At 45.2% G+C, this 576,716-nt stretch overlaps 7 protein-coding genes, 1 long non-coding RNA gene and 1 pseudogene across 10 annotated transcripts; 1 reads left to right on the top strand and 8 right to left on the bottom strand.

The window, feature by feature from the left end:
- Nucleotides 1-6,567: 6,567 nt before the first annotated feature.
- On the bottom strand, nucleotides 6,568-66,530 carry LOC141272039 (uncharacterized). The gene is made up of 8 exons (XM_073682328.1): nucleotides 66,192-66,530; nucleotides 60,308-60,476; nucleotides 59,992-60,171; nucleotides 59,784-59,907; nucleotides 59,604-59,701; nucleotides 48,080-48,170; nucleotides 38,981-39,960; nucleotides 6,568-10,641 (listed from the first exon to the last, which is right to left on the bottom strand). Exons 2-8 carry the CDS (start codon nucleotides 60,383-60,385, stop codon nucleotides 9,943-9,945), a joined length of 2,250 nt encoding a protein of 749 aa, XP_073538429.1. The 5' UTR covers nucleotides 60,386-60,476; nucleotides 66,192-66,530; the 3' UTR covers nucleotides 6,568-9,942.
- On the bottom strand, nucleotides 16,088-32,570 carry LOC141272030 (gastrula zinc finger protein XlCGF66.1-like). Its single transcript, XM_073682315.1, has 6 exons — nucleotides 32,425-32,570; nucleotides 32,116-32,295; nucleotides 31,909-32,032; nucleotides 31,728-31,825; nucleotides 20,060-20,150; nucleotides 16,088-17,846 (listed from the first exon to the last, which is right to left on the bottom strand). Exons 1-6 carry the CDS (start codon nucleotides 32,500-32,502, stop codon nucleotides 17,809-17,811), a joined length of 609 nt encoding a protein of 202 aa, XP_073538416.1. The 5' UTR covers nucleotides 32,503-32,570; the 3' UTR covers nucleotides 16,088-17,808.
- Nucleotides 66,531-92,332: 25,802 nt separating the features above from the next.
- On the bottom strand, nucleotides 92,333-106,690 carry LOC141271983 (uncharacterized). Its single transcript, XM_073682243.1, has 6 exons — nucleotides 106,557-106,690; nucleotides 106,248-106,427; nucleotides 106,041-106,164; nucleotides 105,860-105,957; nucleotides 98,485-98,575; nucleotides 92,333-95,098 (listed from the first exon to the last, which is right to left on the bottom strand). Exons 1-6 carry the CDS (start codon nucleotides 106,632-106,634, stop codon nucleotides 93,756-93,758), a joined length of 1,914 nt encoding a protein of 637 aa, XP_073538344.1. The 5' UTR covers nucleotides 106,635-106,690; the 3' UTR covers nucleotides 92,333-93,755.
- A 73,160-nt stretch (nucleotides 106,691-179,850) lies between these two features.
- LOC141272008 (uncharacterized) lies at nucleotides 179,851-506,610 on the bottom strand. Of its 2 annotated transcripts, none has more exons than XM_073682287.1 (7): nucleotides 506,590-506,610; nucleotides 199,127-199,275; nucleotides 198,818-198,997; nucleotides 198,611-198,734; nucleotides 198,430-198,527; nucleotides 196,838-196,928; nucleotides 179,851-181,560 (listed from the first exon to the last, which is right to left on the bottom strand). In XM_073682287.1, the coding sequence occupies exons 2-7, from the start codon at nucleotides 199,202-199,204 to the stop codon at nucleotides 180,692-180,694; spliced, it is 1,440 nt and encodes a 479-aa protein (XP_073538388.1). In that variant the 5' UTR covers nucleotides 199,205-199,275; nucleotides 506,590-506,610; the 3' UTR covers nucleotides 179,851-180,691. The 2 variants fall into 2 exon arrangements, with proteins under 2 accessions (XP_073538388.1, XP_073538387.1); XM_073682286.1 differs by lacking the exon at nucleotides 506,590-506,610 and adding an exon at nucleotides 205,197-205,282.
- LOC141272010 (uncharacterized) lies at nucleotides 284,139-315,307 on the bottom strand. Of its 2 annotated transcripts, XM_073682288.1 has the most exons (7): nucleotides 315,233-315,307; nucleotides 304,559-304,707; nucleotides 304,250-304,429; nucleotides 304,055-304,178; nucleotides 303,883-303,971; nucleotides 302,201-302,291; nucleotides 284,139-285,152 (listed from the first exon to the last, which is right to left on the bottom strand). In XM_073682288.1, the coding sequence occupies exons 2-7, from the start codon at nucleotides 304,634-304,636 to the stop codon at nucleotides 284,284-284,286; spliced, it is 1,431 nt and encodes a 476-aa protein (XP_073538389.1). In that variant the 5' UTR covers nucleotides 304,637-304,707; nucleotides 315,233-315,307; the 3' UTR covers nucleotides 284,139-284,283. The 2 variants fall into 2 exon arrangements, with proteins under 2 accessions (XP_073538389.1, XP_073538390.1); XM_073682289.1 differs by lacking the exons at nucleotides 303,883-303,971; nucleotides 304,055-304,178.
- On the bottom strand, nucleotides 339,730-415,488 carry LOC141271453 (uncharacterized; annotated as a pseudogene).
- On the bottom strand, nucleotides 490,709-495,533 carry LOC141272028 (uncharacterized). Its single transcript, XM_073682313.1, has 2 exons — nucleotides 495,335-495,533; nucleotides 490,709-492,613 (listed from the first exon to the last, which is right to left on the bottom strand). Exon 2 carries the CDS (start codon nucleotides 492,423-492,425, stop codon nucleotides 491,763-491,765), a length of 663 nt encoding a protein of 220 aa, XP_073538414.1. The 5' UTR covers nucleotides 492,426-492,613; nucleotides 495,335-495,533; the 3' UTR covers nucleotides 490,709-491,762.
- A 3,179-nt stretch (nucleotides 506,611-509,789) lies between the features above and the next one.
- LOC141270877 (uncharacterized) lies at nucleotides 509,790-511,885 on the top strand. The gene is made up of 3 exons (XR_012321747.1): nucleotides 509,790-510,039; nucleotides 510,117-510,223; nucleotides 510,347-511,885. It is a non-coding gene; the product is annotated as an uncharacterized lncRNA (long non-coding RNA).
- A 22,303-nt stretch (nucleotides 511,886-534,188) lies between these two features.
- LOC141272011 (oocyte zinc finger protein XlCOF8.4-like) lies at nucleotides 534,189-571,765 on the bottom strand. The gene is made up of 7 exons (XM_073682291.1): nucleotides 571,707-571,765; nucleotides 556,135-556,284; nucleotides 555,826-556,005; nucleotides 555,628-555,751; nucleotides 555,447-555,544; nucleotides 552,122-552,212; nucleotides 534,189-537,589 (listed from the first exon to the last, which is right to left on the bottom strand). Exons 2-7 carry the CDS (start codon nucleotides 556,210-556,212, stop codon nucleotides 536,745-536,747), a joined length of 1,416 nt encoding a protein of 471 aa, XP_073538392.1. The 5' UTR covers nucleotides 556,213-556,284; nucleotides 571,707-571,765; the 3' UTR covers nucleotides 534,189-536,744.
- Between the last annotated feature and the right edge of the window lie 4,951 nt (nucleotides 571,766-576,716).

Below are 576,716 nucleotides of genomic sequence, written 5' to 3'. Positions count from 1 at the left end.
ATCCCATACTCAGCTGCGCAAACAACATCAGCCTCAGCGGTCTGCAGCGCGGCGGCGGTCCCCACTGACCTCAATCCACGGGTGGCGTAGTCGGACATTTGCTATACATCAAGACTGCCACTGGTTTGACCACCCTGGGCACGGACCGGGTCACCGCCATACGGAGACTACAACCCCCTGCATTCAACAACAGGCCCGGTTCCGGGTTCCCCTACACAACACAGGCCCAGGGGGCGCGTCAACTTTGGCGTAGTCGGCAGGATCATTACCAACCCGCCACAAGCGGGTATTGCGTGCCTGGAGAAAACTGCACATGTACCTTAAAAAGAAGTCTCCCGCCATTTCCAGAAGTTTCCCGCCGTCCGGAGTCGTTTCCCGCCATCCGGAGCCGATTCCCGCCATCGGACGCCATCTTGGACCGTTTCCCGCCGTCTTCATCCGTTTTTCCCGCCCTGGCAGAGAGGACGCCATTATGTGCGCACCAAAGGACAGCAGGAAGCCACCTCCCATCGTGGGCCAGGTCCCAGAATGGCGCCAAAGAAGGAGCCCGCCCCCACCAGCCATGAGTGCAGCAGTGGAGATGTCCATCAACGTGGGGGGGCTGCCCCTGAGGGTGATTGTCAGCAGATGCCCCCAAGACCAACCCCCATGGGGGCGGATAGGAAAGAAAACTGAGGGGCTGGGTGCGGCCTTGATCAGTCTGGACCTGCTGCACCCGGAGATGGAAGGAGCAGAGAACTCCACCAGCACCCTGGCCCGCAGCCTGCTGCAAGCTGAGCCACCCTGCAGCCTGACAGAGTTGCTTGCCCAGCTGCCTAGAGACCCGGGCAGTGCGCGCGCAGCACTGGAAGACCTAAACAGAAGAATGGTCCGGGCGCAGCGGGATGTTTGCCGGGTGGAAGGAGGAGATGACCCGGCAGCACGAAGGCAGCCAGCGGAGGACCCCGCCGGGACCGGCAGCTGCAGACGACGCCGCGGAGGAGGCCATGGAGACCGAGGCAGGTAATGGGGACGTCACCACCCCAAGCCCTGGGAACACCAGCCTGCCCTCACCCTCCGTTGCGGGACCCGAAGCCCCGGGGACCGTACCTGGCACCACGCCTCCACCGCCGCCAGCTAGGCCTCAGGCAGCGAGAACAGTCATCACGCTCCGCCCCGCGCTGTGCCCTCTGAACCCGGGCGCCGTAACGCGGGAGACGTCACAGGCCAGGACGCAAGGCCCAGCACACCCGGGCGCCGCTGCCTCACCAGCGCCCCCTACTTGGCGGTGCCACCCCCGGGCGCGACCAACAAGCGACCACCGGCCTGGTCGCAAGGCCGAGTGCCCCCGAGTGCTGCCACATGTCCGAAGCCCGCGGTGCCGCCCCTGGGCGCGGACCTGTACGCCCAACATACCAGCCCAGACGGGCTGCCCTTTGAGTGGCCACCAGAGTTTGACAACCCCCGTCTCCGGGGAGAACAACCCCTGAGCGAGCCTCTGATCCCGGCCCCGGAGCCCGCCAACATCGCTCCACCCCCGCTGGAGGATGCCCAGTTTGCATGGGACCCCACCGGCGAGTCTCATGGGGTTCACCCAGGAGACCCGGGCAGAAGCAGCCCAGCGCCTGGATTGCTGCCGTCAGCAGCTGGCCACCTATGAAAGAGAGCGGCGGCAGAGGCGCATCAGGGAGGAGCGACTTAAGGCCAGGAGTGCGGAACAGAAGAGGAGGGCCCGACAAGACACCCACGCCATCCGCGGTCCCAGAGCCACCGGGACCGTAGTCAAGTTCCAGCTAGAGCATGGCTGGGGCTTCATCAGAGACCCGGAGGCTGACACCGACATCTTCGTCACTAGAAGGGACGTTAAAAGCCACCTGCCAGAGGGACATCACGGCCGTGACCTGTACCCCGGTGACTTGGTCACCTACACCCGGCACAAGGGCGCAAAGGGACTGTACGCCCTCCACGTTCACCGGCTCACGGAGGAGGAACTGCAGTACCGCCCAGACACGGAGTACACTGAGGGTCCGGACGGATCAGAAGATTACCCGGAAGAGCAAGGAGCATCAGGAGGACACCGTTACCAGTAAACGGTAAAGTGGAACTGTACATAGTTACCCGTACGGGTATAAGAACTGTTGCTGATTGAAGTGTGGTCGCCGTTGGGACTAGTGTGGAATAGTTAAAGGACTGTTACCCGTGTGCAAGTTAACCCCCTCAATCCCTAACCAGGCTGAGGACTGTGAACAGCCATTCCCCTATCCCCACTGGCCGAGGACTGGGAGCGGCCATCCCTGTAAATAGTTGCGCTTCTTAAAGCGCCCCCTACTGGTTTTATACAAAAACCGCAACGTCTACCTCAAGGCAGATTAAATGGACTGTTGCACCTTTTCCTGGTCGCAAGTTGCACAGCGGCCAGAGCTCAAGAATGTTCTACTTGAAAAAGTTTTATATTGAAAAGTTTTATATGCTGCTAGAATAATAATGCAAATGTTTCATGTGATGTTTTATATGCTAAAAGAGTTCCGGTAGTTTTGACCATAGCTAGTGACAGAAGAATGTTAAAGAAAAGAAAAAGAGTACCAGCAACATTAAAAGAGAAAAGTGCCTCCCATAAAGGGATGGGTTTATAGTTATTGTCTTATATACGAATGCATTCTAAAAATTTGTATGTTTAAATTGTTTTGCTCTTTTCCAGCCCGAGGACGTGCTGTGATTTACCAGGGGGGAATGTAGCACCCCGAGGGCTCGGCTGCTACAGGGGTATTGCACCTCAAACCAGAGGTGTGATATTCCACTCCCGGGTAAGGATGGAGTGTGGACTAGGGCTCAGTAAGCTGCATGCACCACACACACCCCATTTCCGAGGGACAGCTCAACGGTGCTCCCACTAGACAGAAGTGCAGGCACGACAGCATCTGTCCCTGGCTGGAGTGGGACGGGGGGAGGAATACCCAGTGGTGTAGGAGCAGACAGGGGTGGGTCTCTGGGCATAGATAGGAGCCCATTGGTTGCTAGTCACCTGGGCTCACACATAGAGGGAGGTATATAAGGTGGGCACCATCTTAGAACAGAGTTCAGTCCAGTTCAGTTCAGAGAGGAGGAGAAGAAGACAGGAGTTCAGCCAGAGAGGGCCGACAGGGAGCTGTGGCTCAGTCTGGGCCCAGCTCCAGAGGCAGGCCTGGAGTGGAGGCCAGAAACAGCAGAAAGAGAGAGGAGAAGGAGCGGAAAGGAAAGTAAGAAAGGAACTGGAACAGAGGAGAAAGGAAGCAAGGAACACAGAGAAAGGCCCAGAGACACGAGGACGGAAGGAACCCCATATGCCCAGAGGAGATACAGGGTGAAGGGTTGGCAGAACAGGGTACCGGAACCCAAATTGGTGGAGGCAACAGATTCCTCAGCCAAAGACCGGAGGTTGTTATCACATCTTGGTGCGACCCCTCACTACATCCACCAGAAAGGCATACCGTATAGGGTCAGGGAAACCGGGAGAGGTTTCGCCAACAGAAGGCCCGAGGAAGCTGGACAAAGGTGGGTCACTGGTAGAGAAGGGAGCTCTGAACCACACTCTGGAATTACCTGGGAGTTGACCGAGTCCCTTGCCTGGTGGACGCAGCACGGCTCGGGCAGTCATCGCCTGCAGCATTGACATGAACAACAACTGTGAGGAAAGCATTGAAAACTGCAACCGCACGTCTCTGTGGTTCCTCGCCGCACCAGCACCATTAGCACTGGGACGCTCACACCATCACTCCCATCATCATCCACATTAGCTGCCCTGAGGCAATACTTCTCCCGTGGGGAGTCATCCCATACTCAGCTGCGCAAACAACATCAGCCTCAGCGGTCTGCAGCGCGGCGGCGGTCCCCACTGACCGCAATCCACGGGTGGCGTAGTCGGACATTTGCTATACATCAAGACTGCCACTGGTTTGACCACCCTGGGCACGGACCGGGTCACCGCCACACGGAGACTACAACCCCCAGCATTCTACAACAGGCCCGGTTCCGGGTTCCCCTGCACAACACAGGCCCAGGGGGCGCGTCATCTCCTTTTAATAATGAACCCCATTGCCCCTCCTTTTAACCCCTTTACTACCCAAGGTGGTTTGCACGTTAATGATCAGGCCAATTTTTACAATTCTGACGACTGTCACTTTATGAGGTAATTACTCTGGAACGCTTCAACGGATCCCCCTGATTCTGAGAATGTTTTTTCGTAACATATTGTACTTCATGATTCTGGTAAAATTTCTTCGATATCAATTGCGTATATTTGTGAAAAAAAACGGAAATTTGGCGAAAAATTTTGAAAATGTTGCAATTATCTAAATTTTAATTTTTATGCCCTTAAATCAGAGAGATATGTCACACAAAATAGTTAATAAATAACATTTCCCACATGTCTACTTTACATCAGCACAATTTTGGAACCCCAATTTTTTTTTTTATTAGGGAGCTATAAGGGTTAAAAGTTGACCAGCATTTTCTCATTTTTCCAACAAAATTTACAAAACCATTTTGTAGGGACCACATCACATTTGAAGTCACTTTGAGGGGTCTTTATGACAGAAAATACCCAAAAGTGACACCATTCTAAAAACTGCACCCCTCAACGTGCTCAAAACCACATTCAAGAACTTTATTAACCCTTCAGGTGCTTCACAGGAATTTTTGGAATGTGGAAGAGAAAAATTAACATTTAACTTTTTTCACAAAAATGTTACTTTAGACCCATTTTTTTTTTATTTTTGCAGGGGTAATAGGACAAAATGGACCCCAAAATTTGTTGTGCAATTTCCCCTGAGCACGCAGATACCCCATATGTGGGGAAAAAACACTGTTTGGGAGCACGGCAGGGTTCGGAAGGGAAGGAGCGCCATTTGACTTGCGCTACAGATGCAGAAGATACTTTGGTCATGCACTGCGCATGATCAAAGTATCTTCCTGCTGTCTGGTGACCCGGATGTTGTCATGACGACATCCGGGTCACCATGACAAGACGGAACCCGGCCTCAGACAGCGCGGGACGGCGGGGAAGAGGTGAGTATCGGCGCTTACCTCCGCAATGTTGCAATCAACTACGATCGCAGCATTGCGGGGGTTAATGTGCCAGGAGTGGTGTGGGACCGCTCCCAGCACACAGCACCGGGTATCAGCTGTGACAATCAGCTGACACCCGGCGGCGATCGCGCCCACACAGCCTGTTTGCGGGCAAAATCGACAGGGCGTACTAATACGTATCAGGCTCTTAAGTCCCAGGGCCCAGATACGTATTAGTACGCCCTGGGCTTTAAAGGGGTTAATAATGAGCTTCCAGTGTACCTTCTTATGATAATAAAAGGGGATACACAGGAGAGAGGTTATCACTAGGAGGCTCCCTGTGGGGGTCATTAATAGAAGAAGTCACAATGGGTTTTTTATATTAAAAGGGGACACACTGTGGGGGTATTACTGTAATGACCCCATTGTTCATCCATTTACTAATGATCACCCCAGTGTGTCGTCTTATCATAATATCCCCCCCAAAGAGCATCCTTTCAATAATGACCCCCTCAACCCTGTGTGCTTCCATATGATAATGACCCCCTAGTGTGCCTTCATTGCTTTTGATTATGACCCCCCCAGTGCGCCTCCTTTTGATAATGATCCCCCATGAGCCTCCTTTTGATAATTACCCTTCCCAGTGTGCATGATTTGCGACTGTTTGACAGCTTTACTACATGTGAGGAATGTCTATTTCTTACACATTCCTCACATGTAATAAAGCTGTCAAACAGTTGCAAATCATGCACACGGGAGAGATTCAAACATAACACCGAGCAGCTGTAAATACTCGGAGCTCGGCCCGAGCATACTCGGAACAGAACATACTCGCTCATCACTAATAGTGACCCTTCCCAGTGTGCCTCCCCTATTTTTGATAGTGACCCTTCCCAGTGTGCCTCCCCTATTTTTGGTAATGACCCCCCATTTGCCTCCAACAACTAAAGAGATAGATCAAAGAACAGCTATGCGCACACCCAAATACATATACTAATACATACATCAACTTTATTTGATAACACATTAAAATACAAGGACAATCACAAAGAATAAAACACTTACAACACTATTAGTGCCAATACGTAATGGTGTCCTGTATCCACACTACCCAGAAACAATGGGTGAGGGTCAAAAAATAGATATGGGCTCTCCCTTCTACAAGCTGTAAGATGAAACCGTAATAATGGGATATGCAAAAAAATTCTAATTAAACATTACCATACAATACTAATGCAGGAATAGCCACCACAAATAGACAAAACAATCCAAAGTGCAAGTGCAAATAAATATACAAAGAAAACAGAAAAAAGCAATATATCCCAGTATGTACAATATATCCCAGTATTAGAATGGAAACACCAGATACAAATGAACATAAGATCATAATAAAAAGAGATCATGTAAAAAATATACTTATGTAATAATGGGGACCCAGGTGTGGCAGGAAAGCCTCCACACGTTACACTGCTACGTTGTCACTGTGTGCCTCCCGACATTCCCAGCTCAGCTACATTATTACTGTGTGCCTCCCGACATTTCCAGCTCTGCTACATTGCCACTATGTGCCTTCTGACTAATCATGAATTGATCAGAAAAAAATTGAATATGCTTGTTCCTGCAGATTTTCCCTGCTGAGGCTGAAGAACTATTTGTATCCCTGAAGCCTCTGTCACTCCAGATCTATTCCCAGTACGGCACCGCCTTCTCCTTCTTGACTGATGGCTCCTTTTTGTGAAGTCACATAGCATAGAGGCTGTGAGTCAAGCAGGAGTCGTCGAGGCTGGGCTGAGAATAGAGCTGGAGTGACTAAAGCTTGAGATCTACATATAGCTCTTTAACCTCATTATCATATCAATTCAAACACTGATTTCTCAGTGATGGACGAACAGACTGGCCATGTAAAGGCAAGGTCGAGCTTCTCTTTGAAAGAGCTACATGCACATGTAATTAGTTGGGAGTGTGAAATCCTGCTGACAGATTCCCTTTACCTTATACAAGTATACAAATAGCCCATATAAAAAAAAAAAAAAACACAAAAAGTTTTTCATATAAAACCCATTCAATAGACAAGGGGTACACTCTGAAGGAAAAAAGGTTCAATGTCCAGAGGCGACATGAGTTCTTTACCTTGAGAACTATTAATCTGCGGATAACCTACCTCAGGACCTCGTCAAAGCAGGGAACGTTCACGGTTTCAAAAAGGATTTATGTGATTACTGAGAATTAAAAAAATTACATAAATGAATAAAAATCTTGATCTGAAGGTCAGTCCAGTCTAATCGACACTAGGATTTAGAAGGGAAAATGTACCCTTTTCGGGCAGTTTGGTTCATACATTATAGTTTTACCCCTTCCCTTCCTTTATAGCCTTTTCATTCTGTGGGTGAATTTACTAACAAGCTTTTCGTAACCATACTAAGTGTGCAGCTATGTATATTCACTACGGTATGTATATTCAAAATACGAGCTCTCCTTCAGCTCCACAGGTTCTAAGGAAATCTCTTAACATCCAATGAAGAAAGCACTAAACACTGACATAAGTTTTAAGAAGCTTAATATTAAACTGTAATGGCATTATCAGACCACCTCTCCCATCTAATCAGAAATCAGGAGTGGATAGAGGATGCTGTACATGATCAGGGCAGTTGCCAAAACCGCCATCTAACGGTCAGTTGGTTTCATCTCATTTTAGGACACGCTGTAAGGCTATGTGCCCACGATGCAGAAATGCTCAGGATTTTTTCCTGAGTGTTTCTGCATCTCCCTGGCAGAAAAAACGCATGCGGATTGTACATGCGGATTGTACATGCGTTTTTCCTGCCAGGGACAAGCACTTGCATTTCCGCATGCGGGTTGACAAGCGCTTTCCAGGCGATTTTAGCATCACTTGGAAAGTGCTTGTCAACTTGGTCACACTATATAAATCCATGCAAACAGCATGGATTTATATAGTGTGACCGTAAAAGAATGGTTAAAAATAAAAAATATATACTTACCCTCTGATGGCCCCCGGTGTCCTGCTTCCCTCCGTTCTCCCTTGCCGGTAGCGGTACACTGAAGGACCCGCCGACGTCAGCGTCGCGTGACCCGTCACATGACTATGACATCAGTGCAGGTCCTTCAGTCCATCGCGAACTGCCGGCATGCGAGGAGGAGTGCATTGGGGGCCACCAGAAGGTAAGTATATATTTATTTATTTTATTTATTTTTTTTTTACAGTTTTCTATGGTACCCGGGTCCCGGAGGAGAGTCTCCTGTCCTCCACACCCGGGTACCATCCGCACATTAGAACGCATGGAATGCGCATCTACATATACAGTGATGCGTAATCCATGCGATCTAATGCAAGTCAATGGCGGCGAAAACACAGCACTTCCGCAAAATAATTGGTAGTGCTGCGTTTTTTTCCGCAATGATAATCCGCAGCGGAAATTTCCGCAGCATATGCGGATTATCATTGGGGAACATGGCAGACCTTCTACCATGTGTTTTTTAAGCGTTTCTGCAGCGTTTTTGCCGCTGCGGAAACGCTTAAAAAACGCATTGTGGGCACTTGATGAGCATTTGATGGTTGACTGTGCAACTGTTTTGATCATGTATTATAATGTTTCTCCACAATCAATGATATCGGGCAGAAGAGAGCAGCATCGGACAAACTCCTTAAGATGCTATTACACTCAGGCTTGGACTGGCCCACAGCAGAACAGGAGAATCCTCTGGTGGGCCACCACCCTCTTATGTGAGCAGTACTTGGCATAAAACACTTGAATCACAGACAAAAACAGCATCTTATTCATTTAACAATCTGCCCAGTTCATTGCTGTATAAATTTGTGATTGAGGATAACGTCATATTTGCATGTAGCTGAAAAGTGGGGCCCGGGAGTTGGTTACTGGTGGGCAGGGCCGCCATCAGGGCATTACTGCCCTTACTGCTGTATGGGGCCCCGCGAGCAGCAGTACAGAAGGGGGGCCCTGGCCAAGTCTGGGCCCCCCTCTTGTGCTTCTGCTCATGGGGACCCATGCTGTAATTAAGTGCCAAGCGCTAGGACGTGCGCCACCTTCTGGGTTCCTTACCGGAGCTGCGTAGTTGCAACAACTCCTTCACGCTTCTCCTGACTTCCGGTCATGTGACAGAGCGTATGCTCAGTCACATCAACAATCAATCAACAATCTTTTTATTTATATAGCGCCAACATATTCCGCAGCGCTTTACAATTCACACAATTTACAGACATTATGGGCACTGTCCCCATAGGGGCTCACAATCTACATTTCCTATCAGTATGTCTTTGGAGTATGGGAGGAAATCGGAGGAAACCCACGCAAACACGGGGAGAACATACAAACTCCTTGCAGATGTTGTCCTTGGTGGGATTTGAACACAGGACCCCAGCGCTGCAAGGCTGCAGTGCTAACCACTGAGCCACCGTTCTGCCCACGTCACATGACCAGGAGTCAGGAGAACCCGGCGGCAGCGGCATTGAGCGCGAGGAATCTGCAGGGATCGCATGAGGGGTAAGTATGACAACTTTATTTTTTTATATACAATTAATTAAATGGGAGTGGGGGGGTGAGCTACACTGCGTATATAAATGTGAAATATTTGATATTGGATTGATTTATAGATGAGTTATTTGAATATTGCTCACTTTACGATAATTGATAGTTGCATGCATTTCCTAATAATCAATTGGTGATCTATATTGTATTCCCGTTCCCTTGTAGACTGTGACTGCTGTACTTTTTCTTATAAAATTTGTCAAGAAAGTTTTAAAAACAAATTGACTTCTCCCCTCCTCTTTGATGTGTAACAAAGCTTGATTTCTCTGTAAAACATTTTTCATGAAAAATCCATGAAAATGGCTTCTGCCTTTATGAACTTTCGAATGTATTTCTGCGTCAAAGGTTTCCCATATTATGAACATGAATATGGTTTCTTCCTTGTGTGAGATTTCTGATGTTTATTATAATCTGTATTATGGCGATAACATTTCCCACATTCTGAACATGAATATGGCTTCTCTGTGTGAGTTCTCAGATGTGAAACAAGATATGCTTTTGCTATAAAACATTTCCCACATTCGGAACATGAAAATGGCTTCTCCCCTGTGTGAATTCTCTGATGTGTTACAAGATGGAATTTCTGCGTAAAACATTTCCCACATTCAGAGCATGAATATGGCCTCTCCCCTGTATGAGTTCTATGATGTTTAATAAGATTTGTTTTTTTACTAAAATATTTCCCACATTCTGAACATAAAAATGGCTTCTCCCCTGTGTGAATTCTCTGATGCATCATAAGACTTGACCTCCCTGTAAAGCATTTTCCACATTCTGAGCATGAATATGCCTTCTCCTTTGAGTGAATTCTCTGATGAACAATAAGACTCGACTTATCCGTAAAATATTTTCCACATCCGGAACATGAAAATGGCTTTTCTCCTGTGTGAATTCTCTGATGTATGACAAGATGGTATTTCTGTGTAAAACCTTTCCCACATTCTGAACATAAAAATGGCTTCTCTCCTGTGTGACTTCTTACATGCTTAACAAGACTTAATTTCCTAGAAAAACATTTACCACATTCAGAACATGAATATGACTTCTCCCCTGTGTGAGATTTTTGAGGTTCCACATCCCTCCTTTTATTTTTCTTCTTCTTAACACTGTGCGATTTATCAAAAAATAGGACCTGTTTAAACGGATCAGATGGCAGATCTTTACTGTGAAAGGCTGGTGATACATCTTGGATAAAGACATGATCTTCACATGTATCTGGCTTGATATCATGATCATAGGCTTTAAAATCTGAATATACAAGCTGTCTCTCTGAGCTCCTGGTACAGTCATCTGCCAAGAATAAAACTGAATGTATTATTTTACAAAACAGTACACTGAAATTATATTAATAATTATATTCATACATTTTTCTAACATTTTTATATATAAGTATCTCGATACAAATTGTAATAAAATTAAGTTTTCAACTTATTAAAGGGGTTTGTCCAACATTAGACTGCAAGTCTGCAGTGACTCTGTGACTCAAACAAAGTTGGAATTGGAGCACTAAATTTAATGTAAAAATCTAAATTTATTGCTATAGAAAATAAACATATAGCAAAAATAATTCTATAACAATAACACAGTGAAAAGAGGTTATTTCAGACAACCATAAAAAATCCCAAGTCATGTGCAATAAATTCAGATAAATATAGGGTAAGTAAGTATTCATCTGTAAAGATAACGTCTTATAAATGGTCCAAGGTATACTTGTAACCATAAGAGGTTTACTATTTTGGTGGGTTAAATAACATTAAACCCTTCTGGTACCGTATAATCACCCACCATACCCTTTCTCAAGACTGAAAAAAGTGATTATCAATAACTATATAAAGTGCTTACTCATAGTGGCTGTATGCTGAACAGACCAGGAAGAAGCCCCTGACGCGCGTTTCGTGGTAGCCTTTTCAAAAGGACCTCCTGGGACCATTTATAAGATGTTATCTTTACAGATGAATACTTACCGTATATTTATCTGTATATATTGAGTTCATCGTCTGCACATGACTTGAGATGTTTCTTTGGTCATCTGAAAAAAACTTTTCACTGTATTATTACAATACAATTTTTTTTTTCTATGTTTATTTTCTATTGCAATAAATTTAGATCTTTACATTGAATTTGGTGCTTACATTTTTCTCTGTTTGGTTGTATATGATTAAGGAGTTTACTCAGTACTATAATTGAATATAACAATTCCACTGGAAAGAATAGTAACTGGGGGGCCATATGTTTTCATAACATTATGTTCCAAGCCTATTTTTTGTGTTTTCGTCCTGTGAATTTGGTATCACTCTATGCGACTGCAGACTTGTGAACCCTTACTGCATGCGCATTATGGGCTGTGAGGGTTCTCTGGTGTCGGCTCCAGGAGCCGGCGGTCATATGACTGCAAGTATGTGATATACATACTTCCGGCCACATTCCGACTAGACATGTCCAGCCTTGCTCATTACAGTTGCATTGAGCGAGCCTGCTTTTACCCTAACGTCGGAAAACCCCTTTAAGGCAGTGGTGGCAACATTAGACATCAAAGCAGGAACAAATAGATTATGATATTAGGCCACTAGATTTTGCGCTTTTCATTATTAACTTCGCTGTTGGAGCAAACCATTTCAGAGGTCCATGTGTACATCTGTACTTTGTTATCTTGGGGACTACAAATTCCTGTTTCTAAGCGAGGCTGCTGAGCAGAGCGGGGGTCTGCATTCTAAGTGTGGGTGGCAGGTAAGTGCATAGTTAAACACAAGATCATAGTTTAACACAAGAGCCTGGTTTGGTGTTTTCCTCACTTGCCTTCCATTGTTTTTTCTACTTTTATCTGTACGGTTTATCCCCATTTAATATGTGCTCCATAGACAATGCTACCACGTGTGCATCTTGTGAGATCTATGCATGCCTTGAACAGCCGTTGGAGGGAGAATATGTCTGCGCTCAATGTCAGCGAGTTAGATGTTTGGAAGCCCAGATACTGGATCTAAATATGCAGCTTGCAACACTCAGGAGCATTGCAAACCTGGAGAGGAGTTTAGAGCTCACTGAGCTTGCACTGGCTGGGGCCAGTGATATAGAGGAGGGTGGAGGTGGGGAAGATCAGGACCCACAAGTAGGTAGCTGGGTAACAGTTAGAAGAAGGGGTAAGGGGAAAAGTGCCAGGGAGCCCAGTCCTGATCTGGCACAGCCTAGTAAATATGTATGTTTGGCTGATATTAGGATTGCAAGCCCAGGATTGGGATCACTGCAGCAGGACATTGCTCCTAGCAACCAGGAAGACGACTGCTGTAGGAAGGAGGGAAATAGGAGTGCTGCAAAGGCCAGACAGATGTTGGTGGTAGGGAACTCTATAATTAGGTGGACAGACAGGGTCATCTGCCGTCGAGAAAGTGAATGCCGAACAGTGTGTTGTCGACTGGGTGCTCAGGTTTGACATATTGGGGATCAGATAGACAAGTGGCTGGGTGGTACACATCGGTACCCATGACAAAGTTAACGGGAGATGGAAGGTCCTTAAAAATGATTACAAAGAATTAGGAGAGAAGCTGAAGCCAGGACCTCCAAGGTGGTGTTTTCAGAAATACAGTCGGTGCCACAAGAGTCACTAGAGAGACAGCATGAGCTTAGGGAGATAAATAAGTGGCTTAGAAATTGGTGCAGGAAGGAAGGGTTCATGGAGAACTGGGCCGACTTCTCTATTGGGTACAGGCTCTACGGTAGGGACAGGCTCTACGGTAGGGACAGGCTCTACGGTAGGGACAGGCTCTACGGTAGCGACAGGCTCTACGGTAGCGACAGGCTCTACGGTAGCGACAGGCTCTACGGTAGCGACAGGCTCTACGGTAGCGACAGGCTCTACGGTAGCGACAGGCTGCACCTCAATGGGAAGGGTGCAGCTGTGCTTCGGGAAAAAATGGCCAAATGGATGGATGAGCTTTTAAACTAGGAAATGTAGAGTCAGTATGGGTAAATGTACATGGGGATGACAATAATGGAAAGCTGCTAATTGGAGTTTGTTACAAGCCGCCTAATATTGCTGAACAGGTAGAGGATGAAATGTTGCAACAAATTAAAAAGGCAGCATTTAGTAAGAGGGTCCTTATTTAGGGGGATTTTAACTATCCAGACATTCAATGACACATTGAATCTCCTGGTGGTGCTAAAATCTATAAATTCTTATCCGCAATTCAAGACAATTAATTCTCTCATTTGGTAGATGAACCAGCCAGGGGAGGTAATCTGCTGGATCTGGTTTGTCAAATAGACCAGATACAATTTCAGATTTACAGGTCAGGGACCATTTGAGAAGCAGTGACCATAATCTGGTAAGTTTCAATATAATTCTCAATCAAACATTCAAAAGGGAAAATGCAAAAACTTGGAACTTTAGGAAAGTGATTTCAACAAATTAAGAGTAGAGCTCATTCCTCAACCAAGAATTTGCAAAAACACTAGTGCACACCTTCACTATCTCACGCCTCGACTACTGCAACCTCCTGCTCTGTGACCTCCCCTCTAACACTCTTGCACCCCTCCAATCTATCCTAAACTCTGTTGCCCGACTAATCCACCTATGCCCACGCTATTCCTCGGCCTCTCCTCTCTGTCAATCCCTTCACTGGCTCCCCATTGCCCAGAGACTCCAGTTCAAAAGCCTAACTTTGGAATACAAAGCCAACCACAACCTGTCTCCTCCATACATCTCTGACCTAGTCTCCCGATACTTATCTGCATGCAACCTCCGCTCCTCACAAGATCTCCTTCTCTCTACCCCAACACATCAGACCCTCGCCTACCGTGGAAACCTTCAAAAAGAAACCTGAAGACCTACCTATTCCAACAAGCATACAACCTGCAGTAACCCTAGCTCCACCATACCGCTGCACGACCAACTCTACCCTCACCTACTGTATCCTCATCCATCTCTTATAGGTTGTGAGCCCTTGTGGGCAGGGTCCTCTCTCCTCGCTGACTCGTTTTTGTTCAAGATTATTGTCATTGTTTTTGCTATGTATACCCCATTTTCACATGTAAAGCGCCATGGAATAAATGGCATAATAAATAATTATAATGCAGACTGGGACCATGTAATGGTAACTGGGGATACTGAACATAAATGGGGCATGTTTAAGGAAATACTACTAGAATTCTGTAGAACATTTATACCTTCTGGTAATAAAATGTCCAGGAATAAAAAGAAACCATTATGGATAAATAAAACAGTACAAAGTTTAATAACACAAAAACAAAGGGCATTAAAAATCTTGAAGGCCGGGAATACAGAAATAGCATTTCAGGAGTATAAAAATCTAAATGAGAAATGTAAAAAAGAAATCAAGCTAGCAAAGTTATCTACAGAGAAACAAATCGCCAGCGACAATAAAATAAATCCCAATTTTTTTTTAATAAATACATCAATGCCAAAAAGAAAAAAACAGAAGGTATAATAACAAGATAATTATGGAGGACAAAGAAAAGGCTGAGATATTAAACAGGCATTTTTCATCCATGTTCACCAACCGTCTGTTCCAGAGATCTTTCAACAAGGCAAAAATCGAAGTTCACAATCTAATATAACTACAGTATTTTTCAGACTATAAGACGCACCGGACCAGGTTTTAGAGGAGGAAAATAGAAAAAAATGTAAGCAAAAAATATGGTCATGATGTCCTGTTAAGGGGGAGGGGGTCTGCTGCTGACACTGTTATAGGGGTAATGTCCCCCAATTCTATTAATATTCCCATCCTGGTATATATGGCCCATTCCTTCCTGTTATACGTGGCCCTCATCCCCATCCCCATCCTGGTATGGATGGCACCCCTCATCCCCATGCTGAGATGTATGGCACCCTTCATCCCTCTTCCTGGTATGTATGGCACCCTTCATCCCTCATCCTGGTATGTATGGCACCCTTCATCCCTCATCCTGGTATGTATGGCACCCTTCATCCATCATCCTGGTATGTATGGCACCCTTCATTCCTCATCCCGGTATGTATGGCACCCTTCATCCCTCATCCCGGTATGCATGGCCCCCCTCATCCGGGCATGCTTGGCACCCGCTGATCCCCATCACGCTGCACACAAAAAATAAAAAAATTATGCTCACCTCCTTTTTCCTCCAGCGCTGCGTCCTGCTCTACTGCCGACATGGATCTCACTGTGTGAGCCGCGCATGGCGTGACTGCCATGTGCCCTCACACTGTGAGATGCTTTGCCGGAATAGTCACTGTTCCCACGTTGGGACTGTGTGCGTGGGGAGCAGTGACCATTCTCTCACCTTAATAGCGCGCACACTGTACCCACAGCGCGGCTCCTGCTGCCGCTCTGCGGTCTGTGTGCCTGCTATTAAAGACCATGAATATTCACTACAATCCACTCCCATGGGCAGGTGCCGTGAGCAGTGAGATCTCTGTTGGCAGCAGAGCAGGACGCAGTGCTGGAGGAGAGAGGAGGTGAGCATAATTGTTTATTTTTTTGTGTGCAGTGTGATGGGGATCAGGGGGTGCCAAACATACCAGGATGAGGGGTGCCATACATACCAGGAAGAGGGATGAGGAGTGCCATACATACCAGGAGCAGCGCTGCAGGTACAGTGTGCGCGCTATTAAGGAAAATGAATATTCACTGATGGGCGAGGGGAGCAGTGAATATTCATTTTCTTTAGTAGCGGGCACAGTGTAGGAAGCAGCAGCGGGCTACAACCTCCTGTGTCCCGCTCCTCCGCCGCTGCCACTCCCCCACAGCCACAGTGTATGTATGTATATAGTTTAACACAAAAAGAAGTATGCCTGCATCTGAGCAAAATAAACATTGACAAATACCCAGGCCCAGATGGTATTCATCTACAAATACTGAGGGAATTAAGCTCAGTAATTGACAAACCGCTGAATCTCATTTTCTTAGACTCCCTTGTAACAGGGGTGGTGCCACATGATTGGAGGATAGCTGATGTGATACCGATATTTAAGAAAGGTAAGAAGGTGGATCTAGGTAACTACCGTCCGGTAAGTCTGACATCAATAGTGTGCAAAGGTTTTGAGGGGATTATAAGAGATGACCTGCAGAATTATATCGCAGAGAATTATAGAATACTGTAAATGATAACCAGCACGGATTCATGAAAGATAAGTCATGTCTAACCTACATGTTGGGGTTCTTTGAGGAGGTAAGTGCAAATCTGGAGGTTGGTAATGCGACTGATGTGATTTAATGGCGCTATGTGTACAGTATTATGCGGCTTCTCTATGAAATATGAGAATAGTGATGTGTGTCTTCTATATTGTGTGATGGTAATTTGCAGAGTATAAGAATTTATAATGTGAGTAGTGCATAGTTCAGAGTAAGCACAGGGTTAAACCTGAGATAGTAGCATGTGTCCCTTTCGAGCCTGTGAGACGCCATACTAGAATCCCGAGTGGATTCAACCAATGCGCCCGCAGCCCAAGGTCTGGCATAGGTGCTGCCCCGCACATCGTGTCATTAGGTGTACAGGGGAAGGTGGACAAGGACCTGCGAAGACAGAAGGTAATGGATCCCAGGTGCACTGCCGAACGGGAAGGAAGATCCCACTAACAGAGCCAGTGGGCGAAGGGATGCTCAAGGAGGAATGAACAGTAGGGCTGAAAATGTGTTGTGCTAAGAAAGTAGGGAATATAAATTGCTGTGCCCTATCCCATGTGTTACCACTTGATGAGCTTTACCTGACCAGTAAACGTTTGCTTCTTGCAACGAACTTGGTGTCCCCTGAATAGTGTGCGGCTGCTCCTTAGGATGGAGGCCTGTAGACAGTGGACGCCTGCAGCCTACAGCACACCTGACAGCACACTGGGACAGGGACACGGTTTTCCTGTAAAGTGCCAGAGTGTAACCGGACAGCAGCTCGGTAATGGCTACCACTCTTGGCCACTTTACATTTGGCAAAGTTGGCAGGATCAGTTCATGTATCAAGAAAACTTGACAGATGCAAGAAAGGATCATGTGAAAACAATAATGTACATTAGCAGAGCCACTGAGCTCACTGATTGGCTGGTGAACTGTTGACGTGAAGTCAGCACTGCAGCCAGTCAGACACTGGGAACACCGGCAGAAACCAGGGGACCAGCAAAGGGGGACATTCATTTACTGAAAGGAGAAGCGCACGTCTAAAAGTGCATCCCAACGCTTCCAACGCATTGTGGTTTGTCACACTGGAACCATGCAAACAAATGAAGTGCCCTCCACAGCGATCAGTCAGCCCATCCATCCATCTCTATTGAGGCTCCACCTTTCAAAACATTAAAAACAATCTAAATTAAAAACACTGCTCAAAAAATAAGGGAACACTTGCACATCACAGTATAACCCCCAACTCAGATAAATTTCAGGGACGTATCCAATAAGGAAGCAAAAGCGATTGTGAACCAATGTCACCTGCTCAGGTGCAAAATAAAAAAAGGAAATAGCAAGATAACTCCCAAAATGGGATATTGAAGATGGTATTACAATCAAACATTCTTTCCTGATCATTCCTGACTGATTCTTCTCTAGTTTGGCGTTTTGCTTGTGTTATTTTTTTTATTTTTATTGAGGAATTTTTTACAATATAATGGGGGGATAATAATAACAAAATACACATATGCATATCCATTTCCAAATCTGAATGTAAACTTCACAAGGGGAGTGAAGATTGTAACGTGGAAAATCATGGGTAATGGAGGGAGGGAGAGAAAGGAAGGGATAAGAAAGAAATCAGTTATGGGAAAAAGAGGGGAGGGGGTAAAGGTATAAAAGGGAAAGTAAATAATAGTAAAGAAATACGATCGGGTTAAAAAGGAAAGGGAAAGAAGAAGGAAGATTAGGGGAGGGGAAGGAAAATAAAAATAAAAGGAAAGACATAGCAACAGATCATCTACATATTGTTAAACCATGGGTGAACAGTAGAAAGTATTATTCAGCAATTCTATTTTGAAAATGTAAAATCTGATAAAGAAATACAAATATGTTTATATGAACGGGCTCTTCTTACCTGAAGGAAAAATTGTGTTCCAAGAGGACCATTTGGAGTAATAACTCTTTAATAAATTATTCCTTAGGGCATGAGATAATTCAAACGAATTCTGAGCTGAAATTTTTTCGATAATCTCAGGAAGAGAAGGGGGATCTATGGATTTCCACTTTGAAGCTATGAGAGACTTTGTGGTAGAAAATATATGTAATGGAATATATCTAATTTCTCTAGGATGTAAATTTGCATCCAGAGATAAGAAATAAAGATGTGGAGGGATTTCTTCCAAAGAATTATCGAGTTCTTTCAATAATTGAAAGATTTCTTTCCAGAGCAACATGATTTTTGGACATGTCCAAAATATATATATGAGGTATACCTTTCTGTCCACAATCCCTCCAGCATAGGTCTGATTGTTTTTCTTGTATTCTTGTTACTACTGCTAACGTTAAGTACTACCTAAAGACCATTGTGGTAGACCAGCTCCTTCAGGATGGCAGGGCCTTAATTACAATGAAAGAAGATCTTCTGTGTCTTTCAGCACAGTCTCAAGAATGTGGAGCAAATATTAAGACTGGGGCCATTATGTGAGAATAGCTGGGTAGGGTTGTAGAAGGGCTTCAACCCAGCAGTGTTATCTGATCATTTTTGTGAAGAGGAGCAGGAGGAGAACTGTCAGAACCCAACAGATTGACCTCCAGCAGCTATAGGCATGCATGCTTCTAACCAAATTGTCATAAACAGATTCCAGGGTCAAGCAGTGAGAAAAATATAAAAGCCAATGTTAGGACATGTCACTAGTCAGTAGCTTATAGGTTTCTTTTTTACAAAATAAATGATAATTAAGAACCTCACATGTTTTAGATATGTAGCAACAGTGGAGCTCATGTATTCATTCAATACTATAGGAGTGCTCGCCTTCTCCAGATTTTTTGGGGAGGACTATGTGTAAAATAAACCACACATGTAGTGACATTGGATAAAAAGTATTAACACCCACATTAACTACTTCATGACTGGTCAATTTTCCATTCTTCTCTAAAGGCTTGTTATCCTTTCTTGATAAGAATTGTCTTGCTCTTCTCCTACTTTGAACTGACACTTTTACCTTGTAGACAAGAATGTTAGAGCAGAGGCCATACCTCATTCTTTTGACCCTATCGACTAAGCTACTGACCTTCAGTTCATCACTGTCCCCAATCATATTCTCCCAGTGGCTCTAGTTTATATCAGCAATGACCAATTCGACTTTGTTGTGGCCAGAGATTGGCTACAGCAATCATGTGTCCTTAAGGCCAGAAAAGAATATATGGACATCACCGTGAATTTTTTCTAAGTAAAAAAAAACCAATTTGCAATTTTATAAATTGAAATTTTGCCATTTATACATCCATTTTTTTCCTAAAAAACTTACAACAATTCACCAAAAAACTGAAGTAGCCAAAGATTGAGTAGAATCTGTGACTTCTCTGCATTTAGTGGTCATTACTCACCTGTGTGGTTATCTGTAGGAATCTCCTCTTTACACCGCTCATCACCCCTCACATATGTCTCTGTAGTATTAATATGGGTCAGATCTTCACCCTAAAACAAATATTGAAAAGTCACATACAGATAAAGAAGTCACAAGAAGAGTAAAGATCATAAATGAACATGAAGACCAAAAATGACATGACAGAATTAGTTATCACATAGCTGCAGGTCTCCTGTATAAATACAATCTGTCAGCTCCTAATTCTAACCAGCAGTCTCCATAACCAGAAAATTGTGAGAAGATCCAGACAACATCTATCGTCTATGATCAGCTTTATCCGGTCACCTCCACGAAGTATAAAACATATACTGAATGGCCACATTATTAAAGACACTCCTCTAGCCACACTTTGGACCTCCTTTGGCCTTCAGAACATCAGAAAAGGAGATTTTTGTGTACTCACCGTAAAATCTCTTTCTCTTAGCCTCTAATTGGGGGACACAGGACCATAGGTGCTATGCTGCTGTCCACTAGGAGGCGACACTATGCTTAATCTGAAAAAGATTAACAGTGGTTCCTCCTCGGCAGTATACACCCCTGGACAGCGTCAGCCATCTTCAGTTTTGTGCAAAAGCAGTAGGAGGAACGTAACATGGATAACATAACCATGCCTATAAGAAAGGCAACTATGTACGAGCTCAAGAAAAAACAATATGAGAACTCAACATAACAACGGCCCGGAACGGGCAACAGGGTGGGAGCTGTGTCCCGCAATTAGAGGCTAAGAGAAAGAGATTTTACGGTGAGTACACAAAAATCTCCTTTACTCTGTCACCTCATTGGGGGACACAGGACCATGGGATGTCCCAAAGCAGTCCCTGGGAGGGAAGCAATGGACGAATATTGTGTAGACAGGCCCCTATAATTGGGGCACTGCCGCCTGCAGGATATGTCTACCCAGGCTCGCGTCTGCCGAGGATTGGGTATGAACCCTGTAGTGTTTGGTAAACGTGTGTAGACTAGTCCAGGTGGCTGCCTTACACACTTGTTGTGCCGAGGCCTGGTGCCGAATGGCCCAGGAGGCCCCTACCGCACGTGTAGAGTGTGCCGTAATACCTGCTGGAAGAGGAGAATTTTTGAGGTGGTAGGCCTCTTGTATGGTGGATTTGATCCACCTGGCAAGGGTAGCGTTGGAAGCTGGTAGACCCTTGCGGTCGCCTTCCGGAAGAAGGAAAAGAGAATCAGACTTCCGGAAGGGCGCAGTCCTAGACACATAGATACGTAATGCCCTGACAAGATCAAGCGTATGCAGAGCCTTCTCCACTCTATGAACCGGGACCAGACAGAGGGATGGCAGTGAAATTTCCTCATTGAGGTGGAAGTTGGACACAACCTTCGGAAGGAAGGATGGAACCATACGGAGAACTACCTTGTCCTGGTAAAAAGCCAGGAAGGGTTGACTGCAGGAGAGTGCTGTGAGTTCAGACACCCTGCGCAGCGAGGTAATTGCCACTAGGAAAAACCACTTTCTTGGATAGAAGGCGGAGTGAGACTTCCCTAAGGGGTTCAAAAGGTGTTTCCTGCAATGCTGTGAGCACCAGGTTGAGATCCCACGTTTCTAGTGGTCGTCTGTAGGGGGGAACCAATCGGGAATCCCCCTGAAGAAATGTCCTTACTTGCGGCTTGTTAGCAATGCGCCTCTGAAAGAGCACTGAGAGAGCTGACACCTGGCTCTTAAGGGAGGCCAGGGGCAGTCTGGCTTCCAGACCCGATTGGAGGAAACCAAGTACCCTGGGGAGAGAATAAGTGAATGGGGTCTGGCCACGAGATTCGCACCAGGTAAAGAAGGCTTTCCAGGTACGGTAATAGATCTTTGAAGAGGTTGGCTTTCGAGCTCTGATCATGGTTGCAATGACGTCAGGCGAGAACCCTGACTGGGTTAAAACCCAGGTCTCAATGGCCATGCCGTCAACTTGAGGGCCCCTGAGTTCTGGTGGCAGAACGGGCCTTGTGACAGAAGATCCGGGCGGTCGGGGAGACGCCAGGGGACGTCTGTTGTGAGCTGCACGATGTCGGCGTACCACATACGTCTGGGCCAGTCTGGTGTGAATAGGATGGTTGGAACGCCTTCTTGCTTGATCTTCCTCATCACTCTGGATATTAGGGGGAGAGGTGTAAAAATGTACAGGAGCTGGAACTGGGTCCAGTCTTGAACCAGGGCGTCCGCTCCTAGCGACCGTGGGTCGTGTGTTCTGGCCATGAAGTTGGAGACTTTGGCATTGAAGTGGGATGCCATTAGGTCCACGTCCGGAGTCCCCCAGCGATGGCAGATCTGGTGAAAAACTTTGGGATGGAGCGACCACTCTCTCGAGTCCATTCCCTGCCGGCTGAGGAAGTCTGCTTCCCAGTTGTCCACACCCGGAATGTGGACCGCAGAGAGAACTGAACCTGTGTCTTCCGCCCAGTGGAGAATGTTTGTCACTTCTCGCATTGCCTGGGCACTGCGGGTCCCCCCTTGGTTATTTACATATGCCACAGCCGTGGCATTGTCCGACTGTACTCTGATGTGAGAGGCTGCCAGTAAGTGATGTAAGGCTCTCAACGCCAGGAAAATGGCACGAATTTCCAAGATGTTGATGGGCATGGTCGCTTCTGCTGGGGACCACTTGCCCTGTTGCTCTGTGGTGTAGGTGTATAGCACCCCAACCCGTCAGGCTAGCGTCGGTGGTCAGAACTTTCCATCGACCCGTGAGAAAGGATTTCCCCTTTGTTAGTGAGGTTGGTTTGAGCCACCAGTGCAGGGACCTCCTGGTTGACTACATCAACTGAAACTCCCTGTCAAGAGAAAAAGGGTTCCTGTCCCATGACTTGAGAATGACTAATTGGAGAGGCCTGAGCTGAAGCTGGGCAAATGGGACTGCTTCTAATGCCGCCACCATCCTGCCAAGGACTCTCATGGCAAACCGGAGAGAACGAGGGGGTTTGCGAAGTAGGGTGCGAACTCCTAAATGGAGAGACAGTGCCTTGTCCTTGGGAAGGAGAACTAGACCCTTGAGGGTGTTGAATAACATTCCCAGGAAGGTCAGAGACTGACTCGGGATTGGTGATGACTTTTGTAGGTTGACTAACCAGCCCAGGCGACTTAGGATGTCGATTGTGATTGAGACGCTGAGTTCGCAGTCCTTGAAGGTGGAAGCCTTGACGAGTAGATCGTCCAGACATGGAACGACTATTATGCCTCTAGAGTGCAGGACGTCCATGGTGACTGCCATGACTTTGGTAAACACTCTGGGAGGAGTGGCGAGTCTGAACGGGAGAGCCACGAACTGGTAGTGTTCCTGGTCGATTGCGAACCTGAGAAATCTCTGATGGGCGGGCGCGATTGGTATATGCAGGTATGCGTCTTGAATGTCTATGGAGGCGAAGAATTCTCCTTTCTCCATGGACGCAATGACGGATCGAAGGGGCTCCATGCGAAAATTACGTACCCGCACATATTTGTTGAGCTGTTTTAGGTCCAGTATGGGCCGTACGCTGCCTCCTTTTTTGGGGACTACAAATAAATATGAGTAGAACCCTTGGAAGCGCTGGGGACCGGTACTATGACTCCTGCTTGAAGAAGCGAGGAGACCGCGTGGTGAAAGGCAAGAGCCTTGGCTGGCGGTTTTGGGGGAACAGACAGAAAGAATCTGTTTGGCGGGTTGGAAGTGAACTCTATCTTGTATCCTGAAGACACTAGTTGCCTGACCCACCTGTCTTCTGTAATAGGCAGCCAGACTTGGTGAAAGAGCGAAAGACGGCCGCCTACAGGTGGAGTGTCTTCCGGAGTCCGTGAGTCATGATGAGGAGGAAATCTGAGATTTTCCTTCTTTAAATTTTGACTGGCCTGCCCTTGATTGCCAGGTCTTGTCCGATTTTTGCGTCGACCGCGAGTTGTTATTTTGTGCTGGTCGCGAGACGGAAGAGTTCTGAAAGGATCTGAATCGTGCTTGATTGCGCTTTTTGTAAGTATGTTTGGGCTTCAGTTGGGGGAGAGAGGTACTCTTACCCCCGGTGGCATTGGATATCATTGTGTCCAACGGTTCACCAAAAAGCCGACCACTGAGGTATGGGAGGTGTGTGAGGGACTTCTTTGAAGCTGCATCTGCTTTCCATTCCCGCAGCCAGAGGATAAGCCGAATCGTGATGGCGTTTGATGCTGCACCCCTTGCAGAATCCAGAGCTGCATGGAGCATGTAATCTGCTACAACTGCTATTTGGGCCGCTTGGTCCAACAGTTCAGGGGTAGAAGCTTGTAGATCAGTTTGTAAATTTTGGGCCCAGGCCAAGATGGCTTTGGCAGCCCAAACTGAGGCAAAGGCGGGAGCCAGTAAGGCCCCTGCGGCCTCGAAAATTGAACCAGCCATGCGTTCCACCTGCCGGTCTGCTGTGTCCCTGAGGGTTGAGCTATCTGGCAGTGAAAGGAGTGTCTGTGCTGCTAGTCTGGAGACGGGGGATCCAATTCAGGTGGATCTGTCCACTGTTTGGTGACCTCCTGTTGGAAGGGGTACCGAGCCTCCAGATATTTGCGATTAGTAAACTTTTTCTCAGGTTGTGAGAACTGCTTTTTAAGGATCGCTTTAAACTCTGGGTGGTCAAAGAAGACCTTAGGCAGTTTCAGGACTCCTTCAAAGGAAATTTTATGTCCTGGTGTCTCCAAGGGTGGGTTGGAGATGTCCAGCACCCGATGGATGGATGAGATTAGATCATCAACTAGCACTGTATTGCCAGGGGGGATAGGGATTAGAGACCCTTCGATTTCCTTGTCTGAGTCGGAATCACAGATGTCTTCCGAATCCTGTGCATCACTAAGGCGTCTCCTGCTAGGAGAACCGGAGCGGAGGCCTTCTCTGGTCAGGGATGGCTGTGGGGATCTGCATTGTCTGTCCCTGTCAGGGGACGGTCTAGATGAGCTGGGAGTACGGTGTCTCTCACTGGAAGGGGACGACCGTGTGGTATGGGATGACGCAGATGAAATTGACCTGTGGGTCCGCTTGCGTCCCGACCTAGACGTGGATGTGCCCGTGCCATCATGTGCCCGAGTGGAACTCTCCCTTTGCTGAGTAGTGTTCATAGCCGAGGCATGACTCTGCAGAGCCTGAAGCAATGTGGATGTGAGGTTATCTATAGACTGCGTCATAGATTGTGACATCTGAGTGACCCATTCCGGTGTGGTATTAGGCACCGAAGTATTGGCAAGGGCTTCATGGGGCTCTGGCACAGCAGTCTGCATGCAATCCAGGCAGTGTGTATACGTGCTGCCACTAGGGAGAGTATTACTGCAGGCTGTACAGAGTGCATAATAGCAGTCTTGCCTGGTTTTCTTGGACCTTGAGCCCGTCATAGTATACAGGGGTGGCTATGCAGAGGGGGCCAGTAATGCAGAGAAGCTTATAGGATTCACAGCCGAGTGAGAGACTCCAGCTGTGATCTTACCCCACCAGTGTGCCTCTTAAATCCAGCGCTGTAGATCCACAATCCTGTGCCCCCCGGAGATTGGCTGTCGACCGGTAACTGCAGGGTTAATGATCCTTCAGCAGATAATGGCCGCCGGAGTGTGGAAAAGAAGGTGGGCGGAGAGCTGAAAAGGGCGGCAGTATGCTGAAAAACGCCCCCCTTTCAGTTCGTCTCCGCCCCTTCTATGACACTGTATAGAGTCATATTTGTCATCCGGGGGGCGGAGAGTGGGCGGCGGCTTCGGCTAGGCCGGAGCCGTGGTGTAAATTTATAACCGATGCCCAACAGGGCTCCAGGCCGGCGTGGTAGTCCGGGAGGGTGCCGGATCTGAACTGGATCCCCCCGGTTTTAACGGCAGAGATGGCGGTATCAGCGTAAGGGGGGCCCTTAAAGGGTCCCCCTGAGGCACCATAGCGCTGGTGCCAGCAGAGAGACAGGGCTGGGAAGGCCTGTGTCTCTGTATGCCTTGTCTGCCTGCACTGTCCCCTGGCCCCAACAGGGGTCTACAGCAGGGCTGGGATTCCTGGAAATCTGTGCAGAGTGTCAGCTACTGGGAGCTGCAGATTGCTGCCTGCACAGGGCCTACCTGAGGTGTCTCAACCTAATATCCCCCAGAGGGGGATTAGGGAGGGTGCTGCTGTCACCATCAGGGGGCTGCTATCCTAGCCTCGACCTCAACCCAGAGACCAAAAGGAATTGGGGAAGGAGGGGGGTCTCGACTTCGGACCAGCACCCGAGGGGCTGGGGAAGGAGCGACATGGTAAGGAGACGTCTCGACTTCAACTGTGCACCCCATAAAAGGGGGCAGAGGAAGGAGCCATGCCGGGAGTCTCGCAGGAGACCCACTTATCTTCATCTGTATTTCCGTCGTAAAAATAAAAATCGGAAAAAAAATGGAGTAAAAATCTTTAGGTGTGCCTCCTTGCGACACTAAGCAATAACTGAAGATGGCTGACGCCGTCCAGGGGTGTATACTGCAGAGGAGCCACTGTTAATCTTTTTCAGATTAAGCATAGTGTCGCCTCCTAGTGGACAGCAGCATAGCACCCATGGTCCTGTGTTCCCCAATGAGGCGACAGAGTAATGTTGGCTTGTTATCAAATCCACTAATGGTTGAAATATGTCTGTAGTAATATTGTCCCATGAGGACAGGATAATTACATGAAAGAACTAATATATTCTAAAACAGCCCATTCTACTTCGTCCCATAAATGCTCTATAAGATGAAGATCTGGCGACTATGAAGGCTAAAGAAGCAGGGAAAACTCGATGCCTTGTTCTGAAATTAGTCAACAACGATATGACAAACGTAGCATGATGCATTGCCCTTCTGCCATAAAAAGACGAACTTGGTCGACTACAATGCTTAGGTAGGCCCCAGTATCCAAACATACAGGTATCAGAGGATCCACTATGAGCCAAGAAAACATTTTTATTACTCCACCAACCTGAAATGTTGTCTCATGACAAGCAAGGTACATGGACTCATGCTGCTTGTGCCCAATTCTGACCCTCTCATTAGCAACAGAAAACTGGATTTATCTGACCGCACTATGTTTTCCTCTGCGGTGTGATATTATTTCTGTTCTCTTTTTCTCATTGAAGTTGTGCCTTTCTGTTTCCTTTAACCCCTTAATAACATCTGACGTACTAATACGCGTCTGTGCCCTGGGACTTAAGAGCCAGACCCGTATTAGTACGTCATCGCGATCGCACGGGCGCGATCGCCGCCGGGTGTCAGCTGATTGTCACAGCTGACACCCGGTACTATGTGCAGGGAGCGGTCCTGCACCGCTCCCAGCACATTAACCCCCGCGATGCTGCGATCAAAGTCGATCGAAGTCGATCGCGGCATTGCGGGGGCAAGGGGAGGTGATCGGCGATACTCACATCCTCTTCCGGCTTCCAGCGCAGTCTGCAAAGGCTTCCCGGGTGTTGCCATGACGACCCGATGTCGTCATGACAACATCCGGGTCACCAGAGAGCAGGAAGATTGCTTGGACATGCGCAGTGCATCTCCAAGCAATCTTCACACTGTGCACTTCTGACAGCCTTCATGGCATAGGGATGGTGCTCCATTCCTGTGCCATGCAGGCGATCAGAAAAAAAAAAGTGAAAGTCCCAGAGTGGGACAAAGTAATAAAGTGTATAAACTGTGTGAAAGTGGAAAAAAAAAAAATGTGCAAAAATATTATAAAAAAATAAAAAAAATAATACACCAAAAATAAAAATATAATGTACCCATCAATAAATATTATTATAAAAAAAAAACAATAAAAGTACACATATTTGGTATCGCCGCGTCCGGAACAACCTGACCTATAAAACTGTCCCACTAGTTAACCCCTTCAGTGAACACTGTAAAAAAAAAAAAAAAAAAAAAACGAAGCAAAAAACAATGCTTTATTACCATACCGCCAAGCAAAAAGTGGAATAACACGCGATCAAAAAGACGCATATAAATAAAAATGATACCGCTGAAAACGTCATCTCGTCCCACAAAAAACAAGCCGCCATACAGCTCCATCAGCCGAAAAATAAAAAAGTTATAGCTCTCAGAATAAAGCGATACTAAAAAATATTTTTTTCTATAAAATAGCTTTTATTGTGTATAAGCGCCAAAACATAGAAAAATGATACAAATGTGGTACCGCTGTAAACGTACTGACCCGAAGAATAAAGCTACCTCATCAATTTTACCACACGCGGAACAGAATAAAAAAAAAAAAAAAAAAAAATTCCTGAATTGTTGGTTTTTGTTTATTCTGCCTCCCAAAAATCGGAATAGAAAGCGATCAAAAAATGTCACGTGCCTGAAAATGGCACCAATAACAACGTCAAGTCATCCCGCAAAAAACGAGCCGTCACATGACTGTCTGCCAAAATCTGGAAAAATTATAGCTCTCAAAATATGGCGATGCAAAAACTAGATTTTACAAAAAATGCGTCTTTTAGTGTGTGACAGCTGTCAGTCATAAAAACCCCATATGATTCTGGCATTGCTGTAATCACACCGACCCGAAGAATAAAGTCGTCTAATCACTTATACCGCACAAGGAACGGCGTCAAAAATAAACTCTTGGGTTAGGATTGGGCTAGGGTTAGGGCTGGGTTTGGGGCTAGGGTTGTGCTGGGGCTAGGGTTGTGCTAGTGTTAGGGCTGGGGTTGGGATTTTTTTCAAAAGTAAGAAAAAAAGATGACGATATGGCGACTAGTGTTGAGAGCAAGTGCTCGCTACTTGAGTTTGCATCGGGTGCTCTGGTATGCATTGAGTATCGTGGGTATTTGAGTGACATGCTCGAGTCTCTGCCCCATATGCTTCGCGGCCAAAAAACTTTACGGGGATTGCCTGCCATGCACGAGCGATCCCCGCATGGTTTTTTTTGGGTGTCTAATAACCGTGAAACATGCGGAGCAGGGACTCGAGCATGTCACTCGAGCACACGCTGTACATGGTGCATACCTGAGTACCCGATGCAAACTCAAGTAGCGAGCACTTGCGCTCAAGAATAATGACAACTTATTCAATATGATGACCTAATGTAAACAAATTCTGTGCCGTACCTCTGGGTTCAAAATGTTCACTATACACCTTAATAAAATCCTTGAGGGGTATAGTTTCCAAAATGGGGACACTTGTGGGGGAGCTCCACTGTTTAGGCACATCACGGGCTCTCCAAACGCGACATGGTATCCGCTAACAAATTGAATGGAAAATCGGCTCAAATTGTTAGCGGACACCACATTGCGTTTGGAGAGCCCCTCTGTGCCCAAACTTTGGAGCTCCCCCACAAGTGACCCCATTTTGGAAACTAGACCCCCCAAGGCACCTATCTAGATGCATAGTGAGCACTTGGAACCCCCAGGTGCTTCACAAATTGATTCGTAATAATGAAAAAGTGAAAAAAAAAACACTTTTTCATTTTTATGAATCAATTTGTGAAGCACCTGGGGTTCCAAGTGCTCACTATGAGTCTAGATAGGTGCCTTGGGGGGTCGTTTCCAAAATGGGGTCACTTGTGGGGGAGCTCCAAAGTTTGGGCACAGAGGGACTCTCCAAATGCAACATGATATCCGCTAACAAATTGTCGGCTCAAATTGTTAGCGGATATCATGTTGCATTTGGAGAGTCCCTGTGTGCCCAAACATTGGAGCTCCCCCACAAGTGACCCCATTTTGGAAACTAGACCCCCCAAGGCACCTATCTAGATGCATAGTGAGCACTTGGAACCCCAGGTGCTTCACAAATTGATTCATAAAAATGAAAAAGTGTTTTTTTTTTCACTTTTTCATTTTTACGAATCAATTTGTGAAGCACCTGGGGGTTCCAAGTGCTCACTATGCATCTAGAAAGGTGCCTTGGGGGGTCTAGTTTCCAAAATGGGGTCACTTGTGGGGGAGCTCCAAAGTTTGGGCACAGAGGGGCTCTCCAAACGCAATGTGGTGTCCGCTAACAATTTGAGCCGATTTTCCATTCAATTTGTTAGCGGATACCATGTTGTATTTAGAGAGTCCCTGTGTGCCCAAACATTGGAGCTCCCCCACAAGTGACCCCATTTTGGAAACTAGACCCCCCAAGGCACCTATCTAGATGCATAGTGAGCACTTGGAACCCCCAGGTGCTTCACAAATTGATTCGTAAAAATGAAAAAGTGTTTTTTTTTTCAATTTTACGAATCAATTTGTGAAGCACCTGGGGGTTCCAAGTGCTCACTATGCATCTATAAAGGTGCCTTGGGGGGTCTAGTTTCCAAAATGGGGTCACTTGTGGGGGAGCTCCAAAGTTTGGGCACACAGGGGCTCTCCAAACACAACATGGCGTCCGCTAATTATTCAAGCAAATTTTACAATCAAAAAGTCAAATGGCGCTCCTTCCCTTCCGAGCCCTGCCATGCGCCCAAACAGTGTTTCTTCCCCAAATATTGGGTATCTGCGTGCCCAGGGGAAATTGCACAACAAATTTTGGGGTCCATTTTTTCTTGTTACCCCTGTGAAAATAAAAAAAATTGGGTCTAAAGTAACATTTTTGTGAAAAAAGTTAAATGTTCATTTTTTTCTTCCACATTCAAAAAATTCCTGTGAAGCACCTGAAGGGTTAATAAAGTTCTTGAATGTGGTTTTGAGCACCTTGAGGGGTGCAGTTTTTAGAATGGTGTCACTTTTGTGTATTTTCTGTCATAAAGACCTCTCCAAGTGACTTCAAATGTGATGTGGTCCCTAAAAAAATGGTTTTATAAATTTTGTTGGAAAAATGAGAAATCGCTGGTCAACTTTTAACCCTTATAGCTCCCTAACAAAAAAAAATTTTGGTTACAAAATTGTGCTGATGTAAAGTAGACATGTGGGAAATGTTATTTATTAACTCTTTTGTGTGACATATCGCTCTGATTTCAGGGCTTAAAAATTCAAATTTTGAAAATTGCAAAATGTTCAAAATTTTCGCCAAATTTGCGTTTTTTTCACAAATAAACGCAAGTGATATCGAAGAAATTTTTCCACAATCATGAAGTACAATATGTCACGAAAAAACAATCTCAGAATCAGGGGGATTCGTTGAAGCGTTCCAGAGTAATTACCTCATAAAGTGACAGTGGTCAGAATTGTAAAAATTGGCCCGGTCATTAACGTGTAAACCACCCGCGGGGCTTAAGGGGTTAAACAGCAATGGCACTGAGATTGATTGTCTGCTGTTGTAGTCCATCTGTGCTCAGTAACAATGAGAGTATTCAGATGTGTTAGCTGGAAACCAATTTGCATGACTGTGAACAATTCTTGACAGCTTCCTTAACAAGTTTACATCAACAGGATCCCCTTTCATGAAAAGGATTTGATCACAACATTCTTATCATACTCTTGACATTTTTGTATGTAAAAACATTATCATCAATTTTTGACATACTGATCTTGGCTAATCAAGCAGTGATGACCATGCCTCATAGAAAATCACTCAGATCGCTATATTTTCCCAATCTGATGAGAATTTACGCTGAGACATATCTATGGAAAACAAGCCACATGATCATTTGCTGCACTCCACAAACACTGGTCTAATTTCCTTGCTGAAGACATTTTGATCATGATGAGGTCGGTGTCTGTATTAATACTGGTAGATAAAACCAGACTGAACACAAGACCTTCACAGCCTTCTACACATCATATGGGAGATCTCATGACACCTTCTCTCCATCTACCTGACGATCTTGAGGAACATCGGGATCTTCTTGTTTACAGTTCAGTAGAAGAAGAGGACGGGGACATCTCTCTGGTGTTGTCCTCTTACTGGATGGATCTGGAGGAAACACATACAGGGACTGAATTTATTCTTTACATACAGATAATTATAGGCCGTGAGTATTTAGTCCTGTCTATTACCTGGTGATGTGAGGGGCTGGGTAACCTCCATCATGACGTTCTTGTACAGATCTTTGTGTCCTTCTAAATACTCCCACTCCTCCATGTAGAAATAGAGGGTGACATCCTGACACCTCATGGGAACCTGACACATACAATGATACAGTCATCCCCCCGATGCCTTCATAGCGTTACTGTATAATGTCCCAGCATTCCCAGCAGTGTCACCTCTCCAGTCAGCAGCTCAATCAACTTGTAGGTGAGTTCTAAGATCTTCTGGTCATTGATGTCCTCATGTATCAGGGGGTGAGGTGGAGGTCCTGTGATTGGGCTCAGGGGTCTTCCCCATCCCTCAGACACAGGGGCCTGACAACGCTCACTAGAGGTCTTCTTCACTACTGTGTAATCCTGGTTATGGAGAGACACATTAATAAATCTCACTACAGACATATCCAGAGTCCTCACCTCTCCAGTTCTGTCCATCTGTTATTCCCATAGATAAGAATGATGTAATGTGACGTCATCAGAATCTCTCACCTCTCCAGTAAGCCGGAAGAGGATCTCTAGGGTGAGGTGTAATATCCTCTCCGCCATCTTGTCCCTGTCCCTATCCATCCTTGTTGGGTCAAGCACTAAACTTCTCTTATATAGAAGATCTCCACTGAGAGGATCTGATATTAAAGGGACCTGAATGGGGAGAAGATGACGATGTAACATCATATAGATCCCATATAAGAAATCTCCAGCAATAAACTATTGAGAGAAGTCAGAAGTGCAGTAAACCTAATCTAGTAATCCATTTATCATTGAGGCTTCTCATAATAGATGTAAATAACTAATCTGAGGTCTGATTCACATACAGCATTATCACACATGGGACTACAGAGGCTACATAAATATTTTTTTATTAGAGCAGTATTCTCTTGAGCAGCTCACAGCTCTGCAGTCTACTTACTTCCTGGTTGCGGAAGGCTAAGCACTTAAGTGACAGTACTGGTCAGTTTCCTTCTGTTATTGTCATTAAGGCTGCACTGTTATCACTATATTTGCATACAGTGTCGAAATGGGGTGCCAGGGGACACACCAGTATTATGGGCTTTGGGGGCAACTATTTATTTACATGAAGATATCGCATTACCCTCGTCCACAAGTTTACCTATGCTTCTACAGAGTAATAAACTAGGCAGTTTGTTAAAAAAAATTAGATGTTCCTTCTTATTTGTACATAGTGAATCAAGTGTATTGTGACAACTACTGCTCTTCTAGTGGGGTCAGAGCTCACTCCTGTACAGAGGCCCACCGGATTGACCTGTTCCCAGGTGGGCTAGTCTGAGCCTGTAGAGATAACAAGGAATTTGATCAAGCAAAAAGCTCAGGAAAGTGAGAGTTGTGATTAGGAGAACTGCTCTGGAAACTACTCTGTAGATGAGTGGGGGAGGGGTGAAATAATTGTGATAATAAAAGGGATGATAACAGGTGAGAAACTGACAGGAGCGGAGGGAGGTGGGCATTTAACTACTGAATAGAAATCATTTGGGTGAAGAGAGCTGACTGGGATTTTAGGAGTTACTCCTCTCCTGGAATATAACTACTTTGCATACTGGGATGGGCTCTGGTGGTCTGTCTCATTGGAAACAAGCTGTACACCATGAAAGATAAAAGCTCTCACAGCGGGAGAACCACAGCAAATAAAAAAAGCGAGTAAATTTAGAAACTTGCTTATTTTCATGCAGTCTAACTAACTAAAGCAATTTAATAGCATGAGAATACCTCTTATATTGGTAAATTCTGGAATTATATGTCTCTAAAATGTACAGAATATTCAGCTCATTCTGCAAATACCAACCCCTTATACATCTACATTAGAGGAAAGGTTATACATTCTGTGTCCTGGAATGTGACCGCAGCACTGAGGGGGTTAATAGTAATGGGGAATCTCCACATACCTCCACCTGCAGAGCCGCCACCACATATATGGCTGTTCTGTGCGCACAGGACCTGTGATGAGGTCACAGGAGGGGAGGAGTTAGGGGTCACATGATCAGGGGCCTCAGTGGATGCAGGACTCTGCTGTGCTGGTTGTCATGGTGCTGGATGAGGTGAAGGTTATGTGTGGGGTCAGGAGGGGTTTACAGTGTGGATGTAGCAGAGCCGCGTGTGTACGAGGTGTACGGAGCGGAGCTGCGTGTGTACGAGGTGTACGGAGAGGAGCCGCGTGTGTACGAGGTGTACGGAGAGGAGCCGTGCGTGTACGAGGTGTACGGAGCGGAGCCGCGCGTGTACGAGGTGTACGGAGCGGAGCCGCGTGTGTACGAGGTGTACGGAGAGGAGCCGCGTGTGTACGAGGTGTACGGAGAGGAGCCGTGCGTGTACGAGGTGTACGGAGCGGAGCCGTGCGTGTACGAGGTGTACGGAGCGGAGCCGCATGTGTACGAGGTGTACGGAGCGGAACCGCGTGTGTACGAGGTGTACGGAGAGGAGCCGCGCGTGTACGAGGGGTACGGAGCGGAGCCGCGCGTGTACGAGGTGTACGGAGCGGAGCCGTGCGTGTACGAGGTGTACGGAGCGGAGCCGCATGTGTACGAGGTGTACGGAGCGGAACCGCGTGTGTACGAGGTGTACGGAGAGGAGCCGCGCGTGTACGAGGGGTACGGAGCGGAGCCGCGTGTGTACGAGGTGTACGGAGCGGAGCCGCGTGTGTACCAGGTGTGCCGAGCGGAGTTGCGCGCGTACGCGGTATCCTGAGCAGAGCCGCGTGCGTACCAGGTGTGCGGAGCCGCGTGCGTACCAGGTGTGCGGAGCGGAGCCGCGTGCGTACCAGGTGTGCGGAGCCGCGTGCGTACCAGGTGTGCGGAGCGGAGCCGCGTGCGTACCAGGTGTGCGGAGCGGAGCCGCGTGCGTACCAGGTGTGCGGAGCGGAGCCGCGTGCGTACTAGGTGTGCGGAGAGAAGCCGCGTGCGTACGAGGTGTGCGGAGCGGAGTCGTGCGTACGAGGTGTGCGGAGCCGCGTGCGTACCAGGTGTGCGGAGGGGAGCCGCGTGCGTACCAGGTGTGCGGAGGGGAGCCGCGTGCGTACCAGGTGTGCGGAGGGGAGCCGCGTGCGTACCAGGTGTGCGGAGGGGAGCCGCGTGCGTACCAGGTGTGCGGAGGGGAGCCGCGTGCGTACCAGGTGTGCGGAGGGGAGCCGCGTGCGTACCAGGTGTGCGGAGGGGAGCCGCGTGCGTACCAGGTGTGCGGAGGGGAGCCGCGTGCGTACCAGGTGTGCGGAGGGGAGCCGCGTGCGTACCAGGTGTGCGGAGCGGAGCCGCGTGCGTACCAGGTGAGCGGAGCCGCGTGCGTGCCAGGTGTGCGGAGCCTCGTGCGTACCAGGTGTGCGGAGCCGCGTGCGTACAAGGTGTACCGAGCGGAGCCGCGTGTGTACGCGGTGTGCCGAGCAGAGTTGCGTGTGTACGAGGTATCCTGAGCGGAGCCGCGTGCGTACGAGGTGTGCGGAGCGGAGCCGCGTGCGTACGAGGTGTGCGGAGCGGAGCCGCGTGCGTACGAGGTGTGCGGAGCGGAGCCGCGTGCGTACGAGGTGTGCGGAGCGGAGCCGCGTGCGTACGAGGTGTGCGGAGCGGAGCCGCGTGCGTACCAGGTGTGCGGAGCGGAGCCGCGTGCGTACCAGGTGTGCGGAGCGGAGCCGCGTGCGTACCAGGTGAGTGGAGCCGCGTGCGTACCAGGTGAGCGGAGCCGCGTGCGTACCAGGTGAGCGGAGCCGCGTGCGTACAAGGTGTACCGAGCGGAGACGCGTGTGTACGCGGTGTGCCGAGCAGAGTTGCGTGTGTACGAGGTATCCTGAGCGGAGCCGCGTGCGTACGAGGTGTGCGGAGCCGCGTGCGTATGAGGTGTACGGAGCGGAACCGCATGCGTACGAGGTGCGCGGAGCGGAGCCGCGTGTGTACGAGGTGTGCGGAGCCGCGTGCGTACGAGGTGTGCGGAGCGGAGCCGCGTGCGTACCAGGTGTGCGGAGCGGAGCCGCGTGCGTACCAGGTGTGCAGAGCCACGTGCGTACCAGGTGTGCGGAGCGGAGCCGCGTGCGTACCAGGTGAGCGGAGCCGCGTGCGTACCAGGTGTGCGGAGCCGCGTGCGTACCAGGTGTGCGGAGCGGAGCCGCGTGCGTACAAGGTGTACTGAGCGGAGCCGCGTGTGTACGCGGTGTGCCGAGCAGAGTTGCGTGTGTACGAGGTATCCTGAGCAGAGCCGCATGTGTACACGGTGTACCGAGCGGAGCCGCGTGTGTACGAGGTGTACGTAGCGGAGCCGTGTGTGTACGGAGCGCAGCCTCATGTGTACGAGGTGTACGGAGCAGAGCCGCGTGTGTACGAGGTGTACGGAGCAGAGCCGCGTGTGTACGAGGTGTACGGAGCAGAGCCGCGTGTGTACGAGGTGTACGGAGCAGAGCAGCGCGTGTACAGAGTGGAGCTACGTGTACAGAGCGGAGCTACGTGTGTACGAAGTGTCCAGAGAGGAGCCGCGTGTTTACGACGTGGGCGGAGTCGAGTGTGTGGAGAGGAGCTGCGTGTGTACGGAGCGGAGCTGCATGTGTACGATGTGTACGGAGTCGTATGTATGGTAATTGTAGATATTGGGTCCTATAGACACATTGCTTATGATCGCATCTTTAGTCTTCCAAAATGGGTCAGGGGCTTCTACGAAACCATCTTACTGTTTCCAGAGCACCAAGCACAGCCAGGATTAAAAGCCCCTTTTGCCAAAGAAGCTGGTGAGGTCTTTAGACTCTCCTGCAATGTCTTGTGTCCATTCCCCAGACAAGGTTTGGATATCTGGAGACATATCTTCAACTATAGTCTCAACAGGACATGCCATTATGTGGACCGTGCCTTTGGCATTATTTCCAATAAATGGAGGGTCATTCGGTCTGCAATATTAATGAACCTGAGAAAGAGGTCATTATAATGTGCAATTCTTCAAAATTTCACTACGATCCATTACGCCGTCTTTGATGAGGTTGAATACCAACATGTTTCACCAATATCAGACACTGTTCGCCATATACCACATGGAAGGTCCAAATCATCTGGACTTTGCCTCAGTAAATTGCATTCAGATTACTGAGTCCTAAGGCAGCTGTTCCTTGACAGAAGGACTGTATCCCTTTTTTTAACAAGTGCATTAGAAAGTGCTTTTTAAGAAGGTCTCCCCATGCTTTTCACACAGCTTCATTGGGACTATTTGCTGAAAGTGTGGACATGTCCCTTTAAAAAAAAAAATTGTAACTCTCTCAAAAAAGGACAAGTTGTTTGTTCTACAACCTCTTTGCAATTGTAACCCTTTATCATGATGAGAATAACCCTTTAAGCCAGGGATGTCAAACTCAAATACAGAGAGGGCCAAAGTTTAAAGCTTGGACAAAGTCGTGGGCTAACCTTGATATCTGTAAAAAAATGTTTACAATTGAGGACTTTTTCCTTATCAAATAAAACGTAACTTTTAGAATTATAGTGGAATAATATAATGTTATTTAAGAGCAGTAAAAAGCATATAGCCCAATGGCCTTGAATAAAACATAATAACGTATAATGCAAACAAAAATGCCCCCAAACACAGTATGATGACCCTACTGTACCCCTCTCTCCATCAATCCCCCCCAACAAAGAACGGTGACCCCATCACAGTATGATTCTCCAACTGTAATCTCCACACAGTCCTCCATACTGTATAATGTGCCCACATAGTGCTGCATACTGTATAATGGCCCCACATAGTGCTCCATACTGTATAATGGTCCCGTATGATGCTCCATACTGTATAATGGCCCCACATAGTCCTCCATACAGTATAATGGCCCCACATGGTCCTCCATACAGTATAATGGCCCCACATGGTGCTCCATTCTGTATAATGGCCCCACATTAAAAAAAAAACAAAAAAAACCTCACATCTGCCCTTTCCAACGCTAATCTGGTCTCATGTATGACAGTCTACCTGCCATCCCCTCAGCATTCGCACCGTCCCCCTCATCCTCCTCAGGACGCGCTCCGGACTGATGGGAGGGCGCATGGCCTGATGGAACGGTACGCGTGCGGAGGAGAGTGGCTGCGGCACTACTGATGAGGAGAGTGGTGGCGGCACTAGTGCTGAGAAGATAGCGAGAGTGCCCTCGTGAGGGGGAGGGGGGGCTCTGCGTGCTCCAGGTTCGCCACCACTGCCCTAGATTGTAAGGCAATATCTTAACATCTAAAAAAATAAGAAAATATTGATCCAAACACAAAGATAGAAAAAAACATGTTTAATAATGATTTTGCAACTAGTTTAAAATGGGTTGTCTGAAGCCTCTCCTTTACACCTAATCTGGCATCAAGAATGGGTAGATGCTGTTATACTGCTTACACAACTACCCGATACTTAGGACACCTTGGTAATTAGATGAGACAAGCTAAACATTGGATTGTCGGCTCAGAAACTGTTCTGATCACATATCGAGAAACCAAATAATTTCTTTAAGATGCAGTTTACTGTGGAATATTTTATACACATGATTGAAATATATTTGTGTTGTTTTGATTTTATTTGCTTTTCGCTAACAGATGTTTATTGGCAACAGCATACATATCCTAAACTTTATTTAGTGCCCACACCTGGTCAAAGTCTGGCCTGCAAAAATAACCAGCCAAAAGGACCAAAAATCAAATGTAATAAGCAGTGATGTTGTGCAGGATGCAATGCGAACATACCTGCTCAGATATGTAGACCTGACAGGTCAGGTGCTTGTGCTACATTGCTTGTTGTAAGTCCGTCTACCATTCCCCACAGTGTGCACTCTGGTCCACTGCTCCCCACCATACTACCTGAGTAAGCAGAAGTTTAGATCCCCTCTGCGCTGATTGTGAATAAAATCTAATAATGGACCAGGTGGCAGGTTCATGGTAATCAAGGATTTAAATATGGTTATGTCTCATTGAGTGGACACATATATGTGTTCTCGGGTCAAAGTATGCTTCCGGAACAGAATTATACTCGTTATCATTCTGATCCAGAAGCATACTCTCTGGTAATAGAATCATTCAGGACATGAAAATGGCTTCTCCCCTATGTGCACTATCTGATGGCTAATAAGCTGTGATTGATCTGTAAAACATTTCTCACATTCTGAACATGAAAAAGACCTCTCCATTGTGTGAATTCTCTGATGTTTAAGAAGAGCCGATTTATCTGTAAAACGTTTCCTACATTCCGGACATGAATATGGCTTCTCTCCTGTGTGAATTCTCTGATGTCTAATAAGCTGTGAGTGAGCGGTAAAACATTTCCTACATTCCGGACACGAATATGGCTTCTCTCCTGTGTGAATTCTCCAATGTCTAACAAGCTGTGAATGGTCTGTAAAACATTTTTCACATTCTGAACAGGAATATGGCTTCTCCCCTGTGTGAGTTCTCTGATGCTTAAGAAAATTTGATTTGTGAGTAAAATACCTTCCACAATCTGGACATAAAAATGGTTTCTCCCCTGTATGAACTTTTTGATGTCTAATAAGTACCGATTTATCTGTAAAACATTTCCTACATTCTGAACATGGAAATGGCTTCTCCCCAGTATGAATTATCATATGTCTAATAAGTTTTGAGTGAGCTGCAAAACGTTTCCCACATTCTGGGCATGAAAATGGCTTTTCCTCTGTGCGAGTTCCCAGATGAGAATTCTCCGTAAAATGTTTCTTACATTCTGAACATGTAAACTGTTTCTTTCTTGAGTGAGTTTTCTGATGTTTAAGAAAATGTAATTTGTAGGTAAAACATTTTCCACACTCTGGACATAAAAAGGGCTTCTCCTGTGTGTGAGCTCTTTGATGGTCACCATCCCTTCTATTATTTTTATTTTGTTTAATAGTCTGTGATGAATCAAAAGATAGCAACTGTTCGAGGGATTCTGATGACAGAGCTTTACTGTGAAGTGATTGAGATATATCTGGGACAATAGCATACTCTTCATATATATTTGGTGTAATACCATGATCATCTGCTGTAAAATCTGAAGATATTAGACGTCCATCTGACCTCCTGGTGCAGACATCTGCCAAGAATAAAATCAATTTTATTATTTTTCAATAATACCACCTTGAAATTATATTTGAGCTTGTCAAAAAGATTTGCTGGACCCCAGTCCAGCGGCCATATTGACAGTCCATGACCACAGCCCTGCGAACTTCGTCCTACCAGCTAGCATCCCTGGCTCTTCATTTGATTAATCGTCTCATGAAGTCATGCCTACGTTGAGCCACAACAATGACATTGTGCGAAAACGACTAATGAAATATAGGGCCGGGAATGCGTACAGAAAGAGGGAGGAATGCAGGGCCATGGTCTGGTGGTAAGGATTATTATAAATATTTTTATACAAATTGAAGTAAAAATCAAATGACTAAGGCACCATTCAGATAACAGATTTTGTCATACCCGAAAAAGGATACATCTTTCATCAGGGTTTAATCAGTGTGTCAGTTCTTAACAACAGTGTGTGAACTGTTTTCCTTGCATGATAAAAGTAAACGTAAAAGCTCTTTCTATCCATTAATCAGTAAAAATAGATAGAACACAAATGAGACACAGATCACATCCAAGTACTGTCCTTTTATAATGGAGGCAATGATTTGAATGGGCAAGCTTAATCCAAAACTCAAATAAAACGGACATACAGTATCTCTGTTCTTTTCTTTGTGGACACTCGGTCCACACAAAAAAGTAAACACTGAAAAAAGTGAACAGCCCCATAAACTATGATGGGTTTGTGTGCTATCCATGAAAAACACCAAGGTTACTTACCGGTAGCCGTTTTTTCCAGAACCCATGACAGTACACCTGAGAGAGGATCCGCCCTTCAAGGAAATCATCTGAAATAAAAGGTCGGCACCTCTCCCCCGCTTCAGTTGGTTACAGAGCATTGAGAGGACCTCCATAAAAAAAGAGTTATATACAAAATCCAACACCACATCAAATAACACCCAACAAACGTGCACACCCATATGGTGAGAAAGAAGGGGGGGAATATACGGGTGCTGTCATGGGTTCTGGAAAAACCGGCTACCGGTAAGTAACCTTGGTGTTTTCCCTTCACCCATGACAGCACACGTGAGAGAATTTTGGAGAAAGAAACACCTTAGGGAGGGACCACCGCTTGCAGCACCCTTCTACCAAAGGTTAAGTCAGATAGGCAGGATAGATCCAAACGGTAATGTCTGAAAAAGGTAGATGGTGATGACCATGTAGCGGCCTTACAGATCTGATCTATCGATACCTCTGCCTTCTATGGGGTGTTACTAGTCGAGTAAGCTAAGCAAATGGCCTCCCTAATCCATCAAGCTATAGTTGCTTTGGTCACCCCAAAACCCTTCCTACTCCCCTGGAAGGCTACGAACAGGGATTGGCTACGTCTTCACTGGCTAGTTACTTTTATGTATTGTAATAGAGCCCTTCTAACGTCAAGGTTATGAAACTTTTGCTCTCCTGGGTCTTTGGGCTGTTACAAAAGGAGGGCAGAACAATTTCCTGAGATCTATGAAACTTGAGCACAACTTTAGGAAGGTAGGCTGGATCAGGCCTCAATACTATTTTATCCTCAAATATTTGTGTAAATGGAGGGATTTATGGATAGGGCCTGCAAATCACTTACTCTACGGGCCGATGTTAAAGCTACCAAAATAATTGTTTTGAGAGTTATATATTTTGCAGACAACTACTGAACTGGTTCAAAGGCTTCCATAGTTAGGGCGTCAAGTACTAAATTTAGGTTCCATGGAGGAACTGTGGGTATTGAGACTGGCCTAGATCTACCACAAGATTTAATGAACCTTGTAATCCATTTATTGGCTGTGAGGTTATGGTTATATAGCGCACCCAAGGCAAAAACTTGGACCTTAAGTGTATTGGTAGCCAGACCTAACGCAAACCCTTTAGGTAAGAGCTCCAAGATGGAATTAATTGGAGGTTTTTGGCTTAATGGCTTTCCTAGGAAATCTAAAAATGTTCTCCATGTTCTACCATAGATTTTGATGGTTATGGGCTTTCTACTTTTTAATACAGTAAACACTAAACCTGATGAAAAACCTTTGCCCCTCAATATTGCCCTCTCAAATTCCACGCTGCTAGGTGGAAACCCTTCACTTGAGAGTGGAATATTGGTCCCTGAGCTAGAAGGTCCGGGGTCTCTGGTAGGATCCATGGGTCTGAACGTGACATCATCCTCAAAAGGGAGAACCATGGTCTCTTGGCCAGAAGGGGGCTATGAGAATCACTCTCGCTTGATCCTTCCTGATCTTCTTCACTACCAGAGGTATCATAGTTATTGGAGGGAAGGCACAGGCCAACTTGAAGTTCCAAGGGATCTGGAGAGCATCTAATGCCAATGGGTTTCCCCTTGGGTCTAGTGAGCAGAACTTCTCCACTGTTTTTGTCGGCGAACAAATCTATCTCTGGTAGACCCCACAGTTGTACTATCTGATGGAATATTCTGGGATTCAGGGCCCATTCCCCTGGCCTCAACTTGTTTTTCCTCAACTTGGAAGTCTGCTCTCATGTTTTCTATGCCTCATATATGTAGCGCCGTAAGAGATAGAAGATTTTGCTCCGCTATTTGAAAAAGCCTGCTACTGCTTCCAGAAGAGAATGAGATCTTGTTACCCCCTGGTGGTTTATGTAGGCCACAGTGGTTCTGTTGTCCGACATAACCCGAACATGACGACCCTGGAATAAAGGGAGGAAGCCTTCTAAAGCGTTCCTCACTGCCCATAGCTCTTTTAGATTTGACGAACCCTTTTTCTCTAGGAATGACCAAGAGCCTTGAATTATGTGATTTTCTAGGTGTGCCCCACCCTGAATTGCTTGCGTCGGTCGTGATGATGTTTTGTTCTGGTGTGTCCTACTGGAGCCCCAAAGATAAATTTGACATGCCTGTCCACCACAAGAGGGCTGGTTCGCAAGGAGAGATGTACCTTTCCTTCTAAATACCCTTTTAACAATCTTTGTGCTGACAAGATTTCACACTGAATGTTTCTTGTGTGAAATTGGGCCCACTTGACCGCCAGAATGCATAATGTTAGAGTACCTAGCAGGGACATAGCCTTCCTTAAGGACAAGTCTGGGGTATGTAAGGCTGCTGAGACCAAATTTGTGACCTTGTCTATTTTGCTTTCGTGTACAAGACAAGTCTGATACTCGGAGTTTAGAGTGAACTCCAGAAAGGCCTGGACCCTTGCGGGTTCTAGCCTTGATTTTTGGGTATTGACCATCCAGCCTAAGTTCTGCAAAACAGCCATGACTTGATTCAGTTGTGAAATACAGTGGCTCTCTGAATTCCCCACTATAAGGAAGTCGTCCAGATATGGTATTATAACTGTATTTTGAATGCGAAGAAAGACTGTCACCTCGGCTATCAGCTTGGTGAATACCCTTGGAGCAATCGACAACCCGAAGGGAAGAGCTTGGAACTGGAAGTGTCTGCAACTTACTTGGATGTAAAGAGCAACCCTTAGATACTTTTGATGATCTGTGTGAATTGGGACGTGATAATACGCGTCTTTGAGATCTATCACTGCCATAAAGCAATTGTGAAAAAGAAGCTTTATTGTTGAATTCATCGATTCCATTTTGAATGTATGGTTGTCTACAAATTGGTTGAGGCCTTTTAGATTTATAATAGTTCTGAACGAACCGTCTGTTTTATTTTTATTAGAAAGAGAGGGGAATAAAATCCCCTTCCTTTTTGACTGACCAGAACTTCACATAGCACACGTTTGTTCAGCAGGCTCAAGATCTCGGATTCCAGGGCCAGCTGTTCGTCTGGGGATTTTCTTACAGGAGTGATCACAAACGAGTGACGTGGCTGCTGAGAGAATTGAATCCTTAGTCCATCTCTTACTATGTTGAGGACCCAGGGACTGGAGGAAATGTATTCTCAGGCCTGAGCAAAATGAGAAAGTCTCCCTCCAACTTGTGGCTTGGCATCATTGTGGAGGTTTTTTCGAGGCGGCGGAGGGACCCCCAAACATATATCCGGACTCTTTCTTGTTCTTAAAATCCCACTTTCTTTTTTCTCCCAGGGGCGACCTCTACTAAATTTCCCCCTCCGAAAATAGGTCTTCCTGGCGTCCGCCGAAAACCCAGGGAACCTTCCTTTTTTGTCGCTCGCTTTCTCAAGGACATTGTACAAATTTTTGCCAAAGAGAAATTGGCCATCACAGGGGATAGAACACAATCTAGACTTTGATTGTAAGTCCCCAGGGCATCCCTTGAGCCACAGAGCTCGTCTAGCCGCGTTTGATAGACCAGCCGACCTAGCTGCCAGTTTTACTGAGTCAGCAGAGGTATCTGCTAGGAAGGCAGCTGCACCATGTAATAGGGGGTGGTTGACTAGAATTTTTTCTCTTGAGGTCTTTTTATCTTTCAGCTGATCTTCCAACTGCTGTAACCATATCATAAGGGAATGAGCAGTACATGTTCCTGCAATGACTGGTTTTAGACCTCCTGCTGCAGATTCCCAAGTGTGCTTTAAAAAGGTATCCGCCTTTTTGTCTAAGGGGTCTCTAAGTACCCCTGAGTCTTCAAGAGGTAGTGCCGATCTCTTAGATGATCTAGACACCGCAGCGTCAATTTTTGGCACCTTATCCCAGTTTCAGAGTCCTTTAGTTCAAAGGGATACTTCCTCTTTGAGGATGAAGGCAAGGCTCCTACTTTCTCAGGCTTCCTCCATTCTCTATTGATAAGTGCCTGGACCTTAGCGTTCATCGGGAAGGTGCGTTTTTTCTTTTCTTCTAACCCTGCAAACATGATGTCTTCTAGGGACTTAACGGATTTATCTTCCTTTAACCCCATAGTGGTTCTGACAGCCTTTACCAATCTATCTGTGTCTTCTATAGGGAGGCATGGTCTCCCCCCTCTATTGCGGTCTGAAGAGGATGAGGCCCCACTACGATAATGTCCATCCGATAACACAGAGGAGTCAGAGTCAGAAGAAGGATCAGATATGATTTTTCTTCTTTTCCTCAGAATTGTTTTAAGGGAACCCTCTACCTCCGATCTGATGACAGACCTGAGGCTAGCTGCAAAATCCGGGGTACCCTCACAAATAGTTTTCTGAATGCAGTCCGAGCACAGCTCCTTCTGCCAGTCTATCATCCATTTGCATATGGCACATTCCCTGTTCCGCTTCTTGGCGGTAACTTTCCTGGGTTCCTCCTAGTGATTTAAACACACAATAGGAGACCCATTAGAAAATATATCTCGTGACATTCACGAAGATCACTCACCCAGCCACTGCGGATACCGGAATTGAAGACTGTTTCAGGATACGCGACGCATCCCTCCTGGAGACCGTGAAGTCCTGAGAAGCTTTACCGTTTTGACTGGGACGACTGCTGCTCCTTCCGCTGGACCCTCTAGATCGGCGAGCAGACGGAGGTGGTGATGAAGGTGGTAGCGACTGTGGCCGTGGCGACAGCTGTTGCTGCTCTATGTCAGACATTATGTCGGGACTTTGAGCAGCGTTCTGACCCCTGGTGCTCCTTAATGTAGGGAGATGGGCTGGTCAGCCACCAGCAGGTCCCTGCGGTCTCCTTCCGGTTTTTTAGATTAGATTAGCCCCCTCCACCTGGCAGCCGTTTCCCCAACGCAAACGTCGCCAGCGTTTTGCCATGCCGGCCGGCATTATACAGGCGCCGCCATCTTTTCTCCGGCGCCACCCCAGACGTCATTGAGGCACGCCCTACCCAGCGTGCCCCGTGCCATGACGTCAGAGGCACGTGACCGCGCGTCACTTCCGGTCACATGGGCGGCAGGGGGGAGGGCGGCGCGGCAGTGTATGGAAGCCCAGGAGCTCCGCACCGCCTGCACCCGCACGTGCAGCAGGTCCCTGGGGACCCTGCGGACAGCGCTACCAGCAACTGAAGGCCGGCGCCACGGACAAAAAGCCTGCTCTTCCAGCGCCGGGACAGGCCTGGGTAAGTCTCTTCAGCATGACAGCGACCTGGTTACTTCATGAGAATTCCAATCAAGGACAGCAAACCAACTGAAGCGGGGGAGAGGTGCCGTCCTTTTATTTCAGATGGTTTCCTGTCCTTGAAGGGCGGATCCTCTCTCAGGTGTGCTGTCATGGGTGAAGGGAAAACATGAAAAATGGGATGAGTGAATAAGGCCTACAGCAACAGTCAACAGTAGAGACTACTGGCTTATGATTTACATTACGGGGTTTCAATTTTTCACTTCTCTGTTGACGCCAAGTTCTTCGAAGGTTCATGTGGTAATGTGTCTGTAACTTAATTGGTTCTCGTTACACGTTAAGTGTGACAACAGAACTAAAATAACAAACAGTTGCTCCAAACTAAATAGAAAATGCCTCTTTTAATGACCCCTTTAATGTCAGACAACCTTCATCACAAGTGTCTTAAGTCTGATCCCTTCTAGGCAGATGCTGTTTGTGTTACATGGCTGGTATCTGCCTGTAACTACAACAACCAGAGAGCACTTGCTCCTATCAGTCCTCTGCGACAAGATCACAAAAAAACAATGGGTTACCATGGCACCCAGTGACATGCTGAAGGCCCCATTAACTGCTGCAATTTTGCTATATACTGCAATATTGTTGTATTGCATTATATAGTATAAAGATGATCGCAGGTTCAAGTCCCCTAGGATGACTAAAAGTTGTGAACTCCTGTCACAAATTTTCAGCATTTTGAGGTGGCGCTGCCACCTTCCACAGTCCCCATTTTCCCTCCTTTTTCTTCACTTTCTCTATCTTTTCGTATACTTCAGAACTACTTTTAGCGATTTATTCTTGTTTTTGGTTACCTGCCCGACGCGATTTCACTAGGATAAGTGCCATTGGTCAACCCATTCCTCACTGACAGTGGGGAAAATAAAAATTTGATACACTGCTGATTTTGCTACTTTTCCCACCCACAAAGAATGGAGAGGTCTGTCAGTTTTTATCGTAGGTACACTTCAACTATGAGAGACAATGTTAAAAAAAAAAATCCAGAAAATCACATTGTATGATTTTTACCTAAATAATTTGCATTTTATCGTAAGAAATAAGTATTTGATCACCTACCAACCAGCAAGAATTTTGGCTCTCACAGACTTGTTAGTTTTTCTTTAAGAAGCCCTCCTACTCTGCACTCATTACCTGTATTAATTGCACATGTTTGAACTTGTTACCTCTATAGACACCTGTCCACACAATCAATCAATCACACTCCAGGTGTGAAAATTTGCAAAATCGCAAGTTTATCAAATACTTATTTTCTCCACTGTATATTCTTATGATTCCATTTACCGATACAATGTAATTAATTTCGGATTACTCAGTAATGATTTGTAGTGTGTCCTTCCCTCATTGCCAGAGTTACCTTCAGCTCGTGAAAACTTCAGAAATGTAAAAATGTTAAAAAATTAACATATTTGATGTCGTCAAGTCTAAAAATGGTGGATAAAAAAATAAAATTATTCAAACTGTGTGTTAAACACTTAAAAGAAAAAGAATGGAAAACGAGAATTGACATTTTTATTGTCACCACACTTCCCCCCCAAAAATGCAATAAAAAGCTATCAAAACCTCCGCTCTACTCTAAAGTGATATCAATAAAAACGTCAGCTAAGTGTTTAAGAAAAACAAGCTTTTACACAGCTCCATCGATAGAAAAAAAAAATTGTTTGTCTCAAAAAATAGAGATACAAATTTATTTTTTTTTTCAAATTTCAGATTTTGAGTAATGGTGTTATTAGCTGACCTGAAAAATCATATTGCCAGGTAATTTTTACTATACAATGGATGCTGTGTCACCAATCTCTGTAATATTTCTTCTAAATGGAAAGGCATGCAACTGCTGTAGCCAATCATAGCAGTAACCGATGCATCGCGGTTAAGGCCAGTTATTAGCTGCATCAAACACATGCCTTTAAACCCAGCACAGAATGTAAAAAAGCATGAAGATTAAAACTGATTTTTGTGTGTGTGGAAGATAGCTCCATTTCCAGTTGGCTAATTGGGACTTTGCAATTTCCACATCAAATTTGTCTGCCAGTATAACCCAGACCCCAAAAACTGTTTATCATACTGTAAAAAATAAAAAATCATAGTTGTAGCAGCTAGTAATTGAGTAGAATTTGTGACTTCTCTGCATTTAGTGGTCACTACTCACCTGTGCGGTTATCTGTAGGAATCTCCTCTTCACGCCGCTCATCACCCCTCACATATGTCTCTGTAGTATTAATATGGGGCAGATCTTTACCCTGAAAGAAATATTGTAAAAGTCACAGATAGATGAAGTTGTGTGAAATGATTGAGAAGAACAGAAAAGATCATAAATTATCATGACCACCACGAATGACAATAGAAGTTATCACATATCTACAGGTCTCCTGTATAAATCCAACCTGTTGGCTCCTTATTCTAACCAGCAGTCTCCATAACCAGAAAACATCTAATGCCTATGATCAGCTTTATCCTGTCATCTTCACCAGGTATAAGACATACACTGAATGGCCACATTATTAGTGTCACCCATTATGTAGTACGTAGGACCTCCTTTGGCATTTAAACTCCAGAATTTTGCCATGTCATCTATACCAGTAAGAATTGATTGTTCTATAGGAATATTGGCCAATGCTGAAAGGACAGTTGTGATGTTGAGTCACTTCTCACGGACAAGCCGTGAGTTGAGATAGTCAATGAGTCCGAGGTCAATAGCAAGGAGGGTATGTCATAAACAGAGGAAAGAGATAAAGACTAGTGTTGAGCCACCCCCGTAGTGTTCGAGTTCGGTTCGGTTCGTCGAACACCCGTGTGTTCGCCGAACTGTTCGTCGAACTGTTCGTCGAACACCTTCGAACACCGTTAAAACCAATGGCAGGCAAACAAAAACACATAGAAACACATAGAAAACACCTTCAAAAGGTGTCCAAAAGCTGACAAACTGCTCAGAAGACACAACTAACACATGGAAAAGTGACAAGTACATATAGTCATGCGAAAAGAAAAGAGGTGGAGGCGTAAAAGGAGGGGGAGACACAGATATAGGCATGTCATGCCCTTCTAAAATCCAAAAAGTGAGAAGCCGACACGGCCAGTCCGTTCCTGCCTGTGCCACCTCTGTGTCGCCGGGTTTGTGCCAGAGCCGCGGTGGACCCTGACGGCCAGCCCCCCTATCCCAATACTGGTGCCTGTCCGCCGGTGGGGGGGGGGTGGGGGGGGGAGTAACATCTGCAGAAGAAAGACCATCTTCCAGCCAAACTAAGATGTCGACTTCTTTTCGTGGACAATGTGATACGATCCCATTCTTACGGACACGCCCATCGCTACAAATTCTAGATGAGGCACAAAAACAGCAGGTGCTTCAACGGATATCAAGTGCTCCTTCAAGTGGGCTCTCCATCACCTCAATTTCAACATCACAAATACTCCAGTCCTCAGAGGTGTCACCCCAATCGCACTTGCTTCCTCACAGCTCCCAAGTCTCCAGCTGCCCGTCTGAGTATGGGGTAACACAGATGGCTGAGTCTGCCCAGCTGTTTACTCATACTATAGCCTGGGAAACAGAGGTCTGCTCCAGAGCTTCTGTTAATCCAGATGAGGAAATGATCTGATCCGATGCCCAGAATCTTTATAAGTTGGATCCAGGACCAGATGAAGAAGGTTCTGAGCATAATGTAGACCCTTGTTCCCAAACTGTAACTCCTGTTGGTGGAGACAATGATGAAAACGATGATGAGACTCAAATACCTGATTGGAGCGACAACTTGACTTTTCGGTCAGGGCAGGAAGAGGTTGGCTCTGAGGGCGATGGGTGTGATAACACACAGGGTGATGATGACGAGGTTGGAGATCCCACTTACTGTCAACCCACAGTCAGACAGTCGATGAGGTCAGCAGAGGAGGTGGAGGAGGATGTGACTAGCCCTGGGGATGGGGATGACTTGGTACCCGGGCATTTGCCTGGCCTTGGGGATGTCGCGGTGGTCGGCTCCCTGGCCCGTACCCTGGGGTCGCTCTTTAAAAGGGTGGATAATTGTTAATTTTATAAGAGTTCATGACGCCACCTGTGGTATCTGGTGACAAGCACCAGCGCTGCAGCAGTCCACTGAGGCCGGTGATAAGGCAGCTCGATGGTATAGCTCCCCACAGGTGGAGCTAGGTCTCAGGGCAGCGTATGCAGGGGGAATGCAGGACAGGCGAGACCCAGCTGGGTCAGAGCAAGAACGGGAACGGACACGGTAGTCACTTCAGTACCTTTTACTGGTGGAAATTCAGGCACATCCCGGAGCACTGTAGGGTGAAGGGTGCATATCAGGATCCTCCCCAATGAGCGGGTGTAGGGCCTCCTGTTTCTTGCCTCTGCGTAGTAAGTTTCTGACCTGCCTGGAGCTAGGCCTAACTTTGTCTCTGTCCTGCGCTGGCTGACCTTGTGGTAGGGCCTTCTCTTGGAGTTCACGCTCCCAGTATGCGGGGCCTAAGCATCTCCTGGCTCTGTTACATATCAGCACCTTAGCGATCCTGGGACTTGTAGTTCTCCAGGGATTCCGGTTATGCCTTACTGGGTCATAGAGATACCGGTAAGCTCGGATCCTGTGTCCGGTAAATGCTTCGGGGTGAGCTGGTTAAGCTCCTCTGCCCCTTATGTACTAACTCGCCACTCGCCTTCGGCCTACTCGGGCCCTCACTAGGCTATACACACTAACGGCAGCTTGCCGCGCTTCACTGATCTTACGGCACCGGCACACCTTAAGCTCTATCTGGGCTCCCTGAATCTAGCAAGCAGGAGCCTCGTGCTCCACTGCTGAACTATTAACTGCGTTCTCTAGACTGAGCTCCACTGCAGACTGACCTCTCTTAGGCTTCTCTACTGCAGGAACTCTTCAGAGGAAAAGAACTGCCTAGCTCCACCTTCCCTATTTATATTCCTAACGGGCTCCCTCTGCTGGTCTGAGGTGGAAGGTGGAGATGTGTGAATGTTTATGGGGGCCTCTTGTGGAGGATTCCATCAATGCACTCTTCTAGGATCTGTGATACCAAGCGCAGCGGGGCATCATAGATGCTATTGACGACGAGGTTAGGTTGCGCCTTCCTGAACAGAGACGAAGTACTGGAAGCACGTCAACAACTGCATCCTCAACCACAACTCTGCCTCTGACCACAAGTCGTAGTGGCTCTTCAGGTCACATGGGCTCTAAGCCTTGCATAGCCTGGGCATTTATTCAGATCGATAAGGATGACCCAACTCGTGTTATCTGTAATATTTGTCAGCAAAAGCTAAGTAGAGGCCAAAAAATACATAGTTTGAGTACTTCATGCATGTACCGTCACATGGATATGAAGCATAAGTTGCAGTGGGAAGCTCACTGTGCTACAATGCGGCCTAGCCGGCTGGGCCAACCACCGTCTGCCCCATCTTGTGCATCCGCAGCCTCTTCATCCTCTGTGACTGGGGGGACAGCAGTCACACATGTTTTTGGACGCAGACCTGCCACCTCTTTACCCGCAACAGCCAGTGTGATTGGCAGGTCGTCAGTTCATTGGGAAGTGGAAACACCTGCTAGCGTTGAGCGCTCTCCGACATCGAGAGCACCACCTTTGGATCAAGGCAACCTAACATGTCCACCTGCATCTTCCTCACAGACCGGCAGTTGCGGGGAAAAACCCTACTCAACACCGTCTAAGCACAACAGCCAGCCCTCGGTCCCTCAGATGTGGAAAAGTAAAAGACCATTTCCTCCTAGCCATGAGAAAGCTAAGAGGTTGAATTTCACCATCTGCAAGCTGTTGGCTACAGAAATGCTGCCTTTCCACCTGGAGGACACAGAGGATTTTCAAGACCTTATGTCCGTCACAGTGCCCCAGTACCAGATGCCCAGTCGGCACTACTTCTCAAAGAAAGGTGTGCCTGCGCTCCACTAGCATGTCGCACACAACATCACCGCTTCTTTGAGAAACTCTGTGTGTGACAGGGTGCACTTCACCACAGACACTTGGACGAGAAGGCATGGACAGGGGCGTTACATGTCGCTGACTGGGCACTGGGTAACTATGGTGACAGCAGGACAAGGGGCTGCTGTCCAAGTCTTACCGTCCCCACGAGTTGTGTGTTAATCATCTTTATCTCGAACTTCCTCCACTGCTTCTGCCTCCTCAACCTCCTCTCGGTCCTCCACCTGCACCCAAAGCCTGTCTGGTAATGCCACCTGCTTTCTAACTGTGCAGAAGGAATCCTGCACACCTCCTTACTATGCTGGCAGCAGGGATCAACGCATCAGTGTTTACTTTGAAATGTCTGGGAAATGTGAGTCACACAGCTGAGGAGTTTTGGTCAGCTCTGGAGACCCAGTTTCATGAATGGTTGTCTCCACTGGACCTGTGCGACAATGCTGCAAACCTGGGTGCGGCACTTCGCCGGGGCAATGTCACACACGTGCCTTGTATGGCTCACGTGTTGAACCTGGTTGTCCAGCAATTTTTAGCCCACTATCCCGGACTAGATGGCCTTCTGCAGAGTGCACGGTCGCTGTGTGCTCACTTCCGCCGTTCGCATCCCGCAGTTCAACGACTTACATCTCTACAGAAGTCATTGGGCCTGCCAGTTCACCGGCTGAAATGCGATGTGCCGACACGGTGGAATTCAACTCTGCACATGTTGCAGCGACTGTGGCAGCACCGACAAGCCCTGGTGCAATACGTTCTGACGTATAGCCTGGGCCGAGATCCAGAGGTGGGGCAAATCACGCTGGAGGAGTGGTCTCAGATCAGGGACCTATGCACCCTTCTGCACAGTCTTGAAATGGCGACGAAGATGTTTAGTGCTGACGATGCCATTATCAGCATGACTATTACGGTGATTTACATGCTGGAGCACATGTTAAACAGAATTCGGAGTCAGGTGGTGGGACAAGAGGAGGTGGAGGAAGTAGAGGAGGAGTCGTATGCGGAAGGGATAACATCTCCAAGGTCCAGACGGTTGGCAGCACCAAGGCGGCAGGCATGGGAGGGTGGGGGAGAGGGATTAACCAGGGCGCATGGTAGCAGCCAAACTGTTGAGGAAGGTGCAGGAGCCGAGGAAGAAGTGGAGGACGAACTGGCAATGGGCATGGAAGACTCATCAGATGAGGGAGACCTTGATCACATTTCTGTTGTGCGAGGTTGGAGGGAGAGGGCAGAGGAAGGAAGCATAATTCTTACCTCGCTACCAACACAACAAGGACTTGGTCCTTCTGGATGCGCAAGACACATGAGTGCCTTCTTGCTGCACTACCTGCAACATGACCCCCGGATTGTCAGAATTCGAAGTAATCCCGACTACTGGGTTGCCACACTCTTAGATCCCCGGTACTAAAGTATATTTGCCGAAATAATTCCTGCCATAAAAAGGTATTGACGAATGCAGGAGTATCTGTTGCAGAATCTTACATGTGCTTTTCCACAAAACACCAGTGGTGCACTTCGTGAATCTCACAGTTCTAACTTGCCAACGGTGGGACTGTCGAGTCTTCATCACGCAAACAGTAACAGTAACACAGTATCTGCTGGTAACAGCAATTTTGTGGAATCGTTTCACCACTTTTTTAGACCATCCTTTGCAAGGCCACAGGAGACAAGAAGTCTGACACATAGTCAATGCCTAGAGAGGATGGTACAGGAGAATCTCCAAGTGAACATCGAAGCCATGACTGTGTCACTGGACCCTTGCTCATTTTCGTATTCCAATCTTGAAAAATCGCCGGAGCTCGCCACTCACGCCTTGGAGATCTTGTCATGCAATGCAGCCAGCGTTCTCTCTGAACGTGTGTTCAGCGCTGCTGGTGGTGTGCTGACAGATAAGCGCACGCGGCTGGCTGTCCACTGAGAATGTAGACAGACTCATGTTCATAAAGATGATCAAATCATGGATTCGCAAGGACATTTCTACCCCTGTGTCATCCTTGGGAGACTAAAAGCTTGGGGATTTGGTAAAATCACCTCACCATCCGTTTTAAGCAACAGTGGGGCAATTGATGCCACTTAACCCTAGAACGCATGACCATAAAAATCTACACTTTCACATACCTGGGGCCCTTTAGGCCCGTGTGCAAATAACATGGAATAACTCAAACTCAAATGACAAACAACTATATACATGAAGAATACCTAGAGTTTCAAAATTCTAACTAAAGCAATCTTGCAGAAAATAGAAAACAATTAACTGGGCGGGCCTGCAAGGCCACAGGTATGCGTTCTAGGGTTAAGTGGTGTCTGTGCCACAATTTTGGGAGTCCCCTTGCTGTGTCTTACGTGACGTTGGCATCGTCAATTCCAGGTGGGCTGGGTCGCACCCCCCCCCTTTTAACTGTAAGAAACTACATACACTATGGCTGGGGGTAACACAGATGGTTGAGTCTGAAGAGCTGTTTACTCAGAGGTCTGCTCCAAATCTTCAGTGTCTGCTAGTCAGCGTAGAATTTTTAACTGCATCTAGCCTAGGCAATACTTTAGGCGTAGTAGCCCAGCTGCGAAGCAAGCTGCACCGCCTGTGTATCTAATAAGAATTTTTAAATTAATCTAGCCTAGGCAGACTGTGGGGACCCCCAACCAAACCCAGATGCTCAGCCCCCCTACCGCCCCCCTTTCATGGACAACCCAATAATGTAACTCTTACAACTGGATGGGTGAGGATCGGTCACAGCTTTATTAACTCTTTATACTCATTCCATTAGAAAGGTATTTTATTTCTAAAATAATTCAGCTTGTTGCAGCATGCCCTGGGTCCCCACTCCGGCAAGTTGGCCAACAAGTGTAACTCTCCAACATGTCCTTTCTATTTCCAGGCCACGGAGGATCCAGCGTACTCGTATGCAGGACTCTGACCCCCACCCATCACTCTTCACGCTTGTTCCACTCCGTCCTGGAGTCCTGACAGGAATATGTCCAGTCCAATATCTATTAAGTGAACACCGTCGGGCCGTATGAGGCCTGCTTTATCTCCTTCCAGTTGTCGGTGTCGTATCACTACACCGCCTCTGTCTCTTCTAAATTTTGCCACCCGAATATTTATTACCCGCCTTGTCCATTCGATGGCCGTGATGTCTCGCGCACCTTGCCATACCGCTATCGGCACAATCTCTGACCATACTATAGCTAATTTTGTGAAAAATTCTCTGAAGCGCTCAGTGTCTAGTTTCATTATTGCCATTAGTTATGCGCTCTTGTGATGACCTAGGTTGTTTCCCCCGGCCTGTATAACTAAGATGACCGGACCTCTTGCCTCTCTCCCTACCTTGATTACCTCCATTAGTACCTGTGGCCATAGCAGGCCTCTAATACCTCTCCAGTTGAAATATGTGTTATGAAACTCTAATTTCCTCCCGCCTGGACGGACTTTCGCCCTTTTTTGTGCCCAATATATATACGAGTGGCCTATCACTCACACTGTTGGCTTAGCGTCACCTGTAAAAGAAACAAACCACGTTAGGATAACAAGTCCGGTCTTATGTATCTCGCCAAACACGTGGATCGCCATCTCCCTATCCTCTGAACTTCCGTTTCTGACAGTCCTGCTCTTGCTGCTTCCGTGGCCGCACCTATGCGGAATGAGTGTGTCCCGTAATCTTTGGGGTGGTTCCCTGCCGATGTTATGCATTTATTAAATATAGCTTGGAACAGGTATCTTGATAATGGAGTTCCATCAATGTGTGATACGAAGAAATTACTTTGTGATCTGATGGTTAGATATGTTTTTACTATTGTTACCCGACTCAGTGTACCGTTTGTGGGTTGTAGAAGTACCCAAGTACCCCTGCCCGCTGGAACCGTTTTCGATTGGTGTATGCGTACACGTATTGCATTATTGGCTATGACTACTTCCTGGTGTAATAAGCGTCCACTGGTGGTAATTTTGGATTGAGGGACTAATTCGCTTATACATAGCGCCCCGAAGAAGGCGATCACAAATGCAGTAGACATTAGTGTTGCTTCAAATTGTGAGTGTCATGTTAATGGTGTTAGGGATAAGATGTGAGAAATCAGTTTTAGTGACACGGGACGGGACCTCTACATTCCTGACTTGGCTGACCCCTTTTCCACCCTTTTATGGATTGTCTGATGATGAATCTCTTTGTCACATCTCCCCAATTCAGTAGTTGGAAGTGAAATGCTACTCCGGTCAGACACCGCTGCGCTGACGCCCCTGATATGCCCCTCATCATTAGCTGGTGGAGAAATTCTATGGTGACTTGTGATCTGGCTTGTTCACATTGGTCAACCCGTCTGCCTGCTACTAGTCGTGTCCACTCTTCCCATGCCTTACCGTATGCTTGCCACGTTGAAGGGGCAACTGACGCTCTGATTAATGGCATCAACTATTCGCCACTAGATCCCATAGGGAGGGTGGGCAACTGTTGCCCGCTGGGTGGGCGTTGTGGAAGAGCTCTGTGAAAATCTGCCAATTAAATTGTTATAAAGCGTTAGCAGCAGCTTTATACCCCTCAGCATAGTGGCTAGCGCGGACCCATACATTGTGTTTTAGGCACAGGAATACTAGCCTGCGTAGTAGGCCTAGCACTGGGAGAGACGATGATGCCATCTTATTAATGCAGTGCGCTAGGCTGGTGTTTTGTGTTATGAAGCGTATATTTTTGTTAGCCAGGCGCGCGCCCCATATTTCTATTGCTACCACTATTGGGAAAAATTATTTTCAGGGCTAGATGCAGCTAAAAATTATTATTAATTTCAAAGCTGGTGGAGCTTGGTATAGATGGCCTAATACAATGAGTCCCACACACTGCTAGAAGCCCAAATATTTTTTCAGAGGTAGATGCAGATAAAAATTATTTTTAATTTGCAACCTGATGGAGGTCAGTATAGATGGACTAATAGAGAAAGTCCCACACACTGCTAGAAGGCCAAATATTTTTTCAGAGCTAGATGCAGATAAAAATTATATTCAATTTGCAACCTGATGGAGTTCAGTATAGATGGACTAATAGAGAAAGTCCCACACACTGCTAGAAGGCCAAATATTTTTTCAGAGCTAGATGCAGATAAAAATTATATTCAATTTGCAACCTGATGGAGGTCAGTATAGATGGACTAATAGAACAAGTCCCACACACAGCTAGAAGCCCAAATATTTTTTCAGAGGTAGATGCAGATAAAAATTATATTCAATTTGCAACCTGATGGAGGTCTGTATAGATGGATTAATAGAACAAGTCCCACACACAGCTAGAAGCCCAATATTTTTTCAGAGGTAGATGCAGAAAAAAATATATTCAGTTTGCAACCTGATGGAGGTCAGTATAGATGGACTAATAGAACAAGTCCCACACACAGCTAGAAGCCCAAATATTTTTTCAGAGGTAGATGCAGATAAAAATTATTTTTAATTTGCAACCTGATGGAGGTCAGTATAGATGGACTAATACAACAAGTCCCACACACAGCTAGAAGCCCAATATTTTTTCAGAGGTAGATGCAGAAAAAAATATATTCAGTTTGCAACCTGATGGAGGTCTGTATAGATGGATTAATAGAACAAGTCCCACACACAGCTAGAAGCCCAATATTTTTTCAGAGGTAGATGCAGAAAAAAATATATTCAGTTTGCAACCTGATGGAGGTCAGTATAGATGGACTAATACAACAAGTCCCACACACAGCTAGAAGCCCAATATTTTTTCAGAGGTAGATGCAGAAAAAAATATATTCAGTTTGCAACCTGATGGAGGTCTGTATAGATGGATTAATAGAACAAGTCCCACACACAGCTAGAAGCCCAAATATTTTTTCAGAGGTAGATGCAGATAAAAATTATTTTTAATTTGCAACCTGATGGAGGTCAGTATAGATGGACTAATAGAGAAAGTCCCACACACTGCTAGAAGGCCAAATATTTTTTCAGAGCTAGATGCAGATAAAAATTATATTCAATTTGCAACCTGATGGAGGTCAGTATAGATGGACTAATACAACAAGTCCCACACACAGCTAGAAGCCCAAAATTTTTTCAGAGCTAGATGCAGAAAAAAATTATATTCAATTTGCAACCTGATGGAGGTCAGTATAGATAGACTAATAGAATGATGCTATGCCCAAAAGATTTTACTTCACTAGGTGCAGTAAAAAAATTGGTATTCTATACACAGGTGGTATATCTTGCAACACAGATAGGCTACTTCACTGACTAACATACTCTGCAATAGGCCAAAAAGGATTAGCTTTGCTAGATTCAGCCAAATGCTGTGAAAAAAACTTGCACAGCACTGGCACAGACCTGCCTGGCAAAAACTGATAGGAACTGATGTAACCTAGTCCTGAAAAGGACTCCAATTACAATCAGTCTTTACTCCCACAATCTATCTATTTAAGAGCACAGACCTGCCTGATAAAAGTCGTAGGAAATGCTGTAACCTAGTCCTTAAAAGGACTGCAATCACAACTATTCCCTACTCCCAAGCTATCTGTAGATTTGTGCGAAAATTGGCTTGAAATTAACAAGGTATAGCGCACACAGCAACAGCGGTGCCGTCTAACACGCAGCTGCAGCAGTGAGAAAATGGTGGCGACGGGGAAAATGGCTTGGTCTTATAGGGCAAGGACATGTGACATACACTGCCAATGACACATGCCCTTGCTTGTGTGAAAAAAAGCACTTCGCTCCATGTGTGCGCTGCTGATAGGCTGACAGATTGCACCTCCCCACTGCAAATGCGGGAAAGAGAAAAAAAAATGGAGATCTTCATTGTTCCTGCAGAGATCCATCCCCTGCCCCTCCCCCCACCCCGCTGTACACTCAAACTGCGTATTAACATTAATTTTCATCATTACTGAGAAAAAATCCAGTTATGATTTTGGTGCACGAACAGTTATCGAACATAACCTCGAACAGCCGAATTTTTCTCAAATTGTTCGTGTTCGCCGAACGGCTCGAACACCGCCCAAAACAGCTCAAATTTGAGATTGGCGAACAGTTCGAGTAGAACAACGCTCATCTCTAATAAAGACGTTAGGTAACGGACTAAAGTCAAAATACCGGAAGGATAGCAGATCAGAGCAAAAGGATTAGACAAATGGATGGTTAGAACAAGATCCAAGGTCAGACAGTGATAGATCAACAAGCAAGGCACAGGGAAAACAAACCACACAAAGCTGAAGCTACGGCTGGCAGCTATCTGGGACTGCTAACCCAGTTAAATAGCTGAGCAATCAAGGAAACAGGGAGCATCTGGCGACAGCTCAGCACCTCCCAGTCTCAGATTGTACGGCCGGGCTGTCAATAAAAACACAGACAGCTCAGCACGTCCTCGCAACTGTGTTTTTAATCACTGCGTCCTAAGACACATTGGGGGTGGAATCGTTACAACAGCTTTGTGCAGTAGTCAGAAATTAGATCCATGTTCACTGGATGTTTTTCCTCCATCAGAAAATTCTCCATGTACTCTCCACACCATTGCACATAAATAACTTTCAAAGTTGTTCAGATTACTTGTTTCTCCCATTATAATAAGTATTTACATTACAAAGATCCAAGGAAAACAAATTACTGATATTCTTCTGCACTCCACATTAACTAGTCTATACAGGTGTCTCTAATAAATTGCCCATTTAGTGTATAATACTGGGGGATAAAGCAAGATTGAACACAAGAACTTCACAGCCTTCTACACATCATAGATAAGATCTCATGACACCTTCTCTCCATCTACCTGATGATCCTCAGGAGCATTGGGATCTTCTTGGTTACAGTCCTGTGGAAGAAGAGGACGGGGACATCTCTCTGGTGTTGTCCTCTCACTGGATAGAACTGGAGAAAACAATACAGGGACTGAATTCATTCTTTACATACAGATAATTATAGGCCGTGTGTATTTAGTCCTCTCTATTACCTGGTGATGTGAGGGGCTGGGGAACCTCCATCATGACGTCCTTGTACAGATCTTTGTGTCCTTCTAAATACTCCCACTCCTCCATGGAGAAATAGATGGTGACATCATGACACCTCATAGGAACCTGACACATACAATGATACAGTCATCCCCACGATCCCTTCATAGCGTTACTGTATAAAATTTCCAGCATTCCCAGCAGTTTCACCTCTCCAGTCAGCAGCTCAATCATCTTGTAGGTGAGTTCTAGGATCTTCTGGTCATTGATGTCCTCATGTATCAGTGGGTGAGGTAGAAGCCCTATGATTGGACTCAGGGGTCTTACCCATCGCTCAGACACAGGGGCCTGACAGTGGTCACTAGAGGTCTTCTTCACGACTATGTAATCCTAGTTATGGAGAGACACATTAATAAATCTCACTACAGACATTTCCAGAGTCGTCACCTCTCACCTCTCCAGTTCTGTCCATCTGTTATTCCCATAGATAAGAATGATGTAATGTGACGTCATCAGAATCTCTCACCTCTCCAGTAAGCCGGAAGAGGATCTCAAGGGTGAGGTGTAATATCTTCTCCGCCATCATATCCCTGTTCCCATCCATCCTTGACAGATCAATCAGCAAAATTCTCTTTTATAGAAGATCCAGTATTGTAGGGACCCGAGTGGGCAGAAGATGTAACATCATAAAGATCCTATATAATAATACAATTTCTGGAGATAATAAGAGGAAACATATGGCCAATATGGGGTGATAGAATAAAACATCTACGCGTTCTTTCTATTTATGGACTGGAACATTTAATATCTTAGCAAGGCATCTCCTCCATATTTGAGTACAAGAATCTCCCACTCCCACACTACCTTTTCATCTCATCCTCTCTCTGTTGGAGTCCCTCAAGGCCCTGTCCTGGGACCCCTACTCATTGTAGATTATAAGCTTGCGAGCAGGGACCTTACTCCTAATGTAACTGTTTAAACTGTCTTACCTTGTATTGAATTTATTGTCTGTACATGCCCCCGCTTAATTGTAAAGTGCTGCGGAATATGTTGGCGCTATATAAATAAAAAAATATTATTATTATTATCTATACCTTTGGCCTGGGACAACTCAAAGTCCCATTGCTTCCAGTACCATCTATATGCTGATGACACTCTACCTCCATTTTACACCTTGATTTCTCCTAGTCTGTACACTTCAGAACAAAAACCCAGGGATACAAGGCTTTCTGTAAAAGGGTCATTTCCATGTGCAATATCACGATGTAGCATATGTAGATACATATATAAAACCAATCAATTCACTTCACACATCACCAATAATATTTACCAAATAATATCATTTATAAATTGTAATTCTAAGTATGTTGTTTATACCATCAATTGTGCTGCATGTAAAAAACAACTAGGAAATGGAAAAAGCATATTTCTGAGCAAATCTAGGGTTCTCAGACAGAAAATAATAATCACCCAAAAATCATTTTCAGGAGCATAACGTCATTTTTTGGATATTTATTCTGGTGATCTAACACATTTTTGTGCCTTTTGCATAGAAAAGGTTAACAGACACTGACCGTAGATGTAAGCTTCTAATGCGTGAAGCACGCTGTTTTTTTGACATGTGACATGGAAACCCGCACACCAGAAGGTCTAAATCAGTGTTTCCCAAACCCCATCCTCACGGCCCCCCACAGGTCATGTTTTCAGGATCTCCTTAGTATTACACAGGTAACTGAAGTATCATCAAGGCATCAGGTATTCTCTCACCTGTGCAATACTAAGGAGATCCTGAAAACATGACCTGTGGGGGGCCGTGAGGATGGGGTTTGGGAAACACTGGTCTAAATCATAAAACAGATTTAAAATATTTGCATTAGGGACATGAATTTTGTATTGTCATATATATGTCTAAAATAATTCTTGTTGCCACTCCTCTTTCATTTATATATAAATAAGTATGGCTTCAGAAATAGGTTACGATTAGGGACCCTTGCGGTTCGAAACACGTCACCGTATCCATGTGATTTTAATATTTTTTTTTACCGTTGTTTATAAACCCTTTACCCCCGAGGGTGGTTTGCACGTTAATGACCAGGCCAATTTTTACAATTCTGACCACTGTCACTTTATGAGGTAATTACTCTGGAACGCTTCAACGGATCCCCCTGATTCTGAGATTGTTTTTTCGTGACATATTGTACTTCATGATAGTGGTAACATTTCTTCGATATCACTTGCGTTTATTTGTGAAAAAAACGAAAATTTTGAAAATTTTGCAATTTTCAAAATTTGAATTTTTTATGCCCTTAAATCAAGGAGATATGTCACACAAAATAGTTAATAAATAACATTTCCCACATGTCTACTTTATATCAGCACAATTTTGGAACCCCAATTTTTTTTTTTTTTTATTAGGGAGCTATAAGGGTTAAAAGTTGACCAGCGATTTCTCATTTTTCCAACAAAATTTACAAAACCATTTTTTTAGGGACCACATCACATTTGAAGTCACTTTGAGGGGTCTGTATGACAGAAAATACCTAAAAGTGACACCATTCTAAAAACTGCACCCCTCAAGGTGCTCAAAACCACAGTCAAGAACTTTATTAACCCTTCAGGTGCTTCACAGGAATTTTTGGATTGTGGAAGAAAAAAATTAACATCTAACTTTTTTCACAAAAATGTTACTTTAGACCCAATTTTTTTTTATTTTCGTAGGGGTAACAGGAAAAAATGGACCCCAAAATTTGTTGTGCAATTTCCCCTGAGCACGCAGATACTCCATACGTGGGAAAAAAAAACACTGTTAGGAAGAGCTCAGAAGAGAAGGCGCCATTTGACTTTTTGAATGTAAAATTTGCATGAATAATTAGCGGACGCCATGTTGCGTTTGGATAGCCCCGGATGTGCCTAAACAGTGGAAACCCCCGGCAAATGACACCATTTTGGAAACAAGACCCCTCAGGGAACGTATCTAGATGTGTGGTAAGCACCTTGAACCCCCAGGTGCTTCACCGAAGTTTAGAACATTGAGCCGTAAACATTTTTTCACATTTTTGCAACAAAAATGTTTTTCAGCCTCCAATTTTTCATTTTCATGAGGGTAACAGGAGAAATTGCACCATGCAGTTTGTTGTGCAATTTCTCCTGAGCAAGCAGATAACCCATATATTGGGAAAAAACACTGTTTGGGCGCATCGCAGGGTTCGGAAGGGAAGGAGCGCCATTTGACTTTTTGAATCTAAAATTTAATTGAATACTTAGCGGATGTGCCCCTGATGTGCCTAAACAGTAGAAAAACCCCACAAGTGACACCATTTTGGAAACTAGGCCCCTCAGGGAACTTATCTAGATGTGTGGTGAGCACCCTAAACCCCCAAGAGCTTTGCAGAAGTTTATAACATGGAGCCGTGAAAATAAAAAAAAAATCTAACTTTTTCCACAAAAATAATGTTTTAGCCCCAATTTTTTTATTTTCACAAGGGTAAGAGGAGAAAATGGACCCCAAAAACTTTTGTGCAATTTCTCCTGAGTACGCCAATACCCCATATGTGGGGAAAATACAGTGTTTGGGCGCACGGCAGAGTTCAGAAGGGAAGGAGCATTGTGTGACTTTTTGAACGGAAAATTGGCTGGAATTGAGAGCAGACGCCATGTCGCGTTTGGAAAGCCCCTGATGTGCCTAAACAGTAGAAACCCCCCCACAAGTGACCCCATTTTGGAAACTCAAGGATTTTATCAAGGGGTATAGTGAACATTTTGAGTCCAGAGGTACGACACAGAATTTGATAACATTAGGTCATCATATTGAATAAGTTGTCATTAGTCTTGAGCGCAAGTGCTCACTACTTGAGTTTGCATCGGGTACTTGGGTATGCACCATGTATCGCGTGTGCTCGAGTGACATGCTTGAGTCCCCACTCGCATGTTTCACGGTTATTAGACACCCAAAAAAAAACATGCAGGGATCGATCGTGCATGGCAGGCAATCCCCGCGAGGTTTTTTTGGCCACGAAGCATATGGGGCAGAGACTCGAGCATGTCACTCGAGCACCCACGATACTCAGTGCATTCCTGAGCACCTGATGCAAACTCAAGTAGCGAGCATTTGCGCGCAACACTAGTCACCATATCGTCATTTTTTTTTTTTTAAACAAAAATCCCTAGCCGAACCCTAACCCTACCCTAACCCTAACACAACCCTGACCCTAGCGCAACCCTAACCCTAACCCTAGAGTTTCTTTTTTACGCCGTTCCTTGTGCGGTATAAGTGATTAGACGACTTTATTCATCGGGTCGGTGCGATTACAGCGATACCAGAATCATATCGGGTTTTTATGATTGACAGCTGTCACACACTAAAAGACGCATTTTTTTGCAAAATCTAGTTTTTGCATCGCCATATTTTGAGAGCTATAATTTTTCCATATTTTGGCCGACAGAGTCATGTGACGGCTTGTTTTTTGCGGGATGACTTTACGTTTTTATTGGTGCCATTTTTAGGCACTTGACATTTTTTTGATCGCTTTCTATTCTGATTTTTGGGAGGCAGAATAAACAAAAAACAGCAATTCCAGAATTTTTTTAATGTTTTTTTTTTTTTTTATGCTGTTCCGCGTGTGGTAAAATTGATAAAGCAGCGTTATTCTTCGGGTCAGTACATTTACAGTGGTACCACATTTATATAGTTTTTCTACATTTTGGCGCTTTTACACAATAAAAGCTATTTTATAGAAAAAAATATTTTTTCGCATCATTTTATTCTGAGAGCTATAACTTTTTTATTTCGGCTGATGGAGCTGTATGGCGGCTTGTTTTTTGCGGGACAAGATGACGTTTTCAGCGGTACCATTTTTCATTTAGACTCGTCTTTCTGATCGCATGTCATTTCATTTTTTGTTTGGCGGTATGATGATAAAGCATTGTTTTTTTGCTTCGCTTTTTATTTTATTTTTTTTAGCGTGTTCACTATCGAGGTTCACTAGTGGGACAATTTTATAGGTCAGGTCGTTCCGGACGCGGCGATACCAAATATGTGTACTTTTATTGTTAGGTCATACGTAAGAAAGGGGTTAATATTTTAGAATAAATATATTTTTAATTCTTCTGGGATTGCTTTATTAAAGTTATTGCTCCTTCAGTGATACTCGATCCAGGAACGAGCTGGGATTGCCTTCCATGCATCCCTCACTTACTATTTTGGATCTGAGAGTTACATTTAGCCTTGCGTGAGCTGACAAGTATTTTTTAATTGTTTTTCCTGAGGGTTGATCCTACTGACAGATTCCCTTTAAATAAGACTCATTATTAACCCTCATGCTGACGACACACAGATCTACCTCTCTGAACCCGATATCACCTCCCTACTAACCAGAATCCCACAATGTCTGTCTGCTGTTTCATCATCTCTTCTAGATTTCTAAAACTTAAACAAGGATAAAACAGAATTCATCATCTTTCCACCATCTCATTCATCGCCCCTACCTGACCTATCCATCAAAGTAAATGTCTGCTCACTCCACCCAGTCCCGCAAGCTTGCTGCCTCGGATATAGAAGCCCTTTCCACTTCTTGCCGACTCCAACTCAAAAATATTTCCCGGGTCCGCACATTCCTCAACCATGAATCTGCAAAAACACTACAGCATTCCCTCATCATCTCCCGCCTTGACTACTGCAACCTCCTGCTCTGTGGCCTCCCTTCTAAGGCTATGTGCCCACGTTGCAGAAATGAAGCAGAAAATTTCTGCTTCATTTCTGCAATTAAAAACACATGCGGAATTCCGCACGCGTTTATCGCTCGATTTCCACATGCGGAATTGCCTTGCGTTTTTTAATGCATTGCAAAAGGCAATTCCGCTTGCGGAAACGCAAAATTAATGAACATGCTGCAGATTTTTGAACGCAGCATAAACGCTGCGGAAAAATCCGCAGCATTTGCATAGAACTTGCGGAATCCCCTTGGAGACCATGGGGTGCGGATTACCTAGCGTTTAACAAGCGTTTACGCTGCGGAAATTCCGCAGCATAAACGCTTGAAAAACGCTACGTGGGCATGCAGCACTCTCGCACCCCTCCAATCTATCCTAAATTCTGCTGCCCGACTAATCCACCTGTCCCCCCGCTATTCCACGGCCTCTCCCCTCTGTCAATCCCTTCCCTGGTTCCCCATTACTCAGAGACTCCAGTTCAAAACCCTAACCTTGGCATGCAAAGCTATCCACAACCTGACTTCTCCATATATCTGTGCCCTAGTCTCCCGATACTTACCTGTACGCAACCTCCGATCCTCACAAGATCTCCTTCTCTACTCCCCTCTTATCTCCTCTTCCCACAATCGCATACAAGATTTCTCCCGTGCATCCGCCCTTCTCTGGAGCGTTGTACCCCAACATATCAGACCCTCGCCTACCTTGTAGATTGTGAGCCCTTGCGGGCAGGGTCCTCTCTCCTCCTGTATCAGTCGGTGTCTTGAATTGTTCAAAGATTATTGTACTTGTTTTTTATTACGTATACCCCTTTTTCACATGTAAAGCGCCATGGAATAAATGGTGCTATAATAATAATAATACGGAAAATAACAGAAGTTCTGGCTCCAGAGAAAGAGAAGAAACGTCTGTCAGTAAGTTATATGGGAACGAGAATAGAAATGCCACCAGCACTGAGGGGGTTAATAGTAATGGGGGATCTCCACATACCTCCACCTGCAGAGCCGCCACCACATATATGGCTGTTCTGTGCGCACAGGACCTGTGATGAGGTCACAGGAGGGGAGGAGTCAGGGGTCACATGATCAGGGGCCTCAGTGGATGCAGGACTCTGCTGTGCTGGTTGTCATGGTGCTGGATGAGGTGAAGTTTATGTGTGGGGTCAGGAGGGGTTTACAGTGTGGATGTAGCAGAGCCGCGTGTGTAATAGGTGTACGGAGCGAAGCCGCGTGTGTACGAGGTGTACGGAGCAGAGCCGCGTGTGTACGAGGTGTACGGAGCGGAGCCGCGTGTGTACGAGGTGTACAGAGCGGAGCAGCGTGTGTACGAGGTGTACGGAGCGGAGCCGCGTGTGTGCGAGGTGTACGGAGAGGAGCCGCGCGTGTACGAGGTGTACGGAGCGGAGCCGTGCGTGTACGAGGTGTACGGAGCGGAGCCGTGTGTGTACGAGGTGTACGGAGCGGAGCCGTGTGTGTACGAGGTGTACGGAGCGGAGCCGTGTGTGTACGAATTGTACGGAGCGGAGCCGTGTGTGTACGAATTGTACGGAGTGGAGCCGCGTGTGTATGAGGTGTACGGAGCGGAGCCGCGTGTGTACGAGGTGTACGGAGCGGAGCCGTGTGTGTACGAGGCATACGGAGCGGAGCCGCGTGTGTACGAGGTGTACGGAGCGGAGCCGCGTGTGTAATAGGTGTACGGAGCGGAGCCGCGTGTGTACGAGGTGTACGGAGCGGAGCCCCGTGTGTACGAGGTGTGCGGAGCCGCGCGTGTACGAGGTGTACGGAGCGGAGCCGCGCATGTACGAGGTGTACGGAGCGGAGCCACGTGTGTACGAGGTGTACGGAGCGGAGCCACGTGTGTACGATGTACGACGCGTATGAAGCGGAGCCGCGTGTGTACGAGGTTTACGGAGCGGAGCTGCATGTGTACAGGGCGGAGCCGCGTGTGTACCAGGTGTATGGAGCGGAGCCGCGCGTGTACGAGGCGTACCGAGCGGAGCCGCGCGTGTACGAGGCGTACCGAGCGGAGCCGCGCGTGTACGAGGCGTACCGAGCGGAGCCGCGCGTGTACGAGGTGTACGGGGCGGAGCCGCGCGTGTACGAGGTGTACGGAGCGGAGCCGCGTGTGTACGATGTACGACGCGTATGAAGCGGAGCCGCGTGTGTACGAGGTTTACGGAGCGGAGCCGCGTGTGTACGAGGTGTGCGGAGCCACGTGTGTACGAGGTGTGCGGAGCGGAGCCGCATGTGTACGAGGTGTAGGGAGCGGAGCTGTGTGTATGAGGTGTACGGAGCGGAGCCGCGTGTGTGCGAGTTGTACGGAGCGGAGCCGCGCGTGTGCGAGTTGTACGGAGTGGAGCAGGGTGTGTACGAGGTGTACGGAGTGGAGCCGCGTGTGTATGAGGTGTACGGAGCGGAGCCGCGTGTGTACGAGTTGTACGGAGCGGAGCCGCGTGTGTACGAGGTGTACGGAGCGGAGCCGCGTGTGTACGAGGTGTACGGAGCGGAGCCGCGTGTGTACGAGGTGTTTTTAGCGGACCCTCGTGTGCACGAGGTGTACGGAGGCGAGTCGCGTGTGTACGAGGTGTACGGAGGTGAGTTGGGTGTGTACGAGGTGTACGGAGCGGAGCCGCGTGTGTACGAGGTGTACGGAGCGGAGCCGCGCGTGTACGAGGTGTACGGAGCGGAGCCGCGCGTGTACGAGGTGTACGGAGCGGAGCCGCGCGTGTACGAGGTGTACGGAGCGGAGCCGCGCGTGTACGAGGGGTACGGAGCGGAGCCGCGCGTGTACGAGGGGTACGGAGCGGAGCCGCGCGTGTACGAGGCGTACGGAGCGGAGCCGCGCGTGTACGAGGCGTACGGAGCGGAACGGCGTGTGTACGAGGTGTACGGAGCGGAGCGGCGTGTGTACGAGGTGTACGGAGCGGAGCCGCGTGTGTACGAGGTGTTTTTTAGCGGACCCTCGTGTGTACGAGGTTTACGGAGCGGAGCTGCATGTGTACGGGGCGGAGCCGCGTGTGTACGAGGTGTATGGAGCGGAGCCGCGTGTGTACGAGGTGTACGGAGAGGAGCCGCGTGTGTACGAGGTGTGCGGAGCGGAGCCACGTGTGTACGAGGTGTGCGGAGCGGAGCCGCATGTGTACGAGGTGTAGGGAGCGGAGCTGTGTGTATGAGGTGTACGGAGCGGAGCCGCGTGTGTGCGAGTTGTACGGAGTGGAGCAGGGTGTACGAGGTGTACGGAGCGGAGCCGCGTGTGTACGAGGTGTACGGAGCGGAGCCGCGTGTGTACGAGGTGTGCGGAGCGGAGCCGCATGTGTACAAGGTGTAGGGAGCGGAGCTGTGTGTGCGAGGTGTACGGAGTGGAGCCGCGCGTGTGCGAGGTGTACGGAGTGGAGCCGCGCGTGTGCGAGGTGTACGGAGCAGAGCCGCGCGTGTGCGAGGTGTACGGAGCGAAGCCGCACGTGTACGAGGTACACGTAGCGGACCCTCGTGTGTACGGAGGTGAGTCGCATGTGTACGAGGTGTACTTTGGTGAGCCGCGTGTGTGAGAGGTGTATGGAGGTGAGTCGCATGTGTACGAGGTGTAGGGAGCGGAGCTGTGTGTGCGAGGTGTACAGAGAGGAGCCACGCGTGTACGAGGTGTACGGAGCGGAGCCGCGTGTGTACGAAGTGTAGGGAGCAGAGCTGTGTGTATGAGGTGTACGGGCGCAGCCGCGCGTGTGCGAGGTGTACAGAGCGGAGTCGCGCGTGTGCGAGGTGTATGGAGGTGAGTCGCATGTGTACGAGGTGTAGGGAGCGGAGCTGTGTGTACGAGATGTACGGAGAGGAGCCGCGCGTGTACAAAGAGGAGCCGCGTGTGTGCGAGGTGTACGGAGCGGAGCCGCGCGTGTGTGAGGTGTATGGAGCGGAGCCACGCGTGTGGGAAGCCGGGCGTGTACGAGGTGTGCAGAGCGGAGCCGCGCGTGTACGAGGTGTGCAGAGCGGAGCCGCGCGTGTACGAGGTGTGCGGAGCCACACGTGTACGGCTTGTACGGAACGGAGCCGCGTGTGTATGGGGTGTGAGGAGCGGAGCTGAGCCACTTGTGTACCAGGTGTGGGGAGCAGAGCCACGTGTGCACGAGGTGTAGGGAGCTGAGCCACGTGTGTACGAGGTGTAGGGAGCTGAGCCGCGTGTGTACCAGGTGTGGGGAGCTGAGCCGCGTGTTGACGAGGTGTGGGTAGCTGAGCCGCGTGTGGACGAGGTGTAGGGAGCGGAGCCGCGTGTGAACGAGGTGTGAGGAGCTGAGCCGCGTGTGGACGAGGTGTAGGGAGCGGAGCCGCGTGTGGACGAGGTGTGAGGAGCTGAGCCACGTGTGGACGAGGTGTGAGGAGCTGAGCCGCGTGTGGACGAGGTGTGAAGAGCTGAGCCGCGTGTGGACGAGGTGTGAGGAGCTGAGCCGCATGTGGACGAGGTGTACAGAGCGGAGCCGCGTGTGGACGAGATGTACGGAGCGGAGCCGCGTGTGGACGAGGTGTACGGAGCGGAGCCGCGTGTGTACAGGGTGTACGGAGCGGAGCCGCGTGTGGACGAGGTGTATGGAGAAGAGTCGCAAGTGTATGAGGTGTACGGAGCTTAGTCCTGTTCTATGTACACACCTGAGATAGACCTGTCAATCATCTGGAGCTGGGTGGAGAGAATAGGGCCAAAGGCCACACTGGATTATGAAGAAACAAATAGAAACCAGTTCACCCACAGTGGATTTCGGCGTGGTGAGGCCCGGAACAACGTGTGGTCACACGTAGAATAAATGTACAAAAAGGAGTAAAATTCCAGCTTCAAGATGTCTCAAAAAATTCCATTTCTTTATTGTATCATATTAAAATCTGATGAAGACACAAGGTACATGAACATTCATATAGCAACGCGTTTCCAACGCTAACCAGCGTTCTTTGTCAAGCTGAAACACTGGATTACTACACACTGGATTATCCAGGTCTCCCTCCCCAACCCATCAAATGGCTCCAAAGGAAAAAATCCAATGGTGTTAAGGCAGTACAGTGACTCTGTACGGGTGAACACGACCTTTCTTGGCCGCTCATTGACATGTTGAATACGACATTCCTGTCTCCTGGGAAAGCCTGTGCAATGATTTACGTGGAGATGCCAGAAGTCACTGTTTCACATCTTGAATTGTTTCCTCAGACATTTTTGGACATTCTCCATCATGTCTATCCAGTAATGTTCCTGCATGTTCCAGCTTATTCACTGATGCAGAGGCGTAGCTTTGGCTTCGGCTCGGGGGGGGGGGGTGAAATATCTGAGTGGGCCCCTAACCTCTGATTACAAATAAGGTGGCGCACCCTAACAGTAGGTAATGAGGAACCTCAGCAAATGACCCTGCTGTAACTGAATAAAAATCTCCACAAAGACCAACACGCAATACGGTGACATATAGTGGTAGATACCAGTCCTGCAGAACAGTAAAGAGATTACAGTACAATTACAGGTAATGACTTACAGGTGATGTTCTTTCTGATGGAGTCATTCGTTTTTTCCGTCTTTTCCATTTGGCCCAGACCTCCATGACAACTTCCCTAGGCAGGACTCGTCTGCACAGATTACAACAATGACACATTTGACTTCTCACATTTCAGCCCTGTCCCCATCTATCCCCAACCTGCATAAATTCTTCATTCTGCTGATACCCCAATACTGAGCCGTTTCCGTATGTGTCCCTATTACTGCCTGTGCTGTGTGTTACAAAAGCAGGGATCTGCTTGCTGCCCCACATAATAATGCCACCACTGTGCCCCTTACATAGTATAATGTCTCTTTTGTGCCCTCATAGTAGCCCCCACACTCTTTAATGGTCCCCACAGTAGCTCCCACACTGTATATAAGCCCCCACAGTTTATGACAGCCCCCACAGTAGCTCCCACACTGTATATAGGCCCGACACTGTATGATGGTCCCTACAGTAGCTTTCAAACTGTATAATGGCCCCCGTATTAGCTCCAACACTGTATAATGGCCCCTGCACTAGCTCACACAGTGTATAATGTTCCCACATTAGGTCCCACGCTGTATAATGGCCCCTGCATTAGCTCCCACAGTGTATAATGGTCCCACATTAGGTCCCACGCTGTATAATGGCCCCCACATTAGCTCCCATGCTGTATAGTGGCCCTCCCTCGCTGTATAATGGCCCCCACATTAGGTCCCATGCTGTATAGTGGCCACCGCATTAGCTCCCACGCCTTCTGGTCTCTGTGTGTCCCTGTCTGTGGGCTGCAACTTGCACAGCCCTGATATATATTACAAAGAACTAAATAGAAGAAAATAGAAACAGCCAGTAGGTGTGTATAGAGGCCATCATATGGGTGAAGGTCCCTGAATGTATCCAGGTGACCCTAAAAGGAATACTCTTGCCTGGACAAGAACCCAAAGAGGGGAACGGAAAGAAAGAGGGAATCAAAAGAGCGGGTGGTTTTCTCCTCTCTTTATCCCTTCTCTCCCTTTGGGGGTCTTGTTCTCCAGACTGAGTATACGTTCAGGGTCCTACACTTATATGCGATTGTCTATACGCACCTACTGTCTGTTTCTATTTTATTTTCTTTGGCTCTTTAACATATATATTCATTCTTAACTTTGTGGGGGGTTATTTTTTTTAATAAATGGTTTTATAATGGGGTTTTCATGTTTGTCATCGTGGATTTACAATGTGAGATAATACAGACACTGGACTGATAGGACCCTGACCGCGGCTACAGGACTACATCACATGGTATATACTGTATGTATATAGGAAAAGGGAAGGAGACACATTTCAATCTGTAGTGTCCTGCAGCCGGGGTCAGGTCTATCAGTGCAGTGCAAGATACTGAAACTCATGTCTGTCCCTCTATCGGAGACACCATGAGATTTATGTTTGCTGTTTGAAGTCTTTTACAGATCGGGTGATGCTCGGGAGATCTGCACTGACAGAGTCACCGATCTGTGTAAAAGTTCAAGCATCTCAGAGAGAAAGGAGAATCTCAGAATATAAACTGATGATGACTTTTAACACTTTCAGAGCAGGAATGAATGTGTCGCATGGATTTATGTCATTCTACATCAACTAAGGAATGTGCTCCTCAGACTCACAGACCTGTGAGGTTATCACAACACTGAACACAGGACAATAAAACCTTCACACTCCTTATCTATTAACTGCTAAAATATTTATAGCCAGAACTGTTTATTTCTTCCATAATAACTCTGCTTTTCATGATCTGTCTTACCTATTGCACTTTTTTTTTTTCTCTTGTGTGTCCCATTGTGTATAAATATGTGACTCTTCATATTTTGTGTTATACTAGCCTGATGAAGAGACCTGAGTAGTCTCGAAAGCTTGCAATTTGTTACCATCTTTTCAGTTAGCCATTAAAAGGTATCAACCACTGAGGACTCTCAAATCTAATTATTTTTCTATCTACTGGCTACCACGGTACAAGAATATATATTTTCCCTATATCAAAATGGAGGATACCAGAAGGTACCTCATCTTCATGGAACTTAAGCCACTTCTGAAGAAACGTGCACATTTGGACAGCGACATTTTTTTCTTATCTAAATGCAAAAAGGAGAATCTAATTCCCAAAGGACTCTGGATTACAAACCCAATTCTTCATACCTACAATACTCATTATGCACAAAACCTTTGCCACAGGACTTCTGAGAGACTAAGGAACCACCTTTTGCATGTCTTCTACAGCATCAAGAGTAAAGTCCAAGGGCAATTTGAAACTCGGAGGAAAACACTTACAGAAAACACAGAGCAAAAATTACAGCAATACTATAACAAACTACGGACCCTTCTGATTCATAACAAGGAAAAGAAGCTGCGCAGATTGCGCCTAAACTCAGGACACTATACAAACAGTTACAAAACAAAGCCAAAACCTGACAATTTGGACAACCACTCCATTCCAGACACAGAAGCATCTAACTGTGTCATCAGTCTCTCAGATTATACACCAAACAAAGCGGAGCTGACCGTGCTTTCTAGAGGACTCTCATTTTGTCCTACTAAGGCCCTAGATAAAACTGAAATCTGTAGCGATATGGAAAATTATTTCAGGACACTGCGCCTGAGGGAATGCTTCAATGCTACAGAAGATTCAGAACCGACCCTAACTGAAGGAAAGGGGATTTTGACAACCAAGAAGAGGTCAGATTAGACACCTCCACCTCGACGAAACCCTCATTTGGATACATATATAGACTCCTTCAGACATGTGATAAAATCCACCATCTTAGACACAAACAGGAGACAAGCATCCAACATCAGTGCCCAGGAGAGAAAGGCCATACAATCTTTGAAAACCAACAACGAAATCATCATTAAACCTGCTGACAAGGGTGGTGCAATAGTTATGATGAACACATGAGACTACATGAAGGAAGCAAACAGACAACTGGTGGACACGCGCTACTACAAAAAACTGGAGTCTGACCCTACACAGGACTATTACAAGGAACTAAACAAGTTGGTATCATGTCTGCCTGACAAATCCATAAGAGCCGATGACCTGATACCAGAGAGTCCAGGAATAGGGACATTCTATATGCTCCCCAAAATCCACAAATCTGGAAATCTAGGAAGACCAATTATTTCATGTGTGGGCACCCTTACTGAGCAAGTTTCTGGATGGGTAGAGTGTGTTCTTAAACCACTGGTAAAGAGTACACCCAGCTACATTGAGGACATGACAGACCTCCTGAATAAACTAGCAGCAGTAGGTCCTCTACCAGAAGGAACCATCCTGGCCACCATGGATGTGGAATCTTTGTATTCTAATATCCCACACAAGGATGGATTAAATGCCTGCAAAATCTTCATAGAAAATACAGGAATTGTTGCTGATTCTGTGGTCAAACTTACAGAATTCATCCTCACCCACAATTACTTTGAATTTGATAACAACATATATCTACAGGAAACTGGTACAGCAATGGGAAGTAAAATGGCTCCACAGTACGCAAATCTTTTCATGGCCAAGCTTGAAAGTGACTTTTTGTCCTCATGTCCCATCAGGCCTCTGGCCTACTATCGTTTCATTGACGATATTTTAATCATCTGGACGGGGTCTGAGCCACAGCTGAAGACGTTCAATGAACACTTTAATCAATTTCATCCCACCATCAACCTAACACTCAACTACTCCTGGACTGAAATTAACTTTTTGGACACCATCATCAAGCTACAGAACAATGAAATAGAGACATCCTTGTACCGGAAACGAATCGACCGTCCTACATACCTTAAATGGGACAGTTTCCATCCAAAACACATAAAAAACTCTATTGTTTACAGCCAAGCCATCAGATACAATTGGATATGTTCCAACCAGATGGATAGAGACAAACACCTTGATGGCCTCAGAAAGACCTTTTTGAAACAGGGCTACCATCCAAGAACAATTGAGAACCAGATTACCAGAGCCACCAGAATGTCGAGGAATCATCTCCTACATTACAAAACTAAACAAGAAAGCAACCGGGTGCCTCTAGTAGTCACCTACAATCCAAATCTGGAGGTGCTAAGAAGAGCTGCACGGAAACTACAACCCTTACTACAAAAAGATGCCCGATTACAATCCATATTTCCAGACCCCCCACTTCTGTGTTTCAGGCAGCCCCCAAATCTAAGAAGTATCATTGTCAGAAGCTCCCTGTCATCTCCACCAGCTACAGGAACCTTTCCTTGCAACCAGAAAAAATGTAAAACCTGTCCATGTATAATGACCACAGACAAGATAAAGATCCCCAATTCACATCAGGACTACAAGATCCCAGGTACGTTCAGCTGTATCACATCTAATGTAGTGTACTTAATTATATGCACCAAATGTCCAGCTGGGGGTCTTTATGTAGGGGAGACAGGGCAAAAACTTAGGACAAGGATGAATCATCATCGCCACACAATAAAAGAAAAAAGAATAGATCTGCCTGTAGCCAAGCATTTTTGTTCCCCTGATCACAGCATAGAAGATATGAAATTACTAGTATTAAAAGGTAATTTCAAATCTCAGAGAGAAAGGAGAATCTCAGAATATAAACTGATGATGACTTTTAACACTTTCAGAGCAGGAATGAATGTGTCGCATGGATTTATGTCATTCTACATCAACTAAGGAATGTGCTCCTCAGACTCACAGACCTGTGAGGTCATCACAACACTGGACACAGGACAATAAAACCTTCACATTCCTTATCTATTAACTGCTAAAATATTTATAGCCAGAGCTGTTTAACTCTGCTTTTCATGACCTGTCTTACCTATTGCACTTTTTTTTTTTTTTTTTCTCTTGTGTGTCCCATTGTGTATAAATATGTGACGCTTCAGATTTTGTGTTATACTAGCCTGATGAAGAGACCTGAGTAGTCTCGAAAGCTTGCAATTTGTTACCATCTTTTCAGTTAGCCATTAAAAGGTATCAACCACTGAGGACTCTCAAATCTAAATATTTTTTTAAGCATCCCCCATAAATCTACAGTGCCTCAGATAGCAAAAACACAAAAACAAGATAAGAATCCAGCAGCCAGCACTTGTCAGTGTCCTGCCACCCCTTCAATACACAGACACCTCCTGCTGGGGTGCAAGCAGCACCCACCACGCACCCAACTCGCGTTTCGCATAGGAAATGCTTCACCCCTGGACGAAGCATTTCCTATGCGAAACGCGCGTCGGGTGCGTGGTGGGTGCCTGGACTGGTGATCTATGCTCTTTGGGTAATTATGGCTACTTGGTTAACCATTTGGGGCTTTTTTTATTGACACTGGTCATTCTTATATGCAGCTATTTTGGCATAAGGTATTTATTGAGGTTATCTAGCAGCTATGTATGTACTTTGGAGGCAGAGTCACTGTATATATTGATGCACTGATCTTATTAGCACTATGTGATCTGCCATATTAATACATTAATATATCAATATATATGTGAAATATCTGTTTGATAGCCTCATTATTTTCACTGCATTTATCATTTTTTGCTGCTTTTTGTACTTTATGCCCTCGGTTTTACTTTATATTATCGTTACATATTACCTGTGGGAGCTCTATGTCAGAGTATAATGTCATCTCTTACACTATTTAGTCCAGGCACTCCACTTTTTCCATCTGTGGTGTGTCTTTGATTTTATTATTGTTGTGTGTATTTGCTTTTATGTGTTATTATTAAAGCTTTGGCAATTTTCAACTTGGGCTGTGTGGTTGTTTATCTGCCTTATTTTTTGGTGTAGCCTATTGACTTTCAGTCTATATGACTTATTGGTGTTAAATGAATGTATTCAGTAAGAGTGAAATGCAAGCACCACACATAAACTACCGACGCACAGAAAGGCGTGAATGAAGTCTATCTTGTAGTGGAGACAACCGGCAGGGCAACAAGTCGCAGAGACCACTCGGTGCAAGGATGTTTTCTCATGACTGAGGTTTATTCCACTTTCACTTCTCATGAACGGTCGACTGTCTCTTTTAGACGTTTCAGCTATTTTTCCGAGTAAAGTAGCGAGTGAATCACCCTACAATATATAAACATCCTATACAGGAGGTCTGCCACTTAGTCCTACCTCCACCTATGAGCCAAAATGGAGAGCTAGCCTGTATTAGCGGCGCTCATTCTACCTGAATTAAGCAGAGACGTATGACATCACTGCATGCCCCACGACCTTTGCGTCCGCATGCACATAACTCTTACGGGCCTAGCAAACTCAGAAGCCTCGGCCTAGCGACTGAGGTCTGAGGCTTTCAGTGCTGCTGATGCTGATTCAAAGATACTATGAGGACCGGATGAGTGGCGGTGAGGAGTAGAGACCGCAGAGAGAAGAGCGGTGAGGTGAGTATAAGGATTTTTATTATCTTTTACATATTACATTTATTATTCTTTGGGGTCTAAAGAGACCTCAGAGCATAATAAGGGACATTAAATTCAAGAAAAATAATCTCTGTGAATTGAATTTCTCGTGAAAAACTGCGTGAACAGGTGAATTCGAATTTTGCCGCTCATCTTTTGCATTCTCATCTTATCAGTCCATAAAACCTTACAAAAGCTGTGTTTAGATATTTATTGACCCAGTTATAGCCACGCTCTATGCCAATAACATTATGGCCCTATTTGAAGAGATACAGTGGCGAAAATAAGTATTTGATACACTGTTGATTTTGCACATTTTCCCACTTACAAAGAATGGAGAGGTCTGTAATTTTTATTGCAGGTACACTTCACCTGTGAGAGACAGAATCTAAAAAAAAAATCCAAAAAATCACATTGTATGATTTCTACATAATTAATTTGCATTTTATTGCATGAAATAAGAATTAAATACAATAGAAAAACAGAAATTAATATTTGATACAGAAAGCTTTATTTGCAATTACAGAGGTCAGATGTTTCCTGTAGTTCTTGACCAAGTTTTCACACTTCAGCAGGGATTTTGGCCCACTCCTCCATACAGATCTTCTCCAGATCTTTCAGGTTTCGGGACTGTCACTGGGCAACATTGAGTGTCAGCTCCTTCCAAAGATGTTCTGATGGGTTCAGATCTGGACACTGGCTAGGCCACTCCAGGACCTTTAAATGCTTATAACAAAGCCACTTTTTAGTTGTCCTGGCAGTGTGTTTCGGGTCATTGTCATGCTGGAAGACCCAGCCACGACCCATCTCTTCAGTGCTCTTACTGAGGCTAGGAGGTTGTTGGCCAAAATCTCACAATACATGACCCCATCCATCCTCCCTTCAATACGGTGCAGTCTTCCTGTCCACTTTGCAGAAAAGCACCCCCAAAGTATGATGTCTCCCTTTCCATGCTTCATGGTTGGGACGGTGCTCTTGGGGTTGTACTCATTCTTCTTCCTCCAAACACGGCAAATGGTGTTGATACCAAAAAGTTCTATTTAGGTCTCATCTGACCACATGACCTTCTCTCATGCCTCCTCTGAATCATCCAGATGGTCATTGGCAAACTTCAAATGGGTCTAGACATGTGCTTGCGTGAGCAGGGAGATCTTGCGTGTCCTGCAGGATTTTAATCCATGACGGCGTAGTCTATTACTAATGGTAATATTTGAGACTGTAGTCCCATCCCTTTTCAGGTCATTGATCAGGTCCTCCCATGTAGTTCTGCGCTGATTCCTGACCTATTTCAGAACCATCCTTACCCCACGAGGCGACACCTTGCATGGAGCCTGAGACCAATTAAGATTGACAGTCATCTTGTGTTTCTTCCATTTTCTAATAATTGTGCCACCAGCTGTAGCCTTCTCAACAAGCTGCTTGCCTATTGTCCTGTAGCCCTTCCCAGTCTTGCGCAGGTCTACAATTTTGTCCCTGGTGTCCTTAGAGAGCATTTTGGTCTCGGCCATGGTGGAGAGGTTGGAGTGTGATTGATTATGTGGACAGGTGTCTTTTATACAGGTAACAAGTTCAAACAGGTGCAATTAGTAGAGGTAATGAGTGCAGAGTAGGAGGGTTTCTTAAAGAAAATCTAACAGGTCTGTGAGAGCCAGGATATTTGCTAGTTGGTAGGTGATCAAATACTTATTATATGCAATAAAATACAATTTAATTATTTAAAAATAATACAATGTGATTATCCGGATTTTTTTTTTAGATTCTGTCTCTCATAGTTGAAGTGTACCTGCGATAAAAATTACGAACCTCTCCATTCTTTGTAGGTGGGAAAACTTGCAAAATCGGCAGTGTATCAAATTCTTATTTTCCCCGCTGTATGTACAGTACAGATCAAAAGTTTGGACACACCTTCTAATTTAAAGATTTTTCTGTATTTTCATGACTATGAAAATTGTACATTCACACTGAAGGCATCAAAACTATGAATTAACACATGTGGAATTATATACTTAACAAAAAAGTGTGAAACAACTGAAAATATGTCTTATATTCTAGGTTCTTCAAAGTAGCCAACCTTTTGCTTTGATGACTGCTTTGCACACTCTTGGCATTCTCTTGATGAGCTTCAAGAGGTAGTCACTGGAAATGGTCTTCCAACAGTCTTGAAGGAGTCCCAGAGATGCTTAGCACTTGTTGGCCCTTTTGCCTTCACTCTGCGGTCCAGCTCACCCCAAACCATCTCGATTGGGTTCAGGTCTGGTGACTGTGGAGGCAGGTCATCTGGCGTAGCACCCCATCACTCTCCTTCTTGGTCAAATAGCCCTTACACAGCCTGGAGGGGTGTTTGGGGTCATTGTCCTGTTGAAAAATAAATGATGGTCCAACTAAACGCAAACCAGATGGAATAGCATGCCATGCAAGATGCTGTGGTAGCCATGCTGCTTCAGTATGCCTTCAATTTTGAATAAATCCCCAACAGTGTCACTAGCAAAGCACCTCCACACCATCACACCTCCTCCTCCATGCTTGACGGTGGGAACCAGGCATGTAGAGTCCATCCGTTCACCTTTTCTACGTCGCACAAAGACACGGTGGTTGGAACCAAAGATCTCAAATTTGGACTCATCAGACCAAAGCACAGATTTACACTGGTCTAATGTCTATGTCATGGGTGTGTCGCCACGAAGATCGTCGCGACTACACAGCCTGACTTCTCGCAGCTGAGTTTTTGGTGCTTTGTGTTTTTTGGTTGTGAGGGAGTTAATTCTCTCTCTCTGTGCTTGACGAGGCTCAGCCTCGCCCAGCTGCAGTTAATGCTGCAGTATTGGGATTCCTTCAAATACCTGCTGGTCTGATAGGGAAGTTGTCGGTGAAAGCATTTCTTGCAGACCTTCAGAGTGGATCGTTGTTTGGTGGAGTTCAGAGCGAGGAGTATGCGGTGTGGTTTGTTCCCTTCCTCCCTTTATCATTTATCTCCTAACCTGTTGTTGTTCCCTCTGTAATTGTGGTGTTAGTTTTTGTATGCAAGGTGGTTTTTGGTTTTCCCCTTGTACTGTCTCGTTTGTCTAGTACTGTGTTTTGGGCATTTTCTATCCTGTTCCCCATTGTTGTGATCGGGGTCCTTCTCAGGACTAGATTACTTAGGTTCAGGGATATTCAGGAGTTTAGGGTTACGCTGGCGGCCTGGACCTCTGTACCATTAACAGTACCTCCAGGTTGAGGGATTAGTCAGGGCCCCCGTCTAGGGTCAGCCCAGGCCCCTGACCCCCCTGTACGCTGAGACAGCGTGACAGTCTATTCCTTGTGTTCTTTAGCCCAAACAAGTCTCTTCTACTTGTTGCCTGTCCTTAGCAGTGGTTTCCTAGCAGATATTTTACCATGAAGGCCTGCTGCACAAAGTCTCCCTTTAACAGTTGTTGTAGAGATGTGTCTGCTGCTAGAACTCTTTGTGGCATTGACCTGGTCTCTAATCTGAGCTGCTATTAACCTGCGATTTCTGAGGCTGGTGACTTGGATAAACTTATCCTCAGAACCAGAGGTGACTCTTGGTCTTCCTTTCCTGGGGCGGTCCTCATGTGAGCCAGTTTCTTTGTAGCTCTTGATGGTTTTTGCAACTGCACCTGGGGACACTTTCAAAGTTTGCCCAATTTTTCGGACTGACTGACCTTAATTTCTTAAAGTAATGATGGCTACTCATTTTTCTTTACTTAGAATTTGTATTATGGCAAGGAAAAAGCAGCTAACAGTCTATTCAGTAGGACTATCACCTGTGTATCCACCAGACTTCTGCACAACACAACTGATGGTCCCAACCCCATTTATAAGGCAAGAAATCCCACTTAATAAACCTGACAGGGCACACCTGTGAAGTGAAAACCATTTCCGGTGACTACCTCTTGAAGCTCATCAAGAGAATGCCAAGAGTGTGCAAAGCAGTCATCAAAGCAAAAGGTGGCTACTTTGAAGAATTTAGAATATAAGACATATTTTCAGTTGTTTCACACTTTTTTGTTAAGTATATAATTCCACATGTGTTAATTCATAGTTTTGATGCCTGCAGTGTGAATGTACAATTTTCAAAGTCATGAAAATACAGAAAAATCTTTAAATGAGAAGATGTGTCAAAACTTTTGGTCTGTACTGTATATATACTGTATATGTGTGTAAATATGTGTGTATATATGTATATTTATGTTTAATGTGTTAAAATTAGCAAGGGCAGGGTATCGACAAATTTCTGCTAATTTTTCTTATAAATTTGGCTGTACATATTATTTGCACTCTATATCTTGGAACTATTTGTGCTCTGAATTTTGATTTTATTTTAGCCTTGTATAGTGATTTTGTTCTGCATTAAAGCACTGTATATTGGACTGTTTTTGGTATTTTTTAAGTACTGTATATTGGTAGCAGTTGATGGGATTTTATGGTACATATTGATATTTTTGGTATGCTGGTATTTTTGAACACTGTATACTTGTATTAGTTGATGGGATTTTTTGCTACATATTCGGGCACTGCATGTCGGAAATTGTTTCACTGTATATTGGTATTATTTGTTTTTCATTATTTGAGCTATGTATTTTGGCACGATTTGGGTTCTGTATATTGGAATTAATTTAGTACTCCATAGTGATCTGTTACTGTGTATTTGTTGTGTGTATTTTGTATTTGTCTGTATTGTGTGTTTAATGTCTGTATTGTGCACTTGACGTCTGTACTGTGTATTTGTTGTCTGTATTGTGTATTTGATGTGTGTAGTGTTTTTGTTGTATGCGTTGTGCATTTGATGTCCGTATTGGGCATTTGTCTGCATTGTGAATTTGTTGTGTGTATTTGCATGCATTGTGTTTTTTATGTCTGTATTATGTATTTGTTGTGTGTATTTGTGTGGATCAATAATGTTGAAAGCTATGCCGTTGGCAATGTATTTTACCATCAGGGACACCCCTGATGCTAACTAAGATGGACTCAATCAGGACATTTCCAGTTAAAAAAACACTGGGTCTACTATTCTGGCAATGATTACCAAAGAAGAAATTGTGTCAGTCATCTCGATAAGTCTACAAGTAGTGCCAATTAAACTGCATATGTGTTTGCCAAAGATGGGGGCCGTCAACCATTACCGGCGAAAACAAGGCCAAGAACTGACTGTGTAACTCATCATTAACTTTTGACAGCAAAGATTAGAGTCAAGCTGCATAAACAGACCAGACAACAGGTCATTTCCAATTTCGATTTGACCAACATCCCGTAAGTTTTTTGGAACGGTCTGCACAACTGATTTATATCACTGGACATGGATGAAAGAAAGCATGAGGAATTATGGACACATATAAAGGCTATTATTACTGAATAAGCCAGAAAGACAATAAACAAGAGGCAGAAGAGATCCCCATAGCCATGGTTAACAGAAGAGATCAACAAAGAAAGAGGAATGGCAAAAGCAAAAGGTAACAAGCATGACACAGACATCAGTAAAACGCTAAAGAGATCCATTTGAGCAGACAAAGAATTTTATTACCTAAAGATATGTACAGAGATAGAAAGCGAACATCTGAAGGGCAAGGCCAGGAAGGCATGCCAAAACATCAAAGAGATATCACTATAGTTTCAAACAAGAGTGTGAATGTTGAAAGACGCCAACAGGAACAAATTAACTGAGCCAAAAAAATCAAGGAAAGATGGAAAAAGTACAAAGAGCATCTCTACAAGAACGATTCAGTGATACATGAAGAAACTGAGGCTGGAAATGATAGCGAACCAAACATCTTGAAAGTCAAAGTCGTTGCTGCGATAAAGCTTCTGTCAAAAAAACAGAGCACCTGGATGTGACAATATTCAATACAATAATAGAGCTAATAATAAAAGTCCTCTGAAGCAGCAGTTGATATAGTTGATATCACATTCCTGTATCAACTGATATGGATAGTTGGTAAATGGCCCAAGGACAGGACAGGATCGGGTGTTTATTGCTATTCCGAAGAAGGGAGATGCTACTGAGTGTGGAAACTATCAGACTATTGCGCTCATAACTCATGCCACAGCGTGGTTCAAAGTATAGCAAGAAGTCAGACAAGACTGCATTCTGTCACCATTTCTCTTCAATTTATATGCAGAAGCTATTTTCAGGAAGGCTGGACTTGCCAAAAAAGAAGAAGTAATGAAAATTGCTAGACAATCAACAATCTTAAATACGCAGACGATACAACATTGATAGCAACAAGCATAGATGGAATGAAGGACTTAGTACAGAGTGTCAAATGGAAATCTCGAACATGGGACTCCTACTCAATACAAAGAAGACAAAGATATTGATTACTGCCAAGTATGACGATGAACGGCAATGAACTGGAAGTAGTAAAGGACTTCAACCTACTCGGATCAATGATCACTTAAGATGCAGTGACAACACCAGAAGTCAATAGGAGAATAACTATGGGCAAATCAACAATGAAGTCACTGGACAAGGTCTTCAAATCGAAGAACATTTCACTGGCACCGAAAACATGGCTCGTATATAGTCTGGTCTTTTCTGCAGTAACATATAGATGCGAAACCTGGATGATAAAGAAACAAGACAGTAAAATAATCAATGTCATCGAAATGTGGTGCTGGAGAAGGATATTATCAATACCATGGATAGCAAGAAGAACAAACAAATCAGTTTTGGAATAAATCAAGCCAGACATGTCACTTGAAACAAGGATCACCAAGCTACGACTTGCCTATTTTGGACACATCATACAAAGAGAGCAATCACTGGAGAAGGACATCATGGTCGGTATAATAGAAGGAACAAGGCGAAGAGGAAGACCAGCAACCTGATGGCTTGGTACAATCAAGATAATGGCGGAGAAGACCCTGGTATCTAGGCTCGCACAAGATCGATCGTCCTACATCCATCAAGTTTCCATGGCTCGAGATTGAGCTGAAGTCCATTAAATAGACAAAATAATCTTTGTTCTGTGAGCCAATACAGTCATAATGAAACCAAATTTTACATTTTTTATGTTTTACTTTTTTTTACACATCAAAATAATTATAAAAAATAAAATTTTTTATTGGTCGCCAAATTATTAGACCCTTAGTTTTTTTTTCCTATGTGGAACTGTTTTAGGATGTTTTTTTTTTTCAGGACAAACTATACTCTTACCACTTGAATGAAAACAATGACAACATGGGTTTATGAATGATCAGTCTGGTCAAACTAATCTGATCAGCTTCTGTAAGGACGCAATTTCCAGACTGCATCAGGGTAAGGCCACGGCACCACTATCGGTATTTGGTCAGTATTCGGTCAGTATTTTTTCTCAGGAGTGGGAAGCAAAACCAGGTGAGGAACAATCAGAGAAAAGGTATAATAGAAACAAGTCACCAATTCTGCATTTATTACCCACTCCTTTTTTTATCTCCCACTCCTGAGAAAAAATACTGACTGAATACAGACCAAATACTGATAGTGGGGCCGTGGCCTAAGTCCGAGGATCTTGTATATCTTGACTTTTCAAATGCATTAGATGCCACATAAAAGTTTGATACATAATATAAGAATAATGGTTATAGGGGGAAATATGTGTAATTGGGTTAACAACTGGCTCAATGGTAGGAAAAAGAGGGTGGTTATCAATGGAACACACTTTGATGGTGTCACAGTTAACAGTGGAGTACCCCAGAGGTCAGAATTGGGTCTTTTTATTTTTAACATATTTATTAATGACCTTTTAGAGGGCATAGAGAATAAAAGTTCAATATTTGCATATGATACTAAACTTTGCAAGGTAATCATTACAGAGGATGATAATTTAATATTGCAGAGGCATTTTTAAATGCTGGAGGCTTGGGCTGAGAAATGGCAATTGAAGTTTAATGTAGATAAATGGAAGGTAATGCACTTGGGCAGAGGAAATAAAATTTATAATTATGTACTAAATGATAAAATACTGAGTAAAACGGTCACTGAAATATGGTGGACAGCAAACTCAACTTTAGTGTCCGGAGTCAGGCAGCTGCTACCAAGGCAAATAAAATCATTGGATGCATTGAAAGGATATAGGTGCTCATGACAAGAACATAGATTTGCCTCTATACAAGTCCCTAGTGCGGCCATACTTAGAATACTGTGTATAAATTTGAGCTCAAGGATGAGAAAGGCATAGCTCAACAAGATTGGGTGCAGAGAAGAGCGACTAAGGTTATTAAGTGAGTGAATGAACTGCTTTATTAAGTCAGGTTATCAAACCTGGGGTTATTCAGTTTGTAAAAATGATGAAGTTTGGGGTGGAGAGATCTGCTGGTCTGTCATGTGTTTGGCTCCTGCTGTGATTGAGATGACTGTTGGGACCTATAGGTTTTTCCCTACAGGAAAGGCATGGTTCACATGACAAAAGGGATACTTCAACAGCCTGTCCGTAATATTGTTATGGCGTGTGTGTCTAAATACTGACAATTGAAATAGGTTGGGGCAAAACAGATCTGCACAGTAAATGTCTCGATATGCTGTAATAAATTATATACAAATTTTGGGTTAATGCACATGAATTCACCCTGGTCAAAAAAGGACCGCTTAAAAACTAGTGCCAGGAGGTAGAAATACTGCCTAAAAATGCTGCAACCCACAGCAGTGTTTCGCTCACGCCTGGACTGACTGGCGTGACCGTGGTTAGTGGTCCCACTGGGCCAGAACCGAGGAGTGCCTTGAGGGGCGTGACTAGGGGCCTCGCCAGATCCGACCACAAACACACGGCAGCTTAATCGACTACGTGGTCTGAGGAGGGACGTTGGAGGTGGCCCAGGTGCTACTCCAGGTCAGACCCCGATCACAGCTGTTGACCCACAACGGGCAGGCACGACTGGTATGCAGACAGATGGGTACTGGAAGGCACGGCTGGTATGGAGACAGGCGGGTACTGGCAGGCATGGGTGGTATGCAAACAGGCGGGTACTGGCAGGCACAGCTGGTATGCAGACGGGTACTGGCAGGCACGGCTGGTATGCAGACAGGCGGGTACTGGCAGGTATGCAGACAGGCGGATACTGGCAGGTATGCAGACAGGCGGGTACTGACAGGTAAGAAAGCAGGCTGGATAGGGACCAGTACAGACTGGGATACAGGAACAAACTGCAGGTGCGGAGGACAAGCAGGGCAGAACAAAGCAGAGCGAAACCGCAGGTGCGGAGGACAAGCAAGGCAGAGCGAAACTGCAGGTGCAGAGAAAAAGCGAGGCAGAATAAAGGAGAGCGAAACCGCAAGTGCGGAGGACAAGCAGAGCAGAGCGAAACCGCAAGTGCGGAGGACAAGTAGAGCGAAACCGCAGGTGCGGAGGACAAGCAGAGCAGAGCGAAACTGCAGGTGCGAGGACAAGCAGAGCAGAGCAAAACCGCAGGTGCGGAGGACAAGCAGAGCAGAGCGAAACTGCAGGTGCGGAAGACAAGCAGAGCAGAGCGAAACTGCAGGTGCGGAAGACAAAAAACCAAGCAATGTGAACTGAGGTCTAAGATGGTACACATGCAAGAAATAGGAGCATGTTCACACTAGCAAAAAGATGCAAAACCTACAAAAGACAAAAAATATATCTCATACCCTACCATCATTATATATAAATGTAAAGCAAAGTTGCATATGAAATATAGGGTACTTAGTGAACTATTTTTGATCAAAAAAAGTATACAAGCCGTCCCACCAGCGACAAGGTGACCCTAAATTGGGACGGTCCTACACTGTCTATATTAAAAACCTTACTGTATATCAAAGTTGAAGTAATGCATATAAAAGGGTAGACAAATAGAACCGGGTCCCAATATCAGACCACCTAAGCCCGTGGTAAGCTACATATATACTAACCAGCTCAACAAGGGGGATGCCACACCCCTAATTTGCACAGAATGCAAACAAGACAAAAAACCAAGCAATGTGAACTGAGGTCTAAGATGGTACACATGCAAGAAATAGGAGCATGTTCACACTAGCAAAAAGATGCAAAACCTACAAAAGACAAAAAATATATCTCATACCCTACCATCATTATATATAAATGTAAAGCAAAGTTGCATATGAAATATAGGGTACTTAGTGAACTATTTTTGATCAAAAAAAGTATACAAGCCGTCCCACCAGCGACAAGGTGACCCTAAATTGGGACGGTCCTACACTGTCTATATTAAAAACCTTACTGTATATCAAAGTTGAAGTAATGCATATAAAAGGGTAGACAAATAGAACCGGGTCTACCCGAAGACAAGCAGAGCAGAGCGAAACCGCAGGTGCAGAAGACAAGCAAAGCAGAGCGAAACCTCCAAGTGCGGAGGACAAGCAGGGCAGAACAAAGCAGAGCGAAACCGCAGTTCAGAAGGTGCAAGCAGACAGGACAGGGCTCTGTTCAAATGGAATGCAGGAACGGGCAGGCACGGCTGGTATGCAGACAGGTGGGTACTGGCAGGCACGGCTGGTATGCAGACAGGCAGGTACTGGCAGGTATGCAGACAGGCGGGTACTGGCAGGTATGCAGACTGGCGGGTACTGGCAGGTAGGAAAGCAGGCTGGATAGGGACCAGTACAGACTGGGATACAGGAACAAACCGCAGGTGCGGAGGACAAGCAGGGCAGAACAAAGCAGAGCGAAACCGCAGGTGTGGAGGACAAACGAAGCAGAGCGAAACCGCAGGTGCGAAGGACAAGCGAGGCAGAATAGACCAGAGCGAAAACGCAGGTGCGGAGGACAAGCGAGGCAGAACGGAGCAGAGCGAAACCGCAAGTGCGGAGGACAAGCAGAGCGAAACCACAGGTGCAGAGGACAAGCAGAGCAGAGCGAAACCGCAGGTGTGGAGGACAAGCAGAGCAGAGCGAACCGCAGGTGCGGAGGACAAGCAGAGCAGAGCGAAACCGCAGGTGCGGAGGACAAGCAGAGCAGAGCAAAACCGCAGGTGTGGAGGACAAGCAGAGCAGAGTGAAACCACAGGTGCGGAAGACAAGCAGAGCGAAACCGCAGGTGCAGAAGACAAGCAGAGCAAAACCGCAGGTGCGGAAGACAAGCAGGGCAGAAGAGAGCAGAGCGAAACCGCAGGTGCGGAGGACAAGCAGGGCAGAACAAAGCAGAGCGAAACTGCAGGTCAGAAGGTGCAAGCAGACAGGACAGGGCTCTGTTCACATGGAACAGACTGGGAAATACAGGAAGATAGTTAGAACACAGGAGGTAGATACAGAGGCAGGGAAATGGGACAAGCAGAACCAGATACACACAAGGTACTTACAATGAAGTAGCGAGTGGACACAAAACTCACAAACACAAGTACAGAGACAACGAATTAGAGTTAGGTGCAGGTTCAGACACTGCAGGAAAAGGGAAGGTATGGACATAGAGACAAACAGGTGACGGGATAGGACACAGTTCAGACAGGAACTAAACCCGGAACAAGATACAGGAACGAGCCTTTGAACTCAGCCCCCAGGGTGACGGAAACAGACTAGAAGTCACAGATACAGGTAACAGGCCTGAGTATACAGCCCCCAGGGTGGCAGAAACAGACTAGAAGTCACAGATACAGGTAACAGGCCTGGGTATACAGCCCCCAGGGTGGCGGAAACAGACAAGATACAGGACAGGACCTGGCAACTCAGTTGCACGGAACACACTGAAAGAAAGTGTTGCTCAGGCACCTCCTACTGGGTGGAGGGGGTTTAAGTATCCAGTGACTCACAGCAATAGGCTGGGGATGCATTAGGAGTGCGCACACTGTAACTTTAAGGATCAGGCAGTAACCGCGCCACCGCCCTAAGCAATCAGACAAGAGATATGCACACAGCAAGTACTGGAGCAAAGTGTGCAGCCTGGACTGATAGGTAAGTTGGCGGTCTTGCATGGTGGGAGGTGGTAAGCCATGCCAGCACGCCACCAGGGATGTTACAAGCAGTACAGTTAGGTAGTGTACTGTTGCCAAAATGGAATATTGAAATAGGTAGGCAAAAAGTAAAACGTGTGTAACTGTGTTATTTTTCTTTGATATTCTTAATTTTTTTGGAGGGGAGATGGGTGAGATATTTTTAGTTGAAAATTCTCCCACCTTTCACAAAACATCATTAACCATAAATAAAAAGGTCGCTATGTAGGTAAACGCAGGGGAAGTAATTTGTGACATCTACGATTGAAAAATACGACTAATCAAACAGTTGCAAAACCTTTACCTCCTATTGTTTTTTTTTATTATTTTATTAATTTTAATAAAATTCAATGATAAAAAATAAACTTGCTCTTCTCAAAAGACAGGAATCATACTTTGTGACACACAAGCTTTGAATTCAGAATTGCTCTTAGTTGCACAATTAGCAATGAGAGGTTTAATACTGACTCTCCTTGATAGCACTGTGAAAAATAAAAAGTGCAGTTATTTAGGTGCTGTTATTGCAGTATATCATGGATCAATCAATTTAAAGTCACACTGAGTGACTATACAGCTACAACAGTGTCTTATACATCACTTGAATCTTTGAATTAGTATTCACAGACTGAGACAACCACTTCCATTTTCAATCTGGCACATCAGCACTGAAGTACTACACCACGATCTCATTAGGCATTTTTCTATGTGTACACTGTGTGCTCTGAGCTCCTATCCCTACATAGTACATGCATAAGATGGCATTTCTTGACTATCTTTTATACTTGCTATGATGGCCCTCCCGATTGGCTGGTGTCATGCCTCTGGATTCGAATCCTTGTTTCTGTGGTCAGCATCTCTTTCTGCTCAGCCACAGCAGATTCACCTTTTCTTTGGGTGTTTTAGATCTGTTATCTTTGTTTCTGTCCGTTTTGGGTAACAGGTGTGTTTCATTTACTCTGTTTGTCTGTCCAATCACCTTTAGGGTACAGCTTTAAATACTTTCCCCTACAGGTGTTTCCTGCTGGTGATAGACTTTGATGGATTTATTCACCTAGCTGTAGTTTGTGTAGGTTGCAGTTGTTTTGTGTGTGGTTTCTTTATTCCTTAGGGAATTGCTATTCTAGCGATCCTAGAAGCTGCAAAAGACATTCAGGGTAAGCCACCATCGAGTGGGGGCGCCATTGCGTTGTTAGGTTGCCAGCCTCCGCGATCAGGCAGGGATAGACCAGGGTTAGAGAAGGGCTTTTCCTAGTCTGAACACGGATTTGTCAGGTTCATTTATTTATCTTCCTGGTTTGTATATTACCTATGTGCTTTGGCAGTCATAACAGCTGGCTAGTTCATTTCAACTGATTGATGCAGTGCCTTGTGAGGAAGCCTGCATGGCCACATCTGATGCAATTGGTATGCTGAGTCTTCAACAGTGTGTGAAATGTCCCGGAGCCAAGTGTTTGGCATGGAGCAGGCCAGTACAATTGTCTTTGCTTTCTTTCTTCATCACAAACTGTTTCTCCCTTCCCATACTGATAGTTCTGCTTCACGTCACTTGTCTTATCTATTGCATTATTCCTGTATCCTGTTATGTATAAATATGTGACTTCAGATTTTGTGTTTTACTATGGCTGATGAAGAGACCTGAGAAGTCTTGACTCTTGAAAGCTTGCTATTTGTTACCTTTTTTTCAGTAAGCCATTAATAAGGTATCAACCACTAATGACTCTCAAATTTTAATATTTTTCTAAAAAACACAAGGGATTCAAAGAAGCACTCTCATTTACTTTTTTCCCCTAAAAATGTGTAAATGTCAGTGTATTGTAGTATCAGTGTGTTGATTTACTCACCTATCGCTATCCTCTCTGGTAACCAGTCCTCTTCTGAGTCAGGTATCACCAATTTATACTTGTCGGATCACACTGAGCTCTACGTTTGAGCAGGAAGTCTCTTTTACAATGTAAGCCTATGGAGCCAAGTTCTGATGCTCCATAGGCTTACATTGTAAAAGCCACTTCCAGCTGACACAGAGCGCAGCGTGATCCAGAAGAATCTGGATATTGACATACTGACACTACAGTATACACACAAATAAAAAAGTTCACACACTATAAAAGAGTACAGATAAATATAAAAAGGTTTAGAGAAACAAGTTATTGGGAGTGCTTCTTTAGTTTTGGGTCACTTATTTATTTTTCCTATCTCAATTAAAAATTCCATCTGTTCTACCAATGGTTGAAGAATTATCCCATGAATTGTCATGCTGACAGGATTAAAAGGAAACAGATTTACATTCTCAATCATCACTTTTCAACTGTACTATGTAATTCATCCTTCACTATTTATAAACAAAATGTGATGGCGGTGGTGTGGACCCACTTCTTCACTGACCTGGCTTACCCTGGAGGGGCGTATCTAAGTGGCCTGGTCTTCACTAGACCTTCTGATGGTGAGAATAGGCTTGAGCCATTAGGGTAGCCACCAGATACCACTCCAGGGCAGTGCCCAGACCTGTAGCAGCTGACCAAAGGATTAGAGACAGATGCAAAGAACAGAGGGGGTAAACACCGATGTGGTCAGGATGTCAGAGGTCAGGGCGGGCAGTACAGGTTCAGAATACGAAGCCGAGGACAGGAGAGGTAAGACAAAATAAGTACACACGCAAGGTCAGTAAAGGGAGAGTCAAAACAAGAATACACCAAGAAAGGTAACTAAAAACAGTCTGGAACTAGGACTCTAAGCTCAGGCAAGGTGTGGAGGGATGAGCTGCCTAATATTTCTTCTGCTAGCAGGGGTATGCCAGGGAAGCAAAACCCTGCAGGACACAGCAGGGTTAAATTTCTGCAGAGTCTGGCAGCGCCTCCCTATAGCCAGGTGGAGACAGCAAGAGGAAGAAGCCATGCTGGAAGTAATGCAAGAGGCAGATCAGCAAGACGGCCTGACACAGGGAAGAGCAGAGCAGCAAATGGAGTCAGTAGGATGGCACTGAGAAGGCGTGCAAGTTACTGGTGTGACACAAAATAACAGCTCTTCCTCTTTAGATTCTAAGACAATATTTTATCATCTAAATAACAAAGAAATATAGATCCAAACACAAGAGTATACATTTTAAAGGCAGCAGTTTAATAATGATTAATAACAGGTTTGAAAGTAGACATCCAACACTTCTCTCTTCTACTTGATCCAACATCAGGGGTGGGAAGACTCTACTGTATATGATTGGGAAGGACGCGGAGGCATATATTTGATTCTTGTTGGTCTCATCCAGTGGCAGACTGGCATTATCGGCAGACTACGTGGCTGATATTGGGAAACCCGTTAGTGAATAGTTCTGCCCGATATTCCAATTTCAACAGTATTTGCGTACTCAGTAGCAGACACATCTTGCATCACAAGTGTCTTTAGCTCATTGCTTCCCAATTATGCCTATGGGCCTGTGCACACTAAATCATGCCTGCAGTGTGGAACCTCATTCTACACAATGCACAGAACAGAGCAGAGCATCATTTTGTCAGTGTTTTTATTCTATGAGGGTAGAAAACATACCATAGTATATTGGGGAGCACTGTGTTGACATCATACTATATTTCTAGGCATAGTGTGAGCATCAAACTGTTTTGGGGACACAATGATGGTCTTATGCACTATTGGGGGTCCCTGTGGGAACATTAAACTGTATTGGGGGTACAATGAATGCATCATTGTGTATAATGGAGCACACTGTATTTGGGACCCTGTTGGGCAATCTTGCTGTATTGGAGTGATGCTGACGGTCTATTATATTGGGGGCACTATTGGGACTTCAAACTGTATTGAGAGCATTCTGAAAGCATCATTTTGCGGGGGTCATATTGCATTGTGGGAACTGTGAGGGGCATCGTACTGTGTGAGGACGCATTGTGGGGGACATCATACTGTGCATGTGTGGCTATTTTGGGGGGTGCCACATTGTGCGGGGGATAACTATAGTAGATGGGGACACTAAGGGCACTATTTTTGTATGTGACAGAATACATTTCCCTCTTCCCGGCCTTTAAAACTTGGGAGGCATGCTCTTTTGTGACTGTGTCTAAGTGCCATGAACAAGAAAAATAATTATTTTCATTTTGTGTTTTTGTTTGAGGAAGGGTGAAGAATGAGAAAATCATAGTTTTACTATAGGGTCGTTTGAGTTATATGTCAGAATATAAATTAGATGAGATAAGGTGGGCATTGGACGGCTACCTCAGCAACTGTCCTGATCATGTGTAGAAGCGTCTCTCTATGGTCAATGTCAAGTAGGATGGCAGACAGAAGCACCAAACAATTATTTTAAAATGAAGTTAAAAAGTAAGTACAAATGTTAAATATTTTATACATATTGGGATTCTCATCGCTTTACGATAACAAATGGTCATTGGTAATCACATATATTTTCTATTAATAATTTAGTACTCAAAATTGCTTTCCTTTTTTCTTGTACACAAGTGACTTTACTAGATTATAACTCTTACTTTTTCATTTACATGTTGATATTCTACTGATTTTAAACAAAAAAAGAAAGTGCCTTCTCCACTGTGTGAGTTCTTTGATGTCTAACAAGATCATATTTTTGGGTAAAACATTTCCAGCATTCTGAACAAGAGAATGGCTTCTCCCTTGTGTGAGTTCTATGATGTCTAACAAGATCATATCTCTTGATAAAACATTTTCCACATTCTGAACATGAAAATGGTTTGTCTCCTGTGTGAGTTCTATGATGTCTATCAAGATCGCTTTTTTTCTTAAAACATTTTCCACATTCTAAACATGAAAATGGCTTCTCCACTGTGTGAGCTTTTTGATGTGTAACAAGATCATATGAGCATTCAGAACCTGAAAGCAACTTTTCCTCCATGTGAATTCTTTGATGTGTAAGAAGTTTGGCTTTCTGGCTATACCGTTTACCACATTCTAAACATAAATATGGTTTCTCCCCTGTGTGACTTCTTTGATGCTTAACAAGTTGTGATTTATCTGTAAAACATTTCCCACATTCTGAACATGAAAACGGCTTCTCCCCTGTGTGACTTCTCTGATGCTTAACAAGTTGTGATTTATCTGTAAAACATTTCCCACACTCTGAACATGAAAATGGCTTGTCCCCTGTGTGAATTCTCAGATGTCTAACAAGATTTGATCTCTGATTAAAACAATCCCCACATTCAGAACATAAAAATGGTTTCTCCCCTGTGTGGGTTCTCTGATGTCTAGCCAGATTTGATTTCTCATTAAAGCATTTCCCACATTCTGAACATGAAAATGGCTGCTCACCAGTATGAGTTCTCTGATGTATAACAAGATTTTTTTTCTCTGTAAAACATTTCCCACATTCTAAACATTTAAATGGTTTATATCCTGTGTGAATTATCTGATGCTTAACAAGTTGTGCTTTCCGATTAAAACACTTGCCACATTCTGAGCATGAAAATGGCTTCTCACCTGTGTGAGATGTTTGATGTGAAACAAGATGTGATTTCATTGCAAAATATTTCCCACACTTTAAACATGAAAATAGCTTCTTCCCTGAGTGACTTCTCCGATGTGAAAGATATCTTGATTTAATACTGTAAAATTTCTCAGATTCTGAATATAAAAATTGTTTCTCCCCTGTGTGAGTAATTTCATGTTCATAAGTACTTATGAGTTTTATATTTTTCATATTTTCCATCAATGAAGCAGAAGAAAGGACCTGTTGAAAAGGATCAGATGATAGATTTTTCTTAAGAAGGGATGGAGGTGTATCTGGTATAATTAAATATTCTTCATATGTATCTGATGTGATGCCATGATAATCTGATTCAAAATCTGAAAATATCAGATGTCTCTCTGAGCTCCTCGTACCGTCATCTGCCAAGAATAAAACATATTTTTATTATTTGTCAATAACACTACATTGAAATTATATTAATATTTATATTATTCTATATTTTATAAAATTTCCATACAAAATGTAATAAAATTCAGCTTTAAACTGACTAAGATAGTAAACTACTACCCATCGACTAATAGATTATGATGTTAGGCCACCAGGTTGTGCTTTTTTAATATTTTCTCTTCTTTGTTGAAGCCATCTTCTCTATACGTTCAGGTGTCACTTGCCCTGTCACCAATCATTTGCAGTTTCAAGGTCAGTGGACCCTCATAAAGTGTAAGTCAGTGCTATTAGATAGTGTCCATCTTTCATACCCTTGGTGACAGGTATAGTACATGTATCTAGCACAGATCACAGCAATATGGTCATGGAAAATAAGACATGGCTTTGGTGCAAGTGTAGGTTTTGTATTTTTTTGTACATGTTGTTACAATTACAGGAACACAAAATAGTCCATGTTTACTGTGATGGTTTTCTACAATTTTTAATAGTAATTCTATAGAAAGAAATCTTGTGATTACTTCTCAGATCTTATAATGTACTGGCATGATATCTGTATATAACTTTATATTAAACATGTAAAGAAGAATGCTTTTGAGGTTTTTAGGCTGAGAAAATTCTCCTATAAATAACAATGCACCCTGTGGCTCACTAGTAATGTTTCTACCTTCCATATCAGGGGTCCTGAGTTCGAATCCTCGGCACTGACAAACTTCAAAAGTATATTTAGAGACATTCACTGAGTGTCCGTATCAAGAGCAACTACTATTGGGGGAAACGCCTGTGTAGAAATGTGTTAGATAGAGGAGAGTCTAAGGTTATACACCCCTGTTGGGTGATCTATATATAAGGAAAGTACTTGTTTTGGGCATTCTCTTTCTCCCCTCCTTCCCTTCCCCCCTCCCAGTTTTTGGTTTGTCTTTTGACTTGATGTAACCATGCTTGCAATGTACATTCTGCCATTTACCATCTTATAACAGCCTTGTTATGTATACAGTGCATTGTGAAAGTATTTGGCCCCCTTGAACTTTTCTACCTGTTTCCACATTTCTGGCTTCAAACATAAAGAAATAAAAAATTATACATTTTTTGGGGAAGAATCAACAACAAGTGGGACACAATCGTGAAGTGGAACGAAATTTATTGAATATTTTAAACTTTTTCAACAAATTAAAAACTGAAAAGTGGGGTGTGCAATATTATTCGGCCCCCTTGAGTTAATACTTTGTAGCGCCACCTTTTGCTGCGATTACAGCTGGGGTATGTCTCTATCAGTTTTGCACATCGAGAGGCTGAAATTCTTGCCCATTCTTCCTTGCAAAACAGCTCGAGCTCATTGAGGTTGGATGGAGGGCATTTGTGAACAGCAGTTTTCAGCTCTTTCCACAGATTCTCGATTGGATTCAGGTCTGGACTTTGACTTGGCCATTCTAACACCTGGATACGTTTATTTTTGAACCATTCCATTGTAGATTTTGCTTTATGTTCGGGATCATTTTCTTGTTGGAAGATAAATATCCGTCCCAGTCTCAGGTCTTTTGCAGACTCCAACAGGTTTTCTTCCAGAATGGTCCTGTATTTGGCTCCATCCATCTTCCCATCAATTTTAACCATCTTCCCTGTCCCTGCTGAAAAAAAGCAGGCCCAAACCATGATGCTGCCACCACCATGTTTGACAGTGGGGATGGTGTTTTGAGGGTGATGAGCTGTGTTGCTGTTACGCCAAACATATCATTTTGCATTGTGGCCAAAAAGTTCGATTTTGGTTTCATGTGACCAGAGCACTTTATTCCACATGTTTGGTGTGTCTCCCAGGTGGCTTATGGCAAACTTCAAACGAGACTTTTTATGGATATCTTTGAGAAATGGCTTTCTTCTTGCCACTCTTCCATAAAGGCCAGATTTCTGCAGTGTACGACTGATTGTTGTCCTATGGACAGACTCTCCCACCTCAGCTGTAGATCTCTGCAGTTCATCCAGAGTGATCATGGGCCTTTTGGCTGCATCTCTGATCAGTCTTCTCCTTGTTCGAGATGAAAGTTTAGAGGGACGGCTGGGTCTTGGTAGATTTGCAGTGGTCTGATACTCCTTCCATTTCAATATGATCGCTTGCACAGTGCTCCTTGTTTAAAACTTGGGAAATCTTTTTGTATCCAAATCCGGCTTTAAACTTCGCCACAACAGTATCTCGGACCTGCCTGGTGTGTTCCTTGGTCTTCATGATGCTCTCTGCACTTGAACCAGAACCCTGAGATTATCACAGAGCAGGTGCATTTATACAAAGACTTGATTACACACAGGTGGATTCTATTTATCATTACCAGTCATTTAGGATAACATTGGATCATTCAGAGATCCTCACTGAACTTCTGGAGTGACTTTGCTGCACTGAAAGTAAAGGGGCCGAATAATATTGCACGCCCCACTTTTCAGTTTTCAATTTGTTAAAAAAGTTTAAAATATCCAATAAATTTCGTTCCACTTCACCACTGTGTCCCACTTGTTGTTGATTCTTCCCCCAAAAATTAGAATTTTATATCTTTATGTTTGAAGCCAGAAATGTGGCAAAAGGTAGAAAAGTTCAAGGGGGCAAAATACTTTCACAATGCACTGTATTTCAAGTCATATTTGCATTAATGTATGAAAACTTTATTTTCAATAAACACAAGGTTTAAAAAAAATAAAAAAAAACAGGACCGTGTATACAGAAGTATTTCTTCTGCATCAAAAGTGGCAAAAAAAAAGGAATGAAAAAGACTAAGTGCCTGATATGTCATGGTACCAAAAATGCGCCATGATTACAGAACGGTAACCAAAAAAAAAATCAATACTTGATAAGGAAAAGAGTGAATTGAAAGCGATCAATATCTTTTATCATACATGTAATAAAAAATGGATCACGTGGAAGGACAAAAAATTACAAGAGGCAAGAGGGAAGATGTCAGAATATAAGAACATGATTGTACAAAAATAAGTAAGGGAACCAAAATCGGCTTAAAACATTTAAAAAAAAATAGACACAAACTGTTTAATAAGGGGAAAAATATACTTTGTAATGATCAAAGTGGTTGGTAGTAAGTTTACAAAAAACAGGGACAATACCGAACATTGCAGAAGTCTGCAGTCGATCACCATATAATGTAATATAGTAATTATGTGCCGCAAGTCTGATAATGTAAACTGACCAGATATGTGCAAGAGATGAAATATCAGAACATGTCAGAAGAATAATCATATATTATTATGTGCACAATCATGGAGCATAAATAATAAATACCCATAATGGAGGTATGTTCGCCTTGGGATGGTGCCAACCCCAATGTACGTTTCTGGCGTTGATTCTTTTTTAAGTTACACTCACCTGTGCGGTTATATATAGGAATCTCCTCTTTATATTGCTCATCACCCCTCACATATGTCTCTGTAGTATTAATATGGGTCAGATATTTACCCTAAAACAAAAATTGTAAGAGTCACAGACAGATGAGAAGTCGTAAGAAATGATTCAGAAAAACAGAAAAGATCATAAATTCATTTCACATCAATCCCTTCACTGGTTCCCCATTGCCCAGAGACTCCAGATCAAAACCCTAACCATGGCATATAAAGCCATCCACAACCTGTCTCCTCCATACATCTGTGACCTAGTCTCCCAGTACTTACCAGCACGCAACCCCCGATCCTCGCAAGATCTCCTTCTCTACTCCCCTTTTATCTCCTCTGCCCACAATCGCATACAAGATTTCTCCCGTGCATCCCCCCTACTCTGGAACTCTCTGCCCCAACATATCAGGCTCTGGCCTACCGTGGAAACCTTCAAAACGAACGTGAAGACCCACTTCTTCCGACAAGCATACAACCTGCAGTAACCCTCGCTCCACCATACCGCTACACGACCAGCTCTAGCCTCACCTACCGTATCCTCACCTATCACTTGTAGATTGTGAGCCCTCGCAGGCAGGGTCCTCACTCCTCCTGTACCAGTCACCGACTTGTTTTTGTTCAAATTATTGTACTTGTTGTTTACTATATATACCCCTTTTAAACATGTAAAGTGCCATGGAATTAATGGCGCTATAATAATAATAATAAAAAATTATCATAAAGATCAAAAATGACAGCAGTAGATATCACATAGCTGCAGGTCTCCAGTATAAATCCATCCTGTCGGCTCCTAATTGCAACCAGCAGTCTCCATAACCAAAAAATTGTGAGAAAATCGAGACAACATCTCATGTCTATGATCAGCTTTATCCTGTCTTCTACACCAAGTGTAAAACATACACTGAATGGCCACATTATTAGAGACACCTATCCAGTGACTTTTTGTTTTCAGAACCTCAGCAATTCATCTTGTAATAGATTCCACTAGATGAAGAAGTTATTCTGCAGGAGTATTGGCCCATTCCGACAGGATAGCTTCTTGCTATTGCCGCAAATAAGATGGAGATACTAAAATGTGGTGAACAGTCTCTTTTAACTCATCCTAGAGATGCTTTATGGTATTAAAATATGAGGACTATGAAATCCGGGGAAGCAACAAAACCTCTCTGTAATGTTCCTGGAAACAATCCATGAGTAGTGAACCATTGTGACATGGTGCATTGCTCTTCTGCCGTAGGATAAACAGCTGCCATGAAGTGATGAACTTAGTTGGCCAAAATGCTGATGAAAGCCCTAGTGTCCAAACATCCATCCACAGATAACAAAGGAACAAGGATGAGCCCCCGCCATTAGTCCACCTCCACCAGCCTGAAATGATGACACCCAACATAAAGGATAAATGGATTGATGCCGCTTGCATATAGGGAAAATATATATTCTTGTACCGTGTTAGCCAGTAGATAGAAAAATATTTAGATTTGAGAGTCCTCAGTGGTTGATACCTTTTAATGGCTAACTGAAAAGATGGTAACAAATTGCAAGCTTTCTAGGCTACTCAGGTCTCTTCATCAGGCATAGTATAACACAAAATCTGAAGAGTGACCTATTTATACACAATAAGACACACAAAAAATGCAATAGGTAAGACAGGTGATGGAAAGCAGAGTTATTATGGAAGAGATAAACATTTCTGGCTATAAATATTTTAGCAGTTAATAGATAAGGAGTGTGAAGGTTTTATTGTCCTGTGTCCAGTGTTGTGATGGCCTCACAGGTCTGAGAGTCTGAGGAGCACATTCCTTAGTTGATGTAGAATGACATAAATCAATGCGACACATTCATCCCTGCTCTGAAAGTGTTAGGGATCACCATCATTTATATTCTGAGATTCTTCTTTCTCTTTGAGATTTGAAGTTACCTTTTAATACCAGTAATTTCATGTCTTTTATGCTGTGATCAGGGGAACAAAAATGCTTGGCTACAGGCAGATCTATTCTTTTTTCTTTTATTGTGTGGCGATGATGATTCATCCTTGTTCTAAGTTTTTGCCCTGTCTCCCCTACATAAAGATCCCCAACTGGACATTTGGTACATATAATTAAGTACACTACATTAGATGTGATACAGCTGAACGTACCTGGGATCTTATAGTCCTGATGTGAATTGGGAATCTTTATCTTGTCTGTGGTCGTTATAAACGGACAGGTTCATTATGCACAAAACCTTTGCCACAGGACTTCTGAGAGACTAAGGAACCATCTTTTGCATGTCTTCTACAGCATCAAGAGTAAAGTCCAAGGGCAAATTGAAACTCAGAGGAAAACACTTACAGAAAACACAGAGCAAAAATTACAGCAAAACTACGGACCCTTCTGATTCATAACAAGGAAAAGAAGCTGCACAGATTGCGCCTAAACTCAGGACGCTATACAAACAGTTACAAAACAAAGCCAAAACCTGACAATTTGGACAACCACTCCATTCCAGACACAGAAGCATCTAACTATGTCATCAATCTCTCAGATTATACACCCAACAAAGCGGAGCTGGCTGTGCTTTCTAGGGGACTCTCATTTTGTCCTACTAAGGCCCTAGATAAAACTGAACTCTGTAGTGATATGGAAAATTATTTCAGGAGACTGCGCCTGAGGGAATACTTCAATGCTACAGAAAATTCAGAATCCACCCTAACTGAAGGAAAAGGAATCTTGACAACCAAGAAGAAGTCAGATTGGACACCTCCACCTGGACGAAACCCTCATTTGGATACATATATAGACTCCTTCGGACATGTGAAAAAATCCACCATCTTAGACACAAACAGGAGACAAGCATTCAACATCAGTGCCCAGGAGAGAAAGGCCATACAATTTCTGAAAACCAACAAAGAAATCATTAAACCTGCTGACAAGGGTGGTGCAATAGTCATGATGAACACATCAGACTACATGAAGGAAGCAAACAGACAACTGATGGACACGCGCTACTACAAAAAACTGGAGTCTGACCCTACAAAGGAATATTACAAGGAACTAAACAAGTTGGTATCGTGTCTGCCTGACGAGTCCATAAGAGCCGATGACCTGATACCAGAGAGTCCAAGAATAGGGACATTCTATATGCTCCCCAAAATGAACAAATCTGGAAATACAGGAAGACCAATTATTTCATGTGTGGGCACCCTTACTGACCAAGTTTCTGGGTGGGTAGAGTGTGTTCTTAAACCACTGGTAAAGATGACACCCAGCTACATTCAGAACACGACAGACCAACTGAATAAACTAGCAGCAATAGGTCCTCTACCAGAAGGAACCATCCTGGCCACCATGGATGTGGAATCTTTGTATTCTAATATCCCATACAAGGATGGATTACATGCCTGCAAAATCTTCATAGAAAATACAGGAATTGTTGCTGATTCTGTGGTCAAACTTACAGAATTCATCCTCACCCACAATTACTTTGAATTTGATAACAACATATATCTACAGGAAACTGGTACAGCGATGGGAAGTAAAATGGCTCCACAGTACGCAAATCTTTTCATGGCCAAGCTTGAAAGTGACTTTTTGTCCTCATGTCCCATCAGGCCTCTGGCCTACTATCGTTTCATTGACGATATTTTAATCATCTGGACGGGGTCTGAGCAACAGCTGAAGACGTTCAATGAACACTTTAATTGATTTCATCCCACCATCAACCTAACACTCAACTACTCCTGTACTGAAATTAACTTTTTGGACACCATCATCAAGCTACAGAGCAATGAAATAGAGACATCCTTGTACCGGAAACCAATCGACCGTCCTACATACAGTACAGACCAAAAGTTTGGACACACCTTCTCATTTAAAGATTTTTCTGTATTTTCATGACTATGAAAATTGTACATTCACACTGAAGGCATCAAAACTATGAATTATCACATGTGGAATTGTATACTTAACAAAAAAGTGTGAAACAACTGAAAATATGTCTTATATTCTAGGTTCTTCAAAGTAGCGACCTTTTGCTTTGATGACTGCTTTGCAAACTCTTGGCATTCTTTTGATGAGCTCCAAGAGGTAGTCACCGCAAATGGTCTTCCAACAATCTTGAAGGAGTTCCCAGAGATGCTTAGCACTTATTGGCCCTTTTGCCTTCACTCTGCGGTCCAGCTCACCCCAAACCATCTCGATTGGGTTCAGGTCTGGTGACTGTGGAGGCCAGGTCATCTGGCGTAGCACCCCATCACTCTCCTTTTTGGTCAAATAGCCCTTACACAGCCTGGAGGTGTGTTTGGGGTCATTGTCCTGTTGAAAATTAATTGATGGTCCAACTAAACGCAAACCGGATGGAATAGCATGCCGCTGCAAGATGCTGTGGTAGCCATGCTGGTTCAGTATGCCTTCAATTTTGAATAAATCCCCAACAGTGTCACCAGCAAATCACCCCCAAACCATCACACCTCCTCCTCCATGCTTCACAATGGGAACCAGGCATGTAGAGTCCATCCATTCACCTTTTCTGAGTCACACAAAGACACGGTGGTTGGAACCAAAGATCTCAAATTTGGACTCATCAGACCAAAGCACAGATTTCCACTGGTCTAATGTCCATTCCTTGTATTCTTTAGCCAAAACAAGTCTCTTCTGCTTGTTGCCTGTCCTTAGCAGTGGTTTCCTAGCAGCTATTTTACCATGAAGGCCTGCTGCCCAAAGTCTCCTCTTAACAGTTGTTAAAGAGATGTGTCTGCTGCTTGAACTCTGTGTAGCATTGACCTGGTCTCTAATCTGAGCTGCTGTTAACCTGCGATTTCTGAGGCTGGTGACTCAGATAAACTTATCCTCAGAAGCAGAGGTGACTCTTGGTCTTCCTTTCCTGGGGCGGTCCTCATGTGAGCCAGTTTCTTTGTAGCGCTTGATGGTTTTTGCAACTGCACTTGGGGACACTTTCAAAGTTCTCCCAATTTTTCGCACTGACTGACCTTCATTTATTAAAGTAATGATGGCCACTCATTTTTCTTTGCTTAGCTGCTTTTTTCTTGCCTTAATACAAATTCTAACAGTCTATTTAGTAGGACTATCAGCTGTGTATCCACCAGACTTCTGCACAACACAACTGATGGTCCCAACCCCATTTATAAGGCAAGAAATCCCACTTATTAAACCTGACAGGGCACACCTGTGAAGTGAAAACCATTTCCGGTGACTACCTCTTGAAGCTCATCAAGAGAATGCAAAGAGTGTGCAAAGCAGTCATCAAAGCAAAAGGTGGCTACTTTGAAGAACCTAGAATAAAAGACATATTTTCAGTTGTTTCACACTTTTTTGTTAAGTATATAATTCCACGTGTTAATTCATAGTTGTGATGCCTTCAGTGTGAATGTACAATTTTCATAGTCATGAAAATACAGAAAAATCTTTATATGAGAAGGCGTGTCCAAACTTTTGGTCTGTACTGTACCTTAAATGGGACAGTTTCCATCCAAAACACATAAAAAACTCTATTGTTTACAGCCAAGCCATCAGATACATTCGGATATGTTCCAACCAGATGGATAGAGACAAACACCTTGATGGCCTCAGAAAGACCTTTTTGAAACAGGGCTACCATCCAAGAACAATTGAGAACCAGATTACAAGAGCCACCAGAATATCAAGGAATCATCTCCTACATTACAAAACCAAACAAGAAAGCAACCGGGTGCCTCTAGTAGTCACCTACAATCCAAATCTGGAGGTGCTAAGAAGAGCTGCACGGAAACTACAACCCTTACTACAAAAAGATGCCCGATTACAATCCATATTTCTAGACCCCCCACTTCTGTGTTTCAGGCTGCCCCCAAATCTAAGAAGCATCATTGTCAGAAGCTCCCTGTCATCTCCTCCAGCTACAGGTACCTTTCCTTGCAACCAGAAAAAATGTAAAACCTGTCCATTTATAACGACCAGACAAGATAAAGATTCCCAATTCACATCAGGACTATAAGATCCCAGGTATGTTCAGTTGTATCACATCTAATGTAGTGTACTTAATTATATGTACCAAATGTCCAACTGGGGGTCTTTATGTAGGGGAGACAGGGCAAAAACTTAGAACAAGGATGAATCATCATCGCCACACAATAAAAGAAAAAAGAATAGATATGCCTGTAGCCAAGCATTTTTGTTCCCCTGATCAAAGCATAAAAGACATGAAATTACTGGTATTAAAAGGTAACTTCAAATCTCAAAGAGGAAGAAGAATCTCAAAATATAAACTGATGGTGACCTTTAACACTTTCAGAGCAGGAATGAATATGTCGCATGGATTTATGTCATTCTACATCAACTAAGGAATGTGCCCCTCAGACTCTCAGACCTGTGAGGCCATCACAACACTGGACCTGGTCACAGGACAATAAAACCTTCACACTCCTTATCTATTAACTGCTAAAATATTTATAGCCAGAACTGTTTATCTCTTCCATAATAACTCTGCTTTTCATCACCTGTCTTACCTATTGCATTATTTTTGTGTCTTATTGTGTGTAAATACGTGACTCTTCAGATTTTGTCTTATACTATGCCTGATGAAGAGACCTGAGTAGTCTCGAAAGCTTGCAATTTGTTACCATCTTTTCAGTTAGCCATTAAAAGGTATCAACCACTGAGGACTCTCAAATCTAAATATTTTGCTGCTTGCATGAAATTCTGACCCACTAATCAGTATGGTGCAACAGAAATCTGGATTCATCTGACTAGACAATGTTTTCCACTGCTCAGTGATATCATTTTTACTCAACTGAGTTTTCTATTTCTATTTCCCTCAGACAATGGTGGCACTGGAACTGTTTATCTGGTGTTTTAGCCATTCTGTGCTCAGGAACGAGTGTACTCTAAAACGTTAGTTGCACACCAGTTCTGTATTCAGTGAGAAATTTACATCACTGCACTACCAGCTTCTTAGCACAATTACTGATATCTTCCTCGATGAGTTGTTTATGTCCACAGGATCCTCTTTCATTGTTTTTTTTTCCTCAATCACAACATTCACAGTACTCATACTTTTGACAAAAAACCTCATGAGTTTGGGAGTTGTTCAAAATTTGGGCCTTACCTTAACACTATTGACCATGCCAGTTGAAGTGCTCAAAATTCCTATTCTAATGTAATTTCACACTGAAAAATGGTCACTTCATTTTATATTACACTTCGGGGTTATAGGTCTAATCTGTATACAGGAAAGTTTCAAAAAAGAAAGTGCCGGTGTCCCTAAAAAAATAGGCATTCAGTGTATAATACTGGGAGAACAAACAAGACTGAACACAAGACCTTCATAACCTTCTACACATCATAGGAGAGAACTCATGACCTCTTCTCTCCATATACCTGATAATCCTGAGGAACATTGGCATCTTCTTCCTTAAAGTCTTGTGGAAGAAGATGACGGGGACATCTCTCTGGTGTTATCCTCTTACTGGATAAAACTGAAGGAAACACATACAGGGAATGAATTCATTCTTTACATACAGATAATTATAGGCCGTGTGTATTTAGTCCTGTCTATTACCTGGTGATGAGAGGGGCTGGGGAACCTCCATCATGATGTCCTTGTACAGATCTTTGTGTCCTTCTAAATACTCCCACTCCTCCATGGAGAAATAGACTGTGACATCCTGACACCTTATAGGAACCTGACACATACAATGATACTGTCATCCCCCAGATCCCTTCATAGCATTTCTGTATAATGTCCCAGCATTCCCCGCAGTGTCACCTCTCCAGTCAGCAGCTCAATCATCTTGTAGGTGAGTTCTAGGATCTTCTGGTCATTGATGTCCTCATGTATCAGGGGGTGAGGTGGAGGCCCTGTGATTGGGCTCAGGGGTCTTCCCCATCCCTCAGACACAGGGGCCTGACAGCGCTCACTAGAGGTCTTCTTCACTACTGTGTAATCCTGGTTATGTAGAGACACATTAATAAATCTCACTACAGACATTTCCAGAGTCCTCACCTCTCCAGTTCTGTCCATCTGTTATTCCCATAGATAAGAATGATGTAATGTGACGTCATCAGAATCTCTCACCTCTCCAGTAAGCCGGAAGAGGATCTCTAGGGTGAGGTGTAATATCCTCTCCGCCATCTTGTCCCTGTCCCTATCCATCCTTGATGGGTCAATCAGGAATATTCTCTTATATAGAAGATCTCCACTGAGAGGATCCGATATTGTAGGGACCTGAATGGGGAGAAGATGACGATGTAACATCATAAAGATCCCATGTAAGAAATCTCCGGAGCTGTTACCGGCTTCGCATGATCACTACATCCAGTCATGCCCCGTCCTGCCCCCGGTATAACACACAATCACATTATAGTCACATACAGAAATTTATCACAATGTCTCCAATCCAACATTAAAAACACAGAACAAATCTAAAGGAAAATCTAAATTATCTGAATCTTTATTAAATATTTCATAAAAACAAAACACAAAGTTATAAAGTGCCGGGAACATCCACAGAGATCGGGACGGCAGAACCGGGGACGTCAGTAACAGATAATGACAGAACATTAATATCTCCTGATAGTGACAACATGGAGCGGGCGACGGCCATAATGGAGACTGTACAGTAACAGAGCAGCGAGCGACGTCAGGAGGGAAGTGACCCAATCTAATCCAATACAGACAGATCCTGATATAGAGACACAGACGGGAACACGTTCTGTCTCCTGGAATGTGACCGCAGCACTGAGGGGGTTAATAGTAATGGGGGATCTCCACATACCTCCACCTGCAGAGCCGCCACCACATATATGGCTGTTCTGTGCGCACAGGACCTGTGATGAGGTCACAGGAGGGGAGGAGTCAGGGGTCACATGATCAGGGGCCTCAGTGGATGCAGGACTCTGCTGTGCTGGTTGTCATGGTGCTGATTAGATAGCGAAATTGTGAAATTTAAAACGTAACTTTTAATACGATATATAAAATGTGCCACTCAATGTAAATTGGAGCGAGTCGCTGGGCCAACCTGACAATTACCAGAAATATAGCTCAGAGACTGCCCCTGTGTATATAAAAAATATGGTTTATTGATCACCCCTGCAGTAAGGAGATCAAGAAACTTGATAGGATAGATTCTATAACAGAAGGACCATAGAAGAACAGGGATCAGTGGAGAAAACCCTGTGCCAAACAGATACCCTCTATGATATAGATTTTTTTCGATCTGTGTAACCAAAATAGTCACTAAAACATGTACTCAAGGTCCACACATTTACCTAGTAACTACGAGTCCATGAAGATAAAAGTGACATAAAAAAGTGATTATACACAGTATAGTCTGAGTGCAAACAACAACTTTTTATCACAGTTCAATTTTATAAGAGAAAAATAATGGAATTATCTCACCCATTCTTTCTTGATTAACAAGGGAGGAGGTTGATGTCCAGAGTTACCTTTTGAACACAAAGTGGGGACATGGGCTGACCCTATTATGCCCTGTCAGCTCACAATATTACTAACCCCACAGCTCCCGCCCTTACAAGGGCAGTCCACAGCTAGCCCTGTATAGAGACCCTGCACTTTCACTTATTTTTCATGTCCCTACGCGTTTCACCCAAGCAGAATCATCAGGGGACTATCTTGTATCTGGGGAACTAAAGTGCTAGATGCATAAGATCAAACTGGGTCCCTCCACTATCTGTCCTAATCTGCAGAGAGTGGAATGCAGACCAGGGTCCATATAAATACCTCTCAGAGTGTATACTTAATTTGTAGAGTCATATGGGTTACCTATAGACATCCCCCTATGAATTGTCACCTCCCTGTTCCCTTCCTAAAAACCATGCTTCCACATGTAGTTGTTTCTGCACAGAGTCCGGTATATGAACCGCACGCTCCACTACTTCCTGAATCTGTGGAACGCATGAAACTCCTCCCTCTTCCGGTTTCGCGAACCGCTGTTAACGTCATACAGCCGCCTGAATGCAGACGCTGCGCTCCTCCCACATCAGCTCTGAGGCTGGAGACGCATCCTGCGGTTCATTGCCGGCCCACGTGCCCCACGTCACTTCCGGAACGTGACTATTTTGGTTACACAGACCGAAAAAAATCTATATCATAGAGGGTATCTGTTTGACACAGGGTTTTCTCCACTGTTCCCTGTTCTTCTATGGTCCTTCTGTTATAGAATCTATCCTATCAAGTTTCTTGATCTCCTTACTGCAGGGGTGATCAATAAACCATATTTTTTATATACACAGGGGCGGTCTCTGAGCTATATTTCTGTTAATTGTCAGGTTGGCCCAGTGACTCGCTCCAATTTACCTGGAGTGGCACATTTTATATATCGTATTAAAAGTTACTTTTTAAATTTCACAATTTCGCTATCTAATTATCTTTAATATTGTGATTACTATTTACTGAGTGATGGTCTAGTACCTCTACTTTATTGCTAATTACCTTGTCATGGTGCTGGACAAGGTGAAGTTTATGTGTGGGGTCAGGAGGGGTTTATAGTGTGGATGTAGCAGAGCCGTGTGTGTACGAGGTGTACGGAGCGGAGCCGTGTGTGTACAAGGTGTACAGAGCGGAGCCACATGTGTACGAGGCGTACGGAGCAGAGCCGCGTGTGTACGAGGCGTATGGAGCAGAGCCGCGTGTGTACGAGGCATACGGAGCGGAGCCGCGTGTGTACAAGGCGTACGGAGCGGAGCCGCGTGTGTACGAGGCGTACGGAGCGGAGCCGCATGTGTACGAGGCATATGGAGCAGAGCCGCGTGTGTACGAGGCGTACGGAGAGGAGCCGCGTTTGTACAAGGCGTACGGAGTGGAGCCGCGTGTGTACGAGGTGTACGGAGCGGAGCTGTGTACTATGTACACATGGGGTTAGACTGTCAATCGTCTGGAGTGGGGTGAATCTATCCGGGGGCCACATTGAATTATTCAGGTCTCTGTATCATCTCCGTCCTTCTTTTCAGTCTATGATTTCTCTGAAACGCCAGAGAATATCGCACAGTCAGGCTCAATTTCATGGCCGGCGTCAGCATCCAGCGCACCAGCGGCCTTGAGTAAGCGGGGGAGGAGGGGGCCCACTCGCCACGCTAGGGCCTGTGAGTCGGGTGAGCCCAGTTCCAGCGCCAGCGAGTGGGCCTTCCCCGCTTGCTCAGGGTCCCTGCACTTGCAATACTTACCTCTCCTTGCTCCTCCACAGCTCTGGCGTCTTCTGACACTCTCACATCTCACTGTGAGCGTCACAGTGCAGAGAGCCGGAAGACTGCAACGCTGAGGAGTCCAGAGAAGCGGCCAGCGAGAGGTGAGTATTTGAATTTTTTACATTTTTTTATGTATGGAGCATTATATATGGAGCATTATATGGGGCCCAGTATTCTGCATAGAGCATTATATGAGGTCCAGTATTCGGCATGGAACATTATATGGGGTCCAGTATTCTGTTAGGAGCATTATGTGGTGCCCAGTATTCTGTCAGGAGCATTATATGGGGTCCAGTATTCTGTATGGAGCATTATATGGGGTCCAGTATTCTGTATGGAGCATCACATGGGGCCCAGTATTCTGTTAGGAGCATTATATGAGGTGTAGTATTCTGCATTGAACATTATATGGGGTCCAGTATTCTGCATGGAGCATTATATGGGGTCCAGTATTCTGTATGGAGCATCACATGGGGCCCAGTATTCTGTTAGGAACATTATATGACGTGTAGTATTCTGTATGGAACATTATATGGGGTCCAGTATTCTGTTAGGAGCATTATGTGGTGCCCAGTATTCTGTATGGAGCAATATATGGGGTCCAGTATTCTGTATGGAGCATTATATAGGGTCTAGTATTCTGTTAGGAGCATTATATGAGGTGTAGTATTCCACATTGAACATTATATGAGGTCCAGTATTCTGCATGGAGCATTATATGGGGTCCAGTATTCTGTATGGAGCATCACATGGGGCCCAGTATTCTGTTAGGAGCATTGTATGAGGTGTAGTATTCTGCATGGAACATTATATGGGGTCCAGTATTCTGTTAGGAGCATTATGTGGTGCCCAGTATTCTGTATGGAGCAATATATGGGGTCCAGTATTCTGTATGGAGCATTATATAGGGTCTAGTATTCTGTTAGGAGCATTATATGAGGTGTAGTATTCCACATTGAACATTATATGAGGTCCAGTATTCTGCATGGAGCATTATATGGGGTCCAGTATTCTGTATGGAGCATCACATGGGGCCCAGTATTCTGTTAGGAGCATTGTATGAGGTGTAGTATTCTGCATGGAACATTATATGGGGTCCAGTATTCTGTTAGGAGCATTATGTGGTGCCCAGTATTCTGTATGGAGCATTATATGGGGTCCAGTATTCTGTATGGAGCATTATATGGGGTCCAGTATTCTGTATGGAGCATCACATGGGGCCCAGTATTCTGTTAGGAGCATTATATGAGGTGTAGTATTCTGCATTGAACATTATATGGGGTCCAGTATTCGGTTAGGAGCATTATGTGGTGCCCAGTATTCTGTTAGGAGGACTATGTGCTGCCCATTATACTGTATGCAGGACTATATGGAGCCCATAATACATATGGAGGAGAACTATACTGTACGGTCTAAAATTAAATCTTTTGAATCCCGCCAGGGCACGCACTGTGCGCTGCGACAATTCGCCAGTTTCTGAGCTATTGTAGAATTTACAATTGATATCACTCATGTAACGTAAGAAGTCAGTGAAATCTTTGGCATTGTTCTATACCTATATTTCTCTGCCGCATCAGTGCATCATGAATCGTGGTATGTGTTAAAGTGGCCCACTGAGAATCTTTCACCTGGGGACCATGAAAACCTGGAACCGGCCCTGCTCTGATTCATGCTGCTCAGGTCTCAAGTAATACTCCATGAATATAAAGTGTAACCGTTGTTTTAATTTTTACTTAATAATAATGTAGAGCAAGCGATTTTAATAAACTTTCAAATATACTTTATAAATGAAATCAGAAAGAATACCTAGAAGATGTCTCCCTATGCTGTTTCTGAGCCCGAAAATTTGCTTGTTGTTACGTTAACTTTTTATTGTCTTTCTTACTATTTTACTAGTTTTTAAACATTAATTGTAATAAAGATTTATTAATTTTATCTGGGTTTGTTCTGCTTCCTTTTTTTGGGTATATTATATGTTATTGGAAGTATTCCCTTCATTTATCGGTGACATATAGATATTGAGTTTATCTTTTTTGTGTTTTCACAGTGATCTAGGCCATGGACATTAGAGCAAGAGACCAGCAGTGGTTCTGTAACTTAGATACCATTTTTAAGGGTGAAATTATGCAGAGTAGCAATACTGAAAATGGGAGCATCATTGAAATGAAAAATACTTTTAAACATCTTTTTAAGAAACGAGTACGTATCTGGTGGAACAAAGCCGCTTACTTAGCAAAAAATCTAATACCAAGCTGCCTAAAAGTCAGAATTCTACCTTCTCTTCCCGTTGAGGACTCATTCTTTCGCAATACATGGGAGGAAACCTGCTCTAATTGCTCAAGATCCCTGATCAAGATCTTAATTGGTATGACTAAAAATCCCTAGAAACTTTGGAAGTAGAGATTGAAGCCCTCCAGGAGAAACTGAATATTGTCCCATCTACTGCCGACATGGAAAATTTCAGAAGTGAAGTCGACAAACTCCTCAACATTGAGATCCATTGACAATATTGAAAGGAGTCTGCTGCTCACTGAACAGCTGTTCACTGGGGTAGATGTGGGGGAGGGTGGTAGTAGGGAGCTGCAGGACAGTGAGCAAGCTAGCAGGGTGACAGTTAGAAGGGGGGGGTAGAGAGAAGAGTGTCAGGGAGGATAGTCCTGATCTGGCACACCCCAATAAGTTTGCAAAGTTGGCAGATGAGGGGGGTGTCGGTAGAGGGGTAGCACTGCTGCAGCAAGGCATATCCTCTGAAAGCCGGAGGAGTGTCAGCTCCAGTAAGGGGGGAAATAGGAGAGCAGGGCAGGCCAGGCAGGTGCTGGTAGTGGAGGACTCAATTATTAGCGGAACAGATAGGGCAATCTGTCACAAAGACAGGGATCGTCGAACAGTGTGCTGCCTACCTGGTGCTCGAGTCCAGCACATCGCTGATCGGGTTGACAGATTACTGGGAGGGGCTGGTGAGAACCCAGCAGTCATGGTGCACATTGGCACAAATGACAAAGTTAGAGGTAGGTGAAAGGTCCTTAAAGATGATTTCAGGGAATTAGGCTGCAAGCTTAAAGCAAGGACCTCCAAGGTGGTATTCTCTGACATACTGCCTGTACCACGTGCCAGGCAACGGGAGATTAGGGAGATAAATAAGTGGCTCAGGAATTGATGTTGGAAGGAGGGGTTTGGGTTCCTGGAGAACTGGGCCGACTTCTCTGTTGGCTACAGGTCCTACGCTAGGGACGGGCTGCACCTCAATGGGGAGGGTGCAGCTGTGCTGGGGGAGAAAATGGCTAGAAGGTTGGAGGAGTGTTTAAACTAGGGATTGGGGCGTATTCATTTTATATGTGGGGAAGATAGTGCAGATAGTGACCTGGGCACAAATAAAGAAATTGGGGGTGTGGTTAGAACAGTCAATATAGTAAAAAGGAATAGAGGTACGGAGAGAAACATAAAATGCATGTACACTAATGCCAGAAGCCTCACCAACAAAATGGAGGAATTAGAATTAATTTTGTTGAAAAATAATTATGACATGGTGGGGATATCTGAGACATGGCTGGACCAGAGCCATGACTGGGCACTTAATTTACAGGGCTATAGTCTGTTCAGAAATGACCGTACAAACAAGCGAGGGGGGGGGGGTGTTTATATGTAAAATCATCCTTAAAACCCATCTTGCGTGAGAATATATGTGAGTCTAATGAAAATGTAGAGTTCCTGTGGGTGGAGATAAGGGGAGGGGGAAAAAATAATAAATTACTGCTAGGGGTTTGTTATAAGTCTGCAAAAATAATGGAAACTGCGGAGAATATCCTCATAAAGCAAATAGATGAAGCAGCAACTCAAGGAGAAGTCATTATTATGGGGGACTTCAACTACCCTGAAATACATTGGGAAACAGAAACCTGTAGTTCAAGCAAAGGTAAAAGGTTTTTGACAACTATGAGAGACAATTACCTTTCACAACTGATTCAGGACCCAACAAGAAGGAGGGCACTGCTAGACCTAATATTAACCAATGTTAAGGGTCCGGGTGGTGGAAGCTCTGTGCTTCGGTGCAAGGAGGGGCGTGACTAAGTGCCTACTCGGACCGACCCAGGTCACACGGCGGCTTAGTCGACTCCGTGAACCAGGGAGGGACCGAGCAGGTGAACCAGGTGCCACTCTGGGACCGACCTTGTGTGAGAGCAGGCAACTCCCACGGGTCAGATGACAGGAGCTGACCGGTGCAGCGGATGAGCACGGCAGGAAGGCTGGTGGTCCGGGCAGATAAGCAGGCAGGTACGGTGGATAGCCAGACAGGTGCTCCGGGTAGGCAAGCTGGCGGGCACGGCAGGTAACTGGCAGGTGCTCCAGGTAGGCAGGTTGGCGGACACGGCTGGTTACTTGGCAGGTGCTCTGGGTAGGAAGGCTGGCGGGCATGGCAGGTAACTTGCAGATGTTACAGGTAGGCAGGCTGACGGACAATGCAGGTAACTGGCAGGTGCTCCAGATAAGCAGGCTGGCGGGCACGACAGTTAGACAGACTGGCGGGCAGAACTGTTAGACAGACTGGCGGGCTGGACTGACAAACAGGCTGGCAGGCAGGACTGACAGGCAGCAGGACCTGAGGAAAGTGTTAGCACACAAACAACAACCTTGCACAGGCACCTCCATTTTGGAGGAGGTGCCTTATATAGGAGAAGTCCTCCGGCCATTGGCCGGGGACACTTTAGGATGGCGCGCGGCCCCTTTAAGAGGGAGCGCGCCCTAAGCACAGTGCCAGGGAAGCTGCGCGCGGTGCGCGCCACAGCAGCAGCGAGGGAGCAGGAAGACGTCGGACCGGGACTGTGGTGGTGAGGGGAATGGCGTCTCTGCCCGGCAGTAGGCAGTGACGCCGATGCTACAACCAACAGGCCAGACCGCATATCAAATATACGAGTTGGGGGTCACTTGGTCTAGAGCATTCAAGAAGAATAGGACAGATCTGCTAAAACCTAAAATACAAACGTCACCCTCACTTGAAGTAAGATTTATCTCCACCTATAATGAGAAATGGAACTCAATGAGAAATGCATAATCGGTGCGATTACAGCAATACCAGATTTACATCGGGTTTTTATGTTTGGCAGCTGTCACACACTAAAAGATGCATTTTATTGCAAAAACTATTTTTTGCATTGCCATATTTTGAGAGTTATAATTTTTTCATATTTTGGCGGACAGTCATGTGAGGGTTTGTTTTTTGTGGGACGAGATTGACGTTTTTATTGGTACCATTTTTAGACACATGACATTTTATGATCGCTTTCTATTCCGATTTTTGGGAGGCAGAATGAACGAAAACCTGCAATTCAGGAATAGTTTGTATGGTTTTTTTTTTTGTGTGTCATTCCGCGTGTGGTAAAATTGATAAGGCAGCTTTATTCTTCGGGTCAGTTCGATTACAGCATATCTTTTTTTATGTTTTGTCGCTTTTTAGGGTTAGGTTTGTGTTAGGGTTAGGGTTGTGCTAGGATTGGGGTTGTATTAGGGATTTTTTCAAAAGTAAAGAAAAAAAATGATGACGATATGACGACTAGTGTTTAGCGCAAGTGCTCGCTACTTGAGTTTGCATTGGGTGCTCGGGTATGCACCGAGTATCGTGGGTGCTCGAGTGACATGCTACAGCCTAAAAAAACTTGCGGGGATTGCCTGCCATGCACGAGCGAGCGCCTCATGTGTTTTTGGGGGTGTCTAACAACCGTGAAACATGCGGGACGGAGACTTAAACATGTCACTTGAGCACCCGCGATACATGGTGCATACCAAGTACCCGATGCAAACTCAAGTAGCGAACACTTGCGCTCAAGATTAATGACAACTTATTCAATATGATGACCTAATGTTATCAAATTCTGTGTCGTATGTGTAGTATCGGCGTCTCTGCCCCCTGACAGGCAGAGACGCCGTCCCTCTTACCGCCGCACTCCCCGCCCGGCGTCCTCCGGCGCTCCTGCTTCTGCTGCCGGCGCGAGCAGCTTCCCGGGCACTGTGCTTAGGGCGCGCGCGCGCTCCCTCCCTCTTAAAGGGGCCGCGCGCGCCGTCCTAAGGAGTCCCCAGCCAATGGCCGGAGGACCTCTCATATAAAAGGCACCTCCTCCAAATTGGACCTGTCCGTGCAAGGTGGTAGCTTTGTGTGTTCAACTCTGCTTCAGCCCTCAGGTCCCACTGCCAGGCTGACTACTATTCCAGCCTGCCAGCCTGACTACAAGTCCAGTCCGCCAGCCTGACTACAAGTCCAGTCCGCCAGCCTGACTACCAGTCCAGTCCGCCAGCCTGACTACCAGTCCAGTCCGCCAGCCTGACTACCAGTCCAGCCCGCTAGCCTGACTACAAGTCCAGTCCGCCAGCCTGACAACAAGTCCAGTCCGCCAGCCTGACTACCAGTCCAGTCCGCCAGCCTGACTACCAGTCCAGTCCGCCAGCCTGACTACCAGTCCTGTCCGCCAGCTTGTCTACTCTCCAGCCCGACAGTCTGTCTACAGTCCAGTTCGCCAATCTGTCTATGGGCCCTGCCCGCCTGCTTACCTGGAAGAACCTGCCTGTTACCTGCCGTGCCTGCCAGCCCGCTTACCTGGAAACACCTGCCTGTTACCTGCCGTGCCTACCAGCCAGCCTACCTGGAGACTCCTGCTTGTGACCTGCCGTGTCTGCCAGTCCGTCTACCCGGATCACCCGTCAGCCTGCCTGCCGTGCTCATCTGCTGTACCGGTCAGTTCCTGCCTTCTGACCCGTGGGAGTCACCTGCTCTCATACAAGGTCTTACCCAGAGTAGCACCTGGTCCCTCTGCTCAGTCCTTCCCTGGTCACGGAGTTGATTGAGCTGCCGTACGACCTTGGTCAGTCCGAGTTCATACCTAGTTACACCCCTCTGGTCTCTCCTTGCACCGCAGCACAGAGGTTCCACCACCCGGATCCGTAACAGTTTGCACGGGCCATGGAACCCGGTGGCCCACAGACCCCTTGGCTTGCTGACCTGTACCAGGAGGTTTCTTGTCAGAGATCCCAACAGGAAACCATCCTGACCTACCAGTCTGTCAACTCTCGTCTGGACACGCTGTCTGTCTCACCTGTGCCCACCTCGAGTCGAGCAACACCTGCTCCGGCAGCGCCGCTGCCTTCCAATACCACGGCATCCAACCTAGGGCCCCGGCTTTCTGCGCCTCCTCGTTTTGGAGGTGACCACATCTTATGTCGGGGCTTTCTAAACCAGTGCACGCTGCACTTTGAACGTCTGGCACATCAGTTTCCCTCCGACCGGGCCAAGGTGGCGTTCATCATGTCTCACCTCACCGGGGAAGCATTAGCATGGCTAAACCCTCGATGGGAGAGAGGGGATTCCCTGGTGTCCGATCTTCCGGCTTTCCTCACTGCCTTCCGGAGGGTCTTCGATGAACCCAGACGAAGGATTTCTACTGCCTACTCATTGCTCCGTCTCCACCAAGGGCGTCTCACCGTGGGCCAGTATGCCATACGGTTCCATACCCTCGCTTCTGAGCTTGCCTGGGACAACGAGGCCCTGGTGTCCACCTTCTGGGAGGGCCTTTCCGGTCGGATTAAGGACGAGTTAGCCGGCCGGGACATTCCTACCACCCTGGATGACCTGGTGTCACTAGCTACCCGGATTGACATCTGTTTCCTAGAACGTGCTAAGGAGACTACCCGGGAGAGAAGATTTCCTCATCTTACTCCTGTTCTCCAGAAACCGGCTTCCCAACCAGCAACTCCCCGGGCACGCTCGCCCGAACCTATGCAGATCGACCAGACCAAGATGGTCAAGTCTCGCCAAGAAACACGCCGAGCCGAGGGGAGCTGTTTCTACTGTGGTAGTAAGGAGCACCTGATCCGTTCCTGTCCGGTGAAACCGGGAAACTCCAGTGTCTAGGACCGTTCGGAGAGGTCGTCCTAGGCAAGAGTAAATCCTCTCCGTTCTTGACTTTGTCCATCTCTATCTCCTGTGGAGAGAACCGCTTCTTTGAAACCACACATCTGGATTCCGGAGCCGCTGGGAATCTCATTTCTCAGTCCCTTGTAGAGAAGTATCAGATTCCTACCAAACCTCTGGCTGAACCATTGGCAGTCGCTTCCGTGGATGGTAGAGTCCTTCCGGTGACCATCTTGCTCGTCATTAACCCCTTAACACTGCAGGTGGGAATGCTGCACTCAGAGAGGATCTCCTTCCATGTGCTTTCCGGACTCTCTCACCCCCTTTTGCTTGGTCTACCCTGGCTACAGAGACATGAACCCGTTCTGAATTGGCAATCTGGTGAGGTGCTCCGTTGGGGGCAGGATTGCCATGAGACCTGCCTGGTTCCGATTCGCCCGGCTCGACCTCCATCTACTCCGGCTAATTTACCTGGTCTACCGGCACCTTACTGGTCCTATACTGATGTCTTCGACAAGAAGGAGGCAGAGACACTGCCACCTCATAGGCCATATGATTGCCCTATCGACCTGGTACCCGCTGCCACTCCACCCCGTGGGCGTATTTACCCATTGTCGTTGGCCGAAACCCGGGCCATATCGGAGTACATTGAAGAAAATCTGGCTAGGGGATTCATCCGGAAATCTTCCTCCCCGGCTGGAGCCGGATTCTTCTTCGTAAAAAAGAAAGACGGTTCACTACGCCCCTGTATCGATTATAGAGGACTCAACCAAATTACTCTAAAAAACAAATACCCCCTGCCGCTCATCTTTGAGCTGTTCGACCGCCTTAAAGGCGTGAAGATGTTCACCAACCTCGTTTTCGTGGGGCGTATAACTTGGTCCGGATCCACCAAGGAGATGAGTGAAAGACGGAATTCAATACCCGGGACGGTCACTATGAATACCGTGTGATGCCCTTCGGTCTCTGTAATGCTCCCGCCGTCTTCCAAGAATTAGTTAACGACATCTTCCGTGACCTCTTATATTGCTGTGTGGTGGTGTACCTGGAGGACATCTTGGTCTTCTCTCCGGATCTTCCTACACACCAGAGGGATGTTCGTCAGGTCCTGTTTAGGCTCAGGCAGAATCACCTATATGCAAAATTTGAGAAATGCCTCTTCGAGCAGACCTCTCTTCTGTTCCTGGGCTATATTATCTCTAAGACAGGTCTACGGATGGACCCCAAGAAGGTCTCTGCCGTCTTAAAGAGGCCCCGTCCAGAGGGGTTGAAGGCGATTCAGCGATTCCTGGGCTTCGCCAACTATTACCGTCTCTTCATCCCACATTTCTCTTCCCGGACTGCTCCCATCTCTGCGCTCACCCAAAAGGGAGCAAATCCTAAGGAATGGCCGTCCGAAGCGGAGGAGGCCTCCCTCTCCTTAAAACAAGCCTTCTCTTCTGCCCCTGTGCTGCACCGTCCGGATAGCAACAAACAGTTCTTTCTGGAGGTTGATGCTTCCTCTTCCGGAGCCGGAGCGGTGCTCACCCAGAAATCTCCATCCGGGAGAAGGTAACCTGCGGCTTCTTCTCCAAGCTCTTCTCCTCGTCTGAGCGCAACTACTTCATAGGAGACCGAGAACTGCTAGCCATCAAATTGGCGCTGGAGGAGTGGCGTTACCTGCTCGAGGGGACTCTGCACCCGGTGGTCATCTATACTGACCACAGAAACCTGGCATATCTACAGAAAGCCCAAAGACTCAATCCGCGTCAGGCCCGGTGGTCTTTGTTCTTCGCCCGCTTCAACTTTACCCTACATTACCGCCCGGCGGACAAGAACGTTAAAGCCGACGCCTTGTCCCGATCCTTCCTGTCTTCCGATCAAGAGGAGGTGCCTATGCATATCATCGATCCCTCCAAAGTGATAAATTTGGCCCCCTTGGACCTGTCTCGTCTCCCACCCGGTAAGACGTTTGTAGCGGTTCCGGATCGTAAGAAGGTTCTTCACTGGGGTCATTCATCCAAACTAGCCGGCCATACTGGCCAGAAGAAGACCTTCCCGCTCATTACCCGGCATTACTGGTGGCCTACCCTGCTCCAGGATGTGGTAGACTTCGTCACGGCCTGTTTGTCCTGTGCCTGCAACAAGGTTCCCAGACATCTTCCAGCCAGCCGTCTCCTGCCTCTTCCCGTACCTGCTGCCCCGTGGCAACACATTGCTATGGACTTTATTACTGATCTCCCTGTTTCTGCCGGCTGTACGGTCATTTGGGTGGTCGCTGACCGTTTTTCTAAAATGGCCCACTTCATCCCTTTACCTGGTCTCCCGTCTGCATCTGTACTGGCTAAGGACTTCATCCATCACATCTTTCGTCTCCACGGCCTACCCCTCCACATTGTGTCTGATCGAGGGGTCCAGTTCACTTTGCGCTTCTGGAGAGCTACGTGTAAGCTGTTGGATGTCATCCTGGATTTCTCCTCTGCTTACCATCCGCAGTCCAATGGCCAAGTGGAACGTATCAACCAGATCCTTACTAGCTTCCTCCGCCACTTCGTCAACGCTCACCATACCGATTGGGTGGAGCTCCTACCATGGGCCGAGTGCTCCTATAACAACCATGAGAGCGAATCTTCTTCCAAGTCCCTGTTCTTTGTGGTCTACGGTCAACATTCCCGGATTCCTTTTCCCGTTTCCGCTTCAGTGGACAACCCTGCCGCGGAGTCTCTGGTCAGCAAATTTTCCACTATTTGGGAGGACACTAGATCCGCACTTCTTCAATCCTCCGAGCGGATGAAGAAACATGCTGATAAGAGACGCCTGGATCCGCCTCACTTCCGTCTGGGAGACAAGGTTTGGCTCTCCTCCAAACATGTTCGTCTCAAAATACCCTCCTATAAGTTGGGTCCACGGTTCATCGGTCCATTCGAAGTCCTCAAGCAAATCAACCCAGTAGCCTAAGAGTTAAAACTCCTGGCCACCTTACGGATTCCCAACTCCTTCCACGTATCTCTCCTCAAACCAGTTGTGCTTAATTTTTTTTCCGACAATCCAGGTACCTCCCCAGCTCCGGTCTCCGCTGATGACGTCTATGAGGTAGAGAACATTCTGGCCACCAAGAGGGTAAGAGGAAAAACTTTTTCTCTGGTGAATTGGAAGGGGTTTGGCCCAGAGGAGAGAGCTTGGGAACCCAGGGAGAACATCCACGCCCCGCTTCTCCTTAAAAAATTTCTTTCAGGCCTAAAAAAGCTCCCCGCCCGGCGTCCTCCGGCGCTCCTGCTTCTGCTGACGTGTGCAGCTTCCCGGGCACTGTGCTTAGGGTGCGCACGCGCGCGCTCCCTCCCTCTTAAAGGGGCCGCTCGCGCCGTCCTAAGGAGTCCTCTCATATAAAAGGCACCTCCTCCAAAATGGATGTGCCCATGCAAGGTTGTAGCTTTGTGTGTTAAACTCTGCTTCAGCCCTCAGGTCCCGCTGCCAGCCTGACTACAAGTCCAGTCCGCCAGCCTGACTACAAGTCCAGTCCGCCAGCCTGACTACCAGTCCAGTCCGCCAGCCTGACTACAAGTACAGTCCGCCAGCCTGACTGTAAAGGACATATTAATATTCATGCTATCCAAGTGTAAAGGACATTTTGATACTCATGCTAGAGCAACTCCATTTTGTCTGCTTGCTTTAAAATCATGTTATTATCACTCCTTGCATAACATACATTCTTTCTTTCTCTTCCCATGCAACTTTCCCACACTGACCTTTTCTCACAAGAACATTTTGTCAGACACCCTGCTTCTGTTATCTAACTAGTCTAGGCCAGGATTGACCATGTAAATTTCCAGCATGCTTCGAACTAACAATAATATGTGTTTCCGTAATAATTGCACTAACATTGGCTCAAGCCTGTAGCACTGTAGTACAGCTGTAGATGATTGGACATTAATAAACTCAAAACAATATAAAATGCTAAGCAAAATAAACGGGATCAGAGATTCTCTGAATCCTCCCATACAGAGCATTGCCTCCGTTTGGCTTTCTTTGTACTGCGCAATCAACATAATAATTTTACACTCACTAGGTCAACCGTGAAGGGTTATTGCCCTCCCTCAACATGTCCAGTCCGCCAGCCTGACTGCAAGTCCAGTCCGCCAGCCTGACTACCAGGCCAGTCCACCAGCCTGACTACCAGGCCAGTCCGCCAGCCTGACTACCAGGCCAGTCCGCCAGCCTGACTACCAGTCCAGTCCGCCAGCCTGACTACCAGTCCAGTCCGCCAACCTGACTACCAGTCCTGTCCGCCAGCTTGTCTACTCTCCAGCCCGACAGTCTGTTTACAGTCCAGTCCGCCAGTCTGTCTATGGGCCCTGCCCGCCTGCTTACCTGGAAGCACCTGCCTGTTACCTGCTGTGCCTGCCAGCCCGCTTACCTGGAAGCACCTGCCTGTTACCTGCCGTGCCTACCAGCCAGCCTACCTGCAGGCTCCTGCCTGTTACCTGCCGTGTCTGCCAGTCCGTCTACCCGGATCACTCGTCAGCCTGCCTGCCGTGCTCATCTGCTGTACTGGTCAGTTCCTGCCTTCTGACCCGTGGGAGTCACCTGCTCTCATACAAGGTTTGGCCCAGTGTAGCACCTGGTCCCTCTGATCGGTCCTTCCCTGGTCACGGAGTTGATTGAGCCACCGTACGACCTTGGTCAGTCCGAGTTGATACCTAGTTACGCCCCTCTGGTCCCTCCTTGCACCGCAGCACAGAGGTTCCACTACCCGGATCCGTAACAGTACGTTTGGGTTCAAAATGTTCACTATGCCGATTTATAAAATCCTTGAGGGGGTCTAGTTTCCAAAATGGGGTCACTTGTGGGGGGTTTCCACTGTTTAGGCGCATCAGGGGCTCTCCGAACGCAACATGGCATCCGCTCTCGATTCCAGCCAATTTTGTGTTCAAAAAGTCACACAGTGCTCCTACCCTTATGAACTCTGCCATGCGCCCAAACAGTGTATTTTCCCCACATATGGGGTATCGGCGTACTCAGAAGAAATTGCACAACAGTTTTTGGGGTCCATTTTCTCCTCTTACACTTGTGAAAATAAAAAACTTGGGGCTAAAACATCATTTTTGTGGAAAAAGTTTGATTTTTTTTATTTTCATGGCTCTATGTCTTAAATTTCTGTGAAGCACCTGGGGGTTCAGGGTGCTCACCACACATGTAAAGAAGTTCCTTGAGGGGCCTAGTTTCCAAAATGGTGTCACATGTGGGGGGTTTCCACTGTTTAGGCACATCAGGGGGTCTTCAAACGTGATATGGCATCCGCTAATTATTCAAGCAAATTTTACATTCAAAAAGTAAAATGGCGCTCCTTCCCTTCCGAGCCTTGCTGTGTGCCCAAACAGTGGTTTTCCCTGACATATGAGGTATCAGCACGCTCAGGAGAAATTGCACAACAAATTTTGTGGTTCATTTTTTCCTGTTACCCTTGCGAAAAGAAAAAAAAATTGGGTCTAAAGTAACATTTTTGTGAGAAAATGTTAAATGTTTATTGTCTCTTCCTCATTCCAAAAATTCCTGTAAAGCACCTGAAGGGTTAATAAACTTCTTGAATGTGGTTTTGAGCACCTTGAGGGGTGCAGTTTTTAGAACCGTGTCACTTTTGGGTATTTTCTGTCATAAAGGCCCCTCAAAGTCACTTCAAATGTGATGTGATCTCTAAACAATGGTTTTGTAAATTTTTTTGTTAAAATGAGAAATCACTGGTCAACTTTTAACCCTTATAACTTCCTAACCAAATAAAATTTTGATTCCAAAATTGTGCTGATGTAAAGTAGACATGTGGGTAATGTTATTTATTAACTATTTTGTGTGACATATCTCTCTTATTTAAGGGCATGAAAATTCAAAGTTTGAAAATTGCAAAATTTTCAAAACGTTTTGCCAAGTTTCCAATTTTTTGATAAAGTATCGCAATTCATATCAAAAATGTTATCACTATCATGAAGTACAATATGTCACAAAAAAACAATCTCAGAATCAGGGGGGTCCATTGAAGCATTCCAGAGTTATTACCTCAAAGTGACAGTGGTCAGAATTGTAAAAATTGGCCTGGTCATTGGCGTGCAAACCACCTTTGGGGGTAAAGGGGTTAAGGCAGCTGGTGCAGTTTCACTCTGTCTGTGTCTTTGCAAGGTGAGGAGGCCTTGCATGTTCTGCTCACACCTGATGGAGTCTGAGATGGTGTCGTCGGGGTCTATTCTTCGCCTCGTGGACCAGCCTCTTGTAAGTACGCACCCCTCTTATATGTGATATGATGGGGATTCTTTACATGCCATATAACTGCAAGTGTACATTGAGCTACGTAGCTCACCTGCAGTCTCCATACAAACCCTAACCCCTATGAGTCCTTCCCACCTCTAGTTTTCTGAGTACAGATGGAGCCAAGTGGGACACTTCATTGGGCCTAAATAGGGTATTGTGCAATATAAGATCCCCTGTTCCCATATACAGTAACACACTAGTCCTTTGTTTACACACCACTTATTGGGATAGGGCAGCGTGCAATAAATACCACGACATCCTAGATCCCTTCTTGTTACGGATCCGGGTGGTGGAACCTCTGTGCCGCGGTGCAAGGAGGGACCCAGAGGGGCGTAACTAAGTATCAACTCAGACCGACCCTGGTCGTACGGCGGCTAACGACTCTGTGACCAGGGAGGGACCGAGCAGAGGGACCAGGTGCTACTCTGGGGACAACCTTGTAAGACAGAAGGTGGCTCCCACGGGTCAGCAGACTGGGACTGACCGGTATAGCGGATGGACACAACAGGCAGGCAGAAGTCTCTGGATAGAAGACAGGTGGTAATGGCACGTGACGGTAGAGCAGGTTGAAGTCTCTAGGTAACAGACAGGTGGTCACTGCAAGTGACAGCAGGAGCCTCCAGGTAGGCTATCAGGTAACAGGCAGGTAACAGGCAAGTGCTCCCAGGTGAGCGGGCTAGCAGGCACGGCAGGTAGCAGGCAGGTAACAGGCAGGTGCTTCCTGGTAAGCAGGTGGACTTGCCCATAGACAGACTGGCGGGAAGAATGGAAGGCAGACTGTCGGGCTGAAGAGAAGTCAGACTGGCGGACTGGAACGGTGGTCAGGCTGGCAACTGGACCTGAGGGCTGAAGCAGAGGTAAGTATGCTGTGCATCAACTTTTGCTCGGGCAACTCCATTTTTGAGGAGGTGCCTTATATATGCGAGGACCCTCGGCTATTGGCCGGGAACTCCTTAGGACGGCGCGCGTGGCCCCTTTAAGAGAGAGGGAGCGTGCGCGCCCTAAGCACAGTGCCCGGGAAGCTGTGCGCTCCGGCAGCAGCAGGAAGAGGGGCGCAGGAGGGCGCTGCGCGGGGAGGTGAGAGGGACGGCGTCTCTGCCTGGCAGGGGGCAGAGACGCCGATGCTACACTTCTGAGCATTTTCCCCACTCCAATCAGTTGCAGAACAGGAACAGGTTTTTCTTTGTGACCTTTGTTATACCCTTTGCTATACCACTGATTATCTAGGTTGTTTGGGTCATATATATATATATATATATATATATATATATATATATATATATATATATATATACAGTACAGACCAAAAGTTTGGACACACCTTCTCATTTGAAGATTTTTCTGTATTTTCATGACTATGAAAATTGTACATTCACACTGAAGGCATCAAAACTATGAATTAACACATGTGGAATTATATACTTAACAAAAAAGTCTGAAACAACTGAAAATATGTCTTATATTCTAGGTTCTTCAAAGTGGCCACCTTTTGCTTTGATGACTGCTTTGCACACTCTTGGCATTCTCTTGATGAGCCTCAAGAGGTAGTCACCGGAAATGGTTTTCACTTCACAGTTGTGCCCTGTCAGGTTTAATAAGTGGGATTTCTTGCCTTATAAATGGGGTTGGGACCATCAGTTGTGTTGTGCAGAAGTCTGGTGGATACACAGCTGATAGTCCTACTGAGTAGACTGTTAGAATTTGCATTATGGCAAGAAAAAAGCAGCTAAGTAAAGAAAAACGAGTGGCCATCATTACTTTTAGAAATGAAGGTCAGTCAGTCCGAAAAATTGGGAAAACTTTGAAAGTGTCCCCAAGTGCAGTTGCAAAAACCATCAAGTGCTACAAAGAAACTGGCTCACATGAGGACTGCCCCAGGAAAGGAAGACCAAGAGTCACCTCTGCTTCTGAGGATAAGTTTATCCGAGTCACCAGCCTCAGAAATCGCAGGTTAACAGCAGCTCAAATTAGAGACCAGGTCTAGCAGCAGACACATCTCTACAACAACTGTTAAGAGGAGACTTTGTGCAGCAGGCCTTCATGGTAAAATAGCTGCTAGGAAACCACTGCTAAGGACAGGCAACAAGCAGAAGATACTTGTTTGGGCTAAAGAACACAAGGAATGGACATTAGACCAGTGGAAATCTGTTCTTTGGTGTGATGAGTCCAAATTTGAGATCTTTGGTTCCAACCACCGTGTCTTTGTGCGACACAGAAAAGGTGAACGGATGGACTCTACATGCCTGGTTCCCACCGTGAAGCATGGAGGAGGAGTAGTGATGGGGTGGGGATGCTTTGCTGGTGACACTGTTGGGGATTTATTCAAAATTGAAGGCATACTGAACCAGCATGGCTACCACACCATCTTGCAGTGGTATGCTATTCCATCCGGTTTGCGTTTAGTTGGACCATCATTTATTTTTCAACAGGACAATGACCCCAAGCACACCCCCAGGCTGTGTAAGGGCTATTTGACCAAGAAGGAGAGTGATGGGGTGCTACGCCAGATGACCTGGCCTCCACAGTCACCAGACCTGAACCCAATCGAGATGGTTTGGGGTGAGCTGGACCACAGAGTGAAGGCAAAAGGGCCAACAAGTGCTAAGCATCTCTGGGAACTCCTTCAAGATTGTTGGAAGACCATTTCCGGTGACTACCTCTTGAAGCTCATCAAGAGAATGCCAAGAGTGTGCAAAGCATTCATCAAAGCAAAAGGTGGCTACTTTGAAGAACCTAGAATATAAGACATATTTTCAGTTGTTTCACACTTTTTTGTTAAGTATATAATTCCACATGTGTTAATTCATAGTTTTGATGCCTTCAGTGTGAATGTACAATTTTCATAGTCATGAAAATACAGAAAGATCTTTAAATGAGAAGGTGTGTCCAAACTGTTGGTCTGTACTGTATATATATATATTGTGGTTTATTGTTCCCTCTCCTCCCCTTCTTTACTTCACAGTAGGGTGTAACAATCACTTTAAAATCATGGAAATATGCATTTTCCAATAACTAATATGAACTGCTGATCCAGTGGCCGTATTTTATTCAGCTTCCTGCTTATTTTAATTAGTTTGTGGGTCTATGTAGATATTGTGTCAATTAAAATATATTTCCTAATGTTAGCATACATCTCTTCATTAGCTTAGGCCAGACCTGGTAGATCTGGGTTGTGTTTTGTTTATGTTCTGAGTAAAGGCAACTATAGGAATGGAGCAGTGGCAGACAAAATGGAGGAGCTGATAAAGCACCTGATCCTAAGACAACAGCAGCTACAGCAGTACTGAAAGCAGCAGCTAAAGCAGCAGCTACAGCAGCACTGGTAGCAGCAGGCCCAGCAGTAGACAAACTCCTGATGTAGCAGATGAAACTCCTGACAGGGGATGTCCGTAGCAGAGGAGCCGCCCCTCTCCAAAGTCCAGGTGACGACACGAATGTCCGCAAGGTGGAATGATGGGCCATGCAGAAGATGATCCCGGGGGATGATGTGGAAGCTTTTCACACTGTTTTCTAGAGGATGGCGGATCGGGACAGACTTCCGCCAGAGCAGTGGGCGGGGGTGCTGGCGCTATATTTGACAGGCGAAACCCAAAAGGACGCCAAGGAATATGCCAAGTTGAAGGCTGAAATCTTGGCATGCCTGGGAGTGTCGGTTAGAGCCCAACGAGTTCACCACTGGGCATATGCTGGCGACAAACCCCCTTGCTCGCATATGTTTGACTAGCTGCATCTGATCCAAAAGTGGTTGAGCCAGAGTATTCCACTCCTGCCCAAATGGTCGAGCGTGTGACTCCCTTCCCAGGCCAGTGCAGACTTGAGTTGCCCAGGGTGACCCTCGCAACGTGGATGACCTAGTTGGCCTAGTGGAGAGACACCAGGTTGCCTATAAATCCCTAGGGAAACATGACACCATCACTTCCCCGTGCTGGAATACCCTAAAGGGGGCAGGCTCATAATGGAGAGGGTCTATAGCCACAAACGAGGGGGGTATCCAAATTCCGCTGAGGGTCTGCCAAAGGCTGTTGTTAAGGACGTAGTCTGTTGGCAATGTCACAATCATGGACATATAGCCGTCTGATGTTATATGTCCCCGAAACCGATGGTCTGCAACATGGGGCGGCGTTGTTCCTATTGCACCTATTCCTATTACACCTATCCGAACTGTCAACCCGGCAAGGGGCCACAGGCGTGTGCCATGTCAATTAATGGGGTAAAGGTACTTGGACTTTTGGACTCGGGAAGTCTGGTGACCCTGATCAGCACTATACTTCCCCACTAGTTGATCCTAGAAAAATTTGTGGGCATTTCCTGTATACACGGAGACGCCAAGAACTACCCTGTGGCCAGAGTGACTATGGGAAAAGACTGTGGTACCAAGACCCATGACCCAAGACTTTGCATTGTTCTGGGACACTGTGGGGGAAAGCAGGGATGCCTGGTAACTCTGACGACAGCCAGATCAGCCGTAAAGAAACCTCACCGCAGCCTGTAGCTGACAAGTTTCCCTTGTGTGTGCTTATTTTCAATGAGGATGAGGTAGCATCCCCTGAGGCCAACATCCCTGAGTTGGAGGTGTCCGAGGGAAACTTTGGAACTGCCCAACTCAGGGACTTAACTCTTAAAAAGGCATTTGAAAATGTGACAGTGTGAAATGGAGTGCCTCAGGCGCCGGGGGGCGACAGTCGCTTCCCTCACTTTGCTATGAATGGGGATCTGCTTTATAGAATAACCAAGCCAAAGGGTGAGGTGATAGAGCAGTTACTGGTGCCAGGGCCCTATAGATGCATGGTGTTAGACATGCTTCATTTCCATGTATTAGGTGGTCACTCACGTAGAGGCAGATAAGACCCAGGAACGGATCCTCCAGAGATTCTACTGGCCAGGATGTTACAGAGAAATTTTGAGCTATTGTCGTTCCTGCCCCATATGCCAGATAACTTCACTGGTGGCCCACTTCTGCAGTCCCCTAGTACCATTGCCCATCATCGAGTTTCCCTTCCAACGCATAGCGATTGATTTAATGGGGCCCCTGGTGAACTCTGCAAGAGGACATCAATATATATTGGTGGTCCTGGATTATGCTACCCTGTACCCTGAGGCGGTACCCCTAAGAAATTCATCCGCCACGTGTATCTCTTGGGAGATGCTCCATATCTGCTCTCAAACTGGTCTGCCGAAGGAGATACTGACAGACACAGACCAATGGGCCCCATTCACATCGAAGGTCATGAGGGAATTGTGCAAGACACTGCAGATTTCACAACTCAGAACCTCAGTGTACCATCCCCAGACGAACAGATTAGTGGAGAGGTTATACAAAACTTTGAAGGCTATGTTGAGGAAAGCAGTGGAGAAGGACGGCTGAGACTAGGACTGTCTGCTTCCCTATATTATTCTCCATCAGGGAAGTTCCCCAATCTTCCACAGGCTTCTCACTATTTGAACTACTCCATGGCTGATACCCTCGAGGACTCCTGGATGTGTCGAAAGAGTCCTGGGAAGCTGAGATTACACCCTACAGTAGTGTGGTGGAGCATGTTGCCCAGATGCAAGAAAGGATTGCCAACGTGATGCCCATTGTGAAGGAGCACCTCCTCAAGGCACAGCAAGCACAGTCCAGAGTGTATTATAGGTCAGCCAGGGTGAGACAGTTCAACCCTGGGGATAGAGTACTTGTGTTGGTGCCCAAGATGGAGAGCAAGTTCCTGGCCAAGTGGCAGGGCCCCTATTAGGAGGTAGAGAAAGTTGGTGAAGTCAGCTATAAAATACACCAACCAGGGAAGAGGAAGCCCTACCAAATTTACCATGTCAACCTGATGAAACCATGGCAGGACAGAGATAGAAGCTCCTTGTGTGGTGGCCAACTCCGAAGTCATCGTGGAAGATGTCAAGGTAGTGTACATCTTGCCTCGCTCACAGGATCAGCAATGTCGGGAGCTGTTGCAGTGGAATAAAGTGTAACGGGTCTGGGAGGCGGAACCTCTGAGCTACTATACAAGGGGGCGGCCCTTGTAAGGGAGCGGGCGGCAGTCTCTGGATGAACGGACAGGGAGATACGGCAAGTGATCAGGGCAGTCTCTGGGTAAAGGGTAGGTACGACCTGTGATGGCAGAGCCTCCGGGTAGGCTAACAGGCAGATGGTAGATGTGTGCTCCCAGGTGAGCAAGCGAGAGTCTCGGGAATAACAGGTGGTCACGGCACGTGACGGCGGAACCTCCGGGCTGGCAAGCAGGCAGGTAACGGAGAAGCGCTCCCAGGTGAGCGGGCAAGAGTCTCTGAAGTAGCTGATGGTCACAGCACGTGACAACGGAGCCTCCGGGCTGGCAAGCAGGCAGGTAACGGAGAAGCGCTCCCAGGTGAGCGGACAAGAGTCTGAAGTAGCTGATGGTCACAGCACGTGACAACGGAGCCTCCGGGCTGGCAAGCAGGCAGGTAACGGAGAAGCGCTCCCAGGTGAGCGGACAAGAGTCTGAAGTAGCTGATGGTCACAGCACGTGACAACGGAGCCTCCGGGCTGGCAAGCAGGCAGGTAACGGAGAAGCGCTCCCAGGTGAGCGGGCAAGCTGGTCCATAGACAGACTGACCGGAGTTGTAAGGCAGACCGTCGGACCTCAGGAAAGTAGGCAGGTAACGGAGAAGCGCTCCCAGGTGAGCGGGCAGGCTGGTCCTTTAGACAGACTGACAGGAGTAGTAAGGCAGACCGTCGGACCTCAGACTGGCAGACAGGTAACAAGTATTCAGGCAGGAATCAGGCAGGTAACTGGCAGGAAACTGGCAGGTAACTGGCAGGAAACTGGCAACGGGACCTGAGGGCTGAAGCACAGGTGAGACACAGGTGCAAACAACATTGCTCGGGCACCTCCATTTTGGAGGAGGTGCCTTATATATGATGAAGTCCTCCGGCCATTGGCCGGGGACTCCTTAGGACGGCGCGCGCGGCCCCTTTAAGAGGAGGGGAGCGCGCGCGCGCGCCCTAAGCACAGGGGCCGGGAAGGAGCGCGCGCTGAGAGCAGAGCGGGAGGAGGACGCCGGGAAGGAGCGCGCGCTGACAGCAGAGCGGGGAGAGGACGCCGGGCACGGAGCAGAGCGGTGAGGGGAGCAGCGTCCCTGCCTAGCAGAGGGCAGGGACGCCAGCGCTACAGTACCCCCCCCTTTAGGCCCCCCCTTTTTTAGGCCAGACAGAAATTTAGCTAGGATGAGAGGGGCATGGATGTTCTCCCGGGGCTCCCACGTTCTCTCCTCAGGACCAAACCCCTTCCAATCTACCAGAAAAAAGGTCTTTCCTCTTACCCTTTTGGTGGCAAGAATGTTCTCTACCTCAAACTCGTCCTCAGCAGAAACCGGAGCAGGAGGCGTACCTGTAGACTTGGAAAAAGAGTTAAGTACCACAGGTTTGAGGAGAGATACATGGAAGGAGTTAGGGATCCGTAAGTTGACCGGGAGTTTCAATTTATAGGCCACCGGATTGATCTGACTGATGACCTCCAGTGGGCCGATGAACCGAGGCCCTAACTTATAGGAAGGGATCTTGAGCCGGACATATTTGGACGAGAGCCAGACTTTATCCCCAGGACGGAATTGAGGAGGATCCAGGCGTTTTTTGTCAGCGTGTCTTTTCATACGCTCGGAAGACTGAAGGAGTGCGGATCGGGTACTCTCCCAAATGAAGGAAAATTTGCTAACGAGAGATTCCGCAGCCGGATTGTCCACCGAGGTGGAGACAGGAAAAGGAATCCGAGGATGCTGACCAAAGACTACAAAAAACGGGGATTTGGAGGAGGATTCGCTCTCGTGATTATTGTAAGAGAACTCGGCCCATGGTAGGAGATCCACCCAGTCAGAATGGTGGGCATTAACGAAGTGCCGGAGGTAACTGGTCAGGTTCTGATTGATCCGCTCCACTTGACCATTGGACTGTGGGTGGTAAGCGGAAGAGAAGTCCAGGGAGACGTCTAGTAGTTTACAAGTGGCTCTCCAGAAGCGTGAGGTGAACTGTACCCCACGATCCGACACGATGTGGAGGGGCAGGCCATGAAAACGGAAGATGTGACGAATAAAGTCTCTAGCTAGCTCGGGTGCAGACGGGAGGCCTGGCAGGGGAACGAAATGAGCCATCTTGGAGAAGCGGTCAGCGACCACCCAAATGACCGTACAACCGGCAGAGAGTGGGAGGTCAGTTATGAAGTCCATTGCAATATGCTGCCAGGGGGCAGCAGGTACTGGGAGCGGAAGGAGGCGACCGGCTGGCAGCTGTCTCGGAACCTTGTTGCGGGCGTAGGACACACAGGCAGAAACAAAGTCTATTACATCCTTGTGCAGGGTAGGCCACCAGTAGTGCCGGGAAATAAGCTGGAGGGTCTTCTTCTGACCAGCGTGGCCAGCCAGTTTAGACGAGTGACCCCAGTGAAGGATCTTCTCCCGATCAGGTACTGATACGAACGTCTTTCCGGGAGGAAGACGATTTAGACTCACGGGAGCCACCTGCATTACTCTGACGGGATCGATGATGTGTTTCGGATCTTCCTCGAGATCAGATACCAGAAAGGATCGAGACAAGGCGTCCGCCTTGACGTTTTTGTCAGCCGGGCGAAAATGAAGGACAAAATCAAAACGAGCAAAAAACAAGGACCACCGGGCTTGGCGCGGGTTAAGTCTCTGGGCATGCTGGAGATAAGCCAAGTTCTTGTGGTCAGTGTAAATTATTACCGGGTGAAGAGCCCCCTCAAGCAGGTAACGCCACTCCTCCAATGCCAGTTTGATGGCCAATAACTCTCGATCTCCTATGGAATAATTGCGCTCTGAGGAGGAGAAGAGTTTAGAGAAGAAGCCGCAAGTTACCATCCTCCCGGAAGAAGATTTTTGAGTAAGTACCGCTCCAGCTCCAGAGGAGGAGGCGTCCACTTCCAGGAAGAACTGCTTGTTGCCGTCCGGGCGATGCAGCACCGGGGCGGAAGAGAAGGCCTGTTTTAAGGAAAGAAAGGCTTCTTCTGCTTCGGGCGGCCACTCTTTGGGATTAGTACCCTTACGGGTGAGCGCGGAAATTGGGGCAGTCCGGGAAGAGAAGTGTGGTATGAAGAGGCGGTAGTAGTTGGCGAAGCCCAGGAACCGCTGAATGGCCTTCAGCCCCTCCGGTCGAGGCCATTTCTCGATGGCAGACAGTTTCTCTGGATCCATTCGTAGGCCGGTCTGAGAAATAATGTAGCCCAAAAACGGAAGCGAGGTCTGCTCAAAGAGGCACTTCTCGTATTTAGCGAAGAGGTGATTCTGCCTGAGCCTGAGCAGGACCTGACGAACGTCCCTCCGGTGAGTCTGGAGATCCGGAGAGAAGACCAAGATGTCGTCCAGGTACACCACTACGCAGGAGTAGAGAAGGTCCCGGAAGATGTCATTGACCAACTCTTGAAAGACGGCAGGAGCGTTACAGAGACCAAAGGGCATTACCAGGTATTCATAGTGGCCGTCCCGGGTGTTGAATGCCGTCTTCCATTCATCCCCTTGACGGATACGAACCAGGTTGTACGCCCCACGGAGGTCTAGTTTGGTGAAGATTCTAGCCCCCCTCAGACGATCAAATAATTCTGGAATGAGCGGAAGGGGGTACTTATTCTTCACCGTGATCTGGTTTAGGCCTCTATAGTCTATACAGGGACGGAGAGAGCCGTCCTTCTTTTTAACGAAAAAGAAGCCTGCTCCCGCCGGGGAGGTAGATTTCCGGATGAATCCCCTGGCCAGATTCTCCTCAATATATTCGGACATCGACCGGGTCTCAGCAGCGGATAAAGGATAAATACGCCCACGGGGAGGAGTAGTACCGGGTAACAGGTCGATGGGACAGTCGTATGGTCTATGAGGGGGTAATGTCTCTGCCTCCTTTTTATTAAAGACATCAGCATAAGACCAATAAGGAATTGGAAGTCCAGGTAGATTAGCTGGGGTAGGAGAGGGACGGACGGGATGGACGGGAACCAGGCAGGTCTTATGACAGTCTTGTCCCCAGCGAAGGACTTCTCCGGTTTGCCAGTCAAGCACGGGTGCATGTCTCTGGAGCCAAGGCAGACCTAGCAAGAGGGCGTGAGAGAGTCCAGGCAGAACATGAAAGGAGATACTCTCAGAATGCAGCATTCCCACCTGCAGAGTAATGGATTCGGTGATGAGTTGGATGGGGCGTGGTAAGAGCCCCCCATCCACGGCAGCCACAGACAAGGGTACAGCCAGAGGTTTGGTGGGGATGCGGTATTTCTCTACCAGGGACTGTGAAATAAGATTCCCGGCTGCTCCAGAGTCCAGTTGGGCTAGTTCGAAATAACGGTTCTCCCCGTAGACGATTGAAACTGACAACAGCAGGGATGGAGAGGATTTATTCTTGTCTAGGTGGACCTCTCTGAGCGAACCTAGACACAGGCGTTTCCCGACCTTTCCGGGCAGGCACGGATCTGGTGCTCCTTACCGCCACAGTAGAAGCAGGTCCCCTCGGCACGGCGTAAGTCCTGACGGGTCTTGACCATCTTGGTCTGGTCGACCTGCATAGGCTCAGGAGGGTGTACCTGGTTAGAGACAGAAGGAGTGACGGGTTTCTGAAAAGTAGGAGCTAGACGTGGTAACCTCCTCTCACGGGTGACCTCTCTGGCACGCTCCTGGAACCGTAGGTCAATCCGGGTGGCAAGAGTTATTAAGTCATCGAGAGTGGTAGGAGTGTCCCGACCGGCAAGTTCATCTTTAATACGGCCGGACAGACCCTCCCAGAAGACGGAAACCAGAGCGTCGTTATCCCAGGTCAGCTCCGAGGCAAGGGTACGGAACTGTATGGCATATTGGCCCACGGTGAGACTCCCCTGACGGAGGCGTAGCAACGATGATGCAGATGAGGTCTTCTGTCCGGGTTCGTCGAAGACTTTCCGGAAAGCCGTGAGAAAAGCAGGCAAGTTGGACACCAGGGGGTCTCCTCTCTCCCATAGAGGATTTAGCCAGGCCAGGGCTTCCCCGGTGAGATGGGACATGATGAAGGCAATTTTGGCCCGGTCGGAGTTAAACTGGTAGGACAAAAGTTCAAAATGCAGGGTGCACTGATTTAAGAAGCCCCGAGCCTGGACGGAGTCGCCTCCGAAGCGAGGAGGTGCAGAAAGCCGGGGTCCGGGGTAGGATACCATGGTATTAGTGGGCAGCGGAGCTGCCGGATTGCAAGATATGGCACTGGCGGAGGTTGTTGGTGGATCAGACAGAGTGTTCAGGCGAGTATTAACATTCCGCAGGTGACCCAGGATGGACTCCTGTTGGGACCTCTGACGGGACAGTTCAAGACAGAGGTCCGAGAGCGAGGGAGCTTGGGTGCCACCGGGTTCCATGGCCCGAGCAAACTGTAACGGGTCTGGGAGGCGGAACCTCTGAGCTACTATACAAAGGGGCGGCCCTTGTAAGGGAGCGGGCGGCAGTCTCTGGATGAACGGACAGGGAGATACGGCAAGTGATCAGGGCAGTCTCTGGGTAAAGGGTAGGTACGACCTGTGATGGCAGAGCCTCCGGGTAGGCTAACAGGCAGATGGTAGATGTGTGCTCCCAGGTGAGCAAGCGAGAGTCTCGGGAATAACAGGTGGTCACGGCACGTGACGGCGGAACCTCCGGGCTGGCAAGCAGGCAGGTAACGGAGAAGCGCTCCCAGGTGAGCGGGCAAGAGTCTCTGAAGTAGCTGATGGTCACAGCACGTGACAACGGAGCCTCCGGGCTGGCAAGCAGGCAGGTAACGGAGAAGCGCTCCCAGGTGAGCGGACAAGAGTCTGAAGTAGCTGATGGTCACAGCACGTGACAACGGAGCCTCCGGGCTGGCAAGCAGGCAGGTAACGGAGAAGCGCTCCCAGGTGAGCGGACAAGAGTCTGAAGTAGCTGATGGTCACAGCACGTGACAACGGAGCCTCCGGGCTGGCAAGCAGGCAGGTAACGGAGAAGCGCTCCCAGGTGAGCGGGCAAGCTGGTCCATAGACAGACTGACCGGAGTTGTAAGGCAGACCGTCGGACCTCAGGAAAGTAGGCAGGTAACGGAGAAGCGCTCCCAGGTGAGCGGGCAGGCTGGTCCTTTAGACAGACTGACAGGAGTAGTAAGGCAGACCGTCGGACCTCAGACTGGCAGACAGGTAACAAGTATTCAGGCAGGAATCAGGCAGGTAACTGGCAGGAAACTGGCAGGTAACTGGCAGGAAACTGGCAACGGGACCTGAGGGCTGAAGCACAGGTGAGACACAGGTGCAAACAACATTGCTCGGGCACCTCCATTTTGGAGGAGGTGCCTTATATATGATGAAGTCCTCCGGCCATTGGCCGGGGACTCCTTAGGACGGCGCGCGCGGCCCCTTTAAGAGGAGGGGAGCGCGCGCGCGCCCTAAGCACAGGGGCCGGGAAGGAGCGCGCGCTGAGAGCAGAGCGGGAGGAGGACGCCGGGAAGGAGCGCGCGCTGACAGCAGAGCGGGGAGAGGACGCCGGGCACGGAGCAGAGCGGTGAGGGGAGCAGCGTCCCTGCCTAGCAGAGGGCAGGGACGCCAGCGCTACATAAAGACCTTTTTTCTGAGTTGTCAGGTCTCACTCAGGTCATAGAGCATGAGGTACTCACAGAGCCTCATGTCCGTGTCAACCTGAAACCATATTGAATTCCAGAGGCCCACCGAGAAGTGATCTCAAAAGAGGTGAAGCGGATGCTGAATCTAGGCGTCACTGAAAAGTCCAAGAGTGGCTGGTCCAGTCCCATAGTCTTGGTGCCAAAACCAGATTGGGAGTGGTGGTTCTGTAATGATTAGGAAGGAAGCTCAACAAGGTTTCGAAGTTCAACACCTACCCAATGCAGGGTAGATGAACTCATTGAAAAGCTAGGGCAGGCCAGGTATAATACCAACCTTGACCTCACAAAAGGGTAATAACAAATTCCCATGTCAAAAGATGTCAAGGAGAAGACGGCCTTCTCAACACCATATGGTTGTTTCCCGTACACAAGGATGGCGCTGGGGTTGCAAGGAGCTCCGGCTACCTTCCAGAGAGCCATGGACAAGATCCTAGCTCCCCACAAGAAGTACCTGGATGACATCGTGATCTACAGCCAGGATTGGGGAAGCCATCTCAGCAAAGTCCAGGCGATACTTGATGCTCTATGGAAGGTGGACTTTTCCTTTAATCCGAATAAATGTGCCTTGGGAATGGGCTATATCATAGGCAGAGGCGAAATAAAGCCCCAAATAAATAAAACTGATGCGGTCCAGAGTTGGCCACAACCTCTCTCAAAGAAGAAGGTCAGGGCATTCCTGGGCATCGTGGGCTACTAACGCCGGTTCATCCCTAACTTCACCATGATAGCCGCCCCTTTGATGGACCTCCTTAAAGGATCAAAGTCGGCTATGGCCAAGTGGTCAAGCTAGCCCTGTGTAAACAGCCAGTGCTGTTGGCACCAGATTTCTATAAGGAGTTTGTGGTCCAGACGGACTCGTCAGATGTTGGGCTGGGCGCTGTCTTATTGTCACGAGTGTGTCAGAGGTGACTGACAGTCACCCTGCAGTTGATTGCAGGAGATCTCTACGTTTGGCATTACAGACATCTTAGATGAGAGGCTGTCTTTAGGACCCAGAGTGTAACGGGTCTGGGAGGCGGAACCTCTGGGCTACAATACAAGGGGGCGGTCCTTGTAAGGGAGCGGGTGGCGACCGGGCAGGAAGTCACAGGAGGTGACCAGGACAGTCTCTGGGTGTACGGGCAGGAGGACACGGCAAGTGATCGGGGCAGTCTCTGGATAAAGGGTAGGTACGACCTGTGATGGCTGAACCTCCAGCTAGGCTAGCAAGGCAGATGGAGAATGTGTGCTCCCAGGTGAGCAAGCGAGAGTCTCTGGAATAGCAGGTGGTCACAGCACGTGACGGCGGAGCCTCCAGGTAGGCAAGCAGGCAGGTAACGGAGAAGCGCTCCCAGGTGAGCGGGCAAGAGTCTCAGGAATAGCTGGTGGTCACAGCACGTGACAGCGGAGCCTCCGGGCAGGCAAGCAGGCAGGTAGCGGAGAAGCGCTCCCAGGTGAGCGGGCAAGAGTCTGGAGTAGCTGGTGGTCACAGCACGTGACAGCGGAGCCTCCGGGCAGGCAAGCAGGCAGGTAGCGGAGAAGCGCTCCCAGGTGAGCGGGCAAGAGTCTGGAGTAGCTGGTGGTCACAGCACGTGACAGCGGAGCCTCCGGGCTGGCAAGCAGGCAGGTAACGGAGAAGCGCTCCCAGGTGAGCGGGCAAGCTGGTCCATAGACAGACTGACCGGAATTGTAAGGCAGACCGTCGGACCTCAGGCAAGCAGGCAGGTAGCTGAGGTGCGCTCCCAGGTGAGCGGGCAGGCTGGTCCTTAGACAGACTGACAGGAGTAGTAAGGCAGACCGTCGGACCTCAGACTAGCAGACAGGTAGCAAGTAATCAGGCAGGAATCTGACAGGTAACTGGCAGGTAACTGGCAACGGGACCTGAGGGCTGAAGCACAGGTGAGACACAGGTGCAAACAACATTGCTCGGGCACCTCCATTTTGGAGGAGGTGCCTTATATATGATGAAGTCCTCCGGCCATTGGCCGGGGACTCCTTAGGACGGCGCGCACGGCCCCTTTAAGAGGAGGGGAGCGCGCGCGCGCCCTAAGCACAGGGGCCGGGAAGGAGCGCGCGCTGAGAGCAGAGCGGGAGGAGGACGCCGGGAAGGAGCGCGCGCTGACAGCAGAGCGGGAGAGGGACGCCGGGCACGGGGCAGAGCGGTGAGGGGAGCAGCGTCCCTGCCTAGCAGAGGGCAGGGACGCCGGCACTACAGTACCCCCCCCTTTAGGCCCCCCCTTTTTTAGGCCAGACAGAAATTTAGCTAGGATGAGAGGGGCATGGATGTTCTCCCGGGGCTCCCACGTTCTCTCCTCAGGACCAAACCCCTTCCAATCTACCAGAAAAAAGGTCTTTCCTCTTACCCTTTTGGTGGCAAGAATGTTCTCTACCTCAAACTCGTCCTCAGCAGAAACCGGAGCAGGAGGCGTACCTGTAGACTTGGAAAAAGAGTTAAGTACCACAGGTTTGAGGAGAGATACATGGAAGGAGTTAGGGATCCGTAAGTTGGCCGGGAGTTTCAATTTATAGGCCACCGGGTTGATCTGACTGGTGACCTCCAGAGGTCCGATGAACCGAGGCCCTAACTTGTAAGAGGGTATCTTGAGTCGAACATATTTAGATGAGAGCCAGACCTTATCTCCTGGACAAAATTGAGGAGGATCCAGGCGTTTTTTGTCAGCGTGTCTTTTCATCCGCTCGGACGACTGAAGGAGTGCGGATCGGGTACTCTCCCAAATGGAGGAAAATTTGCTAACGAGAGATTCCGCAGCCGGGTTGTCCACCGAGGTGGAGACAGGAAAAGGAATCCGAGGATGCTGACCAAAGACTACAAAAAACGGGGATTTGGAGGAGGATTCGCTCTCGTGATTATTGTAAGAGAACTCGGCCCATGGTAGGAGATCCACCCAGTCAGAATGGTGGGCATTAACGAAGTGCCGGAGGTAACTGGTCAGGTTCTGATTGATCCGCTCCAATTGACCATTGGACTGTGGGTGGTAAGCGGAAGAGAAGTCCAGGGTGACGTCTAGTAGTTTACAAGTGGCTCTCCAGAAGCGTGAGGTGAACTGTACCCCACGATCCGACACGATGTGGAGGGGCAGGCCATGAAGACGGAAGATGTGACGAATAAAGTCTCTAGCTAGCTCGGGTGCAGACGGGAGGCCTGGCAGGGGAACGAAATGAGCCATCTTGGAGAAGCGGTCAGCGACCACCCAAATGACCGTACAACCGGCAGAGAGTGGGAGGTCAGTTATGAAGTCCATTGCAATATGCTGCCAGGGGGCAGCAGGTACTGGGAGCGGAAGGAGGCGACCGGCTGGCAGATGTCTCGGAACCTTGTTGCGGGCGCAGGACACACAGGCAGAAACAAAGTCTATTACATCCTTGTGCAGGGTAGGCCACCAGTAGTGCCGGGAAATAAGCTGGAGGGTCTTCTTCTGACCAGCGTGGCCAGCCAGTTTAGACGAGTGACCCCAGTGAAGGATCTTCTCCCGATCAGGTACTGATACGAACGTCTTTCCGGGAGGGAGACGATTTAGACTCACGGGAGCCACCTGCATTACTCTGGCGGGATCGATGATGTGTTTCGGATCTTCCTCGAGATCAGATACCAGAAAGGATCGAGACAAGGCGTCCGCCTTGACGTTTTTGTCAGCCGGGCGAAAATGAAGGACAAAATCAAAACGAGCAAAAAACAAGGACCACCGGGCTTGGCGCGGGTTAAGTCTCTGGGCATGCTGGAGGTAAGCCAAGTTCTTGTGGTCAGAGTAAATTATTACCGGGTGAAGAGCCCCCTCAAGCAGGTAACGCCACTCCTCCAATGCCAGTTTGATGGCCAATAACTCTCGATCTCCTATGGAATAATTGCGCTCAGAGGAGGAGAAGAGTTTAGAGAAGAAGCCGCAAGTTACCATCCTCCCGGAAGAAGATTTTTGAGTAAGTACCGCTCCAGCTCCAGAGGAGGAGGCGTCCACTTCCAGGAAGAACTGCTTGTTGCCGTCCGGGCGATGCAGCACCGGGGCGGAAGAGAAGGCCTGTTTTAAGGAAAGAAAGGCTTCTTCTGCTTCGGGCGGCCACTCTTTGGGATTAGTACCCTTACGGGTGAGCGCGGAAATTGGGGCAGTCCGGGAAGAGAAGTGTGGTATGAAGAGGCGGTAGTAGTTGGCGAAGCCCAGGAACCGCTGAATGGCCTTCAACCCCTCCGGTCGGGGCCATTTCTCGATGGCAGACAGTTTCTCTGGATCCATTCGTAGGCCGGTCTGAGAAATAATGTAGCCCAAAAACGGAAGCGAGGTCTGCTCAAAGAGGCACTTCTCGTATTTAGCGAAGAGGTGATTCTGCCTGAGCCTGAGCAGGACCTGACGAACGTCCCTCCGGTGAGTCTGGAGATCCGGAGAGAAGACCAAGATGTCGTCCAGGTACACCACTACGCAGGAGTAGAGAAGGTCCCGGAAGATGTCATTGACCAACTCTTGAAAGACGGCAGGAGCGTTACAGAGACCAAAGGGCATTACCAGGTATTCATAGTGGCCGTCCCGGGTGTTGAATGCCGTCTTCCATTCATCCCCTTGACGGATACGAACCAGGTTGTACGCCCCACGGAGGTCTAGTTTGGTGAAGATTCTAGCCCCCCTCAGACGATCAAATAATTCTGGAATGAGCGGAAGGGGGTACTTATTCTTCACCGTGATCTGGTTTAGGCCTCTATAGTCTATACAGGGACGGAGAGAGCCGTCCTTCTTTTTGACGAAAAAGAAGCCTGCTCCCGCCGGGGAGGTAGATTTCCGGATGAATCCCCTGGCCAGATTCTCCTCAATATATTCGGACATCGACCGGGTCTCAGCAGCGGATAAAGGATAAATACGCCCACGGGGAGGAGTAGTACCGGGTAACAGGTCGATGGGACAGTCGTATGGTCTATGAGGGGGTAATGTCTCTGCCTCCTTTTTATTAAAGACATCAGCATAAGACCAATAAGGAATTGGAAGTCCAGGTAGATTAGCTGGGGTAGGAGAGGGACGGACGGGATGGACGGGAACCAGGCAGGTCTTATGACAGTCTTGTCCCCAGCGAAGGACTTCTCCGGTTTGCCAGTCAAGCACGGGTGCATGTTTCTGGAGCCAAGGCAGACCTAGCAAGAGGGCGTGAGAGAGTCCAGGCAGAACATGAAAGGAGATACTTTCAGAATGCAGCATTCCCACCTGCAGAGTAATGGATTCGGTGATGAGTTGGATGGGGCGTGGTAAGAGCCCTCCATCCACGGCAGCCACAGACAAGGGTACAGCCAGAGGTTTGGTGGGGATGCGGTATTTCTCTACCAGGGACTGTGAAATAAGATTCCCGGCTGCTCCAGAGTCCAGTTGGGCTAGTTCGAAATAACGGTTCTCCCCGTAGACGATTGAAACTGACAACAGCAGGGATGGAGAGGATTTATTCTTGTCTAGGTGGACCTCTCTGAGCGAACCTAGACACAGGCGTTTCCCGACCTCTCCGGGCAGGCACGGATCCGGTGCTCCTTACTGCCACAGTAGAAGCAGGTCCCCTCGGCACGGCGTAAGTCCTGACGGGTCTTGACCATCTTGGTCTGGTCGACCTGCATAGGCTCAGGAGGGTGTACCTGGTTAGAGACAGAAGGAGTGACGGGTTTCTGAAAAGTAGGAGCTAGACGTGGTAACCTCCTCTCACGGGTGACCTCTCTGGCACGCTCCTGGAACCGTAGGTCAATCCGGGTGGCAAGAGTTATTAAGTCATCGAGAGTGGTAGGAATGTCCCGACCGGCAAGTTCATCTTTAATACGGCCGGACAGACGCTCCCAGAAGACGGAAACCAGAGCGTCGTTATCCCAGGCCAGCTCCGAGGCAAGCGTACGGAACCGTATGGCATATTGGCCCACGGTGAGACTCTCCTGACGGAGGCGTAGCAACGATGATGCAGATGAGGTCTTCTGTCCGGGTTCGTCGAAGACTTTCCGGAAAGCCGTGAGAAAAGCAGGCAAGTTGGACACCAGGGGGTCTCCTCTCTCCCATAGAGGATTTAGCCAGGCCAGGGCCTCCCCGGTGAGATGGGACATGATGAAGGCAATTTTGGCCCGGTCGGAGTTAAACTGGTGGGACAAAAGTTCAAAGTGCAGGGTGCACTGATTTAAGAAGCCCCGAGCCTGGACGGAGTCGCCTCCGAAGCGAGGAGGTGCAGAAAGCCGGGGTCCGGGGTAGGATACCATAGTATTAGTGGGCAGCGGAGCTGCCGGATTGCAAGATATGGCACTGGCGGAGGTTGTTGGTGGATCAGACAGAGTGTTCAGGCGAGTATAGACATTCCGCAGGTGACCCAGGATGGACTCCTGTTGGGACCTCTGACGGGACAGTTCAAGACAGAGGTCCGAGAGCGAGGGAGCTTGGGTGCCACCGGGTTCCATGGCCCGAGCAAACTGTAACGGGTCTGGGAGGCGGAACCTCTGGGCTACAATACAAGGGGGCGGTCCTTGTAAGGGAGCGGGTGGCGACCGGGCAGGAAGTCACAGGAGGTGACCAGGACAGTCTCTGGGTGTACGGGCAGGAGGACACGGCAAGTGATCGGGGCAGTCTCTGGATAAAGGGTAGGTACGACCTGTGATGGCTGAACCTCCAGCTAGGCTAGCAAGGCAGATGGAGAATGTGTGCTCCCAGGTGAGCAAGCGAGAGTCTCTGGAATAGCAGGTGGTCACAGCACGTGACGGCGGAGCCTCCAGGTAGGCAAGCAGGCAGGTAACGGAGAAGCGCTCCCAGGTGAGCGGGCAAGAGTCTCAGGAATAGCTGGTGGTCACAGCACGTGACAGCGGAGCCTCCGGGCAGGCAAGCAGGCAGGTAGCGGAGAAGCGCTCCCAGGTGAGCGGGCAAGAGTCTGGAGTAGCTGGTGGTCACAGCACGTGACAGCGGAGCCTCCGGGCAGGCAAGCAGGCAGGTAGCGGAGAAGCGCTCCCAGGTGAGCGGGCAAGAGTCTGGAGTAGCTGGTGGTCACAGCACGTGACAGCGGAGCCTCCGGGCTGGCAAGCAGGCAGGTAACGGAGAAGCGCTCCCAGGTGAGCGGGCAAGCTGGTCCATAGACAGACTGACCGGAATTGTAAGGCAGACCGTCGGACCTCAGGCAAGCAGGCAGGTAGCTGAGGTGCGCTCCCAGGTGAGCGGGCAGGCTGGTCCTTAGACAGACTGACAGGAGTAGTAAGGCAGACCGTCGGACCTCAGACTAGCAGACAGGTAGCAAGTAATCAGGCAGGAATCTGACAGGTAACTGGCAGGTAACTGGCAACGGGACCTGAGGGCTGAAGCACAGGTGAGACACAGGTGCAAACAACATTGCTCGGGCACCTCCATTTTGGAGGAGGTGCCTTATATATGATGAAGTCCTCCGGCCATTGGCCGGGGACTCCTTAGGACGGCGCGCGCGGCCCCTTTAAGAGGAGGGGAGCGCGCGCGCGCGCGCCCTAAGCACAGGGGCCGGGAAGGAGCGCGCGCTGAGAGCAGAGCGGGAGGAGGACGCCGGGAAGGAGCGCGCGCTGACAGCAGAGCGGGAGAGGGACGCCGGGCACGGGGCAGAGCGGTGAGGGGAGCAGCGTCCCTGCCTAGCAGAGGGCAGGGACGCCGGCACTACACAGCGGCTACCTCCCTCTGGCTAATTAGCTCTCTGGCCTGGGTGTATAAATACCTGGTGCGTCTGAGTGGGAGGCGCCAGCTATATTCATTTCTACTTGTGAGGCTTAGCAAGAGCAGCACTTCGTCCTCTCTGGAGCTTGAGGCCGTGTGCACATTTGGAGTCATCTAAAACTAAGCAATTTCCCCCTGTTTGTCTACCCTTGTTGTCTATACAGTTTAGTGGAGATCGACTAGTGCTCATCTCCTCCCATCCCTAGCCTTAGCCATACGCCAGGGAAAGTCAGGGCAGGGCACGCGTGCGGTGATTGCTGAAGAGGCAATATAGGGATGGTAGTTGAGACAGGGTGACACTAGACCAGACCAGGAGGTCTCCATTTCCCGCTTTCCCTAGTGTCTGGGCTCCCTTTCCCTCTTCCCTCTGTGTTGGACTAAGTCTTTCCCACACCTGGCATGACATTATAGCCAGCTGAGCACGTTTTGAAAAGGAAAAAAAAAAGAAAACTGACTTTATCTTTTTCTTAGTGTGTTTTTGAGCGTGGACCTTTTTTTTACTTTCTCCCTTAGTATGGGTTCAGTTGCAGAGCTCGCAGAGAAGTTCCGCCATCTGTCTCTGGAGGTGAATGACCTCCGCTGTGAGGTTCAACAGCAGCATCAGCGGCTACAGGTCGCCAATATGGGGGTCTCTGCAGGTAGGCCTGCCCAGCCTGAACCTAAGGTTGCCCTCCCGGACAGGTTTTCTGGAGGTAGGGACAAGTTTTTGTATTTAAGGAGGCATGTAAATTGTATTTCAAACTTCGTCCTTACTCCTCCTGTAATGAGGTGCAACGGATTGGTATTGTGATCTCTCAATTGCAAGGAAGACCCTCAGTATTGTGCGTTTTCGTTTTCGCAGGACTCAGTTTGCCTCCAGTCTGTGGAGGGGTTTTTCGGCGCTCTGGCTCTCATCTATGATGACCCTGACCGAGTCGCCTTGGCTGAGTCTAGGCTATGTCACCTTCAGCAGGGGAACCGGTCAGTGGAAACGTACAGTTCGGAATTCCGTAGATGGGCAACGGATTCCAAATGGAAAGGAAGGGGTATACAAAAAAGGAAAGCTTTGCACAAATATTATAAGATATGGGGAAGATGGAAAGCCTATCATGGTGCATCGATTTTGTCATTACTAGGTTCTATATCTGGATAAATTTCTCACTTTTAAATATGCTATACATTGGAATGTTACATTAAATACACTGTTCAAAAAAATAAAGGGAACACTTAAACAACAGAATATAACTCCAAGTAAATCAAACTTCTGTGAAATCAAACTGTTCACTTAGGAAGCAACACTGATTGACGATCAGTTTCACATGCTGTTGTGCAAATAGAATAGACAATAGATGGAAATTATTAGCAATTATCAAGACACCCTCAATAAAGGAGTGGTTCTGCAGGTAGGGACCACAGACCACGTCTCAGTACCAATGCTTTCTGACTGATGTTTTGGTCACTTTTGAATGTTGGTTGTGCTTTCACACTCGTGGTAACATGAGACGGACTCTACAACCCACATAAGTTGCTCAGGTAGTGCAGCTCATCCAGGATGGCACATCAATGCGAGCTGTGGCAAGAAGGTTTGCTGTGTCTGTCAGCATAGTGTCCAGAGGTTGGAGGCGCTACCAGGAGACAGGCCAGTACACCAGGAGACGTGGAGGGGGCGGGAGGAGGGCAACAACCCAGCAGCAGGACCGCTACCTCCGCCTTTGTGCAAGGAGGAACAGGAGGAGCACTGCCAGAGCCCTGCAAAATGACCTCCAGCTGGCCACAAATGTGCATGTGTCTGCGCAAACGGTTAGAAACCGACTCCATGAGGGTGGTATGAGGGCCCGACGTCCACAGATGGGGGTTGTGCTCACAGCCCAACACCATGCAGGACGCTTGGCATTTGCCGCAGAACACCAGAATTGGCAAAGTCGCCACTGGCGCCCTGTGCTCTTCACAGATGAAAGCAGGTTCACACTGAGCACATGTGACAGACGTGACAGAGTCTGGAGACGCCGTGGAGAGCGATCTGCTGCCTGCAACATCCTTCAACATGACCGGTTTGGCAGTGGGTCAGTAATGGTGTGGGGTGGCATTTCTTTGGAGGGCCGCACAGCCCTCCATGTGCTCGCCAGAGGTAGCGTGACTGCCATTAGGTACCCAGATGAGATTCTCAGACCCCTTGTGAGACCATATGCTGGTGCGGTTGGCCCTGGGTTCCTCCTAATGCAGGACAATGCCAGACCTCATGTGGCTAGAGTGTGTCAGCAGTTCCTGCAAGATGAAGGCCTTGAAGCTATGGACTGGCCCGCCCGTTCCCCAGACCTGAATCTGATTGAGCACATCAGGGACATCATGTCTCGCTCCATCCACCAACGTCACGTTGTACCACAGACTGTCCAGGAGTTGGCGGATGCTTTAGTCCAGGTCTGGGAGGAGATCCCACAGGAGACCATCCACAACCTCATCAGGAGCATGTCCAGGCGTTGTAGGGAGGTCATACAGGCACGTGGAGGCCACACACAATACTGAGCCTCATTTTGACTTGTTTTAAGTACATTACATCAAAGTTGGATCAGCCTGTAGTGTGTTTTTCCACTTTAATTTTGGGGGTGACTCCAAATCCAGGCCTTTATTGGTTAATAAATTTGATTTCCATTGATGATTTTTGTGTGATTTTGTTGTCAGCACATTCAACTTTGTACAGAACAAAGTATTCAATGAGAATATTTCATTCATTCAGTTCTAGGATGTGTTATTTGAGTGTTCCCTTTATTTTTTGAGCAGTGTATATAACAACCTAAGTTAAACAGGATGAATATGGGTCTATGGTTAAATGGATGTGAGCTTACCACAAAATGCTAGAGTACAACAATCTGAGCCCACATTTCTATGTACATGCTTATTGTCTTTGTATTGATAATGTGATAAATAGTATAGGTGTAATTAACTTTGTAAAATATTGTAGCCTCTAATTTTTTGTACCATTGATTATTAAATTATACCAACAAGGTCTAGAACGAACAAAGAGTGGGGGGGGGGAATTATATGGGGAATTGTGTTAATGTTTGTTTATGTTGTATTTGGAAAAATTCTATAAAAATCTTATAGTATCTGATTTAAAAAAAGAAGTACATTTTTTGAGGAGCTTACTGAAAGGTTGAAAGATGCCTTGGCAGTATATGAAACCCCTCAGTCCTTGGAGGCTGCCATGTTGTTGGTCATACGTCTTGATAGACGCCTTCGGGATAGACGGGTGAGACCACTTTCTCCGGGGCCTTCTTGTCGGGGTTGTGGAACTCTGCCGGGGGAGTGGTCTGGGGTTGAGCCAGTACTGGGGGAGGAGGAGGAACCCATGTAGTTAGGGGGTGTCTCTACATCATACATCCCCCCAGAGATTCGCAAGAAAAAGGGCATATGTTTTTTTTGTGGGAAAAGGGGACAGTTTGTTGGGACCTGTCCTTCAATTCCTAAACAAAAGGAGACTCGATTAACTCTTGGTAGTCTGGAGTTGGATAAACAATGGGTGCATTTGTGGTCAAACTGCAGTCACCGCTTTGTCCTGTCAGCAGAGGTGGTGCTAGAGAGCAAAACCAAGAAAATTTCTGTCTTTGTAGACAGTGGAGCCGGAGTCAGCATGGTTGATGCTGAGTTTGTGAAAACTCATGGTCATGCTTGCTGTGTTTTAGCTGAACCTATTTCCATCTTTGCCATTGACTCTGCGCCACTTGCACAGAAAGCATTTACTCAGATTGTGCATAATGTAAAACTGAGGGTGGGGTCAGTTCATTGTGAAATAATCCCTTGCTATGTTCTGGACAATCTTCCCACACCGATTGTCTTGGGTATCCCTTGGCTTGTTAAACATAATCCGTTGCTGGATTGGCAAACCGGGGAGATTATTGAATGGGGAGATTACTGCCATGAGAACTGTTTAGATATTTCCATTGCTACTGTATCTACGGAAATATTACCTGCTTTTCTATCAGGTTTTGAGGACGATTTTTCTGAGAAGGGGTGTCAGGATTTGCCTCCCCATCATGCTTAGGACTGTCCTATAAACCTGACCCCCGGAGCTAAACTACCGAAGTCCAGACTGTATAATCTTTCTGGCCCTGAGAGACAAGCCATGAAGGATTTCATTGCGGAAAATCTGGAAAAGGGATATATCAGACCTCCATCTTCGTCCGTGGTGGCAGGGTTCTTCTTTGTGAAGAAAAAAGATGGCGGTCTACGTCCCTGTTTAAATTTCTGGGAATTAAATCAAATTACCATCTGTGATCCATACCCTCTTCCTCTGATTCCTGATTTGTTCAGCCAGGTTGTGGGGCCTAAGGTATTCTCCAAGTTGGATTTAAGGGGAGCCTACAACCTGGTTAGAATCAGAGAAAGGGACGAATGGAAAATAGCATTCAATACCCCGGAAGGATATTTCGAGAGTCTGGTTATGCCTTTTGGTTTGACCAATGCACCTGCGGTATTCCAGCATTTCATAAATGATATTTTCCATCATTTGGTGGGGAGGTTTATGGTGGTCTATCTGGATGATATTTTGGTTTACTCACCTGATTTTGAGACTCATCTGGGGCATGTTAAGCAGGTGCTTCCCTCCAGGCGTTGTCTTCCTTAAAGAATCATTTTGCCACTGCATCTATACTCAGTCAACCCGATGTTTCTCAACCCTTTATTGTGGAGGTCGATGCATCGGATGTCGGGGTTGGGGCTGTGTTGTCTCAAGGTTCGTTCCCTGGTAAAAGGCTTCCATGCACTTTCTTTTCTAAAAAATTGTCTTCGGCAGAGAGAAATTATGACGTGGGTAACTTTTGACGATCAAATTGGCATTCGAGGAATGGTGACATCGGTTGGAGCGGGCTGTCCATCCTATTACTGTTATTACTGACCATAAAAATCTGTCATATCTCCAGTCAGCTAAACGTCTCAACCCTAGGCAAGCCAGATGGTCCCTGTTTTTTAATAGGTTAAATTTTGTTGTCACTTTTCGTCCAGGGGTCAAAAATGTCAAGCACTTTATCCTGAACTGGAGAGTGAGGTGTTGGAAGCACAGGGGGACGCCCCTGCCTCCTGCCCTTCAGGAAACTTATTTGTACCATCTGATCTGCGCCGCAAAGTAATCAAGGAACATGCTGGGCATCCAGGTGGTAAGGCAACCGCAGACCTACTCTCTCGTTGTTTTTGGTGGCCGGGCTTGCATTGGGATGTAATTGAACACGTAGCTGCTTGTAGTATTTGCGCGCATACCCGTCCGTCTGGTACTCTTCTTCTACTACCTATCCCTAGTAGACCATGGGCACACTTGTCCATGGATTTTATTACTGATCTACCGGTTTCTGCAGGCAAAACGGTGGTTTTGGTGGTAATAGATATGTTCAGTAAAATGGTTCATTTTGTCGCATTGCTTGCACTTCCAAATGCCAAGACAGTTGCTCAGGTGTTCATAAATGAGATCGTGAAGCTTCACGGGGTTCCCTCCGATGTGGTGTCAGATCGGGGGACCCAATTTTGTTTCCAAGTTCTGGAAGGCATTCTGTTCTTGACCGGGGATACAGCTGTCCTTTTCCTCTGCCTTCCACCCTCAGTCAAATGGACAGACCAAGCATGTCATTTAGAATTTGGAGACCTACCTCAGGTGTTTTGTTTCCAAAAATCAGGAGGATTGGGCATCCTACCTACTGCTGGCAGAATTTGCCATTAATAATCATCGTCAAGAATCCACTGGCAGGTCACTGTTCTTCGGTGCATGCGGTTATCACCTACAGTATGGTACCTTTAGTGGGGGAGGAGCTTCAGGAGTTCCTGAGGTGGAACGGTTTGCTTCATCGTTTTCCTCGATATGGCAGGGTGTGCTGAGTAATTTAAAGATCATGGGAGACAGGTATAAACGTATGGCTGACTGAAAATGCTTTCCAGGTCCAGACCCGAATGTGAATGACTTTGTGTATTTGTCTACCAGGAATATAAGATTGAAAGTTCCTTCTTGGAAGCTGGGACCTAGGTTTATTGGTCCCTATAAAATAACCGCCGTTGTTAACCTAGCAGCGTTTCGTCTTGAACTTCCTCAGACCCTTAATGTCCACAATATGTTCCACAGGCCCTTACTCAAAAAGTATGTGGAACCTCTTTAGCCCTCACCTCTACCACCTCCCCTAGTAATGGTTGATGGTAATCTGGAGTTCCAGATTTCGAAGATTGTATATTCTCGTCTCCAAAGTCATTTTCTACAATACTTGGTGCACTGGAAAGGCTATGGTCCAGAGGAGAGGATGTGGGTTTCAGCGTCAGAGGAGAACGGTCCTAGATTGGTCCGCTCATTCCACACCTCTTTTCCTGAGGAACCCAGTCCTGAGTGTCCAGAGGCCACTCGCAGAGGGTGGGGGGGGGGGACTGTCACGGGTGTGTCAGAGGTGACGGACAGTCGCCCTGCAGTTGGTTGCAGGAGAGCTCTACGTTTGACAGTACAGACATCTTCTTAGATGAGAGGCTGTCTTTAGGACTCAGCGGCTACCTCCCTCTGGCTAATTAGCTCTCTGGCCTGGGTGTATAAATACCTGGTGCGTCTGAGTGGGAGGCGCCAGCTATATTCATTTCTACTTGTGAGGCTTAGCAAGAGCAGCACTTCGTCCTCTCTGGAGCTTGAGGCCGTGTGCACATTTGGAGTCATCTAAAGCTAAGCAATTTCCCCGTTTGTCTACCCTTGTTGTCTATAGAGCTAAGTGGAGATTGACTAGTGCTCATCTCCTCCCAACCCTAGCTTTGGCCATACGCCAGGGAAAGTCAGGGCAAGGCACGCGTGCGGCGATTACTGAATGAGGCAATATAGGAACGGTAGTTGAGACAGGGTGACACTAGACCAGACTAGGAGGTCTTCCCTTCCCCCTTTCCCTAGTGTCTGGGCTCCCTTTCCCTCTTCCCTCTGTGTTACACTAAGTCTTTCCCACACCTGGCGTGACACTAATCACAAGCGGTGAATGGGGAAGAGCACACCATAATGTATCGAAGTCAGAAGCTGTTATCCTGTGAGAAGAATTACTCCATAGTGGAAAAGGAATGTTTGGCCATCAAGTGGGTGTGATGAGGTGCTCACTTACTGCCAGTCTAGGTCTTGGAATGTCTGATTTAAGGCAGCTGGTGCTATTTCACTCTGTCTATGTCTTTGTAAGATGAGGAGACCTTGCACGTGCTGCTCAGACATGCTGGAATATGAGAGAAAAAGACTAACATTTAAACGGCTGAGCCCATGCGTTATACGGACTGGTTGTTTTGTTCCATTTTTGTGCGGTTATACTTTTTTGCACCTGGAAGAGGCTATTTAATTTTGTTAACCCTGGCGGTTTATGAAATTTTAATAAACCGCCTTGTTTTGAAACAACAAACTGAATCCTGTGTGTGAACCAGCGTCTACCACAGAGCCGATCCCTCACAAAACATATTTTAAGCACTGTATGTACAATGCAGTAGTTCCTCTTACATTTCTGGATGCTGGGCGTCTCTCCCCTCTTTGTCGGCGTGCTGCGCAGGAAATTTCAACTTAGGAGGAAAGGATGTCACTTTTTCCACGCCCTCCTTAGCTGTTGGCGAGCGTTTTAGTTGGGCCGCAGTTCGCACAGTATTCACTTCCGGTTGTTTGTCCCTGCTGAGCACCGGCTTCATATACAAGGCATCTGCACAACAACTTGAATGACACAGTTCAAATCACAGGGTATTGCAATAAAAACAGATCACTGTCTTTCAATAAAGCATCCACCGGCATGTGTACAGTTTCAACAACAACTGTGGTGCAGTACAAATTCTTTACAGCAGTAAAGACTACCACGTTTTGAGGTAATTTTCTCTTCAACATCAAAAATAAATATTAACTCAATCTTCAATTCGTATAAGGCACGGAGGTAATATCCTGTTTGTGACGCCACTTTTGTGGTAATCTCATGTAGCTGACTGCCCAGGGGTGTTTGTTCCAGAAACTTCTGAATACTAAGCAGAGCTGGGTCACATGATAAAGCTTATGAGTGGAAGTTAAACCCTTTTTGTGCTGCCTGTCAGCAGGTCTCACAATGTGTTTACAATAGACATTTTACACAAAAATCACAGCATTTGTATGGAACACGCTTTGTCATGTGTAGGAGGAAACAGACTTTTACGTGACCACAACTAGGGGACCGAGGGCTGGCTGCAGTTTTGAGAGAGGGCGGAGTACGGTGAAACGGACAAACTGCTGGACTGTCAGTGAGGTGTAGGCTCAGCTGTTACGGTGGATTGAGAAACATGTGGTGTGCTGGGTGAAACAAACACAGCAGGCATGTCCGCTTCCGTTACAGCTGACGGGCTTTCACTCAGCCTGACTTGAGCAGGTACAGAACCGGAAGTTCTGCGGTGGGAGACCTGCGTGACTATACTTGGCTCGGAAACTGAGGGAGCGGAAGAAGTCGCAGATGCGGTTGATGGTTGTTGAGGTCTGCATTTTATTGCAGTGAGATTGCCAGAGTAACGCATGTTGATTGTGCATGTGAAGGTTCATGCATGTAGTAGAGAAATTATTGCATTTTTCCCTCTACTGAGTTTTTTATCGCAAAGTTTGCAGATAACGTGAGCTGGCTCATCCTTTGCGGTCTCAAAGAAGGCCCAGGCCAGAAAACCCTTGCCGCCCCTGTGAGCTGCAGACCCGCGACCTCTGCTGGTCACTGCCACGGTTGTGGGTAAGAATGCAGTGCTCCTCCGTGTCTGCGCCATGGGACACAACGTAACCTCATCTTCCTCCTCCTCCACCTCCTCAGATGAGCTACTCAGCTGCATGCCTCTGAGTTCACACCAAGTTGGATGTACAACCTCATCATCATCCAATGTGTTATTGTTAGAACCTTGCTCTTAGGTTTTTTCCTTTGCTGGTCACATGACCTTGTTGGCCTATTTAATCCTGCTCCGCCCTTCTGGCTTTGCTGGACTTCATTGTATAACTACTTTCTAGCTAGCCTGTGCTCTGTATCTAACTCTGTTAGTTTGCTTGGTCTACGGACCTCTATGTTCTATATATTTTGTTTGTTCGTCTGTCTGCTACTATTTCTGTTAGGAGGTGTCCCATTTTCCTCCCAGTCCTTAGTACTTGTAGGGATTCCTTCCCCACATCTATAGGTCTCCGTACAGACTAGCTTAGGACTTTAGCAGGTCTGATCGCAGGATCAGGTTCCCTGTTACATCGTAGGGATTCAGCTGAGTTCTATCGTAGGGACAGATCTCCTCTCTTTCCTTAGCTCTGGTAGCAGAACATAACAGTAAGTCCAGCCTGCAAATTCTCTAAGGAAAGATTTTTCTGTTCCATCATGGTGTCGGTTCAGGATTTGGCTCATCGCCTGCAGGGACTCTCTCTGGAGGTGGCCGAGCTCCGTCAGCACGTGAGTAACTGTCCTGGAGCACATTTCTTGGAGCCTAAGGTATGTTTGCCGGATTTATTTTTTGGTGAACACCGAGAATTTTTTTCATTTAAAAATGCTTGCTTATTGTATTTTCGTTTGAGACCCAAGTCCTCTGGGGATGAATCCCAGCGCATAGGGTTCATAATGTCACTTTTGCGCAAAGAGCCTCAGGAGTGGGCCTTTTCTTTGCAACCTAGTGATACATGCTTCAGATCAGTGGATAGTTTTTTTTCTGCTTTGGGACTATTATATGATGATCCTGACCGTGTCGCATCAGCTGAGACTGAGTTGAGACGTTTGAAACAGGGATCAGGTAATGTGGAAAAATATTGTACTCATTTCCGTCGTTGGTCTACTCAAACAGGGTGGAACGATTCTGCTCTGAAAAGTCTATTTCTTGCTGGGCTCAATGAAAGGTTTAAAGACCTGCTAATTGCTTATCCTACACCTGAAGATTTGCAACAGGCTATGCAATTAGCTATACGGGTGGATAGGAGACTGCGTGCAAGGGTTAATGAGAGCAAATCCTCTGCTATGTCAGTTTCTGGTTATGAGAATGTGTGTACTAACAGTGGTGAACCGATGGAGATTGGATCGGTGGCACCTCGCTCTCAAGAAAAAGACCGTAGATTTTCTGAAGGCTTGTGTTTCTATTGCGGAAAATCTGGTCATTTGATTAAAGGCTGTGAGCTTCGTATGAAGAAATAAAAAAAAATGGTCAGTCATGCCCGTATTGCCTGTTTAAATTCCAAGGGTGTATTTTTAGCTGCTTCCACGATTGCTCAGGAAAAATTAATGGAATTTCGGGTGTTTGTTGATTGTGGGTCTACTCTGAATGTAATTGATGGGGGATTCTTGGAAAGACTCAATTTAAAACCCGAACCTTTATCATCCCCCATTGCTGTGGTTTCTGTGGATGGTTCCCCTTTGAAGAATATTACTCTCAAGGTCTGTGAATTTCCTCTCACTATTAATGGTGTTCACCATGAGAAATTGGATTTGGTAGTTTTGAATAACTTGCCTTCTCCAGTAATATTGGGATTGCCCTGGTTAAAATTTCACAATCCTGTACTGGATTGGTCTACCAGTGAAATTAAATCCTGGAGCCATAAATGTTATGACAAGTGTTGTAACGGGCGTATTGCAGCTTTGGATAGGGGAGAATTGCCTGTTCCTATTCAGGATTTTTGGAGAGTTTTTTCTGAGAAGGAATCGCAGGTTTTGCCTCCCCATAGAGACTATGATTGTTCTATTGAATTTGTCCCTGGAGCGACTCTTCCTAAAAGTCGTTTATTTAACCTTACTATTCCTGAGAGGAAGGCTTTGGAGGAATACATACAGACAAGTTTGGCCGCCGGTCACATTAGGCCCTCTAAGTCTCCTGTGGCGGTTGGATTTTTTTTGTAAAAAAAAAGGACGGCGGTTTACGTCCTTGTCTGGATTTTCGTGAGATTAACAAAATTACTGTACGCAATCCTTACCCACTGCCATTGATTCCTGATCTGTTTAACCAGTTAATGGGGGCCAAGTGGTTCTCTAAAATTGACCTTAAGGGGGCATACAATCTGTTGCGCATGAAGGAGGGTGACGAATGGAAGACTGCTTTTAACACTCCTGTGGGTCATTTTGAGAATCTGGTTATGCCTTTTGGTCTTACTAATGCTCCTGCATTTTTTCAGAATCTTATTAATGACATCCTTAGACCTTTGATCGGCAAAAATGTGGTTGTGTATTTGGATGACATTTTGATTTATTCGCCGGATCTGGAGTCTCATTGGCGGAGCGTACGTGAGGTATTACAGTTATTAATGGACAATTCGCTTTTTGCTAAGCTGGAGAAATGTGAGTTCGCTGTACAGAGAATTAGTTTTTTGGGTTACATTATCTCCAGCGAAGGTTTTGAGATGGACCCGGTTAAAGTTCAAGCTGTACAGGAATGGCCTAGGCCTATTGGTTTGAAATCGATACAGAGGTTTTTAGGTTTCGCCAATTATTACAGAAAATTCATAAAAATTTTTTCTAGTATTGTCAAACCTCTGACCGATCTCACCAGGAAAGGTGCTGATGCGGTTCAGTGGTCTTCTGAGGCCATTGAAGCTTTTGTGTATCTCAAGGAGAGGTTCACCTCTGCTCCCATCCTTATGCAGCCTGATGTGACTAAGCCATTTTTGGTTGAGGTTGATGCTTCCTCTGTGGGGGTTGGCGCAGTATTGTCTCAGGATAACGGGGATGGATTACATCCCTGTGCCTTTTTTTCAAAAAATTTTTCGGAGACTGAACTGAATTACGATATTGGTAATCGGGAATTATTGGCTATTAAACTCGCATTTGAACACTGGCGCCACTTCTTGGAAGGTGCGGAATTTCCCGTTCAGGTTCTTACGGATCATAAAAATCTGATATATCTTGATGCTGCCAAGCGCCTGAATGCCCGTCAGGCTAGGTGGGCACTGTTTTTCTCGCGGTTTAATTTCTCCGTTACTTACATCCCTGGTACTAAGAATGTTAAGGCGGATGCCTTGTCTCGCAGTTTTTCTCCCATAGTCGGTGCTGAGAAAGATGAGAACATTTTACAAGAAGGTGTTGTGATAGCTGCTTTGGACTCCGTTTTGGAAGATGAGATTCTTAAAGCACAGGAGAATGCCCCATCTAACACTCCTCATGGGAGGTTGTTTGTGCCTGGGACCTTTAGGAGAGATTTGTTTGAGTGTCACGAATCTCGGTTGGCAGGTCATCCCGGAATCTCTGAGACCAAGAGACTGGTGGGTCGCAGTTTTTGGTGGCCTGGATGGCAGAAGGAAGTCATTAAGTGGGTGCGTCAATGTACTATATGTGCTAGATCTAAGTCCTCACATACTCCTGCTGCGGGGTTGCTTTGTCCTTTGGAGGTTCCCAGTGCTCCTTGGACACATTTGGCTATGGATTTTATAACTGACCTTCCCCCCTCTGAGGGTTTTACTGTCATCTGGGTGGTCGTGGACCGTTTTAGCAAGATGTGTCACTTGGTTCCCTTCGTCAAACTGCCCTGCGCTAAAACTCTCGCTAAGGCCTTTGTCAAGGAAATTGTCAGACTTCATGGCGTTCCTACTGACATTGTTTCTGATAGGGGACCTCAGTTCGTGGCTCGTTTTTGGCGCACCTTTTGTGACAGGTTGGGAGTTCATTTGTCGTTCTCATCCGGATATCATCCTGAATCTAATGGCCAGACAGAAAGGAAAAACCAGGATGTTGAGCAGTTCTTGCGTTGTTTTGTGGCAGACAATCAAGAGGGGTGGTCTGAGTTTCTGCCACTTGCTGAATTTGCTCTGAACAATCATACATCTTCTTCTGCTGGTTGTTCGCCTTTTTTTTGTTGTTCTGGGAGACATCCGTCGTTTGGGTCGTTCTCCAAGTTGGGATCTGCCGTGCCTGAGGAGGAGAATTTTTCCGGTGATTTGGAGAGAGTTTGGACGGATGTGCGTGGTAATCTTCAGGAGGCCAACAGAAAATCTAAAGACTACTTTGATAGGAAACGACAGGAGGTTTTGTTCGCTGTTGGTGACATGGTTTGGTTGTCCTCTAGGAATCTGCGGTTGAGGATTCCTTCTAAGAAATTGGGTCCCAAGTTTGTAGGGCCCTTTAAGGTGCTTCAGGTTGTCAACTAATCTGCTGTTAGGTTGGAGGTTCCTACCTCCTGGAGAATTAATCCGGTATTTCATGTCTCTCTGTTAAAAAAAGCTGTTGTGTCGGATGGTGACGCCTCTGCCTCTGTTCCTCCGGTGGTGGAGGACGGGGAATATGAAATTTCTCGCATCCTTAACTCTAGACGGTATAGAGGTAGTTTGCAGTATCTTGTGGCCTGGAAAGGTTTCGGACCCGAGGATAACTCTTGGGTGAGGTCAGATGATGTTTCCGCGTCCAGACTTATCAGAGCGTTTCACAGGAGATTTCCTGATAAGCCTGGTCCTAGGGGATCCGGAGGATCCTCTTAGAAGGGGGGGTACTGTTAGAACCTTGCTCTTAGGTTTTTTCCTTTGCTGGTCACATGACCTTGTTGGCCTATTTAATCCTGCTCCGCCCTTCTGGCTTTGCTGGACTTCATTGTATAACTACTTTCTAGCTAGCCTGTGCTCTGTATCTAACTCTGTTAGTTTGCTTGGTCTACGGACCTCTATGTTCTATATATTTTGTTTGTTCGTCTGTCTGCTACTATTTCTGTTAGGAGGTGTCCCATTTTCCTCCCAGTCCTTAGTACTTGTAGGGATTCCTTCCCCACATCTATAGGTCTCCGTACAGACTAGCTTAGGACTTTAGCAGGTCTGATCGCAGGATCAGGTTCCCTGTTACATCGTAGGGATTCAGCTGAGTTCTATCGTAGGGACAGATCTCCTCTCTTTCCTTAGCTCTGGTAGCAGAACATAACAGTTATCATGCTCCTCGCCATCATAGTCACCCTCCTTCTCTTCTGGCCCTGACAGCACAGTACAGTCTAGGGTCACAAAGCTGCTTAGACCCAACCTTTTTTTTCCCCCAGTATGGAAAACAATATCTGCCCCAAACAATTTTAAGCGGACATGCAGCCTGCTTTATATACCAATTTTGAGTTTATCATGTCTGTGTACTCCTGTGTGGAGAAGAATATCTGCCCCAAACAATTTTAAGCGGAGATGTAGCCTGCTTTATATACCAATTTTGAGTTTACACTGTGTTCCAAATTATTATGCAAATAATATTTTCTCAGATTTTCCCAAATTACCTATATGAATTGCAGTCATTGTAATTTTCCAGTCAAATAACTATTAGAGTACAATTGAAAGGTTTTTGTACAAACTGCCTATGATAACAGTATATTTTTAAAAAAATAAAACACTCAAACTGCACTCAAAATGCATGTTCCAAATTATTATGCACAGCAGAGTTTTCAACCTTTTCATTTTAATAAAGAACAAAAAAAATTAAAATTTTTGAAATTATAAGCATTAGCAGGTTATTACAAACTGAAATCAAACAGTTTTCAACTCAAAACTTTATTCTCGATGATGTTACATTTGCACATAGGACCCCTTGTTCGAAAGGAGCTTCTGAACTCTCTCGTCCATTGAATTTGTCAGGTTTTGGATGGTTTCTGCTTTAATTGTTTTGCATGAGGACAGAATACCCTCCCAGAGCTGTTGCTTAGATGTGAACTGCCTCCCGCCATCATAGACACTCCTTTTGATGATGCTCCAGAGGTTCTCAATGGGGTTGAAGTCAGGGGAGCATGGGTGCCACACCATAAGTTTGTCCCCTTTTATGCCCATAGCAGACAGAGATGCAGATGTGTTATGTGCAGCATGAGACGGGGCACATTGTTATTGCACACGACCTTCCCTGGCTCCAGGTTCATCGGAGACAGCCATTGCTCAAACTGAGCCTGGAGAGCTGTCCAAAACTCTGTATGACTGCGATCTCCAAGGCATATTAATTTGAAGACTGCCTGATTGCGGTGAGTCCTGTCTGCGCAGTACGGAGGTGGTGTTGATTCGCTCTGCACTGTTGGAATGCATGTCTCGTTAAGGCAGATGTTGAGTGCGCAGGTGGAGGCCCTAGAAGAGGTGGAGGATGCAGAAGCAGTGGAGGAAGTGTGAAATACAGGTTTCTTCTGCAAGCCTTGAGGATTCCAAGATTTGTGGAGCAGCCCCTTCTCAGCCTGCACCCACAGCCACCAGAGTCACCCAGTGCCCAGTCAGCGAGATGTAACGCCATTGGTCATGCTTACTCGTCCAGGTGACTGTGGTGAATGCACCATGTCAGACATAGATTTAGTCAAGGAACGGGTGATGTTGTCTGCGACATGCTGGTGTTGTGCAGGCACAGCTTTCTTAGAGAAGTAATGGCGACTGGGCAACTGGTACTGGGGGACTGCGACGGCCATCAGCTTTCAGAAACCGTCTGTATCTACCAGGCAGAAAGGTAGCATTTCGGGGGCCAACAGATTGGAGATTGTGGAGTTCAACCTCTTAGCATTGTCATGTGTAGGATGAAACAATCTTTTACATGACCACAACTGCGGGACCGAGGGCTGGTTGCAGTGCTGAGAGAGGGCGGAGTATGGTGAAACGGACAAACTGATGGACCATGAGTGAGTTGTAGGTGCGGATGTTACGATGGAATGAGAAACATGTGGTGTACTCAGTGAAACAAACGCAGCAGGCATATCCGCTTCAGTTACAGCTGACGGGCTCTCACTCAGCCTGACTGGAGCGGGTAGGTAACCAGAGGTTCTGCGGTGGGAGACCTGGGTGACAATACTTGGCACAGTAACAGGAAGAAGCAGCGGATGTGGTTGATGGGGCAGCTGATGGTTGTTGAGGTTCGCACTTCAGCGCAGTGAGATTCCCAGTGTAATGCATGTTGTTTGCGCATGTGAACGTTCATGCATGTAGTAGTCAAATTATTGCAGTTTTTACCTCTACTGCGGATAACGTGAGTTGGCTCATCCTTTGCGGTGACAAAAAAGGCCCAGGCTAAGCAACCCTTGCCGCCCCTGAGAGCTGCAGACCCGCGACCGCTGCTGGCCACGGCCACAGTTGTGGCTAAGGATGCAGTGCTCCTTGTGCTTGCATCACTCCGTGTCTGTGTCGTAGGGCAAAACTTAACCTCCTCGTCTTCCTCCTCTACCTCCTCAGATGAGCTACTCATCTGCGGGACCATGTGGGATCTTAAACCTCGTCATCATCCAATGTGTTATCCCATTACTCGCCCTCAGAGTGACCCTTCTCCTGTTGTTGCCTTGACAGCACAGTACACTCTGCATGAGCCTCATGTATCTGAGACTCATCAGGATCACCTCCCTCCCTGGTGGTTAACATCTGGTGAGGAGGGACAGGAACCTGCTCGGACCCTACTTCATCGATTCCCGAATCCAACCGAAAAATGTTTTAGGCATCAGTGCAGATCCTTACCTCCTCTTTACTCTGTGAATGTTTGGAGTACACTTCTGATGACCATGGTATAGAATGGGTGAACAGTTCTACAGACTCGCCCATCTGTGGTTTGCTAGTCAGTTGGATAGTTGTGACACGGGGGGAAGCAAGGGTACTGTAGTCTGTGGACTGTAATGTGTGTGATGTTGAGGTGGAGGAAGAAGAGGAGAGGCCACTTTAAGCAGCGCTGTGCGGCTTCCAAAGAAAGGGAGTGGAGTAGCCCGTCGTCTTCGTGTATCACATTTGCCACACCAAAAATTATTTTTTGGACTCTGCCTAGTAAGAGAAAAAAATCAATTTTTTTACTCTGAAAACAGCTGAACTTCGATGCCACTAAACTAATGGGTGACTTTTAGCAGAGTGTATCACGTTTGTGACACAAACAAATCTTTGGTGGACTGTGGCTAGCAACAGAAAAAATATATTTTTTTACTCTGAAAACAGCTGAAGTTTACCGCCACTAACGTAGTAGCTGACTTATAGCAGAGTGTCACATTTGCCACACAAAATATTATTTTTTGGACTCTGCCTAGCAAGAGAAAAAATCTCTTTTTTTACTGTGCATATAGCTGAATTTCACCCACCAAAAAATGAGTGAGCTGCTATAGGTTGCACTATCACATAAGCAAATGAAAAAAAAAAGTTTTTTTGTGCTCTGCACTGAGAAACTCTGCAGAGTCTGCATAGAGCTCAATTTTAACCCCACAAGATCAAAAGGTGGGCTACTAGGGCTTGTTTGGTTTATCACATGAACACGTGAAAAATTAGATTTAAGTCATACTCGTGCATAGAGCACAATACAAGCAGTCCAAAACACACTTCTATGGCATGGGCCCTGCTGCTTCTGTCAGAATCTCAATAATTGGACAAGAAAAAAAAAAAGGGTTGCAACATTGATTTCACAGGTACACAACACAGGAGTTCTCTACACTATCTGACTTCCACACAAGCGCCCATCTATCTAGCTAAAATCTCTCAGTACACGGGTACACTGAACAGGGCCGTCTGGCAGCAGAGACATGCATAAAATGGCGCTGAGGGAACATGTCCGCTCTTTATATAGAGAAGACATGTGATTTCAGCAGCCAATGGACAGTGTGGATACGTCCTGCGCTCTGATTGGCTAGCCGCGCTTTCCTGACTTGAGGTTACAGCATACAGGAAGAAAAAAAGATTACAAGCGGGCCACTGATCTGACCTGTTCTGAGCTTTCCCCAGCCCCTCCACCCATCTAACATGTCCCCCGGCTCATCATAAACAGGCACTATGCTAGCCAAACGGTTCAAAACGCTGTAGTTGTCCCGTAATCACGTTCCCGCATTTATTCGCCGAACGTTGCCGATTTTCCAGAATTTAAGAAATTTTGCTCGCCTTTCCGATCACGAATCCGAATGTGCCATATTCGTGTCGAATTTAAATTGTAAGATCGAATTCCGAACAAATTCGCTTATCACTAATTCTGAGAGCTGTAACTTTTTATTTTTTAGCAAACATAGCTGTATGAGGACTTATTTTTTGTAGGACGAGTTGCAGATATTTTTGGTACCATTTTGGAGTACATAATATTTTGTGATCGCTTTTTATTCAGATTTTTCAGATAGAATGAAAAAAAACAGCAATTCAGTTATTGTTTTTATTTTTTTGCGCCGTTCGCCGTGCGGTTGTTTTATCACAAATGCTGAGTTTTAAGTGGTGAAACGGCTTTTCATGATTTGTGTGCCTTTTTGTGTGTTTTTTTTTTACTTTTTTACATGTTTTATTTAATTTTTTTCACCTTTTACACTTTTTCACTGTAGGACATGTTTTTTTTTTTGGATTGCTGGTCTCATAGACTGCAGTACTTGTGTACTACAGTGCATGAGAGCAGTCACTGAGCCACCGTACCCTGGGGTCATCATGATCTCAGGGTACCATGGTAAGCATCGGGACCCGCGATTCTCATTCTCATTGGGGGTCCGATGGTTACTAATGGGGTTTTGTGACCACCTTGCAACCACTTAAATACCCGTCGCGATTGACAGCGCTATTTAAGTGATTAATCGGCCCCAATTGGTCGAAAAAACGGCCGTGGCCGATACTGCAGGGTGTCAGCTTCAGCTGTCATGTACAGCTGACACTCAAGGGAATTGCCACTGCTAGGTGGCGCTATTCCCTTGTTCCCGAATTCCGTTTTAAAATGGCGATGAGGGAATAAGGCCTTTTAACGACCGACGTTTTAATGAGTATCGGCGGTCATTAAGGGGTTAAGTTGGTCTTTCTAGTGATTCGGTTTGCACACCTTCACATATTTTCAGGTACCCAGCATATACAGTACATCTACCTTTGATAAACATTATGTTTTTAATATGGCTGTACCTGCCCAGGCCTTACTCTGCTTTTATTCTCCCTTTTGTTACTATCTATTTTAATAGTTTTTAAACATTAATTGTAATAACGATGTATTAATTTTATCTGGGTTCATTCCGCTTCCCTTTTTTGGATATATAACTTTTAATTCAGTTGCACAGATACTCAATGCGGCTCTCTATGGGTGTGCGCTCCTGGCTAAATCCCATGGACTGATTGTCAGTGCAGCGGCAGGTTTCGTCAGTCTTCCGCACAGTGCTGAGCTCTGTTAGTTGTTGGTTGTCGGCACAGAGCTCCTCTGCCCTGTTAGATGATTGTCCAGTGTGCTCAGTGTCAAATTTATGGTACCCCTCTGTAACGGGACACCGTGTTGGTGCTGTGAAACCAATGAGCGAAATATCTGTTTTTTTTAGGATGGGTATGTGTTCTGTCTAGAAATTGGTTTATTGAACAAATAGGATTTGTAGTCTTTCTTTATACATGGCATAAAGAATTTGTGAACATTTCTGTGGTCTATTAAAACCTCTCGCATTAAGTGAGCGGAGTTTAATTGATTCCATATCATCAAAATAAAAGGTAAAGGGAATAATGTGGGAAGGGAGAGGGGGATAGAAAAAAGGGAGATTGGGGGATGAAGCAAAACAAGCTGAGATGAGTAAAATAAGACCTAAGCAGATGTAATTGGGAGTGGTCGTCTGACCTTGTGAGGGCTCCAAGGGCCAGAGGACACCTCTGACTTAAAAAAAAAAGAGGGTGGGGAGAGGAAACGGTGAGTTATAATTCTACACCTGACTTGCAGAGTGTAGATCCCCTAGAAGGAGGCAGACTTTCTATGGAGGGTTACTCCCTCACCAGTCCAACAACCAGCCCCCTAGCCTTTTTTTTTAAAAAGAATATATGAGCATGTTAGCTATATTATTTCTACCATAGAAATGGGCATAGGCGGATTATAATGAGGGCAATCCGGGCGACCGCCCGGGGCCCTGAGCCGGCAGGGGGCCCGCGGCTCCAGGCGGGGTATCTAATGCCGGATTGCCCTCATTATATGTGCGGGCCACCGCGGCACATAGCGGTAGCAGTGGCGGGAGGGGGAGCGGTAGCAGTGGCGGGAAGGGAGGGGGGCCCGGACCGCTCCCCCAGCAGCGGCCGCCGCTACTTCTTCATCAGCTGGGCCAGCACTGCAGCAGTTAACTTCCCTGTGCTGGCCCGGCCGCGTCACTGCTAGGAGACACGGCCCTGTGCGCGGCTGTGTCTCCTAGCTGTGACGTCACGCAGTGCGCCCCGGCCTGCAGTGTTGCACCGGAAAAGAGACAGAGCAGGCAGGAGGAATGGAGCCGGGGGATGGTGAGTGTGTGTGTATGTGGGCAGGTGTCTGTGTGGGCAGGTGTGTGTGTGTGTGTATATATGTGTGTGTGTGTGGGCAGGTGTGTGTGGGCAGGTGTGTGTGTGTGTGTGTGGGCAGGTGTGTGTGTGTGTGGGCAGGTGTGTGTGTGTGTGTGTGGGCAGGTGTGTGTGTGTTTGTGGGCAGGTGTGTGTGTATATGTGTGTGTGTGTTTGTGGGCAGGTGTGTGTGTGTGTGGGCAGGTGTGTGTGTGTGTGTGTGTGGGCAGGTGTGTGTGTGGGCAGGTGTGTGTATATGTGAGTGTGTGGGCAGGTGTGTGTATATGTGTGTGTGTGTGTGTCTGTGTGGGCAGGTGTGTGTATATGTGTGTGTGTGTGTGTGGGGAGGTTAGAAAGTCTTGCCCTGTTGAACACTACACCTGACTTGAGGCCACCACCTCTTGGTTGTCCAATGTTCTTGCTTCTCTAGGGCTCTTCTCAGATATTCATTATACCAGCTCCCCAGAATACCAAAGCTAGGGTGGGTGACCGCAAGCCCTGGTGGTGGTCATAACTGCGGCCACCCAGGGGCAATACTCCATAACAACAATCCCCTGAGGTGGTGTAGGATGTAAGGACCTATTCACACTACATTCAGCGCTGCATTCAGGTCTTTACACAAGGCTTACAGCTGAATCCCTGAAATTCAGGATTGTGCTGTCTGAAATGAGACATCTGAAAGCAGAGCAAATGGAGCCTAAAGATTCAGACTTTAGCCTCGGTTTGCCTTTGTTCAAATCAATGGCTATGTCAAGGCCCATCTGAATGCCATTTTTCAGGGATTTAGATAGAAGCCTGGAAAGAGGAGATGAATGCATTGCAAAATTCAGTGTGAATAGGCCCTTATATCTGGAGTCTTGATATTGATGCCACATGCATTTTACTTGCTTTTAACTTAAAAAAAAATACACACACACAAATTATACACACACACACACACACACACACACACTATACATACACACACATTATACACACTATACATACACACACTATACATACACACACATTATACACACACACACTATACATACACACACACAGATGTGTGTGTGGGCAGGTGTGTGTGTGTGATGTCTGTCTGTTTGTGTGTGTGTGTGTGGTCAGATGTCATTGTGTGATGTCTGTTTGTATGTATTTTTGTGTTTCAAATGTGTTTATGCGTGTCTGTATATGTTTGCGTGTGTGTATGACTGCATGTGGCCTCCTGCTGAGTATAGTTGGCGCCGTGCGGCCTCCTGATGTCTCTGGGGGGGCGCCGTGCGGCCTCCCGCTGTGTATAGATGGCTACGTGCGACCCCCCGCTGAGTATAGATGTCGCCGTGTGGCCTCCTGCTGTGTATAGATGGCTACGTGCGGTCTCCCGCTGAGTATAGATGGCGCTGTGCGGCCTCCTGCTGTCTCTGGGGGGAGCGCCGTGCGGCATCTATACTCAGCAGGAGGCCGCATGTAGCCATCTATACACGTATACTCAGCAGGAGACCGCACGTAGCCATCTATACGGTGCCATCTATACACAGCGGGAGGCCGCACGGCGCCATCTATATACAGCGGGAGGCCGCACTGCGCCATCTATACACTGCGGGAGTCTCAGTGCTTTGCAACAGCAGTCAATAAATTCTGCTTGACTAATTCTGAGCACCATAAAGTCTGGTTCGCTTCTAACCTGCTGTCTTAATTTTCAGCTTGCTGAATTCTAACTCATTTACTGTCATTCAAGACAATGCCTTCGCTGGTCTCTTTCACCTTGAATACCTGTAAGTGCTCCACTTAATGTCATATTTTTGATTCTGTTCTTCTTCATCTTTTGGCATGTGCAATTGTATGAGCAAGTATTCATATGAATTTATGACCTACTTAAACCTTGGAGGACCTTAAATTTTATTCAATCAAATTTTTTTCCAGTTTAAAACTATGGGACATATATGTGCCTTGATACTCAAAGGGTTTTTAAAGGGGCTGCAAACATAAATACGAAAAAAATAATTCAATTAGTGCTTTTTGTGTTCATTTAATTTTTATTTGAAGTCCATTTTTTTTATATACCTTGAAATTAAGCCCTACCCCATGGAATGAAGCCCTACCTACATGACATCTGAGAGCTACATGGATCCCGCTTGTGAGGTGCCTGTCCGTCACTACTATTCAGTTTTAGGGTCCACTCACTAAGCCATATATTCTCTCATGCAAGAGAATAGGGCCAATTATGCTAATGACACTCGGCTCAAACTCTGTCAGAGCTTCAACTGAGTGTGATCCGATTCTCTCGCAGCACAGATATGGAGAAGATGGAGAACTTAATTTCTCCATCTTCTCCATAGTCTGTGAGTGTTCATCGGACTGCACTTGGATGACATCCGAGTGCAGTCCAATGTTTTACGTGCACCCGTAGACTTGTATGGGTGCACATGGTCCGAATATCGAATGAGATTATTTTCTCATGCCAATAATCGCAGATCTGCACTGTCCCATAGTATAACATAGGGCCGAGTCCTATCCGATAAAACATCACATAGCATTCGGTCGTGTTATACGACAGTGTGAGCGAGCCCTTAGAGTCAAGGAATATTTACATGCAGATGATGATATTACTCTCCAAGTGTATATTTTTTTAGGCGAGTTCATAGTAAATGCTTTGCCTTTTTGACATGTGATCAACTAAAGAACAAGAAAGATTTAGGACCTCCCCTAGACAGAAACGGAAAATAGTTTGGAGGACTTGCATGTCCTTTTTTATTTATTATGAGAAAATCATAAAAGATCCCGTTTTTTAACCATGCTGTGACTTTCTGCTGAGGGAGAGGGAGAGAGCTGCCCTATTCAGAGTCTGTAATAAGACCTGCTGACAAAAGTGTTGAAGATACAGTCTAATGTGAATTAACAATGAAAAAAAGTTAATTTCACAAATGGCTTGTATTTTTTTTAATACAAACTTTTTTTGTCTTTACAGCTCCTTTAAAGGGAATCTGTCATCAGGTTTTTGCCACCTAATCTGAGAGCAGCATAATGTAGGGTTAGAGGCACTGATTCCAGTAATGTGTCACTTACTGGGCTGCTTAGTGTTGTTTTGATAAAATCATTGATTTGTCAGAAGGTAATTGACTAGTAAGTTCTGTAGGACCCCACCCCCATCACTGATCAGTAGATTTCTGTGTACACTGAGCATGGGCAGAAAGCTGCCAATCAGTGGTGTGGGCGGGGCTATACAGAGCACAGCATTCAGAGAGCTGCTAGATCTGCAGCAGATAAAACGGTGATTTTCTCAAAATGACAACAAGCAGCTGAAAAAGTGACACATCGCTGGAATCAGGGTATCTGCCCCTATATTGTGCTGCTTTCAGATGGGGCAGCACAATTAATATTGTGCCAAATTAATTTCCCGTGAACTATCACATGATCTATCACAGGGGATCATGTGACATGTCACGTGATAAAGCAGGTGTGTGTGTGGGGGGGCCGCGCCTTCTAAACTGCCCGGGGCCCTTGCTACTCTTAATCCACCCCTGGAAATGGAAGAACTTGGATAACAATAAATCAGCATTCATATATGGTTGTCTCAGTCTTTCAGGTGTGTGGAATAAAAATAGAGAAAGAAAACGGAGAAGAAGCAATCTTCCTGTCATTTCATCTTCTGAATTCTCCTCTGGGTCTCCGGCTTGGTTCCCTCTGTGGTTGGAGAACGTTATCCAGCTTGTGAACTTCAGGAAGACCTGGCCAGTCCATAAATGAAATGGAGATGGTTGAGATCCCCAATGCTGAAGTGAGAGCTGGAATGCCCCCAGGGAGAACAATCAAAATTCCACAATGTCATACTTGCAGGTGAAATGGAAACCCTCATGAGTATAGTATGTTTCATTGTTTTAAGGCCTAAAATAATGGTCTCCGTGCCCTCCGTTTTTGTAGCATGTGACGTGATAAGTCAGGCATAAGTTGGACAGAAAGATCTTGGTAAAGAATATAGTCCTTCAACCAAGCCTTATTTAGAATGCTCTCTTTCTGTTTATATCTCTGGACCCGGCCTATTACATTATGTGGCTTTGTGGCATCTGTGAGCAGAGGACTTAGAGATCTATGAACTCTGTCCAGTTCCAACTTGGAGTCAAAGGGTAATCCCAAAATTGTGCTTAACAGGTGATATAGGACCTCATCCAGGACATGTTGCTCTACAGTTTTGGGGAGTAACCTAACTCTGATGGTGTTACTAGTGATGAGCAAGCATGCTCGTCACTACTCGTTACTCACCCGAGCATCACAGTGCTTGAGATGCTCATTACTCAGCGAGTATTTTTTGAATGTTTGGGCGGGAGCTTGAGTCCCCGCCACGCATGTTTGGCACATATTAAGCAGCCAATTAACATGCAGGGATTGCCTGACAGTCACTGTAAAGCCGTAGCCATGTTGGTTGTTGCATTACAGTGATTGGCTGGCCGCATAGCGTCATCAGGTCTATATACAGTTGTGCTCGAATTTTACATACCCCGGCAGAATTTTTGCTTTCTTGGCCTTGTTTCAGAATATATGAATGATAATAAAAAAACTTTTTCTCCACTCATGGTTATTGGTTGGGTGAAGCCATTTGTTGTCAAACTACTGTGTTTGGGTCTCTTTTTAAATCTAAATGATAACCAAAAACATCCAAATGACCTTGAAAGTTCACATACGCCAGTTCTTAATGCTGGGTATTGCCCCCTCTAACATCAATGACAGCTTGAAGTCTTTTGTGGTAGTTGTGGATGAGGTTCTTTATTTTCTCAGATGGTAAAGCTGCCCATTTTTCTTGGCAAAAAGCCACCAGTTCCTGTAAATTCCTGGGCTGTCTAGCATGAACTGCGCGCTTGAGATCTCCCCAGAGTAGCTCAATGATATTGAGGTCAGGAGACAGAGATGGCCACTCCAGAACCTTCACTTTGTTCTTCTGTAGCCAATGACAGGTCGACTTGGCCTTGTGTTTTGGATTGTTGTCATGTTGGAACGTCCAAGTATGTCCCATTCGCAGCTTCTGGGCTGATGAGTGCAAATTTGCCTCCAGTATTTGCTGATAACGTGCTACATTCATATTTCCTTCAACTTTTACCAAGTTTCCTGAGCCTTTGTAGCTCACACATCCCTCAAAACATCAGCGATCCACCTCCGTGCTTTACAGTAGGAATGGTCTTCTTTTCATCATAGGCCTTTTTGACCTCTCTCCAAATGTAACGTTTATGGTTCTGGCCAAAAAGTTCAATTTTGGTCTCATCACTCCAAATTACCTTGTCCCAGAAGTTTTGGCATATTGTAGACGGGATACTTTGTGGCATTTGCGCAGTAATGGCTTTCTTCTGAAGACTCGACCATGCATTTTTCTTCAAGTGACTCCTTATTGTGCATCTTGAAACAGCCACACCGCTAGTTTTCAGAGAGTCCTGAATTTCAGCTGATGTTTTTTGTGCGTTTTTCTTTGCATCCCAAACAATTTTCCTGGCCAAAAGTTTTATTGGTCTACGTGACCGTCGTTTGTTTTTTACAGAGCCCCTGATTTTCCATTTGTTAATCACAGTTCGCTGCTGAATGGCATTATCAATTCCTTGGATATCTTTTTGTATCCCTTTCCTGTGTGATACAGTTCAACTACCTTTTCCCGTAGATCTGTTGACAATTCTTTTGCTTTCCCCCTGACTCACAATCCAGAAACGTCAGTGGCTCGATGAAAGATGCAAGAGTCTGTCTGGATCCCAGAAACTCATTCAGCTTTTATGCACACACACTGATTACAAGCAAACAGGTCACAGGTGAGGATGTTACCTTTAGTAGCCATTCAAACCCATTTGTGTCAAATTCTGTGCATCTTATCAGGCCAAAATCACCAGGGTATGTGAACTTTTGATCAGGGTCATTTGGATGTTTATGGTTGTGACTAATATTTAAAAAGAGAAAACACAGTAGTTTGACAATAAATGGCTTCACCCAACCAATAACCATGAGTGGAGAAAAAGTTTGTTGTTATCATTTTGTTATCATTCATATTCTCTGAAACAAGTCAAGAAAGCAAAAATTCTGCTGTGGTATGTAAACTTTTGAGCACAACTGTATACAATCATGAGTTCCTGCACTTGATTAATTCCAAACACTTGTTGAAAAGCAATTTTCAAACTTATTCAATGCAACCCAATTGGGAACTCCAAAAAAGAACAATCTCAATTTGATGCTCTTATACAACTAAAAATTAAAAAAGAGATCATATTTCTACCTATTAAAACCATTAACCCCTTTACAATCCAAGGTAGTTTGCACGTTAATGACCAGACCAATTTTTACAATTCTGACCACTGTCACTGTATGAGGTAATTACTCTGGAACGTTTCAACGGATCCCCCTGATTCTGAGATTGTTTTTTTCATGACATATTGTACTTCATGATTGTGGTAAAATTTCTTCGATATCACTTGCGTTTATTTGTGAAAAAAACGGAAATTTGGTGAAAATTTGGAAAATTTTGCAATTTTCAAAATTGTAATTTTTATACCCTTAAATCAGAGAGATATGTCACACAAAATAGTTAATAAATAACATTTCCCATATGTCTACTTTACATCAGCACAATTTTGGAACCAATTTTTTTTTATTAGGGAGCTATAAGGGTTAAAAGTTGACCAGTGATTTCTCATTTTTCCAACAATATTTACAAAACCATTTTTTTAGGGACCACATCACATTTGAAGTCACTTTGAGGGGTCTTAATGACAGAAATTACCTAAAAGTGACACCATTCTAAAAACTGCACCCTCAAGGTGCTCAAAACGACATTCCAGAAGTTTATTAACCCTTCAGGTGCTTCACAGGAATTTTTGGAATATGGAAGAAAAAAATTAACATTTAACTTTTTTCACAAAAATGTTATTTTAGACCCAATTTTTTTTTATTTTCGCAGGGGTAACAGGAAAAAATGGACAACAAAATTTGCTGTGCAATTTCCCCTGAGCACGGAGATACCCTATATGTGGGGAAAAACCACTGTTTGGGCGCACGGCAGGGTTCGGAAGGGAAGGAGCACCATTGGACTTTTTGACTGTAAAGTTTGCTTGAATAATGGTCGCCATGTTGCGCTTGGAGAGCCGCTGATGTGCCTAAACAGTGGAAACCCCCCACAAGTGACACCACTTTAGAAATCAGACCCCTCCGGGAACTTATCTAGATGTGTGGTGAGCACCCTGAACCCCCAAGTCCTTTAAAGTTTATAACATGGAGCCGTGAAAATAAAAAAATCTAACTTTTTCCACAAAATTGATGTTTTAGCCCCAATTTTTTTTATTTTCACAAGGGTAAGAGGAGAAAATGGACCCCAAAAACTTTTGTGCAATTTCTCCTGAGTAAGCGAAACCCCATCTGTGGGGAAAATACACTGTTTGGGCGCACGGCAGAGTTCAGAAGGGAAGAAGCACTATGTGACTTTTTGAACGCAAAAGTGGCTGGAATCGAGAGCGGACGTCTTGTTACGTTTGGAGAGCCCCTGATGTGCCTAAATAGTGGAAACCCCCCACAAGTGACCCCATTTTGGAAACTACACCCATCAAGGATTTTATCAAGAGGTATAGTGAACATTTTGAACCCAGAGGTACGACACAGAATTTGTTTACATTAGGTCATCATATTGAATAAGTTGTCATTAGTCTTGAGCGCAAGTGCTCGCTACTTGAGTTTGCATCGGGTACTCAGGCATGCACCATGTATCACGGGTGCTTGAGTGACCTGTTCGAGTCCCCGCCCGCATGTTTCACGGTTATTAGACACCCCCCAAAAAAAACATGCGGGGATTGCTCGTGCATGACAGGCAATCCCCTCAAGTTTTTTTTGGCCGCGAAGCATATGGGGCGGAGAGTCGAGCATGTCACTCGAGCACCCACGATACTCAGTGCATACCCGAGCACCCGATACAAACTCAAGTAGTGAGCACTTGCGCTCAACACTAGTCACCATATGGTCATCTTTATTTATTTTACTTTTGAAAAAAATCCCAACCCTAACCCTAGCACAACCCTAACCCCAACCCCAACCCTAACCCTAGCACAACCCTAACCAGAGAGTTTATTTTTTACGCCGTTCCTCGTGCAGTATAAGTGATTAGACGACTTTATTCTTCAGGTCGGTGCGATTACAGCGATACCAGAATCATATTGGGTTTTTATGACTGACAGCTGTCACACACTAAAAGACGCATTTTTTTGTAAAATCTAGTTTTTGCATCGCCATATTTTGAGAGCTATAATTTTTCCATATTTTAGCCAACAGAGTCATGTGACGGTTTGTTTTTTTGCGGGACGAGTTGACGTTTTTATTGGTGCCATTTTCAGGCACGTGGCATTTGCTTTCTATTCCGATTTTTGGGACTCAGAATAAACAAAAACCAACAATTCAGGAATTGTTTTTTTTATGCTGCTCCGCGTGTGGTAAAATTGATAAGGTACGGGTCAGTACGTTTACAGCGGTACCACATTTATATAGTTTTTCTATGTTTTGGCGCTTTCACACAATAAAAGCTATTTTATAGAAAAAATTATTTTTTTGCATCACTTTATTCTGAGACCTATAACTTTTTTATTTTTCGGCTGATGGAGCTGTATGGTAGCTTGTTTTTTTGCGGGACGAGATGACATTTTCAACGGTACCATTTTTATTTATATTCATCTTTTTTGTTCGCATGTTATTCCATTTTTTGTTTGGCGGTATGACGATAAAGCATTATTTTTTGCTTCGTTTTTTATTTCATTTTTTTACCATGTTCACTGAAGGGGTTAACTAGTGGGACAATTTTATAGGTCAGGTCGTTCCGGACGCGGCGATACCAAAATATGTGTATTTTTATTGCTTTTTTTACTTTTTTTTTCATAATAATTGATGGGTACATTATATTTTTATTTTTGGTGGATTATTTTTTTAAAATATTTTTACAATTTTCTATTTTATTTCATTTTTTCACTTTCTGGCACTTTTTTTACTTTTATACTTTGTCCCACTATGGGACTTTCACTTCTTTTATTCTGATCGCCTGCATAGCATAGGGATGGAGCACCATCCCTGTGTTATGCAGGCTGTCAGCGCTGCAGAAGATACTTTGGTCATGCACTGCACATGACCAAAATATCTTCCTGCTGTCTGGCGACCCGGATGTTGTCATGACGACATCGGGTCATCATGGCAACATCCGGGAAGCCGCGGCAGACAGCGCTGGAGGCCGGAAGAGGAGGTGAGTATTGCGATCACCTCCCTTTGCCACCGCAATGCTGCGATCGACTTCGATCGCAGCATTGTGGTGGTTAATGTGCCGAGAGCGGTGCGGGACGGCTCCCTGCACATAGTACCGAGTGTCAGCTGTGACAATCAGCTGACACCTGGCGGCGATCGCGCCCTCACAGCCTATGTGCGGGCGCGATCGCAAAGACGTATTAATACGTATCAGGCTCTTAAAGCCCAGGGCGCAGATACGTATTAGTACGTCTTGGGCTTTAAAGGGGTTAATTTGTAAAATACCTGTTTTTTTTTAAAAGATAATTCTGATGCCTTAAGGGCCCTTCAATGATTTTCCATGGACAGAAGATTCATCATTGCTGCCTTTTGACATTGTCAATATATTTTCTTGCATTCCGCACAAACTTACCCTTATGGCAGTTGAGTACCACCTTTCCACCTGCAGCACCTTCAGCTTTGAAGTACAACAGTTTAATTGAAGTGTGGTTGAGTTTTTACTCCATCATAATTATTTTATCTTTGATGACTTATTATTTGCAAATCAGGGGAGCCCCAATGGGAGCGAAATTTTCCCTTTGCATGCTGTACGTGGCATGGTGGGAAAAATTATTAATTTTTTCACTCAATAACCTAATTTTTGACTGCATAGTTTGGTATGGTCGCTTCATAGATAACATACCAGGTCGGGGGGCACCTGGGAAATAGTGACCTCAACATTATACAATTCCACATGTGCTTCAGTAGGGTGCCCAGCAAGGGAGTCACAAAAACGCTGAACTTCAGGAGGGCAAAATTTGATCAGCTAAGAGATGCCCTTCACCTTATAGACTGGGATAGTATCTTTAGTAATAGGAGCACGGATAGAAAATGGGAACTTTTCAAAACAGTCCTACATAGTCACTGTAGAAGGTACATACCTTATGGGAATAAAAGGGCTAGGAATAGGAGGAAGCCAATGTGGCTAAATAAGGAAGTCAAGAGGGCAATGAAAAACAAAAAAAGGGCTTTCGGTAAACTTAAACAAGAAGGCAGTGAGGAAGCGCTAATATCTTATAGGGAAAAAAACAAAATCTGTAAGAAACAAATAAGAATAGCAAAAGAGGAGACAGAGAGACTAATTGCCAAGGAAAGTAAAACGAATCCCAAACTGTTCTTTAACTATATAAACAGTAAAAGGATTAAAACTGATGGAGTTGGCCCATTGAAAAATAACCTGGGTAAAATTATAGAGGGCGATGAGGGTAAAGCAAACCTACTCAATAGCTTCTTCTCCACTGTTTTCACAAAAGAAAACAATTTATTGGAGGAAATGCAGAGTGATAAAGTAAACCCTCCGCTAAATATCACCCACCTAACCCAGGAGGAAGTTCAGAAACGCCCAAATAATATCAAAATAGACAAGTCACCAGGCCCAGATGGCATACACCCCCGGGTACTAAAAGAATTAAGTAATGTGATAGACAGACCGCTGTATCTTATATTCAAGCACTCTTTATGGACAGGGACTGTCCCACTTGACTGGCGCCAAGCAAATGTGGTACCAATATTCAAAAAGGGGTCTAAAAGTGACCCTGGGAACTATAGACCAGTCAGCTTAACGTCTGTTGTGGGTAAATTCTTTGAAGGATTTCTTACAGATGCTATTGTAGAATATCTTAATGATAATAACTGTCTAACTCCATATCAACATGGATTCATGAGCGATCGCTCCTGCCAAACAAACCTGATCGCCTTCTACGAGGAGGTGAGCTCACAGCTGGACCGGGGAGAGTCAGTGGATGTTGTATACCTTGACTTCTCCAAAGCGTTTGATACCGTGCCACACAAAAGGTTGGTATATAAAATGAGAATGCTTGGTCTGGGGGATAATGTGTGCAAGTGGGTAAATAGCTGGCTGAGTGATAGAAAGCAGAGGATGGTTATCAATGGAGTAAGCTCAGTGTGTGTCAGGGTTACTAGCGGGGTGCCTCAAGGGTCTGTCTTGGGCCCTATATTATTTAATATATTTATTAATGATCTAGTGGAATGGTTGCATAGTAAAATAGCAATATTTGCAGATGATACTAAAATTTGTAAAGTAGTTAATACAGATGAGGATAGGGCACAGCTACAGGAGGATTTAGATAAATTGGGGAGTTGGGCCAAAAAATGGCAAATGGGGTTCAATGCCGATAAATGTAAGGTCATACACATGGGAAAGAAAAACAGCAGTCACCCATACATATTAAATGGGAAACCGTTGGGGAAATCTGACATGGAGAAGGACCTGGGCGTCTTGGTTAATAGCAAATTAAATTGGAGTGCCCAGTGTCAGGCAGCAGCTGCGAAGGCAAATAGATTCATGGCATGCATCAGAAGAGGAATAGGGGCATATGATGAGAACATTGTTCTTCCTCTGTATAAAGCGCTGGTAAGGCCGCACTTAGAATACTGTGCACAGTTCTGGGCTCTGGTGCTCAGGAAAGACATATTGGAGCTAGAGAGGGTACAAAGGAGGGCGACTAAGGTAATAAAGGGAATGGAGGGACTAAAATACCCAGAGAGGTTGTCAAAATTAGGCCTATTTAAGTTGGAAAAGAGAAGGCTTAGGGGAGACCTCATAAACATGTATAAATACATCAGGGGGCAGTACAGAGATCTCTCCCATGACCTGTTTATACCAAGGATGGTGACAAAGACGAGGGGGCACACTATGCGTCTGGAGGAAAGGAGGTTCCTGCACCAGCATAGAAGGGGATTCTTTACGGTCAGAGCTGTGAGACTCTGGAACTCTCTGGGAGAGGAAGTGGTGATGTCCAACTCACTTAATGAGTTCAAGAGAGGCCTGGATGCCTTTCTTGAGAACAATAAAATTACATCTTATGCTTAGTTAATTAATCCAGGGATTTAATCTGACTGCCAGATTGGTGTCGGGAAGTGAATTTTTCTTCAATGATGTAAATTGGCCTATACCGCATGTTTTTTTTTGCCTTCCCCTGTATCAACGCTGCGGAATAGCTGCAGTGCACAAGAAATAGGCTGAACTGGATGGACGCTTGTCTTTTTTCGGCCTTATAAACTATGTAACTATGTACTGCTAGTTCGGATTGGTGGTGAAGTGACTGTGACTGGTTTATGTGACTATATAAATGGGAATGATCTAAACCTGAAATTTATCAGCTCAGATGCAGTAAAACACATATATTTTTTACATTTATGGATGAACTACTGTTTAATCAAAAATAATCAACATCATTCACCGTAAACCTAATCCGGAAACACCATTTTGGCGAAATGGCCAGAGCCAAATGCATTTGCTCAAATGATCATCTATTCAAAGAACAAAGCACAATTATCAAGAATAGGTGTCACGCAAGGTGAGGGAAAGACTAACGACGGGAAGAGGGGAAAGAAGCCCAAACACTAAGGAAAGAGGGAGTAGAGACACCTAGGCAGATCTGACAATACCCTGTCTCCTCTAACGTCCCTAAATAGGTTCCGCACCTATCTCCGAGCAGGAAATCTAATCTCTGCCTGCCCCTAGCGATAGGCCCTAGATGGGGGGGCGAGGTGAGCACTAGTCAGCCCCCACTGCAACTAAAGACAAACAGGTAAACATACAAGGGAATACACTTAGCTTGAGAAGACACCAGAGGGATCACATCAACTATTATCCAAGGGAACTCCAAGAAAACACAAGCTGACTACAAGTACTTCAGAACAGTACAGAGGAAAATAGAACTATCACTGGTGACTCTCTGGAGAGACTGAAGGTATTTAAACATCTAGAAATGGTGTGTCAATTAGCTGCAGAAGTGTCACGGGTGTGTCGGAGGTGACGGACAGTCACCCTGCAGTGGGTTGCAAGAGATCTCTACGTTTGGCATTGCAGACAGCTTCTAGATAAGAGGCTGTCTTTAGGACCGAGCGGCTACCTCTCTCTTTTTTAATTAGCTCTCTGGCCTGGGTGTATATATACCTGGTGTGTCTGAGAGGGAGTCGCCGGTTATACTCATTTCTACTTGTGAAGCTTAGCAGGAGCAGTACTTCGTCCTCTCTGGAGCTTGAGGCTGTGTGCTTATTTGGAGTTCATCTATAGCTAAGCCGTTTTCTCCCTGTTTCATCCACCCCTGTTGTCTATAGAATTTAGCGGAGGTTGACTAGTGCTCATCTCCTCCCATCCCTAGCCATATGCCAGGGAGAGTAGGGCGAGGCACGCGTGCGGCGACTGCTGAAGAGGCAATATAGGGACGATAGTTGAGACAGGGTGGCGCTAGACCAGACTAGGAGGTCTCCACTTCCCCCTTTCCCTAGTGTCTCGGCTCTCATTCCCTTTTCCCTCTGTGTTGCACTAGTCTTTCCCACACTTGGCGTGACAAGAAGGTGGAGTTCATTATTGACTAATAAATATGTAATATAATTGACTAATAAAGATGTAAATTTTGTGCAAAATCCCTCTAATGTTGACTTCCTTGGTCCTGGGATGCATTTTCCAGGGTCATGATGTTGTGAAATATAGCGGTTGTACAATACAAAAAATTAAATCAAGAATTGCTGAACATAAGGCTGATATAAATAAAAAGAAAACTTAAAGGGGTTTTCCCACGAACAAAAGGTCATTTTAAAAATTGTCTGAGTCTGACCATGTACGGAACATACCAGCGCTCCTGGGCAGGGGAGGAAGCAAAAGTGTACAGATATTACAGCAGGGGATCGCAGAGGATTCATTTTGTGAGGTAAAATATTGTTTAAAAACAGGGAGTGAAATATTTTACCTCACAAAATTAATCCTCTGCGATCCCCTGCTGTAATATCTGTATACTCTCTTGCTTCCTCCCGTGCCCAGGAGATGTGGTATGATCCGTACACGGTCAATACTCGCTCTCCTAATGGCATGAATTTCCGCAATCATTTATTATATATTTATTAATTAATTGGGCATAGTGTAGCTCTCTCCATATTTTTTTATATAAATCCAGCAGCACTTTTTCTATTTTTATATTCACTTGCTGAAGCTGACAAGTTTTCTCTGCAGATTTCAGGACTGCTGAACAGATGTATGGAACTGGTAATGGTGAGCAGATTTTTCACAGTTTTGCACTTTATTTACACTATTAGTCACGTGGGGTTCATGGGACCCCAGTTTTCATATTGAAAAACAATATATTAAAAGAAGAATTTTTACTTTATTTAGGAACTTAAGGTACACAATCTTAGCTAAAAGAAAATATAACATTTTTAGTAATCAACAAAATTTAAGCATCTACTTATATACAAGTAATTATTTGGCACAAGAATCTTCTTATGGTGCTCATTGTACATAAATTTCTTGCAATTATCACATTTGGTTGTAGTTTCTCGGTCACTAGATCTCACACATAAATGACACCGACTTTTCATAGGACTTGGGCTACTTCAAGAACAAGAAAGTCATCATTTCTTTTAAATAAACGTGGTAAAGTGGAAATTTCCGCTGTCATACTTTTATGAGCTCTTACAAATTCGACAAAAGTTTCAGAAATGCTCTAGGGGTAATTTTAGCCTCATTATTCATGTTATAAATAGCATAAGCCTTTATTGCTGATACATTAAGAGATGAAAAAATATGACCATTGGCCATCTCTTACTGTGCCGAGCAATGTATTTTCAGTTTCGCACAGTTTGACGATTGTATGAACGCCACCCTTGGTTTTATTGTAAAAGTCTATTATTTCCGGCTTCTTGTTACGATCCTCATATATAACTCTATCATGATGCATAGTGGACAGTATTAGAAATACTTTGAATTTTTTTCCGCTGTGGCATGCGTAGTTGATGCAGCGTTTCGTGATGCACTGAGGACGGAGGGGTGCCCAAGCTAGGAAGCTAGCGAAACAGACGGTTACCCACCTTCCATACTTGGGGAAATATGACTATAAACAAATTCGATTGGGGTCCAATGGACTCCACTCGACAAATTAAGGGTTAAAGAGATCCTGTTAGTAGGATTTAGCCCTACAGACTAAAGGCATGGCCTTAATGGCACTGTGATGCTGATTAATTTGATACCTAAAGTGAAGGGATCCGATCAGTAGGTCAAAATTTTGGCTCACAATTTTTTTGACCAAAATCTTAATCTGCGTATGCGCCACCTCCAGTGCCATTTTATTGAAGTCCTGCACACAGGGCATAGACTCACACTGTGCACGCGCCGCCCACACAATGATTGCAGCGGTATTGAATTTTAAAAAGGAGGCAGGTCACAGATTAATCAGTGACCTGTAGAAGAAGCAGAGGAGGCTGGTGGGTGGCGGAGAACCAGAAGAAGACCCTGCCCCCACTTCCCGCCCCAAAGCACACTGAAACACAAAAGGCGTCATTTTATGAAAACTTCACAAGGTTAGTATTCAGCAGCCACTGATCGGATCCCTTCACATCAGGTATCAGATTAATCAACATTACAATGCCATCATGGCTATGCTTTTGGTTTCTAGGGCTAAATCCTGCTACCAGGTTCTCTTTAAATAGTACATACAAATGTTAAATATTTTGTAGACATTAGGATTGTAATTGCTTTTTAGAACAAATAGTCATTGGTAATTACGTATTTTTCAGATTATAAGACTCAATTTTTTTATCCAAAATGTGTGTGTGTGGGGGGGGGGAATGGGTGTGCATCTTATAATCCGAATGTAGCTTAACGCGGGGGGGGAATTGCGGTGGAGCAGGGTCTCAGGAGGTAGAGTCGCTGCTGCAGGAAGCTGGCAGTGGCGGCAGGAGTGATGTGATTCTGCGGGCCATGGGCTGGCAGGAGGGGGTGTTCGGCAGTGCGAGGCTTCTGTGGGCTCCGGCCTTTCACAAAATGTCGGCTCACGAGATCTCAATCTGAGCATGTGCTGCCTCCAGCAGCCATTTTCCCAGGGTCCACCGCAGTGAAAAGGATGGGATGTGCGGGGACTCCCGATATTTTCTGAAAGCCTGAAGCCCACCATAGCCTCGCACTGCCGAACACCCCCTCCTCCTAGCCCGGGGCCCACACCAACGCCCTACTCGTGCCTCAGCCGCCAGCTTCCTGCAGCAGCTCCACTGCAACCACCCCTCCAGTGAGTTACTGTAAAAGAAGACTATAAGACGCACAACTATTTTATTAAAAAAAATAAATAAATTCCTATTTCCCTCTCCCAAATTTGGGGTGCGTTTTAATGGTCCGGTGCATCTAATAAGCCGCAAAATACGGTACACACATTTTCTAATAAACATTTAGTGTTCTAAGTTGTTTATCCTTTCTCATATAAAAGCGACTTTACTTGATTATAACTTGCAATTTTTATTTTACATGGTGACAATGTATTGAACAAAAGCAGCTTCTTTCATGAGTTCTGTGATGCCTAGCAAGTTGTGATGTATCTATAAAACATTTCCCACATTCTGAACAAGAAAATGGCTTTTCCCCTGTATGAGTTCTTTGATGCCTAGCAAGTTGTGATGTATCTATAAAACATTTCCCACATTCTGAACATGAAAATGGTTTCGCCCCTGTATGAATTCTCTGATGTCTAACAAGATTTGATCTCTGATTAAAACAATCCCCACATTCAGAACATAAAAATGGCTTCTCCCCTGTGTGAATTCTTTGATGTGTAACAAGAATTTTTTTCTCACTAAAACATTTCCCACATTCTGAACATGAAAATGGCTTTTCTCCTGTGTGAGTTTTTTGATGTGAAACAAGATGTGATTTACTTGTAAAACATTTTCCACATTCGGAGCATGAAAATGGCTTCTCCCCTGTGTGAGTTCTTTGATGTATAACAAGATATGCTCTCTTTTTAAAATATCTCCCACATTTTAAACATGGAATTAGCTTCTTCCCTGAGTGACTTCTCTCATGTGAAATAAATCCTGATTTAACACTGTCACTTTTCCCAGATTCTGAATATAAAAATGGTTTCTCCCCTGTGTGATGTGCTTCATGTTCATCAGTACTTTTGTGGTTATTGTTTTTCATATTTTCCTTTAATGAAGCAGAAGAAAGGACCTGTTGAAAAGGATCAGATGATAGATTTTTCCTAAGAAAGGCTTGAGGTGTATCTGGGATAATTACATGTTCTTCATATGTATCTGATGTGATACCATAATCATCTTCTGCAAAATCTGAAAATATCAGATGTCCTTCTGAGGTCCTGGTACAGTCATCTGCCAAGAATAAAATTATTATTTGTCAATAACACTACATTGAAATTATATTAATATTAATCTATATAATTTCCATACAAACTATAATAGAATTCAGATTTAGACTGACTAAGACAGTAGACTACTACCCAAGGACCATTAGATTATGAGGTTAGGCCACCAGGCTGTGCTTTTTCAATATTTTCTCTTCTCTGTTGAAGCCGTCTTATCTATAGGTTCTGGTTTCACTTCACCTGTCACCAATCATTTGCAGTTTCTTGTTCAGTGGACCAACAAAGTGTAAGTCAGTGCTATTAGATAGTGTCCATCTCTCATACCCTTGGTGACAGGTATAGTACATGCATCTAGCACAGATCACAGCAATATGGTCATGGAAAATAAGACATGGCTTTGGTGCAAGTGTAGGATTTGTATTTTTTTTTTACAAAAAGGAGCTAAGCTTTAGTTACAAGATAGGAGAACAAGTTCTTTATACTATTTTATATGTATTGAGAGTCAACAGAAAGCATTGGATTCCATCATGAATATGGAAGAACTGGAGGATCTGAAAATGAATTTGCAGCAGTGTCCTCTGTAATCCATGGTTGACAGTCGCTCGTTCTTTCAAAGATCACTTAGCTTAAAGGCGACGGACACCTTTGTGCACAAAAATAGGTAACCACATATGTGACTAAGCTTCTGTAGTTAATAATGCACATATCTGTTTTTTTTGCATTGAGCTATCCTGTTCATCAGAAACCCTAATAGCTGTTTGTTTTTTTCAAACATCATTTTTATTAGGTTTTTTCAGAAAAACAAATACATAAAAAGACGTATGAAACAAAGCCATAATGCACAATACTAAGGAGCTTGTACAAAAATCAGGTACAAATCAGGTACAATATGTAATCAATAAGTTCCGGTTAGCTGGCCTAACAAATATACAGCTAAACAAAAAATACCAAGATTAAGTGTTAGCAACTTACAGTCATCTTCAATCAAGGAAATTAAGTAATTATCGGTAAATTGTGTTGATTAACTCCCCTGCTTTAGTTAACGCGTAAAAGTCCTAGGCTGTTGTTTAGATCCTCCAGAATATACCATTCTGTAGAAGTAAATGGTTGGACAATTTTATTCTTTTCAGTCAGAGAGCAGCATGTTATAATAAACTGCTTCCATTTTGACAGAAACTTCCCAGCTTGTTCTTCTTTGTTACTGAGGGCATCTAATTGCTCTACTCCCATAAAATGTTTCATTTGGATTATTAGCTCTGCTATAGGGGGAATGATAGGATCTAGCCAATGTTTGAGTATCTGTTTTTTTGCCAGGAAGAGTAGAGTATGGAGCAGTTTTGGGGGGCCTTTTGATTTTTTGTTGGGGTTCTCTGGGTTGTTCCAATGATGTAGTAGGGCTAAGTATGGAGAGAGAGTGTACCCTGGGCCCCAAATATTATTCATCAGGTCTGAGACTTGATTCCAGTAAACTGTTGAATCAGAGCAGGACCACAAGCCGTGCATAAGGTCAGAGTATGGGTGATGACATTTAGGGCATGCAATCAGTCTATTTGACAAGGGATCTTTTTTCGGTATATTAAAAGAGTAGATGGCTCCGTGTATTATTTTGTACTGAGTTTCTCTCCATGATTCGTTTATAATGTACTTTCTAAATATCTTCCAGCCTAATCTGATCTTAGTGGGAATTTCAAAGTCTTCAAATTGTTGCTTCCAATATTTAAAGAAAATGTCAGGGTGGATCTTTAATAAATTGGGTTTCATAGCCGAGTAAAGACTAGATATTGAAGGAGTGCCTGTTGGGGATAATAAAATTACATGTAATTCATTTTGCAAGGTCTCAAAGGTAACATCCTTTAAGTTTGACATAATGGATAGTCTAATTTGTTCAAATTGAAGGCCATGATGAAGTGGTAGATTATACTTATCCATACACTCTGGGTACGTCAACCATCTCTGATCGGTTGGGTGGAGGAGATGAGATATGTTATTTATACCTGCTTGCTGCCATTTAAAAAATAATTTATTTTCACAGCCCTGTGGAAATTCCGGATTCCGCCATAGCGGCAGGTGCTTCGAAATTCTGAAAGAAAGGCTATATTTTTTCCTAACCGCTTTCCAGGCGGAAATGGTGTCTTTAAAAGTTACTGATTTTTTGATTGCTGGGGGTAGGGAAGAGTAGCGAGAGTGTAAAAGTGCAGTTAAATTGAAGGGGTAAGCATAGTCTGATTCCAAAGAGTAATCAGAGTATGTATGTCTTTTATGGAGCCAATGAATTATGTAACGAGAAAGGCAAGCAAGGTTGTAATTCCTGATACTTGGAAAATTGATGCCTCCATCATCCTTGGATGACATAAGTTTGTCTAGATTAATCCTAGGACGTTTTCCTCTCCATATAAAATGACTAAAGGCCCTATTAAGTGTGATTACATCAGAGTGTTTCAGTAGCAATGGTAGAGTTTGGAGTTGATACATAATTTTAGAAGTACTGATCATCTTAACGAGATGCGCCCTACCTAAAAAAGACAAGGGCAAATCCTGCCACGATTTCAATTGATCAGTGATTTTCTTGATGAGGGGGAGATAATTTAACGTATATAAAGAGGATGGCAGACGGCCTATTTTTATGCCCAAATAGGTGATATGAGATGTAGCTATATTAATATCATAGAAAGATTTTTTTGGGTAGAGTTTCACTCCTTTTTCAGTTAATGGTAGCAATTCACATTTTTTAGCGTATTTTGAATCCAGAATAAGTGCCAAAATTTTTAAGTAGATCCAACACTAGGGGTAAATGTAGAATGGGATCCGACAAACAAAATGGTGTCGTCTGCAAAAAAGGCCGCCTGAATTGATTTTTTGTTAAATTGGATGCCTGAAAAAGTTTTAGGGTCTGATAAAATACGAACTAGAGGCTCTAGTGCCAGGTTAAAAAGTAAAGGGGATAAAGGACACCCTTGTCTTGTTCCCTTTTCAAGGGGGGAGGGAGTGGATAGAAAACCCGGGGTATACACCTGGGCTTTTGGAGACATGTATAAATTATGAATATAATTAAAAAAAAGGGCCTGACAATAACATCTTGGTTAAAACCATATATAACCAATCCCAGCTTATATTATCAAAGGCCTTTTCCGCGTCAAGGGAGATAATTGCCGTGGACCCTTTAAAATCAGGTGTAGAGTGGATTTTATCAAGCGCCAGTAATACTTTCCTAATATTTAGCGTAGCTGAGCGGCCCTTAAAGCCTGCTTGAACCTGGGATATAAGGTGAGGTAAAATAGAGGCCAGTCTGTCAGCCATTATTTTAGATAAAAGCTTAATATCGATATTTATAAGGGAAATCGGTCTGTATGAATTGGGGGATAATGGATCTTTGTTTGGTTTTAGTAGTAATTTGACACACCTTTCGCTAAATTGGCCAACATTCTCCCTGATTTGTTGCCAAACCTATAAAAGTATGCTTCTGTTTGAGATAAATGGAATTTTTCTCTCATATCTGCGTATCGGATGAATTCAGATTGTTTTTGAGACCAATGTGTTTTATTAAGAGGGGAAGGGTCAAGAGGAAATGTAGTGTAGGCATGTTTCAGTTTAGGACAGTTCACTATATTTCTTCATAACTCTTTTTTTGTGAGAAAAAGTATACGCCCAAATTTTCCCCCTAATTACCACCTTGACCGATTCCCATAATAATGTGGGGTTATCTTGGTGTGCCGAATTGTCAGATAAAAATTTGCTCCACCATATCTTGAGAGAGGAAATAAATGAGTCGTCTTTGCAAAAGTAATCTGGAAACCTCCATAAGAAGTCGGGGCCTCGAGGGAAATTTTTTAATAATTCCAACCCTACTGGGGCATGATCAGAAATAACAATATCACCAATTTGCACCGTTACTAGTTTAGCCAACAGAGAGGGAGATACGAAAAAATAGTCAATACGGGACCAAGAGTCCTTAGCATGTGAGAAGTGCGTATATTCTCTATTACTAGGGTTCAGGAACCTCCATGAATCAATTAAATGGCAAGTAGACAAAAGAGGTGCTAGTGCTTTGTCATGCGAGGTTGTTGATTGCGGAGTACCAGCAGTGTTTTTCCTATCCTCGTGCACCGAAACCACCGAGTTAAAATCTCCACCTACTATTTTGTTAGGGTTGGGGTCAAGTAGGAATCTAGTCTCCAATTGTTTGAAAAAAGATTTGCTGCCTATGTTAGGCGCATAAACATTATAGATAGAGAAGGTTCCACAAGAAGTAGATCGTGTTAATTGGATCAGCCTCCCCTCTCCATCCTGCTGCTGACTTATGACCTGGTGTATAAATTGTTTATTGATAAGGATTAAGACTCCAGCCTTTCTATCTAAGGACGATGAACCATAGATACTCCCCACCCACAATTTTTTCATCCGGGGGAAATCTGCTCCAGGTAGATGCTTTTCTTGTAGGAGGGCTATGTCGGGCTTTAAACATTTTAAATGTCTAAGGACCTTCATCCGTTTTTGGGGAGAACGCAAACCCTTAACATTCCAAGATATGATATACATATTCAAATAAAATAAGTAAAATAACAAATTACATTTAAATTTAGATCCCCCTTATTTAAGTTATTTTATCAAACTTTTTCTTAAGCTATTGCCTCCAAAAAAAAAAGGATTTTTTTCTCCAGAGTCTCCAGGTAGAAAGGAGAAATTCATTTTATCAACGATTGTTATAGCTCTGGTCTCCTTTGTCTCCTCGTTTGGTGGGTCTCCCAGGGGAACGTGAGCTAGAGGGAGTTATCGTTTGGTGGGTCTGTTCAGGGCTGGCCCTTGGACCCAAGGGACCGCTGACAAAGGATTCTGCCTTATCAGGTGAGAGAAATTCCCGGAAAGAGCCATGTGTGTCTTTCAGGCGCAGAGTAGCCGGGTAGCGGAGTTGAAAGCAGATTTTTTCTTTGTGCAGTCTGGTGCACAAAGAACTGAAGGACTTCCTTTTCCTGGTTACTTCAATGGAGTAATGGAGTAGTCTTCAAAAAACAAGATTTTAGGGCCCTGAATTATCAATGGATGGTTTAACTGTTTGTATGCTCGGATAATGTCAGCTTTATCATTGAAATCCAAAAATTTCATAATGACCTGTCTTGGTCTGGTTGTATTGTGAGCTCCAGAGACAGAGGGTGGAGGACCAATTCTGTGGACCCTTTCCACCCTTTTACCTTCAGGTAGTTTTAGAGCTTTTGGGACTTCATTCTCGCATAGGGATTTCAAAGTGTTTTGAAGATACGATTCAGGTAGACCCACCAAGCGCAGGTTGCTTCTGCGAGAGCGGTTCTCAAGGTCATCAATACGATCTCTCAGAACTGTGTTCTCACGGACAATAGCTAATATTTTGGAATGGTCCTCATTTGAATCATCTTCAATGCTCGAAATTCGTGTTTCCAGCTCAGTGAGCTGTTCGGCTTGTTCATCCTGTCTGGCTTGTAGATCCATCAGGGCCGTATTTAGAGTGGATTGTATTATGGTTTTGATTTCAGGAAGTAGTCTAGCAGTGACCTCAGCCGCTAGTTCCGACGGGTCCATTTGTGAATCCCCTTTCCTAGAAGTAGGATTGCGGGGCGTTTTGGGGGGTTGACGTAGATCTCCTCCGTCCTCGGATTGGGCGGGATGTTCCTCTTGGTCTAGAGTAGGAGCCATATTATGAAGCTTGGAGAAGTCAGAGTGATTGGAGAAGGAAGGTTGTTTTTGTCCGCTACGGAGAAGGTAGCGGTCCATATATGCCAAAAATATAGTTCGAAGACGACCTTCAGCTGCGTGATGATTTCAAAGAATTGCTGAGCTGCAAGATCAAAAATCAGGAGCCTGGAGGCAATGTACAGGGGGGGGGGGAGAATATGAGCAGATAATCTGAGATCACATGGTCGGCACCTGAACTGGAAGACTCACAGAATCATAGTTTGTAAACAGTAGTTACTTCATGATAAGAAATAATGAGATCGCCAGGGCAGGACAACTATTTTCCATTGACAATCTGTATACGTGGGGTCAAGGCTGGTTATTAGGTGACCAAAAAAATGAGACAGCAATATTCCTGTGTGCCTCAAGATGGCGCCCAAAGTAAATGATGAAAAATACAGTCATGGCCAAAAGTATTGAGAATGAGACAAATAGTAATTTTTCCAAAGTTTACTGCTTCATTTTTTGTAATGGCAATTTGCATATACTCCTGAATGTCAAAGAGTGATCAGCTTAACAGCAATTACTGTACTTGCAAAGTCAATATTTGCCCAGAAAATGAACTTTAACCCCCAAAACACATTTCAACATCATTGCAGTCCTGCCTTAAAAGGAGCAGCTAACATCGCTTTAGTGATTGATCCATTAACACAGGTGTGGGTGTTGATGAGGACAGGGCTGGCGATCAGTCATGATTAAGTAAGAATGACATCACTGGACACTTTAAAAGGAGGCTGGTTCTTGGTATCATTGTTTCTCTTCAGTTAACCATGGTTATCTCTAAAGAAACACGTGCAGCCATCATTGCACTGCACAAAAATGGCCTAACAGGGAAGAGTATCGCAGTTACAAAGATTGCACCTCAGTCAACAATCTATCGCATCATCAAGAACTTCAAGGAGAGAGCTTCCATTGTTGTCAAAAAGGCTCCAGGGCGCCCAAGAAAGACCAGCAAGCGCCAGGACCGTATCTTAAAACTGTTTCAGCTGCGGGATCGGACTACCAGCAGTGCCGAGCTTGCTCAGGAATGGCAGCAGGCTGGTGTGAGTGCTTCTGCACGCACTGTGAGGCGGAGACTCTTTGAGCAAGGGCTGGTTTCAAGGAGGGCAGCAAAGAAGCCACTTCTCTCCAGAAAAAACATCAGGGACCGACTGATATTCAGCAAAAGGTACAGGAAGTGGACTGCTGAGGACTGGGGCAAAGTCATTTTCTCTGATGAATCCCCTTTTCGATTGTTTGGGACATCTGGAAAACAGTTTATTCGTAGAAGAAGAGGTGAGCGCTACCACCAGTCTTGTCTCATGCCAACTGTAAAGCATCCTGAAACCATTCATGTGTGGGGATGCTTCTCAGCCAAGGGAATCGGCTCACTCACAGTCTTGCCTAAAAACACAGCCATGAATAAAGAATGGTACCAGAATGTCCTCCAAGAGCAACTTCTCCCAACCGTCCAAGAGCAGTTTGGCGCCCAAAAATGCCTTTTCCAGCATGATGGAGCACCTTGCCATAAAGCAAAGGCGATAACAAAATGGCTCATGGAACAAAACATAGAGATTTTGGGTCCATGGCCTGGAAACTCCCCAGATCTTAATCCCATTGAGAACTTGTGGTCAATCATCAAGAGACGGGTGGACAAAAAAAAACAACAAATTCTGGCAAAATGCAAACATTGATTATGCAAAAATGGACTGCTATCAGTCAGGATTTGGTCCAAAAGTTGATTGAGAGCATGCCAGGGAGAATTACAGAGGTCTTGAAGAAGAAGGGGCAACACTGCAAATATTGACTTGCTGCATTAACTCATTCTAACTGTCAATATAACCTATTGGTACTCATAATATGATTGCAATTATATTTCTGTATGTGATATAAACATAAGACAAACACTAATAAAAACCTGAGGCCAGCAGATCAGGTGAAAATATAATTTTGGTGTCATTCTCAAAACTTTTGGCCATGACTGTAGTTGTTGTAGTTCAAATGACCACTGAATGGAGTTTTGATGTGATTAACAATGGAGGACAGTTATTTGGAGCTTAACAAATTCCCATATAAAATATAAGAGATGGCCCTGTAGTGAACAGAGTACAAAGGAGAGTCTCAAGGCCTTGATGCACTGTTTGGGCCAAATTCAAAATGCAAGAATTTTAGACACCATTTCACTGCCACATTGAAGTTGCTGAAATCCACAGAGATGTGAGGGCCCCAGGTTGTTTTTCAGCTCCCAGCCTCTCTCCACTTCAACTCTACCCCCTCAGGGCCGATACAAAGCCCGGGATCAGCAGCCTCCCAACCATGCACCACACACCTTCTGAGGGAAAGTCCCGACGCCCCGCTCCGCAGGACTCCACCAAGGACGCAATACAAACAGGCCACCTCGCAGACTCTGGACCACCAGGGCAGATGAGGATGAGGTAGGTGACACTTCACCGGTGATCAGCCCTAATAGCTGTTTTTTCACCTTTTCCACATTCAAACGTCTTCCTCTCGGGACGTTTCTCCAGCACTGGTCACATGATATGTTTTGATTTCTCAAGAACTAGGGCAGATGAAGTTCAGTTACCCCCCCCTTCTTCAATTTCTATGGCTGTTTACCACAACCAAGCACACACACTGCCAGGCAGGTATATGATCTCTCCATCATCCTTCCCTTCTCCATGGGACAGATTCACACTATGAAGTTCTGCACTGTAAAAATATTGGTGTCTGGTGGTTCACGAGGAAAAATACTGTAACATACACCATTCTGATTCAGTTAATGGACCACTATATTTCATATATAAGAAGGAGGCTTCTGCACCTGTCTGCAATGCTAATCTAAAGCTGCACACGGGGCCAAACAAGTCCGCAATGGCCACATCAGCTGCACACCTGTACACCATTTTTATAAATGAAGATGTAGCCCAAGACTGAGTGCTCAGTGCACAACACTTCAGAATGTGAACATAGCATTATCCCTCAATCTGACTACAGCGTTTTTTTCTTTAGTGTGCTAGATCCATTTTTAGTCCGTGCGTCAGTTTTACAATTTCTATTAAGGGAGGGAAAAAAAATTAGGGCTTTTTCAAAGCTGCTCATATCAACTGTTCAGTAAAAAACAGGCAGTGCGCAGATGATACACGGATGGCATCAGAGTACTATGCGGGAATGCAGACCCCTTCCATTGAATGGGCGAGTTCAATCCGCAAATCAGATCAAACACAGACATGTCTGTATTTGTTGTCGGACTGCTTTGGGGTGTGTTCACACCTGAGTTTGTGAGTTTTGTCTGTTCCATTTTAGGAAAATGGAATTTATGTCCAAAACTGATCTGTAGCACAACTGATGCAAACAGAAGAAGAGTGGTCCCGTTACTAGTTGTGGGGGTCCGTCTGGGTTCCATTATGTGTTCTTTTTTAGAATAGAAAACAAAGTTCTGCATGAGGAACTTTTTATTAACTGCTATAAAAAAATCTAATATGAATAAAATCAAGGTGTCATTTTTATTCACACTATTTACCGATCACCATAACTCACGTGATCACTGTACATATTGTCACAATTACAGGGACACAAAATATGTCCATGTTTACTGTGATGGTAACGTCTAACTTTTAATAGTAATTCACCTTCCCTTGATAAAGCCGTGTATGCTCTACACGAAACGCGCATCGGGAAGCGGTACATATCCATCGGTCATTTTGGGCGTTGTGCTCACTCAGGGTAAGCCATGTAGTTTTTATTTATCTTGTTCGGACTTCCATGTTTTGGTAGGTACACCAACATCAGGTCTTGTTTTTGTACTGCAATTATGGCTATTTAACTCTAAGGACATTGTCCCATACTGCCTATATACCACTTGGTCTTGTTAGGCCTTTTTAACCTTTTTACGATGCTTGAGTTCGGTGTTCCCCCTAGTCCCTAAACCATGTGATTTGGCATGGTCCTCTGTGTGTTTTAAGCCCCTGCTGCTACCTCCTATACCCCTCCTACACATATCTTTTGTATAATCATATGTATTGACTAATTTGTATGTGCTAATAAAGTTATATTTATCTTTATATAAAACCTATAAAACTCAGTGTTTTTGCTCTGCTTATTGCATGTTCTCTGGAGTGGTTTGTTTGCAGTGGCACACACACATTATGATGTTTTTGGGATTTTTTGTTATATAGTCACAATTACAGAGACACAAAATATGTCCATGTTTACTGTGATGGTAACGTCCAATTTTTAATAGTAATTCTATAGATAGAAATCTCTGGTGATTACTTTTCAGCACTTATAATGTACTGGCATGATATAATAGTATAATAATAATAATCTTTATTTATATAGCGCCAACATATTCCGCAGCACTTTACAATTCAGGGTTTGATATATAACAGTCAAAAGTAACAGTTAACGATAATACAATAATTAAAGCAAAAATAATGAGGACCCTGCTAGTAAGAGCTTCCAATCTACAATGAGTTGGGGGTGACAAAGTACAGTGGCTTATTTACAATGATGGTCCAGCCATCTTCAGGGAATGGGGGATAAATATAGGCTGCATGGGCTAGTCACCAGCAAATATTTGTAGAGCTTTTGGGTGCGGTGGAGTTTGATGGAGAATTATGTTTAGAGAAATAGTGAATGGGCCATGTATAAAAGGACTTTGATTTGAAACATGATAGGCCGCCCTATATATAATGTTATATTATGCATGTAAAGAAAAATGCTTCAGTTTTTTTAGCTGAGAAAACTCTCCTGTACATAGCAGTGCAGCCTGTGGCTCACTAGTAATATTTCTACCTTCCATATCAGGGGTCCGGAGTTCAAATCCCCGACACTGACAAACTTCAAAAATATATTAAGAGACGTCCACTGAGTGTCCTGTATAAACAGGACCGTGTATACAGAAGTATCTCTTCGGCATCAAAAGTGGCGAAAAAAAAAGAACGAAAACTGTTAAATGCCTGATATGTCATGGTACCAAATAAGCGCCATTATTAGAGAGCTTTAACCTAAAAAACAATTGATACTAGAATAAGTAAAAAAGCGAATTAAACTATCAATATAGTCAATCAATATATGATGATATATATATGATGATATATATATATATATATATATATATATATATATATATATATATATATATATATATATATCTATATATATATATATATATATCTATATATCTCTCAATATAGTAAAGGCCCTCACTCCTTTCGACATGAGATATGCTTATTCTGTATTGTCTGTATAAGTCCTCCCTAAAATTGAAAAGTGCTGCGGAATATGTTGGCGCTATAAAAAGAAAAATTATTATTATTATCAATATCTTTTTCTTCCTTCCTATCAAATCTTTTGTCAAACATGTTAAATGTAGAGTAATAAAAATGGATCATGTGTATAGATGAGCAAACGCTAAAATGATCAATGAACAATTCCTAATGCTCGGGTGCTCCTTTCGAATAATGAGTATAATGGGAGTCAATGGGAAATTCGAGCATTTTTTCCTGCAGACCCTACAACGAGGTCTGGGGGGCACTGAAAATGTTCAAATGGATGGGAAAACTGCTGAATGGAAGGAAAACATCATGGGGAAGACCCCTGAAAGCATCCCTGACTCCCAGATCACTGCTGAGAACAATGCAGTCACACTTTTACTCCACTTTAAAGACTGACAAAACATTCCAAAATAATGAGAAAGTGCAGTTTACAGGAAAAAAAATGTTAAGAAACATTTGTTCCTGTATAATGACTTGTATGTAAGGCAACATTTAAAAAGGATTTAACAAAAAAATATAATTTAAGTAAACCAAAATTGGAGGATCTCATACACATTCTGTTCAAATTGTCATGTAGTGGTACTCCTAGCCTCAAAAAGGCCATTCAATAAGTGCAAATCCAGCCAACAATTTAAAATCCATAGACCCTAGAAGGCAACAACTGGCGGGCCTCATTCCAATATAACATTAAAACACTTTATGTGCTGCTGTCATCTGGTGTTGTGTAAAAGCGAGGTCTAAGCCATGCTTTGTTCATTGTTATCATAGTGAGCCTGTCAGCACTTTCTGTTGACAGGCGAAAATACCTGTCTGTTATGACCCCCCTGTGGCACATAAAATTAGTTCAGACAAGACACTAGTGGGAGGGCTGCACAACACCTCCAAGGCATAGTGGTTTTTAAACATTTTAAGCCACTGTAATTTTACAGAAAGCACGTTAAACTTGTACGAATGACTAATTGAATCCCTAAAAACAATTGTAATTTTTTTTTATTTAGTTTTCTATACAGCTGTCATGTAACAATAACCATGTTAAACTGTATGGATGACTAATTGAATCCATAAAAATGTTTTAAACATAAATATTTTGATAGTGTACTTCATGCAAAGCCAGTAAAAAATTCTAAGCAGGAGAATACAGTAATCCTCCTCAGGTGTCTGCTTCTTCTTCTCCTTCCTCGTGAGGCTGGAGGGACTGCCTCTACTTGCTTCCTGGAGCCCGATTTCCAGGTGCTTGGGCTGTAAGAGACTCGGGTTCAGGTAGTGCTGGAGCCCCCGACATGTAGAAATGGGCGACAGCTCCCTGTGTCACATGCACCATCACCTGCTCCTGTATAAGAGGTGGGGAACCCCAAGGACAATACGATCCGCCTTGAGAAGTCTCTCCCGGGCCCGTTCATTTCTCAAGAAGGGTTCATCTTTCTCCCTTCTTTCTGGTATCACACACACCGCATATCAGCTATGTTGACCTTCCATTTTGAAGTACGTGAACCTGGTTTCAGATGTCAGCACTTGCACCCTTCAATGCATACGTTTTGTCTCTGCTGCCTGCTGGTTGAACGAGATGTGATGATGGGTTCAAACTGTTTGATAGACCCCCTTCTCTGCTGCCGGTCGTACATAATATCCTTCCTCCAGGATGCCAACTGTCAATACCTTGCGGCTAGCGGGCCTGTTAGCATTTCTCCAGCCCTGCCTGGGTTTGGGCCTTGGTAGTTCTGGTAAAGTGGCTGGTTACGGATCACAGGCTCTTGCCAATTCCGCTGTAGCGCCAGCTTGGTCTGGCTCCGATATTCCTCCGGTCACTCCCTCGGGAGTCTCGCGGGATTCAGCCATCTTTCTTGCCATGGCGCCCAGTAAGCACATTACATTTTATAGCTTACTATACTAATTCAATTCCTAAAATTTTTGGAACGCTTTTTTGAAGTATTATATACTAATGAAACGCACCCCAGAACACGTTATACTGTATAGATAAGCAATATAATACCGATAAACTTTTTGAACAAGTTTTTTGAGAGTTATATACCAATGAAATGTACTCAAAACCACAGAATAGTCTATGGGTGAGCAATATAATACCGATAAAATTTTTGAACACGTTTTTTGAGGGTTATATACCAATGAAATGACGAAATGTACTCCAGACCACGGAATAGTCTATGGGTGAGCAATATAATAACAATAAAAGTTTATTGAAAGTTATATAAAAACAAAATGTACTCCAGAACATGGAGTACTGTATGGCTGAGAAATGTAACCCTCCAAAATTTTTAAAAGCTTTTTCTCAGTTTTAGAGAACACAGAGATGTACTCGACACTATGGAATAGTGTATGAGTGACAAATTTAACCCAGGAAAAAGTTTCAACGATTTTGGGAGTGTTATATAACACAAAGAATGACCTCAAAGAACGTAATACTTGATGGAGCAATATATAAAAAAAAATTTCAGCCCACCCGCCACCTCCCCCCAAAAAAAGCTGCAGCCATATATTTACCAACGGACTGCGCAGCCCTAATCCCTGTCTACAGACTGTATTCTGTCACTCTCCCTGCACCTGAGACCCGCTCTCCTTCCCTACACTAAATGCGGAATGTATGTGATACAAACAGCAAAGCAGAGGATTAGCACTGACAAGGGCTCTTAGTATGATGGTTCTGCTTCAGCACCAGTATCAACAGTACAGGACTCTTGATTCGTTATACTGTGCACACACAGGCCTGGACGATCACTCTCTCCCTTCAATATGAACTGTCCCTGATCTGTGCAATGGCGTTAGTGTGCCGAGCTGGGCGGTGCCTGTCCTTTTATAATCTCTGATGATATCAGACGGCCAGCCAATCACAGTAATACTACCACCAAGATGGCTATAGCATTACAGGCAATCCCTGCATGCTTATTTGCTGCACAACAGGCGCCAAAGATGCGGGTTAGGAATTCGAGTTTGAAGTTGAGCACCGCCCAATGCTTGCCGAGTAATGAGCACATCCGAGCACCCAGATACTCCAGTGATAACCGTTTATCCCTAATCAAGTGGAATGTTAGAAGGTCACTGGTAAAATACTGGAGGGGAGATATGTGTCACTCAGTATGTTAACCTCAGTGATATAAACTTGGAAAAATGCTCCAGCATACTAAGTGCTGAGAGGGGTTAATCGGCCATATTAAGGGCTGAGTTTTTGTGAACAGCTAAAGAGTGGGTGGGAGGCTGTCCACCATATCTCCACTCCACTCCAGAGTGTGGTCTAGAAAGTAAATGTGCAGCCTTTGGACTCATTCAGGGTTCGGCATGTCTGGAGATGAGAACTCCAGAGCTGTGCTCATGTTAAAGAGAAACTGAACCTTGTTTTTGTTCCCCTGAGGGGTGGATCACCGCAGCCACACAGAGTGTACTGTATGTTATTTTGTTTTTCCCGTTATGCCATAAGGGCCGTGTTTGTTTACCTAATTTTGGTCTGGTTTATGGAGTACATTTTTAATAAACCAGTTGAAAACTTAAACTTAGTTCCTGTGACTACCTCTTTAAGAAGCAGAGTGAGTCGATCTACCACAATTGGTGGAGAATGTGGGCAGCGTTCCCAGGGAACACGTGTGACTGCTACAGAGGTACTGCATGTCTTGGGTGAAGGCGGCCATAAGCCAGCAAGCAAAGTCACACAGCATGGAGGACCTGATTAAACACCTGATGCAAGCCTAACATCAACAACAGCTGGCACTTCAGGATACAAGTAAGCTGCTTATACAACAGATCCAGCAACACCAGCAGCAAGTCCAACACAGACAACAGCAGATTAAATTGCTCACACAGGCGGCTTGTGGCAAGGCGGCAGCTCCGACTCCAAGAAGCCAAGTGAGTCAATATACTACAGGAAGGAAAATCACCAGAGGCAAGAGGGAAGATGTCAGAAAATAAAAACATGATTGTACAAAAATGACTAAGGGAACCAAAATCAGTTTAAGATTTAAAAAATACAGACACATAGCCAAAGTATCTAATAAGGGGAAAAATATACTGTGTAATGATCAGAGTGGATGGTAGTAGGTTTACAAAAAAACAGGGTAATACCGGACATTTGAGAAGTCTGCAGAAGGTCACCATATAATGTAATATAGTAATTATGTGCCGCAACACTGATAATGTAAATTGGCCAGATATGTGCAAGAGATGATATGTTAGAACATGTCACAAGAATAATCCTATATTATTATGTGCACAATCATGGAGCATAAATAATAAATACCCATAATAGAGGTGTCTTCTCTCTGGGATGGTGCTAACCCGACATGCGTTTCTGGCACTGATTGTTTTTTAGGTTACACTCACCTGTGTGGTTATCTGTAGGAATCTCCTCTTTACACCGCTCATTATCCCTCACATATGTCTCTGTAATATTAATATGGGTCACATCTTCACCCTGAAACAGATGCATAAGTAGTAAAGAAATGATTCAGCAGAACAGAAAAGATCATAAATTATCATAATCAAAAAATGACAGCAGTAGTTATCATAAATCCAACCTGTCGGATCCTAATTCTAACCAGCAGTCTCCATGACCACAAAATTGTGAGTAGATCCAGACAACATCTAATGTCTATGATCAGCTTTATCCTGTCATCTCCACCAAGTATAAAACATACACTGAATGGCCACATTGTGAGAAGATCCAGACAACATCTAATGTCTATGATCAGCTTTATCCTGTCATCTCCACCAAGTATAAAACATACACTGAATGGCCACATTGTGAGAAGATCCAGACAACATCTAATGTCTATGATCAGCTTTATCCTGTCATCTCCACAAAGTATAAAACATACACTGAATGGCCACATTATTAGAGACACAAATCTAGTGACTTTTTGTTTTCAGAACCTCAGCAATTCATCTTTTAACAGATTCCACTAGCTGAACAAGTAGTTTGGCAGGAGTATTGGCCCATCACTACAGGTTAGCTTCTTGCAGTTGCCGCAAAAAGGATGGAGATACTGACATGTTGTAAATAGTCACTTTTTCCTCATCCTAGAAATGCTCTATATGATTAAAATATGAGGACTATGAAGTCCGGGGAAGCAAAAAAACTCTCTGTAATGTTCCTGGAATCAATCTATGACCAGTGGATCATTGTGACATGATGCATTGTCCTACCATAGGGTAAAGAGACGCCATGAAGTGATGAACTTGGTTGACCAAAATGCTTATGTAATGTCAAAACACAGATAAGAAAGGACCCAAGATGAGCCAATAAAATGTCCCCAGCCATTTTTCCACCTTCACCAGCCTGAAATGATGACAATTGACAGAAAGGATACATGTATTGATGCTGCTTGCATGAAATTCTGACCCACTACTCAGCATGGTGCAACAGAAATCTGGATTCATCTGACTAGACAATGTTTCCCACTGCTCAGTGATATCATTTTTGTTCAATTAAGTTTTTTCTTCCTATTTCCCTCAGACAATGGTGGCACTGGAACTGTTTATCTGGTTTTATAGCCCAACTGCGCTAAGGACCAACAATTGTATTCTAACAAGTTAGTTGGACAACAGTTCTGTATTCAGTTGAAATTTACAACACTGTGCACTACCTGCTCCTCGGCACAATATTGATATCTTGAGGTTGTGAATTTTTCAAAATTTGGGCCTTACCTGAACACTGATGACACTAGCTGAAGTACTCAATATTTCCAGTCTAATGTGGTTTCACAGTGAAAAATGATCACTTCATTTTATATTACATTCCGGGGTTACAGATCTAATCTCTATACAGGAAAGTTTTAATAAAGAAAGAGCCGGTGTCTCTAATAAATTGTCCGTTCAGTGTATAATACTGGTGGATAAAACAAAACTGAACACAAGACCTTCACAGCCTTCTACATATCATAGGGGAGATCTCATGACACCTTCTTTCCATTTACCTGAGGATCCTGAGGAACATTGGGATCTTCTTGTTTACAGTCTTGTGGAAGAAGAGGACGGGGACATCTCTCTGGTGTTGTCCTCTTACTGGATAGAACTGTAGGAAACACATACAGGGACTGAATTCATTCTTTACATACAGATAATTATAGGCCATGTGATTTTAGTCCTGTCTATTACCTGGTGATGTGAGGGGCTGGGGAACCTCCATCATGATGTCCTTGTACAGATCTTTGTGTCCTTCTAAATACTCCCACTCCTCCATGGAGAAATAGACGGTGACATCCTGACACCTTATTTGAACCTGACACATACAATGATACAGTCATCCCCCCGATCCCTTCAAAGCGTTACTGTATAATGTCCCAGCATTCCCAGCAATGTCACCTCTCCAGTCAGCAGCTCAATCATCTTGGAGGTGAGTTCTAGGATTTTCTGCTCATTGATGTCCTCATGTATCAGGAGGTGAGGTAGAGGCCCCGTGATTGGGCTCAGGGGTATTTCCCATCCCTCAGACACAGGGGCCTGACAGCGCTCAGTAGAGGTCTTCTTCACTACTGTGTAATCCTGGTTATGGAGAGACACATTAATAAATCTCACTACAGACATTTCCAGAGTCCTCACCTCTCCAGATCTGTCCATCTGTTATTCCCATAGATAAAAATGATGCAATGTGACGTCATCAGAATCTCTCACCTCTCCAGTAAGCCGGAAGAGGATCTCTAGGGTGAGTTGTAATATCTTTTCTGCCATCTTGTCCCTGTTCCTATCCATCTTTAATGGTCAATGAGGAAAATTCCCTTATATAGAAGATTTCCACTGAGATGATCAGATATTGTAGGGACCTGAACGGGTAAAAGATGACGATGTAACATCATAAAGATCCCATGTTAGAAATCTCCGGAGCGGTTACCGGCTTCACATGATCACTACATCCAATCATGGCCCCGTCTTGCCACCAGTATAACACACAAACTATAATATAACCGGAGATACGTCCCTCTGTCCGAAGCCTTTATAGACTGCGCAAGTGAGTCACGCCTGCGCAATCTGGCTCCAGACAGAAGAACGCATGGAGCCGTTACAGGTAAGAGGAGTGTGTATGGCGCCGGAGATTGCAATATGCATAGGCACTGAACGCATACCGCAATCTCCGGCGCCATACTTACATACTAACCTGACCGGGAGGAGCGTTGCAGCGGCGCCTCTCTTCTCGCCGGAGACCGGGGCAGGAGTGAGGCGACGGAATTGAAGCATGCGCATAGCGCTATCCAGCGCCATTTTACTGAAGACACATTTGCAGTGTATCTTCAGCAAAATGGCGATGGACAGCGCGGTATGGGCACGCGCGTACTCCGGCGCCGCACTCCTCCCCCGGCCTCCGCAGAACGGGAAGTGTTTATTTTTTTGTATGTGTGCAGCTTGATAGGGATGAGCGGTGCCATACATACCAGGATTGGGGAGTGAGGGGACCATGCATACCAGGATGGCATGAGGGGTACCATGCATACAAGGATGGGGGTGAGGGGCCCATGCATACCAGGATTGAGTATGAAGGAGCCATACATGCCAGGATTGGGATGAGGGGTGCCATGCATACCAGGATTGGGGATAAGGGGTACCATGCATACCAGGATGGCATGAGGGGTACCATGCATACAAGGATGGGGGTGAGGGGCCCATGCATACCAGGATTGGGTATGAAGGAGCCATACTTGCCAGGATTGGGATGAGGGGTGCCATGCATACCAGGATTGGGGATAAGGGGTACCATGCATACCAGGATGGCATGAGGGGTACCATGCATACCAGGATGGCATGAGGGGTACCATGCATACCAGGATAGGGATGAGGGGTACTATGGATACCAGAATAGGGATGAGGGGTACCATGCATACCAGGATGAGGGATGGGGTGCCACGCGTACCAGGATAGGGATGAGGAGTGCCATGCATACCAGGATGGGGTTGAGGGGCCCATGCATACCAGGATAAGGTTGAGGGGGCAATGCATACCAGGATTGGGTATGAGGGAGCCATGCATACCAGGATGAGGGACGAGGGGCGCCATGCATACCAGGATTGGGGGTGAGGGGTGCCATGCATACCAGGATTGGGGGTGAGGGGTGCCATGCATACCAGGATTGGGGGTGAGGGGTGCCATGCATGCCAGGATTGGGGGTGAGGGGTGCCATGCATGCCAGGATAGGGATGAGGGGTGCCATGCATACCAGGATAGGATGGGGGCAGTACATAACAGGAAGGGGGAACAGGATTGGGGAGCACAAATACCAAGATAGGGGCAGCAAAATACCAGGATGGGGGCAGCACAAATACCAGGATGGGGGCAGCACAAATACCAGGATGGGGGCAGCACAAATACCAGGATGAGGGCAGCACAAATACCAGGATGAGGGCAGCTCAAATACCAGGATGGGGGCAGAACAAATACCAGGATGGAGGCAGAACAAATACCAGGATGGGGGCAGAACAAATACTAGGATGGGGGCAGAACAAATACCAGGATGGGGGCAGCACATACCAGCATGGGAGACCATATACCAATAAAAATGCTCGCCACCCGGGCGTAGAACGGGATCAATAGCTAGTCCAATTATAGTTACATATACTCCTAAGACATACTCATAGGGAATTTAGATTGTGAGCCCCTATGGGGACAGTGCCCATAATGTCTGTAAAAGCGCTGTGGAATTAATGGCGCTATATAAGAGAGTAAAATAAATAAATATAGAGACTTAACACAGAATATCTCCACTCCAGCACCAAAAACACAGAACAAATATAAAAGAAACATCTAAAATATCTGAATCTTTATTAAATATTTCATAAAAATAAGACATGTAGTTATAAATTGCAAAGAATATTCAGAGATTGGAACAGAAGAACGGGGACGACAGTAAGGCTGTGTGCCCACGATCCGTTTTTTAAGCGTTTCCGCAGCGGCAAAAACGCTGCAGAAACACTTAAAAAATGCATGGTAGAAGGCCTGCCATGTTCCCCAATGATAATCCGCATATGCTGCGTAAATTTCGGCTGCGGATTATCATTGCGGAAAAAAACGCAGCACTACCAATTATTTTGCGGAAGTGCTGCGTTTTCGCCGCCATTGACTTGCATTAGATCGCATGGATTACGCATCACTGCATATGTAAATGCGCATTCCATGCGTTCTAATGTGCGGATGGTACCCAGGTCTAGAGGAGAGGAGACTCTCCTCCGGACCCGGGTACCATAGAAAACTGTAAAAAAAAAGAATAAAATAAAAAATAAATATATACTTACCTTCTGGCGGCCCCCGATGCGCTCCTCCTCGCTTCACGGCAATTCGCGATGTATTGAAGGACCTGCGCTGAAATCATAGTCATGTGACGGGTCACGCGACGCTGACGTCGGCAGGTCCTTCAGTGTAGCGCTGCCGGCAGCCGGGACAGAGGGAAACAAGACACCGGGGGCCATCGGAAGGTAAGTATAGATTTATTTTTTATTTTTTGACATTCTCTCGGGTCACACTATATAAATCCATGCTGTTTGCATGGATTTATATAGTGTGACCAATTTGTCAAGCACTTTCCAAGTGATGCTAAAATCGCTTGGAAAGTGCTTGTCAACCCGCATGCGGAAATGCAAGTGAAGAACGCTTCACATCCGCATGTCCCTGGCAGGAAAAAAGCATGTACAATCCGCATGCGTTTTTTTCTGCCAGGGAGATGGAGAAACGCTCAGGAAAAAATCCTGAGCATTTCTGCATTGTGGGCACATAGAACATTAACCCCTTAACAACAAACGACTGACATAGCACATCATGAGCAGGTACTATGTCCGTCATGCATTAAAACTGTCACTGTGTGAAAACAAACAGTGATAGCTCCGTGCTGACAGCAGTCACTGACAGCTGAGCGGCACGGCCTGAGATGCAGGAATCCATTTCAACTCTGTGAGTGCAGCAATCAGTCAGTCAATCTGACTGAATGATCACAGCATGTGATCGCTAGGATGTGCTGAAATATCAGCACTTCCCTGCATGATCACTGCCAGGAGCTCCGCTCAGCTGACAGCAGAACTGTGCAGTAACTGCTAGGGCTGGTGCTCGCAATGCCCTAGGCTGATTAACCCTCCAGATGCCGTGATCAATAGCAACAGGGGCATTTGGGAGGTTGTGAGAGGGAGTGGACTCCCTCTCTTACCCCCGCAACAAAATCAGAGGGAGCTGATGGTTGTCATGGCACCCAGATGTCAAACAATGACCTCCTTGCGTGCCAGGTATGTTAAACTGTGAGACCATGCTATAGGTAGGGTCTAACAGGCGATCAGCCTGTGTAATATCACAGGTCTCATACACTGCAGTGCATCTGTATTGCAATGCATGAGACCAGTGATCAGACTAAAAAAGTTAATGTCCCATAGAGGGACTAAGTAAAAAAGTTAATAATATAATTGAAAAACTTATTTTAAAAAAAAAAACTACAAAAAATATTAAACCAATAAATACATATTTATGTAAAAACAAAAATAAAAAAGTACTTATTTGGTATCGCCACGTTCAGAACGACCTGATCTATAAAACTGTCACACTAGTTAACTCCTACAGTAAACGCTGTAAAAAAAAGTGGCAAAAAATTATGTTTCTTTATCATGCTGCTGGAAAAAAGTGGAATAAAACGCGATCAAAAAGACCAATGTAAATAAAAATTGTATCGCTGAAAACATCATCTTGGCCCACAAAAAACTTACCGCCATGCAGCTCCATCAGTAGGAAAAAAAAGTTATAGCTCTCAGAATATAGTGATACAAAAACAATATTTTTTCTATAAAATTGTTTTTATTGTGTAGAAGCGACAACACATAACAAAATGATATAAATGTGGTATCGCTGTAATCGTACTAACCCAAAGAATAAAGCTTCCTTATCACTTTTACCACATGTTGAATGGCATAAAAAAACACAAAAAACAATCTCTGAGTTGCTGGTTTTTGTTCATTCTGCCTTCCAAAACTCGGAATAGAAAGCGATCATAAAAGGTTATGGTACCAATAAAAATGTCAACTCGTCCCACAAAAGACAAGCCCTCACATGACTTTGTCGGAAAAAATATAGAAAAATTATAGCTCTCAAAATATGGCAATGCGAAAGCTTGTTTTTGTAAAAAAAAAAATATTTTTTTAATGTGAGATAGCAGGCAAAGATAAAAAACTGATACAAATCTGGTATCGTTGTAATTGCATCGACCCGAAGAATAAAATCATCTAATCACTTATACTGCATGACGAATGGCGTAAAAAAGAAATAAAACCAATTCACCTACTATTGATTTGTTCATTCTACCTCCTAAATATTGCATTAAGGCTCGGTGAACATTTATGCTGCGCTCTACGCTGAGCGCTTACGGCAGCGTTTCCGTGTAAATCTCTGAAATATGTGATTCATATGGAACACCCAGCAGAAGATTCCCTATAATGAGGCAGATGGAGACACTGTGGACTGTGCCCATCTTTTTAGGCGTGCATAAAAGCGCAGTGGCCACAGTTTTGTGCACCTCTTAAAAGCCGAATACCGCCAAATATAAGCCAAACACAGTCCAGAGTGTCTCTGCTGCCTCATTAGTGAATAGATACCTGGGGGGTGTCATTTTGAATCGCACATTTTATAGATTTAGATGGACACCCGGATGTAAGTGCTTAGCATAGAGAACAGGATAAATGTGATACAAAATATTCTGTAAATGAAACCAATTAAAGCTTCTACTCAATCAGGTTCGTCATCTGCTAAGAGAAATAAAGGGGGTGTCCACATTACCAGTAGCACAAAGGCTCTGGAAAAGTGACATGGCTCCCACCAAAAAAAAAATCCTGTGAAATCTGCACTCCCGAACCAAAATGCCCCCTCCTCTTGAGCCCCACAGTGTGCAGTTAGCGTCTACATGTTTGGCATTATTGTAGCAAGGAGAGCCCACATATTTTATGGCGTGCGTGTCTCCAGAAGCTGAGCTGTGCACTATGTATGGGCTCTACAATGTACTGGGCACTACAATGGCATATTTGCATTTTCACTTAGCAACAACCAGTGCTGCTCGTTCTGGAAAATACCCATGGAGTCAAAATCATCACCTCACCTGTAGATGAATTCCCAGAGGGGTTTTATTTCCAAACTGGGGTCAGTTGATAGAGGATTCTTCTCTTCTGGCGCTTAGGGGCTCTGTATATGGAGTCGGCAACTTTTCTACAAAAATTTGTTCTACAAGAGTCAAATAGCGCTCCGTCCCTCCCTAGTCTCGTCATGTGGTCAAACAGTACTGTACAGCTACATGTGGGGTATTGCCACATTCATGAGAAATTGTGTAACAAATTATGCCATCACTTTTACCCATTTCCCCTTGTGAAAATGTAAAATCTGTAAATTTATCACTAACATGAAGTACAATATGTCATTAAAACATTCTGAGAATCCCTGGGCTACGCTGAAGCGTTCCAGAGTTATTACCACATAAAGGGACACTGGTCAGATTTTAAAAATGAGGCTCGGTCCTTAAGGGGTTAATATCTCTTGATAGTGACAACATGGAGCGGGCGACGGCCATAATGGAGACTGTACAGTAACAGAGCAGCGAGCGACGTCAGGAGGGAAGTGACCCAATCTAATCCAATACAGACAGACCCTGATATAGAGACACAGACGGGAACACGTTCTGTCTCCTGGAATGTGACCGCAGCACTGAGGGGGTTAATAGTAATGGGGGATCTCCACATACCTCCACCTGCAGAGCCGCCACCACATATATGGCTGTTCTGTGCGCACAGGACCTGTGATGAGGTCACAGGAGGGGAGGAGTCAGGGGTCACATGATCAGGGGCCTCAGTGGATGCAGGACTCTGCTGTGCTGGTTGTCATGGTGCTGGATGAGGTGAAGGTTATGTGTGGGGTCAGGAGGGGTTTACAGTGTGGATGTAGCAGAGCGGCGTGTGTACGAGGTGTACGGAGCAGAGCCGCGTGTGTACGAGGTGTACGGAGCAGAGCCGTGTGTGTACGAGGTGTACGGAGCGGAGCCGCGTGTGTACGAGGTGTACGGAGCGGAGCCGCGTGTGTACGAGGTGTACGGAGCGGAGCCGCGTGTGTACGAGGTGTACGGAGCAGAGCCGTGTGTGTACGAGGTGTACGGAGCGGAGCCGCGTGTGTATACGAGGTGTACGGAGCGGAGCCGCGTGTGTACGAGGCGTACGGAGCAGAGCCGCGCGTGTACGAGGCGTGCGGAGCGGAGCCGCGCGCGTACGAGGCGTGCGGAGCGGAGCCGCGCGCGTACGAGGCGTGCGGAGCGGAGCCGCGCGCGTACGAGGCGTGCGGAGCGGAGCCGCGCGCGTACGAGGCGTGCGGAGCGGAGCCGCGCGCGTACGAGGCGTACGGAGCGGAGCCGCGCGCGTACGAGGCGTACGGAGGGGAGCCGCGCGCGTACGAGGCGTACGGAGCGGAGCCGCGCGCGTACGAGGCGTACGGAGCGGAGCCGCGCGTGTACGAGGTGTAGGGAGCGGAACCGCGCGTGTACGAGGTGTACGGAGCGGAGCCGCGCGTGTACGAGGCGTGCGGAGCCGCGTGTGTATGAGGTGTACGCAGCGGAGTCGTGTGTGTATGGCATGTATCGAGCGGAGCTGTGTACTATGTACACATGGGGTTAGACTGTCAATCGTCTGGTGTGGGATGGAGAGAATCTAACCGGGGGCCACACTGGATTATTCAGGTCTCTGTATCATCTCCGTCCTTCTTTTCAGTCTATGATTTCTCTGAAACGCCAGAGAATATCGCAGGCTCAATTTCATGGCCGGCGTCAGCATCCAGCGCACCAGGGCAAGTGCCGGGGCCTTGAGTAAGCGGGGAAGGAGGGGGCCCACTCGCCACGCTCGGGCCCGTGAGTCGGGTGAGCCCAGTTCCAGCGCCTGCGAGTGGGCCCTCCCCGCTTGCTCAGGGTCCCTGCACTTGCAATACTTACTCTCCTTGCTCCTCCACAGCTCTGGCGTCTTCTGACACTCTCACATCTCACTGTGAGCGTCACAGTGCAGAGAGCCGGAAGACTGCAACGCTGAGGAGTCCAGAGAAGCGGCCAGCGAGGAGAGGTGAGTATTTGATTTTTTTACATTTTTTTATGTATGGAGCATTATATATGGAGCATTATATGGGGCACAGTATTCTATATAGAGCATTATATGAGGTCCAGTATCTTGCATGGAGCATTATATGAAGTCCAGTATTTTGCATGGAGCATTATATGAGGTCCAGTATTCTGTATGAAGCATTATATGGGGTCCAGTATTCTGTATGGAGCATCACATGGGGCCCAGTATTCTGTTAGGAGCATTATATGAGGTGTAGTATTCTGCATGGAACATTATATGGGGTCCAGTATTCTGTTAGGAGCATTATGTGGTGCCCAGTATTCTGTTATGAGGACTATGTGCTGCCCATAAAACTGTATGCAGGACTATATGGAGCCCATAATACTATATGGAGGACTATGTGGTGCCCATAATACATATGGAGAACTATACTGTACGGTCTAAAATTAAATCTTTTGAATCCCGCCAGGGCACGCACTGTGCGCTGTGACAATTCGCTGGTTTCTGAGCTATTGTAGAATTTACAATTGATATCACTTATGGAACGTAGGAAGTCAGTGAAATCTTTGGCAATATGCTATACCTATATTTCTCTGCCGCATCTGTGCATCATGAATCGTGGTATGTGTTAAAATGGCCCACTGAGAATCTTTCACCTGGGGCCCATAAAAACCTGGAGCCGGCCCTGTTCTGATTCATGCTGCTCAGGTTTCAAGTAATACTCCATGAATATAAAGTGTAACCGTTGTTTTAATTTTTACCTAATAATAATGTAGAGCAAGCGATTTTAATAAACTTTCAAATATACAGTACAGACCAAAAGTTTGGACACACCTTCTCATTTAAAGATTTTTCTGTATTTTCATGACTATGAAAATTGTACATTCACACTGAAGGCATCAAAACTATGAATTAACACATGTGGAATTATATACTTAACAAAAAAGTGTGAAACAACTGAAAATATGTCTTATATTCTAGGTTCTTCAAAGTAGTCACCTTTTGCTTTGATGACTGCTTTGCACACTCTTGGCATTCTCTTGATGAGCTTCAAGAGGTAGTCACCGGAAATGGTTTTCACTTCACAGGTGTGCCCTGTCAGGTTTAATAAGTGGGATTTCTTGCCTTATAAATGGGGTTGGGACCATCAGTTGTGTTGTGCAGAAGTCAGGTGGATACACAGCTGATAGTCCTACTGAATAGACTGTTAGAATTTGTATTATCTGTATTGTCTTTGTTACTATTTTACTAGTTTTTAAACATTAATTGTAATAAAGGTTTATTAATTTTATCTGGGTTTGTTCTGCTTCCCTTTTTTTGGGTATATTGTATGTTATTGGAAGTATTCCCTTCATTTATCGGTGACATATAGATATTGAATTTATCTTTTTTGTGTTTTCACAGTGAGCTAGGCCATGGACATTAGAGCAAGAGACCAGCAGTGGCTCTCTAATTTAGATACCATTTTTAAGGGTGAAATTATGCAAAGTAGCAATACTGAAAATGGGAGCATCATTGAAATGAAAAATACTTTCAAACATCTTTTTAAGAAAAGAGTACTTATCTAGTGGAACAAAGCCGCTCTTGAAAACTACTTTGCAAAAAATCTAGTACCAAGCTGCCTAAAAGTCAGAATTCTACCTTCTTTTCCCATTGAAGACTCATTCTTTCGCAATAGATGGGAGGAAACCTGCTCTAATTGTTCAAGATCCCTGATCGAGATCTTAATTGGTATGACTAAAAAATCCCTAGAAGCTTTGGAAGTAGAGATTGAAGCCCTCCAGGGGAAACTGAATATTGTCCCATCTACTGCCGACATGGAAATTTTCAGAAGTGAAGTCGACAAACTCTTCAACACTGAGATCCATTGACAATATGGAAAGGAGTCTGCTGCTCACTGAACACCTGCTCACTGGGGTAGATGTTGGGGAGGGTGGTAGTAGGGAGCTGCAGGACAGTGAGGCAGCTAGCTGGATGACAGAAGGGGGGGGGGTAGAGGGAAGAGTGCCAGAGAGGCTAGTCCAGATCTGGCACACCCCAATAAGTTTGCAAAGTTGGCAGATGAGGGGGGTGTCGGTACAGGGGTAGCACTGCTGCAGCAAGGCATATCCTCTGAAAGCCGGAGGAGTGTCAGCTCCAGTAAGGGGGGAAATAGGAGAGCAGGGCAGGCCAGGCAGGTGCTGGTAGTAGAGGACTCAATTATTAGGGGAACAGATAGGGCAATCTGTCACAAAGACAGGGATCGTCGAACAGTGTGCTGCCTACCTGGCGCTCGAGTCCGGCACATCGCTGATCGGGTTGACAGATTACTGGGAGGGGCTGGTGAGGACCCAGCAGTCATGGTGCACATTGGTACAAATGACAAAGTTAGAGGTAGGTGGAAGGTCCTTAAAGATGATTTCAGGGAATTAGGCTACAAGCTTAAAGCAAGGACCACCAAGGTGGTATTCTCTGACATACTGTACCACGTGCCATGCACGTGGTACAGGCAGGAAGATAAATAAGTGGCTCAGGAATTGGTGTAGGAAGGAGGGGTTTGGGTTCCTGGAGAACTGGGCCGACTTCTCAGTTGGCTACAGGTTCTACACTAGGGACAAGCTGCACCTCAATGGGGAGGGTGCAGCTGTGCTGGGGGAGAAAATGGCTAGAAGGTTGGAGGAGTGTTTAAACTAGGGATTGGGGGGGGGTATTCATTTTATAGGTGGGGAAGATAGTGCAGATAGTGACCTGGGCACAAATAAAGAAATTGGGGGTGAATTTAGAGCAGTCAATATAGTAAAAAGGAATAGAGGTACAGAGAGAAACATAAAATGCATGTACACTAATGCCAGAAGCCTCACCAACAAAATGGAGGAATTAGAATTAATTTTGTTGGAAAATAATTATGACATGGTGGGGATATCTGAGCCATGGCTGGACCAGAGCCATGACTGGGCAGTTAATTTACAGGGCTATAGTCTGTTCAGAAATGACCGTACAAACAAGCGAGGGGTGGTGTGTTTATATGTAAAATCATCCTTAAAACCCATCGTGCGTGAATATATGTGAATCTAATGAAAATGTAGAGTCCCTGTGGGTGGAGATAAGGGGAGGGGGAAAAAATAATAAATTACTGATAGGGGTTTGTTATAAGTCTGCCAAAATAATGGAAACAGAGGAGAATATCATCATAAAGCAAATAGATGAAGCAGCGACTCAAGGAGAAGTCATTATTATGGGGGACTTCAACTACCCAGAAATACATTGGGGAACAGAAACCTGTAGTTCAAGCAAAGGTAAAAAGTTTTTGACAACTATGAGAGACAATTACCTTTCACAACTGGTTCAGGACCCAACAAGAAGGAGGGCACTGCTAGACCTAATATTAACCAATTTTACGGGTCCGGGTGGTGGAACCTCTGCTTCGGTGCAAGGAGGGGCCAGAGGGGCGTGACTAAGTGCCTACTTGGACCGACCCAGGTCACACTGCGGCTTAGTCGACTCCGTGAACCAGGGAGGGACCGGGCAGGTGAACCAGTGCCACTCTGGGACCGACCTTGTGTGAGAGCAGGCGACTCCCACGGGTCAGATGACAGGAGCTGACTGGTGCAGCGGATGAGCATGGCAGGAAGGCTGGCGGGTGGTCCGGGTAGATAAGCAGGCAGTTACGGCGGATAGCCAGACAGGTGCTCTGGGTAGGCAAGCTGGCAGGCACGGCAGGTTACTTGGCAGGTGCTCCGGGTTGGCGGACACGGCAGGTAACTGGCAGGTGCTCCAGGTAGGCAGGCTGGCGGAAACGGCTGGTTACTTGGCAGGTGCTCTGGGTAGGAAGGCTGGCGGGCACGGCAGGTAACAGGCAGGTGTTCCAGGTAGGCAGGCTGATGGACCCGGCAGGTAACTGGCAGGTGCTCCAGGTAACAGGCTGGCGGGCACGGCTGTTAGACAGACTGGCGGGCTGAACTGTTAGACTGGCGGGCTGGACTGACAGGCAGCGGGGCCAGAGGAAAGTGTTAGCCCACAAACAACAACCTTGCACAGGCACCTCCATTTTGGAAGAGGTGGCTTATATAGGAAAAGTCCTCCGGCCATTGGCCGGGGACACTTTAGGACGGCGCGCGGCCCCTTTAAGATGGAGGGAGCGCACCCTAAGCACAGTGCCCGGGAAGCTGCGTGTGGTGCGCGCCACAGCAACAGCAGGTGAGCAGGAAGATGCCGGACCGGGACCGCGGCAGTGAGGGGAATGGCGTCTCTGCCCGGCAGGAGGTAGAAACGCAGATGCTACAACCAACAGGCCAGACCGCATATCAAATATAAGAGTTGGGGGTCACTTGGGTAATAGTGATCACAAAATAATAAGTTTTCATGTATCCTTTAATAAGATATGTAGTAGAGGGGTTACAAGGACACTAATCTTTCGGAAGGCAAATTTCCAACGGTTGAGAGATGATCTTAGTGCAATAAACTGGGACGATATCCTGAGACATAAAACTACACAAAGCAAATGGCATACCTGAGGAAGTGGACGGGACGTCCACAAAACGCGTAGTAATCGTAGCTTTTAGCAATAAACTACAAGATTGTTTAATTATACAATCTCTCGTTAAATTTCTTCACCACGGAGGAGCGCAGATTTTTTTTCCCAGCACCAACTTCATCCTACTACAGACTACCTTACAAGATCCCTAGGGATTCTGTGCTGGCTGCAGCCCTTCGCCACAAATTCTTACATGAGTTGTGCATTACACAACTCATAAAGGTGAGCACATTTCTCCTTTTTATCTACTTGGTTGTTGTTGGATAACAGAGCTATTGCGCCCATATCTCTCTACTTATTTTAAAGCAAATGGGAGACATTTATTAGCATCCTGAATAGGACCTGTGCACAATATATACCCTATGGGAATTAACATGCTAGAAATAGGAGGAAACCACTATGGCTAAATAGAGATGTAAGGGGCGCAATAGGTGACAAAAAGAAAGCATTTAGAGAACTAAAGCAAGTAGGTAGTGATGAGGCATTACATATATACAGAAAATTAAATAAATTCTGTAAAAACCAAATCAAGACTGCAAAGAATGAGACAGAGAGACTCATTGCCAGAGAAAGTGAAAATAATCCCAAAATATTCTTTAACTACATAAATAGTAAAAAACTAAAAAATTATAGTGTTGGCCCCCTTAAAAATAGTCTGGGTGAAATGGTGGATGAGGATGAGGAAAAAGCCAATATGCTAAACTATTTTTTTTTCAACAGTATTTACACAAGAAAATCGCATGACAGAAAACATGATCAGTGATCACAGAAATTGTCCATTAAATGTCACTTGCTTAACCCAGCAGGAAGTACGGCGACATCTAAAACTCACTAAAGTTGACAAATCCCCGGGACCGGATGGGATACACCCGCGAGTACTGCAGGAATTAAGTAACGTCATAGATAGACCATTATTTTTAATCTTTAAAGATTCCATAATAACAGGGTCTGTACCACAGGACTGGCGTATAGCAAATGTGGTGCCAATATTCAAAAAGGGGACAAAAACTGAACTTGGAAATCATAGGCCAGTAAGCTTAACCTCTACTGTGGGTAAAATCCTGGAGGGTTTCCTAAGAGATGCTATACTAGAGTATTTGAAGAAGAATAACCTCATGACCCAATATCAACATGGGTTTACGAGGGACCGTTCCTGTCAGACTAATCTGATCAGCTTTTATGAGGAGGCAAGTTCTGGACTGGACCAAGGAAATGCAGTGGATGTTATGTATATGGACTTTTCAAAAGCTTTTGATACGGTTCCACACAAAAGATTGATACATAAAATGAGAACAATGTGGATATGGGAAAATATATGTAAGTGGGTTAAGTTCAGTGATAGGAAACAAAGGGTGGTTATTAATGGAACACACTCAGACTGGGTCTCAGTTAACAGTGGGGTACCACAGGGGTCAGTATTGGGCCCGCTTCTTTTTAATATATTTATTAATAACCTTGTAGGGGGCATACAGAGTAGTATTTCAATATTTGCAGATGACACTAAACTCTGCAGGGTAATCAATACTGAGGAGGACAATTTTATATTACAGGAGGATCTATGTAAACTAGAAGCTTGGGCTAATAAATGGCAAATGAGCTTTAATGGGGATAAATGTAAGGTAATGCACTTGGGCAGAGGAAGTAAAATGTATAATTATATGCCTAATTGTAAATCACTGGGCAAAACTGTAACTGAAAAAGACCTGGGTGTATTGGTGGACGACAAGATCACGTTTGGTGGCCAGTTTCAGGCCGCTGCTGCAAAGGCAAATAAAATAATGGGATGCATTAAAGGCATAGATGCTCAAGAGGAGAACATAATTTTACCTCTATACAAGTCACTAGTGCAACCACACTTAGAATACTGTGTACAGTTCTGGTCTCCGGTGTATAAGAAAGACATAGCTGAACTAGAGCGTGTGCAGAGAAGAGCGATCAAGGTTATTAGAGGACTGGGGGGGTCTGCAATACCAAGACAGGTTATTACACTTGGGGTTATTTAGTTTGGAAAAACAAAGGCTTAGGGGTGATCTTATTACTATGTACAAGTATATAGGGGGACAGTACAAAGACCTTTCTACTGATCTTTTTACTCTGAGGCCTAAGACGGGGACAAGGGGGCATCTTCTACATCTGGAGGAAAGAAGGTTTAATCATAATCACAGACGCAGATTCTTTACTGTAAGAGCAGTGAGACTATGGAACTCTTTGCCGCATGATGTTGTAATGAGTGATTCACTACTAAAATGTAAGAAGGGCATGGATGTCTTTCTTGAAAAGTATAATGTTACAGGTTATATATACTAGATTCCTTGATAGGGCGTTGATCCAGGGAACTAGTCTGATTGTCGTATGGAGTCAGGAAGGAATTTTTTTCCCCAATGTGGAGCTTAGTGTTTGCCACATGGTTTTTTTTTTTGCCTTCCTCTGGATCAACATGTTAGGCTATGGGTTGAACTAGATGGACTTAGTCTTCCTTCAACCTTAAAACTATGTTACTTGGGAAAATGAAGTACAGCACATTAAGACTAGAAAATTTCAACGTGATTTACCGGACTATCAAAGAAACAATGTTTATAGGTGGCAACAATCCCATGTTCTTAAAAGGGCTTTTTCTAACTCATCCATCTCCTCCATGGAAAGTGCATCAAGGATACGCACTGAAAGAAATACTTTTCATTGAGAGGAAAATGTAAGGATGGAAACAGGAACTACTCAACATTTCAAAGGAATTTGAGATCCTCCACTGAGCCGTCCAAACTTAAGGTAATCAATTTTTCAGACGTTGAACTATCCCCAGATCAAATTGAGGTTCTAAGATTGGGCTTAATATTTTCTCCTGTGATTTCCTTAGATTTTTTCACAGCACTGAAAGATTTGATTTGTTTGTGAGAAAGTTGGTATTGAAGATGCTACATAATAAAACCCTGTCAGAAGGGGGAGGGACAACAGAGGAACAAGCATCAATTGCCATTTTGGAAGAGCTTAGTAGTGCGACATCAACACCCTCTACCACCAGTAAATTCATAGTCCCAAAGCCCAAAAAATTTCCACCTCTCAGTCTTTACCCAGAAATTGAGTTTTTTTGTGAAATTAGTAACAGGAATTTCGTAACATTCCCACTGGAATATGGAATGACAATCTAAACCTGAAACAGAGGCAGGCATTGAGAGAGTTAAAACTATTAAAGAATGTAGTAATAAAGCCAGCCGACAAAAGGGGCAGAGTCGTACTATGGACAACCTCAATGTACAAGAAAGAAGCCCTCCGCAATTAAGAGATCTTAATTGTTATAAAAGACTATTACTTAACCCAACCTCTCTTTTTCAGAACCACCTACATGACATTGTGTAACAAGCCTTCTGCAACGGCACCATCTCTAAAGAGATAATGAATGGTCTCATTCCAGAAACTCAACGCACACCATTCCTGTACCTCCTCTCGAAAGTGCATAAATCCTCTACCAATCCTCCAGACCGCCCCAATGTGTCCGGAAATGGGAGTCTTTTTGAGCAAATAAGTAAGTTTCTTGATTTTCATCTTAAACCAATAGTAGGCTCTCTCCCGTCATACATTAAGGTTACTGATGATGTGCTCAGAAAAATGGAAGTATTCCCCTCGAGGAGGGTATGTGGTTTGTGATTTTGGATGTCGAGTCTTTATACACCTCGATTTGACATTGGGATGGTATTGAAGCCTCTAGGATCTTTCTGTACATGACCACAATGGAACCTAGTCTTATCAAATTTCTTTTGTCTCTCTTGGAGTATGCTCTCATACATAATTTCTTTATTTTTAAGGAGACTCTATATCTCTCCAGCTCCAAGTGACGGTTATGGGGGCTGCCTTTGCACCCTCATATGCAAACTTCTTCCTTAGCTTATGGGAAAGAATGATATTTTTGACCAAACCAATACCCATGATAGAAAAAGCCTCCACATGGATTAGTTTCATAGCTGACGTTCTTAATATCTGGCAGGGCTCTGAATTGGATCTACTTACTTTTGTTAGACATCTGAACCAGAATGATGTTAATGTAAAACTTACATGCAACTACAGTCAATCAAGCATCGACTTCTTGGACACTAAAATCTATAAAGGTAAGGACAGGTTTCTACACACAGGTGTTCAGGAAAAACATGGCAGTTAACTCTTTACTACACGCCACCTCCTCTCATCTCAAACCCCTCTAAAACAGCATTCAATATGGCCAGTTCCTTAGGACAAGAAGGATTTGTTCTAATGAATCTTCTTTCCAAACACAAGCCCTAGAATTTATAGAACGATTTTCCCAGAGAAGTTATTCTAATCCTGTTATCCAACGTGCTGGACTAGAGCATGCAAGAAGAATAGGACAGATCTGCTAAAACCTAAAATACAAACCTCACCCTCACTTGAAGTAAGATTTATCTCCACCTATAATGAGAAATGGAACTCAATGAGAAATGCATAATCGGTGCGATTACAGCAATACCAGATTTATATCGGGTTTTTATGTTTGCCAGCTGTCACACACTAAAAGATGCATTTTATTGCAAAAACTAGTTTTTGCATCGCCATATTTTGAGAGTTATAATTTTTTCATATTTTGGCGGACAGTCATGTGAGGGTTTGTTTTTTGTGGGGCGAGATTGACGTTTTTATTGGTACCATTTTCAGACACGTCATTTTTTGATTGCTTTCTATTTCGATTTTTGGGAGGCAGAATGAACGAAAACCTGCAATTCAGGAAAAGTTTGTATGGTTTTTTTTTTGTGGCATTCCGCGTGTGGTAAAATTGATAAGGCAGCTTTATTCTTCGGGTCAGTTCGATTACAGCAATACCACATTCATATCTTTTTTTATGTTTTGTCGCTTTTTAGGCATAGGTTTGTGTTAGGGTTAGGGTTGTGCTAGGATTGGAGTTGTATTACGGTTGGGGATATGGTTGTGTTGGGGATGGGATTTTTTCAAAAGTAAAGAAAAAAAATTATGACGATATGGCGACTAGTGATGAGCGCAAGTGCTCCCTACTTGAGTTTGCATTGGGTGCTCGGGTATGCACCGAGTATCGTGGGTGCTCGAGTGAGATGCTCGAGTCGTTGCCCTATATGTTTCGCAGCAGACATACAGCACAAAAAAACTTGCGGGGATTACCTGCCATGCACGAGCGAGCTCCTCATATTTTTTTGGGGATGTCTAACAACCGTGAAACATGCGGGACGGAGACTTAAACATGTCACTCGAGCACCCGCGATACATGGTGCATACCGAGTACCCGATGCAAACTCAAGTAGCGAACACTTGCTCTCAAGACTAATGACAACTTATTCAATATGATGACCTAATGTTATCAAATTCTGTGTCGTACTTCTGGGTTCAAAATGTTCACTATACCCCTTTATAAAATACTTGACGGGTCTAGTTTCCAAAATGGGGTCACTTGTGGGAGGTTTCCACTGTTTAGGCGCATCAGGGGCTCTCCAGCCAATTTTGTGTTCAAAAAGTCACACAGTGCTCCTTCCCTTCTGAACCCTGCCGTGCGCCCAAACAGTGTATTTTCCCCACATATGGGGTATCAGCATACTCAGGAGAAATTGCACAACAGTTTTTGGGGTCCATTTTTTCCTCTTACACTTGTGAAAATAAAAAACTTTGGGCTAAAAGATCATTTTTGTGGAAAAAGTTAGATTTTTTTTATTTTCATGGCTACGTCCTAAATTTCTGTGAAGCACCTGGGGGTTCAGGGTGCTCACCACACATGTAAAGAAGTTTCTTGAGGGGCCTAGTTTCCAAAATGGTGTCACATGTGGGGGGTTTCCACTGTTTAGGCACATCAGGGGCTCTTCAAACGTGATATGGCGTCCGCTAATTATTCAAGCAAATTTTACATTCAAAAAGTAAAATGGCACTCTTTCCCTTCCGAGCCTTGCTGTGTGCCCAAACAGTGGTTTTCCCCCACATATGAGATATCAGCATGCTCAGGAGAAACTGGACAACAAATTTTGTGGTTCATTTTTTCCTGTTACCCTTGCGAAAATAAAAAAAAAATTGGGTCTAAAGTAACATTTTTGCGAGAAAATGTTAAATGTTTATTGTCTCTTCCACATTCCAAAAATTCCTGTGAAGGACCTGAAGGGTTAATAAACTTCTTGAATGTGGTTTTGAGCACCTTGAGGGGTGCAGTTTTTAGAATGGTGTCACTTTTGGGTATTTTCTGTCATAAAGGCCCCTCAAAGTCACTTCAAATGTGATGTGGTCGCTAAAAAAATGGTTTTGTAAATTTTTTTGTTAAAATGAGAAATCGCTGGTCAACTTTTAACCCTTATAACTTCCTAATCAAATAAAGTTTTGGTTCCAAAATTGTGTTGATGTAAAGTAGACATGTGGGAAATGTTATTTATTAACTATTTTCTGTGACATATCTATCTGATTTAAGGCCATGAAAATTCAAAGTTTGAAAATTGCAAAATTTTCCAAATGTTTTGACAAATTTCCAATTTTTTATTAAAGTATCGCAATTCATATCAGAAATGTTATCACTATCATGAAGTACAATATGTCACGAAAAAACAATCTCAGAATCAGGGGAATCCATTGAAGCGTTCCAGAGTTATTACCTCAAAGTGATAGTGGTCAGAATTGTAAAAATTGGCCTGGTCATTAGTGTGTAAACCACCTTCAGGGGGTAAAGGGGTTAAGGCAGCTGGTGCAGTTTCACTCTGTCTGTGTCTTTGCAAGGTGAGGAGGCCTTGCATGTTCTGCTCACACCTGATAGAGTCTGAGATGGCGTCGTTGGGGTATATTCTTCGCCTCGTGGACCAGCCTCTTGTAAGTACGCACACCTCTTATATGTGATATGATGGGGATTCTTTACATGCCATATAACTGCAAGTGTACATTGAGCTACGTAGCTCACCTGCAGTCTCCATACAAACCCTAACCCCTATGAGTCCTTCCCACCTCTAGTTTTCTGAGTACAGATGGAGCCAAGTGGGACACTTCATTGGGCCTAAATAGGGTATTGTGCAATATAAGATCCCCTGTTCCCATATACAGCAACACACCAGTCCTTTGTGTACACACCCCTTATTGGGATAGGACAAAGTGCAATAAATACCACGACATCCTAGATCCCTTCTGAGTATTTTCCCCACTCCTACCCACAATCAGTTGCAGAACAGGAACAGGTTTTTCTTTGTGACCTTTGTTATACCCTTTGCTATACCACTGATTATCTAGGTTGTTTGGGTCATATATATTTATATATATATATATATATATATACACACATATATATATATATATATACATTCCTTTGGGATTTTTTGTGGTATATTGTGAAAAGATCACCATAGTTCCCTCTCCTCCCCTTCTTTACTTCACAGTAGGGTGTAACAATCTAGGTGTTGATAATGACTTTGTGTGCACTTTAAAATCATGGAAATATGCGTTTTCCAATAACTAATATGAACTGCTGATCCAGTGGCCGTATTTTATTCAGCTTCCTGCTTATTTTAATTAGTTTGTGTGTCTATGTAGATATTGTGTCAATTAAAATATATTTTCTAATGTTAGCATACATCTCTTCATTTGCCTAGGCCAGACCTGGTAGACCTGGGTTGTGTTTTGTTTATGTTCTGAGTAAAGGGAACTATAGGAATGGAGCAGTGGCAGTAGTAGCTGATCAAGCACCTGATCCTAAGCCAACAGCAGCTACAGCAGTACTGAAAGCAGCAGCACCAGTAGCAGCAGGCCCAGCAGGAGACAAACTCCTGATGTAGCAGATGAAACTCCTGGCAGGGGATGTCCGTAGCAGAGGAACCGCCCCTCTCCCAAGTCCAGGTGACGACACGAACGTCCGCAAGGTGGAATGATGGGCCATGCAGAAGATGATCCCGGGGGATGATGTGGAAGCTTTTCACACAGTTTTCGAGAGGGTGGCGGATCAGGAGAGACTTCCGCAAGAGCAGTGGGCGGGGGTGCTGGCGCTATATTTAGCAGGCGAAACCAAAAAGGTGTATTATGATTTAGCATTGCAGGACGCCAAGGAATATGCCAAGTTGAAGGCCGAAATCTTGGCATGCCTGGGAGTGACTGTAGTATCGGCGTCTCTGCTCCCTGACAGGCAGAGTCGTCGTCCCACTCACCGCCGCGCTCCCTGCCCAGCGTCCTCCGGCACTCCTGCCTCTGTTGCTGCCGGCACGCGCAGCTCCCCAGGCACTGTGCTTAGGGCGCGCGCGTGCTCCCTCCCTCTTAAAGGGGCCGCGCGCCGTCCTAAGGAGTCCCCGGCCCATGGCCGGAGGACCTCTCATTTATAAGGTACCTCCTCCAAAATGGAGGTGCCCGTGCAAGGTTGTAGCTTTGTGTGTTATACTCTGCTTCAGCCCTCTGGTCCCGCTGCTAGTCTGACTACAAGTCCAGCCCACCAGCCTGACTACAAGTCCAGCCCGCCAGCCTGACTACAGGTCCAGCCCGCCAGCCTGACTACAAGTCCAGCCCGCCAGCCTGACTACAAGTCCAGCCCGCCAGCCTGACTACAAGTCCAGCCCGCCAGCCTGACTACAAGTCCAGCCCGCCAGCCTGACTACAAGTCCAGTCTGCCAGCCTGACTACCAGTCCTGTCCGCCAGCTTGTCTACTCTCCAGCCCGACAGTCTGTCTACAGTCCAGTCCGCCAGTCTGTCTATGGGCTCTGCCCGCCTGCTTACCTGGAAGCACTTGCCCATTGCCTGCCAGTCTGCTTATCCAGAAGCACCTGCCTGTTACCTGACGTGCCTACCAGCCAGCTTACCTGGAGGCTCCTGTCCGTTACCTGCCGTGCCTGCCAGCCCACTTACCTAGAAGCACCTGCCTGTTACCTGCCGTGCCTACCAGCCAGCCTACCTGGAGGCTCCTGCCTGTTACCTTCTGTGTCTGCCAGTCCGTCTGCCGGATCACCCGTCAGCCTGCCTGCCGTGCTCATCTGCTGTACTGATCAGTCCCTGCCTTCTGACCTGTGGGAGTCACCTGCTCTCATAGAAGGTCGGTCCCAGAGTAGCACCTGGTCCCTCTGCTCGGTCCCTCCCTGGTCACGGAGTCGATTGAGCCGCCGTACGACCTTGGTCGGTCCGAGTTGATACCTAGTAATGCCCCTCTGGTCCCTCCTTGCACCGCAGCACAGAGGTTCCACCACCCGGATCCGTAACAGTTTGTATGGGCCATGGAACCCGGTGGCCCCCAGGCCCCTTCGCTTCCTGACCTGTACCAGGAGGTTTCTTGTCAGAGATCCCAACAGTAAACCATCCTGACCTACCTGCGGTCTGTCAACTCTCGCCTGGACACGCTGTCTGTTCCATCTGTGTCTGCCCCAAGTTGAGCGACACCCACTCCGGCAGCGCCGCTGCCTACCTATACCATGGCATCCAGCCTAGGACCCCGGGTTTCTGCGCCTCGTTTCGGAGGTGACCCCGTCCTATGTTGGGGCTTTCTGAACCAGTGCACGCTGCACTTTGAACTTCTGCCACATCAGTTTCCCTCCGACCGGGCCAAGGTGGCGTTCATCATGTCTCACCTCACCGGGGAAGTATTGGCATGGCTTAACCCACTATGGGAGAGATGGGATTCCCTGGTGTCCGATCTTCCGGCTTTCCTCACTGCCTTCTGGAAGGTCTTCGATGAACCCGGTCGAAGGATTTCTACTGCCTCCTCATTGCTCCGTCTCCACCAAGGGAGTCTCACCGTGGCCCAGTATGCCATACGATTCCGTACCCTCGCTTCTGAGCTTGCCTGGGACAACGAGGCCCTGGTGTCCACCTTCTGGGAGGGCCTTTCCGGTCAGATTAAGGATGAGTTAGCCGGCCGGCACATTCCTACCACCCTGGATGACCTGGTGTCACTAGCAACCCGGATTGACATCCGTTTCCTAGAACGTGCTAAGGAGACTACCCGGGAGAGAAGATTTCCTCGTCTTGCTCCAGTTTTCCATAAACCATTTTCCCAATCAGCAACTCCCCGGGCATGCTCGCCCGAACCTATGCAGATCGACCAGACCAAGATGGTCAAGTCTCGCGAAGAAACACGCCGAGCCGAGGGGAGCTGCTTCTACTGTGGTAGTAAGGAGCTCCTGATCCGTTCCTGCCCGGTGAAGCCGGGAAACTCCAGTGTCTAGGACCGCTCGGAGAGGTCGTCCTGGGCAAGAGTAAATCCTCTCAGTTTTTGACTTTGTCCGTCTCTATCTCTTGTGGAGAGAACCGTTTCTTTGAGACCGCCCATCTGGACTCCGGAGCCGCTGGGAATCTCATTTCCCAGTCCCTTGTACAGAAATACCAGATTCCTACCAAATCTCTGGCTGAACCATTGGCAGTCACTTCCGTGGATGGAAGACTCCTTCCGGTAACCATCTTGCTCGTCACAGAGCCCGTAACCCTGCAGGTGGGAATGCTGCACTCAGAGAGGATCTCCTTCCATGTGCTTTCCGGACTCTCTCACCCTCTTTTGCTAGGTCTACCCTGGCTACAGAGACATGAACCCGTTCTGAACTGGCAATTCGGTGAGGTGCTCCGTTGGGGGCAGGATTGCCATGAGACCTGCCTGGTTCCGGTTCGCCCAGCTCGACCTCCATCTACTCCGACTAATTTACCCAGTCTACCAGCACCTTATTGGTCCTGTGCTGATGTCTTCGACAAGAAGGAGGCAGAGACACTGCCACCTCATAGGCCATATGACTGCCCTATCGACCTGATACCCGGTGCCACTCCACCCCGTGGGCGTATTTATATTTACCCGTTGTCGTTGGCCAAAACCTGGGCCATGTCGGAGTACATCGAAGAAAATCTGGCTAGGGGATTCATCCGGAAATCTTCCTCCCCGGCTGGAGCCGGATTTTTCTTCGTAAAAAAGAAAGACGGTTCACTACGCCCTTGTATCGATTATAGAGGCATCAACTAAATTACTATCAAAAACAAATACCCCCTGCCGCTCATCTCTGAGCTGTTCGACCGCCTTAAAGGCACAAAGATCTTCACCAAGCTCGATCTTCGTGGGGCGTATAACTTGGTCCGGATCCGCCAAGGAGACGAGTGGAAGACAGCATTCAATACCTGGGACGGTCACTATGAATACCGTGTGATTCCCTTCGGCCTCTGTAATGCCCCCGCCGTCTTCCAACAATTAGTTAACGACATCTTCCGTGACCTCTTATATTCTTGCGTGGTGGTGTACCTGGACAACATCTTGGTCTTCTCTCCGGATCTTCCCACACACCGGAGGGATGTTCGTCAGGTCCTGCTTAGGCTCAGGCAGAATCACTTCTATGCGAAATTTGAGAAGTGCCTCTTTGAGCAGACCTCCCTCCCGTTCCTGGGCTATATTATCTCTAAGACTGGTCTACGGATGGACCCCGAGAAGGTCTCTGCCATCTTAAAGTGGCCCCGTCCGGAGGGGTTGAAGGCGATTCAGTGATTCCTGGGCTTCGTCAACTATTACCGTCTCTTCATTCCACATTTCTCTTCCCGGACTGCTCCCATATCTGCGCTCACCCGAAAGGGAGCAAAGCCTAAGGAATGGCTGTCCCAAGTGGAGGATTCCTTCCTTTCCTTAAAACAAGCCTTCTCTTCTGCCCCTGTGCTGCACCGTCCAGATAGCAACAAACTGTTCTTTCTGGAAGTTGATGCTTCCTCTTCCGGAGCCGGAGCGATGCTCACCCAGAAATCTCCATCTGGGAGAATGGTAACCTGCGGCTTCTTCTCCAAGCTCTTCTCCTCGTCTGAGCGCAAATACTCCATAGGAGACCGAGAACTGCTAGCTATCAAATTGGTGCTGGAGGAGTGGCGTTACCTGCTCGAGTGGACTCTGCACCCGGTAGTCATCTATACTGACCACAAAAACCTGGCTTATCTACAGAATGCCCAAAGACTCAATCCGCGTCAGGCCCGGTGGTCTTTGTTCTTCGCCCGCTTCAACTTTAACCTACATTACCGCCCGGCGGACAAAAACGTTAAAGCCGACGCCTTGTCCCGATCCTTCCTGTCGTCCGATCAAGAGGAGGAGCCTATGCAGATCATTGATCCCTCCAAAGTGATGAATGTGGCCCCCTTGGACCTTTCTCGTCTCCCACCCTGTAAGACGTTTGTAGCGGTTCCGGATCGTAAGAAGGTTCTTCTCTGGGGCCATTCATCCAAACTAGCCAGCCATGCGAAGACCTTCCTGCTCATTACCCGGCATTACTGGTGGCCTACCCTGCGCCAGGATGTGGTAGACTTCGTCACGGCCTGTTTGTCCTGTGCCCGCAATAAAGTTCCCAGACATCTTCCAACCGGCCGTCTCCTGCCTCTCCCCGTACCTGCTGTCCCGTGGCAGCACATTGCTATGGACTTTATTACTGATCTCCCTATTTCTGCCGGTTGGACGGTCATTTGGGTGGTCGCAGACCGCTTTTCTAAAATGGCCCACTTCATCCCTCTGCCTGGTCTCCCGTCTGCATCTGTGCTGGCTAAGGATTTCATCCATCACATCTTTCGTCTTCACGGCCTACCCCTCCACATTGTGTCTGATCGAGGGGTCCAGTTCACCTCGCGCTTCTGGAGAGCTGTGTGTAAACTGCTGGGTGTCACCCTGGATTTCTCCTCTGCTAACCATCCGCAGTCCAATGGCCAAGTGGAACGTATCAATCAGATCCTTACCAGCTACCTCCGGCACTTCGTCAACGCTCACCGCACCGATTGGGTGGAGCTCCTACCATGGGCCGAGTTCTCCTACAACAACCATGAGAGCGAATCTTCTTCCAAGTCCCCGTTCTTTGTGGTCTACTATCAACATCCCTGGATCCCGTTTCCGCTGCTGTGGACAACCCTGCCGCGGAGTCTCTGGTCTGCGAATTCTCTACCATTTGGGAGGACACTAGGTCTGAACTCCTTCAATCCTCTGAGCGGATGTAGAAACATGCTGATAAGAGACGTCTGAATCCGCCTCAATTCCGTCCGGGAGACAAGGTCTGGCTCTCCTCCAAACATAGAACTACCAGAGAAAAAAGCGAAGACCGAATCAACAATTCTGTAGCAAAAAATGGTCAATATTTATTATGATACAAAGATCAGACATATACAAAGGTCAGTACAATATTATAAAAAAGGACAATAAAATCAATAACAGCCCTCTCCACATGTGACTCCACATAGGGACCCATAATATAGGTAATCCATAGCAGACCTAGATCCTATGTATTTACTTAGTTATATCATATCTGCTGTATATATAACACGTATAAGCATTGGAATGGATACTATATATGCTGATTACCCTCACTGCTGTGTGATGGAAACCAATAGAAGTCATTTACCATATCACCCTCCTATTATCTACTATTATTGTCATGTGCGGTGCACTAGATGAATAGAGGGAACATAGGAGTCCCCATTGAATGCTTACCGCAACTCTCCAGTATCCAAATGTAATCACCAGGGGGCAATAACACTATTAGGGGTCCATAATGGGGAGGCACATGTCGAGAGAGACGCCCCTACGCGCGTTTCGGCTGTTCCCTTCGTCAGGGGGCGTGCTGATAAGAGACGTCTGAATCCGCCTCAATTCCGTCCGGGAGACAAGGTCTGGCTCTCCTCCAAACATGTTCGTCTCAAAATACCCTCCTATAAGTTGGGTCCACGGTTCATCTGCCCATTTGAAATCCTCCAGCGAATCAACCCAGTAGCTTACAAGTTAAAATTCCCGGCCACCTTACGGATTCCCAACTCCTTCCACGTATCTCTCCTCAAACCAGTTGTGCTTAATTCTTTTTCCGACAATCCAGGTACCTCCCCAGCTCCGGTCTCCGCTGAGGACATCTATGAGGTAGAGAACATTCTGGCCACCAAGAGGGTAAGAGGAAAAACCTTTTTTTCTGGTGGATTGGAAGGGGTTTGGCCCAGAGGAGAGAACTTGGGAACCCAGGGAGAACATCCACGCCCCGCTTCTCCTTAAAAAATTTCTTTCAGGCCTAAAAAAGAGGGAGCGTAAAGGGGGTGGGGGGTATTGTAGTATCGGCGCCTCTGCCCCCTGACAGGCAGAGACGCCGTCCCACTCACCGCCGCGCTCCCTGCCCGGCGTCCTCCGGCGCTTCTGCCTCTGTTGCTGCCGGCATGCGCAGCTCCCCAGGCACTGTGCTTAGGGCGCGCACGCTCCCTCCCTCTTAAAGGGGCCGCGCGCGCTGTCCTAAGGAGTCCCCGGCCAATGGCCGGAGGACCTCTCATTTATAAGGCACCTCCTCCAAAATGGAGGTGCCCGTGCAAGGTTGTAGCTTTGTGTGTTATACTCTGCTTCAGCCCTCTGGTCCCGCTGCTAGTCTGACTACAAGTCCAGCCCACCAGCCTGACTACAAGTCCAGCCCGCCAGCCTGACTACAAGTCCAGCCCGCCAGCCTGACTACAAGTCCAGCCCGCCAGCCTGACTTCAAGTCCAGCCCGCCAGCCTGACTACAAGTCCAGCCCGCCAGCCTGACTACAAGTCCAGCCCGCCAGCCTGACTACAAGTCCAGTCTGCCAGCCTGACTACCAGTCCTGTCCGCCAGCTTGTCTACTCTCCAGCCCGACAGTCTGTCTACAGTCCAGTCCGCCAGTCTGTCTATGGGCTCTGCCCGCCTGCTTACCTGGAAGCACCTGCCCATTGCCTGCCACCCTGCTTATCCAGAAGCACCTGCCTGTTACCTGCCGTGCCTACCAGCCAGCCTACCTGGAGGCTCCTGTCCGCTACCTGCCGTGCCTGCCAGCCCACTTACCTAGAAGCACCTGCCTGTTACCTGCCGTGCCTACCAGCCAGCCTACCTGGAGGCTCCTGCCTGTTACCTGCCGTGTCTGCCAGTCCATCTGCCGGATCACCCGTCAGCCTGCCTGCCGTGCTCATCTGCTGTACTGATCAGTCCCTGCCTGCTGACCCTTGGGAGTCACCTGCTCTCATAGAAGGTCGGTCCCAGAGTAGCACCTGGTCCCTCTGCTCGGTCCCTCCCTGGTCACGGAGTCAATTGAGCCGCCGTACGACCTTGGTCGGTCCGAATTGATACCTAGTAACGCCCCTCTGGTCCCTCCTTGCACCACAGCACAGAGGTTCCACCACCCGGATCCGTAACAGTTTGCACGGGCCATGGAACCCGGTGGCCCCCAGGCCCCTTCGCTTGCTGACCTGTACCAGGAGGTTTCTTGTCAGAGAACCCTCAAAAGAGCTGTGTTCTTAAGGTGTTAAAGACCGACAAATAGAAAGAATGTATTGATAATAAAGTCCCTGGGGATTTCTTAATATCTGTGTAGCCCGCTATTAAAGTCATAAATGTCTCCAATATTCTAGAGACAGATGTATCTGCTTAGATTAGACCATGAGAACAGAGAGATACTGCACACAGCCCCGAGATAAGAGCATTCAAAGAGCCAGCCGGCCCTTCTTCAGGCATGCGGCTCATTTAAGCTTCTTCTGCAGCTGAAAATCCAGAAACCTCTCAGGGTCCTCAGCTCTGGCTCATTGTGAAGTTCTTCCTATTGATGACTGTCGGAAGTCGCCAAATACATCACAAGATTGCACTCTTCTCAAGAATCCATTCCGTGAAGGCTAACATTCAAATCTGTAATATTCACCTGAAATGGACACCTTACAGGGGTCTCTTGGCTCTCTCAGGAACTAGATACCAATTGAGACTTCAACCTCTTCACCCTCAGTGGCTATGTCTGATCCAGGGGTGGACATAGCACTCGTGCAACCTCTGAAGTCGTACAGGGGCCCAAGAGATAAGGAAGCCCATTTCTACCTCCGAAGCAGGTGAAAGTGTGCATTATGATGCACTATTAGAATGCAAAGGACCAATACACTGTTCTTGCCCAATGGCCTCTTCTGTCTGTGTCCACCAATGATCTATAATGGCTCCTTCACTGAATCCCATTTCAGCCCTGCCTGGTACCTCGGCTGCTGTCAATGAATGGATGACCGTTTGCGCAGCTCCATCCATTGAGTTTTAAGGGTGATCCAAAAATGGTTACCATGGAAACTCTTCAGTACCCCATGATTGTGTCACAGGGGGGGGAGACAGAGTTATGTGTCCCCATCACTAAAAAGAACAATCTAAGAAAAATCGGTTCATCTACCTAGAAGCTGTTGATTCCTGCAGACATTATTTTAGGAGGTAGCTAGGTACAGTCCTGCTGGGACCTTCTTCCTCAACAACAGTACCGTAAAACTGCATTTCTTGCTGGAGGGTTGTGAATAAATAGCAGGTCTGGATGAAAAAACAATTGGCGCACGTAGTACTTGACAAATGGTAATTTTTTTTGTCAACCTTTTAAAGTTTTTTTTAAATTTTTTTTATATCTCCCAACTTTTTTGTACGTATGATAAGGATTGTGCTTTTTTTCAGTGGAGTTTCTTTTTTTTCTTCTTAATGGGATTGCTCTACGAAACTGACCTCAAAGGGGTCTGGATCTACGGAAATGTGCCTCAAAATGGGTCTTTCTAGGAGTTTTTAGGGGTGTTGCTGTGTAGAGGTAAAGAGTAGGTCTTAAACAATCCTACAAGTAGTAGGACCACGCATCTAGGGGTTTGGTTTGCAGACATTATTTGGTCTCCAGTGACTGGGAATAAGCTTATTCTGTATGTTTACAGGCCTGTTAGGGTTTCTGGGGTAAAACCACTTTCATGCTTTTGTGCCATCTGCCCAATGTCTGTACTGATCATTACATACAGACTTGGGCAGTATCGCACAGAAGCATTTACTATATCCGAGTCTTGTCTATAAGAGAGATTGAATGTTCCCGTAATTTCCTCTGGTTCCGTGTCCGGTAATCCTTTTTTTGTATCAATCACTTCATGCGGCGCAGAAATTGACGGTGAAAATGAAAGAATTTCTGTCAGATTGGAAAAATATATCTATGTGTAGATGAGTTTGACGTGTGGTTCTCTGAGACTCTACCACATGAAAGGCTTAGATGCACAGGCCTTGTATATGCTATTAATTCTACTCATGATAGGCATTGATACACAGTTTTACCAGACAGTATCACACATGATAGGCTTGGATACTAAGGCTCAGCAGACAGTGTTGCCCATGATGGGCTTTACTTACACTCAGCATATACACTGCTGAAAAAAAATAAAGGGAACACTTAAACAACAGAATATAACTCCAAGTAAATCAAACTTCTGTGAAATCAAACTGTCCACTTATGAAGCAACACTGATTGACAATCAATTTCACATGCTGTTGTGCAAATGGAATAGACAATAGATGGAAATTATTAGCAATTATCAAGACACCCTCAATAAAGGAGTGGTTCTGCAGGTGGGGACCACGGACCACATCTCAGTACCAATGCTTTCTGGCTGATGTTTTGGTCACTTTTGAATGTTGGTTGTGCTTTCACACTCGTGGTAGCATGAGACGGACTCTACAACCCACAGAAGTTGCTCAGGCAGTGCAGTTCATCCAGGATGGCACATCAATGCGAGCTGTGGCAAGAAGGTTTGCTGTGTCTGTCAGCGTAGTGTCCAGAGGCTGGAGGCGCTACCAGGAGACAGGCCAGTACACCAGGAGATGTGGAGCGAGCCGTAGGAGGGCAACAACCCAGCAGCAGGACCTCTACCTCCGCCTTTGTGCAAGAAGGAACAGGAGGAGCACTGCCAGAGCCCTGCAAAATGACCTCCAGAAGGCCACAAATGTGCATGTGTCTGCTCAAACGGTTAGAAACCGACTCCATGAGGGTGGTATGAGGGTTGTGCTCACAGCCCAACACCGTGCAGGACGCTTGGCATTTGCCACAGAACACCAGGATTGGCAAAGTGGCCACTGGCGCCCTGTGCTCTTCACAGATGAAAGCAAGTTCACACTGAGCACATGTGACAGACGTGGCGGAGTCTGGAGACTCCGTGGAGAGCGATCTGCTGCCTGCAACATCCTTCAGCATGACCGGTTGGCAGTGGGGTGGCATTTCTTTGGAGGGCCGCACGGCCCTCCATGTGCTCGCCAGAGGTAGCCTGACTGCCATTAGGTACCGAGATGAGATCCTCAGACCCCTTGTGAGACCATATGCTTGTGCGGTTGGCCCTGGGTTCCTCTAATGCAGGACAATGCCAGACCTCATGTGGCTTGAGTGTGTCAGCAGTTCCTGCAAGATGAAGGCATTGAAGCTATGGACTGGCCCGCCCATTCCCCTGACCTGAATTCGATTGAGCACATCTGGGACATCATGTCTCGCTCCATCCACCAACGTCAAGTTGCACCACAGACTGTCCAGGAGTTGGCGGATGCTTTAGTCCAGGTCTGGGAGGAGATCCCACAGGAGACCATCCGCAACCTCATCAGGAACATGCCCAGGCATTGTAGGGAGGTCATACAGGCACGTGGAGGCCACACACAATACTGAGCCTCATTTTGACTTGTTTTAAGTACATTACATCAAAGTTGGATCAGCCTGTAGTGTGTTTTTCCACTTTAATTTTGGGGGTGACTCCAAATCCAGGCCTCCATTGGTTAATAAATTTGATTTCCATTGATGATTTTTGTGTGATTTTGTTGTCAGCACATTCAACTTTGTACAGAACAAAGTATTCAATGAGAATATTTCATTCATAAGATCTAGGATGTGTTATTTGAGTGTTCCCTTTATTTTTTGAGCAGTGTATATAACAACCTATGTTAAACAGGATGAATATGGGTCTATGGAAAATGGATGTGAGCTTACCACAAAATGCTAGAGTACAACAATCTGAGCCCACATTTCTATGTACATGCTTATTGTCTTTGTATTGATAATGTGATAAATAGTATAGGTGTAATTAACTTTGTAAAATATTGTAGCCTCTAATTTTTTGTACCATTGATTATTAAATTATACCAACAAGGTCTAGAACGAACAAAGAGTGTGGGGGGGGGAATTATATGGGGAATTGTGTTAATGTTTGTTTATGTTGTATGTGGAAAAATTCAATAAAAATCTTATCTGATTTAAAAAAATAAGTAAATTTTTTTAGGGGCTTACTGAAAGGTTGAAAGATGCCTTGGCAGTATATGAAACCCCTCAGTCCTTTGAGGCTGCCATGTCGTTGGTCATACGTCTTGATAGACGCCTTCGGGATAGACGGGTGAGACCACTTTCTCCGGGGCCTTCTTGTCGGGGTTGTGGAACTCTGCCGGGGGAGTGGTCTGGGGTTGAGCCAGTACTGGGGGAGGAGGAGGAACCCATGCAGTTAGGGGGTGTCTCTATGACGCGCCCCCTGGGACATATTCCTTTTTGAGGGGAATACCCGGCACCGGATCAGATGGGGGGTTGTAGTCTCCGAGCGGCTGCGACCCGGCCCGTGCCCAGGGCGTCAAACTCAGTGTTATGTGGCAGTCCTACAGATGTTATTAAGAGTTCTTTTGTGTCGACTACGCCACCCGTTGTGATGCGGTCACTGTGGCCGCCGCTGCAGCAGGGTCCGCTGAGGCTGATGGTGGGTGCGCAGCTTGGTGGGATAACCCCCAACGGGAGGGGTATAGCCTCAGGGGGGACAGGTGCAGAGGATGGGGGTTGTGGTGGTGCAGTGCAGACGGCAGTGAAGACAGAGTCGGGTTGTGCAGTTAAGGGTGTTTACTTACTGCAGATGTTGTACTGGTCACTCCAGCTTCGAGTGACCACCCGAGCCGTGCTGCGTCCACCAGGTCCTGGATCCAGCCAACCCCCAAACAAGTCCGGAGCGTGGCCCTGAGCTCTCCTTCTGTCCCGTTCTCTGGCCGTCCCCACCAGTGATCCACCTAGGTCCAGCTCCCTCGGGCCTTCTGTTGGGACACCCTTGGCCTTGGGTTCCCTGACCCTTCATGTGGTGTGCCTTCGGGGTGGATGTGGTGGGTGACCGTGGCAAACGCTGCCCACGGTCTCCGGTCTCTGGCTGGGGAATGTTTTTACCCCCACCAGCTTGGGTTCCGGTACCCTGATGCCGACTCTTCACCCGGGGATTTAGTTTGGGATCTTAGAGTCCTTTTCTTCTGTGCCTCTGGGTCTCTCTCTTCTCCTCTCTCACTCTGGGTCTTTCCTTCTCCTCTGCTCGCTGACTTGTTCTCTGCATCTGACCCTGTTCTTAGTTGGTGCCCACCTTATATACACCCTCTATGTGTGAGCTCAGGTGACCAGCACCCAATGAGCTCCTAACTTTACCCAGGCTGCTCCCCCTATCTGCCCCTACACTACTTGGGATGTACCACCCCCCTCCCACTCCAGCCAGGAACAGACTCGGTCGTACCTGCACATTTCTAAGTGGGAGTACCGTCGGTCTGCTCCTCGGAAATGGGATGTGTGTAGTGCATGCAGCCTACCGAGCTCAGTTCCACACTCCATCCTTACCCGGGAGTGGAATATCACACCTCTGGATTGAGGTGCAATACCCCTGTAGCAGCCGAATCCTCAGGGTGCTACATTCCCCCCTGGTAAATCACAGCACGTCCTCGGGCTGTAAGACAAAACACCAAAACATACAAAATTTTATAAACATATAAAACATATAAAACATTATATAAATAACATATCTTAGCAGATAAAACTTTCTCGTCGTCTCAGGCTCCTGGTTCCTCCTCCTCCGGACACTGTGCAACGTGTGTCCGGGAAAAGTGCGACAGTCTCTTAGAAAAACTGGTTTTCCTATAAAACCGGTAGGGGGCGCTTTAGGACGCGCAACTATATACAGGGGAAGTTGGCCGCTCTCAGTCCTCGGCCAGGTAAGGAGGGAAAGGGAATGGCTGCTCACAGTCCTCAGCCTGTGGGATTTAGGGGTTAAACGGGTGAACAGTTCACTCAGCTGGTCCCAACGGGGACTATATTAGCAACAACAGTTTCAGTTTCTTTATACCCCGGTCTGGTAACTTATTTACAGCTTCTCCTTCGCTGTCCTCAACGACGGCGTCCTCCTGCTCTTGCTTTGGGGATCTCAGCTTCAGACCCGTCCGGATCCTCTTGCTCTTCCTCCTCACATCGCAGCTCCTCCTCTGTCAGGCGATGCACATGGAGGGCGTAAGGTCCTTTGGCACACTTGTGCCGGGTAAAGGTGACCTCGTCCCCGATATAAAGGTCACGACCTCTGTGCCCCTCCGGCAGATGGGACTCAACGTCTCTGCGCGTTACAAAAACGTCGCCGGGGGTGTTGTGGTCTCTGATGAAGCCCCACCCATGCTGCATGTTGAACTTAATTACAGTCCCGGTGGTGCGGGGACTGTGCGCTGCACGGGGGTCCCTCCTGGTTCGGCTCTTCTGCTCGGCACTCCGTACTTGGGCCTGTTGCTCCCGGACCCGCCTCTCTCTCCGCTCCCTCGCAAACTCTTCGAGCTGCTGTCGGCAACACTCAGCACGCTCCGCTGCAGCTGCCCTGGTTTCCTGAGTGAACCCCATTAGGTCTTCTCCGGTGGGGTCCCACTCAAATTGGGCTTCTTCCAGAGGAGGCGAGACCCGTGCCACGGGCTTCGGAGCCGGAATCAGGGGCTCACACAAGGGCCCTAGTCTCTGCTGCCGTTCCAGCTCATGGAATTCTTCGGGCCAGATGAAGGGCTGCCCGTCCGGCCACGTGTGCTGGGCAAACAAGTCCTCTCCCAGACGCGGCACCCTTGGTTTTACGAGCGCGGGCGCGGTGGTGGTGGCGCCCGGATTGCCCAGGCCTTGCGGCCAGGCCTGGGGCACCTGGAAGGTGAAGGGCACCGTTAATACGGCGGCGCCCTGGGCTACCTGGCCTTGCGACCAGGCCGGAGGCTCCGCGGAGGTAGGGGGCGCTGTTGGTGATGCGGCGCCCGGGGGTACTAGGCCTTGCGACCAGGCTGGTGGTATTTCCTGCTTTGTCACGCTCCGGGTCGAGGCGCGTGACGTCACAGGGGTCGCTGCGGCGGCTTCCGGTCGGGGCCTAGTCCATAGCGGTGACATGGCGGCTACGGGCACAGCAGGGGGACTTTCGGGCTCTGCGACGGGGAGCTGGGGCAGGTGGGCGGTGTCCCGGCTTGGGGTATAGGCGTCCCCTTTACCTGCCTCCATGCGTTCGGCTCCCTTCTCGGCGCCGTCTCCGGCCTTTGGTCCTCCCGCGCCATCCTCAGAGGCGGTCTGTCTCCTCATCTTGGCTGGCGTGCTCCGGGTCTTGGTTTCAGCTTGCTGGGCCATCTCCCGGCTCCATTCCGCCAATATCTCGCGCTGTACCCGGGCCATCCTCCGTGCGAGGCCCTCCAGGGCAGTCTGTGCACACTCCCGGTCTCGGGGGAGCTGTGCAAGGACCTCCACTAGGCCTAGTGGGGTCGTGGTGTCTAGCAGGCTCCTGACCAACGGGTCGGTGCTGCTCTGCTCTTCTTCCAGCAGGCTCCTGGCCAGCGGGCCGGTGCTGCTCTGCTCTCTGGACATCTCCGGGTGAGCTTCTCTGCTACTCCTCTCCAGGCTTCTTGCCTCCGGGTGCGCTCGCTCCAGACTGCTCCAGGCGGCACCCATCTTCGTTCTTTTCTCTCGTCTCCTCCCACTTCGAGGGCGGTCCCGGGACAACTCGGTGACTGTCAGCTCCAGGGGTAGTTCTTTCACGCTGACAGACACCTCTAGCATCACAGTCTCTGTTGGTGGGGGCGGTTTCCACTTTTGGCGCCATTTTCTGTCCCGGCCCACGATGGGAGGCGGCCTCTTGCCCTCCTTTGGCACGCCCATAATGGCGTCCGCTGCTCTTCCAAGGCGGGAAATCTTCGGATTTGGCGGGAAGCGTCGCCCAGTGGCGGGAAACTCTGCAGATGGCGGGAACAAGCTGGAAATGGCGGACAATCGGCGGGAAACGACCTGTGATGGGGTCCGATGGCGTGGACCCTCCGGAACCGGCGGGAGACTTCTTTCTGAGGTAAACTTGCACTTTTCTTCAGGCACGCAGTACCCGGGTGTTGCGGGCACGTAATCCTGCCGACTACGCCAAAGTTGACGCGCCCCCTGGGACATATTCCTTTTTGAGGGGAATACCCGGCACCGGATCAGATGGGGGGTTGTAGTCTCCGAGCGGCTGCGACCCGGCCCGTGCCCAGGGCGTCAAACTCAGTGTTATGTGGCAGTCCTACAGATGTTATTAAGAGTTCTTTTGTGTCGACTACGCCACCCGTTGTGATGCGGTCACTGTGGCCGCCGCTGCAGCAGGGTCCGCTGAGGCTGATGGTGGGTGCGCAGCTTGGTGGGATAACCCCCAACGGGAGGGGTATAGCCTCAGGGGGGACAGGTGCAGAGGATGGGGGTTGTGGTGGTGCAGTGCAGACGGCAGTGAAGACAGAGTCGGGTTGTGCAGTTAAGGGTGTTTACTTACTGCAGATGTTGTACTGGTCACTCCAGCTTCGAGTGACCACCCGAGCCGTGCTGCGTCCACCAGGTCCTGGATCCAGCCAACCCCCAAACAAGTCCGGAGCGTGGCCCTGAGCTCTCCTTCTGTCCCGTTCTCTGGCCGTCCCCACCAGTGATCCACCTAGGTCCAGCTCCCTCGGGCCTTCTGTTGGGACACCCTTGGCCTTGGGTTCCCTGACCCTTCATGTGGTGTGCCTTCGGGGTGGATGTGGTGGGTGACCGTGGCAAACGCTGCCCACGGTCTCCGGTCTCTGGCTGGGGAATGTTTTTACCCCCACCAGCTTGGGTTCCGGTACCCTGATGCCGACTCTTCACCCGGGGATTTAGTTTGGGATCTTAGAGTCCTTTTCTTCTGTGCCTCTGGGTCTCTCTCTTCTCCTCTCTCACTCTGGGTCTTTCCTTCTCCTCTGCTCGCTGACTTGTTCTCTGCATCTGACCCTGTTCTTAGTTGGTGCCCACCTTATATACACCCTCTATGTGTGAGCTCAGGTGACCAGCACCCAATGAGCTCCTAACTTTACCCAGGCTGCTCCCCCTATCTGCCCCTACACTACTTGGGATGTACCACCCCCCTCCCACTCCAGCCAGGAACAGACTCGGTCGTACCTGCACATTTCTAAGTGGGAGTACCGTCGGTCTGCTCCACGGAAATGGGATGTGTGTAGTGCATGCAGCCTACCGAGCTCAGTTCCACACTCCATCCTTACCCGGGAGTGGAATATCACACCTCTGGATTGAGGTGCAATACCCCTGTAGCAGCCGAATCCTCAGGGTGCTACATCTACATCATACATCTCCCCAGAGATTCGCAAGAAAAAAGGCATATGTTTTTTTTTTTGCGGGAAAAGGGACAGTTTGTTGGGACCTGTCCTTCAATTCCTAAACAAAAGGAGACTCAATTAACTCTTGGTAGTCTGGAGTTGGAATAAACAATGGGTGCATTTGTGACCAAACTGCAGTCCCCGCTTTGTCCTGTCAGCAGAGGTGGTGCTAGAGAGCAAAACCAAGAAAATTTTTGTGTTTGTTGACAGTGGAGCCGGAGTCAGCATGGTTGATGCTGAGTTTGTGAAAACTCATGGTCTTGCTTGCTGTGCTTTAGCTGAACCTATTTCCGTCTTTGCCATTGACTCTGCGCCACTTGCACAGAAAGCATTTACTCAGATTGTGCATAATGTAAAACTGAGGGTGGGGTCAGTTCATTGTGAAATAATCCCTTGCTATGTTCTGGACAATTTTCCCACACCGATTGTCTTGGGTATCCCTTGGCTTGTTAAACATAATCCGTTGCTGGATTGGCCAACCGGGGAGATTATTGAATGGGGAGATTACTGCCATGAGAACTGTTTAGATATTTCCATTGCTACTGTCTCTACGGAAATATTACCTGCTTTTCTATCTGGTTTTGAGGACGATTTTTCTGAGAAGGGGTGTCATTATTTGCCTCCCCATCATGCTTATGACTGTCCTATAAACCTGACCCCCGGAGCTAAACTACCGAAGTCCAGACTGTATAATCTTTCTGGCCCTGAGAGACAAGCCATGAAGGATTTCATTGCGGAAAGTCTGGAGAAGGGACATATCAGACCCCCATCTTCGCCCGTGGTGGCAGGGTTCTTCTTTGTGAAGAAGAAAGATGGCGGTCTACGTCCCTGTTTAGATTTCCGGGAATTAAATCAAATTACCATCTGTGATCCATACCCTCTTCCTCTGATTCCTGATTTGTTCAGCCAGGTTGTGGGACCTAAGGTATTCTCTGAGTTAGATTTAAGGGGAGCCTACAACCTGGTTAGAATCAGAGAAGAGGACGAATGGAAACTAGCGTTCAATACCCCGGAAGGACATTTCGAGAGTCTGGTTATGCCTTTTGGTTTGACCAATGCACCTGCGGTATTCCAGCATTTCATAAATTATATTTTCCATCATTTGGTGGGGATGTTTGTGGTGTTCTGTCTGGATGATATTTTGGTTTACTCACCTGATTTTGAGACTCATCAGGGGCATGTTAAGCAGGTGCTTCCCTCCAGGCGTTGTCTTCCTTAAAGAATCATTTTGCCACTGCATCAATACTCAGTCAACCCGATGTTTCTCAACCCTTTATTGTGGAGGTCGATGTGTCGGATGTCGGGGTTGGGGCTGTGTTGTCTCAAGGTTCGTCCCCTGGTAAAAGGGGCTATGCACTTTCTTTTCTAAAAAATTGTCTTCGGCTGAGAGAAATTATGACGTGGGTCATAGGGAACTTTTGGCGATCAAATTGGCATTCGAGGAATGGTGACATTGGTTGGAGGGGGCTGTCCATCCTATTACTGTTATTACTGACCATAAAAATTTGTCATATCTCCAGTCAGCTAAACGTCTCAACCCTAGGCAAGCCAGATGGTCCCTGTTTTTTACTAGGTTCAATTTTGTTGTCACTTTTCGTCCAGGGGTCAAAAATGTCAAGCACTTTATCCTGAATAGGAGAGTGAGGTGTTGGAGGCTCAGGAGGACGCCCCTGCCTCCTGCCCTTCAGAAAAGTTTTTTGTACCATCTGATCTGCACCGCAAAGTAATCAAGGAACATCATAACGCTGTGCTTGCTGGGCATCCAGGTGGTAAGGCAACCGCAGACCTCCTCTCTCGTTGTTTTTGGTGGCCGGGCTTGCATTGGGATGTAATTGAACACGTTGCTGCTTGTAGTATTTGCTCGCATTCTAAGGTTTCGCATACCCGTCCATCTGGTACTCTTCTTCTGCTACCTATCCCTAGTGGATTTTATTACTGATCTACGGGTTTCTGCAGGCAAAACGGTGGTTTTGGTGGTAGTAGATAGATTCAGTAAAATGGTTCATTTTGTGGTATAGCCTGCACTTCCAAATGCCAAGACAGTTGCTCAGGTGTTCATAAATGAGATCATGAAGTTTCACGGGGTTCCCTCCGATGTGGTGTCAGATCGGGGGACCAAATTTTGTTTCCAAGTTCTGGAAGGCATTCTGTTCTCGACCGGGGGTGCAGCTGTCCTTTTCCTCTGCCTATCACCCTCAGTCAAATGGACAGACCGAGCATGTCAATCAGAATTTGACCTACCTCAGGTGTTTTGTTTCCAAAAATCAGGAGGATTGGGCATCCTACCTACTGCTGGCAGAATTTGCCATTAATAATCATCGTCAAGAATCCACTGGCAGGCCACTATTCTTCGGTGCATACGGTTATCATCTACAGTTTGGTACCTATAGTGGGGGAAGAGCTTCAGGAGTTCCTGAGGAGGAACGGTTTGCTTCATCGCTTTCCTCGATATGGCAGGGTGTGCTGAGTAATTTAAAGATCATGGGAGACAGGTATAAACGTATGGCTGACAGAAAATGCTTTCCAGGTCCAGACCCGAATGTGAATGACTTTGTGTATTTGCCTACCAGGAATATAAGATTGAAAGTTCCTTCTTGGAAGCTGGGACCTAGGTTTATTGGTCCCTATAAAATAACCGCCGTTGTTAACCTAGCAGCGTTTCGTCTTGAACTTCCTCAGGCCTTTAAGGTCCACAATGTGTTCCACAGGTCCTTACTCAAAAAGTATGTGGAACCTCTTTAGCCCTCACCTCTACCACCGCCCCCAGTAATGGTTGATGGTAATCTGGAGTTCCAGATTTTGAGGATTGTATATTCTCGTCTCCAACGTCATTCTCTGCAATACTTGGTGCACTGGAAAGGCTATGGTTCAGAGGAGAGGATGTGGGTTTCAGCGTCAGAGGTGAACGCTCCTAGATTGGTCCGAACATTCTACACCTCTTTTCCTGAGAAACCCAGTCCTGAGTGTCCAGAGGCCACTCGCAGAGGGGGGGAACTGTCACGGGTGTGTCAGAGGTGACAGACAGTCGCCTGCAGTTGGTTGCAGGAGAGCTCTACGTTTGACAGTACAGACATCTTCTTAGATGAGAGGCTGTCTTTAGGACCCAGCGGCTACCTCCCTCTGGCTAATTAGCTCTCTGGCCTGGGTGTATAAATACCTGGTGTGTCTGAGAGGGAGGCACCGGCTATATTCATTTCTACTTGTGAGGCTTAGAAAAAGCAGTACTTCGTCCTCTCTGGAGCTTGAGGCCGTGTGTACATTTGGAGTCGTCTAAAGCTAAGCAATTTCCCTGTTTGTCTACCCTTGTTGTCTATAGAGTTTAGTGGAGATTGACTAGTGCTCATCTCCTCCCATCCCTAGCCTTGGCCATACGCTAGGGAAAGTCAGGGCGAGGCACGCGTGCAGCGATTGCTAAATGAGGCAATATAGGGACGGTAGTTGAGACAGAGTGACACTAGACCAGACTAGGAGGTCTCCACTTCCCCCTTTCCCTAGTGTCTGGGCTCCCTTTCCCTCTTCCCTCTGTGTTACACTAAGTCTTTCCCACACCTGGCGTGACACTAGTCACAAGCGGTGAATGGGGAAGAGCACCCCATAATGTATCGAAGTCAGAAGCTGTTATCCTGCGAGAAGAATTACTCCATAGTGGAGAAGGAATGTTTGGCCATCAAGTGGGTGTTGGACACTCTAAGATACTACCTCTTAGGCAGGAAATTCAGGTAAGTGTCAGACCATGCCCCACTGAGGTGGATGAGGGAGAAGGGTTAACAATGCTGGGTGGTTCCTAGCACTTTAGGATTTTAGCTTCCATGTAAAGCATAGGCCCGGAAAACTGCATGGCAATGCTGACGCTCTGTCAAGGGTCCACTGTCTAATGGCGTAAAGTGCCAAGCCTCTGGCTTTGGCGAGACGAAAGGTATGTAAGGTGGCAGCTGGACAGGTTATGGACAGGAGGTATGTGTCCCCGAGGTGCCACATACATCGGTGATGTACGACCTGGAGAAGCAGGCTCCAGCACACATAGTGCTGAATGGTGTTTAATGGGCCCGTATTATGGGTCTGGGTTTTATGAGCAACTGAAGAGCTGGGTGTGATGAGGTGCTCACTTACTGCCAGTCTAGGTCTTGGAATGTCTGATTTAAGGCAGCTGGTGCTATTTCACTCTGTCTATGTCTTTGTAAGATGAGGAGACCTTGCACGTGCTGCTCAGACATGCTGGAATATGAGAGAAAAAGACTAACATTTAAACGGCTGAGCCCATGCGTTATACGGACTGGTTGTTCCATTTTTGTGCGATTATACTTTTTTGCACCTGGAAGAGGCTATTTAATTTTGTTAACCCTGGCGGTTTATGAATTTTTAATAAACCGCCTTGTTTTGAAACAACGAACTGAATCCTGTGTGTGAACCAGCGTCTACCACAGAGCCGATCCCTCACAAAACATATTTTAAGCACTGTATGTACAATGCAGTAGTTCCTCTTACATTTCTGGATGCTGGGCGTCTCTCCCCTCTTTGTCGGCATGCTGCGCAGGAAATTTCAACTTAGGAGGAAAGGATGTCACTTTTTCCACGCCCTCCTTAGCTGTTGGCGAGCGTTTTAGTTGGGCCGCAGTTCGCACAGTATTCACTTCCGGTTTTTTGTCCCTGCTGAGCACCGGCTTCATATACAAGGCATCTGCACAACAACTTGAATGACACAGTTCAAATCACAGGGTATTGCAATAAAAACAGATCACTGTCTTTCAATAAAGCATCCACCGGCATGTGTACAGTTTCAACAACAACTGTGGTGCAGTACAAATTCTTTACAGCAGTAAAGACTACCACATTTTGAGGTAATTTTCACTTCAACATCAAAAATAAATATTAACTCAATCTTCAATGCATATAAGGCACGGAGGTAATATCCTGTTTGTGACGCCACTTTTGTGGTAATCTCATGTAGCTGACTGCCCAGGGGTGTTTGTTCCCGAAACTTCTGAATAGTAAGCAGAGCTGGGTCACATGATAAAGCTTATGAGTGGAAGTTAAACCCTTTTTGTGCTGCCTGTCAGCAGGTCTCACAATGTGTTTACAACATACATTTTACACAAAAATCACAGCATTTGTATGGAACACACTATACATCCTGTATGCCATGGAAATGGCCACTTTGTGGGATACCACAAACAGATCCGTGATCGCCCACATTTGTGCGCTAAAATGACATCTAAAATGATGGGACACTGCCTGAACAGAGACCAGTCGAAAGTGACTGCCTAATTGAGTGATTCCATCCGGGGTTTTGTCTGAATCGTGATTTTGGAGAATTTACACGGAAACCCCGATGTAAGCGCTCAGCGGAGAATGCAGGATAAATGTGAGCTCAGCCGTATTGATTTTTGGGAGGTAGAATGAACAAATAGAAGACAGTACAAGAATAGTTCTTAATTTTATTTCTGCGCAGTTCACCATGCGGTATAAATGATAAGGCAAAATTATTATTCGGGTCGGTGTGATTACAGCGATACCAGATTTATATAATTCTTTGCTGCTATCACACAATAAAAATGCTTTTTTATAAAAAGTAGTTTTTTTTCGTCGCCATATTCTCAGTAGAGATGAGCGAACATTTCAATGTTCAGTTTGGAAATGTTCACCGAATATTTAAACATTCACGATATTTATTCGTCGAATGTTCGTCAAACATTTCTGAACAGCATAGGATTCAGTGGGGGGACAAAAAAAACGCATATACAACATCTTCAAATGAGCTTAAAAGCTGCCAAAACACATAAAATTATGGGTAGACACCAGGGAAGTGGCATCAATTGACCCAGAGTACAAATACTATAATTATTATTACTATTACAGCGACATTTATTCCGTGGCGCTTTACATGTGAAAAGGGGTCACTGTCAGTGACTCACCAACTGGTACAAGAGGACAGAGGACCCTGCCTGCAAGGGCGCACAAACAATCTACAAGGGATGGGTGAGGATACAGTAGGTCAGGGTACAGCTAGACATGAAGCGGTATGCTGGAGCGAGGGTTACCGCAGATTGTACGCTTGTCAGAAAAAGTGGATCTTCAGCTTCCTTTTCAAGGTTTCCACGGTAGGCGACAGTCTGATGTGTTGGGGTACAGCGTTATCACAGTAGGGGAGAGGCACGGAACAAATATGCTAAGAGCCTAATTCACGGTAAGCTTCCAGGAGCTCACAACTGAGCAGATTAACCCCTGCACCGATTAACCCCTTAAGGACCCTGGGATTTTCCATTTTTGCATTTTCATTTTTTGCTCCCCTTGTTCCCAGAGCCATAGCGTTTTTATTTTTTGGTCAATATGACCGTTTGAGGGCTTATTTTTTGCGGGACGGGAAAAAAATTCCAAGTGCGGTGAAATTGCAAAAAAAGTGCAATACCACAGATGTTTTTTTTTTTTTTTACCACGTTCACTGAATGCTAAAACAGACCTGCCATTCTTATTCTCCAGGTCATTTGGAGTTCGTAGATACCAAACATGAATAGGTTCTTTTTTATTTAAGTGGTGAAAAAAAATCCAAAGTTTGCTAAAAAAAATGGCGCCATTTTCCGAGACCCGTAGCATCTCCATTTTTCGGGATCTGGGGCCGGGTAAGGGCTTATTTTTTGCGTGCCGAGCTGACGTTTTTATTGATACCATTTTGGGGTAGATCCGATTGTTTTGATCACCCGTTATTGCATTTTATTGCAATGTTGCGGCAAACAAAAAACGTAATTCTGGGGTTTAGAATTTTTTTCTCATTATGTCGTTTACCGTTCGGATTAATTCTTTTTTTATATTGATAGATCTGGCGATTCTGAATGCGGCGATACCAAATATGTGTATGTGTTGGTTTTTTTTAATTATTATTATTTTATTTTGAATAGAGCGAAAGGGGGGTGATTTAAATTTATATCTTTTTTCAAAAACATTTTTTTACACTTTTTGCTTGCTTCTATAGTCTTCATAGGAAACTAGAAGCAGTAACTGTCCGATCCCCTCTGCTACATAGAGGTGATGAGCAGATCACCTCTATGTAGCAGAAATGCTATTGTGCTATGAGCGCCGACCACTAGGTGGCGCTCATAGCGATCATTAAATGACAACCACTGGGGTCTGCTGCAGACCCAGGGTTGTCATGCCAACCCATCAATGACCCGTAATCATGTGACGGGGTCACCGATGGGCGGGGTAAGTGACGCGCTTCCAGCGTGGAGCTGTTGAATGCCCCTGTCAGAGATTGACAGCGGCATTTAACTGGTTAACAGCCGCGGGTGGATCGCGATTCAACCCACGGCTGTTGCGGGCACATGTCAGCTGTAATAATCAGCTGACATGTGCTCGGTTCAGTGCAGACTCACCGCCGGAGCCCTCACTGAACCGGGGGTGATGGCCTGGGGCATACTAATACGGGCTTTAAAGGGGTTAATATGAAGACGAAAGGCTTCTAATGAGTGCAGGAGTGGGAGGAATCAGACGCTGTCGTCTTCTGGCTGCTATCTGTCACGATAAACCCATGACACCTTGCAAGCTTCAACACAATGTTCACAAGGTAGACAGCAGCGATGGTTGGTCTCCTAGACAAGGAGCTAATGCTTTTATGATGATAGAGGACAACATTTGCAAGTAGTTTGTATGTTCTCCCTGTGTTTGTGGGGGTTTAGCCCAGGTTCTCCGGTTTCCTCCTCAGTAAAAAAGCAGCCATACAGGAGTGTTCACAGTTCAAAAAATTAGGGCCTGATACCACCATTTCCGTGGCCAACAGATTGTAGATGGTGGAGTACGGCCTCTTAGCGTTGTCATGTGTAGGAGGAAACAGTCTTTTACGTGACCACAACTAGGGGACCGAGGGCTGGCTGCAGTTCTGAGAGAGGGCGGAGTACTGTGAAACGGACAAACTGCTGGACTGTCAGTGAGGTGTAGGCTCAGATGTTACGGTGGATTGAGAAACAAGTGGTGTGCTGGGTGAAAGAAACACAGCAAGCATGTCTGCTTCCGTTACAGCTGACGGGCTTTCACTCAGCCTGACCGGAGCAGGTAGAGAACCAGAAGTTCTGCGGTGGGAGACCTGCGTGAAAATACTTGGCACGGAAACAGAGGGAGAGGAAGAAGTCGCAGATGCGGTTGATGGTTGTTGAGGTCTGCATTTTATTGCAGTGAGATTGCCAGAGTAACGCATGTTGATTGTGCATGTGAAGGTTCATGCATGTAGTAATGAAATTATTTCAGTTTTTCCCTCTACTGAGTTTTTTATCGCAAAGTTTGCAGATAACGTGAGCTGGCTCATCCTTTGTGATCTCAAAGAAGGCCCAGGCCAGGAAACCCTTGCCGCCCCTGTGAGCTGCAGACCCGCGACCTCTGCTGGTCACTGCCTTGTACCAATTTTGAGTTTATCTTGTCTGTGTACACCAAAAAATTATTTTCACTGGAGTATAACTATTGTAAAGGAGACCAAAACCTCTTCCACTACAGCCAAACCAGCAGATGGAGACCCAATCAGGACTGTTCACATTTAAAAAATTAGGGCCTAACACCACCGAAGTGGCATCAATTTCACTACAGTAGAAATAGTGTAATTAGAACCAACACTTCTTCTTCTACAGTCAACCCATTAGATGGACACTCAATCAGGAGTGTTCACATTTGAAAACATTTGGGCTTAAAACCACCAAAGTGGCATCAATTTCACTAGAGTTTAAGTAGTATAATGGGGACCGACACCTCTTCCACTACTGCCAACCCAGTAGATAGAGACCCAATCAGGATTCCCCACATTTACAAAAATTAGTGGCAGACACCAAGAAAGTGGCATCAATTTCTCTGCAGTATAAATTGTAGAATTAGGAAAGACCCCTCTTCCCGTACAGCCAAACCAGTAGATGGAGACCCAATCAGGAGTGTTCACATTTGAAAACATTTGGGCCTAAAACCACCAAAGTGGCATAAATTTCACTAGAGTATAAGTAGTATAATGGGGACCGACCCCTCTTCAAATTTCGCAAGATCAATGCAGCACACTAAAAACGACAACATCGCCTTGTCTGTACAGTCTGCGATTGGGGTGCAGAAAACCTTACAGATCCATGACTTGTTCATCTTGATGAAAGTTAGGCTGTCTACACTTTCATGGGTCAGCCGGCTGCGCTTAACCGTCAGGATACCAGCAGCAGCGCTGAGAGAACGCTGACTTCCGGGCATAAAAAACCTCCATAGCATGACCGGCGAGCTCAGGCCATTCATCCATTTTTGAAGACCAAAATGTAAAAGAGTCCACATCCTCCGTGATGGTATTCATATTGAGCTCTAGATACTCCTGCACCATCTTCTCCAGTCGTTCACCACGTGTCAGACTTGTACTCTGTTGTGCTGGTGCACGAGCTGTTGTAAAAAATGTGTGAAAGGACTCCCAGAAATTGCTTCTGCCACTTACTCTGCTGCTGCTGCTAATGTTTTGGCGTTGACGAATTGATGTGCCGGAGGTTGAAAGACTACAGCTGTGATGCACACTGTGTGCCTCACTGCTATCTAGGGGAAAAGCTCTATTAAGGTTGCTTAAAAGCTTGTTTCGATACTCCAACTTTAACGGGTCCCTTTCCATGGCGGGAAGCATCTGGCAGCCCAGTAGTCAGTATTAGGCTATATGCCCACGATGCAGAAATGCTCCGGATTTTTTCCTGAGCGTTTCTGCATCTCCCTGGCAGAAAAAACACATGCGGATTGTACATGCGTTTTTCCTGCCAGGGACAAGCGGAAGTGAAGCGTTCTTCACATGCATTTCCGCCTGCGGGTTGTCAAGCCCTTTTCAAGCGATTTTAGCATCACTTGGAAAGTGCTTGACAACTTGGTCACACTATATAAATCCATGCAACCAGCATGGATTTATATAGTGTGACCGAAAGAATGGTAAAAAATAAAAAATAAATATATACTTACCTTCTGATGGCCCCTGGTATCTTTATCCGATGCGTCCTGGCTTGCCGGCAGCTCGCGGTAGACTAAAGGACCTGCCGACGTCAGCGGTCGTGTGACCCGCCACATGACTAAATGACGTCATGGCAGGTCCTTGAGTCCACCGTGAGCTGCCAGCAAGCCAGGACGCATCAGATAAAGACACCGGGGGCCATCAGAAGGTAAATATAATGTATATTTTTTATTTCATTCTTTTTTTTACAGGTACTATGGTACCCGGGTCCAGAGGAGAGTCTCCTCTTCTCCAAACCCGGGTACCATCCGCACATTGAAACGCATGGAATCCGTATGTACAGATGCAGTGATCCAGATTCCATGTGTTCCAATGCAAGTCAATGACAGCGATAAGGCCCTCTTCCGCAAAATAACTGGTAGTGCTGTGTATTTTTCCGCAATGATAATCCGCAGCGGAAATTTCCGTAGCATGTGCACAGCACATGCGGATTATCATTGGGGAACATGGCAGACCTTTTACCAAGCTTTTTTTAAGTGTTTTTGCAGCGGAATTGCAGCTGCGGAAACGCTTAAAAACCGCATAGTGGGCACACCGCCTTATATCGAGTCGTAACTATACGGGGATCATGTTGCAGATAGTGCATCAAGAAGGCACTCATATGTCGGGCTCTTCCAGGAGTTTCAAAGCCAGGCTCTATTGTTGGCTGCATAACACTGATGCTTGTTTCCTCTGTCCCCTCCTGACAAACACATTGAACAGAGAGGGGATGATTATCCTCTTCATCTTCTGACTGTTGCTCGCCCATCACCTCTTCCTCCTCCATTTGTTCCTTGGCTCTTGCACCTTCGCTAACAGTATGGTATCACCAAACACTCTCGATCGCAGGAATCCACCGTCACTTGGCATCCACCTGTGTGATGACAGTCTGGAACTTTGAGACATTCTTATCCCTTCTGCATCATCCTCTTCTTCTGCGTGCCGCACGCTATTCAAAGTCTGCTCCAGCAGGTAGCTGACCGGAATAGTGATGCTGATGACGGCATCGTCAGCGCTAACCATTTTAGTAACCACTTCAAAACTGTGCAGAAGAGTGCAGAGGTCCTTAATTTGTTCCCACTCTGTAAACATGATATGCCCCATGTCCATACTGCGTTGGCCCAGGCTACACGACATAACATGCTGCATCAGGGCTCGTTGCAGCTGCCACAGTCGCTGCAACATGTGCAGAGTGGAATTCCACCACATTGGCACATTGCATATCAACTGTTAACTGGTATGGAGAAAGACCTCTGTATCGATGCAAGTCGATGACATGAGGGGTGCAAACGGCGGAAGTGAGCACACAGCTTCCATACTTTCTGAAGCAACTCATCCAAGCTGGGATAGTGGCAGAGAAATCACTGTACCACGTGGTTGAGGATGTGAGCCATGCAAGGCACGTATGTGAGCTCGCCTCAGCGTAGGGCCGCCAAAAGGTTCACACTGTTATTGCACACGGCCTTCCCTGGCTCCAGGTTCAGCGGAGATGGCCATTGCTCAAATTGAGCCTGGAGAGCTGTCCAAAACTCTTCAGCTGTATGACTGCGATCTCCAAGGCATATTAATTTGAAGACTGCCTAATTGCGGTGAGCCCTGGCTGCGCAGTGCGGAGGTGGTGTTGATTCGCTCTGCACTGTTGGAACGTATGTCTCGTTAAGACAGATGTTGAGTGCGCAGGTGGAGGCCCTAGAGGAGGTGGAGGATGCAGAAGCAGTGGAGGAAGTGTGAAATACAGGTTTCTTCTGCAAGCCTTGAGGATTCCAAGATTTGTGGAGCAGCCCCTTCTCAGTCTGCACCCACAGCCACCAGAGTCACCCAGTGCCCAGTCAGCGAGATGTAACGCCCTTGGTCACGCTTACTCGTCCAGGTGACTGTGGTGAATGCACCATGGCAGACATAGATTTAGTCAAGGAACGGGTGATGTTGTCTGCGACATGCTGGTGTTGTGCAGGCACAGCTTTCTTAGAGAAGTAATGGCGACTGGGCAACTGGTACTGGGGGACTGCGACAGCCATCAGCTTTCAGAAACCGTCTGTATCTACCAGGCGGAAAGGTAGCATTTCTGGGGCCAACAGATTGGATATGGTGGAGTTCAACCTCTTAGCTTTGTCATGTGTAGGATGAAACAATCTTTTACGCGACCACAACTGCGGGACCGAGGGCTGGTTGCAGTGCTGATAGAGGGCGGAGCATGGTGAAATGGACAAACTGATGGACCGTGAGTGAGGTGTAGGTGCAGATGTTACGGTGGAATTAGAAACATGTGGTGTGCTCAGTGAAACAAACACAGCAGGCATATCCACTTCAGTTACAGCTGACAGGCTCTCACTCAGCCTGACTGGAGCGGGTAGGGAACCAGAGGTTCTGCGGTGGGAGACCTGCGTGACAATACTTGGCACAGTAACAGAGGAGGAGGAAGAAGCAGCGGATGCGGTTGATGGGGCAGCTGATGGTTGTTGAGGTCCGCACTTCAGCGCAGTGAGATTCCCAGCGTAATGCATGTTGTTTGCGCATGTGAACGTTCATGCATGTAGTAGTCAAATTATTGCAGTTTTTACCTCTACTGAGTTTTTTTTTGCAAAATTTGCGGATAAGGTGAGTTGGCTCATCCTTTGCAGTGACAAAAAAGGCCCAGGCTAGGCAACCCTTGCCGCCCCTGCGAGCTGCAGACCCGCGACCGCTGTTGGCCACAGCCACAGTTGTGGCTAAGGATGCAGTGCTCCTCGTGCTTGCATCACTCCGTGTCTGTGTCGTAGGGGAAAAACTTAACCTCCTCGTCTTCCTCCTCTACCTCCTCAGATAAGCTACTCATCTGCGGGACTCTGGGTTCACACCATGTAGGATCTTCAACCTTCGTCATCATCCAATGTGTTATCCCATTACTCGCCCTCAGAGTGACCCTTGTCCTGTTGTTGCCCTGACAGCACAGTACAGTCTGCATGAGCCTCAGGTATCTGAGACTCATCAGTATCACCTCCCTCCCTGGTGGTTAACATCTAGTGACGAGAGACAGGAACCTGCTCGGACCCTACTTCATCCTGCCCCGAATCCAACCGAAAAAATTTTTAGGCATCAGTGCAGATGCTTTCCTCCTCTTGACTCTGTGAATGTTTGGAGTACACTTCTGATGACCATGGTATAGAATGGGTGAACAGTTCTACAGATTCACCCATTTGTGGTTCGCTAGTCAGTTGGATAGTTGTGACACGGGTGGAAGCAAGGGTACTGTAGTCTGTGGACTGTACTGTGTGTGATGTTGAGGTGGAGGAAGAAGAGGAGAGGCCACTTTAAGCAGCGCTGTGCGGCTTCCAAAGAAAGGGAGTGGAGTAGCCCGTCGACTTCGTGTATGACGTTTGCCACACCAAAAAATATTTTTTGGACTCTGCCTAGTAAGAGAAAAAAATAATTTTTTTTACTCTGAAAACAGCTGAGCTTTGACGCCACTAAAATACTGGGTGACTTTTAACAGAGTGTATCACGTTTGTGACACAAACAAATCTTTGGTGGACTGTGGCTAGCAACAGAAAAAATATATATTTTTACTCTGAAAACAGCTGAAGTTTACCACCGCTAACGTAGTAGCTGACTTATAGCAAAGTGTATCAGATTTGCCGCACAAAATATTATTTTTTGGACTCTTCCTAGCAAGAGAAAAAATCTAAAATCTATTTTTTTACTGTGCATATAGCTGAATTTCACCCACCAAAAAATGACAAAGTGGGCTGCTATAGGTTGCACTATCACATAAGCAAATGAAAAGTGTCTGCATACAGCTCAATTTTAGCCCCACAAAATCAAAAGGTGGGCTACTTGGGCTTGTTTGCTTGGTTTATCACATTAACACATGAAAAATTAGATTTAAGTCATACTCGTGCATGGAGCACAATACAAGCAGTCCAAAACACACTTCTATGGCATGGGCCCTGCTGCTTCTGTCAGAATCTCAATAATTGCACAAGATAAAAAAAAGGGTTGCAACATTGTTTTCACAGCTACACAACACAGGAGTTCTCTACACTATCTGACTTCCACACAAGCGCCCATCTATCTAGCTAAAATCACTCAGTACACAGGGGTACACAGAACAGGACCGTCTGGCAGCAGAGACATGCATAAAATGGCGCTGAGGGAACATGTCCGCTCTTTATATAGAGAAGACATGTGATTTCAGCAGCCAATGGACTGATTGGCTAGCCGCACTTTCCTGACTTGAAGTTACAGCATACAGGAAAAAAAAAAAAAGATTACAAACGGGCCACTGATCTGACCTGTTCTGAGCTTTCCCCAGCCCCTCCACCCATCTAACATATTCCCCGGTTCATCATAGACAGGCACTATGCTAGCCAAACTGTTCAAAACGCTGCAGATGTCCCGCAATCACGTTCTCGCGTTTATTCACCGAAAGTTGCCGATTTTCCAGAATTTAAGAAATTTTGCTCGCCTTTCCGATCACGAATCCGAATGTGCCATATTCGTGTCGAATTTAAATTGTACGATCGAATTCCGAACAAATTCGCTTATCACTAATTCTGAGAGCTGTAACTTTTTATTTTTTAGCAAACATAGCTGTATGAGGACTTATTTTTTGTAGGACGAATTACAGATATTTTTGGTACCATTTTGGAGTACATAATATTTTTTGATCGCTTTTTATTCAGATTTTTCAGATAGAATGAAAAAAAAAACAGCAATTCAGTTATTTTATTTTTTTTGCCCCGTTCACCGTGCGGTTGTTTTATCACAAATGCTGCGTTTTAAGTGGCGAAACAGCTTTTCATGATTTGTGTGCCTTTTTGTGTGGTTTTTTTACTTTTTTACATGTTTTATTTAATTTTTTTCACCTTCTACACTTTTTCACTGTAGGACGTTTTTTTTGTTTTTTTTGGATTGCTGGTCTCATAGACTGCAGTACTTGTGTACTACAGTGCATGAGAGCAGTCACTGAGTCACTGCCTCCGTGCATAATGTGGCACCCCAGGGGGTCTGGTTGCCACAGTGGTAGTAATACCATGTCTGGGAGCAAAACAGGAGTTTCCTGGTCAGGGAACACACTACAAGCAATAGCTCCCGCCCCAGGCCAGAAAGGGGAGGATCCTGCCCTATATAACTGGATCTCGAGGCGGGGTTAGCTCAGACAGGGTTGTAGTCGAGTTGAGGACACAGGAGTAAGAGGAATACACGGGATCCGAGTCGCCAGCCATACGGGTGAGCGCAGCACGTTACACTCAGGGACGTGGGCTACAACACGACTATAAGCGGGATAGCCAAAGAGTACAGTCAGAACGGCAGGTCTACAACTCCACCTGGCCAGGGGAATTCTAGGATTGCTCCCAGACTGAGCAGGCCCTCATCCCTAGCAAGTACTCCCGTTGGGGCTTATATAATTACCACCAGTAAAGACCCTAGGACTGCACTGCAAAGACTCCGTGTTATCATTACTGATCCAGGCACTATCACCACCATCATCCATAAACGCTGCCCTGAAGCTACACTCTTCCTGTGGGGAGTTACATCACCTTGCTGCACATATCACCAGCTTCAGTGGACTGCTCCGCAACGGCGGTTCCCAATAACCGCATCCCACAGGTGGCGTAGTCGGACTATATATAACAGAGACACATAGACTATCCTGTTTTGACTGCCCTGGATCACGGACCGGGTCACCCCCACGGTGACTACAACCCCCAGCATCTACAGGCCCGGCTCCGGGTATCCCCACGGCCCAGGGGGCGCATCAACTTTGGCGTAGTCGGCAGAATTGCGTGCCCGCTACCACCGAGTACTGCGCGCCTTCACAGACTGTGTCGCATACCGTGGTGAAGATTTCCCGCCATTTGTCGCCGTTTTCCCGCCATTGTCCGCCATTTTCAAGTCGCCGCGCGGGAAGAAGAGGGGCGTGATCGCTGAAAACGCGCAAAGCCCCGCCCCACGCACAGACGCAGCGCCAGGTCCTGGAAGGAGCCACAGCGAGCGCTGACGTCAGACGCGTGCGACGCCAGGTCCTCGACGGAGACCATCGCCTGCAGAACTGTGGCCTACGGAAGGAAAGAGAAGGAAGGTAGGCCACGGTTCACTAGGGGGGAGGAAGACGCTCGATATGGAGGGAACTTCAACCACCGGCGCGGCCTCTGCCGCGGTAATGCCATTCACCATGCCATATATACCCGGAGCGGCGTGGTTGCCCCAGTACTCAGGAGAGTCGCACACCCTGAGTGACTTCAAGGAGAGACTCAGCAGTTTATTTAAAGTATACCCCCTGTCCGAGGAGCAGAAAGTAAGCATCCTTATAGGCCAGTTGATTGGTGCAGCCCAGAGAGAAGTAAAGTCCTGGTCAACCAGGGAAAAAGGGACTGTAAAAGAGATACTGGCCCGCCTAAAGGACACTTTTGACACCCGTACTACAGCAGAGATAAAGATGAAGTTTTATGGGTGCAAACAACAGGCACAGGACAGGGTACAGGACTATGCTTTAAACCTGCAGGAGGCACTGAGGGCCATCAAACAGCTAGACCCTGACAGTGTGCGTGATGAAAACAGACTAACTGAGCAATTTATTGAGGGTTTACTGTCCAGCGCCCACCGAACCCAGCTGCCCATAAGGGCCCTGCAAAACCCTGACTTGGACTTTGCTCAGTTTAAGGACAGGGCCATCCGGGTGCTACGAGAACCAGCACCAGGTGGCGCTACGGCTCACCGCCGCCCAGCTATCACCTACCACCAGGAGGTGGCATCCTTTTCCCCGGAGCCTGTAGGAGCTGATGCACAGACTCTGGACAATGCCCCGTCTACAGACCTGCACCATCAGGTCCAAGAGTTAACTAAAAGTGTAGCTGCGCTAACCAAAACTGTGCAGTCTTTGCAGGTGTCTCCCAAAGGAAAGATCCAGCTGGCTTCCAGTCCGGAGGACGTCCCGTGGCGCCGACAGAAGAGGATACCACCATCCAGAGGGAGGAACAGCGACCTCTATGACCAGGATGGACAACCGATCTGCCACCGCTGTAACCAGCCAGGACATTATGCAAGGTACTGTCATTTAAACTAGCAAAACCTGGGGCAGAGGGCCAACCCCCAGGCGTAAGACCACCAGGCCCATCAAGCTGGCGAGACAAATATGTGGGAGGACGACCAGTCCTACCTGTCGTGCTGGACGGCTTTCCAATGAGCGTGTTGCTGGATACTGGATCCCAGGTGACCACCATCCCCTACATTCTTTTCAAACGGTACTGGACTGACTCTGACATTACCCGCCGTCCAGACGAACATTTGAGCATTTATGCCAGCAATGGTCAACCCGTACCTCAGGTGGGGTTCAAAGAAGTGACCATAAAGGTTGGCAAAGTCGAACTGCCAGCACAAGGACTGATTATTGTCGACATTGATCGCCGAGAAAGTCATCCCATGGTAACCTTAGGCACTAATGTCATTGAAAATTGTCTTGCAGAAATAATTGTCTTGTTACAGCAGGTTGCGGAGACCACCAGTTCCAGCCAGCAACGGGTTCTACAAATAGAGATCAGAGCCCTGATGAAAAGACAACAGGTAGAACTGTCTGGTGGTGAGATTGGCAGTGTTAGGATGATTGACCCATTCCCTATTGCCATGCCCCCAAGAAGTGAAATGCTGATATGGTGCCGAGCAGCCATCGGTCTAAGGGGTAGAGATTACCAGGCCCTTGTAGAGCCTGTCTACTCTGACAGTAGGCCCACCATTTTGACAGCCAGGGGGGTGGTTGATGTTCACCATGGGAGAGTGGCAGTCCGCATCCTGAACATTGGGGAAAAAGAAGTCCATTTGCCCCGGTATGCCACCCTGGCCAAGCTATTCACCGTCAACCAAAATTCTATAAAGACAGTGGAACCCTTACCTCCATCCAAACAGGCGGAGGATAATGGCTCCAAGGGACAGATGGAGGACTGGTGCCAGAAGCTGCATGTGGGTACTGACTCCACCCCTCCACACCAGAAACAGGGAGTATACCGGGTGGTCCAGGAGTATGAGAAGGTCTTCAGTAAGCACCCACTCGACTTCGGGCAGGTAAAGGGGGTTCAACACCATTTCCCCACGGGAGACCATCCACCCATTAAAGAAAGGTACCGGCCTGTACCGCCAGCACACTACCAAAATGCCAAAGGGATGTTACGAGAGATGAAGGAGGCTGGGGTAATAAGAGACAGTTGTAGCCCCTGGGCAGCTCCATTAGTTCTTGTAAAGAAAAAGGATGGCACAATGAGAATGTGTGTAGACTACAGGCAAATTAACCGCATAACACATAAAGATGCATACCCGCTACCCAGGATAGAGGAGTCACTAGCTGCGTTAAAATCTGCTAATTATTTCTCTACTTTGGATCTTACTAGTGGGTATTGGCAGGTCCCGGTAGCTGAGGCGGATAAGGAAAATAACACATTCACCACCCAGATGGGCCTCAGCGAATTCAACTGCATGCCATTCAGGCTCTGCAACGCCCCAGGAACCTTCCAGCGGTTGATGGAGTGCTGTCTAGGACATAAGAATTTCGAGACAGTCCTCCTGTACCTAGATGACGTCATAGTATACTTCAAGACATATGAGGATCATCTGAAGCACCTAGCGGAAGTGTTTCACCTTTGGCCTGAAGGTGAAGCCGTCTAAGTGCCACCTGAAGCCCAAAGTACAGTACTTAGGACACGTGGTAAGCGCTGACGGTGTAACACCAGACCCCGACAAGATCACCGTAATCAAGGACTGGCCGAGACCTTCCACCATCAAAGAAGTGCGGCAGTTCCTCGGGTTGGTAGGCTACTACCGAAGGTTTATACCAGGCTTCACCAAGATGGCGGCACCTATGCAGGACCTCCTGATAGGCCAATCCAGAAAGGCCAAGAACCAGAAACCACCATTCAAATGGGACAAGCTGGAAGATGAGTCCTTCACCAGGCTGAAGATGGCTCTCACAGGAGACGAGGTCCTGGCCTACCCTGATTATGGACAGTCCTTCATCCTCCACACGGACGCGAGCAACGTGGGACTGGGAGCGGTGCTGTCCCAGGTCCAACATGCAAGGAGAGGGTAATAAAGACCAAACTAGAGTCTAATAGGTATCATAAAAATAATCTAATAAATAGTAAACTAACAAAAGAAAATAAGTAGATACCCAAGACACATCGGAGATATGTATGAAATATTATATTTTTATTCACAAAAATACATTACTATATTAGATGCATCACATAATGGGTTACGGGAAGAAGACAACTAAAACAATAGGGGATACAGGGTATATGATCCCAAGATAATGAGGCAGAACTGTGAGAATAGCTCCAGGTCAGTAAAAATACTACACAGATTATAATATGATAGTGTTCAGCATGATAATCATAGTAAAATCCCAACCGTAGGCAAATCAATCACATAGTAAGCAAAGAGATATTTTTGTGGCAAATATACAATAGTAAAATTGAGTATATAAGATATCAATAAATATCAGAAAATAGAATAGTGTTTGTGCTAAAAATGGTGCACATGAAGCGATGACTATTGTATTTCACCTTCAGTGATTTGCTCGTGTTTAGGTTATTACAGGGAGAAGGTAATAGCCTACGCCAGCAGGAAGCTCCGGCCCACAGAAAGAAACCCAGAAAACTACAGCTCCTTCAAGTTGGAGTTCCTTGCCATCGTCTGGGCTGTGACTGAGCGCTTCAAACATTATCTCGCCTCGTCCAAATTCACTGTGTACACGGATAATAACCCGCTGACACACCTGGACACTGCAAAACTTGGTGCCCAGGAACCAAGATGGATGGCCCGACTGTCTAATTACGAATTCACCATCAAGTACCGGGCTGGGCACAAGAATGCAAACGCAGATGCGCTGTCCAGAATGCCTAACTTGCCAGACGGGGAAGAAGACCCAGAGGAGGTGGAAGAGATAGAAATCCCCGCGTTCCACCGCCATGGGGTAAAGCAGTGCTCCCATTGTGTGAAGAACAGGTGCTCTGCCAACAGAGAAGCCACGTTCAATCCATTGCCCCACCATGGATGGGCAGAAACACAAGACAGTGACCCGGCTGTTCGCCTAGTCAAAGAGTTGCTGACACAAGCTGACTCATACCCTGATTCAGATGCTCCAGAAGAGACCAAACAGCTGTGGAAAGAAAACAGTAAGCTGTTCATCTATGAAGGGAAGCTGTGTCGAAGAACTGTCAACTCCCGGACACATGAGCTGGTCTAGCAGGTGGTAGTCCCGAGGCGAGATGCGTCTATGGTCCTGGAAGCGTACCACGATGGAGCGGGACATTTTGGATGGAAGAAGCTGGAAGTCCTGCTACGCGAACTGTTCTATTGGGTTGGCATGAGGAAAGCAGTTGAGAGGTGGTGTCGAGAATGCGGACCATGCAACCTGAGAAGAAAAGACCGTGACAGCCAGAGGGCTCCCCTGCAGCCCATCATCACCAAGCAGCCACTCGATCTGGTAGCCCTGGACCATGTGAAGCTATCCCCGAGCAGGTCAGGCTATGTCTACGCTCTCACCAACGTAGACCACTACTCCCGGTTCATGGTAGTAGTGCCAGTCAAGGACCAAACGGCTCAGACAGCAGCTAGAGCTTTCCAACAGCTAGAGCTTTCAATTTCACAGACCACCGTACCCTGGGGTCATCATGATCTCAGGGTACCATGGTAACCATCGGGACCCGCGATTCTCATTCTCATTGGGGGTCCGATGGTTACTAATGGGGTTTTGTGACCACCTTGCAACCACTAAAATACTCGTCGCGATTGACAGCGGTATTTAAGGGATTAATCGGCCCCAATCGGTCGAAAAACCGGCCGTGGCTTATACTGCAGGGTGTCAACTATCATGTACAGCTGACACCCAAGGGAATTGCCACCGCTAGGTGGCGCTATTCCTTGTTCCTGAATGCCATTTTAAAATGGCGATGAGGGAATAAGACCTTTTAACGACCGACCTTTTAATGAGTATCGGCGGTCATTAAGGGGTTAAGTTGGTCTTTCTAGTGATTCGGTTTGCACACCTTCATATTTTCAGGTACCCAGCATATACATCTACCTGTGATAAATATTATTTTTTAATATGGCTGTACCTGCCCAGGCCTTACTCTGCTTTTATTCTCCCTTTTGTTACTATCTATTTTACTAGTTTTTAAACATTAATTGTAATAACGATGTATTAATTTTATCTGGGTTCGTTCCACTTCCCTTTTTTTGGATATATAACTTTTAATTCAGTTGCACAGATACTCAATGTGGCTCTCTATGGGTGTGCGCTCCTGGCTGTATCCCATGGACTGATTGTCAGTGCAGCGGCAGGTTTCGTCAGTCTTCCACACAGTGCTGAGCTCTGTTAGTTGTTGGTTGTCGGCACAGAGCTCCTCTGCCCTGTCAGATGATTGTCCAGTGTGCTCAGTGTCAAATTTATGGTACCCCTCTGTAACGGGACACCGTGTTGGTGCTGTGAAACCAATGAGCGAAATATCTGTTTTTTTAGGATGGGTATGTGTTCTCTCTTGAAATTGGTTTATTGCACAAATAGGATTTGTAGTCTTTGTTTATACATAGCATAAAGAATTTGTGAACATTTCTGTGGTCTATTAAAACCTCTCGCATTAAGTGAGCGGAGTTTAATTTATTCCATATCATCAAAATAAAAGGTAAAGAGAATAATGGGGGAAGGGAAAGGGGGATAGAAAAAAGGGAGATTGGGGGATGAAGCAAAACAAGCTGAGATGAGTAAAATAAGGCCTAAGCAGATGTAATTGGGAGTGGTCGTCTGACCTTGTGAGGGCTCCAAGGGCCAGAGGACACCTCTGACTTAAAAAAAAAAGAGGGTGGGGAGAGGAAACGGTGAGTTATAATTCTACACCTGACTTGCAGAGTGTAGATCCCCTAGAAGGAGGCAGACTTTCTATGGAGGGTTACTCCCTCACCAGTCCAACAACCAGCCCCCTAGCCTTTTTTTTAAAAGAATATATGAGCATGTTAGCTATATTATTTCTACTATAGAAATGGAATAACTTGGATAACAATAAATCAGCATTCATATATGGTTGTCTCAGTCTTTCAGGTGTGTGGAATAAAAATAGAGAAAGAAAACGGAGAAGAAACAATCTTCCTGTCATTTCATCTTCTGAATTCTCCTCTGGGTCTCCGGCTTGGTTCCCTCTGTGGTTGGAGAACGTTATCCAGCTTGTGAACTTCAGGAAGACCTGGCCAGTCCATAAATGAAATGGAAACCCTCATGAGTAGAGTATGTGTTAGGCGTCAGTCTGGTGCTGGATTCGAAATTGGTCCGGGACCTTCTGTGGTCTCCCATTTCAGTCTAGCCACAGCTGATGCTGCTCAGCATCACCATCAGCCTCAACACCTAGTTTGTCTGCGAGCACTGTTTATCTCCCAGGTAGTTGTGCCTAGCAATGTTAAGCCTGGGTTGCAGAGGGAGACAGGGTGTGTGGAATCTAAGTCCAGGATTTGCTGCACTGAGCATGTCCGTGACCTGGCGGATCATGATTGGTGGGTTGGCACCCACCTGACCCGGTGACCTGGCACCGCCTGATTGGTCCACGGGTAACGTCACCAATGGCGCGTCGGTGGGCAGGGCTTAGTCTTTAAAAGGCCCGCCCACAAACATGGCAACGCGCTCAGATCATTGAGCATGGTGCTGTTGTGTGGACGACTGTGCTCCACGTGTAGTTTCCGCTAGGCAGGTTAGCTGCATAGAGGCAGGCTAGTGAAAGTAGGCAGGTAGCTTCGCCTTGCAGTCTGGCTCTGTCAGAGGGGGTCGCCTTACACCCCGAGCAGCCTGCAGACGTCCTACTCCCTGTAGACTCCTGTGGGCCACGTGGAGAAATACTCCTCTGTCCGGTGGCACGCCGGCAGAGGGCACGTACCCGTCGGCGTGAGTCACACACGCATCTTAGCACCAACTCCTACTGCGTAGTGCCTGTATCGAAGACAGGGCTACTGCTTTTCCCTCGGTTGCACGTCTCCCTGCGGTTCTTGGAGATTGTGTGAACCACTGAAATCCGCTCCGTGTGCTTTAACACGGAGTGGGTTATCAGTCAAGTAGGTGCTATCCCGGACGCTCTTCTCCCGTGCAGTTAACGGAAATAGAGCGAACCGCTATACCCGTTCCTATGTGCAGAAACACGGAAGGGTTTACATTTAAGTTTGGCGCTTTCCTTTCCACCCGGAAAGTGTTCGGCAGCAGTCCACCAGGCTGCATTGCGGACCCCGGGGTTGGTTGCGTTCCATTTATTAAAGTTGTTTGCAACCGCCCTCCTAACAGTATCTGAGCGCCAGGGTCTTGCCGAACATGGCCGACAATAAACAATTGCAGCGGTACATACAGCAACTGGAGGCCATACTTAAATCTCTCGAACAAACTGCTCCGGTCGCAGATATCACTGCAGTAGCTACCCAGGCGGCTACTCTAGCAGCCAATATTATTAACTCAGCTGCGGTGAATTCTACAACCACTGCAAGTGCCCCATTACCCCGTTTTGCTCTCCCGGAAAATTTTTCTGGAGATAGTAAACTTTGCAGGGGTTTTATTAACGTTTGCTCCATTCATTTGGAGATGATGGAGGAACGGTTCCCCTCCGAAAGAGCCAAAGTGGGATATATCATTTCATTACTCTCTCACAGGGCTCTGGAGTGGGCTACTCCTCTATGGGAGCGGAACGACCCGATTGTAGTAAATGCGGGTCTATTCCTTAAGACTGTAAAAAGTGTTTGTCTGGGTCCTCAGGTCACGCATGATACGGCTCTTAAGCTTCTTGCGTTGGTCCAGGGTTCAGCCACCGCCAGCCACTATGCCGTCCAGTTCAGAACCCTAGCGGCTGAACTGGATTGGTCTGAGCGGTCGCTTATCCCGGTATTCTGGAGGGGTCTGGCTGGGCATATTAAAGATGCTTTATCTACCAGAGAAATCCCAACCTCTCTGGAGGAGTTAATATCTCTCGCTGACCATATTGACTTGCGTCATGCGGAACACAAGTTAGAGCTGGAGGTTGCCAGACCTCAGTATCTGTTGGCACCATCCGCCTTTAGACCCATTTTCAAACCCAAGACACTCGACCCGGAGCCTAAGGCTACGGATGTCCCCCGGTCTAAGTCTGGTTTCTCTCGTTCCCGTTCTGCACATATCTCGGAGCACCCTGTAAATAAGGGTTCCAAGCAGTCGGTAAAACGAGTAGGTCTTACCACCGTTGGAGGAGGGGTATTAAGTTCCGGGACTTCTTCCTCCAAATTATTACATAATGTGACTTTGTCCTTTGGTAAAGCTGCAGTCACTGCCAAGGCGTGGGTGAATTCTGGTGCTGATGGCAAGTTTTTATCATCTACGTTTGCCCAGAGGCATGCCATCCCTATTGAGTTACTCTCAAGACCAATGAACATTAGTATTGTCAATGGTTCACTCCTGGATGTACAAATCACCCACCAGTCGATTCCTCTCACCATGTAATTTCCCCAGGGCCACCGGGAGGTTATTTAATTTCTTATTATTCCCGGTGGATTAGACGAGGTGTTATTGGGGCTCCCCTGGTTACATTGTCATACTCCACACATTGACTGGAATACGGGGAGAATTTCTTCCTGGAGTGAGAATTGTACATCTCAGTGTTTGGTCAAAGTCACCCGGAGGGTAGTCTCTGATCCTCCTATCATTGCGACATCCGGTACAGATTCCTTGTCTGTTTCCAGGATCCGGGCCTTGTCAGATTATGCCGCAAAGAACTCTCAGGAAGAGAGGGTGGCTGCAGTGTCCTCCAACCCGGTTTCGTCCGGGAGGACGTTTGTTTGCCCTAATCTACGGAGTATGGTGCTCTCCTGGGCTCATGCCCCTAAGACCGGAGCTCACCTGGGGGTCAAACGTACCACTAAGTCCCTTCTACGGTCCTATTGGTGGCCCCGGTGGCACCAGGACATCAAGGACTTTGTTCTCGCGTGTCCCGTCTGTGCGAGAGATAAATCTTTTCGCCAGATTCTTTCTCCCTGTCACCCGTGAAGGATCCCACACCTAGAGAACCAGTTGTCACTTCTTGCCATCCTGCTTCCCGTCCTTAAAGAGGATACCCTGTATACCGGAGGGGTCACTGTTTCGTGAATCCTCTCTGTGGACCGATTGGACCACATCCTTGCCCCCCGGCTCATGGAGAAAAATGAGCGTCAAGTGGAGGGGGATGTTAGAGGGGGGGATAACGTTAGGCGTCAGTCTGGTGCTGGATTCGAAATGGGTCCAGGCCCTTCTGTGGTCTCCCATTTCAGTCCAGCCGGGCTGATGCTGCTCAGCATCGCCGTCAGCCTCAACGCCTAGCTGGTCCACGAGCACTGATTATCTCCCATGTAGTTGTGCCTAGCAATGTTAAGCCTGGGTTGCAGAGGGAGACAGGGCTTGTGGAATCTAAGTCCAGGATTTGCCACACTGAGCATGTCCGTGACCTGGCACCTCCTGATTGGTCCACGGGTAACGTCACCAATGGCACGTCGGTGGGCAGGGCTTAGTCTTTAAAAGGCCCGCCCACAAACATGGCAATGCGCTCAGATCATTGAGCATGATGCTGTTGTGTGGACGACTGTGCTCCACGTGTAGTTTACGCTAGGCAGGTTAGCTCCATAGAGGCAGGCTAGTGAAAGTAGGCAGGTAGCTTCGCCTTGCAGTCTGGCTCTGTCAGAGGGGGTCGCCTTATACCCCGAGCAGCCTGCAGACGTCCTACTCCCTGTAGACTCCTGTGGGCCACGTGGAGAAATACTCCTCTGTCCGGTAGCACGCCGGCAGAGGGCACGTACCCGTCGGCGTGAGTCACACACGCATCTTAGCGCCAACTACTGCGTAGCGCCTGTATCGAAGACAGGGCTACTGCTTTTCCCTCGGTCGCACGTCTCCCTGCAGTTCTTGGAGATTGTGTGAACCACTGAAATCCGCTCCGTGTGCTTTAACACGGAGTGGGTTATCAGTGAAGTAGGTGCTATCCCGGACGCTCTTCTCCCGTGCAGTTAACGGAGATAGAGCGAACTGCTATACCCATTCCTGTGTGCAGAAACACGGAAGGGTTTACATTTAAGTTTGTCGCTTTCCTTTCCACCCGGAAAGTGTTCGGCAGCAGTCCACCAGGCTGCATTGCGGACCCCGGGGTCGGTTGCGTTCCATTTATTAAAGTTGTTTGCAACCGCCCTCCTAACAGTATGTTTCATTGTTTTAAGGCCTAAAATAATGGTCTCCGTGCCCTCCGTTTTTGTAGCATGTGACATGATAAGTCAGGCATAAGTTGGACAGAAACATCTTGGTAAAGAATATAGTCCTTCAACCAAGCCTTATTTAGAATGCTCTCTTTCTGTTTATATCTCTGGACCCGGCCTATTACATTATGTGGCTTTGTGGCATCTGTGAGCAGAGGACTTAGAGATCTATGAGCTCTGTCCAGTTCCAACTTGGAGTCAAAGGGTAATCCCAAAATTGTGTTTAACAGGTGATATAGGACCTCATCCAGGACATGTTGCTCTACAGTTTTGGGGAGTAACCTAACTCTGATGTTGTTACTAGTGATGAGCAAGCATGCTCGTCACTACTCGTTACTCACCCGAGCATCACAGTGCTTGAGATGCTCATTACTCAGCGAGTATTTTTTGAATGTTCGGGCGGGAGCTTGAGTCCCCGCCACGCATGTTTGGTGCATATTAAGTAGCCAATTAACATGCGGGGATTGCCTGACAGTCACTGTAAAGCCGTAGCCATGTTGGTTGTTGCATTACAGTGATTGGCGGGCCGCATAGCGTCATCAGGTCTATATACAGTTGTGCTCAAATTTTACATACCCCGGCAGAATTTTTGCTTTCTTGGCCTTGTTTCAGAATATATGAATGATAATAAAAAAAACTTTTTCTCCACTCATGGTTATTGGTTGGGTGAAGCCATCTGTTGTCAAACTACTGTGTTTGGGTCTCTTTTTAAATCTTAATGATAACCAATAACATCCAAATGACCCTGAAAGTTCACATACCCCAGTTCTTAATACCATATATTGCCCCCTCTAACATCAATGACAGCTTGAAGTCTTTTGTGGTAGTTGTGGATGAGGTTGTTTATTTTCTCAGATGGTAAAGCTGCCCATTCTTCTTGCAAAAAGCCACCAGTTCCTGTAAATTTATGGGCTGTCTAGCATGAACTGCGCGCTTGAGATCTCCCCAGAGTAGCTCAATGATATTGAGGTCAGGAGACTGAGATGGCCACTCCAGAACCTTCACTTTGTTCTTCTGTAGCCAATGGTCGACTTGGCCTTGTGTTTTGGATTGTTGTCATGTTGGAACGTCCAAGTACGTCCCATGAGCAGCTTCTGGGCTGATGAGTGCAAATTTGCCTCCAGTATTTGCTGATAACGTGCTACATTCATATTTCCTTCAACTTTTACCAACTTTCCTGTGCCTTTGTAGCTCACACATCCCACAAAACATCAGCGATCCACCTCCATGCTTTACAGTAGGAATGGTCTTCTTTTCATCATAGGCTTTTTTGACCTATCTCTAAATGTAACTTTTATGGTTGTGGCCAAAAAGTTCAATTTTGGTCTCATCACTCCAAATTACCTTGTTCCAGAAGTTTTGGCATATTGTAGACGAGATACTTTGTGGCATTTGCGTAGTAATGGCTTTCTTCTGAAGACTCGACCATGCATTTTTCTTCAAGTGACTCCTTATTGTGCATCTTGAAACAGCCACACCGCTAGTTTTCAGAGAGTCCTGAATTTCAGCTGATGTTATTTGTGGGTTTTTCTTTGCATCTCGAACAATTTTCCTGGCAGTTGTGGCCAAAATTTTCATTGGTCTACCTGACCGTGGTTTGGTTTTTACAGAGCCCCTGATTTTCCATTTGTTAATCACAGTTTGAACGCAGCTGAATGGCATTATCAATTCCTTGGATATCTTTTTGTATCCCTTCCCTGTGTGATACAGTTCAACTACCTTTTCCCGTAGATCCGTTGACAATTCTTTTGCTTTCCCCCTGACTCACAATCCTGAAACGTCAGTGGCTCGATGAAAGATGCAAGAGTCTGTCTGGATCCCAGAAACTCACTCAGCTTTTATGCACACACACTGATTACAAGCAAACAGGTCACAGGTGAGGATGTTACCTTTAGTAGCCATTCAAACCCATTTGTGTCAAATTCTGTGCATGTTATCAGGCCAAAATCACCAGGGTATGTGAACTTTTGATCAGGGTCATTTGGATGTTTGTGGTTGCCACTAATATTTAAAAAGAGAAAACACAGTAGTTTGACAATAAATGGCTTCACCCAACCAATAACCATGAGTGGAGAAAAAGTTTTTTGTTATCATTCATATTCTCTGAAACAAGTCAAGAAAGCAAAAATTCTGCTGGGGTATGTAAACTTTTGAACACAACTGTATACAATCATGAGTTCCTGCATTTGATTAATTCCAAACATTTGTTGAAAAGCAATTTTCAAACTTATTCAATGCAACCAAATTGGGAACTCCCAAAAAGAACAATCTCAATTCATCTCAGTTTGATGCTCTTATACAACTAGAAATCAAAAAAGAGACCATAATTCTACCTATTAAACCAATTAACCCCTTTACAACCCAAGGTAGTTTGCACGTTAATGACCAGACCAATTTTTACAATTCTGACCACTGTCACTTTATGAGGTAATTACTCTGGAACACTTCAACGGATCTCCCTGATTCTGAGACTGTTTTTTCGTGACATATTGTACTTCATGATTGTGGTAAAATTTCTTTGATATCACTTGCGTTTATTTGTGAAAAAACGGAAATTTGGCGAAAACGTGGAAAATGTAGCAATTTTTAAAATTTGAATTTTTATGCCCTTAAATCAGAGAGCTAGGTCACACAAAAAAAGTTAATAAATAACATTTCCCATATGTCTACTTTACATCAGCACAATTTTGGAACCAAATTTTTTTTTTTATTAGGGAGCTCTAAGGGTTAAAAGTTGACCAGCGATTTCTCATTTTTCCAACAAAATTTCCAAAACCATTTTTTTAGGGACCACATCACATTTGAAGTCACTTTGAGGGGTCTTTATGACAGAAAATACCTAAAAGTGACACCATTCTAAAAACTGCACCCCTCAAGGTGCTCAAAACCACATTCCAGAAGTTTATTAACTGTTAAAACCCTCCTGTTTGTTTTTTCCATCTTGTGTTTTGCGGTCACGTGACCATCTGCCTTTATATTCCAGCTCCGCCCTTTTGGCTGTGCTGGACTTCAGTGTTTGACTGTTCCTCTAGCCAGGTGCATCTGTGCCTTTCTCTGTCAGTTCGCTTAGTCCTTCTGGGACCTCTAGTACCTTTTTGTCAGTTTGTCTTTTTGTGTTCTGCAACTATTTCTCTGTTAAGGAGGTGTCCCATTTTTTGTCCCACTCCTTAGTTCTTTTAGGGACTCCTCCCTTTATGCTATAGGTCTTCGTTCACACTAGCCGAGGACTAAGGCAGGTCTGTTCCCTAGGAACAGGCAGCCCGCTACATCAAAAAGATTCAGCTTAGTCTTACTGTAGGGACAGCTTTTCCCTATCTTTCCTTAGTTCATGTTGCAGATCATAACAGTAAGTCCAGCCCAAAAAACTAAAAGGAAAGAAATTCGGGGATCAGTATGGTTTCCATCCAAGATTTGGCTCAACGCCTGCAGGGATTGTCTCTGGAGGTGGCCGAGCTTCAGCAACACCTGAGTAACTGTTCTGGAGCGCATTTTGTCGAACCCAAGGTAGGACTGCCTGATGTTTTTTATGGTAAATAGCAAGATTTTTTTTTCCTTTAAAAATGCTTGTTTGTTATAATTTCATTTGAGACCAAGGTCCTCTGGGAATGAATCACAGCACATTGGTTTTATTATGTCACTTTTGCGCAATGAACCACAGGGGTGGGCCTTTTCTCTCCAACCTAATGATCCGTGTTTAAGGTCTGTTGATGAGTTTTTTTCTGCTATGGGGCTATTATATGATGATCCTGATCGAATCTCATCTGCTGAGGCAGACTCAGGAATTTGAATCAGGGGTCAGGTGATGTTGAAAATTATTGCACACACTTCAGGAGATGGGCCTCAGAAGTTAAATGAAATGATCCTGTGCTGAAATGTTTATTTCTTGCTGGTCTGAGTGAAAGGGTTAAGGATCTGCTAATTGCATTCCCTGCACCTGAGACTCTGCAGGATGCCATGCAATTAGCTGTTCGTGTGGACAGGAGGCTGAGGTGCAGGCTGAATGAGGTAAAGACTCCTGTAATGCCAGTTCCTAGCCCCCAGAAAATCTGCTCAGAAGGTGGAGAACCGATGGAGGTTGGAGCGATGTCACTCCGCTCTCAGGAAAGAGACCGGAGGTTCGCCGAGGGATTGTGTCTTTATTGTGGTAAAGCTGACCATTTGATTAAGTATTGTGAGCTTCATTTAAGTAAAGAAAAAAAAAGGTCAGTTATGCCCAACTTTGCAGGGAGATTTGATTGAATTTCAGGTATTTGTGGATTGTGGTTCAACACTTAATGTGATTGATAAAGGGTTTTTGGAAAACCTTAAATTGAAATCCAAACCTTTGTCATCACCTATTTCTGTGATTGCAATTGATAACACTCCCTTGAAATGTATTACTCACAAGGTTGCTGCATTTCCCTTCACTATCAATGGAGTTCACCAAGAAATTTTGGACTTAGTTGTTTTAGATAATTTACCCTCTCCGGTTGTTCTAGGATTGCCTTGGTTAAAACTGCACAATCCTTTAGTGGACTGGTCTACTAATGTGATTACGTCTTGGAGTCCAAAGTGCTATGATAAATGTTGTAATGGTCGCATTGCGGCTGTGGAAAAAGGGGAATTACCTGTACCTATTCAAGATTTTTGGAGGGTTTTTTTGGAGGAGGAGTCGCAAGTTTTACCTCCTCATAGGGATTATGATTGCGCCATTGAGTTTGTTCCGGGAGCTACTCTTCCCAAGAGTCGCTTGTTTCATCTGACTATCCCTGAAAGAAAGGCCTTGGAGGAATACATACAGACTAGGCTGGCTGCTGGTCACATTAGACCTTCTAAGTTGCCTGTGGCAGTTGGATTTTTCTTTGTTAAAAAAAAGGACGGGGGTTTACGTCCATGTCTGGATTTTCGTGAAATTAATAAGATTACTGTACGCAATTCCTACCCATTGCCGTTAATTCCTGACTTGTTTAACCAGTTAGTGGGGGCCAAGTGGTTCTCTAAAATTGATCTCCGGGGGGCATACAATTTGTTACGAGTGAAGGAGGGTGATGAATGGAAAACTGCTTTTAACACTCCGGTAGGTCATTTTGAGAATCTGGTGATGCCTTTTGGTCTTACCAATGCACCTGCATTTTTTCAGAACCTTATTAATGACTTCCTGAGACCTTTGATTGATAAGCATGTGGTTGTGTATTTGGATGACATTTTGATTTATTCACCAGATCTAGAGTCCCATTGGCAGAGTGTACGTGAAGTATTGCAGTTATTGAGTGATAATTCACTCTTTGCTAAGCTGGAGAAATGTGAGTTCACTGTGCAGAAAATTAGTTTTTTGGGCTACATTGTCTCCAGCGGGGGCTTTGAGATGGACCCTGTGAAGGTTCAGGCTGTGCAGGAATGGCCTAGGCCTATTGGTTTGAAATCTATACAGAGATTTTGGGGTTTTGCCAATTATTACAGGAAATTCATTAAGAATTTTTCTGTAATTGTTAAACCTCTAACCGATCTCACCAGGAAAGGTGCGAATATGGCACAGTGGACTACTGAGGCCATTGAAGCGTTTGAGTATCTCACAGAGAGGTTCAGTTCTGCCCCTATCCTTATGCAGCCTGATGAGACCAAGCCTTTTTTGGTCGAGATCGATGCTTCATCGGTGGGGATCGTGGCAGTTTTGTCTCAGGAGAACAAGGGTGGAGTACATCCTTGTGCCTTCTTTTCGAAAAATGTTTTGGAAACCGAACTCAGTTATGATGTTGGAAATCGGGAGTTTCTGGCTATTAAACTCGCGTTTGAACATTGGCGTCATTTTTTGGAGGGCGCTAGATTTCCTATTCAGGTTTTCACAGATCATAAGAATTTGACCTACCTGGATGTTGCCAAGCGCTTGAATGTCCGTCAAGCTAGGTAGGCACTTTTTTTTTCTCGGTTTCATTTTTCTGTTACCTACAGTACAGACCAAAAGTTTGGACACACCTTCTTATTTAAATATTTTTCTGTATTTTCATGACTATGAAAATTGTACATTCACACTGAAGGTATCAAAACTATGAATTAACACATGTGGAATTATATACTTAACAAAAAAGTGTGAAACAACTGAAAATATGTCTTATATTCTAGGTTCTTCAAAGTAGCCACCTTTTGCTTTGATGACTGCTTTGCACACTCTTGGCATTCTCTTGAATTTAAAGTGCTTCAGGTTGTTACTGTTAGGGAGCTCTAAGGGTTAAAAGTTGACCAGCGAATTCTCATTTTTCCACAAAAATTTACAAAACCATTTTTTTAGGGACCACATCACATTTGAAGTCACTTTGAGGGGTCTTTATGACAGAAAATACCTAAAAGTGACACCATTCTAAAAACTGCACCCCTCAAGATGCTCAAAACCACATTCCAGAAGTTTATTAACTGTTAAAACCCTCCTGTTTGTTTTTTCCATCTTATGTTTTGCGGTCACGTGACCATCTGCCTTTATATTCCAGCTCCGCCCTTTTGGCTGTGCTGGACTTCAGTGTTTGACTGTTTCTCTAGCCAGTTGCTTCTGTGCCTTTCTCTGTCAGTTCGCTTGGCCCTTCTGGGACCTCTAGTACCTTTTTGTCAGTTTGTCTTTTTGTGTTCTGCAACTACTTCTCTGTTTAGGAGGTGTCCCATTTTTTGTCCTAGTCCTTAGTTCTTTTAGGGACTCCTCCCTTTATGCTATAAGTCTTCGTTTAGACTAGCCGAGGACTAAGGCGGGTCTGTTCGCTAAGAACAGGCAGCCCGCTACATCGTAGGGATTCAGCTTAGTCTTACTGTAGGGACAGCTTTCCCCTATCTTTCCTTAGTTCATGTTGCAGATCATAACATTAACCCTTCAGGTACTTCACAGGAATTTTTGGAATATGGAAGAAAAAATTTAACTTTTTTCACAAAAATGTTATTTTACACCCAATTTTTTTTTATTTTCGCAGGCGTAACAGGAAAAAATGGACCCCAAAGTTTGCTGTGCAATTTCCCCTGAGCACGCAGATACCCCATATGTGGGGGAAAACCACTGTTTGGGCACACGGCAGGGTTAGGAAGGGAAGGAGCGCCATTGGACTTTTTGATTGTAAAGTTTGCTTAAATAATTAGCGGACGCCATGTTGCGTTTGGAGCGCCCCTGCTGTGCCTAAACAGTGGAAACCCCCCACAAGTGACACCATTTTGGAAATTAGACCCCTCAGGGAACTTATCTAGTTGTATAGTGAGCACCCTGAACCCCCAAGTTTTTTACAAAAGTTTATAACATGGAGCCGTGAAAATAAAAAATCTAACTTTTTCCACAAAAATGATGTTTTAGCCCCAATTTTTTTTATTTTCACAAGGGTAAGAGGAGAAAATGGACCCCAAAAACTTTTGTGCAATTTCTCCTGAGTACGCCAAACCCCATATGTGGGGAAAATACAGTGTTTGGGCGCACGGCAGAGTTCAGAAGGGAAGGAGCACTGTGTGACTTTTTGAACGCAAAATTGGCTGGAATTGAGAGCGGACGCCATGTCGCGTTTGGAGAGCCCCTGATGTGCCTAAATAGTGGAAACCCCCCACAAGTGACCCCATTTTGGAAACTACACCCCTCAAGGATTTTATCAAGAGGTATAGTGAACATTTTGAACCCAGAGGTACGGCACAGAATTTGATAACATTAGGTCATCATATTGAATAAGTTGTCATTAGTCTTGAGCGCAAGTGCTTGCTACTTGAGTTTGCATCGGGTACTCAGGTATGCACCATGTATCATGTGTGCTTGAGTGACCTGTTTGAGTCCCCGTCCGCATGTTTCACGGTTATTAGACACCCCAAAAAAAAACATGCGGGGATCGCTCGTGCATGACAGGCAATCCAAGCAAGGTTTTCTTGGCCGCGAAGCATATGGGGCGGAGACTCGAGCATGTCACTCGAGCACTCGCGATACTCAGTGCATGCCCGAGCATCCGATGCAAACTCAAGTAGTGAGCACTTGCGCTCAACACTAGTCACCATATGGTCATCTTTTTTTTATTTTACTTTTGAAAAAAATCCCAACCCTAACTCTAGCCCAACCCTAACCCCAGCACAACCCTAACCCTAGCACAACCCTATCCCCAACCCTAACACAACCCTAACCCGAGAGTTTATTTTTTACGCCGTTCCTCGTGCGGTATAAGTGATTAGACGACTTTATTCTTCGGGTTGGTGCGATTACAGCGATACCAGAATCATATCGGGTTTTTATGACTGACAGCTGTCACACACTAAAAGACGCATTTTTTTGTAAAATCTAGTTTTTGCATCGCCATATTTTGAGAGCTATAACTTTTCCATATTTTGGCCGACAGAGTCATGTGACGGCTTGTCTTTTGCGGGATGAGTTGATGTTTTTATTGGTGCCATTTTCAGGCACGTGACATTTTTTGATTGCTTTCTATTCCGATTTTTGGGAGGCAGAATAAACAAAAACCAACAATTCAGGATTTTTTTTTTATGCTGTTCCGCGTGTGGTAAAATTGATAAGGTAGCTTTATTCTTTGGGTCAGTACGTTTACAGCGGTACCACATTTATATAGTTTTTCTATGTTTTGGCGCTTTTACACAATAAAAGCTATTTTATAGAAAAAAAAATTTTTTTGCATCACTTTATTCTGAGAGCTATAACTTTTTTATTTTTCGGCTGATGGAGCTGTATGGCAGCTTGTTTTTTGCGGGATGAGATGACATTTTCAGCGGTACCATTTTTATTTATATTCGTCTTTTTGATCGCATGTTATTCCATTTTTGTTTGGCGGTATGATGATAAAGCATTGTTTTTTGCTTCACTGAAGGGGTTAACTAGTGAGACAATTTTATAGATCAGGTTGTTCCGGACGCGGCGATACCAAATATGTGTATTTTTATTGTTTTTTTTTTCATAATAATATTTATTGATGGGCACATTATATTTTAATTTTTGGTGAATTATTTTATTTTTTTTATATTTTTACAATTTTTATTTTTTTTTTACTTTTATACTTTGTCCCACTATGGGACTTTCACTTTTTTTATTCTGATCGCCTGCATAGCATAGGGATGGAGCACCATCCCTGTGCTATGCAGGCTGTCAGCGCTGCAGAAGATACTTTGGTCATGCACTGCGCATGACCAAAATATCTTTCTGCTGTCTGGTGACCCGGATGTTGTCATGACGACATTCGGTCATCATGGCAACATCCGGGAAGCCGCGGCAGACAGCGCTGGAGGCCAGAAGAGGAGGTATTGCGATCATCTCCCCTTGCCACCGCAATGCTGCGATCGACTTTGATCACAGCATTGCGGTGGTTAATGTGCCGGGAGCGGTGCGGGACCGCTCCCTGCACATAGTACCTAGTGTCAGCTGTGACAATCAGCTGACACCAGGTGGCGATCGCGCCAGCACAGCCTGTGTGCGGGCGCGATCGCAAAGACGTATTAATACGTATCAGGCTCTTAAAGCCCAGGGCGCAGACACGTATTAGTATGTCTTGGGCTTTAAAGGGCTTAATTTGTAAAATACCTGTTTTTTTAAAAATAATTCCGATGCCTTAAGGGCACTTCAATGATTTTCCATGAACAGAAGATTCATCATTGCTGCCTTTTGACATTGTCAATATATTTTCTTGCATTCCGCACAAACTTGCCCTTATGGCAGTTGAGTACCACCTTTCCACCTGCAGCACCTTCAGCTTTAAAGTACAACAGTTTAATTGAAGTGTGGTTGAGTTTTTACTCCATCATAATTATTTTATTTTAGATGACTTATTATTTGCAAATCAGGGGAGCCCCATTGGGAGCGAAATTTTCCCTTTGCATGCTGTACGTGGCATGGTGGGAAAAAATATAAATTTTTTCACTCAATAACCTATTTTTTGACTGCATAGTTTGGTATGGTCGCTTCATAGATGACATACTGCTAGTTGGGATTGGTGGTGAAGTGACTGTGACTTTTTTTTGTGACTATATAAATGGGAATGATCTAAACCTGAAATTTACCAGCTCAGATGCAGTAAAACACATTTATTTTTTATATTTATGGATGAACTACTGTTTTATCAAAAATAATCAACATCATTCACGGTAAACCTAATTCCGGAAACATCATTTTGGAAGTGACCAGTTGCCATCTCAGGCACATCATCCAGTCAATTCCATATGGCGAAATGGCCAGAGCCAAACGCATTTGCTCAAATGACCATCTATTCAAAGAACAAAGCACAATTATCAAGAATAGGTGTCAGGCAAAGTGAGGGAAAGACTAACGAAGGGAAGAGGGGAAAGAAGCCCAAACACTAGGGAAAGAGGGAGTAGAGACCCCTAGGCAGATCTGACAATACCCTGTCTCCTCTATCGTCCCTAAATAGGTTCCGCACCTATTGCCGAGCAGGAAACCTAATCCCTGCCTGCCCCTATCAATAGGCCCTAGGTGGGGGGGCGGGGTGAGCAGTAGTCAGCCCCCACTGCAACTAAAGACAAACAGGTAAACATACAAGGGAATACAGGTAGTAGGAAAGACGATGATCCAGTTCCACAGACTCCAATAATAAAAACGAATGTCTTGCAAAGAAAAAAAAAAAAAATTTTTGTAAGAGTGGTGAATTAAAAAGCAACAGGAATTTTTAAAAACGAGAATGAGACACCAAGTCAGTAATGTAACATGAACTCTTTTCTATAATTTAAGCCTGAGGGAATTCTAGTATCCAATACAAAAATCCAAAACGCCTCCCTATTTCTGAGAGTATTTTGTCTGTCTCCGCCCCGGATGTTACACACCTGCAGCACCTTTCTTGATTAGTGCCAGCATAAGAAGGGATCCTCCCCTTATGTCTGACACTTATTCATACTAAGTTTAAGAGCGGTCTTCGCTCGAAACGCGTCTGGTAGCGCACCCCTCCTGGGTGCCCCTGTGTTTTCCCTTCTATTATTGTTCCTTCACCAGCTGGAGTTACATTATCGCTATCTGGATATTTAAAAAAAATTCTAAATAAAAGACATTTGTTTTTATTATTGGAGTCTGTGGAGCTGAATCATCGTCTTTCCTATTACCTGTCTACTGAGCGCAAGCAGCATCGCTGATCACGGATCCCAGAGACATCCAGCTGGTTCATGGAGGTGAGCTGTTTTTTTTTCTTTTCCCTTTCCATTTTGTGACTCTGCCACCGTGCTCCTCCATATCTCCCAAGATTGGACTACTTATTGTTTTTTTGGGGGGGAAACACAGTGGATTTTTTATTACAATATACATAACGCACCAAAGGAGTGGGTTTTTTTTTTGGACATGGATCCTTTATATGAACATTCACGCAGAGAGCGTGCCGCTAAAGTCTTCACTATTAACCCTACTAAACCAGATTTACCCACAGATGTGCACAATCTAATTATGGACAATAGAAAAATTCTCTTTGAATGAAGCCACAACATGGTGGGACCAAACAACTTTGAATAATTATATTGAAAAAAATATGATTCCACGTGGCCTACGCATCAAAAAAATCCCCACTACCGTTTATTGTCCACAATTTGTTACTGAATGGAATGCTATTCTATCCACTTGCTCCCTTCAACTTATTGAACTTATTTTAAAATACAAGACTGAACAATTAAAACACACACAGTGTGAAATAACTAAATTGACGGAGAAAATGAAAACAGTAATGCCCACTGAAGATTTTGACATTTTTCAAAAAAACCTTAAAAAAAAGGTGCAAGATCTTGAATATTCTATTATTTGTACTAAACAGAAGAAATTCAGCCGTTACACAATAGATTATAAGCAAGATCAGGTATATGAGTGGGGCAGATGGGAGCGCCCTAAAAAACTTCCTAAATCCATTTTAAAACGCAGTGGATTTAGGACAGGTTCCACACCTAGATCTCAAGTCACGTTTTCCTCATCTGAATTTGAATCAGATAATTCTACTGATGCCTCTGAGGGAGATCTAGTGAATGTAAAACCCCAATATTATTACTTTAAAAAACAGCGAGTTTCAAGAACAGCAGGTCGCAAGCACCGGAAAAAATGTGGAATCAATCAAACATCGACTCCGGAACAGGAGCAGATTCCAACACTAGATGTGGTTAACCCTAGAACGCATACCTGGGGCCTCGCAGGCCCGCCCTGTTAATTGTTTTCTATTTTCTGCAAGATTACTTTAGTTAGAATTTTGAAACTCTAGGTATTCCTCAGGTATATAGTTGTTTGTCATTTTTGTTTGAGTTATTCCATATTATTTGCACACGGGCCTAAAAGGCCCCAGGTATGTGAAAGTGTAGATTTTTATGGTCATGCGTTCTAGGGTTAATTTTTCATCCACTCCCCTCACTACTGCTGAACATCGACTGCTTTCTAAAGGGTTAAATTTTGCTGTCACAAACAGCAAACTTGATATCTTTTCTATCATCAAAGATATTAACCATTTTGTGAGAGACTTAACCATTAAAAAACATTTCTGGTCAGATGACTCACAAAACCAAACGCTCCCCCAGAAACATACCAACCTGTACAGGGGTTTAAGATTTCCAGAACTACTTGCACTTTCATGCCTAACAGATCTCAACTCAGAGGAAACTCCTATTCAGGATTTATCTTCCATCTCCTCATTCCGGACCAAAAATTCACAGTTTTATCCAGTACAAACACGTACTGACACCATGGACAGATTCCAAGAAAATATAGAACGTGACTTGAAAACATTACAGCAGGAACCCATGCAAATTCATAGAGGAAAGTGCAATTTGTCCAGAATTGAAAAACTTGCCTTAGACAATCTTTCCAAAAGAACAGACATCGTGATCAAGATGTCGGACAAGGGTGAATCAGTGGTGGTCTTGAATAGTGAGGATTATGTCCTTTCTATTAATAACATGTTGCAAAATCACAATATATATACCATTCTTTCCAATGACCCAACGGCATTTTTTTTAGGAAAAACTCATCAAATTAGTACAAGAGGGCTTTTCTTTGGGCTTTTTCACTAAAAAAGAATCAGAATTCCTCATTGTAGATTCTCCAACTATTCCCATCTTACATGCCTTACCTAAGACTCACAAGAATGAACAACCACCACCCATGCACCCAATTATTTCAGGAATTGGCTCGCTGGGAGAAAAATTAGGTCAATGGTTGGACTCTGCTTTACAGCCACTTGTCATGCGTATTCCAGGTCATCTTGAGGACTCATGCGATGTCCTTAATTTATTTGATAATGTTACCTGGTCAAATTCATGGTCATGGCTTACTTGTGACGTCACGGCACTATACACTAGCATTCCTCACCACATAGCAATCTCTGCCATAGATCACCATATGTTCAAATATAGTTCTTACTCCCATCAACTTCAATCGTTCATTAAAACAGTTTTATCTTTTCTATTAACACATAATTATTTTATGTTCAATGGGAAATTTTTTCTCCAAACTGGTGGACTTTCTGGGGGGGCTAAATTTTCCCCTTCGGTTGCTAATCTTGTTATGGCTTGGTGGGAGGAATACTATGTGTACAGTGCCCATAACCCCTTTTGTACAGCCCTCATTTATTACTCAAGATTTATTGATGATATTTTAAAGGTTTGGGGGGGGCAACATGGATGACATTCCAGAATTTATATCATATTTGAATAATAATGAATTTAATTTACGATTTACATATACCATCAACCGTAACTCTATTACTTTTTTGGACTTTGAACTAAATGGCCAAAATAATGAACTAATCACTTCTAAAACATTCAGGAAACCCACATCAGGGAATACAATTTTGCATGCGCACAGTTTTCACCCACCCCATGTCCTAAAAGTCATTCCAGTAGAAGAAATTACTAGAGCTAGGAGGAATTGTAGTGATTCCATGTCCTTCTCAAAAGAATGTACCACCATTAATTCTAGACTATCATGTAGAAATTATCCAAAATGGACCTTAGATAGAGCAAGAAAAATAGTAGATAGTAAATCTAGAAGCAATCTCATTACTAAAAGAAACCACCACAACAACACCAGCTCTAATATTCCAACATTAGTTCTCACCTATAACACTCATTTTTCTGCAATATTTAATATAGTAAAACGCAACATAGATATTCTGAGAGAGGATTCAGTCATGGATGCAATATTAAAGGACGGAATTAGGGTAGTTCCACCTAGAGCACCAACAATAGGCAACAAAATCTCTCCAAGTTTATACAGAGGAAAGCCCATCAAAACGACTTGTAACTGGCTATCAACTAGTGGCTACCATAAGTGCGGTTTCACAAACTGCAAATCATGTCTGGTTTCATCAAAAAAACTAACATTTACGGATAAAAATAATTCCCAGGTATATCCAATAAAAGGGTTTCTGAATTGTAACACTGATTATGTTATCTACATGATTGAGTGCACTATTTGTAATCTAAAATATATCGGATTGTTAAGGGAGGGCAATAGCCCTTCACGGTTGACCAAGTGAGTGTCAAATTATTAAATTATTATGTTGATTGCAATCCACAGAAAACCAAACGGAAACAATGTTCTGTATTGGGAGGATTCAAAGAATCTCTGATCCCGTTTATTTTGCTTAGCATTTTATATTGTTTTGAGTATATCAAATAGCCAATCAACTCTATAGCCATACTACAATACTATAGGCTAACTGATGTTAGTATAATTATTACGGAAAACACATATATGGTCATATTATCATTGTTAGTTTGAAGCACTATAGAAATTTTACAAGGTCAAACCTGGTCTAAACAAGTTAGATAACAGTGTCTGACAAAATGTTCTCTTGAGAAAAGGTTAGTGTCAGATAAGTTCTATGGGAAGAGAAAGAAAGAATGTATGTTATGCAAGGAGTGATAATAACATGATTTTAAAGCGAGTAGACAAAATGGAGTTGCTCTAGCATGAGTATCAATATGTCCTTTACAGGATCAACTACTAGGAAATTCAAACTACGCCTGAGGGAACATTTATATGATATTTCCCATCAATCTAATCGTAGTATGTCTGGTGCTTCCAGACATTTTATCAATTGTCATAATAAATGCACTAAAGGCCTATTAGCTTATGCTATAGAACATGTTCCCCGCCACATCCGTGGCGGAGACAGACAAAATACTCTCAGAAATAGGGAGGCGTTTTGGATTTTTGTATTAGATACTAGAATTCCCTCAGGCTTAAATTATAGAAAAGAGTTCATCTTACATTACTGACTTGATGTCTCATTCTCGTTTTTAAAAATTCCCGTTGCTTTTTAATTCACCACTCTTACAAAAAAATTTTATTTTTTTTTTCTTTGCAATCTTGGGTTGTTACACACCTGCAGCACCTTTCTGGATTAGTGCCAGCATAAGAAGGGATCCTCCCTTATGTCTGACACTTATTCATACCAAGTTTAAGAGCGGTCTTCGCTCGAAACGCGTCTGGACCCCCCCCCTCCTTGGTGCCCCTGTGTTTTCCCTGCTATTATTGTTCTTTCACCAGCTGGAGTTACATTATCGCTATCTGGATATTTTTTAAAAATTCTAAATAAAAGACATTTGTTTTTATTATTGGAGTCTGTGGAGCTGGATCATCGTCTTTCCTATTACCTGTCTACTGAGCGCAAGCAGCAGCGCTGATCACGGATCCCGGAGATACCCACCTGGTTCATGGAGGTGAGCTGTTTTTTTTTCTTTTCCCTATACAAGGGAATACACTTAGCTTGAGAAGACACCAGAGGGATCACGTCAACTATCCTCCAAGGGAACTCCAAGAAAACACAAGCTGACTACAAGTACTTCAGAACAGTACAGAGGAAAATAGAACTATCACTGGTGACTCTCTGGAGAGACTGAAGGTATTTAAACATCTAGAAAGGGTGTGTCAATTAGCTGCAGAAGTGTCACGGGTGTGTCGGAGGTGACGGACAGTCACCCTGCAGTGGGTTGCAGGAGATCTCTACGTTTGGCATTGCAGACAGCTTCTAGATAAGAGGCTGTCTTTAGGACCAAGCGGCTACCTCACTCTTTTTTAATTAGCTCTCTGGCCTGGGTGTATATATACCTGGGGTGTCTGAGAGGGAGTCGCCGGTTATACTCATTTCTACTTGTGAAGCTTAGCAGGAGCAGTACTTCGTCCTCTCTGGAGCTTGAGGCTGTGTGCTTATTTGGAGTTCATCTAAAGCAAAGCCGTTTCCCCCTGTTTCGTCTACCCCTGTTGTCTATAGAGTTTAGCGGAGGTTGCCTAGTGCTCATCTCCTTCCATCCTTAGCTGTAGCCATACGCCAGGGAGAGTAGGGCGAGGCACGCGTGCGGCGACTGCTGAAGAGGCAATATAGGGACGATAGTTGAGACAGGGTGGCGCTAGACCAGACTAGGAGGTCTCCACTTCCCCCTTTCCCTAGTGTCTCGGCTCTCATTCCCTTTTCCCTCTGTGTTGCACTAGTCTTTCCCACACTTGGCGTGACAAGAAGGTGGAGTTCATTATTGACTAATAAATATGTAATATAATTGACTAATAAAGATGTAAATTTTGTGCAAAATCCCTCTAATGTTCACTTCCTTGGTCCTGGGATGCATTTTCCAGGGTCATGATGTTGTGAAATATAGCGGTTGTACAATACAAAAAATTAAATCAAGAATTGCTGAACATAAGGCTGATATAAATAAAAAGAAAACTTAAAGGGGTTTTCCCACGAACAAAAGGTCATTTTAAAAATTGTCTGAGTCTGACCATGTACGGAACATACCAGCGCTCCTGGGCAGGGGAGGAAGCAAAAGTGTACAGATATTACAGCAGGGGATCGCAGAGGATTCATTTTGTGAGGTAAAATATTGTTTAAAAACAGGGAGTGAAATATTTTACCTCACAAAATTAATCCTCTGCGATCCCCTGCTGTAATATCTGTATACTCTCTTGCTTCCTCCCGTGCCCAGGAGATGTGGTATGATCCGTACACGGTCAATACTCGCTCTCCTAATGGCATGAATTTCCGCAATCATTTATTATATATTTATTAATTAATTGGGCATAGTGTAGCTCTCTCCATATTTTTTTATATAAATCCAGCAGCACTTTTTCTATTTTTATATTCACTTGCTGAAGCTGACAAGTTTTCTCTGCAGATTTCAGGACTGCTGAACAGATGTATGGAACTGGTAATGGTGAGCAGATTTTTCACAGTTTTGCACTTTATTTACACTATTAGTCACGTGGGGTTCATGGGACCCCAGTTTTCATATTGAAAAACAATATATTAAAAGAAGAATTTTTACTTTATTTAGGAACTTAAGGTACACAATCTTAGCTAAACGAAAATATAACATTTTTAGTAATGAACAAAATTTAAGCATCTACTTACAGTGGTGGCCAAAAGTATTGGCACCCCTGCAATTCTGTCAGATAATACTCAGTTTCTTCCTGAAAATGATTGCAATCACAAATTCTTTGGTATTATTATCTTCATTTAATTTGCTTGCAAGGAAAAAACACAAAAGAGAATGAAGCAAAAATCAAATCATTGATCATTTCACACAAAACTCCAAAAATGGGCCAGACAAAAGTATTGGCACCCTCAGCCTAATACTTGGTTGAACAACCTTTAGCCAAAATAACTGCGAACAACCGCTTCCGGTAACCATCAATGAGTTTCTTACAATGCTCTGCTGGAATTGTAGACCATTCCTCTTTGGCAAACTGCTCCAGGTGCCTGATATATGAAGGGTGCCTTCTCCAAACTGCCATTTTGAGATCTCTCCACAGGTGTTCTATGGGATTCAGGTCTGGACTCATTGCTGGCCACCTTAGAAGTCTCCAGTGCTTTCTCTCAAACCATTTTATAGTGCTTTTGGAAGTGTTTTGGGTCATCGTCCTGCTGGAAGACCCATGACCTCTGAGGGAGACCCAGCTTTCTCACACTGGGCCCTACATTATGCTGCAAAATTTGTTAGTAGTCTTCAGACTTCATAATGCCATGCACACGGTCAAGCAGTCCAGTGCCAGAGGCAGCAAAACAACCCCAAAACATCAGGGAACCTCCGCCATGTTTGACTGTAGGGACCGTGTTCTTTTCTTTGAATGCCTCTTTTTTTTTCCTGTACACTCTATGTTGATGCTTTTTCCCAAAAAGCCCTACTTTTGTCTCATCTGACCAGAGAACATTCTTCCAAAACGTTTTAGGCTTTCTCAGGTAAGTTTTGGCAAACTCCAGCCTGGCTTTTTTATGTCTCGGGGTAAGAAGTGGGGTCTTCCTGGGTATCCTACCATACAGTCCCTTTTCATTCAGATGCCAACGGATAGTACGGGTTGACACTGTTGTACCCTCGGACTGCAGGGCAGCTTGAACTTGTTTGGATGTTAGTCGAGGTTCTTTATCCACCATCCGCACAATCTTGCGTTGAAATCTCTCGTCAATTTTTCTTTTCTGTCCACATCTAGGGAGGTTAGCCACAGTGCCATGGTCTTTAAACTTCTTGATGACACTGCGCACGGAAGACACAGGAACATTCAGGTCTTTGGAGATGGAGTTGTAGCCTTGAGATTGCTCATGCTTCCTCACAATCTGGTTTCTCAAGTCCTCAGACAGTTCTTTGGTCTTCTTTCTTTTCTCCATGCTCAATGTGGTACACACAAGGACACAGGACAGAGGTTGAGTCAACTTTAATCAGTGTTAACTGGCTGCAAGTGTGATTTAGTTATTGCCAACACCTGTTAGGTGCCACAGGTAAGTTACAGGTGCTGTTAATTACACGAATTAGAGAAGCATCACATGATTTTTCAAACAGTGCCAATACTTTTTTCCACCCCCTTTTTTAGGTTTGGTGTGGAATTATATCCAATTTGGCTTTAGGACAATTCTTTTTGTGTTTTTTCATTGAAGACAAATTAAATGAAGAGAATAATACCAAAGAATTTGTGATTGCAATCATTTTCAGGAAGAAACTGAGTATTATCTGACAGAATTGCAGGGGTGCCAATACTTTTGGCCACCACTGTATATACAAGTAATTATTTGGCACAAGAATCACATAACTTCTTATGGTGCTCATTGTACATAAATTTCTTGCAATTATCACATTTGGTTGTAGTTTCTCGGTCACTAGATCTCACACATAAATGACATCGACCTTTCATAGGACTTGGGCTACTTCAAGAACAAAAAAGCTCGGTGTCATCATGGAGTAATCTTTTAAAGAAACGTGGCAAAGTGGAAATTTCTGCTGTCATACTTTTATGAGCTCTTACGAATTCGACAAAAGTTTCAGAAATGCTCTTGGGGTAATTTTAGTCTCACTATTCATGTTATAAATAGCATAAGTGTAACATCCCTGGCGGCGTGCTTGCATAGTGCACCACCTCCCACTATGCAAGACCGCAATCTTACCTGTCAGTCCAGCCTGCAAATCTTGCTCCAGTTCATGCTGTGTGCTTTTCTCTTCACTGACTGCTTAGGGCGGCGGCCCGGTTACTTCCTGATTCTTATAGCTGCTGTGGGCATACCCCTAATGCGTCTCCAGCCTATTGCTATGAGTCTCTGGATATTTAAACCCCCTCCACCCAGTAGGAGGTGCCTTAGAAACACTAACATTCAGTGTGCTACTTGACTCTGAAGTTGCCAGCTCCAGCTCTGCTTCTTGTCTGTTTCCACCATCTCTGGGGGCTGCATACCCAGACCTGTTATCTCTGACTTCTAGTCTGTTCCGCCTCTCTGGGGGCTGTATACCCAGGCTCGTTCTTGTATCTCATTGCAGTAGCAGTTCCTGTCTGAACTGTATCCTAGCCTGTTACCTGTTTTTCTCTATGTCCGTACCTTCCCTTTTCATGCAGTATCTGAACCTGCACCTAACTCCAACTCGTTGTGTCTGTACTTCTGTTTGTGAGTTTTGTGTCCACTCGCTACTTCATAGTAAGTACCTTGTGTGTATCTGGTTCTGCTTGTCCCTTTTCCCTTCCTCCTTATCCACCTCCTGTGTTCTAGCCATCTTCCTTCATTTTCCAGTCTGTTCCATGTGAACAGAGCCCTGTCCTCTCTGCCTGCACCTTCAGCCCTGTTCTGCTCTGCCTTGTCCACCGCACCTGTGGTTTCGCTCCGCTCTGTCTTGCCCACCTATCCGGCGGTTCCTCTCTGCTCCGACTTACACACCGCTCCGGCGGTTCCGCTCTGCTCTGCCTTGTCCACCGCACCTGCGGTTCCGCTCTCCTCTGCCTTGTCCACCGCACCTGCGGTTTCGCTCTGCTCTGTCTTGCCCACCGCTCCGGCGGTTTCTCTCTGCTCTGACTTACCCACCGCTCCAGCGGTTTCTCTCTGCTCTGCCTTGTCCACCGCTCCGGCGGTTCCGCTCTGCTCTGCCTTGCCCACCGCACCTGCGGTTTTCACTCCGCTCTGCTTGTCTACCGCATCTGCGGCTCTGTACCTGTCTCCCAGTCTGTACTGGACCCTATCCAGCCTGCGCTCCAACCTGCTAGTACCTCCCTGTCTGCACTTCAGCCGTGCTTGCCAGAATCTCCGTATGCACTCCAGCTATGCTTGTCAGTATCTCCCTGTCTGCACTCCAACCGTGCTTGCCAGTGCCCACCTGTCTGCATACCAGCCGTGCTTGCCAGTGCCCACTTGTCTGCATACCAGCCGTGCTTGCCAGTGCCCACCTGTCTGCATATCAGCCGTACTTGCCAGTTCCCACCTGTCTGCATACCAGCCGTACTTGCCAATACCCACCTGCCAGTATGCAAGTCTAACCTGCCTGTTCCTGCATTCCCTGGTGTGGGTCAACAACTGTGACCGGGGTCTGACCTGGAGTCACACCTGGTCCCTCTGCTCGGTTCCTCCTTGGTCCACGGAGTCGACTATGCCGCCGTGCGACCTTGGTCGGATCGGGTTGATACTTAGTTATGCCCCTCCAGGCACTCCTCGGTTCATGGTACAGTGGGATCACTAATCACGCTCACGCCAGTCAGTCCGGGCGCGAGAGTAACAACAAGCCTTTATTGCTGATACATTAAGAGATGAAAAAAATATGACCATTGGCCATCTCTTACTGTGCCGAGCAATGTATTTTCAGTTTCGCACAGTTTGACGATTGTATGAACGCCACCCTTGGTTTTATTGTAAAAGTCTATTCTTTCCGGCTTCTTGTTACCACCCTCATATATAACTCTATCATGATGCATAGTGGACATTATTAGAAATACTTTGAATTTTTTTCCGCTGTGGCATGCGTAGTTGATGCAGCGTTTCGTGATGCACTGAGGACGGAGGGGTGCCCAAGCTAGGAAGCTAGCGAAACAGACAGTTACCCACCTCCCATACTTCTGGAAATATAACTATAAACAAATTCGATTGGGGTCCAATGGACTCCACTCGACAAATTAAGGGTTAAAGAGATCCTGTTAGTAGGATTTAGCCCTACAGACTAAAGGCATGGCCTTAATGGCACTGTGATGCTGATTAATCTGATACCTAAAGTGAAGGGATCCGATCAGTGGCTTCTGAATATTCACCTTGTGAAGTTTTCATAAAATGACGTCTTGTGGGCTTCAAGGTGGGACGTGGGGGCAGGGGATTCTTCTGGTTCTCCGGCCCCCACCAGCCTTCTCTGCTTCTTGTACAGGTGACTGATTATTCAGTAACTTGCCTCCTTTTCAAAATTCTGTGCCACCGCCTTCATTGTGTGGGCGGCGCATGCACAGTGCGAGTCTGCCCCCTGTGTGCAGGACTACAATAAAATGGTGCCAAAGACAGCCCATGCGTAGGTCAAAATTTTGGCTCTGAATTTTTTTGACCAAAATCTTAATCTGCGTATGCGCCACCTCCAGTGCCATTTTATTGAAGTCCTGCACACAGGGCATAGACTCACACTGTGCACGCGCCGCCCACACAATGATTGCAGCGGTATTGAATTTTAAAAAGGAGGCAGGTCACAGATTAATCAGTGACCTGTAGAAGAAGCAGAGGAGGCTGGTGGGTGGTGGAGAACCAGAAGAAGACCCTGCCCCCACTTCCCGCCCCAAAGCACACTGAAACACAAAAGGCGTCATTTTATGAAAACTTCACAAGGTTAGTATTCAGCAGCCACTGATCAGATCCCTTCACATCAGGTATCAGATTAATCAACATTACAATGCCATCATGGCTATGCCTTTGGTTTCTAGGGCTAAATCCTGCTAACAGGTTCTCTTTAAATAGTACATACAAATGTTAAATATTTTGTAGACATTAGGATTGTAATTGCTTTTTAGAACAAATAGTCATTGGTAATTACCGTATTTTTCAGATTATAAGACTCAATTTTTTTATCCAAAATTTGGAGGGGGGGGAATGGGTGTGCATCTTATAATCTGGAGGGGGGGGAATTGCGGTGGAGCAGGGTCTCAGGAGGTAGAGTCGCTGCTGCAGGAAGCTGGCAGTGGTGGCAGGAGTGATGTGATTCTGCGGGCCACGGGCTGGCAGGAGGGGGTGTTCGGCAGTGTGAGGCTTCTGTGGGCTCCGGCCTTTCACAAAATGTTGGCTCCCGAGATCTCAATCTGAGCATGTGCTGCCTCCGGCAGCCATTTTCCCAGGGTCCACCGCAGTGAAAAAGGATGGGATGTGCGGGGACTCCCGATATTTTCTGAAAGTCCGAAGCCCACCGTAGCCTCGCACTGCCGAACACCTCCTCCTCCCAACTCGGGGCCCACACCAACGCCCTACTCCTGCGTCGGCCGCCAGCTTCCTGCAGCAGCTCCACTGCAACCACCCCTCCAGTGAGCTACTGTAAAAGCGGACTATAAGACGCACAACCATTTTATTAAAAAAAAAACAAATTCCTATTTCCCTCTCCCAAATTTGGGGTGCGTTTTAATGGTCCGGTGCATCTAATAATCCGCAAAATACGGTACACACATTTTCTAATAAACATTTAGTGTTCTAAGTTGTTTATCCTTTCTCATATAAAAGCGACTTTACTTGATTATAACTTGCAATTTTTATTTTACATGGTGACAATGTATTGAACAAAAGCAGCTTCTTTCATGAGTTCTGTGATGCCTAGCAAGTTGTGATGTATCTATAAAACATTTCCCACATTCTGAACAAGAAAATGGCTTTTCCCCTTTATGAGTTCTTTGATGCCTAGCAAGTTTTGATGTATCTATAAAACATTTCCCACATTCTGAACATGAAAATGGTTTCGCTCCTGTATGAATTCTCTGATGTCTAATAAGATTTGATCTCTGATTAAAACAATCCCCACATTCAGAATATAAAAATGGCTTCTCCCCTGTGTGAATTCTTTGATGTGTAACAAGAATTTTTTTCTCACTAAAACATTTCCCACATTCTGAACATGAAAATGGCTTTTCTCCTGTGTGAGTTTTTTGATGTGAAACAGGATGTGATTTACTTGTAAAACATTTTCCACATTCGGAACATGAAAATGGCTTCTCCCCTGTGTGAGTTCTTTGATGTATAACAAGATATGCTCTCTTTTTAAAATATCTCCCAGATTTTAAACATGGAATTAGCTTCTTCCCTGAGTGACTTCTCTCATGTGAAATAAATCCTGATTTAACACTGTCACTTTTCCCAGATTCTGAATATAAAAATGGTTTCTCCCCTGTGTGATGTGCTTCATGTTCATCGGTACTTTTGCGGTTATTGTTTTTCATATTTTCCTTTAATGAAGCAGAAGAAAGAACCTGTTGAAAGGGATCAGATGATAGATTTTTCCTAAGAAAGGCTTGAGGTGTATCTGGGATAATTACATGTTCTTCATATGTATCTGATGTGATACCATGATCACCTGCTGCAAAATATGAAAATATCAGGTGTCCTTCTGAGGTCCTGGTACAGTCATCTGCCAAGAATAAAATTATTATTTGTCAATAACACTGCACTGAAATTATATTAATATTAATCTATATAATTTCCAAACAAACTATAATAGAATTCAGATTTAGACTGACTAAGACAGTAGACTACTACCCAAGGACCATTAGATTATGAGGTTAGGCCACCAGGCTGTGCGTTTTCAATATTTTCTCTTCTCTGTTGAAGCCGTCTTATCTATAGGTTCTGGTTTCACTTCACCTGTCACCAATCATTTGCAGTTTCTTGTTCAGTGGACCAACAAAGTGTAAGTCACTGCTATTGGATAGTGTCCATCTCTCATACCCTTGGTGACAGGTATAGTACATGCATCTAGCACAGATCACAGCAATATGGTCGTGGAAAATAAGACATGGCTTTGGTGCAAGTGTAGGTTTTGTATTTTTTTTTACAAAAAGGAGCTAAGCTTTAGATACAAGATAGGAGAACAAGTTCTTTATACTATTTTATATGTATTGAGAGTCAACAGAAAGCATTGGATTCCATCATGAATATGGGAGCTGCACGCCTGTACACCATTTTTATAAATGAAGATATAGCCCAAGACTGAGTGCTCAGTGCACAACACTTCAGAATGTGAACATAGCATTATCCCTCAATCTGACTACAGCGTTTTTTTCTTTAGTGTGCTAGATCCATTTTTAGTCCGTGCGTCAGTTTTACAATTTCTATTAAGGGAGGGAAAAAAATTTAGGGCTTTTTCAAAGCTGCTCATATCAACTCTTCAGTAAAAAACAGGCAGTGCGCAGATGATACACGGATGGCATCAGAGTACTATGCGGGAATGCAGACCCCTTCCATTGAATGGGCGAGTTCAATCCGCAAATCAGATCAAACACAGACATGTCTGTATTTGTTGTCGGACTGCTTTGAGTGTGTTCACACCTGAGTTTGTGAGTTTTGTCTGTTCCATTTTAGGAAAATGGAATTTATGTCCAAAACTGATCTGTAGCACAACTGATGCAAACAGAAGAAGAGTGGTCCCGTTACTAGTTGTGGGGTCCGTCTGGGTTCCATTATGTGTTCTTTTTTAGAATAGAAAACAAAGTTCTGCATGAGGAACTTTTTTTAACTTTTTTTTAATATAATATGAATAAAATCAAGGTGTCATTTTTATTCACACTATTTACCGCACACCATAAATCATGTGATCACTGTACATATTGTCACAATTACAGGGACACAAAATATGTCCATGTTTACTGTGATGGTAACGTCCAATTTTTAATAGTAATTCACCTTCCCTTGATAAAGCCGTGTATGCTCTACACGAAACGCGCATCGGGAAGCGGTACATATCCATCGGTCATTTTGGGCGTTGTGCTCACTCAGGGTAAGCCATGTAGTTTTTATTTATCTTGTTCGGACTTCCATGCTTTGGTAGGTACACCAACATCAGGTCTTGTTTTTGTACTGCAATTATGGCTATTTAACTCTAAGGACATTGTCCCATACTGCCTATATACCACTTGGTCTTGTTAGGCCTTTTTACGATGCTTGAGTTCGGTGTTCCCCCTAGTCCCTAAACCATATGATTTGGCATGGTCCTCTGTGTGTTTTAAGCCCCTGCTGCTACCTCCTATACCCCTCCTACACATGTATTTTGTATAATCATATGTATTGACTAATTTGTATGTGCTAATAAAGTTATATTTATCTTTATATAAAACCTATAAAACTCAGTATTTTTGCTCTGCTTATTGCATGTTCTCTGGAGTGGTTTGTTTGCAGTGGCACACACACATTATGATGTTTTTGGGATTTTTTGTTATATAGTCACAATTACAGAGACACAAAATATGTCCATGTTTACTGTGAAGGTGACGTACAATTTTTAGTAGTAATTCTATAGATAGAAATCTCTGGTGACTACTTTTCAGCACTTATAATGTACTGGCATGATATAATAGTATAATAATAATAATCTTTATTTATATAGCGCCAACATATTCCGCAGCACTTTACAATTCAGGGTTTGATATATAACAGTCATAAGTAACAGTTAACGATAATACAATAATTAAAGCAAAAATAATGAGGACCCTGCTAGTAAGAGCTTCCAATCTACAATGAGTTGGGGGTGACAAAGTACAGTGGCTTATTTACAATGATGGTCCAGCCATCTTCAGGGAATGGGGGATAAATATAGGCTGCATGGGCTAGTCACCAGCAAATATTTGTAGTTCTTTTGGGTGTGGTGGAGTTTGATGGAGAATTATGTTTAGAGAAATAGTTAATGGGCTATATATAAAAGGACTTTTTTAATAATTTTTTTATTGAATTTCTTAAAATTACAAATAGTCACATTGGATGAATACGGTAAGTCATATTGATGTTGTGCATCAATAAACGTTGCATTCTTACATACTTCAGATGTATAACAAAGATAAACTGAAACAATATATTTACGAATAAATTTAGAATGGTAGTACAAACTAGAAAACGTATAGAGCACAAGTTAAACAAGGATAGAGCAGGGGGGGATAGGGGTGTGGTGAGGGGGGGTGATCTTTTACTAAGCTGGTATTTGTTAACTTAGGTTTGTTTTAGGGCTGTATCGATCTATAATTATCTCTGTGTGTTATCCAGGGGCACCAGTATTCTGCGAATGCCTTCTGGGTATGATTGACTTCCGCTGCTATCTCCGCTACACGATATAGTTGGTCTATTTTTTCTGTTAGTTGGTGCTTCGATGGGGTGAGACGAGACCTCCAGTAGGTGGGAATAAGTATTTTTGATGCGGCCAGAATATTTAGGGCTATAGTTGAAGATTTTTTGTGGTCTGGCCATATGGGGAAGTTTAGGAGAGCCACCTCAGGGGTTAGAGTAGTTGGACGTCCTGTAATTTCTTGAATAGTGTTCTCTGTCATATCCCAAAAGGAGCACAGAACAGAATATTGCCACCATAAAAGGAAGAAGCGCCCATCGACCTCCCCACACCTCCAGCAATTGGTCTGTGCATTAGGTTTCCAGATCTTCGATTGAAGAGGTGAAATGTACCATCTGGTTATTACTTTATAGGAGTTTTCTTGGATTTTTACACAGCTTGTCGGTCCCTGAGAGTGTTTGTAGATATAAAGGGTTTGCTCGGGCGTAAACTGGTATCCCAGATCTTTCTCCCAATTAATAATGTATGCTCTTTTCAGACACAAGTCACTTGTCTGGAGGGACTGGTAGATCGTGGAGAGGATTTTAGTATGTTTAGAGCTTCTAGCACATAGTACCTCAAATGGGGTTAATTTACATGTTATATCTAAGGTATAATGAGTTTTTTGAAGTATGTTCTTAACTGAGTTATATTGGAGAAAGTTGAGGTTCGACAGACCTGGGAGCTTTTGCAGATCAGGGAAGGAGAGGAGGGCTCCATCGGTTAAAATCTGGTCAATTGTAATATTATCTGAGAGATGTGTTTATCGTTTGTGTTTGTCAATTGTTCCGCTCTCATCAGGACATCAGATAGTTTCAATAACGGAGTTGAGGGTGGAACTAGTAGTTTATGGAATTTTGACCATGTTTTGAGAATCGTACAGGTTAGAGGATTGTTTTGGGTGTGATAAGGGTATTCCTTAGAGTAGGTTAATAGTATTGACCTAAGCGGGTGCGAGGACAGTGTATTTTCTATATCAAACCAAGGCTTATTTCGGTTATTCCGGATTATATCTACTGACCTTGAGAGTACTGCCGCGAAGTAATAAGTCCTAATGTCCGGTGCTCCCATGCCTCCATTCGATCTGTTTAGCATCAGTGTCAGTGCATTTATGCGGGGTTTTGCGGTTTTCCATATATAGGAAAAAAAAAGTGAGTTTACTTTTTTGAGGTAAGAATCTGGTATTTGGATAGGAAGCATAGAAAATAGATATATGAATTTTGGGAGAATTAAACTTTTAAGTATATGCTTACATCCTGTCCGGGAGAGGAAGGAGTCCCGCCATGTTTTAATAGTTTTGGTTACTTTAATACGGATGGTAGTTAAGGGATAATAGGTCCTTTTGGGATCTGCTCAATTTGATACCTAAATAAGATATGTAATGTTTGGGCCAGGAAAAGGCGTATGAAGATTTCAGTTTGGATAATGTATGGGGGGGGGGTATTCAAGTCTAGCACTTCTGACTTTGACATATTCACCTTAAAGTTGGTTAATGAACTATATTCCTTTAATATCTGTATTAAGGTCAGGAAGCTTTTAATAGGGTTGGACATAAGGATTAGTAAGTCATCTGCAAAAGCAGCTGTTTTGTGCTGTGTTTTGTCTACTGTAACACCCGTTATTTCCCTGTTGAGTTGTATTGCTGCTAAAAGAGGTTCCAACATTAGAATAAATAATATCGGCGATAGTGGGCTCCCCTGTCTCGTGCCATTATTGATGGTGAATGGTTCCGTTAAAGAGCCATTGATTCTGATGTGAGCTGAGGGGTTTTTATACATACTTAGGATGGCCTTGACTAGTTGAGCTGGAAAGTCAAAGCTAAGGAGTGTTTCTTCCAGATAGGTCCAGTCCACCCTGTCAAAGGCCTTCTCAAAATCAGTCCCCAGCAACACTAGGGGAAGTTTCTGTTTGTTAACATAATGCATTAGGTATAGTATTTTATGGGCATAATCTCTTCCTTCTCTTGCTCCTACAAAGCCTGTCTGGCTCGAAGATATTATATTGGAAAGGAGTTTTGAAACACGACCAGCGATCAAACTGGCGAATAGTTTTAAATCCACGTGTAATAAAGAAATTGGTCGATAGCTACTACACAGTTCCTGATCTTTACCCTCCTTATAAATCAAGGATATTCTGGCTTCAAGAGCTTGAGCCGGGAACTGGTCGCCATCTAATAATGAATTGAATGAAGCCAGCAGGCAAGGGAAGAGGATCGAAGGGAACAACTTGTAATATGTGGCTGTAAAGCCGTCTGGGCCGGGTGCTTTGCCTGAAGGGCATCTTGACAGGGCAGACCAGAGCTCATTTATTTGGAAGGGTCTAGTTAGCTGCTGTTTTGTTAGGGTTGTAATTTTTGGTATGTCTAGTTTGGATAAGAAGGATTGAATTTTATGTCTCCTTTCTGCTTTTTCCCTAGAGTTTTCATTTGGTCGTAAATTATACAATTGCTTATAGTAGTTTAAAAATTCCATTTCTATCTGGTCATAATTAGACATGGAGGTCCCTCTTGGGCTTTTAATTGAGTGTATGTAAGTTCAGGGTTGTCTTTGCCTAATTCTTGAGAGCATAAATTTAGATGCTATATCGCCATGTACATACATTCTATTTCGCCAAGATGCATACCATTTTGCAGCTCCAACGTTTAAAATATCTTTAAGCTGTTGTCTTTTTTGGGATAGCAGCCTTAGCGCTTGAGGGTCCATGTGCTTCTTATGTTTGAGTTCAAGGTCAAAAATTTCCATATATAATGTATTTATTCGATGTTGCTTTTGTTTGTTAACAAATGTGTTAATAGATATCAGCTGTCCTCTCATCACAAATTTGTGAGCTTCCCACAAAATCGGCGCCGAAACCTCACCATTGTCATTTTGCTCAAAGTACTGATTCAGTACCTTGGTGATGCGATCATGGGCATTAGGTAAGTTTAGCACCGATTCATTGAGCCGCCACAATCTATGAGTGGGGTACGGTTTGTGTAGCGTCATCTCTAAGGTTACTATAGAGTGATCGGAGTACACATTCGGTAGTATTGAGGATTTTTTAATCATGGAGAAAGTATTTTTAGGCGCTAGTAAGTAGTCAATTCTATGGTAGGATTTGTGCGGGTGAGAGTAGAAGGTGTAATCACGATCATTTGGGAGCATGTACCTCCACATGTCAATCATTTGTAGTGACTGAATATGTGATTTTATTCTATTTAAATCTCTCTGGGAGAATTTACTTTTCTTTTTTTGTGGTGTCTATTAGGGGTTCCAAAGCTACGTTGAGGTTCCCTCCTATAATAAGGACTCCCTCTCTGAATTCGCTAATTTTCCTCAAGGTCGCTAAGCCATTTCATAAGCTTTTTATTAGAGGCGTGTAGACTGCATATTGTTACTAGATTTCCTGATAATAGTCCTTTTATGAAAATGAAATGTCCATTCACATCTATGAGGGTTTCTCGGTTCTGGAAGGGTACTCCGATTGCTATTGAGATGCCTCTCGACCCTGTTTGTGTAGAGGTGGCATGGAACCATGTGTCATAGTGCGTTTGTTCAAAATTAGGGAGTTTGGAAAGTTTGAAGTGTGTTTCCTGAATTAACAGGATGTCTTGCTTTCTGTTTTTTAAGTAGATTTAGTGTGTGTCATCTATTTACTGGAGAATTTAGCCCCTTAGCGTTAAGAGTGGCGATGGTGTATACCTTATCTTGTGAGTCCATCGTTGTGCGGAGTGTAACATTGAGACTGGCGACTGGATTGTTGACCACCTGGGTGTGTACTCTTATCCTGGCAGGTAGGAGTTGTAGGGTATGGGTTGGAGAGGTTAGGAAAGGAAGAGGGGGTTAGATGTGAAAGAAAAAACATTACGATTAATAACCAGTTTAACATAACACAATCCTATAGATTTGAACGATGTCTCCCAATTTCTGTAGGCTCTTAGGGAGATACAAGTTACTTATCCCATCATTAAAACAACGACAGCTTCTTAAAGGTTGGGTTAGGGAGGCGTGGGAGGGGGGGGAGGGGTGGGTTAGGAGAAAAAGGGGTGGTAGTAGTCCCAAGAAAAAGAAACAGAACAAAGAGAAAGGGAGGGGCTGGTGGATGAAGGATTGTGGCGATGAGGAGAGGGTAACAGTAGAGTAGGGGAAGTGGTGGGGGGGCGGGGTAGGGAGGAGATGAAAAGGGGGGGGGGGTTTATTCGACATGGGGAGTCAAGACTGAATTGTTGATTATCAAGCAGATTTTATAACCATAGAAAAACATTTGCAACCAGTAGAAGATATTAGCTTGGGGGATTAAAGGTTTCTTGCTCATGTTGCTCCGGTTCCTTCTTTGGATGGATGGCATTATTCTGGCTGATTTCCTTTTTTGTCTCTGAGATTTGGAAGATCCAGCTTGTTGCCATGCAGATGGGTTTTGCAGGGGATGATGTAGGGAGGCTGAGTGGAATTCCTCCAAGTCTGGATAGGATGTTAGTGAAATATCCAGTAACTTACAGGCCTCTTTAATTTCAGTGGAGGATCTGACAGAGAGTTTCTTATCTCCTGCCGTGATGAGCAGGCCAAAGGGAAAAAGCCATCTGAAGCGGTGGCCTTTTTGTAGTAGGGCCAATAAATCTTGGAAGAGTTTTAGTTGGGTCTCTTCGCATGTTATCTCCTCTACTTCTCGAGCTCTGCGTAGAATAAGGTCCTTTGTTCTATAATCTACGAATAGGCAAAGAATGTCTCGCAGACGTTCATTCTGTTTTTGTTTGGGCCTTAGAGACTTATGTACTCTAATCAGTTCCAAGTCTTTAGGGTCTTCCTCGAGTAGAAGTTTACTGAAAATTTCTTTTGCTGCTGTGTTTAAGGCTTCTGGGGCGATCAATTCAGGTAGGCCCTTAATGCGGATGTTGTTTCTTCGTTCTCGGTTCTCATGATCTTCTATTGTGGATTGTATGTTCAGAAGCTGAGTTTCATGCAAAATAAGGCAGTCCAATAGGTTATTGGTATGATGTGTCATGGTAGCTTGATTATGTTCTACTGTTTCCAATCTGTGGCCCTGTTGTACTAGGTCATGTTTGATCTCTGCTAGTTCCTTGCAGATGGGTTCTAACGATTTGGACAGGATTCTCTTTATAAATGAGCGGGTTACAGTGTTGTCTCTCATGTCCCCTCCCATATTTGAATCACTTTCTGGGAGAGCGTCTGAGTCCTCCTCTTGATGTGGGTCATTGCATTTCGAGGATTTGTCAAAGTCTGGTATTCCTGCTTGTTTTTTCAAGAATTTGTCCACGTCTGCTTGTGTGACAGCTTTGGTTGGTTTAGAAGCCATTCGAGGTGTTTTAACTCCCGATTTCCCCATGGTTAACGTTTACATGATAGGATTTGTTACGGGGAAAAAAAAAAAAAAGAACTACGATTGAATCTCCTTTTGCCTACAGTACACACCAAAAGTTTGGACACACCTTTTCATTTAAAGATTTTTCTATATTTTCTTGACTATGAAAATTGTACATTCACACTGAAGGCATCAAAACTATGAATTAACACATGTGGAATTATATACTTAACAAAAAAGTGTGAAACAACTGAAAATATGTCTTATATTTTAGGTTCTTCAAAGTAGCCACCTTTTGCTTTGATGATTGCTTTGCACACTCTTGGCATTCTCTTGATGAGCTTCAAGAGGTAGTCACCGGAATCGGAGACTTTTAATTGGATCGGGTCATAGCCTGTTCAGGGTTTGTTAGTTGTAATGAGACTGCTTAGCTCCTTCTTTGGTGGTGGGTGTCTGATTCTTCTTTGACCACTAGATGGCATCAGAGCTCTGGCTCAGATATTGGTTGTTGCAAATATAATGATCTTGTTATTTTCCATACTGAGACTGGAAGGTAGTTGTAATGGCCTATGGTGTTCATAAGAAGTGCGATCCTGTATAATGAGATAGGCAGAAGGGGCTATCTTTGTCTCTGATACTTTTATTTACTCTCTCCTTCCTAATGCACTTAGTGGTAGCCAGTGTCTCCCTCTCTGTAAAAATATTGTTTGTAGGAGAGTTTGGGGTATTTGTGAGAGTGAGAGCTGGAGGAGAGGGGTGCAACGGCTGTGAAGGGGTGTCGAAGTGTCCTGCGGCCGCAGGTGAGGCTCTGCACAGTACCTCAGGGACTCCTTTGTCTCCTTCCCTTTGTTGTCCTTAGGCGTTCACTGGGGGCTTCTCCTGTATGCAAGTCCGGCCAGCACTGGTCCCTCTGGTGTCTTTTGCGGATCGTAGAATCGGGGGAGCACACGTGGACCGGTAGAACGGCACCAAGGCCCCACTGTCCCAGGCACCGGTCCGAACCACACGTGCCGCAAAATGGCGGCGCCCAGCGACACCGCACCTCCTCTCCCAGCCGCATGTTTGTGACCGCTGTATGCGCGGACCGCGCCAGGTGAGACCCCGTTTAAGGAATCGGTTTTCTCCTGTCCTTTCCAGTAGGTGTAAGTTGGTGGCACTGTATGGAAGAGGGGGGGGGGGGGGGGGGGAGAGGGGGCGAGAATGACACGGGCAGGCCGTCGGTCACAGCACGAGCGACGACTCGCAGTTCCGACGTCCCCTGCTCACCTCACTCCTTCTCCCGCTCCCCTCGGCCTCAGAACAGTCCTCGCCGGACTGTGTCTGCAGCGACGAGTGACGCGGTTACGACTCCCCTCAGCGGTCCCAAGAGCTGTTAGGATGAGGAAAGGCTTTGGGCCCGCAGGTAGGCCTCAGTATGACTTCGGGCCTATATACAGTCCGCAAGGCTCCGTTGCTTTCCTAAGAAAGATAGTCCATATAAGAGAGTGCTTAGGCTTCGCAGCACCTCTCCAGAGTCTTCCAGGCATTGATTAATAGTTTATTCCTGCTTATTTGCGGAGATGTTAGAGGATTACTTGAGGAGCTCTTAACCATGCATACTGTTCCTTCCCCTGCTAGCCACGCCCCCCAGGGGTCCGGAATTCAAATCCCTGACACTGACAAACTTCAAAAATATATTAAGAGACGTCCACTGAGTGTCCTGTATAAACAGAACTGTGAATACGAAGTATTTCTTCTGCATCAAAAGTGGCGAAAAAAAAGAACGAAAACTGTTAAATGCCTGATATGTCATGGTACCAAATAAGCGCCATGATTAGAGAGCTTTAACCTAAAAAACAATTGATACCAGAATAAGTAAAAAAGTGAATTAAACTATCACTATAGTACATAGTCAGTATATATATATATATATATATATACACACACACACACACACAGTACAGGCCAAAAGTTTGGACACACCTCATTTAAAGATTTTTCTGTATTTTCATGACTTTGAAAATTGTACATTCATACTTAAGGCATCAAAACTATGAATTAACACATGTGGAATTATATACTTAACAAAAAAGTGTGAAACAACTGAAAATATGTCTTATATTCTTGGTTCTTCAAAGTAGCCACCTTTTGCTTTGATGACTGCTTTGCACACTCTTGGCATTCTCTTGATGAGCTTCAAGAGGTAGTCACCGGAAATGGTTTTCACTTCACAGGTGTGCCCTGTAAGGTTTAATAAGTGGGATTTATTGCCTTATAAATGGGGTTGGGACCATAAGTTGTGTTGTGCAGAAGTCTGGTGGATACACAGCTGATAGTCCTACTGAATAGACTGTTAGAATTTGTATTATGGCAAGAAAAAAGCAGCTAAGTAAAGAAAAACGAGTGGCCATCATTACTTTAAGAAATTAAGGTCAGTCAGTCCGAAAAATTGGGAAAACTTTGAAAGTGTCCTCAAGTGCAGTTCAAAAAACCATCAAGCGCTACAAAGAAACTGGCTCACATGAGGACCGCCCCAGGAAAGGAAGACCAAGAGTCACCTCTGATTCTGAGGATAAGTTTATCCGAGTCACCAGCCTGAGAAATCGCAGGTTAACAGCAGCTCAGATTAGAGACCAGGTCAATGCCACACAGAGTTCTAGCAGCAGACACATCTCTACACCAACTGTTAAGAGGAGACTTTGTGCAGCAGGCCTTCATGGTAAAATAGCTGCTAGGAAACCACTGCTAAGGACAGGCAACAAGCAGAAGAGACTTGTTTGGGCTAAAGAACACAAGGAATGGACATTAGACCAGTGGAAATCTGTGCTTTGGTCTGATGAGTCCAAATTTGAGATCTTTGTTTCCAATCACCGTGTCTTTGTGCGATGCAGAAAAGGTGAACGGATGGACTCTACATGCCTGGTTCCCACCGTGAAGCATGGAGGAGGAGGTGTGATGGTGTGGGGTGCTTTGCTGGTGACACTGTTGGGGATTTATTCAAAATTGAAGGCATACTGAACCAGCATGGCTACCACAGCATCTTGCAGCGGCATGCTATTCCATCCGGTTTGCGTTTAGTTGGACCATCATTTATTTTTCAACAGGACAATGACCCCAAACACACCTCCAGGCTGTGTAAGGGCTATTTGACCAAGAGGGAGAGTGATGGGGTGCTAAGCCAGATGACCTGGCCTCCACAGTCACCAGACCTGAACCCAATCGAGATGGTTTGGGGAGAGCTGGACCGCAGAGTGAAGGCAAAAGGGCCAACAAGGGATCCCGCTCCTGGAACATTGCAGCAGGTACATGTTCACACTATTAGAAGTTTAACAGCCTTTTTTCTGACCATGAGTCCCTCCCATTCAGTCACAGGTGGTTTTAACTAGCTCTACCAGCCCATACATTGTAGGTTAAAAGCCCAAGCAGAGACATATTGTTCATACAGGCTTACAGCCCAAGAGTGGCATATCCAGTGGTAGCGTAGCGTAGTTTCCCATCATACGAAGTTGACCTTGTCGTGGTTGATGGGCACACATAAATTGGCCAAATTATGCGCAGAAAACCTTCATTTTTCAAAGTGACATTAGTCTAGATACAATATTTCTTATATATTCATGTATGGAGTGCCGAAGTTCTTTTTGCAATTGAGATTACTTTTTTCTTCAGAGCACCCGAATAGACCAGTGAGCGACCCCTCTCTTTTTTCTATTAATCATTTTTGGGATCCCGCTCCTGGAACATTGCAGCAGGTACGTGTTCACACTATTAGAAGTTTGAGAGCCTTTTTTCTGACCATGTGTCCCTCCCATTCAGTCACAGGTGGTTTTAACTAGCTCTACCAGCCCATACATTGTAGGTTAAAAGCCCAAGCAGAGACATATTGTTCATACAGGCTTACGGCCCAAGAGTGGCATATCCAGTGGTAGCATAGCGTAGTTTCCCATCATACGAAGGTGACCTTGTCGTGGTTGATGGGCACACATAAATTGGCCAAATTATGCGCAAAAAACCTTCATTTTTCAAGGTGACATTAGTCTAGATACAATATTTCTTATATATTCATGTATGGAGTGCCGAAGTTCTTTTTGCAATTGAGATTACTTTTTTCTTCAGAGCACCCGAATAGACCAGTGAGCGACCCCTCTCTTTTTTCTACCTCTTGAAGCTCATCAAGAGAATGCCAAGAGTGTGCAAAGCAGGCATCAAAGCAAAAAGTGGCTACTTTGAAGAACCTAGAATATAAGACATATTTTGAGTTGTTTTACACTTTTTTGTTAAGTATATAATTCCACATGTGTTAATTCATAGTTTTGATGCCTTCAGTGTGAATGTACAATTTTCAAAGTCATGAAAATACAGAAAAATCTTTAAATGAGAAGGTGTGTCCAAACTTTTGGTCTGTACTGTATATATATCTATATATCTCTCAATATAGTAAAGGCCCTCATTCCTTTCGACATGAGATATGCTTATTCTGTATTTTCTGTATAAGTCCCCCCTAAAATTGTAAAGTGCTGCAGAATATGTTGGCGCTATAAAAAGAAAAATTATTATTATATTATTATTATTATCAATATCTTTTTCTTCCTTCCTATCAAATCTTTTGTCAAACATGTTAAATATAGAGTAATAAAAATGGATCATGTGTATAGATGAGCAAACGCTAAAATGATCAATGAACAATTCCTAATGCTCAGGTGCTCCTTTCGAATAATGAGTATAATGGGAGTCAATGGGAAATTCAAGCATTTTTTCCGGCAGACCCTACAACGAGGTCTGGGGGGCACTGAAAATGTTCAAATGGATGGGAAAACTGCTGAATGGAAGGAGAACATCATGGGGAAGACCCCTGAAAGCATCCCTGACTCCCAGATCACTGCTGAGAACAATGCAGTCACACTTTTACTCCACTTTAAAGGCTGACAAAACATTCCAAAAGAATGAGAAATTGCATTTTACAGGAAAAAAAATCTTAAGAAACATTGTATATAAGGCAACATTTAAAAAGGATTTAACAAAAAAATATAATTTAGGTAAACCAAAATTGAATTTTTATTAAAAAATAGGACATTTCAGTGTAATTTATGAAGGAAGCAAGAATTGCCAAAACCAGGGACTCAAATACGCCCTGTATTAGACATAAAGGAGGATCTCATACACATTCTGTTCAAATTGTCATGTAGTGGTACTCCTAGCCTCAAAACGGCCATTCAATAAGTGCAAATCCAGCCAACAATTTAAAATCCATAGGCCCTAGAAGGCAACAACTGGTGGCCCTCATTCCAATATAACATTAAAAACACTTTATGTGCTGCTGTCATCTGGTGTTGTGTAAAAGCGAGGTCTAAGCCATGCTTTGTTCATTGTTATCATAGTGAGCCTGTCAGCACTTTCTGTTGACAGGCGAAAATACCTGTCTGTTATGACCCCCCTGTGGCACATAAAATTAGTTCAGACAAGACGCTAGTGGGAGGGCTGCACAACACCTCCACGGCATAGTGGTTTTTAAAAATTTTAAGCCACTGTAATTTTACAGAAAGCACGTTAAACTGTATGAATGACTAATTGAATCCCTAAAAACAATTGTAATTTTTTTTATTTACTTTTCTATACCGCTGTAATGTAACAGTAACCATGTTAAACTGTATGGATGACTAATGGAATCCATAAAAATGTTTTAAACATAAATATTTTGATAGTGTACTTCATGTACTTCTACACTCATTAAGGTTTTGAACAAAGTACAAAGCCAGTAGAAAATTCTAAGCAGGAGAATACAGTAATCCTCCTCAGGTGTCTGCTTCTTCTTCTCCTTCCTCGTGAGGCTGGAGGGACTGCCTCTACTTGCTTCCTGGAGCCCGATTTCCAGGTGCTTGGGCTGTAAGAGACTCGGGTTCAGGTAGTGCTGGAGCCCCCGACATGTAGAAATGGGCGACAGCTCCCTGTGTCACATGCACCATCACCTGCTCCTGTATAAAAGGTGGGGAACCCCAAGGATAATACGATCCGCCTCGAGAAGTCTCTCCCGGGCCCGTTCATTTCTCAAGAAGGGTTCATCTTTCTCCCTTCTTTCTGGTATCACACACACCGCATACCAGCTATGTTGACTCTCCATTTTGAAGAACGTGAACCTGGTTCCAGATGTCAGCACTTGCACCCTTCGATGCATACGTTTTGTCTCTACCGCCTGCTGGTTGAACGAGATGTGATGATGGGTTCAAACTGTTTGATAGACCCCCTTCTCTGCTGCCGGTCGTACGTAATATCCTTCCTCCAGGATGCCAACTGTCAATACCTTGCGGCTAGTGGGCCTGTTAGCATTTCTCTAGCCCTGCCTGGTTCTGGCTCGCCTACTTCTCTCTTCCGACCAGCGTTGGCCCCGCTCACTAGTTGCTTGTTCTTGGCTCTCCTGTATGCAGTCCGCAAAAACCCCAGCGGTGAAAGCTGCAGCCTGGGTTTGGGCCTTGGTAGTTCTGGTAAAGTGGCTGGTTACGGATCACAGGCTCTTGCCAATTCGCTGTAGCGCCAGCTTGGTCTGGCTCCGATATTCCTCCGGTCACTCCCTCGGGAGTCTCGCGGAATTCAGCCATCTTTCTTGCCATGGCGCCCAGTAAGCACGTTACACTTTATAGCTTACTATACCAATTCAATCCCTCAAATTTTTGGAATGCTTTTTTGAAGTATTATATACTAATGAAACGTACCCCAGAACACGTTATACTGTATAGATAAGCAATATAATACCGGTAAACTTTTTGAACAAGTTTTTTGAGAGTTATATACCAATGAAATGAACTCAAAACCACAGAATAGTCTATGGGTGAGCAATATAATACCGATAAAATTTTTGAACACGTTTTTTGAGGGTTATATACCAACGAAATGACGAAATGTACTCCAGACCACAGAATAGTCTATGGGTGAGCAATATAATAACAATAAAAGTTTATTGAAAGTTATATAAAAACAACATGTACTCCAGAACATGGAGCACTGTATGGCTGAGAAATGTAACCCTACAAAATTTTTAAAAGCTTTTTCTCAGTTTTAGAGAACACAGAGATGTACTCGACACTATGGAATAGTGTATGAGTAACAAATTTAACCCAGGAAAAAGTTTCAACGATTTTTGAGAGTGTTATATAACACAAAGAATGACCTCAAAGAACGTAATACTCGATGGAGCAAAATATCTAAAATTATTTCAGCCCACCCACCACCTCCCCCCCAAAAAAGCTGCAGCCATATATTTACCAACGGACTGCGCAGCCCTAATCCCTGTCTACAGACTGTATTCTGTCACTCTCCCTGCACCTGAGACCCGCTCTCGTTCCCTACACTAAATGCGGAATGTATGTGACACAAACAGCAAAGCAAATTATTAGCGCTGACAAGGGCTCTTAGTATGATGGTTCTGCTTCAGCACCAGTATCAACAGTACAGGACTCTGATTCGTTATACTGTGCACACACAGGCCTGGACGATCACTCTCTCCCTTCAATATGAACTGTCCCTGATCTGTGCAATGGCGTTAGTGTGCCGAGCTGGGCGGTGCCTGTCCTTTTATAATCTCTGATGATATCAGACGGCCAGCCAATCACAGTAATGCTACTACCAAGATGGCTATTGCATTACAGTGACTCACAGGCAATCCCTGAACACTTATTTGCTGCACAACAGGCGCCAAAGATACGGGGTAGGAATTTGAGTTTGAAGTTGAGCACTGCCCAATGAGCACATCTGAGCACCCAGATACTCCAGTGATAACCGATTATCACGTTCGCTCATCCCTTATCAAGTGGAATGTGAGAAGGTCACTGGTAAAATACTGGAGGGGAGATATGTGTCACTCAGTATGTTAACCTCAGTGATATAAACCTGGAAAAATGCTCCAGCATACTAAGTGCTGAGAGGTGTTAATCGGCCATATTAAGGACTGGGTTTTTGTGAACAGCTAAAAAGTGGGTGGGAGGCTGTTCACCATATCTCCACTCCAGAGTGTGGTCTAGAAAGTAAATGTGCAGCCTTTGAACTCATTCAGGGTTCAGCATGTCTGGAGATGAGAACTCCAGAGCTGTGCTCATGTTAAAGAGAAACTGAACCTTGTTTTTGTTCCCCTGAGGGGATGGATCACCGTAGCCACCGAGTGTACTGTATGTTATTTTTTTTTCCCCGTTATGCCATAAGGGCCGTGTTTGTTTACCTAATTTTGCTCTGGTTTATGGAGTACGTTTTTAATAAACCAGTTGAAAACTTAAACGAAAAATGTTCCTGTGACTACCTCTTTAAGAAGCAGAGTGAGTCTATCTACCACAATTGGTGGAGAATGCAGGCTGCGTTCCCAGGGAACACGTGTGACTGCTACAGAGCTACTGCATGTCTTGGGTGAAGGCGGCCATAAGCCAGCAAGCAAAGTCACACAGCATGGAGGACCTGATTAAACACCTGATGCAAGCCTAACATCAACAACAGCTGGCACTTCAGGATACAAGTAAGCTGCTTATACAACAGATCCAGCAACACCAGCAGCAAGTCCAGCACAGACAACAGCAGATTAAATTGCTCACACAGGCGGCTTGTGGCAAGGCGGCAGCTCCGACTCCAAGAAGCCAAGTGAGTCAATATACTACAGGAAGGAAAATAAAATCACCAGAGGCAAGAGGGAAGATGTCAGAAAATATAAACATGATAGTCATTTTTGTACAAAGGGAACCAAAATCAGTTTAAGATTTAAAAAATACAGACACATAGCCAAAGTATCTAATAAGGGGAAAAATATACTGTGTAATGATCAGAGCGGATGGTAGTAGGTTTACAAAAAAACAGGGTAATACCAGACATTTGAGAAGTCTGCAGAAGGTCACCATATAATGTAATATAGTAATTATGTGCCGCAACACTGATAATGTAAATTGGCCAGATATGTGCAAGAGATGATATGTTAGAACATGTCACAAGAATAATCCTATATTATTATGTTCACAATCATGGAGCATAAATAATAAATACCCATAATAGACGTGTCTTCTCTCTGGGATGGTGCCAACCCAACACGCGTTTTGGGCACTGATTGTTTTTTAGGTTACACTCACCTGTGTGGTTATCTGTAGGAATCTCCTCTTTACACCGCTCATTATCCCTCACATATGTCTCTGTAGTATTAATATGGGTCACATCTTCACCCTGAAACAGATGCATAAGTACTAAAGAAATGATTCAGAAGAACAGAAAAGATCATAAATTATCATAATAATCAAAAAATGACAGCAGTAGTTATCATAAATCCAACCTGTCAGATCCTAATTCTAACCAGCAGTCTCCATGACCACACAATTGTGAGTAGATCCAGACAACATCTAATGTCTATGATCAGCTTTATCCTGTCATCTCCACAAAGTATAAAACATACACTGAATGGCCACATTATTAGAGACTAGTGTTGAGTATGTTCTGTTAACCCTTTCGCCGAGTATGATCGGCTGAGCACCGAGTAGTTACAGCTGTTTGACAGCTTTATTCCATGTGAGGAATGCAAAAGAAACAATCATTCCTCACATGTAATAAAACTGTCAAACAGTCGCAAATCATGCACATGGGAGTGATTTAAACATAACACCGAGCAGCTGTAACTACTCGGTGCTCAGCCGAGCATACTCGGCGAAAGGGTTAACAGAACATACTTGCTCATCACTATTAGAGACACAAATCTAGTGACTTTGTTTTCAGAACCTCAGAAATTCATCTTTTAACAGATTCCACTAGCTGAACAAGTAGTTTGGCAGGCGTATTGGCCCATCACGACAGGTTAGCTTCTTGCAGTTGCCGCAAAAAGGATGGAGATACTGACATGTTGCAAATAGTCACTTTTTCCTCATCCTAGAAATGCTCTATATAATTAAAATATGAGGACTATGAAGTCCGGGGAAGCAAAAAAACTCTCTGTAATGTTCCTGGAATCAATCTATGACTAGTGAACCATTGTGACAAGGTGCATTGTACATCTACCATAGGATAAAGAGACGCCATGAAGTGATGAACTTGGTTGATCAAAATGCTTATGTAATGTCCAAACACAGATAAGAAAGGACCTAAGATGAGCCAATAAAATGTCCCCAGCCATTTTCCACCTTCACCAGCCTGAAATGATGACATTTGACAGAAAGGATACATGTATTGATGCTGCTTGCATGAAATTCTGACCCACTACTCAGCATGGTGCAACAGAAATCTGGATTCATCTGACTAGACAATGTTTCCCACTGCTCAGTGATATCATTTTTGTTCAATTAAGTTTTTTCTTCCTTTTTCCCTCAGACAATGGCGGCACTGGAACTGTTTATCTGGTTTTATAGCCCAACTGTGCTAAGGACCAACAATTGTATTCTAACATGTTAGTTGGACAACAGTTCTGTATTCAGTTGAAATTTACAACACTGTGCACTACCTGCTCCTCGGCACAATATTGATATCTTGAGGTTGTGAATTTTTCAAAATTTGGGCCTTACCTGAACACTGATGACACTAGCTGAAGTACTCAATATTTCCAGTCTAATGTGGTTTCACAGTGAAAAATGATCACTTCATTTTATATTACATTCCGGGGTTACAGATCTAATCTCTATACAGGAAAGTTTTAATAAAGAAAGAGCCGGTGTCTCTAATAAATTGTCTGTTCAGTTTATAATACTGGTGGATAAAACAAAACTGAACACAAGACCTTCACAGCCTTCTACATATCATAGGGGAGATCTCATGACACCTTCTTTCCATCTACCTGAGGAACATTGGGATCTTCTTGTTTACAGTCTTGTGGAAGAAGATGACTGGGACATCTCTCTGGTGTTGTCCTCTTACTGGATAGAACTGGAGGAAACACATACAGGGACTGAATTCATTCTTTAAATACAGATAATTATAGGCCGTGTGATTTTAGTCCTGTCTATTACCTGGTGATGTGAGGGGCTGGGGAACCTTCATCATGACGTCCTTGTACAGATCTTTGTGTCCTTCTAAATACTCCCACTCCTCCATGGAGAAATAGACAGTGACATCCTGACACCTTATAGGAACCTGACACATACAATGATAGTCATCCCCTGATCACTTCAAAGAGTTACTGTATAATGTCCCAGCAATGTCACCTCTCCAGTCAGCAGCTCAATCATCTTGTAGGTGAGTTCTAGGATCTTCTGGTCATTGATGTCCTCATGTATCAGGGGGTGAGGTGGAGGCCCTGTGATTGGGCTCAGTGGTCTTCCCCATCCCTCAGACACAGGGGTCTGGCAGCGCTCACTAGAGATCTTCTTCACTACTGTGTAATCCTGGTTATGGAGAGACACATTAATAAATCTCAATACAGACATTTCCAGAGTCCTCACCTCTCCAGTTCTGTCCATCTGTTATTCCCATAGATAAGAATGATGTAATGTGACGTCATCAGAATCTCTCACCTCTCCAGTAAGCCGGAAGAGGATCTCTAGGGTGAGTTGTAATATATTTTCTGCAATCTTGTCCCTGTTTCTATCCATCTTTAATGGTCAATGAGGAAAATTCCCTTATATAGAAGATCTCCACTGAGATGATCCGATACTGTAGGGACCTGAATGGGTAAAAGATGACGATGTAACATCATAAAGATCCCATGTAAGAAATCTCCGGCGCTTCACATGATCACTACATCCAATCATGGCCCCGTCTTGCCACCAGCATAACACACAAACTATAATGTAACTGGAGATAAGTCCCTCTGTCCGAAGCCTTTATAGACTGCTCAAGTGCATCACGCCTGCGCAGTCTGGCTCCAGACAGAAGAACGCATGGAGCCGTTACAGGTAAGAGGCGTGTGTATGGCGCCGGAGATCGCGATATGCATAGGCACTGAACGCATACCGCGATCTCCGGCGCCATACTTACATACTTACCTGACCGGGAGGAGCGTTGCCACGGCGCCTCTCTTCTCGCCGGAGAACGGACAGGAGGCGACGGAATTGGAGCACGCGCATAGTGCTATCCAGCGCCATTTTACTGAATACACATTTGAAGAGTGTCTTCAGCAAAATGGCGCTGGACAGAGCGGTATGGGCACGCGCGTACTCCGGCGCCGGACTCCTCCCTCGGCCTCTGCCAGAACGGGAAGTGTTTATTTTTTTGTATGTGTGCAGCGTGATAGGGACGAGCGGTGCCATACATACCAGGATTGGGGAGTGAGGGGACCATGCATACCAGGATTTGGGGTGAGAGGTCCCATATATACCAGGATTGAGGGGTGCCATACATCCAAGGATAGGGATGAAGGGGTACATGCATACCAGGATTGGGGGGTGAGGGGACCATGTATACCAGGACTGGGGGGTGAGGGGACCATGCATACCAGGATTGAGGTGAGTGGACTATGCATACCAGCATTGGGGATGAGGGGTACCATGCATACCAGGATTGGGGAGGTGAGGGGGTACCATACATACCAGGATAGGGATGAGGGGTACCATACATACCAGGATTGGGGGGAGGGGGATCATGCATATCAGGATAGAGATGAGGGGGTACCATGCATACTAGAATAGGGATGAGGGGACCAAGCATACCAGGATTGGGGGGTGAGGGGTGCCATGCATACCAGGATTGGGGGGTGAGGGGACCATGCATATCAGGATTGGAAGGTGAGGGGGGGACCATGCATACTAGGATTGGGGGGTGAGGGGACCATGCATACCAGGATAGGGATGAGGAGTACCGTGCATATCAGGATTGGGGGATGAGGGGATCATGCATACCAGAATTGGGAGGTTGAGGAGTGCCATGAATACCAGGTTTGGGGATGTGGAAGCCATCCATACCAGGATGAGAGATTGGGTGCCATGCATACCAGGATTGGGGATGAGGAGTACCACGCATACCAGGATTGGGGATGAGGAGTGCCATTCATACCAGGATAGGGATGAGGGGTACCATGCATACCAGGATAGGGATGTGAGGGGCCATGCATACCAGGATTCGGATGAGGGGTACCATGTATACCAGGATAGGGATGAGGGGTACCATGTATACCAGGATAGGGATGAGGGGTACCATGCATACCAGGATAGGGATGAGGGGTACCATGTATCCCACGATGAGGGATGGGGTGCCATGCATACCAGGATAGGCATGAGGGGTACCATGAATACCAGGCTAGGGATGAGGGATGGGGTACCATGCATACCAGGATAGGGATGAGGAGTGCCATGCATACCATGATGGGGGTTAGGGCCCATGCATACCAGGATTGGGTATGAAGGAGCCATGCATGCCAGGATTGGGATGAGGGGTGTCATGCACACCAGGATTGAGGATGAGGGGTGCCATGCATACCAGGATGGCATGAGGGGTACCATGCATACCAGGATAGGGATGTGGGGGGACCATGAATACCAGGATAGGGATGAGAGGTACCATGCATACCAGGATAGGGATGAGGGGTACCATGCATACCAGGATGAGGGATGGGGTGCCATGCATACCAGGATGAGGGATGGGGGATGGGGTACCATACATACCAGGATAGGGATGAGGAGTGCCATGCATACCAGGATGGGGTTGAGGGGCCCATGCATACCAGGATAAGGCTGAGGGGGCCGTGCATACTAGGATTGGGTATGAGAGAGCCATGCATACCAGGATGAGGGGTGAGGGGCGCCATGCATGCCAGGATTGGGGATGAGGGGTGCTATGCATACCAGGATTGGGGGTGAGGGGTGCCATGCATACCAGGATTGGGGGTGAGGGGTGCCATGTATGCCAGGATTGGGGGTGAGGGGTGCCATGCATGCCAGGATTGGGGGTGAGGGGTGCCATGCATACCAGGATTGGGGGTGAGGAGTGCCATGCATACCAGGATAGGGATGAGGGGTGCCATGCATACCAGGATAGGGATGAGCGGTGCCATGCATACCAGGAGAGGATGGGGGCAGTACTTAACAGGATGGGGGAACAGGATTGGGGAGCACAAATACCAGGATGGGGGCAGCAAAATACCAGGATGGGGGCAGCACAAATACCAGGATGGGGGCAGCACAAATACCAGGATGGGGGCAGCACAAATACCAGGATGGGAGCAGCACAAATACCAGGATGGGGGCAGCACAAATACCAGGATGGGGGCAGCACAAATACCAGGATGGGGGCAGAACAGATACCAGGATGGGGGCAGCACATAGAAGCATGGGAGACCATATACCAATAAAAATGCTCGCCACCCGGGCGTAGAACGGGTTCAATAGCTAGTCCAATTATAGTCACATATACTCCAAAGACATAGGGAAAGGGAATTTAGATTGTGAGCCCCTATGGGGACAGTGCCCATAATGTCTGTAAAAGCGCTGTGGAATTAATGGCGCTATATAAGCAAGTAAAATAAATAAATAAATATAGAGACTTAACACAGAATATCTCCAATCCACCACCAAAAACACAGAACAAATCTAAAAGAAACATCTAAAATATCTGAATCTTTATTAAATATTTCATAAAAATAAGACATGTAGTTATAAATTGCAAAGAAAATTCAGAGATTGGAACAGAAGAACGGGGACGACAGTAACAGATAATGATAGAACATTAACCCCTTAACAACCAACAACTGACATAGCACATCATGAGCAGGTACTATGTCCGTCATGCATTAAAACTGTCACTGTGTGAAAACAAACAGTGATAGCTCCGTGCTGACAGCGGTCACTGACAGCTGAGCGGCACGGCCTGAGATGCAGGAATCCATTTCAACTCTGTGAGTGCAGCAATCAGTCAGTCAATCTGACTGAATGATCACAGCATGTGATCGCCAGGATATGCTGATATATCAGCACTTCCCTGCATGATCATAGCCAGGAGCTCAGCTCAGCTGACAGCAGAACTGTGCAGTAACTGCTAGGGCTGGTGCTGGCAATGCCCTAGGCTGATAAACCCTCCAGATGCCGTGATCAATAGCAATCGGGGCATTTGGGAGGTTGTGAGAGGGAGTGGACTCCCTCTCTTACCCCCGCAACGAAATCAGAGGGAGCTGATGGTTGTCATGGCACCCAGATGTCAAACAATGACCTCCTTGCCAACCAGGTACGTTAAACTGTGAGACCATGCTATAGGTAGGGTCTAACAGGCGATCTGCCTGTGTAACATCACAGGTCTCATACACTGCAGTGCATCTGTATTGCAATGCATGAGACCAGTGATCAGACTAAAGTTAATGTCCCATAGAGGGACTAAGCAAAAAAGTTAATAATATGATTGAAAAACTTATTTAAAAAAAAAAAAAACTACAAAAAATATTAAACCAATAAATACATATTTATGTAAAAACAAAAAAAAAAAGGACACGTTTGATATCGCCACGTTCAGAACAACCTGATCTATAAAACTGTCACACTAGTTAACTTCTACAGTAAACGCTGTAAAAAAAGTGGCAAAAAATTATGTTTCTTTATCATACTGCTGGAAAAAAGTGGAGTAAAACGCGATCAAAAAGACCAATGTAAATAAAAATTGTATCGCTGAAAACGTCATCTTGTCCCGCAAAAACTTACCGCCATGCAGCTCCATCAGTAGGAAAAAAAAGTTATAGCTCTCAGAATATAGTGATACAAAAACAATATTTTTTCTATAAAATTGTTTTTATTATGTAGAAGCGACAACACATAACAAACTGATATAAATGTGGTATCGCTGTAATCGTACTGACCCAAAGAATAAAGCTTCCCTATCACTTTTACCACATGGTGAACGGCATAAAAAAACACAAAAAACAATCTCTGAGTTGCTCGTTTTTGTTCATTCTGCCTTCCAAAAATCGGAATAGAAAGCGATCAAAAAATGTTATGGTACCAATAAAAACGTCAACTCGTCCCACAAAAAACAAGCCCCCACATGACTTTGTCGGCAAAAATATAGAAAAATTATAGCTCTCAAAATATGGCAATGTGAAAGCTTGTTCTTGTAAAAAAAAATATTTTTTTTAATGTGAGATAGCAGGCAAAGATAGAAAACTGATACAAATCTGGTATCGTTGTAATTGCATCGACCTGAAGAATAAAGTCATCTAATCACTTATACCGCACGAAGAACGGCGTAAAAAATATTGCATTAAGGCTCGGTGCACATTTATCCTGCGCTCTACGCTGAGCGCTTACGGCAGCGTTTCCGTGTAAATCTCTGAAATATGTGATTCATATGGAACACCCAGCAGAAGATTCCCTATAATGAGGCAGATGGAGACACTGTGGACTATGCCCGTCTTTTTGGGCGTGCAGAAAAGCGCAGTGGCCACAGTTTTGTGCACCTCTTAAAAGTCGAATACCGCCAAATATAAGCCAAACACAGTCCAGAGTGTCTCTGCTGCCTCATTAGTGAATAGATACCTGGGGGTGTCATTTCGCACATTTTATAGATTTAGATGGACAACCTGATGTAAGTGCTTAGCATAGAGAACAGGATAAATGTGATACAAAATATTCTGTAAATGAAACCAATTAAAGCTTCTACTCAATCCACAAAAAATAAATCCTCACTCAGGTTCGGCATCTGTTAAGAGAAATAAAGGGGGTGTCCACATTACCGGTAGCACAAAGGCTCTGGAAAAGTGACATGGCTCCCCCCCAAAAAAAAAATCCTGTGAAATCTGCACTCCCAAACCAAAATGCGTCTACATGTTTGGCATTATTGTAGCAAGGAGAGCCCACATATTTTATGGCGTGCGTGTCTCCAGAAGCTGAGCTGTGCACTATGTATGGGCTCTACAATGTACTGGGCACTACAATGGCATATTTGCATTTTCACTTAGCAACAACCAGTGCTGCTCGTTCTGGAAAATACCCATGGAGTCAAAATCATCACCTCACCTGTAGATGAATTCCCAGAGGGGTTTTATTTCCAAACTGGGGTCAGTTGATAGAGGATTCTTCTCTTCTGGCGCTTAGGGGCTCTGTATATGGAGTCGGCAACTTTTCTACAAAAATTTGTTCTACAAGAGTCAAATAGCGCTCCGTCCCTCCCTAGTCTCGTCATGTGGTCAAACAGTACTGTACAGCTACATGTGGGGTATTGCCACATTCATGAGAAATTGTGTAACAAATTATGCCATCACTTTTACCCATTTCCCCTTGTGAAAATGTAAACTTTGGGGCTAAAACAACATTTTAGTGTAAAAAATGTAACTTTTCATTTTCACAATTCTGTGAAATACCTGTGGGTTTAAAATGCTCACTACACCCCTAGAGGAATTCTTTGAGACATGTAGTTTCCAAAATGTGGGGGTTTCTGTTATTCAGGAACCTTTGCAGATCTCCAAATGCGACATGGCGTCCACAAGCTTTTCCAGACAATTTTGCGCTCCAAAAATCAAACAGCGCACTTGTGGGGTATTCCTGTACTCGGGAGAAACTGCACAACAAATTATGTTGTCAATTTTCTCCTGTTACCTTTGTGAAAATGAAAAATTTAAAACTAAAACAACATTTTTGGGTAAAAACCATCATTTTTAATTTTCATGGTCCAATGTTTTAAAATTCCATGAAGAACTTGTGGGTTCAACATGCTCACCACATCTCTAGATAAATTCCTTGAGGGGTGTAGTTTAGAAAACATGGTCACTTGTGGAGGGCTTCCACTGTGTAGGCACATCAGAGGCTCTGCAAACGCAATATGGCTTCCGCTATCAATTCCAGACAATTTTGAGTTCCAAAAGTCATATGGCATTTCTTCCCTCCCGTGCCCTGCCATGTGCCCAAACAGCAGTTTTCTACCACAAATGGGGTATCATTGTATTCAGGAGAAATTGCACAACAAATGGTTTGGCCCATTTTCTCCTGTTACCCTTGTGAAAATGAAAAATATAAGGCTGAAGCAACATTTTTGTGGGAAAAAATAAAATTTTCACATTTTCCTTGAACATTGTTTAAATTCCTGTGATGCATCTGAAGGGTTAAGATTTTTTTTATGTGGTTTTGAGCACTGTGAGGGGTGCAGTTACTAAAGTGGTGTCACTTTTGGGTATTTTCTGTCATAAAGGCCCCTCAAAGTCACTTCAAATGTGAAATGTGTGTCCCTAAAAAATGGTTTTGTAAATTTTGTTGGAAAAATAGAAAATTGCTGATAAACTTTTAACACTTATAACTTCCTAACAAAAAAATTATGTTTCAAAAATGTTGTTAACTATTTTGTGTGACATATCTCTCTGGTTTAAGGGCATGAAAATTCAAAGTTTGAAAATTGCTAAATGTTCATGAATACGTGTCTTCTTGTGCAAAGTGGCTTCGGAGATAAGTGGCAGTTATTTCAGAGGCAGTTAGTCAGGGCAGGAGTCAGGAGTCAGGTAACCAACACTTTGACCACTTACTCTCTTTTAACTATGTTTCTGTTAGCGCTCACTTTTCCCTCTATAGTCCTCCACTTTCTATTAACCCCTCAAATCCCTACACCTAGTAAGGAACTTTTCATCTCTCCCTCCATCCTCCTCATTCATCTCACCTCCTCCTCCGAATTATTCCTCAACATTCAATCCTGGATCTCCAAACACAGACAGCCACTCATGCTCTCTCCTGCTCCCACCTGCTAACACTTTCTCTGCTCCTCCTTGCTGCTGGAGATATCTCTCCAAATCCTGGTCCTCCTCACCATATCCCCACAGTTACTTCTACCTCTTATCCACAACCTTCCACAAACTGTCGCAACTCTTCTAACCTCATACCCATCCAATTAATACCCACTTCCTCAGTTGCACTAACAGGAGCTCTATGGAACGCTCGCTCTGTCTGCAACAAACTTTCCTACATCCACGACCTTTTCATTACTAACAAACTTTCCTTCCTCGCCATCACCGAAACCTGGCTCACCCCCTCTGACACAGCCTCCCCAGCTGCACTTTCATATGGCGGATTCCACCTTTCCCACACCCCCCGCCCCAACGGCAAACATGGCGTAGGTTTTCTCCTGTCAGATACCTGCGCTTTCACCCAAATATCACTGCCATCCTCCATTACACTCCCCTCTTTTGAGGTGCACTGTGTGCGTATCTATTCCCCCTCTGACCTACAACTGGCTGTCATTTACCGACCCCCAGGGCTAGCCACCACTTTCTTAGACCACTTCACCACCTGACTGCTTCACTTCCTTTCCACTGACATCCCCACTATCATAATGGGTGACTTCAACATCCCCATTGACACTTCCCACTCATCTGTCTCTAAACTCCTATCCCTCACCTCCTCCTTCGGCCTTGCTCAATGGTCTTCAGCAGCTACTCATAAAGATGGCCACACACTGGACCTCATCTTCACCTGCCTCTGTTCCCTATCTAACCTCTCTAACTCACCCCTCCCACTCTCTGACCATAAGCTCCTCACAATCTCTACCCTCTCCTCTCCAGGTGCACAATCCCCACTCCACAAACTTACATACGCTCGCAGAAACCTCAAACACCTTGACCTACACTCACTCTCTGAATCCCTCCTCCCTCTCACAGACATAAATTCCTTACACAATGCAGATGTTGCTGCCGCTTTATATAACACCACAATAGCTGCAGCTCTCGACTCGATAGCCCCTCTCACACACACCAAATCTCGCACAATCAACAGGCAACCCTGGCACACCAAACTTACTAAAGAACTGCGACGGGCCTCCAGGGTTGCGGAGCGAAGATGGAAAAGGTCTCACTACATTGAGCACTTCATCGCATTCAAACAATCCCTCACTACTTTCAAGTCCGCACTCACTACAGCAAAACAAACCTACTTCTCATCTCTCATATCCTCCCTGTCTCACAACTCTAAACAGCTATTTAACACTTTCAATTCTCTCCTTCGTCCCCCAGCACCTCCTCCCTCTTCTCTCATCTCAGCCGAAGACTTTGCCTCATTCTTAAAGCAGAAGATTGACACCATCAGACAAAGCTTTTGCCTAAACTCCGCACAACCCCTTCTCATATCTACTCAACCTTCCTCCTCCAAACCCCATTTTTCCACCATTACAGAAGGTCAAGTCTCCTCCTTACTCTCCAAATCACACCTCACCACCTGCGAACTTGACCCAATCCCATCCCACCTCATCCCTAACCTTACCACAGTCTTCATCCCAACCCTAACCCACCTCTTCAACCTGTCACTAACAACCGGTGTCTTCCCCTCATGTTTCAAACATGCCGCAATCACACCCATCCTCAAAAAGCACTCCCTTGACCCATCCTCTCTGACTAGCTACCGCCCCATATCACTTCTCCCCTTTGCTTCAAAACTACTAGAACAACATGTCCACCTTGAACTGTCCTCCCATCTCTCCTCCTGTTCCCTCTTCGACCGCCTGCAATCTGGCTTCCGACCGCACCACTCGACTGAAACTGCCCTGACCAAAGTCACCAACGACCTACTAAACGCCAAATCCAAGCGACACTACTCCATCCTCCTCCATCTGGACCTGTCATCTGCCTTCGACACAGTGGACCATTCCCTCTTACTACAGATTCTCTCATCCCTTGGCATCACAGACTTAGCCCTATCTTGGATCTCCTCATACTTAACAGACAGGACATTCAGCGTCTCCCACTCACGCACCACCTCCTCATCTCACCCCATATCTGTCGGTGTCCCCCAAGGTTCAGTTCTAGGACCCCTGCTCTTCTCCATCTACACCTTCGGTCTGGGACAGCTCATAGAGTCTCACGGCTTTCAGTATCACCTCTATGCTGATGACACACAGATCTACCTCTCTGGACCCGATATCTCCTCCCTACTAACCAAAATCCCACAATGTCTGTCCGCCATATCATCCTTCTTCTCTGCCAGATTTCTAAAACTCAACATGGATAAAACAGAGTTCATCATCTTTCCACCCTCTCACTCATATCCCCCATCTGACCTATCCATCAACGTCAATGGCTGTTCACTCTCCCCAGTCCCACAAGCTCGCTGCCTTGGGGTAACCCTGGACTCTGATCTTTCCTTCAAACCACATATCCAAGCCCTTTCCACTTCCTGCCGACTCCAACTCAAAAATATCTCCCGGATCCGTGCATTCCTCAGCAAAGACTCTGCAAAAACATTAGTGCATGCCCTCATCATCTCCCGCCTCGACTACTGCAACCTCCTGCTCTGTGGCCTCCCTTCCAACACTCTTGCGCCCCTACAATCTATCCTAAACTCTGCTGCCCGACTAATCCACCTGTCCCCCCGCTATTCCCCAGCCTCCCCCCTCTGTCAATCCCTTCACTGGCTCCCCATTGCCCAGAGACTCCAGCTCAAAACCCTAACCATGGCATACAAAGCCATCCTCCATACATCTGTGACCTAGTCTCCCGGTACTTACCTGCACGCAACCTCCGATCCTCACAAGATCTCCTTCTCTACTCCCCTCTTATCTGCTCTTCCCACAATCGCATACAAGATTTCTCCCGTGCATCCCCCCTACTCTGGAACTCTCTACCCCAACACATCAGACTCTCGCCTACCATGGAAACCTTCAAAAGAAACCTGAAGACCTACCTCTTCCGACAAGCCTACAACATGCAGTAACCACCGCTCCACCACATTACTGTATGACCTCCTCTACCCCCACCTTGTAGACTGTGAGCCCTCGCGGGCAGGGTCCTCGCTCCTCCTGTACCACTCGCTGACTCGTTTTGTTAAGACTATGTAAATGTTTTTGCTATGCATATCCCTATCACATGTAAAGCGCCATGGAATAAATGGCGCTATAATAATAAATAATAATAATAATAATAATAAATACAAGCAAATCATATTGAAGTAAATTTATCACTAACATGAAGTACAATAAGTCATTAAAAACATTCTAAAAAACATTGGGCTACGCTGAAGCGTTCCAGAGTTGTTACCACATAAAGGGACACTGGTCAGATTTTAAAAATGATGCTCGGTCCTTAAGGGGTTAATATCTCTTGATAGTGACAACATGGAGCGGGCGACGGCCATAATGGAGACTGTACAGTAACAGAGCAGCGAGCAACGGCAGGAGGGAAGTGACCCAATCTAATCCAATACAGACAGATCCTGATATAGAGACACAGACGGGAACACGTTCTGTCTCCTGGAATGTGACCGCAGCACTGAGGGGGTTAATAGTAATGGGGGATCTCCACATACCTCCACCTGCAGAGCCGCCACCACATATATGGCTGTTCTGTGCGCACAGGACCTGTGATGAGGTCACAGGAGGGGAGGAGTCAGGGGTCACATGATCAGGGGCCTCAGTGGATGCAGGACTCTGCTGTGCTGGTTGTCATGGTGCTGGATGAGGGGAAGATTATGTGTGGGGTCAGGAGGGGTTTACAGTGTGGATGTAGCAGAGCCGCGTGTGTACGAGGTGTACGGAGCAGAGCCGCGTGTGTACGAGGTGTACGGAGCAGAGCCATGTGTGTACGAGGTGTACGGAGCAGAGCCGTGTGTGTACGAGGTGCACGGAGCGGAGCCGCGTGTGTACGAGGTGCCCACTATCCTTTCCCCCACCTCCCTGGCCGGACGACCCGGCCCCGACCTAAAAAAACTGCCCGAACTTACCCGGGGCCATTACCCTCAACCACAGACCTATATCCTTTTGGTCCCATCTAATAGCTAGTCTAATTGCCTTTCTTTGACAAAACTAGTTTTTTTCTCGTCCTCCTTTTTACTATCGTCACTCTTATTTTTGACTAAATTAAACTTCTCCAAAGGCAGGAGGGAAAAGAATTTGACATACTCTTCTTTCCAAATCTGTTCCCTCACTTCATTCTTCAAATGGGGACCTTGCGCCTTGTCATCTAGATGAATCTTATCACCCTTGCCCATCGCGGTCTGAATCGGAACGGACACAGGACCTGGTACCTGAGAATTCACGTCTGCAGCCCTTACCATCTCGATACTCATGTACCCACCCCCCAACGGGACCCAGGCCGAAACTTGAGACGGCGGGAAACTAGGGCCCTCAAACCTCGCCAAGCAATTTTTTAAGGCTGCCAGCATATCCTGAATCGCGGCCCCCCCCTTGTGACAATGAAAAGTTTGTGGTGGGTCCCGCTGGATTACCTACAACTGACCCCGCCTCTACGTCACCTGTCTGCTGACTATGGACTAAACTTTGTGACATCGAAATAGGAGGAAACAGACATGACATAGAGCAATACTCACCAGGGCGCATGGGCACTGCCACCCCACCGGCCGGAAAACCTGCATCCAGATGTCTATCCAGGTCTCCCGTTGCTGCCCGTCCTGATGCCGATGTTGCCGCTGGTAAAGACAAGGGGATGAAGGAATCCCCCACAGCCGATGATGGGGGGGGGAGAGAAATCTGAGGGCCTGAATCGCCAGACTGGCCTTGGGTACAAGGCCCAGGGGCTTGAGGGAGACCAACAGGCAGGGTGGACAAAGGGGGGCCTCCAAAACCCTGCCCGATGCCCGCTGTATCAGGGGTGAAAATGTGACTCAGGTCCTCCCCAGCCCTGGGTGAAAACCCATGCCGCAGGTCCTGATGCCCCACCTGGGGATCAAGTGGCCGCAGGTCCTCCATCACCTCTGCATCACGTGACCGCAGATCCTGTCGCCCCTCTCGATGGTCATGTGACCGCAGGTTTTCCTGCGCCGCTGCCGTCTGCAGCCCCTCCTCCCAAGCCAACGCTGGATAGCAGTGCCGCGTCTCCTCGCTGAGCGGGCCGCCCGCCCAGCACATCACCACCGCAGCCCGCCGCTGATGACGCGCATCGGGTTGCATCAGCGGCTGCAGGCCCAGCCCCAATCGCGGGCAGAGGCCCGCTCACCGCTCTAGAGCTAGGCCGTTCCTGTGGATTCCTCCCGTTCCGCGCACGGGTTCTGGACACTGGGGCCAGCACTGAAGGGTCCCTAGAGGGGCTCTTGCACTGACACCTAGCTGTTGGGGCCCATTCCGGGGACAGCCTTACCGGAGGCCGAGTCCGTTGAGGATGCCGCTCCTGCAGCAATGCTGCCGTCCAAGCCCCACCACCGACAATCTGGGCCACTTGCTCTTCTAGCCAGCCAGGAGGAAGACTCCTGGTCACCATCCTGAGGGTCTGCAGCAGCTGTTCCACCGATGACATACTGCAGGGGAGCACAGATACTGTGCCTTGGGAGCGGGTAAATAGACCAGAACCCCTCCCAGGGTGACCTTACAAATGAGCCCCACCCTCACTATCCCGGTCCCCACCTATTCTAAACCCCCCGTCATGCCGGCTTCCACCCACTGTCCTAGTCCAGTGCTCCAGCCTTTTTTTCTGTCTGGAGGCATAAATCTCCATGTCTTCCCTATGTAGTATAGCTCATATGCGGCCTCTTAAGTCTGCCCATACTCTCTGGTGTTGAGAGGAGTCTTCTTGTATACTTCCCTCTGATTGCCCAGGAGAGGAACAGCTGTGCACTGCAGATGGAGACCCCCCTTTCAGGAGAATTTTAAATGTCAAATGTGGGTGGAATAAATTCCAGGTAATGTGGGGATAAGAAAGAGGTAAATAATGCCTGAGCCAAGAGAGCTGGGAATTGGAATCCATCCTGTCCACTGGAATCACACTCTGTTTTTTGCAAGCGGAACGGTTCTTTTGTTAATTATCTTGGAAGCAGGTAATTTGTCCTGTGTAGTGAGTCACAGAGGGATACCAGAAACGTCAGGGGCTGGATGAAAGATGCAAGAGTCTGGATCCCAGAAACTCACTCAGCTTTTATGCACACACACTGATTACAAGCAAACAGGTCACAGGTAGCCATTCAAACCCATTTGTGTCAAATTCTGAGCATGTTATCAGGTCAAAATTACCAGGGTATGTGAACTTTTGATCAGGGTCATTTGGATGTTTTTGGTTGTCATTAAGATTTAAAAAGAGAAAACACAGTAGTTTGACAATAAATGGCTTCACCCAACTAACCATGAGTGGAGAAAAAGTTTTTTTTGTTATCATTCATATTCTCTGAAACAAGGCTAAGAAAGCAAAAATTCTGCCGGAGTATGTAAACTTTTGAGCACAACTGTATATATACAGCTGTGACAGTTGACTACATTTTTTTTTGTATGAAAAAATTGACTATATTGTGATCCATAGAGTATTACGTGCTTTGTGGTACATTTTGGTGTTATATAACACTCCAAAAAAGTGTTGAAACATTTTTCTGTATTCACTTACTCATCTATAGAGTATTCCGTTCCCTGGGGTACATTTCTGTGGCATATAACACTCCAAAACAGAATGCAAAAACAATTCTGTATTCACTTACACATCCATAGAGTATTCCATGCTGTGGTTTACATTTCTGTGGCATATAACACTCCAAAAAAGCGATGAAACATTTCTCTGTATTCACTTACTCATCCATAGAGTATTCCGTGCTATAGAGTACATTTCTGTCGAAAAAAGAGTTGAAACATTTTTATGGATTCAATTACTCACCCATAGAATATTACATGCTTTGTGGTAGATTTCATAAAAAAGCGCCCAATTTTTTTTTGGATTGAATTTGTCATCCATACACTTTTATGTGCTTTATGTTACATTACAGGGGTATTTAACACCAAAAACGCTTTGACTGCTGCAGGTAATCAATTTTTTTTTAATTAAAAATAAAGTTGGTTTCAAGACACCATGCAATTAGAAAATGCGTGTGGTAAGGGACAGGGAAGTGGAAGTGCTGATGATGGCGCATGCAGATGCCGAGGACGTGGGGCAGGTGCGACAACACCTGTTGCTGGAGCACAAGAAACACGCCAATCCACGACACGAGGTTCCTGTCCAACTTTGCAGGGAGGCACAGTACATCACTTCTGAAGCCAGAGCAGTGCGAACACGTGGTCGGTTGAATAGCAAATAATGCTTCCAGCAGTCTTGGCAGCACCACCCAGTCTTTCACATGGTCCAGTCTCACAAGTCTACAGGTGGAATTATGTAATCCTCACCCTGATCCTCCTTCCTCCAACCATGTTGAGTCCCAGGGGACTAGTGATCCCACACTAGAACACTCCGAGGAGCTATTTACAATATCATTTCTTAATTGTGGCCTCTCAACCTGCATGCTCCAAGAGGGACAGGAGGACATGTTGTTTAGTGATGCACAAACCTTAGAGCAGCCATCGCCACAAGAAGATGATGGTGGGGAACATCAAATTTTGTCTAAGGAGGAAGATAATGAGACACAGTTGCAGATAAGTCAGGTTGTTGTTAAGTCACCAAGTCAGGAGGACCAGGGTGCTGCAGTGGGAAATGAGGTCGTGGATGATATTGTCACCGACCCAACCTGGGAAGCTGGCATGCAGAGGGGGAGGGATCAGCAGCACCGAAACAGGCAGGAAGAGGCAGTGGGGTGACCAGAGGGAGAAGGTGGGCAAATATTCCACAGAGCACCGACACTCGTGAATTTCTCCGTGAAAGAGTTTGGTGTTCCCCAGTCTGGGATTTTTTAAAGCTAGTTCTGAGACTAACAAAATGGTCATTTGCAACCTAATCCATGCCAAGATCAGCAGGGGCCTGACCACTAAGAGCTTAACCACCACCAGCATGATCAGGCACATCATCTAAACATCTGATTCAGTGGGCCAAATGCTTGGGTCCACGATTGGTGCCAGCTGGTGACACCACTGCCTCTTCCTCTGTGCTAGGTTCTTGCCAATCCTCTGTACATGACACTTGTGCACAAGCCTCCCACCCTGCACCTGTCCTTGCACATTCTGACACACCATCATCCTGCATTTCCAAATCTTTGTCCCAGCATTCAGCTGTCCCAACCCGAGGCCTTGGAACAAAAGAAAAAGTTTCCAAAAACCCACCCACCCACAGGCTCAAACACTAAACGGGCACATTTCCAGGCTGTTTGCCATGGAAATGTTGCTGTTTAGGCTTGTTGACACAGAGGATTTACGCTGACTCATGGCTGCAGTGATCCCTCAGTACTCGGTCCCCAGTCGCCGGTGTGACATCCCCGCCTTGTAGCAGCACGTGTCCAGGAACATCACCCGTGCCCTCACCAACGCGGTTAATTGGATTATGTACTTAACAACCAACACATGGACAAGCGCTTGTGGCCAGGGAAGCTACATTTCCCTGATGGCACACTAGATGAATATTGTGGAGGCTAGGGCCGAGTCACACCCTGGCACGGCACATGTACTTCTTTTATCAGGGTTCCTACCACCTCCTACACCAGTTTGTGAATCTCTTCCTGCTGCTCCTAATCCTCCATCTCCGATATGCTATCTCAGAGCATGTCATCCAGACGAGCTGGGAGCACTGCCTTAGCAAAGCGGTAACAGGCTCTGCTGAACCTAATTTGTCTAGGAAACAAACCGCACACCATGGCAGAGTTACTTAAAAGAATAACGGACCAGACAGATCTGTGGCCTTTGCCGCTGAACCTCCAACCAGGCATGCTCATGTGTGATAATGGACGTAACCTTGTGGCGGTTGTGAAGCTTGGCAATCTCACACACGTACAATGCTTGGCACATATGCTCAACTTGGTAGTTCAGGGTTTTCTTAAAACATACCCAGATATGGCAGAGCTTCTGGCCAAGGTATGCCATGTCAGCACCCATTTCCGCAAGTCAGTTACAGCTGCCACATGCAAGTGCCTGCTCACCGACTGGTGTGCAACGTGCCCATGCGCTGGAACTCCACACTGCATAGCATATGCTGGCAAGGCTTTGTGAGCAGTAGAGGCCAGTTAAGTACCAGCTTCAACACGCCTGTCGGTATTCTGGTCAGCCTCTGCACATAACTGAAGAGTGGGTGTGGATGACTGACATTTGTGTGGTTCTCTAAGACTTTGAGGACTCCACAAAGATGGTGAGTGGTGATGACGCCATCATCAGCGCAACAATCCAGCTTCTGTGCCTACTTGAACAGTTGCTGCAGACAATTAAACATGAAGTTTTGCATGTGGACCAGGTGGAGATGGAGGAAGACATGAGATAGAATAGCTACCCAGCCTCATCTCATCTGCTCAGCGAGGATTGGGTAACAATGAGGAGGTGGAGGCTGAGCAGGAGGAGGAGGAGATGGAGAGTCGTCATCATGGTGCAGACAGGAAAGTGTTGGCTGTAGGGAGCTTGGCACATATGGCTGAGTTTATGTACCACTGCCTTTCCCATGTCCCTCGCGTTACATTCATCTTGGCCAAAAAAAGAGTGCTGGTTGTTCACCTTGCTAGAAGGAGAACTTTGCATCTCTTCTTCCAGAGGCGGAGAGGTCTTCTAAAATGGTGCTATAGCAGAAAGCCATTGTGAAAAATATGTTGAAAAAATTCCCATCAGAAAAATCTAGCGGCAGGGGGCAAGCTTCCGGTACACTGTCAAAGGCTTCGACCAATTTCAGGACACCAGCCAGCGTCAAGGGCTTGATGACCAGGTATTTTTGACAAGGAGGAAAAAGTTTTTAAAGATGGTCAAGCAATACCTGGCCAACCATACCAGTGTACTCCCTAATTCCTCTGCAACTTTCAACTATTGGGTCTCAAAGCTGGACAACTGGCATGAGCTGTCCCTCTATGCCTTGGAAGTGTTGTATGGTGCTGCCCTACTGCTACCATCTTGTCTGAGTAGGTTTTTAGTGCTGCTGGGGAAGTCATAACAGACAGACTCACTCTCATTAAAATGAAGAAAGCCTGGATTAGCCCCCACTTTTCCAAACCATCAGATGACAGCAGCACATAGTGTTTTTAATATTCAATATTTGAATGAGGCAATTCAGTTGTAATCCTGTGCCTTGCACTCCTTCCACGATCTTCACTTCTATGGAGAAAGTCGCAGTGACTCGTCTGAGCATAAGATCACAGAATACACTAGTCAGTGATCTTCAGCACAGGCGCCGGCGAGTCACCGAGACTTTCTCCCATAGAAGGGAGGATGGTGGAAAGAGTGCACGGTGCAGGTGCGGGATACAGCGCCACAATGGCACGTCAGAGGGCACTGTGACATGCAGGGGAGGGGGGTGCTATTATAATGAAGAGAGGAGGCGGGGATTCCGTCTGGGCCCCCTACGCTCCAGGGCCTGGAAGGAATCATTAGCATAAAGATATAATATAAGATTTCACAACAACAAGACCATTAATATGAGGCATACAGGTAGAACTAGATTAACATTTCTATCACTTGTATGCCCATATTAATAGGTTATATACATCACAGGGGGTGACATATTACCTTTAAAAAGATATATTTAAAAAAAAAATTCTGGATTCAATTAGTTATCCATACACTTTAATGCGCTTTGTGTAAAATTACACTGGGTTAAAATTTCTGAAAACTGCTTGGCCTGGTACAGTTCACAAAAGATTTTTGTTTCAAAAATTGACTATCATATACAGGTGCATTTCACTAAATTAGAATATCATCAAAAAGTTGCTTTATTTCAATTCTTCAATACAAAAAGTGACACTCATATATTCTATAGTCATTACAAACAGAGTGATCTATTTCAAGTGTTTATTTCTGTTAATGTTGATGATTATGGCTTACAGCCAATGAAAACACAAAAGTCATTATCTCAGTAAATTAGAATACTTTATAACAACAGCTTGAAAAATGTTTTTAAAATCCGAAATGTTGGCTTACTGAGATGTATGTTCAGTAAATGCACTCAATACTTGGTCGGGGCTCCTTTGCATCAATTACTGCATCAATGTGGCGTGGCATGGAGGCGATCAGCCTGTGGCTCTGCTGAGGTGTCATGGAAGCCCAGGTTGCTTTGATAGCAGCCTTCAGCTCATCTGCATTGTTGGGTCTGGTGTCTCTAAGCTTCCTCTTGACAATACCCCATAGATTCTGTATGGGGTTAAGGTCAGGCGAGTTTTCTAGCCAATCAAGCACCGTGATACTGTTGTTTTTAAACCAGGTATTGGTACTTTCGGCAGTGTGGACAGGTGCCAAGTCCTTCTGGAGAATGAAATTTCCATCTCCACAAAGCTTGTCGGCAGAGGGAAGTATGAAGTGCTCTAAAATTTCCTGGTAGACGGCTGTGCTGACTTTGGTCTTGATAAAACATAGTGGACCTACACCAGCAGATGACATGGCTCCCCATACCATCACTGATTGTGGAAACTTCACAATAGACCTCAAGCAGCTTGGATTGTGGCCTCTCCACTCTTCCTCCAGACTCTGGGACCTTGATTTCCAAAAGAAATGCAGAATTTACTTTCATCTGAAAACAACACCTTGGACCACTGAGCATCAGTCCAGGTTTTTTTCTCCTTGGCCCAGGTAAGATGCTTCTGGAATTGTCTATTGGTCATGAGTGGCTTGACACAAGGAATGCGACACTTGTAGCCCATGTTCTTGATATATCTGTGTGTGGTGGCTCTTGAAGCAATGACTCCAGCAGCAGTCCACTCCCTGTGAATCTTCCCCAAATTTTTGAATGGCCTTTTTCTTAACAATCCTTTCAAGGCTGCGGTTATCCCGGTTGCTTGTGCACCTTTTCCTATCACACTTTTTCCTTCCACTCAACTTTCCATTAATATGCTTGGATACAGCATTCTGTGAACAGCCAGCTTCTTTAGCAATGACCTTCTGTGGCTTACCCTCCTTGTGGAGTGTGTCAATGACTGCCTTCTGGACATCTATCAAGTCAGCAGTCTTCCCCATGATTGTGGAGCCTACTGAAACAGACTAAAGGACCTGTTTAAACGCTTAGGAAGCCTTTGCAGGTGTTTTTTTGTTAATTAATCTAATTTACTGAGATAATGACTTTTGTGTTTTCATTGGCTGTAAGCCATAATCATCAACATTAACAGAAATAAACACTTGAAACAGATCACTCTGTTTGTAATGACTCTACAGGTATATAATATATGAGTTTCACTTTTTGTATTGAAGAACTGAAATAAATTAACTTTTTGATGATATTCTAATTTAGTGAGATGCACCTGTATACTGTAGAACCTGCTTTGTCTGAAATGTTGTCGGTTTGAAATAAAACCAAAAAATGTCCTGCTACAGGTGTAGAAATGTTGTTGTTCCAAAATTGACTATTGTCATATACAGTGGGGAAAATAAGTATTTGATACACTGCCGCTTTTGCGAGTTTTTCTACCTACAAAGAATGGAGACATCTATCATTTTTATTGCAGGTACACTTCACCTGTGAGAGACAGAATCTTTAAAAAAAATCCAGAAAATCACATTGTATGATTTTTAGATAATTTGCATTTTATTGCATGGAATAAGTATTTAATAAAAATAGAAAAACAGAACTTAATATTTGGTACAAAAACATTTGTTTGCAATTACAGAGGTCAGATATTTCCTGTAGTTCTTGACCAAGTTTGCACACACTGCAGCAGGGATTTTGGCCCACTCCTCCATACAGATCGTCTCCAGATCTTTCGAGTTTCCGGGCTATTGCTGGGCAACGTTGAGTTTCAGCTCCCTCCAAAGATTTTCTATTGGGTTCAGATCTGGAGACTGGCTAGGCCACTGCAAGATCTTGAAATGCTTCTTACGGAGCCTCTTCTTAGTTGCCCTTGCTGTGTTTCGGTGTCATTGTCATGCTGTAACACCCCTCCGAGACCCTTCTTCAATGCTCTTACTGAGGGAAGCAGGTTGTTGGCCAAAATCTTGCGATACATGACCCCATCCATCCTCCCTTCAATATAGTGCAGTCGTCCCATCCCCTTTGCAGAGAAGCACCTCATGCTTCATGATTGGGATGGTGTTCTTGGGGGTGTACTCATCCTTCTTCCTCCAAACACGGCAAGTGGAGTTGATTACCAAAAAGCTCAATTTTGGTCTCATCTGACCATATGACCTTCTCCCATGCCTCCTCTGGATTATCCAAATGGTCATCGGTGAACTTCAAATGGGCCTGGACATGTGCTGGCGTGAGAAGGGGCACCTAGCGTGCCCTGCAGGATTTTAATCCATGACGGCGTAGTGTGTTACTAACGGTAATGTTTGAGACTGTGGTCCCAGTTCTCTTCAGGTCATTCACCAGGTCCTCCCATGTAGTTCTGGGCTGATTTCTGACCTTTCTCAGAATCATCCTTACCCTACGAGGTGAGATCTTGCACGGAGCCCTAACCGAGGAAGATTGACAGTCATCTTCTGTTTCTTCCATTTTCTAATAATTGTGCCAACAGTTGGTGCCTTCTCACCAAGCTGCTTGCCTATTTCCTGTAGCCCATTCCAGCCTGGTGCAGGTCTACAATTTTGTCCCTAGTGTCCTTAGACTGCTCTTTGGTCTTGGCCATGGTGGAGAGGTTTGAGTGTGATTGACTGAATGTGTGGACAGGTGTCTTTTATATAGGTAATAAGTTCAAACAGGTGCAATTAATACAGGTTTTCTTAAAGAAAAACTAACAGGTCTGTGAGAGCCAGAATTCTTGCCGGTTTGTAGGTGATCAAAAATGTATTTCATGCAATAAAATGCAATTTAATTATTTAAAAATCATACAATGTAATTTCTGATAAAAATTACAGACCTCTCCATTCTTTGCAGGTGGGAAAACTTGCAAAATTGGCAATGTATCAAATACTTATTTTCCCCACTGTATACCTGCCTCTGGCAATCTGGGATTGCTGGTGTTAGTTTTATGCTACCTGGTTCTAGAGTAGGAGGTTTTGGTGTTTACAGAGGCATTTGGAAAGTTGTTCTAAAGACTGTTACATGGTGATTCGTCTGTGTGCTTATCCTCATCCTCTGCTATTTAGTTTTTCCTTCCTATATTTCCCGGTGTTGCACTCTGTTGTTTGTAAGTGCATATTTGTATGATTGGTATTTTCATTCATCCCTATACGTCTTCCCTTGATAGTCTGGTTTGTGTATTCCTATACACTACTATGCCCCACTTGCCTGGGTGGGGGAAGAGACAGATCGGGGCAGATTTAGGAGCTCAGCAAGGCATGTAGCCCCGGCGTCTTCACCTTTAGAAGTAATTCGGGGAGCAGGGATAGCTAGGGCGTTCCTATCTTTAGGGATGGGGAAGGAGCCCCAAGCCCGGGTTTTATGACTACAGAGCCGTGACACCCGATTTTCAACTTGAGCTAAATTGGATGAGGGGTCCCAGTGTGCGCTCACTGAACAGTGGGATACATCCCTGGGAATGAGCCCAGAGGACAATAAGAGGATGAGCCCAACGAACTTTACTATTTCATCAGACCCATTTTTTCCCCTTGAGTTAGGAGTGGGACGGCAGAGTACAATGGTGTGCTCGCTATATTGTTTCATCACACCGAGACTATGGGAGGCCTCACGTCAGAGATGTGCAGCTAAGGGGACAGGTTGCTGGGTGACTCCTTGTCAGACCCGGATATCCTCTTAAGATAAGACTATGCTACTGAGGACAATGGTGTGCGGCTCTACATCGGGAGCAACCAGATTCTGCAAATGTCACTAATGATTTTATTAATGATTTAACCCCTTACTGACATTGTGCATAATAATACGTCCGTGTCCTGGGCCTTATGGACCAAATACATATTATTACGACACGGCGATCGCGACCGCACACAGGCTGTGTGAGCACGATCGTCGCTGGGTGTCAGCTGATTCTGACAGCTGCCACCCGGCACTCAGTGCCAGCAGTGGTGCCTGGCCCTTTAACCCCCTAAATGCTGCTATCGCAGCATTTAGTGAGTGAGCTGAGGGACAAAAGCCCCTCTGCCCTTGAATGTCGTCACCAGGCCCCAGCAAATTAGTTTGATCATGCCCAGTGTCTGCAAGGCTGACAGTTTACAAGGTATAGCAGTGATCCTGCACTGCTATACCTTATAACTGTGATCAACCTGTAGAAAGTGAAAGTCCCATAGTGGGACTAAGTTAAAAAAAAAAGTTAAAAAAAGTTGTAAAAATATTTAGGAAAAAAAAATTATATAAATAATACCCATAAATAAATATTATTATGAAAAAAAAAAAAATTTGATATCGCCGCATCCGTAACAACCTGACCTCTAAAACTGTCTCACTAGTTAACCACTTTAGTGAACATCGTAAATAAAAATTAAAAACTAAGCAAAGAATGGTGATTGATCATCATACCGTCGAAAACAAAGTGGAATAAAGCACAATCAAAAAGACGAATGTAAATAAAAATGGTACCGCTGAAAACAAGCCACCATACAGCTCCATCAGCCGAAAAATAAAAAAGTTATAGCTCACAGAATAAAGCAGTGCAAAGAAAAAAAGATATTATGTAAAAGCGCCAAAACATAAAAAAATATAAATGTAGTATCGCTGTAAATGTAATGACCAGAAAAATAAAGATGCCTTATCAATTTTACCACACGCGGAACGGCATTAAAAAAAAACATTTCCTGAATTGTTGGTTTTTGTTTATGCTGCCTTCCAAAAATCGGAATAGAAAGCAATCAAAAAATGTCACGTGCCCAAAAATGGTACCAATAAAAACATCAAAAAGAAGCCCTTACTTGACTCTGTCAGCTGAAATATGGAAAAATTATAGCTCTCAAAATACTGTGATGCAAAAACTAGTCTTTGTAAAAAAAAAAAACATTTTTTGGTGTGTGACCAAACATAAAAACCCCATATAAATCTGGTATCGCTGTAATCGTACTCACCCAAAGAATAAAGCTGTCCAATCACTTATACCGCATGAGGAACGGCGTAAAAAATATATAAAACCAATACTTCCCAAAGATCGCAGTATAGCTCAGCTCACATTCATCCTGTGCTCTGCGCTGAGCATTTACACCGGGGTTTCCGTTTAAATCTGTGAAATACGTGATTCAGACGGAACCCCCAGCGGAAGACTCCCTGTAATGAGGCAGATGGAGGCACCGTGGACACCGTCTGGCCTGTGAACCCATGGTGTCCGTCTTTTTATTAGACGTGCATAAAAGTGCTGTCGGTCACAGTTTTGTGAACCTCTGAAAAAATAACACCGCTAAACAGAGGCCAGACAGAGTCTTATTTTTACACCAGGACACAGCAGGAGCAGAATACCACTGTCATCATTGTCTCTTGCTCGCGCTGATCGTACGTAGCACAAGCAGGGGACAATGATGAGGGCAGCATTCAGCACCTGACGCTTGGAAACAGCGCTAACTGTGCACTGATTCCCAGGCGCTTGTACGTGTCACATGGATGACACACGAACGTCATCAGTGTGGGATATTTTGCGGCCTGTGCAGTGCGAAAAAAATAGACATGTCAACATGTTTTGCCCATGGACACACATTCCGTGGAAGCAAACTGACGTGCACAGACCCATTCATTTGAATGGGTCTGCATGTGTCAGTGTCTCTGTTAAGTGTGGAAACTGTCACCACTAGAGATGAGCGAACATTTCAATATTCGGTTCGGAAATGTTCGCCGAAACATTCGCTGAATTTATTCGTCAAACATTTCCAAACACTATAGGATTCAATGGGGGGCTAAAAAAACGCAAATACAACACCTTCAAATGGGCCCAAATCTGCCAAAAACATCAAACTAGGGGTAGACACCAGGAAAGTGCCATCAATTGACCCAGAGTACAAGTGGTATAATTATTATTACTATTACAGCGACATTTATTCTGTGGCGCTTTACATGTGAAAAGAGGTCACCAACTGGTACAAGAGGAGAGAGGACCCTGCCTGTGAGGGCGTACAAACAATCTACAAGGGATGAGTGAAGATACAGTAGGTCAGGGAACAGTTAGTTGTGCTGCGGTATGTTGGAGCGAGGGTTACCACAGATTGTACGCTTGCCAGAAGAAGTGGATCTTGAGCTTCCTTTTCAAGGTTTCCACGTTAGGCGACAGTCTGATGTGTTGGATTACAGTGTTACAGAGTAGGGGAGATGCACGGGACAAATTTGCTGAGAGCCTAAATCATGGTAAGCTTCCAGGAGTTCACAACTGAGCAGATTAACCCCTGCACCGAATAATATAAAGGCAATAGGCTTCTAATGAGTGCAGGAGTGGGAGGAATCTGACGCTGCGGTCTTCTGGCTCCTCTCTGTCACAGTAAACCCGTAACACCTTGCAAGTTTTAACACAATGTTCACAAGGTAGACAGCAGCGGTGGTCGGTCTCCTAGACAAAGAGCTAACTCCTTTATGATAGAGGCCACCATCTCCTTAGTTTGCTGCTGGTACTTTTCTGTGGGAATGAGCTCGTCTCCAACCAGCCTGGAATATTTACAGTGAATTATGGCATGCCATGGTATTAACAGTGCACCCAGTACCAGAAGCAATGCCATCCACAATTTCTTTCTCAGGAATTTTATTTGGTAGACTGAGTGCCTGCGCAAACATTAGTGGCAGACTGAGTGTCAGTAGGTGCAAGTTTCTCCAGTATGTTAGATATCAGAGTCAGGAGAACAAAGAGAGCAGCACGGTGGCTCTGTGGTTAGCACTGCAGCCTTGCAGCACTGGAGTCCTGGGTTCAAATCCCACCAAGGACATGTTCAAGTAGTTTGCATGTTCTCCCCATGTTTGTGGGGGTTTACCCCAGGATTTTCCACCTCAGTAAAAAAGCAGTCATACAAGAGTGTTCACAGTTCAAAAAATTAGGGCCTGACACTACCATTTTCATAGAAAATAGATTAGAGATGGTGGAGTTCGACCTCTTAGCATTGTCATGTGTAGGAGGAAACAATCTTTTATGTGACCACAACTGTGGGACTGAGGGCTGACTGCAGTGCTGAGAGAGGACGGAGTACGGTGAAACAGACAAACTGCTGGACCATGAGTGAGGTGAAGGCGCAAATGTTACGGTGGATTGAGAAACATGTGGTGTGCTCGGTGAAACAAACACAGCAGGCATGTCCGCTTCAGTTACAGCTGATGGGCTCTCACTCAGCCTGACTGGAGCGGGTAGAGAACCAGAGGTTCTGCGGTGGAAGACCAGCGTGACAATACTTGGCATGGTAACAGAGGAGGAGGAAGAAGCAGCGGATGCGGTTGATGGGGCAGCTGATGGTTGTTGAGGTCCGCTGGTCCACATTTCAGAGCAGTAAGATTCCCAGTGTAACGCATTTTATGTGCGCATGTGAAGGTTCATGCATGTAGTAGTCAAATTATTGCAGTTTTTACCTCTAGTGAGTTTTTATCGCAAAGTTTGCAGATAATTTGAGCTGGCTCATCCTTTGCGATCTCAAAAAAAGCCCAGGCTAGGCAACCATTGCCGCCCCTGCGAGCTGCAGACCCGTGACAGCTACTGGTCACTGCCACAGTTGTGGGTAAGGATGCAGTGCTCCTCGTGCTTGCATCACTCCGTGTCTACGCTATAGGACTCAACATAACCTCTTTTTCCTCCTCAGATGAGCTACTCAGCTGCGTGCCTCCGGGTTCACACCAAGTAGGATGTACAACCTCATCATCATCCAATGTGTTATCCCATTCCTCGCCCTCATAGTCACCCTCCTTCTCTTCTTGCCCTGACCGCAGAGTACAGTCGAGGGTCAGGAAGCTCCTCGGACCCAACCTTTTTTTTACCCTCTGTATGGAGAACATTATCTGCCCCAAAGAATTTTAAGCGAAGATGTAGCCTGCTTTATATACCAATTTAGAGTTTATCATGTCTGTGTACCCCTGTGTGGAGAAGAATATCTGCCCCAAAGAATTTTAAGTGGAGATGTAGCCTGTTTTATATACAAATTTTGAGTTTATCATGTCTGTGTACATGTCTGTGTACCCCTGTGTGGAGAACAATATCTGTACCAAAAAATTAATTTCACTAGAGTTAACTATTGTAAGGGAGACCAAAACCTCTTCCACTACAGCCAACCCAGCAGACCCAATCAGGACTGCTCATATTTTAGAAAAATTAGGACTTAACACTACTGTAGTGGCATCAATTTATCTAGAGTATAAGAAGTATAATGGGGACTGGCACCTATTCCACTACAGACAACCCAGTAGATGGAGACCCAATCAGGATTCTCCACATTTCAAAAAATTTGTGGCAGACACCAGCAAAGTGGCATCAATTTCAGTACAGTAGAAATTGCACAATTAGGAATGCCACCTCTTCCACTACAGCCAACCCAATAGATGGAGACCCAATCAGGATTCTCCACATTTTCAAAAATTAGTCGCAGACACCAGCAAAGTGGCATCAATTTTAGTACAAGAGAAATTGTAGAATTAGGAACGACAACACTTCCACTACAGCCAACCCAATAGATGGAGACTCAATCAGGATTCTCCACATTTCCAAAAGTTAGGGCCTAAAACCTGCAGCAGCAGCAAGAGCAGTCACACAAGCCATATCACAGACTACAATTCCGCAAGATCAATACTGCACACTAAAAACTACATTACCTAGTCTGTACAGTCTGCGATTGGGGTGCAAAAGTCCTTGCAGATCCATGACTTGTTCATCTTGATGAAAGTTAAGCGGTTTACACTTTCATGGGACAGCCGGTGAGCTTATCGTTCTGAGAGAACGCTCGCTGTTGGGCATGATCAAACCTCCAAAGCGTGACAGGAGAGCTCAGGCCATTCATCCATTTTTGAAGACCAAAATGTAAAAGGATCCACATCTTCCCTGATGGTATTCATATTGCGCTCTAGAAACTCCTGTACCATCCTCTCCAGTCGTTCACCACGTGTCCGATTTGTACTCTGTTGTGCTGGTGCACAATCTGGTCTAAAAAATGTGTGAAAGGACTCACAGAAATTGCTTCTGCCACTTACTCCGCTGCTGCTAATGTTTTGGCGTTGACTAACTGACATGCCGGAGGTTGAAAGACTATAGCTGCAATGCACACTGTGTGCCTCACTGCTATCTTCGGGAAAAGCTCTATTAAGGTTGCTTAAAAGCTTGTTTTGATACTCCAACATTAGCGGGTCCCTTTCCAGTGCGGGAAGCATCTGGCAAAATTTACTCTTACAACATGGATCTAACAGAGTGGCAACTCAGTAGTCAGCATTATTTTGAATCCTAACTATACGGGGATCATGTTGCAGATAGTGCATCAAGAAGGCACTCATATGTCGGGCTCTTCCATGAGGTCCAAAGCCAGGCTGTATTGTTTGCTGCGTAACACTGATGCTTATTTCCTCCGTCCCCTCCTGCCAACCACATTCAACAGAGAGTGGATAATTATCCTCTTCATCTTCTGACTGTTGCTCGCCCATCACCTTTTCCTCCTCCATTTGTTCCTCGGCTCTCGCACCTTCACTAACAGTTAGTCTGGTATGACTAAACCCCCTCGATAGCAGGAATCCACCGTCACTTGGCATCCGCCTGTGTGATGACAGTCTGGAACTTTGAGACATTCTTATCCCTTCCGCATCCTCTTCTGGGACAACCACCTACTGCCGTATGCTATTCAAAGTCTGCTCCAGCAAGTAGATGACCGAAATAGTGATGCTGATAACGGCATCGTCAGCGCTAACCGTTTTAGTAGCCATTTCAAAACTGTACAGAAGGGTGCAGAGGTCCTTAATCTGTTCCCTCTCTGTAAACGTGATATGTCCCGCATCCGTACTGCGTTGGTCCAGGCTATACGACATGACATACTGCATCAGGGCTCGTTGATGCTGCCACAGTCGCTGCAACATGTGCAGAGTGGAATTCCACCACGTCGGCACATCGCTTATCAACCTGTTAACTGGCATGGACAAAGACCTCTGTATCGAAGCAAGTCTATGACATGAGGGGTGTGAATGGCAGAAGTGAGCACACAGCTTCCGTGCTTTCTGAAGCAGCTCATCCAGGCTGCAATAGTGGCGGAGAAATTGCTGTACCACCAGGTTGAGGATGTGAGCCATACAAAGCACGTGTGAGCTTGCCTCGGCCTAGGGCCACTAATAGGTTCGCACATGGCCTTCCCTGGCTCTAGGTTTAGCAGAGACAGCCATTGCTCAAACTGAGCCTGGTGAGCTGTCCACAACTCTTCAACTGTATGACTGCGATCTCCAAGGCATATTAATTTGAAGACTGCCTGATTGCGGTGAGCCCTGACTGTGTAGTACGGAGGTGGTGTGGATTTGCTCTGCACTGTTGGAACGCGAGTCTCGTTAAGGCAGAGGTTGACTACGCAGGTGGAGGCCCTAGAGGAGGTGGAGGACACAGAAGTAGTGGAGGAAGTGTGAAATACAGAGGTTTGTTCTACAAGCCTTGAGTATTTCAAGATTTGTGGAGCAGCCCCTTCCCTGCCTGCCCCCACAGCCAGCCAGTGCCCAGTCAGCAAGATGTAACGCCCTTGGCCATGCTTACTCGTCCAGGTGTCTGTGGTGAAATGCACCCTGGCAGACATAGATTTAGTCAAGAAACAAGTGATGTTGTCTGCGACATGCTGGTGTAGCGCAGGCACAGCTTTCTTAGAGAAGTAATGGCAACTGGGCAACTACTACTGGCGGACTGCGACGGCCATCAGTTTTTGGAAACCGTCTGTATCTACCAGGTGGAAAGGCAGCCTTTCTATGGTCAACAGATTGTAGATGGTGGAGTTCAACCTCTTAGTTTTCTCATGTGTAGGTTGAAACAATCTATTAGATGACCACAACTCAATGGGGAGGGTGCAGTGGTGCTGGGGAAGAAGATGGCTAACAGGTTGGAGGAGTTTTTAAACTAGAGACGGGGGGGGGGAACCAAGGAAATAGGTGGGATGTGAGGCAAGCAAGGGGGAAGGGGAGAAGTGAATATAATGAGGGTGGAGAGGGGGGTGTGGATAGTACAGTTAGATCGTTAGAGAAGAATAGGATGCTAAATAACCCCAAAGTTTTATCTTGCATGCTGACCAACGCAAGAAGCCTGACCAATAAGGCGGATGAGCTGCGGGCGCTTATATCGGAGGAGAGGTATGACATCGTAGGTATAACAGAGACTTGGCTAGACGATAGCTACGACTGGGCGGTAAATTTATTAGATTATAGTTTATTTAGAAGGGACCGGAAACAGGGGAAGGGCGGAGGAGTCTGCTTATATGTAAAGTCACGTCTAAAGCCCAGACTAAGGGAAGATATAGGAGAAGGAGAAGAGGGGGTCGAGTCCATGTGGGTAGAGATAGAGGGGGCAAAAAATAATAATAAAATATTACTGGGGGTCTGCTATAAGCCACCCAATATAACAGAGGAGAATGAGAATCTGCTATTAGGACAAATAGACAAAGTAGCAAAACATAATGAGGTGATTGTAATGGGGGATTTCAACTACCCGGATATTGACTGGGAAACAGAAACCTGTAGATCTCAGAAAGGAAAAAGGTTCTTGACAAATATTAAGGATAATTATCTCTCCCAACTAGTGCAGGAACCAACGAGAGGGAAGGCCGTGTTGGACTTAATATTGACTAATAGGCCTGATAGAATAACTGAGGTACAGATAGGGGGGCACCTAGGTAATAGCGACCATAATATTATCGACTTCAAAATGCCCTTCAGTAGGGTTATCAATAAGGGAACAACAAAAACATTAAACTTTAGGAGGGCGAAGTTTGATCAGCTGAAAGAAAGCCTTCAACTTATTGACTGGGACAAAGTTCTTAATCAAAGGAATACGAATAGTAAATGGGAAACCTTCAAAAGAATTCTGAATACTCAGTGCGAGAGGTATATACCGTATGGGAATAAAAGGGCCAGAAATAAGAGGAAACCAATATGGTTGAACAAGAACGTAAAAGGGGCGTTAAATAGCAAAAAAGAGGCATTCAAGAGATTAAAACAGGAAAACAGTAAGGAGGCACTAATGTGTTACAAGGAAAAAACGAGAACCTGCAAAAAACAAATAAAAATAGCAAAGGAGGAAACAGAGAGACGTATTGCTAGGGAAAGTAGATCAAATCCCAAACTGTTCTTTACGTATATAAATAGTAAAAGGATTAAATCAGACAATATTGGACCGATAAAAAGTGATGAAGGCAAAATCATAGAGAAAGATGAGGATAAAGCTAATCTATTAAATCATTTTTTTTCGACAACTTTCACAAAGGAAATCGAAATAACAGGAGAAATGAGAAGTGACAAACTTAATCCTCCACTAAGTATGACAAATCTAACCCAAGCTGGGGTACAGAAACGCCTCAGTAACATTAAAATAACCAAATCACCAGGACCTGATGGCATACACCCACGGGTACTAAGGGAACTAAGTAATGTGATAGACAGACCGTTATATCTTATATTTAAGGACTCTGTTGAGACTGGGTCTGTACCACTTGATTGGCGACAGGCGAATGTAGTGCCAATATTCAAAAAGGGAGCGAAAAGTGACGCCGGAAACTATCGGCCGGTGAGTCTGACGTCCGTTGTGGGCAAAATTTTTGAAGGCTTTATTAATGAGGCAATCATGGAGCATCTTGATGCTAATAATCTATTAACCCCGAACCAACATGGATTCATGAGGAATCGCTCCTGCCAAACAAACCTGATTGACTTCTACGAGGAGGTGAGCTCTCGAGTAGATCAGGGGGAACCAGTGGATGTCGTGTATCTCGACTTCTCAAAAGCGTTCGATAGCGTGCCACATAATAGGTTGGTATACAAAATGAGAATGATGGGACTGGGGGAAAATGTCTGCAAGTGGGTAGCTAACTGGCTAAAGGATAGAAGGCAGAGGGTGGTTATAAATGGAATATACTCAGATTGGGTAAGCGTCACTAGTGGGGTACCACAGGGGTCTGTACTAGGCCCAATGTTATTTAATATCTTTATTAATGACATAGTCAACGGGATAAATAGTAAAATATCAATATTTGCAGATGACACAAAGTTATGTAAAACAATTAATACAAAAGAGGACAGTGCAGACCTACAGAGGGATTTGGATAAGCTGGGTAGGTGGAGCATTAAATGGCAAATGAGGTTTAACGAGGAGAAATGTAAGGTCATACATATGGGAAGGAAAAATGGAAGTCACCAGTACTCACTGAATGGGAAATCATTGGGGCATTCAGAGATGGAGAAGGACTTGGGCATCTTGATTGATAGCAAACTAAATTGGAGTGCCCAAAGTCAGGCGGCTGCTGTAAGGGCAAACAGGGTAATGGGATGTATCAGAAGAGGTATAGCTGCAAAGGATGAGAACATTTTTCTTCCACTGTACAAAGCACTGGTCAGACCACACTTGGAATACTGTGCTCAGTTATGGGCCCCAATATATAGAAAGGATATAAATGAGCTTGAAAAGGTACAAAGGAGGGCAACAAAATTAATAAGGGGAATGGAGGGACTGCAATACCCAGAGAGGTTGGCAAAACTAGGACTATTCAGCCTGGAAAAGAGAAGGTTGAGGGGGGACATAATAAATGTGTACAAATATGTTAGGGGACAGTATAGAGATCTTGCCCGGGATTTGTTCAAAAGGAGGGATATTACGGTAACAAGAGGGCATTCACTAAGACTGGAAGAGAAAAGGTTTCAGCACCAGCATAGGAAGGGGTTCTTTACGGTAAGAGCAGTGAGAATATGGAATTCACTGAGTGAGGAGACGGTAATGTCGGATTCACTACACCAGTTCAAGCGGGGACTGGATGCATTTCTAGACACCAGGCAGATTTCAGCATATACTCAAAAATAAAATAAAATAGTAGGTTGATACAGGGATTTATTCTGACTGCTGGTTTCAGAGTTGGGAGGGAATTTTTCCTCAGGTGAAGATTGGCTAAATCATTTGGGGTTTTTGCCCTCCTCTGGATCAACTTTAGCAATTACAGAACTAACAGGTCGAACTTGATGGACGCAAGTCTTTATTCGGGTTTACAAACTATGTTACTATGTTACAACTGCGGGACCGAGGGCTGGCTGCAGTGCTGAGAGAGGGTGGAGTACGGTGAAACGGACAAACTGCTGGACCGTGAGTGAGGTGCAGATGTTACGGTGGATTGAGAAACATGTGGTGTGCTCGGTGAAACAAAAACAGCAGGCATGTCCGCTTCAGTTACAGCTGACGGGCTCTCAGTCAGCTTGACTGGAGCGGGTAAAGAACCCGAGGTTCTGCAGTGGAAGACCTGCGTGACAATACTTGGCACAGTAACAGAGGAGGAGGAAGAAGCAGCGGGTGCGGTTGATGGGGCAGCTGATGGTTGTTGAGGTACACTGGTCTGCATTTCAGAGCAGTGAGATTCCCGGCGTAACGCATGTTGTTTGCGCATGTGAAGGTTCATGCATGTAATAGTCAAATTATTGCAGTTTTTCCCTCTACTGAGTTTTTTATCGAAAAGTTTGCAGATAATATGAGCTGGCTTATCCTTTGTGGTGACAAAAAAGGCCCAGGCTATGCAACCATTGCCGCCCCTGTGAGCTGCAGACCCGCGACTGCTGCTGGCCATAGCCACAGTTGTGGTTGTAGATTGAACCATTTTACTGAACCTCTTTGTTGTATTACCGGCACTTCCGAATGCCAAGACTCTTGCTCAGGTGTTTATAAATGAGATTGTGAAGCTTCACGTGGTTCCCTCCGATGTGGTGTCAGATCGGGAGACCCAGTTTGTTTCCAAGTTCCTGAAACCGTTGTTCTCGACTAGGGGTGCAGTTGTCCTTTTCCTCTGTCTTCCATCCTCAGTCGAATGGACAAATGGAGCGCGTTAATCAGAATTTGGACACTTGCCTCAGGTGTTTGTCTCTGAAAATCAGGAGGATTGGGCATTCTATTTACTGCTGGCAGAATTTGCCATTAATAATCGTCAAGAATCTACTGGCAGGTCACCATTCTTGGGTGAATACGATTACCATCCACACTTTGGTTCTTTTAATGTGGGAGGGGCTTCGGGAATTCCTGAGGAGGAACGTTTTGCTTCGTCATTCTCCTCAGGTGGTGGGGGATAGAGTAATTTGAAGATCATGGGAGACAGGTACAAACATGGCTGACAGAAAACGCTTGACAGGTCCAGACCTAAATGTGAATGAACTTGTGTGGTTGTCTACCAGGAATAATCAAGTTGAAGGTTCCTTCTTGGAAGCTGGGACCTAGATTTATTGGTCCCTATAAAATAACCACAGTCATTAACCCAGCAGTGTTTCATCTTGAGCTACCTCAGGCCCTTAAGAGCCACAATGTCTTTCACAGGTCTCTGCTCAAGAAAAATGTGGAACCTCTTGAGTCCTCATCCCTACCGCCGCCCCCAATAATGGTTGATGGTAATCTGGTGTTTCAGATTTTGAGGATTGTAGATTCTCGTTTCTAACATCATTCCCTACAATACTGGGTGAACTGGAAGGGTTATGGTCCAGAGGAAAGGATGTGGGTTTCAGCATCAGAGGTCAATGCTCCCAAGTTGGTTCGTTCATTCCACACCTCTTATCCTGAGAAACTTGGTCCTGAGTGTCTGGAAGCCACTCGTAGAAGGGGGGGGGTACTGTCACGAGTGTGTCAGATGCTACAGACAGTCGCTCTGTACCTGGCTGCAGAAGGTCACTTAGTTTGGAATTGCAGACGCCATCTTAATCCTTCTTACTTTAAGACCCAGCGGCAACCTCCCTCCTGCTCTGTTTGACACACCCTGGTCTGGGTGTTTAATTAATTTCAGTTTGCCTCAAGGAGGCACTGTTGATATTCACTTCTTCCCTTGTGAAGGCTTGGAGCTATAGAAGTCAGCTTACTTCCTCCCTGGTGCCTTGGAGGACGTTTGGTGTTATCTCTCTGGAGTCTGCTCAAGCTAAGTTTCTCCCCCTCTGTTTGTCTCCCTCGTTGTCTTTAGTTTATAGTGGGAACTGACTAGTGCTCACCCCCCCTTCGTTATCCAGGGCCTAGCTCTAGGGATATACAGGGCTTAGGTTTCCTGTTCGGCGATTGGTGTGGAACCAATATAGGGACGGTAGAGGAGGCAGGGTGTTATTAGATCTGCCTAGTGGTTTCCATTCCCCCTTTCCCTAGTGTCTGAGCTTCCTTCCCCTCATCCCTTTATGTTGCACTTAGTCTTTCCCACACTATGCGTGACAAATATACTGCACAGTCCATAGTTCTCCATGTAGTATAATGCACAGCCCAAAGTCATCCATAAAGTATAATGCACAGCTCAGTCATACATGTAGTATAATGCACATCCCATAGTTAGCCATCAACTATAAAGCACCCTCATAGTCATACAAAATAATATAAAGCACCCCTAAAGTCATAGATATTAGTATAATGCACCCCCATAGTCATACCTAGTAGTATAATGCACCCCATAGTCATATATTGCAGTATAATGCACCCCATAGTCATAAAATATAAACCAAAGGGTAATCAGCTCACCCTTTGTCATTCCAAATTACCTCATAGTCTACTCACCTTTCCTTCGCTGCCGAGTATGTCCTCTTGTGAGGCCGGCAGCTGACTTTGGTGTGCGATAGGAGCGTGTGACATCACTGCCATGCGCCCCATCATGTGCACATAGACGTTAGCTGCTGGCCTCTGATTGGCCGGCAGTGTGTACTGACACGGACGGACCCAAGGACGCACATCCGGTTGACGTTTCTGCTGGCCAGGGGCACCCTGACCAGCCGGGCACTGATTGCAGCGCGACCACTGCGATCGCAGTTGTTGCGGTCCTGACAGTACTAGAAATGCCGTGGATTTTTTTCGCTGTGGTACGTGTAGTCGATGCAGAATTTCACAATGCACTGAGGACGGCGGGGCGCCCAAGCTAGAGAGCTACTGAAACGGATGGTTACCTACCTTCCATACTTGCAGAAATATGACAAAAAGAAATTCGATTGGGGTCCAATGGACTCCACGAGAAAAATTAAAGGTTAAATAATACATACAAATGTTAAATATTTTATAGACATTAGGATTGTAATTGCTTTTTAGAACAAATGGTCATTGGTAATTATATACATTTTCTAATAATCACTTAGTGCTCCAAGATGTTTTCTCTTTCTCTTCTAGACAAGTGACTTTACTAGATTATAACTTCCTTTTTCTTTTACATGGTGACAATGCAATGATTTAACCCCTTTACGACATGTGCTGTAATAGTGTGGCACATGTCATATCCACCGGTTCATCGTGGGCTCCGGAGCTGAGCCCGCACTGAACCGGGCACATGTCAGCTGATTTATACAGCTGACATGTGCCCGCAACAGCCGCGGGTGGAATCGCGATCCACTTGCAGCTGTTAACTAGTTAAGTGCCACTGTCAATCTCTGACAGCGGCATTTAACTCGAGCTTCTGAGAAGCGCGTCATTAGCTCCGCCCATCGGTGACCCCGTCACGTGATCGCGGGTCACCGATGGTTTGGCATGACAACAGACCCCTGTGGTTGTTATGCCCAGATTGCTATGAGCGCGCCCAGTGGTCACAACTCATAGCATGTGAGCACATCTGCTACATACAGGCAATCCACTCATCGCGGAAATAAAAGTTTAAATCACCCCCCATTCAAAATAAAACAATAAAAAAAAAACACATACACATATTTGATATCGCCACATTCAGAATCGCCCGATCTATCAATATAAAAAAAGAATTAATCTGATCAGTATACAGCGTAACGAGAAAAAAATTCTGGCGTTTAGAACAACAAAAGCGGCTTCTCTCCTGTGTGAGTTCTGCGATGCCTAGCACGTTGTGATGTATCTGTAAAACATTTCCCACATTCTGAACATGAATATGGCTTTTCCCCTGTGTGAGTTCTCTGATGTTTAACAAGATTTGATTTATCAATAAAACATTTCCCACATTCTGAACATGAAAATGGCTTTTCCCCTGTGTGAGTTCTCTGATGTGCAACAAGATGTGATTTACCAATGAAACATTTCCCACATTCTGAACATGAAAATGGCTTGTCTCCAGAATGAGTTCTCTGATGTCTAGCAAGTTGTGATTTATCTATAAAACATTTCCCACATTCGGAACATAAAAATGGTTTCTCCCCTGTGTGAGTTTTCTGATGTCTAACAAGATTTTTTTTCTCCTTAAAACAGTTCCCACATTCTGAGCATGAAAATGGCTTCTCCCTTGTGTGAGTTTTTTGATGTGAAGCAAGATTTGATTTCCTTTTAAAATATTTTCCACACTTTAAACAAGAAAATGGCTTTTCCCCTGTGTGGGTTCTCTGATGTGAAACAAGACGTGATTTATGTATAAAACATCTCCCACATTCTGAACATGAAAATGGCTTCTCCCCTGTGTGAGTTTTTTGATGTGTAACAAGATTTGATTTCCATTTAAAACATTTCTCACATTCTGAACATGAGAATGGCTTTTCCTCAGTGTGAGTTCTCTGAAGTCTAACAAGATTTGATCTCTTATTAAAACAATCCCAACATTTGGAACATAACAATGGTTTCTCTCCTGTGCGAGTTCTTTGATGTGAAACAAGATATGATTTCCTTTTAAAATATTTCTTGCATTTCAAACATGAAAATAGCTTCTCCCCTGTGTGAGTTCTTTGATGTAAAACAAGATACGATTTCCTTTTAAAACATTTCCCACATTTTAAACATGAAAATAGCTTCTTCCCTGAGTGACTTCTCCGATGTAAAAGAAATCTTGATTTAATACTGTAACATTTCCCAGATTCTGAATATAAAAATGGCTTCTCCGCTGTATGAGCTACTTCATGTTCGTCAGTACTATTGTGGGTTTTCATATTTTCCTTTAATGAAGCAGAAGAAAGGACCTGTTGAAAAGGATCAGATGATAGATTTTTCCTAAGAAGGGCTTGAGGTGTATCTGGGATAATTACATGTTCTTCATATGTATCTGATGTGATACCATGATCATCTGCTGCAAAATCTGAAAATATCAGATGTCCTGAGGTCCTGGTACAGTCATCTGCCAAGAATAAAATTATTTGTCAATAACACTGAAATTATATGAATATGTATATTATTCTATATCATTTCTATACAAGCTATAATAGAATTCAGCTTTAGACTGACTAAGACAGTAGACTACTACCCAAGGACTAGTAGATTATGATGTTAGCCCACCAGGTTGTGCGTTTTCAATATTTTCTCTTCTCTGTTGAAGCCGTCTTCTCTATAGGTTCTGGTTTCACTTCACCTGTCACCAATCATTTGCAGTTTCTTGTTCAGTGGACCAACAAAGTGTAAGTCACTGCTATTAGATAGTGTCCATCTCTCATACCCTTGGTGACAGGTATAGTACATGCATCTAGCACAGATCACAGCAATATGGTCATGGAAAATAAGACATGGCTTTGGTGCAAGTGTAGGTTTTGTATTTTTTTTTTTTAATAAGAAGGAACTAAGCGATAGATACAAAATAAAAGAACAAGTTCTTTATACTATTTTATATGTATTGGAAGTCAACAGTAAGCATTGGATTCTTTCATGAATATGGGAGCACTAGGGAATCTGAAAATTAATTTGCAGCAGAGTCCTCTGTAATCCATGGTTGACAATTGCTGGTTCTTTCCCTTTGTGTACAACAAATCGGTAACCACATATGTGACTAAGCTTCTGTAGATAATAAAGTTGAAGGTATCTGTTTTTTGCATTGAGCTATTCTGCTCATCAGAAACCCTAACAGCTGTTTTTTCACCTCTTCCACACAACTTTTTCTCTTGGGACGTTTCTCCAGCACTGGTCACATGATATGTTTTGATTTCTCAAGAACTAGAACAGCTGAAGTTCAATTACCCCCCACCTTCTTCAATTTCTATGGCTGTTTACCACCACTAAGCACACACACTAAACAAGACTGTGATTACTGAAGTATCTCTTCTGGGTCAAAAGTGGCAAAAACAAACGGAACGAAAAAAGGTTAAGTGCCTGATATTCACACTTAGTACGGAAAAAGCGCCATGATTACAGACCTATAACCTAAAAAACAATCAATACTAGATAAGATAAAGAGTGAATTTAGCTATCTATATCTTTTATCACACATGTAAAATATAGAGTAACAAAATGGATCACGTGGAAGGAAAAGAAATCATCAGAGGTAAAATAGAATATGTCAGAATGATGGTATAAAAATGAATAAGGGAACCAAAATGATTTTAAGATTTAAAAATACAGACACATAATCAAAGTGTTTAATAAGGGGAAAAATATATTATGTATATTTTACAAACCTTCTACCATCAGAGTGGATGGTAGAAGGTTTGTAAAAAACAGGGTAAGGTTATGTTCACACACGTTGTGTTTTGCTGCGTATTTTGCAGCAGATTTTTATGTAAATTTTCAACTGCGTCTGGCAGTACCAGCAAAGTGTATGAGACACCAGAATTCTCTGTTCACACATGTTGCTTTTTGTTTGCTGAGTATTTTCTGCCTTGCTTGCATATTTGGAAAATAGAGCATGTCACTTCTTTCATCGTTTTTGCAGCGGATTTGCAGCGTTTTTTCACCCATAGGAAGTAATGGGTGGTCAAAAAGACCACAGCAAAACCTGCGTTTTTAACGCAGCTGTTTCCTGCCAGAGAAAAGTTAGCAGCAGAAAAAAAACACAACGTGTGTGAACATAGCCTAATACCGGACATTACAGAAGTCTGCAGTAGATCACCATATAATGTTGTATAGTAATTATCATATGACGAAAGGCTGATAATGTAAACTGACCAGATATGTGGAAGAGATGAAATGTTAGAAGATGTCAAAAGAATAATCATAAATTATTATGTGCACAATCATGACACATGAATAAGAAATACCCATAATAGAGGAGACTTCTCTCTGGGATGGAGACAACCACGATGTGCATTTCTGGCGCTGATTGTTTTTTAGGTTACACTCACCTGTGCGGTTATCTGTAGGATTCTCCTCTTTACACCGCTCATCACCCCTCACATATGCCTCTGTAGTATTAATATAGGTCATAACTTTACCCTGAAAATACATGGAGAAATAGTATGAAATGATTCAGAAGAACAGAAAAGATCATACCTTATCATAACAATCAAAAAATGACAGCAGTAGTTATCACATAGCTGCATGTATAAATCCAACCTGTTGGATTCTAATTCTAACCAGAAGTCTCCATAACCAGAAGATTGTGAGAAGATCCAGACAACATCTAATGTCTATGATCAGCTTTATCCTGTCATCTCCACCAAGTATAAAACATACACTGAATGGTCACATTGTGAGAAGATCCAGACAACATCTAATGTCTATGATCAGCTTTATCCTGTCATCTCCACCAAGTATAAAACATATACTGAATGGCCACATTGTGACAAGATCCAGACAACATCTAATGTCTATGATCAGCTTTATCCTGTCATCTCCACCAAGTATAAAACATACACTGAATGGCCACATTGTGAGAAGATCCAGACAACATCTAATGTCTATGATCAGCTTTATCCTGTCATCTCCACCAAGTATAAAACATACACTGAATGGTCACATTGTGAGAAGATCCAGACAACATCTAATGTCTATGATCAGCTTTATCCTGTCATCTCCACCAAGTATAAAACATACACTGAATGGCCACATTGTGAGAAGATCCAGACAACATCTAATGTCTATGATCAGCTTTATCCTGTCATCTCCACCAAGTATAAGACATACACTGAATGGCCACATTGTGAGAATATCCAGACAACATCTAATGTCTATGATCAGCTTTATCCTGTCATCTCCACCAAGTATAAAACATACACTGAATGGCCACATTGTGAGAATATCCAGACAACATCTAATGTCTATGATCAGCTTTTTCCTGTCATCTCCACCAGATATAAAACATACACTGAATGGCCACATTGTGAGAAGATCCAGACAACATCTAATGTCTATGATCAGCTTTATCCTGTCATCTCTACCAAGTATAAGACATACACTGAATGGCCACATTGTGAGAATATCCAGACAACATCTAATGTCTATGATCAGCTTTTTCCTGTCATCTCCACCAGATATAAAACATACACTGAATGGCCACATTGTGAGAAGATCCAGACAACATCTAATGTCTATGATCAGCTTTATCCTGTCATCTCTACCAAGTATAAGACATACACTGAATGGCCACATTGTGAGAATATCCAGACAACATCTAATGTCTATGATCAGCTTTATCCTGTCATCTCCACCAAGTATAAAACATACACTGAATGGCCACATTGTCAGAATATCCAGACAACATCTAATGTCTATGATCAGCTTTTTCCTGTCATCTCCACCAGATATAAAACATACACTGAATGGCCACATTATTAGAGACAATTCATCTTGCAATATATTCTACTAAATGAAGAAGTAATTCTGCAGGAGGATTGAACCATTCCAAACAGGTTAGCTTCTTGCAGTTGCAGCAATAAGATGGAGAAATTGACATGCTGTGAACAGTCTCTTTTACCTCATCCTAGAGATGATCTATAGGATTAAAATATGAAAAGTATGAAGGCCGGGGAAGAAACAAAAACTCTCTTAATTTTCCTGGAATCAATCCATGACTAGTGGATCATTGTGACATGGTGCATTGTCCTTATACCGCAAGGTAAACAGCTACCAAGAAGCTATGAACTTGGTTGGCCAAATGCTTATGTAAGCCCTAGTGTCAAAACATCCATCCACAGATAAGAAAAGGACCCAGGATGAGCCAAGAAAACATCCCCCGCCATTACTCCACCTCCACCAGCCTGAAATGATGACACATGACATAAAGAATACATGGATGCATGCTGCTTGCATGAAATTCTGACCCACTACTCAGCATGGTGCAACAGAAATCTGGATTCATCTAAACTAGACAATGTTTTCCACTATTCAGTGATATCATTTTTACTGAACTAAGTTTTTTCTACTTCCCTCAGACAATGGTGCCACTGGAACTGTTCACCTGGTGTTATAGCCTACCTGTGCTAAGGATCATTGAGTGTATGCTAACATTTTAGTTGGACACCAATGCTGTATTCAGTTGAAATTTCATTATTGATATCTTCAACTAATCATTACGTAAACAGGATCCCTTTTCATTGTATTTTTTTCCTTGATCACAACATTCTGAGTACTTTTGACAAAAATCTTCTTGAGGTTGGGAGTTTTTCAAAATGTAGGCCTTAGCTAGTTGAAGTGCTCAATCTTCCCAGCCTAATGTGGTTTCACACTGGAAAATTATCACTTAATTTTATATTACCATCAGGGGTCAAAGGTCTAATCTCTATACAAAGTTTCAATTAAGAAAGTGTATAATAATACTGGGGGATAAAACAAAATTGAACACAAGACCTTCACAGCCTTCTACACATCATAGAGGAGATCTCATGACACCTTCTCTCCATCTACCTGAGGATCTTGAGGAACATTCGGATTTTCTTGTTTACAGTCTTGTAGAAGAAGAGGGCGAGGATATCTCTCTGGTGTTGTCCTCTCACTGGATAGAACTGGAGGAAACACATACAGGGACCGAATTCATTATTTACATACAGATAATTATAGGCCGTGTGTATTTAATCCTGTCTATTACCTGGTGATGTGAGGGGCTGGGGAACCTCCATCATGACGTCCTTGTACAGATCTTTGTGTTCTTCTAAATACTCCCACTCCTCCATGGAGAAATAGACAGTGACATCCTGACACCTTATAGGAACCTGCACATACAATGATACCGTCATCCCCCTGATCCCTTCAGAGTGTTACGGTATAATGTCCCAGCATTCTCAGCAGTGTCACCTCTCCAGTCAGCAGCTCAATCATCTTGTAGGTGAGTTCTAGGATCTTCTGGTCATTGATGTCCTCATGTATCAGGGGGTGAGGTGGAGGTCCTGTGATTGGGCTCAGGGGTCTTCCCCATCCCTCAGACACAGGGTCCTGACAGCGCTCACTAGAGGTCTTCTTCACTACTGTGTAATCCTGGTTATGGAGAGACACATTAATAAATCTCACTACAGACATTTCCAGAGTCCTCACCTCTCCAGTTCTGTCCATCTGTTATTCCTAAAGATAAGAATGATGTAATGTGATGTCATCAGAATCTCTCACCTCTCCAGTAAGCCGGAAGAGGATCTCTAGGGTGAGGTGTAAGATCCTCTGCGCCATCTTGTCTCTGTCCCTATCCATCCTTGACAGGTCAATCAGGAAAATTCTCTTATATAGAAGATTTCAGTTGAAAGGATCTGATATTGTAGGGATCTGAATGGGGAAAAGATGACGTTGCAACATCATAAAGATCCCATGTCAGAAATCTCCGGAGCTGTTACCGGCTTCACATGATCACTACATCCAGTCATGGCCCTGTACTGCCCCCGATATAACACAAAATCCAATTACTGGTCACATACAGAGATTTATCACATAATATGTCTAATCCAGCACCAATAACACAGAACCTGAATAGAAAAATATTATTATATCTGAATCTTTGTGCTGTGAGAAGGTCAGTGGGAAAAGACGGGAGGGGACATGTATGTTACTCAGGATGTTAGCCTCAGTGATATGAACCTGGAAAAATGCTTTAGCATACTATGTGCTGAGAGGGGTCAATCGGCCATATTAAGGGCTCGGTTTTTGTAGACAGCTGAAGAGTGGGTGGGAGGCTGTTCACCATATTTCCACCGTCAGATGTGGTCCAGAAACTAAAGGTGAAGCCTTTGGACTCATTCTGTGTTCCGTGTCTCTGGAGATGAGAGCTCCTGAGCTGTGCTCATGTTAAAGAGAGCTGAACCTTGTGTCTCTTCCCTCAGCGAGTGGATCCCCGTAGCCACACAGACTGCACTGTATGTCATCTTGTTTTTCCCATTAAGCCAGAAGGGCCATGTTTGTTTATTTAATTTTGATCTTTAGTTTATGCAGCACATTTTTATTAAACTAGTGGAAGACTTAAACGTAAAGAGTTCCTGTGCTCTGTGAGCAGCAGAGTGAGACGATCTACCACAACTGGTGTTAGAAGTGCGGGCAGTGTTCCCAAGAAACACGTGTGACTACTACAGAAGTGCTCCATGTCCGGGTTGAAAGCGACCGTAAACTAAATAGCAACATCAGACAGCATGGATGAACTGATTAAGCACCTGGTGCAAGCCCAGCAGAGGCAACAGCTGGCACATCAGGAGACAAGTAAGCTGCTTATGCAACAGATCCAGCAACAGCAGCACTTCCAGCATCAGCAGCAGCTCCAGCTACAGCAGCAAGTCCAGCACCGACAACAGCAGCAGCAGCAGATTGAGCTGCTCACAGAGGAGATTCGTGGAAGACCAGCAGCCCCTCCCCAAATTCAAGTGATGACTCATACATCCCGAAGGTGGTAAGACATGCCATGTAAAAGATGAACCCGGGTAATGATTTTGAGACATTTTTAACCGTGTTTGAAAGGGTATCAAACAGGGAGAAGCTGCTGCTGGTGCAGTGGGCGGAGGTGCTGGCCCCCTATCTGGCCTTACAAGACGCACAGGAGTATGCCAATTTAAAAGCTGAGATATTGGCACGCTCAGGAGTGACTGTAGGTCAGAGCAGGCCAACGTTAGCAAAAACAAACACGGCCTTCCCAGCCTAAAAGGATAAACAAAACGTAACGTATGGCACAGTCCCGTGTTGCTAAAGGAAACCATCCGCTTCAGGAACAACACACAGCCTAAGGTTTAGCTTTCCTTCACCTGACAATACAGCTCCAGGCCCACCCCACACCAAATGCTCTGAAAGGCAGGGAATTTATCCTATGAACTCCTTCCTTTCTGCAGGTGTTTAATCACCCTAGCACTAACACGGTAGATTAACCCCTTTGTACACTTCATGAGCTGGAACACTTTTTCTATGTTTATATTACTGGAGCTAACAAACTCAGTGCTACATATCTCCCCTCCAGTACTTTGCTAGTGACTTTGTCAAAAGGTGTAAAGTGCTAGACCTGGCCCATTCTCATATCTTGGGTGGGCATATGGGTGTAGACAAAACCCAAGAGAGAGCACGTCAAAGGTTCTACTGGTCTGGATATCACCAACTATTGTTAACTATTGCCAGTCCTGTCCCACCTGTCAACTAATTGCTCCAGTCTCTCACTTCTGCAGTCCCTTGTGCCATTACTGTTATGATCTGCAACATGTACTAAGGAAAGATAGGGGAAAGCTGTCCCTACAGTAAGACTAAGCTGAATCCCTACGATGTAGAGGGCAGCCTGTTCCTAGCGAACAGACCCGCCTTAGTCCTCGGCTATTCTGAACGAAGACCTATATCATTAAGGGAGGGGTCCCTAAAAGAACTAAGGACTGGGACAAAAATGGGACACCTCCTAAACAGAGAAGTTGTTGCAGAACACAAAAAGACAAACTGACAAAAATGTACTAGAGGTCCAGAAGGACCAAGCAAACTGACAGAGAAAGGCACAGAAGCACCAGGCTAGAGAAACAGTCAAACACTGAAGTCCAGCACAGCCATAAGGGCGGAGCTGGAATATAAAGGCAGATGGTCACGTGACCGCAAAACACAAGATGGAAAAAACAAACAGGAGGGTTCTAACAATTACCCACTATAGAGGTCCCATTTGTCTGAATTGGCATGGATCTTGTCGGACCCCTAGTTAAGTCCGCTAGACCTGGTGGTCATGGACTACGCAACACGGTACCACTGAGAAACTCCTCTGCCAGGGGTATAGCCCGAGAGCTAGTCCATATTTTTTCAATGATGAGCCTGCTAAAGGAGATCCTGATGGACCAAGGATCTCCTTTCATGTCCAAAGTGATGAAGGAGTTGTGTAAGGCTCTCTAGATTACACAACTCAGGTCGTGGGTGTACTATCCGCAGATGGATGGCATGGTGGAGAGGTTCAACAAGACCCTAAAGTCCATGCTCAAGAAGGTCGTTTACAAGGATGGCCGAGACTTTGATTGCCTATTCCTGAATCTGCTGCTTTCTGCGGGCGGGGGGTTATGCTGGCGTTTTCACCGTTTGAGCTGTTGTATGGCTGGCACCATCGGAGACTTCTGGATATTGAAAAGGATACCTGGGAAGCAGAGGTTACACCCCACCAGAGCATGTGGCCCAGATGAAAGAAAGGATAGCGAAGGCGATGCTGATTGTGAGAGAGCGCCCCCTTCAAGCACAAGAGGCCCAGGCAAGAGTCTATAATCGGTCGGCAAAACTGAGACAGTTTAGCCCTGGAGATTGATTGTTAATTCTGATTCCCCTTGTCGAAAATAAATTTCTGGCCAAGTGGTGGGCCATATGAAGAAGTGGTCGAAAAGTTGGGTGACGTCTACAAGGTCCACCAGCCTGGGAGAAGAAAATCCTACCAGGTGTACAACGTCAACCTGCTTAAGCCATGTCGAGACAGGGAACCGGTGGAAGCTACGTGCCCTGGGGGCCAATCCCGAAGCCAAGGTCGAGGATGTCACAGTGGCAGAGACACTATCACTGGCCCAGAAACAACAGTGCCAATAATTGCTGCAGCGGAACCGAGACCTGTTTTCAGAGTTGCCAGATGACAATGAACTCATGAACTCATTGAGAGGCTAGGGTCAGCCAGACACATCACTACCCTTAACCTAATGAAAGGGTACTGGCAAATTCTCTTGTCCCAAAGTGACAATGAGAAGATGGCCTTCTCTACACCTGATGGTTGCTTTTAATACACTAGAATGCCTTTTGGGCTGCATGGAGTCCCAGCCACCTTCCAGAGGACCATGGACCGGATCTTAGCCCCTCACAAGAAGTACACCGCAGCTTACCTGGATGATATTGTGATCTTCAGCCAGGATTGGGAAAGTCATCCTGCAGAAGGTCCAGGCGGTACTGGATGCGCGGAGGAAGGTGGGGTTTATCATAAATCCAAATAAGTGCACCATGGGAAAGGAGGAGGCAAAAGACTCAGGCTACATCATCAGAAGAGGCGAAATAAAGCTTCAAGTGAACAAAGTAGAGGTGATTAAAAACTGGCCACAACCGATCTCCAAGAAACAGGTTAGGGGGTTTTGGGAATTGTGGGATACTACTGGTAATTTATCCAGAATTTAGTCATGATAGCCGCACCCCTGACCGGCCTCCTGAAGGGCACAAAGACATTGATGGCCAAGTGGTCTTCCAAAGCGGAGACGCGCATTCCAAGAGTGACATGTGTAAACAGCCGGTCTTGGTCACACCTGACTTCAGTAAGGAGTTGGTCCAGACAGACGTCTCAAAGGTCAGTGAGGAAAAGGAAGTCAGAGATCAACTGCAGCCATGACTTCCTCTTCATGTTGAATTCGTACGAAGGCGGGGACAGTGGCGCCAGCACTGATTGGGCCCCAAGCTCATGTGTCACAACAACTGCACGAGAGCCCGGGACCGTGAGTGCCAACACTGCTGGAACGGCGAGTGAGGAGAGTATGGGCTTTTTTTATTTTATATAGGCTAAACATTTAGATCAAGAAGTTGTCCTAGTAGTGGACAATCCCTTTAAAAAAACACACAAAATAAAGAACAAAAAATATTACACCAATAAATACACATATTTATGTAAAAACAAAAGTAAAAAAGTACACAAATTTTGTATTGATGCGTCCAGAATAATGACCACAGTTAATCCCTACAGTGAACGCTGGAAAAAGTGGAATAAAACGCGATCAAAAAGACCACTGTAAATAAAAATGGTATCGCTGAAAACTTCATCTTGTCCGCAAAAAACAAGCCGCCATACAGCTCTACAGCTCCATCAGTGGAGAAAAAAAAAGTTATTGCTCTAAGTATGTAGTGATGATGCAAAAACAATATTTTTTCTATAAAATTGTTTTTATTGTGTAGAAAGGGCAAAACATAAAAAATGATAAAAATGTGGTATCACCTTTACCACACGGTGAACAGCATAAAAAAACAACCTCTGAGTTGCTTGTTTTTGGTCATTCTGCCTCCCAAAAATCAGAACAGAAGGCGATCAAAAAATGTTATGTGCCTTAAAATGGTACCAATAAAAACGTTGACTCGTCCCACAAAAAACAAGCCCTCACGTGACTCTTTCAGTAGAAATATAGAAAAATAATAGCTCTCAAAATATGGCAATGCAAAAACTTGTTTTTGTAAAACATAAAGGGTTTTTTAGTGTGTGATAGCAGCCAAACATAAAAAAGCTGATATAAATCTTAAATTGCTGTAATTGCCAAAGAATAAAATAATCTAATCACATATTCTGCATGAGGAACGGCGTACAAAATAATAAAATCAATTCTTGACCTGCTGTTGATTTGTTCATTCTGCCTCCCAAACATCGCAGTAAGGCTCGGCTCACATTTATCCTGGGCTATAAGCTGAGCGCTTACACCGAGGTTTCTGTGTAAATCTCTGAAATACGTGATTCAGACGAAACCTCCAGCAGAAGATTCCCTGTAATGAGACAGGTGGAGACACTGTGGACTCTGCCAGGCCTATGATCCGGTGATGCCCATCTTTTTACGTCAAAAGTGCAGTCCGCCACAGTTTTGTGCACCTCTTAAATGCCGGATACCCCCGAATAGAAGCCACACATAGTCCAGAGTATCTCTGCTGCCTCATTAGTGAAAGGATCCCTCGGGGGTTTCATCTGAATCATATATTTTGTAGATTTAAATGGAAATTCTGATGTAAGTGCTCAGCGTAGAGCACCGCATAAATGCGATCAAAAATATTTTGTACCCCAAAATGCCACCAATAACAGCTTCTACGCAATCCACAAAAAAACAACTCCTCACTGAGGTTCGTTATCTGTTAACAGAAATAAAGGGGGTGTCCACATGACAGGTAGTACAAGGAAACAGGAAAAAAATTCCAAGTGCGGTGAAATTGCAAAAAAAAATGCAATACCACAGATGTTTTGTTTTTATTTTTTATACCACGTTCACTGAATGCGAAAACTGACCTGACATTCTTATTCTCCAGGTCATTTCGAGTTTGTAGATACTAAACATGTATAGGTTCTTTTTTATTTAAGTGGTGAAAAAAAATCCAAAGTTTGCTTAAAAAAAAAAATGGCGCCATTTTCCAAGTCCCGTAGCGTCTCCATTTTTTGGGATCTGGGGCCGGGTGAGGGCTTATTTTTTGCGCGCCGAGCTCAAGTTTTTATCGATACCATTTTGGTGTAGATCCGATGTATTGATCGCCCGTAATTGCATTTTATTGCAATGTTGCGGCGACCAAAAAACTTAATTCTGGCGTTTAGAATTTTTTGTTCTTGTTACGCCGTTTACCGATCGGATTAATTCTTTTTTATATTGATAGATCGGACGATTCTGGACGCGGCGATACCAAATATGTGTATGTATTTTTTTATTATTATTATTTTATTTTGAATGGGGGAAAAGGGGGGTGATTTAAACTTTTATATTTTTTTAATTTTTTTTTTATATTTTTAAAAACATTTTTTTCACTTTTTGCTTGCTTCTATAATCTCCATAGGAGACTAGAAGCAGCAACTGTCCGATCGCCTCTGCTACATAGAGGTGATGAGCAGATCACCTCTATGTAGCAAAAATGCTCCTGTACTATGAGCGCGGACCACTAGGTGGCACACATCGTAATCTTTACATGACAACCACTGGAGTCTTCTGCAGTTCCAGGGTTGTCATGCCGACCCATCGGTGACCCGCGATCACATGACGGGGTCACCGATGGGCGGAGTAAGTGACGCACTTCCGGCGCAGCGCTGTTAAATGCCGCTGTCAGAGATTGACAGCGGCATTTAGCATGTTAACAGCCGCGGGTGGATCACGATTCCACCCGCGGCTGTTGCGGGCACATGTCAGCTGTAAGAATCAACTGACATGTGCCCGGTTCAATGTGGGCTCAGCGCCGGAGCCCATGCTGAACCAGGGGTGATGGCCTCCAGGGGTGATGGCCTGGGGCGTACTGATATGCCCCAGGCTGTAAAGGGGTTAAAAACATCCTCAGAATCACTGGGCTACGCTGAAGCGTTCCAGAGTTATTACCACATAAAGTGACACTGGTCAGATTGTAAAACTAACGCTTGGTCCTTAAGGGGTTAATATTGCTTGATAGTGACAACATGGAGCGGGCGACGGCCATAATGGAGACTGTACAGTAACAGAGCAGCGAGCGACGTCAGGAGGGAAGTGACCCAATCTAATCCAATACAGACAGACCCTGATATAGAGACACAGACGGGAACACGTTCTGTCTCCTGGAATGTGACCGCAGCACTGAGGGGGTTAATAGTAATGGGGGATCTCCACATACCTCCACCTGCAGAGCCGCCACCACATATATGGCTGTTCTGTGCGCACAGGACCTGTGATGAGGTCACAGGAGGGGAGGAGTCAGGGGTCACATGATCAGGGGCCTCAGTGGATGCAGGACTCTGCTGTGCTGGTTGTCATGGTGCTGGATGAGGTGATGGTTATGTGTGGGGTCAGGAGGGGTTTACAGTGTGGATGTAGCAGAGCCGCGTGTGTACGAGGTGTACGGAGCGGAGCCGCGTGTGTACGAGGTGTACGGAGCGGAGCCGCGCGTGTGTACGAGGTGTACGGAGCGGAGCCGCGTGTGTACGAGGTGTACGGAGCGGAGCCACGTGTGTACGAGGTGTACGGAGCGGAGCCGCGTGTGTACGAGGTGTACGGAGCGGAGCCACGTGTGTACGGAGCGGAGCCGCGTGTGTACGAGGTGTACGGAGCGGAGCCGCGTGTGTACGAGGTGTACGGAGCAGAGCCGCGCGAGTACAAGGTGTACGGATTGGAGCCGCGTGTGTACGAGGTGTACGGAGCGGAGCCGCGCGAGTACAAGGTGTACGGATTGGAGCCGCGCGTGTACGAGGTGTACGGAGCGGAGCCGTGTGTGTACGAGGTGTTCGGAGCAGAGCCGCGCATGTACGAGGTGTACGGAGCGGAGCCGCGCGTGTACGAGGTGTACGGAGCGGAGCCACGCGTGTACGAGGTGTACGGAGCGGAGCCGCGTGTGTACGAGGTGTACGGAGCGGAGCCGCGTGTGTACGAGGTGTACGGAGCGGAGCCGCGTGTGTACGAGGTGTACGGAGCGGAGCCGCGCGAGTACAAGGTGTACGGATTGGAGCCGCGCGTGTACGAGGTATACGGATTGGAGCCGCGCGTGTACGAGGTGTACGGAGCGGAGCCGTGTGTGTACGAGGTGTTCGGAGCAGAGCCGCGCATGTACGAGGTGTACGGAGCGGAGCCGCGCGTGTACGAGGTGTACGGAGCGGAGCCACGCGTGTACGAGGTGTACGGAGCGGAGCCGCGTGTGTACAAGGTGTACGGAGCGGAGTCGTGTGTGTATGGCATGTACTGAGCGGAGCTGTGTACTATGTACACATGGGGATAGACCTGTCAATCATCTGGAGTGGGATGAATCTATCCGGGGGCCACACTGGATTATTCAGGTCTCTGTATCGTCTCCGTCCTTCTTTTCAGTCTATGATTTCTCTGAAACACCAGAGCATATCGCGCAGTCAGGCTCAGATTCCTGCTGCTCGGGGTTCAGGAAATACTGTATGAATTTATAGCGTTTCTGTCGTTTTCACTGAATAATAATGATTTTAATAAACTTTCAAATATTCTTTAGAAATGAAATATGAAAGAAAACCTTTCAAAAACTTTCCGGAAGATGTCTCTCTATGCTGTTTCTGAACCAGACAATGTGCTCATTGTCAGGGTATGGCCACGTTAACACGTTCAGTATTTGGTCAGTATTTTATATCAGTATTTGTAAGACAAAATTATAAGTGGAACATGAGGGAGGAAAAGTATAATAGAACCACTTCTGCATTTTTCACCCACTCCTGGTTTTGGCTTAAAATACTGATGTAAAATACTGAATATGGCTTAACTCTGTATTCAGTTCCACAGAAACTCAATCCGGCTTTGTACGGGTGGGGGCGGAGCCTACACAGCGTGCGCGCTCCTGGCTGAATCCCATGTACTGTTTGTTGGTGCAGTGGTCGGTTTTCGGCACAGTTGTTGGTGGTCAGCACACAGCTCCTCTGCCCTGTCAGATGATTGTCCTGTGTGGTCAGCAACAAATTCATAGATATCTGTCTTTTAGGATGGGTATGTGTCCTGTCTTAAAATGTTTTTCTTGCAAAAATAGGATTTGTACTCTTTATTTATACACTGCTCAAAAAAATAAAGGGAACACTCAAATAACACATCCTAGATCTGAATGAATGAAATATTCTCATTGAGTACTTTGTTCTGTACAAAACTGAATGTGCTGACAACAAAATCACACAAAAATCATCAATGGAAATCAAATTTATTAACTAATGGAGGCCTGGATTTGGAGTCACCCCCAAAATTAAAATGGAAAAACACACTACAGGCTGATCCAACTTTGTCCTTAAAACAAGTCAAAATGAGTGTGTGTGGCCTCCACGTACCTGTATGACCTCCCTACAACGCCAGGACATGTTCCTGATGAGATTGCGGATGGTCTCCTGTGGGATCTCCTCCCAGACCTGGACTAAAGCATCCGCCAACTCCTGGCCAGTCTGTGGTGCAACGTGACGTTGGTGAATGGAGCGAGACATGATGTCCCAGATGTGCTCAATCGGATTCTGGTCTGGGAAACGGGCGGGCCAGTCCATAGCTTCAATGCCTTCATCTTGCAGGAACTGCTGACACACTCCAGCCACATGAGGTCTGGCATTGTGCTGCATTAGGAGGAACCCAGGGTCAACCACACCAGCATATGGTCTCACAAGGGGTCTGAGGATCTCATCTCGGTACCTAATGGCAGTCAGGCTACCTCTGGTAAGCACATGGAGGGCTGTGCGGCCCTCCAAAGAAATGCCACCCCACACCATTACTGACCCACTGCCAAACCGGTCATGCTGAAGGATGTTTCAGGCAGCAGATCGCTCTCCACGGCATCTCCAGACTCTGTCACGTCTGTCACATATGCTCAGTGTGAACCTGTTTTCATCTGTGAAGTGCACAGGGCGCCAGGGCCGACTTTGTCAATCCTGGTGTTCTGTGGCTAATGCCAAGCGTCCTGCACGGTGTTGGGCTGTGAGCACAACCCCCATCTGTGGACGTCGGGCCCTCATACCACCCTCATGGAGTCGGTTTCTAACCGTTTGTGCAGACACAAGCACATTTGTGGCCTGCTGGAGGTCATTTTGCAGGGCTCTGGCAGTGCTCCTCCTGTTCCTCCTTGCACAAAGGCGGAGGTAGCAGTCCTGCTGCAGGGTTTTTGCCCTCCTACGGCCCCCTCCACGTCTCCTGGTGTACTGGCCTGTCTCCTGGTAGTGCCTCCAGTCTCTGGACACTATGCTGACAGACACAGCAAACCTTCTTGCCACAGCTCGCATTGATGTGCCATCCTGGATGAGCTGCACTACCTGAGCAACTTCTGTGGGTTGTAGAGTCTGTCTCATGCTACCATGAGTGTGAAAGCACAACCAACATTCAAAAGTGACCAAAACATCAGCCAGAAAGCATTGGTACTGGGATGTGGTCTGTGGTCCCCACCTGCACAACCACTCCTTTATTGAGTATGTCTTGATAATTGCCAATAATTTCCATCTATTGTCTATTCCATTTGCACAACAGCATGTGAAATTGATTGTCAATCAGTGTTGCATCCTAAGTGGACAGTTTGATTTCACAGAAGTTTGATTTACTTGGAGTTATATTCTGTTGTTTAAGTGTTCCATTTATTTTTTTGAGCAGTGTACATGGTATAAATAATAATAATAATCTTTTTATTTATATAGCGCCAACATATTCCGCAGCACTTAACAATTCAGACAATTTACAGACATTATTGCCCCTGTCCCCATTGGGGCTCACAATCTACATTGTGAGCGAAATACGCTCTCTTCTATGCCTTCCGAACTCCAAATTAATAAGATTTGTTTTACGAGCGCTCGGGAAATCAATACAGCACAGCCTTGTATGGTGTACAAGAAAAGACTTCTGCTTTATTAACACATGTGGCACTTTAAATAGGGTCAGAGACAAAGGAATAGTTCCCTCTGACCTATGAACCAATAGTAACCTTAGGGGAGTGACTAGAAATGTGAAACCTCCCTGCCCATCAGTGTTACTTGATCACCATTACACAGAAGTTACAAGACAAGATGGATACCACATGCTCAAAATGGATTCTGTTCTCTCACAACATTCCCTATCAGTATGTCTTTCGAGAATTTGTGAACGCTTCTGTGGTGTGTTAAACTCAGCTTGCTTAATGCGAGAGGTTTTAATTGATTCCATATCATGACAATAGAAGGTAAAGGAAAGAAGAAGGGGATACAAAAAAGAGAGAGAAAAAAAAAATTCTTTCCAAATCAGACAATGTGATTTTCAGGATTTGTTTTATAATTTTGTCTCTCATAGTTGAGGTATACCCATGATATCAATAACATGCCTCTCTCAACTTTTTAAGTGGGAGAACTTGCACAATTGGTGGCTGACTAAATACTTTTTTCCCCCACTGTATATAACTAGAGAGGATGGTATATAATAAGGGAAGGTGTTATACATAATAAAAGATGAAACTATATAACTAAGGATGGTGCTATACATAATAAGTGAGTACACTATATACTAAGGGACTGTGCTATACATAATAAGTGAGTACACTGTATACTAAGGAACTGTGCTATACATAATAAGGCTACATTTTTGCATCTGTGTGCTGCCCGCTTTTACAGACGCATTGAGCATGTCCTATTCTGATCCTCAAAATCAGAACAGGACATTCTCTGACCCTCACAGATCTCATTCTCAGATCTGTGATTTTCCACATTTCACACAAATGTGAGAATGCAGCCTAAGGGATTTTACAGGTAACATTATCACTCCAAGTCACACAGCGCAGATACAGAATAATATTTACATCAAGTCACTTACCGCTGATTTGAATATTGTCGGTTTCTGCTGTTTCTTCTCCATCTGGTCAGACTTTCATGTCGACATCTCACAACCATGACTCGTCTTGTCACGATGATCTCCAACCTAGAAAATAACAAGGTCACATATATTCTATTAGCCACTTAGTAATCAAAATATAAAGTGATAAGCAGCACTGTGCCTCCCATTAACTATAATCTCCACTGGCCAATAATATAAATTATTCAGTCTCTGTGACTCTCCCCAATTAACTGTAAGGCTACGTGCACACAGAAAATATACAAGGCTTTACAGTGCAAGCAAAGTTAAACTCCCATCATTGCTCTCTCCCAGCACCCCCGTCATTGCTCTATCCCAGCAACCCCCGTAATTGCTCTCTCCCAGCAACCCCTGTCATTGCTCTCACCAGCCCCATCATTGCTCTCTCCATCCCCACCATCCCCATTATTGCTCTCCCCGTCCTCAACATTGCTCCCCCATTCCCACCATCTGCATCATTGCTCTCCCCATTCCCACCATCTCCATCATTGCTCTCCCCAGCCCCATCATTTCTCTCCAAAACCCCATCATTGCTCTCCCCAGCCTTGCTCTTCCCAGCCCCATCATTGCTCTCCCCAACCCCATCATTGCTATTCCCAGCCCCATCATTGCTCTCCCCCACCTCCTCTCATTCTCCTGTTCCTCTCACCATCCCCATCATTGCTCTCCCCATCCTCATCATTGCTCTCCCCATCTCCACCATCCCCATCATTGCTCTCCCCATCGCCACCATCCCCATCATTGCTCTCCCCATCCCCATCATTGCTCTCCCCTACCTCCCTTCATTTTCCTCTTCCTCTCCCCAGAGTTTCAATATAAAAAAAAAACACAACTTACATCTCAGCCCGCTCCACTGCAGCATCTTCATTGCCGGCAACTTTCTCTCTAACCCAGGGACGCGCTGCATGATGATGTCATCAAGCTGCGCGTGTCTGTGTCAGGGAGGAAGTGCCGGGCAGGAAGCAGAGGACGGATCCCTCCAGCTCAGGTGACAATGTCCTCCTGTCAGCAGCATAGCTGGAGGGATCGCTCCCTCTATGATGAGGGCAATCTGGTCATGGGCCCCCCGGAGCCTTGGGCTCTGAGAAGCAGGCCTCAATATTAGCCGCCCGGCAAGGGCCCCCCTGCACCGCTGGGCCCCGATGCAGTTGCACCGGCGGTATGTCTGCCCCTGGGTGAAATGGAGATGGTTGAGATCCCCAATGCTGAAGTGAGAGCTAGTATATCACCAGGCTAAATGGAGGACTTGCAAAGTTCCACAATGTCGAAGTTGCAGGAGAAAAGGAAACCCCAGGAGGACAGTGGCATGTAAAAGTTTGGGCACCCCTGATCAAAGTTACTCTTTCTGTGAACAGTTAAGCAAGTTGAAGTTGAAATAATCTCTGAAAGGCCTAAAGTTAAAAATGACACATTTTGTTTGTTTTTTTATTAAAAAAATTGTAATTTTTTACATTTGAAAAATTACAAAAATGAAAATGGGCTGATGCAAAAATTTGGGCACCCTTGGGGATTTGTGTGCTTAGATAACTTTGACCAAGTTTCAGATTTTAATTAGCCTGTTAGGGTTATGGCTTGTTCACTATCATCGTTAGGAAAGGCCAGGTAATGCAAATTTCCCAGCTTCATAAAAACCCAGCCTCCTCTAACTTTGTGCCAAAAAACAGCAGCCATGGCTTCTTCTAAGCAGCTGCCTAGCACTCTGAAAATGAAAATGGTGGAGGTCCACAAAGCAGGAGAAGGCTATAACAAGATACCAAAGCGTTTTCAAGTTGCCCTTTCCTCAGTTTGAAATGTAATTAAGAAATGACAGTTAACAGGAACAGTGGAGGTCAAGATAATGTATGGAAGACCAAGCAAAATTTCAGTGAGAGCTGCTCGTGGGATTGCTAGAGAGGCAAATCAGAACCCCCTTCCTTTGACTGCAAAAGACTTTCAGAAAGATTTAACAGACTCTGGAGTTGTGGTACATTGTTCTACTGTTCAGAGACACCTACACAAATGTGGCCTTCATGGAAGAGTCGTCAGAAGAAAACGTCTCATGTGTCCTCACCATAAAATTCAGTGTCAGAAGTATGCAAAAGAACACCTAAACAAGCCTGATGCATTTTGTAAACAAGTCCTGTGGACCGATGAGGCTAAAATAGAACTCTTTGTCCACAATGATCAAAGGTATGTGTGTAGAAAAAAGAGCATGGAATTTCAGGAAAAGAACATCTTGTCAAGCATTAAGCATGTGGATGGATCAATCATGCTTTGGGGTTGTGTTGCAGCCAATGGCACGGGGAACATATCACTGGTAAAGGGAAGAATTGATTCAATAAAATTTCAACAAATTCTTGATGCAAACATAACACCTTCTGTAAAAATTCTGAAGTTGAAAAGAGGATTGTTTCTACAGAAGGATAATGATCCTAAACACGTCAAAATCCACAATGGACTATCTCAAAAGGTGCAAGCTGAAGATTTTACAATGGTCGTTACAGTCTCCTAATCTGGACACAATTGAAAATCTGTGGCTAGACCTCAGTGCATGCAAGATGACCCAGGAATCTCACAGAACTGGAAGAATTTTCCAAGGAAGAATGATTGAAAATCCCTCAAACAAGAATTGAAAGACTCTCGGCTGCCTACAAAAAACGTTTATAAGCTGTGATACTTTCAAAAGGGAGCCCTAACCATGCATTGGCCATTAAACTTTTGCACTGGCCTATTTTCCTTTTTGTAATTTTTAAAATGTAAAAGGTTTTTTAGAGATCATTTCATCTTCAACTTGCTTAACTGTTCACAATAAAAGGTCGCTCACACTTGCGAATAAATTGGACCAATGCAATCCGATAAAAAATTTGATTCCCTGGAGCAAACTGAGTGCTTTTAACTCCCAGGCAAGTGTGTGTCAATCAGAAGCAGGAGGGAGGTCGCCGCTGGGTTCTAAAGGAAGAAGGATTAAGAAGGCGTCTGTAATGCCAAATGCAGTGACCTTCTACATCCAGATCCAGAGCGATTGTCTATTACACCAGACACACCCATAACACTATCCTTCATCAGAGAGAGCAGAAATCCACGTCTACCGTAGATGTCTCTCCATGATGAAAGGTTACATTTTTTTACTGGATAATACAGTTCAAATCAATATAAGCCCTTGGGGGTGGTATAGAATTTCCTTGAACACACAGTATGATCAGCAGAATAACTGCCACTTGTCTAAACCCCATCACCCTGTTTCTCTTTTGGACATTGGTTTCTTCACTAAGCTTGAGACGAGTCCTCTCCTTTTAAGGGGACCCTCCCTTGTAGTCAGAATTTTGCCTCCAGAATTGGTGGTGATTCCGTATGTGTCCCTTAACTCTACCCGTCCCCACCTGGGGACCTTTTAAGAGTTTGCAGTGAGAAAAGTGAATCCACGGGTTCTTCTTTTTACCACAGTTGGAGTGGTTAGTAACACTTGCGATGGTCCTTCCTCATCTGGGATCCTGCCAATGTCTCTTTTTAATCAGGACTCAATCTCCAGATTTCACTATTAATCCTTGAGGAACGGGTTGTCCTGGAATAGAAATAGAGATCTCCTTGTTTATTAGCATCTTTGTCATAACATTCAGCTAAAGTTTGGTCAGCTTCCTCATCATGCCTTACAAATGGTCTGAGCTGGAGCATAACATATAGTCTGCCACACATCATTCTGAATGACCAGTGGGAGGCATAAAACCCAGTTTTTCCCTGTATCTTTTATAGTTTTCCTGAGTTTTTTTTTAATATATCTCATTATGTCTTTCTACCAGCCCTGCCAACTGAGGATGATATGCACAGTGATTTTTCAGCTCTATTTTAAAACTTTGTCCAACAGCTGTAATGATTATATTTACAAAATATGGATCATGATCGCTATATATGCTCTCAGGTATGCCAAATCTTGGCATGATTTCTTTCACTATTGCATTTTCCACTGTCTCAGTATCGGGGCTGAGACAGGGCTTCTCTATCCGTACTCAGGGGTAGATCCATAGCTTCCTGTCACTGGGACCCAAGACTCCCTTGGACACGTACTGAAAGTTTCCCTGTCGTTGTCAAGTAGATTTTTGTCAAACTCTATTTTAACCTAGCACCACTGGAGGAGTCTTTTCTCATGTGCCGAAAGTTACTTTCACCTTTAGCTAAGTCATTACCCCTGCAGGCACACTAGCCCACTCTGTATCCCTCATGTGCTGAGAATTACTCTCACTTTTAGCGAACTCTGTATTTGGCTCTGTGCCATAAGTGTACATTGTGTCTTCAGGTACTAGGGACATAATTTGAGGAACATCTAAAGAGAAATCAATGAGTATATAAGAGAGGGACCAGGAGACCACGGTGTCTAGTTTCACAAACTCCTGCACTGGTTAGAAGTACTTCACCATTTTATTAAACAGTGCAAATGTTTTCATTGTTAGCAGCGCAAGGGTTAATCTGTTCAGTTGAAGCTCCTGGAGCTTTCCTACGTGGATTGTCTCAACTGGTCAGTGTTGGCCACTCCCCTCTGCTATATATGGTTGTCTCTGGCACTTAGGGACTGCCAGTGTTAGTTCTTACTACGTGGTTCTGTAGTTGGAGGTGTAGTTCATGGTTGGAGTTGGCGTTTTGGAGATTTGTTCAGGAGATAGTTGCTTTGAGTTTTGTTTGTGTACACATCCCTATCCTCTCCTATTTGGTTTCTCCTTCTTTTAACTCCCCTGTGTCCCATTCTGTTTTTTGGTGTGTGTATTTTGTATGGTTGGTATTTTCATTTATACCTGTCTGTCTTCCCTTTTTTGTTAGGTTAGTGTGTTCCTATACACTTCAACTTCCCACTACCCTAGGTGGGGGAGGAACAGATAAGGGTTGATATGAGCATAGCAAGACATGTGAGCCTGGCGTCTCCACCTTCAGGAGTAATCTGGGGGACATGGATAAACTACGGCACCCCTCGTTTTAAGGATATGATTAGCATCCATAGTCCCAACACCATCGTGACATTAACACTGGCCCATACCTTTCTTGATCCATAATGGATCCGGTGGCTGCTTTGGCAGGGCAACTGCAGAAACTCAGCCTAGAGGTGGCAGACTTAGGCACCGTTGTTTTGCACCACCTAAACACCTCAGGTTCTCTGGCAGCCCCTGGTGAAGCCCAAGATCGCCCTGCTTGATAGTTTTTTTGGGCGTTATGATAGGTTTGTTGTTTTCAGGGAGGCCTGTAAATTCTATTTTAAATTACGTCCTCCTCAAGTACCAAGGAGTAAAGGGTGGGGATCGTAATTTCTCTCATCCACAGTGACCCCCAAGCCTGGGCATTTTCTCTTCCGTTAGACTCTCAGTTGCTTCGGACGGTTGAGGAATTTTCTGGCTCTGGGTCATATATATGACAACCCCGAAGTCTCTTCGGCCTATCTACACTACGTCAGCTTCAGCAGGGAGACTGGCCAGCGGCGGAATATTGTTCCGAGTTCTGTAGGTAGTCCACAGATAATAATTGAAATTATCCCGTGCTCCGTAGTCAGTTCTGTCAGGGGCTTTCTGTAAGGGTAAAGGATGCTTTTGCTCTGTATGAGACCCTGGTTTCTCTGGAGGTGGCCATGTCTCTGGCTATCCGTGTGGACCACCACCATAGTCATAGACATATAGAGACTCTCCAACTTTCGGGGATCTGGGGTCAAACTCAATGGAACTTAGGGCGGAGTCAACCAAGGAACCCATGCAGTTGGGGTAGACGACTCATTTTACTGGTGCTCTTGTACTTTGGCGTAAAGGGGGAATGTGTTTTTTCTGTGGTAGGAAGGGTCATTTCGTGGGTACTTGTCCTTCCATACCTAACCGCAAACAGCCGCCGGAAAACTAAGGAGCCCAGGCTGCGGAGAGCTTAGTAACTCGGGTGTACATATTTCCTCATTGGGTAGGTAACAATTTTTTTTACAAGCCAAGAACCATTTTGGCAAAAGTAAGGTGTTTTTTTCAGCCTTTCTGGACAGTGGCGTGGGGTTTATCTGACTGACGCCAGGTTCATCCAGGACCTGGGTCTCTAGCCACATAAACTATCTAGACCTATACCCATAATCGCCATTGACTTAGCACCCTTGAGCCAGGGGTATTTTTCTCAGGTCGTCCAAGGGATACATCTGCCATGTGCTCGGAATTAATCTATTGCTAGAGTGCTTCTCCTCTCCTGTGGCTCTTGGACTACCGTGGCTGATGATGCATAATCCCATAGTGGACTGGCCAACTCGAGAGGTGGTAAGGTGGAGTGATTACTGTTAAGGACACTACTTGGGCACCCGGTCTCTGCTGTAATACCTGTCTGACTTTATAGATGTTTTTGGAACAGGGGTGTCAAGAACTCCCTCCTCATCATCCTTATGAATGTGCTGTTAATCTTATTGCTGGGGCCAAGCTGCCTAAGAGCAGGTTCTATAATATTTCTGATCCAGACAGGCAGGCCATGAAGGACTATATCACCAAAAGTCTGGCAAAGGGTCATATCAGACCTTCCTCATCTCCCATTGCAGTGGATTTTTTCTTTGTTAAGGGAATATATATGTCTAGATTTCCGCAAACTTAATCGGTCCGGGATCTATATTCTCTCCCTCTCATTCCGGACCTCTATAACCAGGTCATCGGGGAAAAATGTTTTTTAAACAGGACCTCAGAGGGGCATATAATCTCATTCGAATTAATGAGGGGGATGAGTGGAAACAGCCTTCAATACACCTGAGGGACACTATGAAAACCTTGTGTTACCATTCGGGTTGACTAATGCCACCGCCTTCTTTCAGTACTTTGTAAATTAAATTTTTTGTCACTTCAAATTGCACGCAGATTTGTGGAGGTCTATCTTGATGACATATTGATTTATTCGCCCGACCTTGAGTCATATCAGGAACATGTCAGGCAGGTCTTACAAATACTCAGAGACAATAAATTATTTGTCAAACCAGAGAAATGTATGTTCTCGGTTCAGGAGATCCCTTTTCTGAGTTTTTACTTATCATCCATCAGTTTTCGCGTAGATCCGGCGAAAGTCCGGGTGGTACTGAATTGGGATCGTCCTGGGGACTTAACCGCTTCCCGACCGCCCACTGTAGATAAACGTCCGCGCTGCCTGGGCTCTGTGCAGCGCGGACGTTTAAAAACGGTGGGTGGTCTCGCAGCGCTCAGGACCCCCAGGGTCCTGCAATCGCTGCGGGAGCAGTGCAGAGCGTTAGCTCTGACAGGGAACATCATCGGGACCTGATTAGATCAGGTCCCAGTGATGTTAACCCTTTGCTGTCTTCTATATGCCGCGATCTATAGTGATCGCGGCATATAGAAGACAGCAGGAGGAGAGGGGGTCGTCCACTTACCTCTCCGACGACCCCTTGATTGCTTTCAGGACCTGGCGTTGCTATGGCAGCTGGAGGTCACATGACCACCTCCAGCTCTGCCATATATGGTGTCCTTCTTGTCTGGCTTCAGCCTGTAGCTGATGCCAGACAAGAGACTGTGAAACAGTCAGTGAAGATCTCATATAATGTAATACATGTCTATTACATTACATGAGATCAGGGATCAGAAAAATAAAAATTAATGTCCCATACAGGGACTAAGTAAAAATGTAAAAAAAAATGTTTTGAAACTGTTAAAAAAAAAATACAAAATAAATGAAAATAAATAAATAAAATATTAAACCGATAAATCCATATATTTATGCAAAAATAAAAAAAGTACACATATTTGGTATTGCCGCGTCCGAAACAACCCGAGCTATAAAACTGTCACACTAATTAACTCCTTATGTGTACACCGTAATAAAAATAAATAAAAAACGGAGCAAAAAACTATGCTTTTTCCTCATATCGCCAAACAAAAAGTGGAAAAAAATGCAATCAAAAAGCAAAATGGAAATAGAAATGGTACCGCTGAAAACGACATCTTGTTCCGCAAAAATAAAGCCGCTATACTGCTCCATCAGCCAAAAAATAAAAAAGTTATACCTCTCAGAATAAAGCAATGCAAAAAAATATTTTTTCTATAAAATTGTTTTATTGTGTAAAAGCGGCAAAACATAAAAAAATATACAGTAAGTGTAGTATCGCTGTAAACGTACTGACCCGAAGAATAACGCTGCCTGATCACTTTTACCACACGCAGAACGGCATAAAAAAAAACCTCAAAAAACAATTCCTGAATTGTTGGTTTTTGTTAATTTTACCTCCCAAAAAACGGAATAGAAAGCGATCAAAAAATGTCACGTACCCACAAATGGTACCAATAAAAATGTCAACTCGTCCCGCAGAAAACAAGCCATCACATGACTCTGTCGGCCGAAATATGGAAAAATTATAGCTCTCAAAATATGGCGATGCAAAAACTAGATTTTGCAAAAAAAAAAGCGTCTCTTAGTGTGTGACAGCTGTCAGTCATAAAAACCCGATATAAATCGGGTATCTCTGTAATCGCACCGACCCGAAGAATAAAGTAATCTAATCAGTTATATCACACTAGGAACGGCGTAAAAAATAAATAAAACCAATTCTTCACCTGCTACTGATTTGTTTATTATGTCTCCCAAAGATCGCAGTATAGCTCGGCACACATTTATCCTGCGCTCTGCGCTGAGCACTTACGCCAGAGTTTCCATGTAAATCTCTGAAATATGTGATTCAGCCGGAACCCATGACGGAAGATTCCCTGTAATGAGGCAGATATAGGCCACTGTGGATGCCGTCTGGCCTGTGATCCCACGGTGTCATTTGTTTTAGGCGTGCATAAAAGTGCAGTTGGCCACAGTTTTGTGCACTTCTGAAAAAAAGGACACCGCTAAACAGAGGCCAGACGGAGTCCAGAGTAACTCTGCTGCCTCATTACAGTGAATGGATCCCGCAGGGGTTTCATCTGAATTACATCACTTGGAAATTTAGATGGAAACCCCGATGTAAATGCTCAGCCTAGAGCGCCGGATAAATGTTACGTAAAATGTTCCCAATAAAAGCTTCAACTCAGTCCTCAAAAAAAGCTAGTCCCCACTCAGGTCCGTCATCTGTTAAAAATATAAGGGACTTCCAAGTTACTGGTAGCAGAAAGGCTCTGGAAAAGCGAAATGGCCCTTGCCCCCCAAAAGAAATTCAAAAAATTTTGTGCTCCCAAATCCAAATGCCTATTCTACAATAATTTGTTCTCCAATTGTCAAATGGCACTCCGTCCCCCCAGATCTCGCCATATGGCTGAGCGGTACGATACAGCCACATATGGGGTATTGCCACTTTTAGAAGAAATTGTGTGACACATTTCGGCACCATTTTTACCCATTGCCCTGTGTGAAAATGTAAAATCTGAGGGTAAAACATTTTTTTGTGGTAAAAATATAATTATGCTTTTTTCACTGCCCAATGGTATAAATTTAAAAATTAAAAAATACTCACTACTTCCCTAGATGAATTCCTTGAGAGGTGTAGTTTACAAAATGGGGTCACTTGTGGGGGTTTCTGCTGTTTCGGCATGTCAGCGACTCTTCAAATGTGACATGGTGTCTGCTGCCTATCCCAGCCAACATAGCGCTCCTTTCTCTTCCGAACCCTGCCGTACACCAAAGCAGTGGTTTTCCCCCACATATGGGGTATCGGCGTGTTCAGGAGAAATTGAACAACAAATTTCAAGGTGCAATTTATCCTGTTACCCTTATGATAGTACAAAATTAGGGAAAGGAAAACATTTTCTGTGGGAAAAATGGGAAAATTTTATTTTTATGGCTCAATATTATAAACTTCTGTGAAGCAGCTGGGGGTGCAAGGTGCTCACCACATATCTAGATAAGTTCCCTAAGGGGTCTAGTTTCCAAAATGGTGTCACTTGTGGGGGGTTTCCACTGTTTAGGAACATCAGGGGCTCTCCAAACGCAACATGGCGTCTGCTAATTATTCAGACAAATTTTACATTCAAAAAGTCAAATGGAGATCCTTCCCTTCCAAACCCTGCCGTGCGCCCAAACAGTGGTTTTCCCCCACATATGGGGTATCGGCGTGTTCAGGAGAAACTGCACAACAAATTTCATGGTGCAATTTATCCTATTACCATTATGATAATGGAAAATTAAGGGATGAAAAACGTTTTTGTGGGAAAAATGTGAAAATTTTATTTTTACAGCTCAATATTATAAACTTCTGTGAAGCACCTTGGGGTTCAAGGTGCTCACCACACATCTAGATATGTTCCCTAAGGGGTCTAGTTTCCAAAATGGTGTCACTTGTGGGGGATTTCCACTGTTTAGTCACATCAGGAGCTCTCCAAACGCAACATGGTGTCTGCTAATTATTCAGACAAATTTTACATTCAAAAAGTCTAATGGCGCTCCTTCCTTTCCGAGCCCTGCCGTGCGCCCAAACAGTGGTTTTCCCTCACATATGGGGTATCAGCACGCTCAAGAGAAATTGCACAAAATATTTTGGGGTTCATTTTTTCCTGTTACCCCTGTGAAAATAAAAAAAATTGGGTCTAAAGTAACATTTTTGTGAAAAAAGTTAAATGTTAATTTTTTTTCTTCCACATTCCAAAAATTCCTGTGAAGCACCTGAAGGGTTAATAAAGTTCTTCAATGTGGTTTTGAGCACCTTGAGGGGTGCAGTTTTTAGAACGGTGTCACTTTTGGGTATTTTCTGTCATAAAGACCCCTCAAAGTGACTTCAAATATGATGTGGTCCCTAAAAAAATGTTTTTGTAAATTTTGTTGGAAAAATGAGAAATCGCTGGTCAACTTTTAACCCTTATAGCTCCCTAACAAAAAAAAATTTTGGTTCCAAAATTGTGCTGATGTAAAGTAGACATGTGGAAAATGTTATTTATTAAGTATTTTGTGTGACATATCTCTCTGATTTAAGGGCATGAAAATTCAAAGTTTGAAAATTGCAAAATTTTCAAAATTTTCGCCAAATTTCCAATTTTTTCACAAATAAACGCATGTGATATCAAAGAAATTTTACCACTATCATGAAGTACAATATGTCACGAAAAAACATTCTCAGAATCAGGGGGATCCGTTGAAGCATTCCAGAGTAATTGCTTCATAAAGTGACAGTGGTCAGAATTGAAAAAATTGGCCCGGTCACGAAGGCAAAAACAGGCTCTGGTGCGAAGTGGTTAAAGGCTTTACAAAGGTTTTTAGTAGTGATATGCGTGCGTGCTCGCTACAGCTCGGTACTCGCCCAAGCATCTCACTGCTCGAGATGCTCGGCGCGTATTTCCGGGATGCTCGGGTGGGAGCTGGGCCCCCCCCTGCATGGTTTGCGCTCTTTAGAGAGCCAATGAACATGCAGGGATTGCTTGCCACACACTGTAATGCCGTAGCTGTGTTGGTTGTGGCATTACAGTGATTTGCTGGCCACATAGCGTCATCTGGTCTGTATAAGACCTGGTTACAAGAGGCTCGTCACAGTCTAACCTTCAGACAGGCAGAGTAGGGAGAGATTCTGCTGTGTGAGGGACAGAAATGGCGGTGTAATAGTTAGATATAGGTACTCCAGGAGTATATATATATATATATATATATATCCATCTAAACTAACAGTCCTCTGAGGACTAATCCAGCTGCATATATTCAGTGGTGATAGCAGGAGTTAGGCAGGCAGAGATTGTGAACACTATACAGCACAATAATGTCCATTGCACGTTCTGTATGCTTCTGCTACTGCTGCCTGTTACAGAGAGCCATTGGACTAGATATCAGGTTTTTTTTTTTTTTTTTGTCTTATTCCTGATCATTTTCTTAAAAAAGCAATACAGTCCAACATTTTACTGCTCCGTTTGCTTTTTAGCACAGCAGAATACAGCCAGATCTTTTCCATCATCAGACGTGATCCCATATTACAGCGAAAAAAGATCCAGAAATTTGTAGTGAATATGGAAAATATTATCCTTCATTTACAGTTTGGCAGCAGTGTGTCACTGAAGCTATTCACACGTGGTGGCTAGCAATAATAAGAAATTACAAGGCCGCTATTTAAAACCGTGGGCATCCGTCAGAGATATCACATATAACGGCGGTACAAATCCAGCCATTTGTAGCAACCGTGCAAAATATTGTAGTCCATTTACAGTTTGGCAGCAGTGTGTCACTGAAGCTATTCACATGTGGTGGCTAATAGGAAACTACAAGGCTGCTATTTAAAACCATGGGCGTCCGTCAAACGTATCACATATAACTGGGGTACAAATCCAGCCATTTGTAGTGAACGCATGCAGCGATGCCCAAATATTTGAGCAGCCATGGTGACACGAAGGCGACGGTGAGAAAGTGCAATTACAGTCACAAGAGGTGGATGATGATGAGACACAATTGCCAGAAAGTCAGGAGGAGGATCAGGGTGCTATAAGTGGAAGACGAGGTGGTGGACGATGAAGTCACTGACACAACCTGGCAAGGTGACATGCAGAGCGAGGAAAGCAGCACACAGGGAGAGAGGAGGTGTAGCACCACAACAGGCAGGAACAAACAGTTTGGTGGCCACAGACACAAAGCGGGCAACCGTTCTCTGGAACACAAATATGACGGAAGTTGCCAGTACAACTGTTTGGTCTTCCCGAGTCTAGTTGTTTTTTAAAAACTCTGCAGATAACCCCAAAAGGGCCATTTGCACCATCTGCCAGGCCAGCATCAGCAAGGGTAGCAAAACTAGCAGCCTGACCACCACCAGCATGCTCAGGCACATGATAGCAAAGCACCCGACTAGGTGGGATGAACGCCAGGGTCCAGAAACAGTGTCTGCGGGTGACACCACTGCTTGTTCCGCTGTTGTGCGTGCATGCAAAGATGCCTCCCACCCTGCACCTGTCGTTGCACACTTGCAACTACAACCATCAGCATCCTTGTCCCAATGCAGCGTTCAGTTGTCCCTACCCCAGTCCTTGGAGCGCAAGCACAAATACGCAGCTAGTGCCCCACTGGCCACACTACTAAACTCACACATTTTGCGAATGCTTGCGCTCGAAATGTTGCCTTTTAGGCTTGTGGAGGCGGAAGCTTTCCGCAAACTGATGGCGGTGGTCGTCCCTTGGTACTCAGTCCCCAGCCGCCACTATTTCTCCTTGTGTGCCGTCCCCGCATTACACAAGCACTTGTCCCAGAACATTAGCCGTGCCCTCAACAACGCAGTTCATGGGAAGGTCCACCTAACCATGGACACGTGGACAAGTGCTTGTGGGCAGGGACGGTACATCTTGCTGACGGCACACTGGGTTAATATAGTGGAAGCTGGGACCCAGTCGGACCTTGGGACGGAACATGTCTTCCCGACGCCGAGGATTGCGACGTTGGGTCAATCAGGGTTGCCCCCACATTCTACAGCTCCTGCACCTCCTCCTCTTCAGCCTCCATCTCCGATATGACCACATCAGTCAGAAGCTGGAAGCATTGCAGGACTGCCTCGGCCAAGCGGCAACATGCTGTGCTGAAGCTAGTATGCTTAGGTGACAAACCGCTGAAGAGTTGTTGACAGCTCTAAAAGAGCAGGCAGATCTGTGGCTGTCACCGCTGAACCTACAGCCAGGCATGGTTGTGTGTGACAATGGCCGGAACCTGGTGGTGGCTCTGAAGGAGGCAAGGTCACACACATACCATGTCTGACATATGTGCTCAACCTAGTGGTTCAGCAGTTTCTCAAAACCTATTTGGATCTGCTTGTCAAAGTACGCCGTGTGTGTGCCCATTTTAGAAAGTCAGCTCCAGCATGGTTGCAGCTTCCAGCTCACCGACTGGTGTGCGATGTCCCTACACGTTGGAACTCAATGTTGCATATGTTGGGAAGGATTTGTAAGCAGCACAGGGCAGTTGTTGAGAATCAGCTTCAAAACATCCGTCGGTATTCAGGTCAGTCTCCGCATATAAGACCTCAGGAGTGGGCATGGATGTCAGACATCTGTGCGGTCCTCCAAAACTTTGAGGACTCCACCAAGATGGTGAGCGGCGATGACGTCATAATTAGCGTCACCTTCCCGCTTCTCTGTCTTCTGAAACGATCGCTGCTCACAGTTAAAAAGGAGGCATTACAAGCGGAGCACGATGAGATGGTGCAAGCAACCATACAGGGTGATTCCACACAGCCCTCCCAACATGGATTGAGTGACAATCGAGAGGAGGAAGAACAGGAGCTAGTTTCCTGCACTATAGACGGTACTACCCACACAACTGTCCTACCGTCTGTTCAGCGTGGATGGCCTGAGGAGAGGGAGGAGGAGGAGGAGAGCATGGTCAATCGTCCTCTTGGTGAGGACACAGAAGTCTTGCCTGTTAGCAGTCTGGCACACATGGCTGAGTTTATGTTATGCTGCCTTTCCCTTGACCCTCACGTTGTCCAAATTTTGGGTGACAGTCATTCCTGGTTGGTGACACTTCTAGACCCACGCTACAAGGAGAACTTTCTATCTCTCATTCCCACGGTGGACAGGTCTAGTAAAATGGTGTAGAACCAGAAGGCCCTTGTTGTGGAATTATTTAAAAAATTCCCATCTGAAAATGCTGGTGGCAGTTTGTTGGACAACCAAGGAGTACAAGCAAGAGAGACACGAATACGATCCAGCAGATGCAGGGCAACACTGTCAAAGGTCTGGGAGAGTTTTCTCAGGCCCTCCCTTCACACATGCCCCGATGCGCGGGTTACTCACACAAGGAGGGATAATTTTACGAAGATGCTGAAGGAGTACCTTGCCGACCGTACCAACGTCCTCCGTGATTCCTCTGTGCCTTATAATTATTGGTTATCCAAGCTGGACACATGGCATGAACTGGCTCTCTACGCCTTGGAGGTCCTGGCCTGCCCTGCCACTAGCGTTTTGTCAGAGTGGGTTTTTAGTGCCGCCAGGGGAATTATAACTGATAGGAGCATCTGCCTGTCAACTGAAAATGCTGACAGGCTGACTCTTATAAAAATGAACAAGGGACTTCTAAACACCACCGAATGATAGCAGCGTAACAAACTTAAATCCAGTGTTTTTTTGGGGAGGTCTATTCCCATGCACCTCTTCAGACCCAGAAATGGGTATACGCTTCCTGATTTTGTCTATTTTCTGTGGTCCTCCTCCTTCTCCTCATCCTCCACCGCCATATCACCAGGGTGACCGTGATGCAACACCCACATCATTTTTTTAAGGGTGTTTATGATGCCCGTAGGAAATGTTTGTTATACAGTATGTTCATGTATACCCCCCAGGGGTAAATGTTTTTCAGCCCTTGCACTTAGTGCATGGGCATTACAAGTATAGGAGAGCCGCTCCTTTATAATGGGAACATTTTTTTCATGAGGCGCTCCTCTACGTCTCTTCCAAGGGGTATTGGAGTGACTCCAAATTTTTAGCAGTCGTTGCAGTCACTGCATACGCAAGAACAGAATAGGAGACCCACTCCTTTATAATGGGAAAATTTTGTTACTGAGGCCCACCTCTATGTGTCTTCAAATTGGTATTGGGGTTTTTCCTACATTTAGGCAGCTGTTGTAGTCACTGCATACACAACAACTGTATAGCAGAACCGCTCCTTTATAATGGGAACATTTTGTTACTCAGGCCCTCTGCTATGTTTCTTCAAAGGGGTATTGGAATGCGTCTAAATTTTTGGCAGCCCTGCCACTAACTGCATATGCTAAAACAGTATAGGAGACCGGCTCCTTAATAATGGAAACAACAAAGCATAGCCATCTGATGGCCCTTTAACAATAGTGAGGGACGACTGCTCGCCCTTTAAGAATAGTAAGGGCCACCTGCTGGCCCTATAAAATAGGCTTTGTGACTTTCAGAGTCCCTCCTTCATAAATGAAACAGGATGTGTCTGATCATGTCACACAGACCACATGGCTAGATAAGGTAGTAAAATGTTAAAATGACATTTAGTGGTGAATGTATTTTTCATCGTTGAAAGCAATGTAAAAGTGCAAAAACGCATCAAAAACACCAAGTGTGAACATAGCCCAAGGTGTGGAGGAGCATTTTTGTTTTTGGTTATTTATTTTGCCTTATATACAAGTCATTACCCTGGAAAGGATGTTCCTTAACATTTTTCCCAGGAAAATGCATTTTGGTTTCGTTTTTGTATGTTTTATTGTGAGCCCGTAAAAGTGGCATAATACTCTGACAACATTGTTCAAAGCAGTGACCTGGGAGTCAGAGATGCTTCCAGGTGTCTTCCCCATGCTGTTACCATGTCATTTGAGCACTGTTCCCATTGATTTGGGCAATTTTTAGGCCCCCTGCAGACCTCGGAGGGGAGGGGGGGTCCACTGGAAAAATGCTCGAGTTTCCCAAAGACTTACATTGGATTCGTTGCTCGAGTCGAACACTCGAGAATTCCAATTTGCTTGGCTCGAGCAACGAGTACCCAAGAATTTTAGTGCTCGCTCATCAATGGTTTTTAGGTTTCACCAACTACTAACGTAAGTTCATCAAAAACTTTTCAGTAGTGGCCAACCTCTGATGGATATGACCAGGAAAAGGATGGACTATTCCAAATAGTCCAGTCCTGCCAGTGAGGCATTTGATACTTTAAAGAAATGTTTTGCTTCTGCACCGATTCTTATACAGCCGGACTTCACTTAGGCATTCATTGTAGAGGTTGACGTGTCTGAAGTGGAGGTGGGGAGTAAATGGTGTCCGTTTACTTATTTTTAAAAGAAACTGTTTGCTGAGAAAAACTATGACTTTGGTAATAAAGGACTCTTGGCACTAAAGTGGGCTTTTGAAGAGTGGCAACATCTTTTGGAGGGGGCAATACATCCAGTCATGGTAATGACCGCTCATAAAAATCTTTTATATTTGGAATCTGCTAAGCGTCTAACACCTAAACAGGCAAGATGGTAACTGTTCTTCACCAGGTTCAAATTTTTATTGTGATGTATGGGCCGGGGAATAAGAACATTAAGCCGAATGCCTTATTTTGTTGGTTTCTTGGGGGAAGAGATAATTGTGAACCGGTTCCTATGTTAACAATATGAATATATTTGATGACATAATATATATTAATATACTGTGTTCCAAATTATTATGCAAATATTTTCTCAGATTTTCCCAAATTACCTATATGAATTGCAGTCATTGTAATTTTCCAGTCAAATAACTATTAGAGTACAATTGAAAGGTTTTTGTACAAACTGCCTATGATAACAGTATATTTTTAAAAAAATAAAACACTCAAACTGCACTCAAAATGCACGTTCCAAATGATTATGCACAGCAGAGTTTTTAACCTTTTCATTTTAATAAAGAACAAAAAAATGGTCATTTTTGAAATTATAAGCATTAGCAGGTTATTACAAACTGAAATCAAACAGTTTTCAACTCAAAACTTTATTCTAGAAGATGTAACATTTGCACATAGGACCCCTTGTTCGAAAGGAGCTTCTGAACTCTCTCATTCATTGAATTTGTCAGGTTTTGGATGGTTTCTGCTTCAATTGTTTTGCATGAGGACAGAATACCCTCCCAGAGCTGTTGCTTAGATGTGAACTGCCTCCCGCCATCATAGACACTCCTTTTGATGATGCTCCAGAGGTTCTCAATGGGGTTGAGGTCAGGGAAGCATGGGGGCCACACCATAAGTTTGTCCCCTTTTATGCCCATATCAGCCAGAGATGCAGATGTGTTATGTGCAGCATGAGACAGTGCATTATCATGCATGAAAATGATCTTGCTGCGGAATGCACGGTTCTTCTTCTTGAACCATGGTAGGAAGTGCTGTTTGAGAAACTCAGCATACATTATGGAGTTCATCTTTACCCCTTCAGGGATCCTAAAAGGGCTGACAATCTCTCTCCCCATGATTCCAGCCCAAAACATTACTCCACCTCCTCCTTGTTGGCGCTGTAGCCGTGTTTGCATGGGGTGTCCATCAACCAGCCATCCTCCACTCCATCCATCTGGACCATCGAGATCATTTCATGCATGATAATGCCCCGTCTCATGCTGCACATAACACATCTGCATCTCTGTTATCATAGGCAGTTTGTACACAAACTTTTCAATTGTACTCTAATATAGTTATTTGACTGGAAAATTACAATGACTGCAATTCATATAGGTAATTTGGGAAAATCTGAGAAAATATTATTTGCATAATAATTTGGAACACAGTGTGCATATATTGAAGATATCTTAAATACAAAATTGACTTTTACATGCTGTACCAAACTGTAGCATTCTTAGGAACCGCTCCTAGTCCTAAGGCCATATTCATTTGCCTGTGAGGACAGCTAATCTGATTGTTCCATAATTTTCTAATCTAATATATATAATTGTCTTATCCCGTCTGTCTGTCTGTCTGTCTGTCCAGGAAATCCCGTGTCGCTGATTGGTCCGGCCGCGGCCAATCAGCGACGCGGGAGTTCAGAAAAAAGATGGCGGCCGTTAGCGGCTCATCTGCCGCACAGAGGTCAGCGGCGATGCAGCCGGGAGATGACCGGCGCTAGCAGCAGAACTACCCCGACCGGTGGCTCCGCTGACCTCCATGCGGCTGCCGTCGGGAGATCAGCGGCTAGGACCGCTGATCTCCCGACGGCAAGTGTGAACGGAGGACCGGGGAGCGCCGCCACCGGTCGGGATGCTTCTGCTGAGAGCAGCCGCTCATCTCCCAGCTGCTCGCAGCGGAAGTACCCGCACAGGCAGCGCCGCTCCCCGGTCCTCACTAATACGACGCTGATTGGTCGCGGCCGGCAGCCGCGACCAATGAGCGATATTGGCGCCAAGTTTAAACACCGCTGTGCAGATTGGTCGCGGCCGCTGCCCGCGACCAATCAGCGATCTTGGCGCAAAATTTAAACACCGCTGTGCAGATTGGTCGCGGCTGTGACCAATGAACAATTTTGGCGCCAAATTTAAACATAGCTCTGCTGATTGGTCGCCGGCCGCGACCAATCAGCAGTATTGGCGCCAAATTTAAACACCGCTTTGCTGATTGGTTGTGGTCGCCGGCCGCGACCAATCAGCGATATTGGCGCCAAATTTAAACACCGCTCTGCTGATTGGTCACGGTCGCGACCAATCAGCATTATTGGCGCCAAATTTAAACACCGCTCTGCTGATTGGTTGCGACCGCCGGCCGCGACCATTCAGCGATATTGACGCCAAATTTAAACACCGCTTTGCTGATTGGTCGCAGTTGTCTGCCGCGACCAATCAGCGATATTGGCGCCAAATTTAAACACGCTCTTCGGTACTCACTAACACGGTTCGCTGATTGGTCGCGGCCGCTGCCCGCAACCAATCAGCAGTATTGGCACCAAATTTAAACCCTGCTCTGCTGATTGGTAGCGGTCCGCAAACAATCAGCAGTATTGGCGCCAAATTTAAACACCGCTCTGCTGATTGGTCGCGACCGCCGGCCGCGACCAATCAGCATTATTGGCGCCAAATTTAAACCCCGCTCTGCTGATTGGTCGCGGCCACCGGCTGCGACCAATCAGCGATTTTGGCGCCAAATTTAAACACCGCTTTGCTGACTGGTCGCGATCGCCAACCGCGAAAAATCAGCAGTATTGGCGCCAAATTTAAACCCCGCTCTGCTGACTGGTCGCGATCGCCAACCGCGAAAAATCAGCGATATTGGCGCCAAATTTAAACACCGCTTTGCTGATTGGTCGCGGTGGCCGGCCGCGACCAAGCAGCGATATTGGCGCCAAATTTAAACACCGCTCTGCTGATTGGTCGCGACCGCAGGCCGCGACCAATCAGCATTATTGGCGCCAAATTTAAACCCCGCTCTGCTGATTGCTCGCGGTGGCCGGCCGCGACCAAGCAGCGATATTGGCGCCAAATTTAAACACAGCTTTGCTGATTGGTCACGGTTGCCGGCCGCGACCAATCAGCGATTTTGGCGCCAAATTTAAACACCGCTCTGCTGATTGCGCCCGGTCGGCCGCATACATATTCTAGAATACCCGATGCGTTAGAATCGGGCCACCATCTAGTAGATTATATTAGCATGAAACAAATAAACAGGCTAATAAAGATAACTGCTGCAAAACCAATAAGGTTAGCTTGTCCACACTGAATAACAAGGACACTTGCCCAGCCTGACAATTTAGAACACCTTAGTAAGGGACAGGATCTGACCTTCTGCACACTTGAGTCCGTTAGGAGGTGGTCCATCCACAAGGGATGGGTTGTCTCGTCTATATGATGAAGATAAGCTTAGTTAGTTTCATTGCTTAAATTGGTCCAATTAGTTAGATAGGTGCACTGGGTCTGATCGATAGACTCGACGGAAAATAGGGTCAGATGTTGCATATCTCCAAAGGGGGGACTGGTAAGGATGTGAATATATTTGATGAAATCATATATATTAATATATATACATATATTGAAGATATCCAAAATACAAATTGACTTTTACAAGTTGTACCAAACTGTACCATTCTTAGGAACCGCTTTTAGTCCAAAGGCCATATACATTTGCCTGTGTGGACAGCTAATCTGATACTTCCGTAATTTGCTAATAGATTATATTAGCATGAAACAAATAAACAGGCTAATAAAGATAACTGCTGAAAAACCAATAAGGTTAGCTTGACCACACTGATTAAACTTTAAACTTAAAACATGTGATGTTTGTTGAGTCACAATGACTTGACATATTGGAAACCGCCTATATAAGCTTCTGTGATAGGCTCAATAAAAAGAACTCACTTTTACCTCTATCCTGTAGTCATCTATGATTTTTCTGGCCATGCCTCTTATATTCAAGTTGGCAGCAGACAATTAAGAGGATTGAACACACCGTTCGAGTGTGCCCTAACACCTATACTACAGAAATGGGTAGTTATTGCAACTATATGTTCTGATCTGGAGAGGGAGGTTGTAGAGGCTCAGGGGGATGCTCCAGCTGCCTGTTGTGAAGACATGGGGTCTTCCGTGGGCGTAATACTACTCAGACAACACAGAGTGAAGGTAAAAAAGCGTGGCAATACTTCATTGAACCACAAAGCGGACAATAAACACATAGAACAGTCCCAGCAAATACCCAAGATGGCACAAAATTACATAGTCTCACCCTTCCGTTCCGCCCGCCTGGGATAGAACAGCTGCGACTTTTGGAATTCCAGGGCCAACTACCTCAACCAGTGGCCCCCTGCTTCTGGCGGGTCCCCCACAGAGAGAAGGTAGCGGCAAGCTTAGGAAGCTAGCAGTCCATCGAGGTACAAGGCCACGATACCCGAGGGTCCCACCCTGGCCTCTCTGAGAGTTTCCATGGGGCCAGATGACCGGCTGGTCCTAATCTGGCTTTTCCAAACGTCTCCATGGGTGGACTGTTAACCGGACTATGCCTTTCTTTCACCCCACTGTCTATGACATACCTTCCTGGCTTTTGACCACTTGAGGGGAGTGGTCTTTACTTTTATACAGGATTTCCTGTCTGCATTGTTCATGACTAAGTAGGTTAAACGGTTGAAACGCGCCATTTGTTACCGCTTTTCCCTGACATATATATGCAATTTTAATTAAGATTAAATAAAGGATTCATTTTTTTATATAAATCCAGCAGCACTTTTGCCATTTTTATATTCACTTGCTGAAGCTGACAAGTTTTCTCTGCAGATTTCAGGACTGATGAACAAATATATGGAACAGGTAATGGAGCGCATACAGTTCTGCTCAAAAGTTTACATACCCCGGCAGAAATTTTGCTTTCTTGGCCTTGTTTCAAAGACTATGAATGATAGCAAAAACATCTTTTTCTCCACTCATGGTTATTGGTTGGGTGAAGCCATTTATTGTCAGACTACTGTGCTTTCTCTTTTTAAATCTTAATGACAACCAAAACATCCAAATGACCCTGATCAAAAGTTCACATACCCTGGTGATTTTGGCCTGATAACATGCACAGAATTTGATACAAATGGGTTTGACTGGCTACTAAAGGTAACATCCTCTCCTGTGACCTGTTTGCTTGTAATCAGTGTGTGTGCGCATAAAAGCGGAGTGAGTTTCTGGGATCCAGACAGATTTTTGCATCTTTCATCCAGTCACTGACGTTTCTGGATTGTGAGTCATGAGGAAAGCAAAAGAATTGTCAACGGATCAATGGGAAAAGTTAGTTGAACTGTATAACACAGGAAAGGGATACAAAAAGATATCCAAGAAATTGATAATGCCAGTCAGCAGCGTTCAAACTGTGATTAACAAATGGAAAATCAGGGGCTCTGTAAAAACGAAACCATGGTCAGGTAGACCAACAAAAATTTCGGCCACAACTGCCAGGAAAATTGTTCGGGATGCAAAGAAAAACCCACAAATAACATCAGATGAAATTCAGGACTCTCTGAAAACTAGCAGTGTGGCTGTTTCAAGATGCACTTGAAGAAAAATGGGCTGCATGGTTGAGTCACCAGAAAAAAGCCATTACTGCGCAAATGCCACAAAGTATCTCGCCTACAATACGCCAAACAGCACAGAGACAAGCCTCAAAACTTCTGGAACAAGGTAATTTGGAGTGAGGAGACCAAAATTAAACTTTTTGGCCACAATTATAAACATTACATTTGGAGAGACGTCAACAAGGCCTATGATGAAAGGAACACCATTCCTACTGTAAAGCACAGAGGTGGATCGCTGATGTTTTGGGGATGTGTGAGCTACAAAGGCACAGGAAACTTGAAGGAAAGATGAATGCAGCATGTTATCAGCAAATACTGGAGCTAAATTTGCACTCATCAGCCTGGAAGCTGTGCATGGGACATACTTGGACGTTCCAACATGACAACGATCCAAAACACAAGGCCAAGTCGACCTGTCATTGGCTACAACAGAACAAAGTGAAGGTTCTGGAGTGGCCATCTCAGTCTCCTGACCTCAATATTATTGAGCCACTCTGGGGAGATCTCAAGTGCGCAGTTCATGCTAGACAGCCCAGGAATTTACAGGAACTGGAAGCTTTTTGCCAAGAAGAATGGGCAGCTTTATCATCTGAGAAAATAAAGAGCCTCATCCACAACTACCACAAAAGACTTCAAGCTGTCATTGATGTTAGAGAGGGCAATACACGGTATAAAGAACTGGGGTATGTGAACTTTTGATCGGGGTAATTTGGATGTTTTTGGTTGTCATTAAGATTTAAAAAGAGAAAACAAAGGAGTTTGACAATAAATGGCTTCACCCAACCAATATCCATGAGTGGAGAAAAAGTTTTTTTGTTATCATTCATATTCTCTGAAACAAGGCCAAAAAAGCAAACATTCTGCAGGAGTATGTAAGCATTTGAGCACAACTGTATTTTTCAAAGTTTTGCACTTTATTGACCGTCAGTCGCGTCAGAACATTTACACTATTAGTCGCGTTGGGTTCATAGGACCCCAGTTTTCATATTGAAAAATAAACAATATATTAAAGAATTTTTACTTTATTTAGGAACTTAAGGTACAGCATCTTAGCTAAACGAAAATATAACATTTTTAGTAATCAACAAAATTTAAACATCTACTTATGTACTATGAAAAAACAAGTAATTATTTGGCACAAGAATCACATATCTTCTTATGGTACTCACTGCACATAAATTTCTTGCAATTATCACATCCGGTTTTGTTCTTTCAGTGGTCACTAGATCTCACATACATTTGACATTGACCTACTTCCAAAAAAGAAGGCTTGTCATTGAGTCGTCTTTTCAGGAAACTTGGCCATTTAGAAATTTCTGATTTCATACTTTTATGAGCTCTCACTAATTCAGTCAAAAAAAAATTCAGAAATTCTCTTGGGGTAATTTTAGTGTTATTATTCATGTTATAAATAAAATAAGCATCTATTGCTGATACATTGAAGAGATGAAAATATATGACCATTGGCCATGTCTTACTGTGCCGAGCGACGTTTTAAGTTTCACACAGTTTGACGTTTGTTTCAAGGCCACCCTTGGTTTTATTTTAAAAGTCTGTTATTTCCAGCTTCTTGCTATCCCCTTCAGATATAACTTTACCATGATTCATAGTGGACAGTACTAGAAATGCCTTGGATTTTATTTTCGCTGTGGCACGTGTAGTCGATGCATCATCTTGCGATGCACTGAGGACGGAGGGGAGCTCAAGCTAGGAAGATACCGAAACGGACGGTTACTCACTCTCCATACTTGAAACAAACGCGATTGGGGTCCAATGGACTCCACGTGACTAATTAAAGGTTAAATACACTGCTCAAAAAAATAAAGGGAACACTTAAACAACAGAATATAACTGCAAGTAAATCAAACTTCTGTGAAATCAAACTGTCCACTTAGGAAGCAACACTGATTGACAATCAATTTCACATGCTGTTGTGCAAATGGAATAGACAATAGATGGAAACTATTGGCAATTATCAAGACACACTCAATAAAGGAGTGGTCCTGCAGGTGGGAACCACAGACCACATCTCAGGATTAATGCTTTCTGGCTGATGTTTTTGTCACTTTTGAATGTTGGTTGTGCTTTCACACCCGTGGTAGCATGAGACAGACTCTACAACCTACAGAAGTTGCTCAAGTAGTGCAGCTCATCCAGGATGGCACATCAATGCGAGCTGTGGCAAGAAGGTTTGCTGTGTCTGTCAACGTAGTGTCCAGAGGCTGGAGGCGCTACCAGAAAACAGGCCAGTACACCAGGAGACGTGGAGGAGGCCGTAGGAGGGCAACAACCCAGCAGCAGGACTGCTACCTCTTCCTTTGTGCAAGCAGGAACCTGAGGAGCACTGCCAGAGCCCTGCAAAATGACGTCCAGCAGGCCACAAATGTGCATGTGTCTACACAAACGGTTAGAAACCGACTCCATGAGGGTGGTATGAGGGCCCGACGTCCACAGATGGGGGTTGTGCTCACAGCCCAACACCGTGCAGGATGCTTGACATTTGCCACAGAACACCAGGATTAGCAAAGTCCCCACTGGCGCCCTGTGCTCTTCACAGATGAAAGCAGGTTCACACTGAGCACATGTGACAGACGTGACAGAGTCTGGAGACGCCATGGAGAGTGATCTGCTGCCTGCAACATCCTTCAGCATGACCGGTTCAGAACATTTACACAGTGGGTCAGTAATGGTGTGGGGTGGCATTTCTTTGGAGGGCCACACAGCCCTTCATGTGCTCCCCAGAGGTAGCCTGACTGCCATTAGGTACCGAGATGAGATCCTCAGACCCCTTGTGAGACCATATGCTGGTGCGGTTGGCCCTGGGTTCCTCCTAATGCAGGACAATGCCAGACCTCATGTGGCTGGAGTGTGTCAGCAGTTCCTGCAAGATGAAGGCATTGAAGCTATGGACTGGCCGACCCATTCCCCAGACCTGAATCCGAATGAGCACATCTGGGACATCATGTCTCGCTCCATCCAACGTCACATTGCACTACAGACTGTCCAGGAGTTGGCGGATGCTTTAGTCCAGGTCTGGGAGGAGATCCCAAAGGAGACCATCTGCAACCTCATCAGGAGCATGCCCAGGCGTTGTAGGGAGGTCATACAGGCACGTGGATGCCACACACAATACTGAGCCTCATTTTGACTTGTTTTAAGGACATTACATAAAAGTTGGATCAGCCTGTAGTGTGTTTTTCCACTTTAATTTTGGGGGTGACTCTAAATCCAGGCCTCCATTGGTTAATAAATTTGATTTCCATTGATGATTTTTGTGTGATTTTGTTGTCAGCACATTCAACTTTGTACAGAACAAAGTATTCAATGAGAATATTTCATTCATTCAGATCTAGGATGTGTTATATGAGTGTTCCCTTTATTTTTTTGAGCAGTGTAGTTCATACAAATGTTAAATATTTTATAGACATTAGGATTGTAATTGCTTTTTAGAACAAGTGGTCATTGGTAATTATATACATTTTTTAATAATCATTTAGTGCTCTAAGTTGATTTCCCTTTCTCTCGCAGACAAGTGACTTTACTTGATAACTTGTAATTTTTCTTTTTTTTTCCATAATGATTTAAAACAAAAGTGGCTTCTCTCCTGTGTGAGTTATGCGATGCTTAGCAAGTTGTGATGTATATGTGAAACATTTCCCACATTCTGAACATGAAAATGGCTTTTCCCCTGTGTGAGTTCTTTGATGCCTAGCAAGTTGTGATGTATCTGTAAAACATTTCCCACATTCTGAACATAAAAATGGCTTCTCCCCTGTGTGAGTTCTCTGATGTTTAACAAGATGTGATTTATCTATAAAACATTTCCCACATTCTGAACATGAAAATGGTTTCTCCCCTGTGTGAGTTCTCTGATGTTTTCGAAGTTGCGATTTAGATAGAAAACATTTTCCACATTCTGAACATGAAAATGGCTTTTCTCCAGTGTGAGTTCTCTGATGTCTAATAAGTTGTGATTTATCTATAAAGCATTTACCACATTCGGAACATAAAAATGGCTTCTCCCCTGTGTGAATTCTCTGATGTCTAACAAGTTGTGATTTATCTACAAAACATTTCCCACATTGTGAGCAAGAAAATGGCTTCTCCCCTGTGTGAGTTTTTTGATGTGAAACAACATGCGCTATCCTTTTAAAACATTTCCCACATTTTAAACATGAAAATGGCTTCTCCCCTGTGTGAGTTCTTTCATGTAAAACAAGATATGATTTCCTTTTAAAATATTTCCCACATTTTAAACATGAAAATAGCTTCTTCTCTGAGTGACTTTGTCGCAGTGAAAGATAACTTGATTTAATACTGTAACATTTCCCAGGTTCTGAATATAAAAGTGGTTTCTCCCCTGTGTGATGTGCTTCATGTTCATCAGTACTTTTGTGGTTTTGTTTTTTCATATTTTCCTTTAATGAAGCAGAATAAAGGACCTGTTGATAAGGATCAGATGATAGATTTTGAGGTGTATCTGGGATAATTACATGTTCTTCATATGTATCTGATGTGATACCATGATCACCTGCTGCAAAATCTGAAAATATCAGGTGTCCTTCTGAGGTCCTGGTACAGTCATCTGCAAAGAATACAATTATTATTTGTCAATAACAATAACACTGCATTGAAATTATATTATTCTATATAATTTCCATACAAACTATAATAGAATTCAGCTTTAGACTGATTAAGACAGTAGACTACTACCCAATGACTAGTAAATTATGATGTTAGGCCAAGAGGCTGTACTTTTTCAATATTTTCTCTTCACTGCTGAAGCCATCTTCTCTATAGGTTCTGGTTTCACTTCACCAGTCAGCAATCATTTGCAGTTTCATGGTCAGTGGAGCCTCATACACTTAACTGTAAGTCAGTGCTATTAGATAATGTCCATCGCTCATGCACTTTTTGACAGGTATAGTACATGCATCTAGCACAGCAGTATGGTCATGTAAAAATAAGTCATGGCCTTGGTTTAAGTGTAGGAGTTTTTTCTTTACAAAAAAGAACTAAGCAATATATATAAAATAGTATAAAGAACTTGTTCTCCTATATTCTATGTATTGAGAGTCAACAGAAAGCATTGGATTCCATCATGATTATGGGAGCACTGGGAGATCTGAAAATGAATTTGCAGCAGTGTCCTCTGTAATCCATGGTTGACAGTCGCTCGTTCCTTCAAAGATCACTTAGCTTAAAGGCGACGGACACCTTTGTGCACAACAAATAGGTAACCACATATGTGACTAAGCTTCTGTAGTTAATAAAGTTGCACGTATTTCATTTTTAGCATTGAGCTATTCTAATCATAGCTGTTTTTCACTTCTTCCACATTCAAACGTCTTCCTCTCAGGATGTTTCTCCAGCACTGGTCACATGATATGTTTTGATTTCTCAAGAACTAGCACAGCTGAAACTCAGTTCCCCCCCACCTTCTTCAATTTCTATGGCTGTTTACCACAACCAAGCACACACACTGCCAGGCCGGTATATGATTTCTCCGTCATCCATCTCTTCTCTATGGGACATATTCACAATATGAAATACTGCACTCTAAACTTAATGGTGTCTGGTGGTCCACGAGGAAAAAAATTGCAACATACAGTATTCTGATTTATTTACCCCAAAAAGAGGTCCAACAAGTCTATGGGAGTACTGAATTACATATAAGGCCAACAAGAAGAACTCCCATGTATATTTAAAAATATCAAAATATATTTTATTAACCAAATACACAAAACATACACAATAAAATCAGGTATAATAAAATAGTGAAGGAAAAAAGGGAAAGTCACTACAGGAAGCAAGTCACAGGCGATGTCAAAATATATAGGAATATCACAAAAGAAGTGGTAGTTAACTTGGTTCACATGGAGAAAGCTGCAAATATATGTGTGTACTTATGTACCGTATATATTGCAATTGTACATTGTAATAGAGTGATACTATTGCTGTTTTGCACAAATTGCATATGTATTGAATAATATGAAATTTGTTTACTAGGGTTTGTGTGCAATATATACCGTGGGGAGCACTAAATATTCATTCTCTTTAATAGCGGCACACAGTGTATCCGCAGCGCGGCTCCTACTACTGCCGGGCAATCGCGTGTGCCCACTATTAAAGGGCATGAATATTCAACCCCTCCCCACGCCCACGGGCAATAGCGGGCACACGTGATCGCCCGGTAGTGGCAGGAGCCGTGCTGTGGCTACGCTGTGTGCCTTATATTAAGGAGCATGAAGTCACTGCTCCCTGCGCACACAGTCCCGGCGTGGGGAGCAGTGACTTCCAGGAGCTGATCTCTCCTGGTGAGCTGCGCATGGCAGTGACCCCATGTGCGGCTCACATGGTGAGATCAGTGTGGGCAGACATGACGCAGCGATGGAAGAGAGAGAAGTAAGGCGAGTAGGAGTGTTTCTTTTTTTTATGTGCAGCGTGATGGGGATTAGGGGGACCATGCATACCAGGATAAGGATGAGGGATCATACATACCAGGGTAAGGATGAGGGGGCCATACATACGAGGATAAGGATGAGGGGGCCATACATACCAGGATAAGGATGAGGGAGCCATACATACCAGTAGAAGGATGAGGGGCCATACATACAAGGATAAGGATGAGGGGGCCATACATACCAGGATAAGGATGAGGGAGCCATACATTCCAGGATAAGGATGAGGGGGGCATACATACCAGGATAAGGATGAGGGGCCATACATACCAGGATAAGGATGAAGGGGATCATACATACCAGGGTAAGGATGAGGGGGCATACATACCAGGATAAGGATGAGGGGCCATATAAACGAGGATAAGGATGAGGGGGATTATACATACCAGTATAAGGATGAGGGGGCCATGCATACCAGTATAAGGATGAGGGGGCCATGCATACCAGGATAAGGATGAGGGGTGCCATGCATACCAGGATAGGGATGAGGGGTGACATGCATACCAGTATAAGGATGAGGAGGCCATGCATACCTGGATAAGGATGAGGGGGCCATGCATACCAAGATAGGGATGAGGGGTGCCATGCATACTAGGATGGGGATAGCTGTGCAATGCATACCAGGATAGGGATGAGCTGTTAGAACCCTCCTGTTAGTTTTTTTCTATTTTGTGGTCACGTGACCTGCTGCCTATTTATTCCAGCTCCGCCCTTCTGGCTTTGCTGGACTTCAGTGTTACTTTGACTCTAAATCTAGCCAGGTGCTTTGTAGCTATCTCTATAGTTTGCTTGGTCCTTGGACCTCTAAGTATTTTTGTCTGTTTGTCTTTTTGCTCCGCTACAACTTCTGCTAGGAGGTGTCCAATTTTGTCCCAGTCCTTAGTACTTTTAGGGACCCCTCCCTTTTATCTATAGGTCTGCGTTCAGACTAGCTGAGGACGAAGGCGGGTCTGTTCACAAGGAACAGGTTGCCCGCTGCATCGTAGGGAATCAGCTTAGTCCTATTGTAGGGACAGTTTTCCTATCTTTCCTTAGTTCTTGTAGCAGATCATAACATGAGGGATGCCATGCATACTAGGATAGGGTAGGGATGAGGGGTGCAATGCATACCAGGATAAGGATGAGGGGTGCCATGCATACCAAAATGGAGAGGTGCCATGCATATCAGGATGGAGGGGTGCCATGCATACTAGGATGGGGATGGGAGCCACGTATAATAGGAAGGGAGGCATATCTACCAGGATGGGGGATATTATCAGAATTGAGGGACATTACCCCTATACCAGTGTCAGCAGCAGACCTCCTTCCCCTTAACAGTGCATTGTGAGCACATTTTTTGCTTACATTTTTTCTTCTATTTTCCTCCTCCAAAACCTAGGTGCGTGTTATGGTCCGGTGCGTCTTATAGTCCGAAAAATACGTATTTACAGCTTTCTACATATGAACCAAGTTAACTACCACTTCTTTTGTGATATTCCTATACATTTTGACATCGCCTGTGACTTGCTTCCTGTAGTGACATTCCCTTTTTTCCTTCACTATTTTATTATACCTGATTTTACTGTGTATGTTTTGTGTATTTGGCTAATAAAATTGATATTTTTTAATATACATGGGAGTTTATCTTGTTAGCATTCTGATTCAGTTAACCCCTTTGACATATGAGGACATCCAAGGTGGTATCAGTGCACTTCATGCGGGCTCTGGCACTGAGCCCGCATGTCACCGGGCACATGACAGCTGATCTGTACAACTGACATATGGCCTTAACAGAAGTGGGTGTAATTTCGATCCATCCGCGGCTGTTAACATGTTAACTGCCGCTGTCTATCGCGGGCAGCGGAATTTAACATTGCCAGAAGCACGTCACTAGTCCCGCCCCTCGGCGCCTGTGTCACATGACCGCGGGTCGCCAATGGGTTGGCATGGCAACGTAAGAGTCTGCAGGAGACCCCTGCAGTTGTCATTATAGGGATACTAAGCACCGCCCAGCGGTCATAGCAAGTGAACATTTTAGCTACACACATTAGGGCCAAAGCCTTGCTGTGTAGCACAGGCGATCAGACGATCGCAACTTCTAGTCTCTCATGGATTGAAGCAGGTAAAAAGTAAAAAAAAATAAATTAAAAGTTCAAATTACCCCCTTTTTACCCCGCTCAAAATAAAACAATAAAAAGATTCAAATATACACATATTTGGTAACGCCGAGTTCAGAATAGCTTGAACTAGCAATATATAAAAAGAATTAATCCGATCGGTAAATGGCGTAATGAGAAAAAACGCCAGAATTAAGCTGTTTTGGGCGCAACAACATTGCAAAAAAATGCAATAACAGGCGATCAAAAGATAATATCTACCCCAAAATGGTATCAATAAAAATGTCAGCTCAGTGCGCAAAAAATAAGCCCTCACCCGGCCCCAGATCCCGAAAACTGGAAACACTACGGGTCTCAGAAAATGGTGCCATTTTTTTTTGTTGCAACTTTGAATTTTTTTTCACCACTTAAATAAAAAAAAAGAATCTATAGATGTCTGGCATCTACGAACTCGCAATAAACTGGGGAATCATACTGGCAGGTCAGTTTTACCATACAGTGAACATGGTAAATAAAAAATAGTGGAATTGAACTTTTCGAGCAATTTCACTGGACTTTGATTTTTTTTCCTGCTTTACAGTACATAATATTGTAAAAGCAATGGGGTTGTTCAAAAATACAACTCATGCTGCAAAAAACAAGCCATCACATGGCCATATTGACCAAAAAATAAAAAAGTTATGGCTCTGGGAAGACAGGGAGCAAAAAATGAAAAAACGGAAAAACCCAAGGTTGCAAAGTGGTTAATGGACCATGATATTTTGGATGGCATGCGAGTACTATCCGGGAATGCAGATCCATTCTCTTGAATGGGCGCGTTCAATCCGCAAATCAGATCAAACACAGACGTGTCTGCATTTTTTGTCGGACAGCTTTGGAGTGTGTTCACACCCGAGTTTGTGAGTTTTGCCTGTTTCATTATAGGAAAATTCAATTTATGTCTTAATCAGATCTGTTTTCTCGCGTGCTGCGCCAATTCTCTGGAATGCACTACCCAGGACAGTTCGATTAATTCCCAATACCCACAGTTTCAAGCGAACCCTAAAAACACATTTCTTTAGACTGGCGTATCACCTAAACACACTCTGTCCATCCCAGCTTTCCCCCATATTAAAATCTTCAACTTCGGGTTCAAACCAACCATGCACATAAAAGCCTCTGTCAGGGCTGCACACATACTGGCTGGCGACCAGTCCATGTATTATTATTTATCCTATTCAGTATATCAAGGCTGCATTATACAATATATGTACTTTTTACCTTTTGTCTCCCCCACTTCCTCATAGACTGTAAGCTTGCGAGCAGGGCCCTCACTCCTTTCGATATGAGATATGCTTATTCTGTATTGTCTGTATATGTCCCCCCTAAAATTTGTAAAGTGCTGCGGAATATGTTGGCGCTATAAAAATAAACTATTATTATTATTATTATTATTATTATTATCTGTTGCACAACTGATGCAAATAGATGCAGAGTGGTCCCGTTAATTGTTGTGGGGTCCGTCTGGGTTCCATTATGTGTTTGTTTTTAGAATGGAAAACAAAGTTCTGCATGAGGAGCTTTTTTACCGTTATAAAATAATATATAATATGAATGAAAACAAAGGTATCATTTTTATTCACACTATTTACCGATCACCATAAATCACGTGATCACTGTACTGTACATGTTGTCACAATTACAGGGACACAAAATATGTCCATGTTTACTGTGATGTTTTGTACAATTTTTTATAGTAATTCTATAAATAGGACTCTCTGGTGATTACTTTTCAGCACGTATAATGTACTGGTATGAAATCTGTATAGAACTTTATATTATAAGATGTACAGAAGAATGCTTTTGAGGTTTTTAGGCTGAGAAAATTCTCCTGTACATAACAGTGCAGCCTGTGGCTCACTAGTAATATTTCTACCTTCCATATCAGGGGTCCGGAGTTCAAATCCCCGACACTGACAAACTTCAAAAGTATATTTAGAGGCATTCACTGAGTGTCCTGTATAAACAGGACCATGTATACAGAAGTATCTCTTCTATGTCAAAAGTGGCAAAAACAAAAGGGATGAAAAAGGTTAAGTCCCTTTAGAATTCATGGTATGAAAAATGCACCATGATTACAAAACGGTAACCTAAAAAAATCAATACTAGAAGTAAAAGAGTGAATTAAAAACCATCAATATCTTTTATCACACATGTAAAATATAAAGTAAGAAAAATGGATCAAGTGAAAGGTAAAATAAATAAATAAATAAATCACCAGAGGCAAGATGTCAGAATATAAGAACATGATTGTACAAAAATGAATAAGAGAACCAAAATCGGTTTAAAAAAACAAGACACAAAGACTTTGATAAGGGGAAAAATATACTGTGTAATGATTAGAGTGGGTGGTAGTAGGTTTACAAAAAACAGGGTAATACCAGACATTACAGAAGTCTGCAGTAGATCACCATATAATGTCATATAGTAATTATCATGTGCCGCAAGACTGATAATGTAATCTGACCAGATATGTGCATGAAATGTCAGAACGTGTCACAAGAATAATCATATATTATTATGCCACAATCATGGCGCATAGAAAAGAATATAATAGAAGCGTGTTCCCTCTGGGATGATGCCAACCTCGACGTGCGTTTCTGGCGCTGATGGTTTTTTAGGTTACACTCACCTGTGTGATTATCTGTAGTAATCTCCTCTTTACACCGCTCATCACCCCTCACATATGTCTCTGTAGTATTAATATGGGTCAGATCTTCAGCCTGAAACAAAGTTTGGAAGATTAAGAGACAGATGAAGAAGTCATAAAAAATTATTCAGAAGAACAGAAAAGATCATAAATTATGATGTTGAAAAAATGACAGCAGTAGTTAATACATAGATGCAGATCTTCAGTATAAATCCAACCTGTCGGATCCTAATTCTGACCAGCAGCCTCTATAGCCAGAAAACTGTGAGAAGATCCAGACAACATCTAATGTCTATGATCAGCTTTATCCTGTCATCTCCACCAAGTATAAAACATACACTGAATGGTCACATTGTGAGAAGATCCAGACAACATCTAATGTCTATGATCAGCTTTATCCTGTCATCTCCACCAAGTATAAAACATACACTGAATGGCCACATTGTGAGAAGATCCAGACAACATCTAATGTCTATGATCAGCTTTATCCTGTCATCTCCACCAAGTATAAAACATACACTGAATGGCCACATTGTGAGAAGATCCAGACAACATCTAATGTCTATGATCTGCTTTATCCTGTCATCTCCACCAAGTATAAAACATACACTGAATGGCCACATTGTGAGAAGATCCAGACAACATCTAATGTGTATGATCAGCTTTATCCTGTCATCTCCACCAAGTATAAAACATACACTGAATGGCCACATTGTGAGAATATCCAGACAACATCTAATGTCTATGATCAGCTTTATCCTGTCATCTCCACCAGATATAAAACATACACTGAATGGCCACATTGTGAGAAGATCCAGACAACATCTAATGTCTATGATCAGCTTTATCCTGTCATCTCCACCAGATATAAAACACACTGAATGGCCACATTGTGAGAAGATCCAGACAACATCTAATGTCTATGATCAGCTTCATCCTGTCATCTCCACCAATTATAAAACATACATATAATGGCAACATTATTAGAGATACCCATTGTGACTTTTTGTTTTCAGAATCTCAGCAATTCATCTTGTAATAGATTCCACTTGATGATGAAGTAATTCTGCAAATAATATGGAGATACTGACATGTTGTGAACCTCATCCTGGAGACGTGGTATAGGATTAAAACATGAGGACTATGAGGGCCGGGGAAGCAACAAAAACTCTTTGTAATGTTCCTGGAATCAATCCATGACTAGTGAACCATTGTGACATGGTGCATGGTCCTTCTACCATAGGGTAAACAGCTGCCATGAAGTGATCAACTTGGTTGGCCAAAATGCTGATGAAAGCCCTAGTGTCCAAACATCCATCCACAGATAAGGACCGAGGATGAGCCAAGAAAACATCCCCCCGCCATTATCATCTCCACGAGCCTGAATGATGACACCTGATAGATGGTGGCACTAGAACTGTTCATCTGGTGTTATCGTCCATCTGTGCTAAGGTACAATGAGTGTATTCTAACACATTAGTTGGACACCAGTGCTGTATTCAGTTGGAATTTAAAAAGATTGTGCTGAGGAGCAGGTAGTGCACAATTATTGATATCTTCCTCAACAAGTTTACGTCCTGTGGATTCCCCTATCATTGTATTTTTTTCCCCTCGATCACAACATTCTCAGTACTTATACTTTTGAAAAAAAAACATCTCAAGAGGTTGGGAGATTTTCAAACTTTGGACCTTACCTTAAAACTTATGACCATGCCTAGTTGAAGTGCTCAATATTCCCATTCTAATGTGGTTTCACACTGAAAAATTATCACTTCATTTTATATTACACTCTGGGGTTACAGGTCTAATCTCTATACAAGAAAGTTTCAATAAAGAAAGTGCCGGTGTCTCTAAAAAATTGGCCAATCAGTGTATAATACTGGTGGATAGCACAAGACTGAACACAAGACCTTCACAGCCTTCTACACATCATAGTGGAGATCTCATGACACCTTCTCTCCATCTACCTGATAATCCAGAAGAATATCGGGATCTTCTTGTTTACAGTCCAGTAGAAGAGGAGGATGGGGACATCTCTCTGGTGTTGTCCTCTTACTGAATAGAACTGGAGGAAACACATACAGGGACTGAATTCAATCTTTACATACAGACAATTATAGGCAGTGTGTATTTAGTCCTGTCTATTACCTGGTGATGTGAGGGGCTGGGGAACCTCCATCATGACGTCCTTGTACAGATCTTTGTGTCCTTCTAAATACTCCCACTCCTCCATGGAGAAATAGACGGTGACATCCTGACACCTTATAGGAACCTGACTCATACAATGGTACAGTTATTACCCTGATCCCTTCATAGCATTACTGTATAATGTCCCAGCATTCCCAGCAGTGTCACCTCTTCAGTCAGCAGCTCAATCATCTTGTAAGCGAGTTCTAGGATCTTCTGGTCATTGATGTCCTCATGTATCAGGGGCTGAGGTGGAGGCCCTATGATTTGGCTCAGGGGTCTTCCCCATCGCTCAGACACAGGGGTCTGACAGAACTCACTAGAGATCTTCTTCACTACTGTGTAATCCTAGTTAGGGAGACACACAGTAATAATAAATCTCACTACAGACATTTCCAGAGTCCTCACCTCTCCAGTTTTGTCCATCCGTTATTCCCATAGATAAGAATGATGTAATGTGACGTCATCAGAATCTCTCACCTCTCCAGTAAGCCGGAAGAGGATCTCTAGGGTGAGGTGTAATATCCTCTCTGCCATCTTGTCCCTGTCTCTATCCATCCTTGATGGGTCACTCAGGAGAATTCTCTTATATAGAAGATCTCCACCAAGAGGATCCGATATTGTAGGGACCTGAATGGGGAGAAGATGACGATGTAACATCATAAAGATCCCATGTAAGAAATCTCCGGAGCTGTTACCGGCTTCACATGATCACTACATCCAGTCATGGCCCCGTCCTGCCCCCGGTATAACACACAATCACATTATAGGCACATACAGAGATTTATCACAGAATATCTCCAATCCAACACCAAAAACACAGAAGAAATCTAAAAGAAAAATCTAAAATATCTGAATATTTATTAAATATTTAATAAAAACAAAACATAAAGGTATAAAGTGCCGGGAACATCCACAGAGATCGGGACGGCAGAACCGGGGACGTCAGTAACAGATAATGATAGAACATTAATATCTCCTGATAGTGACAACATGGAGCAGGCGACGGCCATAATGGAGACTGTACAGTAACAGAGCAGCGAGTGACGTCAGGAGGGAAGTGACCCAATCTAATTCAATTCAGATAGATCCTGATATAGCGACAAACAGGGCTGGTGTCAGCACCCGGCGCACCCGGGCAAGTGCCAGGGCCCACTCGCCGTCGGGCACCCTGCCGCGCTATAGGACCCGTGAGGGGAGGAAAGCGGTGTCAGCGCCCGTTCCCCCCTGCTTGCTCAGGGCCCCGGCAGCCGGCGAAACAATACTTACCTCTCCCCATGCCTCCGCAGCAGCTCCTGTCTCTTCCGTGTCCTCTGACTGTGACGTCTCAGTGCAGAGCGGGAAGACGCCGGCGACGCTGGAGTCCAGAGGTGAGCAGCAGGTGAGAAGTGAGGTGAGTATTTGATTTTTTTTTTTTAATGTATGGAGGCATGGGGCATTATAAGGAAAGGGGGGGTTGAGTGACATCCTGCATGGGGCATTAAAAAGGGGGGGTGACATCCTGCATAGGGCATTAAAAGGGGGGGGTGACATCCTGCATGGGGCATTAAAAACGGGGGGGTGACATCCTGCATGGGGCATTAAAAGGGAAGGGGGGTGTGACATCCTGCATTGGGCATTAAAAGGGGGGGGGCATCCTGCATGGGGCATTATAAGAGGGGGTGACATAATGCATGGAGCATTATGAGGGGGTTACATCCTGCATGGGGCATTATAAGGGGGGTGACATCCTGCATGGGGCATTATATGGGGGGTGACATCCTGCATGGGGCATTATATAGGGGGTGACATCCTGCATGGGGCATTATATGGAGGGTGACATCCTGCATGGGGCATTATATGAGGGGGTGATAGCCTGCGTGGGGCATTATGTGGGGGCCAGTATCCTGTATGGAGAATTATATGGGGGCCAGTATTCTATATGGAGCGTTATATGGGGGCCAGTATCCTGTATGGAGCGATTCGCCGGTTTCTGAGCTATTGTGGAATTTACAATAGATATCACTCATGTAATGTAATAAGTGAAATCTTTGGCATTGTACTATATATATCTATATTTCTCTGCGGTATCTGTGCATCATGAATCGTGATATGTGTTAAAGGGGCCACTGAGACTCTTTTGCCCGGGGCCCACAAAAACCTGGAGCCGGCCCTGGCGACACAGACGGGAACACGTTCTGTCTCCTGGAATGTGACTGCAGCACTGAGGGGGTTAATAGTAATGGGGGATCTCCACATACCTCCACCTGCAGAGCCGCCACCACATATATGGCTGTTCTGTGCGCACAGGACCTGTGATGAGTTCACAGGAGGGGGAGGAGTCAGGGGTCACATGATCAGGGGCCTCAGTGGATGCAGGACTCTGCTGTGCTGGTTGTCATGGTGCTGGATGAGGGGAAGGTTATGTGTGGGGTCAGGAGGGGTTTACAGTGTGGATGTAGCAGAGCCGCGTGTGTACGAGGTGTACGGAGCGGAGCCGCGTGTGTACGAGGTGTACGGAGCGGAGCCGTGTGTGTACGAGGTGCACGGAGCGGAGCCGCGTGTGTACGAGGTGTACGGAGCGGAGCCGTGCGTGTACGAGGTGTACGGAGCGGAGCCGCGCGTGTACGAGGTGTACGGAGCGGAGCCGCGTGTGTACGAGGTGTACGGAGCGGAGCCGCGTGTGTACGAGGTGTACGGAGCGGAGCCACGTGTGTACGAGGCGTACGGAGCGGAGCCGCGCGTGTACGAGGCGTGCGGAGCGGAGCCGCGCGTGTACGAGGTGTACGGAGCGGAGCCGCGCGTGTACGAGGTGTACGGAGCGGAGCCGCGCGTGTACGAGGTGTACGGAGCGGAGCCGCGTGTGTACGAGGTGTACGGAGCGGAGCCGCGTGTGTACGAGATGTACGGAGCGGAGCCACGTGTGTACGAGGCGTATGGAGCGGAGCCGTGCGTGTACGAGGTGTGCGGAGCGGAGCCGCGCGTGTACGAGGTGTACGGAGCGGAGCCGCGCGTGTACGAGGTGTACGGAGCGGAGCCGCGCGTGTACGAGGTGTACGGAGCGGAGCCGCGCGTGTACGAGGTGTACGGAGCGGAGCCGCGCGTGTACGAGGTGTACGGAGCGGAGCCGCGCGTGTACGAGGTGTACGGAGCGGAGCCGCGCGTGTACGAGGTGTACGGAGCGGAGCCGCGCGTGTACGAGGTGTACGGAGCTGAGCCGCGTGTGTAAGAGGTGTACGGAGCGGAGCCGCGTGTGTACGAGGTGTACGGAGCGGAGCCGCGTGTGTACGAGGTGTACGGAGTGGAGCCGCACGTGTACGAGGTGTACGGAGCGGAGCCGTGTACTATGTACACAAGAGGAGTGGGATGGAGAGAATCTAACCGGGGGCCACACTGGATTATTCAGGTCCCTGTATCATCTCCGTCTTTCGTTTTAATCTATGAGATCTGTAAAACACCAGAGCATATCGCGCAGTCAGGCCCAGATTCCTGCTGCTCGGGGTTCAGGAAATACTGTATGAATTTATAGCGTAACCGTCGTTTTCATTTTTACTTAATAATAATGTAGAGCTAGCGATTTTAATAAACTTTCAAATATACTTTATAAATGAAATCCAAAAGAAAAACTTTCAAAAAGCTTCTAGATGATGTCTCCCTATGCTGTTTCTGAACCAGACAATTTGCTCGTTGTCAGGGTAACTCTGCATTCACTTTGTTATGGTAAATATTTTTACTTTGCTTTGATTATTTAGACAATTCATATATCTTTAATAATTTCATAATTTTATATTAGCTTTATAAGTGTTATTCATAAAAGCAATAACACAGGGCATTGTATCTGATATATAGGTGTCTTTGTGTTAAGCTTTCATTGTTACAGAAGGAAACTGGACACAGCTAGTTAGAAAGGAATTCAGCAGTTTCCATGATTTCAGCAGTTTCCATGATTTATGACCTTGTTATTCCCAACTAAAATACATTCTTTCCCCAATTAAAATACTTTCTTATGTAGGTAATGTATGTAACCATTCCCCTTTCTTCTGGGAGTGTAATAAAATACTTGTTGCTTGGGATCTGAGGGCAGACAAGAATTGTACACTCAGACACTGGATGTGTGTTATTTTCTTATCTCCGTAGCATCATATTTTATTTGAACAAATAATGGCAGATCTGGAGATCATTTGCATCTCAACCCAAATTAGCTCTTCTTGGAAGGGGCTACCACGACATTACATGATGCCGAACACCGGGATGGTTAACTGGACCTCTCTATGACCCGACTACATGTACCTTTCAATAATTCACTGAAAATAATTCAGTGGTGAGTAGTCCTTTGTGTTACAAAAGTTTCAGTGCTTTCTGGTGGTCCATGACGAGTACATAGTGGTCCTACAAGACCATTCTTATCAAACCTCTGCCATTCTTTGGATTTTGTGTGTCTAATTGAATAGATAAGGTGATTTGTGGTTTATTGTATGTGTCAATGTGTCTATAGATGTATAACTAACAATTGTGAATGAAATTGGATGAAGTGACGAGTATAATATTTCAGAAGTCGAAGGATTGTTATTTGTTATTTTTGTTGTCTATATGATTGTTATGTTTGGAATGATAATGTTGTAAACTATGAGGATCCTTGGATGTTGGACTGATGGATTTTTGAATAACTAATAAGGGCATCAGTCCTGTGACTGTGCAGTGTGGATTGAGTGACTGACATATTGTGAACTAGTTCTGATGAATCATCATCCTTGGTGTCCGTGCTGTGTGAACTCAAGAGAGGAAATGTCAAGATAAGAGTAGTAGTATATCCAGACCAAGGGTCAATAGCCAGAGAGGGGAGACATAACACAGATTTCATTGTCAAGCTGTGCTCCCTTCAGGATGTTGAAGGGAACTTCTTGATTAAGTAGTTAAAACCAGCTATAATGCTTTGATCTAGGTAACCCCTCGTCTTTTGTGGTAGCTGTAATCTGTTTTAATCAGAGGAGGTGGATAAAGGTTTTGTAGAAAAAGAACTTCTCCCATGATATTTTGACTAGTGGAAGTAATTGCAATAACTATTGGTAGTATAGTTTTTGGATTGTTATTTGTTTGGTTATATATCAAAGTTTCATGGGTTCTAAGGGCTGGTTACCTGATGTTGATATTTCCTAGAAATTCTTCTCTTGCGAGAACAGTGATTCTGGGAGTGGAAAACCTTCTCTTGCAAGCAAATTAGTGCTGGGAGAAGAGTAGAGTCTTCTGCAGTTAAGACTCTATGGGCCCATTCAGTTCTTCAGATAACTGCGGGCATTAGTGATGACTGGCAACTGCAAGGAAGTAAGCAATCTCAGAGGTACCACCTTTGTCCCTGCATGTGATATAGTGGAAACACAAAGAAGGAATGGGAGAAGTGTATTTGCAATTGGGAAGGATTATTGGAAGATAGATAAGAACAGACTTGAGCTGGCTAGGATGCGGTTAGAAGTGGTAAAAGTGTCTCTCAATGAGTGAAAATTAAATCAGAGGAAATAGACATAGAACTGTGTATGTAATCTATGACAGTATGAAAATGCAGAGACCCCTGTAGTCTCTGTTTGATGTAAAACTTGCATCCTTTTTGACACCCCTGCCTTATGCAGGAACATTAGGATGGGGCTGCAGACATTGTGGCCAACAGAATCTCCTTGGGTTAATTATTGTGTCCTGTAGGTCTCCACTGCATGGATGATGCCCAAGGTGCCTCTGCCCCCATGAGCACAACGAGTCATTTACACTTTCTATCTCCTAGGATAGAAAATAACCTGCTGGCACATGATCCACCATAGGTATATCCAATAGCATAACAATGGCCCTGTTCCCAGACCCCCTAACATTTTAAAACGCGTCTCCAGGGTGTTGAGGAGGTATATCGGGCCACATGTGATGATCTAGTCTCAGGAATTTTACAGTGACCCCTTACTACTGCTGCAGTGTTTCATGAATGGCCTTAGACCTATAGTCCAGACTGTAGGATGCACTAGTCGTCCGGAGTGGCGCAATATGCAATTGAATGATCTGAGGGAAATAGCCCAGGGTGCTTAAGTAGAAAGCATGTTAAAGAAAGTTAATTAGGACCCTGCAGCAAGAAAAGGAAGAGGTAGGGGGAAAGCAACCATCAGAAATAGAGACTGCAGCAAAGTAAATACTGGTGCTGTGGGCAATAAGAACATTTTACGGCCAAATGTCCTATAAAATCAACAGCTACAATCCTAAACCCCCGTAGGAAGCTGACATTCCAGATGTCTCCCTGTGCCCTGTTGTCACCCCCCCCCGGGACCCACACTCACTGTCCCCATTTTCCTGGGGGAAACAGACAGTTTTATTCATGATAGACACTAGAGTAGCCTGTACAGTATTAATGTAATTACATAAATCAGAAGACATACTGTCCCCCAAATATGTAACTTGTGAAGGAGTAGATGGACTATCTACTAAATTACAAATGACTCAGCCCCTCCAACTGTATTTGCATGATTCAATTTCGATTGTGACCCAGGTCCCAGGTTTTAGTTTCCCCTGATGTACACTTCATACCCTTCAATTTGTTAGGCTAGACGAGTTGCAGAGAATTGGAATCTGTATAGAATTGACTCCAAATGGCCCCAACATAACTACCCCCATAGATGAAGGTCCACTGTGTAGTCTCCTGTCTCTGACACTTCCTACAGCCTTGGACAGTATACACTCCGAACCCCATTCCCTACCTACTTTGGTCGAGAACATAACCAGTCAGCTGTGGGCATGTCACAAACTTGATTTGGGAAAACTACCCATTCCCCGGTGACAGTAACGTAAACAAAGTGTCCATCCCCCTGTTTAAAGTAGTACCCAATAAGTACTGTAGAGAATGCAGAGATACATGATAATGTCCAAGAGCTCCAGAGAGGAGGTCTTAGTGTCCCTATAACCTCCCCGTTTAATATCCCCCCATATAACTATCGAATGCTATAATGTTCTAATTCCAGGGAGGAAAATATCAGGATGGGGAAGAAGGGGTGACTGAGCCAATACCCGCCCCTGTTTTTCAAACTAGCAGATGAGGAAGCTCATTGTGACATTTACACATGAACATGACTGTCAGATATTGATGGAGGTGGAAACATAGGGCTTGTTAGATATCACTGATGTACCCCTTACTAACCCCTCTGCTGAGTATTTTGTAGATGGTTCCATAGCTTGAGACAGTGATCAAGGACGATTCATTACCGGGTATGGAGCAGTCCACAATGGTAAGGCAGTAATACATGAACTACTCTGCGCAGAGGCGGATATGAAGGCACTCGCTGCATCGTGCAGTCTGGGAAAAGGTAAAGATATTTATGTATTTTATGATTCTAGGTATGTTTTAAAGGGTTGTACATGACTTTGGTGCCATTTGGTGGAACCATAATTTTCTGGCCTCTGCTGGCAAACCTATGTGGCGGTAAAGCAGCTACTCACAGCAGTCACCCTTCCCGAAAGGCAGCTGTCGGCGCACAAACGGGAGCAAACTCCCCTTGCAGTAGGGAATGCCTTGGCCGACCAGGCAGCTAACAAAGCAGCACGACTAGCTCTGTAATACTGGCCATAGCAGACACGGCCCCGCTAGGGGACTCAGTGATCGGAAGTGCGGGAAGCCCCCTTTTGGCAAAGGAGACTGTCACCGCACCGGCCCCGATGGCCATTGATCGTGATCAACTGCAGGTTTTTCAGACCCAGGCTCCTTAACACGAACAGAACCCATGGGCCAAAGCATGTGCTGTACGGTCAGAGTCAGGGGTATGGCAGGTAAACACCAGGACTTGCCTCCCACGCTGCCTGTTCCCCATGATGGCTGCCCTAGCACATTTCCCTGATGCACAACTCAAAGGGTGTTATGTGTGCAGTGGTGCTACAAAACTGGTGCACCCCAGGGTTCCCGAAAACGGCTACAAATTATGTCTCACTTGTGTGAAAGATAACCCCGGTAGACCTATTCGAGTCCCACAAAAATGCACACCAAAACCAGATTACCCGTTTCAGAGAATGCAGGTGGACTACATACAGCTACCTAAGGTGGGTTCTTATGAATATGTCCTAGTATGCATTGATCTCTTCCCAAGATGATCTGAAACTTGGGCCGTGACCAGTGTTAAAAAAAAAAACAGTGAGATGGTTTGCAGATATGGGGTACCCGAAGCCATAGAGAGTAACAGAGGCACTCACTTCACTGGGGAATTAATGAAACAAATCATGCCCACTTTTTAAATAGTAGAGGCATTCTATGTTCCCTATCACCCACAAAGTAGTGGGAAGGTGGAACACCTTAATGATACTTTGAAATTAAAAATCCAGAAGTGCATGGAGGAAACACACTTGTTCTGGGTAGATTGCTTGCCCATTGCATTGTATTCAGTGAGGACCACCCCAAGGGGTAGAGAGAATCTGTCCGCAATGAAATACTGTTTGGTAGTGTCCCTAAGACAGGGTTGTATTTCCCACAGCAACTGCAGGTGTTCTACAGTTCCCTCACTGAATCTGTCTTGGAGTTGCACAAACATTTGACTGTTACTCATAACCGTGTTCTTTCCTCCATCCCAGACCCCAACTGTATAAGCAGCACACACACATTGGTACCAGGAGACTGAGTCGTGGTCAAGAGATATATGAGGAGTCCACTGGAACCCAGAAAAAGTGAGCCATTTCAAATACTACTGACCACTGCCATTTCTGTTAAGCTCCAAGGCAAAGATAATTGTATCCATGCCAGCCACTGAAAAAGGTCCTAAAACCCAACAGCAGAAAAGATGATGATCCTGCCCGTTGGGACCATGCTGATAGCAATTGCACCCCAGGCCCTAACTTTTGATGAGGTACTAAAGGAGAACTGGGACAACAAACTGACTGGGACAACAAATCCTGCGGTGAGACATCATTTCTAAAGACATTCCTAAAAAAACTGCTGGCTATGCACCCATAGCTCAATATCCTGTGATACTATGCCATATCTCGCAGTTCCCCTAACCCTATATGAGTCTTAACTATAGCTGTTTCCATGAAGAGACTTATGATACTGCCCGTTACGGTGGAGGAACCTACACCTTAGCTCGCCTTACACCTGCAACCTTCATACTTCTGCATGGTGATCTAGATATAAATGCTGTCCCCAAACATTCCCTATATAAACAAGCTGCAGACGATCGCCCCAGACTGAATGGTAGACCTCATATAGTGGAAATAGGGATAGAGAATAAGAGTATATTCATTTACCCTTTCATTACATAAATGTTGGTAATAATAGTGTATGTAACCGGCAGAAATGTTATATTTGTTATGTTGACACTATGGAGAGAGAGATGCAAAATCAGACAGACTGTCAGTTAACACATCTGTAAAATATCACAGTGCTCCTCCAGTAAACATATATGATGAGATTTGCAAACAAGGTATCTGTCGGTGAAAGGGATTTGTCCCTTCCAGGCTCCCATAGCATGGGGAAGTAGCTGATGGATAAATTGTCCGTAAATAATAAAAAGGGAGGAATTGTTATGGTAAATATTTTTACTTTGCTTTAATTATTTAGACAATTCATATATCTTTGAAAATGTAATAATTTTATATTAGCTTTATAAGTGTCATTCATAAAAGCAATAACACAGGACATTGTCTCTGATATAAAGGTGTCTTTATGTTAAGCTTTCTTTGTTACAGAAAGAAACTGGACACAGGTAGTTAGAAAGGAATTCAGCAGTTTCCATGATTTATGACCTTGTTATTCCCAACTAAAATACATTCTTTCCCCAATTAAAATACTTTCTTCCGTAGGTAAAATACTTGTTGCTTGGGATCTGAAGGCTGACAAGAATTGTACACTCAGACACTGGCTGTGTGTTATTTTCTTATCTCCGATACATCGTATTTATTTTATATATTTAATCTGAACAAATAATGACAGATCTGGAGATCGTGTGTATCTCAACCCAAATTAGCTCTTCTTAGAAGGGGCCACTACAACTTCCACAGACTCTCAATACGGCTATCTACGGGTGGGGGCGGAGACTACACAGCGTGCGCGCTCCTGGCTGAATCCCATGCACTGTTTGTCGGTGCAGCGGCAGGTTTCCTCAGTCATCAGCACACAGCTCCTCTGCCTTGTCAGATGATTGTCCAGCGTGCTCAGTAACAAATTTATGGATAGCCATCTGGAACGTGACTCCGGGATTGTGTTGTGAAAGCAATGAGCTGTGGTGTGTTAAAACCTCTTGCATTAAGCGAGCTGAGTTTATTTGATTCCATATCATGACAATAGCAGGTAAAGGAAAGAATGGGAGAATGGAGAAAGGGGAGAGAAGAGAAAGGAAAGAGGGGGTGGGGGAGGGAAGCAAAACGTGAAGGGATGAGAAAAAGAAGGAAGAAGGCCTAAGCTGATGTAATTAGGAGTGGTCATCTGGCCTTGGAAGGACTCCAAGGGACAGAAGACACCTCTGGCCTAAAAAAAAGTGGGGAGGGGGAAGGAAGGGGTGAGTTATATTCTAGCTGTAAAAGGAAAAAAAACAGCTCACCCTTTCAAGAAACAATCGGCACCGAAGCCCGCCATTGCTCAGCACCCAGTGAGTGCAGGAGAAGAAAGAAGTATCCAGCTTCCGATCTAGGCATATGTAAAACATATTCCTTTATTAGAAAAAAGTTAAAATCTGTGACAAAAAGAAAAACAAATGCACGTCAACAATCTAAGGTGTGAAGGGGGGATTTGGGGGTCTCATCACCAGACACGACTCGAGCGCTATCTGAACTATTAAACTTGGTAAACTTAAACGCAGGTAGCACTTGAAATAAGTCTGGTGATATTGCTACAACGAATGTCCAAGATATGTCTATATATACAGTTGTGCTCAAAAGTTTACATACCCCAGCAGAATTTTTCCTTTCTTGGCCTTGTTTCAGAGAATATGAATGATAACAAAAAATTTTTTCTCCACTCATGGTTATTGGTTGGGTGAAGCCATTTATTGTCAAACTACTGTGTTTTCTCTTTTTAAATCTTAATAACAACCAGAAACATCCAAATGACCCTGATAATAAACATTATACTCACCTTCCGATGTCCCCCGGTCTTTTCTCCGCTGCGTCCGGTCTCTTGTATGGCGCGCGGTGCTGTGAAAGGACCTGCGGTGATGTCATTTAGTCATGTGACAGGTCACGCGACAGCCGACGTCGGTGGTCGCGTGACCTGTCACATGACTAAATGACGTCATGAAAGGTCCTTACACACCACCACGAGCCGCCCAAGACACCGGACACAGTGGAGAAAAGACCGGGGGCCATCAGAAGGTGAGTATAATGTTTTTTTTTTATTTTTTACCATTTTTATTATTTTTTTCAACTATTAACTTGGTCACACTATATAAATCCATGCCGGTTGCATGGATTTATATAGTGTGACCAAGTTGTCAAGCACTTTTACAAGTGATGTTAAAATTGCTTGGAAAAGCGCTTGATAACCCGCATGCAGAAATGCATGCAAAAACGCTTGACAAAGGCTTCTACCTGGCAGGAAAAAAGCATGTAAAATCCGCATGCGTTCTTCCTGCCAGGGAGATGCGGAAAAAATATGCAGCATTTCTGCATCATGGGCACTTAGCCTAACAATTATTTTTTTCTGTGTACCCTGTCTCTATTGCCAGTTTATACGTATGCTCAATTTCCAAAGAATGGACTATTGGCCCTAATTTTTCTCATACGCCTTCCACCCAATTTCTAATGTGGGCATGAGCGGTCGCAAGGATTACAGTGGGGACACTTAGAACAGGTGAGGATAAGGATTTTTTATTTTGTTATTTTTACAGTTGGACACTGCGGGAGCAGACTACTACTCTCGTCATTGTCCCCTGTTGGTGCGGATTGCAGCGCCGGCAGAGAACAATGATTAGGGCAGCATTCAGCACTTGGGAACAGCGCTAACTGTACCGCTGATTCCCAAGCGCCGGTACATGTCGCAGAGATGACACACAGATGCCATCCGTGCGGGAAGTGTTGCAGCCCGTGCAGTGGGTAAAAAACGGACATGTCAATGTATTTTGCCCACAGACACACGGTCCGTGGAAACACGCTAACGTGCACAGACCCTTTCATTTGAATGGGTCTACGTGTGTCAATGTCTCCAGTACGTGTGGAAACTGTCACCACACGTCCCGGAGACACTGATGTACGAAAGAGCCTTTAAAAGTGTTTTCCCATGAACAAAAGTTAATTTTAATCAATGGCTGTGACTGACAGTGTACGGAACATGGTCTGATCAGACTGTGTTCCGTACATGGTCAGACACAGCCATTACACAGAGGCACATTTATAAGATTATTTCAGCCCAGGAACGTTTTATTTAAACACATCCAATTGTGGAACTTATTATCATTCCAAGATCTATTGATTAAAATCAACTTTCATTCGTGGGAAAAACCCTTTAACCTTCAGTTAGTCACATCAACATATCTACACTATTAGTTGTGTTGAGTTCATGGGACCCCAGATTTCATATTGAAAAATAAACAACATATTAAAGAAGTATTTTTCTTTATTTAGGAACTTAAGGTACAGAACCTTAGCTAAACAAAAACATAACATTTTTAGTAATGAACAAAATGTAAACATCTACTTATATACAGGTACTATGAAAAAAACAAGTAATTTTTAGGCACAAAAATCGCATATCTTCTTATGGTGCTCATTGCACATAAATTTCTTGCAATTATCACACCTGGTTTTGTTTTTTTCGGTCACTAAATCTCACATACAATTGACATCGACCTACTTCCAGAAAAGAAGGGTTAGTGTCATCATTGAGTAATCTTTCCAGGAATCTTGGCAATTTCAAAATTTTTGCTTTCATAATTTTTGAGCTCTTAATGCCGTCGAAAAAAGTTTCAGAAATTCTCTTGGGGTAATTTTAGTCTTATTATTCATGTTATAAATAATATAAGCATTTATTGATGATACATTAAAGAGATGAAACAATATTTATTTATTTATTTTACTCACATATAGCACCATTAATTCCACAGTGCTTCACAGACAATATTGGCACTGTCCCCATTGGGACTCAATCTACATTCCCTATCAGTATGTCTTTGGAGTGTGGGAGGAAACCGGAGAACCCAGATTAAACCCATGCAAACATGAGGAGAACATACTGTACAAACTCCTTGCAGATGTTGTCCTTTGTGGGATTTGAACCCAGGACCAAGGCTGCAGTGCTAACCACTGAGCCACAGTGCTGCCCAATATGACCACTGGCCATCTCTTACTGTGCCGAGCGATGTTTTAAGTTTCGCACAGATTGACATTTGTATCAACGCCACCCTTGGTTTTACTGTAAAAGTCTATTATTTATGGCTTCAAGTTACCACCTTCACATATAAAACTTTAGGCATAGTGGACAGTACTAGAAATGCCTTGGATTTTTTTTTTGCTGTGGCAGGTGTAGTCAATGCAGCCTCTCGCGAAGCACTGAGGACAGAGGGGAGCCCAAGCTAGGAAGATACCAAAACAGATGATTACTCACCGTCCATACTTGTGGAAAATATGATGAAAACAAACTCAACTGGGGTCCAATGGACTTCACGCGACTAATTAAAGGTTAAATAGTGCATACAAATGTTACAAATGGTCATTGGTAATTATATACATTTTCTAATAATTATTTAGTGCTCTAAGTTGTTGTCACTTTCTCTTGGAGAAAAGTGACTTTACTTGATTATAAATGTAAATTTTTCTTTTACATGGTGTCAATGCAAGGATTTAAAACAAAAGCCGCTTCTCTCCTGTGTGAGTTCTGCGATGCCTAAGAAGTTGTGATGTATCTGTAAAACATTTCCCACATTCTGCGCATGAAAATGGCTTCTCCCCTGTGTGAGTTCTCTGATGTCTAACAAGACGTGATTTCTCTATAAAACATTTCCCACATTCTGAACATGAAAATGGCTTCTCCCCTGTGTGAGTTCTTTGATGTATAACAAGATAATATTTATCTATAAAACATTTCCCACATTCTGAACATGAAAATGGCTTTTTTCCAGTGTGAGTTCTCTGATGTTTAACAAGTTGTGATTTCTCTAAAAAACATTTCTCACATTCTGAACATGAAAATGGCTTCTCCCCTGTGTGAGTTCTCTGATGTCTAACAAGATTTTTTTTCTCATTAAAACATTTCCCACATTCTGAGCATGAAAATGGTTTCTCCCCCGTGTGAGTTTTTTGATGTGAAACAACATTTGCTTTCCTTTTAAAAAGTTTCCCACATTTTAAACATGAAAATAGCTTCTTCCCTGAGTGACTTCTCCGACGTGAAAGAAATTTTGATTTATTACTGTAACATTTCCCAGACTGTGAACTTGAAAACGGTTTCTCCCCTGTGTGAACTATTTCATGTTCATCAGTACTTTTGTGGTTTTGGTTTTTCATATTTTCCTTTAATAAGTCAGAAGAAAGAACCTGTTGAAAAGGATCAGATGACAGATTTTTCCTAAGAAGGGCTTGAGGTGTATCTTGGATAATTACATGTTCTTCATATGTATCTGATGTGATACCATGATCACCTGCTGCAAAATCTGAAAATATCAGATGTCCCTCTGAGCTCCTGGTACAGTCATCTGCCAAAAATAAAATTATTATTTGTCAATAACACTACATTGATATTATATCAATACATTTATTACTCTATATACTTTCCATATAAACGATAATATAATGAAGTTTTAGACTGACTAAGACAGTAAACTACTACCCAAGGATTAGTATATTATGTTTGGCCACCAGCTTGTGCTTTTTCAATATTTTCTCTTCACTGTTGAAGCAGTCCCTATAGGTTCTGGTTTAACTTCATCTTTCACAAATCATTTGCAGTTTCATGGACAGTGGAGCCTCATACCGTTAGCACTGACTTACAGTTATTAGATAGTGTTCATCTTTCATACACTTTGTGGCAAGTATAGTACATGCATCTAGCACAGCAGTATGGTCATGTAAAAATAAGCAATGGCCTCTTGTGACGAAACAGCTTTTAATCTTAATCAGCCAGACATCTAGATTTGTTAAGCCAATAGAAATACATTCATTGACAAGTCAACACAAACACAATAGTGTATGTGTTTTTCTGTGGCTGGTCAAGAAAGACATACTATTATGTGTATAAACCTGAATGTTTACTTCTCTTGGTCTGGAAACAATAATGTTTGTGAATATGCTAATTACATATTATACTAAAGCCAGGTAGATGTTGATTTCCAAGAGCCCCCTTGCTATACTAACTATGTAAATTGAATAAATGCTCAAACAATGAGCCCTGTGGAATAATAACCTCCCTAATTCTTGACCTGCGGATTTGTACTTGAAAGGACAATTGTAACTATTTAAGGGACATATGCCTCTGTAGCAGTCAGAATTGAAAGAAAGAATCAAAGATCAGACAGTCTTCAGGACATCAGCTTGGTAGCATGGCTTTATCCAGAGACACAGATTTGGATTCTGCATGATTCCGGCCTAAAGGTACACGGCCCCGAATGGAAGGATATGGGTCTGCTACATTGACCATCAGAGAACCCATGGATACATTTGGGGAGACCAAAGTGGGACGTTGAAATCACCTGGCTCCATGGATATGTTGTACATGGGTATGCTAGGTGGGACCCTCCGGTCGCCTGGAACCCATGGAGACATTTGGAGAAGCCAAATTGGGACCAGCCGGTCATCTGGCCCCATGGAAACTCTTGGAGAGGCCAGGGTGGGACCCTCGGGTCTCCTGGCCTTGTACCTCAATGGATTGTCAGCTTCCTAAGGTTGCTGCTACTTCCTCTCTGTGGGGGCCTTCCAAAAGCGGGGGGCCACTGGTTGAGGTAGTTGGCCCTGGAAGTCCCAAAGTCGCAGCTGATCTATTCTCGGCAGGCCAGCGGAAGGGTGAGACTGTGTAATGCTATACCATCTTGGGTATTTGATGGGACGGTTCTATATGTTTATTGTCCGTTTGGTGGTTCAATAAAGTATTGCCACACTGTTTTACCATCACCCTATGTTGTCTGAGTAGCATTACGTCCACGGAAAACCCTGGATTTTCACACCTTGGTGCAAGTGTAGTTTTGGTTGTTTTTTTTTACAAAAAGGAACTAAGTAATAGATAGAATGTAGGAGAACAAGTTCTTTATACTATTTTATATGTATTGGAAGTCAACAGAAAGCATTGGATTCCATCATGAACATGGGAGCACTGGGGGATCTGAATGAATTTGCAGCAGTGTCCTCAGTAATTCATGGTTGGACAGTCGCTGGTACTTTCAAAGATCACCTATCTTAAAGGCTATGGACACCTTTATGCACAACAAATAGGTAAACACATATGTGACTAAGCTTCTGCAGTTAATAATGCACATATCTGTTTTTTTGCATTGAGCTATCCTGTTCATCAGAAACCCTCATAGCTGTTTTTTTACCTCTTCCACATTCAAACTTTCTCCAGCACTGGTCACATGATATGTTTTGATTTCTCATGAACTAGCACAGCTGAAGTTCAGTTACCCCCCACCTTCTTCAATTTCTATGGTTATTTACCACAACCAAGCACACACACTGCCAGGTAGGTATATAATCTCTCCATCATCCTTCTCCTCATCATGGGACATATTCACACTATCAAATTCTGCACTGTAAAAATAATGGTGTCTGATGATCTACAAGGAAAAAAATTGCAACATACAGTATTCAGTTATTGGACCATGATATTTTGGATGGAATCTGAGTACTATCCGGGAATGCAGATCCATTCCCTTGAATGGGCGAGTTCAATAGGCAAAGCTGATGAAACACAGACATGTCTCCATTTTTGTCAGACAGTTTTGGAGTGTGTTCACATCTGTGTTTATGAGTTTTGTCTGTTCCATTTTAGGAAAATGAAATTTATGTCCTAATCTGATCTGTTGAAAATAGAAGCAGAGTGGTCCCGTCAATTGTTGTGAGGTCTGCCTGGGTTCCATTATGTATTGGTTTTTATAATGGAAAACAAAGTTCTGCATGAAGAGCTTTTTTTACCGTTATAAAAAAATATAATATGAATAAAAATAAAACGTGTCGTTTTTATTCACACTATTTACCGATCACCATAAATCACGCGCTCACTGTATTGTACATGTTGTTACAATTACAGGGGCACAAAATATGTCCATGTTTACTGTGATGTTTTGTACAATTTTTAATAGTAATTCTATGGATCGAAATCTCTGGTGATTACTTCTCAGATCTTATAATGTACTGGCATGATATCTGTATATAACTTTATATTATAACATGTAATGAAGAATGCTTTTGAGGTTTTTAGGCTGAGAAAATTCTCCTGTACATAACAGTGCAGCCTGTAGCTCACTAGTAATGTTTCTACCTTCCATATCAGGGGTCTGGAGTTGAAATCCCAGAACACTGACAAACTTCGAAAATATATTAAGATACATCCACCGAGTGTCCTGCATTAAACAGGACCGTGTATACAGAAATTTCTTTACTGTGGCAAAAGCAAAAGGAACGAAAAAGGTTACGTGCCTGATATGTCATGGTACCAAAAATGTGCCATGATTACAGAATGGTAACCTAAAAAAATCAATACTAAAAGTAAAAGAGTGAATTAAAAACCATCAATATCTTTTATCACACATGTAAAATATAAAGGAATAAAAATGGATCAAGTGTAAGGTAAAAAAAAAAGGTTTTAAAAAAAAAAAAAAACAGGCATAAAGACTTTAATAAGGGGAAAAAAATATACTATGTAATGATCAGAGTGGATGGTAGTAGGTTTACAAAAAACAGGGTAATACCAGACATTACAGAAGTCTGCAATAGATCACAATATAATGTCATATAGTAATTATCATGTGCTGCAAGACTGATAATGTAAACTGGCCAGATATGTGCAAAAGATGAAATATCAGAACATGTCAGAAGAATAATAATATATTATTATGTGCACAATCATGGAGCATAAATAAGAAATATCCATAATGGAGGTATGTTCTCTCAGGGATGTTGCCAACCCCGACGTACGTTTCTGGCGCTGATGTTTTTTTTAGGTTACTCCCACCCATTGTTTGTGCTTATGCTAATGGCCATGGCTTTCTAACATGTTTTGTAGAAATGGTTTTATATTAATTATTCAATAAAATTATGTTTTGATAAATATACGTATCTTTGACCTCCTATGACTTTTAGTAGTTCTTTGTAGGTTTAATGTATTGTGAGTCAGAGGGGTCAGTTATGCATTGGCTTGTTTGGAAAATTTTGGTTTTTGCTGTCTTGATTATGTAAACTGACCAGATATGTGCAAAAGATGAAATATCAGAACATGTCAAAAGAATAATCATATATTATTATGTGCACAATCATGAAGCATAAATAAGAAAGACCCATAATGGAGGTATGTTCTCTCTAGGATGGTGCCAACCCCGACATGTGTTTCTGGCGCTGATGGTTTTTTAGGTTATACTCACCTGGGCGGTTATCTGTAGGAATCTCCTCTTTACACCGCTCATTACCCCTCACATATGTCTCTGTAGTATTAATGTGGGTCACATCTTTACCCTGAAACAAAGATTGTAAAAGTCACAGACAGATGAATAAGTCGTAAGAAATTATTCAGAAGAACAGAAAAGATCATAAATTATTATGACGATTAGAAAATGACAGTAGTAGTTATCACATAGATGCAGATCCAACCTGTCGGCTCCTAATTCTAACCAGCAGTCTCCATAACCAGAAAATTGTGAGAAGATCCAGACAACATCTAATGTCTATGATCAGCTTTATTTTGTCATCTCCACCAAGTATAGGAACTCTATAATGGAGTCATAAACTCACAAAATTGTATTGGATCATATAATTAAAAACATGATAGAAAAATACTGAAAAAAGGGGGGAGGGGAAAGGGGAAAATAAAATCAGAGGGGAAAGCATGCCAGGGGGGAATACATGAGCAGTTGACATCAATACTAAATAAAAAATGTCAGTATCTCCATTTTATTTGCGGATGGGCCAATACTCCTGCAGAGTTACTTCTTTATCTAGTGGAATCTATTACAAGATGAATTGCTGAGGTTCTGAAAACAAAAAGTCACTGGATGGGGGGTCTCTAATAATATGGCCATTCAGTGTATGTTTCATACTTGGTGGAGATAATCACCACAAAAATTAGCTGAAAAAGCAAATGAATAATGTTTGTGTGTCATTCAAAATAAAAACCTAGAAAGGGACACAACAACTCTATAATGGAGTCATTGGCCAATTTATGTGTGCCCATCATTAGAAGTTTGACAGCCTTTTTTCTGACCATGTGCCCCTCCAATGCAGTCACAGGAGGTTTTAACTAGCTCTACCAGCCCATACATTGTAGGTTAAAAGCCCAAGCAGAGACATATTGTTCATACAGGCTTACAGCCCAAGAGTGGCATATCCAGTGGTAGCGTAGCGTAGTTTCCCATCATACGAAGGTGACCTTGTCATGGTTGATGGGCACACATATGGGCACACATAAATTGGCCAAATTATGCGCAAAACACCTTCATTTTTCAAAGTGACATTAGTCTAGATACAATATTTCTTATATATTCATGTATGGAGTGCCGAAGTTCTTTTTGCCATTGAGATTACGCTTTTTTTCAGAGCACCCGAATAGACCAGTGAGCGACCCCTCTCTTTTTTCTCTCTTTCTTTCTTTCTACCTGATAGATGGTGGTACTAGAACTGTTCATCTGATGTTATTGCCCATCTGTGCTAAGGAACGAGTATACTCTAACACATTAATTGGACACCAGTCCTGTTATTTATTTGAAATTTACAACACTGTGCACTACCTGGTCCTCAGCACAATTATTGATATCTTCCTCAACAAGTCGTTTACATCCGCAGGATCCCCTTTCATTGTATTTTTTCCCCTGATCACAACATTCTCAGTACTCATGCTTTTGAGTTTTTCAAACTTTGGGACTTACATTAACACTGACGACTATGCGTAGTTGAAGTGCTCAATATTCCCATTCTAATGTGGTTTCACACTGAAAAATTATCACTTCGTTTTATATTACAGTCCGGGGTTACTGGTCTAATCTCTATACAGGAAAGTTTCAATAAAGAAAGTGCCGGTGCCTCCAAAAAATTGGCCATTAAGTGAATAATATTGGTGGATAAAACAAGACTGAACACAAGACCTTCACAGCCTTCTACACATCATAGGGGAGATCTCATGACACCTTCTGTTCATCTACCTGATCATCCTGAGGAACATCTGGATCCTCTTGTTTACAGTCAAGTAGAAGAAGAGGACGGGGACATCTCTCTGGTGTTGTCCTCTCACTGGATAGAACTGGAGGAAACACATACAGGGACTGAATTCATTCCTTACATACAGATAATTATAGGCCGTGTGTATTTAGTCCTGTCTATTACCTGGTGATGTGAGGGGCTGGGGAACCTCCATCATGACGTCCTTGTACAGATCTTTGTGTCCTTCTAAATACTCCCACTCCTCCATGGAGAAATAGACGGTGACATCCTGACACCTTATAGGAACCTGACACATACAATGATACCGTCATCCCCCGATCCCTTCATAGGGTAATGTATAATGTCCCAGCATTCCCAGCAGTGTCACCTCTCCAGTCAGCAGCTCAATCATCTTGTAGGTGAGTTCTAGGATCTTCTGGTCATTGATGTCCTCATGTATCAGGGGCTGAGGTGGAGGCCCTGTGATTCGGCTCAGTGGTCTTCCCCATCCCTCAGACACAGGGTCCTGACAGCGCTCACTAGAGGTCTTCTTCACTACTGTGTAATCCTGGTTATGGAGAGACACATTAATAAATCTCACTACAGACATTTCCAGAGTCCTCACCTCTCCAGTTCTGTCCATCTGTTATTCCCATAGATAAGAATGATGTAATGTGACGTCATCAGAATCTCTCACCTCTCCAGTAAGCCGGAAGAGGATCTCTAGGGTGAGGGGTAATATCCTCTCCGCCATCTTGTCCCTGTCCCTATCCATCCTTGTCGGGTTGATCAGGAATATTCTCTTATATAGAAGATCTCCACTGAGAGGATCCGATATTGTAGGGACCTGAATGGGGAGAAGATGACGATGTAACATCATAAAGATCCCAGGTAAGAAATCTCCGGAGCTGTTACCGGCTTCACATGATCACTACATCCAGTCATGGCCCCGTCCTGCCCCCGGTATAACACACAATCACATTATAGTCACATACAGGGATTTATCACAGGCTCAGCACTGAGGGGGTTAATAGTAATGGGGAATCTCCACATACCTCCACCTGCAGAGCCGCCACCACATATATGGCTGTTCTGTGCGCACAGGACCTGTGATGAGGTCACAGGAGGGGAGGAGTCAGGGGTCACATGATTAGGGGCCTCAGTGGATGCAGGACTCTGCTGTGCTGGTTGTCATGGTGCTGGATGAGGGGAAGGTTATGTGTGGGGTCAGGAGGGGTTTACAGTGTGGATGCAGCAGAGCCGCGTGTGTACGAGGTGTACGGAGCGGAGCCGCATGTGTACGAGGTGTACGGAGCAGAGCCGCGTGTGTACGAGGTGTACGGAGCGGAGCCGCGTGTGTACGAGGTGTACGGAGCGGAGCCGCATGTGTACGAGGTGTACGGAGCAGAGCCGCGTGTGTACGAGGTGTACGGAGCGGAGCCGCGTGTGTACGAGGTGTACGGAGCGGAGCCGCATGTGTACGAGGTGTACGGAGCGGAGCCGCGTGTGTACGAGGCGTGCGGAGCGGAGCCGCGTGTGTACGAGGCGTGCGGAGCGGAGCCGCGTGTGTACAAGGCGTGCGGAGCGGAGCCGCGTGTGTATTAAGTGTGCGGAGCGGAGCCACGTGTGTATTAAATGTACAGAGTGGAGCCGCGTGTGAACGAGGCGTACGGAGCGGAGCCGCGCGTGCACGAGGTGTACGGAGCGGAGCCGCATGTTTACGACGTGTGCGGAGCGGAGCCGCGTGTGTATGATAAGTGCGGAGCCGTGAGTGTACGAGGTGAGCGGAGCCGTGAGTGTACGAGGTGAGCGGAGGTTCGCGTGCACGAGGTGTACGGAGCGGAGCCACGCCCATACAAGGTGTACGGAGCGGAGCCGCGCGCGTACGAGGTGTACGGAGCGGAGCCTTGCGCATACGAGGTGTACGGAGCGGAGCCGCGCGCGTACGACGTGTACGGAGCGGAGCCGCGCACGTACGACGTGTACGGAGCGGAGCCGCGCGCGTACGACGTGTACGGAGCGGTGCCGCGCGCGTACGACGTGTACGGAGCGGTGCCGCGCGCGTACGACGTGTACGGAGCGGAGCCGCGCTCCGTACGAGGTGTACGGAGCGGAGCCGCGCTCTGTACGAGGTGTACGGAGCGTAGCCGCGCGCGTACGAGGTGTACGGAGCGGAGCCGCGCGTGTACGAGGTGTACGGAGCGGAGCCGCGTGTGTACGAGGTGTACGGAGTGGATCCGCGTGTGTACGACGCGTGCGGAGTGGAGCCGCGTGTGTATGATAAGTGTGGAGCGGAGCCGCGTGTGTATGATAAGTGTGGAGCCGTGAGTGTACGAGGTGTGCGGAGCGGAGCCGCACGTGCGCGAGGTGTACGGAGCGGAGCCGCGCGCGTACGAGTTGGACGGAGCGGAGCCGCGCTCCATATGAGGTGTACGGAGCGGAGCCGCGCGCGTACGAGGTGTACGGAGCGGAGCCGCGCGTTTACGACGTGTGCGGAGCGGAGCCGCGTGTGTATGATAAGTGCGGAGCCGCGTGTGTATGATAAGTGCGGAGCCGTGAGTGTATTAGGTGTGCGGAGCGAAGCCGCGTGTGCACCAGGTCAGGGCCAGCCCGAGAGATTACGGCGCCCTAGGCGAAACTATTTTGTTGCGCCCCTACTATTCTTGGCAGTAGATGAAAATTTGGGATATAAATTTAGGAGCAAAATAAACCACAACAACAATGATTAATTAACTCTCTAACTCTTTAATCTTCTGAGAAGTTGTATAGGACAAATATATACAAAGTAATCAATAACACAAAACAAAAACGACCATAGGTAATTAAAATTTTTGTTTCCTTGCCTTTTTTTTGAAAAGGATGACACTAAGTCACCGAGATTAATTTGTTTAGCAACTTCAGATTCTATCGAAATTGTTGCCAACCCAACCAACCTCTCTTGCGTCATATTTGTCCTTAAATATGTTTTAATTAGCTTTAGTTTTGAGAAGCTTCTCTCTCCTGAGGCCACGGACACAGGCAGAGTCAAAAGAATTCTTAGAGCCACCACCAGGTTGGGGACACTTTCTTTCAAGTCAGATTTAAGCAAAAGTTCAAGAACGTCTTTTGGTGATGAATCTTCTGGAACACGTCTTGACATTGCCTGCAGTTCACCACATAGCTCCATGGCATTGATGTCTTTTACTTCGTTGTGTGTAAGAGACTTTTCCAGAGCTTTACACTTATCCAGAACAAATTTGCTTGGTTTTCCCTCAAGTGAACGGATGTGGTACAAAAATCCAAATTTCAATTCCATTTCTTTCAGCTGAGTGAACCGCACATCAACTGAATTTATAGCAGTATCTAAGATCGCAAAGTAAAAGTTAATTTTGAAACTCTGTTTCTCATCTCTTATGGGCTCACCTTTCCCTTCATAAGAGAACTGTCTGTTTTTTTTCTTTAAACGTTTTGGCGCAGAACTTGACTCAAAATTAGCTGGTATGCCAAGCTCTTTTGCGATTTCCCTCGCATCAACTAACAGCTTCTCAAACTCTTCATCGCTTCTTAATGATTGCAGATATTTCTTTGTTTTGTCAAGGTGTTGAGAAGCAGCAGCTAAATCGAATTCTTGTGACTGAAGTAACTTACTTGTCAAATTGATTTCGTACAAAATGTTGAACCATACTAGAACAGATGTAACAAAAGAAAAGGTTCCAACTTGTTTAGCAAGACCTTGAGCTTCTAGCCGGGAGACATTTCCAGAGCTTCCTGTGAGACTAATATTTTCTGCTATGTCCATTAGGGCATCATGGACTTCGCTCAATTGGTAACGGAGGGGGGCCAGAGCATCAATTCCACTTTCCCACCTTGTTTCGCTTAGAGGTTTTAGAGTCAGAGATGGCAAATGACGCACGAGTACTTCCCAACGCTGAGTTGACGATGAGAAAAATACGTAGAGATTTTGAACTAACAGGAAAAAAGTTGTTGCTCCAAAACAACATTTAGCGGCATCGTTGACGACTAAGTTTAGAGAATGGGAGCTGCAAGGCACAAAGAATGCACGTGGGTTTATGTCCAAAATTCGTCTTTGTAGTCCAATGTTTTTTCCCTTCATGTTGCTCCCATTGTCGTAGCCTTGCCCTCGTAAGTTGTCCACAGAGAGTGACAGGTCTTCAAATTTGTTCAAGACAGCGGCTGTCAAACCACCTCCAGTTGTTTCAGAAACAGGAATGAATCCCAAGAAGTGCTCTTTAATTTCAAACTTTTTGTCTTCTGATGTGGAAACAAACCGAACAATGATAGTCATTTGTTCAACATGAGACACGTCAGAAGTACAATCCAGCACTACAGAAAAGTATTTTGCAGTTTTGACATCGTCAAGAATCTTTTCCTGAATACCATTACTTAGCAGTTGAATCATCTCATTCTGTATTGTTTTTCCCAAATAATGTGCATGAATCTCTTTGTCCTGGATTTTCCGAATGTGCTCACACATGACGGGATCGAACATAGCCAAATACTCCACAAATTTCAAAAAGTTCCCATTATTAGATGCAAACAATGCATCATTTGATCCACGGAACGCTAAGTTTTGCGTACCTAGTACCCTCACTAGAGCTATCAACCTTTCTAAAATTTGATGCCAGTATTTTTCTTGCTCTTCAATTTTGCGTAAGTGTTCTTCGTCAATGGTCTTGTTCATCTTAAGTCTATTTTCGAGTTCCTTCCATTTTTGAAAGCTAATCATGTGATCTTTGCTTTTTTCGTGGCTGGCTAAAATAGCAGATATGTTTTTCCAGTCATTTACACCATCAGTACCTATAGGTGAGCGTTTGATGATTCCTAGTTGAAGTGATGAGTCTGGAAACAATGTGCAGCAAAAGCAAAAAACTGAATTTTTCTGAATAGAATACGTTAGCCAATTGCGTTCAAGACTTTCACCATTGACAAGACGACGTTTATAGTGAACACAAGAAAATTTTCTACGATTAGTGTCCAAAGGAAAATCGAAATCTTTAACTTATGTGGGGCCGAGTTTTACTACATCTAGGCGTAAGTCATCATTGATTACGGTCCACATAGCGGGATCGTCCGAATAGTCTTTGCGTAGTATTTCTATAGATGTACCAGCCTCCATGTCAGTACTGGTACTTTGATCAGATCTACCACCAGATATTGATGGTTGTAGTTCACTATTTTCAGCATGAGAAACAAATTCTATTTCCACATTCGATATTTCCGAGGCAACAGAAGCCTGTTGTTCCAACGTTTGGAATTCCGCGTCTTCATTTCTATTGCTTAGATATTTTAAAAATGACCCTTTGATTTTTGAAAGTGATTTCTCCTCCTCAACTTTTCTTTTACGGTTCTGAAACCCCGAAAGTTTTTTCTTCTTATCAGCCATGACTCGTTACAACACACAGCATTTACCTAAAAGTTAACGCGCCGATTAAAATTGTTATCTGAACATTATATAATACGATTTTACTTTTAAGACAAAAACCACAAATTTCTTTAACAATTTCCAATGTTTCCAATATTTTTGAAAATCAAAACAATATACCTACCTCGCAGCGCCTAACACTTTAGAACCTAGGCCAAATATTTACTAAAAACCTCCTATTTTCTATTTGCATTCATGAAACCTCATGAAACAATGAATCTAATGAATATACAAAATAACAGCAATGGCTCACATGATAAAGCATGCAAACAGAGACATACCTCGAAAATATTATAATCGCGCGTGCCAATATGCAAAAAACGTAGATACTATCTCCCTTGCCTTAGCTGGCCTGACTGGCAGTCCAGGCAGTCTACACCAATGCGTCAAAACAGACTCCTCGCACTAGCCGCATCGACTGCTGATGACATCTATCAATATAATCGCTACCTAGTACCTAAAGTCCAAACTACGTATAAATAGGCCATAAGGTAACCTACCTTTTAAGTATACGTATTTTTTTCTCTCGGGCGCCCCCTTAGTGTAGTGTTTGCATTTTTGGTTGTTTGCTTTGCTTTGCCAACATTTGAAAACTTAGGAGCAAAATAAACGCGCGGGATCAAACACCTGTCAGCAGACGATGCAAACGACTCACGTCTGTAGTTTAGCGCCTCCTTTCCGTGCGTAAATTGAATCAACGGTTTTTCTTTTAAATTTATGGTAAAAGAATTTATGTACACTTTTCTTTCCATCCCTAAAACTTTTTCCCTTTTGAAAAGATTTTTTATAATTTTTTAAATTTTTTCTCTGGTGCCCCCTTAGGGTCGGCGCCCTAGGCGGCCGCCTAGTTCGCCTATACGTTTGGGCCGACCCTGCACGAGGTGTACAGAACGGAGCCACGCGCGTACGAGGTGTACAGAACGGAGCCGCGTGTGTACGACGTGTGCGGAGCGGAGCCGCGTGTGTATGATAAGTGCGGAGCGTGCATGAGGTGTACGGAGCGGAGCCGCGCGCGTTCGAGGTGTACGGAGCGGAACCGTGCGCGTACGAGGTGTACGGAGCGGAGCTGCGCGCATACTAGGTGTACGGAGCGGAGCCGCGCGCGTACGAGGTGTACGGAGCGGAGCCGCGTGCGTACGAGGTGTACGGAGCGGAGCCACGCGCGTACGAGGTGTACGGAGCGGAGCCACGCCCGTACGAGGTGTACGGAGCAGAGCCGCGCGCGTACGAGGTGTTAGGAGCGGAGCCGCGCGCTTACTAGGTGTACGGAGCGGAGCCGCGCGCTTACGAGGTGTATGGAGTGGAGCCGCGTGTTTACGACTTGTGCGGAGCGGAGCCATGTGTGCATGGAGCGGAGCCGCATGTGTATGATGTGCATGGAGCGGAGCCGCGTGTTTATGACGTTTCCGGAGCGGAGCCGCGTGTGTACGAGCTGTACGGAGATGAGCCGTGTGTGTACGAGGTGTACGGAGCAGAGCCGCGTGTGTATGACGTGCATGGAGCGGAGCCGCGTGTTTATGACGTCTACGGAGCGGAGCCGCGTGTTTATGACGTGCATGGAGCGGAGCAGCGTGTTTATGACGTGTACGGAGCGGAGCCGCGCGTGTACGGAGATGAGCCGCGTGTGTACGAGGTGTACGGAACTGAGCCGTGTGTGTACACGAGGTGTACGGAGCGGAGCCGTGTACTATGTACACACGGGGATAGACCTGTCAATCATCTGGAGTGGGATGGAGAGAATCTAATCGGGGGCCACACGGGATTATTCAGGTCTCTGTATCGTCTTCGTCCTTCTTTTCAATCTATGATTTCTGTAAAACACCAGAGCATATCGAGCAGTCAGGCTCAGATTCCTGCTGCTTGTGGTTCAGGAAATACTGTATGAATTTAACCCTTTTCCAACCTTGGACGTATGAGGACGTTGAGCCCTCATGTTTTCGAGCACATGACAGCTCATCTGTACAGTACAGCTGTCATGTGCCCCTAACGATCCTCTGGCGTCTGTTAACATGTAAACACATCTGTCAAACTCTGGATCCTTTTGAAGCCAGTGTAAAGTAAAAAATTTTTTTTCAAAAATATTAAAAAATATAAAAGCTCATATCACCCCCCTTTTGCCACATTCAAAATAAAACAATAAAAAAAAATCAAATATACACATATTTAGTATTGCCGCATTCAGAATCAGCCGATCCTATCAATATATAAAAATAATTAATCTGATCAGTAAACGCCTTAACGAGAAAAAAAATCAAAACGCCAGAATTAGTTTTTTTTTATCTCAATAAAATGCAATAACAGGTGATCAAAACATCGGATCTACCCCAAAATGGTATCAATAAAACCGTCAGCTCGACACACAAAAAATAAGCCCTCACCCGGCCCCAGATCCTTAAAAATAGAGACGCTACGGATCTCAGAAAATCACGTCGTTTTTTTTTGCAAACTTTGGATTTTTTTTTCAGCACTTAAATAAAAGAAAACCTATACATGTTTGGTATCTACGAACTCGTAATGACCTGGAGAATCATAATGGCAGGTCAGTTTTAGCATTTAGTGAAGACGGTAAAATAAAGAAATTGTTGAATTGCATTTTTTTTTGGAGTTTTACCGCACTTTGAATTGTTTTCCCGTTTTCCAGTCTACGATACGGTAAAACCAATGGTACCATTCAAAAGTTTAACTCGTCCTACAAAAAACAAGCCCCCACATGGCCATATTGACTAAAAAATAAAAAAAGTTATGGCTCTGGGAAGAAGGGGAGTAAAAAACGAAGACGGAAAAACCCAAGGTGGTAAAGGGGTTAAAGCGTAACTGTCGTTTTCATTTTAACTTAATAATAATGTAGAACAAGCGATTTTAATAAACTTTCAAATGTACTGTACTTTATAAATGAAGTCCCAAACTGTGTGCCGCATCAGGATCACACGGACCAGTGCCTAGGAATCAGCGCTACAGTTAGCGCTGTCCCCAAGCGCTGGTTCTTGGTTCTGAACACTGTCCTCATCATGGTTCCCTGCAGGCGTTGCGATCAGCACCAGCAGGGACAATGATGAGAGTAGTAGTGTCTGCTCCCACAGTGTCCCTGTGTAAAAATAAGATTGAAATAATAAAATCCATATACTCACCTCACCTAGGTGTCCCCCACTGTAATCCACGCGACCGCTGTTGGTAAGGAGAATGAGTTGCTCAGGAGCGGTGTCCTGTCACTCACTGAGCGCAGCTCCGGAGCGGCTCATTCTCCCCGGCTTCTCTGTGTCAGCGGTCACATGGATACAGCGGGGGACACCTAGGAGAGGTGAGTATATGGATTTTATTCTTATTTTTACAGGTGGACACCGGGAGTAGACTACCACTACCCTCATCATGGTCTCTGCTGGCGCAGCGCCAGCAGGGAACCATGATAAGAGCAGCGTTCATCACCCGGCTCTTGGAAACATCACCAACTGTACCGCTGATTCCCAGGCGCCGGTCCGTGTCACACGGATGACACACGATGTCATCCGTGTGGTACGTTTTGCGGACCGTGTGTCCACAAAAAAACGGACTTGTCTCCATGTGAAGCACACGGACACACGGTCCGTGAAAACACAGAGATGTGCACAGACCCATTCATTTGAATGAGTCTGTGTTTTTCAGTATCTCCGGTCTGTGTGGAAACTGTCACCACTCATACTGGAGATACTGACGTGTGAAAGAGCCCTTACTCAGTGCAGCGGCAGGTTTCCTCAGTCTTCGGCACAGTTGTTGGTTATCGGCACACAGCTCCTCTGTCAGATGATTGTCCTGTGTGCTCAGTAACACATTTATGGATAGCCCTCTGGAACATGACTCCAGCTTGATACTGTGAAAACAATGTGCAAAATATCTGTATTTTTTTTTAAATTTGTTTATTAAACAAAAAAAAGTACACGTTTTATATATAACCAATATAACGTATACACACTCATCATAGTAATAATAATAAAACAACAAGTTTGTATAATGAGTTATTTGTATAAACTTCAATTCCACAAGTCCATATTTTGCGAGGCTTATGGAACAATGGAGGAGTAATTAGAAGACTTATTATTCAAATTTATATGTTTGGTTATACATAACTCAGAATGATACAACACATCCAACATAACTATCATATTCTTAAAGAAAGAAAAACTAAGACTACCCTGCTGCCAAGAACGATTTATACATATTCTTCAAAAAAGAACCTATTAAGATTGTGACATTGTTAATAACATTGTGATACTATCAAGTGTGGGTCAATGTATCCTTTACTACAGCTATTATAATGGTACAAGACCATTATGTACGTGTTGATATAGTAAGATGAGACGAGTTCTACACATCCCAAATCTTATCGAATTTCCCCAAGCAGCCTCTATTCTGATACATTGTCCGCTCGTAAGGTATAATTGAGTTTACCAGTTCAATCCAAGCTCCAAGAGATGGATGTAGATTACCCATTCAGCGTAAGGCCACTATTTTTCTAGCTAAGAAAAGAGTCTCCCTTAGGAAAATTTTAACATGGTATCCCCATATCTCTTCTTCTAGCACCCCAAATAAGCATACTACGTCGATGGTGCCGTCAACAAGGATTTGGATTTCTGGATCACGGAATGAATTACCTATATGATGGACTACTTGCTAGAGATGGGGTGCACCTTACGAAGACTGGAAAACATGTATTTGGAAGTCGCCTTGCTACACTCATCAGGAGAGCTTTAAACTAGAACAATGTGGGAAGGGAAGCAAAAGGCCAGAAAAAGATATACAGCTGACAAATACTATTGAGATCTCTGCTACTGGAAGTGGAAAGAAAGAACAAAGACAAAACAATTTAAATAATAAAAATATGGGAGGAAGAGAAACCAATCACAAACTAAAATGTTTTTATTCAAATGCACAAAGCATGGGCAACAAACAAGGAGAATTGGAACTACTAACGCAGGAAAAGGAATATGATGTCATTGGAATCACTGAAACTTGGTGGGACGATACACATGATTGGAATACAAGGCTAAAAGGATACAACTTATTTGCAAGAAACAGACTTGATAAACGAGGAGGAGGTGTCACATTGTATGTTAGGAAAGCGTATATCTGCACAGAGATTGAAGCTTCAGAGACTGGGAGTTCTGTGGAAACTGTTTGGGTAAGAATACAAGGAGAGAACAACGGAAAGGACACCATTGTAGGCATTTACTACAGGCCACCTGGGCAAGCTGAAGATATGGATGAACTCTTTATGTATCAAATGACCAAGTTCTCCAAAAAATATGACTTAGTGGTCATGGGAGATTTCAACTATCCAGACATTTGTTGGGAATCTCTCTCAAGTAAAACTAACAGGTCAAGCAAATTCTTATTCTCTCTTGCTGACAACTTTATCTTCCAAAAGGTAGGGGAGAAAACAAGGGGCTCTGCTACTTTGGATCTAATCCTTATAAACCGGGAGGAAATGGTTGAGGAGGTAAAAGTGTCTGGAACTCTAGGAGGCAGCAATCATGCTATTATAGAATTTTGGATAACTAGAGGAGGAAGACATGTGAAGACTCAAACTTCAAGGTTAGATTTCAGAAAGGCAGATTTTAAGCGACTCAGAAAGAGAATAGGAGGGATCCAATGGCTGGATGTCCTTAAGGACAAAAATGTCCAGGAAGGATGGGAAATTTTTAAAAATGAGATTCTCAAAGCACAATCGTTAACAATCCCGAAAAGTAGGAAGAATGGGAAGCATTTAAGGAAACCAGGATGGATGAACACAGAACTTAAACACATGCTAAAAAGAAAGAAAGAAATGTTTATCAAATGGAAAGAGGGAGGCATATCTAAAGAAGACTATAATGCAGTCTGCAGAACCTGCATGGCAAGTATCAGGTTAGCTAAAGCTGACAATGAATTAAGGCTTGCAAGAGATGTCAAAAGCAATAAAAAAGGATTTTTGGGGTATGTCAAAAGTAAAAGAAAAGTCAAAGATGCTATAGGATTTTTACAGGATGAAAATGGTGAAATGGTAAGAAAGGATGTTGAGAAGGCCGAACTTTTTAATTCCTATTTTGCATCTGTTTTCTCTTAGAAAGAAAATGTAACATCAGCTGATCTTCACTGTCCTATTAAAGGAAGAGAAAAATCCAAGTTATCTGTAAACAGAGAGATTGTGAGGGAATATTTAGCTAACATAAATGAGTTCAAGTCTCCACGTCCAGATGAATTACACCCCAGAGTACTGAAGGAGATCGTAGAAGAAATTTTAGAACCACTCTCCATAATCTTTGAAAATTCTTGGAGAACAGGAGAAGTCCCAGAAGACTGGAGGAGAGCAAATGTTGTTCCTATCTTCAAAAAGGGGAAGAAGGTGGACCCAGGGAACTATAGGCCGGTGAGTCTGACTTCTATACCAGGAAAGATTTTTGAACAAATTATTAAACAACATGTATGTAAGTACCTGGATAAGAATGAAGTGATTAATCAGAGTCAGCATGGGTTTGTAACTAACAAGTCATGTCAGACTAACTTAATTTCCTTCTATGACAGAATCACTGACTGGGTGGATCAGGGAAATGCTGTAGATATAGTATATCTTGACTTCAGCAAAGCATTTGACAAAGTATCTCACACCATCCTTATTGAAAAAATTACCAAGTATGGAATGAACAAGGCAACTGTTAGGTGGATTCATAACTGGCTTAGTGATCGGACTCAAAGAGTGGTCGTAAATGGCTTCACGTCCAGTTGGATGAATGTCTCAAGTGGGGTACCACAGGGCTCTGTCCTGGGACCTGTATTGTTCAACATCTTTATCAATGATTTAGATGAAGGAATTGAGGGTAAACTGATTAAATTTGCTGATGACACAAAGCTAGAAAGGATAGCTAATACTAGAGAAGAGAGAGAGAGGATTAAAAAGACCTAAATAAACTGGAGCAGTGGGCTGTAACCAACAGAATGGTTTTTAACAGGGAAAAATGCAAAGTACTACATCTGGGCAATAAAAATGAGAAAAGCATATACAAAATGGGAGGAATAGAGCTAAGCAACAGTACATGTGAAAAAGACTTAGGTATACTAATAGATCATAGACTGAACATGAGTCAACAGTGTGATGCAGCAGCAAAATAGGCAAATACAATTCTGTGATGTATTAACAGAAGCATACAGTCTAGATCACGTGAAGTCATTATCGGACTTTACTCCTCTTTGGTCAGACCTCATCTGGAATACTGCATCCAGTTTTGGGCACCACATTTTAAAAAAGACATCAACAAACTGGAGCAAGTTCAGAGAAGAGCGACCAGAATGGTGACCGGTCTGCAAACCATGTCCTATGATGAACGGTTACAGGATTTGGGAATGTTTAGCTTGCAAAAAAGAAGACTGAGAGGAGACTTAATAGCTGTCTACAAATATCTCAAGGGCTGTCCCATTGTAGAAGGATCATCTTTATTCTCATTTGCACAAGGAAAGACTAGAAGCAATGGGATGAAACTGAATGGAAGGAGACAGATTAGATATTAGAAAAAACTTTTTGACAGTTAGGGTGATCAATGAGTGGAACAGGCTGCCACGAGAGGTTGTGAGTTCCCCTTCAATGGACGTCTTCAAACAGAGGCTGGACAGATATCTGTCTGAGATGATTTAGTGAATCCTGCTTTGAGCAGGGGGTTGGACCAGATGACCCAGGAGGTCCCCTCCAACTCTACCATTCTATGATTCTATTCTATGATTTACTAATGGATTAAGAGGAACAGGAGTAGATGTAAGAGAGGTTAACAACGAGGTTACCTCATTCCAAAAGGATAGGTAGCTGGGCATCCCCACACCATATGTATAAAATCCGCATCCATTTTATGGCATCTTAAGCATTCTGAAGTTTGAGATCGTCCCATTCTGAATAACTGTAACGGGGTTTGGTATGATTGGTGTACTGTATATAATTGGGTCATTTTGTTATTAGCCGATGGGGACACCTTGGTTGGAGATTCAAGAATCTCTTCCCAATCTTCATCTTGGATATCAGGAATGAGGAGATTACATTTTTCTCTTACTGTCAATAGAGTAGAATCAATACCCACGGACAACATGTATGTATATAAGGTGGAAATAAGGCCTTGGGGACATTGTGATTTGAGGATCCCTATTAAAGGGAAAGACGATATTGTTTGAATTGCATTTATGTTGAGTAAGTGTGATTGAATTGCTGATCTGAGCTGTAGATAGCGAAAAAACTGGGGCCTGGGAATTCTATAATTAATTTGTATTTGTTCAAAGGACATTAGAACACTGTGATCATATAAATCTTTAACCGAGGAAACATTATGGGAAATCCAAAATTGAGTGGACGGGTAGTTTAATAGCACTGGGAAGTAAGTATTATTCCATAATGGCATTTCAGCTATGATGCCATCAAAGCGAATCACTTTTTTAATTTGTCTCGAGACTGATCGTGCCAATCGGAGTAAGGGTAACAATTGGGTTTATCTGCGTCTAAAAAAAGAAGCAGGCAGTAGACCTTTGCTGCATGGGCCACATGGATCTCCGAATTAGGTATGTAATTATTGGGCATCCACTTACTCAAAGCTTTGATTTGCCCAGCCAAATAATACAAAAAGAAATCCGGCAGTGCCGCTACTCCCATTTGTTTAGACCTATGTAAGGTGGACAATTTGAGTTTAGGTCTAGTCTTCCCCCATATAAAGGACGAGATTAATGAATTTAGGTTTGAGAAGAAAGATTTAGGAATCAATACTGCACTATGCGGGAGGGAATAACTGAGCTTTGGAAGTAGAATCATTTTAATCAGGTTTATATACATCCTGAGACAGATAACGGTAATTTACTCCAAATGGCAAATTTAAGCTTGGCGAGTTCTAACAACGGAAGAATATTAAATTGTAAATCGAATCTGCTGTGTTTTGGTATATTTATTCCTAGATATTTAAAATTAGATACAATAGGCAGTGGGGATAACGTTTCAAGGTGATCCATTGGATCATGGGAAAGAGGCATTAAAGTGGATTTATCCCAGTTTATGTATAATCCCGAATACTTGCTAAATTTGTCTATAGTGGTAATCACATGTGGTAATGTTTCTTCTGCTTTATCCATAAACACCACCATGTCATCAGCGTATAAGCCAATAGTGTCTAAATGGTCTGCTATATTGATACCCTTAATGGCTGGGGTAGATCTTATACGTATCGCTAATGCTTCTCGATGGCAAGAGCAAAAAGGGAAAGGGGAGAAATATCTGTATTTTAGGATGGGCAGAGGTGTATCTAGGATTTCTGGCACCCGGGGCAAGAGTTCAGTTTGGCACCCTACCCCCCCAAGCACATATGCGATTTGCACACTTAGGCTATGTGCCCACGATGCAGAAATGAAGCAGAAAATTTCTGCAGCATTTCTGCATCTCCCTGGCAGAAAAAACGCATGCAGATTGTACATGCGTTTTTCCTGCAGAATACATGCGGATCCACATGCAGATTCACATGCGTTTCCGCATGCAGATTGACAAGCGCTTTCCAGGCGATTAGCATCACTTCGAAAGTGCTTGACAACTAGGTCACACTATATAAATCCATGCAAACAGCATGGATTTATATAGTGTGACCGTAAAACAATGCTTAAAATAAAGCTATACTCACCCCCGATGCCCCAGCGTGTGCTGCAGTGCTCGTTCCTGTTTGGTTCCTGGCTGCCGGCATATCGCGAGACACAGCAGTGAAGGGCCTGCGGTCACATGACTGTGACGTCACCGAAGGTCCTTCAGCGATGCCGGCAAGCAGAGAGAAGCCATCGGAAAGATGAATATAAACTTTATTTGTTATTTTATTCTTTTTTTACAGGTACAATGGTACCCAGGTCTGGAAGAGAGTCTTCTCTCCTCCAGACCTGGGTACCATCCGCACATTGAATCGCATATTATCCGCGTGTACAAATGTACAGACACGGATTCTATGCGTCTCAATGCAAGTCAATGGCGGCACTTCCGCTGCGCTTCCGCAAAAATAATGAACATGCTGCGGATTTATGAGCGCTGCAGAAACGCTGCGGAAAAATCCGCAGCATGTGCATTGACATTGCGGAATGCCATTGAGGACCATGGGGTGCGGATTAATTACCAAGCGTTTTTGATGCGTTTCCGCTGTGGAAATTCCGCAGCGGAAACGCATGAAAAACGCATCGTGTGCACGCAGCCTTACACTGTGTTCCAAATTATTATGCAAATAATATTTTCTCAGATTTTCCCAAATTACCTATATGAATTGCAGTCATTGTAATTTTCCAGTCAAATAGCTATTAGAGTACAATTGAAAGGTTTTTGTACAAACTGCCTATGATAACAGTATATTTTTAAAAAATAAAAAACTCAAACTGCACTCAAAATCCATGTTCCAAATCATTATGCACAGCAGAGTTTTCAACCTTTTCATTTTAATAAAGAACAAAAAAATGGTCATTTTTTAAATTATAAGCATTAGCAGGTTATTACAAACTGAAATCAAACAGTTTTCAACTCAAAACTTTATTCTAGGGGATGTTACATTTGCACATAGGACCCCTTGTTCGAAAGGAGCTTCTGAACTCTCTCGTCCATTGAATTTGTCAGGTTTTGGATGGTTTCTGCTTTAATTGTTTTGCATGAGGACAGAATACCCTCCCAGAGCTGTTGCTTAGATGTGAACTGCCTCCCGCCATCATAGACACTCATTTTGATGATGCTCCAGAGGTTCTCAATGGGGTAGAGGTCAGGGGAGCATGGGGGCCACACCATAAGTTTGTCCCCTTTTATGCCCATAGCAGCCAGGGATGCAGATGTGTTATGTGCAGCATGAGACGGGGCATTATCATGCATGAAATGATCTCGATGGTCCAGATGGATGGAGTGGAGGATGGCTGGTTGATGGACACCCCATGAAAACACGGCTACGGCGCTAACAAGGAGGAGGTGGAGTAATGTTTTGGGCTGGAATCATGGGGAGAGAGATTGTCGGCCCTTTTAGGATCCCTGAAGGGGTAAAGATGAACTCCATAATGTATGTTGAGTTTCTCAAACAGCACTTCCTTCCATGGTTCAAGAAGAAGAACCGTGTATTCCGCAGCAAGATCATTTTCATGCATGATAATGCCCCGTCTCATGCTGCACATAACACATCTGCATCTCTGGCTGCTATGGGCATAAAAGGGGACAAACTTATGGTGTGGCACCCATGCTCCCCTGACCTCTACCCCATTCAGAACCTCTGGAGCATCATCAAAAGGAGTGTCTATGATGGCGGGAGGCAGTTCACATCTAAGCAACAGCTCTGGGAGGGTATTCTGTCCTCATGCAAAACAATTAAAGCAGAAGCCATCCAAAACCTGACAAATTCAATGGACGAGAGAGTTCAGAAGCTCCTTTCGAACAAGGGGTCCTATGTGAAAATGTAACATCACCTACAATAAAGTTTTGAGTTGAAAACTGTTTGATTTCAGTTTGTAATAACCTGCTAATGCTTATAATTTAAAAAATGACCATTTTTTTGTTCTTTATTAAAATGAAAAGGTTGAAAACTCTGCTGTGCATAATAATTTGGAACATGCATTTTGAGTGCAGTTTGAGTTTTTTATTTTTTAAAAAATATACTGTTATCATAGGCAGTTTGTACAAAAACCTTTCAATTGTACTCTAATAGTTATTTGACTGGAAAATTACAATGACTGCAATTCATATAGGTAATTTAGGAAAATCTGAGAAAATATTATTTGCATAATAATTTGGAACACAGTGTAGTCACATGGCGACGAGCTGCTCTGCCTAATTCTCTCAATGTTCAGTGAAAAACTGAGAGAAGCAGAAAGAGAAGCTTGTTGTCACGTGACCGTAAGATTGAAAATCCATATGAGTGAGGTATTCACTGTTAGGATTGGCTACAAGGCTTCATTTTATAATTAAAGGTCTTGTCCAGGTTTGAGACTCTATGTGACTGCAGGCTTCTGAATTCTCACAGCGCATGCACTGACATTTTTAGGATTCTTCCTTGCACATGTACGTGATTTGTATACTTCTGGCCACATTCCGACTAGACGTGTCTGGCCTCGCTCAATTCATTGTCATTGAGTGAGACCATGCATGTCAAGTCAGCACGTGACCGCAAGTATATAAATCGCCGTCACCAGAGAATCCTGACAGCGTGCAGTACGCACTATGAGAATTCAAAAGTCTGCAGTCACATACTTAAACAACCCCTTTAACGCTCCTAATATAAATAAAAATATGATAATTAGTCAGTAGTACAAAAAAACATTTACATCCAGGTACCTGATAGATGACATTGTCTCTGGAGTCATTCTCTTTCTTTTCTTCATCTTGTCCAGATGCCATGATGACTTTTCTCATCTACCGCTCATCTCTGCAGACTTCCATCTTCTCCGGTCTTCCGCAGCACATCCCCACACGATGCCCTTAAAGATAGCAGTGTCATTATAATGCTCCTGAATAAAAATATCTGCCATTCTACCCTACGCTGAGACCCTGAATCAATAAGTGCCCCTCACTATATTATCTGCACAAAATATGACCCCCACACTGTCCCTCTTATGGTACATGCTCTCCACACTGACCTCTAGTTATCATACTGGGCCCCTTCTTCACACTATACTCTCACACTGTGTCCCCCTTATAGGGCCCATTCTCTATACTGTGACCCCCTCCTTGGCTTACTATCCCTTCCTTGCCGTGCCCCTACACTGTCCCCCCATACTACACCCCCAACACTACTAAGTTTCTATTCTGTGCCCACTCACACTTTTCTCCCCTCATTATTTCCCCCTCCCCTCCTCCTCATACTGTCTTCTCTCACATCCCATCTCCTAACCATACTGTCTCCTCATATATTTACCCTCACACATCACCCCCAATTCCCCATACTGTGTCAGCACACATCACATCACCCTCGCTCCCCATATATGTGTCCGTATACATTCCCCTCCTTTGCTCCCCATATTGCGTACGCACCCATTCTCCCCATTCTGTGTCCGTACCAATCACCCACACACAAAATCTCCCCCACCCCTCTCCCCACACTAAATCTCCCCCCCAGCCATACAATAAATCTCCCACCACACTAAATCTTCCCCCAGCCGTACAATAAATCGCCCCCCCACACTAAATCTTCCCCCAGCCATACAATAAATCTCCCCCCCAGCAATATAATAAATCTTCCCCAGCCATACAATAAATCTCCCCCAGCCATACCATAAATCACCCCCATAGTAAATGACCCCCCAGCCATACCATAAATCACCCCCCAGAGTAAATTTCCCCCCAGCCATACACTAAATCACCCCCCAGCCATACCATAAATCACCCCCATAGTAAATCACCCCCTTATAGTAAATCACCCCCCAGCCATACCATAAATCACCCCCCATAGTAAATCATCCCCCAGTCATACCATAAATCATCCCGCATAGTAAATCACCCCCTAGCCATACACTAAATCACCCATAGCCATACCATAAATTACCCCCCATAGTAAATCACCCCCCACAATGAATCTTCACCTCCATTCCATCTTCGGTGTCTTCAGCTCTGAAGCACAGAGCACTTTCCACCAATGTGCACCTGCAGTGCCGGTGAGTGACATCAGCAGCGTGATCACATGACCTGATCACGATGCTGGCGTTGCTCTGACCCTGAGGTCAGAGCTTCAATGCTGGGAGCTGGCGCACCCTGCTCAGAGAATTGCCGACTCCCAGTCTGGGGGGTGGAAGAACGCAGCCACCGATGGAGACACATCGGACCGCCGTATTAGGGGGCCCAACTGCACCCCCCCTGCCGGCTCACCCCCTAGATACGCCTCTGAGGATGGGTATATGTCCGGTATTGAAATGTGTTTCTTGCAAAAATAGGATTTGTACTCTTTGTTTATACATGGCATAAAGAATTTGTGAACGCTTCTGTGGTGTGTTAAAAGATCTCGCATTAAGCAAGCTGAGTTTATTTGATTCCATATCATGACAATAGAAGGTAAAGGAGAGAATGGAGGAAGGGAGAGGGGGATAGAAGAGTAAAAAAAGGTGATGGGGGCAGGGGTGTACATAGGAATCATGGGGCCCCATAGCAGAAGTTCTAATTGGGCCTCCACTCCCCCCCCAAAAAAATGTAAATAATTGTTTGGGTCACAGAAGAGCAGATCTCACAACTTTCCAGCCTTTACATAGTAATTTTCCTCCTGCTGAAGTCCTAGATTCCTCTTTCATTGCCCCATAAAGTGTGATGCCAACAAAAGTGTCCCCCAAGCACAGTATTTTACCCCCATGGTGAATTTCTCCACATGCACAGCATACAGTCATATGAAAAAGTTTGGGCACCCCTATTAATCTTAAGCTTAATGTTTTATAAAAATTGGTGTTTTTGCAACAGCTATTTCAGTTTGATATATGTAATAACTGTTGGACACAGTAATGTTTCTGCCTTGAAATGAGGTTTATTGTACTAACAGAAAATGTGCAATCTGCATTCAAACAAAATTTGACAGGTGCATAAGTATGGGCACCCTTATCATTTTCTTGTTTTAAATACTCCTACCTACTTTTTACTGACTTACTAAAGCACTTTTTTTGGTTTTGTAACCTCATGGAGCTTTGAACTTTATAGCCAGGTGTATGCAATCATGAGAAAAGCTACTTAAAGTGGCCACTTGCAAGTTGTTCTCCTGTTTGAATCTCCTCTGAAGAGTGGCATCATGTGCTCCTCAAAACAACTGTCAAATGATCTGAAAACAAAGATTATTCAAAATAGTTGTTCAGGGGAAGCATACAAAAAGCTGTCTCAGAGATTTAACCTGTCAGTTTCCACTGTGAGGAACATAGTAAGGAAATGGAAGAACACAGGGACAGTTCTTGTTAAGGCCAGAAGTGGCAGGCCAAGAAAAACATCAGAAAGGCAGAGAAGAAGAATGGTGAGATCAGTCAAGGACAATCCTCAGACCACCTCCAGAGAGCTGCAGCATCAACTTGCTGCAGATGGTGTCACTGTGCATCGGTCAACTATACAAGGCACTTTGCACAAGGAGAAGCTGTATGGGAGAGTGATGCGAAAGAAGCCGTTTCTGCAAGCACGCCACAAACAGAGTTGGCTGAGGTATGCAAAAGCACATTTGGAGAAGCCAATTTCTTTTTGGAAGAAGGTCCTGTGGACTGATGAAATCAAGATTGAGTTATTTGGTCATACAAAAAGGCGTTATGCATGGTGGCAAAAAACACAGCATTCCAAGAAAAACACTTGCTACCCACAGTAAAATTTGGTGGAGGTTCCATCATGCTTTGGGGCTGTGTGGTCAATGCTGGCACTGGGAATCTTGTTAAAGTTGAGGGACGCATGGATTCCACTCAGTATCAGCAGATTCTTGACAATAGTGTTCAAGAATCAGTGATAAATATGAAGTTACAAAGTGGATGGATCTTTCAGCAAGACAATGATCCAAAACACCGCTTCAAATCTACTCAGGCATTCATGCAGAGTAACAACTACAATGTTCTGGAATGGCCATCCCAGTCCCCAGACCTGAATATCATTGAACATCTGTGGGATCATTTGAAGAGGCTGTCCATGCTCGGCGACCATCAAACTTAACTGAACTGGAATTGTTTTGTAAAGAGGAATGGTCAAAAATACCTTCATCCAGGATCCAGGAACTCATTAAAAGCTACAGGAAGCGACTAGAGGCTGTTATTTTTGCAAAAGGAGGATCTACTAACTATTAATGTCACTTTTCTGGTGAGGTGCCCATACTTATGCACCTGTCAAATTTAGTTTGAATGCAGATTGCACATTTTCTGTTAGTACAATGAACCTCATTTCAAGGCAGAAACATTACTGTGTCCAACAGTTATTACATATATCAAACTGAAATAGCTGTTGCAAAAACACCAATTTTTATAGAACATTAAGCTTAAGATTAATAGGGGTGCCCAAACTTTTTCATATGACTGTAATAACCCTTCTTTACCCACCTCAACTCCCAGGGCAAAGTATGGTGACCCCAACACATTATGATCCCCCAACTGTGACCCCCACACAGCTCTCCATGTAGTATAATGGGCCTATATACAGTATAATGGCCCCCACACAAACCTTCACACTACACAGAGTATAATGCACTCCCCATGGTCCTCCACACAGTATAGTACACTCCCCATGGTCCTCCACACAGTATAAGACACTCACCATGATCCTCCACACAGTATAAGACACTCGCCATGGTCCTCCACACAGTATAAGACACTCGCCATGGTCCTCCACACAGTATTAGACACTCGCCATGGTCCTCCACACAGTCTAATGCACTCACCATGGTCCTCCACACAGTATACTGCACTCTCCATGGTCCTCCACACAGTATAATGCACTCACCATGGTCCTCCACATAGTATAAGACACTCGCCATGGTCCTCTACACAGTATAAGACACTCGCCATGGTCCTCCACACAGTATAAGACACTGGCCATGGTCCTCCCTACAGTATAATGCACTTCCCATGGTCCTCCACACAGTATAATGCACTCCCCCTGGTCCTCCACACAGTATAATGCACTCCCCATGGTCCTCCACACAGTGTAATGCACTCCCCATGGTCCTCCACACAGTGTAATGCACTCCCCATGGTCCTCCACACAGTATAATGCACTCCCCATGGTCCTCCACACAGTATAATGCACTCCCCATGGTCCTCCACACAGTATAATGCACTCCCCATGGTCCTCCACACAGTATAATGCACTCCCCATGGTCCTCCACACAGTAAAATGCACTCCCCTTGGTCCTCCACACAGTATAATGAACTCCCCATGGTCCTCCACACAGTATAATGCACCTCCATAGCCCTCCATACAGTATAATGCACTCCCCATGGTCTTGTATGCAGTTTAATGCACTCCCCATAGGGTAAAATGCAGCCTCTACCATAGGGTAAAAATGCGGCCCCCACCATAGGGTAAAATGCAGCTCACCTTACCCATAGGGTAAAATGCAGCCTCAGTCCTCCAGTATTATCAGTACTCACTGATTTAAAACAAAAATACATACTTACCACTCCTCATTCCCCGCTGCTTCAGTCTCTGCAGCACATCTCTCATCACCTCAGCAGCTGCCAGCTGCACTGTCTGACACAGCGTGGCGCGTCATTATGCCGCTGCATCAGAGGAGGAGGAATGATTGGAAAGGGAGTATCACATGACGCTCCCTCCTCCATCATTGCTTTCAACCAGGGCTGGCTCCAGGTTTTCTTGGACCCTGGGCGAAAGAGTCTCAGTGGGCCCCTTTAACACATACCACGATTCATGATGAACTGATACGGCGGAGAAATATAGATATACAACACAGGGCCCAGCCTGTCCCCTCATCCTTCACATATGAAACATGCACGCACACACACAGTATGCAGACATGAACAAACACAGAGTACGCAGACATGCGCACACACACACACAGTACGCAGACATGCCCACACACACAGTACACAGACAGGCGCGCACACACATTATGCAGACATACAGACTGAAGTGCTAGCGGTCAAGCTGCAGCGCTGGCGAAGCGGGGAGTGCAGGAGGGGGGCCCGGGGTGGCGGGGGTACACGGTGCAGGTGACTGCTACGGGGCCCCACCGGCTCACGGGCCCCATAACAGTCGCGTAGCCTGCCGTCATTGGCGGTACACCACTGGCCACAACCAACACGGCTACGGCATTACAGTGACTGTCAAGCAATTCCTGCATGTTAATTGGCTGCCTAAAAAAACTCCAAACATGTGGGCGGGGACTCAAGCTCCCGCCAGAACATTAAAAAAATACTCGCCGAGTAGCGAGCATCCTGAGCACTAACGAGTAGTGACAAGCATGCTCGCTCATCACTAGTCTTTTTGAATACTACCCTCTGATTGCCCAGGGAAGGAAGAGCAGTGCACTGCAGATGGAGAATTTAAAATGTCAACTAAATTCCAGGCAATGCAATGATAAATAAGAGGTAAATCATATCTGAGCCAAGGGAGCTGGGAACTGGAGTCCATCCCATCCACTGGAATCACACTCTGTTTTTTGTACAAGCAGCACTGTTATTTTGTCCACCATCTTGGAAGCAGATCATTTCTCCTGCGTAGTGAGTGGCCAAGTGATGCTCTAAAACTCCACAGCTTGGCAGTCTATCTTCGCTAGTGGAGGCTGTCCTCTCCCTGTGGTCGTAGTGGGAGAAGTGTATCCACGCTGCTGTTCCCCCCACTGGCTGCTGTTGAGTGTGAACACCATTCTGAGTGTGCAGACACCAAGTTTGGTTCCTCTGGCGTTAACAGCGATGAGGCTTTGCATCTGAGATAGAATGTGATGCTTGAGAAGGGACAGGGGGCATAAATGTTCCTTTTTGCTGGCATTGGCGGTTGTTCAATTGAGTTTTGAAAGGCCAGGCAGTCTGAGGAACACCTCCAGGGACAGAACCAGTGAAGCGTGCGACTCTACTCCTTCATAGCCAGGCCAAGCCTCTTTAAGCCTACTTCGAGTTTAGTTTTACTATACATGGGTTCATATTCTGTGGTATTTATATATTTCTTTAAAGATTCCTTCAGGGTTGCAATTTGTAGATGTATCTTTTGTAATTTGATGATGAATAGTGATGATCCCACCAAACTCTTTGTTCCTGATTTATATATTTTTCAAGTCGGTGCATTAAACCTTTAAGTGTGGTGGAGGCACTGAAGTCCTGTTGTACAGCTGTAAAATGCATTGCAGACCCTCAGGATCATTATTCATATTTAACTAAAGAGGTACAGTCCCTAACTGGTGCCTAGCTCACGTGCAGGCGATGCAATTTGTTTATTCTATAGTTTTCGCAGTGCACCTCATCCATTTCATAATTTTATTGCAGTTAGAGTCTGTGCATCAAGAATCCGAGTTAGTTCCCCCTATGTATTCGGTACCTATCATCTTTCAACGTGGTCCATATGACATGTGACCAACCCCCACATCACACTAATCCTAGGTTTGACATGGCCACCTAACATACTTACCTATCTGCCCATGTGAGCTTTGCTGCATCCTCCCTAGTTCCACAACTATCCTTCTTCATCGAGCAGAAATACACCTCTACTGTACATGTTTCTCCATTATGAAAGGTAATATTTTCTTACTGGATAATACAGCCCAAAATCACTTGAGTGTGTTATATAATTTCCTTGAACAGACAGTATTATCCGCAGAATTGCTGCCACCTGTCTAAACCCCATCACCCGGTCTCTCTTTTGGACACTGGTTTCTTCATTGAGGTTGAGACGAGTCCTCTCCTTTTCAGGGGACCCTCCTTTGAAGTCAGACTTTTGCCTTTAGAGATGGTGTTGATTCCCTATTTGTCCCTTAATCCTCCCTCCTCCGGGACCTCTTACGAGTTTGCAGTGAGAAAGTTGAATCGACGGATTCTTCTTTTTACCACAGTTGGAGTGGTTAGTAACACTTGGGATGGCCCTTTCCATCTGAGATCATGCCAATGTGTCTTCTTAATCACTTTAATCAGGGCCCAGTTTTCAGGTTTCACTATTAATCCTTGGGGAACAACCTGTCCTAGAATAGAAAGAGATCTTCTTGTTTGTTACCATCTTTGTCATGCATTCTGCTAAAGTTTTGTCAACTTCCTCATCGTTTCTTACAAATGGACTGAGCTGGGGCATAAAATCTACAGTAGTCTGCCACACATCATTTTGAATGACCAGTGGCAGGTAGAAAATCCAGTTTTTCCCTGTATTTTTTATAGTTTTCCTGAGTTTTTTTTTTATATATCTCATTATGTCTTTCTACCAGCCCTGCCAACTGAGGGTGATATGCAGAATGATTCAGCTCTTTTTTAAAACTTTGTCCCACAGCTGTAATGATTATACAGTATTTACAAAAAATGGATCATTATCTCTACATATCCTCACAGATATCCCAAACTTTGGTATGATTTCTTTCACCTGTGCTGTTGCCACTGTCTCAGCATTTGGGTTGGCATACTGACTCATCCATTTTGTCAATATATCCATTATTACTAGGCAATATTTTTTCCCTTCATATTTATTTACAGTAATTCTATTAAATCCATGCATATGTGTTGGAATGGATATTGTGTTTGTGGGAATTGCCCTCACCTATGTCTCAAATTCCCCTGGGAATTTATGTTTAGAACAAATATGGCAGGCCACGCTGAAAATGTTTTATGTGTAATCCTTGAATCCGTATACTGTGAATTCTTTAGATATGATTTCTACTATCCCTGCTGTTGAAAAATGGCTTGTCCCATGGCTCAATATAGCGGCATATCAAATTAGATTACTTGGGAGGATGGGCTTTCCTTGCTTACATTCATACATGCAATTTTTGACTAAAGCACCTTTATCCATTCATTTTTGTTTTGCAGTAGTATGACTGATACAGTATGTGGTACCTTAGGTGTAAGAGGGTGAAACAATACCAATGCAGCCGAGATCAGCACAGCCATAGATGTGGCAACAACAGCCTGAATGCAAAGCAGCAGAGCCTTCGCTACCGTGTCTAATTTAGAGGAGTAATAGGCCAATGTTTATTTGTCCCTGTACACTTGAGTACTGATGTCATATAACCTCTTCAGCTTCTGGTTTGAGGTAGTGCTGTTTTTGGTGAGGCCTAAATGAAGATTTTTGGAATGATTTCAATCTGTTGGACTTCCTTCCTTAAACCCACATTCACTGCACCTTTTTACCAGAGAGTATTCCGTACCACCGACGTGGCTTCTTCTCGATCTGTACTAAGGGGTAGATCCATAGCTTCCTGTCACTGGGACCCAAGACTCCGTTGGACATGTACTGAAAGTTTCCCTGTGGTTGTCCAGTAGATTTTGACAACCGGTATTTTAACCCAGTACCCTTGGAGGAGTCTTTCCTCATGCGCTGAAATTTACTTTCACCTTTAGCTAAGTTATTCCCCCAGCAGGCCCATTAGCCTCCTCTGTCTCCCTCCTGTGCTGAGAATTACTCTTTCTTTTACCGAACTCTGAATTTGGCTCTATGCCACTGTGCCATAGATGTACACAATGTCTCTTCAGGTACTAGGAACTAGTGTTGAGCGAACATGCTCGACACTGCTCGGTACTCTCCCGAGCATCACGCTACTCGGGATGTTCGGCGAGAACCGAGCATTTCCAGGGTACTCGGGTGGGAGCTCGGGTCTCCGCCCTACATGTTTGGCGCTCTTTACAGAGCCAATGAACATGCAGGGATTGCCAGCCAGTCACTGTAATGCTGCAGCCATGTTGGTTGTGGGCATTACAGTGATTGGCTGGCCGCACAGCGTCACCTCGAGTATTTAAAACGGGGCGCCGCCATCTTGGACACAGTCGCTCCGGATTAGACAGTGTAGGGACAGCGCTGCTGATTTAGGGAGAGATATAAACTGCAAAATAGTTAGTGTAGGGTCTGTAAAGGCTGCCAGAACAAACAAACAGTCCTTTTCAGGACTAATATCCATCCCAGATACCAGACAGACAGGCTGTATAGGAGACACAGTGGTTATACCAGCAAACGCTGCATTACAGTCCTGTGTGCTCCTGTTGCTGAAATTGCTGGACTTAGCACCAGGTGTCGGGGGCCAGGAAAAATCCTTTTTTTTCATCTAAATCCTCCTTTTTTTTTCCTCCTTCACACTGTACAAATACCCGTCTTATTAACCTTTTGGTGTGCCCCCCCCCCCCAAAAAAAAAGCGTGTCTCTGATTTTTCAGACACAAATATAACTGTTGAAAATAGTCTGGTGTAGGCTAGAGAAACAGAGGTGTTGTTTTGCACTTCCACGGTTCAAACTTCTGTATTATCCATTTTGGGCCATTTGTATCTAAAAAAAAAGCAGTTTGAGTGTGTCGCTCACTGTTCAGCCGCAAATATCTCTATTTAAAAAGTGTGATATACCCCAGTAAACAATAACTGTGGTTTTGCCATCTCACGGTAAAAAATCTCTATTATTCAGGTTTTGGTAGTTTTTTCCGTAAAGAAAAGCAGTAGTGTCTCCTGACTGTTGTGACACAAAAATATATCTGTTGAAAATAGTCTTGTGTAGGCCCGACATCCCAGTGTGGTTTCGCAGTTCCACGGGTCAAATCGCTGTACTATCCAGTTTTGGGCCTTTGGTATCTAAAAAAAAAGCGGTTTGAGTGTGTCGCTCACTGTTCAGCCGCAAATATCTCTATTTAAAAAAGTGTGGTATACCCCAGTAAACAATAACTGTGGTTTTGCCATCCCACGGTAAAAAATCTCTATTATTCAGCTTTTGGTAGTTTTTTCCGTAAAGAAAAACAGTAGTGTCTCCTGACTGTTGTGACACAAAAATATATCTGTTGAAAATAGTCTTGTGTAGGCCCGATATCCCAGTGTGGTTTCGCAGTTCCACGGGTCAAATCGCTGTACTATCCAGTTTTGGGCCTTTGGTATCTAAAAAAAAAGCAGTTTGAGTGTGTCGCTCACTGTTCAGCCGCAAATATCTCTATTTAAAAAAGTGTGGTATACCCCAGTAAACAATAACTGTGGTTTTGCCATCCCACGGTAAAAAATCTCTATTATTCAGCTTTTGGTAGTTTTTTCCATAAAGAAAAACAGTAGTGTCTCCTGACTGTTGTGACACAAAAATATATCTGTTGAAAATAGTCTTGTGTAGGCCCGACATCCCAGTGTGGTTTCGCAGTTCCACGGGTCAAATCGCTGTACTATCCAGTTTTGGGCCTTTGGTATCTAAAAAAAAAGCAGTTTGAGTGTGTCGCTCACTGTTCAGCCGCAAATATCTCTATTTAAAAAAGTGTGGTATACCCCAGTAAACAATAACTGTGGTTTTCCTCTTCCACGGTTCTAATCTACTCTTTATTACCCTCCTTTTTCCATTGATAGTGCAAGTGTAAGCTATTTTACTTCATTTACAATGGGCAAGGCGCGTGGCAAGAGACGTGGAAGTGGACGTCCTGGTGATGGTTCGTGCAGAGGACGGGGCCGTGGCCAAGGTGAAAATGTGCCACAACCAACAGCCACATCTTCTCGCTCCCACTTCTTGACCGAATTACTAGGGAAGCACAGAACAGCACCAGTATTGAGAACTGATCAGTGTGAACAGGTTATTAATTGGATAGCAGATAATACTTCCAGTTACCTGGGCACCACCACCTCCGGTCTGTCTTCCACACGGTCAACTCTTAGTAGCCGTGAGTCTCGACCGCATACTCCTCCTCAACCTGATGCTCCTTCCTCCCACCATGCCGAGTGTCGTCAGACAGCAAGTGATCCCACACTTGGACACTCTGAAGAGCTGTTCACTGGTCCATTTCCATATTTGGGCCCCTCGCCTGATACGCTTGAAGTGGTGGAAGAGGAGATCCCATGTTGCGATGCCCAAATATTTGAACAGCCACGGCCACAGGAAGTCGACGTTGGCAATCTGTCACAAGAGGAAGTGAGGAGGAGGATCGTGGTGAGCAAGTGGAAGAGGAGGAGGTGGTGGATGATCTAGTAACTGACCCAACATGGAAGGAGGACATGCAGAGTGAGGCCAGCAGCACACAGGGGGAGGGAGGCAGAGTACCCCAACAGGCAGGAGGAAGCAGTGTGGTGGCCGCAGACAGAAGGCAGGCAACCGTTCCCCGTAACACCAACACGAGGGACGTTGCCAGTACAAGCGGTAGTTCTTTCAGAGTCTGGAATTTTTTTAAAGACTCTGCTGATAACCCCAAAAAGGCCATATGTTCCACCTGCCATGCCAGCATCAGCAGGGGTGACAAAACTACCAGCCTGACCACCACCAGCATGATCAGGCACATGGCAGCAAAGCACCCGACTTTGTGGGGCGAAACCCAGGGTCCACGACCAGTGTCAGCGAGTGTCACCACTGCTTCTTCCACTGTTGTGCGTGCAATAGAACCCCCTGTTGTGTGTGCAAGGCTTTTCCCCTGTCCATACTGCATGTAAAGATGTAAAGATGCCCCCTCCTCTCAGTCTTCACTTGTTATGGCAGTTTCTCAAGAAACAGCATCAACGTCCACGTCCACGTCCCACCGCAGCGTTCAATTGTCCATATCCCAGACCTTTGAACGAAAGCGGAAATTCGCAGCTAACGCCCCACAGGCCACAGTCCTAAATTCGCACATTTCACAACTGTTTGCATTGGAAATGCTGCCTTTTAGGCTGGTGGAGACGGAATCCTTCCGCAATCTTATGGCGGTGGCCGTCCCTCGGTACTCGGTCCCCAGCCGACACTATTTTGCCCGGTGTGCCATCCCCGCACTACACAAGCACGTGTCCCAAAGCATCTGCCGTGCCCTCAACAACGCAGTTACTGGGAGAGTCCACCTGACAACGGACACGTGGACAAGTGCTTGTGGCCAGGGACGGTACATCTCTCTGACGGCACACTGGGTAAACATAGTGGAAGCCGGGACCCAGTCGGACCTTGGGACGGAACACATCCTCCCCACACCGAGGATTGCGGGCCCTATGTCAGTCAGAGTTGCCCCCACAGTGTACAGCTCCTGCGCATCCTCCTCCTCCTCCTCCTCCTCCTCATGTTCAGCCTCCATCTCAGATATCACCACATCAGTTACAAGCTGGAAGCATTGCAGTACTGCCTCCGCCAAGCGGCAACAGGCTGTGCTGAAACTCATAAGCTTAGGTGATAAACCTCACACTGCTTGTGAGTTGTGGATAGCTGTGAAAGAGCAGGCAGATCTGTGGCTGAGACCGCTGAACCTACATCCCGGCATGGTCGTGTGTGACAATGGCCGTAACCTGGTGGCGGCTCTGAGGCGAGGTGAGATCACACACGTACCATGCCTGGCTCATGTGCTTAACCTCGTGGTTCAGCGGTTTCTTAAATCGTACCCCGAGTTGCCAGATCTGCTCGTGAAAGTACGCCGCCTGTCAGCTCATTTTCGCAAGTCGGCTACAGCTTCCGCCGCCCTTGCTGTGTTGCAGTAGAGTTTGCAGCTTCCGGCACACCGACTGGTGTGTGATGTCCCCACACATTGGAACTCTACCCTCCACATGTTGCAAAGGATTTGTGAGCAGAAGAGAGCAGTTGTGGAGTACCAGCTGCAACAAGGCCGTCGATATTCAGGTCAGACTCCACACATAAGACCTCAGGAGTGGACCTGGATGTCTGACATACGTACCATCTTGACAAACTTTAAGAAGGCCACCAAGATGGTGAGTGGCGATGACGCCATCATTAGTGTCAGCATCCCACTTGTCTGTCTTTTGCAACGCTCTCTGCAGAGAATTAAAGAGGAGGCATTGCAGCCAGAGTATGATGAGATGGATCAAGAAGCCGTAGCGGGCGATTACACACAGCCCAGCCTCATTTCATCCCAACGTGCATTGGGGGACAATGAGGGAGAGGAGGAGGAGGAGGAGGAGGAAGAACAGGAGCTGCTATCATGCGTTGTAGACGGTAGTACCTGTACAAGTGTCATACCGTCGGTTCAGCGTGGGTGGCCTGAGGACAGGGGGGAGGAGGAAGAGGAGGAGGAGGAGAGCATGGTCAGTCGTCATCTTGGTGAGGACATGGAATCTTGCCCGTTACCAGTCTGGCACGCATGGCTGACTTTATGTTACTCTGCCTTAACCGTGACCCTCGCGTTGTCAAAATGTTGGGTGACAGTCATTACTGGTTGGTGACACTTGTAGACCCCCGCTACAAGGAGAACTTTCACTCTCTTATTCCTGAGGTGGAGAGGTCTACAAAAATGGGGCAATACCAGAAGGCCCTTGCTGCAGAACTCTTAAAAAAATTCCCATCTGAACACGCTAGCGGCAGAGGTCACAGTTCGTTGCCCAACCAAGGCGTACAGGCGAGAGAGATGCAACTCCAATCCAGCAGAGGCAGGGGAACACTGTCAACGTTCTGGGACAGTTTTCTGACACCCGCCCAGCTTACCCTGAGGCGCGGGGTACTCTCACAAGGAGTGGAAAGTTTCAAAAGATGGTGAGGGAGTACCTTGCCGATCGTACCAGCGTCCTCCGTGATTCCTCTGTGCCTTTTAATTATTGGGTATCCAAGCTGGACACTTGGAATGAACTCACTCTGTACGCCTTGGAGGTCCTGGCCTGCCCTGCCGCTAGCGTGTTATCGGAGCGTGTTTTTAGTGCCGCTGGGGGAATTATAACTGATAAGCGCACTCGCCTGTCAACTGACAATGCTGACAAGCTGACCCTTATCAAAATGAACAAGGGCTGGATTGGGCCAGACTTCTCATCACCACCAAATGACAGCAGAGTAACATAAAGTCAAATCCACTGTGTTATTTCGGGAGGTGTATTCACATGCACCGCTTCACACCCACACATGGGTATACGCTTCCTCGTTTCGGCTGTTTAATCTTCTTCTCCTTATCCTCAGCCTCCACCACCACTATACCACCAGGGTGCCAGCATTGCAAGTTCCTCCGTCCTTATTTTTGGCAGCTTTTGCTTGCAAGGCATAAGCAAATACTATGGGACACCCACTCCCCAATAATGGGACTTATGTTTGTAATATGCTGTACTGCATGGCTCTTGTAAGGGGCATTGCAAGTTGCTCCGCCCTAATTTTTGGCAGCTTTTGCTTGGAAAGCATAAGCAAATACTATGGGACACCCACTCCCCAATAATGGGACTTATGTTTGTAATATGCTGTACTGCATGGCTCTTGTAAGGGGCATTGCAAGTTGCTCCGTCCTAATTTTTGGCAGCTTTTGCTGGGAAAGCATAAGCAAATACTATGGGACACCCACTCCCCAATAATGGGACTTATGTTTGTAATATGCTGTACTGCATGGCTCTTGTAAGGGGCATTGCAAGTTGCTCCGTCCTAATTTTTGGCAGCTTTTGCTGGGAAAGCATAAGCAAATACTATGGGACACCCACTCCCCAATAATGGAACTTATGTTTGTAATATGCTGTACTGCATGGCTCTTGTAAGGGGCATTGCAAGTTGCTCCGTCCTAATTTTTGGCAGCTTTTGCTGGGAAAGCATAAGCAAATACTATGGGACACCCACTCCCCAATAATGGGACTTATGTTTGTAATATGCTGTACTGCATGGCTCTTGTAAGGGGCATTGCAAGTTGCTCCGTCCTAATTTTTGGCAGCTTTTGCTGGGAAAGCATAAGCAAATACTATGGGACACCCACTCCCCAATAATGGGACTTATGTTTGTAATATGCTGTACTGCATGTGACGCGCCCCCTGGGCCGTGTGTACACGTGAGTGGGATACCGGGTGCCGGGTCTCTGGGGTCTGTAGTCTCCGTGGCGGTGACCCGGTCCCGTGGCTCAGGCTGGTCAAACCAGTGGCAGTCTTTCTTAGGTTTTGAGGTTAATTGTCCGACTGCGCCACCCGTGGATTGCGGTCAGGGAGTACCACCGCTGCGAGGCAGACCGCTGAGGCGGGTGTTGTGTGCGCAGCATAGAATGGGATAACTCCCCTCGGGAGGAGTATAGCCTCAGGGCAGTGAGTGTGGATGATGGGGGTGATGGTGCATGAGCGCAGCAGGAATGACTCAGAGTCTTTGCAGTGCAGTTCAGGGTCTTTACTGATTATTATAAGGTAGACCCTCCCGGGAGTACTGGCTAGCATAAGAGGCCTGGTCAGTCTGTGAGCAAGCAGGAGTTCCCCTGGCCAGGTGGAGTTGTAGGCCTCCCCATCTGTCTGCACTCTTCCTGGCTACCTTGCTGTAAGCGGGTAGAAGTAGCCCACGTCCCTGAGTGTACCGTGTAGTGCTCACCCGTATGGCTGGTGACTTGGGGCCTTCTGTTAGCCTCCGCTCCACGATGGAGGTGCTGGTCCCTTGCTTGTGACTGAGCCTCCGGGCTTCTATGGCCAGAGCACCTGAAATCCCCTGCCGGCTGGTTTCTGCTGCTGGATATATAAGTCCTCACAGCTTCGGACTCCTGTGTCCGGTTCCTATTGTCTTCTGCCAGGGCGAGCTCTGCTCAGCTTCCAGCCCCTGGTCTTTAGCTCCTAGCTCCTACAGAGCTCCTTGCTGTTACTTTCCCTTGCTCTCACTCTGACTCTGACTGTTCTCTGACTCACTCAACCCCGCCCCAGATCCAGTTTATAAGGGCAGAATTCTCCCCTCCCAGGATTGGGGCAGGAGGATGTTGCATGTTTAAGGGATCCTGACCAGGAAACCTCCCACTTGCTCTCTGACGTAATATCTCTATTACTGTGGTGACCAGACCCCTGGGGTGCCACACATGGCTCTGGTAAGGGGCATTGCAGTTCCTCATAATTTTTGGAAAGCCTTCCATTCACTGCTTAGGCCAACAGTGCACGGGAGACCCAGTTGCTATAAATGGAAAAAAAGGTTTAGTTAACGCCCTTGACCTCCATGTCATTTCCAAGGGGCGTTGGAGTGGCTCGAAATTTTTGGTAGGCATTGCACTCACTGTATGCCCTATAACTGTGTAGCCGAACCGCTCCTTTTGTTACAGAAACATATCCTACAAGACATATCTGGTTGACTGGCCTGATATTGATGTGAATGGTCCCTGTTCCTCCTGCTCTTTCTCCTTTGCCACTACCTCATCCATCATTTATCACCTGAAGCTTTGTTTTAACGGGAGTCATAGAACTTGGATAGTAGCAGGAAAACATCCAGCAATCCTCGGAGGAGGTAGGATATGCGCCAAAACGCTGACCACCTCAGGCCTAGCCGCTACTACATACATGCGCTTGCATTACAACAAAACAAAGCAGATGCTAACTTCTATCATCCTCATCATGCTCCTCACCTTGGCACTCTCAACTCCCCTGATGGAGAAGCCAGGGCCCACCGGAGGAGTCTGCTAGTCCGGTGGGCTCGGCCAATGCTGCCCTAAAGCAGGCCAGGCTAAGAAAAGTGTGGGAAAGGTTACCGGGACAAATAGGGGTGGCTGGGGACCGAGTATGGACACCCGGCCACCCCCTGGAGGCTGGGGAGCAAGTGGGGACACCCGGCCACCAGGCGGCTGGGGACTGAGTATGGATACCAGGCCGCCGACACAGCCATGACGTGGTGGCCAGATTCCGCCTCCACATGCCTAAAAGGCCCAATTTAAAGTGCAAGCAAGCAAGCAGTATGGTATTGCAGCCTGGGGGTGAGTGGGTGGCAGGCTGCATACTTGCGCTTGCATTGCAAGGAATGGGAGAGGTACAATTGAACACTGCCCTGGGACAAGGACTTGAATGGGGATAGTTGCAAGTCTGCAATGACAGGTGCAAGGTGGGAGGCATCTTCGCATGTACCATGAACAGGGGTTTGGCATGCACACACTACAGCGGAATAGGCTCTCCTTCCCAGTAAATGCACTGGGGAGGGCACAGGTAATGTTTTGGTATACGCGCTTAATCTTATGTATAAGGCACACCAGGACAAATATGGGCGGCTGGGGACTGAGTATGGATACCTTGCTGCCGAAGCAGCCATGAGGTAGTGGCCAGCTTCGGCCTCCTCCAAACTAAAAGGCCCCATTTCAAGTGCAAGCTAGCAGTATGGAATTGCAGTCTGGGGGTGGGTGGGTGGGTGGCAGGCTGCACACTTACACTTGCATTAAAAGAAAACATAGCAGATGCTAACTTCTGTCATCATCATCATGCTCCTCACCTTGGCACTCTCAACTCCACCGATGGAGAAGTCAGGGCCCACCGGAGGAGTCTGGTTCTCTGGTGGGCTCGTCCAATGCTGCCTAAAGCAGGCCGGGCTAAGAAAAGTGTGTGGGGGGATGTTCCAAGGAGAAATAGGGGCGGCTGGGGACCATTTATGGACACCCGGCTAACCCCAGGCGGCTGGGGACCGTGTGTGGACACCCGGCCGCGGGGCGGCTGGGGACCGAGTATGGACACCCGGCCGCCGGGCGGCTGGGGACTGAGTGTGGATTCCAGGCCGCCAACACAGCCATGATGTGGTGGCCAGATTCCACCTCCACATGCCTAAAAGGCCCAATTTCAAGTTCAAGCAAGCGAGCAGTATGGTATTGCAGCCTGGGGGTGGGTGGGTGGCAGGCTGCATACTTGAGCTTGTATTGCAAGGAATGGGGGAGGTACAATTGAACACTGCCCTGGGACTAGAACTTGCATGGGGATTGTTGCAAGTCTGCATCTTCTGATGCGGTAAGGATCACTTATGATCACTTTTAGACAGTGACCTGGAAGTCAGAGATGCTTCCAGGGGTCTTCCCCATGCTGTTCCCTTGTCTTTTCAGCACTTTATGCATGTGTCACACAGCACATGGCCAGATAAGGTTGTAAAATGTTAAAATGACATTTCACGGTGAATGCATTTGTCATAGTTGAAAAAATGCTACTTGTGAACATAGCCGAAGGTGTGGAGGAGTATTTTTGTTTTTGGTCATTTATTTTAACTTATACACAAGTCTTTACCCTGGAAAGGATGTTCCTTAACATATTTCACAGGAAAAAAGTTTCACTTTCGTTTTTGAACGTTTTATTGTGAGCCTGTAAAAGTGGCTTAATACCTCTGACCACGTTGTTGACAGCAGTGACATGGGGGTCAGAAATGCTTCCTGGGGCGATCCCCATGCTGTCCCCATGTCATTTGAGCACTGTCACTATCGTTTTGGGCACTTGGTAGGCTTTTAAAAGACTGTCGGGGGTGCCACCGCAAAAATGCTCGAGTCTCCCATAGACTAACATTGGGCTCGTTGCTCGGGTCGAGCACCCGAGTATCGCAGCGAGCTCGGCCCGAGCTTCGAGCACCCGAGCATTTTAGTGCTCGCTCAACACTACTAGGAACACAAATTGAGGAGCATCTGAAGAGAAATCAACAGATGCATTGAGTACATCAGTACCCAAAAAATTATAGTGTCATTGGGATACCGTGACAGAGAGGGACCAGAAGACTGTGCTGTCTGGTTTTACAAACTCTTGCACTGGTTAGAAGTACTTTACCATCTTATTAAACAGTATAGTTTTTTCCTTGCTAGCAGTGCAAGGGTTAATCTGTTCAGTTGAATCTCCTGGAGCTTTCCTACCTGGATTGTCTCAGCAGTTCAGTGTTTGCCACTCCCTTCTGCTATATATGCTCCCCTCTGGAACTTAAGGATTGCCAGTATTAGTTCTTACTACCTGGTTCTGCAGTTTCAGGTGTAGTTCATGGTTGAAGTTGGCATTTTGAAGATATGTTCAGGAGATTACTGCTTAAAGTTTTGTCTGTGTGCACATCCCCATCCTCTCCTATTTGGCTTCTCTTTCATTTACCTCCCCTGTGTCCCACTCTATTCTTTGGTGTGTGTACTTTGTATGGTTGGTATTTTCATTTATCCCTGTTCGTCTTCCTTTGTTTGTCTGGTTATTGTGTTCTTATACACTTCAGCTTCCCACTACCCTGCGTGGGGGAGGGCACAGATAAGGTTTGATGTAGGAGCATAGCAAGGCACGTAAACCCAGTGTCTCCACCTTCAGGAGTAATCCAGGGACAGGGATAGACTAGGACGCCCTAGTTCTAGGGACCTGGTTAGCGCTTATAGTCCCAACACCATCATAACATTAACACTGGCCTATACCTTTTTGATCCATTGTGGATCCGGTTTCTGCTCCAGCAGGGACACTGCAGCAACTCAGCCTAGAGGTGGCAGACTTACGCAGCACCTAAACACCACAGGTTTAGGGTCTGCGGTTCTCGTGTAACCCCTGGTGAAGCCCAAGATCGCCCTATCAGATAGATTTTCAGAGGGTCGGGATAAGTTTGGTGTTTTCAGAGAGGCCTGTAACCTCTATTTTAAATTACGTCTTAACTCCTCAGGTATGGAGAAGCAACGGGTGGGAATCCTAATTTCTCTCCTCCATGGTGATCCCCAAGCCTGGGCATTTTCTCTCCCATCAGACTCTCAATTGCTTCGGATGGTTGAGGAACTTTTTCTGGCTCTGGTTCATATATACAATGACCCTGACTGAGTCTCTCTGGCCAAATGTACACTACATCAGCTTCAGCAGGGAGACCGGCCAGTGGAGGAATAATGTTCTGACTTCTGTAGGTGGTCCACGGATACTAATTGGAATAACCCTGCGCTACGTTGTCAGTTCTGTCAGGGGTTGGAAAACTAAGGAGCCTAGGTTGCGGAGAGGTTAGCAACCCGGGTGTACATATTTCCTAAGTGGGTAGGACACAATTTTTTTTACAGGCCGAGATCCATTTTGGCAAAGGTAAGTGTGACGGCACAGCTTTTAATCTTAATTATCCAGACGTCTAAATTCAGTAGGCTAGGCAAAATACACAATTATCTTTATGTTGACTTTTGAATGTATGTGTTTTTCTTTGGTTGGTCAAGAAGGACAGACTATTATTAGTATAAGCCTGAATGTTGACACTTGAGTTGATATTTACTGCAACTTATTGTCTGTTATCTCTGGAGGACAAAAACTGAGGGTCATCGAACAATGATGTTTGCTAAAATGCTGATTACATGTTGAACCAGGCCAGCTAGTTTGTTGATCTCCAGAGCAATGGAAGACAAACCATACGTATTGATTAAATGCTAAAACAATGAGACATGAGCCCCTGCCACCTTCCCCCCTGCCCTGTGAATGATGAGAAAGACCTTTACAAAATCACAGCTAAGAGAGACTCTTCAGATTCAGAGTGAATAGCCAGAGGAGCAGCTAGGACACATGGCTCCATCCAGAGGGACACAGATTTGGATTGCACGCCTAAGGGACCTTGGCTGGAGGAATACAGATATGCTCCATTGACTATCACAGAACCCATGGATACATTTGGGGAAACCAGGTTGGGACAATCAGGTCACCTGGTCCCATGGAGGTGTTTTGGGTAGCCAGGTTGGGACCCATCGGCCACCTGGAACCTATGGATACACTCGGAGAAAGCCAGGTTGGGACCAACCAGTCAACTGGTTCCATGGATATGTTCAGAGAAGCCAGGTTGGGATCTTCGGGTCTTCTGGCCACGTACCTCAATGGACTGTCAGCTTCCCAGTATTGTCACACTGTTTTAGCCTCACCTTGTGTTGTCTTAGTTGTATTATGCCCACGGGAGACCCCCCATGTCTCCACAGTAAGGTGTTTTTTTAAACCTTTCTGGATAGTGGAGTGGGGTTTAATCAGATTGACGCCAGGTTCATCCAACACCAGGGTCTCCAGTCACATAAACAATCCAGATCTATACCCATAATTGCCAATGACTCAGCACCCTTGATCCAGGGGTATTTTACTCGGGTTGTTCGTGGGATACATCTGCAAGTAGGGGTCATGCAATCTGAATTAATCTAATATGTGCTAGAGGATTTGCCATCTCCTGTGGTTCCTGGACTACCGTGACTGACGTTGCATAATCCCATAGTAGACTGGCAGACTCGGGAGGTGGTAAGGTGGAGTGAGTACTGTCAAGGACAGTGCTTGGGCACCCGGTTAGCCAGGGTGGATACCCGGTCTCTGCTAGAATATCTCTTTGACTTTGGGGATGTGTTTTTGAAACTGAGGTGTCAAGAACTGCCTCCTCATCGTCCTTATGATTTGGCTGTTAAGTGCAGATTATATAATATTTCTGGTCCTGAGAAGCAGGCCATGAAGGACTATATTGCCTAAAGTCCGGCAAAGGGTCATATCAGACCTTCCTCATCTTCCATTGCAGCGGAATAAAGATGTGGGGGTTATGCCTCTGCCTAGATTTCCGCGAACTTAATCGGATCAATGTCTGGAATTCATATCCTCTCCCTCTCGGACCTCTTTAAAAAGGTCGTCGGGGCAAAATGGTTTTCTAAACTGGATGTCAGGGGGGCATATAATCTCATTCGAATTAAGGAGGGGGATGAGGGGAAGACAGCCTTTAATACACCTGAGGGACTCTATGAAAACCTTGTGATGCCATTCGAGTTGACTAATGCTGCCGCCATCTTTCAGCACTTTGTAAATTACATTTTTTATCACCTTGCAGGTAGATTTGTGGAGGTCTATCTTGATGACATATTGATTTATTCGCCTGACCTCTAGTTACATCAGGTACATGTTAGGCAGGTCTTACAGACACTCAGATACAATAAATTATTTGTAAAACCAGAGAAATGTATGTTCTTGGTTTAGGAGATCCCTTTTCTGGGTTATTACTTATAGTCCACCAGTTTTTGCATGGATCCTGCCAAAATCCAGGCGGTACCGGATTGAGATAATTCTGAAGAGATAAACGCTTTACAATGGTTTCTAGATTTCGCCAACTACTACCATAAGTTCATCAAAAACTTTTTGGTAGTGGCCATACCTCTGATGGATATGACCAGGAAAGGGACGGACTTTTTCAAATGGTCCAGTTTGGCCAGTGAGGCATTTGATACTTTAAAGAAATGTTTTGCTTCTGTGACGATTCTTATACAGCTTGACGTTACTAAGCCATTCATTGTAGAGACTGACTCTTCTGAAGTGGTGAGGAGGGCTGTATTATCGCAGGATACATGTCCAAATAAATGGCGTCTGTGTGTACACTTTTCAAAGAAACTGTCGTCTACTGAGAAAAACTATGACATTGGTAATAGGGAACTCTTCGTAATGAAGTGGGCTTTTGAAAAGTGGAGACATTTTTTGGAGGGGGCAGTATATCCAGTCATGATAATCACTTCTCATAAAAATCTTTTACATTTGGAATCTGCTTAGCGTCTGACACCTAGACAGGGAAGATGGTCATTGTACTTCACCAGATTCAACTTTTTTGTGATTTATAGGCCGGGGAATATGATCATTGTTTTCCTGGGGGAGGAGATAATTGTAAAATGGTTCCTATATTACAGAAAGGGGTAGGTATTTCAGCTATATGTTCTGATCTGGAGAGGGAGGTTGTGGAGGCTCAGGAGGACGCCCCTGCTGCCTGTCCTTTTAGGTAATCTTTTTGTTCCTGTAAATCTCCATTTTAAAGTTTTAAGCAAACATCATGAGTCGGTCTTGGCCAGGCATCCTGGTAGTAAAGCCACCACAAATCTCGTTACTCAGCTTTTCTGGTGGCACCAGGATGTTCAGGAGTATGTAGCTGCCTGCCGTGTTTGTATGCGTTCTAAGACCCCTCATACTCATCTGTCTGGGTCTCTTCAACCCTTGGCGATTCCCAGTAGAACTTGGATTCATTTGTCACATTTCATCACTGATCTACATGTATCTGCAGGTAATACTGTAATATTGGGGGTGGTGTACAGATTCAGCAAGATGTCTCATTTCATTGCAATACCCGCTTTACCTAACGCCAAGACCGTGGCATAAATTTTTATCAAAGAAATCGTGAAGTTACATGGGATTCCTACTGATTTTGTTTCCGACCGGGGAGGGTGCAATTTATTTGAAAATTTTGGAAAGCATTTTGCACCTGTTTGGGGATCCATCTATCATTTTCTTCAGCCTTTCATCCACAATCTAATGGGCAAACTGAACTTGTAAACCAGAATGTTGAGACTTATCTTAGGTGTTTTGTGTCTGAAAATCAAGAAGATTGGGTTACTTGTAGGTGAATTTTCGGTGAATAACCATTGTCCTAAGTCTACTGGCAAGTCTCCGTTTTTTGGGGCATACGGATTTCATCCTCAATTCGGCTCTTTCAATAGGAATCGTTTTTCAGGAGTACCTGATGAGGAACAGTTTTCTTCATCTATTACATCAGTGTGGCAAGGTGTTCTTCATGATTTAAAGAAGATAGGGTCCAAACATAAGAGTGTGGCTGATTGGAAATGTTTAGTGGGTTCGGATTTGGTGTGGTGGTCCTCATGGAACATTTACATCTGACGGACGCCCACGGTTTTAAATAGCGTGCTTGTAGTTTCCTATTCTTCACAGCAACCAAGTGTAAATAGCTTCACTGACACACTGCTACAATCTGTAAATGGAAGACAATATTTTTCACTGTTGCTACAAATGGCTGGATTTGTACTGCAGTTATATGTGATACGTCTGACGGACGCCGACGGTTTTAAATAGCGGGCTTGTAGTTTCCTATTATTCACAGTGACCACGTGTAAATAGCTTCACTGTCACGCTGCTACAAATTGTAAATGGAAGACAATATTTTCCACGGTTACTACAAATTGCTGGATTTGTACCGCAGTTATATGTGATACGTATGACGGACGTCCACGGTTTTAAATAGCGGGCTTGTAGTTTCATATTATTCACAGAGACCATGTGTGAATACCTTCACTGACACACTGCTAAAAAATGTAAATAGAAGACAATATTTTCCACGGTCGTTACAAATGGCTGGATTTGTACCGCAGTTATATGTGATACATCTGACAGACGCCCACGGTTTTAAATAGCGGGCTTGTAGTTTCCTATTATTCACAGCGACCATGTGTGAATACCTTCAATGATACACTGCTGACAAACTGTAAATGAAGGATAATATTTTCCACGTTCGCTACAAATTTCTGGATTTTTATCGCTGTAATATGGGATCACGTCTGATGATGGAAAAGATCTGGCCGTATTCTGCAGTGCTAACAAGCAAATGGAGCAGTAAAATGTTGGACATTATTACTTTTTTAGAAAATAATTAAGATTAAGATAAAAAAAAAAAATTAGCCCTGGCCCCTGATATCTGGGGCTATTTCTACGGATACCTGTAACAGCAGGAGCAGACAGAACGTGCAATGGACCCTATTGTGCTGTATACACTGCCACAAACCCTGCCTGCCTCACTCCTGCTATCACCACTGAATATATGCAGCTGGAGTAGTCCTCAGTAGAGATGAGCGTTGTTCTACTCGAACTGTTCGCCAATCTCAAATTCGAGCTGTTTTGGGCGGTGTTCGAGCCGGTCGGCGAACACGAACAATTTGAGAAAAATTCGGCTGTTCGAGGTTATGTTCGATAACTGTTCGTGCACCAAAATCATAACTGGATTTTTTCTCAGTAATGATGAAAATTAATGTTAATATGCAGTTTGAGTGTACAGCGGGGCGGGGGGAGGGGCAGGGGATGGATCTCTGCAGGAACAATGAAGATCTCCATTTTTTTTTCTCTTTCCCGCATTTGCAGTGGGGAGGTGCAATCTGTCAGCCTATCAGCAGCGCACACACGGAGCGAAGTGCTTTTTTTCACACAAGCAAGGGCATGTGTGATTGGCAGTGTATGTCACATGTCCTTGCCCTATAAGACCAAGCCATTTTCCCCGTCGCCACCATTTTCTCACTGCTGCAGCTGCGTGTTAGACGGCACCGCTGTTGCTGTGTGCGCTATACCTTGTTAATTTCAAGCCAATTTTCGCACAAATATACAGATAGCTTGGGAGTAGGGAATAGTTGTGATTGCAGTCCTTTTAAGGACTAGGTTACAGCATTTCCTACGACTTTTATCAGGCAGGTCTGTGCTCTTAAATAGATAGATTGTGGGAGTAAAGACTAATTGTAATTGGAGTCCTTTTCAGGACTAGGTTACATCAGTTCCTATCAGTTTTTGCCAGGCAGGTCTGTGCCAGTGCTGTGCAAGTTTTTTTCACAGCATTTGGCTGAATCTAGCAAAGCTAATCCTTTTTGGCCTATTGCAGAGTGTGTTAGTCAGTGGAGTAGCCTATCTGTGTTGCAAGATATACCACCTGTGTATAGAATACCAATTTTTTTACTGCACCTAGTGAAGTAAAATCTTTTGGGCATAGCATCATTCTATTAGTCCATCTATACTGACCTCCATCAGGTTGCAAACTGAATATAATTTTTTTCTGCATCTAGCTCTGAAAAAATATTTGGGCTTCTAGCGGTGTGTGGGACTTGTTCTATTAGTCCATCTATACTGACCTCCATCAGGTTGCAAATTAAAAATAATTTTTTTCTGCATCTAGCTCTGAAAAAATATTTGGGCTTCTAGCAGCGTGTGTGACTTGTTCTATTAGTCCATCTATACTGACCTCCATCAGGTTGCAAATTAAAAATATTTTTTTTCTGCATCTAGCTCTGAAAAAATATTTGGGCTTCTAGCAGTGTGTGGGACTTGGTCTATTAGTCCATCTATACTGACCTCCATCAGGTTGCAAATTGAATAAAAAAATTTTCTGCATCTAGCTCTGAAAAAATATTTGGGCTTCTAGCGGTGTGTGGGACTTGGTCTATTAGTCCATCTATACTGACCTCCATCAGGTTGCAAATTAAAAATAATTTTTTTCTGCATCTAGCTCTGAAAAAATATTTGGGCTTCTAGCAGTGTGTGGGACTTGGTCTATTAGTCCATCTATACTGACCTCCATCAGGTTGCAAATTAAAAATAATTTTTTTCTTCATTTAGCTCTGAAAAAATATTTGGGCTTCTAGCAGTGTGTGGGACTTGTTCTATTAGTTCTTCTATACTGACGTCCAGCAGGTTGCAAATTGAATATAATTTTTTTCTGCATCTAGCTCTGAAAAAATATTTGGGCTTCTAGCGGTGTGTGGGACTTGGTCTATTAGTCCATCTATACTGACCTCCATCAGGTTGCAAATTAAAAATAATTTTTTTCTGCATCTAGCTCTGAAAAAATATTTGGGCTTCTAGCAGTGTGTGGGACTTGGTCTATTAGTCCATCTATACTGACCTCCATCAGGTTGCAAATTGAATAAAAAAAATTTCTGCATCTAGCTCTGAAAAAATATTTGGGCTTCTAGCGGTGTGTGGGACTTGGTCTATTAGTCCATCTATACTGACCTCCATCAGGTTGCAAATTAAAAATAATTTTTTTCTGCATCTAGCTCTGAAAAAATATTTGGGCTTCTAGCAGTGTGTGGGACTTGGTCTATTAGTCCATCTATACTGACCTCCATCAGGTTGCAAATTAAAAATAATTTTTTTCTGCATCTAGCTCTGAAAAAATATTTGGGCTTCTAGCAGTGTGTGGGACTTGGTCTATTAGTCCATCTATACTGACCTCCATCAGGTTGCAAATTAAAAATAATTTTTTTCTGCATCTAGCTCTGAAAAAATATTTGGGCTTCTAGCAGTGTGTGGGACTTGGTCTATTAGTCCATCTATACTGACCTCCATCAGGTTGCAAATTAAAAATAATTTTTTTCTGCATCTAGCTCTGAAAAAATATTTGGGCTTCTAGCAGTGTGTGGGACTTGGTCTATTAGTCCATCTATACTGACCTCCATCAGGTTGCAAATTGAATAAAAAAATTTTCTGCATCTAGCTCTGAAAAAATATTTGGGCTTCTAGCGGTGTGTGGGACTTGGTCTATTAGTCCATCTATACTGACCTCCATCAGGTTGCAAATTAAAAATAATTTTTTTCTGCATCTAGCTCTGAAAAAATATTTGGGCTTCTAGCAGTGTGTGGGACTTGGTCTATTAGTCCATCTATACTGACCTCCATCAGGTTGCAAATTGAATAAAAAAAATTTCTGCATCTAGCTCTGAAAAAATATTTGGGCTTCTAGCGGTGTGTGGGACTTGGTCTATTAGTCCATCTATACTGACCTCCATCAGGTTGCAAATTAAAAATAATTTTTTTCTGCATCTAACCCAGCCAATAGTTTTGGCCTAATACCACAGTTTGGCCACTCAGCTCTGCTCGGTTACCATCCATTGTTTTTTTGTGCAAACAACTCCAGAGTTGTGAATTAGTTAACCACCAAAATGAGTGGAAAAAGGCCTGCTGCTGGTGGAAAGGGGAATAGGCGTGTTGGGAAGGGGAAAAAAGGTTGTGTCCGTGGGGTAGGTGCAGAAGAAAGACCATCTTCCAGCCAAACTAAAATGTCTACTTCTTTTAGCGGACAATGTGATAAGATCCCTTTCTTACGGCCACGCCAATCGCTACAAATTCCAGATGAGGCACAAAAACAGCAGGTGCTTCAATGGATATCAAGTGCTCCTTTAAGTGGGCTCTCCTCCACATCAACTTCAACATCACAAATACTCCAGTCCTCAAAGGTGTCACCCAAATCGCACTTGCTTCCTCACAGCTCCCAAATCTCCAGCTGCCCGTCTGAGTATGAGGTAGAACAGATGGTTGAGTCTGCAGAGCTGTTTACTCATACTATAGCCTGGGAATCAGAGGTCGACTCCAGCGCTTCTGTGAATCCAGACGAGGAAATGATCTGCACTGATGCCCAGAATCTTTATGAGTCGGATCCAGGACCAGACGCAGAAGGTTCTGACCATAATGTAGACCCTCATTCCCAAACTGTAACTCCTGTTGGTGGAGACATGAGGAAGACGATGATAAGACTCAAATACCTGATTGGAGCGACAACTTTAGTTTTTTGTCAGGGCAGGAACAGGTTGGCTCTGAGGACGACGGGTGTGATAACGCACAGGGTGATGATGATGAGGTCGGAGATCCCACTTACTGTCAACCCACAGTCAGCCAAGAGATGAGGTCAGCAGAGGAGGTGGAGGAAGATGCTAGTGACGACGAGGTCAGGTTGCGCCTTCCTGGACAGAGACGTAGTACTGGAAGCACGTCAACAACTGCATCCTCAAACACAACTCTGCCTCTCACCACAAGTCGTGGTGGCTCTTCAGGTCGCATGGGTGCTAAGCCTTGCATAGCCTGGGCATTTTTTCAGATCGATAAAGATGACCCAACTCGTGTTATCTGTAACATTTGTCAGCAAAAGCTAAGTAGAGGCCAAAAAATACATAGTTTGAGTACTTCATGCATGAACCGGCACATGGACATGAAGCATAAGTTGCAGTGGGAAGCTCAGTGTGCTACAATGCGGTCTAGCCGGCCGGGCCAACCACCGTCTGCCATATCTTGTGCATCCGCGGCCTCTTCATCCTCTGTGACTGGGGGGACAGCAGTCACACCTGTTTTGGGGCGCAGACCTGCCACCTCTTTACCCGCAACAGCCAGCGTGATTGGCAGGTCATCATTTTCTTTGGAGGTGGTAACACCAGCTGGTCTTGAGCGCTGTCCGACATCGATAGCACCACCTTTGGATCAAGGCAACCTAACATGTCCGCCTGCATCTTCCTCACAGACCGGCAGTTTGCCGGGGACACCCTTAACCCCGTCTAAGCACAATAGCCAGCCCTCGGTCCCTCAGATGTGGACAAGTAAAAGACCATTTCCTCCTAGCCATGAGAAAGCTAAGAGGTTGAATTTCACCATCTGCAAGCTCTTGGCTACAGAAATGCTGCCTTTCCGCCTGGTGGACACAGAGGATTTTCGAGACCTTATGTCCGTCGCAGTGCCCCAGTACCAGATGCCCAGTCGGCACTACTTCTCAAAGAAAGGTGTGCCTGCGCTCCACCAGCATGTCGCACACAACATCACCGCTTCTTTGAGAAACTCTGTGTGTGACAGGGTGCATTTCACCACAGACACTTGGACGAGTAGGCATGGACAGGGGCGTTACATGTCGCTGACTGGGCACTGGGTAACTATGGTGACAGCAGGACAAGGGGCTGCTGTCCAAGTCTTGCCGTCCCCACGAGTTGTGCGTCAATCCTCTTTATGTCATTTTTCCTCCACTGCTTCTGCCTCCTCAACCTCCTCTCGGTCTTCCACCTGCACCCAAAGCCTGTCTGGTCATGCCACAAGCTTTCTAACTGCGCAGAAGGGATCCTGCACACCTCCTTACTATGCTGGCAGTAGGGCTCAACGTCATCAGGCGGTTTTTACATTGAAATGTCTGGGAAATGTGAGTCACACAGCTGAGGAGTTGTGGTCAGCTCTGGAGAACCAATTTCATGAATGGTTGTCTCCACTGGACCTGAAACCAGGGAAGGCCGTGTGCGACAATGCTGCAAACCTGGGTGCGGCCCTTCGCCGGGGCAATGTCACACACGTGCCTTGTATGGCTCACGTGTTGAACCTGGTTGTCCAGCAATTTTTAGCCCACTATCCCAGACTAGATGGCCTTCTGCAGAGGGCACGGTCGCTGTGTGCTCACTTCCGCCGTTCGCATCCCGCAGCTCAGCGACTTACATCTCTACAGAAGTCGTTGGGCCTGCCACTTCACCGGCTAAAATGCGATGTGCCTACCCGGTGGAATTCAACTCTGCACATGTTGCAGCGACTGTGGCAGCACCGACAAGCCCTGGTGCAATACGTTCTGACGTATAGCCTGGGCCAACGAGATTCAGAGGTGGGGCAAATCACGCTGGAGGAGTGGTCTCAGATCAGGGACCTATGCACCCTTCTGCACAGTTTTGAAATGGCGACGAAGATGTTTAGTGCTGACGATGCCATTATCAGCATGACTATTCCGGTGATTTACATGCTGGAGCACATGTTAAACAGAATTCGGAGTCAGGTGGTGGCACAAGAGGAGGTGGAGGAAGTAGAGGAGGAGGAGTTGTATGCGGAAGGGCTAACATCTGCAAGGTCCAGACGGTCGGCAGCACCAAGGCGGCAGGCATGTGAGGGTGGGGGAGATGGTTTAACCAGGGCGCATGGTAGCAGCCAAACTAGTGAGGAAGGTGCAGGAGCCCAGGAAGAAGTGGAGGACGAACTGATGGAAGACTCATCAGATGAGGGAGACCTTGATCACATTTCTGTTGTGCGAGGTTGGGGGGAGAGGACAGAGGAAGGAAGCATGATTGTTACCTCGCCACCAACACAACAGGGACTTGGTGCTCCTGGATGCGCAACACACATGAGTGCCTTCTTGCTGCACTACCTGCAACATGACCCTCGAATTGTGAGAATTAGAAATAATCCTGACTACTGGGTTGCCACACTGTTAGATCCCCGGTACAAAAGTAAATTTGCAGAAATTATTCCTGCCATAGAAAGGGATGCACGCATGCAGGAGTATCAGCAGAGACTGTTGCAGAATCTTACATGTGCTTTTCCACAAAATACCAGTGGTGCACGTAGTGAATCTCACAGTTCCAACTTGCCAACCGTGGGACCGTCAAGTGTTCAGCACTCAAACCGTAACAGAACCACAGTATCTGCTGGTAACATCAATTTTGCGGAATCATTTCACCACTTTTTTAGCCCATCCTTTGCAAGGCCACAGGAGACAAGAAGTCTGACACATAGTCAACGCCTAGAGACGATGGTACAGGAGTATCTCCAAGTAAACATTGAAGCCACGACTGTGTCACTGGACCCTTGCTCTTTTTGGGCTTCCAATCTGGATAAATGGCCGGAGCTAGCCACTTACGCCTTGGAGATCTTGTCATGCCCCGCAGCCAGCGTTCTGTCTGAACGTGTGTTCAGCGCTGCTGGTGGTGTGCTGACAGATAAGCGCACGCGGCTCTCCACTGATAATGTAGACAGACTCACGTTCATAAAGATGAACAAATCATGGATCCGAAACGACTTTTCTACCCCTGTGTCATCCTGGGGAGAGTAAAAGCTTGATGATTGGTTAAAATTACCCTACCAACCGTTTTAAGCTTTCAAATTACTAATCATGTTTATCTGTATCTTGACTGGAAAATAATTTGGGCTTTGTAGCAGTGTGCAGCACTGATCCTATTAGGCCATCTATAATAAGCTTCACCAGATTTAAAATTAAAAATAATTTTTAGCTGCATCTAGCCCGGAAAATAATTTTGGGGCTCCGAGATGCGCAAGACACATAAGTGCCTTCTTGCTGCACTACCTGCAGCATGACCCTCATATTGTCAGAATTCGAAGTAATCATGACTACTGGGTTGCCACACTCTTAGATCCCCCAAACTTTTCGATCAACCTTTTCATTTTAATAAAGACCAAAAAAATGGTCATTTTTGAAATTATAAGCATTAGCAAGTTGTTAGAAACTGAAATCAAACAGTTTTCAACTCAAAACTTTATTCTAGGTGATGTTACATTTTCACATAGGACCCCTTGTTCGAAAGGAGCTTCTGAACTCTCTCGTCCATTGAATTTGTCAGGTTTTGGATGGTTTCTGCTTCAATTGTTTTGCATGAGGACAGAATACCCTCCCAGAGCTGTTGCTTAGATGTGAACTGCCTCCCGCCATCATAGACACTCCTTTTAATGATGCTCCAAAGGTTCTGAATGGGGTAGAGGTCAGGGGAGCATGGGGGTCACACCATAAGTTTGTCCCCTTTTATGCCCATATCAGCCAGAGATGCAGATGTTTTATGTGCAGCATGAGATGGTGCATTATCATGCAGAAAAATGATCTTGCTGTGAAATACACGGTTCTTCTTCTTGAACCATGGCAGGAAGTGCTGTTTGAGAAAATCCACATACATTATGGAGTTCATCTTTAGCGCCTTCAGGGATCCTAAAGGGGCCGACAATCTCTCTCCCCATGATTCCAGCCCAAAACATTACTCCACCTCCTCCTTGTTGGCGCTGTAGCCGTGTTTGCGTGGGGTGTCCATCAACCAGCCATCCTCCACTTCATTCATCTGGACCATCGAGCGCTGCACGGCACTCATCCGTGAACAAAACAGTTTTGAAATCAGTCTTCATGTAATGTTTGGCCCACTGGAGCCGTTTCTGCTTGTGTGAAGTGGATAGAGGAGGTCGACAGGATGGCGTATGCACAGCTGCAAACCTCTGAAGGACCCTGCATCTTGTTGTTCGGGGGACGTTGGAGGCACAAGCAGCTTCAAAAACTTGTCTGCTGCTATGACAAGGCTTTTTTGCCGCTGCTCTTTCAACCTGACGTAATTGCCTGTAGGAAAGAGTCCTCAATTTGTCCTTATCAGCACGCACACGTGTGTACTGTGAATCAGCTACATACTTCTTGATTGCCAAGACACTTCATCCTGATCATCGCACAATGTTGATTGTAGTCATGCCTTGACCTAAACACTCCACAATTTGTTGCTTCTCAGCAGCCGACACATCCTTTTTCTTTCCCATTTTGGCAGAAAATGTAGGCTGCTTAATAATGTGAGAGAGCCTTCTTAAGTAGTCTTGCCTTTCATTGGACACACCTGCCAAACTAATTAGCACAGGTGTCTGCAATTGCTTACAGTGATATAAAGAGCCCTGACACACATCACCATCAATGAGTTTAACTGACAAACAAACAAATTCTTCCCTTATCACTCCTAAACACTTTTTGCATAATAATTTGGAACGCGGTGTACATGTGCTTTTCCACAAAACACCAGTGGTTCACGTAGTGAATCTTACAGTTCTAACTTGCCAACCGTGGTCTGTATGGAATTGTTCAATAAAGGGCCCAAAATTAAGATAACATAGATGGGAGAGGTCTCTATGAATAGGAATTCCTAAGTATTTGATACCCTGTGAGGGCCAGGCAAAGGGAAAGTTGGACTGGATGGAATCCTATATGGATTTAGGGAGGGAGACATCGAGGGCCTCAGACTTCGCTGCATTGATTTTAAAATTTTACCATGTAACAAAGTGATCTATTTCAGCCATAACAGCAGGGATGGATATATGTGATTGAGTGATATATACTAGGACATCATCAGCAAATAGAGAGCACTTGTACTCGGTGCCTCCCACCTCAATCCACCTAATATTGGGGTTATGGCGAATTGATGAGAGCAGGTGCTCCGTCACTAGGATGTATAAGAGAGGGGACAGAGGACATCCCTGCCTTGTCCCATTGGTGATTGTGAAAGGTGATGAAAATGTTCTGATGCACCCCCTGGGCCTTGGGACACCCGGAGCCGGACCCTTTTTGGTGGATGCTGGTGGTTGTAGTCTTCGTGGCGGCGATCCGGTTCCGTGGCTCAGGGCGGTCAAACCAGTGGCGGAACTATTTATGTGGTTTTGATGTTTAAATGTCCGACTACGCCACCCGTGGATTGCGGTCAGAGTGAACCGCCGCTACAGGGCAGACCGCTAAGGCTGGTGTTGTGGGTGCAGCAGAGCGTAGCATAACTCCCCACGGGAGGAGTATAGCCTCAGGGCAGTGTATGCGGAGGATGGGGGTGATGGTGCAGGGCAGCAGCAGTAACGACACGGAGTCAGTGATGCAGTTCAGGGCCTTTACTCACAGTTCTTATTATCCAGACCACGTCTGCAGGTAACGGCTGCCCACGTCGTACTGTGCTCACCAGGTGAGGGGCTCAGACAACTCCCAGATAACTTTGGAGCGCTTCACAGGACCCCCTTTGTGTGTCCTTTGTCTGGCCTTTCTTACCAACACTTCTGTCCGGCTGCCTCGGGCCTCCTCTTGGTAAACTTGGCGCCAGTTTCCCTGACCCTATGTGGTGCCTTCCTAGCGGGTGGAGCAAGGGGCTGCGCCACATAAAATGTCAGAGCCTCCGGTTTCTAGCTGAGGGTCGTTTCCTGCCTCCACTAGTTCGGGGACTGGTCTCCCCCTTTGGCCTGACCCCTCCACGCAGGTGGATTCGGGCGTGCGGTGGCGACTCGCCCGTCCGCACCCCTGGGATCCCTTCATTCCTCGTTCCTGGAGCCTTCTCCGCTCCTCTTCCTTCCTTCTCCCTCTTGCAGGCCTGGGCCTCTGTTACTAGGCCCGCCTCCGGAGCAGAGCTCATGCAGAGCCCCTGCTCCCTGCCACTTCTGCTCAGACTTCTCTGCACTGAACTAAGATGGTGCCCACCTTTTATACTCCCTTCTCAATGCACCCAGGAACTGCTTCCTCCCTGCTCCTGCACTGCAGGGTTCCCCTTCCTCAGTGTTCCCTCCCCCCACTCCAGCCAGGGACAGGGACTGTCGTGCCCATCTCAGGGGCATATTGGTCGCCCTGCCCCACGGCAATGTGGTGTAATGCATGCAGGTGTCGGGTCCTGATCCACACTCCATCCTTATCTGAGAGTGAGATATCACACCTCTGGGTGAGGTGCAATACGTCTGTAGCAACCGAGCCCTCGGTGCTACAGTTCCATTTATCTTCAGCCTAGGTGACGTATTGTGATACAGGGCCGTGATTTTGGCTATAAAAGGGTCCCCTAGACCCCTACCCCAAGCTTTTTAAGAGAATCATATATGGCGTGCCAGGAGACTCTATGGAATGCTTTCTCAGCATCCAACGAGAGTATCTACTTACAAATTTTTAACTGCATCTAGCCCAGGAAATACTTTGTGCCTAGTAGCAGTGTCTGCTAGTCAGCGGATTATCCCGGCTGTTAAGCAAGCTACACCACCTGTAGTTTGGACACTTAATTTTTTCAAAGGAAATGCTTCGGGACCACGGGATACTTAGTGAAGAGCATCAGGAGGCACCCCAAGGCATAGGGGCTGGAACTGGCACTAGGATGCCTTGCGGTGGACAGCCGAGCTCGATCCTTATAAAAGCTTTTTAACTGCAGCAGCTTTAGTGGACGCTACTGGAGCTGGAATTACGCGGCTGCTGGCATGAGACTTGCCCTCCAATAGATCCTTGTAAATGGATTTAAAGTGTATTCATTCAAATTAGAGGGACAATTTAAATTAAAAAGCTTAGAGCTGCCTCCACCACAGGGGGGCTCTCTCGACCCACCAGCGGACAGGCACCAGTATTGGGAGAGGGGGGCTGGCCGTCAGGGTTCACCGCGGCTCTGGCACAAACCCGGCGACACGGAGGTGGCACGGGCAGGAGCGGACTGGCCGTCTCGGCTTCTCACTTTTTGGATTTTAGAAGGGCATGACATGCCTATATCTGTGTCTCCCCCTCCTTTTACTCCTCCACCTCTTTTCTTTTCGCATGACTATATGTACTTGTCACTTTTCCATGTGTTAGTTGTGTCTTCTGAGCAGTTTGTCAGCTTTTGGACACCTTTGAAGGTGTTTTCTATGTGTTTCTATGTGTTTTTGTTTGCCTGCCATTGGTTTTAACGGTGTTCGAAGGTGTTCGACGAACAGTTCGAAGAACTGTTCGGCGAACACACGGGTGTTCGACGAACCGAACCGAACTCGAACACTACGGGGGTGGCTCAACACTAGTCCTCAGAAGGACTGTTAGTTCAGATGGATATATATATACTCCTGGAGTACTACTACCTATATCTAACTATTACACCGCCAATTCTGTTCCTCACACACCAGCACCTTTTCCTACTCTGCCTGTTTCTGGGATAGACTGTGACAAGCCTAGCGTCACCAGGTCTTATATAGACCTGATGACGCTAAGCGGTCAGCCAATCACTGTAATGCCACAACCAACTTGGCTACGGCATTACAGTGCGTGGCAAGCAATCCCTGCATGTTCATTGGCTCTCTAAAGAACACCAAACATGCAGGGCGGGGACCCAAGCTCCTGCCCAAGCAACTCGGAAATACTCGCCAAGCGAATACCGGGCGAATACCGAGTTGTGTCGAGCACCCTCGCTCATCACTAGTAGGGATAATTTTTCCCTATGCATTTGACTGTTGGCCCCTTTTACACATATGCTTTCTCTAGATTTTGCACATAGTGTATGTCTTGAGGATACACCACTGTTCTTGATGCCCTTCAGTCACACAGGAGGACAACCTTTTTCTCATCAATGGTCACTTCTATTTTGGGGTTTTGTAAGACCACTACGTACCCATCGTTTTTCTTGATGCCGAGATTTTGTGAAAGCCCGGGGCCCACCGCAGCCTCGCACCGCCGAACATCCCCTCCTCCTAGCCCGAGGCCAGCAGCATCGCCCCACTCCTGCCAATGCCACCAGCTCCCTGCAGCAGCGAACCTGCCTCCTGTGACTCCCCTGAATCTCAGCCACCCTGCTGCACCTCAGCCACCCCGCCACCCCCCCACCCCCCGGTAAGCTACCGCAAAATTGGAGTAAAAGACGCACCACCATTTTATTGAAAACATTTTTTTCCTATTTTCCTCCACAAATTTGGGGTGCGTCTTAAGGTCCGGTGCAATTTATAGTCCACAAAATATGATAATCTTCACTTATCACACTATGTCCTAGTCTCCATCCCAATTGAAGTTCAATCTCCTCCCACCATCTCCCTATGGCAATTGCCAAAGGGATAAATTGACAACAAAGAGTTATAATAGTAATATAATAGTAAACCAACCCCACTGAATCAGCAGACTTTAAAAAACGTTTAGAATTTGATGCAAATATATGTGTTCGCAAGGACCTTTAACTCATATCACAGTACACACACAATATGAACATGGCGAAAAACTCATAGTTATTGTACTTACTACCACTATAGCAATCTCAGTGTAACCCTTTTATTGGTCTTTAAGAATCAGATAACACATAAACAAGGCAAATATTATCGAGAGGATCAAGACTATAACAAATCCTTCAAGAAAATCAATATCAATATACCTCCAACCACTCTGACCACTATAACTGATATTCATGTCTTCTCAGATTTCTATACTTAGCGTCACATTCGATTCAGTAGCCACACAACAAGACAGTGGTCTATTCAGGATAAAGTCGACACCTTTCTTCAAGGTTCCTTTATAATTTTCCATGTCTAAACTGAGGCAAACATAAATATAAAGAAAGGGAAACCGTAAAACTGTCCACACGTAGATTACCCTAGTATTAAAAACAAGGGAGCTATGGTTCAGAGAAATTATCAATTCAATCATACAATTTAAATGATCATACAGTTAAAGTACCTTATGCTAAAAAGAGATTCTCTAGTATATTGAATAGTGCATGAAAAAAAACTGCAGATAAACAAGACACAGTCACAATGAGCCCAACAAACAATCATGCTAGCTGGAATAGCCCATTATAAAGTTCATAGTGCAGATATTAGAGGGCTTCAATTCCCAGTAATTCCCAATTATGAAAATGGACGTTGTCAAAAACTCACTGTTAGTGGGCAGAGTTACATGTGTGCGGACCCCCGACAACGTCGTCTCGCCATTGCTTCTTCCAAGGGGCTTTAACTAGGGTGGGTACACTGTTCCTTACATCAATCAGAGTTCTGGCCTATCACCAGTCATTGCCATGGGCAGGGGGTGGCGCATGAAGCGTTCCTCAGTCACTCATTCAAAATGTGACTTTCAGTTCCTGCGATTGGAACTCACACTGCTCTGAGTGCTCAGGACCAGAAGACATTGAGCGCCATGAACGCGCATGCGCACTAGCCCAGGTCAAGGATGCGAACGGACTATGTGGCTCACATATACCGCACGGTGTTCAGACGGGAAGGAGTCACACAGGAACCTAGCGCGCTGTATGACCCAACCGCATTGGGTATATGTATATACGGTGATAGAGTCACTGGTCTGATATACAAGGGGAGGTATGTGTCACTCAGGATGCTCTCCTGTGTGAACTGAAACCTACTAAATTTCGGCCAGCATGTTATTAAAGCCAGAGGTGGTGCAACAAAATACTAGTGATGTATTGGAGTGTTCTTTTGTGTGTTTGTTTTTCATGATTCCATAATTTTTTCCTCAGAATTGAGTGATTCCATAATTTTTCCCTCTGCTTGGTCTGAAAAAAAAATGACCCTGAGTACCACATTTTTAATCTTGATTTCTTTTAGTGTTTCTTAAAGCCCTAAAGTTGCCATTTGAAATGACTTTAGTTTTGTGCCATGTCTGTGATCTGCTTTTTTTCAACAACATTAAACAACTGAATGAACATCCTCCGAGCCCCGTGATTCCATAATTTTTGCCAGGGGTTGTACATTTGGTCAATGGTCATTATATAAATTTTTTAATCATTTAGTGCTCTACGTTGATTTCCCTTTCTCTTGTAGACAAGTGACTTTACTTGATTATAACTTGTAATTTTTATTTTACATGGTGACAATGTAATAATTTAAAACAAAAGCGGCTTCTCTCCTGTGTGAGTTTTGCGATTCCTAGCAAGTTGTGATGTATATGTAAAACATTTCCCACATTCTGAACATGAAAATGGCTTTTCCCCTGTGTGAGTTCTCTGATGATTAACAAGTCGTGATTTATGTATAAAACATTTCTCATATTCTGAACATGAAAATGGCTTCTCTCCTGTGTGAGTTTTTTGATGTATAACAAGATTTGATTTCCTGTTAAAACATTTCCCACATTCTGAACATGAAAATGGCTTTTCTTTTTCTCCAGTGTGAATTCTCTGATGTGTAACAAGTTCTGATTTATCTACAAAACATTTCCCACATTCAGAACATAAAAATGGTTTCTCCCCTGTGTGAGTTTTATGATGTCTAATAAGACTTTTTTTGTCATTAAAACATTTCCCACATTCTGAACATGAAAATGGCTTCTCCCCTGTGTGAGTTTTTTGATGTGAAACAACATGTGCTATCCTTTTAAAAAATGTCCCACATTTTAAACATGAAAATGGCTTCTCCCCTGTGTGAGTTCTTTGATGTAAAACAAGATACGATTTCCTTTTAAAATATTTCCCACATTTTAAACATGAAAATAGCTTCTTCTCTGAGTGACTTCGTCGATGTGAAAGAAAACTTGATTTAATACTGTAACATTTCCCTGGTTCTGAATATAAAAATGGTTTCTTCCCTGTGTGAGCTACTTCATGTTCATCAGTACTTTTGTGGTTTTGGTTTTTCATATTTTCTGATGTGATACCATGAGCACCTGCTGCAAAGTCTGAATATATCAGATGTCCCTCTGAGCTCCTGATACAGTCACCTGCCAAGAATAAAATTATTAACTGTCAATAATACTGCACTGAAATTTCATTAATATTTATATTATTCCATATAATTTCCATACAAACTATAATAGAATTCAGCTTTATACTGACTAAGACAGTAGACTACTACCCAAAGACTAGTAGATTATGATGTTAGGCCACCAGTTTGTGCTTTTTCAATATTTTCTCTTCTCTGTTGAAGCAGTCTTCTCTATAGGTTCTGGTTTTACTTCACTAGTAACCAATCATTTGCAGTTTCATGCTCAGTGGACCCTTATAAAGTCAACTATTAGTCAGTGCTATTAGATAGTGTCCATCTGTCATACACCGAGACAGTTATAGTACATGCATCTAGCACAGAAGTATGGTCATGTAAAAATAAGCCATGGCTTTGGTGCAAGTGTAGGTTTTGTTTTTTTATTTTTCTAAAAAGGAACTAAGTGATAGATACAAGATAGGAGAACAAGTTCTTTATACTATTTAATATGTATTGAAAGTCAACAGAAAGCATTGGATTCTTTCATGATTATGGGAGCACTGGGGGATCTGAAAATGAATTTGCAGCAGTGTCCTCTGTAATCCATGGTTGACAATTGCTGGTTCTTTACCTTTGTGTACAACAAATCGGTAACCACATATGTGACTAAGCTTCTGTATATAATAAAGTTGAAGGTATCTTGTTTTTTTGCATTGAGCTATTCTGCTCATCAGAAACCCTAACAGCTGTTTTTTCATCTCTTCCACGCAACTTTTTCCTCTTGGGGAGTTTCTCCAGCACTGGTCACATATGTTTTGATTTCTCAAGAACTAGCACAGCTGAAGTTCAGTTACCCCCCACCTTCTTCAATTTCTATGGCTGTTTACCACAACCAAGCACACACACTGCCAGGCAGGTATATGATCTCTCCATCATCCTTCCCGTCTCCATGGGACATATTCACACTATGAAATTCTGCACTGTAAAAATAATGGAGTCTGTTGGTCCACGAGGAAAAAAATTGCAACATACACAATTCTGATTCAGTGAAAGGATCACGTTATTTCGGATGGCATCTGAGTGCTATCCGGGAATGCAGATCCATTCCCTTGAATGGGTGAGTTCAATCCGCAAAGCGGATAAAACACAGACATGTTTGCATTTGTTGTCAGACAGATTTGGAGTGTGTTCACACCTGTGTTTCTGAGTTTTGTCTGTTCCATTTTAGAAAAATGGAATTTATGTCCAAAACTGATCTGTTGCAAAACTGATGCAAATAGATGCAGAATGGTCCCGTTACTAGTTGTGGGGTCAGTCTGGGTTCCATTATGTGTTCGTTTTTAGAATGGAAAACAAAGTTCTGCATGAAGAGCTTTTTTTTACTGTTATAAAATATATAATATGAATAAAATCAAAGGTGTAGTTTTTATTCACACTATTTACCGATCACCATAAATCACGTGATCACTGTACTGTACATGTTGTCACAAGTAAAGGGACACAAAATGTGTCCATGTTTACTGTGATGGTTTTGTATAATTTTTTATAGTAATTCTATAAATAGGACTCTCTGGTGATTACTTTTCAGCACGTATAATGTACTGGTATGAAATCTGTATAGAACTTTATATTATAAGATGTACAGAAGAATGCTTTTGAGGTTTTCAGGCTGAGAAAATTCTCCTGTACATAACAGTGCAGCCTGTGGCTCACTAGCAATATTTCTACCTTCCATATCAGGGGTCTGGAGTTCAAATCCCCGACACTGGCAAACTTCAAAAGTATATTTAGAGGCATTCACTGAGTGTCCTGTATAAACAGGACCATGTATACAGAAGTATCTCTTCTATGTCAAAAGTGGCAAAAACAAAAGGGATGAAAAAGGTTAAGTGCCTGATATGTCATGGTACCAAAAATGCACCATGATTACAGAATGGTAACCTAAAAAAATCAATACTAGAAGTAAAAGAGTGAATTAAAAACCATCAATATCTTTTATCACACACATAAAATATAGAGTAATAAAAATGGCTCAAGTGTAAGGTAAAAAAAAGTCACCAGACGCAAGAGGGAAGATATCAGAATACAAGAAAGTGATTGTACAAAAATGAGTAAGGGAAGAAATCAAACATCCCAGAATGAGTCAAGAAAACATCCCCCGCCATTACTCCACCTCCACCAGCCTGAATGATGACACCTGATAGATGGTGGCACTAGAACTGTTCATCTGGTGTTATCGTCCATCTGTGCTAAGGAACATCAAGTGTATTCTAACACAGTAGTTGGATACCAGTGGTGTATTCAGTTGGAATTTACAACACTGTGCACTACCTGGCCCTCAGCACAATTATTGATATCTTCCTCGATGAGTCGTTTTCATCTACAGGATCTGCTTTCATTGTATTTTTCCCTCGAACACAACATTCTCAGTACTTATACTTTTGACAAAAAAAACCTCAAGAGGTTGGGAGTTTTTCAAAATTTGGGCCTTACCTTAACACTGACGACCATGAATATTTGTAGTGCTCAAAATTCCCATTCTAAATATGATTTCATACTGAAAAATGATCACTTCATTTTATATTACACTCCGGGGTTACAGGTCTAATCTCTATACAGGAAAGTTTCAATAAAGAAAGAGCCGGTGTCTCAGTGTATAATACTGGTGGATAACACAAGACTGAACACAAGACCTTCACAGCCTTCTACACATCATAGGGGAGATCTCAGGACATCTTTTCTCCATCTACCTGATGATCCTGAGGAACATCGGGATCTTCTTGTTTACAGTATTGTGGAAGAAGAGGACGTGGACATCTCTCTGGTGTTGTCCTCTTACTGGATAGAACTGGTGGAAACACATACCAGGACTGAATTCATTCTTTACATACAGATAATTATAGGCCGTGTGTATTTAGTCCTGTCTATTACCTGGTGATGTGAGGGGCTGGGGAACCTTCATAATGACGTCCTTGTACAGATCTTTGTGTCCTTCTAAATACTCCCACTCCTCCATGGAGAAATAGACGGTGACATCCTGACACCTTATAGGAACCTCACACATACAATGACACTGTCATCTCCCGATCCCTTCATAGCGTTACTGTATAATGTCCCAGCATTCCCAGCAGTGTCACCTCTCCAGTCAGCAGCTCAATCATCTTGTAGGTGAGTTCTAGGATCTTCTGGTCATTGATGTCCTCATGTATCAGGGGGTGAGGTGGAGGCCCTGTGATTGTGCTCAGGGGTCTTCCCCATCCCTCAGACACAGGGTCCTGACAGCGCTCACTAGAGGTCTTCTTCACTACTGTGTAATCCTGGTTATGGAGAGACACATTAATAAATCTTACTACAGACATTTCCAGAGTCCTCATCTCTCCAGTTCTGTCCATCTGTTATTCCCATAGATAAGAATGATGTAATGTGACGTCATCAGAATCTCTCACCTCTCCAGTAAGCCGGAAGAGGATCTCTAGGGTGAGGTGTAATATCCTCTTCGCCATCTTGTCCCTGTCCCTATCCATCCTTGATGGTCAATGAGGAAAATTCTCTTATATAGAAGATCTCCACTGAGAGGATCCGATATTGTAGGGACCTGAATGGGGAGAAGATGACGATGTAACATCATAAAGATCCCATGCAAGAAATCTCCGGAGCTGTTACCGGCTTCACATGATCACTACATCCAGTCATGGCCCCGTCCTGCCCCCGGTATAACACACAATCACACTATAGTCACATACACAGATTTATCACAGAATTTCTCCAATCCAACACCAAAAACACAGAACAAATGTAAAAGAAAAATCTAAAATATCAGAATCTTTATTATATATTTCATAAAAACAAAACACAAAGTTATAAAGTGCCGGGAACATCCACAGAGATCGGGACGGCAGAACCGGGGACGTCAGTAACAGATAATGATAGAACATTAACATCTCCTGATAGTGACAACATGGAGCGGGCGACGGCCATAATGAAGACTGTACAGTAAGGCTATGTAAGGCTATGTTCACACATCATGTTTTTTTCAGAATTTTTTATGTAGCTTTTTGTGCAAATTTTCAGCTGCATTTTGCAGTACAAGCAAACTGTATGAGAAACCAGAATTCTCGCTTGTGTATGAGGCGTATGGAGCGGAGCCACGGGCGTACAATGTGTGTGGAGCCGTGCGCATACGGAGCGGAGCCGCGCGTGTACGAGGCGTGCGGAGCCGCGCGTGTACAAGGCGTCCGAAGCGAAGCCACGTGTGTACGAGGCGTACGGAGCGGCGCCGTGTGTGTACGGTCTGTAGGGAGCAGAGTCGTACGCATACGAAGCGTACAGAGCGGAGTCGTGCATGTACGACGTGTGCGGAGCAGTGTGTGTACAAAGTGTACGGAGCAAAGCCGTGTGTGAGTATGTCGTCTATGGAGTGGAGCCGTGTACTATGTACACACAGGGGATAGGCCTGTCAATCATCTGGAGTGGGGCTACGGCCCCACTATCAGTATTTGATCAGTATTTTTTCTCAGGAGTGGGAGCCGAAACCAGGAGTGGGTGATAAATGCAGAATTGGTGACTTGTTTCTATTATACCCTTTCTCTGATTGTTCCTCACCTGGTTTTGGCTCCCACTCCTGAGAAAAAATACCGAATACTGATATTGGGGCCGTGGCCTCACTCTGTATTCACTTCCACAGACTCTCAGTATGGCTCTCTACGGGTGGGGCGCAGCCTACACAGCGTGTGCGCTCCTGGCTGAATCCCATGCACTATTTGTCAGTGCAGCGGCAGGTTTCCTCTTCGGCACAGTTGTTAGTTGTCGGCACACAGCTCCTCTGTCAGATGATTGTCCTGTGTGCTTAGAGACAAATCTAGGGATAGCCCTCTAGAACTTTTTGCTGTGAAACAAATTAGCGAAATATTTGTCTTTTAGGATGGGTATGCGTCATTGCATTTTTTCCCTTGATCACAACATTCTCAGTACCTCTGAGGTAGCGTGTGATACTTGCCAGAGAAGGGACAGGGGGCATATATTTGCAGAAATTTTTGCCGGCATTGGCCCTTGTTCAATTGAGTTTTGACAGGTCAGACAGGCCATGGTGTAGGTCCAGGGACAGAAGCAGTGAAGAATGCGACTCTACTCCTTCATAGCCAGGCCACGCCCCCTTGTTAAGCATACTTCACGTTTACATAGGTTTTGTTTTGTTTTACTATACATGGTTTCATATTCTGTGGTATGTATATACTGTATTTCTTTAACCCCTTTACCCCCGAGGGTGGTTTGCACGTTAATGACCGGGCCAATTTTTACAATTCTGACCACTGACACTTTATGAGGTAATTACTCTGGAACGCTTCAACGGATCCCCCTGATTCTGAGACAGTTTTTTCGTGACATATTGTACTTCATGATTGTGGTAAAATTTCTTCGATATCACTTGCGTTTATTTGGGAAAAAAATCGGAAATTTGGTGAAAATGTTGAAAATTTCAAAATTTTAATTATTATGTCCTTAACCCCTTAATAGCCTATGACGTATTAGTATGCTATAGGCTACTACCCCCGGTTCAGCGCGGGCTCCGGTGCTGAGCCCGCACTGAACCGGGCACATGTCAGCTGATTCTTACAGCTGACATGTGCCCGCAACAGCCACGGGTGGAATCGCGATCCACCCGCGGCAGTTAACCAGTTAAACGCCGTTGTCAATCTCAGACAGCAGCATTTAACAGTGCCGCGCCGGAAGCGCGGCCTTAGCCCCGCCCATCAGTGACCCCGTCACGTGATCGCTGGTCACCAGTGGGTCGGCATGACAACCCGGGGTCTTCAGCAGACCCCTGTGGTTGTCATGTCTCGCTAGCTATGAGCGCCACCTAGTGGTCGGCACTCATAGCGCAAGAGCATTTCTCCAGCATACAGGCGATCTGCTCATCAACTGTATGCAGTAGAAACAATCAGGAAACTGCAGCTTCTAGTCTCCTATGAAGAGTATTGAAGCATCCAGAAAGTGTAAAAAAAAATGGTTTTAAAAATATAAAAAAAAAATAAAAGTTTAAATCACCCTCCCCCCTTCGCCCCATTCAAAATAAAATAATAAAAAAAAATTCCCACAGACACATATTTGGTATCACCGCATTCAGAATCGCCGAATCTATCAATATAGAAAAAGAATTAATCCGATCAGTAAATGGCGAAACGAGAAAAAAATTCTAAACGCCAGAATTACGTTTTTTTTGTCGTCGCAACATTGCAATAAAATGCAATAACGGGCGATCAAAACATCAGATTTATCCCAAAATGGTATCAATAAAAACGGCAGCTCGGCACACAAAAAATAATCCGCCCTCACCCAGCCCCAGATCCCGAAAAATGGAGACACTACGGGTCTCGGAAAATGGCGCCCTTTTTTTTTTTTTTTTTTTAAGCCAACTTCGGATTTTTTTTCACCACTTAAATAAAAAAGAACCTATACATGTTTGATGTCTATGAACTCGTAATGACCTGGAGAATAATAATGGCAGGTCAGTTTTAGCATTCAGTGAACGTGGAAAGAAAAAAAAAACAAAAAACAACAACTGTGGAATTGCATTTTTTTGCAATTTCACCGCACTTGGAATTGAAGCTCATCAATAGAATGCCAAGAGTGTGCAAAGCAGTTGACTGGCCCCTGGGCCGTGGGGCACTCGGATCCGGGCAATAGGGGGGACGATGGGAGTAGTAGTGGCAACCCGGTTCCGTGGCTCAGGGTGGTCAGGTCAATGGTAGTCCTTTATGTGCTATTGATGATTATGTCCGACTACGCCACCCGTGGATTGAGGTTATTAGGAACCGCCGCTGCATGCAGACTGCTGGGGCTGATGAGGTGTGCAGCTAGGGTAGTGTGACTCCCCACGGGAAGAGTGCGGCCCCAGGGCAGTGTAGTGGATGGTGGGAGTGATGGTAGTGAGAGTCCCGGTGCTGATAGTGCTGGAGGAGCAAGGAGCACACAGACAACAAGTTGCAGTCCAGGGTCTTTACTAAAACAGGTAAACTGACCCATAAACAGTCCCGGCTAGGAGGGGACCTGGATGTCTGAGAGCAACGGGGAAATTGGCCCTGGTCAGGGTGAGGGTGTAGGCCTACCGTGCTTTCTGCGCTCCTTCTCGCTATCTCCTCGTTATAGGGTAACAGCCCACGTTTCCAAGCTTTCCGTGTATTCTCGCCTGTATGGCCTGCGACGTGGGTTCCTTTCTGCTCCCAGCCTTGTACGGCTTTACTGGTCCCTTCGGTTGTGGCAGGGCCTCCAGGCTTCTTAGGCCAAGGAATATACAGTCCCTTGCGGACTGGTTCTCTGCTGGAGGATGTAGAATCCTCCCAGCCTCAGACACCAAAGTCTGGTAAAGTCAGTCTCTTATCTGCCAAGACAGGCTTGCTTCGCCTCTTGTCTCTGGCTTGTGGCTCTCCTCCTGCCACACTTCCTCTTAGGTGCAGTGCAACTGTCTGTCCCTGCTCTGCTCTGGGACAAGTCTCCGTGCTGAGACAGGCCATCCAGTTCTCCCTAACCCTGCCCCCAGCACCAGCTTTTATAGGGGCAGCCTGCTCCCCCTACTGGCCTGAGACAGGAGGCATTGCATGCTAATGTTCCCCTGACTAGAGAACCTCCCCCTTGCTCTCAGACACAGCTTTAATTACACTTGTGGCATCCAGGCCAGGGTGACACATTCCCCCCTAGTGAAATTTAGTACTCCGGGACTAAACAATAAACAAGGATAATATACATGACTATAAAACATTAGTAGACAAACGACGCACAGATTGAGTTCTTAAGGTCACAGTGTGGCCTGTGACCAGGTGTCCATATCACCAATACAATGGGGAGCCTTAACCAGGTGGGGGTCTGTCCTACCCCAAGTCCTTTACAGTCTTAGTTCATTCCTTGGTTAAGCTCCGAACGCAGTCCATACAAGGTCCCGGTTATAAAAAGTCCATAACCTTTGAGTCCTTATGGTAGCTGCAAGAAACTGAAACACAGAATTACCAAACATGCATGTAACTTTGCAAACATTTCAACATTTGGCAACAGGGTTATTTACAATTTTAGTACACTCTATATTTTCCAGCGAGCGGGTATCTGTCCCTTTGTGCTCCTGGTTGACCTACGTAGCCCACTGTCTGGTGGTGGACCGACCTGGCTTTCCCCACTAGCGTTAGGGGTACAGCTACCAGCTGGGTGTACAGGTAGGGCAGGCAGCTGTCTGCGGGTCCTTTGGCTTACCGCAGGCATGGCAGGCTCACTGTCAGCAGAGGGTTGACTCTCCTGGGCTGCTGGTACAGGTTCTTCTGCCTCTGAAACCGCTTGCTCCTCTTCACCTTCCAGCTCTGGTATTGGTTGTTGCTGTGCCGGTTGCAGGAAATGCAGGACATGTACCACTATGGCATCATTTATGCGAGTCCAGGACTGAGGGAACTCTCCGAGAACGGTGCTGATCATTTCTTCCTTGTCCTCTGCGGGTTCAAGGTCACTCTGATCCTCTTCTACACTACGGAGTTGCTCGGGGCACCTTTTGAGGTGGTCTCTGGAGACGACACTAGTTGTTTCTCCTCCGTCCTTGGTGATTACGCACACCTTTGGATTGTCGTGGTCAGACTGCAGTACGGTGTAGGGTTCCCTTTCCCACTGGTCGTCCAACTTATGTAGCCTTCTTTTTCGCTTTAGGACTTGCTCACCAGGTTCTAGGGGACCAGCAGGGGCGTGTTGATTGAAGAGTTTTTCTTGCCTCTCTCTCACCTGGGCCAGGCTCTTCTCCACACTCTCCTGTACCTTCTTGTACTGCAGTTGCCTTTCCGTATCCCAGTCCGCATCCGGGGAGGTGTCCTCAGGTATTAGGACTCCCATCTCCAGGTCTACGGGCAGCTTACCTGGTCTAGCTCGCATCAGGTAAGCCGGGGTGCAGTTTGTAGCATTCACCGGGATATTGTTGTATAGGTCTATCAGGTCCGGCAGTTTTTCTGGCTACAGGCTGCGTTCCTCCAGGGGCAACGTCTTCAGGAGATCAATGACTATATTGTTCATCTTCTCACACATCCCGTTGGTTTGGGGGTGGTAAGGCGTTGTACGAATCTTCTTACAGCCATAGAGGTTGCAGAACTCCTGGAAGATTTCAGCCTCGAACGCTGGACCCTGGTCTGTCAGGACCTGTTCCGGATACCCATGTGGACGGCAGAAATATTGCTGGAAGGCTCTGGCCGCTGTTTGGGCTGTCAAGTCCTTTACCGGGACCACCACTAGAAAACGGGAATAGTGGTCCACGATTGTCAGGGCGTAGATGTATCCTGACCGGCTGGGAGCCAATTTGACATGGTCCAGAGCTACCAGCTCAAGAGGCTGCGTGGTGACGATGGGCCTCAAGGGTGTCTTCTGGCTGGCACGGTCCTTCCTCCTTAGGTGACAAGGGCCACAGTCTCTGCACCATTTTTCTACAGCTCCTCTCATGCCGACCCAAAAGAACCTTCCTCTTAGTAGGAACTCCAGTTTCTTCCAACCGAAGTGTCCCGCTCTGTCATGGTAAGCCCCCAGGACCATAGCTGCATCCCGCCTTGGGACCACGACTTGCCAGGTCAGCTCGTGCGTCCGGTGGTTGACAATCCTTCTGCACAACTTGCCTTCGTAGAGGAACAGCTTGCTCTTCTCTTTCCATAGCTGCTTGGCTTCCTCTGGAGCATCCGGATCCATGCGGGCATCTTCCTGGGTCAGCAGATCTTTCACCAGGCGGACAGCAGGGTCACTATCTTGGGTCTCGGCCCAGCTGTGGTGAGGTAGGGGGTTGATCATCACAGTTGTTAGATCCTCCTCCTTCACGCGGTGAGAGTATTGAGCGGCTCCATACCGGTGAAACGCGGGAAGTTCTACCTCCTCCAGCTCTTCTGGGTCTTCGTCACCTTCAGGTAAGTGAGGCATCCTTGATAGGGCGTCCGCGTTGGCATTGGTTCTGCCTGCCCGGTACTTGATCACGAAGTCATAGTTTGAGAGACGGGCCATCCACCGCTGTTCCAGGGCACCCAGTCTTGCATTGTCCAGGTGTGTCAACGTGTTGTTTTCCGTGTACATGGTGAACTTTGCGGAGGCCAGGTAATGCTTGAAGCGTTCCGTCACGGCCCACACCACCGCCAAGAATTCTAGCTTGAAGGAGCTGTAATTCTCCGGGTTCCTCTCGGTGGGCCTCAGCTTCCGGCTGGCGTATGCGATCACCCGTTCTCTGCCCTGTTGGTTTTGGGACAGTACGGCTCCCAGTCCCACATTACTGGCGTCCGTGTGGAGAATAAAAGGCTGGCCATAATCAGGGTAGGCCAGGATCTCATCCCCCGTGAGGGCCATCTTCAACTGGCGGAAGGACTCCTCTTCCGGTTTATCCCACTTGAAGGGTGGCTTTTGATTCCTGGACTTAGACTGTCCGATCAGGAGGTCCTGCATAGGAGCTGCCATCTTAGTGAACCCGGGGATGAACCTTCGGTAGTAGCCTACCAACCCGAGAAACTGTCTCACCTATTTGATGTTCGAGGGGCTTGGCCAGCTCTTAATTGCCGTGACCTTGTCAGGGTCGGGGGCCACTCCTTCCGCGCTTACCACGTGCCCTAGGTACTGGACCTTTGGTTTCAGCAGGTGACACTTCGATGGTTTCACCTTCAGGCCGTAGCCTGCCAGGGCTTCGAACACCTCGGCCAGGTGCTTTAGATGGTCCTCGTAGGTCTTCGAATAGACGATCACGTCATCCAGGTAAAGGAGGACCGTCTCGAAGTTTCGGTGCCCTAGACAGCATTCCATCAGCCTCTGGAAGGTCCCTGGTGCGTTGCAGAGCCCGAAAGGCATACAGTTGAATTCGCTCAGTCCCATCGGGGTGGTGAAGGCGGTCTTCTCCTTGTCAGCCTCTGCCACAGGAACCTGCCAGTACCCGCTAGTAAGGTTCAAAGTAGAAAAGAAGTTAGCTGATTTTAGTGCGGCTAAAGACTCCTCTATTCTAGGCAGCGGATATGCGTCTTTGTGGGTGATGCGGTTGATTTGTCTATAGTCCACGCACATTCTCATGGTGCCGTCTTTCTTTTTCACCAGAACCAAGGGGGCTGCCCAGGGGCTACAGCTGTCTCTAATGACCCCAGCTTCTTTCATTTCTCTTAGCATGCCCTTGGCGTTCTGATAATGTGCAGGGGGTACAGGTCGGTGTCTTTCTTTTATTGGTGGGTGGCTCCCTGTGGGGATGTGGTGTTCTATCCCTTTTACCCTGCCGAAGTCTAGCGGGTGCTTACTAAAGACCCTCTCGTACTCCTGTACCACCCGGTAGACTCCTTGTTTTTGGTGCAGGGGAGTGGAGTCAGCACCCACGTGGAGTTTTTGGCACCAGTCCTCCTTTTGTTTCTGGGAGCCATTACCCTCCGCCTGAGGAGATGGAGGCAAGGGTTCCACGGCCCTGATAGCTTTGTGTTCGACAACAAACAGTTTGGCGAGTGTAGCGTACCTGGGTAAGTGTACCTCCCTCTCCCCAATGTTGAGGATGCGGACGGGCACCCTCCCATGACGGACATCAACCACCCCCCGGGCTGTCAAAATGGTGGGCCTGCTGTCTGAGTACACGGGTTCTACCATGGCTTGGTAGTCTCTACCTCTCAACCCGATTGCAGTCCGACACCAGATCATCATTTCACTTTTGGGAGGCATGGAAATGGGGAATGGGTCACTCATTCTTACGCTACCAATCTCACCACCAGACAGTTCTACCTGCTGCCGTCTCATCAGGGCTTTTATCTCCTTGTTGAGGACTCTCTGTTGGCTGGGACTAGCATTCACCGCCACCTGTTGTAGAATTACAATTACCTCTGAAAGACAATTTTCAATTACATTAGTACCCACAGTTATTTTAGGGTGACTTTCACGACGGTCAATGTCCACAATAATTACTCCCTGTGCCGGCAGTTCAACTTTACCAATTTTAATGGTCATCTCCTTGAACCCCATCTGCGGCACGGGTAAGCCATTACTGGCGATGATGCTCAAGTTACTGTCTGGATACCGTGTGATATCAGCATCAGTCCAATACTGCTTAGAAAGTACATAAGGGATAGTGGTTACTTGCGACCCAGTATCCAGCAAGGCGCTCATGGGGATACCGTCCAGCACCACGGGTAAAACCGGGCGCCCCCCAACGTACTTATCACGCCAATTATAAGGGCCTGGTGATCTTATGCCTGGGGGTTGGCCCTCTGCCCCAGGTTGGACCCGTTTAAATTACAGTACCTGGAAATGTGTCCGGGCTGGTTGCATCGACGGCAAATGGGCTGTCCATCCTCTGCGTAGCGGTCTGTGGGCCTCCCTCGGAACGACGAGATCCTCCTCTGTCGACGCCACGGGACATCCTCCGGACTTGAAGCCAGCTCGATGGGTCTTGACGGGTCCACTTGCAATGCCTGGATGGTCCTGGTCAACGCCGCGACGCTCCTGGTCAGCTCCTGGACTTGGTGGTGCAGGTCTTTCGACGGGGCTTGGTTCAGGGCCTGTGCATCAGCCCCCACGGGGTCCATAGAGGAGGGCTCCGCCTCCTGGTGGTAGGTTAGAGCAGGGCGCCGGGGGTTTATAGCGCCACTGGTTGCAGATTCACGGAGCACCCTTATGGCCCTGTCCTTAAATTGGGCAAAGGTCAGGTCAGGGTTCTGAAAGAACATGAGGCGCAGTTGGGCCCTGTGGGTGCTAGACAGCAGACCTTCTATGAATTGTTCTGTTAGTAACTTATCCGTTTCCTGCACGCTGCCAGGGTCAGTTTGTTGGATGGCCCTTAGGGCTTCCTGCAAATTTAGGGCATAGTCTCTGATGCTGTCCTGTGCCCGCTGCTTACATCCATAGAACCTCATTTTAATTTCAGCGGAGGTACGAGTGTCAAAGGTACCCCGCAGCCGGGCCAGAATACCCTTCACAGTCCTTTTCTCCTCAGCGGGCCATGATTTTACCTCCCTCTGGGCTGCGCCAGTTAACTGCCCTGTCAATATGCTGACCTTCTGTTCCTCTGTCAGGGGGTAAACCTGGAACAAACTGTACAGCCTTTCCTTAAAGTCAGTTAGGGCATGGGGCTCCCCTGAGTACTTGGGCAGCCAGGCTGCTCCAGGGATGTAGGGCAGGGAAAAGGGCATCACCGCTGTTGCAGCTGCGTTGGTGGTAGTGGGCGCCTCTGTATCCGACATCTTCCTCCCCCTAGTTAAGCGTGGCCTACCTTCCGACGATCCTCTTCTGTAGGCCGCGGCTCCGCTGCTGCTGCTATGGACGAGGACCTGGCGTCGCGCTCCGATGACGTCAGCGTCGCTCTCTCTCCCTTCCAGGACCTTGCGCAGCGTCGGTGCGTGGGGCGGAGCTTCGGATCTCGCGCGGTTTTGACGTCCACGCCCCTCTTCTTCCCGCGCGGTGTCCTGAAGATGGCGTCCGATGGTGGGAAGCAGCTGCGGATGGCGGGAAGACGGCAGAAGACGGCGGGAAACGGTCCTAGATGGCGTCTGATGGCGGGAATCGGCTCCGGATGGCGGGAAACGACTCCGGACGGCGGGAAACTTCGCCACAGGTAAGTTACAAAAGTATTTTTCAGGCACGCAGTACCCGGTGGTTGCGGGCACGAAATCCTGCCGACTACGCCAAAGCTGACTCCCTGGGCCGTGGGGCACTCGGATCCGGGCAATAGGGGGGACGATGGGAGTAGTAGTGGCAACCCGGTTCCGTGGCTCAGGGTGGTCAGGCCAATGGTAGTCCTTTATGTGCTATTGATGATTATGTCCGACTACGCCACCCGTGGATTGCGGTTATTAGGAACCGCCGCTGCATGCAGACCGCTGGGGCTGATGAGGTGTGCAGCTAGGGTAGTGTGAGTCCCCATGGGAAGAGTGCGGCCCCAGGGCAGTGTAGTGGATGGTGGGAGTGATGGTAGTGAGAGTCCCGGTGCTGATAGTGCTGGAGGAGCAAGGAGCACACAGACAACAAGTTGCAGTCCAGGGTCTTTACTAAAACAGGTAAACTGACCCATAAACAGTCCCGGCTAGGAGGGGACCTGGATGTCTGAGAGCAACGGGGAAATTGGCCCTGGTTAGGGTGAGGGTGTAGGCCTACCGTGCTTTCTGCGCTCCTTCTGGCTATCTCCTCGTTATAGGGTAACAGCCCACGTTTCCAAGCTTTCCGTGTATTCTCGCCTGTATGGCCTGCGACGTGGGTTCCTTTCTGCTCCCAGCCTTGTACGGCTTTACTGGTCCCTTCGGTTGTGGCAGGGCCTCTAGGCTTCTTAGGCCAAGGAATATACAGTCCCTTGAGGACTGGTTCTCTGCTGGAGGATGTAGAATCCTCCCAGCCTCAGACACCAAAGTCTGGTAAAGTCAGTCTCTTATCTGCCAAGACAGGCTTGCTTCGCCTCTTGTCTCTGGCTTGTGGCTCTCCTCCTGCCACACTTCCTCTTAAGTGCAGTGCAACTGTCTGTCCCTGCTCTGCTCTGGGACAAGTCTCCGTGCTGAGACAGGCCATCCAGTTCTCCCTAACCCTGCCCCCAGCACCAGCTTCTATAGGGGCAGCCTGCTCCCCCTACTGGCCTGAGACAGGAGGCATTGCATGCTAATGTTCCCCTGACTAGAGAACCTCCCCCTTGCTCTCAGACACAGCTTTAATTACACTTGTGGCATCCAGGCCAGGGTGACACACAGTCATCAAAGCAAAAGGTGGCTACTTTGAAGAACCTAGAATGTAAGACATATTTTCAGTTGTTTCACACTTTTTTGTTAAGTATATAATTCCACATGTGTTAATTCATAGTTTTGATGCCTTCAGTGTGAATGTACAATTTTCATAGTCATGAAAATACAGAAAAATCTTTAAATGAGAAGGTGTGTCCAAACTTTTGGTCTGTACTGTATATACACATATATATATATATATATATATATACACACACACACACACAGTTGTGCTCAAAATTTTTTCTTTCTTGGCCTTGTTTCAAAGAATATGAATGATAGAAAAAAAACTTTTTCGCCACTCATGGTTACTAGTTGGGTGAAGCCATTTATTGTCAAACTACTGTGTTTTCTCTTTTTAAATCTTAATGACAACCAAAGACATCCAAATGACCCTGATCAAAAGTTCACATACCCCAGTTCTTAATGCTGTGTATTGCCCCCTCTAACATCAATGACAGTTTGAAGTCTTTTGAGGTAGTTGTGGATGAGGTTCTTTATTTTCTCAGATGGTAAAGCTGCCCATTTTTCTTGGCAAAAAGCCTCCAGTTCCTGAAAATTCCTGGGCTGTCTAGCATGAACTGTGCACTTGAGATCTCCCCAGAGTGGCTCAATGATATTGAGGTCAGGAGACTGAGATGGCCACTTCAGAACCTTTACTTTGTTCTGCTGTAGCCAATGACAGGTCAACTTGGCCTTGTGTTTTGGATCGTTGTCATGTTGGAACATCCAAATACGTCCCACGCTCACCGCATGCGCAGGAAAATTCTCCCATTCTGTCAGTGACATGCCTGAGGTGAGCCGAGTTCATTGGACATGACCTCGGCTCATCTTTATGCCGTCACAGCCAGACACTGAGGAGCGCAAGCATGCCTGCGCTTCTCAGTGTCTGTGGCATGGCAAGCTGGATGGCAGCTTTCGGCTGCGATCCAGCCTGTCATGTGAATGTAGCAGAGCTGAAGCTGTCCTGGGAACCATGGAAAGGTAAGGATGATGTTGGTTTATTATTTTACTTTTATTGCAGAAGACATTGGCTTCAGCTGGAATGGGCGTGATGGTAAGTATCGTTTAATTTAGAACAATAAAGAATTGTGTGTTTATTTCAATTAAAGGACTTTATTCTGCGTGTTTGTGTTTTTTTTTTTAACTTTGACTATGGAGTTAGTAATGGGGGTGTCTTATAGACGCCTCTCCATTACTAACCTGGGCTTGATGTCAGCTGACATTATAAGCTGACATCAACCCCAGCCCTATTACCCCACTGCCACCGCTACAGGGCAGTGGGAAGAGCGAGGCTAAGTGCCAGAATTGGCGCATACTATGGATGCGCCATTTCTGGGGTGGCTGGTGTTTCTAGCCTGGGAGGGGGCCAATATTCATGACACCCTTCCTGGGCTATTAATATCAGCCCCCAGCAGTCTGCCTAGCCTTTGCTAGCTATTAAAATAGGGGGGACCCCACATCATTTTTTTGGGGTCCAATATTTTAATAGCTAGTAAAGGCTAGGTATTCAGCTGGGGGCTGATATTAGTAGCCTGGGAAGCTCCGTGGGTATTACCCCCTTCCCAGGCTTCAAACATCTGCCCCAGCCGTCTGCTTAACCTCCGCTAGAGACTAAAATTACGAGGAACCCAACGCCAATTTTTTTTTAATCCTTTATTTTAACACTAAATGACAAGTACAGTAATCAACACTGTCACTGTACTTCATATATATGTGACTGACATGTTTCTATCTATCTAATCTATGTGTGATGCTCTATTCTTTCTATTCTAAATTGTCGGGTACTGATGCTGAATTGCCGGCCGGCTTTTTTAAAGAGACGGTGTATGAAAACACTATTATTTTTTTAAATAAATCCTTTAACACTAAATGACAAGTACAGTAAGCAACACTGTCACTGTACTTCTTACATATGTGACTGACAAATTTCTATCTATCTAATCTATCTGTGATGCTCTATTCTTTCTGTTCTAAATTGTGGGGTACCAGTGTATGCCGCTGCTGAATTGACGGCTTTTCATGTAATACATTCTACATTATTCTTAGTTGTTTTCCTTCATGTAGAATTAACCTACAAGGAAAGAAAGGGTTTATTTTCATTCAGATATTTGTGTCCCATTGACTTGCATTGGTTTCCGGTATCGGAATCTGCGATATCCGATATTTTTTGGGTATCGGTCTGATCCAATCCGATCTGATATTTCCCGATATTGGAAGGTATCGCTCAACACTAATCGTGGGCACACAGCCTTAGATTAAGACTTCATCCGACGTGTCACATCCCAAATGTATTCCACAAATCTCTGTTAAAGTGGTGTCTGCCTTGTCTTCGCCTCCTCTAATTTCTGTAGATGGAGGTTTGGAGAATGAGCTTCAGAGGATCGTGAATTTTCGGAGGGTCCAAAATTCTCTCCAATATTTTGTTCATTGGAGGGAATATGGACCCGAGGAGAGATCCTGCGCTTCAGCTTGTTCCATGAAGGCTGATTGTGTGGTCAGGGCCATTCATCATAGGTTTCCTAGGAAACCTGGGAGTCTGCTGCCTACCCCCTAGGAGAGGAGGGTTCTGTTGTGATCCACTACCTTGGACTGTTAACTGACTATGCCTTTGTCTCACCCCACTGACTATGATATACCCTCATGGCTTTTGAAAACTTAAGGGGAGTGGTCTTTGCTTTTAAATAGGATTTCCTGTCTGCATTTTTCATTGTATGACTAAGTAGGTTAAAAGGTTGAAACGCGCCATTTGTTACCGCTTTTCTCTGACATGTACAGTACAGACCAAAAGTTTGGACACACCTTCTCATTTAAAGATTTTTCTGTATTTTCATGACTATGAAAATTGTACATTCACACTGAAGGCATGAAAACTATGAATTAACACATGTGGAATTATATACTTAACAAAAAAGTGTGAAACAACTGAAAATATGTCTTATATTCTAGGTTCTTCAAAGTAGCCACCTTTTGCTTTGATGACTGCTTTGCACACTCTTGGCATTCTCTTGATGAGCTTCAAGAGGTAGTCACCGGAAATGGTTTTCACTTCACAGGTGTGCCCTGTCCGGTTTAATAAGTGGGATTTCTTGCCTTATAAATGGGGTTGGGACCATCAGTTGTGTTGTGCAGAAGTCAGGTGGATACACAGCTGATAGTCCTACTGAATAGACTGTTAGAATTTGTATTATGGCAAGAAAAAAGCAGCTAAGTAAAGAAAAACAAGTGGCCATCATTACTTTAAGAAATGACGGTCAGTCAGTCCGAAAATTTGGGCAAACTTTGAAAGTGTCCCCAAGTGCAGTTGCAAAAACCATCAAGTGCTACAAAGAAACTGGCTCACATGAGGACCGCACCAGGAAAGGAAGACCAAGAGTCACCTCTGCTTCTGAGGATAAGTTTATCCAAGTCACCTGCCTCCGAAATCACAGGTTAACAGTAGCTCAGATTAGAGACCAGGTCAATGCCACACAGAGTTCTAACAGCAGACACATCTCTACAACAACTGTTAAACGGAGACTTTGTGCAGCAGGCCTTCATGGTAAAATAGCTGCTAGGAAACCACTGCTAAGGACAGGTAACAAGCAGAAGAGACTTGTTTGGGCTAAAGAACACAAGGAATGGACATTAGACCAGTGGAAATTTGTGCTTTGGTCTGATGAGTCCAAATTTGAGATCTTTGGTTCCAACCACCGTGTCTTTGTGCGATGCAGAAAAGGTGAACTGATGGACTCTACATGCCTGGTTCCCACCGTGAAGCATGGAGGAGGAGGTGTGATGGTGTGGGGGTGCTTTGCTGGTGACACAGTTGGGGGTTTATTCAAAATTGAAGGCATACTAAACCAGCATGGCTACCACAGCATCTTGCAGCGGCATGCTATTCCATCCGGTTTGCGTTTTGTTGAACCATCATTTATTTTTCAACAGGACAATGACCCCAAACACACCTCCAGGCTGTGTAAGGGCTATTTGACCAAGAAGGAGAGTGATGGGGTGTTACGCCAGATGACCTGGCCTCCACAATCACCAGACCTGAACCCAATCGAGATGGTTTGGGGTGAGCTGGACTGCAAAGTGAAGGCAAAAGGGCCAACAAGTGCTAAGCATCTCTGGGAACTCCTTCAAGATTGTTGGAAGACCATTTCCGGTGACTATCTCTTGAAGGTCATCAAGAGAATGCCAAGAGTGTGCAAAGCAGTCATCAAAGCAAAAGGTGGCTACTTTGAAGAACCTAGACTATAAGACATATTTTCAGTTGTTTCACACTTTTTTGTTAAGTATATAATTCCACATGTGTTAATTCATAGTTTTCATGCCTTCAGTGTGAATGTACAATTTTCATAGTCATGAAAATACAGAAAAATCTTTAAATGAGAAGGTGTGTCCAAACTTTTGGTCTGTGCTGTATATGGAATTTTAATTAAGAAAAAAGGATATATTTTTTTATATAAATCCAACAACACTATCTCCATTTTTATATTCTCTGGCTGAAACAGACAAGTTGGAACTGGTAATGGTGAACAATTTTTTTACAGTTTTGCACTTTATTAACCTTAATTTTGTGGCGTCAAAATATTTACACGATTAGTCACGTTGGGTTCATAGGGCCCCAGTTTTCATCTTGAAAAATAAACAATATATTAAAGAAGAATTTTTACTTACTTTATTTTAAGAACTTAAGGTAGAGCATCTTAACTAAACGAAAATATGGAATTTTTAGTAATCAACAAAATTTAAACATCTACTTATGCACTATGAAAAAAACAAGTAATTATTTGGCTCAAGAATCACATATCTTCTTATGGTGCTCATAGCACATACATTTCTTGTAATTATCACATCAGGTTTTGTTTTTTTTGGTCACTAGATCTCACATACAACTGACATCAACCTATTTCCAGAAAAGAAGGGTCAGTGTCATTATTGAGTTATCTTTTCAGGAAACTTTGTTATTTCGAAATTTCTGCTTTTATTTTTTTATGAGCTCTTACTAATTCCGTCAAAAAAAAAGTTTCAGAATTTCCTTTGGGGTCATTTTAGTCTTATTATTAATGTTATAAATAACATAAGCATTGATTGCTGATACATTGAAGAGATATATAAAAAAAAAAATATGACCATTGGCCATCTTGTACTGGGCCGAGCAATGTTTTAAGTTTTGCACAATTTGACGTTTGTATAAACGCCACACTTGGTTTTATTGTAAAAGTCTATTATTTCCAGCGTCTTTTTACCACCTTCACCTATAACTTTATCATTATGCATAGTTGACAGTACTAGAAATGCCTTGTTGTTTTTTTGCTGTGGTAAGTGTAGTCGATGCAGCGTCACTAAGGACAGAGAGGCGTCCAAACAGGGAAGCTACGAAAACGGACGGTTACCTTCCTTCCATATTTGCGGAAATATGACGAAAACAAACACGATTGGGGTCCAATGGACACCACGCGAATAATTAATAGTTAAATAATACATACAAATGTTAAATATTTTATAGACAATAGGATTGTAATTACTTTTTAGAACAAATGGTCATTGCTAAATCTATACATTTTCTAATAATTATTTAGTGCTATAAGTTGTTTTTCCTTTTTCTTGTACAAAAGTGACTTTACTTCATTATAACTTGTAATTTTTCTTTTACATATTGACAGTGTCATGATTTAAAATAAAGGTGGCTTTTCCAATATATGAGTTCTCTGATGTTTAACAAGATTTGATTTATCTATAAAACATTTCCCACATTCTGAACATGAAAATGGCTTTTCCCCTGTGTGAGTTCTCTGATGTTTAACAAGATTTGATTTATCTATAAAACATTTCCCACATTCTGAACATGAAAATGGCTTTTCCCCTGTGTGAGTTCTCTGATGTGTAACAAGATGGAATTTATCTATAAAACATTTCCCACATTCTGAACATGAAAATGGCTTTTCTCCAGTGTGAGTTCTCTGATGTCTAACAAGATTTGATCTCTGATTACAACAATACCCACATTCGGAACATAAAAATGGTTTCTCCCCTGTGTGAGTTCTTTGATGTTTAACAAGAATTTTTTTCTCACTAAAATATTTCCCACATTCTGAGCATGAAAATGGCTTCTCCCCTGTGTGAGTTTTTTGATGTGAAATAAGATGTGCTTTCCTTTTAAAATATTTCCTACATTTTAAACATGAAAATAGTGTCTTCCCTGAGTGACTTCTCTGACGTGAAAGAAATCTTGATTTAATATTGTAACATTTCCCAGATTGTGCCCATAAAAATGGTTTCTCCCCTGTGTGATGTGCTTCATGTTCATCAGTACTTTTGTGCTTTTTGTTTTTCATATTTTCCTTTAATGAAGCAGAAGAAAGGACCTGTTGAAAAGGATCAGATGATAGATTTTTCCTAAGAAGGGCTTGAGGTGTATCTGGGATAATTCCATGTTCTTCATATGTATCTGATGTGATACCATGATCATCTGCTGCAAAATCTGAAAATATCAGATGTCCTTCTGAGCTCCTGGTACAGTCATCTGCCAAAAATAAAATTATTATTTATCAATAACACTGCATTGAAATTGTATTAATATTTATACTATTTTATATAATTTCCAAACAAACTATAATAGAATTCAGCTTTAAACTGAGTAAGACAGTAGACTACTACCCAAGGACTAGTAGATTATGATGTTAGGCCACCAGTTTGTGCTTTGTCAGTACTTTGTCTTTTCTGTTGAATCAGTGTTCTCTATAGGTTCTGGTTTCACGTCACCTGTCACCAATCATTTGCAGTTTCATGGTCAGTGGACCCTCATAAAGTCAACAGTCAGTCAGTGCTATTAGATAGTGGAGATATCTCACACTTCGTGACAAGTATAGTACATGCATCTAGCACAGAGCACAGCAATATGGTCATGTAAAAATAAGATATGGCTTTGGTGCAAATGTAGGTTGTTTGTTTTTACAAAATGGAACTAAGCAATAGATATAACATAGTAAAAGGAGCTTGTTCTCCTATATTCTATGTATTGGAAGTCAACAGAAAGCATTGGATTCCATCATGAATATGGGAGCACTGGGAGATCTGAAAATGAATTTGCAGCAGTGTCCTCTGTAATCCATGGTTGACAGTCGCTCGTTCTTTCAAAGATCACTTGGCTTAAAGGCTATGGACACCTTTGTGCACAACAAATAGTTAACCACATATGTGACTAAGCTTCTGTAGTTAATAAAGCTGCATGTATCTGGTTTTTAGCATTGAGCTATTCTGATCATAGCTGTTTTCTCAACTCTTCCATATTCAAACTTTCTCCAGCGCTGGTCACATGGTAGGTTTTGATTTCTCATGAACTAGCAAATTCTTCATGGCTGTTTACCACAACCAAGCACACACTGCCAGGCAGGTATATGATCTCTCTGTCATCTTTCTCCTCTCCATAGAACATATTCACACTATGAAGTTCTGCACCGTAAAAATAATGGTGTCTGATGTTTCACAAGGAAAAAAGTGTCAACATACAGCTTTCTGATTCAGTTAATGGACCACGTTATTTCGGATGGCATCTGAGTGGTATCTGGGAATGCAGACCTATTCCCTTGAACGGGCGAGTTCAATACACAAAAAGGATCAAACAAAGACATGTCTGCATTTTTTGGCGGAGAGCTTTGGAGTGTGTTCACACCTGTATTTGTGAGATTTTGTCTGTTCTATTTCAGGAAAATGGAATTTATGTCCAAAACTGATCTGTTGCACAACTGATGCAAACAGAAGCAGAGTGGTCCCGTTAATTGTTGTGGGGTCCGTCTGGGTTCCATTATGTGTTCATTTTTAGAATGGATAACAAAGTTCTGCATGATGAACTTTTTTTACCATTTAAAAAATATATACAGGTGCTTCTCACAAAATTAGAATATCATCAAAAAGTTTATTTATTTCAAACAGAGTACTCATTACAAACAGAGTGATCCATTTCAAGTATTTATTTCTGTTAACGTTGATGATTATGGCTTACAGCCAATGAAAACACAAAAGTCATTATCTCAGTAAATTAGAATACTTTATAACAACAGCTTGAAAAATGTTTTTAAAATCCGAAATATTGTCCTACTGAAATGTATGTTCAGTAAATGCACTTGTGTCACCCTGGCCTGGATGCCATAAGTGTAATTAAAGCTGTGTCTGAGAGCAAGGGGGAGCTTCTCTAGTCAGGGGAACATTAGCATGCAATGCCTCCTGTCTCATGCCAGTAGGGGGAGCAGGTTGCCCCTATAAAAGCTGATGCTGGGGGCAGGGTTAGAGAGAACTTGAAGGCCTGTCTCAGGACTGAGACTTGTCCCAGAGCAGAGCAGGGACAGACCGTTTTGTATTGCACCTAAGAGGAAGTGTGGCAGGAGGAGAGCCACAAGCCAGAGACAAGAGGCGAAGAGAGCCTGTCTTAGCAGATAAAGGACTTAATTTACCAGACTTTGGTGTCTGAGGCTGGGAGGATTCCACATCCCCCAGCAGATAACCAGTTCGCAGGGGACTGTATATTCCTTGGCCTAAGAAGCCTGGAGGCCCTGCCACAACCGAAGGGACCAGTAAAGCCGTACAAGGCTGGGAGCAGAAAGGAACCCACGTCGCAGGCCATACAGGCGAGAATACACGGAAAGCTCGGAAACGTGGGCTGTTACTCTATAAGGAGGAGATAGCCAGAAGGAGCGCAGAAAGCACGGTAGGCCTACACCCTCACCCTGACCAGGGCCAATTTCCCCGTTGCTCTCAGACATCCAGGTCCCCTCCTAGCTGGGACTGTTTGTGGGTCAATTTACCTGTTCTAGTAAAGACCCTGGACTGCAACCTGTTGTCTGTGTGCTCCTTGCTCCTCCAGCACTATCAGCACTGGGACTCTCACTACCATCACTCCCACCATCCATTATACTGCCCTGAGGCCGCACTCTTCCCGTGGGGAGTCACACTACCGTAGCTGCATACCTCATCAGCCCCAGCGGTCTGCATGCAGCGGCGGTTCCTAATAACCGCAATCCACGGGTGGCGTAGTCGGACATTATCAACCAGTACATAGCAGACTACCATTGGCCTGACCACCCTGAGCCGCGGGACCGGGCCGCCACTACTACCCCCATCGTTTCTCTATTGCCCGGATCCGCATGCCCCACGGCCCAGGGGGCGAGTCAGCTTTGGCGTAGTCGGCAGGATTTCGTGCCCGCAACCACCGGGTACTGCGTGCCTGAAAAAGACTTTTGTAACTTACCTGTGGCGAAGTTTCCCGCCGTCCGGAGTCATTTCCCGCCATCCGGAGCCGATTCCCGCCATCAGACGCCATCTTGGACCGTTTCCCGCCGTCTTCTGCCATCTTCCCGCCATCCGCAGCTGCTTCCCGCCATCGGACGCCATCTTCAGGACGCCGTGCGGGAAGAAGAGGGGCGTGGACGTCAAAATCGTGCGAGATCCGAAGCTCCGCCCCACGCACCGACGCTGTGCAAGGTCCTGGAAGGGAGAGAGAGCGACGCTGACGTCATCAGGACGCGACGCCAGGTCCTCGTCCATAGCAGCAGCAGCGGAGCCGCGGCCTACAGAAGAGGATCGTCGGAAGGTAGGCCACGCTTAACTAGGGGGGGGAGGAAGATGTCGGATACAGAGGCGCCCACTACCACCAACGCAGCTGCAGCAGCGGTGATGCCATTTTCCCTGCCCTATATCCCTGGAGCGGCCTGGCTGCCCAAGTACTCAGGGGAGCCCCATGCCCTAACTGACTTTAAGGAAAGGCTGTACAGTTTGTTCCAGGTTTACCCCCTGACAGAGGAACAGAAGGTCAGCATATTAATAGGGCAGTTAACTGGCGCAGCCCAAAGGGAGGTAAAATCATGGCCCACTGAGGAGAAAAGGACTGTGAAGGGTATTCTGGCCCGGCTGCGGGGTACCTTTGACACACGTACCTCCGCTGAGATTAAAATGAGGTTCTATAGATGTAAGCAGCGGGCACAGGACAGCATCAGAGACTATGCCCTAAATTTGCAGGAAGCCCTAAGGGCCATCCAACAAACTGACCCTGGCAGCGTGCAGGAAACGGATAAGTTACTAACAGAACAATTCATAGAAGGTCTGCTATCTAGCGCCCACAGGGCCCAACTGCGCCTCATGTTCTTTCAGAACCCTGATCTGACCTTTGCCCAATTTAAGGACAGGGCCATAAGGGTGCTCCGTGAACCTGCAACTAGTGGCGCTATAAACCCCCGGCGCCCTGCTCTCACCTACCACCAGGAGGCGGCGCCCTCCTCTATGGACCCCGTGGGGGCTGATGCTCAGGCCCTGAACCAAGCCCCGTCGAAAGACCTGCACCACCAAGTCCAGGAGCTGACCAGGAGCGTCGCGGCGTTGACCAGGACCGTCCAGGCGTTGCAAGTGGACCCGTCAAGACCCATCGAGCTGGCTTCAAGTCCGGAGGATGTCCCGTGTCGTCGACAGAGGAGGATCCCGTCGTTCCGAGGGAGGCCCACAGACCGCTACGCAGAGGATGGACAGCCCATTTGCCGTCGATGCAACCAGCCCAGACACATTTCCAGGTACTGTAATTTAAACGGGTCCAACCTGGGGCAGAGGGCCAACCCCCAGGCATAAGATCACCAGGCCCTTACAATTGGCGTAATAAGTACGTTGGGGGGCGCCCGGTTTTACCCATGGTGCTGGACGGTATCCCCATGAGCGCCTTGCTGGATACTGGGTCGCAAGTAACCACTATCCCTTATGTACTTTTTAAGCAGTATTGGACTGATGCTGATATCACACGGTATCCAGACAGTAACTTGAGCATCATCGCCAGTAATGGCTTACCCGTGCCGCAGATGGGGTTCAAGGAGATGACCATTAAAATTGGTAAAGTTGAACTGCCGGCACAGGGAGTAATTATTGTGGACATTGACTGTCGTGAAAGTCACCCTAAAATAACTGTGGGTACTAACGTAATTGAAAATTGTCTTTCAGAGGTAATTGTAATTCTACAACAGGTGGCAGTGAATGCTAGTTCCAGCCAACAGAGAGTCCTCAACAAGGAGATAAAAGCCCTGATGAGACGGCAGCAGGTAGAACTGTCTGGTGGTGAGATCGGTAGCGTAAGACTGAGTGACCCATTCCCCATTTCCTTGCCTCCCAAAAGTGAAATGATGATCTGGTGTCGGACTGCAATCGGGTTGAGAGGTAGAGACTACCAAGCCATGGTAGAACCCGTGTACTCAGACAGCAGGCCCACCATTTTGACAGCCCGGGGGTGGTTGATGTCCGTCATGGGAGGGTGCCCGTCCGCATACTCAACATTGGGAAGAGGGAAGTACACTTACCCAGGTACGCTACACTCGCCAAACTGTTTGTCGTCGAACACAAGGCTATCAGGGCCGTGGAACCCTTGCCTCCATCTCCACAGGCGGAGGGTAATAGCTCCCAGAAACAAAAGGAGGACTGGTGCCAGAAACTCCACGTGGGTGCTGACTCCACTCCCCTGCACCAAAAACAAGGAGTCTACCGGGTGGTACAGGAGTACGAGAGAGTCTTTAGTAAGCACCCGCTAGACTTCGGCAGAGTAAAAGGGATAGAACACCACATCCCCACAGGGAGCCACCCACCGATAAAAGAAAGACACAGGCCTGTACCCCCTGCACATTATCAGAACGCCAAGGGTATGCTGCGGGAAATGAAAGAAGCTGGGGTCATTAGAGATAGCTGTAGCCCCTGGGCTGCCCCCTTGGTTCTGGTGAAAAAGAAAGACGGCACCATGAGAATGTGCGTAGACTATAGACAAATCAACCGTATCACCCACAAAGACGCATATCCGCTGCCTAGAATAGAAGAGTCTTTAGCCGCACTAAAATCTGCTAACTTCTTTTCTACTTTGGACCTTACTAGCGGGTACTGGCAGGTTCCTGTGGCAGAGGCTGACAAGGGGAAGACCGCCTTCACCACCCCGATGGGACTGAGCGAATTCAACTGTATGCCTTTCGGGCTCTGCAACGCACCAGGGACCTTCCAGCGGCTGATGGAATGCTGTCTAGGGCACCGAAACTTCGAGACGGTCCTCCTTTACCTGGACGACGTGATCGTCTATTCGAAGATCTACGAGGACCATCTAAAGCACCTGGCCGAGGTGTTCGAAGCCCTGGCAGGCTATGGCCTGAAGGTGAAACCATCGAAGTGTCACCTGTTGAAGCCGAAGGTCCAGTACCTAGGGCACGTGGTAAGTGCGGAAGGAGTAGCCCCCGACCCTGACAAGGTCACGGCAATCAAGAGCTGGCCAAGCCCCTCGAACATCAAAGAGGTGAGACAGTTTCTCGGGTTGGTAGGCTACTACCGAAGGTTCATCCCAGGGTTCACCAAGATGGCAGCTCCTATGCAGGACCTCCTGATCGGACAGTCTAAGTCCAGAAGTCTAAAGCCACCCTTCAAGTGGGATAAACCGGAAGAGGAGTCCTTCCGCCAGCTAAAGATGGCCCTCACGGGGGATGAGATCCTGGCCTACCCTGATTATGGCCAGCCTTTTATCCTTCACACAGACGCCAGTAATGTGGGACTGGGAGCCGTACTGTCCCAAAACCAACAGGGCAGAGAACGGGTGATCGCATACGCCAGCGGAAACTGAGGCCCACCGAGAGGAACCCGGAGAATTACAGCGCCTTCAAGCTAGAATTCTTGGCGGTGGTGTGGGCCGTGACGGAACGCTTCAAGCATTACCTGGCCTCTGCAAAGTTCACGGTGTACACTGACAACAACCCGTTAACACACCTAGACAATGCAAGACTGGGTGCCCTAGAACAGCGGTGGATGGCCCGTCTCTCCAACTATAACTTCGTGATCAAGTACCGGGCCGGCAAAACCAATGCCAACGCTGACGCCCTATCAAGAATGCCTCACTTACCTGAAGGTGACGAAGACCCAGAAGAGCTGGAAGAGGTAGAACTCCCCGCGTTTCACCGGTATGGAGCCGCTCAACACTCTCACCGCGTGAAGGAGGAGGATCTAACAACCGTGATGATCAATCCCCTACCTCACCACAGCTGGGCCGAGACCCAAGATAGTGACCCTGCCATCCGCCTGGTGAAAGATCTGCTGACCCAGGAAGACGCCCGCATGGATCCGGATGCCCCAGAGGAAGCCAAGCAGCTATGGAAAGAGAAGAGCAAGCTGTTCCTCTACGAAGGCAAGTTGTGCAGAAGGAATGTCAACCACCGGACGCACGAGCTGACCTGGCAAGTCGTGGTCCCAAGGCGGGATGCAGCTATGGTCCTGGGGGCCTACCATGACAGAGCGGGGCACTTCGGTTGGAAGAAACTGGAGTTCCTGCTTAGAGGAAGGTTCTTTTGGGTCAGCATGAGAGGAGCTGTAGAAAAATGGTGCAGAGACTGTGGCCCTTGTCACCTAAGGAGGAAGGACCGTGCCAGCCAGAAGACACCCTTGAGGCCCATCGTCACCATGCAGCCTCTTGAGCTGGTAGCTCTGGACCATGTCAAATTGGCTCCCAGCCGGTCAGGATACATCTATGCCCTGACAATCGTGGACCACTATTCCCGGTAAAGGACTTGACAGCCCAAACAGCGGCCAGAGCCTTCCAGCAATACTTCTGCCGTCCACACGGGTATCCGGAACAGGTCCTGACAGACCAGGGTCCAGCGTTCGAGGCTGAAATCTTCCAGGAGTTCTGCAACCTCTATGGCTGTAAGAAGATTCGTACAACGCCTTACCACCCCCAAACCAACGGGATGTGTGAGAAGATGAACAATATAGTCATTGATCTCCTGAAGACGTTGCCCCTGGAGGAACGCAGCCTGTGGCCAGAAAAACTGCCGGACCTGATAGACCTATACAACAATATCCCGGTGAATGCTACAAACTGCACCCCGGCTTACCTGATGCGAGCTAGACCAGGTAAGCTACCCGTAGACCTGGAGATGGGAGTCCTAATACCTGAGGACACCTCCCCGGATGCGGACTGGGATACGGAAAGGCAACTGCAGTGCAAGAAGGTACAGGAGAGTGTGGAGAAGAGCGGCAAGAAAAACTCTTCAATCAACACGCCCCTGCTGGTCCCCTAGAACCTGGTGAGCAAGTCCTAAAGCGGAAAAGAAGGCTACATAAGTTGGACGACCAGTGGGAAAGGGAACCCTACACCGTACTGCAGTCAGACCACGACAACCGAAAGGTGTGCGTGATCACCAAGGACGGAGGAGAAACCACTAGTGTCGTCTCCAGACACCACCTCAAAAGGTGCCCTGAGCAACTCCGTAGTGCAGAAGAAGATCAGAGTGACCTTGAACCCGCAGAGGACAAGGAAGAAATGATCAGCACCGTTCTCGGAGAGTTCCCTCAGTCCTGGACTCGCATAAATGATGCCATAGTGGTACTTGTCCTGCATTTCCTGCAACCGGCACAGCAACAACCAACACCAGAGCCGGAAGGTGAAGAGGAGCAAGCCGTTCCAAAGGCAGAAGAGCCTGTACCAGCAGCCCAGGAGAGTCAACCCTCTGCTGACAGTGAGCCTGCCATGCCTGCGGTAAGCCAAAGGACCCGCAGACAGCTGCCTGCCCTACCTGTACACCCAGCTGGTAGCTGTACCCCTAACGCTAGTGGTGAAAGCCAAGTCGGTCCACCACCAGACAGTGGGTTAAGGAGATCAACCAGGAGCACAAAGGGGCAGATACCCGCTCGCTGGAGAATATAGAGTGTACTAAAATTGTAAATAACCCTGTGCCAAATGTTGAATTGTTTGCCAAGTTACATGCATGTTTGGTAATTCTGTGTTTCAGCTTCTTGCAGCTACCGTAAGGACTCAAAGGTTATGGACTTTGTATAACCGGGACCTTGTGTGGACTGCATTCTGAGCCTAACCCAGGAATGAACTAAGACTGTAAAGGACTTGGGGTAGGACAGACCCCCACCTGGTTAAGGCTCCCCGTTGTGCTGGTGATATGGACACCCGGTCACAGACCACACTGTGACCTTAAGAACTCAATCTGTGCGTCGTTTGTCTATTAATGTTTTATGGTTATGCACATTGTCTTTGTTTATTGTTTAGTCCCGGAGTACTAAATTTCACTAGGGGGGAATGTGTCACCCTGGCCTGGATGCCATAAGTGTAATTAAAGCTGTGTCTGAGAGCAAGGGGGAGCTTCTCTAGTCAGGGGAACATTAGCATGCAATGCCTCCTGTCTCAGGCCAGTAGGGGGAGCAGGCTGCCCCTATAAAAGCTGGTGCTGGTGGCACGGTTAGAGAGAACTTGAAGGCCTGTCTCAGGACTGAGACTTGTCCCAGAGCAGAGCAGGGACAGACAGTTTTGTATTGCACCTAAGAGGAAGTGTGGCAGGAGGAGAGCCACAAGCCAGAGACAAGAGGCGAAGAGAGCCTGTCTTAGCAGATAAAGGACTTAATTTACCAGACTTTGGTGTCTGAGGCTGGGAGGATTCCACATCCCCCAGCAGATAACCAGTTCGCAGGGGACTGTATATTCCTTGGCCTAAGAAGCCTGGAGGCCCTGCCACAACCGAAGGGACCAGTAAAGCCGTACAAGGCTGGGAGCAGAAAGGAACCCACGTCGCAGGCCATACAGGCGAGAATACACGGAAAGCTCGGAAACGTGGGCTGTTACTCTATAAGGAGGAGATAGCCAGAAGGAGCGCAGAAAGCACGGTAGGCCTACACCCTCACCCTGACCAGGGCCAATTTCCCCGTTGCTCTCAGACATCCAGGTCCCCTCCTAGCTGGGACTGTTTGTGGGTCAATTTACCTGTTCTAATAAAGACCCTGGACTGCAACCTGTTGTCTGTGTGCTCCTTGCTCCTCCAGCACGATCAGCACTGGGACTCTCACTACCATCACTCCCACCATCCATTATACTGCCCTGAGGCCGCACTCTTCCCGTGGAGAGTCACACTACCGTAGCTGCATACCTCATCAGCCCCAGCGGTCTACATGCAGCGGCGGTTCCTAATAACCGCAATCCACGGGTGGCGTAGTCGGACATTATCAACCAGTACATAGCAGACTACCATTGGCCTGACCACCCTGAACCGCGGGACCGGGCCGCCACTACTACCCCCATCGTTTTCCTATTGCCCGGATCCGCGTGCCCCACGGCCCAGGGGGCGAGTCACACTCAATACTTGTTTGGGGCTCCTTTTGCATCAATTACTGCATCAATGCGGCATGGCATGGAGGCGATCAGCCTGTGGCACTGCTGAGGTGTTATGGAAGCCCAGCTTTGATAGCAGCCTTCAGCTCGTCTGCATTGTTGGGTCTGGTGTCTCTCATCTTCCTCTTGACAATACCCCATAGATTCTCTATGGGGTTAAGGTCAGGCGAGTTTGCTGGCCAATCAAGCACAGTGATACTGTTGTTTTTAAACCAGCTATTGGTACTTTTGGCAGTATGGACAGTTGCCAAGTCCAGCTGGAGAATGAAATTTCCATCTCCAAAAAGCTTGTCGGCAGAGGGAAGCATGAAGTGCTCTAAAATTTCCTGGTAGACGGCTGCGCTGACTTTGGTCTTGATAAAACACAGTGGACCTACACCAGCAGATGACTTGGCTCCCCACACCATCACTGATTGTGGAAACTTCATACTAGATGTCAAGCAGCTGGGATTGTGTGCCTCTCTACTCTTCCTCCAGACTCTGGGACCTTGGTTTCCAAATGAAATGCAAGACTTACTTTCATCTGAACACAACACCTTGGACCACTGAGCAAGAGTCCAAGTCTTTTTCTCCTTGGCCCAGGTAAGACGCTTCTGGCGTTGTCTATTGGTCATGAGTGGCTTGACACAAGGAATGCGACACTTGTAGCCCATGTCTTGGATACGTCTGTGTGTGGTGGCTCTTGAAGCAATGACTCCAGCAGCAGTCCACTCCTTGTGAATCTCCCCCAAATTTTTGAATGGCCTTTTCTTAACAATCCTTTCAAGGAAGCGGTTATCTCGGTTGCTTTTGCACCTTTTTCTACCACACTTTTTCCTTCCACTCAACTTTCCATTAATATGCTTGAATACAGCACTCTGTGAACAGCCAGCTTCTTTAGCAATGACATTTTGTCGCTTACCCTCCTTGTGAAGTGTGTCAATGACTGCCTTCTGGACATCTTTCAAGTCACCAGTCTTCCCTATGATTGTGGAGCCTACTGGAACAAACTAAGAAACCTTTTTAACTAAAATCCTCCATAATCCGAACTTCCCACTCCCGTCTCCAAGATTTCTCGCGTGCTGCGCCAATTCTTTGGAATGCACTATCAAGTTCGATTAATTCCCAATACCCACAGTTTCAAGCGGACCCTAAAAACCCATTTCTTTAGACTGGCCTATCGCCTCAACACACTATCTATCTATCCCAGTTTTGGCCCATATTAAAATCTTCTTCAATTTCAGGGTCATACCATCCATGCACATAATAGCCTCGGTCAGGACTGTATACATACTGGCTGGCGACCAGTCCATGTATTATTATTTATCCTATTTAGTATATCAAGGCTGCATTATACAATATATGTACATTTTACCTTTTGTGTCTCCCCCATTTCCTCATAGACTGTAAGCTTGCGAGCAGGGCCCTCACTCCTTTCGATATGAGATACGCTTATTCTGTATTGTCTGTATAAGTCCCCCCTAAAATTGTAAAGTGCTGCAGAATATGTTGGCGCGATAAAAATTATTATTATTATTTTAAAAGCTTCGGAAGCCTTTGCAGGTGTTTTTTGTTAATTATTCTAATTTACTGAGATAATGACTTTTGTGTTTTCATTGGCTGTAAGCCATAATCATCAACATTAACAGAAATAAACACTTGAAATAGATCACTCTGTTTGTAATGACTCTATATAATATGAGTTTCACTTTTTGAATTGAAGAACTGAAATAATTTAACTTTTTAATGATATTCTAATTTTGTGAGAAGCACCTGTATATAATGTGAATAAAAACAAAGTTGTAATTTTTATTCAAAATAAATCACTGTATTGTACAAGTTGTTACAATTACAGGGACACAAAATATGTCAATGTTTACTGTGATGGTTTTGTAAAATTTTTTTAATAGTAATTCTATAGAAACAAATCTCTGGTGATTACTTTTCAAAATGTATAATGTACTGGTATGAAATCTGTATAGAACTTTATATTATAAGATGTACAGAAGAATGCTTTTGAGGTTTTCAGCCTGAGAAAACTCTCCTGTACATAGCAGTGCAGCCTGTGGCTCACTAGTAATGTTTCTACCTTCCATATCAGGGGTCCGGAGTTTGATTGGGCAGCACTTACAAGCTTCAAAAGTATATTAAGAGACATCCACTGAGTGTCCTGTATAATCAGGACTGTGAATACAGAAGTATCTCTTCTGCATCAAAAGTGGCAAAAACAAAAAGAATGAAAAAGGTTAAGTGCCTAATATGTCATGGTACCAAAAATGCACTATAATTGCAGAGCTATAGCCTAAAAAAAATCAATACTAGAAGTAAAAGATTAAATTAAGAAGCATCACTATCTATCTATCACACATGTAAAATATAAAGTAATAAAAATGGATCAAGTGTAAGGTAAAAAAAAATCAGAGGCAAGATATATAGAATATAAGAACATGATTGTACAAAAATAAGTAAGGGAACCAAAATCAGTTTAAGATTTAAAAACAACAGACACATAATCAAAGTGTTTAATAAGGGGAAAAATATACTATGTAATGATGAGATTGGATGGTAGTAGGTTTACAAAAAAACAGGGTAATACCGGACATTACAGAATGTAATGTAATATAGTAATTATGTTCCGGAAGACTGATCATGTAAACTGACCAGATATGTGCAAGAGATGAAATGTCAGAACATGTCTCAAGAATAATCATATATTATTATGTGCACAAACATGGCACATTAAAAGAAATAGCCATAATAGAGGTATGTTCGTCTTGGGATGGTGCCAACCTCAAGGTGCGTTTCTGGCGCTGATAGTTTTTTAGGTTACACTCACCTGTGCTGTTATCTGTAGGAATCTCCTCTTTAAACCGCTCATCATCCCTCACATATGTCTCTGTAGTATTAATATGGGTCAGATATTTACCCTGAAACAAACATTGTACGAGTCACAGACAGATGAAGAAGTCACAAGAAAAGAAAAAAAATCATAAATTATCATGACAATCAAAAATGACAGCAGTAGTTATCACATAGCTGCAGATCTCCTGTATAATTTCAACCTGTCTGCTAATAATTCTAACTAGCAATCTCCATAACTAGAAAATTGTGAGAAGATCCAGACAACATCTATTGTCTATGATCAGCTATATCCTGTCATCTCCACCAAGTATAAAAGATACACTGAAATGCCACATGATTAGAGACACCCCATCCAGTGACTTTTTGTTTTCAGAACCGCAGCAATTAATCAGACCTTCACAGCCTTCTACACATCGTAGGGGAGATCTCATGACACCTTCTCTTCATCTACCTGATGATTCTGAGGAACATCGGGATCTTCTTGTTTACAGTCCTGTGGAAGAAGAGGACGGGGACATCTCTCTGGTGTTGTCCTCTTACTGGATAGAACTGGAGGAAACACATACAGGGATTGAATTCATTCTTTACCTACAGATAATTATAGGTCGTGTGCATTTAGTCCTGTCTATTACCTGGTGATGTGAGGGGCTGGGGAACCTCCATCATGACGTCCTTGTACAGATCTTTGTGTCCTTCTAAATACTCCCACTCCTCCATGGAGAAATAGATGGTGACATCCTGACACCTTATAGGAACCTGACACATACAATGATACAATCATCCCCCCGATCCCTTCACAGCGTTACTGTATAATGTCCCAGCATTGTCACCTCTCCAGTCAGCAGCTCAATCATCTTGTAGGTGAGTTCTAGGATCTTCTGCTCATTGATGTCCTCATGTATCAGGGGATGAGGTGGGGGCCCCGTGATTGGGCTCAGGGGTCTTCCCCATCCCTCAGACACAGGGGCCTGACAGCGCTCACTAGAGGTCTTCTTCACTACTGTGTAATCCTGATTATGGAGAGACACATTAATAAATCTCACTACAGACATTTCCAGAGTCCTCACCTCTCCAGTTCTGTCCATCTGTTATTCCCATAGATAAGAATGATGTAATGTGACGTCATCAGAATCTCTCACCTCTCCAGTAAGCCGGAAGAGGATCTCTAGGGTGAGGTGTAATATCCTCTCCGCCATCTTGTCCCTGTCTCTATCCATCCTTGATGGTCAATCAGGAAAATTCTCTTATATAGAAGATCTCCACTGAGAGGATCCGATATTGTAGGGACCTGAATGGGGAGAAGATGACGATGTAACATCATAAAGATCCCATGTAAGAAATCTCCGGAGCTGTTACCGGCTTCACATGATCACTACATCCAGTCATGGCCCCGTCCTGCCCCTGGTATAACACACAATCACATTATAGTCACATACAGAGATTTATCACAGGCTCAGCACTGAGGGGGTTAATAGTGATGGGGGATCTCCACATACCTCCACCTGCAGAGCCGCCACCACATATATGGCTGTTCTGTGCGCACAGGACCTGTGATGAGGTCACAGGAGGGGAGGAGTCAGGGGTCACATGATCAGGGGCCTCAGTGGATGCAGGACTCTGCTGTGCTGGTTGTCATGGTGCTGGATGAGGTGAAGGTTATGTGTGGGGTCAGGAGGGGTTTACAGTGTGGATGTAGCAGAGCCGTGTGTGTACGAGGTGTACGGAGCGGAGCCGTGTGTGTACGAGGTGTACGGAGCGGAGCCGCGTGTGTATGAGGTGTGTGGAGCGGAGCCGCGCGTGTACGAGGTGTACGGAGCGGAGCCGCGCGTGTACGAGGTGTACGGAGCGGAGCCGCGCGTGTACGAGGTGTACGGAGCGGAGCCGCGTGTGTATGAGGTGTGTGGAGCGGAGCCGCATCTGTACGAGGTGTACGGAGCGGAGCCGCGTGTGTACGAGGTGTACGGAGCGGAGCCACGCGTGTACGAGGTGTACGGAGCGGAGCTGTGTGTGTACGGGGTGTACGGAGCGGAGCCGCGTGTGTACGAGGTGTACGGAGCAGAGCCGCGTGTATGATGTGTACGGAGCGGAGGCATATGTACGAAGCGGAACCACGTGTGTACGAGGTGTGCGGAGCTGTGTGTGGACGAAGCGAAGCCGTGTACTATGTACACATGTCAATCATCTGGAGTGGGATGGAGAGAATCTAACCGGGGTCCACACTGGATTATTCAGGTCTCTGTATCGTCTTCGTCCTTCTTTTCAATCTATAATTTCTGTAAAACACCAGAGCATATCGAGCAGTCAGGCTCAGATTCCTGCTGCTCGGGGTTCAGGAAATAATGAATATAAAGGGTCAACGTCGTTTTAATTTTTACTTAATAATAATGACCAAGAGGAAAAGTCAGTACCTTCTTGGTCATATCATAAAGAGGTTTGACTATGACTGAAAAGTTCTTATTGAACTTATGATAGTAATTAGCAAAACGTAAGAATCTTTGGAAAGCTTTAAGATTAGTAGGTTGTACCCATTCAAGGCACGGCCTGTACATTAACGTGATTCACCTGAGCACAATCATTTGACCTATGTGAAGATTTTCACATTCTGCCTCAGAAAAAAACAACCAGAATTAAGAATAGAATCTGGAAGACAAGATCTCATAGATGACCGAGATTAGATAAACAACTGGAAAAAAAAATCCCTCAAGATTTAACCTCACGAGTCTCCTAATTGATGGTAGGATTGTGTTTCAGCAACCAGGGCATACCAAACACAACTTTGGCTGGCAAGGAAAGAAGAACCATGAATGAAATACACACGTGGTCAAAATTGTTGGTACCCCTCGTTTAATGAAAGAAAAACCCAAAATGGTCACAGAAATGACTTGAATATGTCTAAAGTAATAATAAATTAAAAATATATGAAAATGAACAAATGAAAGTCAGACATTGCTTTTCAACCCTGCTTCCACAGAATTTAAAAAAAAATTAAACTCATGAAATAGGCCTGGACAGAAATGATGGTACTCCTGAAAATAATGTGACAAAAGAGACATGTTAAATCAAGTTGTGTCCACTAATTAGCATCACAGGTGTCTACAATCTTGTAATCAGTTAGTGGGCCTGTATATAGGGCTACAGATGCTCATTGTGCTGTTTGGTGACATGGTGTGTACCACACTCAACATGGACCAGGGGAAGCAAAGGAAAGAGTTGTCTCAGGAGATTAGAAAGAAAATTATACACAAGTATGTTAAAGGTAAGGTTATAAGACCATCTCAAAGCAGCTTGATGTTCCTGTGACTACAGTTGCACATATTATTCAGAAATTTAAGATCCATGGGACTGTAGCCAACCTCCCTGGCCGCAGAAGGAAAATTGATGACAAATCAAAGAGACAGATAATACGAATGGTAACAAAACAGCCCAGGATAACTTCTAAAGAGATTAAAGGTGAACTTCAAGCTCAAGGAACATCAGTGTCAGATCGCACCATCCGTCGTTGTTTGATCCAAAGTGGACTTTATGGGACACAATCAAGGAGAACACCGTTGTTGAAAAAAAATCATAAAAAAGCAGACTGGAATTTGCCAAACTACATGTTGACAAGCCACAAAGCTTCTGGGAGAATGTCCTATGGACAGATGAGACAAAAATGGAAGTTTTTGGCAAGGCACATCAGCTCTATGTTCACAGATGGAAAAATGAAGCATATCAAGAAAAGAACACTGTCCCTACTGTGAAACATGGTGGAGGATCTGTTATGTTCTGGGGCTGCTTTGCTGCATCTGGCACAGGGTGTCTTGAATCTGTGCAGGGTACAATGAAATCTCAAGGCTATCAAGGGATTCTAGAGAGAAATGTGCTGCCCAGTGTCAGAAAGCTTGGTCTCAGGTCGTGGGTCTTGCAACAGGATAATAACCCAAAACACACAGCTAAAACACCCAAGAATGGCTAAGAGGAAAACATTGGACTATTCTGAAGTGGCCTTCTATGAGACCTGACCTAAATCCTATTGAGCATCTTTGGAAAGAGCTGGAACATGCTCTCTGGAAAAGGCAACCTTCAAACACGAGACAACTGGAGCAGTTTGCTCATGAGGAGTGGGCCAAAATACCTGTCGAGAGGTGCAGAAGTCTCAATGACAGTTACAGGAATCGTTTGATTGCAGTGATTGCCTCAAAAGGTTGTTTAACAAAATATTAAGTTAAGAAGAACCATCATTTCTGTCCAGGCCTATATCATGAGTTTAATTTTTTTTTAAATTTTGTAGCCCTGCTTCCACAGAATTTTGAGAGACTATAAGGCTGGGTGCCCACGTAGCGTTTTTCATGCGTATATGCTGCGGAATTTCCGCAGCGTAAACGCATGTGAAACGCTAGGTAATCCGCCCCCCATGGTCCCCAAGGGGATTCCGCAAGTTCTATGCACATGCTGCGGATTTTTCCGCAGCGTTTATGCTGCGTTCAAAAATCCGCAGCATGTCCATTAATTTTGCGTTTCCGCATGCGGAATTGCCTTATACAATGCAATAAAAAACGCAAGGCAATTCCGCATGTGGAAAACGGACGATAAACGCATGCGGAATTCCGCATACGTTTTTCTGGGAGAGGACTTGCAGAAATGAAGCAGAAATTTTCTGCTTCATTTCTGCAACATTTCTGCATGTCCCTTGCCAGAAAAACGCATGCGTTTTATTGACGCGCTTTTGTATGCGGATTTTACATGCATTTTTGTAAGCTTATTTAAGGCGTTTTTGAGCACAAATAAAGTTATTGAAAAAAAAAGGGAAATCCTGATGTCATTTCCTAGTTCAACCCCTCTTCACCATTTTGCTTTTTGCAAAAGACAGGATGCCACACGAATTGCAGCCCCTGGGGGTCAGCAGACCATGCCTAAACCTTCTGCTAATGACTTGCATAAATCTCCTGCACTACAACGTTGAGCAGGTAATATAAACTATATGGTTTTTTTGGGGTACATTATTTTTATGTAGTGTGTGTACTAACCTATTATTGTTCTATAGGAGCGTTTAAGGAGGAGAAGACGGCCCAAAAAGATGTGGGTGCACCCTATCTTGCAGGAGCGGACGGATAAGGGCCACTTCAATGTTCTCTACCAGGATTTAAGGAGGTAAGATATATGTGAAGAAAGTATATTGTCACCCGTGTATGCTGTTTTTTTAAAGTTTTGTTTGTATACTATGTTACAAAATTATCTTTTAATCCTTTTTTTTTTTTTCTCTGTTTACTATAGTTTTCCTGAAAAAATTTCAACAGTTCTGCTGTCTGAACATTACTGCATTTGATCGGCTGCTGAGCCTTATGTCTCCTGACCTGGACTACCAAGACACCGTAATGCGAAGGGCCATCTCTGCTGAGGAAAGGCTGCTCATCACCTTGCGATAAGTTGGATGTCGATTTATATGTACCTGGTTTTGTTCGCCACCCTGCGGTGATGGCTGGTGTACCTGGTTTTGTTAGCCACCCTGTGGTGATGGCTCCCCTGTGGTGATGGCTCCCCTGTGTCTGTTTTTGTGTACATATTTTTGGCTTGACCATGAGATCACCATGCACAGAGATCAGATTGAAAAGGTCACTGATGTGTTAACTCTAGAGCAAACATCGTAGGCAGACACAAAGTCAAAACACAATATAAATTGATATGTGTGAACTCAAGAGCAAACAAAAGATGACCAAAAAAATACAAAATGTGGAACCCCCCCCCCCCAAAAAAAAAAATAAATAAAACCGCGCCCATTGCTGGAATAGTATTTTGTAATAAAGACCTTAATTTTTTAAAAAGAGGAATCAATAATGGATAATTACTGTTGGCTTGTATTTCTTTTTATGGCTTTTCTAATTTTATATTTTTCCTTTTCAGGCTTTTGGCCACAGGAGAGAGCTATACATCACTGCACCTCCAATTTAGGGTTGGTAAATGCACCATTTCCAGAATTATGAGGTGCACATGTAGCGTCATCTGGCAGAAGTTGCAGCCCATTGTGATGCCTTCTCCAACAGAGGAGACTTGGCTGCAGGTCGCAGCAGGCTTTCAAACTGTGGCCAATTTCCCAAACTGCATTGGTGCTGTTGATGGCAAACATGTGAGAGTTCAGCAGCCGCCACGATCAGGATCACGCTTCTTTAATTATAAGAAGTATTTTTCTGTGGTCCTGATGGCGGTGGCTGATGCACATTTCAAATTTGTTGCCATTGACGTTGGTGCTTATGGCAGTACTGGGGACTCTCGGGTGTTTAGATCATCACAGATTGGGCTGCAAATTCTTCAAGATGGCGGAACACTCCCAGCCCCAAGACCTTTGCCGGGTTCCACACATCCAGTTCCTTTTGTGATGGTATCGGATGAGGCATTTCCCTTACAGACCAACCTGCTGCGCCCATACCCACAAAGGGCACTGAATGCCCGGCGGAGGATTTTTAATTATCGGCTGAGTCGTGCACGCAGATATGTGGAATGCACCTTCGGAATCATGTGTAGTCAGTGGAGGATCTTTCAAACTGCCATCCAGTTGGATACGGAGACCGTTGACACTGTAATTAAGGCATGCTGTGTACTCCACAACTATGCTCGTGAATACAGCAGTGAGCAAGATGAGGAGTCACAGCTATCTGAATTAATTACAGTTGTCAACTCCGGTCAGGGAAGGCCATCCAACTCTGGTGCCAGGGTGCGAGAAACCTTCGCTGACTACTTCATGAGTCCTGAAGGTGCCGTGCACTGGCAATACTCCTGTGCTGGTGTTGAGCAGCCTGACCAGAAGAGAAGATCTGATGAACAATAAAGAAGAACTTCTTGCTTTTTTTTTGTTAAAATAAAAATGTACAAAAAAGTGTTTATAAAAAAAATAAATTTTGGTTAAATTTTAATTTGTCTAAAATATTTCTTGAATTGCAACCTTCTACGTATTGTTTTCCGACCATACGTCAACGCAAAAGTGAACAACCCACAAGGATCAGAGCCTGTATATTGGCATTACTACCTAGAGCACTCTTCCAAAGTACTGTCTGCTAAAGTCATCCCTCACCATTGTTATTTGCTTGTGCTAAGAGCAGAACTAGCAAAGAACAGTGTTGAGAGTAGTATTCATCCAAAAAATAGTTGTGTCCAAAATATCAAAGTATATTTCTAATTTAAAAACGACTGTATACAGCCGACCACATACGTAGATTAGTTTGAACAAATTTTAAAAATGTAGAGTTCCTCTGACCTGCGCTATGGTGAGCGCAGATCAGGGTAACACTTTTTCATTTAAACCCAATCCAACCACATATACACTTGTAAAGTAAAATTAACAGATAGTTTAACTAATTTTTTTTTTTAATACATAATATAGAATAACTTTAAAAACTTTGTAAAAACAAAAAACAACAAACTTCTAGAAAATTTTATCGGACAAACATTGCCCAAAACTTGGGAATAAATTACACATTGTGTACGGCACACCTGTCCTGTCATCATTTTAGGGCCATAAAATACGGGCAGCACCTGTAGGTTGTTTAATTATATAAAAATAAACACCTTTTCTTACAGTCCCCTACGTCTGAAGCCTGGTATAAGTGACCATAAGAAAAGGTCTTTGTTAATTGTCTTACTCTCTAAAACATTGTGTATCTATCGACCTACAGGTGCTGTCTGTATTTGCTAGGGTCCAAAAATGATGACAGGGAGGGGTAAAATTATTGAACTACAAGTTATGAAGGTCTTGTATGAAGCTGTAGCCAGGAAACATTTCTTGTGAAAAACTTGAGTTGGGGGATGGTCCTCTGACAAATGATGATCCACCATGAGCCATTTGGCGACCATAACTTGGTTGCATATCTTCAGGACGGTATGATGCAACCAGCCCAAAACGCTGGGTTGCAGCTGCTGGTGGTGGTGGAGGCACACTGGGATTGAATAAATTAAATATTCCACATAGTACGGCTGGGGGCGAGGGCATAACTGATGCCTCATCAATTGCCATGACCAGAGCGCCTGCTGCAGTCATGTACATGTTCTGCCTATCTCGTGGCATAGATCTGATGCAGGCAGCTTGGGCTGAGCAAAATTTATCTATGGTATCTTCCTCGGCTGCCCTTTCCACAAGGCTGAGGGTCCGATTTGTGAGGGCTTCAAGCACAATAGTCCCACCCCCGTGGCTTTTGGTCTTTTTTTTGTCCGCCCTTCTCGATGCCACGAGATGAGCAGAACCAGACCCCCTCCCAGTGGGCCTCGACACACCACCAGTACAGCTACCAGCATCACTTGGAGCAGGAGCATCAGTCACCAAACCCGTCCCGACGTCCGATGGATTTGACAAAGAATGTGCGGGACAACCAGATGTTGAAGACGCAGAAGCAGATGGATCCGGTGAGGAAAGCTGGAAAAAGTCCTCGGATTCCTCCTCTACTTGCTCAGTGGTTGTGTCCTCTTCTGCTGTTGGGGCCCTGATGTTTCCTTCAGTTCTGTATAAAATAAAAGGTAAAAACCAATGTAAATACAACATTTTTGGAAACATTTCAATTAATATGTTTTGGGAATTTACCTCCGCAAACTCCTGCTGCTTAGTATGAAGGCCAGCTCGTCCGCAAAAGGAACTTTTCTTTTTCTTGGTGATGAGCCACTTTGCACCGACTGGTGATACTTCACCAGCCGGTCGGTAACTGATCTCCACCGATTTTTAATATCAGACACTGCAATAACAAAACCAAAACAATTTATGAACTGCTAACACCAAAAATGCAATTATAAATAGATGTAAAAATCAAAACTTACTAATTTCCTCTTGGGCATCACGTTTCGCATTCACCCACTGGGGATAGATTTGGCTCAACACAGAGGCCCAGGCATCCTTTTTCTTCTGCTTGTCTTTGTAGTCATCACTAGCTCGGTCCCATATTTCGGGATATTTTTCAATCTAGAGTGAATAATAACGTCTGTGAATATTATTTTTAAAACAACATGGAGGAATAAAAGATTACCAAAAAAAAAAAAAAGCAAATCATATGGAGATATCTATGCACACACACCAACACCAACCCCTCACCTATATTGTACGGTTCTTTCACACGTCAATCTCCGGGACGAGTGTTGATGCCATTTTCCACACATAGAGGAGACCCACACACAGACCCATTGCAAAGCATGCTCGGTCACACTTATCTGTAGTAAAGTGGATATGTGGACGTGAGAAAGCCTTAGTTACTTACCGGTAACGGGATTTTTCAGAGCCCATGACAGCACCACGTGAGAGAGAGGATCCGCCCATCAAGGACAGGAAACCTACAGGTTAAAAAGGGCGGCCCTCTCTTCCCGCCTCAGTTTAGTTAACAGAGCATGAGAGTACCGCCAAGGTTAGTTATGACAAAACATAATCACATTAAGTACATTACTTTTCATCAATTTCCCGCAAGGGTGCACAAAAAGAAATAAAATCTACGGGAGTGCACAACACCAGTGAAGGGAGGGAATATAAAGGTGCTTTCATGGGCTCCGAAAAATCCCGTTACCGGTAAGTAACTAAGGCTTTATTCGGTCGCCCATGACAGCACCACGTGAGAGAATTACAGAGACGAAGGAAATTAGGGAGGGACCACAGCTTGAAGTACCCTTCTCCCGAAAGTGAGATCTGCAGAGCCACCCAGATCCAATCTATAGTGCCTATAGAAAGTAGAGGGAGAAGACCAAGTGGCAGCCTTACAAATTTCCTCAATGGAAAGCCCTGTCTTCTCCGCCCAGGAGGTTGATACCGCTCTGGTAGAATGCGCCCTCAATCCCTCCGGTATCTCTTTATCCCCTGAGGAGTATGCGAGGGAAATGGCCTCCTTGATCCATCTAGCGATTGTAGCCTTTGAGGCCTTACAACCCTTTCTAGCCCCCTGATAGCATACAAATAGGGACTTATCCTTTCTAAAGCCGCGTGATACTTCTAAGTACTTTAGTACGCACCTCCTAACGTCTAAAGTGTGAAGTCTCTCCTCCTTTTGATTTTTGGGCGGGAAGCAAAAAGTCGGGAGAACTATTTCCTGGGTTCTATGGAATCGAGTGGCCACTTTAGGAAGAAAGGCTGGATCAGGTTTTAATATAATCCTATCGTCCAGAATTTGCGTAAATGGAGGGCATATTGAAGGGGCATGTAGGTCACTAACTCTCCTGGCTGAAGTTAGGGCTACTAACAGGACCGTCTTTAGGAAAATAATTTTGGAGGAGACTAAATCTAGTGGCTCAAAAGGAGGACTGGTCAAGGCATCTAAGACAAAATTCAAATCCCAGGGAGACATCTTTACTTTGGTAATGGGTCTACACCTAAAGGAAGCTTTTATAAAACGGGCAATCCAATAGTTATCTGCAATATTGGAGGAAAATAAAGCTCCCAACGCCGACACCTGTACTTTCAAGGTACTGGTAGTGAGACCCAATTCTAAGCCCCGCTGCAGAAATTCCAGAATTTTCCCAATAGGGGGCCCCTCCTCCACCTTAACTTCTGCAAAGGACAGAAACTTCCTCCAGGTCCTGGCATAAATATGGGTGGTAACAGGTTTTCTGCTAGCCAGGAGAGTATTCACTACATTCGCGGGGAATCCTTTGTTGGTCAATAACACCCTCTCAAATTCCACGCCGTCAAATGTAGACTCGGGGTTGGAGGATGGGAAAGTGGCCCTTGAGTGAGGAGGTCCGGAATCTCTGGAAGAACCCAGGGATCTGATATGGACATCTTCCGGAGACAAGGGAACCACGGGCTTTTGGGCCAAAAGGGGCATATGAGTATCACTCTGGCCTGGTCTGCCCTGATCTTTCTTATCACCGCTGGGAGCAGGATCATGGGAGGGAAGGCATATGCCAGAGGAAATCTCCAGGGAACCATGAAGGCGTCCACTGCCAGGGGTCCTTCTCTGGGGTCTAAGGAACAAAAATTTCCCACTTTCCGATTGGCTCTTGTTGCGAATAAGTCCACAGTCGGAAGGCCCCACATTTCTACGATTCTGGAGAATATTTGTGTATTTAGGGACCACTCGCCCTCTTTTACAGAAGTACGGCTGAGGAAATCCGCTGTGATGTTTTCCTTCCCTTTTAGATGAGTAGCTGAAAGAGAGAGACAATGATCTTCGGCTTTCAGCAGAAGTGCGTTCGCTACCCTCATCAAGTTTCTTGAGCGGGTTCCCCCTTGGTGGTTTATGTAAGCTACCGTGACTTGATTGTCCGAGAGTATACGGACATGCTGGCCCTGTAAATATATAAGAAACTCGTTGAACGCATGCTGCACCGCCAGAAGCTCCTTAACATTTGATGACAACTGTCGCTCACTGCTTGACCAGGTTCCCTGCACTAATTTCCCTTCAAAGTGAGCTCCCCAACCTGTAGCACTTGCATCAGTGTACAAGACTGCAGTTGGACTACATTCCCAGGGAACCCCTTTAGCAAGATTGTCTTGTCGTAACCACCAACGAAGGGACCATATGGCACGAGGACCTAGCGTAAACTTACGGTCTAGATGCCCCTCTAAAGCTGCGTTATTGTAAAACACATCCCACTGAAAAGCTCTTGAATGCAATTGTGACCAACGAACCGCAGGAAAGGTGGAGGTGAAGGTTCCCAATAGTCACATGGCCTTACGGAGTGACATAGAAGGTTTAAGCATACATTGTGCTACCAACTCCCGGATTCTATAAATTTTTTCTTCTGGAAGACAACATAGCTGTTTCCTGGAATCTAATATGACCCCTAGATGTTGTTGTACCTTGAGTGGAGATAGTCTAGACTTTGCTAAATTTAGAAACCACCCCAAGCTCTTTAAGACCGACATGGTCTCCTGCAGGTGGGTCTCGCACTGAACCAACGAGTTCCCCACTATCAGGAGATCATCCAGGTAAGGGATAATTAGAATGTCCCTTTCTCTTACATGGGCCATAACTTCTGCCATTACTTTAGTAAAAACCCGCGGGGCTATAGCTAAACCGAAGGGGAGTGCAGTGTATTGAAAGTGTTTAACCACCCCGTCAATTTCAATGGCCAGCCTCAAGTATTTCTGATAATCACTATGAATTGGGATATGGTAATACGCATCTTTTAGATCGAGCACTACCATATAGCAGTGGGGAAAAAGTAACTTTATTACGGATTTTAACCCCTTACTTACCGGGGACGTATTAGTACGCATATCTGAGTACCGCCGGTTCAGTGAGGGCTCCGGCGCTGAGCCCTCACTGAACCGAGCACATGTCAGCTGATTCTTACAGCTGACATGTGCCCGCAACAGCCGCGGGTGGAATCGCGATCCACCCGCGGCTGTTAACCAGTTAAATGCTGCTGTCAATCTCCGACAGCAGCATTTAACGCGCGCTTCCGGGTAGCGCGTCATAAGCCCCGCCCACCGGCGACCCCGTCACGTGATCGCGGGTCGCCGATGGGCGTGCATGACAACCCAGGGTCTGCAGCAGACGCCTGTGGTTGTCATGATCTTGTCGCTATGAGCGCCACCTAGTGGTCGGCGCTCATAGCACAGGACCATTTCTGCTGCATGCAGGGGACCTGCTCGTCCCCTGTATGTAGCAGAGGCGATCGGATAGTTGCTGCTTCTAGTCTCCTATGGAGACTATAGAAGCATGCAAAAAGTAAAAAAAAAAAGTTTTTAAAAATATAAAAAAAAATAAAAAAATATAAAAGTTTAAATCACCCCCCTTTCGCCCCATTCAAAATAAAATATATATAAAAAAAAAACCCACATACACATATTTGGTATCGCCACGTTCAGAATCGCCCGATCTATCAATATAAAAAAAGAATTATTCCGATCGGTAAACGGCGTAGTGAGAAAAAAATTCTAAACGCCAGAATTACGTTTTTTGGTCGCCGCAAAATTGCAATAAAATGCAATAACGGGCGATCAAAACATCGGATCTACCCCAAATGTTATCAATAAAAACGTCAGCCTGGCACGCAAAAAATAAGCCATCAACCAGCCCCAGATCACGAAAAATGGAGACGCTACGGGTCTTAGAAAATGGCGCTATTTTTTTATTTTTTTTTTTACCAAATTTTGGAATTTTTTTTCACCACTTAAATATAAAAGAACCTATACATGTTTGGTGTCTATGAACTTGTAATGACCTGTAGAATAAGAAGGGCAGGTCAGTTTTAGCATTCAGTGAACATGGTAAAAAAAATAAATAAAAAACAACTGTGGTATTGCACTTTTTTTGCAATTTTACCGCACTTGGAATTTTTTTCCCGTTTTCCCGTACAGGATATGATAAAACTAGTAATGGCGTTGAAAAGTACAACTCGTCCCGCAAAAAATAAGCCCTCACATGGCCATATTGACCAAAAAATAAAAACGCTATGGCTCTGGGAACAAGGGGAGCAAAAACGAAAATGCAAAAACGAAAAATGCTCCGGGGCTTAAAGACTCCATTTTAAAGGTGTGTATTTTAAGGAAATTATTCAGGGATTTCAGATTTATGATTGTCCTGAAACTTCCATCCGGTTTCGGAACCAAGAAGAGCAGGGAGTAGAAACCAAGACCCTTTTCAGCCTCCGGAACCTCAATCAGGACGTGCTTTCTTATTAGGGTTTGTACTTCCGAAACGAGGGCAGCCTGGCGTTCTGGGGAAGAACTGGAGGGAACAACCATGAACCTTTTGCGAGGCAATGCTTTAAATTGAAATTTAAGACCATACTTAATCAGGCTTAAAACCCAATTACTATGAGAAATCTGTTCCCAAGCTGGGACAAAAAATTAAAATCTCCCTCCCACCTGGGCTGATTGAGCAGAAGCCAGGGGATACACAATTTTTGGAGACGGACCAAAGAGTAGACCTCTACCTTTTCGACCCCTTTCGTCAGACTTGTCTTGCTCCCTGAAATATCTCTTCCGGAAAAATTTCCTCTTCCGGAACGATCTCTTAAAGGAGGGTAGAGGTACTGATGGAAACCCCCTCTTAGGGTCCCCCGCTTTCTCCAATAAGTCGTCCATGGTCTGACCAAAGAGGTATTCCCCTTCGCACGGGATTGTGCACAGTCTGGACTTAGTCTGTAAATCCCCTGGCCAGCTTTTAATCCACAAGGCTCGCCGAGCCGCATTTGACAGTGCTGCTGACTTTGCTGCCAACCTCACCGAGTCCACAGATGCATCAGCAAGAAAAGCTGCCGCCCCCTGAACCAGTGGAAGGGAAGAAATAATGTCTTTCCTAGAAGTCCCATCCTTCAACTGACTGTCTATCTGTTCAAGCCACACCATCAGGGCTCTGGATGTGCAGGTAGCTGCTACTGTTGGTCTCAGTGCTCCCGCAGCTGTCTCCCATGCCCCTTTCAGGAAAGTATCAGCCCGTCTGTCTAGGGGGTCTCTCAATGCACCCATATCATCGAATGGGAGGGAAGTTCTTTTCGCTGCTTTGGTAACAGCAACATCCAGCTTGGGTGCTTTTAACCAGGAGGAACACATAGCATCCTCAAATGGATATTTCCTTTTAAAGGATGGAGGAACACTACCCTTCTTGTCAGGCTTTCTCCACTCCTTATCAATAAGGTCTTTCACATTTGAATTTACTGGAAAGACCCTTCTTTTCTTTAGCCCCAGACCACCAAACATAACATCCTCAGCTGACTTCTCTATCCTCGTGTCCACTATCCCCATTGTAGATCGGACGGCTTTTACTAGGGCATCGACCTCCTTCAGGGGGAAGCACTGTCTATCTGGCTACAGTCAGAGGAAGAGAAGGCGGAGGAGGAAGCGACCGATAGCTCAGAGTCTGAACCCGGCTGGGTTTCTTGAGGAATATGCCCAGACTCTGAACCCTGCAATGCTTTGCCTATTTCTTCCCTTATTAAAGTTCTTAGGCTTAGGGAAAAATCTGGAGTTTCCTCCGACATCATTTTGCTGATACAAAGCTGGCATAACCTTTTGCTATATGAATCAGGGAGTGGACAGCTGCATAAGGCACACTCTCTGTGCTTGGATTTCGAGGAACATTTCTTGCTCTAAAAGAAAGTTATAGATAGAAAGAAGGAGGAAACATTAGTAGAACTTTCACGAAGATTCCACTCACCCCACAGAACCTTCGGTACCGTAGAAGCAGAAGAATCCAACATGCATGGCGAGGAATCACGCCGCACCGGACCGTCCTTCCTGCTCTTAGTGGTAGCTCTTCTAGCTGAACGACGCTGCGCTTCTAGTTGTGAGGGCTCCCCAGAGGGCTGCTCCTGCAGCAGATGTTGTTGCCTAGGTGACAGGTCTTGTGAATCTTCCATAGCTTACAGTGTAAGAATGGGCTGGGAAGCACCTCTGTATGTTACCAGACACTTTATATACAGGCCATACCGGTACCATGTGTGGGTGTGTGTTCCTTTTTTTTTTTTTTTTTTTTCCAGGAGGGCGTTACCTGCTCCTTGGTCTTCCTCCCCAGGTGGCCAGGTGGGTTGCAGGTGGGCTCCTGCCGCCAGGTCCTTAATCCCCCGGCGTTCAGCTGCTCGCGCGCAAAATTCAAACGAGCTCCGCCCCTTCCGGTGACGTCACAGGGACTTCCTGCCCGGCGCACCGGAAGTCACGTCAGAAGGTCGCGCCTGACACGTGCCCCGCCGGCGCGACCTGGATCTCCTGCAAGCTGTAGCGGGGGGAGGAAGCCCGCTAGCGGCCCCACACCTGGCGGACATCTACCTCCCCGTGAGGCGATGTCGCGCCCGCCGCAACGCTCACGGAGGCGCCCCACTGAGCCCTACCGCGGCGTCTCCAGAGGACCGGGACGGACCGGCTCCAACCACCTGCTGTGGCCCTCTCTGGGACAGGAGTCCATCTTCTGCAGGTAAGCCTGCGAGGTCCCCCATCATGGACAGGAAACCTAAACTGAGGCGGGAGGAGAGGGCCGCCCTTTTTAACCTGTAGGTTTCCTGTCCTTGATGGGCGGATCCTCTCTCTCACGTGGTGCTGTCATGGGCGACCGAATAAATCAACCTTACAGCATATGCAGGAGCTTTCAGTGAATGAACCTACATACACTGTACAATAATCTTTCAGTTTAATAAAATCTTTTAACAAAAAAAAAAAAGTCGGCTCACGCATAGTTTTAATAACTAGCAAAGGGAAAGCAGACGGTTGATGGCTGATGTTATAGTCTGTGAAGTAGCCAATAACCATGGACCCTTCCCTTGCTATTAATACCAGGCCGCATCAGTTAGCTTAGCCTTTACTGGCTAATTGTACAAGGGGACCACCCCAAAAAAACATGGGGTCCCCCTATAAATTGAAGCCAGCAAAGGCTAGCCGCTTTGCCTTTTCTGGCTACTATATAGGAAGACCTCCCACAAAAAATGACATGGGGTCCCCCTATAAATTGAAGCCAGCAAAGGCTAGCCGCTTTGCCTTTTCTGGCTACTATATAGGAAGACCACCCACAAAAAAATGACATGGGGTCCCCCTATAAATTGAAGCCAGCAAAGGCTGGCCGCTTTGCCTTTTCTGGCTACTATATAGGAAGACCCCCCACAAAAAAATGACATGGGGTCCCCCTATAAATTGAAGCCAGCAAAGGCTAGCCGCTTTGCCTTTTCTGGCTACTATATAGAAAGACCCCCCACAAAAAAATGACATGGGGTCCCCCTATAAATTGAAGCCAGCAAAGGCTAGCCGCTTTGCCTTTTCTGGCTACTATATAGGAAGACCACCCACAAAAAAATGACATGGGGTCCCCCTATAAATTGAAGCCAGCAAAGGCTAGCCGCTTTGCCTTTTCTGGCTACTATATAGGAAGACCCCCCACAAAAAAATGACATGGGGTCCCCCTATAAATTGAAGCCAGCAAAGGCTAGCCGCTTTGCCTTTTCTGGCTACTATATAGGAAGACCACCCACAAAAAAATGAAATGGGGTCCCCCTATAAATTGAAGCCAGCAAAGGCTAGCCGCTTTGCCTTTTCTGGCTACTATATAGGAAGACCCTCCACAAAAAAATGACATGGGGTCCCCCTATAAATTGTAGCCAGCAAAGGCTAGGCGGACAGCTGCGACCTGATATTAATAGCCTAGAAAGGGGCCATGGTTGTAGGCCCCCTCCCAGGCTATAATATCAGCCCTCAGCCGCCCCAGATTTGGCGCATCATATTTGTGCGCCAAATCTGGCGCTTAGCCTCGCTCTTCCACGCTGCCCTGGTGCGGTGGCAGGGGGTAATAGTTGTGGGGTTCATGTCAGCGCCAGCTGCCATGAAGCCCAGGTTAGTAATGATGGGCGTCTATAAGACACCCCCATTACTAACCTACAAAGTGTTAAAAAGAAAAAAAACAGACACCCAGAAAAAAATAATTTATTTGAAATAAATCACACAATTTTATTTAATTCTAAGTTTACTAAAAAAAAAAATAGTTACCTGTCCACGTTCCTGCGCTGATCTCCCATGCACAGCTGTCACATCTGGAGATGGTGACAGCTGTGCAAGGCTGCTGTAAGCTTACACTGCCGGGAACACGTCCGATCCCGGCAGCGTGAGCCCCTGACTGAGGTCACCGGAGTGCATTCAGTCAGCGCAGCTCCGGTGACCTCCTTTACGACTCTGCTGTACCGTGGGAATTTCTCATGGTACAGCAGGCCCGTAAAGCAGATCACCGGAGCAGCGCTGCCTGAACTCCTGTCATTCTAGCGGCGGCAGCGGTTCAGAGCGGTCACATTCTATGTGGCTGCTCTAAACTGGAGATCTTCGTGGGACACTCAATTTGGACTACTACGGAGGGGTAAGGTTGTGGTTTATTATTTTATATTTTATTACAGGAGATCGATGGCTTCGGGGAATTAGGCGTCTAGGTGAGTATAGGTGTATTTTTTTATTTTTACTTTATTTTAGGTGGCGATCGGCAGGGACAGGTAATGTATAAAAAATTTTTAGGTAACCACTGGCCACCAATGAAAAAAAAAAAAAGGGACAGTAGATTTAATAATCTTGGGGCCAATAAAACAAAAAAGTGTAATGATGATGGCACCGCACCCCCCCCCCCCAAAAAAAAAAATGTGTGGGGGGGAATAAATAGGGTCAATAATATATGGAGGCACATATGGGGGCTATTAAATTTAATTTTGGGGCACATTTTACAGCAGGAGCAGGCTGATGGGAACTACTGCTCCCATCGAGCTGCTCCTGCTGGCACTAGTTTGACTGGGGACAGACATAGGCCGATGGGAGTAGTAGTCTCTCGTTGGCCTTTGTCTGCCTGCTGACACCCACACACACAGACCCCACATACACACCACACAGACACATACAGACCACATACACACCACACAGGCACATACAGACACTTACCACACTAATCATGAATCCCACGTTGAGATTCATGCGTTTATACCATCCCAGATGAGCAGCCATGATCCTGACAGACGGGAATATTATGGGATTCTCGTCTTCCTGGATTATGGGATGCTCATGGGATGGATGGAACGCCCCGGCATGAGGTCACTTCCTATTTGCTGCGGTTCTGAGGTACAAGACCGCAGCAAATGCGCTTCAATTCTGCAAGTATTTTTACGTATTTGTGGATTTGAAGTGGCCCAATGCAAGTCAATGGCGGCGATTACGCCGCGCTTCCGCAAAATTAAATGACATGCTGCGGATTTTTCCGCGCAGCATAAACGCAGCGGAAAAAAACGCAGCGTGGGCATTGACAGTGCGGCTTGTCATTGAGGACCATGGGGGGCGGGTTACCAAGCGTTGAAGCGTTTATGCTACGGAAATTCCGCAGCATATACGCTTGTAAAACGCTACGTGGGCACCCAGCCTAAACCTTCATATCTCATATCTGGCTAGCAAGATTGACTGCGGACAGCTGAGTCATTCCAGAAGGTTTACAATACCCAGCATCTGAACTGAGAGTAGTAGTCCTCCACACTACGTTTTCCCTGAACTAACTGGTGGATCATTGATTCAGCAACTTTATCGGGGTCATCATAAATGAACCCCAAAGCAAAGAAAAAAGTGTCAACTGAGGAACGCACTGGAGAATCGTCAGGCAGAAAAAATATCCAAGCCTGCGGATTTCCACCGAGCAATGACAGATCAATACCAACATGTTGACTTTTTCCTCTGGATGAGGGATGACGGAGCTAAATAAAACAACTTACATGAAGAAAGAAAAATGGAAAAATTACTTTGGTCCCCGTCGAAAGAATATGGCAAATCAGAAGGTGGTTTTAGTAGTAGTAGAAATAGCGTTGCAGTGCTTAACACATGCTGTTGTTGCTGCTTGATGTCTGCCACCTCCGACGACAAGGACCGCAATTGCGCCTTCAGGGCATCCACAGCGTTAGTAATAATGTTATGCTAGAGCAGCAACTCAGTCAGGAAAATAGGTAAAAATCTGCAACTGACTCTGCCGGTACCTGTACAGACTACTGTAGAGATCCTTTCCCGCAGTCCATGATGGTTCCTGCGTGAGCAGAGATAGCCCTAACCTCAACCTAGAAGATGGCAGTTCAGACCTAAACTACCTAAAAGCTTGTCGAATGCTTCAGGTTCCTCCTAAAGAACCGGAGGGCAGTGAAGAGTGTGAATTACCTACAAAAGGGAAAGTGTGCTAAAAAAAAGGGAAAGATCCCAGAGTAAAGAAAATCATGAAATACAAAATATAGTATAAAGTACGTACTGTTAAATTATATGCTGCCTACTTCATGGAAAGAAACAGAACATAGGTGCAGAGAAAAGAACAGGAACAGCAACAAACTCTAGCTGGACCGGCTGTAAGCTATAGCAGGATGGCTGAACATCCAAAAGAAACTATCACCAGCAGGAAATGCCAGCAGGGGGACAGAATATAAAGCTGCACCCAAAAGGTGATATGTCAGACAAATGATTTAATAAAAACACCTGTGTTATGCTAAACAAACTACATACAGAATAACAGAACTTAAACACCCAGAGAAAAGGTGTGTCTCCTTTGGCTGGGCAGACAGAGAAGCCGACCACAGAACACAAGCTCAAGGGTTTGAACCCAGGAGCATGACATTCAGCAGTTTTTCAAAACTTTATGAATAATATATTTTTTGATATTATTGTAAGGTTTATTGAGGTATACATTGATGACCTTCTAATTGTCCCCCCTGACCTGGATTCACACTATGAACAAGTCTGGTTTGTTTTATAAAAGATTAGGGAAAATTCTTTGTTTGCTAAATTAGAGAAATGTACTTTTTCTGTTCAAGAAATATTGTTCCTGGGGTTCATAATATTGCCTGAAGGGATCTTGGGAAGGCGCAGGCCATAATTGATTTGGTTCAACCTCATAACCTTAAAGAATTGCAACTTTTTCTAGAATTCGCCAATTACCACAGAAAGTTTATTAGAGGTTTTTAGCAGATCGCAGAGGGAATCTCACCCGGAGATCAGCGGTGAGCGCAGGGGGAGGGGGAATCTCACCCGGAGATCAGCTGTGAGCGCAGGGGGAGGGGGCATCTCACCCGGAATTCAGCTGTGAGCGCAGGGGGAGGGGGTATGTCACCCGGAAATCAGCTGTGAGCGCAGGGGGAGGGGGTATCTCACCCGGAGATCAGCTGTGAGCGCAGGGGGAGGGGGTATCTCACCCGGAGATCAGCTGTGAGCGCAGGGGGAGGGGGCATCTCACCCGGAAATCAGCTGTGAGCGCAGGGGGAGGGGGCATCTCACCCGGAAATCAGCTGTGAGCGCAGGGGGAGGGGGCATCTCACCCGGAAATCAGCTGTGAGCACAGGGGGAGGGGGTATGTCACCCGGAAATCAGCTGTGAGCGCAGGGGGAGGGGGTATCTCACCCGGAGATCAGCTGTGAGCGCAGGCGGAGGGGGTATCTCACCCGGAGATCAGCTGTGAGCGCAGGGGGAGGGGGTATCTCACCCGGAAATCAGCTGTGAGCGCAGGGGGAGGGGGTATGTCACCCGGAGATCAGCGGTGAGCGCAGGGGGAGGGGGAATCTCACCCGGAGATCAGCTGTGAGCGCAGGGGGAGGGGGTATGTCACCCGGAGATCAGCGGTGAGCGCAGGGGGAGGGGGAATCTCACCCGGAGATCAGCTGTGAGCGCAGGGGGAGGGGGCATCTCACCCGGAAATCAGCTGTGAGCGCAGGGGGAGGGGGTATGTCACCCGGAAATCAGCTGTGAGCGCAGGGGGAGGGGGTATCTCACCCGGAGATCAGCTGTGAGCGCAGGGGGAGGGGGTATCTCACCCGGAGATCAGCTGTGAGCACAGGGGGAGGGGGCATCTCACCCGGAAATCAGCTGTGAGCGCAGGGGGAGGGGGCATCTCACCTGGAAATCAGCTGTGAGCGCAGGGGGAGGGGGCATCTCACCCAGAAATCAGCTGTGAGCGCAGGGGGAGGGGGTATGTCACCCGGAAATCAGCTGTGAGCGCAGGGGGAGGGGGTATCTCACCCGGAGATCAGCTGTGAGCGCAGGCGGAGGGGGTATCTCACCCGGAGATCAGCTGTGAGCACAGGGGGAGGGGGTATCTCACCCGGAAATCAGCTGTGAGCGCAGGGGGAGGGGGTATCTCACCCGGAGATCAGCTGTGAGTGCAGGGGGAGGGGGTATCTCACCCGGAAATCAGCTGTGAGCGCAGGGGGAGGGGGCATCTCACCCGGAAATCAGCTGTGAGCGCAGGGGGAGGGGGTATGTCACCCGGAAATCAGCTGTGAGCGCAGGGGGAGGGAGTATCTCACCCGGAAATCAGCTGTGAGCGCAGGGGGAGGGGGTATCTCACCCTGAGATCAGCTGTGAGCGCAGGGGGAGGGGGTATCTCACCCGGAAATCAGCTGTGAACACAGGGGGAGGGGGTATCTCACCCGGAGATCAGCTGTGAGCGCAGGGGGTATCTCTCCCGGAGATCAGCTGTGAGCACAGGGGGAAGGGGGTATCTCACCCGGAAATTAGCTGTGAGTGTAGGGGGAGGGGGTATCTCACCCGGAGATCAGCTGTGAGCGCAGGGGGAGGGGGTATCTCACCCGGAAATTAGCTGTGAGCGCAGGGGGAGGGGGGTCTCACCCGGAGATCAGCTGTGAGCGCAGGGGGAGGGGGCATCTCACCCGGAAATCAGCTGTGAGCGCAGGGGGAGGGGGTATGTCACCCGGAAATCAGCTGTGAGCGCAGGGGGAGGGGGTATCTCACCCGGAAATCAGCTGTGAGCGCAGGGGGAGGGGGTATCTCACCCGGAAATCAGCTGTGAGCACAGGGGGAGGGGGTATCTCACCCGGAGATCAGCTGTGAGCGCAGGGGGTATCTCTCCCGGAGATCAGCTGTGAGCACAGGGGGAAGGGGGTATCTCACCCAGAAATTAACTGTGAGTGTAGGGGGAGGGGGTATCTCACCCGGAGATCAGCTGTGAGCGCAGGGGGAGGGGGTATCTCACCCGGAAATTAGCTGTGAGCGCAGGGGGAGGGGGGTCTCACCCGGAGATCAGCTGTGAGCGCAGGGGAAGGGGGTATCTCACCCGGAAATCAGCTGTGAGCGCAGGGGAAGGGGGTATCTCACCCAGAGATCACCTGTGAACAAAAGGGAAGGGGGGTATCTCACTCGGAGATGAGCTGTGAGTGCAGGGGGAGGGGGTATCTCACCCGGAGATCAGCTGTGAGCGCAGGGGGAGGGGGTATCTTACCCGGAGATCAGCTGTGAGCGCAGGGGGAGGGGGTGAATCACAGACACTCTGCTTACAGCAGGGAGCCTTGTGACAGAGAATACATTGTGCACACTGCGGGTGGGGAGGGGAGCACTTATGACAGGAACTGTGCAAACTCAAACAGCTGAACACCCACTACCAGGACGTAATGGAACAATGCGAGGGGGCGCCAGAGAGCATAATTCAAAAAAATAAAAGTTTGGTATTTTTTAAATGGAGCATAATTTTGAATCACTATAAAATTACAAAAATATTTATTTCCACCTTTTCTGGTTAACTGTATTCTTTATGGTGGCACAACCCCTTTAAGGTCAGAGTTTTTTAAATGATTGTTCTATCAACCAGATCACTTTTTGCTCCCAATCAGAAAAAACACTTTAACTTCACAAAAATTGGGGTTACGCCATAGTGATGTGTATTTGGTGAATCCGTTAATAACTATAAATTTATTTCCTCTGTCCCACACTTTATACACTAATGCCAATATAAGAGTAAGGGTCATTCAATTTCAAGTGATCCAATTCTGAATATTTTTTTACCTGATATCTTAGGATATTTATTTCCTTTGGTGTTTTTTGAAGTGCTACTTTAGTGAAGTGCTACTTTAGTGAAGTGCTACTTTTTATCTTCATTAGTTAACCCTTTCGCGCCAGAGCCTGTTTTCGCCTTCGTGATGAGGCCAATTTTTTTAATTCTGACCACTGTCACTTTATGAGGTAATTACTCTGGAACGCTTCAATGGATCCCACTGATTCTGAGATTGTTTTTTTGTGACATCTTGTACTTTATGATAGTGGTAAAATTTATTCTATATGATTTGCAGTACTTTGTGAAAAAATTGGAAATTTGGCAAAAATTTCGCAATTTTCAAACTTTGAATTTTCATGCCCTTAAATCAGAGAGATATGTCACACAAAATAGTTAATAAATAATATTTCCCACATGTCTACTTTACATTAGCACAATTTTGGAACCAAAATATATATTTTTTAGGAAGTTATAGGGGTTAAAATTTGACCATTAATTTCTCATTTTTCAACAAAATTTACAAAACCATTTTTTAGGGACCACATCTTATTTGAAGTGACTTTGAAGGGCCTTTATGACAGAAAATACCCAAAAGTGACACCATTCTAATAACTGCACCCCTCAAGGTGCTCAAAACCACATTTAAGAAGTTTATTAACCCTTTAGGTGCTTCACAGGAATTTTTGGAATGTGGAAGAAAACAATGAACATTTAACTTTTTTTCACAAATTTTTATATTTTCGCAAGGGTAACAGGAAAAAATGGACTACAAAATTTGTTGTGCAATTTCTCCTGAGCACGCCGATACCCGATCTGTGGGAGAAAACCACTGTTGGGGCACACGGTAGGGCTCGGAAGGGAAGGAGCGCCATTTGACTTTTTTTATGTAAAATTTGCTTGAATAATTAGCAGACGCCATGTCGTGTTTGGGGAGCCCCTGATGTGCCTAAACAGTGGAAACCCCCCACAAGTGACACCATTTTGGAAACTAGACCCCTCCGGGAACTTATTTAGATGTGTGGTGAGCACCTTCAACCCCCAGGTGCTTCACAGAAGTTTATAATATTGAGCCGTAAAAATAACATTTTCACATTTTTCCCACAAAAATGTTTTTCAGTCCCTAATTTTGCATTATCATAAGAGTAACAGGAGAAATTGCACCATGAAATTTGTTGTGCAAGTTCTCCTTAGTACACTGATACCCCACATGTGGGGGAAAACCACTGTTTGGGTGCATGGCAGGGTTCAGAAGAGAAGGAGCACCATTTGACTGTTTGAATGTAAAATTTGCTTGAATAATTAGTTGACACAATGTGGCGTTGGGGAGCCCCGATGTGCTTAAACAGTGGAAACCCCCCATAAGTGACCCCATTCTGGAAAGTAGACCCCTCAAGGAACTTATCTAGATGTGTGGTGAGCACCTTGAACCCCCAGGTGCTTCACAGAAGTTTATAACGTAGAGCCGTGAAAATAAAAAAGTCGAACTTTTTCCACAAAAATAATTTTTAGCCCCAATTTTTTTATTTTCACAAGGGTAAGAGGAGAAAATGGACCCCAAAAACTGTTGTGAAATTTCTCCTGAGTACGTCAATACCCCAATATGTGGTGGAAAACTACTTTTCAGGCACAATGCAAAGCTCATAAGGGAAGGAGCCCCATATTACAGTGCAGATTTTACTGTTGTGGTTTTCAGGTGACATGACCCACTGGGAGAGCTCAAGAGGTCCCAGAACAGCAGAAACCCCCCCATAAGTGACCCCACTTTACAAACTACACTTGTCAATGAATTCATCTAGGGGTGCAGTGATCATATTGACACCACATGTGACTCAGAAATTTATACCATTGGGTAGTGAAGAAAAAATAATTATTTTTACCACAAAAAAATTGTTTTAGCCTCAGATTTTACATTTTTACACAGGGCAATGGGTAAAAATGGTGCCGAAATGTGGCACACAATTTCTTCTAAACGTGGCAATACAATGTGGCTCTACAGTACCACTTAGTCATATGGGAAGAGACCTGGGAGGGACGGAGTGCAATTTGACTCTTGGAGAATAAATTAATGTAGAATAGTTTGCGGACTCCATATACAGAGCCCCTAAGTGCTAGAAGAGCAGAATCCCCCTCAAGTGACTGCATTTTGGAAATTATACCCCTTTGGAAATTTATCTACAGGTGTAGTGATAATTTTGACTTCATGGGTGTTTTCCAGAAACAAGCAGCAGTGGATGTTGCTGAGTGAAAATGTCAAACTGCCGTTGAAGTGACCAGTACATTGTAGTGACCAGTACGTTGTGCCCAGCTCGTGCTTCTGGAGACATGCACCTGTAAATTAGGCGGGCTCTCATCGCTACAGGAATGACAAACATGTGGACCCTAAATGTAGTTTAGGCACATTGTGGGGCTCAAAAGGGAGGGGGGAATTTGGATTTGGGAGCACAGAATTTTCTGAATTTCTTTTGGGTGGCAAGGGCCATTTCGCTTTTCCAGAGCCTTTGTGCTACCAGTAACGTGGAAGCCCCTTATATTTTCGTTAACAGATGATGGAACTGAGTGAGGACTTGCTTTTTTTGAGGATTGAGTTGTAGCTTTTATAGAGAACATTTTACATAATGTTTATCCGGCGCTCTAGGCTGAGCACTGATATCGGGGGTTTTATCTAAATCAAAGTAATTCAGTGAATCGATGTATTTCGGATGAAACCCCCAATGGATCCATTCACTATAGTGAGGCAGCAGAGTTACTCTGGATTCAGGCTGGCCTCTGTTTAGCGGTGTCCTTTTTTTCAGAAGTGCACAAAACTGTGGCCAACCGCAATTTTATGCACACCTTAAAAAACTGACACCGTGAGATCACAGGTCCTACGGCGTCCACGGTGCCTCCATCTGCCTCATTACAGGGAATGTTCTGCCAGGGGTTTCGTCTGAATCACGTATTTCAGAAAATTACACAGAAACCCCGGTGTAAGCACTCAGCACAGGATAAATGTGAGCCGCGGCTTACTGCGTTGTTTTGGGAAGCAGAATGAACAAATTAGCATCAGGTGAAGAATTGGTTTTATTTATTTTTTACGCTGTTCCTTGTGCAGTATAAGTGATTAGACGACTTTATTCTTCGGGTCGGTGCGATCACAGCAATACCAGATTTATATCAAGTTTTTATGATTGACAGCTGTCACACACTAAAGACGATTTTTTTTGCAAAATTTAGTTTTTGCATCACCATATTTTGAGAGCTATAATTTTCCATATTTCGGCCAACAAAGTCACGTAAGGCTGTGTGCCCATTATGCGTTTTTTAAGCGTTTCCGCAGCTGCAATTCTGCCGCAGAAACGCTTAAAAAACGCTTGGTAGAAGGTCTGCAATGTAAAATCCGCAGCAATACCAATTATTTTGCGTAATTGTGGCGTTTTTGCTGCCATTGACTTGCATTGAATCTCTTAATATCCGCATGACTACATGTGCACATGCGGATATTAAGCGATTCAATGTGCGGATGGTACCCGGGTCTGGAGAAGAGGAGACTCTCATCCAGACCATAGGTACCATAGTACCTGTAAAAAAAAAAGAATGTAAAATAAAAAAAACATTATACTTACCTTCTGATGGCCCCCGGTCTTCTATCCCGTACGTCTTGGCTCCCCGGCGGCTCGCGATGGAGTAAAAGGACCTTCCATGACGTCATTCAGTCATGTGACAGGTCACGCGACCGCTGTTGCATGGATTTATATAGTGTGACCAAGTTGTCAAGTACTTTTCCAAGTGATGCTAAAATCGCTTGGAAAGCGCTTGACAACCCGCATGCGAAATCGCATGTGCAAAACGCGTGATAAACGCTTGTCCCTTACTGAAAAAACGCATGTAAAATCCACATGCGTTTTTTCTGCCAGGGAGATGCAGAAACGCTCAGGAAAAATCCGGAGCATTTCTGCATCATGGTCACGTAGCCTAAGGGCTTATTTTTTACAGGGTGAGTTGATGTTTTTATTGGTACTATTTTTGGGCACGTGATATTTTTTGATCGCTAGTCTGTTTTTTGGGTAGTAAAATTAACAAAAAACAGCAATTCAGGATTAGTTTTTTGAGCTTTTTTTTAATGCCGTTCCGCATGTGGTAAAATTAAAAAGGCAGCTTTATTCTACGGGTCAGTACGTTTACAGCAATACTACACTTATATAGTTTTTTTTATGCCTTAGCGCTTTTACACAATAAAAACTATTTTATAGAAAAAAGAATTGTTTTTGCATCGCTTTGTTCTGAGAGCTATAACTTTTTCATTTTTTCTGCTGATAGAGCTGCATGGCGGCTTTTTTTTGCGGGACAAGATGATGTTTGTTTGATTGCATTTCATTCCACCTTTTGTTTGGCAATATGATGAAAAAGCATAGTGTTTTGCTCCATTTTTTTTTTTTACGGCGTGCACAGAAGGGGTTAATTGGTGTGACAGTTTTATAGATCGGGTTGTTCCGGATGCGGCAATACAAAATGTGTACTTTTTTTGTTTTTGCATAAATATACGGATTTATTGATTTAATTTTTTTTTTTATTTTGTAATTTTTTTTTAACAGTTTGAAAACATTTTTTGACTTTTTTTACTTAGTCCCTGTATGGGACTTCAATTTTTATTTTTCTGATCACTGTCATGCAATGCAATAGACATATATTGGATTGCATGAGAGCTGACAGTTTTACACTGTCAGATCTCCTGCTAGACTCAGCTGCTGTCTAGCAGGACACCATGCATGGCAGACCCGGAGGTGGTCATGTGACCTCCGGCTGCCATGACAACGCCAGGTCCTATCAGCTATCACAGGGGCCGTCGGAAAGGTGAGTGGACGACCCCCTCTACCTCTCACTATCTCCTAAATGCCTCGATCACTATGGATCGCTGCACCTAGAAGATAGCAAAGGGTTAACATCATTACGACCTGATCCAGTCAGGTCCCGATGATGTCCCCTGTCACTGATACTGCTCTGCACCGCAACCGCGGCGCTTGCAGGACCCTGGGGTCCTGAGCGCTGCGGGACCACCGACCGTTTATAAACGTTGGCGCTGCACAGAGCCCAGCCAGCGCCGACGATTATGTACAATGGGCGGTCGGGATGCTGTTAATGTTTTATAGATTTCTATAGTTTTGAAAATACCTGAATTTTGGGCTTTATATTTGCTATCATATCTCGGGCTAGGATTAACATAAAGAGATGGGAGAGGCATCATTTTGTTCAGAATTGTACAGGCTTTAATTTGATATGTCACAAGACTATGTTTGTTGATATTTTGTTTTCGAGGAGTCAAATTCTACATTTTGATGGGCTATTTCGGAAAAAATATATGTTTATAAATTTTTCAAAAAATGCATGTGTGTTACTTGTGTTCTTGGTTACATTTGTTCAGGGATTCAAGTTGGGATCTCCATAGGATCATTTTCTAAATACAGTTTCATCCTAATCACATATGTTTAAAGGGGTTGTCCGGTACTTTTTTAAGTTGCCCAATGTATTCAGCATGTGGGCATAAGTATCTCTGTGAATACCTTGTGTTGCAGATAATGCCTGTGAGCGACGCGATCACTGGCCGCTCACAGGCATCACGTGACCACTGGCTGCAGCCGGCGCTGACGTCACGACAAGTCCAGGCTGCAGCTGAGGGTCCCTCTTCCGCCTTCCACCGGTGGCTGCTGGGTTGTGGGTGGGGTTATTCCCCTGCGTCACACCCGGCATCCACCGCACGCTCTCCCTCTACCCATTCATTAGGAAAGCGCGCATTGTGGGGACCCCAGCGCTGAGTCACGCCTCACTTGCTGTGACGTCAGCACGGGGTCACGTGATGCCTGTGAGCGGCCACCGATAGCGCCGCTCACAGGCATTATCAGCAACACAAGGTATTTACAGAGATACTTATGCCCACATGCTGAATACATTGGGCAATAGAAAAAAAGTACCGGACAACTTCTTTAATGCTAAATTAAAAGAATCAATATTTGTAACACCTTTTTAAATATATATGTAACACTTTTTTTTATTATGTCACTATACATGTCCTTTTTCAAGTTTTTAAAAAGAATAATACAGTAGTTAAATCATCAAGCTATAAAATAAAACAATATAAACAAGTCTTGAACAATTAATAGTAAGTCTTTACATTGAACTTTTAGCAGCATTTTGTCCCTTCTACTGGGTGAAACGTAATCTTGTCCACAATTTCTTACTAACAATATCCATCTGTTATCGGGTTAATATCTGATTTTTGTTTACTTTTAGAATGTCTGGTTTTCTTGGATACACAAAGGATTGTGATGGACCAGAAAGTGCAGAAAAGTCATATCTACTTCTTCATTACCATAATCTTTTGAGAGTCCATTAGCCACCAGTGCCGATCATATTCACAGGTCACACAACCAGTTATGTCATCCATTGCCAATTTTGTACCATCTTCAATCACTTCATGGACTTCACGGTTGTTGCTGAATGAAAAAAATCCTTGTTTTTATTTCTGTTTCACTACATGGTATGAAAGTGTGGTATTGCTGCTTCCAGAAACCGATTTTTAACAAAATCTCCTCTTCTTCATAGTCCTGGTTTGTATAGTACATGAACTGGATGTTAGGAATATTTTTCTCTCTCCAGTTGAAAAGCTTGGTTGTTAAGATTTGGTCTGAATATGGCCTCTGGAGAATAGCTCGAGCTGCAAGAGAGTGCCTCCTAAACCATCATATACACCTTTGCCATGAACTGTGGCAAAAAAGTGCCATTCAGCTTCCACTCCAAAAATCTTTCTTGTGATGGCATACATTGATAAAGTTTTTCTTATTTTTATACTGTGCAGAAGAGCCATCCGAGAAGTAGTAGACCTTGCTCAAACTTGGTAGGATGTCAGTTTTTATCACTGAAATCTATCTTTTTTTTAACAAATGAACAGCTATTGAATCATGAAGTAAGCACTCAAGATATCATAACTTCACTTTTGTATTTTATTTCTGAGAGTAAGCAGAGCAGGCTTATTACTATTCAGCTAAACGAACAACAGGCCGGACGCTGCGATAATTGCACAGGGCACTGGGGGAGATATTGCACAAAGAGACACCGCAGGGACCAGCCCCTGAAACGAGCATCACGCTTCGTTTCAGGGCGGCAAACAAAGCAAGAGGATGCCTTGGATTTTTTTCACTGTGGCATGTGCAATTGATGCAGTGTCTCGCGATGAGGATGGGGGGTCGTCCAAGCTAGGAAGTTACTGAAATGTATGGTTACCCACCTTCCATATTTGCAGAAATATGATGAAAACAAACTCGATTGGGGTCCAATAGACTCCACAAGACTAATTAATTGTTAGATAGTACATACAAATGTTAAATATTTTATAGACATTAAGATTGTAATTGCTTTTTAGAACAAATGGTCAATGGTAATTATGCAGTGGCTTTCGAAAGTATTTACCCCCTTGGCTTTTTACATTACAACCTATGTTTACATTTTTTGTAATCCAATTTGTGTGTGATGCATCAGCACTAAATAGTCTAAGTTGATGAAGTGAAGTGAGAAAAATATAGACAAAAATTAAATTATTGGAATAAAATAATTAAAAATTGGCATGTGCTTATGTATTCATCCTTTTTGCTATGAAGCCCCTAAAAAATTCTGGTAAAAGCAATTACAGCTGTGTGCAATCTAAGTGTCACATTGTCTATCAGTATATACACACCTTTTCTGAAAGGTCACAAAGGCCACCATTAAGCTGCAGACTCCACTAACCAAACAACACCATGAAGACCATGGAGATCTCCAAACAAGTCAGAAACAAAGTTGTTGAGAAGTACAAGTCAGGGTTGGGAAATAAAAAAAAATAACTGGTTAGATGAGACCAAAATTTTATATTTTGGTCACCAAGGTAAACGCTATGTCTGGCGCCAAACCAACACAGCTCATCACCTCAAGAATACCCCACAATGAAACATGGTGGTGGCAGCATCATGCACTGGGGATGTTTTTCGGCAGGAGGGACAGGGAAAATGGTCCTAGTCGAGGGGAACATGGATGGTGCAAAATCAGGGATATTCTTGCACAAAACCTGTTTCATTCTGTTAGTGATTTGAGACTGGGATGGAGGTTCACCTTCCATCAAGACAATGACCCAAAGCATGCTGCTAAAGCAACACTTGAGAGGATTAATGGGAAATGTGTAAATATTTTGGAGTGGCTTAGTCAAAACCAAGACAATCCAAAAGAGAATCTGTAGTTAGACTTGAATATTGCTGTTCACTAGAGGAAACCATCTAACTTGAAGAAGCTGGAGCAGTTTTGCCTTAAGGAATGGGCAAAAATCACAGTGGCAAGATGTGGAAAACTTATAGAGACTTATGGAAAGTGACTTGCAGCTGTAATTGCCGCAAAAGGAGGCTCTACAAAGTACTGACTTTTGGGGGGTGAATAGTTATGCACACTGAAATTTTCAGTTATTTTGTCCTAACAAGATCACGTTTCTAGTTAAAACATTTTGAAGATTCTGAACCTCAAAACAACTTTTCCTGTGTGTGAATTCTTTGATGTTTAACAAGTTTGTGTTTCTCGCTATATTGTTTCCCACATTCTGAACATAAATATGGTTTCTCCCCTGTGTGAGTTCTGTGATGCCTAGCAAGTTGTGATATATCTGTAAAACATTTCCCACATTCTGAACATGAAAATGGCTTCTCACCTGTGTGAGTTCTCCGATGCCTAGCAAGTTGTGATTTATCTATAAAACATTTCCCACATTCTGAACATGAAAATGGCTTTTCCCCAGTGTGAGTTCTCTGATGTCTAACAAGATTTGATCTCTGATTAAAACAATCCCCACATTCAGAACATAAAAATGGTTTCTCCCCTGTGTGAGTTCTTTGATGTGTAATAAGATTTTTTTTCTCGTTAAAACATTTCCCACATTCGGAGCATGAAAATGGCTTCTCCCCTGTGTGAGTTTTTTGATGTGAAACAAGATTTGATTTCCTTTTAAAATATTTCCCACATTTTAAACATGAAAATAGCTTCTTCCCTGAGTGACTTCGCCGATGTGAAAGAGATCTTGATTTAATACTGTAACATTTCCCAAATTCTGAATATAAGAATGTTTTTTCCCCTTTGCGAGCTACTTCATGTTCATCAGTGCTTTTGTGGTTTTTGTTTTTCGAATTTTCCTTTAATGAAGCAGAAGAAAGGACCAGTTGAAAAGGATCGGATGATAGATTTTTCCAAAGAAAGGCTTGAGGTGTATCTGGGATAATTACATGATCTTCATTTGTATCTGATGTGATACCATGATCATCTGCTGCAAAATCTGAAAATATCAGACGTCCCTCTGAGCTCCTGGTGCAGTCATCTGCCAAGAATAAAATTATTATTTGTCAATAACACTGCAATGAAATTATATTATTATTTATATTATTCTATAATTTATAAAATTAATGTGCAAACTGTAATAGAATTCAGCTTTAAACTGACTAAGACAGTAGACTACTACCCAAGGACTAGTAGATTATGATGTTAGCCCACCAGGTTGTGCGTTTTTAATATTTTCTCTTCTCTGTTGAAGCCGTCTTATCTATAGGTTCTGGTTTCACTTCACCCATCAACAATCAGTTGCAGTTTCTTGCTCAGTGCACCTTTATACAGTCAACTTTAAGTCAGTGCTATTAGATAGTGTCCATGTCTCATACCCTTTGTGACAATTATAGTACATGCATCTAGCACAGAGTATGGCAAAGGGGAGGAGCAGTATGGTGTTGTAAAAATAATCCATGGCTTTAGTGCACTGGACTCCATCATTAATTTGGGAGCACTGGGGGAATCTGAAAATTAATTTGGGGTGCGTGTCCTGGCCGTACATGTGAGTGGAAGTGTGCTAGAAGAGCTCCTGGGATAACAAGCCTGCCGGAGGATCCACTGGGCCCCTAACTTCATAAAAAGCGGTATTACCCCTTCCATACACGTCCTAGCACTTACCAGTGTGCATAGGAGCAGCGATCATGGCCGGAGGAAAATCAGCAAGACGACGGGGAGCAGCAGCAGGAGGGAATTGAGGCATCCAAGATGGCCCAGGCTCCTCTGCAGCAGGTACCAGAACAGGGAAGTCAGTGTCTGTAGGCACAGCACTGAGGCTGGCTGGCTTCGCCAGAAATCCAGACATGGCAGCCTGCACTGACGATGAGGCACAGACACAAATCATTGAGGTGTCTAATCCTTTCTCTGTGCTCTCAGAGGAATTCAATGACACTGCTGATAATGACTCTGCAAATTCCTGTGCCCTGCAGCCTCAGCCAGAAATCACTGCTTCCCACCATAATGAGCCCACGATAAAAGATGTGTTTATGGCTGTAACACAGTATGGATCTGCTTTAGCCTCACTTAGCAGTCAGATGGGAGAGATTTAAGAAGAACTTTCTTTTATGAAGCAAGGGCTACAAAAGGTTAACGGCCGCACTACATGAGCAGAGGGCAGAATCAGTGATCTGGAGAATAAACAACCACAGATAATACAGGACTGCCACAGACATGGACAACAGATCATGGCCCTATTAGCTAAAACAGATGATTTGGAGAACAGGCTCAGGCTAAATGATTTAAGGGTATGTGCAGACTATCCGGAGCTGGCTGCGGAGAAGCTGCCTCCGGCTTCCGCTCATTATGCAAATGAGCGTCGGCGTCTTTTTTCTCACAGGCGGGCTTTCCCCATAGAGATAGACATGCTGCGGTCTGTAAAGACATGTCACATGTCTGTTTCCGCAGGTGAGCCGCAGACGCATAGTGGGCATGGGATTTATATAAATCCCATCCACTATGCTGTAACATCTGGCCGCTGCGTCCAATCTACAGCGAATACTGATCGTGTGCACATACCCTAAGAGTGATTGGTGTCCCTGAAAAAACTGAAAGCAATAATCCGAATGAGTACTTTGAGACATGTTTACGTTCTTTGTTTGGGACTGATTGCCTGTCTGCCCTCTTTGCTGTGGAAAGGGCATATAGGGTGCCAACCCGGCCACTGTCACCAGGGGCTCCTCCACATCCAGTATTAATAAAGCTGCTGCACTACAAAGACAGAGATGCCATCCTTAAGGCTGCCCGTGATAAAGGGGACATTTCTATTAACGGCCAAAGAATTTCCTTTTTTCTGGATTACTCCATTGAAGTTTCAAAACGTAGGGCGCAGTTTCTTGATGTAAAACGAAGGCTGCGTAGTCTGCAAACTTCATACTCCATGATTTACCCTGAGAAACTTGGATTTTTTTTTTTGAACATCCGAAAGACGCACTCCATTGGATTGATCTGAATGAGCAGAGGATCCGTCAAAACCAGTAACTTTGAACCTGGATAATTAAAGATATATACCATCAGAGTTTCTTGATTGACTGTTGGGGTCATATCCTTTACTGCCTAGCCCACAGCCCAGTAGACACAACTATCCTGAGCTATATTTGAATATTGCAGGCCCCCAGGAAGTGTTTAACCCTTTTCATTTTAGGTTGATTGTTCGCTTGCCTTGTATATGGCTAGAGGATGGACTAGTGCCTTTCTTCATCCAGATTGAATGGATGGATTAATGTTTACTTGTTTAAATGTGTTTGTGGGGTTTTTGTTTCTATAACTTGTTGTCTGGTTCTGCATATACTAGCGATCAAGCAGACTAAGTGGAAATACTGTAAAAAGGGTTATTAAAGGGAGGAGAAAGGCGAGATACCTTAAAAGTCACCTGTATTTTTCAATTCCTATATAACTAGATATAATGGCTGATAAAGTAAAATTCATTTCATGGAATGTCAGAGGTCTGGGGGCTCCTTAAAGAGAGTGGAGGTCATGGAGCATATCCGGGATCACCTGCCTGCAGTGGTGTGTCTGCAGGAAACGCACTTTGGGAAAAATAGTGTAGTGGGCATGAAATATTCATGGGTAGGCCACAGCTTCCACTCTACCTTCTCCACATATTCTAGGGGGGTTAGCATCCTAGTACATAGGACTATCCCTTTTGAATTAATTGATTCCAAGATAGATGGAGAAGGCAGATTTGTGGGCATTCACTGTAAAATATTCACAAAAGAAATTCTTCTTGTGGCAGTCTATGTTCCTCCTCCATATAACAACATTACTTTGAAAAATATTGCTTCACTAATGAGTAAGATATCGGGAGTTCCAGTCCTTTGCATGGGAGATTTCAATAATGTTGTTCATCCATATTGGGATAGATATAAACCAGACACTGCTACAAAAACTGCCCCCATAACTAAGTTTGGAGAAATACTATCACAACTATCATTAGTGGACATATGGCGTCTCAAATATCCTAACATTAGACAATTTTCTTGCTATTCTAAGACACATAAAACATTATCACGTATTGATATGGCATTTGGGCACAGAACATACTTCCCCCTTGGTAAGAACAGTGGAATATTTGCCCAGAGCGCTATCGGATCATTCACCCTTGCTGACTACTCTTTTTTACCCAGACCGCTGGATTCTCTGACTATGTGGGCCATGAATCCATTCTGGCTTCAAATTATAGATATTACACTGATCACATCTACCTTAGAACGTTATTTTAAGGAAAATGACAAACGAGTGTTGCAAAACACATTATGGGATGCCATGAAAGCGTGGTTACGAGGAGTCTTAATACAGGCCATTAACAGATCCAGAACTAAGACAAAACAGTTTAGGGATAGAGTTAGATCTACAGAAGAGACATGTGTACTAACCGGGTTAAAAGAGGACCTGATGGAGTGGGGAGAGGCAGAAGAAGGGTACACCACACATACAAAGGAAAAAGCTAAAAATAAACGCATGTTTGCCCAGACACACTTCTTTGAGGAGAGGGAGAAGGCAGGACACTTACTGGCCGTGATAGCAAGAACCCAGATGGGGAGTTCTTTTATTGGTGCTTTGAAGGACAGGGAAGGAGTGGTAGTAAACCAGACTGACCAGATCTCAAACACGGCTAGAATTTTATAAAGATCTATATACTGTACATCCAAACTGCAATTTAATAGAGAACAGATCTTATCATACTTGAGGGAAATCAAACTACCGACATTCAGCAGTAAAGATCAAGAATTCTTAAACAGACCACTACAGCTGGAGGAGTTACAAATGGCAGTAGCCTCTATGGCTAATAACAAATCGCCAGGATTTGACGGGCTTCCCACAGAAATATATAAGAAATTTGGAAATATTCTACTTCTCCACTTACTGGCTACCTTTGAGGAGGCAGTGAGGGGGGGAACCCTACCCCATTCAATGCAAGAGGGGGAGATAGTAGTCATACCTAAGCCAGGTAAAGACCCTTTAATTCCTGACTCATACAGGCCCATATCTTTATTGTCAACTGATGGGTATATTATGTGGTATCTCAGCTTCAACATATCCGGGTATGGGATGACCCTGGGGGAGGGGGAGCTCAGCGTATGTTGCTACAGCATTATTTCCAATCAGATAAATTCTATGAGGTTTTGGAGGCACATATTGTAAGTTTGGGACACTTGGAGGCAAAATACCAACTATGCTGTTATGTCATAAACTTTGGGGAACGATGAAAAAATTACAAGAAATAGAAGGTGTTTCGCAATTTACTTCATTATGGAACACTCCATGGCTTCCAAATCTACACCAACTGGTTGGATTTAACTCCTGGAGCTCCTAGGGTTTAAACAGACTTAATCAAGTGCAGATAGGTGATGTGATTAAGGAATTCTCACAGCTGCAAATGAATATGTGTTACCTCACTCTGAATTCTATAAATACTTACAATTTCGGCATGCATATCGGGCGGAAGGCATTGTTCTGGAAGGGGGGTACCCCAAAACTCAATAATACAGAGAATAGCTAATCTACACAGTTCTCGTGGACTGATCTCATTACTTTATAAAATTCTCTTAAACATTATATTGAAAAAACAGCCGATACGATCAAAAGAGAAATAGGAGAGTGTAATGGGACCCATAGAGGAAAATCACTGGTCAGATATACTGGAAAGAGTTCCACAACTGTCTTTAAGTGAATCCCATAGACTGTCCCATATATATGATACACCAGGTATACAGGACACCTCAATTCTTATTTAACATAGGATTTTGTGCTCACTGTCCTAGATGCAAAACTAACATAGCAGATATGCATAAGTCTGTTTAAACCCTTGGAGCTGTCCTAACGTGGTGTCCTTTTGGAAGAAAGTTGTAGCAATGATTAACAGGGTTTATTCAATTGACGTAGAGCTTTCACCATTAGTATGTATACTGGGATATGATGAAAATCTGACTATTGAGGAGTACAACAAAATTGCGGCGGCACGTATGTTATATATGGCAAGAAAATTGATAGCCCAAAAATGGGTAGCAGATCAGGAGCCTATGATATCAGAATTTATGATAAAGTTAACTGGCTAGTAAATTGGAAAAAAGGCATATACCTAAAAAGAGATGCTATCTCTAAATTTGACAAGATATGGGGTCGATGGATTGATGGCTCTGGTTTGACATCTAGGGAACTGAGGAGATTTTGCCTCGGCTTGCTTTGACTTACGATTATATGATGCCTCAAATTAAACTTCTTTGAAAATTAATAAAAATGTTATTAGTACTTCCACAAGTTATATGTAATTGGATTGACTATTATTACTACACTCCCTGACAGAAGTTATGTCGCTTATCCATGTTATGTAAATAAAAGCTTATAACCTGACGTTAAATTCATCCATTGGTTTTATAAATTACTCTTTTGAAAGCTGAAACCCTCCCAAATTTGGTATAGGTTAAGAAAATAAGTTGGCATCAATGCTGAAATATTGATCATTTACTGAACACAGAATGGTCAGATTTTGGCAAGACAAAAGTTTTGTCGCCCACAGAATGTAATGTGATATTCAAACAAATAATTATCTTAAAATACAAATATATGTTGCATAACATTGGTGAATGAAGTTGTGGTGCTATTAGAGTCATATTTAATATTTTGTGTGACTTCCATGAGCTTGAAGGACTGCATCCATGCGGTTCATCAATGATTCATACAATTTAACAATGAAATCATCAGGAATAGCAAAGAATGCAGTCTTACATGCCTCCCAGAGGTCATCTAGATTCTTTGGTTTTGTCTTCCAAGCTTCCTCTTTCATCCTACCCCAAACATGCTGAATGATGTTCATGTCCGGTGACTGGGCCGGCCAGTCCTTGAGCACTTTGATCTTTTTTGTCTGGAGGAACTTTGTTGTAGAGATGGATGTATGAGATGGAGCACCATCCTGCTGCAGAATTTGACCCCTTTTATGATTTGGAATGTAAGAGGTAGCTAATACTTCTTGATATTTTAGGCTACTGATATTGCCTTCCACCTTGCAAATGTTTCACACACTCCCATACAGAATGTAACCCCAGACCATGATCTTTCCACCACCAAATGTAACTGTTTTCTGGGTGTATTTTGGATCCATACGGGCTCCAGTAGGTCTCCTGCAGTATTTGCAGCGGCTGTGGTGTAATTCTACTGAAGATTCATCAGAGAAATCCACTTCTGCCATTTTTCCAGCGTCCATCTGTTTAGCAGGCTGTGGGACTTTGCAAATGCCACACTGTTTTTTATTTGCCTTTTGTTTAGTGCTGGCTTCTGGGCACTGATTCGACCATGGAGGCCATTTCGAGACAGAATCCTATAAACTGTTCTAGTTGACACAGGGACTTGAGGTGACCAGGCCTGTTGGAGCTCTGCTGCAGTGGAAGAGGAGCTTGCTTTGGATTTTCTAACCAACAAACATTCCTCCTGAGCAGTTGTCTTGCGGGGTCTGCCGGACCTGGGCTTGCCAAAGACATCTCCAGTCTCTTCAAATCTTTTTTTAATTCTTTGTACTTGACCTGAGACACATTAAAGGTGCCAGCCACCTCTGCAGTGGATCTGGTCTCAGCCTCTTGATAATCAAGGCTTTGGTCGCAGGGTGGATTTTTGGCATGTCGTCAGAGCTCAAGTTGCAGTTCAAGTGAAGGTTTGGGGTGCTGAGTTTCGTTTTATACACACCCACTAATTAACCGATCATTTACTGAGCACTGGTGAGGATTAGTGTTGAGCGATACCTTCCAATATCAGGAAATATCGTATCGGATTGGATCGGACCGATACTCAAAAAGTATCGGATATCGCCGATTCCGATACCGGAAACCAATGCAAGTCAATGGGACACTAATATCAGAATGAAAATAAACCCTTTCTTTCCTTGCAGGTTAATTCTACATGAAGTAAAACAACTAAGAATAATGTAGAATGTATTATGCGAAAAGCCGGCAATTCATCAGCGCATACACCGGTACCCGACAATTTACAACAGAAAGAATAGAGCACCACACATAGATTAGATAGAAACATGTCAGTCACATATATATGAAGTACAGTGACAGTGTTGGTTACTGTACTTGTGATTTAGTGTAAAGGATTTATTTTAAAAAATAATAGTGTTTTCATGCACCGTCTCTTTAAGAAAGCCGGCCGGCAATTCAGCATCTGTACCCGACAATTTAGAATAGAAGGAATAGAGAATCATACATAGATTAGATAGATAGAAACATGTCAGTCACATATATATGAAGTACAGTGACAGTGTTGATTACTGTACTTGTCATTTAATGTTAAAATAAAAGATTTATTTAAAAAAAAATTGGCGTGGGGTTCCCCTTAATTTTAGTCTCTAGCGGAGGTTAAGCAGACAGCTGGGGCAGATGTTTGAAGCCTGGGAAGGGGGTAATACCCACGGAGCTTCCCAGGCTACTAATATCAGCCCCCAGCTGAATACATAGCCTTTACTAGCTATTAAAATGGGGGACCCCCCCAAAAAAATGACGTGGGGTCCCCCCTAATTTAATAGCTAGCAAAGGCTAGGCAGACAGCTGGGGGCTGATATTAATAGCCCAGGAAGGAAGCCATGAATATTGGCCCCCTCCCAGTCTAGAAACACCAGCCGTCAGCCGCCCCAGAAATGGCGCATCCATAGGATGCGCCAATTCTGGCACTTAGCCTCGCTCTTCCCACTGCCCTGTAGAGGTGGCAGTGGGGTAATAGGGCTGGGGTTGATGTCAGCTTATAATGCCAGCTGACATCAAGCCCAGGTTAGTAATGGAGAGGCGTCTATAAGACACCCCCATTACTAACCCCATAGTCAAAGTTAAAAAAAAACACAAACACCCAGAATAAAGTCCTTTAATTGAAATAAACACACAATTCTTTATTGTTCTAAATTAAACCATACTTACCGTCACGCCCATTCCAGATGAAGCCAACGATCTCCTGCAATAAAAGAAAAATAATAAAGCAACCTCATCCTTACCTTTCCATGGTTCCCATGATGGCTCCAGCTCTGCTACATCGAGATGACAAGCTGGACCGCAGCAGAACGCTGCCATCCAGCCTGTCATCCCGCGGACACTGAGAAGCGCAGGCATGCTTGCGCTCCTCAGTGTCTCTCTGTGATGGCATCCAGATGAGCCGACAATGAACTCGGCTCACCTCATGCACGTCACTGACAGCGTGGGAGAATTCTCCTGCACTCAGCGCTTCAGCGTGAGAATTTTCCCACGCTGTCAGTGACGTGCATGAGGTGAGGTCATGTCCAATGAACTCAGCTCACCTCATGCACGTCACTGACAGCGTGGGAGAATTCTCACGCTGAAGCGCTGAGTGCAGGAGAATTGGACATGACCTCACCTCATGCACGTCACTGACAGCGTGGGAAAATTCTCCTGCACTCAGCGCTTCAGCGTGAGAATTTTCCCACGCTGTCAGTGACGTGCATGAGGTGAGCCGAGTTCATTGGACATGACCTCGGCTCATCTGGATGCCGTCACAGAGAGACACTGAGGAGCGCAAGCAAGCCTGCGCTTCTCAGTGTCTGCGGGATGACAGGCTGGATGGCAGCGTTCTGCTGCGGTCCAGCCTGTCATCTCGATGTAGCAGAGCTGAAGCTGTCGTGGGAACCATGGAAAGGTAAGGATGATGTTGATTTATTATTTTTCTTTTATTGCAGGAGATCGTTGGCTTCAGCTGGAATGGGCGTGATGGTAAGTATAGTTTAATTTAGAACAATAAAGAATTGTGTCTTTATTTCAATTAAAGGACTTTATTCTGGGTGTTGTGTTTTTTTTAAATACTTTACTAGAAATTCATGGTGGTCATGTCTAATATTGGCGTGACCCCATGAATTTCGGGCTTAGGGCCAGCTGATAATGCCAAGCTGGCCTTAACCCCTTTATTACCCAGTGAGCCACCGCACCAGGGCCCTGGATGAGTTGGGTACAGCGCCAGAAGATGGCACTTCTATGAACGCGCCATTTTCCGGGGCGGCTGCGGACTGCAATTTGCAGCGGGTGGGGCCCAGAAAGCTTGGGTCTCCCTGCGCTGCAGATTCCAGCCCCCAGCTGCCTAGTTGTACCTGGCTGGACACAAAAATAGGGCGAAGCTCCACGTATTTTTTTTTTTAATTATTTCATGAAATTCATGAAATAATTAAGAAAAAAAGGGCTTCCCTATATTGTTGTGTCCGGCCAGGTACAAATAGGCAGCTGGTGGTTGGGGGCAGCCCGTTCCTGCCTGCTGTACCTGGCTGGACCCAAATATAGTGCGAAGCTCCACGTCAATTTTTTTTTAATTAATTCATTAAATAATTTTTTAAAAAAAGGGCTTCCCTATATTGTTGTGTCCGGCCAGGTACAAATAGGCAGCTGGTGGTTGGGGGCAGCCCGTTCCTGCCTGCTGTACCTGGCTGGACACAAATATAGGGCGAAGCGCCACATCAATTTTTTTTTTAATTATTTCATGAATTTCCTGAAATAATTAAAAAAAAATTGACGTGGGGCTTCGCACTATATTTGGGTCCAGCCAGGTACAGCAAGCAGGAACGGGCTGCCCCCAACCACCAGCTGCCTATTTGTACCTGGCCGGACACAACAATATAGGGAAGCCCTTTTTTTCTTAATTATTTCATGAAATAATTTAACAAAAAAATACGTGGGGCTTCTCCCTATTTTTGTGTCCAGCCAGGTACAACTAGGCAGCTGGGGGCTGGAATCTGCAGCGCAGGGAGACCCAAGCTTTCTGGGCCCCCCCCGCTGCAAATTGCAGTCCGCAGCCACCCCGGAAAATGGCGCGTTCATAGAAGCTGGATGCTGTACCTGGCTGGCATACAAAAATATAGCAAAGCCCACGTCAAAATTTTTGGGAAAAATTAATTAAAAAATAAATAATAATTTAGGGACTGCATCTTTATTAACTCCTCAAATGTCATTTAGTGTTAAAATAAAGGATTTATTTAAAAAAAAAATTGGCATGGGATCCCCCATAATTTTAGTCTCTAGCGGAGGTTAAGCAGACAGCTGGGGCAGATGTTTGAAGCCTGGGAAGGGGGTAATACCCACGGAGCTCCCCAGGCTACTAATATCAGCCCCCAGCTGAATACCTAGCCTTTACTAGCTATTAAAATGGGGGACCCCCCAAAAAAAATGACGTGGGGTCCCCCCTATTTTAATAGCTAGCAAAGGCTAGGCAGACAGCTGGGGGCTGATATTAATAGCCCAGGAAGGGTGCCATGAATATTGGCCCCCTCCCAGGCTAGAAACACCAGCCGTCAGCCGCCCCAGAAATGGCGCATCCATAGGATGCGCCAACTCTGGCACTTAGCCTCGCTCTTCCACGCTGCCCTGGTGCGGTGGCAGGGGGTAATAGTGGTGGGGTTCATGTCAGCGCCAGTTGCCATGAAGCCCAGGTTAGTAATGATGGGCGTCTATAAGACACCCCCATTACTAACCTACAAAGTGTTAAAAAGAAAAAACACACACTACACCCAGAAAAAAATAATTTATTTGAAATAAAACACACCATTTTATTTAATTCTTAGTTTACTAAAAAAAAAAAATAGTTACCTGTCCACGTTCCTGCGCTGATCTCCCATGCACAGCTGTCACATCTGGAGATGGTGACAGCTGTGCATGGCTGCTGTAAGCTCACGCTGCCGCGAACACGTCCGCTCCCGGCAGCGGGAGCCACTGACTGAGGTCACCGGAGTGCATTCAGGCAGCGCAGCTCCGGAGACCTCCTTTACAGCACTGCTGTACCGTGGGAATTTCTCACGATACAGCAGGGCCGTAAAGGAGCTGACCGGAGCAGCGCTGCCTGAACTCCGGTGAACCCGCTTATGCAATGACGGGGCTGCTTTACGGCCCCATCATTCTAGCGGCGGCAGCGGTTCAGAGCGGTCACATTCTATGTGGCTGCTCTAAACTGGAGATCTTCGTGGGACACTCGTGGACTACTACGGAGGGGTAAGGATAAGGTTGTGGTTTATTATTTTATATTTTATTACAGGAGATCGATGGCTTCGGGGAATTAGGTGTCTAGGTGAGTATAGGTGTAGTTTTTTATTTTTTACTTTATTTTAGGTGGCGATCGGCGGGGACAGGTAATGTATGAACTAATTTATTGTAGGTAACCACTGGCCACCAATGACATGTATTTAACATTTATTGGGGACACAGTAGGGCAATTTAAATAGCAGGATCAGGCTGATGGGAACTACTGCTCCCATTGAGCTGATCCGGCAGGCACGAGTGGACGGGGGACAGACATAGGCCGATGGGAGTAGTAGTGTCACATCGGCCTATGTCTGCCTGCACGCACACACCCGCACACATCGCACAGACACAGTGCACACCCGCACACATCGCACAGACACAGCGCACACCCGCACACACTCGCAGACATCGCACAGACACCGCGCACACACTCGCAGACATCGCACAGACACCGCGCACATCGCACAGACATCGCGCACACCCGCAGACATCGCACAGAAAACCCACACACACCAATCATGACGGGCTGATGGTCTGGGAGGTGAGGCTGACCTGTGTGACCGTGGGAAAGTTCATGTGAGTTCATGCAATGCAGTCAAGCATGAACTCACATGAACCCTCTGAGGGCACCACGGCTACTTCAAATGAACAGCTGATCGGCATCACTTGATACCTCAGCTGTTTATTTGAAATAACCGGCGGGAAAGCGCAGCACAGAACGTGAAAGCCGGCGGTGAAGTCTTTTCACTGCCGGCTTCCCCGCCCGGGTCCTTCGCTCCCCGCTCCTTGGTGCTGTGCTCCCCGCCCGGTCCTAACTTACGATCGGGATGGGAGGTGGCGAGGGGAGCGGAGGATCGGGGTGGGAGGCTGCCGGGAAGCAGTATGGGGCCGTGTGATTGTTTAAAAGCCGGCGGCTTTTTACCGCCCACCGGCTTTTAAACAATCAGGAGAATTCTCCCACATTGGGATGGCATTCTGATGACAGGCTGGATCTCAGCTGAGCGCTGCCACCCAGCTTGTCATCCTTCAGAGACACTGCAGAGCGCAGGCATTATGGGAACTTCCGATTCCGGTATTCGATATTGTAAAAGTATCAGAATTAAGTATCGGAATTCCGATACCGCGAATATCGGCCGATACCCGATATTTCAGTATCGGAATGCTCAACACTAGTGAGGATGTAAACTAGGATTGGGTGCATTATATGACCAGGTGACAAAACTTTTGTCTTGCCAAAATCTGACCATTCTGTGTTCATTAAATGATCAATATTTCAGCATTGCTGCCAATTTATTTTCTTTACCTAAACCAAATTTGGGAGGGTTTCAGCTTTCAAAAGAGTAATTTATAAAACCAATGGATGAATTTAACGTCAGGTTATAAGCTTTTATTTACATAACATGGATAAGCGACATAACTTCTGTCAGGGAGTGTATGTTCAAATATTTGTTCATCTAATTATGCTGGTTTTGCAGAGCCAAGATGTATAAATAACTTGTGTTTAATGCTTCTTAAGGTTGGGGGGTGGAGAACGGTGTTTCTCCAATGTTTGTCTGGTTGTTTTTGTTGTTTTTTTTATTTTTGCCTTTGTGAAAATCTTTATAAAAATTAATAACAACATTTGATTTAAAAAAAAAAGAAAATTAATTTGGAGCAGTGTCATCTGTAATCCATGGTTGACAATTTTCAAAAATCATCTAGCTTAAAGGCTATGGATACCTTTGTGCCCAACAAATAGGCAACCACCTATATGGCTAAGCTTCTGTAATTAATAAACTAGTTTTTAGCATTGAGCTATCCTTTTTTCACCTCTTCCACATTCAAACTTCTTCCTCTCTGGGCGTTTCTCTAGCGCTGGACAGGCAGGTATATGATCTCTCCGTCATCCTTTTCATCTCCATGGGACATATTCACACTATGAAATTCTGCACTGTAAAAATAATGGTGTCTGGTGGTCCACGAGGAAAAACATACACCATTCTGATTCAGTTAACGGATAAGGATATTTCAGATGGCCTCTGCTTAAAAGAACCCATGGCTGCTGTTTTTTGGCACAAAGTTAGAGGAGGCTGGGTTTTTATAAATCTGTGAAATTTGCCTGGCCTTTCCAAACGATGATAGTAAATAATCTATAACCTTAACAGGTTTATTAAAGGGGTTGTCCAGTACTATTAATAATTGGCCAATCTATTTTTATGTTGAAAAGAAGTATCTTTGTAAATACTTTGCGTTGCTGTTACTGCCTGTGAGCGGCGCTATAGCTGGCCACTCACAGGTATCACGTGATCCTCCGCTGATGTCACGTTAAGTGAGGCATGACATCAGTGACGCAGTCTACGCAGTGGATGGAGGGCTGTGGGCGGGGTTACCCCGCGCGTCACACCCAGAATTCACCGCGCACTTTCCCAATGAATGAGAGGGAGAGCGCGCGGTGGATGCTGGGTGTGACGAACGGGGTAACCCCGCCCACAACCCAGCATCCACCGTGGAACGCAGCAGTGAGTCACCCCCGGCTACATCCGGAACTTGACATGACATCAGCGGCTGTCAGAGCCTGCTGCAGCCGAGGGTTACGTGATGCCTGTGAGTGGCCAGTGATAGCGCCACTCACAGGCAGTAACAGCAGCGCAAAGTATTTACAAATAAACTTCTTTTCAACATAAAAATTGATTGGCCAATTATTAATAGCAGTGGACAACCCCTTGAAGGTCTGAAACCTTAGTCAAAGTTATTTGAGCACGCAAATCTCCAAGGGTGCCCAAACTTTTACATCAGCCCATTTTCCTTTTAGTAAGGAATGTAAAAAAACAGAAAATATATATTTTATTTTTGCCTAAAATACAATGGAAATGTTTCATCTTTAACTTTACACCTTTTAGAGATCATTTCATCTTCAACTTGCTTAACTGTTCACAATAACAATAATTTTGACCAGGGGTGCCCAAACTTTTACATGCCACTGTAGTACCGAAAAAGAGCCATGATTACAGAACTATAAATTAAAAAAACAATCAATACTAGGCAAGTAAAAGAATGAATTAACTATCTATATCTTTTATCACACATGTAAAATATAAAGTAATAAAAATAGATCACGTGGAAGGAAAAGAAATCAGCAGAAGCAAGAGGGAAGATGTCAGAGTATAAGAACATGATTGTACAAAAATGAGGAAAGGAATCGAATTCTGTTTAAGATTTAAAAATACAGACACATAATCAAAGTGTTCAATAAGGGGAAAAATATACTACGTAATGATGAGAGTGGATGGTAGTAGGTTTACAAAAAAAAGGATAATACCGGACATTACAGAATGTAATGTTATATAGTAATTATGTTCCGGAAGACTGATCATGTAAACTGACCAGATATGTGCAAGAGATGAAATAGTAGAACATGTCAAAAGAATAATCATATATTTTTATGTGCACAATCGTACAGCATAAATAAGAAATACCCATAATGGAGGTATGTTCTCTCTGGAATGATGCCAACCCCGACGTGCGTTTCTGGCACTGATTGTTTTTTAGGTTATACTCACCTGTGCGGTTATCTGTAGGAATCTCCTCTTTGCACCGCTCATCACCTCTCACATATGTCTCTGTAGTATTAATATGGGTCAGATCTTTACCCTGAAACAGATGGAGAAGTAGTAAAGAAATGATTCAGAAGAACAGAAAAGATCATAATTTATTATGGCAATCAAAAAATAACAGCAGTAGTTATCATATAGCTGCAGGTCTCCTGTATACATCCAACCTGTCGGATCCTAATCGTAACGAGCTGCGTTTTCACGGATGGCGGCCCTTTAATTTCTTCTTACTCTGTGAGCACGTGCACACAATGTTCACTACTGATTGCTGCAGCGCGTGCAATGAAAGATTGTCGTGATGCTGGCCCGTGCCAGCGTCAAGATGTACTTTGTGGCACAGTTAGTGCGCGATGCGCTCCTGTCCAACGGAAGAGGACCGGAGCGGCAGCATCTCCTGTGATGTCTATACTGCATCCCCAAAGTGTTTGCTTGATGTCTATGCCCCAGCCCCATGACTCCTGTGGTGTCTTTGCCCCAGCTCATTGTCTCCTGTGATTTCTATGCCCGAGCTCAATGTCTCCTGTGGTGTCTATGCCACAGCTCCATGTCTCCTGTGATGTCTATGCCCCAGCTCCATGTCCTGTGATGTCTATGCCCCAGCTCCATGTCCTGTAATGTCTATGCCCCAGCTTCATGTCTCCTGTGGTGTCTATGCCCCAGCTCCATGCCTCCTGTGGTGTCTATGCCTCAGCTCCATGTCTGCTGTGGTGACTATGCCCCATCTCCATGTCTCCTGTTGTGTTTATGACCCAGCTGTATCTTCTGTGGTTTCTATGCCCCAGTCTCGTGTCTCCTGTGGTATCTATGCCCCAGTCCCATGTCTACTGTGATGTATTTGCTACAGCTCCATGTCACCTTTGATGTATATACCGCAGTCCCATGTCTCCTGTGATGTCTATGCTGCAGCCCCATATCTCCTGTTATGTATTGTAAGGCAGCGCTATTCATCATGCTGAGGGGCACTCGCTTCACCGGGTCAATTAAAGCACACATGCTACGTCTTTCCGGTATTTCACAATTCAGCAGTTTATTACTTATCATAAACCGCTCATAACATAGTCCATCTCAGTGGCTCGCCGACATATTACACATATAATGTCCAAGAGCCTTTCTAGTGACAGATATGTCCACTTGGCTCCAGATACAGCCTTCAGCAAGGTAAAAATATCAATGTCCACATCAAGCAGCGTTTTTACCTTCGCCGGGTTTTAGCGGCTTGTCTCAGCTCGGTTCAGCCACCGCTGTGGCTTTACGGCTTCCCAGACGTGGTCTCCAGGCCTCGTACCTTCCAAGGCTACTGGTATGTTTACACACCTAACATCCAGCCTCTGCCTTCCAGGACTCTTGGCTTCCAGGACTCTTGCCTTCCAAGGCTACTGGGATCCCCCACACACCCAGGGATCCAGCCTCTGCCTTTCAGGCTTCACCAGGCCTCTCTAGGCCTCACTCTCTCTCTAGCCTCTTCAGGCTAAAGGTGTCCCACACACAGGGAACAGGCCTCACGCCTTTTTCACACTGTTTCAAAAGCACCAGGATTTATATATCCTTCAGTGCACACAGGACCTGTGATGATGTCACAGTCATATGATCAGTCCTTCTGTGTGCACAGGACCTGTGATGATGTCACAGTCATGTGATCAGTCACCTGAGGGAGCCAGAACATACCCTGGACCATTACAGTAATGCCGCAAGCCGCTGCATTACAGTATATAGAGCAGCCCCATGTCTTCTGTGATGTACATACAGCAGTCTCGGTGTCTCTTATGTGATATATATGGCAGTCTCGGTGTCTATGTGATGTATATACAGCATTGTTCCAGTGTATCCTATGTGATGTATATACAGCAAAGTCCCAGTATATCCTAAGTGATGTATATACTGCAGACCTTCCACTGCTTGAGTTGTATAAATGTAACATGAGCAATAATGAATTTATCACTGTGAGGAGACATGCAGTGTAATTTACATCTGTGTTCAGTACAGCTTACTGCTGTGAGTTCTTTACAAAACTCATCAGAGCAAAGAGTCGCCTGCGCTAAATACCGACACAAATCTGGGAAAGCCGTTACGAGTAGCAACATCATCAATACCACCTATCATCACAACAGCACCAAAGAGAAGTAGCTCCAGTCGTCACATTAGTGTGAGTTAATGAAATGTTTGACCAAATATAGCATGATCATCTTCAAGTTGATAATTTTGTACGGCCCCTGAGTGATGGTCTAAATATCCAAATTGCCCCTGTTAGAAAGAATGGTCCCCACCCTGCTCTATAGAATTAATCTGTTTATCTAGTGTTATAGCCCACCTGTGCTAAGGACCAGTGAGAGTATTGTGGATTAGAAAGAGAAAGACCGGCACACTGTCCTTTTGAAAGAATTGTGTGCTTGAGGAAAGGAATCGTGGTCCAGACTTATTGAGGTTGGAACTTCAGCACTACAAAAGAAAATGAAATGAGACTGTGGGTCTTGCTGCACTGTAATCTTATTTTGATCCGGCAGGAAATCAAAAACAGATTTTTTCCAACGTTTCGACCGAGAAGACATAAGATCTTTTTCATGTCAAGGAGGACCTGTGTGGAGCAGAAGCCGGAATTCAAGAAATGCTGCAAGTAGGGTGTAGGTTGCTCTACTAGATTTCTGCTTACCTGCACCCTCAACAGATGTCCCTGACAAAGACCTTCCCAGTTAAAAAGTTGGACAAAGATCTGTTTTTGACTCCTTGCCTGATCAATATAAAATTACACTGCAGCAAGACTCGCAGTCTCATTTCATTTTCTTTTGTGGTGCTGAGGTTCCAACTTCAATGAGTGTATTCTAACATGTTAGTTGGATACCAGTTCTGTATTCAGTTGACATTTACAACACTCCTCAGCACAATTATTGATATCTTTCTCGAGGAGTCATTTATGTCCACAGGATCTCCTTTCATTCTCAGTACTCATACTTTTGACAAAAAACCTCTTGAGGTTGGGAGTTTTTTTTCCAAATTTGGGCCTTACCTTAACATTGACAACTATGCCTAGTTGAAGTGCTCAATATTCTCAGTCTAATGTGGTCTCGCACTGAAAAATTATAATTTCATTTTATATTACACTCTGGGGTTACAGGTCTAATCTCCATACAGGAAAGTTTCAATTAAGAAAGTGCCAGTGTCTCTAATAAATTGGCCATTCAGTGTATAATACTGGTGGATAAAACAAGACTGAACACAAGACCTTCACAGCTTTCTACACATCATAGAGAAGATCTCATGACACTTTCTCTCAATCTACCTGATGATCCAGAGGAACATTGGGATTTTCTTGTTTACAGTCCTGTGAAAGAAGAGGAAGGGGACATCTCTCTGGTTTTGTCCTCTTACTGGATAGAACTGGAGGAAACACATACATGGACTGAATTCATTCTTTACATACAGATAATTATAGGCCGTGTGTATTTAGTCCTGTCTTTTACCTGGTAATGTGAGGGGCTGGGGAACCTCCATCATGACATCCTTGTACAGATCTTTGTGTCCTTCTAAATACTCCCATTCCTCCATGGAGAAATAGACGGTGACATCCTGACACCTTATAGGAACCTGACACATACAATGATACAGTCATTCCCCTGATCCCTTCATAGCGTTACTGTATAATGTCCCAGCATTCCCACCTCTCCAGTCAGAAGCTCAATCATCTTGTAGGTGAGTTCTAGGATCTTCTGGTCATTGATGTCCTCATGTATCAGGGGGTGAGGTGGAGGCCCCGTGATTGGGCTCAGGGGTCTTCCCCATCCCTCAGACACAGGGGCCTGACAGCTCTCACTAGAGGTCTTCTTCACTGCTGTGTAATCCTGGTTATGGAGAGACACATTAATAAATCTCACTACAGACATTTCCAGAGTCCTCACCTCTCCAGTTCTGTCCATCTGTTATTCCCATAGATAAGAATGATGTAATGTGACGTCACCAGAATCTCTCACCTCTCCAGTAAGCCGGAAGAGGATCTCTAGAGTGAGGTGTATTATCCTCTCCACCATCTTGTCCCTGTCCCTATCCATCCTTGATGGGTCAATCAGGAAAATTCTCTTATATAGAAGATCTCCACAGAGAGGATCCGATATTGTAGGGACCTGAATGAGGAGAAGATGACGATGTAACATCATAAAATTCCCATGTAAGAAATCTCCGGAGCTGTTACCCGACTTCACATGATCACTACATCCAGTCATGGCCCCGTCCTGCCCCCGGTATAACACACAATCAAATTATAGTCACATACAGAGATTTATCACAGAATATCTCCAATCCAGCACCAAAACCACAGAACCCTAATAGAAAAAATCTAATATATCTGAATCTTTATTAAATATTTTAGAAAAACAAGGCATAAAGTTATAAAGTGCCGAGAACATCCACAGAGATTGGGACAGAAGAACTGGGGACGTCAGCAACAACCAAAGATGGACATAGCCAGTGGCGTCCGGCCAAAGGAAGCAGGCCACGCGACTGCTATGGGGCCCGTGAGCCGGAAGGGCCCGATGTCAGCGTCCACATCGGAGCCCCACCCCCCGCATCGGGCCCCCACTGTCTACAGCAGGAGCTTCACAGATAATAGCATTGTCAGTGAAGCTTCAGATGTAAAGACTGGTTGAGGACCTGTAGTGACATCAGTATCATGTGACTTGTCATGTGACCTTGATGTCACCTCAGGTCTTGTAGTCTTAAAGAGGAGCGTGCTCCTGTCCTCCTGCACGGACCTCTGAGTGGGAGGGGGAGCCAGAGACCGACATCTACCAACCTGAGCTGCCAGATAAGTGCTCCTGTGTTCACCTGTGTTCTGTGCTGCATGTGAGGTGTGTGCTGTCTGTGAGGTGTGTGCTGTCTGTGAGAGATCTGTATGTGTTTATATGAACATGTGTTGTCCTGCATACATGTGCTGTGTGTAATGTGTGTATCTACTGAGAACTGTTGAGCAGCATGTGTGTGCTGTGTATGTGTGTGTATAAGTGTGTGTGTATGTGTGTCTTGTACGTGTGTGTGTGTATGTGTTTGTGTGTGTATAGCTTCCACATTTATAAATCCCACCTGCACAGATGACAGCTCATAGGTGTAAACATATCGGCAATCATCCAACGAACGAGCAAAATTCTGTTCATTCATCGGGTGATTGGATTGCTTATGGAAGAACAAAGATCATTGTTCTCAGCAGCACATCGCCAGGTGTAACCTGCAGATGTGCTCCCGATAACATGATATGTATGGGGACAGATTGATCTATTAGTGATTGTTCTGTCCCCATCATTCTTCCTCAGCTGGTGTAGAGGTCGGGGAAAAAGTGTAGAACAACTTCAGTACTGTCAATCACGCTCGTTTAATGGCCTGTGCTCAGAGCATGTAAATACAACCAAATTCTTTGAGTGTGATGCTGCGATATGTGAGCATTTGTGGCCTCACTTTAAACTTTTGCCTAGGGCCCCACTTTGTCTAAAACCATCCCTGCCTCAGCCATCATTTCCCCTCTGCGTCTGACGCAGCGGCGCGATGACGTCACTTCACTGCGCCACTGGGTCAGGCAGTGGAGCTGAGTAGAAGCGCTGCAGAGACTGAAGCAGCTGGGGAACAGGATCGGTGAGTGTGTATTTATTTAAATGTGGTTCCCATATTACTGGATGACTGTGGCCGCACTATGCCCTATGGGGGACGAATTATACTGTATGGAGGACCATGGGAGCTGCAATATATTGTGTGGAGGACTATGAGGAGTGCAGTATATTATATGGAGGACCACAGGGTGCATTTCATTGCATGGAGGACCATGGGGAGTGTATTTTATTGCATGGAGGATCATGGGGAGTGTATTTTATTGCACGGAAGACCATGGAGAGAGCATTTTATTGCATGGAGGACCAGGGGGAGTGCATTATACTATATGGATGACTATGAGGAGAGCATTATACTATATGGAGGACTATGGGGAGTGTATTATACTATATGGAGGACTATGGGGAGTGTATTATACTATAGGGAAGACTATGGGGAGTGTATTATACTATAGGAAGGATTATGGGGAGTGTATTATATTATATGGAGGACTATGGGGAGTGCATTACACTATATGGAGGACTATGGGGAGTGCATTTTATTGCATGGAGGACCATGGGGAGTGCATTATACTATATGGAGAATTACGGAGGGGGGGGCGCATTATACTATATGCAAGGCTATGTGGGGCCATCATAATATTTGGAGGGTTATGTGGGACCATTATACTGTGTGCAAGCAATTATACAGTGTGAAGGTTTGTGCGGGGGCCATCTTACTGTTTGGAGGGCTAGTGCGGGTCATTATACTGTATGTAGGCCCTTTAATGTGCATGGAGGGCTATGTGGGGGTCACAGTTGGGGGGATCATACTGTGTTGGGGTCACCATACGTTGCCTTGGAAGTTGAGGTGGAGTACAGTAGGGTCATTATACTGTGCATGTGGAGGAATTCACCATGGGGGTACCATACTGTGTTTAGGGGGGGGCACTTTTGTTGGCATCATACTTTTTATGGGGGCAATGAAAGAGGAATCTAGGTCTTCAGCAGGAGGAAAATTACTAAGTAAAGGATGGAAAGTTGTGAGATCTGCTCTTCTGTGACCCAAACAATTATTTAATTTTTGTTTTTTTCTTTTTTTTGGAGGGGGGCCCAATTGGAACTTCTGCTATGGGGCCCCATGATTTTTATGTACGCCCCTGGACATAGCACATCATGAGTAGGTGTCAGTTCCTGCATCATGATGTGCTATGTCCGTCATGGATTAAAACTGTCACTGTGTGAAAACACACAGTGATAGCTCCATGCCGACAGCAGTCATTGACAGTTGAGCGGCACAGCCAGAGATGCAGGGGTCCATTTCCACTCTATGATAGCTGCGATCGGTCAATCTGGAGCTCGGAGCTCAGCTCAGTTGACAACGGAGCTCCTGTGACGACAGCCAGGGCCAGTGCTCACAATGCCCCAGGCTGATTAACCCTCTAGATACCACGGTCGATAGCGATCGTGTCATTTGGAAGCTTGTGAGAGGGAGTGGGCTCCCTCTCTCACCCCCATCAGCACCCCGCAACGGAATCATAGGAAGCTGAAGGTTGTCATGGCAGCTGGAGGTTAAACAATGACCTCCTGGTGTTCCAGGTATGGTGGCCTGTGAGACCCATAGGTAGAGATGCATGAGACTAGAGACCAGTGATCAGACTAATAAAAATTAATGTTCCATAGAGGGATTAAGTAAAAAAGTTAAGAAGATTATTGAAAAACTTATTAAAAAACAAAACACAAAATAAAGAACAAAAAATAGTACACTAATAAATACATATATTTATGTAAAAACTAAAATAATAAAGTACACATATTTGGTACTTTGTTAAAAGACCAATGTAAATAAAAATGGTACAGCTGAAAATGTCATCTTGTCCCACAAAAAATAAGCCACCATACAGCTCCATAACTGGAAAAAAAAGTTATAGCTCTCAGAATATAGTTATTCAAAAACAATATTTTTCTATAACATTGTCTTTATTGTGTAGAAGCGACAAAACATAAATAAAATGCTACAAATGTGATATTGCTGTAATAGTAGTGACCCGAAGAATAAAGCTGTCTTATCACTTTTACCACATGGTGAATGGCATAAAAAAAACTCAAAAAACAATCTCTGAGTTGCTGATTTTTGTGAATTGTGCCTCCCAAAAACCGGAATTGGAAGCGATCACAAAATGTTATGTGACCGAAAATGGTACCAATATAAATGTCAACTCGTCCTCACGTGAAGGTCACCACTGTTCAGAGGCCAGACAAAGTCCAGAGTAACTCTGCTGCCTCATTACAGTGAATAGATCTCTCGGGGGTTTCATCTGAATCACATCATTCAGAGATTTAGATGTAAGTGCTCCGCATAGAGCGCTGGATAAATGTGATCACAAATGTTATGTAAAATGTTCCCATTAAAAGCTTCAAATCAATCCACAAAAAAAACAAGTCCCTACTCAGGTCCATCATCTGTTAATGGAAATACAGGGGCTTCTACTTTACTGGTACTACAAACGCTCTGGAAAAGCACTATGGCTCCTCACCCCTGAAAAGAAATCCAGTGAATTCTGCACTCCCAAAATCCAAATGCCCCCCTCCCTTCTGAGCCCCACAGTGTGCCTAAACCACATTTAGGTGTCCACATCTTTGGCATTTCTGTAGCGATGAGGGCCCCCCTAATTTACGGGTGCATGTCTCCAGAAGCAAAAGCTGGACATAACGTACTGGGCACAAGAATGTAAGAGCAGATTTGCAATTTTCACTCAGCAGCATCCACTGCTGCTTGTTTCTGGAAAACTTCCATGGAGTCAAATCATCCTTACACCTGTAGATAAATTGCCAAAGGGGTATAATTTCCAAGATGGAGTCACTTGAGGGAGGTATCCTGCTCTTCTAGCGCTCAGGGGCTCTGTATATGGAGTCCACAAACTATTCTTGGAAAATCTGCACTCCAGAAGGCAAATAGCGCGCTGTCCCTCCCACGTCTCCCAGTGTGGCGAAGCAGTACTGTACAGCCACATACGGGGTATTTCCATGTTCAGCAGAAATTGTGTGACAAATTTTGGTGCCATTTTTACCCATTTCCCCTTGTAAAAATGAAAAATCTGGGGCTAAAGCAAAATTTTTGTGGGAAAAATGTAATAATTTTTTCTTCACTGCCCAATGGTAAGAAATTCTGTGACATTCCCGTGGTGTCAAAATGATCACTGCAACCTTAAATTAATTGAGAGGTTTAGTTTGCAAAATTGGGTCACTTTTGAGGGGGGTTCTGCTGTTTTGGCACCTCAGGTGTTAGAACCTTGCTCTTAGGTTTTTTCCTTTGCTGGTCACATGACCTTGTTGGCCTATTTAATCCTGCTCCTCCCTTCTGGCTTTGCTGGACTTCATTGTATAACTACTTTCTAGCTAGCCTGTGCTCTGTATCTAACTCTGTTAGTTTGCTTGGTCTACGGACCTCTATGTTCTATATATTTTGTTTGTTCGTCTGTCTGCTACTATTTCTGTTAGGAGGTGTCCCATTTTCCTCCCAGTCCTTAGTACTTGTAGGGATTCCTTCCCCACATCTATAGGTCTCCGCACAGACTAGCTTAGGACTTTAGCAGGTCTGATCGCAGGATCAGGTTCCCTGTTACATTGTAGGGATTCAGCTGAGTTCTATCGTAGGGACAGATCTCCTCTCTTTCCTTAGCTCTGGTAGCAGAACATAACAGTAAGTCCAGTCTGCAAATTCTCTAAGGAAAGATTTTTCTGTTCCATCATGGTGTCGGTTCAGGATTTGGCTCATCGCCTGCAGGGACTCTCTCTGGAGGTGGCCGAGCTCCGTCAGCACGTGAGTAACTGTCCTGGAGCACATTTCTTGGAGCCTAAGGTATGTTTGCCGGATTTATTTTTTGGTGAACACCGAGAATTTTTTTCATTTAAAAATGCTTGCTTATTGTATTTTCGTTTGAGACCCAAGTCCTCTGGGGATGAATCCCAGCGCATAGGGTTCATAATGTCACTTTTGCGCAAAGAGCCTCAGGAGTGGGCCTTTTCTTTGCAACCTAGTGATACATGCTTCAGATCAGTGGATAGTTTTTTTTCTGCTTTGGGACTATTATATGATGATCCTGACCGTGTCGCATCAGCTGAGACTGAGTTGAGACGTTTGAAACAGGGATCAGGTAATGTGGAAAAATATTGTACTCATTTCCGTCGTTGGTCTACTCAAACAGGGTGGAACGATTCTGCTCTGAAAAGTCTATTTCTTGCTGGGCTCAATGAAAGGGTTAAAGACCTGCTAATTGCTTATCCTACACCTGAAGATTTGCAACAGGCTATGCAATTAGCTATACGGGTGGATAGGAAACTGCGTGCAAGGGTTAATGAGAGCAAATCCTCTGCTATGTCAGTTTCTGGTTATGAGAATGTGTGTACTAACAGTGGTGAACCGATGGAGATTGGATCGGTGGCACCTCGCTCTCAAGAAAAAGACCGTAGATTTTCTGAAGGCTTGTGTTTCTATTGCGGAAAATCTGGTCATTTGATTAAAGGCTGTGAGCTTCGTATGAAGAAAGAAAAAAAAATGGTCAGTCATGCCCGTATTGCCTGTTTAAATTCCAAGGGTGTATTTTTAGCTGCTTCCACGATTGCTCAGGAAAAATTAATGGAATTTCGGGTGTTTGTTGATTGTGGGTCTACTCTGAATGTAATTGATGGGGGATTCTTGGAAAGACTCAATTTAAAACCCGAACCTTTATCATCCCCCATTGCTGTGGTTTCTGTGGATGGTTCCCCTTTGAAGAATATTACTCTCAAGGTCTGTGAATTTCCTCTCACTATTAATGGTGTTCACCATGAGAAATTGGATTTGGTAGTTTTGAATAACTTGCCTTCTCCAGTAATATTGGGATTGCCCTGGTTAAAATTTCACAATCCTGTACTGGATTGGTCTACCAGTGAAATTAAATCCTGGAGCCATAAATGTTATGACAAGTGTTGTAACGGGCGTATTGCAGCTTTGGATAGGGGAGAATTGCCTGTTCCTATTCAAGATTTTTGGAGAGTTTTTTCTGAGAAGGAATCGCAGGTTTTGCCTCCCCATAGAGACTATGATTGTTCTATCGAATTTGTCCCTGGAGCGACTCTTCCTAAAAGTCGTTTATTTAACCTTACTATTCCTGAGAGGAAGGCTTTGGAGGAATACATACAGACAAGTTTGGCCGCCGGTCACATTAGGCCCTCTAAGTCTCCTGTGGCGGTTGGATTTTTTTTTGTAAAAAAAAAGGACGGCGGTTTACGTCCTTGTCTGGATTTTCGTGAGATTAACAAAATTACTGTACGCAATCCTTACCCACTGCCATTGATTCCTGATCTGTTTAACCAGTTAATGGGGGCCAAGTGGTTCTCTAAAATTGACCTTAAGGGGGCATACAATCTGTTGCGCATGAAGGAGGGTGACGAATGGAAGACTGCTTTTAACACTCCTGTGGGTCATTTTGAGAATCTGGTTATGCCTTTTGGTCTTACTAATGCTCCTGCATTTTTTCAGAATCTTATTAATGACATCCTTAGACCTTTGATCGGCAAAAATGTGGTTGTGTATTTGGATGACATTTTGATTTATTCGCCGGATCTGGAGTCTCATTGGCGGAGCGTACGTGAGGTATTACAGTTTTTAATGGACAATTCGCTTTTTGCTAAGCTGGAGAAATGTGAGTTCGCTGTACAGAGAATTAGTTTTTTGGGTTACATTATCTCCAGCGAAGGTTTTGAGATGGACCCGGTTAAAGTTCAAGCTGTACAGGAATGGCCTAGGCCTATTGGTTTGAAATCGATACAGAGGTTTTTAGGTTTCGCCAATTATTACAGAAAATTCATAAAAAATTTTTCTAGTATTGTCAAACCTCTGACCGATCTCACCAGGAAAGGTGCTGATGCGGTTCAGTGGTCTTCTGAGGCCATTGAAGCTTTTGTGTATCTCAAGGAGAGGTTCACCTCTGCTCCCATCCTTATGCAGCCTGATGTGACTAAGCCGTTTTTGGTTGAGGTTGATGCTTCCTCTGTGGGGGTTGGCGCAGTATTGTCTCAGGATAACGGGGATGGATTACATCCCTGTGCCTTTTTTTCAAAAAAATTTTCGGAGACTGAACTGAATTACGATATTGGTAATCGGGAATTATTGGCTATTAAACTCGCATTTGAACACTGGCGCCACTTCTTGGAAGGTGCGGAATTTCCTGTTCAGGTTCTTACGGATCATAAAAATCTGATATATCTTGATGCTGCCAAGCGCCTGAATGCTCGTCAGGCTAGGTGGGCACTGTTTTTCTCGCGGTTTAATTTCTCCGTTACTTACATCCCTGGTACTAAGAATGTTAAGGCGGATGCCTTGTCTCGCAGTTTTTCTCCCATAGTCGGTGCTGAGAAAGAGGAGAACATTTTACAAGAAGGTGTTGTGATAGCTGCTTTGGACTCCGTTTTGGAAGATGAGATTCTTAAAGCACAGGAGAATGCCCCATCTAACACTCCTCATGGGAGGTTGTTTGTGCCTGGGACCTTTAGGAGAGATTTGTTTGTTGAGTGTCACGAGTCTCGGTTGGCAGGTCATCCCGGAATCTCTGAGACCAAGAGACTGGTGGGTCGCAGTTTTTGGTGGCCTGGATGGCAGAAGGAGGTCATTAAGTGGGTGCGTCAATGTACTATATGTGCTAGATCTAAGTCCTCACATACTCCTGCTGCGGGGTTGCTTTGTCCTTTGGAGGTTCCCAGTGCTCCTTGGACACATTTGGCTATGGACTTTATAACTGACCTTCCCCCCCTGAGGGTTTTACTGTCATCTGGGTGGTCGTGGACCGTTTTAGCAAGATGTGTCACTTGGTTCCCTTCGTCAAACTGCCCTGCGCTAAAACTCTCGCTAAGGCCTTTGTCAAGGAAATTGTCAGACTTCATGGCGTTCCTACTGACATTGTTTCTGATAGGGGTCCTCAGTTCGTGGCTCGTTTTTGGCGTGCCTTTTGTGACAGGTTGGGAGTTCATTTGTCGTTCTCGTCTGGATATCATCCTGAATCTAATGGCCAGACAGAAAGGAAAAACCAGGATGTTGAGCAGTTCTTGCGTTGTTTTGTGGCAGACAATCAAGAGGGGTGGTCTGAGTTTCTGCCACTTGCTGAATTTGCTCTGAACAATCATACATCTTCTTCTGCTGGTTGTTCGCCTTTTTTTTGTTGTTCTGGGAGACATCCGTCGTTTGGGTCGTTCTCCAATTTGGGATCTGCCGTGCCTGAGGAGGAGAATTTTTCCGGTGATTTGGAGAGAGTTTGGACGGATGTGCGTGGTAATCTTCAGGAGGCCAACAGAAAATCTAAAGACTACTTTGATAGGAAACGACAGGAGGTTTTGTTCGCTGTTGGTGACATGGTTTGGTTGTCCTCTAGGAATCTGCGGTTGAGGATTCCTTCTAAGAAATTGGGTCCCAAGTTTGTAGGGCCCTTTAAGGTGCTTCAGGTTGTCAACCAATCTGCTGTTAGGTTGGAGGTTCCTACCTCCTGGAGAATTAATCCGGTATTTCATGTCTCTCTGTTAAAAAAAGCTGTTGTGTCGGATGGTGACGCCTCTGTTCCTCCGGTGGTGGAGGACGGGGAATATGAAATTTCTCGCATCCTTAACTCTAGACGGTATAGAGGTAGTTTGCAGTATCTTGTGGCCTGGAAAGGTTTCGGACCCGAGGATAACTCTTGGGTGAGGTCAGATGATGTTTCCGCGTCCAGACTTATCAGAGCGTTTCACAGGAGATTTCCTGATAAGCCTGGTCCTAGGGGATCCGGAGGATCCTCTTAGAAGGGGGGGTACTGTTAGAACCTTGCTCTTAGGTTTTTTTCCTTTGCTGGTCACATGACCTTGTTGGCCTATTTAATCCTGCTCCGCCCTTCTGGCTTTGCTGGACTTCATTGTATAACTACTTTCTAGCTAGCCTGTGCTCTGTATCTAACTCTGTTAGTTTGCTTGGTCTACGGACCTCTATGTTCTATATATTTTGTTTGTTCGTCTGTCTGCTACTATTTCTGTTAGGAGGTGTCCCATTTTCCTCCCAGTCCTTAGTACTTGTAGGGATTCCTTCCCCACATCTATAGGTCTCCGTACAGACTAGCTTAGGACTTTAGCAGGTCTGATCGCAGGATCAGGTTCCCTGTTACATCGTAGGGATTCAGCTGAGTTCTATCGTAGGGACAGATCTCCTCTCTTTCCTTAGCTCTGGTAGCAGAACATAACATCAGGGGCTCTCCCAGTGGCTAATGGCACCCGCAAACCATAACAGTAAAATCTGCACTAAATTATGGCGCTGCTTCCCTTCTGAGTTTTGCAAAAGTAGTTCCTGATTACATGTAGGGTATTTGCGTACTCAGGAGAAATTGCACAACAAACTGAGAGGTCCATTTTTACCTATTAGCCCTTATAAAAATTAAAAATAACATTAGCCCTAACACATCATTTTAGTGGTAAAAATGTAATTATTCTTTCTTCACTGCCCAATGGTATAAATTTCTATAAGGCACATGTGGTGTCAATATGCTCACTGCACCCCTAGATAAATTCACTGTGAGGTGTAGTTTGTAAAATGATGTCTCTTATGTTGGGTTTCTGCTGTTCTGGCAGCTCAGGGGCTCTGCCAATGTGACATGACACCCTCAAACAATTCCAGCAAAATATGAACTCCAATATGGTGCTTCTTCGCTTATGAGCTTTGCGCTGTGCCTCAAAAGTAGTTTTCGACAGCATATGGGGTATTCATGTACTCCCAAGAAATTGCACAACAAATTGTATAGTTCATTTTGTTCCTGTTACTCTTGTGAAAATGAAAAATTTCGGCAAAACCAATACTTTTGCGGGAAATTTTTTTTTTTTTCATTTTCACAATTCAACGTTATAAACTTCTGTAAACCACACATCTAGATACATTCCTTGAGGGCTCTTCGTTGCCAAATTGGGGTAATTTGTAGGGGGTTTCTACTGTTTAGGCACATCAAGGGCTCTCCTAATGCGACATGGCGTCTGCTAATGATTCCAGCAAATTTTGCATTCAAATAGTCAAATGGCACTCCGTCCACTTCCAATCCCTGCCGTGCGCCCAAACAGTAGTTTTCATCCCCATATGGAGTATCGGCGTACTCAGGAGAAATGGCACAACAATTTGTACTGTGCATTTTTTCCTGTCACCCTTGGGAAAATGCAAAATTTGGGGCTAAAAGAACATTTTTGTGGGAAAAATGTGATTTTTTATTTTCACGGCTCTATGTTACAGACTTCTGTGAAGCAAGGTGCTCACAACCCATCTAGATGCATTCCTCAAGGGGGTCTTGTTTCCAAAATGGGGTCAATTGTGGGGTGTTTCCACTGTTTAGGGATATCAGGAGCTCTCCAAACGTGACATGACATCCACTATTGATACCAGTCATTTTTTATGTTCAAAAAGTCAAACAGTGCTGAGGTCCCTTCTGTGCCCTGCCATGCATCAAAACAGTAGTTTCCCCCCACATATGGAGTATTAGCATACTCAAGAAAATTGCACAACTAATTTTGGGATCCATTTTTTCATGTTATCCTCGTAAAAATAAAAAATTTGAGCTAAAATAACATTTTTGTGAAAAAAAAACGTTAATTTTTTCCTTCCACATTGCATTCATTTCTGCGAAGCATCTGAAGGGTTAATAAAATTCTTGAATGTGGTTTTGAGCACTTTGACAGGTGCAGTTTTTAAATGGTGTCACTTCAAATGTGATGTGGTACCTAAAAAAATGTTTTTGTACATTTTGTTGGAAAAATGAGAAATTGCTGGTCAAGTAGACATGTGGTAAATTATTTGTTAACAATTTTGTGTAACATAACTCTCTGGTTTAAAGGCATAAGAATTAAAATTTTGAAAATTGTGAAATTTTCAACACTTTTGCCAAATTTCAGATTTTTTTAGCAAAAAACACAAGTCATATCAAAAAAAATTACCACTATCATGAAGTACAATATGTTGCGAAAAAACAATCTCAGAATCGGTGGGATCCATTGGAGCGTTCAAGAGTTATTACCTCATAAAGTGACTGTGGTCAGAATTGTAAAATGAGGCACAGTTATTAAAAGCGTTACACCAGAGGGTGGTTTGCACGTTAATGACCAGGCCAATTTTTACAATTCTGACCACTGCCACTATATGAGGTAATAACTGTGGAACGAATCAACGGATCCCACTGATTCTGAGAATGTTTTTTCGTGACATATTGTACTTCATGATAGTGGTAAAATCTCCTCAATATGACTTGCGTTTATTTGTGAAAAAATCAGAAATTTGGCGAAAATTTTGCAATTTTCAAGCCCTTAAATCAGAGAGATGTCACACAAAATAGTTAATAAATAACATTTCCCACATGTCTGCTTCACATCAGCACAATTTTGGAACCAACATTTTTTTTGTTAGGAAGTTATAAGGGTTAAAAGTTGACCAGCGATTTCTCATTTTTCCAACAAAATTTACAAAACAATTTTTTATAGGGACCACATCACATTTGAAGTGACCTTGAGGGGCCTTTATGACAGAAAATACCTAAAAGTGACACCATTCTAAAAACTGCACCCCTCAAGGTGCTCAAAACCACACTCCAGAAATGTATTAACCCTTCAGGTGCTTCACAGGAATTTTTGGAATGTGGAAGAAAAAAATGAACATTTTTTTTCCACAAAAATGTTACTTTAGACACAATTTTTTTTTTTTCGCAACGGTAACAGAAAAAGATGGACCCCATAATTTGTTGCGCCATTTCTCCTGAGCACGCAGATACCCCATATGTGGGGAAAAACCACTGTTTGGGCGCACGGCAGGGATCGTAAGGGAAGGAGCACTGTGCGACTTTTTGAATGTAAAATTTGTTTGAATAATTAGCGGACGCCATGTTGCATTTGGGGAGCCCCTGATGTGCCTAAACAGTAGAAACCCCCCACAACTGACACCATTTTGGAAACTAGACCCCTCAGGCAACTTATCTAGATGTGTGATGAACACCTTGAATCCCCAGGTACTTCACAGAAGTTTATAACATTGAGCCGTAAAAATAAAATGTTCACATTTTTCCCACAAAAATGTTTTTTAGCTCCCAATTTTGCATTTTCATAAGGGTAACAGGAGAAATTGCACCATGCAATTTGTTGTTCAGTTTCTCCTGAGTAAGCAGATACCCCATATGTGGGGGAAAACCACTGTTTGGGCACATAGCAAGGCTCGGAAGGGAAGATGCGCCATTTGACTTTTTTAATGTAAAATTTTTTTGAATAATTAGCGGATGCCATGTCGCATTTGGGGAGCCCCTGATGTGCCTAAAAACAGTGGAAACCCCCACAAGTTACCCTATTTTGGAAACTAGACCCCACAAGGATTTTATCAAGGGGTATAGTGAACATTTTGAACCCAGAAGTACGACACAGAATTTGCTACCATTAGGTCGTCATATTGAATAAGTTGTCATTAGTGTTGAGCGCAAGTGCTCGCTACTTGAGTTTGCAACTGGTACTTGGGTATGCACCAAGTATCGCGAATGCTCGAGTCCACGCCGGCATGTTTCACGGTTATTAGACACCCAAAAACAACATACGGGGATCGCTCATGCATGGCAGGCAATCCCTGCGAGTTTTTTTTGGCTGTAGAAACATATGGGTCGGAGACTCAAGCATGTCACTTGAGCACCCGCGATACTCGGTGCATACCCGAGCACCCGATGCAAACTCAAGTAGAGAGCATTTGCACTCAACACTAGTCGCCATTATTTTTTTTCTTTACTTTTAAAAAACCCAACCCCAACACAACCCTAGCACAACCCTAACCCTAGTACAACCCTAACCCTAGTACAACCCTAACCCTAGCACAACCCTAAGGCTGCGTGCCCACGTTGCGGATTACAAGCGTATTTGCTGCGGATTTTCCGCAGAGGAAACGCTTGTAAAACGCTTGGTAATCCGCATCCCATGGTCCCCAATTAGAATCCGCAAGTTCTATGCCCATGCTGCGGATTTTTCCACAGCGTTTATGCTGCGTTCAAAAATCCGCAGCATGTTCATTAATTTTGCGTTTCCGCAAGCGGAATTGCCTTATACAATGCAATAAAAAACGCAAGGCAATTCCGCATGTCGAAAACGCGATTCCGCATGAGTTTTTCCGGGAGAGGACATGCGGAAATGAAGCAGAAATTTTCTGCTTCATTTCCGCAACGTGGGCACATAGCCTCACTCTAACACAGCCCTAACCCTAACAAAGCCCTAACCCTAACACAGCCTTAACCCTAGCACAATCCTAACCCTAACCCTACAGTTTATTTTTTACGCTGTTCCTCGTGCAGTATAAGTGATTAGACGACTTTATTCTTCGCGTCGCTGCGATTACAGCGATACCAGATTCATATCAGGTTTTTATGATTGACAGCTGTCACACACTAAAAAAACCTTTTTTTTGCAAAGACTAGTTTTTGCACCTCCATATTTTGAGAGCTATAATTTTTCCATATTTCGGCCGAAAGAGTCTTGTGACAGCTTGTTTTTTTGCGGGAAAAGTTGACGTTTTTATTGGTGCCATTTTCAGGCACGTGACATTTTTTGATCGCTTTCTATTCCGATTTTTGGGAGGCAGAATAAACAAAAACCAACAATTCAGGAAGTTTTTTTAATTTTTTTTATGCCGTTCCACATGTGATAAAATTGATAAGGTAGCTTTATTCTTCGGGTCAGTGCGATTACAGCTGCACCACATTTATATAGTTTTTTTATGTTTTGGCGCTTTTACACAGTAAAAACTATTTTATAGAAAAAAATATTTTTTTGTATTGCTTTATTCTGAGAGCTATACGTTTTTTATTTTTCGGCTTATGGAGCTGTATGGCGGGTTGTTTTTTGCGGGACAAGATGACGTTTTCAGCGGTACCATTTTTATTTACATTCGTCTTTTTGATCACGTTTTATTCCATTTTTTGCTTGGAGATATGATGATAAAGCATTCTTTTTGCTTCGTTTTTTTTTTTAATGTGTTCTCTAAAAGGGTTATCTAGTGGGACAGTTTTATAGGTCAGGTCATTCCGGACGCGGCGATACCAAATATGTGTACTTTTATTGTTTTTTTTTCATAATAATATTTATTTATGGGTACAGTATATTTTTATTTTTTGGGGATTATTTTTTTCATTTTTTTAAAAATATTTTTACTATTTTTTTTTTCACTTTCTGACACTTTATTAAATTGTACACTTTGTCCCACTATGGGACTTTCACTTTTTGCAGTCTGATTGCCTGTATAGCATAGAGATGCAGCAGCAGCATCTCTATGCTATACAGCCTGTCAGCCTGCATGCAGAAGTAGCATGCAGCTCTGCGCATGATCAAAGTAACTTCCTGGTGTTTGGTGACCTGGATGTACGTCATGACGACATCGGGTCACCATGACAACCACCGGGACCCCGCACAAACAGTGCGGGACGCCGGTGAGCAGGTAAGTAACAGAGCTTACCTCCTCTTACTCTCGGAATGCTGCGATCGACTTAGATCGCAGCATTTTGGGGGTTAATTCTCCTAGCACTGACTGTCAACTATGAGAATTAGCTGACACCCGGCGGCGATCGCGCCCGCACAGCCTGTGTGCGGGTGAAATCGCCAGGGGGTACTAATACGTATTTGGTCCAAAAGGCCCAGGGTGCAGATATGTATTAATACGGCCTAAGTCAGAAAAGGGTTAATGTACAAAGAGGCTCGGTCCTTAAGAGGTTAATATCTCCTGATAGTGACAACATGGAGCGGGCGACGGCCATAATGGAGACTGTACAGTAACAGAGCAGCGAGCGACGTCAGGAGGGAAGTGACCCAATCTAATCCAATACAGACAGACCCTGATATAGCGACACAGACGGGAACACGTTCTGTCTCCTGGAATGTGACCGCAGCACTGAGGGGGTTAATAGTAATGGGGGATCTCCACATACCTCCACCTGCAGAGCCGCCACCACATATATGGCTGTTCTGTGCTCACAGGACCTGTGATGAGGTCACAGGAGGGGAGGAGTCAGGGGTCACATGATCAGGGGCCTCAGTGGATGCAGGACTCTGCTGTGCTGGTTGTCATGGTGCTGGATGAGGGGAAGGTTATGTGTGGGGTCAGGAGGGGTTTACAGTGTGGATGTAGCAGAGCCGCGTGTGTACGAGGTGTACGGAGTGGAGCCGCGTGTGTACGAGGTGTACGGAGCAGAGCCGCGTGTATACGAGGTGTACGGAGCAGAGCCGCGTGTATACGAGGTGTACGGAGCGGAGCCACGTGTGTACGAGGTGTACGGAGCGGAGCCGCGTGTGTATCAGGTGTACGGAGCGGAGCCGCGCGCGTACGAGGCGTACGGAGCGGAGCTGCGCGTGTACGGAGCGGAGCCGCGCGCGTACGAGGCGTACGGAGCGGAGCAGCGCGTGTACGAGTCGTACGGAGCAGAGCCGCGTGTGTACGAGGTGTACGGAGCGGAGCCGAGTGAGTACGAGGTGTACGGTGCGGAGCCGCGTGCGTACGAGGTGTGCGGAGCCACGTGCGTACGAAGTGTACAGAGCGGAGCCACGTTCGTATGAGGTGTACGGAGCGTAGGTGCGAGGTGTACGGAGCAGAGCCATGTGGGTAAGAGGTGTACGGAGCGGAGCCGCGTGCGTACGAGGTGTACGGAGCAGAGCTGTGTGTGTACAAAGAAGAGTCGTGTGTGTATGGAACGGAGCCGTGTGTGTATGAGGTGTACGGAGTGGAGCCGTGTGTGTATGGAGCAGAGACGCGTGCGTACGAGGTGTACGGAGCAGATACGCGTGCTTACGAGGCGTAGGGAGCGGAGCCGCGCGTGTACGAGGTGTACGGAGCGGAGCCGCGCGTGTACGAGGTGTACGGAGCGGAGCCGCGCGTGTGCGAGGCGTACGGAGCGGAGCCGCGTGTGTACGAGGCGTACGGAGCGGAGCCACGCATGTACGAGGCGTACGGAGCGGAGCCGCGCGTGTACGAGGCGTACGGAGCGGAGCCGCGCGTGTACGAGGCGTACGGAGCGGAGCCGCACGTGTACGAGGTGTACGGAGCAGAGCCGAGCGTGTACGAGGTGTACGGAGCGGAGCCGCGCCTGTACGACATGTACAGAGCGGAGCCGCGCGTGTGCGAGGTGTACGGAGCGGAGCCGTGTGTACGGAGCGGAGCCGCGTGCGTACGAGGTGTACGGAGCGGAGCCGCGCGCGTACGAGGTGTACGGAGCGGAGCCGCGCGCGTACGAGGTGTGCGGAGCAGAGCTGTGTGTGTACAGAGAAGAGTCGTGTGTGTATGGAAAGGAGCCGTGTGTGTACGAGGTGTACGGAACGGAGCCGCGTGTGTACGAGGTGTACGGAGCGGAGCCGCGTGTGTACGAGGTGTACGGAGTGGAGCCGCGTGCGTACGAGGTGTACGAAGCGGAGCCGTGTGCGTACGAGGTGTACGGAGCAGAGACGCGCGCGTACGAGGCGTAGGGAGCGGAGCCGCGCGTATACGAGGTGTACGGAGCGGAGCCGCGCGTGTACGAGGTGTACGGAGCGGAGCCGCGCGTGTACGAGGTGTACGGAGCAGAGCAGAGCGTGTACGAGGTGTACGGAGCGGAGCCGCGCGTGTACGAGGCGCACGGAGCGGAGCCGCGCGTGTACGAGGCGTACGGAGCGGAGCCGCGCGTGTTCGAGGCGTACGGAGCGGAGCCGCGCGTGTTCGAGGCGTACGGAGCGGAGCCGCGCGTGTACGAGGCGTACGGAGCGGAGCCGCGCGTGTGCGAGGTGTACGGAGTGGAGCCGCGCGTGTGCGAGGTGTACGGAGCGGAGTCGCGCGTGTACGACGTGTACGGAGCGGAGACGCGCGTGTACGAAGTGTACGGAGCGGAGCCACGTGGATGTGAGGTGTATGGATCGGAGCCGCGTGGGTACGAGGTATACGGAGCGGAGCCGCGTGCGTACGAGGTGTACGGAGCAGAGCTGTGTGTGTATGGAACGGAGCCGTGTGTGTATGAGGTGTACGGAGTGGAGCCGTGTGTGTACGGAGCAGAGACGCGTGCGTACGAGGTGTACGGAGCGGAGCCGCGTGCGAACGAGGTGTACGGAGCGGAGCCGCGTGCGTACGAGGTGTACGGAGCGGAGCCGCATTCGTACGAGGTGTACGGAGCGGAGCCGCATTCGTACGAGGTGTACGGAGCGGAGCCGCGCGTGTACGAGGTGTACGGAGCGGAGCCGTGTGTGTACGAGGTGTACGGAGCGGAGCCGTGTGTGTACGGAGCAGAGCCGTTTTCTACCTACACTCCTGGCTGAATCCCATGCACTGTTTGTTGGTGCAGCGGCAGGTTTCCTCTTCGGCACAGTTGTTGGTTGTTGGCACACAGCTCCTCTGTGAGATGATTGTCCTGTGTGCTTAGTGACAAATCTATGGATAGCTCTGGTGCTGTGAAACCAAGGAGCGAAATATCTGTATTGTAGGATGGGTATGGTACCTGTATTGAAATGTGTTTCTTGCAAAATTAGGATTTATTTGTGAATGCTTCTGTGGTGTGTTAAAACCTCTCTGATTTTAATTGATTCCATATCATGACAGTAGAAGGTAAAGGAAAGAATAGGGGAAATAAGAGGGGGATAGAAAAGAGGAGAAAAAAAGTGGAGTGGAGGTGGGGGAGGGAAGCAAAATGAGAAGGGATGAGAAAAAGAAGGCCTAAGCTGATGTAATTAGGAGTATTCGTCTGGCCTTAGAAGGGCTCAAAGGGCCAGAAGACACCTCCTGGCCTAAAGAAAAGGGGAAGGGGGAAGGAAGGGGTCAGTTATAATTCTATACCTGACTCGCAGAGTGTTGATGCCCCTAGAAGGATGGAGGATTACTACCTCCCCAGTCCATGAACCAGCCCCCTATCCATATCCATTTTTAACAGAATATATGAGTATGATAGCAATATTATTGTATTAACAATGATGTTATTAAAGAAAAGTATCCTAGTAACTAGTGATGAGCGAGCACTAAAATGCTCGGGTACTCTTTGCTCGGGTCGAGCCAATTGGAATACTCGGGTGCTCGACCCGAGCAACGAGCCCAATGTAAGTCTATGGGAAACTCGAGCATTTTTCAGGCGGCACCCCCCCCGGCGGTCTGCAGAGGGCTTAAAAATTGCCCAAATTGATGGGAACAGTGCTCAAATGACATGGGAACAGCATGGGGAAGACCCATGGAAGCTTCTCTGACTCCCAGATCACTGCTGTCAGCAACGTGGTCAGAGTATTACGCCACTTTTACGGACTCGCAATAAAACATACAAAAACGAAACCAAAATGGATTTTCCTGGGAAATATGTAAAGGAACATCCTTTCCAGGGTAATGACTTGTATATAAGGCAAAGTAAATAACCAAGAACAAAAATACTCCTCCACAACTTGGGCTATGTTCACACGTAGCGTTTTTGATGCGTTTTTGCACTTTTGAATTGCTTTCAACGAAGACAAATGCATTCACCAGGAAATGTCATTTTAACATTTTACAAGCTTATCTGGCCATGTGGTGTGTGACACATCATCAGACACATGCATACAGTGCTGAAAAGACATGGGAACAGCATGGGGAAGACCTCTGGAAGCATCTCTGACTCCCAGGTCACTGCCTAAAAGTGTGCCCATCATAAGTGATCCTTGGCGCATGCGAAGATGCCTCCCACCATGCACCTGTCGTTGCAGACTTGCAACAATCACCGTCCACGTCCTTGTCCCACTGCAGTGTTCAGTTGTCCCTACCCCATTCCTTGGAATGCAAGCGCAAGTGTGCAGGCAGCCACCCACCCACCCACAGGCTGCCATACTATACTGGCAAATTTTTGACAGCTGCTTGCACTTGAAATGTGGCCTTTTAGGCTCGTGGAGGCGGCCGGGTGTCGATACTCGGTCCCCAGCAGCCACTATATTTCCCGGTATCACCTCCACCTTCCACAAGCACGGGTCCCACAACATTACTCGTGCCCTCCCCAGTGCACTTACTGGGAAGGACCGTGTGGACAGTTGAATGTGGCCAGGGACGGTACGGAGCCAGTCCACATCTTTTTTTGCTAAGAGTTGTATTTAGCTTGGTGAAACTGGCATAGAGGGAAACCGTATGTACCCTGCGTGTCATTTCTCCCAGGAAGTCCTGTAATTGAGCTTGTTTCAGAAGCAATGGCAGCCCGTCCAACATCAACTCACACTTGTCGGTGGTGCTTTGACACACACACACATCTTTCTTTGTGCATTTAATTTCTTGAATACAGAGTTGGACAATGGCCTGATCTGTAATGCGTTTGAGAAATAACATGCATAAGCATGGCCGATCCACATTAAAAAAGCAGCCATAGAGTGTCCTGGAACCTTCCCCCACACTTTTCTTAGCCAGGGCTGCTTTTCGACAAATTCCCATTAGAAAGGAGAGAGTCTCCCATAGTGTTGGCCTATGCAGTGAATGCAAGGGCTGCCAAAAATTTGGAGGCACTTCAATGTCCCTTGGAAGCAGGGCTGTGGAGTCGCAGTCGTGGAGTCGGAGTTAGTTTTGGTTGGAGTCGGAGTCGGTAGAAATGTACCGACTCTGACTCCAGCTTTAAAAATTTTTTATTAATATTTCATAATTGAACTTTCATATGAATTTTATAAATGTTACTCAAATATATATGTTCTATCAAACTATGAACAACAGTGATAAGAAGTTCTGCTGGAGATAGAGACATTTCTTAATTCTTGTATGTCACTGTTCTCCACTGCCCTTATCTAATCTTATACTTGGTTAACCTCATGCTGCCCCAACCCCCCTACTTACAATGTATGAAACTGAAAGTGAAAATGTGTTGCAAATTCTTAGTAGTAAAGCTCCTCCTCTAGACTAGATGTTTACTAGGTGTGCGTCTTCCAAGCATCTCACAGCTGCTACTCAGAAGAGGAAGACTGTAAGAAGTATTATCCTTTCAACAAACTTTGCA

This window comes from Phyllobates terribilis, unplaced genomic scaffold (genome assembly GCF_046119375.1).
Source record: "Phyllobates terribilis strain yellow unplaced genomic scaffold, ASM4611937v1 Scaffold_5__5_contigs__length_657084704, whole genome shotgun sequence".
In the NCBI taxonomy this organism is placed as follows: domain Eukaryota; kingdom Metazoa; phylum Chordata; class Amphibia; order Anura; family Dendrobatidae; genus Phyllobates; species Phyllobates terribilis.
The sequence above is the reverse complement of the archived record's forward strand: the minus strand, read 5'-3'. Positions and strand labels throughout refer to the sequence as shown.

Excerpts from the sequence above, each read along its gene's own strand:
- LOC141272010 (XM_073682288.1), bottom strand. The coding sequence starts at position 304,636 with ATGGATAGAAACAGGGACAAGATTGCAGAAAATATATTACAACTCACC. Across the intron at positions 304,179-304,249 it reads TTGAGCTGCTGACTGGAGAG|GTTCCTATAAGGTGTCAGGA; the intron begins GTGACATTGCTG and ends TGTATGTGTCAG. Across the intron at positions 285,153-302,200 it reads TCCTACAGATAACCACACAG|ATGACTGTACCAGGACCTCA; the intron begins GTGAGTGTAACC and ends TATTCTTGGCAG.
- LOC141272011 (XM_073682291.1), bottom strand. The coding sequence starts at position 556,212 with ATGGATAGGGACAGGGACAAGATGGTGGAGAGGATAATACACCTCACT. Across the intron at positions 555,545-555,627 it reads CCAGCCCCTCACATTACCAG|TTCTATCCAGTAAGAGGACA; the intron begins GTAAAAGACAGG and ends TGTTTCCTCCAG. Across the intron at positions 537,590-552,121 it reads TCCTACAGATAACCGCACAG|ATGACTGCACCAGGAGCTCA; the intron begins GTGAGTATAACC and ends TATTCTTGGCAG.
- LOC141272039 (XM_073682328.1), bottom strand. The coding sequence starts at position 60,385 with ATGGATGGGAACAGGGATATGATGGCGGAGAAGATATTACACCTCACC. Across the intron at positions 60,172-60,307 it reads TCTTCCGGCTTACTGGAGAG|GATTACATAGTCGTGAAGAA; the intron begins GTGAGAGATTCT and ends CTCCATAACTAG. Across the intron at positions 59,908-59,991 it reads TTGAGCTGCTGACTGGAGAG|GTTCCTATGAGGTGTCATGA; the intron begins GTGAAACTGCTG and ends TGTATGTGTCAG.
- LOC141272030 (XM_073682315.1), bottom strand. The coding sequence starts at position 32,502 with ATGGATAGGGACAGGGACAAGATGGCGGAGAGGATATTACACCTCACC. Across the intron at positions 32,033-32,115 it reads TTGAGCTGCTGACTGGAGAG|GTTCCCATGAGGTGTCAGGA; the intron begins GTGACACTGCTG and ends TGTATGTGTCAG. Across the intron at positions 17,847-20,059 it reads TCCTACAGATAACCACACAG|GTGGAGCCTCAATAGAGATG; the intron begins GTGAGTAATGAC and ends ATGTTTTGAAAG.
- LOC141272028 (XM_073682313.1), bottom strand. The coding sequence starts at position 492,425 with ATGAAAAACAAAAAGCACAAAAGTACTGATGAACATGAAGCACATCAC.
- LOC141271983 (XM_073682243.1), bottom strand. The coding sequence starts at position 106,634 with ATGGATAGGGACAGGGACAAGATGGCGGAGAGGATATTACACCTCACC. Across the intron at positions 106,165-106,247 it reads TTGAGCTGCTGACTGGAGAG|GTTCCTATAAGGTGTCAGGA; the intron begins GTGACACTGCGG and ends TGTATGTGTCAG. Across the intron at positions 105,958-106,040 it reads CCAGCCCCTCTCATCACCAG|TTTTATCCAGTAAGAGGATA; the intron begins GTAATAGACAGG and ends TGTTTCCTTCAG.
- LOC141272008 (XM_073682287.1), bottom strand. The coding sequence starts at position 199,204 with ATGGATAGGAACAGGGACAAGATGGCAGAAAAGATATTACAACTCACC. Across the intron at positions 198,998-199,126 it reads TCTTCCGGCTTACTGGAGAG|GATTACACAGTAGTGAAGAA; the intron begins GTGAGAGATTCT and ends CTCCATAACCAG. Across the intron at positions 196,929-198,429 it reads ATGTTCCTCAGGATCCTCAG|GGTGAAGATGTGACCCATAT; the intron begins GTAAATGGAAAG and ends CATCTGTTTCAG.